The sequence below is a fragment of the Zalophus californianus genome, chromosome 3 (genome assembly GCF_009762305.2).
Source record: "Zalophus californianus isolate mZalCal1 chromosome 3, mZalCal1.pri.v2, whole genome shotgun sequence".
Taxonomy (NCBI): domain Eukaryota; kingdom Metazoa; phylum Chordata; class Mammalia; order Carnivora; family Otariidae; genus Zalophus; species Zalophus californianus.
Genome location: NC_045597.1, coordinates 118,094,804 through 118,671,519, shown reverse-complemented (window position 1 = coordinate 118,671,519; position 576,716 = coordinate 118,094,804). Strand labels below are relative to the sequence as shown.

The following is a 576,716-nucleotide window of genomic DNA, read 5'->3' as shown; positions in this document are numbered from 1 at the left end:
AGTGCCTCTGTCATTCTTTAATATAACTTCCAACTCAATTCTCACTACCTTTGTGTTGGATAAGCCAGCCTGGCCATTATATGAGATCGTAATAAAATTTAAATAAAAACAACATAGAATTATCCAAACTTAACTGCAAAGGCCATGGAAGAAATTTAAAAGTGTTATGAAAGCAGTGTACTTGTGACCTGGAGAAACATTATTCTGACTGTCAAATAGAAATGCATTCAACTCATTATGAAAATTATTCCATTATTGTGACTAGTAAGTACTGTTGAATAGAGTTTCAGAGTCCCTGAATAGAGTTTAATTTCAGGGACTTTGTTAATCAGCATACAAATTCAAGGATGACTAGTCTTCAATAACAACAAATACTTTTACCTCAAAGAAAAGGTATAATCAAACAGCTCTTCTTCTGAAAATGATTGCCTTCACATCTTCTACAAAACTATTCTTTCACCTCTAACTCATCAATCAGGAACCATGCCATCATCCCAAATCGTATTAAAAGATTATTTCATAGGAAAGCTCAATATCGTGAATTTCAGTCCTTTGAATAATCTTTTTATATTCCAACTCCGCTTTAAAAACTTTGATCTGTAAGAAAATTATTTTCAGGTTATGTTCATTTCATTTAGGATGAATGGCAGTATTTATTTCAGTTCCTCATTGTGTATTCAGATCTCTATTAGACAGGGAAATAAAGATTCTCTTTTTGCTCAGATCAATTTCTTTGGTCCTACCATTAAGAGGCTTATTTACATGAGAGAAAGCAATTTCTAAACATCATAAATGTTGAATCCAATTTTCCTCCCTCCCTCACCATTAGCAGAGATACTAGGCTGGCAAAGCTGCAGAAAAAGAGATGCTGCTGGCCATGGATCCCCATGAAGAGAAAGAGTGCAGTTACAGGAAAAACACTTGGCAGAGTTCCCCCTGCTGAACACAGACATACACAGAGAGTGATGTGGGGAGTCATTTGGCCAAAACTCTTCTAATCTGAGATGAGAGCACAGAATACTGTCTCCCTCCGTAACATACTGGTATTCCAAATCTGAAAAACTCTCTAGGACACCAGTTCCTCAAAACCTGTTACTTAACCCCTTAGAATTTCAACAGGGAAGCTCAGGCTAAATATTGACTAGAGGGGAAAAAAAAAAAAAAAAGAAGTAAGAAGGCAAGGGGAAAATTTGTATCAAAGGAAAATAATGTTTTTTCCAAACACCAAACCATCCGTTAGTTGCACTTCTGAGGTTAAGATTCAGACTCAAAGAGTGAGCTTGTAGCACATTTTATGAATTGCAACTAGGGCTGAGTTTTAATGACGTTTCCCTCCTAGAATGTACCTACCTGTGTATATTCAAATCCTACCCATTTTCCCTAGCCCAGGTCCAATCCCACATCTTCCAGTGAGATTCCCCAAATTTCCCCAGTTCCATGTCAGCAATTCTTTTCTGAAATATGATGGTTCTTAACCCATTACCTCTCTTTTCAGATTCCTCTTTTATTCAACTCTGTGTTATTGCTACTTATGTTTATGTCCTAGCTTCACTGATAAATTATGAACTCCTTTAAAGAAAGCTCCCTGCCTAATTCAAGTTTTTATCTCAACCAAGTACATTGCATAAGGTAAGGCATTGAATAAACACTTGTTAAATGGATGGTATAGAGGAACAGATAGAGAAAATGTTTAAAGACCAAAGGTTGGCAAACTTTTTCTAAAAGGGCCACACAGTAAATATCTTAGATTCTGTAAGCCAAGAGACAACACTGAGAATTATATAGGTACCTTTTTTTTAAGATTTTATTTATTCATTAGTGACAGAGAGAGACAGAGAGAGAGAGAGAGCACAAACAGGAGGAGAGGCAGAGGGAGAGGGAGAAGCAGACTCCCTGCTGAGTTGGGAGCCCAACCTGAGATCGATCCCAGGATGTTGGGATCATGACTTAAGCCAAAGGCAGAGGCCTAACTGACTGAGCCATCCAGGTGCCCCAAAACAGAAGGTACTTATATAACTACTTAGTATGTAACCGTTGTAAAAAAGTAAAAACCATCTTAGCTTTCAAGCTGTATAAAAACAGGCAGCAGGAGAGATTTGGCCCTCAAGCCATAATTTGCCAGCCCCTGATTTATACCATTTAAAAAAAACTAAGCACATTCATTAAGAAGGCTTGTTTTTAATAGATCACTTTTAACTTTTTTTTTTAACTTGAAATGCTGTGTGACATAATTGGGACACATAATAAGTAAGTGTTTTTGGCTACCAAGAACCAAACCTAATTATTCTACTCTTGTTTTTTAGACCCATTTAAAACATTTTCAGCTCCAGGCTTCTCTGCATACTTTCCTTATTTGACTTTGTATCACAGTATTTTGTAAGGTTCCATTTATCAGATGCTTAAAGACAAAAACTGTGTCATCTGAGTATCCCCAAAAGTAGAGGGGGAAACTATGTTCAAAGATGGGGAAGTGGCAAAAGAAGTAGATTCAGGAAACAGCAAGTAATCAAGTTGTTACCACCACATGTAGAGTGGTGGTAGTTTTCGATAAGGCTAACCAGCAGGGAGGGCCCTGGGACGTATGAGCTATCTGTCAGAGGAATCTGTACTTAAAGCATAATTTAAAAGGGACAATCATAGACTTCCACTTCTTGCCTTGATGGAGTAACTGGTAGTAGACTTGTCCTCCAGCAATAACTAGAAATCTTGTCAAATATATGACATAACTATTTTCAGAGTTTGGACAGGAAGCAAAGGAGGACTATGCTTCCTAGAGGAAGGGGTGGAAACAAGGTGGGCCCCATGATCACCTTATTTTCTGACTGGATACATATTAAGTGCTGTAGAACAGAGAGGAAAAACCCAACTGGAGGAGAGGAGTATTGCTAGATTAAGGAAATAGGGATCAGCGTTCAGGGAAACTAAAGCAGCTGATGTGACGTGTGTGGCAGAAACCAGAGAGGAGATATAAAAAGAATGCTATATCACTGTACATTAACTATACTGGAATTAAAATTAAAAATAAACAATAAAAATAAATAAATTTTTAAAATAATAAAACTTTTTTTTTTTTAATTTTTCGGTGCCAAAAACTTAGTAAGCTTTGAAGAGCTTCCTGGCATGGCATCTGATATAGACAGAGAAGAGTAAAGATGGCTCTCAGTGGTACTTAGGCAGATAGCCTAAGGAAGGCTCACGGAGCTCTCCCCACAACTCCCAGATCCAAGAAGGCAGCTAGATGATGTTCTGTGGCCAAAGGCTGGAAGAAGGATTTGAATATAGATATGAGAGCAGGCACTAAAGAAGCAGAAGGACCAAAAAAATAAACAAGAAGGCGCCTGGGTGGCTCATTTAGTTGAGCGACTGCCTTTGCTCAGGTCATGATCCTGGAGTCCCGGATCGAGTCCCACATCAGGCTCCCTGCTCGGTGGGGAGTCTGCTTCTCCCTCTGACCCTCCCCCCTCTCATGTGCTCTCTCTCTCTCTCTCATTCTCACTCTCTCAAATAAATAAATAAAATCTTAAAAAAAAAGGGTGTGTGCTTTATAAAGGATCTTTTAAAAATAAATAAATAAACAAACAAGAATGAGTGTGCCTAAGAGGATGCCTATGTGGCCAGTGATACTGTGAACTAGGTTCACCACCCCCTTCCATACATGTCTTAGTATCTAACTATCCCCTGAAATAGAAATCTGAGGGAGGTAAGAAACTGATTTGAGAGAACAATAGATTGGCCAAGATTTAGTTTTTAAGTTGTAATCAAAGGAAATTATAAGGGAAAAAAAAGATGTGTATTGCCAATCTGTGTTTCACTGTAGTATTGTTTTGTTGTACTTACTTACAGTAGAGATAATCGTATCTTCTACTTCAACAAAACTGCTATGTCACTTAGCCTTGGACTCTTCCTAATCTCAATTTTCATATTTGACTCCATCCATTCTCACTGGTGCATTTCAGCTTTTAGGTCCCATTGCAGCCCCCACATTTGGCTTTCCCTCCGTACAAGTGCCTGTGCTTAGCATCTTCCTTCCTGATTGAAATATGCCTCTCCTCTGCTCCCTGGGGATCCTGCTCTCTGCTTCTAAATATTTTAATTCTGCCAAATGAAACTATTGAAAGGGGTATGTGGCTGCCAGTACATTAATGTTCTATCTCTCAAAGGTAAGCTGTTTTCATTAGAACAAATGTCTACTTGGCAAAATATTTTAGAAGAAGAGTAGAAACTTCATTTCTGTTGAGAACCACTGACCCACGTGAGCCAGCTCACCAGAGTATAACATAGGGAAAAACGAAGCCTTGGGACAGATTCAGAACATGATAGCATTAAGAACTACATTTTAAAGAATATGAATGACAGCTAACAATTGCAAAATTTTAGAAAAATATTAATATAATTCATCAAATAATCCAGGACACTTTTAAGAGGGACAGGGGTGCTATTAATAACTTCTCTGGGACAAGAGTCATAAATCATGACTGTTCTAGCCAAACCTGGGTATATGATCACCTACATATAAAATAATCTACTGCTGCAATCAATAAAGAGAAGTATAAAGTTTTCCAAAATATATTGAATACACCTCTATTGTATAATATGCCTAGCAAATGGAGGGTAATCCAAGAGTGAAAAGAAGGAGTTAGGAGAAGTGACAGAGGGCAAAGAAGAGAAAGCAAGGGGAAGAAAGGAACTGAGATGAATCATGGAAGTAAAAGGGGGAGACTGCCTTATGGAGAAGAGAATTTTAAGAGGCCATCTTCTGCTTATATAGCACCTTCACCATCTCTCTCCCTTTGCAGCTCTCTGAAAATGAGCCCTCGTACAAAATGATCTTTCCTACAGATGCATGAGTGGCTGATTTCCGCCTTGGGTCTAGTATCCTACAGATCAGCATAGCCTCGGTTCCTTGGAATTCATGCATAACCCAATTCTTTTTCTTCACTTAAGTATATTTTTAAAATGCCATATTATAGATTTTTCACACATACCCATCCACCTAAATCATCACCTCAGTTTGTTTTGAAAAAAATCTCATACTTCAAATCATTTCTTCTGTAATTACTTCAGTTTGAATCTCTAAAGTGTAATCTCTAAAGTATAAATAATCAAAAGTATAAAGATAATCTCTTTAATAATATAACAACAACATTATCCCATATTAAAATGGCAATACTTAAGAATACCTTGATGTTACCAAACACACAGATTATTGTCAGAAATCCTCCATACAATGTTTTGGGTTTCTCTTATTATTGTTGGTGTTTGTCTATTTATCTTTATGGTAGCTTTGTTCAATAAGTTCCTGATAATGCATTTAGCTGATATGCTTCTTATGGGTTTTTTTAGTATTTATAATTTATTTGTTGAGGACACCAGGTCATTTGACTTGTAGACTTTTGCACTTTCTGAGTTTTACTAGTTGAACCCTCATATAATAATCTAGCCTGTTTCCCTGGTTAGATGCATAGTCTAATTTTTTATTTAAATTTTCTTTTACTTATTTAATCAATTAATTGAAAGATGAAAATAGAAGGCATCCTTCATATACATTCACACCAGGACCAATGCATTCCCACCCCAACATGTACCAGATTTCTCCAATCTCCTCATGTAAGTAAGTTTTTTTATTCATTTTTTTGGCATACTTGGTTTTTTTTTAAAGATTTTTTTTTTATTATTTATTTGAGACAGAGAGAATGAGAGAGAGAGAGAGCACATGAGAGGGGAGAGGGTCAGAGGGAGAAGCAGACTCTCTGCCGAGCAGGGAGTCCGATGCGGGACTCGATCCAGGGACTCCTGGATCATGACCTGAGCTGAAGGCAGTCGCTTAACCAACTGAGTCACCCAGGCGCCCGGCATACTTGGTTTTTTAACCTAAGTAACAGAAACATGCACACAAACATACATATACACACATGTTCATATTTTCTCCATCTTAGGTAAAAGGCATTTTACTAAACAATGTTCTAATTGTTACTTTTGTATATTTAACTGTTCCTATCAGGTTCATTCCCCGTAGATAGAGATAAGATAACTCGTTTTCTACAGCTTTGTAGTACTCCACCATGTGGATGTACCACAGAACGTAGGGTTGTTTCCAGTCTTAAAAAGGTTGCAATGAATAGAATTGGGATTGCTTTTTGCTCCCATTGCTGATTTGTCTCTAATGCCCTCTCCAACTCAACAGCCAACTAAACTGTTTTCAGGTAACCAAAACATAATACTTGACATATTTGACATTCCTACTAAGCCTCTCAGCCCTTTGAACACCCTCATGATGTTTAATTCAGCAACATGACTACCATAAATACCCCCTCTTCCAATATGACTATTATTCTAGAATTTAATCCTAAAAGAAACTTTAGAGATTATCCAGTTCAATTCCTTTATTTTCCAGTTGAAGAAACTGCAAAGAGATCACATGATTATAACCAAGGTCACACAATGTCAGTAGCTCACCCAAGACTGGGAGATTTATCATCAAGTTAAGGAAGCTCAAGCTTCTACTTAATTTGCATGGACCACTTCCAAGGCCCAAGGACAACTCCTATCAATGTTCATATTATTACATGTATTATTATAATATATGCATTACATGTATTACATATATTATTACATTATTACATTGCAAACTTTTTAGAAATAAATAGCTGAAATCAGTTAAGACCACTGCCTCCTTCCGTTCTAACTTCTCTATATCATGGATGTGGCATTAGAGTAGCAGTGGGCATTTTGGGGATCTGGCTAAGAGAATATTGGGCTAGGAATACACCACTCCTAATGTGGATGGATATGAAGCTGCCTTCTCTTGTCAAAATTAGATTAGTTAAATAAATGAGTTAAAATTTAAATTAGAAATTAAAAGAATAGGAAATAAAAGTGATAAAAATGAGTGATTAAATCAAAAGAAATTATTTGGAAATAAAGAAGGGAATTATAACAAGTTTTTTTTAATTCTATCATAATTTTCAATAGGTATGGATGAAAGATAGGGTATTCCAAGTAGAGATAATAGGATGACAACAAAAGTGGAAACAAAAAAACTGTAGATTGTATCCAAGAACAACAAGAAATTCTGTATGGCTAGGTCATAGGCTGTGCACTGAAAAGACATTTCAGAGAAGTAATAGTCAGCACTAGATGGGACATAAAAATTTGAACTTTGTCATTTCTGTGAGCAGAAAAGTACATGATGTAATAGTATTTAAGGCATATGATTGAGGATACAGCATGGAGGATGGATTTTGGAAGAAAGAGACTTAATGGAAGCAAGAAAAGATAGACCTTTACAATGGTCTAGACCAGGGCTGATGGAGTTTAACCTACAGTCGTGGATGAAAGTAGAAATAAAAGCGTAAATTTATGATGCACTATGAGGTATAAACCAATAGAACTTGAATGTGGATTGGAGAGTGGAAGTGTGGAAGAGTACATAGTCAAGAGTTTCAATCTAGAGACTGATGGTCAGGGGCCAGGAAGGGGGATTCCCTATGACCTTTTTCTCCTTTACAGTAACATAACAGCAATTTGTATGGTTCGTTTCCTAAGTGTCTTTTCAAAATTCTACTATTCATGGCTTGCCTTCTCTCAAGAAAACACAAAATTTGAAGGAAAAATGAAAGGCGTCCTAAAACTGATTATATCAGAAAGCTACTGAATGGAACATAATCTTATTTGTTGTTTTCATAGAAATTTTGTGCTCCATTTCATCCTAAAGCTCTTGAGCTGGAAATTCACTCTTTTTTCAATCCTTATGCCCTTGTTTTGCAATGCATTTATTAAATCAGTTGATTGCAAGAACTGATTACAGTGGTACATAGTTGCATGCAACATATAAAAACTTCCAGAGCCCCAGTCATAACTCTACACTAGATTTCGCTGAAATAGGAGCTCAAATACCATTTTAAAACTCACGATACAGGAGTGATGGCAATATTCAGATGATAACAGCAGTGATTCAGATAATGTTCAAATCATACCTGCTTTAATCAATTAATTAAATAGTATACCACTATGCTAGACTTCATAAGGAATATAAGACAAGTTTGAAAAATAATTCCTACCTTCCAGGAACTTTCTGTCTCTTGGGAATGAGAAGAGATATAGTCTTATTGTTTCAGGTAAGCATGTGTTTAAATGCCACAGAAGGTGTTCACGTTAATCAAATGCAGTTACACATTTAAAAAAGAAATCATGTTCACTAGCTGGAATAAAAGAAGATTCATGTAGAAGGAAAGACTCCATTGGTCCTTAAAAGACTGGTCATCCTAGGACCCGCAGAGAGGAGGGAGAGAGGTTTGGAGAGGTTTGGAGGAAAGCAAACTCACAACCTTGGCATGAGCCTAGTATATATGAGAAACAGAAAAGATGCTGAATTTGGTGAAACATTTGGTAAATGTTAAAGAACAAACGTACAAGAGATTAATAAGGATGGGAGAACCTTATAGTGGAAGGCTTGTTAACCACAATTCTATGCCCAAAGAAATTTATGGAAATGAATGATGAAAGAGTAAGATAATCAAAGTGGAATTTTTAGGAAGATGGATTGGCAGGTGTGTCATGGTCACCTAGATACTAGTGAGATACTACAGGCAGGAAGACCAATTAGGATGCTACTCCAATAGGAGGTAGGGTCAGCAAAATTACTAGGATAAATAAGAAATGCAAATGAGAAGAAAGCAAAATCAAGTGCCCCAGAAGACCTTCTGTAACTCTATGAAATGTTAGGATTGCTATGACTACCAGAAAGTAGGTAAGATAAAAACTTTTTTTAAGGCTGAATTTTTCTATGCAGCTAAATGTTAAATAGGTTATCTTCATCACCCTTAAAGTACTGTTTGTATCTGTTTGGACTGACCATACCTTCTTGGTTAATCATTCCAAATAAGAGACACTAAGTGTGAAGATACAAAGGTAAAGTTTCAGGAGAAAACGAAGGGGAAAAAAAATTCCAGGTTTTTTGGAGGAAGAAAGTGATTGCCTTCAAGTTAATAAAATGGGATTATGGGGGAAAGAAAGCATGATAAATCGAAAGCTTCTCTAAAAGAGAATAGAAAGAAAATGAATACTTTTTGAGCACTTGCTTTAGATATTTCATCTTATTTAATCCTTCCTACAACCAAGAAACTAGATTTCACATTTTATAATTTTCAAACTAAGGAATATTGAAAAATGAACCCAGACTTATATTAAATATAGGGGAGAGAGGATTGAAAATCAAATGCAGAAACTGCTATGGAGTTCCTCCTATGGTATACTACCTAGTCTGCCTAAATCCTCCTTGAAATGCTCCCAGAAAAATGTTAGTTTCCTTTCCTGCTAGCAGCCTCCTACTTTTAACTCTGATGAATGTGAGACTTTATGGTGTTAATAGGAATTTGGGGAATGGGGCAAAGCCCTGCGTTCAGGTTTTTAAAGAAGTGCTAAGTTAAACCTTTAACACATTAAAATGCTGAAACTATCCAAAGCAGTAATACTGTATGCAACATGTTCCAAAATTTTGTATCCATAGAACCTTTCTCCTGTGGTGCATTTTATGGGATTAGTATTCCTAAGTAGCTTGGAAAATATGATCTGGTATTTATGAAAAAGCCTTAAAGGATGGGGAAAGTAGAAAGACTATTGGAATAAAATCTTAAAAAAAAAGGGGGGGGGGTTGCCTAGGTGGCTCAGTCGTTAAGCATCTGCCTTCCGCTCCAGCCATGATCAAGCCCCGCATGGGACTCTCTGCTCAACAGGAAGCCTGCTTCTCCCTCTCCCACTCCCCCTGCTTGTGTTCCCTCTCTCGCTGTCTCTCTATCAAATAAATAAATAAAATCTTTAAAAAAAAAAAGAAAGAAAGACTATTGGTATACATTCATTTGTTTAAAAGTAGAAATATAAGTGATTAATATACATCCCACTGAATTTTACTACATAAGAATCCAAATGACATACATAGGAACTACTGTGAGAGAGGACTTTCAAGTTAGATTTTCAGCCTTAGATTTGGGTGCAGGAAGTCCATTTGGGCTTCTAATAATTAAACCCTTCCCATGACACCATGATGGAGCATTTGCCGAACACAGCCTCTGGTTCAACATACCTGTTCCTGTTTCCTATGACTTCATCTATGACAAAAACTGAGTGTTAAATATGTAAAGAGAAGTGAAAGAAAAATAATTAAGTACCATTCTTTTAGGAAACCATAGGATTCCATTCCAACTTTCATGAGAAATATGGAATCCTATGGTTTCCTAAAAGAATGGTATTTAACTATTTTTCTTTCACTTCTCTTTACATATTTAAATTATAAAAATATGTGACCTTTTTAGAGGAAATCCATATACAGGTATTATATAATTATGTCCACAGATTTAGAAAAGAAAATGTTAAAACTTTCTTTGAGGAGTAAGAAAAGGAATAACGATGGAAATGGAAGTATATTTTTTTTTACTCTTGGCATTTCTGTACTGACAAAATATTTTGTATCAGGTATGTGTTGAGCTTTCAATTTTTAAAGAAAAAATTGAAGAAATTAATTGGATGTCTTTATTCAAAAAAATTTACGATCCTCATCTCTATCATGAAATTATGAATATTCACTTTTTTCTAACAGAAATGTGATCATTCTGTTCTGAAACATGATTTTTTTCACTTAAAATATACCAATTGTTTTTCCATACCCATGTGCATATGAGTACACCCCACTATCCTTTTTTTTTTACAGAAACCATTTTGAGTATTCTATTTTTTTTAAAGATTTTATTTATTTATTTGAGAGAGAGAGAATCAGAGACAGAGAGCATGAGAGGGAGGAGAGTCAGAGGGAGAAGCAGACTCCCTGCTGAGCAGGGAGCCCGATGTGGGACTCGATCCCGGGACTCCAGGATCATGACCTGAGCCACCCAGGTGCCCCCACCCCACTATCCTTAATAGCTGTAAAATGGCAGAATATAACTGTACAATAACTTGACATTACATTGTGAAACATAACCAGTTGTTTTCAGGGTTCCACAACAATAAGCACTTCAGTGAACATCACTGTACATGTATCTGGCACTCTCATGTGTATTTGGGACACAAATTCCTGAAAGTACAGTTGCTGAGTGAAAGGGCACATAACAGTGTATTAGATAAGCCAAACTCAATCAAGCATAAGCAAAACAACAACTTCATTTGGTCTCAGGGCTTGTCTTCCCTCCCTGCCCTCCAAGCAGACGGCATAACTTCCCATTTTTTACTTTCAGCTATTAAAACATCCAGGCTAGTCCAAAAACAAACCTTTGCGTTTGCGTCCCATTTAAATCTCCCTTCTCCCAGCTCAGACCTGTGTTTCACACTTCTCCAGTGGGGAAGGGAAACAAGGACTGTTCTTTTAGTATTTCTTCCCTCCTGCCTGAAGCTTCTCTGCAAGTGTTCTTTACTCAGCTTGAGATGAGGGGCGGGAGGAGAACCTATCTAGGTCTCTTTTCCTATAACTCTTGCTGTTTGTGTGACAGACTAAAGCATAAGAAGCAGCTGGGGTACACGCTTTTTGTAATTTTCTCATAGATGACCTAGAACTCCTCTCTGGACTAAAAGGTAATTGATCACTGGTTGTTACTAGTTTTAGAACATTAACCTAAATAAGGAAATGCTCTATTTAATATCCTATTATACACATTTTAAATCTGTCACATATTGACAGATATTAATAAATAATACTCAAGCAGTTAAATTTTCACTCCCTCTGAGAATATATCAAAGAGAACTTATTTCTCCTCACCCAAATTTTGAACCATTGCCATTCTGATGGGTGGAAAATGTAGCATCTAACTTTTGCGGCCTTGCATTTTATATCAGTGATCAAACACCTTTCATTTATTTAATAATTGGCTATTTATATGTATTTTCTGTGACCTGTCAGCACATATATTTTTCCACTTTCTACTGAGTTTTCTTTTCCTTGTTGGTTTTTATATCTTATATATATTAAGGAAATCAATCCTTACACATCTTAAATATATATCTGAAATAGACATAGACAGGAAGATATAGGCAGATAAACAGAGAGAGAGATGATAGAAATGTATTTTGCTAGTATTTAGTGTGACCTTTTACTTTGTTTATGGTGTTGCTGGTTTTGTACATGTTTGTAATATTAAAATAATCAAGTCAATCTTTTATTCTGTTGTTTCTGGGAATTGGATCATTGTCTAATAGCTTGTATACATTTTCTACTGCTTTTGAATCTATTTTGGTTATTTTCATTTTTGTTAGAAAATCCCCTAATTTCTTTCTGATTTCTCATTATATGTCTGTTCTATGACATCATCTAATAATTTACTTTTTTCGTTACCTATTATTTTTCCCCATTTATATTTTGATTTTTAATTTTGAGTATTTTTGTTCCCTCTTCCTTTTGCTTGTTTAGGCTTACTTAGTTGGTTTCCCAAATAACTAACTTGTGACTTATTTATCAATTATAGTTTGTTTTCTGTTTTCTAATTTATTAATTTATACTCTCAGGTCCAATTCCTTTTTTTTTGGTTTTCTCAGGTGTCTTTTATCTTTTCCTAATTTCTTAGATTAGGAAATACTGAATTTTTATTTATTTTTGTTTTATACTATAACTGTTTAAATTACAAATATTCCTCCTAGTACCACTTTAGCCCATAAGGGATATAATTTAATTTCTAGATAGTCTAAAATTTTATTTTAAATTTACTCTTCCATAAGAGTTATTTAAGAATGAAGTCAAGGATTGCCACTGCCAAAGTATAACTGCTATTTTAATTGTACTCTATTTGGATGTCACTCTCTGTAATATAACTTGGGCTCAATGTGAATGGTGCCCCCAGAATTGCACAACACAGTGGCCCTTAGATATTTGTTTATATCTTAGGTTCTTAGGTATGGAAGTTCTAGTTTTTGCTATTAATTCCTACCTAGTTCAACTGCATTGTGGTCAAGGAATGTTAGTCTCTAGTGTTTCCAATTTTTAACATATTAAGGATTCTTTAGGTTTAATGGTAAATTTTTATAAAAGGCTATTTTACGGTACAGAGTCAGTATGTAACTATTAGAATGTCCATATTAATTGTGTATTCTGATTTTATAGAGTCATTTCTTTTTCATCTACTTGATCTGTCATGGACTAAAAGACACGACTTAAAAATCTTTTACTAATATCAAGTTGCCAACCACTATTACTATATAGTATGTTATTTGGTACACAGAGTTTTGTGATAGCTACATATTTATTGTGGACTTTATCCTTCAGTATTGAACTGAAAGTTGCCATTGACTTCCTAACATTATTCAATCTCCCCTCAATTGTATAGAAGCTATTTAATTTAGGTTGAACTGAGTCACCATCCAACTCCATGAATGATACCTGATTAATCTAAACAAAACTGAGAAAATTTTAAATGTTTATTAAATTCACTTTTTAAATAGCAATACAATAAACCTATTACATGTTACTACAACTACAACTATCGTCTTTTTATGGAAAATAACTAAATTTGACAAACTAAAACAAATGTACTGAGAAGAATTGTTTTTCACTTTTGCATATCTCTTTATCTTTTATTCAGAGAGAAACTAGAGATGCATGGAATGGAGCCTTATTTTCAAATATCCCTATCTAAATCAAGAGATAATTTTAGTTCTCCAAGAAGTGCCTGCATTTTAATAAAGCATATGGAGAATCTCACTTAAAGATGGATCTCTTTAACATCTTAATAGAAGATAGTTAAAATCAAATATCTGTTTTGCATTTGATTTATGTTGTTTGATTGAGTTATATGAAGAAAATCCAGACATACACAGATACATAGTTGCAAAAGGGAAGAATATTTCAATGGCTTTTTCAGATAATTATAGATATTCTTTTTTGATACTCCACTGTATCACCAACTGGTAAGTATCTTAAATATTAGTTGTAATATAGAACCTGAAACCATATAAACAAATATTTTGTACTCTTTAAGCATTTTGTTACATTAAAATTTATTGGTCTAGGGGCACCTGGTGGCTCGGTCAGTTAAGCATCTGACTCTTGGTTTTGGTTCATGTCATGATCTCCAACCGATGATGGAGATCATCATCGAGCCCCATGTGGAGCTCTGTGCTCAGTGGGAAGTCTGCTACCCATCTCCTCTCCCCCTGCCCCTTCCCCCGCTCATGCACTCTCTCTCTCTCTCTAAAATAAATAAATCTTAAAAATTTTTGACCTATTTTATAATGTGAATGGATCTAAGTGATGTGAATCTTCTAAATACTGACATAGTTCACTATACAATATCAAAAAAAATCACATTTGGTAATATCACCATCAGTATAATCAGAAAAGTCTTTTAATATCAGGATGCTGTTGAGTTTGTGGTAGCAGACACAAGTTTTCCAAAAATCAAATTTTTTGCCTGAAAGCTTGAATTTTATCTTTGGAAAAAAAAATACTATCAGTGGTTTCCCTGAAGTGACAGATTCACTTCATTTGTTGTCAATAAAATGTCTGTCAAATATTCAAGGCTAAATAAGAATAGTTTGTCTGCCATTGGTCCTTTGAAACAAAATGGTGCTTCATGAAAAAAAAAAGCAGCTAGTTCAGTTGCAACTCAAATAATCTCAAAATGCTTTCCTTGAGACAACCAGATACACTCATTGTACTTCAAGATACTATATACATGCTTCTTGCTTACCTCTCATTTCATCACACAAAACACTGAAAATACTCGCATTCGAAGGTCAGGATTTAATAACATTAACAGTTTTTACAGGGTTATCAATGACATTCATAAGGGAAACTGGCATTTTTGGCTACGAGTGATTGGCAGTGAAAACTACAATGATCACTAGTGTAGCTTGGTGCCATTGCTGTGAATCATGCTGAGGCACCAGCACTTTTTTTTTTTAAGATTTTATTTATTTATTTGACAGAGAGGGACACAGCAAGAGAGGGAACACAAGCAGAGGGAGCGAGAGAGGGAGAAGCAGGTTTCCCGCGGAGCAGGAAGCCCGACATGGGGCTCGATCCCAGGACCCTGGGATCATGACCTGAGCCGAAAGCAGACGCTTAATGACTGAGCCACCCAGGTGCCTCGGCACCAGCACTTTTATCTATCAGCTTTTGAATCATCATGGCAAATGTCAGCACAATAAAAAGGGCAAATCATTTTTAGTTTTATTATAAAAATAGTTTTAACCATGCAGATCTCTTGAAAGAGACTTTAGAACCCCTGGAGATCTGTGGTTTAAACTTTGAGAACTCCGGTCTAAAAAACCAACCAAGAGGCAATCCTATCTGCCTTTCCACTGTAACTGGTTTCGAGTGGTTGGGATTTTGGGCGGGGGACAGGGTGGGGATAAGGAGGGGAGGGAAGACTGTGAATGAGGAATCGTATTTCCACAGTTACTCTGGGCAGCCCTTTTATGACCACGAGGAAAGCAAGTTTGAAAACAAGTCACACAAAGTAGTTGTGTGACCAAGGACCTTCACAGAAAAACAAGGTCACAGACCCTATGGCACTCACTATTCCACTGAATTTTTGGTTACATGTGTTAAAAACAAGACAACATACCCAAAACAGAGTCACTTAATACTAAGCCCCATCACCAAACCAAGATTTGAACTTAATTGTAGTTTCAGCTCTCCCAGAAATGGAATTTTAAACCAGTCCACCAGGAATCACCTAATCAGCACTAGTGAGGTAATCAGCCTGACAGATGGGGGTCATCCCCTAAAGGAAATAATCAATCCACTTTTTTGCCTAGTATAACTTCCTTGGCCCTTCTCCCTTCTGCCTAGAAAAGTCTTTCATTTTGTACAGCTCCTCAGAGATTCTTTCTGTCTACTAGATTGGATGCTGACTGATTCATGAATTGTTAAATAAAACCAGTAAGATCTTTAAAATTCATTCAGTTGAATTTTGTTTTTAAATGTATATGCCAAATAGTCCCTTCATTTTTTTTATAAGATTTTATTTATTTTTTGACAGAGAGACAGCGAGAGAGGGAACAGAAGCAGGGGGAGTGGGAGAGGGAGAAGCAGGCTTCCCGCTGAGCAGGGAGTCAGATGAGGGGCTCCACCCCAGGATCCTGGGATCATGACTGGAGCTGAAGGCAGATGCTTAATGACTGAGCCACCTAGGAGCCCCAAGTCCCTTCATTTTCAAGCAAGTTTGACTTTGTCTCTGTTCCAAGCACTAAAGATACAACAGTGAATGATACAGACAAAAACCCCTATTTTCACAGAGACTAACCTGAGAATCTTTCTCTTGTTATGGGTAATTTATCTCATTTACCTTCACTTTTTAAAACAAATATCCTTTTTTCTTATTCCTGATATTTTATTTATATTTTCTGATTTTAGTACCTTCTTTATTTCTATTTTTTACAAAGTTGCTTCTGGTCTCTTTTGTTTTTTAAAGAAAAGTTTAAATGATAAACTATATTTCTTGAAGTATCCACTTTAGAATATATTTTCTGACTCCCTGCTAAAAAAGTAGTTACATTTCCTTTTACCTCACACTTTTTTCTCCCCATCTCCCAGTATTTTGCTTTTGAGATTACTATTTTTACATAGTCTACATTTATAACACTTATATGTTGCCCTGTCAACTCACAACGCTCATAATTGTCAAGCCCTAATATAAATTCTACTATAAGCACTTCTAAGAGCAGTTTCCCTCTTTCTGAAACCTTTATCATGACTCACTGATTTTCATCAGGTATTTTTTTTTCAAGGCCTAATTTTGCTATGTTTTTTGTATATTTGACAATATCTGTCTTTGATCTTTATCTCTAATAGAATCAAAAAATCACTGAGTCACATTTTTTCCTCTTAGACATCTGATGTTGCCCTACAACACTCTTACCAGTGAAAGGCACTATGTCTGATGTAGTCTAACTGGGTTAACATTTTTCTTTTGCCCTGAGAATCATTTCTAAGTCCTTGAAATTCAGGAATGTCTCTAGGCTATAGCTTGATATTGGTCCTACTCTACCATCTTTTCCCTAGCATACCCTGTGCCCTTCCAACTGCAGATTCTTTTCTCTCAAGACAGATTTCTTTTATCCTGTCTGTGAGTGCCATTTATCCGATCCACTTATTCTATTCTCCTCAGTAGCACTGACTATAAGCTAGTGGGTAACAACAGGAATTTCTCCTGTTGTGTGGAATCAAGACTAAGACCCCAAGCTGAGAATAAAAGATGCTCTACATCCACATTCTAAGTTCTAATAACCACCAGCAGCTGGTACAAGACATCTCCCTGTGGAGCATTCTGAGAGGACTTCTAACAGGATCGGTTCTACGAATATCACCTAGTCAATTTAAGGCCAGACTAGGGTGAGAGAAGATGTTACCTTTAGAAGAGTCTAGTGTTCAAGCTATTTCTACTTCCTTCCTTCCCCATGGGTAAGGAAAGAGGGATACTTTGCTTGCCAGAAGCCTTTAAATCACCTTGAGTGGGATGGAGCTACACTTCCAGGACATCCAGGAGGGGACATATTTCTAATAAGATATTAACTGCAATTCAAGTTCCTGAGTTCTCAGACAGGTATAGCCCACCGTATATATGGCACATACATAAAACAACTTGATTCTAGTCCTTTATTTTTTCTAGTTATTAAAAATTACACACTAGGTATTTGTTGTTATTGTTTACTCAGTATCTACACTTCCTTCCTAACATAGGGGAGACCTCAGTGTGTGACTTGGTAGGAAGCAAGTTCTCATCCACCCACTATGGCATCTAAGGGGAAGCAGATGGTTCAGCTCCTCACCCCTGCAGCCAGGGCACAAGCATGTGACCCAGGCTCAGCCAGCTGGCTCTCTGCCCAGGACTTTGAAACTGGAGCAAGGGGGGCAAAGAAAAGAGAATGGCTAGAATCATTTTTGGTGGCATTGGCCATCAGCATGGAGTCCAAAACTGAGCTCAAGTGGGACTGCCTTTTTTATTATTTAAAAAAAAAACAAACTAGAGTCAATTTCTATTAATTGCAGTCAAGACCCTGACTGCTCCACACAATTAGGATCACTAACATGTTTTTAAGATATAGTTATCAGGTTAACTAAACAGTATGTATTATATTAAGATCAAAACACAATTAACAAAAAGCTATAAACATCTCATATTCCTTGCTCTTTTTTTCTCATACATTCCTCTTTTCTTGGCATCTCCAAAATAGAATAAACACATTTTTGTTCTTATAACTGTTGCCAGATAAACTGGGAAGACCCCAGGCTCTGGGGCTTTGATCTAGCCTGTCCCAAGGTGCCACCAAAGGTTCTTGGTCTCATCACAAGAAAGAATTCTAGGACAGACACACAATATAGCAGACAAGCAATATAAGCAGGACAGTTTATTACAGTGAAAGTACACTGGAGATGCGGGGCAGGGAAATGCAAGAGAACTATGCACTATGCCTTCGGTTCAGGGTTTCTTTTATCGACAATTGTTAACTAGGGGGTGGAATATTCATTATTTGGAGTCGGGATTTCTTGGAAGCCGGGTTCTGGGCTTTTTCTTCCTTATGTAGTCAGGGGTTTCCTGTCATCTGTCATGGCACCGACCATCTTGGACCTGTCTGGTTTGATCTGGCCTCTTGTGGAGTGCTGCCAAGACAGGCCTCTGACTTTTCCCATAGCTAGCCATGACTTCCTCTATGCTGGCCTCCAGGTATCCTGTTAGAACCCAACTAACTGCCTACTTTAACATAACATAGTAGGAAGGGAGAAATGAAGGGGGGTAAATCAGGGAGGGAGACGAACCATGAGAGACTATGGACTCTGAGAAACAAACTGAAGGTTCTAGAGGGGAGGGAGGTGGGAGGATGGGTTAGCCTGGTGATGGGCATTAAAGAGGGCACGTACTGAATGGAGCACTGGGTGTTATATGCAAACAATGAATCATGGAACACTACATCAAAAACTAATGATGTAATGTATGGTGATTAACATAACATAATAAAATTAAAAAAAAACATAACTAGTGGATGCATGGTAGAAAGCCAAAATTGCATAAGTTCTTCCTCTGAACAATTTAAATTAGGTAATGTATAAATAAGACTATGTGTTTCCAAATTAGATTTCCCTAGATTCGTTTTATTATTAAGTTTTAACTTAGCACCTGAGTGTAGTTGGCTCCAGAATTTGAACAGTGAAGCTAGGTGAAATGATTATATAGGTATACCCTTCATACTGCTAAGACTCATTCTGTCAAATCTCTTCACATACCATTTTTCCCCCAACATAAGTCAGTGAAATCTACTGCTATTTTATATCCCTTTTTCAAGGGAAAAAATCTGTACCAGCTCCTCATGTTCTCCCTCTCAAAAGTTCTGCCCCATTATTATGGGATATTAAATGCCAACCTCTTGTTTGAAAATACAGGTGACTTTCAATAAAGCAACTGAACTGCAGAGCAATTGATTCTCTGCCTTCAATGAAACTTAGCCACTTTTGCTTCATTAAAAGTCTCTTATTAAGCCATATCCCTTTCTAAAGTATTTCCTGGTGCTATTTTTTTTAATGATCCACATTCTCATTTTACAAAAACTACTTAAATCCTGTTACCTTGACAACAAGGTAACATGTACTTCATGAAGACTAAAGACAGCAGAGTTGAATCCAGCGTTTATCGTCATTTAAGAGCTCGTAAATGGAGGACTTGTGATACAATGATAAAACAATGTTTACCAACAGCTTTAAGAAGGCTTAAAATTATTGCTTCACTGACATTTTTAAGAAATGTCAAAGTATTTTCTAACAATATATAGAGTGTCTATATGTATCAGACAGTGTTATTAATCTATAAAATCAAAATCTAAGTTTTCCTAGCCTTCTGAGTGATGTACTCTTATTATCCTCATTTTACAGATGAAGAAACTAAGGCATGGAACATTTAACTTGCTGAAGGTCACAGGGCTAAGAAATGTCAGAGGCTGGTTCAACTCCTAGTAGCTTTGGTCCTCTACTACTGAGTTACTTGGTGTTTGCATACGAATGAAGATTATTTCACACTGAACTTGAAATTTGAATCAAATTTAATGTTTGGTGGCAAAAAGTAAAAAACACTGCTTTCACATCACAAAGAGAATTGTCACACCTTAGGCAAGGCAAACACCCTCAGCTGTTATTCAGTCCCAATTGGTTTGGTCTTCTTGCTTCACTACATGTTAAAGAAAGCAAAACAGGAGAAGGAAAATAGCTAGCATTTCTTGCAAGAACCATGTTCCTGAGACTCTTTATACACATTGTCTCATTTAGTACTTAAAACAGGATAGGTTTTTTTTTTTTTTAATCTCTGTTTGATGATTAGGAACCAAGACTCAGGAAGGTTAAGCAACCTAAAACCATTCAGGGGCAGAGCCAGAAATCAAATGTAGTCTGGCTCTTTCTGCCATACCTGGCCATGTTTTTTTCCAAATTTGGTACCACTGAAAATACAAAAGCCCAAACTGAAGTGGGAACTCTCACCTGGCCTATATAATTAGCTCCCTCTGAGTAAAAATACCATTTTCTCTACTCTTCGGTTCAGATGCTATATTAATTATGTCTTCAGTCTGTTGCCAGTGTTGGGGGGAAAAAGGTTTCCTCAATTCTCTTAGGGTCCCTGACTGGGTCTGAAAATCAAACTAGCAGACTAACAAGAGAAAAGCATACAAATTTATTTAACATAAGTTTTATGTGACACAGAATCCCTCATCAGGAAACACAGAGTGGAAGAATAGTTAAACCTGAGTATATTTAGGCTAGGTTTAATGAAGAGTGGACAGTCATGGAGAAATATGATTGGTTGAGGAGTGTGAGGTAAGTATAGTGAACTGGGGGAAACTGAGCAAGGCTTGTTTGTTAGGATTCTTCTTGGTGGTGTCCTTTGTCTTCAGAGATAAGGTGCTCCTTGCCTCCAGTACAGGGAGGGCACCTCTCACAAAAGAGTTTTATGACCAACAGTGACCTTCCTGCTTCTGCTGTTTTCTCAGACTCCTTCTGCTTAAAATATTCAATATGTCAAGGTGCCATATTTTGAGGTAGCACATTCTGAAGCCTATCATCATCTCACTATGGACAGGCAAGATACTCACATTCTGGAGTCCATTTGATTCTAAAGATTCTATTGGCTTTTTGTTTGCTTGTTTCCAAATTATGTTTAATGCTAATATTATTTGTATTACTTCATCATCACAATAGAATCCCCATAGCTGAACTTGGGGTTTAAGGAAACAAATTTTATTATGGTCCTTAAAACACATTTCATACTTATTTACCAAAACCGCTCTACCAAATTACATTGTCACCACAAATTTATTAATGTAACATATAATCTCAAGAATTTTATTGCATCTTTAGAGAACTGGACATTTTACAACTTTAAAAATATTTCACTAATATAGAAGAAAAAAGCATCATATTGTCACTTTTTATTCATTAATGTTCATTCTCAGCAACCTCAAACTTGAAAGTTTGAAACTCAAACCTCAGTTTTAGAAAACTACATAAAATAAGAGTGTTGCCTTAATAAGATAGTAGTTTTAAACAAGAAATTTTTCACAAATCCCTACTAAAATATCTATAATGCAGAGACAAAAGTGAAAACTCACAACTGATCTCAAGAAGCACAACTGGGGGTCAAGCCCACGTTCCTAACCCTCGATTACTGCCTCATTGCCGGCTTTGCCTTTTATTAGTCAAAGGGACCTTGAGCAAGTTACCAGCCTCCTTCTGCCTTAATTGTCACATCAGTACAATGGGAAAGAAAGTAGAACCTATTTTCAAGCTTGTTGTGAGAACTATATAAGTTTGTGCGCACAGAGCTCTTACAAGGATGCCTGGCAAAGATACACTCTACATATACTGTGAGCCAGTGTCAGCATCCATTACTGTTCTTTATCCAGGGCTTCTGAGAGTGTATGGTGCATATCACTGCAGATATACAAGATTAGAGGTGAAACTCAAGATTATTGTAGGAGATACTCAGAGGTATCATTAAGTGAAAGCATGAATTCCATGTAATGAGAAAACGGCGCTCTCCTTTTCAATTCTCAATCTTTCTGACTAAAACAAGATTAAGGTTTCATTTTGGGTGCCAAGAATGCCTTTATTATCTCTCCAACAATTGAAAATCTTCTTTATTACCTAAGATAGCAGTTTTCAGACTGGCATGGAATAATATTCAGCTAGAGTTTAATAATAAATTCATTTCAAGCATATTTGCTTTCATAAATATCTTCCATTTCTATTGTTTTACTAATGTTTTTATTTAAATAACATAAAGCTTTTTATAAAATAACTAAAAAATGATGGATCTATTTGAAGAAAATATTACATAAATAACAGGTGATAAGCAGATGTGCCAAAAAAATAAAAAAGCAGATGTACAATTGTGTACATAAAAGATTTAGTTTTGGGGGGCGCCTGGGTGGCTCAGTCGGTTAAGCCAACTCTTGATTTCAGTTAGGGTCGTGATCTCAGGGTCATGGAATCAATCCCTGCGTAGGGCTCCATGCTCAGTGTGGAGTTGGCCTGGGATTCTCTCTCTCCCTCTCCCTCTGTCCCTCCCCCCACTCACTCGCTCTCTCTCGCAAATAAATAAATAAAATCTTTAAAAAAAAAAGATTTAGTCTGGAAAAGACTACAATCCTAATACTGTAAACCAGAAGTCAGTGAACTCATTCTATAATGAGCCAAGTAGTTAATATTTTAGGCTTTGCAGAACATACAGTCTCTGTCACAACAACTCAACTCCACTGTAGATAATATGTAAATGAATGAACAGGGCTATGCTCCAATAGAACTTCGATCTATAAAAATGGGTGGCAGGTGGTTTTGGCCTATAGGCTATAGTTTGCTGACCCCTGCTCTAAGATATGAGAAATATTAGGATCCTGAAATAAATGTTTGCTTATACTCTAGTGTTCCATGATTCATTATTTGCGTATAACACCCAGTCTCCATGCAGAACATGTCCTCTTTAATACCCATCACCAGGCTAACCCATCCCCCCACCCCCTCCCCTCTAGAACCCTCAGTTTGTTTTTCAGAGTCCATCATCAAGAGGTTTCTTTTTTTAAGATTTTATTTATTTATTTGAGAGAGAATGAGAGCACAGTGGGAGGGAGGAGAAGGGGCAGAGAGACAAGCAGACTCCCTATGAGCAGGGAGCCCGACACAGGGCTCAATCTCAGGAACCTGGGATCGTGACCCAAGCCAAAGTCAGACACTTAACCCACTGAAGCCACCCAGGCACCCGAGGTTGGGAGAATTTTAAAATAGTGATTCCCTATTAATTTCTTAAAAGGCTATGGCAGAAAGACCTCAAAGAGCCAAAGCAATTTTGAAAAAGAAAAGCAAAGCTGGAGGTATCACAATTCCAGACTTCAAGTTATATTACAAAGCAGTAGTAATCAAAATGGTATGGTACTGGCACAAAAATAGACATATAGATCAATAGAACAGAATATCCAGAACTAAATCCACAATTATATGGTTAATTAATCTTTGACAAAGCAGGAAAGAATATCCAATGGAAAAAAATTATCTTCAACAAATGGTGTTGGGATAACTGGACAGCAACATGCAAAATAATGAAACTGGACCACTTTCTTATACCATACACAAAAATAAGTTCAAAATGGATGAAAGACTTAAGTAAGAGACAGGAAACCATAAAATCCTAGAAAAGAGCATAGGCAGTAATTTCTCTGACACTGGCTGTAGTAACTTTTTCTAGATAAGTCCCCTGAGGCAAAAGAAGCAAAAGCAAAAATAAATTATTGGGACATCATCAAAATAAAAAGTTTCTACACAGAGAAGGAAACAATCAACAAAACTGAAAAACAACCTACAGAATGGGAGAAGATATTTGCAAATGACATATCTGATAAAGGGTTAGTATCCAAAATATATAAAGAACTTACACAACTCAACACCCAAAAATCAAATAATCCAATTAAAATAGGAAGAAGACATGAACAGACATTTCTTCAAAGAAGACATCCAGATGGCCAACAGACACATGAAAAGATGCTCATCATCACTTATCATCAGAGAAATGCAAATCAAAACTAAAATGAGCTATCACCTCACACTTGTCAGAATGGCTAAGATCAAAAACACATGAAACAAGTGTTGACAAGGATGTGGAGAAAAAGGAATCCTCTTAACACTATCGGTGGGAATACAAACTGGTGCAGTCACTCTGGAAAACAGTATGGATGTTCCTCAAGAAGTTAAAAATAGAACTACCCTATGATCCAGCAATCCCACTACTGGGTATTTACCCAAAGAATACAAAAACACTAATTCTAAGGGATACATGCCTCCCTATGTTTATAGCAACATTATTTACAATAGCCAAGATATGGAAGCAGCCCAAGTGTCCATTGATTGATGAATGCATAAGGAAGATGTGGTATATATATATATATATATATATATATATATATATACTATTTGCAAATGGTAATATTTCATTCTTATATAATATTCCATACACACACACACACACACACACACACATTTGCAACAACACGGATGGAGCTAGAGAGTATTATGCTAAGCAAAATAAGTCAGACAGGTAAAGAGAAATACCATATGATTTCACTCATATGTGGAATTTAAGAAACAAAACAAACAAGCAAAGGCAGGGAAAAAAGAGGGAGGCAAACCAAGAAACAGACTCTTAACTGTAGAGAACAAACTGATGGCTTGCAGGGAAGAGGTGGAGAGGGATGCGTGAAATAGGTGATGGGGATTAAGGAGGGCACTTGCAATGATGAGCACTGGGTGGTTTAAATAGAGAAACAAGCAAACAAATAAAATATTTTTTAAAAGTCTATGGCGGACACTTCAGATTAAAAACCAGCTTCAGAAACTTTAAGAGGAAAGAGGATGGATAAACAAGACCCAAACATCCTTGCATAATTCAAATTACAAAAATACATATATAATAAATATGTGAAGTGATGGATGTGATAATGAACTAGATGAGGAGGATCCTTTCATGGTTTATATCAAATCATCACAATGTACACTTTCAATACCTTACAATTTTGTCAATTATACCTCAGTATAGCTGGAAAAAACCCATAATATAATTATTGGTTTCTTAAAAGCGCAACTAAAGTCACTCAGCTAAATTATTTCTCTTGTAATATTACCGTGTATGTATCTGAACACTTTTAAAGAAGACCCAGCAATAGCTTTGCCTCTAATGATAAAAGATAGCCTAAAAATTGTCCCATAGACTTTTGACTTTGTGCCAAGTTTGCCTTCACTATAAATGATATAATTAAATTTATAAGATTTTAAAACTGAAAAGAAATTTAAAATTAAATAAATAAAACAAAGCACACATGTGTAGCATTCACCAGGCATCAGGCACTATCCTAGCAGTTTATGTATCTTAAGTCACTTTTTTCCTCCTAAAAATCCTTTGAGACTGATAGTACTATATGCCCACTTACAGATAAGGAGAGTGGGGCATATAAAATACCTCATAAGTGGCAGGGCGCCTGGGTGGTTTTAGCTGGTTAGGTGACCAACTCTTGGTTTCAGCTCAGGTCATGATCTCAGGGTCCTGAGATCGAGCCCCGCATCTGGCTCCGTGCTCAGTGAGGAGTCTGCTTGAGGATTCTCTGACTCTCCCACTCACACTCTCTCTCAAATAAAGAAATCTTTAAAAAATTTTTAAAAATTTTTGAAAATACCTCATAAGAGAAACTAAGCTGGTATTGGAGTGTAACAGGCTGAGAGCCTATGTCCTTACACTGCTTCTGCTCCCACCCAACTTAGGACCCAGTGGTTGATTGTATTCTCCTGAAACTTTTAACTCGGCTGAAAATCTGCTCAGCATGGCAGGAATTTTCTTACGGGTGCAACTGAGAGAAGCTCAAGGGCTTGATCAAGGAGGAATACTCGTTGAGCAGGAATAAGAGCAATTGAGAGAAATTTCAGGTAATAAGTTACGAAAACTTTGTGGGCCTGAAGTAGTTTCATGGTTAAGTTCCATATCTACAGACAGCTCAGGCCAAGGCGAATCTGGCAAGCTGTCTCCCATGGTGATACAAAGGCAGAACCATGTTGGAGGCTTCATCTTACACGTCTATTAGGCTGGAGGGACCTCTTATTACAATTAAATTAAATGTTGATTTTAAAATTAGACTAATACTTCCCTCCCAAGCTCAGCCACTTTTTATTTTTAAAAAATCTGGCTATAAACTGATCTGTTATTTATCATCAGTTATGGTTCACCTTCATAAATTTTGTTCTTTTTACAGTTATGTTATTGTAGAAACACTTTAAGAATGTGTGAAAGTTATTTCTAATGCCTCTCATACATGTCCCATGTGGGCATAAGCATGAATGACAACAATACCTAGTAGTGATTATGGAAATCAAAAATGAGAGAATTATAGCCTAGAGCAATCAGCATGAAGAAAGGCATGCCTTACACACTTCCCCGGCTCCAGTATGGCAAATATGACATAACAGTGGAATTACATAAACAGCTTCCAAGATTTTTATTACAAATTATTCTGAAAATCAAAAATATTTTTTCATTTAAAATTAAAACTTCAATGGTTTTTGAAATTTGGAATAAACAAAATGATTTCAAGTAACATTTGGGCTGAATGAAGTTTTCTTGTTTTGTTTCAGTTTGATTGCAGCAATCATGTGAACAGTGAAGAAAATGGAAGAAATTGGGGGATATTAATCCACCACCCACTGATTCCTGTCCAGTTGTGCCTAAAGGAGCTGTCAGAGTGGCATCTGGACATGTTCTACTGGCACCAAGAGGGACATCAATAGTCTTGGTCCTCTACAGCCTTCCCTCTCTGCTTTGTGACTCCCTTTTTAATTATTCCTTTTCTTCCTACCATGCACAGTGTTCTCTCTTTTTCTCCTCCACACTCTGAGAACCTCTATATTTCCACAAGAATGAATAGAATTGTCTTTCATGGGACATGTACAAGACAGCAAAAAGAAGAGAAATTGGGAATTTCTATCCCTTTGCCAAATCTTTCTCCTTCTTCTCATCTATTCACAAAGTTGACCCTGTTACTGGAGCTTCTCTCTGTTATCCTCTTAATGAATAGAACTTCAGCAAATAAGGAATAATTACTGATGAGTATGAAGGACAAAAAGTCCTTAAAATGACTTTTTTTTAATAACTACCTTTTCCCAAAAATGATTAAAGAAGGCTTTCAGAGACATTCAAATGCCCATTATTAAATTAAAAGAAATAGGTGACATTTTAGGACAAAGAAAAAATGATTAAACTGGAGTGACTTCACACATAAACACATTCCATGAGGCTCCAATTTTTATAGATGGGTCACAAATTCAGATTTATAGGAGTCAGTTCAAAAAGGAGAGCACACCTTGTTATATTATTTGTGGTAAACATAAGAAGAAATTACAACAGTTTCTCAGAAAAAAGCCCAAATAGTTCTAGAGACCATGGATAGAAGGCAATGTCCTCAGCATTGTTACAGGAAGCACAGTAAAAGGTTTCACAATATACATCTGATCCTATCCCCCAAATCAAGTCTTAAGAAGCTATTCTACAAAGAAGTTCAGAAGATGTTGAGCAAAACATGGGGAGTCAAGTGGGGAAACACACCGAAAAAGGTAGAAATTACATAGGATCTCCTGGTTAGAAACATTGTAATTACTCTATAAACTCTTCTTATAATAAACTCTTCTTATACTGTCAGAAATTAGCTTTACTTAGACTCAGAGGACCTTTGTGTTAGCCCTGCTCTGGCAAGAAAAGATAGATCCTATAAATCCAGGATCCTTGACCAATCATCTATTGTCCCTGCAGGTCTCCAAAGTTTATCTTCTGCACACAGGACACTTTGGGGGAGGTGATATTTCACTGATGGTTAGGCCCCAGATCCCTATATGTTCTCCTATCCAGTGAATCAGGCTAACCATCTATTCACTCATAAAAAAGTGAATCACAAAAGAGTACTTGCTTTCTAGATTGATTTACCCTAATATATCAATATTTTATCCCCTACCAGGGGTGAAAGTAGAGTGTCACCAGTGTAATAAATCTGTTTCATTCATTACACCTTTAAACTAGCTTTTATAAATATCAGACACTACATCACAGCACTAAAAATGAATCACTGCTATGAAGAAGAACTGAGCCAATTAAACACAGCACCACAGGTTGCTTTGCTAAAGAACAAATCCCAACTAAGAAGAGGATCCTAGCACTGGAGCCATAATGAGGTAACTCACATTGAGGACAGAGCCTCATTAAACCTCCTGGAATTCTGCTATTTATAACAATAGTGACAAAAATTCCCTTCTAGTATGATCCATCATAACCAAATGCTTATTACTCCCAAGGATTTTGTACATTAATAAAATTTTATTTGGATATTTAAGATTGATTGATTGATTATTTGAGAGAGAGAGAGAACATGGGGTGAGGGGCAGAGGGAGATGGAGAGAGAGTCTTAAGAAGACTCTGCACTGAACAAGGAGCCTTATGTGAGGCTCTATCTCCCGACCCTGAGATCATGACCGGAGCCAAAACCAAGAGTTAGACACTTAACTAACTGAGCCATCCGGGCACCCCTTATTTGGATATTTAAAACTACTTGGGGGTGCCTCAATGGTGCAGTCGTTTAAGCTTCCTACTTTTGGTTTCAGCTCAGGTCATGATCTCAGGGTCCTGGGATTGAGCCCCATGTTGGGCTCCCTGCTCAGCATGGAAGTCTGCTAAAGTTTCTCTCTCCCTCTCTCTCTGCCAACCCCTCCCCCACCGTTTGCGCTCTCTCTTTCTCTCAAATAAGTAAATCTTTAAAAAAAAAAATACTACTTGAATATAAATAATGCTCTCTCTTTCTCACACACACACACTGCAAAGTGCCTAGGGATGGTGATAGAGAGTGTGAGAGTAATCTCCAAGTCAAGATTGCTCTATCAAAACTTACAACAAAGCCAGTTTTTAGACAAGTGTCTTTGACACATACTAAAGAAGTTGGTTCCAGGGGCCCCTTGGTGGCTCAGTTGGTTAAGCATCTGCCTTCAGCTCAGGTCATGATCCCGGAGTCCTGGGATCGAGCCCCACATCAGGCTCTCTGCTCAGCAGGGAGTCTGCTTCTCCCTCTCCCTCTGCCTGTGCTCCCCCTGCTTGTGCTCTCTCTCTCTCTCTCTCTCTCTCTCTCTCTCTCTCTCTCTGTGTGTGTGTGTGTGTCAAATAAATAAATAAAAATCTTTAAAAGAAAAAAGAAGTTGGGTTGAAAATTAGTGAAAGAATTTCACAGTATATGTAAGTCAAGTCATTATGCTCTACATTTTAAACTCCTATAGGGCTGTGTGTCAATTATATCTCAGTAAAACTGGGGGGAAAATAGTGAAAGGAAAAAATATGAGAGCAGGCAAAAAATTAGTATGTGATGAGATAAGAAGCTGAATGTGTGGAGTGTCCTAGTTTGGGCATTAAAATAAGCACATTTTTTTAATTATTTTATTTAATTATTTGAGAGACAGAATAGGGGAGAGAGAGTACAGGAGCAGGGGCAGAGGGAGAGGGAGAAGCAGCCTCCCCTGCTGAGCAGGGAGCCTGATGTGGGGCCCGATTCCAGGACCTTGGGATCATTACCTGAGCTGAAGGCAGACACTTAACCGACTGAGCCACCCAAGCACCCCTAAAATAAGCACATTAAATGCATTTCATCAACTTTATCTCAAATTCATTCTACCATTTGATCTATATCATACTCAGGCCAAAATGCATAAGGAGTAAGTGGGAAAAAAATTGTAATTCTGTATATAACTCTAGTCTCTGGAATTTTCTTTTAGGAATCTGTTTCTAGAAAAGCAAGGCTATTCTCAGCTACTTTCAGTGTCATGCTAGTTAGATTGAACTTAGATGATTCCTTTTTCACTTTCTTTAGAGTTTTGTTAATTAGTGCTGAGTGTTAACAGACCATACAGATAAGCTGACAAATGACCAAAAACATGTTAATAGATAATTGCTCAAAATTCTCTTGCCACCAGTCAGAAATAATTGGTACCTTCCTTCAAGCTTTCCTAGGAGAATGACATATCAGGAGGAAATGCCTTTATTTCAAAGAATTTTGATCAGTTCTGGATCATAAAGCCTGGCAATTTATTTCCCCTTTTATATTATAAAGGAAATATAACAACAGTATCTCTAAAGGAATACCGAACAAAGGTAAGGAGTTTAACATCTGTCAAAGTACAAGCCCCTTGGCAGAGAATCTGAGGACACAAAGCTGCTGCGTCTTGGCCTCGATCTTTCACAGAAGTCACACTACCTAAGTAAACCACACTTTTTGGTGCGAAGACACAGATGCACTCCACAGTGATAAAGAAACAAACAGAATAATCTACCATCATTCAGAAGTAAATGTATAGGCTGCTTACCTATTGGAATTGAGATTATTTTAAAAGCAACTAAAATGAAGAAATAACCTACCTCTGTTGTCCAAGATAAAGACATAATAGGCTTCCATGAAACTCAGACAAGACTAACCACAACAGAGGACAGTGTTGACAAAATTTGGGGAACCTATGTGTTCACAACAAAAACAAAACTTTTAGGATTGGCAATAACTAAAAATTTATTTTTCCCAAGTGGTTCTTAACCACTCCTCTATGCACAACCTAATATTACCACACACTCTTGCTCTTTCCTTATTATGTCTAATATAAAGCGGCATTTTTACTATACTTTGGGCCATACAGGTTTAATCTTGTGAGGCCTGAGTCTAAGGCATCTGTGATCCATCTTTAAGTGAGATTCTCCATATGCTTTATTAAAATGCAGGCACTTCTTGGAGAACTAAAATTATCTCTTGATTTCGATAGGGATATTTGAAAATAAGGCTCCATTCCCATTTGTATAATAATTTTATGATTTTTGAAATTCATATTTACTGTATTTTGTAGCTCGTTAGAAGTTGAAATGTTTGAAATGGCTCCATATCAACTTCCAAAGAGGTACAAAATATTTAACTTTATTATTAAAAATCACAGAAGCAGTAGATAATAGTAAAATGGAGCCTTATTTCTAAATATACCTATCTAATTCGAGAGATAGTTGCATCTATTTGAATATAATTATGTATCTTTTATGTATAGGAAATTATTGAGACTATCTAAGCTGGAAAAGTGAGAGTTAGCTACCATCATTCAGCATGCCTCCAGTGAGTAGTGAGGCATTTGTCTTAAAGGCCTCCAAAATCTTGTTCATAGAAATGAGCATATCAGTTTCCTACCCTGCCAGAGGGAATATATCTGATCTTTGTTTTAAATTTCACCAAATTATTTCTGTGTGTTGAAAAAGCTTGTGCCTTGCAGTCTGTTTATCGCTTTCTGAAACTACATTTTCCACCAAAGAATGAACTAATTCTGTTCCTCTTTTGGCTTCTGTAAATAAGAGGGAAAATTCCACCTAAGCAGCTTGCACATGCAATTTTTTATTACAATGTCTAATCTTGTCCACATTTAATGGGATTTCATCAATTTTAGGTTTTCTTAACTCATCTTCACGTATACACAGATAATTTGTGAACATATGTTAAATCCATCCAAATTTGCACATAGACAATAAGGAGGTTCCACCAGGCTTTTGCTGGTTGCAGGTGGAGGAGAGTGGCTATAACTTTTACTTTAAAAGAACCCAGTTAATAAGTATCCAAGTTTAAAAACAGATAATTTGGAGAATGATTATTCCAAGACTCACTGAAAGATTTTTCCATTTCTTTCAGTAGCAAATTCCCTAAGGGCTTTGATATCAGTGATTCCACCAGGATTTGTTGATTCCCTACTATACACCCACTGTTCTAATGAGCAAGAGGGGTCCCGATGAGAAAATCCCAATATCTGCCCTCCAGAAGCTCAAGTTTGATGGTTGAGACAAGTCCATAAGCAAAGAATAATGTTACAACATTTTGTGCTCTTACCTTGTCCCAAAATGAATTTAGGTCACTGAGTTACAGTAACTGTGGGATTAAATTCAACATTAAAAGCATGAAGCACAGAAGAGGAAATGACAAATATGATTCAATTTATAATCAAATGTAAAAGAGCTTTGGGGCACCTGGGTGGCTCAGTCCATTAAGTGTCTGCCTTCAGCTCAGGTCCTGATCTCAGGATCCTGGGATGGAGCCCCATGTTGGGCTCTCTGCTCAGCAGGGAGTCTGCTTTTCCCTTTCCCTCTCCTTCTGTGCTCTCTCTCTCTCTCTCTCAAATCAATAAATAAAATCTTTAAAAATTTTAAAGATTTTAAAAATATATAGAAGAGCTTTGATGATGGATGAAAGAGTAGCATTCTTACTATGTTGTACACCTGAAACTAATGTAACATTGTGTCAAATATACTTCAATAAAGACACAAAAAAAGAAAATAATAAAGTACAAAAAAGAAAATGAAAGAGTGGGATTCCCATAAGGAACTCATAGATTAGAATCTGGCAGAATACCAAATCACTTTGAATATACTTATATAACTAAATTCTGCGAGTTAATATCAATAATTGGCAGATAAGTAGGTTATACTATTTTGCCATTTCTATCCTCATTCTAAAGAATTGATTTCATAAATGGCCACGTAAATTTGCCTATTTAAAATAGCACAGGGGCGCCTGGGTGGCTCAGTTGTTAAGCGTCTGCCTTCGGCTCAGGTCACGATCCCGGGGTCCTGGGATCGAGCCCCGCATCGGGCTCCCTGCTCAGCAGGAAGCCTGCTTCTTCCTCTCCCACTTCCCCAGCTTGTGTTCCCTCTCTCTCGCTGTGTCTCTCTCTGTGAAATAAATAAATAAAATCTTGAAAAAATAAAATAGCACAGTAAAACACTCTTTTGGGGCCAGAAAAAAAATGATACATTTGCTTGTGTCTTCTTCTCTGTTTCATCATCTAATTGTTGGGGATTTAAATCCTCTGGGAAATATTAGACTTCTAAATGAATAGCAAAATAAAGCAATAGACCTGAAAAGATTTGTTGAAACCATTATAATTTGAAAACATTAGCTCTGTAATTCAATCTATACGTAAGACTAGGGGGAAAAGTTATGCTTCATGATCCATTTATAGCTTCTAGAAAGTAGTTACAAGCTGTCTGGTACATAAGAACTTGTAGTGGACATGAGCTTTTTGTCTGACTAGAATCAGAATCTTCAGGGAAGCACCCCTGTTGTCCTTGGCTCCTAATAGCTCTAGGAGTGAGCATGTAACTTAGGTCCGGCCACAATAATGGATGAGAAATGGCAATGTGATCCAAGTCAGGACAATCGAGGTCATTGGCAAGACTTTGGCTAGAGCTATAAGGAAAGAGGTGCTAGCGATATAATGTATGTCTAGTGATGCTAGGGGCCATCTTCACCTCTACACTGAAGACCCTACTTAGAATCAAGCAGATCCAGAGGAAAGCAGAGTCAAGAGATAGAATGATGCAGATTCCTGATGACATCGGTTATACCTCTATATAGAGCATGCTTGAAGCTAGAATCTCCTCTTGAATTTAAGTCAGTCAATAAATTGCTCTCTCTTTCTCTCTCTCATTCTCTCTCACTCTCCCCCTGTAGATGTAGATGTATGTACATATCTATATGAGTTCTAGGGGCTACAACTAAGTGAGTCTTGATTAGCACAGTGCTCAACAAATGCGAGTTTGTGTCCCCTCTTCCTTTCCTTCTTATTTCTTTATATATCACTTGAAAGCCTGCCAAAATGGGTGCATTAGACTACAGAATATATAACTCTAGACTATTGGACTGTGTAACAAACTATTTTGTGTGAAGGTGGACAGAACGTTTTTTAAAAGGAATAAATATTGTTGCATGTGAGACTTTTTTACATTACTAATTTTATGTCTGATTTGTCATTTACAGAGAGAAAAAAATTACCGTGCATCTCTAGTTTCTCTCTGAATAAAAGATAAAGTATCATGAGTTTAAAAAAAAGAAACCTCATTGTAGTATAAGAACACAGATACGCACTTTCATGATTCACAAGCCTAATTCTAGAAATTCAGAGAAAATTCCAGAAGGCATAGACTATAATGTGTTCTGTCAGTATTTAATGAAAGCTCTATTCTTTGCTGAAAGACCTAAATCCAAATGTAGCTATTCTTCAACCCCTGTGTGGCTTGTAAAGTAAATATGCCACATCCCACCCTATGCCTCAGGAAGGCAGAAAAAAAAAATCTTAATGATGTTTCCTTGCTAAATTTCATAGTGCATTAGCTAGACCATATACAAAATAAGAGAAGCTGGAGGGAAAAAACAGGAAATGGTTCTGGTTGTCACAGAATATTCTAAGAAAAAAAAAATAAAACCCTTTGTGTTTCTATTGATGGTTCTTGGGTGAAAGATAGTGGGGGACAATTAAAGAGCAGGCTAAGTTGTTGAGAAATAACATCTTCATGTTGTCAACACTTTATAGGGAGAGAAATTAAAGGGAACTTGCTTCCTTTCTGGCCCAGCTAGAATTTGAACAGTTTTATTTAGTAGAAGGCAAATTACTCTCTTTTTCAAACCCCACTCCTTTCTGTGATGTTCCCCTTGAAACAGAATTGGGTCCTTTTCCAAGAATATGCAACATATATTTGTATATACTCAAATCATTTCTTTTGGTCTCATACCCACTGTTAGTACAGTCACCATTTCTTATATACCCACCTACACAAAAGGAAAAGATGCTTTTGCAGTCCTAGTGCTTGGCATAAGCAATCTAAGCTTTAAATAATGGAATCAATATTCCTATAAGGAGCAAGATATGCTTCCAAACAGTGTTATACAAGTAAACAGATATATGATGAATACCACCTCCTTTTTCAGCTAACTTTTTACCTCTCTTCAGGGCACTGGCTCAGTATGTTTTCTCCTCCTTCTTTTTTTTTGTTTAATTGCTACATTAACCACCAGCAGCAGAAAGGACCATGTGCAACCAATCTGCTGCCCAAGTTAAGGCTGTGTTCAATATTTCAGTATTTCCAAAAATGATGTGCCACTTGTTTGGCTCTGCCTATAATCTTGTTCTCAATTTCTATCTGCCCTGGGCATCTTCCTCCTGCCACATATCCATATGAGCCTAACTGCACCACATGCAGTGCCAGATGCTAGAAATGCCATGATACCAAAGCATGTGACACCAGGATGATCTGCTCTTTCCCTTATAATTAAATGAGAAAACTGCGGGTATACTGTCTCCTGCTTGGCCCCATCACAAATGCAGCCAACAGATGCCACTGCACGTGATTTTTCTAAGTACAAAGGAAAGATGTAGATATGCCTCTTAACATTTTTTTTTTTTTTTATCAAGGCCTGGAGCCCCATGAGGTTCGTTACCTTGTGAAGAAAAGCAGGTGCTAAGGTTAAAGACAGCACACAGCAATACCCAAGGTAACCAGCACTCTGAGGCCTCTGTCCAAAACCATGTCACATGCTTGCCTCATGCTTTAACACACCTGTCATTTCCTATTGTGAGCTGCCCAGGCACTGGGTTGGCGACATGCCAGGATTAAACCCGCCGGCAACTATTCACTGCATGTCCATCAGCATGTGCTCTGAAAATCCCTCAGACCCTCAGACTTGCCAGCAGCAGCCAATGTTTCCTTTGATCACTGCTACCTCCCAGCAAACTGCACTCAGAACAGATAGCCCATCAGAGGGCACTTGCTCTTATCTCCGCTTTCCCGTACCACTAACTAGCTTCTCTCTAATAACCATATAACGATCACACATTGAAAGAAGGCTTAAGAAAAAAAAAGCAAGTAGTGCAAACAAGGTTTGCAGTATAAATTGTAAACATGAGGACACTGTGGATAAATTACTGGTGATGCTGGGTACAAAGTATAACAGTTTGGCTTCAGAAGATTAAGTACGGCAAGAAATCATGAATTTTATAACTTTACCCCAAATTCAGTCTGTGCTTAGGCCTCTAGCCTTGATGCTATTGATTTATCTTTAATATTAGCATCTAACACTTTCCAAAATTATCTTTTTCCTAGAATTGATGTAAATACCAAATAATTATCACTTAATGCTGCATTATTCTTCAAGCCATTTCAGTGTTAATGGCTCAGTGTTAGATACTGAAAAACAATCAGCAGAAATTGTGCAGCTACCTATAATTTTCCCAGATTTATATATTCCTTATATAGGAAGGCTTCAAATTTTGGAGTGTGAATTCACATTTTCAGGCAATTCATGAAGCATTTACTATCTCAACTAATAATGTAATGGCGTCACAATTAGCCAGATCCATCTCCTCTCACAAATGTATATCTGACTTATCTGAAAATTTCCTATCATCTGCTATGGATTCCGTGGGGGTTTCACCTTCCTACCCTCTACTAAATAATCTCAAAGGAAGAAATTAAAAGAAAGAATGAATCAGAACTGTCCTGTACTCCTTGGTGATGTACAGCATTTTCACTTCAGTCCCATGCCTTGCCTTATCCTCAGCTCTTAGCACTTACCTTGGTGACCCTCTGGCACATGGACCTCACAGCCTGTATTTCTCCTTTGACTTCAGTGCCCTCCGTCCCACAGCCAGCCACAAACATTCCCGATCAACCTCATCATAAAGCTCTAGTCCTACTAAACTATAAGTCGCATGAGAGCAGAAGCTAATGCTCACTTACTTTTACAGCTCCCACAGCATCTGGCAAAATGACTAGCACCCACTACACCACTGAGGCTTGAAAATCTTTCTGATGTGAGTGCAATATATCTGAAATCCTTACCTCAGCACTCTCTCTCTCTCTTCCCTAATCACAATCCTGCCAATCTGTCTTCCTCCCCTTCTCCAATCACATCTATACCTCATTCTCAGGAAAACATTTAATAACCGAGTCTTTTGCACTTCTTCCAGTCCATTATGATCTTTCCACTGGCCACATAATCCCTACTCAGTCCTGGACGGCTGTTGAGGCACATCCCTGCCAGCCCCATCACCACCATCAAAAGCCTCACCCTGTGACCTACTGGCAAGCTTAACTCCAAACTAGTTTCCCACATAAGCATGCCCTTCCGAACTATTTCTAGGCTGGTTAGGATGTCTAGAGAAAAGTGAAGAAATGGCCCAGTGTAGGCCCATATTGGGGAACCACAAAAAGACTTACTGGCTACCTCTCATCAATTCTTAACTTACTCCTAGTGATTAACCAGTACATTCCTCTCCTTAAGCCCTCAACTATTCACATTTCAAGCATGTCAGATTTGCTAACATTCTATTCCAAAAGTCTGATATCACAGGCTAGTTATATAAAATGGATGTACATCAATGAAATACATTCCATACAGTTAAAATGGGGAAGAAGATTTGAATTTCTCAATGTTTTTTAATGTGATAGCCCATTGAAATCTATTTCTGTTGGTGGGGGTGGGTTTCAATCATGTGGCCAACACTTTGGTATGTGACTTTATTCCCAATAAATAATTCATTTGAGAAGTTCAGCAAATGTTTTAAGGGGTTTTAAGAAAAAGAGGGTGGAGAACAGGGGATTGTGTTGGTTACAGAGGCAATAACAGTGTCAAAGGTGACTTATGTTGGATAAAGACACATGCTTATATTGATTACAGAAAAAGGCACTGGTTGTGGTCAGCTTTAGATGCACAGTCATTGGAGTGAATCCACTGCTGATTGGCTGACTTTAAAAGCATGAGGCCATTACTGATTGATTGGCTTTCACAGGTGAATTCACATAAGCAAATTGTCATTGGTCATTTTGGTTTAAAACCAGTTCTGGTGTCTACCGGTTATCATGTCAGATTTTTCCTGGAGTGTGAAGAGTTTTTACAATTCCCATAATTAAAAAATGTAGTAGCTATAGTAAATTTTGGTAATGGCAGTATTTTTTTATTCTATCTAACATAATATCTCATTCCCTTAACTAAAACAGAAGACTTAAGTTGGCATAAAGGCTTCATCTGATTTGCCAAAGTCTGTCAATCAATTGGTAGTGACAGCCTAGAGCAGCACATCGAGAGGACTGTGAAATTCCATCCAGGCCCAGCAGGTTAGAGTACCATCATTTATGAGCTACGTTTGTTATAGAGAGAAGAAATGCATGGCAGCATCATGCCATGTCTTTTCTGATTCTGCCCTAGCTCCAAAAGCCACATTTGACTAGGCTGGACTACATGAATGGTTATGACAGAGATTAATTTTAACATGAATAAATTCAATTGGCTGCGTTCTAAGCAGTTGGCATTTAAAAATGACTATGACCAGGGTGGAATAAAGGGTATGTGTGATAAAGCAATGAGGACAGTATCAAATTTCAGTAAAATTTTGTAAATTGAAACAGAATGAAAGAACAAACATTTGTATCCAAAGATGTAAGAAAGAATAAATATTTATATCCAAAAGGAAGAAAATTTAATTGGAATACATGCCATTTTTTTTACTTTTTCTCTGAAAAAAATTCTAAATTTAATTATGAAATTTAGTGACAATGAATAAAATGTTTCCTAAGAGTACTTCTTTATGGTTTTTAATTTCAAATTCAAAATATTTTATTTTTAAATTTTTTGATATAAGATATCTTTGTCTTAGTCTAACAAAGAGGTCTTAGTCCAATAAATAATATCATTCCCCCAAAATATTATTGCATACAGGAGTATTCACTTTTCTCTCAGGACTTCACATGTGCATTTTCCACTATTTTGAAAGCGAGTCTCAAGATCTCAGCCTATAATAATTTCTGAATTGAGTGAAACACAAATTTGAATTGGACACTTGGTTAATGTATAAGAATATCTCATGTAGCTTTTCTGCCCGTGGACACTGCCGAGTAAGCATCGTTAAAGTCTCCCCTCCCACCACCATCATGTCTAAGTCAGAGTCTTCCAAAGAGCCTGAACAGCTGTGGAAGCTCTTCATCAGAAGTTTGAGCTTTGAACCGATGAGAGTCTGAGGAGCCATTTTGAGCAATGGGGAACGCTTACAGACTGTGTGGTAATAAGAGATCCAAACACCAAGCGCTCCAGAGGCTTTGGGTTTGTCACGTATGCCACTGTGGAGGAGGTGGATGCAGCCATGAACGCAAGGCCACACAAGGTGGATGGAAGAGTTGTGGAACCAAAGAGGGCTGTCTCAAGAGAAGATTCTCAAAGACCTGGTGCCCACTTAACTGTGAAATAGATTTTTGTTGGTGGCATTAATGAAGACACTGAAGAACATCATCTAAGAGATTATTTTGAAAAGTATGGGAAAATTGAAGTGATTGAGATCATGACTGACCGAGGCAGTGGCAAAAAGGTTTTGTTTTTGTAACATTTGATGACTATGACTATGTAGACAAGATTGTCATTCAAAAATACCATACTGTGAATGGCCACAACTGTGAAGTAAGGAAAGGCCTAACTAACCAGGAGATGGCTAGTGCTTCATCCAGCCAAAGAGGTCGAAGTGGTTCTGGAAACTTTGGTGGTGGTCGTGGAGGTGGTTTTGGTGGGAATGACAACTTTGTTAGTGGAGGGAACTTCAATGGTCGAGGTGGCTTTGGTGGCAGTCGAGGTGGTGGTGGATATGGTGCCAGTGGGGATGGCTATAATGGATTTGGTAATGATGGAAGCAACTTTGGAGGTGGCGGAAGCTATAACGATTTTGGCAATTACAACAATCAATCCTCAAATTTTGGACCCATGAGAGGAGGAGATTTTGGAGGCAAAAGCTCTGGCCCCTATGGTGGTGGAGGCCGATACTTTGCCAAACCATGAAACCAAGGTGGCTGTGGTGGTTCCAGCAGCAGCAGCAGTAGCTACGGCAGTGGCAGAAGGTTCTAATTACTGCCAGGAAACAAAGCTTAGCCGGAGAGGAGAGCCAGAGAAGTGACGGGGAAGCTACAGGTTACAACAGATTTGTGAACTCAGCCAAGCACAGTGGTGGCAGGGCCTAGCTGCTACAAAGAAGACATGTTTTAGACAATACTCATGTGTATGGGCAAAAAACTCGAGGACTGTATTTGTGACTAATTGTATAACAGGTTATTTTAGTTTCTGTTCTGTGGAAAGTGTAAAGCATTCCAACAAAGTTTAATGTAGGTTTTTTTTTTTTTTTTTGCACCCATGCTGTTGATTGCTAAATGTAATAGTCTGATCATGACACTGAATAAATGTGTCTTAAAAAAAAAAAATATGTCACATTTTAGTGAGGGAGTCACTAAACCTTCCAATATCCATATATCAACTTATTTTTGCCATCCTTAGCTCATCACTACATATACAATAATTCCAGTAATTTTTATAGCTTAGGTTTTTATTTTTTATGATCCCAAAAAGGAAAGTGATTACTGCTTATAATGAAAATGAAGAGAAAATGGCGGTTCTAAGGAACTAATGAAATTCATGAATTTAGAGGATTGTTTAGGTCTCCAGAACTATTCCTCATGATTGTCAAGGATCTGTTCAATTTTAATTTCCCTCAAATGTCCAGGGTTTAAAACTGTACACCTCTAGTGTTTTCTTTAAACAAATTATCTTGATCTCTCTACTCATCAAGATATGAACAAGAGCTGAGCTCTTGATAATCTTTCTTTATATTCAAATAGTCAACTCATGGGACAGTAGTAAGCACTTATATATCTATAAAGTCTTCTAGTAGACACAATGAGGGAAGAATAATGGACTATATAGAGACTGCATAAAAATTACGGATGCACAGTAACAAAAATAGGATTTAACATCAACATATAGTGCAAACTGGAAATGCAAAGGTTAAAAAAAAGGCAATGTCATTCACTAATGGTATGACTAAGCAAATTTCTTAACTTCTCTGAACTTTATTCTCCGTATTTCTAAAATAGTAACCTCTCTTCCACTGTGTTTTTAATTATTAAATGTGATAATTCAGTTAGAGTGTTTATTCAGTACTTGACACATGACAAGCATTAATAAATATGAGTAAAGGCATAGTGACACTGGGTGTTGATATCAGGGATGGCTTCCTCAAGATGGTGAAATCCAAGCCAGCTCCCAAAGTAAAATTCAAAGAAAAAAACAGAATCTATTCCAGGTAAAGGCATGAGCAGAGAAATGGAAATGGAAATTTTCAAGAAAAGTATTTAATTATCTTCATCTTAGAAATTATGTACTATTCTGCATAAGACCATATTAACTTTCTTTTTAATAACATAGAAACTGAATTGAAAGAGATCTTGAAGACAGTCAACCTATTACTTTGGCTTCAGACAGGCAGGATCATTTTTATGCTATTTACCTGTTGTTTACTTGAGATGATAAAAAAGAAAAATCATGGCAATTTTCAAAGTCTAAAACCCTTTATTTGGTGACCAAGCCTGTCTTTCACTTGGAGCTTAAAATAACACTTTCTAGAAGTAGCTGCCCCTGGATGTACTCTACAAGGGCACCTCTGTAGACCTCTTTCCTTTCCCTAATCTGTCAGTTATCATTAACGTTTCTGACAATCTGCTTCATCCAGGGCACCTGCTGAGGTGGAAGGTGTTTCTCTTGAGTGTACGATTTATGGACAGAGAACAATATTCCACATGAAAACTTCAATCAAGCAAATGCCCAAAGAAAGATCACATGCCACAAACAAGTTCTATTTGTCCATCTTGGTAGACAGAGATACCAAGTGTTCCTTAAAGTGCACACATTATAAGAAGGGACAGGTTTGCTTGTGAAAAAGAAATTTTTTAATCAATAAACTTTTTTAAAAATAACCTTCAATAAAGTGGATTATTAAGGCCTCCATACACTTAGTTTTTTTTTTTAATTGTTTTCAGAAGGGTTAATAGAATCAAAGATAAATGTGGACATTTTATTTGCAACAAAAATAGAATAGCTTTCATAAACCAACACTCCCACTAAAAGTAACTCGAAAAGTTGTATAAAATAGTTTTTAAAATATATCTGTAGGCATTGGAGAACTTTTAGGGCAACCAGGAACTTAGGGGCCAAGCTCTGAGAAAGAAGAGAAATTCTTTGAGTTGAGCCCAATATTCTGCATGCAGCTTTTTCCCTTGGTGCATTTGCCTAGTGTTAAGCAAGAGATGAGCAAGGGATGGCAGGGGCTAAAAACTTTTGCAGAAGGCAAGTCCTAATAGGCAAAGAAGCCATTGAGCTTTCTCATAGAGCTAAGAAGAATAAATTGCACTTTGGGCCTGCTAATGTAGGAGGGGCCTAGATGGGTGTTGGGGTCACTGACAGAAGGGAGGCACAAAGAAGTAAGCGCAAACTCACATATGTGTTCTCCTTATAGCATTTGCCAACTCTTTAACTGCTGTTTATAAGAAGCTTGACTAAATACAAAGACAAAGATAGTTTGGAAAGTAAAAGAATGAAAAAATGATATAATATGCAAAAAATAATTTTTAAAAAGCTGCTATGATCACAATAATATCATAAAAACATACTTTAAGGCAAGAAATATTGTAAGAGGTAAAAAAGGATTCTCATATTGGTAAAAGAAAAACTATAACAACTTTAAACTTGTATCTTTCTAATAGCATAGCTTTAAATATATATAATGCAAAATTTAACAAAACTCAAGAGGGAAATGGATATATCCACCATCACAATGGGAAATTTTAAAACACCTCTCTCAGAAGTTGATAGACTAAGCGATAATAAATCTGAACAATACAATTAACTGGCTTTAATTACTTTTACAAATTCTTAAGGCAAGATAGCAGAATAAATTTTTTTCAAGTGCAATGAAATATTTATCAAAATTGACCCATCATAAAACAAGTCTCAACTAATTTCAAAGGACTTTAATCATTCAAGAAAATTAACCTAAAAACCAGAAACAAAAAGGTAATTAGAAAACCATCAACTGTTTGGAAACTAAGCAACTTATGGGTCAAAAAAATAATCATAATAGAAATCAGAAAATATTTTTAAATTAATGATTATTAAAATACAATATATGTAGTCTTGTGGAATTCAGGTAAAACTGTAGTTATAAGCAAAATTTTAGTCCAAGATGAATATCTTAAGAAAGAAGACTAAAAACCAATGTTCTAAATATCTATTTTATGAAACTAAAAAATAATACCAAATTAAATCCAAATAAAAGTAGAAGAAAAATTATAAAGAAAAGAATAGAAATAAAGTAGGAAATATGCACAGTACAGAAAACCAATAATGCTGAAATTTAGTACTTAAAAAAAAGTAATAAAATTATAAACTCCTATTGAGAAAGATCAAGAAAAAAGAGGGAAGGCACACATGGCCAATATCAGTGATACAAAAAAGGGCATCACTACAGGCACTATGGACGTTAAAAAGAAAATTAGAAGATATATAAATGTTTGTCAATAAATTTGAAAATGCATACAAAATAAATTCCTAGATAAATACAACTTTCAAAAATTAACACCTAGAAATTGCAAATTAGAATATTACCGTACTAGAAAAGAAATGAAATCTGTAATCAAAACCTAACGACCACAAAACAATCTCCAGATTCAGATGGCTTCACCAGTGAACTCCTCGGCACACTTAAGAAAAATATGATATAGGGGCACCTGCGTGGCTCAGTCAGTTAAGCATCTGCCTTCGGCTCAGATCCTGATCTCAGGGTCCTAGGATTGAGCCCTGAATCGGGGGTCCCTGCTCAGTGGGGAGTCTGCTTCTACCTCCCCCTCTCCCCCTCCCCCCTCTCATGCTCTCTTTCTCTCTCTTTCTCTCAAATAAATAAATAAAATCTTTTTTTTAAAAAAAGGAAAATATGATAAAAATGTTATATGAACTCTTTTAGAGAAGAGAAAAAGAGGGAACACTTCTCAACTCATTTTATAAAGCCAGGATGATGTTTATACCAAAACCTGACAAATGCAATTCAAGAAGGATCTTTATAGACAATTTCTCTCATGAACATAGGCATAAAAATGCTAAACAAAATAAGTAAATCAAATCCAGTAGTACATAAAAAAGAAATCATAACCAGTTGGGGTTTATTCAAGTAATACAAAGTTGGTTTAACACCCCAAATTTAATCAACATATTTACGACCTTAACAAAGTAAAGGAAGAAACCATATAATCACATAAATATATATAAGAAAAATTATTTGATAAAATTCTACACCCATTTTTCATTAAAGAAAACTCATGGCAAACTAGGAATAAAAATAGGAGCTTCCTTAATCTAATAGACAATATTTATAAGAAACCTACTGAAAATATCTTGCTGAAATTTTTCAAATTTCTCCCACCTCTACTCTGGAGATCATGAATAAGATGAGAACACTTTCTATCAACACTTCTAATCAACACTGTATATCTTGCAATTTAAAAATTACAAGATATGGGTGCCTGGATGGCTCAGTCGTTAAGTGTCTGCCTTTGGCTCCGGTCATGGTCCCAGGGTCCTGGGATCAAGTTCCCACATCAGGCTCCCTTCTCGGTGGGAAGCCTGCTTCTCCCTCTCCCACTCCCCCTTGCTTGTGTTCCCTCTCTCACTGTCTTTCTCTCTGTCAAATAAATACAAAAATCTTTAAAAAAAATTACAAGATATATATATATCTCATACATATGGACACACATACATATATTTATAATTTTAATATATGTTATAAATACCAAAAAAGAAACATTATCATTTTTCACAGATAACGACTGTATGCATAGAAAAATCTAAAAGAATTTTCAGACATTTATTAGAATTAATAAAAGAATTTAGCAAGGAATCTATATAAGATCAATAGGCAAAAATAAATCTATATATACTAATAACAAAGTATCAAAAAATAAATATTTTAAAGACACCATTTCCTAAACCATCTAATACATAGGTGTAAATTTAATAATAGATAGTCAGGACTTACGCACAGAAACATGAACAGATATTTTAAAAGCTCTATATAAGAGAAATACCATGTTCTCACATTTGAAGACTCAATATTGTTAAAATGTCAGTTTTCCCAATATTGATACCTATGTGAAATGCAACTTCAGTCAAAATCCCAGAAGGTTTTAAGGAGGAGGTAGGAACAGGTTAGTTCTAAAAATTGGTATGGAAAGTCAAAGGACCAAGTTAATTCAGGGCACAAAATATAGGAGAAAAACAGAGCTGGATAACCTACTCCACTGTTACCAGGACTCAAGATACCAAGCTCCAGTAATTACGATACTATACTTGGAACATAGACCAATAGAACAGAAAGAGATCTACTCCTTGTGATGAAGGAGACACTGTGGTGTAGAAAGAAGAAAGGTTTTTTCAGGGGCACCTGGGTGGCTCAGTCGTTAAGCATCTGCCTTTGGCTCAGGTCATGATCCCAGGGTCCTGGGATTGAGCCCCGCATCGGGCTCCCTGCTTGGCAGGAAGCCTGCTTCTCCCTCTCCCACTCCCCCTGCTTGTGTTCCCTCTCTCACTGTCTCTCTCTCTGTCAAATAAATATCTTTAAAAAAAGAAAAAGAAGAAAGGTTTTTTCAGTAAATAGTGCTCTGTTAATTAGATACCTACATAAAAATTAAATACATCCATTGACATAAATATCAATTCTAAATAGATTGTAGATCTAAATGTGTAACATCAGGCAATAAACCTTCTAGAAGATGAATAAAAAAAATATCCTTTTGACCTTGTGGTAAGCAAAGATTTCTTAAATAGGACAGTAAAGTCACTAAACATTAAATAAAAGAATAATAAATAGACTACATTAAAATAGTGAAGTTCTGTGCATCCAAAGATACTATTATAAGAATAAAAAATTATGCAACAAAGTGGGAGGAGAAATTTACAATTACATATCTATCAAACTATTCATAGTCAGAATTTAAAAAGAACTCTTCCAAATCAATTAGAAAAATGACCTACTAGGATAGTTGACACTACACAGAAGAGATTCTGCAAATGGCCAATGAACATATGAAAAGCTATTTGATTTCATTAGTCTTCAGGAAAATGTAAATTAAAACCTCAGTGAGATTTCACTGTACATCACCAGAATGGCTAACATTAAATGACTAATAATACCAAGTGTTGATCAGGATGAGAAACAATTGGAACTCTCATACCCTAATGGTGATAGAAAAAAATGTATGACTATTTTGGAAAACCATTCAGTGGTAGATACAATTGAACATATGCATTTTCTATGACTTAGCAATTCTACCTCTAGATATATATATGTGTTTATATGTACTCAACAAAAGACAGACAAGATGACTTATATGAACCGATGTGAATAGCAGCACTATTTGTTAGATAGCCAAAAATTGGAAACAACCCAAATGTTCATAATAAATAAACAGTTAAAACTAACTGTGTTATATTCATACAATGGAATATTAAACAGCAATGAAAATGAATAAATTACTGCCACAACAACAACATGGAAGAGTTTTACAAACATAATGTTGAGTGAAAGAAGCCAGAAAAGGGAGTACATCTTGTGTGATTTCTTTCATATAAAGTTAAAAACTGACAGCCCTTATAGATGATGATAGACATTAAGACATTACTTACCTTTGGGAAAGAGGGATAATGACTGGGTAATTTACAAAGACAGGTCTGAAGTGCTGATAATTGTCTATTGTTTTTTTAAGATTTATTTATATATTTTAGAGAGAGAGTGAGTATGCATAAACATGTGAACAGGAGGAGGGGCAGAGGGGGAGGGAGAGAGAATCCTCAAGCAGACCCCCACTGAGCCTGGAGCCCCACACAGGGCTCAATCCCAGGATCCAGAGATCAAGAGTCAACTGCTCAACCAAATGAGCCACGCAGGTGCCCTCTCATTGTCTATTTTTTTATCTGGATAGCAGTAAAGAAGTGTATTCACCTCATCAAAGGTTATCAAGCTTTGGATTTATGCATTTTCCCATATATATGTTATACTTCAATAAACAGTTTTAAAAAAATTAGTGTGACTACATGAAGTTGGACATTGAAGAAACATTGACTCATATTAGCAATGGACATTAAGAATAGGCCTACAATGTAATTGAACACTCACAGAAAACTGCAATTTCAGGCACAGAAAAAGGCATTCTGTTACAGTCAAGGGGACTGGAACATCTCTCTAAAGATTAATGGAAGTATGCCAGAAGATTGCATTTAGATTAGGATATCATAATACCTCAAAATGGAGTGCAGAGAAAAAAAATTTTTCTAGTTCAGAGGAAATAAGTTTTGGATATAGAAAATAAAAGTATCAAAGTCATTTGTCTATTGAAAGAAAATTATGCCAAAGCAAGAAATAAATTCACTAGAGCTAAGAAAAACATGGTTTTATAACCATGATCATTCCTCCTCTTTCCTCTGCTTTCTCTCCCATCCTACCTTGCCCCCCAACAACTAAATCAGCAACATTGTCATCACTGTTGTGTTGCCTCAATTTCCCCCAAATAGCCCCTGTTGGAGAAGAGAGAAAACAAAGAAGTTTTAAATAAGAACAAGATTTCTTTGTCACCACTGCTCCAAATGATCCTTCTTACCAAAACTGTGGTCATCAACCAAATTTTTAGGAAACTAGTTAGAGAACAAATATATGCACAAAACATATACGTTTTTTTTCCATTAAAATGATCTTATCTCTACATCTTAAAAAATGGATGAAAGTGGTTTACAGGTCTAAGCATGTGATTCTCCAGGACAAAAAGCAAGTGTTGGTCTCTGAGAGGTCAACTGCTGCGGGAAAGCAAGGGCAAAAGCTCCCCATGCACGTCAGAGCGCATATTCAGGCTCAATGTTGAAAGTATGTGTGGGGGCAAGGTTATTCCTATCTGTGAACAGAGGCTAAAATGAAAAGCTGTTAGCCTTGGATCAGGAGAAAGAATAAAAGCTTTCAGGAATGGATGTGTAATATCTCCAAACCAATAGAAGACATCGTTTCAAACTGGTAACTCCAAGAATCCAAAAGGAAGCAACTGCCAAATCACCAAGTACAAGGACTGTGTCAGAAGAGAGAAGTAAGGGCGCCTGGGTGGCTCAGTTGGTTGAGCGACTGCCTTTGGCTCAGGTCATGATCCTGGAGTCCCGGGATCGAGTCCCACATCGGACTCCCTGCTCGGCGGGGAGTCTGCTTCTCCCTCTGACCTTCCCCCCTCTCATGTACTCTCTCTCTCAAATAAATAAACAAAATCTAAAAAAAAAAAGAAGAGAGAAGTAAAACTCTCACTTAACGTGTGCTTGAAAGTCAAAAACCATTCTACTACTCCCTGTCTAATGCGTGTCATTAAGAGAGACAATTTGAAGCTGACTTGACCACAAAAAGAAAGATCAAACACAACACAAATACACAGACTGTGTTTGGCAGAAGTTATAAAGATCCGTGAGACTCCCCCCTCTCATGTGCTCTCTCTCTCTCTCTCATTCTTTCTCTCAAATAAATAAAATCTTTAAAAAAAAAAAAAGATCCCTGAGATTAGGAACTCAGGTTACAGAGACACACCTGGGTTTAAATTCCAACCTCACCATTTAACAGCTGTGTGACTTTGAACAAGTGGTTTATTCTCCCTAGATCTGGATTTCCTCATCTGTAAAAAACAAAGACAATGGTAGTACCACCCTCTTGAGTGGATGAAATGAAATGATGCATGTAAATCATTTAGCAAGCCCAAGTTCCCCTGTGTTCAATATATATGAGCTTCTATTATTTTCATTATCCAACATTTGCTAAGTATCTCTTGGGTAGTTTTCTCTCAGAACACTGGAATTTACTGGCTGGCTCGAGGCAAGGAAGCTCTATCACAGAAATGCCTTCAGACAAACTGGGAAGCCTTTAGAATTGTTCTGAGAATGACCACCGTTCACTTCTTGTAATTGTTTTTGTAAATGATGTCAATTGCAATCAACAGTATCTTACAGAGCTTCACAGTTTATTAGCTCCTTGTATCTCCACCCATTTATGGCCCATAGGAAATGCTTCCCATCATACTACAGTGGCTTTTCTTTCAAGAAGACATTGACTCATAGAGACAACTTTAAAAAGTAAGGCATCTGACTACTTGGTCCATGCAGTCTTGTTTCTATTTTGACTCTCTTTTCACCCTGGATTAGTTGTTAATTAAATTAAAAAAAAAGTTAAATTGTATGAAGACAAAAATCCCATTCCACATTTCACCCAAAGATTCCTGAGACTGAACTCCGCATGTTTAGCAAATATAAATGGTTAGTGAGATGTATACCTTCTTTACCCGCTACCTGATCAGTGAGCCCAGAGTGCGTGCCCAGAAACTATGTCAGAGAAACCAGTAGAACCATTTTTCAATATCAAATCTTTCCAAATTACACAAAACCTAGACTTGGCTTTTCCTCATTTACTTGAAATTATGTATCTCAGGCTCTTCACCTAATAGCACATTATATAGCAATAAAAACCACATAAACAAAGAAATAAAAAGCAATATGGGTAGATCCTAACAATAAGTTAAAACAGTAAATCCCAAAAAATTACATACCACATACTTCCCATTTTCATAAAGCCTAAAACAACTATAATTACAATTTACAATTTTTAGGGTTAGGCAAACATATAGACATAACACTACATCAAAAGGACAGAAGGGCAGTGATGAACAATGGCTCAAAGCCGTGGACTACCGTTGGTGCGAAGAGGCCGGAGTGGAGGATGGCGTAGAGGGGACAGACATGGTGAGATTAGATTGTGCGCCATTAGATAAAGGTTATTATCAAGGACCTAGCTTTGGCTTTGGATATCAAATTCATGGGTGCTTATTACATTATTAAAAGTAACTATATCAATGTATCAGCCAGGATCCATTCAGGAAAACAGAAACCACATCAGTTATTTTAACAGAATTGAACATCACGAAGTGGTTAAATAAGTATTTGAGGAATTAAAAAGTCAAAAGAAGAATGTGAAAGTAGCATAGCTATAGTAACCCAGGAATCAGCTCCCACCCTTAGGAAGAGAAGAACAAAAGGAAAAGATCAGGATTATGAGAATCTAGAAGCTCACAAGAGGGGCCATGTGGAGTCTGAGGAGGGGGTCCTACCGGACTTGGGCTAGCCCCTCTGAAGAGGCACCATAAAGTTAGTCTTGAAAATGCTAGAAGAAGCTGGAAACTGGAATCAACTGACTTTGTCAGGGTAAGAAGCCGTTGTTGAAACAATACCTGTAGGAACAACAAGCAAAACAGGAAAGAGAAGGCTTCACCATCTTCCTGCGCTCCAGTCTCTCTCTGCAGGTCTCTGGTGGAAAATAACAGGAAGCCAGCTGGTCAAGGAGGAATATGATTGGCAAAATCCTAGCCCCCAAAACATGGTAGAGAATGGTGTGTTTGGCACTGAGGAACAATAGCTTACTAACTGTCATGGACGGGTAGGCTAGGTTATACTGCCCTGACAAGTCAAATTCTCTAACACAATAAAAGTGTATTTCCGGGGCGCCTGGGTGGCTCAGTTGGTTAAGCGACTGCCTTCGGCTCAGGTCATGATCCTGGAGTCCCGGGATCGAGTCCCACATCGGGGGGGGGGGGGGGTGGTCCCTGCTCAGCAGGGGGTCTGCTTCTCCCTCTGACCCTCTTCCCTCTCGTGCTCTCTTTCATTCTCTCTCTCAAATAAATAAAATCTTTAAAAAAAAAAGTGTATTTCCTGCCCATTCTCCATATCCAGTGCAGGGCAGCAGGGAGGATCTGTTCATCAGAGCCACTCAAGGCCCTGGGCTTAGGGAAGTTTCTACAATCACCACAGCAGTGGGAAAGATGTATGGATCATACACTTGCTTTTAATGCTCTGTTCAGAAATGATTCATATTGCATCTGGTCATGTTTCATTGGTCAAAGCAAGTCCATGACCATACCAAAATTCAGAGAATATGGGAAGGATAGCCCATGCCCAAAAGGCCAAAAAAATGGATAAAAATGGTCCATTCATGGGCTAATAATGAGCATGTGTTATAAACCAAGAATTACCATTAATCCAATTCCAGGCACCTGAACACACACACACATGCACACGCGGGCGTGCATTTTATAAAATACACACCGACTATAAATGAAAACCCTGTCTTGTTACAATAAGTATTCCATAGGAGCCACAGTGAGAGATACCCAGTCTCCGAGATAGTTTAATGACTTAGATTGCATATCTGCAGCATTACCTTTAAAATTTTGTCCCTTAGACTGAAGTACTAAAGAGAGGACATGTTGGAAATTTTAAGGACACTTTTATCAGATTTAAAGAAAACAATGTAACAAGGCAGGAAGGATTTTCCTGACATGAAATATGTTGGTCCCCTTGACTGAACTGATGTAAACAGAGCTGAATTAGGCCAACAATTCAAATTGGTTTCATTCTAAGTGCCGATGTCCAATGCTTGACAGGGGTGACTGGGTGGAGGATTAGCCAGCCTTCCCATGCAATACTCTCACCTCATTTCTCCCAATTGTGGCCATGAGTTGCTTCTTGAACCTTTGAGAAGCCACACTTTTTTCTAACTGGTTATAGCCAGTAATTATGTTTCACCTTTATCTTTAATGAGTCAAGAGCCAATATGTGAATCTCCAAATCTCTCCTCTGTGTGACTAATTCTTTGAGTAGTAGATTTGCATTTTTATTCTCTAAACACTCTGGTTTAGGCTGTATCCTTGAGGCAGTCAGGTACACAGAAAGGAAGATAGCACATACCTGCCAGTTTCACACTTCTAAAAATAAGTTTCTTGGCAGAGGCAGAAAAATGTGGAAGATCTTTCATTTTCCAATCAGGAGAGCTACTGTCCCACCCCCTTCTATTTTTTAGCCAGAATATAGACAATAAGACAATCCAGATGAGCCACAGTATAGCTCAGGCAAGTGTGATTGTTAGCATAGGACCTGCTAATGAGCAGTCAGACAGCCAGGCTGTGCTAAAAAATCTTAAAATGGCCCTCTCCCAAGCTCACAGTGTTAAACCCCTAAATCCTATCCTAAGCATATATACAGACTTGAGATAGAGGGGAATTTATGCAAGAGGGGAGGGGTTCTAACGACCAGAAGGACCCTAGTACTTCCTGGCATCCCCCAACCTTGTCCCTAATAAGCCAGATCACTTTAGTCCTCAGGGTCCTTTCAGGATGCCTATTTTAGAGGCATTAGTCCATGACTTCATCTCTTTTCAACTAATCATCTTCCTAACACAGCACTGGCAGGTGTGGCTTAGGTGTAATGTTTGGCCAGACTCTTCTTGGAAACTTCAGGTGACAGAAACCCAGTTCAAACTGGTAGGCAGAAAAAGTCCATTTTGACTCAAACCAGTCCGGCATGACTGGGTCCAAAGATTCAATCAACAATGTGGTCAGGAATCTAGCTTTGCTTCTCTTGGATCTGCTCTCCTCGGATTCATTCTCAGGCGGGCTCTTCCAGTTATGGTGGCAAAGGTGGCCACCAGCACCTCCAGCTCCACTCTGCCAGGTTAGGTGTCCTGGCTTTTTTCCCAAGAGCTCCAACAAAAGTCGGGGCAATGTGTCTTTCCTGACCAAATCCTGAGTCATATAAGGAGCCAGGGTCATGGTCAACCTTGCCCACACCACTTGAGCTGTGCATGGTGAAGGGTAGGTGTACAAAGAACAGTCAGGGAATGGATACACAAGCAAAAAAAGAAAATCAATATATGCCAAGTACCAGGATGGATGATTTAAGGATGCAGCTGAAACTAAGAGTTCTGACGCAATGTCCAGGCAGTCCCTCAGGCCCATTCAGTAACACAAAAATGCAGCAAAAAATAAACTCAATATGTAGTAAGGGGAAAATAACAGTCATCTGCTTTTATTTTGAACAGCATGGAAGAAAAAAAGGGATAAAGGGAGGGAAGAAAGGATGGAGGAAGAGTGGGAGTTTCGAAAAGAGGGAGGGAGAGACCAAACAAGACTCAAAGCTTAAAAAAAAGGGGACTTCTAAGTGCTATGCCTAAAATTGTAAGAAGGCCCATACCTGCCGCCTAGGATTACCGTCAATTCCTGGGGTGTTTTGTGTCCTCAAGGTGAAGTCACTAGTTAGCCTGTGCTTCATTTTGCATTCTGTACAATCCCTGTCACACCTTTACTTCTGCCCCTCATGTCTTTCTTTGCAGCAACAAAGGCAAACAGTTTAAGGCAGATTTCATTGCCCCATGGGTACTGGCTGTGATACTCCAACTCATCAGGGCCAAGGAAGCTGTCTTTTGGATTTCCCAAATCTGAGCAAAGACCCAGGACGTCCCTGGAGCCTGAGTGCACAGCCCTCTCCCCAGAAAAGCAGTGATGGGAGTGCCTCGGTTTCTTCTAGAACACAGCCCTCCAGCCTCCACCTATAGCCTCTCTCTCCACAGGGTTCAAACTCAAATCCTTAAAGCTAGCAGGAAGGACCAAAGCTGAAGCAAGGGCCACACCATCCTCCCCTGCCAAGCCCTTCAGGAAAAATTTCTCCTTCCTTCGTCAAGCATAGTCCTTGCAGCAAGTTTATTCAAACAGATCCACTTGTATTCTCTTACCAGGTGAACAGACTTTTCCTAGACACTACTGAATACTAACTTAAGCCCAAGCCAGGATCTCCGATAAGCACTGACAAATATTAAACTGTCTCCCCAGCTATGTAAGAAAGGTTTATTTTGGAGTTGTATTTTCACATAGGGTCTCCCCAGATTTCTTCCCTAATCTCACTATAAAACAGTTAATGGCTCTGATTGCTTTCTCAAGTATCTCATCCATTAACTGTATGAGGGATCATTGAGTTACCACCAGAAATGCCAAATGGCATTTTGCCCAAATAGGACCTTTTTCTTATCATTGTTTTGTTCTCCTTTTTCATCATTTCTAATCTTCAGTACATTTTTCTTCCATCTGGGTCCAAAGCCCCAGGCCAGATTATCATCTGTATTTCTCTATCTCTATATCTCATTTTCCTTGCCCCACTTTTGAAGTAGTTACACTTAGAACAAAGTACCAAAGTGGGTGTCACCAATTCCTTCAGTGCAGCTGCATCAGCACACGCCTTGGAATGTTTTGGTCCAAAAGCTCACCAAGCAAAGAAAATTAAGGTTCTGATTCAAAGGACAGGAGATCTTAGAACATCCTACATAACCTGCATAGAATGGATCAAATGCACAAAGAACAGCACAAGGCTGTAGCTCAACTGTGAGTCATATAAGATGAACGGAAAAGTTGGCAGCACAGCACCAAATAAAGAGCAATGGTAAGAGGAACTTCAGCATAGTCCAGGCAACCAGACACTATGCAGAACACAGAGGCACAACTTCTCTTCTGCTCTGAGCGTGTTAAAGTTAACAAACAACAAACAGACCAAAAAAAAAAAAAAAAACTAGAGAAGTTCTTACCTAAAAGGCATATTGTCCTTTTGAAGAAAATGGCAAACAAGGAGCAGAAATTAGAGACCTAATTACTTTCTTTTCCCACCAATATCCTGAAGTAAGCTAGAAATAGCTTCTTAGAGCTCTCATTCTCTACTTGACAGCATTCTAATGAAATGTCATGCTATCAAGTCACTTACTTATTTAATGTCCCAGCTACAGTGCCTCATTGGAATTCACCTGAGAGTCTTGGCAAGCAAATTCATGCAGCAAATCTTTGGTGGCTGAGACATACCATATTTATTGTGATTAGAAATGGAGATTCTATGAAAAGAAAAATTTAAGAACAAGAACTTTAATCAGAACCAGATCAGACGTTTGATAGGGCTAATCACAGAACATGGTTTTTAACTCTGTAAAGATTAACTGAGTCTTCAGAATGACTTGTGGTTCAAAGTCTTCCCGCAGAGCACCAGAAAGATCTGTATGAGGGTAGAAATTTGTGTTGGATCTATGGAGAGTTCAGATTCCCCTCCCTGTGGAAGGCATGAAAACAAGCAACCAGAGATGGTCTCCTCACCTGTTTTCTTGAGTGTATTTACTGCCTACTTCATTCTTCATTCACCCTGCACCTTAATCCTTCCCAATTTCCCTTTGTTACACAACAAAAAACAACCTTAAAAATAAAAGAACAAAACCTACACTTTGTAGGTGTCTTGCATATATATTTAATAAATGCTATTGATTGGAAAAATGAAAAAAAGGAAGAAGGGAGGGAGAGAGGGAGGAAAGGAGAAAAGGAGGGAAGGAAAGATCAAGGGAAAGAGAGGGGAAAATGGAGGGAGGAAAGAAGGAAAAATAATAAACTCAATATTCTTCATGTTCCATGTAAAAAACATTTCCACTTTTACTTTCTAAAGGAAAAAAAAACAGGACTAGCAACATATTTTATCCTGATTTATTAATTTATTATATATAAATGTGTAAAGAGAAATTTTAGGTCATTTTTCTTAACACTTAATGCAACACATTTATTAAGAAAGGTCAAATTTAAACAAGAACAGAACTGTTCTAGAAAGTTTCGATACATAATCTTAGAGCCCAGGAAAGTGGAAACATCTAAGTATTCCATGAGGGTATGGCTACTAAGTGATTTTGCAGAGCCTTTTTCCTAAAGATTAAGAGGAGAATTCTTGTCTATAATTCCACGGTCAGCTTTCTAGTCCAACCTAAGACAGGAACCATAAGGTGCTCACAAAAACTTGGTCACCTCTATATTTTACACTCTCCTTTCTTTAAAAGATTACCTTGTTTTAAGGAGGAAGTTAATATGCTTTTTCAAGTGTTTATTAGAGGGAGTCCAACTATCTTTCAAAGTTGGAGGAAAATGTGATTTCCTGAGTTTCTGAAAAGCAAAGACATTGGAAAGAAATGTGAGTTTCAGACTTGGAAACACAAGTAGCAGTGGCAAACATTCTGATCAGTTCATTTTCTGAATTTGGCTTTAAAAGTTCAGATTTAAGTTTTGTCAGCCCTCTACTTCCCTCTCCATCACAGACAGATAATATCTATTCTAAAGGAAGCCCCAGTCATCTAAAGTTTTATTGGTTAGACTTAACATTGTGAAAAATAGAGAAATAAGCTTCAGGAAACGCTGTGAATTATAAGACATATGTATACATTCATTCACAACTCCTCAACAATTATTCTATGGCAGCAATGAGAAACTTAAGAGGAGCTGAAACCAGGGATTACACAGGCCTTAAGAAATGAACAATAAGAAAAAAAGAATAGCTCCAATTAGGCATAGAAGGAACTTGAAGTTGCCACTTCATCCCAACAACAAGTAAAAAGCTCAACACACTGAAAAATCAACAACTCTTTGTAGATCCATCAGAGATGTGATTCACAAGGCAAACCACTGCCCTGAAAACTGGAGAGACTAATGGAGAATCACAACCTACTGCAGCAGAAATCCATGAGCAGAAACCACCATGGGAGTCAGTGCCAGGGTACAAAAACCTGAACTGTAATTGATGGACTGCTGGAGGCTCGATGTGGACCAGTCAGAGTTAAAAACTCCGGGGCAGGGGGGCGGAGGGGAGAGGTCAGCAAGGGGGTTCCCACACTTTTGTGAGTTTTATCTCCAGGAGCTCTACCAGGGCCTCACAGCAAATACCAGAGAAAAATTCCCTGTGCTTCCAGCAAGTTAAGGGGAACAGGAACCATTTTGAAAAACACAGAATATTCTGTTTTTCTTAACAAGGTCTGCTCTCAGAAAAAACAATTTTACCAGAAAAATTGAAGAACATTTTATAATTTTAACCTGCTGGGGATTTATCAGAGCGTAACCTACCTGGGAGTAGGGAAATATCCAACTCCAGTAGGCTCTAGCCTCCTGAGGGAAGGATACCCAACTCCAGCCCCTTCTAACTATCCTGTCCCAATTACGGGGTTGGGGAGGGACTGAAAAGCACAGGTGAGGTTCACAGTCCACAGGCAAAGGCTCACCAAAAGACTGAGACCTAATCATAGGACTACAGAACACTTCCCTCCCCCACACCTCACCTCTACATTATTAAAGACTTATGGAACACGGTTCCTTTTACCCTGTACATGTCCACCTTTCAAGAAAAAAATATAAGGCATACCAAAAGGCAAAACACCATTTGATGAGACTGAACAAGCACCAGAATTAGAATCAGATGTAGCAGGAATGTTGGAATTATCAGACTAGTAATTTTTTAAAACTATGATTAAAATGCTAATAACTTTAGTGGAAAAGTGGATAACATAAAGAATAGATGCATAATGTAAATAGAAAGATAAAAATCCTAAGAACGAATAAAAAATAAATGCTAAATATCAAATACACTGTGACAGAAACGAAGAATGCCTTTGATGAGCTCAATAGTAGATGAAGTACGCTGAGAAAGACTCTTTGGGCTTGAGAATATGACAATAGAAACTTCCCAAACTGAAAAGCAAAGAGAAAGGGACTTAAAAAGCAAGGAACAGAATATCCAAGAACGGTGTGATAACTACAAAAAGTGTAACACACACATAATGGACATACCAGAAAGAGAAAAACAGAGAAAGAAACAGAAGCAATATTTAAAGCAATAAAGACTGAGAATTTCCCTAAATTAATATCAGACACCAAAACACATATCCAGGTATCTCAGAACACATCAAGTTGAATAAAGCCTCCAAAAATTACACTGAGGCATATCATATTCAAACTTCTGAAAATCAAATATAAATAAAAAATATCAAAGGAAACAAAAAGAAAAATATCTTACCTATAGAGGAGCAAGATAAAAATTACAAGTAACTTTTCTTCAGAAATCAAGCAAGCAAGAAGAAGGTAGAGTGAAATATTTAGCATGTTGAGAGAACAAAACCCTCAACCTAGAATTCTATACCCTGGGAAATTATCCTTCAAAAATGAAAAAGAAATAAAGACTTTCGGAGACAAACAAAAATTGAAAGAATTTGTTGCCAGTAGGCCTGCCTGGCAAGAAACGTTAAAAGAAGCTCTTCAGAGAGAAGGAAAATGATGTCAGAAATTTGGAACTACATAAAAAAAGGAAAACCATAAGAGAATGAATAAGCAGAAGTAAAATAAAACTTATATTTGTCTTATTCTTTAATGATCTAACAGACAAGTTTGTTCAAAATAATAATAGCAAAATTGTATCAGGTTATTTATATATATACATAGTATATATATATATATATATTATCATGTATAAGTGAAATGAATAAGTATGTACGAAATGAATGACAACAACGATATAAGAGATGGGAGGGAAGCATGAGACATATTTTGTCATTGTGAGGTACTGGCACTACCCATGGAGTCGTATAGTGTTATTTGAAAGTAGACTTGGATTAGTTGTAAATGCAAATTGCAAACCCTAGGACAACACCTAAAATAAAGTAAAAAGAGAAGTATAATTGATATGCTAAGAAAGAAGAGAAAGTGCAATCATATAAAATGATTAAAACCACAAAAGGAAGAAAAAGAGTGAAAGATAAAAATAGGAACAAAGAACAAGGACCACATATAGAAAACAGTAACATGTAGTAGATATTAATCCAACTACATCAACAATCATTTTAAACATCAATGGCCTAAATACACCAACTGAAAAACAGAGATTAGCAGTGGATCAAAACACAAGACTCAACTGTATATCATCTACAAGAAACCCACCTTAATTTTTTTAAGATTTTATTTAAATTCAAATTAGTTAACATATAGTGTATTATTAGTTTCAGGGGTTGAATTTAGTGATTCATCACTTGCATATACGCAAGTGTGTTGTAACACCCAGTGCTCATTACATCAGGTGCCCTCCTTAATGCCCATTACCCAATTAGCCCATTCCTCCCCCCAACTCCCCTCCAAGCAAACCTCACCTTGTTCCCTATAGTTAAGAATCTCATGGTTTGTCTCTGTCTCTCTCTTTTTATCTAATTTTATTTTTTCCTCCCCCTGCATTCATCTGTTTTGTTTCTTAAATTCCACATATGAGTGAAATCATATGGCATTTGTCTTTCTCTGACTGATTTATTTTGCTTAGCATAATACATTCTAGTTCCATCTAAGTTGTTGCAAATGGGAAGATTTCACTCTTTTTATGGCTGAGTAATATTCCACTATATATATATATAGTATATGTGTATATATATATATATATGTATTGTGTATGTGTGTGTATATATATGTATATATATACATATATACCACATCTTCTTTATCCATTCATCAGTCAATGGACATCTGGGTTCTTTCCATATTTTGGCTATTGTGGACATTGCTGCTATAAACATTGGGGTGCATGTGCCCCTTCAAATCACTATTTTTGTAACTTTTGGATAAATACCTAGTAGTGCAATTTCTGGGTCTTAGGGTAGTTCTATCTTTAACGTTTTGAGTAACCTCCATACTGTTTTCCAGAGTGGCTGCACCAGTTTGCATTCCCACTGACAGTGTAAGAGGGTGCCCCTTTCTCCGCATCCTTGCAAACATCTGTTGTTTCCTGAGTTGTTAATTTTAACCATTCTGACAGGTGTGAGGTGGTATCTCATTGTGGGTTTGATTTGTATTTCCCTGATGATGAGTGATGTTGAGCATTTTTTCATGTGTCTGTTAGCTATTTGTATGTCTTCCTTAGAAAAAGGTCTGATCATGTCCTCTGCCCATTTCTTGACTGGATTTTTTGTTTTTTGGGTGTTGAGTTTGATAAGTTCTTTATAGATTTTGGATACTAACCCTTTATCTGATACATCATTTGCAAATATCTTCTTCCATTCCATAGACTGCCTTTTAGTTTTGTTGATTATTTCCTTTGCTGCACAGAAGCTTTTATCATTATCCCAATAATTCATTTTGCTCTTGTTTCCCTTGCCAACAGTGATGTGTCTAGTCAGAAGTTGCTACAGCTAATGTCAAAGAAGTTGTTGCCTACATTCTCCTCTAGAATTTTGATGGTTTCCTGTTTCATATTTAGGTCTTTCATCTATTTCGAATTTATTTTTGTGTATGGTGAAAGAAAGCGGTCCAGTTTCATTCTTCTGCACGTTGCTGCCCAGTTTTTCCAATACCATTTGTTGAAGAGGCTGTCTTTTTTCCATTGTATATTCTTACCTGCTTTGTTGAATATTAGCTGACCATATAGTTAAGGGTACATTTCTGGGTTTTCTATTCTGTTCCATTGATCTATGTGACTGTTTTTGTACCAGTACCATACTGTATTGATGACTACAGCTTTGTAATATAGCTTAAGTCCAGAATTGTGATATCTCCAGCTTTGGTTTTCTTTTTCAACATTACTTTGGATATTTGGGGTCTTTTCTGGTTCCATACAAATTTTAGAATTGTTTGTTCCAGCTCTGTGAAAAATGCTCATGGTATTTTGATAGGGATTGCATTAAATGTGAAGATTGCTTTGGGTAATACAGACATTTTAACAATGTTTGTTTTTTCAATCCAAGAGCATGGGATGTTTTTCCATTTCTTTGTGTCTTCCTCAATTTCTTTCATAAGTGTTCTACAGTTTTCAGAGTACTGATCATTTACCTCTTTGGTTAGGTATCTTATTTTTAGTGCAATTGTAAATGGGATTGATTCCTTGATTTCTCTTTCTGCTTCTTCATTATTGGTGTATAGAAATGCAACAGATTCCTGCACATTGATTTTATATCCTGCAACTTTGCTGAATTCCTGTATCAGTTCTAGCAATTTTTTGGTGAGGTCTTTTGGGTTTTCTACAGAGTATCATATCATCTGCAAATAGTGAAAAGTTGACTTCTTCCTTGCCTATTTGAATGCCTTTTATTTCTTTTTGTTGTCTGATTGCTGAAGTTAGGACTTCCAGTGCTATGTTGAACAACAGTGGTGAGAGTGGACATCCTTGTCGTGTTTCTGACCTCAGGGGAAAAGCTCTCAGATTTTCCCCATTGAGGATGATATTCACTGTGGGTCTTTTGTATATGGACTTTATGATGTTGAATTATGTTAGAAGATCCCTACTTTCTTGAAGGTTTTTATCAAGAAAGGATGCTGTATTTTGTCAAATGCGTTTTCTGCATCTATTGAGAGGATCGTATGGTTCTTATCCTCTCTTATATTAATGTGGTGTGTCACATTGATTGACTTGCAGATGTTGAACCACCCTTGCAGCCCAGGAATAAATCCTACCTGGTTGTTTTGAATAATCCTTTTAATGTACTGTTGGATTCAATTAGCTAATATCTTGGTGAGAATTTTTGCATGCATGTTCCTCAGGGATATTCACCTGTAAGTCTCCTGTTTATTGGGGTCTTTGTCCCCAGGTAATGCTTCCCTAGCTGCTTTCAGAATTCTCTCTTTATCTTGTATTTTGCAAGTGTCACTATGATATGTCATGGTGTTGACCTGTTTTTGTTGATTTTGAGGGGAGTTCTCTATGCCTCTTGGACTTGAATGCCTGTTTCCTTCCCCAGATTAGGGAGGTTCTCAGCTATAATTTGTTCAAATAAACCTTATGCCCCTTTTTCCCACCTTCTTCTGAAACTCCTATGATATGGATATTATTTCACTTTATGGGATCACTGAGTTTCCTAAGTCTACCTTCATGATCTAATAGTTTCCCTTCCCTCTTCTTTTCAGCTTCATTATTTTCCATAATTTTATCTTCTCTATCACCTACTCTCTCCTCTGCTTCTTCAGTCCTCATTGTGATTATATCCACTCTGTTCTGCATCTCAGTTATAGCATTTTTTATTGCAGCCTGACTAGTTTTAAGGTCTTTTATCTCAGCAGCAAGGGTTTCTCTGGTGTCTTCTATGTTTTTTTTCAAGTCCAGCTAATAGTCTTATGACTGTTGATCTAAATTCTTGTTCAGATATATTGCTAATCTGTTTTCAGCAAGTCTCTGGCTGTAATATCCTCCTGCCCTTTCTTTTGGGAAGAATTCCTCCCTCCTGTCATTTTGGCTGTTTCCATCTTTTGCAAGTTATGAAAGCTTATTATGGTTCCTGCACCTCAGAGTAATGCTATATTAAAAAGTGGTAATACACTGTCCAGGGCCTGGCACTTCAAGGAGTGTTTCTGGTATATGCTGTGTGCACTCTGCTGTTGCAGTTTGGTCTGCAGAGCTCCTCCTTGCTTGCAGTGGGGAATGCTTGGACCTTTATCTAGGTGTGCTTTCATTTGTTTGTGGAAAAAAGCTTGGGGGAAAAAGAAAAGAAAAGAAAGAAGAGAGGGGAAAAAAAAGCCTGCTCAGAAAAAAAGAGAGAGAGAGAGAGAGAGAAAAGGAAAAGGAATGAAGAAGACCAAACAGACAATCAAAAAAAACTATAAGCCTGTTCCAAAGAAAAAGAAAGGGAGGGGGAGAAAGAAAAAAAGAAGCCTGATTCCAAAAAAGAGAGAGAGAGAGAGAGACAAAAGGAAATGAAAAAACAAACAAACAAATAACTGTAAGCCTGATTCCAAAGGGGGAGGAGGGGGAAGACGACGAGGAAGGAAAAAAAAAATACAGGCTGGTCCTATTTCCACCAGAACTGAAGGGGATGCTTTGAAGCACTGAATGATCAGTAGACGGTGCATGCGGTGTGCTGCCTGTGTTGCTTCTCCGGGGTAGAGTCCCGCTGTGCTGGCTCGGAGTCAGTCCTGCACCAGTGGAAAAAATCACTTGCCAAGCACAGAAGGGTGTGGCCCCACCTCCACTGGGGGTGACTGTGTTGCTCTCTCAAGTCCAACCATGTTGATAGCGAGGGTAAAATGGCGCCACCCCACTCTCTAGTCCCTGGACAAGGACTCTCACACCCCTGCTGTTCAGGAAGCCCTCACGGAAAAACGAGAGCCATCAGCACACCTGGCAGCCAGCTCTCCTGCATTTTATCATTAGCACAGCTGGGATTCAAAACTCCAAACCTCCGGTTTTATCTTCAGTGCATGGCTGGGATTCAAAACTCCAAATCTTAAAGGAGACCTCCTCACCACTCGGATCTGCTCCCTCCTTCGGATTAGAGCCTTGCTGCACTCTGACTAGGGCCATTTGTCCAGAAAAACAGTCTCCCACCTGCACGGTGCACGGAATCTATGGTGTGTCACCATGCAAGCAGCAAACAGGTTATGCACCCTCTGCATGCACCTTTGTCGCCTGCAGATGAGAGGTCGTTTGCTGGTGCCTGCAGGGTCTTTTATCCTGGAGAGGCAATATGCCCTCTTCCAAATGTACTCCAGGAAGGGGAACGATCTCTCCCAGTGTGACCCAGAAGATTCCTACACTTTGTTCTCGTTCCCAGGCCAGGGCTGTCCTTCTCTCTAGGAGTACACGCCAGGCCTCTGCTCCATCGCACACTTCCAAACCTCAGAGCTTGAGCTTTACTCACTGTTTGCAAATAACCTGTGCCACTCAGTTCCCCTGGCTCCCCAGTCTGTGGTCTGAGATATTTCATTCTTGTGTGAACCCCATGCTGCACTCTGTAAACCCCTCCCTCCCTCTCTCCCTGCGAAAGTGTTCCCTCCCCTCCATGGCTCGGCAGCTTTTCTCTCCCAAAATTCACTTCCACCCACCTCACACCTTCCACGCTGTCTCCCTCCAACCATGGAGATCCTTCTTCCCAATTCTCAGATTGATTTCCTGGGTATACCATGTGATCTGACCTCAATAGAGTCGAGTTGGAGAGAGGAGAAAGGCCCAGGATCCCCCTACTTTCCGCCATCTCAACTCCTCCCCCTCAAGCAACCCACTTTAAATATAAAGGCACATCTAGATTAAAAATAAAGGGATAGAAAAATATACACCATCCTAATGCTGATCAAAAGAAAGCAGGGGTATGGGGCACCTGGATGGCCCAAACAGTTAAGCGTCTGCCTTCGGCTCAGGTCATGATCCCAGGGTCCTGGGATTGAGCCCCACATCCGGCTCCCTGCTGATTAGGGAGCCTGGTTATCCCTCTCCCTCTGCGTTCCCCTCCCCCTGCTTGTACTCTCTCTCTCTCTGTCAAATAAATAAAATCTTTTAAAAAAGAAAAGAAAGAAAGCAGGAGTAGCTATATTAATGTCAGATGGTGATGACTTCATAGCAAGAAAAATCAGGAAAACATATTATTATTACATAATAATAAAAGAATCACTTCTCCAAGAAGACATAAACAATCTTTAATTTGTACGCGCCTAATAACAGAGCATCCAAATATGTGAAGCAAAAACTGATAGAACTGCAAGGAGACATAGATGGATCCTATTATAGTTAGACACTTTAACACCCATCTTTCAGAAATGGACAGACCCAGCAGGCAGAAAAATCAGTAAAGACATACTTGAATTCAATAACATCATCAGTCATTGGATATAATGGACATCTATAGATTACTTCATCCAACAGCACAATACACGTTCTTCTCAAGCTCACATGGAACATTCACCAGCATATATCACATTCCGGGCCATAAAACACACCCACCATTAATTTAAAAAAACAAAATTTGTATACAAATTCTGCTCTTAAATCACAATAGAATTAAACTAGAAATTGATAACAGAAATATAACTAGGAAATCACAGAAAATGTGGAGATTAAACACCATACTTCTAAATGACAACTGAATTAAAGAAGAAATCTCCAGAAAATTTTAAAAATATGTTTAACTAAATGAAAATGAAAACACAACTTATCAAAATTTGTGGAATGCCGCAAAAGCAGTGGATCATAAACCTACATATCAAATACAAAACTATTAAACTAGAAGATAACTAAGGAGAAAATCTAGATGATCTTGGGTGTGGCAATGATATTTTAGAATCAACACGAAAGGCATGATCCAAGAAAGAAATAATTGATAAGCTGGACTTTATTAAAATGAAAAACTTTGGCTCTGTGAAAGACACTGTCAGGAGAATAAGAAGATAAGCAACAAACTCTGAAAATATTTGCAAAAGATACATCTGATAAAGAGCTATTATCCAAAATATACACAGAACTCTTAAAACTCAGCAATAAGAAAACAAGTAACACAATTTAAAAATGGATAAGGGATCGGAACAGAACTCTCATCAAAGAGGATACACAGATGGCAAGGAAGGAAATGAAAAGATGTTCAACACCATATATCATCAAGGAAAAGCAAATTAAGACAACAATAAGATATCACAATGATAAGATACCTATATTATTCGAATGGCCTAAATCCAAAACACTGACAACACCAAATGCCAGTTAGGATGTAAAGCAACATTGCTGATGAGAGTGCAAAATGGTACATCCACTTTGGAAGACAGTTTGACAGTTTCTTATTAAACTAAACATACTCTTACCATATGATCCAGCAACTGCACTCCCTGGTATTTACCCAAAGAAGCTGAAAACATATCCACACAAAAACTTTCACACAGATGTTTATAGCAGTTTTATTTCTAACCGTCAAAACTTGGAAGCAACCAAGATGTCCTTCATTAGGACAAATAAACTGTGGTACATTCAGACAATGGAACATTATTCAGTGCTAAAAAGAAATGAGCTATCAAACCATGAAGACACATGGAGGAAACTTAAATACACACCATTAAGTGAAATAAGCCAATCTGAAAAGGCTACATACTATATGATTCTAACTGTATGACACTCTGGAAAGGGCATACTTTAAAGAAGGTAGTGAGATCATTGATTACCAGGCGTTAGTTAAGGAGGAGATATGGATGAATGCACGGTCCACAGAGAATTTTTAGGGCAGTAGAACTATTCTGTAGAATACTACAATGAGGGATATACCTCATTACATATTTGTCAAAACCCATAGAATGTACAGCACCAAGAGTAAACCCTAATGTAAACTATGAACTTTGGGTGATAATGATGTATCGATCGATAAAGGTTCATCAATTGAAATAAGTATATCGCTGTTGTGTGGAGAGATGGTGCCTGTGTAGGGGCAGGGGGTATATGGGAAATCTGTAGTTCCTGTTCAGTTTTGCTGTGAACCTAAAACTGCTAAAAATAAAATTCATTAATTTAAAAAATTAGCAAAATGCAAAGACAATTAAAATGTATTGGGCAAGTATACACCTTCCACAAAGACTAAAATACAGATTTGTTAATTCAGCAACAACAAAATTTGAGCATCTGCCATGCAGGAGCCACCATCCAAGGTAGTAGGAAAATAAAATAAATGAAACCTATATCCTACCTGGTGGGAAGAGGATATAATTACATAATTATAATATATTGTGAGAAGTGTTATAATAAAGATATATACAAATATTTGGAGCACAACGGAAGGAGATTTAGTAGAGTTTCAACATTTAATTTATCTACTGAACTATGGAAACTACCATCTGTGAAGATGAGGTATTACCATAACAAATGAATGTGTTAATTTTTACAAAATGCATAACTTAATAGTAATATGAAAAGAAAAAAAACTAAAGATAAATCAGTGCTTTAGAATTCTTCAGCTAGCTTCTGTTCTACTACTAAGGATTAGAAAGTTATCTTGAAAACGAATGGTTTTAATACCCAGACACCTGCATTTAAACTTTCCTGATATTTTTTTTTCCTTTACTATAGCTCAGTAGTTCTCAACCTTTAGGAAATATAAGAATTAGTATACTAGGGTTATAAACACAAAATTATGTGTATTGTATTTTGTAGCTTGCCTAAAAGAAAATTCTTGAATTTTTTTGACCACACAAATTTGCTGGCCTCACGTGATGTTCTCTTACCTCTCTACTAGCTTTGTTTTAGGTGTTTTCCCAGAGGATGTGACAGTAGAGTGGAATCTAAAAAGATAAAATAAATTGTTTTAATTTAAATTTAAAATAAGCTCATTCCAGCTACAATCAAAAAGACAAGAAATAACAAGTGTTGTTGAGGATGTGGAGAAAAGGGAGCCCTCATGCATTGTTGGTAGGAATGTAAATTGGTGCAGCCACAGTGGAAATAGTATGGAGGCTACTCAAAGATTTAAAATAGAAACACCATAGGATCCAGTAATCCCACTACTGAGTATATGCTCAAAGAAAACAAAAACACTAATTCAAAAAGATATATGCACCTGTGTTTATAGCAGCATTATTTACAATAGCCAAGATATGGAAGAAACCCAAGTGTCCATTGATAGATGAAGGGATAAAGTAGATATGGTATGGATATACAATGGAATATTACTCAGCCATAAAAAAGAATAAGATCTTGCCATTTGTGGCATAGGTCATCTAGAGGGTATTATGCTAAGTGAAATAAGTCAGACAGAGGAAGACAAATGTCAAATGATTTCACTTATATGTGGACTCTAAAACAAACAAACCAAAAAAAACAGACTCTTACATACAGAAAATGGTGGATGCCAGAGGAGAAGTGGCAGGGGGAGTTGAAATAGATAAAGGGAATTAAGAGACACAAACTTATAGTTCTAAAATAAGTAAGTCATGGGGATGAAAAAGTACAGCATAAGGAATATAGTATTGTACAAGATTGTGACTACACTAATCTTGGTGAACACTGACTCATGTGTAGAATTGTTAGATCAATATTTTGTATGCCTGAAACTAATATAACATTGTATGTTAATTGCAATTTAATAAAATAAAATAAGCTCTTTCTTAGATCGTTTAAAAGAGGTGATTTCATGGGGTGCCTGGGGGGCTCAGTTGTTAAGAGTCTGCCTTCAGCTCAGGTCATGATCCCAGGGTCCCGGGATCGAGCCCCGCATCGGGCTCCTTGCTCTGTGGGAAGCCTGCTTCTCCTTCTCCCACTCCCCCTGCTTGTGTTCCCTCTCTCACTGTGTCTCTCTGTCAAAAAACAAATAAAATCTTTAAAAAAAAAAAAAAGAGGTGATTTCATGCTTAGATTGGGATTCAAGTATGCTATCCCATATAATCTGAGTGGAAAGTGTATAAAATGTGACGCCAGGAATTCTCATTGCTGAGTGCGCCACTGGTTAAAACACATAAAATTGAAACTAGTAAATGAGTAAGTTAAAGGATTTTTGCACGAATACAGATATTAACTTACCATTTACAAAAATGGAAAAGTAGAAGATTACACACAAGTAATCCTTTTCCAAACACTATAATATGAAATACAAAACTGCTGAATTCCACCTATGTATGGCATCCCTTTCCCCTAAATCTCTGTGCAGCACACCCAGACTTCGTCACAACCACAACTTTTTTTTAATGGCAGTTGGCTGGCACTATTTGCTTTGCAAATTATGAAATTCCCCACAGACACGGTTGGTTTCATGAATATTTAGATGACAACATGTTGAAGGTAGGATGTCAGTATATAGCCGTATATCTGCTTGTTCTTAAGGACAAGGAAGGAAAGAAGGAACACAAAGATGGTTTATTTACTCCCAAGTCATACAAAAAAGATTAGAATTTTCCAAAATATGTTTTTAGAATACCAGGCTCAAGAGATATTTCATGAAGAGTTCCATGGACAAATGACTTTGGTAAATAACACACAGTGTATTCCCACCTTAGAAATTCACAAGGCACATTAAAATATTAGAAAACTCTTAGAAGTCTAATAGTAAAGTAGTGTGTTTCACTCTGTTTAACCAGTATTCCCAGATTTAACTGATTATGGAACTGAAGGGTGGCAAAATATGCCATCCCAAAATATGTCATTTGTGCCTAAGGATTATTTTGAGCTAAAGGCACTAAAGAACAACAGAAAATGCTGCACCAGAGAAAACTACAGGGACTATTCTTAAAAGTGTGTCTCCCATTTTAAGGAGAAATTCTTACTTTATAAAATGGATAAATGATGGGATTATCATTACATTTTCATGAACATTCACCATAGAACTATCTTATTAAAGCTTCTCTTATACATTTAAAATGAACTAACTTTTAATTTGTTTTTATTAGTTAACTCTCATGCAATTATTTCAGAAAAGTAGTAATTGATGTGGGCTTCTTAAAACCACTGAATGTCAAAATAGTTCTTCCCACCCAGATATGATATGATCATAAAAAGTGAAGATCCCAGAATTCAGCAATACAGTGACTAATGAGGTCTTCTATTAAGCATATTTATTAAAGTAACTTGCACAAGGGCGCCTGAGTGGCTCAGTTGGTCAAGCACCTGCCTTCAGCTCAGGTTGTGATCCCAGGGTCCTGGGATCAAGCCCCACATCGGGCTCCCTGCTCAGTGGGGAGTCTGCTTCTCCCTCTCCCTCTGCCTCGCCTATGTTCTCGTGCTCTCTCTCTCAAATAAACAAACAAAATTTTAAAAAAATAAAGCAACTTGCACAAAGTAGACACTTATTAAATTCTACTTGAATTGAACTGAGCTGAACTGAATTGAAACACACTATGCTTAATGGGGGAAAGCTTAAAAAATGAGCTACAGTCTTCTCCAACAACGTGTTTCTATAAACCAATTAGTTCATAGGTAGAGGAATTCTGCCAGTATAGAATGCAGAACTTGTGTTGGTTGATATGCATTGTTTTTTCAGATGAAAAGAGTGAAGGAAGAACATTAACCTTTAGCGGGAAAGGAGAACAGTCTCAGCTTGGTAGCTGTACAGACAGGAGCCTTTTCACTCTACATTATTTCAAATGAGTTCTTTCTCTCTTCTCCAAAGAGGTGCACCCCAGCCTTGAAATCTTCTTCCTGTGCTCTGAGCTCCAGTTCCAGTTGCACTGTCTCCATACTAGCAAACCAGCATTTTCATTCTGTTTTACTTGTAACTTTGTAATATCCCCTGAAGCAGCCCCCAGCTGTTTAGTCTTCAGACATGGTTCCTGTTTTTGCTTAAATTCTGGGTCCAAAGTTGCATAGGTTTTAAGTTGTCTGCCCCAATTCTATTTTCCCATAAGCCTTGATATTTTTAGAACCCAATTTTTCAGAATAGGAGGTTTTTGAGAAACATAAATTTCATGTTCTATTAAAAACTACTGTTAAGTTACTGTCTTAAAAGAATGAATGAGTAGTATGTTTTGATGATACAGGCTGTTGTTCGGTTGTTTCTCAAACCCCAAGGGTGTTGGGGGAGGAGAGGAGTTGGGATTTAATCAATTAGCTCTGTTATGGCTTGAATGACTTCAATATCCTCCTAGCTCTTCCATTTGCTCTCATCTGACCTTTTATCTATTTCTAGAAGACATCATGCCAAACTCAGGGCTTTTGTAGATATTCCTTCTATTCATTCAAGTCTCAGCTCAAATGTCACCTTCTCAGAGAAATCTTTCCTTACCACCTTACCTAAGGCTATATACCACCAAACTTCTGTTCTATCCCATTTCTCTTTTTCATTGCCTTTGCAACACTTAACATTTCCTGGCTTTTGTGGCTTGTCAGTCCCATGAAACCTTGGACCACGTCTGCCTTTTTGACCAGAGATAATGCCAGAGACAAGGGCACTCACAGCTGGAGGGATACACAAGATGAAAAGGTAGGGATACACAAGATGAAAAGGTACCCCCATCTATACTCCTCAGTCCACACACCTAAGCTTCTAGTCCCATTTCACACTGCTCTCTCTAACAGCTTCTCATCCCAGCCCTAGCCATTACTTAAAAGTTAGGAGGAGCAACCAATCTCCTAGCTTGATCTCAGGTCATACCCTACCCTTACCGGTTCATTGATAAATCCCCAGTGTCTAGAAGACTTTGGCTTCTAGGAGGCACAAAAATACTTCTTCATTGTATGGCATAATAGAAGGAAAAATACTAATTAACAAATTAAGAGATTTTTCTCTGGCCACTTGAAATAATCTTTAAATAGTTGAATCTTGTCAATTTGTTTTGTTCTCTCCGATGCTTTTGGCTCACTCTCTGATTATCTCTCAATGCATACAGATGAATAGATCTACCACACTTACAAGTTATTTTTGTTTTCTGTGTCTTCTTATGGATCATTCTTCAGATGTTTTCCCTGTTGGCTTTGATGTTTTTAAAAAACCTGTATCATCTAAAGACAATGGAGTATAAAACCAAGTAGAGGTGAGTCAATGGATGCTTTAGTTACTCAATCTGAGTGCAGTATGTTCTAGTGGAAAACCTTGCTTCAGAATAGATAATACATAACAGATTGGAGGATCTTAATGTCCCTATTCAAAGCAGTTTCAAGTCCATAAAGCCTTATGTTTTTTACCACCATAAAATATGTGAAAGTATGAGCGCCTGGGTGGCTCAGTTGGTTAAGCGACTGCCTTCGGCTCAGGTCATGATCCTGGAGTCCCGGGATCGAGTCCCACATCGGGCTCCTTGCTCAGCAGGGAGTCTGCTTCTCCCTCTGACCCTCTTCCCTCTCGTGTTCTCTATCTCTCATTCTCTCTCTCTCGAATAAATAAATAAAATCTTTAAAAAAAAATAAGTGAAAGTAAATAGTGTCTAGGATTATTCTTTTAAATATACCACAAAATGCATTATTTTTCCCTTTCTCCTAATCCAAGCTCCAATTTCAAAGACTGATTCCCCAGTGAAGAGAATTATCTCTGTTCTCAATCTGTAAAATTAAAACTATGCTGTAGCTGGAATTCATATTTAGTTTTTCCATAATAACAAAATTACTAATTAAGACATAAAAATTAAAACCAAACAAATAGGTATTGTGGTATACATGGAACCATATGATATGAATATATATTTTAATTTTTTTATTATTATTTAGGTTGGTGTCATACAGCTCCAATCACAGTGATAGATATGGGCACTGGTTATAGTTTGTACTTTTGTTCATTCGTCTAACATCATGAATCATTTGAGTCATGAGTATAATGTTCAAATTTCATACCAATGAATATTCCTGTCTACAAAAGTTCAGGTACATGGCACCTTGTTCTAACAGAACAGGAGCTTGAAGCCTCAGCAACTCCCACAGCTGTGTCACTGTCACATTCTAATGGGTCTACAAAGCCATTACCCTGTACACCGCCTCACAACTAGGAAGAGCCTTTGTTTCTCTGAATAGTAATTTCAAATGTAAACAATGCCTTTAAAACAAAGTATTGGAAAACTCTGAGCCTAATGCTGCTGCAAATAAAAAAAGACTAGGAAATTGAATGTTCCCACTACAATAACAAATGAATTCACCATAGATGAAGCAGTTTCTATTAACTGGTGCCATGGGGGCTAGGTGGCTTAGCTGTCAAGAAATTTCCCATGGGCTTGCTATACACAAATCAGTCCAACACTAATGAATCTCATCCTATTTACCTCACTTCTAAAACCATTATATAAATTGGTTCAGTGGCATGGAGGATAAACACAGTTAGCAGGCTATGGGATATAAAAGGACAGGGAGAGAGCTTGGCATTAACACATAGCGGCAATCCCACATAGAGAAGTTTTCACTAGATCCACTACCTAAATATAAGCTATTAAACAGTAGTTGTTGTTATTATTATATGATGATGATAAGCAACATTTATTAAGCTGCTAAGCTGTATCAGGCTTTGTTCTACCAAGGGCTAAGTGCCATGCATGTCAACTCCCTACTGCTATAAACTCCACTTGAGAGATAAAGAAGGTAGGGCTTAGGGAAGTTAAGTAACTAGTCAGGGATCACATAACTAGTAAAGAACAAACCTTGAATTCCTTGCTCCAAATCCAGAGTCTGTCTTGCTCACTGTCATACAACTGCATGGAACAGATAAACAATAAAATATAGTAGGAGTGGGTGCCTGGGTGGTTCAGTCGGTTAAGTGCCTGCCTTTGCTCAGGTCAAGATCCTGGAGTCCAGGGATAGAGCCCTGACTGGTTTCCCCAATCAGCCCGGAGTCTGCTTCTCCCTCTCCCTCTGCCTCCTCACCACCCCCACTCATTCTCTTGCACGCTCTCTCTTGGGTGTGTGTTCTCGCTCTCTCTCTCTCTCTCTCAAATAAATAAATCTTTTTAAAAATAAGGTAATAAAATATAATAGGAGTGAAAAGTGTTAAGTGTTAGTTTCCTTCTAGTGATGTCAGGACATGTGATTTCTTCTCTTCAATGGATTAAATATGAACAAGTATAATAAATAAAGAGATCTCAGGATTAATATCACTCTTCCATTGTATGTTATTCCTGCTTTCAGAAACTGAGATTAAGATGCTCTCTAATGTCCTTTCCAGTTCTCCAATTCTTCCTGACTTTCCTCCTGAGTGTGTTTTGCTATAATCAAGTCCAATTTTTTCAACCACATCAGAAACAGAGAGCCATTGTCCTGCTCCATGCAGGCTTCATCACCTATTGAAATAATGGACTGCGGTTGTGAAAATTGCCCCCCCCCATGAATATTTTCTAAAATTCCAGACATTTTCATTTTCTTGTGCCTTCTAAAGTGCAGCCTTATCTCCTTGTGTATTTCCAAAATCCATAGGTCAAACTGTAAGGAAAGTGAAACCTGGCCATTGATAGAGCCTATGAAAGGATCTGTAGGAAGGCCTAGAAAAAGCCATGGGGCCCGAGAGAGCAAACCAAGAGACAGAGAGGTGGTCAAGGTCATAGGCCTGTGAATACTGATTCATGAGTGTAACAAATTCAAAAAGAGTTGATTATAGGATGCTCTCAAAGCCTCTGTGGCTCTGCAAATCAAATTTATCTTTAATAACTACTTTAAATCCAATAAATATTCAATTGTTACAGTTGTTACCTCCTAACTGAAAATCAATTACTCAGTTTAGTGAGGCTTTGTTACTTGGTCTGATCTACCTGGAAACATGCAAGGCCAGCAAAGTCATGGTCAAGGAGGCAAACCCTAAAAATTGCGTCTTTTTGTCTTCTTTGTAGATAAAAAAAAAGCTAAAAAGAAATCACTGATGCTGGGAAATGGCCATTTTTTTTATTGAAGTATAACACATTATAAGGTGTATATATCTGATACAGACAGCTCAATGAATCTTAACATATGTGTAACCCCCTTTTAGTCACTACCCATACAATCACCCTGGAGTCTGGGACATCTCCAGCACCACAGAAGGTTCACTTGTGCCCCCTCTGGGTCAATACCCCTCACTAAGGATAACCACTATTCTGACCTTCCCTTTCATGGATCCATTTTACCTGCCTGAACCTTTTAAAAAATGGAACTGTGCAGATACAGTATGTATTCTTTTGTATCTGGCTTATTTTGCTCAGCATTGTTTTTAAAATTCATCCATACTGTTGCTTGGATCAATAGTTCATTCTTTTTTATTGTTATGCAAGTATTCTATAGAAGGATATGTAAGTTGTTTCTAGTTTGGGGCGACTCTGACTAATAATGGCCATATGAACATTCTCATACAAGTAATTTCTGTTGGGTAATGCCCAGGACTGAAATTGCTGGACCAGAGTATAGGTATACATTTGCCTTTAGTAGACACTGCCAAACAATTTCCCAAGGTAATTGTACCAATTTGACTCCCACCAGCAGTATATGAGAGTTCCAATTGCCTCACATACTTGACTGGTGTATTGATTTTAAAACTAGCTGAGAGCAAGGACCTTTTTCAAACTTGCCCATGACCTCCAAATTTCTAGTCATCCTCCAAATTCAATTACTATCTTTATTTCCCAGAATTAAAGTAACCAGAAATGTTTGTTCAGATAGTTAACCCGAACATGGATGAAATGCAAAGAATTTTTTTTTTTTTTTTACTTTTTAAAGACTTTTATTTATTTATTTGAGAGCAAGAGATAGCGCTCATGAGTGGGGGGGAGGGGCAGAGGAAGAGGAAGAAGCAGACTCCCCACTGAGCAGGGAGCCCAATACAGAGCTGGATCCCAGGACCCTGGGATCATGACCTGAGCAGAAGGCAGAGACTTAACTGACTGAGCCACCCAGGTGCCCCACAAAGAATTCTTTAGATAAAATATAAAGATTTTCTGATAACAACTAATGTCTAATAGAGAAGATGTTGAGGTTTCTGTTGGATGTATGCAAGAGTTTTATACTTGATTCTTCACAAAGCCTGTATTTGAGCAGGTTGGCTAACAATGGCTTTCACAAGAATTAAGCAATTAGATGATTCAATTTTTATCCTTTGCAAACAAATTTGCCTTTAGCCAACACAGTGGGGAATGAAATCTCCTCCTCTGCAAAGTGCAATCTCTGCTTTATCCCATCCGTCTTCATTAGCTGTCACCAGGGCTAATATAAGAAAGTTCTACTTTCAGCAATTTATTCTTGAACCAATTTGATTATGAAGTTTATGCACAAAAGACCCATTTGTCAAAAATATAGAATGTACATGGTTGGGAGATAGAAGATTTTGAGGAAGTGAAAGATAAATAAAACATTCACAGAAATTAACACAGAAATGTGCATGATTTCACACACTAATTTGAGTAAACAGACTCTGCATTTCTCTAAAATTCTTAAAAAATAATTTGCTTTCTCCTGGCATACGTCATATACAAAACAATTAGGTATATCAATCCTATTCAGCTTCAACTACTTTTATTCTTCATGAAAACTTTATGACCCTACTTCCACAAAGTCTGAGTGTTGCTTACATCTAGACATTCTTTCCATGCAACACTTTTTGTCATAAAAAGGTATCCAAGACCATTCTCCTAGATAATCAAGCAAGATAGTTCCTCAGACGTTTGATGTCTCTCCAACATCCACTGCCATTTTGAAGGAACTGTTTGCTTCTGTAAGTACAAACACAACCTAAGAACTTACTCTCCATCTTTTCTCTTGTGTGAGCCCACGTCCCATGAACTTCGTGAAAGCACCTACCACAAAAAGTAGTCACAGAAATTGCTTTTCTTTAGTCCAAAGCACTTTTATCTTCTAAAAGAGTGTGTACCGGGCACCTGGGTGGCTCAGTTGGTTAAGTGACTGCCTTCGGCTCAGGTCATGATCCCGGAGTCCTGGGATCGAGTCCCACATCAGGCTCCCAGCTCAGTGGGGAGCCTGCTTCTCCCTCTGACTCTCTCCCCTCTCATGCTGTTTCTCTCTCGCTCACTCTCTAATAAATAAATAAAATCTTTAAAAAATAAATAAATAAAAGAGTGTGTACCAAAATGCCATGATGGGCTTATCTGGGCTCATTATGCTACAATCCATAATTTTTCATTTTTCAATTCTAGAATGCTCTTAAGTGCCTCTCTGCTCTAATTTGTCTTGACCTGCTTCTCTTTAGTTATCTTCTCTCTACTTACTACATTTCTAGTACCTTCTCCACACTTTCTCCTTTCTACCAGCTCTTTATCTTCATTTAAATATGCTAATAAGCCCCAGTTTTCAAAACAAAACAAATTCTCTATTCTCATCCCCTTCTTCTATCTCACTCTTCCACAGCCAAACTTGAAAGGGTTGCCAGGATTCTATTGGCTTACATACTAATCAGTCCTCAATCCACTCAGATCTTCCTTCTGTCCTCACCACTCTCTGGAAATTTCCACTCTATTATTCACCATTAATATCCTTGTTGTTAAATCCAATTAACAATTTTTAGTCATTACATTATTTTACTGTCAATGGAACCATTGGCCATTCCCTCCTTCCTGAAGTACTTGGTCTGTTTGGCTTCCTGACACCGCTGTCTCCCGGTTTTCCTTCTGGTTACACACAACCTTCTTCTCTACAGCATCCTGTACTTCTACCTGCCCCTTAGAAGTTGGTGTTCCCAGGCTTCCCCACACCTTCTTCTTTTTTTTTTTGTTATGTTATGTTAATCACCATACATTACATCATTAGTTTTTGATGTAGTGTTCCGTGATTCATTGTTTGCGTATAACACCTAGTGTTCCATTCAGTATGTGCCCTCTTTAATACCCATCACCAGGCTAACCCATCAGACCTAAATGTGAGACAGGAGTCCATCAAAATCCTAAAGGAGAACAAAGGCAGCAACCTCTTCAACCTCAGCTGCAGCAACTTCTTCCTAGAAACATGAACTTCTCTTCCCTTTCCAAAGGCAAGGGAAGCAAGGGCAAAAATGAACTATTCGACCTCATCAAGATAAAAAGCTTTTGTACAGAGAAAGAAACAGTCAACAAAACCAAAAGACAACCAATAGAATGGGAGAAGATATTTGCAAATGACATATCAGATAAAGGGCTAGTATCCGAAATCTATAAAGAACTTATCAAACTCAACACCCAAAGAACAAATGATCCAATCAAAAGAAATGGGCAGAAGACATGAACAGATACTTTCACAAAAAAGATACCCACAACTTCTTCTATACTCACATTGCTCCCCAGACAGTCTCATCCACTCATCGATTAAATTAGCAACTAGAGCACTCCACTTTCCATAGACTAGAGGGGGCAAATGCAACATGAACTGTGGAGTAAATGGATGTGAGGAAATAGAATCCTGCCTTTTTTTTTTTTTCAAGAAATAGTCTTATGTAGATAACTTTCAAATCTCTCTACTGAATTCCAGACCTGTAAATGCAAATTCCTACATCTTCACTCAAACATATCTTCTCCTCCCTCCTCAACACCTACTTCCAAATTTCAATGAATGGCACCACTATCCACTGGGTAAGGAAGCCATAATTTGGATAATGTCATTATCTCCTCCTTCTCCCTCATCATTCCCAGTTAGCAAACTTTCAGGGAAAATTTCAAACTCCTTGTGATCAGACCTCTCCTTACCCTATACCAGCACTACCAAACTTCTTTCAGGTGCGCTCTCACCACAAAACCACCATTTACTATTTTCTTTGTATAAAATAATCTGCCACCCCCACCCCATTGCCTCCTGGCTAGACCCCACATGTTCTTCAGACTGTCACTTCCTCCATCCCTAACAGACAGGTCAGACTCTTCAGCTGTGTGACCTCACCATACTCTGTACTTCTTCCATCACTATTTTAATTGTTTATTACACTCCTTTCTCTATTTCATTTTAAACGCTTTGAGGACAAAAGTAAAGTTGCCCATTTTCTATCCATTTTAGTGCCTAGCACAGTATCCAACACAGAGTGTCTATCCAAAAGTAAGTATTATATGGATTAAGAATTCATTGATTAATGTTTAAGACAATTACACTTGTTCCTACATTTTCCCTCCAGAAGCAGGTTTTCTTGCCCCAAAGTAATTTGTTTGCCTCCTTTGGCAACTCCTAATACTTAATTTTCCAAATATTCATGCCCCATGCAAGACACTGCAAGAGGTACAGAGATGAACAAGTTAGAGTCACTGCTGACAATGAGCCTATGGTCTGGCAGGCAATGAGACCAAGTCCCAATTAGCTGAAGAAAAGGAGAATATTTTCCACCACATTATGGGAAGACATAATATGAAATGAAGCTTTGAAAATGGTTAGATTTTCAGTACATGGAAATGCAAGCAAGGGTCCAGACAATAGTCTTAGGAAGACAACAAACCTGGAAAATGAGGACTATGAAAACTTGAATGGCAAGAAGTATGAGGAATATAGATAGCCTAGTTTGTCTAGATCTTAGGGAATAACATTGGGAGTAGATAAACCAGGAAGATATTTTAGAATCATTCAGCCTTGGAGTCATGGAGGCCCTTGATACCAAGGGAAGAACTGTACACATATTCAGTACTCAGAGTAGAGCGAACAAATAGTTTGAACAAAAGAGTGACATGACTGGAGCTGAATTTCAAGATTTTTTTCCAGCAAGTGGTGTGTAGAATGGTTAAGGCAGGAAGACACTAGAGGTGGGGAAATTCTCATACTCCATCAAATCAAGTTCAAAACACCAATAGCACAAAGCACCACTGTTTGTTTTTGCATTGAAAAAGAAAAATAAATGTCCAAGATTGCGAGTCTATTAGGATACTGAAAGAAGGCAATGTGGCCTCTGCCCTTGAGGAGCTTCTACTGTACCAGCAGAAGCAGAAAGAGTAATAACATGAAAATAAAGTATGCTGGGGAACAGAATGAAAGAACAAACATGAGTCAAAAATTTGGCACAGGTCTAGGAAAGAAAAAAATCTTCCCTAAAAAACTGGACTGTAATGCAATTCTTATATAAATTGGTGGTCTGAATCACATTCTAAGTGTGATCCAAAAAAATGGCAGGTAAAGAATTTAAGAGAAAGGGCAGAAGAGACATTGTACAGCTGGAATTTATACAACTTGGCAAACAATTTGATGTGGTGGAGGATGAAGGAGAGGGAGAGGTCAAAGACATGAAGAGTCTGATCCATAAGGGCTGGGATAACTGTAGTGCCTGCAGCAGACATAGAAGTCAGGAGTAGGTGTTGTTCGGGAAGGGACATGAGTGTACTTTTCTACAGGCTGCATTTTTGCCTTCTGTTCTCCATTGTCCCAGGTGAAGATTTGTAACAAGGAAATCAAAATGCAGATTAAGAGTTTAGAATTACATTTTTTTAAAAAGCAAAACCTGTATGTTGTTTGTTGGTTGGATACAAATGTAAAGGAAAAGCTGTATAACAACATATGCTCTACCCTCTACACCCAGGAGAAAACAGCAGATGTTATAAGACTAGATGTTGGGGATGAAAGAAACTTCCATGTTTTACTCTCTAGATATTTATAGTATTTGAATTTTTGAATGAACATGAGGTTAGGGCATCTGGGTGGTGCAGTTGGTTAAACGTCCGACTCTTGCTTTCAGCTCGAGTCCTGATCTCAGGGTCCTAGGATCAAGCCCAGCTCAGCGTGGAGTCTGTTTGGGATTCTCTCTCTCCCTCTGTCCCTCCTACTTGTCTCTTTCTTGCTCTCTCTCTCTCTCTCTAAAGTAAGTAAATAAAATCTTTTTAAAAAAATTAACATGAGGTCAAATATTATGTAATTTTTAAAGTTTTGGTTTAAAACATTTGGCATTAAAAACAGAGATTGAGATATCATTAGTAAAAAGACACTAGCAAAAGATACAGAAGAGGATATAGTTGGGCAAAGACACAAATATAAAAAGATAAGTGGTCTAAGATTAAGCCTGGAGACATACTCTAAAAGAATGGAGAAGAGATGAGACCAAGGAAAAAGGAAAATATCTGTCCAAACCTTAAATGGAAAAAACCACAATATGCAACATCACATAAAATAAAAAAGAATTTGGGAGTGGGAGACAGACACAAATTACTATGTGTCAGACATTATGTTAGTGACATAACAGAGACAGTTGCCATTTATTGAAGATTTATTATACTTCAGAAACACGCTAAGAATTTTATGGTAATAATTTCATTTTCTCCCCCTAAGTAGCCTAAAGGTATACAGAAAAGTCTTCATTTGAAGATGTGGAAACTGATGATTCGAGAAGTTAAGATTTAAGATTGTATAGCTAGCTTGGGGCACCTGGCTAGCTCAGTCATGCAACTTTTGATCTTGGGGTCATATGTTCAAACCCCACACTGGATATAGAGATTACTTAAAAATAAAATCTTGGGGCAGCGGGGTGGCTTATTAGGTTGAGCATCCAACTCTTGATATCAGCTCAGGTCATGATCTTATGGGTCGTGGGATCGAGCCCTGTATGGGGCTCCACACTGAGTGGGGAGTCTGTTTGAAGATTCTCTCCCTCTGCTCCCCACCCCACTCATGCATTCTCTCTCTCCAAAATAAATAAATCTTTAAAAAGTAAACAAAATCTTTTTTAAAAAAGATTTTATAGCTAGTTTAGTTGGAGAGCCCATGTGCAAAGCCACTTCTGAATTCAGAGACCTTGCTCAGTCAGAGTTCTGCCCATTTACTGGTACTTGGAAAGGAGCAAAGTGTCAAATGCTACACTAATGTAGTGAAGGCTATAACTAACAAAAGGGAATTAGATTCAGTGTCAATAAAATGTCTACTGATTTTTGATAACACTGCTTCTCAAAAAGTAAAGTAAAAAAGTGAGTAAAGGGAATGAAAGCCAAATGCAAAAATTAAAATGTAAATAAAGCTTTGGCAGTTATAGGAATAAGAATTTTTTTTAAATTCTTTTTAAAAAATTATTATTATTAGAGAGAGAGAGAGAGAGAGAGAGAGGTGGAAGGAGAGGGAGAGAGAGAGTCTCAAGCAGGCTCCACATCCAGTATATGAGCCCGACTCAGGGCTTGATCTCATGACCCTGAGATCATGACCTGAGCCAAACTCAAGAGTTGGATGCTTAATGGACTGAGCCACCTAGGCACCCCAAGAGTCATTTTTTAATATGGCATTAAAGAGAGGATTATTTATGACTGAAGAAGAGAAGGGATATAACTAATGCAATGATGTCCTGGAAGAGATGGGGTCATGACCATAGAAGGAAGTCCTAGACACGGAAGATACTGGATCCTGAGACAAAAGAATGAAAGAGAGAGAGAAAACCTCCATGGAATGAAATGAAAGAGCTTCTACTGAGTGGTTTCCAACAAGAGTTCCTGGAAGAGGGTTTGAGACTTGGGGAATGTAGAAAAGATCTTGAACAATCACTGTGAGAAATACTGTAGAAAGTCACAACAACATGTGATCAAAGTTGGTGGGTGGCAGAATGAGTCCAGATAAAGAAAATAGCATGGATTGTATAGATCCACTGACCCAGATTTTTTACTTTATTTGGGAATATGCAATAGTCTAATATTCTAGAGGGTAGCCTATAGGAGTTAAAAAGTTCATCACTACAAAATGGGTAGTGAAGCCAAAAATCATGCAGGGACCTGGAGCTTATCAGGCCTTAAATCAAACCCTGATTCTAGCAGGTTCTGTAGCCTGCTCCCTCTGTAACCTTGGGAATTTTATTTCATCTCTAGGTCTAAAATTTTAATCTGTAGGATCAAGATAATAATAGTGTCCAGTCCCATAATTCATTGAGAAATAAATGTTTGCATAGCACAGAATTTAGCACATTCCATTTCCTCAATACATAACCAATATTAAATAATGGGAGAATTGAGAGAAGTCTATCAAAGGACTGAAAGAAAACATGAGGACAAAGAGCAAGTTAAAGATGAATGATGCCATAAAAGAGGGAAAAGACAAGAGGCTGGGGTCAGAGAAGGAAATTTTAGAATTTGAGCACATGCAGGCAAAGCAGTTCCAAAGAGGTACGAGGTCAAACCAGGCAAGTAAGTAATTTTCAAAAATGGAGGTCACGGAGCTTAAGCACCTGAGAATTTGGGAAGGAAGTATGAAGATAGTCCCAAGGGAGGTGCCTCAGGATGGGTACTGAGGAAAACAGAGAGAGGGAATAGATGACGCATGAAATCATTGGTGGCAGGAGAACATCTATATGTGGTTTATAAGTGACAAGACAAGAAATAAGAGAAAAATGGTATAAAGGAACTTCAAAATAAGAAATTACTAATGGAGGGTAAAGAATATATAGAACTCTTTCTTTGGGAATACAATGAGAACAGCATTGTCAAGAATTCTGAAGGTTCTGAGATTGAATCCTACTTGAAAGTGGCAGGTTAGCTTGCCACAACTTCATGGGCGCTGGGAGAAGACACAAGACTCTTTTTATGTATATAGTTTTATAGCAATAGCAGTAGCAATAGCCAGAATTTCTGTGTCGTTTCAGGATCATTTCATGGAGCCAGGAAAAAGACAACATCTGCCTACTCAGTGGGTTGGACATAGAGGGGAGGAACCCCAAGCTTCGGGAACCTGAAGTTTCTATGGGAATAAACATGGCTGCACTTTGTTCTGAAGGGAGACACCAGTGCCTCTACTCACAAGGCATGCAGAAATGCAAGAGACTCACAGAGAGTTGTTGCTTAACAATATTTTCCATTAGAAAAAGGTGGAAAGGAAATATTATCAGAGAAAAAACAGGTTTCCATTAATATAAGGAGATAAAAATAGAGTCACTATATTTACATAAGTTTAACCTAGTTTCAATGACAATTCCTTCTCCTAGGGACAGTTTTCCTCCAGACTAACATCTTAGAGCTTGGGGCTTATCCAGTTTCTTGGAGACTTTGCCCTCCTTGGCTCCCTCACTCATCCTCACCTGGAAGGCTCAGCATGTCTCAGGCTCATGGCTTACTCAGTGAGGATCATCATAAAGCATGCTGCTTCTAACTGTAGAAAAGTTATTTGCTATTTATAGACCTGTAGGTTCATTACAACTTCCTCCTGCTATCTGTTCATTTTTGTTTTAAATCACCCCAAGCTCTTAGCCTCTCATAAAAAGCACATTTCTTGAAAACTTCCAAAACTGACATGAAAGTTCTGTTTCTCTGAAAGTTAAGATAAAGGACTAGAACTGAGTTGTATATGTTTCTTCATGCCATGAAGGACAAGGGATAGTGGAAATTCAGAAAGAGAAAGTGTTACTATAAATCTGAAAAAGCACATGTTAAAAGCAACCCATCAGCATCTCCTTGGTCATATAAAACATCAAAAATGATTTCACAGCAAGTGAACTTACTTATAAACAATTTTAGCCATGTGATACCATAGCTTTACAAAATCCAGCATTTTTAAATGCATAATGCCAGAAAATCCCAGAAAAGTGAAGGTTTAGTCACAAATCCATCTTTAACCTGCTTTGTGAAAAACATCTGGATTTTTATGATCATCTACTCCTAAGCACTGAATGGGCCCACTCTAAAAGAGTCACAGTGTTTTACTTCTCATCTGGAATACACGATCAACTCCTAATATCTTTCTTACCCTTCCGAAAGAGGCTAGGACTGAAAATTAAGCTTTACTCTCTCCTTCAGGTAAGGGCTGTTTCCTTTTTATACAGGCAATAATAATGATTTAAAAATTACCACCCTGACTGTGTGTCAGTTGTCAAAGAAATACCAGGGCCTAGCAATAGTTAAAGCAGTAAAAACAGATTTTTATTCAGGACTCTTCCAAAAAGAAGAAGGAGTTCTCCCTAAAGAACTGGGCTCAATTCCAAATACAACAAGGAGAGAGTGGGGATGAATAGCCGAGAAGAGTGGAGAGGTTACCTAATAGGATTCTTGCTGTAGGCAGGCCAGGGGAACAGGGCACATCACACGAAGATGGTGGAGGATAAGGAATCGATCAGATATCGAGGATGGAGTCATCTGGCTAAACTTACTTGACAGGATTCTTGATAAAACCAGACTCTACAAGCATGGAGCAGAAGCCATAGGGTCAGGTTTATCCAGGCAGAGGGCTCAGAAGATTCCCTACTCAAAGTCAGGAAGAGATCTTTGTCACAGGCTTTCTTCTAAGTGTGTCATGTGTGTTAACTCATTTAGCCCTTAAAACAATCCCTTGAAGCATATTCTGTTACTTTCCCATTTTAAAGATGTGGAAATTGGGGCACCTGGGTGGCTGAGTGGTTGAGAAAAGTATTTGGGGCCCTTGGTTTCTGCTCAGGTCATGACATCATGGGTCCTGGGATTGAGCACCGCATCGGGTTCCTTGCTCAGCAGGGAGTCAGCTTCTCCCTATCCCTCTGCTCTCACCCCTGCTCAAATAAAAAAAATAAAATCCTTTTTTTTGAAAGAAAGAAATATTTATAAAATAAAATAAAATAAAATAAAATAAAGATGTGGGAGTTGCACAGAGAGGTTAAGCAATTTGTCCAAGGTCTCATGGCTACTAGGAGGTAAAGCCAAGACTTTAATCCAGGCAGTCTGGTTCTACACTGTGTGTGCCTTGCAAGGACTGTATTCCTGATAGTGAGATTTATTGAGCAATTACCATGTTCCGGTCACTGGGCTAATTCCTTTGCATGAAGCAGAAAATAACCCTGTGTATTTGGCTTCATTATCATTCCCATGTTCCAGATGGGAAAACTGAGGCTTTAAGAGGTCAGCATAGATCATATAGCTAGTAAGTGGCACTGGTCATATGACTACTATTAGCAAAGATGGGAGTAAAGCCCAAGGTTTTTTTACTCCAAAGCCCCTATTCCTAACTTCCTTTCCCTGATCATTTTTTTTTTCAATCAGTAAGTATGCTAGTAGAAAAAGCTTCTACTAGGCACTGTGCAAGGCACTAGAGCTACCATCACAGAAAAGATTGGCCTGCCCCACTTTCACGGAGCTTCATCTATGGGAGAGACATGCAACCTATGGCAACTGCAACCTAGTAACAGATGCTGAATAGGATAGGTACAGAGTGCCGTGTGAGCTGACAGGGGGCAACTCACCCTGCTCCAGGGGACCAGGAAAGGCTTCCCAGAAGTCACAAAAGGCTCTGTAGAGGAAGCAACATCCAAGCACAGGTCTGTATCCCCAGAGAAACCCGTGGAATGGGTAGGAGTTAACCAGGAAGCCAAAAGGGAGGGAAACGTGTTCCCAGCTGAGAAAAGAGCCCATGCAAAGGCTCCAAGGGCAGGGTGGGTGGGTCAGTATGGCCAGAGTGCAGGGTGAGGAGGAACACGTGGTGATATACTAGAGAGCTAAGCGGGAACGGGATCGTGAAGGGTCTTGTTGGCCAACTGAAGAAATTCACACTTAATTCTAACAGCAGCAGGGAACCACTGAAGATTTCACTGAAGCAGGAAAATAACGAGGTTCGATTTGTATCCCAGGAAACTACTCAGGCTGCATCATGAGGCCTGGGCTCTGGAAGAGGAACGAGGCTGATGGAAGGAAGGCCATTTGTGAGATGGTTGCAGGAATACAGGTGAGCAAGCAGGCAAGTGGCAGTTTTGGAGAGCGAGAAGTGGTGGGCTTGAAAATGATTCCTGAAGTAATGTGAAATTTCTGGGACTTGGTCATTGGTATGGCTGTCAGAGGAGAAATCAGATGACATACAGATTTCTAGCTTGGAAATCTATTCAGTAGAAGGAAATATAAGATAAACAGCAGGCTTAAGAAGGAAAACAATTATTGGTTTGAGAAATGCTGAGTTGTAGGTGTTCATACACACAGACAGACACCAGGTTGACAAGTTGCCTAAGTGGTAGGTAAGATTGGTTCTCGGGAAGTTCTGGAGATAATGATGTGGGAACCAACTTTATGCAAATAATATTACAGCACTAGGGTTATGAGGTCACCCAGAGAGTGTACAGAGTAAGGAGAAAAGTAAGTCTAGAAAAGGCCAGTCTTTAAAGGTCAAAAAGACAAAGTTTCAAAATAGACTGAGAAAGACTGGCCTGAGAGGTAGAAGGAAAGCCAGATGGGATGCACCAAGATTTCAGGAAGGAAGGAGTGACCTCCATGTCAAACGCTGCTGACAAGACAAGTGAAAGGACTGAGGCTCTGTGCCATGACCCTACCAACAAGAATGGATTTTTGCAGAGCACAAGAAGCTGCTGCAAGACAACTGCTCCTCCTGTCTCTTGTAAAATAGGGGGATAGGTTGGAGCAGGGCTTTTGGGAGCCACAAGAGGAGAAAGAAAGAGCTTTCTGATTAAAAAAGAGTTGGGGGGTCAAATGTTGCAGTGATGACACAGGCACTGCCTGGAATCAAAGCTTGTGGTGTGGGGGCCTGATCAGGGAGACTGTCTAGGTTTGAGTCACTTACAGGTGTGAGCCTGGGCAAGCTACTCAATTTCTCTGTACCTCAGTTTCCCCAGCAGTGAAGTAGGTTGTTGTGAGATCTAAATGAGTTCATTCATGTAACATGTTTACACAATGCCTGGCATACAATAAGCATTTTGGGTTAGCTTTTCTTAATATTTCCTTCTTCTCTGGGGATTGCGTCAACCTTTGGAATTCTGATTAAATCTTTGAGAAAAGGGGTCCCTAATACCAACTGGGATTGGACTCTCTTCAATCTGACGAAAAAGAGTGCCTAGAGATAGACTTATTGTGATCTAAATGGAAGAAAAGGGAAGGGGCATGGAGAGGACTGGCTTTGTCACCACAAGAGAAGCAGTGAAGTCTGTGAAAACAGAGCAGGGATTGCAAACCACTGCCCACAGCCTGGTTGGCAATAAAACAGTCACACCCATTCCATACATGGGGTCTAGGGCTGCTTTCACGCTACAGCTGCAGTGCTGAATAGCTGCAACACAGACTGGCCTCCAAAGTCTAAAATATTTAGTATCTGGCCCCTTGCAAAAGAACTTGCCCTTTGATATAACCAATACTTCCAAAATATTATGAAGCACCTAAAGAAAAAAAATCAAAGTACTTGGGAATTTCATTGATTGTGGATTCTACATGAATTACTTGTATGATTTGACTGCCCAAAAGTATAAACGAGCCACAGTTGGGCTGTTAGAAATACAAGATCCAGAATGATGGAGGAGATAGCTGACCAAGTTGGAAATAGTATGTTCAGTTTGGAGCAGTACTATTACAATCTAGAGCAGCATTGTCCAAAAGAACTTTCTGTGATGATGGAAATGTTCTAAATCTGCACTGTCCAATATAGTAACCACCAGCCACATATGAATATTGTTTGACTGAAGAAATGAATTTTAATTGTATTTAACTTTATTTTAAATATAACTAGCCATATGTGGCTAGTGGCTACCAGACTGAATAGTGCAGATGTAAAGTATTCAGCATCATGGAAGTAGTTGTATAATAAAAAGAAAAATATTTTATTCAGTAAATGTTTTTAGCTTTATTCTGAGGATACAAAAGTTAGATTCAATTAAAACCCAGCAGGTAGACAGATGCCTACAAAACTAAAATACAAGGATATAAATGCCATGATGATAGATAAAAATTGAGTGCCTACTATGTGCCAGGCTTTGGGCTAAGTTCTCAACATTGTCTATTTTATTTAACCCTTTAAGAATTCAGTAAAATGAATTATCATCCTAAATGTCATATTAAAATAAAACACTCAGCCGCCCTAAGAAGACTAAGTAGATTTATAAGACCATAAGTTATTATTGAACTGGATTCAAACATAAATCTGAGGGACTCCAAACCAAAGTTTCTTTCTAAATAACAGGTAATCAATTTTATGCCATAGGCATACAAATGAAGGAAAAATGTGTTCTGCTTTTGGAGGGTCAGAATTCTAGGGTAGGGAAGGCTAAGGACAGCTAGGGAAGATAGGTGATACTTGAGCTGAATCTTGAAGGAGAAGGAGTTCTCCAGAAAGATAAGAAGGAAAGACCATTCCAGGCAAGAAGGTACTGCCTGAGGAAAAGCTGTGGAAGGGCACAAGAGTTATGGGTAGAGCATGGAATCAAGATCTTCAGTGGGTTGTTGATTGGGTTCCTTCTATATGCTACCTACCACTACCTATATTTACACACATTATTCTAAGCATTGCAGGAAGTAAGATAAAATAAATGATCAAGGCATGATCCCTGATTTTCACATCAATCTAACAGAGAAGACTAACAAATATATAGCCAAACTGGTTGAAGTAACAGAGTTACAAATTACCCTGAGCAACAGAGATTGAACCTCTCAATCATTAGGGAATGTGATAAAGCCTCTAAATAAGTAAGCCTCAGGTTTGTCTCAAGTATACAACATTAATAAGCATGGTAGAAAAACCAACCAGAATAGTCAATGGAATGATAACAGAAGGAATTTGGGAAGAATCTAGAGATGTTTAACTTGAAAAAGGTCAAGGTCAGGAGTGTTTGCCTTCTATCTTTTAAAATATAAAAGAATGTCTGAGAGCAAAGAGATTATTCTTGCTCTCCATGAGCCTAGAGAGCAGGACTCAAAATGATGGAGGAAAACTCCAGAAGGTAGATTTTAGTTCTACATAATGAAATTTTTGCTAACAGATGACAAGATTCTGTCTTTAACCAAACTTTGGTCAGGCTTCTCTAAGCTCTTTTTTGACTAGACCCAAACTTGGCCCGTGTAGCCAGTTTTACCAAAAATACTTCTGGGTCAATTTAGTGAAAATTGACCCCTGCATGATACCTGATCAACTTCCTGATCTAACATCCTCAACATCTCATCACCTTGGCCTGCCTTCAACAAGGATCCTGTCAAGTCAGTTTTGCCAGAATCCCCCTATCCTTGATGTTTCCTCTTAGTAAGTTTCTATCCACTGACCTCTATACTGTTTCTAGAAATGGAGCACAGTTCTATACGGCAGTGTATCTTCCCTATTGTAAGCGTTCCTAAATAAAATTTGCCTTCACCACTTTACTTTTTGTCTGGCTCTGGTTTTGACACAGAACAGTCTAGAAATGGCATAAGTTGCCTTAGGTAGACATCCATTTTTTCCAGCATATATCTATCCTAACATACCATCAATTCTAGACATCTCTATTCTAGCACAGAGCTACTATCAACATTCTACTAGTTTTTTTCTTGTAGCTCAACTGCAACCACTTTTCTGTAAGTTTTCAAAACTGAATTGGAGTTTGTGTATATTTATTTGCAATAATTACATGTGCAACTAGTTATTCAGGGAAGAAATTCATTTCATTTTCCAAATTTATTATCCCAGTGAACCTCATTTTGATACTAAAAAGAGTTTCCCCTGACTTGAACGATGTTGTCTTTGATTATATACTATAGAAAGCAACACCCTTCAGTGAGAGACGATGGACTCTGAAAAACAAACCCCGAGGGTTCTAGAGGGGAGGGGGGTGGGAGGATGGGTTAGCCTGGTGATGGGTATTAAAGAGGGCACGTATAGAATGGAGCGCTGGGTGTTATACGCAAACAATGAATCATGGTGATTAATAAACAAAAAAAAGAAAGCAACACCCTTCAAATCCAAGGTCCTGGCCTTTTTAGGAAGATCTCAGTTCCCTAAACAAAAGGTCTAATATGGTACCCACTATAAAATAATACATGAGCATTTCTTCTCAAGTATTTTTATAATTCAGACTTTTCACTAGTCCATAGTGTTAGCCTTCTCTCACATTCCCACACTCCCTTTGCTGATTTATTTGCCTGTCTCTAAAACCCATTGGGCACCCTTCCTCTGCTCTACATCATAGGAGGCTGATCCATGCAACTGAACTTCCCAGGCTCCCTTGAAAAAGGCTTGTTAGGTTTAGCCAATGGGGGGCACTGCTGGAAGATAGGAAAATTAAGATGGTTTGATTTGGGTGGCATTTCCAGCAGCAGCTTATCTCTTCTGAGATCCTAGCTCCTGCCAGTCTGCCTTTCCATGGTTACTGCTCCCACCAGCCGCCAGGCGCCTCCGGAGTCCTATGCCACTACCTTCTCCCTTTGACCCTCCAAGATGTAAATCCCGTTTTTGCTGATCTCTAGATTTCCTCTCTGTCCCTTTTACTGTGTGTGTATGTGTATGCATGTGTGTATCTGCAAAATACACAGAGCATAATGTCCCCTTTATTCTTTTGCTTTTCCAATACCCTTGCAACTAGTTCACTCTATTGAATCCTGTTAAATTACCTCTGTGGTTCTATTTTCCTCATAGGACCTGGTATCACCCATTCTCTAATTTAAGGTGGGTTTTATATAATTCTAAAGTGTGGGTTTAAAAAGTGAGTAGAAATCATCAAAAGAAGCTGTATTAATATAAAGAAAACCTGTTCCTTCACTTGGTCTAAATCTTAAGTGATGGCTTTTGAAGCCTCCTCTCCTCTTCGTCATCTAGTTTAAAGTTCCTCTCCTCAATACAAAAGTGGCCATCGCATCATCTTGTACTTGAACACATTATACCTTCAAGTGTCAGAGATTTCATTTTGGATTCTTATTAGACTCTAAATCCAACTGAATTAATATGAATCCTACAATAACAAAATCTATTTGGAAAATCACTCACAGGAATTCCTTTATATCTTTTATTTTATTTTTCTATTCTTATTTTTTCTTCCTGCCTATTGCCTTTTTCTCTTTTCCCCCATGGAAATAAAAGACATGATCAGAGCAACATTTAACCAGCCCACCAACATGACCTCTATCTTCTTTGTGTCAAAAGAGGGAGATGTTGCCATGGCAACTCTGGAGGAGACACTCTTGACTTCCTAGATTGCAATCTCCAAAAAGAACTGTCTTTCAGATCTTATCCATCCTTAGGTGGGAGGCCTGATATTGTTTTATATAGAATCTCTTTCTTTAATGTGAGACCCATAAGGACAATGATTATGGATTGTCCTAAGACCAGAGGTATTTGTCAGATGAGCACTATTCACCTGCAGATCATTTTGTGCTCAATTGCTTCTCATTCAGCTAATGCCAGGACCATTAATGCCAGGACCATTCTATTCCCTCAGAGTCATGAGTTTTGACAGTCATCAATTACTAAGACTTTAATATGTAAAATGCCGAGAGAGGCCAGTCCAAAGACTTCCTCCTGAAATGAATGTTATTATCTTACCATTTCCTTATCTCTGACCATAGGTCCTTCTGCTTTCTATTTTCCACTTTATATTTTAATACTAGCCTCCTGCTCCCAAGAACTCACTCTCTGACCTGAAGTATATAGTCCATTGGCTCCTGTGTCAAGGGCAACTATATGCAGTAGAAAGGACTAGAAATCACTGAAGTCAAAGGTCACCAACTTTGGGAGTGGAGAAATCAGGAAGAGGGGACAATCCATGTCATGGCAGACAAATTACAGCAACTTCTGTGTTGGACATACCTGACCTTCCTCTTGGACTGCTAGTATTTCAGTAGCCAGAAAGAAATAAGGAGGGAAGGACAGACTCTTTTTTAATGCAACACCATTTTGGTGTTGGCCGCCCTGGCGAGTTGTAAATCCTATGTAGAGTACTCAATGGCCTCCTATCCCATCTGCTGCTCAGCTCCTGCCCTCATGTCTCTTCTTTTAGCTCTAAACTGGGAGCTGAGAGGTGACAGCATTATGTACCGGCACCGTTCTGAGTCCTTTTGTAATACATTTCCTCCCCTCACCTTCACCAAAGCCCATCATGTTACTGATGAGGGCAAGGAACTTGCCCAAGGTCTTTCAAGTAGGAAGTTGCAGAAGCAGAATTTGAATCCCAGTCTGATCCAAAGACTCTTTTGCCTACAACACATTGAATCCCCAAAGGAGACAATCTGAAAAACAATATGAAGAGTCTGTTTATGCATCTAATTTCCAATTGACCTAGAAGCATTGTGAATGAAGGGATAATTCATATTCATTTCTGTAGCCCCCATGCCTGATACATCATAAATACTCAACAAGCATGTGTTGAAGGATGAATGAATTTATTAATACCCACCTCCCTTTTTCCTGAACTCAAATCACTGCCAACACCTTTAAAATGGCCTTGTCGTCTCTATTTTGACCACCTCTAACTGAGCTTCAACAAACATGATTAATTTGACACTACTGCTTTAAAATTGCTAAATAGCCCCCATCCAAAGGATAACATGCAAGTTTCTCTTCCCTTCTCTATCCTCGAGTTTTGTTTCTTCCTCCTCTATCCTACACCAGACAAACTACCCTTTATCCATTTGCTGAATTAGAAGTCTTAAATTATTGGCAGCTTCCCTATAACAGAGCTTTGAGCTTTTGTTTCCAGGCTTTGAGCTTTGGTGTATGCAATTTCCTCCACCTGGAAAGCCCTAGTCTCTCCCTCCCCACCCCAGACACACACACACACACACACACACACACACACACACACACACACACACACACACACACACACACACACACACACACACACACATCATACTCCTGCCTCCCCTTATTTGCCTGCAAACTCTTATTTCTCTGTTATGAACTGAATGTTTATGTACCCACCAAATTTTTTTTTTAAGATTTTATTTATTTGACAGAGAGAGACACAGTGGGAAGAGGGAACACAAGCAGGGAGAGTGGGAGAGGGAGAAGCAGGCTTCCTGCGGAGCAGGGAGACCGATGCGGGGCTCGATCCCAGGACCCCGGGACCATGACCGGAGCTGAAGGCAGATGCCCAACGACTGAGCCACCCAGGCACCCCCCCATCAAATTTTTATGTTGCAACTCTATCCCCTATCCAATGTGATGGCATAAGGAAGTGGGGTTTGGGGGAGGTAATTAAGACAGGAGGAAGTCATGAAGGTAGAGCCCTCATGAATGGGATTAGTGCCCTTGTAAGAGTCACAAAAGAGCTTGCTTCCTCTCTGCTCTCAGTCAAGGTTAAGTTGTAAATCTGCAACCCAGAACTCAACTTCACCAGAACTCAACCATGCTGACACTCTGATCTCAAGACTTCCAGGCTCCAAAACCTTGAGAAATATATGTCCGTTGTTTATAAGCCATCCAGTCTGTGGTACTTTATTATGGCAGCCAAACTGATTTAGACACCCTCCTCTAAGGATTAGCTCAAGTAACACCTCCTTGGGGGTCACCAATTTCCTGAAGACCTATGATATCTGCACCTTACACAGGTATCCACTATATATTGTATGTTGCTTTCACTATCTACTTCCTCACTGTTTTGTGCACTTGTTAAAGGCAGGGACCATGCCTTTTCATCTCTATATTCCCTAGGACTTAGTATAGTGTCTGATGCTGTGAGCCTAAAAAAAAAATCAATATTTGTCCAAAATAAGAAGAAGGAAAGAAGGGAGGGAGGGAGAGATGACCCTTAATTTGGTTGAGAAGAGGAACCTATGGGAACAGTCATGCAGTGAAAGGATTTTGGTCTTTGAGGCAAGGTGGGCAAGAAAGTTGTGAGGCCTGGAACATTGTCTGACATAACCAACCCAAGGACTATGTGATAATAACAATGATTAGGAAGGTAGAAAATCAGCGAAGACAAAGGTCAGCAAGATAAATTTCTTTATCTAACTTTATCTCAAGCTGTCCCTGTCTGAAAGATTCATCACTAAATCCGATAGCATGGCAATGCTTCTGAAATCATTAAATTTATGGTGTGTTTCTTTTCAAGTCAAAATATTTTGAGATACAAGATCATGCCTGTTGCAAAGTGTGTGATATTGTCCTGTCAATTGGTTTTTCTTACTGCCACTAATCAAAGAACTCAAGTACATATTTCTTAGGACTTAAAGCACAGAATGTATTAGATTTAAAGAAAATCAGAAATTAGAACACTTAGAGGAACAGGAATTATATTTTATCAATTGTAAAAGGCCTGGCTCATGTTACTATCTCCCATGTGTAGTGTTTAATGTTAAGATAAAATATAGATTACATTAGCAGAAATCTGGTTATATTTAGTAAATAAATTTAAAAAACACCTTAAAACAGCATAGTAAAAAGCAGCTTACTGGTGAAATCCAGGCTCTGAGACATTTTTTAAGACTGACAATTTTTTGAGATCAATAATAAAGGCTAGAAAATGTTATAAATATACATTCCTCCACTCAGAAGAAAGTAGAAAGAATATTCAATATCATGAAGGGCTTATTACTACAAATTGGATAATGAATGTCCTTTGGTCTTTATCAATATATCAATTTTGACATTTTTATAATGGATAATATTTATGCTGGAAATATTAACACCAGGGTTTCCTTCCTCTTACTGTTCTGGTTGTTTGTTTGTTGTACTGATTAGAGCACTTAGTATAGCAGAAGGTACAGTTGTTGGTTAAATGACAACTGTAGTCATGTATTAAGAGTCTACCATGTTTCAGTCACTTTTCCAATGCTACCTCTGAACTTCGTAACAATTCTTAAAGAAAATTATTGTCAGTGCCTCTCTATTATAGATGAGGAAATCAAGGATTCAAATAGACTAAGTAATTTGCCCAGGGTTTCAGAGCTCATAAGACAGATTTGGAGCTTGGACTCCATGCAATTCCATGAGATTCCATGAGACTCTAAACCCATACTTGTCCCAGTGCCATTCAATCTGAGATGCCAGCACTGCTCTGAATAGAATACAGAAGAGTGGCATATGCCCAGATAAATGCATTTGTAGAGAAAGCCTCTTTCCATCAGAGAACTGGACTGGAGAACCCCATTTTGAAAGTCCACACAGGTTTTTAATGAGGAAAAAACAGTAAAGATAAGCTATTTAAGATAATCTCTTTAGAAACATTTTTTTATTTTTATGAATATAAACAAAAGAATAATGAAAGACACCAAACAAATAAACAAGTCCTGAGACTAAGCACAATAAGTGCCCTATTATAATTAGACCACCCAGGAGGCCCAGACAGGAATGACTGGCACCAAGCCTGCCTTGGCTACCTATAAAACCAAGAAGGGATATGTTGGCCTTTTTGATGTCTCAACTTGGCTACGCTACAGTCCCCAGTTTTTCCGTTAAACACTAGTCTAGGTATGGCTGATTAAAGTCCATAATTAGTTGACTTTAAACCAAGAATATTATCTTAGGTAATCTCAGTGGTCCTCATTCAATCAGTGGAAGGCCATTAACAGCAGGACTGCTCAGGCTCCCTCCCCAAAGCTACAATACTTGGTAGTTTTCTTATACCCTCTTCACGCAATAGTGGCAGTTGTCTCTAAACTAAGTCGCATCAGCCAAGTCACATAATCCTAAGTAAATTCCATTAATTTCTCTCATCAGGGTCTAACTGTTAAATCCATTATGCTGATCAACCACACACTAATTTCATCTATGAAAACTGATTTCCAACATTCATACTGCTGATCAGTGAAGTGTCTAGTGTTGACCAGATGCAGTGCTTGCTTGCAAACAGCCACCTATAGAGTAGCCATTCTGATTAAATGCTAACTTGCCACCCTCCCCCTAGAACAGCTTAAACTAACATAAAACACGTGGCTATCTTGAGGTATTTTGAAGCAAATTGCAGACATCATAATAAGCACTAAGCTAAATATCTGAAAGGAAACCAGGTTTTCCCTAAACTATTGTGCTGTTTTGGCGTCTTGTAGGTTGTGACACCCATCACAAGCCAGCAAGCTGGCATGTTTGACTAAGCCTGTCTATACCTAATTATTTCTTAAGAAAGAGGAAAATTCTACTTCTGGACCTTGATAGGTTGAAATAAGCAAGGATGACACAAGTCTCTCCCTCTGAACAAGTTCAGATTGTCATTTTGGTGGAGTTTTTCCCAATAAAAGTTTGTGAAAAATTAAATTTGCACTGTTTGAGAGAATCCCTTAATAACCTTCATATGGGAATATATAAACCACTGAAAAATTATTTTTTAAACTAAATACATTTCACATTTTTAGAGGAACACATATATTTAGGTTATTCAAAACATACAGGTCATGTGACAACCCTCAACCATCAGAAATATGCATGTCTTAGGGAAAGAAAAGAAATATTTATCCTGAATGCGAAAATGAGATAGACAAATGAGTGCCAAGGTGGATATCCCAAATTCTCCATCAAACACCTAATTTCTTATCTTTACAAAAGCAAACCTCCACAGTTGAAGACTGGGGTTATTCATCAGGCAGAGAGCACAGAATGGGTTTCATTTGGCCAAATGTCTATGAAGCATAATGTTAAATCATGAGCTTGAGCACCAAGGAGTCAGGCAGCTGGTCCCCCTCCACACTCTTTTTACCTGGTCATCAAGCATTTGATGGGAACTGATTTGTTCATAAAATTCTATGAGGAAAATGGCTCAGACCTTGCTGGCCATTATTTTCACTAGGCTCAAGAAGACATTCGCAAAATGCAAAGGCCCTTGAAGATCTGTTTGCTAATTTATTTAACTGACATTTATTGAACATCTGCTATTTGGCAAAGTCAGGACTAATAGGTGGGAGCTCAAGCAGGTGGAAGACTAATTCTAGCTACCCTCAAGGATTTCACAGTCAATTGGTAAAGATAAACACAAAATGGCATTAAACCAAATGAATAAGCGCATTAGATGTACATACACAAAGGATGTGTTTGTGGAAATGAGACAAAATAGTGCTGGAAAAATGATACTTTCTACCCTAGGTTGAAGAATACGGTCCAAAGAATGTGGATCTGAGTTCCCACAACCTGTAAAAAATTTGCATTTGTCACCCTTTTATCTCTCACAACCAGCACCAATGCCCTGAGGCAACCTCTCTGGGCTTGCCAAAGTATTAACCCATTGCATTTCTCTATGCATCAAAACACTTATGATCTAAGGAAAATGACATCAATTAATTAGAACAAATCTTCTTAGGCCAGTTCTCACCAAGGAATAAATTAGTAATGTGGTAGTGATTAGGAAGTATTAAGACAGAAACATTTATTTTATTTTATTTTATTTTTCTTAAGGCAGAAACATTTTAAAAATCGATGGGAATATACTCAAAATTTAGGAAATATTCATTACCCCACAGGCTGTTAGTTTAAAATAAAACATATATTGAATACTGACAATTCATTTTTTCCCAAAGTGTGATAGACATCCCTCTTGATGTACCTCTGATGCTACATAAAATTATTTCAGGTGTCAAATGGAAAACATTTTTATTTTAATAGCTATGTGTATATGTATATGTTTCTGCAGTTACTTATATGTAATTATATTGTAAGTATATGTAACATACCATCATACTAATCTACATATATATGAATACATTCTAATAGTACTAGCTTTGTATTTTTTAAGGAAATAAAACTGAGAAACTGAAGGGGTGGGGGAATAAAAAAATGAGACTGACTATACAAATGGGTAATGGAGAAACCATATCAAAAAATAAAACTGCAGGGGCACCTGGGTGCCTCAGTTGGCTGGGCATCTGCCTTTGGGATTGAGCCTGGAGCCGGGATCCCCACTTAGTGGGGAGTCTGCTTCTCCCTCTGCCCCTCCCCCTATTGTGCTCTCTTATTGAAAAATAGCAACTAGCGCAGAAAACCAACCCTTTCTCTACAGTAACCAGTCCCGGAAGCTAACAAGTCAATCACTCTATCAACAGTCCAGGAAGCCAAACAATAACCCCTGTAAACAATGGGCTCAAATTGGCCAGAACCTGATCATTAACTGAGAGCTTCCCTAGTTTTTGCCCCCATTTCCAGCTTAGGACCAACCAAAGGAAGCTAAATATGCACCCCCTAATTAATCACATAGGATGGCCTGCTTCGGTTAGTCCAGCACAGCTTCGCTGTGCAAACAGCCTCCCGGCAAGGTATACCCAAATCCTTCCATTTCTTCCACTTTCCCACTCCCCTGCCTGCCTTTGGGTCTCTGCCAAACACAAGTGTTGGTTGCTGCCTCCCTTGCTATATAGCAAGCTCAGAATAAAAAATGTGCTTATTCTCATCTGGGTGGTCTTCATTTATTTCCACAAAACAAAAGTCTCCTAAAATAAATGTACTTAAATGTGAGAAAGGAATTTAATTAAATAAAATCTAATTAAATAATAACACAGTACATGAATATTACAAAAATTATCACAGCGGTAGACAAATGAAGAAAGCTTGAAAACACTGCATTCTGGGCAAAGCTTATGCCACATGTTATACTAAGCACAAAAACTAGCACTGCTATGACAAGAGTACACTGGGCACGTTCCCACCTCGGTCCTTTGAACTATTTCCTCTGCTTTCTCACACAGCCACAAGATATGCCCCCTCTCCTCTTTGGGTCATTGTTCAAACGTCTTCCTTGTGAGGGCTTCTCTTGACTACTTTGTTTTTATTAGCAAAACCTCTATCCTATCTTTCCCTTCTACATACCCACACTAATAGTCTTAACCACCTTTCATGTTTTATTTTAACCATAGCACCTATAGTCATGCAATATGCTATGCATTTCATTTCTTTGTGACAGTTTATACCCCATACTAAAAGGTAATTACCTAAGGGCAAGGATTTCTCTCCCCCACCCCCCGCCTTTTTTTCTTTTCCCCTCAATGCTCAAAACATCAAATCCTCAATACATAAAACAGTGCCTGTCACTAAGAATGTCTTCAATAAATATTTATTAATTAAATGAAAGCTGGAAGGCACATCATCACCTTTGGAATCAGCAGAACTCAAGCTCAATTTCAACTGTGTGACTTACTAGCTGTGGTAGACATGGAGATGTGCCACCCAGATCCCCTTCCAGGGGTGACGTGTTGCCCCACCTGTCCGCTCCCTCAGGGTTTGTCCCAGCTGCCAAGAAGCATCTTACTCAAAGACACACCCTGAAAAGGCAGCCAACACCCTTTGACTGATTTTGACTTTAAAGGTGCTGCAATTTCAGCCCAACAGGAGATACTGATGGGTGGAATGTGCTCCAGGGCGCCCCCTGGTGTTGACCATAGCTTAGTCATGCCTGTATCACACACCAACTTCTCCCTCCACCCAATCCTGCTTCCTTCCATCTTCCCTCTCTTCCATGGGCCTTAATCCTTAACGAAAACCCTGCATACCAAATTCCATCCCAGCATCTGCTCCCTGAGAACCAAAGTGCAACACTAGCTAGGCACCCAGGAGTTTAAGCTGTGACATCAACTGGGAGTCCAACTTTTCCTGTTTCCTTCTCTAAATTCCTCAAGGAGGCTCTGAATAGTTGTGACGCGCTGTTAGCAGCCAGCCCAGAAGCAGCTCGTACCTCTCAAGGCATCTACAGACTTCTGCAGATCTATGTTGTCAGGACCCAGGGATCATTCAATGTCGCACAGACTCCAGAGATGAAATCTGAGCAGACCCCAAAGGTCTCTAATCAAAATGGGACTCTAATCAAAGCTTTCCTTCTACATAGTGAAATAAAGGATCTTTGCTCTACTGCTATTTGTCTTCCTCCCCAGGTGCTACAGTCAATATGAAAAAAAAAATTTTTTTAAAGATTTATTTACTTGAGGGAGAGTGTGTGAGAGAGAGCAGGAGCAGGGGGAGGGGCAGAGGGAGGGGGAAAAGCAGACTCCCCACTGAGCAGGGAGCCCAGTGCAACCCCAGGATCATGACCTGAGCGGAAGTAGACACTTAACCGACTGATCCACGCAGGCGCCCCTGAAAATGTTTGTTTCTATTCACAATGTCCAAATCCAGGTTACAGTCCCCCCCCCCATACCATCATGACTTTACAGGTAACAGCTCAGACCCTGACTTAGGACTCTAAATAAACAATAAAATACTGATAACAGTAATTACAGTAACTAATCCTTGGCTTTCTAGTGGATCCCACCCATTAATAATGCCACAGGCACCAGGCTATTTCACTATGGTTCCATGTTTCCTATACATAACTAGCTAGCTACATTGGACTGAGAAGCAAATTACTGGTCAACAACTGGATGAGTGCAATATATACTCAGTACAGTTTTCTGCCAGGTTCAGTCTAATGACCTGGGAGTAAGAGACTCAAAGCCCTATGAATCCCTTCATGTACAAAAACATCACTAAAAACAGTTCTCTCCATTCAAGGACATGATTAGACTTTTAAGTGTTTCAGTGGGTGTTAAGCTAAATAGAAAAAAGGAAAGTTCAGAGAGCATTTTTTAATTAAAATCAAATTATATGGGTGATGACTTTACAGATAAATTGATTACGTGGCATGTTATAGCTGTTCTCTTGTCACTGAGTTGAGAAAGAATCTGAATGAATCACAAGAGTCCAAAAAATGAATCTCACAGTGGAAATAACAAGAAAAGAAAAAGGGGCGAAAGGACTTGTGAAAAAAACCACTGTGCCTTATCAGGCCCCTTTCCTGTTTTGTGCTCCATGGAATGATACTAACATCAGCTTTGCATGTCCAGGAAGCTCTGAGCTGACACTGGTATGTATTTGGAGAGCCTCACAAGGCTGACCACAGTGTTAAGTATTCTACGAGTAAGACGCAGGAAGCAGTTTTTCCCACAACTTACAGGGCCGGACAGCCTCGGTGCCCAACTTAGGGACATCCCAATAGCAATTAACTCATTAACACGAATGGGTAGAATGCCCTTGACATTACCATCATGCTATCATCCATTCATCCCTAAGTCAGAGAACCTCCTTTTCAGGTACAATCCAGATGGCAGCAGCTGCCTGCCCAACACAGTCCTCATGTAACAGAGGGTCACACAGAACCAGCAGGGTCATTTTTTGCGTGAGGATGATGTGACTCGACTGTCTAGGGAAGTGGCTAAAAAGAAGTAGTACCCCAACCCATGAAGGATTTGTCATGGCATCCTAAGACAAGTGGCTCTCCCATTTTGGAAGCTGTGAGATGGGCCAATTGGCATGCAACAACAGTGAAGGGACAAAGGCTTAAGGAGTCCACAGTGAAGGCCAAACAAATACAGCTGAAGAGCCACTCCCTACCAAGGGGCATGGAAGACCCAGGTGTTTAATCAGAACGTAACTCAGAAAAAGCATAGATTCTTTGTGGAGGAAGTCATAGTAACTTTCTCAATGCTTAGTTAAGGCAGATACAGGTTGTAAAGAAGAGAGCCTGAGTCTAATGGGAAAGAAGAAGTACTGGATTTTCTATCCAGCTCCCTTTGCCCACATGGGAGAAATAATTTTCATTTTGTGAAAGGAGAATTACAGCATTTTGCAATTCAATACACAGCTTCAGATCCTCAGAATCTGTGCTTCTCAAGCTGAAGATGTTAACCTACCAGTGAATCATGAAACAAATTAAGCATGTTTTAAAGAGTGGAAAAGGAGAGAACACAATAAGATAGGACAGAATGGAATAGAATAAAAATATTGGAATGCATCACACGTAGGTATCATTTTGGAACACTGTTTCAGTTAGAAGTATGCAGGTAGGTATGTTATCTACTAATATATAAGTGTGTGTGTGTGTGTGTGTGTGTGTGTGTGTGTGTGTGTGTGTGTATTGGGGAATGATGTACAATGTATTTATTACCCTGTGTATTGTGGAAAAAAAATTGAAAGCCACTACTCTAAATCAGTTAAGAGAAGCTACTCAGCTCACCCCCTTACCAGCACACAGATACCAGGACCTGGGTTTCATTTTCACGGTCCTCACATACAACCCATCGATAAGCTGACTGAAAGCCCACTGTGGCCTGCACGTGTTACAAGGCATAGTGAAGGCTTGTGACTGAGTCATTAGAAAACATGATTACTCATACTCTAGGCATTTTCATTAGAAGGAAGGGGTTCTTCTGAAGGAGGAGAAGGCAGTGGGTGAGAGAAAGGAAGGGAAGGAGAGCATTTCTCTAGGCACCAAACACTCCCCGAGACACACCTGGTAACTTCAGATACATTCAATTACTTGCCATATATCTAACACCCACTTTAACACCCAGTGCCTTTGTACAAACAAGTCCTTGTTTAAAATGCCTAACAGCACATTTGAGACAGGCAATGTCGGGACACCTAAAGTTGGTCTGATTTTTTGCCATGGATCCACATGAAGAAGAAAGGAACTCTGCACATGTGCTTTGAGCAGAGCAGAGGTCTTTAACCCCTTAAGAATCCAGAAGTTCATGAACTTGGGTGGGGGAAAAATCGTCTTTATTGGAACAAATATCTGATTGGCTATTCAGCATGTACTTCCATTATAAATATAGGCAACAATCCACAGCAAACGAGGAATACTTGTGACTTTGTTGACAATAGAAATCATGGATATTTTCATAGTATTATAGTTATTGCAGATATCCAGAAACATTGTTTATATTTATTGCTACTTCAAAACTAAGTTAGTCATTAGATTTTCTGCTATATTTTGTTATTTAATGTGTTGCTAAAGAAGAATAAAAACTGCAATTTTTAAAATCTGATAACTGTATTTCAATGTAATTTGTTTCCTTTATAACTATAGGTATTTTATTTTATGTATTTTATAGCATTATTCTATAGGCTTCTCCAGACTACCAAAGGGGTCCATGGTATAAAATGATTATAGGGGGGCACCTGGGTGGCTCAGTCATTAGGCGTCTGCCTTCAGCTCAGGTCATGACCTCAGGGTCCTGGGATGGAGCCCCACAGAGGGCTCCCTGCTCAGCGGAGAGCCTGCTTCTTCCCCTCCCTCTGCTGCTCCCCCTGCTTGTGCTCTCTCTATGTCTGTCTCTCTCTCTGTCAGATAAATAAATAAAATCTTTTAAAAAAAAGAAACCCAGCGTTTAAAATAATAAAATAAAATGATTAAATGATTAGAGAGACTTATTAGAAAGAGCAATGAACATAATTATAATCCAGAACAGCCAATCATAGAGGCTAAATTGGAATAAGTTACTGGGGTTATTTATACTAGAAACATTTGAACTGTCTAGAAGTTCTTAAGAACACCTCCCAATTCTCCCCCCTGGCAAGGCTAATGGAAGACCGCAGAGAAGAAACCAACATTGAGAGTAACCTTGGCTACCACAGACAGAGCTCCTGGAACTCGGGCCCCAGGAGTAGGGACAAACTGGCCCTGGGGAACAAGCTTGCATCCTAGTTGGCACCCATGGCCACTAATCTGGTACCTCTGCAGGGCAAAGGCCCCAAACACAGGAGATATGATCCACCTGTAAACTCCCCCTGATACCAAACAAACTACAGTCTGTTTGAGCAGATCTGGGGTCTGCTAGGAATTCAGACTTGGGGATACCTTCAGCCATGTAACAGGCACTGTGCTTCACATATTATCATTTAATCCTCTAAGGTCATTCTATAAAGAAGATTGTATAATTATAACTTCCATTTTATATCTTGAAGAAACTGAGGATTAGAAAAGTTAGCTGCCCAGAGTCACAAAGCAATCCAGAGGCAGAGTCAGACACCCATCCCTGCTACCCACTCCAGACCTTGTACTTTTTTATTGAAGTCTAGTTGATACACAATGTTACATTAGTTTCAAGTGCACAACATACCACATACGCTTTGTGCACCACAAGTATAGCTCCCCTCTGTCATCCTACAACCCTATTATAATACCATTGACTACATTCCCTAAGCTGTACCTTTCATCCCTATAACTTATTCATTCCATAACCGGAAGCCTGTACCTTGCACTCCCCTTCATCCATTTTTCTCATTCCCCCAACCCCCTCCCCTTTGGCAACCACCAGTTTGTTCTCTGTGATTATGGGTCCATCTCTGCTTTTGTTTGTTCATTTGTGTTGTTATCTGGATTTCACTTATAAGTAAAACCATATGGCATTTGTCTTTCTCTGACTTATTTCGCTTAGTATTATATCCTTTGGATCCATCCATGTTGTCACAAATGGCAAAATCTCATTCCTTTTTATGGGTGAGTAGGATTCCATTATGTATATATACCACATCTTTATCCATTCCTCTATCAGTGGACACTTAGGTTGCTTCCATACCTTGACTATTGTAAATAATGCTGCAATAAACAAAGGAGTGCATATATCTTTTTTAATTGGTGTTTTCATTTGCTTTGGGTAAATACCCAGTAGTAGAATTACTGGGTCATATGGTATTTCTATTTTTAATGTTTTGAGGAACCTCCATACTGTTTTCCACAGTGGCTGTACCGATGTGCATTCTTACCAACAGTGCATGAGGGTTTCCTTTTCCTCCACTTGTTCTTTCTTGCCTTTTTTGATACTGGCTATTTTAAATGGTGTGAGGTGATACCTCATTGTGGTTTTGACTTGCATTTCTGATGATTACATGAGTTGTACAAGTTCTTTACATATTTTTGGATATTAACCCCTTGTCAGATACACGACTTGCAAATATATTCTCCCATTCAATAGGTTATCTTTTTTTTTTCTTGGTTTCCTTTGTTGTAAAAAATGTGTGTGTGTGTGTGTGTGTGTGTGTGTGTGTGTGTGTGTGTGTGTAGTCTCAATGGTTTATTTTTCCTTTTGTTTCCCTTGCCTGAGGAGACAGATCTAGAAAAATGTTACTAAGGTTCATCAGACCCTGTACTTTTCATCACTCTGCTGAAGCATCTACTCCCCAACTTCAGCAGGGGCAGATCTCTGGGGTCCAGAGAAGTAAAACCACCTATTTAATATAGTTGTGGGCACTGTAAACTCTATTCACACTGGAAATTCAGGGTATTAGTCAGCTTGGGCTCCAATGAAATGTGATAAAAAGTTTTCCTCAAAGGAGGCAGAGATCCTGGAGAGAGGGGATCAAAAGGGAAGACCATCTACCCAAGAATACTCTCTCCAGCGTGTGTTGGGGGTGGGGATGGAGACACAGAGATATAGGAACAGGCCCTGACGAGTGCAGAGAGAGGCCCTGGCACTGTTCCTCTAATCCTGTCAGTGGTCTTTCCTAGGTCTCAGGTAGTTTCCTCAAACACAGATGCTGAGTGGTGCCCTGTTGATCTCTGTATGGCTCTTTCTTTTCTGGTACCCTCTCTGGGGGACTCTCACTGCTTTCATCTCTCTGGATTTTCGGCCCCATTTCCTCACCTCAGAGTGTCTGCCAGGGTCCATCTGGGTTCACCCTCTCTGTACCACAGCCTGGAAACTCCCAACCCAGCAAGCTGGGACAATCATAGCACTCACCTTATCTGTTTTGCATCTCTCAGGAACCACTTTTCTTCATTGCCTAATGACCAATATTTTGAAAATCATTGTTTCATATATTTTGTCTGACTTATTTTGGGTCAGAGGATTGTTCTTAATTCAAATTATTTGGTCAAAATTTCCTGTTGGATGCCATTGAAAACCGTTTCCTATGATTTTACTATAATCTTTACTAAAGATGAATTTTTTTAAACTGAGGTTAAAAAGACTTTATTTCCTTACTACTTACCCTACATTAAAATTCCATTACCTAAGATAACCTAAGAGAATATCCAACATAGTAGGAATTAAGAAACTGTAGCAGGCTGGTGGGGAATATACACAGCAGGTAATTTTGCTCCCCTTAATCAGTCACAAAATAGGTTACAGTAGGATGGTGAAGAAGAAAGGGAGGGAGGGAGGGAGGGAGGAAGGAAGGAGAGAGAGGAAGGAGAGGGGAGGGAGGAAAGAAAGGAAAAAAGGAAGAAGGAAGGAAGGAAGGAAGGAAGGAAGGAAGGAAGGAAGGAAGGAAGGAAGGAAGGAAGGAAGGAAGGAAGGAAGGAAGGAAAGAAAGAAAGAAAGAAAGAAAGAAAGAAAGAAAGAAAGAAAGAAAGAAAGAAATAAAGAAAGAAAGAAAGAAAGAAAGAAAGAAAAAAAGAAAGAAAGAAAGAAAGAAAGAGAAAGAAAGAAAGAAGAAAGAAAGAAGAAAGAAAGAAAGAGAGAGAGAGAGAGAGAAAGAGAGAAAGAGAGAGAGAAAGAAAGAAAGAAGAAAGAAAGAAAGAAAGAAAGAAAGAAAGAAAGAAAGAAAGAAAAAAAGAAAGAAAGAGAAAGAAAGAAAGAAGAAAGAAAGAGAGAGAGAGAGAGAAAGAGAGAAAGAGAGAGAGAGAGAAAGAAAGAAAGAAAGAAAGAAAGAAAGAAAGAAAGAAAGAAAGAAAGAAAGAAAGAAAAGAAAAGAAAAGAAAAGAAAAGAAAAGAAAAGAAAAGAAAAGAAAAGAAAAGAAAAGAAAAATGAGTCTGATTCCAGAAGGAATATGCGGTTCCTAACCACTAGCATATGTGCAGCCCCTCTTTGCCTCTCAAGTCATTAGGGTCCTATCAGGAGAACTGATACAGCTACTTACCAGGGATGCTGAGAAGATTACTCTGGGTCAATTAATCCAGTGGTTTCAGAAAGTGTTATATTCTTACCACTTTATGAAAATTACCCAGAAACCACACTAATGATGTACTGTTGAATTTAGAAAATGAGAATGTCAACAAACAACATAAAAATGAAAGATACTGCTTTACAAAATGTATCACATGCATTTATCCTGCCAGGCAAAGTTGAGTTCCTCTCATTTAGGACAGACTGCTTTGTGGCATACCAGCAGAGTACGTATTTTATGGGTAGCAATAAAGTCTTATTAGTATAAAATCTCACTACAGCTGATGATGCTCAGATCTCTCTTTTGAAGTAGGTGAGTTTGTTTTGCTTTGGCAGGAGCAGGCAGGTAGATGATTGACAAAGTGAGAAGAATTCAGGAAGGTAAATCACGTCATCAGGCCCTGTCTGGTTCCCAGTCTCAGCCACCCAATCTCCTTGCAACTACAGCCACTCAACCTCAGGTCCCATCTCTCTCCAAGCTCGAGGTCAGTGGTTCTCAAAGTGTGGCTCCACTCAGGAACCTCAGCAGCATCGAGGAATTTGTTAGAAAGGCAAATTCTCAAGCCCCTACCCCAGACCTACAGAATCAGATATTCTGGGGATGGGCCCAGCAACCTGCATTTTGCCAAGCCCTGCAGGGGCATTCTGATGCACGCCACGGTTGGATTACTGGTGCTCTGCCGCAACACCTTACACAGAACCGTTACAGAAAGTCAGCTCTGTTGTCCCTGGGGTTGTTTGCTGGTTTTCTTGTCCGTCTCTGTCAATTCAGGCTGCTCTAACAAAATACTACAGACTGAGTACTTCATAAACAACAGAAATTTATTTCTCATAGTTCTGGAGGCTGGGAGTCCAGATCAGAGTGCTAGCAATGGTCGGGTGCTGTTGACTACTCTCTGCTGGGTCGCAGAATGCTGACTTCTCACTGTGTCCTCACATGATAGAAGGGGTAAGAGAGCTCTCTTAAACCTCTTTATTAAGGACTTTAATTAGTTAATTTATTTATCATCACATTCACAAGGGTGGCCCGCATGACCCAATCGCCTCCCAAAGTCCCTACTCTATCACGTTGGGGGTTAGGGTTCAACCCATGAATGGGGAGCGGAGCACACTCAAACTATAGCTTTATCTTTCTTCCACTCTAGCTACATATTAGAAACACCCTGTGCCTGGAATGAGACCAAATAAATACAAATGGGGGCAAGGAGATAGGTATCGTATGCTTACACTCTCCCCAGGGGATTCCAGAAGAAGCCATTGTGTAGAGCCAGTCTGGACAAGGCCTGACGTCCAGCGGGATGCAGTTAAGTGGCTCTGCCTGGCACTCTGAGAGGCTTTTTTAACGTCCCAGTTGGTAGAAGTGGACTCCTGCCTCCATCCTCCACACGGGCCCCGGTTTTGTTCCCCTGTTGTGGTAAGTGGGCTTCTGCTAATACATCTGCCTCGTTAATCTGACCAGTACAGTAGTCCCATGGGAAGAGGTGTGCTGTGTATGACAGTGCGCTGACTTTGGGCTCAAAGACATTGAGTCCTGGCTCTTCCACTTAACCACCTGTGTGACATTTGCCAAGATACTAAAGACAGAGTAAAAATCACGTGAAATTCCACTACATTGAGATAACCACCAAATAATACCTTATGACCAGCTTTAATATTAATGACCGACATTTCTTTATGCATGTGTATACAAATGTGTACATACACATATATAAAATTCTACCTAAATGAAACTCTGTAACACGCTGTTTTTCTTAGTGTGGGAATCTTCCCTAGTCCCCCCTTTTCCTCCCTCACTCCATCCTTTACATTTTACTTCTTCCCTCTCCCTCCACCAGGAAATTATTGTTCACAACCTCGTGTGATCTTAATTCCTTGTCTATGTTCACATAGGCACAAGCAATTTAATGACCCTCCCCCCTCTCATGTGCTCTCTCTCTCTCAAATAAATAAAAATCTTTAAAAAAATTAACATATTAGTGTAATAAATACATTAAATATATTTTATACATATATATATATATACACCTTCTATTTCCTACTTAAAACTACATAATGCAACACCCTTCAAGCAACTAGTACAAATCTGAATAGAACTAATTAACATATTATTTTTATTGGTTACATACTATTCTATCCTATGCTTTGTGTATCTTTATTCATATGTATGTTTTATATGTATATCCATATGTACTTATATGCATAGTCATATGTATAGTCATACGATTATACTTATTTACTTCCAGAAAAATGTTGCAATAAACATTCAGAAGGGCAGGTTGTACATACATATATAAGATTGGTGAGTCAAATCATATGTATATTTTTGCCCATTGTAGACACTGTCAGATTGTTTTCCAAAAAGGCTGTAACAACTCACATTTCCAGGAGCAATACATGACATATTCCTCACATCCTTGCCAGCAGTGGCTGTTATCAGTCTTTTTAATTTTCATCATTTCAATCAGTGGTTGAAAAATGAGAACTCCTTGGTTAATTTGCATTTACCTGATTACCACTGAGGTTTAAAAACTTTTTCATATGTTTATTAGTCATTTTGGATTTGTTCTTCTGTGAACTACCTATTCACAACTTTTAAAAGTTCTTGTATTAGAGTGTCTGCCATTTGTTATAAGAGTTCTTTCCCAATTACAGATATTTATCTTTTGTCCATCTTATAGAATGCATATTTTTCTCAGTGCCTCAATTGTCTTTTAATTTCATTTATGAAATGTTGTCCTACAACTTCATAATATAATCAATAATCATATATTTTTTAAACTGCATTTTGAAAAAATAGAAAATAAACTGCATTTTTACTTCCATTTCTTTGTTGTTGTTTTTTTTAAAGATTTCATTTATTTATTTATTTGAGAGAGAGAGATAGCGAGAGAGAGCACGAGTGGGGAGGAGAGGGAGAAGCAGGCTCCCCTCAAGCAGTGAGCCTGATGCAGGGCTCAATCTCAGGACCCTGAGATCATGACCTGAGCCGAAGGCAGATGTTCAATGAACTGAGCCACCAGGCGCCCCCTGATTTCCATTTCTTGGTTAAAATATCTCCCTAATCTGTATTTTACTAATTTTCATCTAAGATTTTTATTTTTAAAAAATCAATATTTGATGCAGCTGGGACTTATTTTTATGTATTATATAAAGTGAGAGGCATTTAGCAAATGCTGTCAGTACCTCCCCCCTCCCAGCATATCTTTAGAAACTTTCCATGTGCCCTGGCAGATTTCCAGCTGCTAAGGTCTAAAACCCTATGCCTGAAAGCTTTTTATCAGACATACAAAAGGCCCTTAGATCCACACTCCCCAGGTCCAAAGCGCTGGCAAATTAATACCATCACCATCTTCACCCAGCAACCCCCCACCACCGATGACTCTCCAGAGTTGGTGTAGAAATACCCAGTTCCCTTGACCAGAACCAACCACATAACTGCAGGGCCCAGTGCAAAGTGAAAATTCAAGGCCCAGGTTCAGGGTGTGAAAATCAGTAAGCTAGATCCTAAATTCATTATTTTTTAGTCTTTATTCTTTATTAATAAACATCATTGACATTATATACATTTTCCTCTGAGTACAGGTTTGGCTATATTCCATGGACATTTGGGGTTCATGTTCTTTTTATCATTTTCACTGTTGTCTATAATCAGAGACTAATTCAAGAGTGTATTTCTTAATTTTCAAGGTTTAAACTTTTTGTCTTTTTATCTTTGTTTTATTAGATTATGATCAGAAATATGGCTCAGTCAGTTAAGCAGCCTCTTGGTTTTGGCTCAGGTCATGATCTCAGGGTCGTGAGATGGAGCCCCAGTTGGGCTCTGCGTTCAGCATGGAGTCTGTTGAGATTCTGTCTCTCCCTCTGCCCCTCCCCACCCCCTTGCATGCTCATGTACACTCTCTCTCTCTCTAATAAATAAATAAATCTTAAAAAAAATAGAAATATGGCATACAAAGCCCTGCATTATTAAATGGGTAAATGTTAAGGAATTAAATGAGAAAGAGATTGGCCCTGAGTACAAAGTAGGGGCTCAATATGTGATTGTGATGAGAGGAAAGATGATAGAAGAAAGTCCTGCATCACGTCCACCTCAAAGCATTTAATATTTGAAACCCAGGCTGTGGCTGATGCCTGGTAACCTACTGACAGATGTCTGGAGGAATGGCAGCATAAACACCTGCCTGGACTTTAGAATTCTTCCTATGGTCCCCATTATTGAGTTGCCTTTATTTATCATGCAAGCACTATTCAGATGTAGTTTAACTTAGTGGAAAAGAGCTCAGGTTCTGAGGTCAGAGTGACTGGTTTCAAATTCTGACCATGTCCTTACTGAGTATACGTAATTTCTTGATGATTTATTCAACCTATTCTTAGTTTCCTTTTCTGAAATGCGGGAGTAACAACAGCCACTCCTTCATAAAGTTAAACTGATAATATAGTGAAATAATATGTGTGTTAGTCAGAAATCTTTGAAATCTAATTCAAGAAATAAAAAGGGGGCCTATAAAATTGCTGATTTTAGGCACAGATGGATCTAAAAGTTCAATGATATCATCAGGTCCTCTTTCCACCATTTGCCTCTGATTCTCTGGGCACTAAGCTCATTTCTCTTACTACAGAAGAGTTTCCCTCATCTACCTAGGGAATATAGCCACAGGCAACCACAGACTCAAATTATTACAAATTAGCAACCCAGTAAAAATAGAGATTATCTTCCTTCAAAAATTTCTATGTCTATCCCAGGGAAGAAATTTAATTTACCCTTCGTGGATCAGATGTGCGCCTTTTAACAATCACTAACAAAATTAGATCCTGCTTCATATGCCCATACCTGTGTCTGAAAGGAGTGGGGAAAAACCACCCTGACTGTTAAAGGAGTGCTTCCCCAAAGGAAAATTACCGAGAAAGAGACGGAAAAGGGCAAACGAAAACAACAAAAAAGGACTGCTGTTAACAATTTGTAAAGCACTTAGCATAGTGGTTAGATATAGTAAGGATTAATTCATTCTCTCTTCATGACCACATATTGAAACTTCCTGATGCTTTTGGATACCATGTAATACCTGCGGCCCCAGACTAAATTTTTTCTAGCACCAGATCTAAGGCTGTTCCCCTGCCCGTGACCAACCCACCATGGGATTGGTTTTTTAGCTCTGAGTCTCTTCCAAACAATTAAGCAATTAAATTGTCTAAAAGCAGGTACACTGCTTTTCAAACATTGCTATAGGTGGTAATTTTTTTTAAGTTTCTAATATGCATTCCCCCAATGAACTGCTTCATTAGTACGAGGTTTAATTATCAAAATTTAGTTGAGGGGCTCCTGGGTGGCTCAGTCGGTTAAGCATCTGCCTTTGACTCAAGTCATGATCCTGGGATTGAGCCCCATGTTGGGCTCTCTGCTGAGCCAGGAGCCTCGTTCTCCCTCTCCCTCTGCCTGCTGCTCTGCCTGCTTGTGCTCTCTATCTCTGTGTCAAATAAATAAAATCTTTATACATATATGTCTTTATATATATAAAAAACTCCTAACTCAAGAGCAAAAAACTAAATAACCAAAGAAAAATGAGCAAAGGATATGACTAGACATTTCTCCAAAGAAGATAAAAAAAAAAAGGCCAATAGTTACATGAAAAGATGCTCAACATCACTAGTCATTAGAGAAATGTAAATTAAAATCAAAATGAGATATCATCTTATGGCTGTTAGAAGGGCCACCATCACAAAGACAAGAGATAACAAATCCTGACATGGATGTGAAGAAAAGGAAACTTCTGTGTACCATTGCTGGGATAGTGAATTGGGACAGCCACTATGGAAAACAGTACGGGAGAATCCTCAAAAACTTAAAAATAGAATTACCATATGATCCAGCAATTCCACACGAAAAATATATTCAAAGAAAATAAAAACACTAAACTCAAAAAGATATCTGTACCCCCATTTCATAGCAGTATTATTTACAATAGCAAAGACATGGAAACAACCTAAATGTCCATCAATGGATAAGTAAATAGAGAAGTTGTGGTATATATATATTCAATGTAATATTATTCAACCTCAAAAAGGAGGAAATCCTATCATTTGTTACAACATGGATAGACCTTGAAGGCATTATGCTAACTGATGTATGTCAGACAGAGAAAGACTAATACTGTATGGCCTCACTTATATGTGGGGGTAAAAAATTCATAGAAAAAGAGGTCAGACTTGTGTTATCAGAGGCAGAGGGTGGAGAAAAGGGAAATTGGAGGAAGGTGGTCAAAAGGTACAAACTTCCAGTTATAAGATAAATAGGGGGATAGAATGTACAACATGGTAACCATAGCTAACATTGCTGCATAGGAAAGCTGTTAAGAGGGTAATCCTGTGAGTTCTCATCATAAGATTTTTTTCCCTTTTCCTTTTTTTTAGCTGAAACTATTGTGGTTATCATTTCACAATATATGTAAATGGAACCATCATTCCATATGCCTTAAACCCTTAAACATATACAGTGATGCATATCAATTATTTCCCAATAAAACTGAAAAGAAAAAATTTATAATCCAGGGAAAAATTGGCTTCTTCTGCTTAGTCTAGACCAAGCATCTTAAAACATCAAGTGACATGATTCTAGGCATTAATGAAAACCTTATGTAAAATGATTTTTTCCTATAAGTCATTCAGGATCTGTTTCTTAACTTTGCCTATCGCCAAAATTTTTTATTTCACTATAATTGATCAGTTGGTACAAAAAAGAACAATATTTGAATATGATTATGTGCATATGAAGAATTTCATATGGAATAATACAATGTTCTTTAGTTACCTAGTGCCATCTCTGTTGTATTCTGTTAGCAGAAGCAGTTGCAAAGCCCTGCTTAGGCTCGGGAGTATGAGATGTAAGAGTTCCCTGAATATTCTGGATTCAAATCCTTTGAATATATGTATATATTTGAATCCAGAATATTCAGAGAACTCTTACAACTCAATAAGAAGACAATCAACTCAAAAATTAGGCAAAAGATTTGAATGGACACAACATAAGATATATAAATGACCAATAAGCACATGAAGTCATACATATAAAAGAATATTGTATTATTCCATTTGTATGAAATTCTAGAACAGGCAAAACTAATCTATAATTTCAGAAAGCAGAAGGGTGGTTGGCTAGGGCCAAGCACTGCAAAGGCAATTGACTGCAGAGTGGCTTGGGTAAACTTTATCAAGAGGATGAGCATTTTTCTCTCTTTTGAATGCAAATAACTGTACACTTAAAGGTGGTGCTCCATTGTTCTATTGTTATGATAAGTTTATCTTAATAAATTTGTTGAATGTTTACATCATTAAAGTGATTTAAAAGATAAATTTAGGGATTTGATATTTAACTTTTAAAACCTAATAAACGGTTGGCTCAGTCGGTTAAGGATCCGCCTTCGGCTCAGGTCATGATCTCAGAGTCCTGGGATAGAGTCCCTCATGGGGCTCCCTGCTCGCAGGGGAGTCTGCTTCTCTCTCCCTCTGCCTCTCCTCCTGCTCATGCACACTCTTTCTCTCTCAAATAAATAAAATCTTGTTCAAAAAATAAATAAATAAAATCTAAAACTACGATAATGTTAACATATAGCATTTCCTACATATAAATGAAGTCTCAGGATATCTAAGGTCTTCTTTGTATAAAATCTATATTTTCCCATAAAATGAAACAAAACAATTATCTATAAAGAAATCAAACACTGTAACCGTGTTCTTATATGTCCCTGATCCTTCCTTTATACCAAAAATTTGGCACATGACCTAAATAAGGAGCTGAGGAGAAAGAAGCACTTTCTAAACTAAGCCATGAAACCTGTTCGGTGTCTTCCCCTGACACTGCAGTACGTCAGATCTCAGAGTCATCGAAGGAATGACAGGCAGGGTGGTTTTTCAGTAGGTTCAAGCATCACAAACTACCAGTACTACTTAAAATCTACTGTTCTCCCTCTTCTTCCACTCTCTTAGAATTTTCCTACTGGTGCTAACTATGAGACAAGCTGTTCTTACATCAAACTCAGAAGTTAGAGGGAAAGGTGCAATGACTTAAGACCAGCAGTTTTGGAATAGGTGATTATTTTTGTATTAAATGGAAAGACACCAAAAAATGGATATCATTAAACATGTTTTTGAGTATTGAAAAGATCAGTGTATTACATTATAGTAATAATAATGACAATAGCTAACTCTAATGCGGTACTTATGAGGACGGTATGGAGCCCAATGCAGGGCTCGATCCCCCACCCTGAGACCATGACCCCAGCCAAAAGCAAGAGTCAGACACCCAACCAACTGAGCCACCCAGGCACCACATTACTTATCTTCAGTTAATAAGAATCTCAGTATTTTCATTTAGGAAATGTGCCTTGATGGTTTTAAATAAAATAAGGAGTACAAAAGTCTTAGCATAGTACCAAGCATAAAATAAGGACATGATAAATGTATCCCTTCCACATCTCACCTCTTTGTCTTATCCCTCCAGGATAGGCATCACAAATTAAATGTAGGTAAAGAGTAAAATAATCTGAGTATAAGAGACAGTATGAGTGCCACGTAGGAATAAAGACCAAATGTTGCCATATCTTCCCATGATGGATGTGAAACAGGAATCTGGAATTCTATGTGGAATTTCTCCACATTTAAATGTTGATAGGGATGTCAAAATTGTGGAAACACTGTATTGCCAATATTGTGAGGTCAAACAAAACTTGTCTACTGTTTTTGACATCCAAAGGCCATAAGCTTGCTATCCTTACTCATCAAAAAAGGCAAAAACTGCTAACACCTGCAACACAACCTGAATGTGGGCATGCATAAACAAATACATCTCTATACATATGTGCACAGCACACATCTCGTGGTGCACTCATGGCTCTTGGGACATATTGTCAGAAACCATCTGCCTCACTTTATTTCTCTTCAAACTGATTATTTCCCAACATGATGACATGAATTTAGCTAATCCCAGCAGGGAAAATTATTATATTAAGTCTCTCCTCCATTTAGTTAGACAATTCTTGAACACAAGGTCAGAGTCATTCTGCCTTAACCATTCTCCTGTGTTTTTAACAACTGCCTCTGTGTCCAGATGGTCTGAGTCGCGGCCTTCTTCAATACACATGTGCTTTACCATTTCTTTGGGATTCTTTCTTAAGCATGGAAGTCACAAGATAAGTGACAATTTTTTTAAAGGCTAATTAAGAGCCTTTCTGCACATGTCCTACTTAATTAGCTTCTGTCAACCTTGATTATCCTCAAATTTTAAAAATTGCACTTTACTTACATTTATTCTGCTTGTATGAATAATATGAAATAACAGAAGACAGCTATTGTTCTGTGCTTTTCCAGTGAATGACTACTACATGGTAATAAAGGAATTATCAAAATAGTATAAATGCTAACCCAGAGACTCTCTAATGTGAATATATTTCATACTGATGAACTCCTATAATTGCTGTGCATGTTTAAGGGCAGAAAGGTAATTTTTCTCTGGCATAATAGCTCCCGGCAACTGCTTTGGAATTTCTTAATATGACAGTGACCAATGGGGAGGACAGCTTCTCTGCTCTGTACTAGCACTTCTCAAATTCTGGTGCGTTACCACTCATCTGTAGAGCTTGCTGACTATTCATATTCCCTGCCCCACCTGAACTTGTGTGACCTTTATCCTGAGTGTCCCTTATCCTATCTGATCCTCAGTATTCTCGTGTATAAAATGGGAATTATGTCTACATTATAGGTATTTAAGAGTTTAATAACGAGCAAATTGCCAAATATAGAGTATCAGCATACTCCTGATTCAGTGAGCACCTGCCCCCTGGTAATCCTGCTGTGGGTGGTCTAGAACCAAGCATATTTTGAGAAACTCTTCCCTTGTCTCTAGACTGTGATTTTCAGCCCTGGCTCTACATCAGAATTACCTGTGCCATTTTCCAAACTGTTAATCTTTGAATTTCACTTCCAGAAATTCTACCAGTGCATGTCTAGCAAGGAGCCCAAAAATGTTTTTCAAACATTGTAAAAGTTTGAAAAAAGTGATTCTAATAGTAGATAGAGAACCATTACTTCACAGCAATGTCTCCAAATATTTTTACTCATGTGCACAGTGGAAAAAATTCAGCATGTATCTGTAATATAGATATAGATAGATATCGGCTTATGAAATGTAAGCCAGTTTTACTGTACTATGTATTTATTATATGCTTAGAAAATATGCAAAGGCAAAAAATTTTTAAATAAAACAAAAAAATTATTACATTTTATTAATGGCATCAAAGGTCTTTTGCCATTCGTTAAAAAATTATTTTTAATAAGATTCCAGAAGCTTAGTTCTTAAATATTTGCTGACCATGAAGGCTTCATCATGCCACTAGCTGCAATTTCATGGCATAATATACAGTTTACCTCTCAGAATAGCTCAAAGCAAAATGCAACTCAATATATAGCCATGTCTCTGAAAACATACATCATTAGTGAGAGTAGATATAAATTCATATTTCAAAGAGTCTTCTTGATAATTCTAATCTTTTTCGCTGACTGCTTGCTGATTAGACTGCCAGTGTTTTACCTTGCAATGTGGTTGATGAAGAGCTTGGATGAGGAGTCAGAGAAGTATTGGCACCGACATTTTCTTCTTGTCTGCCTGTGTTTGTATTATCAACATTACTTCTAAGCAGCAAGGTTTTGCGCAGGAATCTTTTGAGGCCATTGTAATGCTTACTTGGGGGTCTTCGTAAAGCTCTACTAAATATTTATATTCCCAGACCATCACAGCTCACACTTGGCTTCAGATTCATTCAGAAGGATGCAGGCTAGCAATCACAGCTTGCCAGAGAACAGAACTAAGCATTCTTCTTCTGTCAGAGTCCTTGAGCAGTTCTTGCTGCAGTCCAAAGGGTGGCCTCTGACTTCGCTATGTGACAGCTCAGATTCAAGATTATGAGATCCTCCACATTATCTTGTTTCAGAATCTGTCCTGATAGTCAATGTCTCTTGTAGCAACTCTGTAGGTTCCCACGGCGACACACTCAGCTCCAAGATCACCACTTAGCCAAAAGCTATGATGTCTCCGTTAGGAACATGTAGTTCCCCAAGTCCAGTTGCAGTCTTTTACTCATTTTGGTCAATAAGCAATGTTGCCTAGCAACCTACTTGACATACTACCTTTATCAAAACTCTAAAGGAAGTCCTGGAAAGCTAACAAAAGGGCAAGTTCTTATTCAGAAGGAGAAAGGGTTTGCTAACCCTATATTCACACCATTGTGGATATCCAATTTTGTGGTGGTTAGTTAAGTAAAAACCAAGAATATAATTTTTAAATTCACTTAACTGAGCACACAGCACATATCAAACTGCATTTTTCTAAAAAGCCAGCAAACAGGGGCACCTGGGTGGCTCAGTCATGAAGTGTCTGCCTTCGGCTGGGGTCACGATCCCAGGGTCCTAGGATGGAGCCCTGCATTGGGCTCCCTGCTCAGCGGGAACTCTGCTTCTCCTTCTCCCACTCCCCCTGCCTGTGTTCCCTCTCTCGCTGTGTCTCTCTCAGTCAAATAAATAAATAAAATCTTTAAAAAATTAAAAAAAATAAAATAAAAGCCAGGAAACAAGTAAGGGTGCCTCTGTTATCTCTGTCTTGGGGATACTTACATCCAAATATTTCATGTATTTATACATGACATGGGAACATTTGATGCATGAACAGGCCTGAGGGAGGAGTGTTATCATATTAAATACTATATTTTCTTATTTTTTAATAGTTTTTTTTAGAGCAGTTTGAGGTTCACAGAAAAATTGAGAGGAAGATATAGAGATTTCCCATATACTCTCTGCCCCCACACATGTACAGCCTCCTTCATTATCAACATCCCCCAACAAAGGGGTACATCTGTTATAACTGATCAACCTAAACTGACACAACAAAATCATCCAAAGTTCAGAGTTTACATTAGGGTTCACTCTTGGTGTTGTAAATGCTATGAGTTTGGATAAATGTATAATGAATGACATGTATCCACCATTATAATAAAAAATAAGGGCCATGGAGAACACATACAATTCTTTGTTGGTGAGGTTTTTTGGGTTTTTTTTATGTTAATCACCATACATTGCATCATTAGTTGTTGATGTAGTGTTCCACGATTCATTGTTTGCGTATAACACCCAGTGCTCCATGCAGTACGTGCCCTCCTTAGTACTCGTCACCAGGCTAACCCATCCCCCATCCCCCTCCCCTCTAGAACCCTCAGTTTGTTTCTCAGAGTCCAGAGTCTCTCATGGTTCGTCTCCCCCTCCGATTTCCCCTCCTTCACTTTTCCCTTCCTGCTGTTGTGTGAGGTTTTGATGCACAATGTAGGGCATTAAGCTTCCTTGGCTTCAGCTCACCAGAACCAGTAGCGTTCTCCCTCTGTGAAACAATCAGAAATATGGTAGATACTATTTTCTTATAATTTTGGATTAAAAAATAGATAATAAGAAGGGAGGGAGGGAGGGAGGGAGGAAAGGAGACGACTATTTTGTTTCTGAACTCCAGTGAGTGGCCTGCTCCCACTCGTGAGGCTCATCAGTCCTCTTTGGAGATACTGTTCTTAGCCCTCCACCATCCGAGCCATGCTTACTCCACCATCCGAGCCATGCTTACTCCACCATCCGAGCCATGCTTACTCCACCATCCGAGCCATGCTTACTCCACCATCCGAGCCATGCTTACTCCACCATCCGAGCCATGCTTACTCCACCATCCGAGCCATGCTTACTCCACCATCCGAGCCATGCTTACTCCACCATCCGAGCCATGCTTACTCCACCATCCGAGCCATGCTTACTCCACCATCCGAGCCATGCTTACTCCACCATCTGAGCCATGCTTACTCCACCATCCGAGCCATGCTTACTCCACCAGCCTCATCCAGTCATTCTTCCCCTTACTCTCTGCGCGCTGTCTTCAGCGCACTTTTCTTTTAGTTCCTCTAGCCAGGGCCTGTCAAACTGTAATATACATATGAATGACCTGGGGATTTCAGTTTTGCAGATTCTGATGGAGTCTGAGGGAAGGACCAACAAGTTCCCGGTGGTGCGGATGCCATAGGACAAGGACCATATTTTGAGTAGAAAGTCCTGAGTCCACATCAGAATCACCTGGGGAGCTTGTAAACCAGCTGACACCTGGGTCCACCTCCAGCAAGGCCATCCTATTTCTCCTTGAAAATTTCCTCATATACCCTTCCTTCTTCTCTAAGGTACTTCACCCAACAACTCCCACCCCACTGCTTCAAATCACACTTGAAATGTCACTTCCTCCCAGTAGCCTTTCCTGAGCTCTCAGCTTGGGTAAGACCACTGTCTTAGGCTGTTTGGACTGCTATAACAAAAATACTGGACAAAAATACTGGTGAGTACACTAGATGGTTTACAAACAGCTTTGGGGCACCTGGGTACCTCAGTTCATTGAGCGTCTGCCTTCGGCTCAGATCATGATCCCAGGGTCCTAGGACTGAGCTCCACATTGCGCTCCCTGCTCAGTGCGGAGTCTGCTTCTCCCTCTCCCTCTGCCCTTCCCCCTGCTTGTGCTCTCTCTGTCCCTTTCAAATAAATAAATAAAATCTTAGAAAAAAATAAACAGCAGAAATTTATTGCTCATAGTTCTGAATGCTGGGAAGTCTAAGATTGGGGCGCCTGCAGATTTGGTATCTGGTGAGAGCCCACTTCACTATAACGTCACATGGTGGAAGGGGCAAGGGAGCTCCCTGGGGTCTCTTTCAGAGGGGCACTACTACCATTCATGAGCGTCAAGTCCAAAGGCCCCACCTCCAAATACCATCACGTTGGGCATCCTTAAGTTTCAATATATAAATCTGGGGGGACACATTTGGTCTATAGCAGACCCTGTCACAGTCTCTCTTACCACCTTAATCTTTACCTCATAATGCTCATCAGCATTACAATTAAATAATGAAATGCATACATCTCTGTTTGCTTTCTGTCAAAATTCCTTTACAGCAGGGATTATGCCTGCCTGCCTTGTTTTTTATATCCCCAGCACCTGGCATTGTGCCCTACACATGATAACAACTGAATTAATATTTATTAAATAAATGAATTAATCTTTTAAAATACATATCTTGGTGTAATGCCAAGCAAACTAAAGAAATATGAACCCCACACTTCTAAATTATATAACAATATATATTCTTATTATTTAATCACAAAGATGACACTATTAACAATACTACTACATTAGTCAGAGCTCATATATTAAGCACCTATCTTGTCAGTCAATAGATGATGGGGGGAACCTGGCTGGCTAAGTCGGGAGAGCACATGACTCTTGATCTCGGGGTTATAAATTATAGCCCCACCTTGGGTGCAGAGATTACTTAAAAATGAAATCTTAAAAAAAAAAAAAAAAAAAGATGATGGTAAAGAAGGCAGGATAAAACCCCAGACCTAACAAAGCTTGTAGTCTAGTAGGGTAGACAGATATATTTAAGGATTTGGGATTCCAACAAATCTCAAGAGACTAACATCAAGCATCTCCCTCTTCTCCATAGTGGAGACTATGCAAGGGACAGGTGCTGCACACTGATCTAAGCCAATTCATAAAAATAGTTACATTCGCTAAATTAAATAACTTCAAATGTACATTAAATGAGGTGTTATGAAGCATATAATGAGGGTCTTAAAGTTAGTCTAGGGAAAGTGGGAAGCTTCCCTGGGGAAATGTGTTAAGACTGAGACCTAAACAATAGTTTAGTCAGGGGAAGGGTGAGAGGTATGGAGATTTCTGAAAGGTATGGAGATTTCCGAGAGATTTCTGAGAGGTATGGGAACACTATGTTCAAAGACCTTATGGCAGAATGCAAAGGAAAAAGACCACAGTCCAGTGGAGCTAGAGCAGATGTGTGAGATGAGGCTGGAGAAAGAAGCAGGAAACAGGTCATGCAGGAACTTGTAGAAAATTTTGAACTTTATACTGAGGTCAATGCTAAGTCCCTGAGGAGTTTTAAGCAGGGAAATAATGTGTTCTGATGGCAGCACATGATGATGTTCCTGGCTCCAGCAACTCCAAATACATCAGAATAAACCAGATAAATCTTTCCTTCTCCTAATGATTATTATTTCTTTCTTATTTATTTATTCTTCTGCAGTTTTCTGAACCACAAAATATCTCTGTCCTTTGTAAATTACTTGGTGATTCATCCTGAGCCTTATAAAACTTAGCTGGAGGCATTCTTATAGTCTTCATATTTTCCCAGAATCTAATCAAAAAGCCATAATTAAATCTTTGATTGTTCTCAGTAGGGCATACTATCTTAAAATATTATTGTATCCATTTTGGTAGCAATAATTTAATCAAATATTAAAGTTGCAGAATTAAAATTATATAATTATACTTCTATTTTAAAAGATATAAAAAAGGTATCTTGGTGTCTGGGAAGTAATACAAATGACTATTAGGTTTGAGAAGAGAAAATTTACTTATTAATAACAACAGTAGAAATTTTATAAGACTTGAGGTGTGTTAGGTCATCAATGCTGTATATACACTCCTCTCCGTATCCACAACATGTACTTTGATTTAATCTGGATTTAGATTTAACAAATAAAGAAAACCTGTCTCTTAGCAACACAATTCTTCGCAAGGAAGATATTTTTTTTAATTGAGATAATATTTATTTAACTATTTGAAGAGGTAGGAATGGGGGTGGTAAGTGTTAGACCCTCTGCCCAAGGAGTATGCTTGTAGATGATGGGTAATTCCTCCCCTGCTATGACTGTTTTGCACGAAACCAGTGGTTTTAAATTCTATCAAGCTCCACTGACCCCTTCTTATGATAAATATTGGATAATATCTCCAGAAATTAAGTTATGGGTATTTCCTATCTATACACATTTTAAGCAATTCGATAACACTCCCTAAAAGTACTAAAAATGGGGTTGCCAGATAAGAAGAGGGGCAATGTTTAGGACACACTTATACTAAAAAAATAATTCATTGTTTATCTGAAATTTAAATTTAACTGTTCTGCCTATAATTGTATTTGCCAAAGGTGACAACCATAATTACAAAAGAAACAATAATATAATAGTTATTTGAATGTACAACTGCTCAGCCTTGACTACACAAGGACACATAATCTGTAGTCAGATGTTTGCATCTATGATGGAATCACCGGCAGTGATTGCCAATAAATACAGACTGATATTGGTAGGTCACTGGCTGTTCAAAAACTGTAAGTGGTGCAGCCATTTATGCTGTGATTTTCTGAAATGACAAACAGCCTCTTAGAAATTTTAAGAAAAACAAGCCACCAGCTTCTTTTGATTTGCACAGTAGTTGCACTGCTGAAAAATCTGGTGTATACTAAAACAATGCGAAACATACATGCACACACACGCTCTAGGTAAGTTCCAGGTTCAGATAACGACAAACAGGGTTTCTCACTTACATGAGTATCTGGCGGGACATTCAAGAGTCATGGAAGACATGACACAATTCTTTGTTATCTTGGACTTCGCCACACATTGTAGGACCTTTAGCTTCTTTGGCTCCAGCTCATCGAAGCCAGAAGTGTCCTCCCTCTATAGCAACAATGAAAAAACACTCTCACAGATTTCCCTTAATGGATAGTAGCAGTCTCATTGAAGTCACTAATTAAAACCATACATAAAGGGAGAATGAGGGGAGACTTTTTCTAGAACAAATTTGAGGAAAGAACATAGACGAATAATTGGAATTTGATCAACTTCCTTCTCTTGATACAGCATGAAACCACTGGTTGGCCTATAAAACCCATTTCTCTTGTTTCTGAGAGCTTGGAGTGGGGAGGAGGAAATAGGCTCTGAACATATATTTCCCCTCCTTCTTCCAGGTCCCATAACCCATGGGGACAAGGAGAAGGGTTGAGGAGGCAGAAGTCATGGAAGACTACCTGTCAGTATTGGGAAGAGGTTCCCCACCTTGCTCTTGTTCTGCTGGGTAGTGTTGTAGGCCTTAGCTGATGTGGTGGTTGCTGCATAAAGACTGTGTTTTTTCTCTTGGAATAGTGTAAAACTTCACTCTGGCCCTCTCCATAATGGTTAAATCCCTTCTTTAGCCCACAGCCTAGAGCTCCTGCTCCTCCTGTAATCTTCCACACCAAGTCTTCTTCCAAGTCCTCCAAGGACTTTGGGAAACTGGATGTCTGGGTTACTGCCTCCCCTTTACTTCTTAGACACACTATAGTATGTCTTCCAGTTATCTCAGAAAGGATACATTACTCCTTTGGCCTCCCTATGTCAGAAATGTCCAGGTCCCAATGGGCACTAGTCTCTAGGTTCATATCTCAAATCTCCAAAGACTAAAGTCAAACACTTCCACTTTTCCAGTGCGGAGAGAGGCTAAAAATGACAAGTGGAGCACACTGGTCTAAGCCAATTTGCATCTTCTTGGAAGAGATCTACAGTTCCTGCAGTTAGAGATAGGTAAGGACTGTGTAGGTCCTTCCCTTCAACCTTGCTACCACGTGCTATGCTACAATAAATTTGCTACCCATACTGGCAAGTATGTGGAAGGCAAGAAAACAGTCTTAGCATCTGTACTGTAGGCTTAATAAAATCCTAGCTTTCTGTCCAACCATGCATGAAAGGTTCTCTTGAAGCAGATACAAGGATGTTCAGTTAGCCTTCTGGTCAAAGTTGGGTAACTAAACTTTCCATTAGGAAACTGAACACGGTTGTTCCAAATAGTGTAAGCTCCTGAATTCCCTGAGTACTTATATCCTGTTCATACAAGAGGAAAAATGGCTGTACAATATTGCCAGTCTATTCACATACCTTGAGCACCACTAATTTCACTAATGAAAAATTTCTAATATTCATCTGCTAATTAACAAGGATAACTGAAGCCAGGGTGCCTTAAGAGAGTGGGTTTCTGATTCTCCAATCATTCAGATGTTAACTAACCACTTTCAAAGTGTGCATGCCCAGTTGGGGGGACTTCAAATATTAACTAACCACCCACAGGGTTAGTAGATTAAAACTAATTAACATGCATATATCATACTCTCTGTGATGATAGAATAGTCAGACATCCTGGTTGACCTGAGAGAGTCCTCTTTTATACTGGTTATCCAGATATTACAAATAGTGTCTACTTTCACTCTCAAAAGTGTCCCAGTTTGGGTAAAAACTTCATAATCACCATGTAATATAAGCGAATTCCTAGTTTCACAGGACATTCTCCAAGAGCTCTCTCTCCATACAACTCTGAAGACATTCAAGTTGTGCCTACAAGTTCTACGGTTCGTTAAGCATTCTGTGGATAACAAAATGCCAGACTCCCTGGTTGGAGGATACCCCCGCCGAATATGAGTGACTCTTTAGGAGATCCCATCCCTTGGCTTCGGAGAGGAGAGATCATTGCCCCCAAAGAAAGGAAGGGAAAATAAACCACTCTTACTGAACGTCTTAAAAGGACATGCCCTCCATCTCCCCCATCCTCTTTTTGACTTTGAGATGGGAGATGTGGGGAAGGCAGATGCCTACTGGTACTGCTGATTCTACACTGTCCCCTGGTTGTGAGTCCAGCAGGGAGAAGACTGGCCCTAACTGCTGGCACTCTTTGGGGAATATGCTGTACTTCTCATCTTTGGTCATCAACCTTGGACATCCCAGGTTTTAGCCAGCAGTTCCACAGCTCCTGCTCTTTTTGTAAGTTCTGGGTTCACTCACATCTTTTTGATACTCTCCAAGAATGCTGGAAAATAAAACTTGAATGCAGAAGGATCTGAGAAAGGAAGAAAAACCCTACTCAACATCCTGTTACACTTGCATAGACCCATGGTCTCAAAATTCAAGTGAGGACATTCCAATTTGGCAGACTGCATGTCCATTCCATTCCCAGCTTCCTGGTGGCTGTGCCCACAGAGGAAGGCACCCTGGGACAACTGAGATGGCCTACCTCTCAAAATCACTGTTTGAAAACTGTATCTGAATCTACTCTTGGTCTCACCTGTTGACTGAGTCCCTCCCCAGCTCCCTCCCTTTGAATGTCTTTTCTGTGGAAGAGTGGTGGCAGTTGGGGGTGGGAAGGCAGATTCAAACAGGTGACTGCAGTTTGGGCTTTAATCCCATATATGAAGGTAACTGGGCACCTCACAAAGGGTCTCACCAACCCAGCAATTGTCCTCACACAGCCTGCATTTTTTGCAGTACTTCTTCATTTGTTGTAGTTGTTTTGACTACTTCAGACCTGATTTTACCCTGGGCACCCAATTTCCCTTAGAGTAAAACATTTGATGCCAACATGTTAGTGACAGAAGGGACTGTACAGATTATATGTTTAACTCCTTCATTTGAGGATCACTGTGATAGAAAGACAAAAGAACCAGGATCTAGCATCAGAGAACTTGTGTTCAAATCCACACCCACTATTGACTAACTCTGTGATCTTAGGCAAGGTAACAATCTGTCTGAGTTTCTCCTTTTAACAACAGACAATACTTACCATACAAAATTGTTTAAAGATTAAGAGATAAAAACGTCACAAAATTATAAAAAAATAAATGTATTTTGGGGGATGTTTAAATATTAGCATAAAGGAATTACAGATGGTCCCTAACTTACGATGGTTTGACTTACAATTTTTCGACTTTATAATAGTATGAAAATGACATGTCTTCAGTAGAAACTGTACTTTAAATTTTGAATTTTGATCTCTTCCCAGCCAGTGCTAATATGCAGTATGGTACTCTCCCCTGGTGCTGGGCAACACAGTGAGCCATGGCTCCCAGTGAGCCTGTGATCACGAGGGTGAACAATGGATATACTTACTATATTGCAACCATTCTGTACCCAGACAACCATTCTGTTTTTCACTTTCAGTACAGCATTTAATAACTTACATAAGATATTCAATACTTTATTATAAAATAGGCTCTGTGTTAGATGATTTTGCCCAACTGTAGGCTAATGTAAGTGTTCTGAGCCCATTTAAGGTAAGCCAGGCTAAGCTATGATATTCAGTTTGTTAAGTGTATTAAATGCATTTTCTTATGGTATGATAACTTATGATATTTTCAACCTATGGAGAGTTTATTGGGACATAACCCCATCTTAAGTTGAGGAAGGTATATAAGTTGTCCAAAGTAACACACTACTTAGGGGGAAAATCCAAGTCTTTTAACTCAGTAATGATAACTGACATTGTTTGATTACTGACTGTTTTAGGTATTGTGCTAAGCCCTCGATATGCATGTTCAATCTCATTCTTAATATTATTTATAAGAAACTAATCTTAGGGCGCCTGGGGGGCTCAATCAGTTAAGCATCCGACTCTTGATTTTGGCTCAGGTCATGAACTCAGGGTTGTGAGATCGAGCCCTGGGGTGGGTTCCATGCTGGGCATGGAGCCTGCTTAAGATTCTCTCTCTTTCCCTCTGCCCCTCCTCCACCTCTCTCTCTCAAAAAAAAAAAAAAAAAAAAAAATTAAAATTCAAAAAACAAAAACTAATCTTAAAACGGTTGTCAGTGCCACATGTATAGTAAGTAGCAAAGACACACTCAAATCAAAGTTTATGTAACTAGAAAAGCTGAGCTCTTGTAGCCAAGTTAGCAGATCTCAAATTTACATACCAAGAATCAAATCAGTTTCTCTTTGAGGAAGACACGGTTGCAGCTACAGCGGAGCTTTGGACGCCCCACTCCTGCTCCTGACTCACCGGCGGTTGCCGTTCCCTCTTACCGCTCTCACCCAGGAACAAGCCGGTCAGGGAAGCCGCGCCGCAGCTGTGGCTTTTTAAAGAAACCCGTGATTCACCAAATTAGAATTACTCTCACCAGCCGCAATGTAAAATCTTTGGAAAAGGTATGTGCTGACTTGACCAGAGGCGCAAAGGAAAATAATCTCAAAGAGAAAGGACCAGTTCAGCTGCCTACCAAAACCCTGAGAATCACTACAAGAAAAACTCCTTGTGAGGCACCTGGATGGCTCAAGTCGGTTAAGTATCTGGCTTCGGCTCAGGTCATGATCCCAGGGTCCTGGGATGGAGCCCTGCTTCAGGCTCCCTGCTGAGCAGGGAGCCTGCTTCTCCCTCTCCCTCTGCCTGTCTCCCCCCACTTGTGTACTCTCTCTCTCTCTCTGAAATAAATAAATAAAATCTTAAAAAAGAAGAATAAAAAATGAAAGAAAAACTCCTTGTGGTGTAGGTTCTAAGATTTGGGATTGTTTTCAGATGAGGATCCACAAGCCACTCATTGATTTGCACAGTCCTTCTGAGACTGTTAAGCAGATTACTTCCATCAGTATTGAGCCAGGAGCTGAGGTTGAAGTCACCACTGCAGACGCTTAAATCAACATTTTTAATAAATTATCAGTTGTTATTAAAAAAAACCCACACAGGGCGCCTGGGTGGCTCAGATGGTTAAGCGTCTGCCTTCGGCTCAGGTCATGATCCCAGGATCCTGGGATCGAATCCCGCATCGGGCTCCCTGCTCCTTGGGAGCCTGCTTCTCCCTCTGCTTCTCTCTCTCTTTCTCTCTCTCTCTCTCTGTCTCTCATGAATAAATAAATAAAATCTTAAAAAAAAAAACCACACAAAACCCCACAAAAAAACAAAAAACAAAACAAAAAAAGAATCAAATTAAAAATACTAAATTACATGATTCATCTTTTAAAGTTTGAGAAACCATTGTTAGGAGTAATCAGCCTTATTCAATATACCAAAAACAGCTGGGCCCAATCCCCCACCAGTGGTTTCTCACCTGTTGGGTTCAGTTGAAAAGGAAGTTTCAGAAACACAGCCTGGGCCAATCCCTGCAGGCTGTGTTTCCCAAACTTCCTTTTCAACCCACCAGGTGAGAAACCACTGGTGGGAGATTGGGCCCGGGGTAGGGCAGTGGTGGAGAGAAAACAAGGTATTTCTCCCACTTCCTCTCGGCCTCCTACAGCTTCTCTGGCAGCAGCTGTGTTTCCTGCATGACTCCTCTTCCCACCAGACTCATCCACCATGCTTCCAGTTTCTTTGGGGTTACCCTGGTCCCCAAGGTCTAGTAACACTGCCTCTTCCCTTTATCTCTTCAGCCTAGTGGTTGTGGCTTCCTGCTGTTACTGACCCCTGGGTTATCTCTGTGTTCCTGGTGTGGTTTTACATGGGCCCCTTCACCTCTGTAACCACTTTCCTGTTTTTAAATCCGTTTGTAGTAAATACTTAAAGTGGTTCCTCTGTCCCCAGTAAGACAAGCTATACAGAAAACTGTTGGTATTTGTAAATTCTACAATGTTTTCTTAGAACAAACAAATGAATCGGATGAAAAATTATTAAAACCAGTGTGAAAATTTAGTAAGTCAAGCAATATAAGCTCAACAGCAAAAACAAAGTTTATATGTCAGAAATATTATATTAGAAAATGTAATTGAAACATTCATTCCATGGGGCGCCTGGGTGGCTCAGTCGGTTAAGTGTCTGCCTTCAGCTCAGATCATGATGCCAGGGTCCTGGGATTGAGTCCCACATCGGGCTCCTTGCTCAGCAGGGAGTCTGCTTCTCCCTCTGCCTGTTCTGCCTGCCGCTCCCCCTGCTTGTGCTCTCTCTCTCCAACAAATAAATAAATAAAATCTTTAAAAAAAAAAAGAAACATTCATTCCAATAGTAACTAACTCATAAATACCTGGGAATAATACTAAAAAGAAATACGTAAGGAGAAAATATTTGCAAATCATCTACCTAATAAGAGGTTAATATCTAAAATATATAAAGAACTCACACAACTCAATAGCAAAAAAAAAAAAATCTGATTAAAAAATGGGCAGAGGAACTGAATAGAAATTTTTCTAAAGAAGACATGCAAGTGGCCATAGGTACATCAAAGTGTACTTAATGTCACTAATTATCAGGGAAATGTAAATTAAACCACAATGAGATGTCAACTCACACCTGTTAGAATGGCCATCATCAAAAGGACAAGTAATAACAAGTGCTGGCAAAGCCATGGAGGAAAGAAGGCCATTGTGCACTGTTGGTGGGAATGTAAGTTGGTGCAGCCACTATGGAAAACAGTATGGAGGTTCTTCAAAATATTAGAAATAGAACTACCACATGATACAACAATCCCACTTCTGGGTAAATATCCAAAGGAAATGAAAACAGGGTATTGAAGAGATATCTGCACCCTCATGTACATCACAGCATTATTCACACTAACCAAGATATGAAAACAACTGTCCATCAACTGATGAATGGATAAAGATGTGGTGTATATGTATATGGAATATGTGGAATATTATTCAGCCATGAGAAAGAAGGAAATTCTGCCTTTTGTGACAACACGGCTGGGCACTATGTTAAGTAAAATAAGCCAGAGATGAACACTGCACGGTATTGCTTATATGTGGCATCTTAAAAAAAAAAAAAAGTCATACTCATAGGAACAGAGTAGATAAAGAGATTGCCAGAGACTTGGGGGATGGGGAAATAGGGAGAGGCTGTTAAAAGAATACAAACTCTCAGCTGTAAGATGAATAAGGTCTGAGGATCTAATGTAAAACATGATGACTATAGTTGATAACACTATATTGCATAATTAAAATTTGCTAAGAGAGTAGAATGTTCCCACCAAAAAGAATTAAATAAGCAAATATGTGAAGTGATGAATATGTAAATTAACTAGATGAGGAGAACTGTTCCACAATGTATACATATATCAAATCACTACTGTGCATACTTTAAATATCTTACAATTTCATTTGACTATTATACCTCAATAAAGCTGAATTTTTTTAAATGAAATATGTAAGAGCTACATAAAGCAAACTATAAAACTTTACTGCAGGACAGAAAAGTAAACCTAAATAAATAAAAGACATATCATGTACCTGAGTGTGAAAAATTCAACAGTATAAAGAAGTTAGTTCTTCTCCAGTTAATCAATATATTTTGGGCAATCCCAATAGAATAGTTTGTAGGACTTAAAAATCAAATTCCAAAGTTCATAGTTCATCTAAGAGTAGCCAAAAAGATTTTGAAAAAGAAGAATGAAGGGCACCTGGGTGGCTCAGTTGGTTGAGCGGCTGCCTTCGGCTCAGGTCATGATCCTGGAGTTCCGGGATCGAGTCCCGCATCGGGCTCCCTGCTCGGCGGGGAGTCTGCTTCTCCCTCTGACCCTCCCTCCTCTCATGTGCTCTCTCTCTCTCTCTCTCTCTCTCATTCTCTCTCTCAAATAAATAAATAAATAAAATCTTTAAAAAAAAGAGAAGAATGAAGAGGGGAGATTGGTCCTAACACTATTAAAGCATACAATGACACTATGGTGATTAAAACAGTGTACCAATGCCAATGGAATAATACAACTAAAAAAACTGTCTAGAAAACCATGTGTGTATAACTATGATAGAATCTGTAAATCAATAATTGGATTTGTAACAACTGACTACTCCATTAGGAAAAGATAAAATTAGATCCTTACCTCAGATCCTAGGTAAAAATTAATTCCACCTGGTCTAAAAAACAAATTATGAAAAGAAAATTAATAGAACAAAACACCAAGGATTATTTTTATTTGAATGGGTAAGATATTCCTAATTTACCCACAAAATCCAGAAACCCCCCCCAAAAAGACTGACCAAACTGAATTCATAAAATTTTAAATTCTGTATTAGTAAAAGATACCATATGTAACATTAAAGAGAAACAAGAGACTTCCAGAAAATACTTGCAACATATACAACAAATGATTGCTGTTACAATATTTATCTATTTATTTTTTTAAAGATTTTATTTATTTATTTGACAGAGAGAGAGAGACAGAGAGGAAACACAAGCAGGCGGAGTGGGAGAGGGAGAAGCAGGCTTCCCGTGGAGCAGGGAGCCTGATGTGGGGCTCGATTCCAGGTCCCTGGGATGATGACCTGAGCCGAAGGCAGACGCTTAATGACTGAGCCACCCAGGCGCCCCAGCTGTTACAATATTTAAAGAGCTCCTACAGTCAGTAAGAAAAATATCAACAATCCAACAGAAAAATGAGCAAAATATATAATCAGTTCACAAAAATAATGTACAAATATTCAATGAACAGAAGAGATAATTTTGTTTCATGAGTGATCAAGGAAATACACACCAAAGCAGCCATAGAAATTGTATTCATTTTCCTTAGATTAATAAACCTTTAAAACTTTGATAACAGGAAGTTGTGGAGAGGATACAAGGAAACATGCACTATTACACGCTCTTCATAGAGGTAGATATTGGGGAAGCACTCTTCAAAGGTAATTATTAGCATCTACAAAACTTTGTAAATGAACATACACTTTGATCCGACAATTCCACTCCTAAGATTCTAAATAAATGTTCTCATGTGCACTAAAGAAATGTTCACTGCAGCACTGTTTATAAGAAAAAAATTTTTTGAAAAAAAACCTAAATGTTCATAGGGAATGATGAAAAATTTATGTCATAGTCATAAAATGGACTACATCTACATGTATCAACATAAGTAAATCTGACACATATACTTAAATGAAAATAAAGTCAAAAACAGACAATATTTTGCACTCAGAATGATTTCTTTCTTTTAAGATATAGATTGTGTGTATATATATACACATATGCATACATACATATACATGTTTATAAAAGCAGAGAAAGAAGATGGGAAGTATAAACAATAAATTGTTAGCAGGGAGCTCTCTGGAGTAGAGTGGAATCTGGGCAGGATTGAAAGCAAAGGGAAGAGTGGGGGCTTTGACATTACATCCTAAATGCTTCTTTATTGTTTGACACTTTTACAATGAGGAAAATTAACAAAAATGTAGGACATACTAGTTAAAATCACAAATGTGACTTCAGTTATCACAGATTCTCTTTCTCCTGCTGCACAACAACTGAGCTATAGTGAAAGACCTTGGACCTGAAGCCAGTTGTGTGTGGGAGTTGGGTAGGAGCAGAGACAGTCCTGAACTTGGTTCATACTGCAGATGCTCAATAAACACCTGGGTTAGAACTCCAACTGCTTCAGGGGAGTAACAGCTTTCAAGTGCTTGTTTGGTGCCAGACAGGATTATTAAGTGCTTTACACAACTCAGTGTCATACCCATGCTACCACTGAAGAAACCAATGTCCAGAACTAGTGTCAATGAACAGAAGTAGCAAAGAGCCAACAGAATCTGGACTCAACCACCACCCAATACTTCCTGCCTCCTGAGAAGGTTATACTCACACATGCTTTATTGCTACCATGCCCAGATTTCATCCTAACTCTAGACGAGGTAGGAGAAACAGGATGGGCAACTTTATAATTTCTTGGTTAACCTGCTCCTTCTGAGAAGAAATTCTGTTGCTGAGCCCTGAAAGAGATCAAGGCTAAGCCCAGTGGATGGGAGCAAATAGCTTCAGTTGACTTTAAGCAGGGGAGAGTTCTGTATGCTGGATGGGCTTCTACCACAATCCCTCTGGGTTTATGGAAAAGCCCTCGCTTCCCTATAGGGACAAAGCAGTATCCAGGCTCTGAGATTACAGAGAAAATCAGTTACTTTTACCTACTTCAATTGCACTATCTTATTACCTATTAAATTAATTGCACTTGCAAGAAAACTAATGATAGGGCACCTGGGGGGCTCAGTCAGTTAAGCGTCTGCTTTCAGCTCAGGTCATGGTCCCAGTAATGATCACATTACTTCTTAAAAAGATCCTCTGAAACGGTTGTTACTATTAACCTATTTTTACACTGAAAAAATCGGATACCAAACAATTCATACTAATACCAACTTAAATCCACAATTAAAACAGTTTATTCACATCTATCAAACCTACTAATTCTACCCCAGCCCTGGGCCCCCCAAATATCAACCAGTAGGTAGCAGCCAGCATACTAGTCCTCAGGGCATTTTCCAGTATTGTTCCCAGAACACCAGTTTGACCTTTGCTAGCAGTTTGACTTTGGGCAGGTCACATAATCCTTTTAGGCTTCAATTCCCTCTCCATGAACTGGTATAAATAGTCCATAACAGGTTGGTGTGAGGGTTAAATGAGATGTATTTGGACACTGCTCTAGCCCACCTGCCTTGGGACCAATTCACAAAATGAATTGATTTGTTCATTCAAGATAACCAGCAATAGCCCTCTTCATTAACAACTTTCTCACTCCTTGCCCTGGGCTAGAGTTTCATTGACAGCCTAAGACTTCCCAATACCTAGTTTAGTACCTGGCCTGTAGCAGGTGCTTTATAGTAATAATGTACTAGAAAATAATAGTTATTATTAGTGAGTGTCTACCACGTACATGCCAGTCATTGTACCGGGCACTATATATGTACAAACACTCTCTCTCATGAAATCCTTCTTGTTACCTTATAGAAGGGCATTAGTGATGGGCCTTGTGTTGTTTGCCAGGTCTTACAGTTCTCCAAGGTAGGATCTCAAATCCTGACCCCGCTTGTGGTTGGATGGCATCAGTGACCAGTCCTGGCCAATGAGTTATGAGCAGAACAGTTTTCAAGCCAGACCCTTGCTGCCAATGACAACCATTTAGAACTCTTTTTCCCTCTCCCATAGCAATGGAAAATGTTTCTAATATTGGCTCCTCCATCATTCGGAGGACAACCGATATAGAATAGAGAACCCAGTCAACAAGGATGGACATAAGCAAAAAACAAACTTTTGTCATTTCAGGCTACTGAGATTTGGGGGATTTTATCTTAATATTATAGTGTGTATTACATTATATTAAGACAAACCCCCCATTATATTAAGATAAATATATGTACTATTAGTATATATATAATATGTATTATATATATTAGTGTATATACTATTATTATAGAATGTATTGTGTATATAATGGATTATATTGTATTATGTATATAATACATACTATATTATTCCAAATATACACAGATGAGGAATCTGAGGCACAAAAATATCAAACAAAAATATTTAAGAATTTTTCCCAGGTCACATAATTAGTTAAAAATAGAATCCTGATTGGAACTCATATATTTCTCACTCCCAAGCCCTTGACCTTAACCCTTACTTTTATACAGGTTGTCAATGACTATTGAATGAATGTATGAATGAATAAATGAGTACAGGGAAACTGATTTCATAAACTTGACCCTACATATTATTTTAATATTATGTTCTAGATATACTTCTACATGTCTGATTCCAGCTTGGAGAAGCCAGACTATTGATGGCATAGGCAAAGGGCCATCTCTGCCTAGGGCTGATTCTAAACACAGCTATTATCAAGAATGGAGACTATCCCTTCCCTATTCCACTTAACCGAGGGAAGGAAGGAGATGAAAGCAGAAGAAAAGAAAACAGAGAAGCTGTACCCAACATCTTGCCTTCTGACCTCACCGAAGTGTATCCCGAGCAAACATCTTGCCTTCTGACCTCACCCAAGTGTATCCCGAGCAGGCCTTACCTTTAACATCCCCAGCCAGGCATGGTCAGAACTGCTCTGGTGATAATGACACAGTTCTCATGGGCAGACTATATATGGCAGAGTAAGTGCCTAGCAATGGGGCAGTCCACTGCTCTTCACTGGGTCACAGAAGTTTGGAGAAACAGATTCTCATTGTAGTCACCAAAGAAAAAAGGCTGTGATGTCAGGGAATAATAATCTTGGAATATGTGCAGATAATTCACAATACCAGTAATCTGTGTAGGAATCATCAGAAACCATTTGTATTTGATAAACTACCAGAACATAGGGCTTTATCTTTTTTTTTTAATTTTATTTATTTGTCAGAGAGAGAGAGCGTGCAAGCAGGCGGAGTGGCAGGCAGAGAGAGAAGCAGGCTCCCCATGAAGCAGGCAGCCCAATGCTGGACTCATCCCAGGACCCTGGGATCATGACCCAAGCCGAAGGCAGATGCTTAACCGACTGAGCCACCCAGGCGACCCCATAGAGCTTTTTCTGACACTGAATAATGAGCTCAGTAACTCAGATTTTATAATCATGCTACTGGTTCAATACTATGAAAAAAAAAAAACATTTTTAAACACTTTGCAGTCATTATGGGCTTATGTTATGACCAAGTCACACTGAAGATGCCCAATAAATGACCTTCTTACAAGATGAATTTTATGCCCCCCAAATTCATGTGTTAAAGTTCTAACCCCTAGCGTCTCCAAATGTGACTTTATTCGGAACTAAGGTCGTCACAGATGTAGTTCATTAAGTTAAGATGAGGCCATATTGGGGTAGGGTGGGTCCCTACTCTGATTGCTGTCCTTATGAAAAAAAGGGGAATTTAGACAGAAACATGCACATAAGGAGGATGCCATGTGAGGACGAAGCCAGAGATTGGGGCGATGCATCCACAAGGTAAGGAATGCCAAAGATTGTCAGTGTTAAAGTAATTAAACAAGGAGGTGATTATACTCACACAGAGCCGCTGTTGCTACATAAGCAAACCAAAGGCTAAACCTGTAAATACCTCAAGGCTATGAAAGCGAAACCTAAAGACAACCAACCACAAACAGGCTACTAGGGCTTAAGCTATACATAATCAATAATTCCCTTACTTTACCTCTGCCTTTTCTCTATAAAAGTTTTTCTCCAGCTTCCATCCCCAGAGTGCTTCTAAGTACTTCCAGTTTGATGTTGGCCAATGGGAATCAACTTTTCCTCAAATAAATGCCTAAAATTTTAATAACACCTCAGGTTATCTTTTAATACCAGCAAATCACCAGAAGCTAAGAGAGGCATGGGTCAGATTCTCCTTCAGAGCCATAAGGAAAAACCAAACCTGCCAATATTTTATCTCATACTTCTACCTCCAAAACTGGGAGGTGATACATTTTTGCTATTTTAAGCCACCAGCTTGTGGGACTTTGTAATGGCAGCCTGCATTACAGGAAAGTAATACAGATATTATTGTATAAAATTTTGTATCATTGTTAGTTTTCTTGTCATAACTGAGAAAGAAAAGAGACAGAATTTCGTAGTCCTAACATTGAAAAGGCGAAACATATATTAGAGTCTTATCATCTTGAAAGCACCATGTACACTTCCAAGGACAGCTCTGTACACATCAGTTGCAAACATTCTTTAATTTACTCAAACTGCCTGCCTTTACCACAAGGAAAACACAGCTGGTACCCTTAGAAACTGTGACAGAGTAAAAGCAATTGGGTAAAGAGTTCTAAGTAATGGATTCTATTTTTTTCACACACACCCTTTTTAAAATAGAAATTGTATCTTAGTTAAGAGTTCTATACTTATTGAGCGCATCTTTAAATTAGGCACAAAATTCTAAGGAAAAAGAAAAAGGAAAAGTGTTGTTTCTACCTTCAAAACAGGAGATGTGGGAAATAATGAGAAATAATTTGTGCAAAGATTGCCCAGAATTGCTTGCTCTTATGTCCCTTTGTGTTCAACAGGAGAGAGAGAGACACAGAGAGAGAGAATGCATAGGAGTAAACTATAAGCATGCTCAAGTTTGAGAAGAAAAAATCTAACACATTTTAATTTGTCAGATTTATCTATTTTTCTAGAAAGTTTTTCAATGTAAAAGCTACACACACACACACGTGCGCACATGCACAAAACACACACACACACACACACGAGTACCCAGTTTAAGTTAGAAAACCCAAATGGAAGACCCTTACACATGCATAGAAGAGGGAAGATAATACTGAAATTTGGAGCAAAGTGGCTTCTCTCCTGGGGCTGCTGGCAGGAATTGTTTAGCCCCTTTGTCCCACCTATCAGTGCTTCGTCACACTACATGTTAGAGACTGCTTTCTGGTATTTCATTACTATAGGTGGTGAAATTACATTAAATGTAATGTTTAGCCACTTCCCAGGACAAGACCAAGATTTAAGGTCCCTGATTCTTTTAAGTCATGGTTCTTTACTTTTGAGTGGTCACAGAGCCCTTTGAGAAGCTGATAAAAATTATGGACCCACTCATGAGAAAACTGCACAAGCAAAAATATGCCCAAAATTTAGGAAACAAATTCAGGGATTGGGATTTCCTTAAGCTCAAGCATGGATTCCCAGCTAAAAACCTTGTTAAATTAAACCCCCACCTCTGACACAGATTTCTAATTTCAGTTCATCCTTCAATACCAGCTTAAATGTCACCTCTTCCAAGAAGCCCTCCCTTAATGCTCCAGTGCATGCTGATTACTTATTTCTCTGAACCTTTACTGCATTGTTAATGCTCACCAATTTAGTCTTTTATTGATTTCTATTTTCTTGCTCCTTAATTTCCTCTTGCCAATTGGATGGTAAAATGGATGGAGAAGTGTCTTGTGTGTGTGTGTGTGTGTGTGTATTTTTTTTTAAGATTTATTTAGAACTTCTAGGTTGTTGAATATGTCAAGATGCTGGGAGGATACGGAATCTCCACACCCCTTCCCCCTACCCATCTCTCCTACCTGATTGTTTCTGAGTTGTATCTTTTATAATAAACAGGCAATCCAGTGAGTAAACTGTTTTCCTGAGTTCTGTGAGCCACTCTAGCAAATTATTAAACCTGAGGAAGGGGCTGTGGGAAGCCTCAATTTATTGCAAGTCATCAGAAGCACAGGTGACAACCTGGACTTGTGTTTGGTGTCTGAAGTAGAAGAAGCAGTTTCATAGGACTGAGTCCTTCACCTACAGTTAGTGTCAGAATTGAATTAAAGTGAAGGATTCCCAGTTGGTGTCCACAGAGAATTGGACAGGAGATTGGAGAATTGGTCAGTGTGGGTAAAACCCCCACATTCTTGGTGTCAGAAGTGTGAGAATAGATAAAGCAAAGGAAGTTTGTGGTCTCACACTTGGCAGCTATAAGATTACCAGGAGACTCAGTTATATACTTCACAGAATAACATCAGCCCAATAAGAAAGGAAAAACAGTCCCAATGCAGAATCATTAGCATGCAGTTATAGAGATTATACTTAGGTAAACTCTTTTTCCCCTGCATCCCCTGCATCCCCTGCAGAGAAGATAATCAGACTGAAAATGATTGATTAGTGGGAAACTAATTAGAGCAGAAATTTCTTTAACATATTCACTAAGCGGAGAATATGTTTAATTAGTGTGGGAAGATATAGTATGCCATTGAGATAGATGTTCTGGTCACTCAATTCAACTAATTGGATGTAGAAAGAAGCTTGTTTCCTAATGTTAAAGGACAAGCTTGTTTTGTTTTGTTTTTTTGTTTTTTTGATAAGTAAAATTGTGATCTTCATACAGATATAAAATGAACACATATTAAAGCTTTTCTTTAACCCATTAATGGAGGAATGGGTAAGATGTTATAATCAGTTCAAAGGAGAATTCAAAGAACAGGCACATTTCTAGACAAGGAATATTGGAGTGTGCAAATGGAGGCAAAACTAGTTCAATTCCTCAGAGAGGGGAGGAGAGTCAATTGCTCCTCTACAGGGGAGAGGCTGTATATCTAGAGACAAGAATTATTTCACATTGCTATCAGTTATCTACAGGTTTCAGGGCTGTAAAATAGTTCCCATAGAATCCATATCAGGTAACCTGGAAGGATGTGCTCCAGACAACGCACAGTTCCCTACTAAAGCATGATTTCCCCCTCCTATCTCAATATTTGAAGACCTGCTTAAGGATTTAGAAAATATACCCAGAGCATGTCAATTCATTACTTTTAAAATGCTTAAGCACTGTCCGAACAACAGAATTGCCAACATTTAAAATTTACAACAATTAGGAGAAATATCACATCTAAAGCAATAATTACCTGTATCACTGCTGGCAATCATTTGGACTTCACATCTGAGAGCCACATAGAGGTGAGAGCCCAGTGATCTCTCCCCTTTCATAATTATCTCTGGATAATAACTCCTGAATACTTATTTGAAAGTTTTTTATTGTGCCCATCTAAAATACTGAAAATTACACCATGCAATGAGTTCTTTATAAATACTTTCTTAATTAACTTTATGATCTGTTTTGTAGTCTTTAGTATATTAAATTAATTAAACAAGGATGCCATTAGATTGAAGTGGCTCTAATGCTTTGGTGGCCTATGTAAGCAAACCAAAACTTAAGCCTGTAAATGCCTCAAGGTTACAAAATCAAAACCTAAGGACAACCAATCACAAATAGCCAACTAGGCTTTGAGCTATAGCCAATCAAATAATTTCCTTTCTTTTCTTCTGCGCCTTTTCTAAATAAATCTTTCCGCTGGCTCCTGTCAGGGGAGCGCTCCTGACCATTTCCTTTTCGGTGCTGCCCAATTTAAATCAATTTCAGCCCAAATTAACTCTTAAAAATATTGATATGCTTCAGTTTATCTTTTAACAAGCATTATACTTTTTTTGCATTTTAAATTTTACTTATATTTGTTTCAAATCAAGTTCATGCAAAACATAAATATCTAAAGTATAAACTTTATCTTCTTTGCTTTAATATCTTTCTAAATATTTTGAATCTTAAATGAAATCCTCCCAAAGCTAAGTTTATCTGCTTGCTTATTTTAGACAACTTTCAAATGTCATTTTTTATTCAATTTTTATCCCTTTGCTCTTAGGCCAGTGTTAATATTCTGTTCTGTTAGTGTGTAATCACAATTTTTTTGAATATATTTTATTGCCCACACAGGGTTTTTGTTATTATCATTTTAGAAAGTAACTATTGTTCAATTGCAATTTCTTGAATTGAACTCTGTTCACAAACTATTTTAGATCAAAAGTCTCCACTGGGACATACTGAATGGTGATGAAATTTAGGCACTGTGATTTTATACTGCTTTATATTACCACTTATCTCCGATCAGATCTTATGTTTAATTGATTGACTTTAGGTACCAGCTAAGTCTAAAGATGGGAGGACAAATACAGAAGTCAGCACTTGGAGAAAAAGAGAAAAATCTTGTTTCTTTCAATAGCAGACTTGCTTCTCTCTTTGCTCCCCACCCTCATCCACAAACGTTTTTGAATGTAAACACTTTGCATCCTGGATTTGCTTCCCAAAGTTCCAACTAAAGCTTCAAGAACAGACTGGAGTAACCACAGATAGTCCCTGAACCTGAAATGATTTCTTAGGGGCAAAAGGCTGGCTAGCCAGCATGCTTTGTTTTGCAGAGTGAGGTGTGGACAGAGCCCAAGGACTCCAGGAAACAGGTTGGGGGCCATCGAGAGATTAGGGCCTGGACATGAGGGTACTGTCAGCCAGAAAGAAACTTTGGGAAGAAATCAGGCACAGTATTACTGTGCTATATGTAATCTAAACTCTCTTCTCCATTCCCCATTAAATCTTCAGTAAAAATTGGCATTATTCTGCAGAGCAGGCCTATTTTTGCAATGTGACATATTGCTAAAGAGAACAATTCGATGGACATGAGTAAGAGCTGCCCATGAGTCTTACCGAGGTTTAATACAAAGGATACGCTGCGCTGGCAGGAGGCATGCCGGGAGAGTGCTACTCTGCAGACTTTGCTGAAATACGGCCAAGCCTCACGGTGCATGTTGATGAGCACATGATGCCCTTTTGGGGCTTCTGCCTTTGTCATATCCATTTTACCTACGTAAAGAGATTTACAAGAGATTGATTAATCTTACTATCCAATAACTCTACACTCTATTGAATAATCACAGTGCTTCTTCCTTTCAAAAAGTATTTTATAAATATTAATCCTCATATCAGTCCCATAAATCCCACTTTTTAAATGAAAGAGAAAAGACAGCTGCTCCCCATTAATTATCCATCAGGAAATTGGACATTTTCTGAAGAGCTTGACTATGTAAGAGAGGAAAAATAATTTTCCCTCTACCCTTCTGAGGTCTTAGCTGAGACCTTGTAAAAAAAGACAGATTAAAAAGAGAAAAAAAGTTTATTAAGATGTATACCTATGTATATACACGAGACACCCAGGAAAAATAAGTTACTCCTATTGAAATAACTGTAGGCCCAAAATGGAGCTGTTTCTGACCAGGGTGCCAAGTCTGCAAACCAAAACTTAGGTAACTTTCATGTCTCTACAATGCCCCACTTGACCAGAAACAGTACCTTCAGGCAGCAGAATCCCCAAATGCTAAGCCAACTCTGCACCTTCTCATCCCAAACGAGGTTGACCACGTGGCCCCAGGTGATCAGATATTTTCTCTTCCTTGTTCTTTATTTTATTATTATTATTAACATATAATGTATTATTTGTTTCAGGGGTACAGGTCTGTGATTCATCAGTCTTAAACAATTCACAGCGTTCACCATAGCACATACCCTCTCCAATGTCTGTCACCCAGCCACCCCATCCCTCCCACCCCTCACCACTCCAGCAACCCTCAGTTAGTTTCCTGAGATTAAGAGTCTCTTACAGTTTGTCTCCCTCTCTGGTTTCATCTTGTTTCATTTTTTCCTATCTTCCCCTATGATCCTCTGCCGTGTTTCTCAAATTCCACATATCAATGAGATCATATGATAATTGTCTTTCTCTGATTGAAAAATTTCACTTAGCATAATACCCTCTAGTTCCATCCATGTTGTTGCAAATGGCAAAATTTCATTTTTTTTGGACAGCTGCAAAATATTTCATTGTATATATATACCACATCTTCTTTATCCATTCATCTGTCGATGGACATCTGGGCTCTTTCCATAGTTTGGCTATTGTGGACATTGCTGCTATAAACATTGGGGTGCAGGTGCCCCTTCAGATCACTACATTTGTATCTTTGGGGTAAATACCCAGTAGTGCCATTGATCGGTCATAGGGTAGTTCTATTTTCACCTTTTTGAGAAACCTCCATACTGTTTTCCAGAGTGGCTGCACCAGCTTGCATTCCCACCAATAGTGTAGGAGGGTTCCCCTTTCTCCGCATCCCTGCCAATGTCTGTCATTTTCCTGACTTGTTAATTTTAGCCATTCTGACTGGTGTGAGGTGGTATCTCATTGTGGTTTTGATTTGTATTTCCCTGATGTCGAGGGATGTTGAACACTTTTTCATGTGTCTGTTGGCCATTTATATGTCTTCTTTGCAGAAATGTCTGTTCATGTCTTCTGTCCATTTCTTGATTGGATTATCTGTTCCTTGGGGATTGAGTTTGGTAAGTTCTATACAGATTTTGGATACTAACCCTTTATCTAATAAGACATTTGGAAATATCTTCTCCCATTCTCTTGGTTGTCTTTTGGTTTTGTTGACTGTTTCATTTGTTGTGCAATAGTTTTTTATCTTGATGAAGTCCCAATAGTTCATTTTTGCCCTTGCTTCCCTTGCCTTTGGCAACGTTTCTAGGAAGAAGTTGCTATGGCCGATGTTGAAGAGGTTACTGCCTGTGTTCTCCTCAAGGATTTTGATGGATTCCTTTCTCACATTGAGGTCTCTCGTCCATTTGAGTCTATTTTTGTGTATGGTGTAAGGAAGTGGTCCAGTTTCATTCTTCTGCATGTGGCTGCCCAATTTTCCCAACACCATTTGTTGAACAGACTGTCTTTTTTTCACTGGATATTCTTTTCCGCTTTGTCGAAGATTAGTTGATCATAGAGTTGAGAGTCTATTTCTGGGTTCCCTATTCTGTTCCATTGATCTATGTGTCTGTTTTTGTGCCAGTACCATACTGTCTTGATGATTACAACTTTGTAATAGAGCTTGAAGTCTGGAATTGTGATGGCACCAGCTTTGGTTTTCTTTTTGAACATTTCTCTGGCTATTCTGGGTCTTTTCTGATTCCATACAAACTTTAAGATTATTTGTTCCATTTTTTGTGAAAAAAGTTGATAGTATTTTCATAGGGATTGCATTGAAGGTGTAGATTGCTCTAGGTAGCATAGACATTTTCACAATATTTGTTCTTCCAATCCATGAGCATGGAACGTTTTTCCATTTCTTTGTGGCTTCCTCATTTTCTTTCACGAGTACTCTATAGTTTTCTAAGTACAGATCCTTTGCCTCTTTGGTTAGATTTATTCCTAAGTATTCTATGGTTTTGGGTGCAATTGTAAATGGGATTGACTCCTTAATTTCCCTTTTTCTGTCTTGTTGATGTATAGAAATGCGACTGATTTCTGTGCATTGATTTTATATCCTGCCACTTTACTGAATTTCTTTATGAGTTCTAGCAGTTTTGGGATGGAGTCTTTTGAGTTTTCCCCATAAAGTATCATATCATCTGCAAAGAGTGAGTTTAACTTCTTTGCCAGGTGCCTTTTATTTCTTTTTGTTGTCTGATTGCTGAGGCTAAGACTTCTAGTACTATGTTGAACATCAGTGGTGATAGTGGACATCCTGGCCGTGTTCCTGACCTTAGGGGAAAAGCTCTCAGTTTTTCCCCATTGAGAATGATATTTGCTGTGGGTTTTTCATAGATGGCTTTTATGATATTGAGGTATGTAACCTCTATCCCTACACAGTGAAGAGTTTTGATCCAGAAAGGATGATGTACTTTGTCAAATGCTTTTTCTCCATCTATTGAGAGGATTATATGGTTCTTGTCTTTTCTTTTATTAGTGTAGGGTATCACATCGATCGATTTGCAGATGTTGAACCAACCTTGCAGCCCAGGAGTAAACCCCACTCGGTCGTGGTGAATAATACTTTTAATGTACAGTTGGATCCTGTTGGCTAGTATTTTGGTGGGAATTTTTGCATCCATGTTCATCAGGGATATTGGTCCGTAATTCTCCTTTTTGATGGGGTCTTTGTCTGCTTTTGGGATCAAGGTAATGGTGGCCTCATAAAATAAGTTTGGAAGTTTTCCTTCCATTTCTATTTTATGGAACAGTTTCAGAAAAATAAGTATTAATTCTTCTTTAAATGTTTGGTAGAATTCCCCTGGGAAGCCACCCGGCCCTGGGCTCTTGTTTGGTGGGAGATTTTTGATTACTACTTCGATTTCCTTGCTGGTTAGGGGTCTGTTCAGGTCTTCTATTTCTTCCTGTTTCGGTTTTGGTAGTTTATACATCTCTAGGAATGCATCCATTTCTTCCAGATCGTCTAATTTGTTGGCATACAGTTGCTCATAATACGTTCTTATAATTGTTTGTATTTATTCGGTGTTGGTTGTGATCTCTCCTCTTTCATTCATGATTTTATTTATTTGGGTCCTTACTCTTTTCTTTTTGATAAGTCTGACCAGGGGTTTTTCAAATTTATTAATTCTTTCAAAGAACCAACTCCTAGTTTCATTGATCTGTTCTACTGATTTTTGGTTTCTATTTCATTGATTTCTGCTCTGAACTTTATTATTTCTCTTCTCCTGCTGGGTTTAGGCTTTATTTGCTGTTCTTTCTTCAGCTCCTTTAGGTGAATGGTTAGGTTGTGTATTTGAGAACTTTCTTATTTCTTTTTTTTTTTTAAGATTTTATTTATTTATTTGACAGAGAGAGAAAGCGAGAGCAGGAACACAAGCAGAGGGAATGGGAGAGGGAGAAGCAGTCTTCCCACTCAGCAAGGAGCCTGATGCAGGGCGTGATCCCAGGACCCCGGGATCATGACCTGAGCCAAAGGCAGATGCTTAACGACTGAGCCACCCAGGTGCCCCACCTTTCTTGTTTCTTGAGAAAGGCTGGTATTGCTATATACTTCCCTCTTATGACTGCCTTTGCTGCATCCCAAAGATTTTGAACAGTTGTGTTTTCAATTTCATTTGTTTCCATGAATTTTTTTAATCCTTCTTTAATTTCCTGGTTGACCCATTCATTCTTTAGTAGGATGCTCTTTAGCCTCCATGTTTTTGAGTTCTTTCCAATTTTCCTCTTGTGATTGAGTTCTAGTTTCAAAGTATTGTGGTCTGAAAATATGCAGGGAATGACCCCAATCTTTTGGTACCAGTTGAGACCTGATTTGTGACCCAGGATGTGATATATTCTGGAGAATGTTCCATAGGCACTAGAGAAGAATGTGTATTCTGTTGCTTTGGGATGGAATGTTCTGAATATATCTGTGAAGTCCATCTGGTCCAGTGTGTCATTTAAAGCCTTTATTTCCTTGTTGATCTTTTGCTCAGATAATCTGTCCATTTCAGTGAGGGGGTGTTAAAGTCCCCCACTATTATTGTATTGTTGTTGATGTGTTTCTTCGTTTTTGTTATTAATTGGCTTATATAATTGGCTGCTCCCATGTTAGGGGCATAGATATTTACAATTGTTAGAGCTTCTTGTTGGATAGACCCTTTAAGTAGGATATAGTGTGCTTCCTCATTTCTTATTATAGTCTTTGGTTTAAAATCTAATTTGTCTGATATAAGGATTGCAACCCCAGCTTTCTTTTGATGTCCATTAGCATGGTAAATATTTTTCCACCCCATCACTTTCAATCTGGAGGTGACTTTGGGTCTAAAATGAGTCTCTTGCAGAAAGCATATTGATGGGTCTTGTTTTTTAATCCAATCTGATAGCCTGTGTCTTTTGATTGGGGCATTTAGCCCATTTACATTCAGGGTAACTATTGAAAGATATGAATTTAGTGCCATTGTATTGCCTGTAAGGTGACTGTTACTGTATATTGTCTGTTCCCTTCTGGTTTATGTTACTTTTGGGCTCTCTTTTGCTTAGAGGACACCTTTCAATATTTTTTGTAGGTCTGGTTTGGTGATTGCAACTTCTTTTAGTTTCTGTTTGTCCTGGAAGCTTTTTATCTCTCCTTCTATCTTCAATGACAGCCTAGCTGGATAAAGTATTCTTGGCCACATATTTTTCTCATTTAGTACCCTGAATATATCATGCCTGTCCTTTCTGGCCTGCCAGGTGTCTGTGGATAGGTCTTCTGCCAATCTAATGTTCCTACCATTGTAGGTTATAGACCTCTTGTCCTGAACTGCTTTCAGGATTTTTCTCTTTGTCTCTGATATTTGTAAGTTTTACTACTAGATGTGGGGTGTTGACCTATTTTTATTGATTTTGAGGTGGGTTCCCTGAGCCTCCTGTATTTTGATGCCTGTTTCCTTCCCCAAATTAAGGAAGTTCTCCACTATAATTTGCTCCAATATACCTTCTGCCCCTCTCTCTCTTTCTTCTTCTTCTTCTGGGATCCCAATTATTCTAATATTATTTCACTTTATGGTATCACTTATCTCTCGAATTCTCGCCTTGTGATCCAGAAGTTGTTTATCTTTTTCTCAGCTTCTTTATTCTCCATTATTTGGTCTTCTATATCATTAATTCTCTCCTCTGCCTCATTTATCCTAGCAGTTAGAGCCTCCATTTTTTATTGCACCTCATTAATAGCCTTTTTGATTTCGACTTGGTTAGATTTTATTTCTCCAGAAATTGCACCACCCTTGCCAGGGGCCAGGCTAAGTAATCTGCTCTAGTGTCTTCTATGCTTCTTTCAAGCCCAGCTTGTATCTTTATAATCATTATTCTGAATTCTAGTTCTGCACCTTACTAATGTCCGTATTGATTAGGTCCCTGGCAGTCGGTACTGCCTCTTGTTCTATTTTTTGAGGTGACTTTTTATGTTTTGTCATTTTGTCAAGAGAAGAATAGATGAACAAGAGAACAAAATGCTAAAAGGGTAATAACAACCCCAGAGATATATATATACTAAACGAATCAGAAGAGACCCAAAATTGGGGTGGGGGGTAAGAGAAAAGCGATCAGGCTGGTGAATAGAACAGAGCCATATGCTAGATTTTGGGTGTATTTTTGTCTGTTAGAAGAAACTGCATCCCAAAATTAAAAAAAAAGAAAATATATATATATATATATGCACAAAAATAAGGTTAAATACAATGAAGGGATGGAATGACTGTAAAAATGAAAATTTAAAAAAGATTTTAAAAAAGGAATTGATAAGAAGTTGGTTGAAAAAAGAAAGAAGAAACACTAAAAAAGAGAGAGAGAGAGAGAATGTGATCAGGCAGGTAAATAGAAGAGAGCCATACACTAGATTTTGGGTATATTTTGGTCAGTTCGAAGAAACTGCATTCCAAAATTTTAAAGAAAGAAAAACTGACATATATACAAAAAATAAGGTTAAATACAATGATGGGATAGAATGTAACTGTACAAATGAAAATTAAATAAGATTTTAAAAAATAAATTGATAAGAAGTTGGTTGAAAAAAGAAAAAATTCAAAAGAAAAAAGAAAGAAAATTTAAAAAATTCAAGTTGAAACACTAAAGAATCATGGGGAAAAAGCCATGAATTCTATGTGCCGTATTCCCCCAGCTCTGGAGTTCTGCCGTGCTCATTGATTGGTAAACTTGATCTTGGCTGGCTGTTCTTGCTGATCTTCTGGGGGAGGGGCCTGTTGTCGTGGTTCCCAAATGTCTTTGCCGAAGGCGGAATTGCCCCGCCCTTGCCAGGCCGGGCTAAGTAATCTGCTCGGGTTTGCTTTCGGGAGCTTTTGTTCCCTGCAAACTCTCTGTACAGCTTTGGAGGACGAGAGTGAAAATGGCGGCCTCCCAATCTCCACCCTGGAGGAGCCAAGAACTCGGGGCCCTGCTCCTCAGTGCGCCCCCAGAGAAAAACAGTCAATCACTCCCGTCTCCCAGTCTCTGGCCGCACTCTGTGCTCACCCGGCCTGCGACCGAGTGTTTCTATATCTGACACACAACCCCGTGTGGAGTCTCCAAACCCAGCAGATCCCTGCGGTGCCCTCCACGCCACTCCTCCTGGGGGAGGAAGGGGAGTCTCCCCAGATCTGCCGCTTGTTGGGTCCCTGCTGGAGGAGCAGTGGCCCTACTGTGCTGTGGATCATGGTTTATGGCCACCCTGAGCTGACAGACCACTCCTCGGCTCCGTCTTTGCAGCCAGCTTCCCCGCTCCGATACCTGGGAGCTCTGCCGCACTCAGGCACCCCCCATCTTTCTGTGACCCCGAGGGTCCTGAGACCACACTGTCCCAGTGAGGGTTCCACCGCCCACTTAGCCACTGGAGCGACATCCCTCAGCGGAGCCAACTTCTAAAAGTTCCGATTTTGTGCTCCGCGGCTCTAGCACTTGCCAGAAGCGGCCGACGGAGGCCTCCTCCCCCACCGTCTATCTTCCCAAATATCGCCTCGGATTCACTTCTCCTCACGTCCTACATTCCAGAAAGTGGTCGCTTTTCTGTTTAGAGAGTTGCTGCTCTTCTTTTCTTCAATCTCCTGTTGAGTTTGTAGGTGTTCAGAATGGTTTGATCCCTATCCAGCTGAATTCCTAGGACCAGACGAAATTTAGGTCTACTACTCCTCCACCATCTTGGACTCTCCCTCTTCATTATTTTTTATCTGATAAAAGCTTTCTGCCTTCCACCCAGTTTGCAGTTCTCTGAAAGGAGACATCTGCTTCATGAAGTGTTAAATAAGTTTGTTTATATCACCTAAATTGTCTTCTTTAATCATTTTTCTAGCACAAATAAACCTTATTTGCCTCTCCTGTGCAATTTTCAATGGAGTTCACATAATTAACTGATTTTGTGCATGCTTATTTTATTATGTTTGTTTTTGAAAAAGAACATTTATAGTATCAGTGCTGAATGTATAGGCCTTATTGATTTCATCTGAAAGTACCCACTCTGGAAGATAATTTCTTTATTGCAGATAAATACATTATAAAAGTCCAAGACATGACTACCGGAAATGAATTTCACAGGGTGTCTGTCATTTGTTTTAAAAGGAAAAAAAGGAAAAAAAAATGCATTTAGAAGCCATGATTGGGTCTGAGCAAATGATGCATACTAACCAAATTCTTAAGTCAAAGATCACAAGGGGAAGTCTGTCAGAAAAGCCAATGAGTAAGGATTAGGTAGGGAGAGATGGGGAGCTATGTGATCAGGCTCACAGAAATCCTAAAAATGTGGAGGTGTGGGGAAACCAGAGATAAGGGGACAAATCAGACCACCCTACCCTACGCTTGAGGGTAGAGGACCACCCTGCCCAAGCGTGTGGGGTGGGTCATGTAGGCTGGGTGTTTTATGATAATCACCTGTGACCAATAAAGAATAACCAGACCCTAAAAAGGAAGTAAGCCATTGAAGGTGTTAGCAATAGAGATGTTTTTAAAAAGACTTAAGTTCCCTGGTTAGCGTTCTATAAAAGACCAACCCTAAAGGCCCTCACTGGCAACCCTGTCGGGACCCCTCTCACTCTTGAGAGCTTTTTCTGTATCTTCACTTAGTAAACTTCCATCGCTTTACTCACTCTCCGTTTTTTGCGAGACTCATTCTTCGACTCCATGAGACAAGAACCTAGCTCTCCCGCATCACCAGCAGTCATGTTCACAAGACCCCAATTCACTTAGCAAAATACATTATAGATCAGAAACCAATTTATTGATTGAAAGTCCACCATTAAAGAGAACTGAGTGATGAAATCGAGCATTTTAAGCAACATATAGAAATCTGCTTAATTAACTGCTTTGTAGGCACAAGGAATACTTCTTTTTCCAGAGGTAGGACTCATCATCATCAGATCTCCCTTCTCCCAGAACTGTAGCAGAGACAAGAGAATGTGACTCTCAAGACTCCAGGTTGGAGGGGCAGAGGGTAGTGGAAATGAATTCACTACAGTCAGTAGAAGCTATGTTTGAATCTTGACTCAGCTATTTACTAGCTTTGTGGACAAATAGCCACTCTGTCCTTCTGCTTTATTTATGCATCAGATGGGGAAGGTATAGAAGCCACTTTAAAGGCACTGAATGAGACAATAAATGTAGTGTTCAGCAAGTGCAAGGTATGTCTGTTAGTCACAACCAACTTACTGCACTCCCTTATCCTTTGTCATAATACAATCAATTGTTTCATGGCCTTTATTATATTATTGATACTTTACTCTTGGCAAAATTCTGAAGGCTCCTTAGTTCCTTGGTAAGGACTGGACAGCTTTAAGTGGCATATTTAAAGTTCAACCCAGTCAAGTAACTTCAGAGAGATGAATATAATCTCATCCATGTTACTTTTTTTTTCTTATGAGCATTATTCGCTTTGAAATTTTAATTATATGCATTATCATGTCACTTTTTCAGAATGATCTTCCCTGATCACCCCTTTTGTTACTCTCAAGTCTTTTGGCTCCGGGAAAAGAAAGCCATAATTTTCTTATTGTCACTTAGCTCCAGCACTTAGCATAGTGCCAGGCACATAGTAGATGTTCAATATATTTTTTCACATGGAAATATAGATGTATTGCTCTTCCCTGCTTATACAAATAGCCACCCTCTAAGTCACAAGTTAAATTTTTTATTTGGAAATTATGTTTTCCTATTTCTAAAAGGAATTCCAATTTGAGTTTTACTTTAAACCTTAAAGGTTCTAATTAGTGTTTTGTTCACATTGTTCTCTAAATCATCCAGCATCTCTATGTCATTACAGGCCTATTCAGGTTGCTCCTTTCATTTATCTCTTTCTACTGTTAGACCTGCTTAGATGTGCTGTAATTTTCTTCATTTGTCCGTTGGGACTTTGGTGTGGCTGATACCTTAAGCGAGGATGACCACGAGGGGTGGAAGGTCCTATGGGCTGGCAGTGCAGCAACAGGAAGGTCATCAGTCCTCGTCTGTATCATCGGGGTGAAACTCCTCTGCTCCCGGCTCTCCACTCGCCCAGCTCAAGGTGGAAAAGAACCAGCTCATCATTCAGTTCCTCCTCTGTTTCCTGGACCATGACCAGTTGACTCTCCCCTTGAATGTCAAGGGTCCTTAAAGTAGCTCTCTGCAGGATCTCAGCATGGAGTGTTAGTCTTAAAGCTCACACTGGACCCAGATGGGAGAAAGCCCCATAACAATTTCTAGCTGGCACATTCTAGACCCCCGTGTGTCTTGTCCCAGTAGCTATTAGGCTCAGGGGAATTTAGTAAGACAGGTAGAGGTCAACTTCAATGTCACAGAGTGATACTTTCTGGCCTCTTAACCAAATTCTGAATATTAACCATATTTTGCAGCATAATGTGACTGCAAACTTGTCAAAACTTAATTGTTCTCTCTTACTTGGTTATCTTGAAAACAAGGAAAAAGGAAACTGTATAAACTGGAATAAGAACACAGGAGGGAAGCCTTACAAATTGTCTTTTTTATTTTCTCTCACTAGAGAGATGAATAATAATAGAAATAACAAATAATAGAATAATTATTAATAGAATTACTCTCACTAGAAATAATGAATAAATGATTGCCTCCAGAAAAACTAGCTACTGATACTCTGGAGGACTTCTCTTCACAGTCTTAGTATTCAGCACATGTATGTGCTCAGAAAACAACTGTTGAATAAATTAATAAATGGGTGAATGAATGAATGATACTACAACGGAGAATTAAAAAGACTTTGGTCACATTTATTCAACTGATGGGTGGTTTTCAAAATTTGCGTTTAGCCAGGGGTACCTGGCTGGCTTAGTCGGTAGAGCATGCGACTCTTGACCTTGAGGTTGTGATTTCAAGCCCCACTTTGGGCCTAGAGCTTACTTTAAAAAAAAAAAAAAATTTTTTTTTTTTAGCTGGAAAGTTTTGTTCACACAACACCTAATGGGGAATCTCACTAAGTGAAAGAGATGAACTATTCTGGTTGAAATGAGTTTAGAGTAGCCCAGACCATACTTGTTCGGGTATCTCAGACAACAAAGAGGGCTCCCCACAAACTCTTATTCTGGGGGTCACAACAGTGAGGTAGACAAGGCTTTTCAATATCTGTCATAATTATTTCAGTTACATTTACTTTCAATATCAATCACCAGCTGAACCACTGGGTTCGATGAACTGCATCAATTATTGAGATGAATTAAGCAAATGTATGGGTCATTACTTTTATGAGCAGTCTAAGCTAGTCATTAAGATAAAATGATGAAAATTCAGAAGATCTAATGTAAAACTGGGCAACAATTTCAAAAGAAGTTTAATCTATTATATGCTTAATGTATAATTTTTAAGGAAATTTAATCAATTACTAGAACTTAACTAGCTAGAATCCTTGATAAACTGAATTTTTTCCCACATTCATTCGTTAGGAAAGGTGTAGATGGTAAGGAGATATGCCAAAATTAGTCAAAAGTGTTTATGTGATAATGTCTACTTGTCCAACACAATTCTTAGCACTACAAAGATGTATAGAACATGGTCCTTAGAATTAAGCTGCTTACAATTTAGCTGGGAAGACAAAACTCAGATGTATGAAATCATCTGGAAGAAACCATGTTAAATTCTATGTAATTAATTTTAAAAGTGGCTAATTTAATTATTTTAGGGCTATTGTAATCCTAGCACTATTAATGAAATACATTTTCAGTGCAAGTTCTTAGAATATACTCTGGAGTCAGTTAAGAGTGAGTTCAATATCTTATGGTTTTATAGTAATATATTTGTACTATGAAATGTAAAATTTAGAGTAATAACTTTAAGTCATTATTGAATCCACAAACATCAAAGTTCATATCAATCAAGAATTTTAGGCAAAAGGGATAGAGTGAAACCAAATCACAGGAACCACATCTGGAGGGTTTTACAATCAGCTTTTACTAAACCTTCAAGGAAAGAATAAATCCTCCTGTAAACAAACTCATGGAATAAAAAAGAAGGACTGTTCCCTAACTAATTTTATGAGACTAGAATGATAGTAATACTAAAACCATTCATGGGTAATAGAACAAACATTTTTAGGAGAACTTCACTTACGAAATGAGGTGCAAATATACCAAGTTAAATATTATTTAATTACTCCTGCAGTATCATGACCAAGAAAGATTATCCCAGGAATGTAAGATAGCTAGTCCTTACAAATCCTATCAATGTGTTCTAGGTAAAGATGGTAGTTATTAGCCTTCGGCTCAGGTTGTGATCCTGGGGTCCTGGGATCGAGCCCCGCATCAGGCTCCCTGCTCAGTGGGAAGCCTGCTTCTCCCTCTCCCACTCCCCCTGCTTGTGTTCCCTCTCTCGCTGTGTCTTTCTCTGTCAAATAAATAAAATCTTTAAAAAAAAAAGATGGTAGTTATTATGAATGATGCTATTCCACTTTTTGGCTATTATGAACATTTGTGTACAAGTTTTTGTGTGGACATATGTTTTCAATTCTCTTGGGTATATAATCTAGGTGATTTTTTACTGCCTTACTCTTCAATGTGAAGAGAAAGTCAAGGATCACCTAGCAGCTGACAAGAGCCTCTGTAGAAAAGAAAGAAGACAGGGTGCCTGGGTGGTACAGTCAATTAAATGTCTGACTCTTGATTGCAGCTCAGGTAATGATATCCGGGTTGTGGGATCGAGCCCTGTATCAGGCTTCACACTCAGTGCAGAGTGTGCTTGAGATTCTCTCTCTTCCTCTCCCTCTGCCCCTCCTCCTACTCATGCTCTCTCGCTATAAATAAATAAATAAATAAATTCTTAAAAAAAGAAAGAAGACAAAGCAAGCAAGGGGGAAAAAGCAACTTAGATGAAACAGACTATGTAAGTTAAAAAAAAGGAAAAAAGCTTATAAACAAGCTTAAGAGAAGAAAAAGAAAATAACATCATATATATGTAATAGGAACAGAATGCTATTTAAAGAAGGAACATTCAAATAATTTTTAAACTTGAAAATTAAAAAGATGATGGAAGAAATTTTTTAAAACTTAATTGTAGTTTTCGAAGATAAAATGAAAAACCTTCCCAAAAATAGAGCCAAAAGACAAAGAGATGATAAAGAGAAAATTTAAGATAGAGGACTACAGCAGAAGAACCAATATCCAAGTAATAAGGATTCTAGAAAGAAAGAACAGGGAAAACAGGAGGAAGAAAATAACAGCGAAATTATTGAGGAAGACTTTACAGAACTGAAGAATGTGAGTTTCCAGATTGAAAGGCTTCATTTAGTGCTCAGAAAAGTAGGAAAAAAAAAAAAAAGACAAAAGGTTTAACACTAAACACAAACACAAAGTATGATGAAATTTCAGAACACTGGTGACAAGAAGAAAATCTTATATGCTTCTGGAATGGAGAGTGGGGCACAGATAAAATTCAAAAACTCTGGACTCAGAATGGTTGTGGAGTTTTCCATATCAACACTAGAATACACAAAATAATGGAACAAAACCTTCAGAGTTCTGACAAAAAAATGATCTTCAACCTTTAGTCAGGTATCAGTTGGTATGAGTAGGGTGTAGACATTTTTAGACATGGATGTTTTAAAATATAAGTTACTTCCCAAGCACCCTTCTTCAAGAAGTTACTGGAAAATGTGCTCTACCAAAGTGAGGAATAAAACAAGAAAAGGGAAAATGGGGAAAAGAAGATATCCAACTTAAAGGGACAAGCAGAGGGAATCCCTACAGTGATGATGAAGAGAGAATCCAAGATGACAACAGTATCCCAGGCAAAGAGATCAAGCAGAAATTGCAGCAAGTCCAAAGGTCCCAGGAGGCATTACTTCAAGAAGACAAATAGAATATCTGTTGTATCAGAATATATTGAGATGAGATTAAGGTTGAATTAGCAATAAATATAGAGAAACTAATAAAACAAGGTAATTATGAGCTCTGGAGTGTATCTGTTTCTCTGGTGGAACTCCGACTGATACAGATTTTGGTACTTATAGTGCTTCTAGAGGAATAAAATCTTAAGGATGAGTTTTCTGAATTGGCTCAGGGTTTTCTTGAAATGGGCCTCTAATCTGACTAGATTTAAAATACTAAAGATTGGGGTACCTGGGTGGCTCAGTCAGCTAAGCTTCCCGCTATTGGTTTCAGCTCAGGTCATGATCTCATGGATCGTGAGATCAAGCCCCACATGGGCTGTGTGATCAGTGAGGAGTCTGCTTGAAGATTCTCTCTCTGCCCCTCTCCCCACTCATGTGCTCTTGCTCTCTCCCTAAAATAAACAAATAATAAAATAAAATAAAATGCTAAAAATTATTCAGTAGTAAAGAGGGTATTTGTAGTCTGTAGTGTGATGTGGCAATAGAGATAAGCAAAATATCGCCAGTGGCTACTCCTAATGAAATATTTATAAAAGTTCAAGTTATGGTGTCTATGTATTTGATACCTTAGAATGCAAGTTGGTAGAGCCACTTTGGAAAACAGTGTGGAGCTTCCTCAAAAAATTAAAAATAGAGCTACCCTATGACCCACCAATTGCACTCCTGGGTATTTACCCCAAAGACACAGATGTAGTGAAAAGAAGGGCCATATGCACCCCAATGTTCATAGCAGCAATGTCCACAATAGCCAAACATGGAAAGAGCCGAGATGCCCTTCAACAGATGAATGGATAAAGAAGATGTGGTCCATATACACCATGGAATATTAGTCAGCCATCAGAAAGGATGAATACCCAACTTTTACATCAACATGGATGGGACCGGAGGAGATTATGCTAAGTGAAATAAGTCAAGTGGAGAAAGTCAATTATCATACGGTTTCACTTCTTTGTGGCACATAAGGAATAGCATGGAGGACACTAGGAGAAGGAAGGGAAAAATGAAGGGGGGGGAATCGGAGGGGGAGATGAGCCATGAGAGACTATGGACTCTGAGAAACAATCTGAGGGTTCTAGAGGGGAGGGGGGTAGGGGTATGGGTTAGCCTGGTGATGGGTATTAAGGAGGGCATGTTCTGCATGGAGCACTGGGTATTATACACAAACAATGAATCAAGGAACACTACATCAAAAACTAATGATGTAATGTATGGTGACTAACATAACATAATAAAATAAATAAATAAAATAAATAAATAAATAAATAAAAATTAAAAAACATTTTAGTCAAACTAAGGAGTGGAATAAGATTTGCGGGTTGTTCCCAGCTGCACTGGAGAAAGCCGGCAGGAAAAGGATGAGCTCAGGGCTTCAAACTCCTGGCTCAGGCTCTTCTGAAATGACCTGAAAAGTCTCTATGTCTGATCTGAAAGAAATCATCATCTCCTGCAGCTGCAAGGCTGAGATTTCTGAAAACTAAACCAGAATTTTATCCTGCTAATGGCTGAATGACAATGCAAATTGAATTCCCAACCTTGCTAAGAGTCTTCTGTTAAAGTGAATGCATGGATTGCAAAGGAATGGGATCCTGATCATTGGAATAGGGACATCTGGGAAGATTCCAATGAAGGTGGGGATATAGATCCCTCACATTCTGCTAGTAGAGACAACCCTTCCACCCTGTCAGTGGAGGTTAACCCTGCTGTTCCTGAAGAACCTCTAACAGACTCTTCTGAGGTAGCTGCTCTACAAGGCACTGTTGATTCTCCTCTGGACCTACCACTGTCACTCCCTTTGCTTCTAGACCTAAAATGAGACTCAAGTCTCAAAAAGCCCTACAGGGTGAGATTTAAGTGTAACACAGAATAATTTCTCTACACAAGAAAAGAAATACATGAATTTTCCAATTTATAAAAACAGAAATCTGGGGAGTGGATATTAGGGTGTGGGAAAATTGTGGAAGGAATAGAAGATTAGATCATGTCAAATTGATTGATATGGGCCTCTTAAGCACGGATTCTGGACAGAATGATTTAGCTTGAAAGGTTAGAAAGGGCTCTGACAGGTTGTTTGGTTGACTGAAACATGGACCAAAATGTGTGCTACACTAAAAAGTTAAAACACCAGAACTGCCTTGGTATACTGTAGAGGAAGGAATTAAAAGGCTTAGGGAGATTGGGATGTTAGGTGGATTTGTTATTAAGACCTGGCTCATCCACACAGGAAGAGTCCAGAAGAAAATTTTCATAACCCAATGAACAGGGTGACCCATTCTGTGCCTACCAGTCATTCTCCTTCCCCAGCCAGTACTGTCCTTGCCCAATGGGTTTATGAATAAAGTAGCCATTCTAGCAGAGATGGAGGTTATGCACAGATTCAGCAGCATGGATTCCCACTCAACAAACCTGACCTGGCTCCAGCCACTGCTGAGTACCCAATCTGCCAGCAGGAGAAACCAACACTAAGTCTTTAATATGGCACCATTCCCCAGGGTGATTAGCCGGTTAACAGGTGGCAAGTTGAAGCTCTATCGTTGAATAGGCAGCATTTTGTTCTTACTGGAACACTTACTCTGGATACACATTTGCCTTACCTGCATACTATCATTTTCCAAAACTACTGTCCATGAACTATCAGAATGCCTTATCCACCATCATAGTATTCCATACAGCACTATTTCTAATCAAGATACTCACTTCACAGCAAATAAAGTGTAGCAGTGTGTCCAGACTCATGGAATTTATTGGTCTTACCAGCATCCTGAAGGAGCTGGCTTGATAGAATGGTGAAATGAACTTTTGAAGATTCAGTTACAGTGTCATCTAGGTGCTAATCCCATGCAGGACAGGAGCAAACATTCTCCAGGAGGCTATATACAGGCTCTGAATGGCATCCAAGATAAGGTGCTGTTTCTCCCGTATCCAAATTTCATGGGTCCGGGAATCAAGGAGTGGAAATGGGAGTACACCACTCACTATTACTCAGGTAATCCACTGGCAAAATGTTTGCTTCCTGCTCCTGTGACTTCGTGTTCTGCTCATCTTAAGGTCATAGTCCCAATGGTAGGAATGCTTCTGCCAGGAGACCCAACAATGATTTTGTTGAACTACAAGTTAAGACTGCCACCCAGTCATTTTAGCTCCCCATGCTTCTGAATCAACAGGAAAAGATGGTTGCTTCCACATTGTCTGGAGTGAGTGATCCTGATATATATATAGGAAACAATAAATATTGTTTTATTCCCTCTCTTATTCCCTTATTATCTAACATAATACATGTTAATAATTGTTAACTTTATATCGTAATATTTAAGTTACAGAATATCAAGAGAAGAGTCACATTCACTGAAAGACTTTGCATCTTCATCTAGGGAAAGGGTTAGTGCATTTTAACTTGTATGCAGGATTGTTCAATCATGTTAAGGGGTCGTATGACCAGTTACTGTCTTTATTTGGAGATTAAGTATCATTTAAGGAGGTATGTACAAATGCCAAGTTGACAAAGGGTGGACCATGATGTCAATTTAATGTGTCAATTTGCCTAGGCAAGATTACCCAGTCATTTAATCCAACACTAGTCTAGGTATTGCTGTGAAGGTATTTTGTAGATATGATTAACATCTACAATCAGTTGACTTTAAGTAGAGGAGATTATCCTTGATAATCTGGGTGGACCTAATCCAATCAGTTGAAAGGCCTTAAGAGCTGGACTGAGGCTTTTCTTAGGAAGAAGAAATTCTGTTATGGTCTGCAGTGTCACCTCCTGCCCAAGTTTCCAGTCTGCTCTGAAGATTGGAACTTGCCTAGTCAGCATCCATAATGGCATAAACAAACTACTTCCAATAAATTTCTATGCCCGCAGGTGCATGCGTGCGTGCACACACACACACACACACACATCATATATATGTACATATATAAACATAAGTACATATACACACACATATGATAATATATATATACATATATATGTATATATATATGTGTGTGTATATATATATATATAAAGAGATTGCAAGGAATAGGCTTATATATGAGACATATAGGTATCTCTATATGTATCTCCCACTGGTTCTATTTCTATGTTGGAGTCCTGATACAGTGTCTGTTAAAGAGATGTTTGCTGTTTTTGAGTTCAATTTGCAGCAAGTGATCTGATAGAAATGTTTGTTCTTTGATTGCTACAAATTTGCTTCATATGTTTGTATTGTAAAGAAAATAACAATTTCTTTAGAGGGCAGCGCCATTGTTTCAAAACATAGCAGGATACCAGGAGAGGATAAGGGCTATTAAATTATATTCATTCAGCTTCTTTTATTTCAGGGAAGCCAGGAAAACAGCCTTGATTTATTGGCAAAGTCCTTTTAAAAACATCTTGAAATTATTTCTCAATTCCCTGAAGAAATAGACCTCTTCCTTCTTTTATAGACCTTTTTAATTTCAAAAACTCCAGAAAACCCCATGTTTATAGTCACTTAAAATCATACTGTTCTTTAAAAAAAAGTTGTATAAAAGTCTGAAAAATTCCTTCTGCCTGCTTCAACCACTCACTGTTAACCAGTTTTGTATGAATTCTTTTAAAATTTTAATATGCTTATACACACACACACACACACATTTTTAAACAAAATGTTTAAATAAATAAACTACAAACACCTAACAGCATTATCATGAATAACTTTCAAGGTATGTAAGTGTATATCCAACTTACTCTTTGAAAGTTAGTCATATCCATTGTAAGAATATTCCATTACTTATTTCCACACTGAGACCCCCAACCTCTTTTATTCATCTTTATATCACTGATCCCAACCACAGTACCCTCCACATAGTAGGCCCACAATAAATACCTGTTTACTAAATGAAAAGCAACAAATATGTTTTCTGAAAACGGTGACTTTGTGCTGGATTGTATACAACTGAACAAACAAGTCCCATTGAAAACTGCCCAATGTTGCTGGAAAACTACTTTAACTCGGCTCTTCCACCCTAAGTGTGGCTCCCAATTTCACAAATGCATTACAGAAATCAACTCTGTCTCAAAGGGATTAAAAAACCATTTTTCATTATTACTGAAACATAACTTCCCCCTGAACTTGTACAAAACAGTAGAACATAATAATTTAATGTGGTGAGAAAACAAGAATGGAGTTAGGAATATTTTGCATGGCAAACTCTGAAATGGCAAACAGTCAGGGGGACAGTTTGAACTTTACTTTTATGTGTGGCCTTTTCTGAATAAAATTAATGTCTTTTAATTCTAATTCAAAAAGCAAGTAAGAAAAACAGCTATATGTTTCTTTAAAATGGAAAGAAAATACTGCCACTGGGGTGGTTTTAGTAATTTAGCTTGTGCTGGCTTCTTTCCCCTGGGCTCTGAGTTTTTGCAGCAGTTCTTCTAAACTCACCTGCCCATTGGACCACCTAAAGATTCTTTTTTTTTTTTTAAAGATTTTATTTATTTGACAGAGAGAGACACAGGGAGAGAGGGACCACAAGCAGGGGGAGTGGGAGAGGGAGAAGCAGGCTTCCCGCGGAGCAGGGAGCCCGATGCGGGGCTCGATCCCAGGACTCTGGGATCACGACCTGAGCCAAAGGCAGATGCTTAACGACTGAGCCCCCCAGGCGCCCCTCACCTAAAGATTCTTAAAACATCTTTATGTCCGATTCCACCCCCAGGGATTCTGATTTCCTTGACCCGGGGCATGATCTGAGCATTGGACGTTTCTGAAGGTCCCTAGGTGATTCCAGTGTACAGCCAAGGTTAAGAAGCGCTGCTTTCCAAAAGGAGAGGCTGCTGTGGGGCCACCATCCTTGCAGGACTACCATATCACTAGTAGAAGAAAAGGAAGGAGGTGGATGGAGCTTCAGAGTGAAAGGACACGTGGAGCATGAGAGAGAAGAAAAAGAAATCTGCATCACATGCTGGGGAGCGGGTTGAAGCAAGCAGGGGCATTCATGACTCAGCTTCCCAGCAGACTTGGCTTATGGCTCTCAAACTGAGTGAAACTGACTGAAATTGAGGAAAATTCCCTCCCCACTCCCCAAAGAGAATGAGGAATCATTTTTGTCTTAGTTCAGGTTGCTATAACAAGACACCATAGACTGGGTGGCTTAAAAGCACAAAATTTCTCACAGTTCTGGAGCCTGGGAAATCTGAGATCAGGGTGCTGGCAGATTCAGTGTCTAGTGAGGGCCCTCTTCCTAGTTTGCTGACAGCCATTTTCTCATTCTATCCTCACAGGGCTGGGGGAGCGAGCGCTGGTTTCTTTCTTGTAAAAAAGACATACTAGTATCCCATCATGGGGGCCCCCATCCTCAGAACCTCATCTAAACCTTACCTCCCAAAGAGCCTACATCCTAATATCATCACACTGAGGGTTAGGACTCCAACATAGGAATCTGGGGGGGGGGGGGGGGTGGGAAGGAGGACACAAACATGCAGTTACACTGGTCCTAATCTAAGAATTATAGATATTGGTACTGTGACAGTTCTAGACATGTATCATTCAGACCTTCCTTCAAGATAGACCTTGTGGTAAGAGTTGTAGTTACCCGATTCTCACCGGTTAACTTTGGGATCCAGAGCAGCGGTCCTGCTGAGACTACACTCTTCCTGGGATGCTTCCAGCTAATGACACGGCAGGGTACTGAAACCAGCCCACTGCAGGACTCTTCTAATGGGCAGTCTTTGTCCTGGGACTCCCTGGGACTTGGTTAGAGGTGCACCGAAGTCTGAGGGAGCCTCCTTCCTCTTTATGTAGGTCCCGGGAAGAGAAGAGTAACTCTATCTTTTGACAAACTTTCAGGATTCCTAAACCTAACCTCAGGCTTGGTGATTTGCTGGGACTCACGGAACTCAAAGGCCATTATACTCAGGATTATACGGATTGAAATCAAGAAAGGGAAATGCACATGAAGCAAAGGCCAGGAGAAACCAAGCATAAGCTTTCAAGTGTCCCCTCCCAGCAGGGTTGCATGGGAACCCACTTAATTCTCCCAACACATGTTGACAACACAGGTGAAATACTGCCAACCAGGGACACTCACTTGAGCCTTGGTGTGCAGGGTTTTTGTTAGGGTTCAGTCATGTACGTGCGCAAAGCCTGTGTGACTGACGACAGCTACTCAGATTCCAGCCCCTCCCATCTCAAAACAAAGACAGGCATTCACCATAGATCACATCATTAGAACGAATTTATCTTGTCAAACTGGTACAGCATGGCCCAAGGCCTCAAGCAAATAAAGACACTCTTATCAGGGAGAATATCCCAAGACCTTTGTATCTCAGCATTTGTTTCTGAGAGATTCCATATTATTGTATAATAAAGTAGTGGCCCAAGTGTACTTCTTTAATCTACACCCAAAAGTCTTGACAGATACTCTAATCTTAAATAAATTAGTGGTGTCTTGTAATACTAAGAAGTAAAGATATCTAGATTAAGCTGATTTTAAAGTTAAAATCTTAAATACATTTGGGCACTTGAGCCAGAGTGTTTTTCTGATTTTTATGTCACCTGTTTACCCCCTTAAGACTATTACATCAGACCTATTAAATGTAGTTTTCCTCTTTTATTTTGTATTTGATAAAGCCAGGATTATACACTAATCCTATTTTGCAATTTAGCTTTCACTTAAAGCTGTATCACAGACATCTTCATTTTGAATGCCTACATATCTATCTCATCCTTTTTAATGACTGCCTAGTATTCCATTGTGTAAACAAACAAAATATATTTAATCTTGTGCTGTGATCATTTAGGTCGTTTCCTGCTGTTCTCTATTAAAACAATTCTTCAATTAATATTCCTGAAAATGTGTATAAATAGAGTGACAGGATTTGATTCTATGCAGCATGCAAGAATTTTTGTTACTATTTCCTGACAATACAAGAACCCTCATTGCTAGACAGGGAAGCCACCCCTTTTCTTATTTGTATGTCTAAGGCAATACTTAACATGTCTTAGAGAATTTCACATCTAGTATCTAATTTAATCCTCACAAAAACTATATGTAGCTAAATACTATTTTTATTTTTAAAAGTTTTATATTTTCTAATTATGAAATAATGCTCATTTACTAAAACTTTACACAATGTAGAAATCCATAAAGAAAATGAACACTACCTATAATTTAACTGCTCAGAGAAAACCTGACAGTATTTCAATGCATGTCCTTCATATCTTCTTTCTGTACAGTTATTTTACATAGTTCAAACTCAGCCTTATACACTTCCATGTCCTGCTTTTTAATTTAAGATTATAAGACTATTTCCTGCTACTCCTCTTGATAGCCATCTTTTTTTAATGCTGTGCAATATTCCACTGTGTTTCTGTACCATATGTTACTGATCTTTTAGTTTACTTCCCTTATTTCCTACAACTTGTTTGCTGTGAAGGATATCATTGGCGTATAGAGGGTTTTTCTGTGTTTTATATTACTTATTTAGGGAAAAGCCCTAGAAGTGAAACTGGGAGATCAAATCTCTTAATATATTGCCAGACTGAAGGTTTCATTAGTCACTCATTGAATTGTTCCTACCAAGCCTTCAGATAGTCAACGAGGAAGGATTATGTCTTATAGTAAAAGCTCCTATTATAGCCCTCAAGCTTCATGGTATCAACATCAGGCATTTACTACATATTTATTCTTCTTATATGATCAGAAGAATATCCCTTAATGTAGGAATATATTAATAAACATAACACATTATAATAAGAGCTTTACTTTAAAAACTTGTCCTTTGGTTTCACTATTCATATTCCATGCTGGGGGGTCATATTCTTTGTATTACCTATATCCTTAAGATGTTTTAAATACTTAGAAATTTCCAATTGCTTAAGATTTTAATTGTTGGGTTGGAGGAGTATCTGCCTGTTTTGGGTAGCAATAGACTACTAAATTTATTTAAATTTCTTATCTAGGATTTTTTTCTATGAAAAACTAATTTCACTAATTTTATTTCTGAGACACTTCTACAAAGTAAAAATTTAGTTCTTATTAGGAAATAAATAGGAACTATTAATGATTTTGATTTATAAAATAGACGTCCATGATTTTTTTTGTCTCTGTAGACTTCTACCTGCCATTAGGTGAAGTATAAAAATTTGTTTATCAAGAAAGATTTTTAAGAAGTGTTTTCTGAGATTCACTCTGGTGGGTCCTTCAATCTAAAACCATTCTATCATGGGGCGCATGGGTGGCTCAGTCGGTTAAGCATCTGACTCTTCGTTTTGGCTCAGGTTGTGATCTCATGGGTCACGAGCTCCCGGGTCCTGAGATTGAGCCCTGCCTCCTGCTCCTAGATCAGCAGGGAGTCTGGTTGAAGATTCTCTCCCTCTGCCCCCCTCCCTCCACTTGCACTGCACCACCTCTCTAAAATAAATAAATAAGTCTTTAAAAACAATTTAAAAAGGGGCACCTGGGTGGCTCAGTTGGTTAAGCGTTTGCCTTTGGCTCAGGTCCTGATCTCAGGGTCCTGGGATCGAGCCCTGCACAGGGCTCCCCGCTTTGCAGGGAGTTTGCTTCTCCCTCTTCCTCTGCACCTCCCCTCCCCCATGCTCATGCTTTCTGTCTCTCAAATAAATAAAATCTTTAAAAAATAAAAATAAAAAATAAAGACAATAAAAAATAAAACTATCCTATCAGCTTTATGAAATTTTTCTTATTGGATGCCTATAGGACACTTAAAAGTATGATTCTCATTTTAATTGTTTCTCCAAACCTGAATATAAATGGAAATGTGCTCAATCTGAAAGTGCAATTTTATATAAAAACTGATATAAAATAAATGTCATGCACTCTATATCTTATATCGATATGAACTTGTAACATCTAACAATGTAAGCACTGGTTGTATTTAATGTAAAATGGAAAATTATACTCTCATTACACTTTTGGATTCAGCAAACTGACTTTCACCTTAGGCAGATTTGTACAGCACTAAGAATTATAAATGATTATAACTTGCCTAGAAGTAGTAATTACTTTCTCAGTATCTAGCTAAAATACAGATATATAAAGTCCTACCTTTTTGATACATATATTGTGCTGACAGAATTTAAAATGGTAGTCAAAAAAAAAAAGGCTAAACTTTCAGCAGCGAAGCCAACACCTACAAAAGTTGGGAGGTGGGGGAGTGGGAAGTCAGGATTTTGTTTTTAATTTTGAACTGCTCTTAGGAATTCATGTCTTCAGGGCGCCTGGGTGGCTCAGTTGGTTAAGCATCTGCCTTCAGCTCTGTTCATGATCTCAGGGTCCTGGGATGGAGCCCCGCATTAGGCTCCTGCTCAGCGGGGAGTCTGCTTCTTTCCCTCCCCCTCCCCGTGCTCTCTCTCTCTCAAACAAATAAATACAATCTTAAAAAAAAAAAAAAAAGGAATTCATATCTTCCCTGACATATTCTACTGAACTGATTGTCCAGGTCCATTCTGGGGCTGACGCAAAGCCACTAAGTGGTTGGCCTTGCAGTCTTCTCTAAAGAGAAGGAAAATATGATTTCAGTGAGTCCAAGATGGGCTCATCTCAGCAGTAAATCCATGTAAGTAAGTGTAAAACAATGTTGATAGCTGAGGAGAGACAGAGAGACAAGGGAGTATGATACTGGAAGAGGTGTCAAGACAACAGTATTATGAAGTTTTGCTGGAAAGAAAAGGCTACCAGGGTAAATGTCAGCAATTTCCATGCAGTTCAGTGCTCTTCCATAGTGGTAACACAAAACAACTCTTGGTTACTTTCCAGAACTTTTCCCAGAAAATTAATTATATCTCTGAAGCATTTTACCTTCGAAAACTGTACCACTCATTATTCATGGTATTATTAACCTTTCCCAAAGCTACCTAGATTTTTAGCCCGCATTATCTATAGGTAGAAACTCTATATCCTAAGTTTGCAATGCACTGAGGAATTTTTTCCTTCTAAAACTATCACATGAGCTCTAAGATCCTTAATTATTTTTATATATTGGGAATTTGAACACGTCCATTTAAATTCTATTCCTTTATGACTTCATAAACCGCTAGGGACTACCCCCGCCCCCCTCAGGCCACACACACACTTTTAAGCTTAAACTTTTCAAACTGAGGACTTCTTACACTCAATTTTGGTTCATCTTTTCAGCACAGGTTTGAAACATTTCTGACTTTTTCTTGAGTAGTAGAGGCCAGAAGTTTAATTCAAAGTATGTATTTCAATTTGTTTGTAACATTTTTCCTGGTGGTCCCTTACATACACATTTGGATTTTTTTCCCCATAATTTCTCTTTTTAAAGATTTATTTATTTATTTTATAGAGAGCAAGAGCACACATGAGTGGGAGGGGCAGAGGGAGAGGGAGAGAGAATCTCAAGTGGACTCCACACTGAGTGCAGAGCCAGTCTCGGGTCTTGATCTCCCAACCCTGAGATCATGACCTGAGCTGAAACCAAGAGTTGGGCACTTAACTGACTGCACCACTCAGGTGCCCCTTTTCCCTGTTATCAAGATGTTATCAAGATGTCCACTACCAAATATGTCATTGTTCTGCCTATTTGTATGTCTTTCTGGGCTATTCTTACAGAGTTTCTTCCAAATTCCAGTAGGAGAGTTCAGTATCATTGTGAATTTGGAAATTTTGTTGTATACAACCTCTTCAGATTATAAGTAAAAAAAAATATTACTATCCTAAGCACTGATGTTTGACAAACCATCTTGTATTGCTGGATACCTTCTTTACTCAGAGCAATGACCTAGAGTTTTGTATAACTTAGGTCTTTATCCCAGTTATTTAATATTTAAGACTACTTTACTATGGAGGCTGGCTCTGATATTTTAATTTATGAAAATCTAAATAAATTACATTCTGAATATCCTTTAATTATACCACTTATCTGCTAAATCCAATGGCAGTGCAAATGGTCAGCTCTAAAGAAGATCCAAGAATATATTTTAAAAATCACACTTATACATTCCTTTTAGCCTTTCTTATATTTTTTTTTTAAATTTCAGTATATACAAAGGTTTTTCTTTTTTACCAGTGTAGGAAACACTCATGTGTTTGTAGTTTTTCTTAGTGTTTATTTATGTAAATTACACAAGATCTGAGGTCAATTCTTCGAAAATTATTTTTCATTTTTCCTTACACCACTTTGTAATTCTATGCAGATTAAATGTTCAATAAATGTCATAAACAATTACTGAGCAGCTGCTGTGTGTAAGCTTCAGCCTAAGTATTATGTACATTAAAAAGAGTCTAAAAGACTCTTTAGGTAGATAAGTCATTATAAAATAATAAGGCTGGAGAGTATATGCTAGTTTTTAAAATTAGTAGTAAAAGCAATGAATCCAGGTGGCAGAAATCACTGTAGTACAAAGTTTTTAAAAGCAGCTTTGTGGACAGGTAGTGGTGAAAAGTTGATATATGATGAATTTTTAGTTCTTGATCTTAAGCATCAGAATCTAATTTTAGCTAGGTAAGAATTAAGTAATTTCATTGTAAGGTTAGGGTGTAGCTCACAGAACTGAGGGAAAGGCCAAAAACCAGGATCAAAAAATGACAGAAACCAAGGAAAGCTTGGTAGCAGAGATTATAGCTAAGATAAGCTTCAGGGCGCCTGGGTGGCTCAGTTGGTTAAGCGACTGCCTTCAGCTCAGGTCATGATCCTGGAGTCCCGGGATCGAGTCCCACATTGGGCTCCCTGCTCAGCAGGGAGTCTGCTTCTCCCTCTGACCCAACCCCCTCTCATGCTCTCTCTCTCTCTCTCATTCTCTCTCTCAAATAAATAAATAAATAAAAATCTTTAAAAAAAAATAAGATAAGCTTCAAAACAGCCTGGTTAGAATTCTATTATTAGCCCAATCTGCTGAACACCGCTAGAAACCATTGTCACTGTCACAGAACGGCACAACTGTATTTCTAAGTTTTCTGTTTTGTGTCATTCATCACAACTCAAAACTTGGGCAGGAGCATACAAGTGGTGGGCACAAAGGTTACATACTAACCAGTTTGAGAGAAAGAAAATATCTAATCTCAGCCTTCTCTAATGTAATGTGGAGCCTTGCCTCCCACAAACACATAACAAGGAATTCTCCCAAAATAAAAATGGGTTGTGGGGCTAAGCGGTCAATAAATGACAAAATACCCACTAGTGTCCACTCCTTTGCCTGTCCAATATACACACAGCCACAATTTCCCATGATTATACTTCTTTAAAAAATTATCCCACCTAAACATAGTACAACAATTTCTCATTCAACTGAGAATGAACCCTTCCTCACACGAAGGCAATCAAGTCTCATAGGTTACTATATTAAGTTCCATATCCAGGATCTCAGGAATGTCCCTTCCTCCTCAGTTCTATAGCAATACCATTCACAATATTCTGCAATCTATGCACTACATTGCAGTTAGCCAATGTCAAAAATCCTACTTACAACAATGGAAGAAACAGAAAAAAGCTAAATTTGGTTAAAATACACACATGCCATAGAAAGGAATATAGGTAGAGGCTATATGGCTCTTGTTTTTGAAACTGGTCATGAAACCCTAGAATTTATGAATTAATTTTGTCCATTATCTATTCCATGTTCCCTTGACTTTCAGCCAGAATTCCTTTTTTTTTTTTTTAAGATTTTATTTATTTGACAGAGAGATGGAGAGAGAGCACAAGTAGGCAGAGAGGCAGGCAGAGAGAGGGAGAAGCAGGCTCTCCACTGAGCAGGGAGCCCGATGCAGGATTCGATCCCAGGACTCTGGGATCATGACCCTAGCCAAAGGCAGCCGCTTAACCAACTGAGCCACCCAGGCTCCCCTAAGCCAGAATTCTTAACAGGTGTAGGTTTTTTATCCAGTGGGGTAACTAAAACCTCATTCCTAAGGAATTTGAGCTCCTGTCTATGTAAGGCTGTTGAGATCTTCTAACTTGAGAGTCTAAGAAGGAAGCAACTCAGGGCCTCTGGGGTTTTGTCCCTACTCACTGTGTAGCAGTAACTTGATTTCCCCTTGGTGGATTATCAACCACTCCAGCACCTTAACACCCATTTTGTCAGTGCCCAGTGCTTTAAAGAACTTGAAATGGCCAAATGTGGTCTCAGCTTCCAATTCAACAATAGCATTGTTGTATATAATCTTTATTGAAGCCTTTCTCCTGTCAGTACAAAACAGGCAGCATATAGAGATGCGAAGAAAATGTTTTGTGGGTAGATTTTTTAAGTGAATTCTTTGACTGGAAGTAGTATTATGTGGGAAACTTTAGTAATAGACAAGGCCATTGCAGTTAATGACTAGTGTCTGTGACAGACCTTGCCAGCCAGAGGTCCAATGGGTACTGGCACCGAGACAAGTCCTCTTAGGCTAATAACTCTTTGCTCTTGAGGAACAGCTCATTTTATCCTGCTTTTTGGAGAATGAACACCTCATCTCGGAACTCCAAGTAATCCTGACCCTGGGTCCATTCTGAACAAGATGTTATCCAACTCATCTAGACATAAATATAAATCAGACATTCTCAACCTTGGCACTATTGATTGGCTCAAATTATTTTTTCTTGTGGGGAGCTGTCCTGAGCATTCTGTATGTTTAGCAGCATCCCTGGCTTCTTATCAACTAGTTGCCTGTAGCACCCTGCAATTGTGACAATCAAAAATGTCTCTAAACTTTGTTAAATATTAAATTGCTAAATTTTACCTCCGAGAAGCAAAATTGCCCTCAGTTGAGAATGCACTGACCTAAGTGCATCCTTTTGAGTTCTATCATTCAGGAAAAGTGTCCTGAGCCAGTCCTAAAGGCATGAGTAGTGATCACATTCCCAGTACGCTCCCCTGCCATGCTGCCTCTTTCATTCAATTCACAACTATGGCCTCATGAGAGCTCCATATGGATAACTGATGTTGGAAAAAAATTCAAGCTTGACTTAGAGGTGGTTCTGTGTGTTGTGTTACTACCTGTCACAAAGGAGGTGGTGGGAAGCATTAAACCCCCTGTTCATGGGTCGCAGCAAAGGGCAAGAAAGGGAAGTCCTCCTACGGAGCAGAGCTTTGAGTAGTTCATTTTGTCTCCTTGACCTGAAGAGATATGGTATACAATAAGATTATGTATATTCATGGAAAATGAACATGGGGTTTGGCTGGATTCTCAGGGGCTTGGAAAATGACTGGTGTCAACTTAAGAAAGGTTGAAAGGGGTATATAGATGGATCTCTTAAAATGGATCCAGAATGTGAGAATATTTCTGAGCTATGTTAATACAGCAAAGCCCTCACCATGAACAAGTCTCTGGATAATTAGGTAGACAAGACCACCTCTTCTGTAAATGTTGGTATCTTGTCAAGCTGGTGCTAAATGAGAGTATAAACAAAGTGCCAGGATGGCAGGGATGGAGTATACAAACAGAACCACACTTCCAGAGGCTTTTCTGACTACTGCTCCCTCCCCTCCCTCACCTTGCCTACCTCCCACACTTCTCTTTGCCAAGACCCCTTCTACTGGTATCATGTTGGCAGCGGGGGGTGGGGGGCAGTGTCAGCCAGCTACCTGGTAGCCAATTAATCCCATTAGAAGAAGCAATGTTTTAGTTTTGTCCTCACTGGCAGACATTATGGTCTTTTTACTTATCTGTGATACTTCTGGCAGCACCACCATTTATGGATTTACTAAATAATTTATACATTATCATGGATTACCACACGACATTGCTCTGGCAAAGGAACTAATTACACAGAAGAGGTGAGATAAAGCTCTTGGAAGACTTATGAAGCCAACCGACAGACAGCACTTAAAGTTGGGGTCTTTCCGAATGCAGTATATATTTATATCCAACAACTGATTTCTAATGCTATTTCTCCTGTTCCTGTATAAGCTCCAAGAACTAAGAAGCCTCTCACTATTATACCCAATTACCCACTCATAAAGTTTTTGCTTTTTGTTCCTCTGACTCCAGACGCTACTGTTTTTAAAGATTTTAGTATTTAAGAGTTCAAATGAAATCAGTTGAAAATAACTGGAAGTTCAAACTGCCACATGGTAATTTTGGATTCTTTATGCCACTAGGTAATCTGGCAAAAAAGAGGGTTGCCATGTTAGTTGGGGTGTTTTAACCATATAATACAGTTGCTGTCACATGTAAGAACAGGGAGGAGTATAGAGGGAAAACTGAAGATTCTCTGAGGTGTGTTCTTGTATTACCATATTCGGTGGTGAAAGAAACAAGAGCTTAGTCCTGTCTAAAACAAACTTGGTCACTGTATTAGGGAAGAAACCTAATTGGTCAAGGTAGTAGCCAAAACAAAAGTAAAAGAACAGATGCAGAAGTAAAGTCTCATGATCCGGTTCTTAAATAAAACAGTAACTCCCACCTGTATTTTCTTGCTGTTATACGTAACATGTATTTAAACAAATTTCCCATCTCTTCCTGCTGTTTGTGTTAATATTAAAATGACTGTTCAGGGGGCGCCTGGGTGGTGCAGTCGGCTGAGTGTCTGACTCATGATTTCAGCTTGGGTCATGATCTCAGGGTCATGAGATCAAGGCCCACGTCAGGCTCCATGCTGGGCGTGGAGCCTGCTTCAGATTCTCTCTCTCCCTTTCCTTCTGCCCTTCCCCACTCATGCTTCTAAAACACACACACACACACACAGACACACACACACACACACACACACACAAACTGTTCAGGGTAATTTGCAGAACATCAATGAGAATGTGGTAAAACTAGAAAAATGAACATGGCCTGAACGCCTTGGCCTTGGATGTAGTAAATGATAGCTGCATTGTCAGGCATGAGTACATTTGGAAATTGAAGTATAAAAGGAATAGTGTATGTGTGGAAATTGAACAGCCAAGAGTGAAGTGTAGTGAACATTTGTCTTTGTCACTACCCATTCACCCATCCCCAGAGAATTCCAGATGCTACCCTCAATTACAGAAGCCAAGAGTAGGCACATAACCCAATCTTGGGCCAATTGTGCACTCCCTCCAAGGACTCCAAACTCTTAGCCTATCTTGTAAGCAGCAAGAACAAATGACAGGAATGATTCATTAGATCATCCTGACCAGGCTGTTCTCACTATCAAACAGTCCCTTTGCTTCCTCCCTGAGTACTTTTCTCCTCTAGCACTCTCGTGGTTCCCGCCCACCAGTTCTGAGAGCGACTGGATATCCCATTAAATTCCCTTTTCCTTAAGTCAGCCTGATGGTTTCTGTTGCTTGCAATATAGGGCCCTGATACAATCAAGAACAGAGCAGAAATGGAAAAATAGACAAATATAGAAAATCTTCCTTTAAAATGTTTTACTAGAAATCTATCTTTTCGAAGAAGCTACTTTTGATATTGGATATTGTTATGGACTGCAGGTTTATCCCCTCCCCAAATTCATTTGTTGAAACTCTAAGCCCCAATAAGATAGTATTAGGGGGTAGTGCTCTGGGAGGTAATTAGGTCATGAGGGTGAAGGCCCCATGATGAAATTAGTATCATTATAAGAGGAAGATAGCTGGCCTTCTCTCCACCAAGCAAGGATATAATGAGAAGACAGTTCTCTGTAAGCCAGGGAGAGGTCTTCACTGAAATCCAATCTTTCTGGCACCCCTGTTGCAATCATTGTGGCCCAGAGGGATGAGAAGCTAGGACTGACCTAGCTTTGGTTACATACCTATCCTTACTCAATCACTCTGCTATGGAAGTAGGATGGTTTATATTTGTACCCTATGATGAACTGGAGAGAGGAACTTCCCAAGAAAGAGGAGTGCTAGTCCAGAAGAACTATCTTACAGATATAGGTATTTATATTATATTATATATATATTATATATATATAATATCTTATAGATACCTACATATAGAGGGTGTACTGTAATTTTTTTTTAGTCATAGGACACAAAGAATCTGGAAGGAGCTATCCAAATTGGGTGGGTGGGGGGGAAGGTCTGGAAGGGTGGAGAGAAGGAAAACTAATTTTGTTACCTGTACATTCAATTGCAATGGAAGAGCTGGGAGACGGTGAGGAGAAAGAGAGTGAAAATAAATTCATTTCGACCACTCTGGAAGGAATACTTTAAGCCATGAGATAGGGGTGTGTGTGTGTGTGTGTGTGTGTGTGTGTGTGTGTGTACACAAACACCCCTCCCCCCATATTAATCTAACCGCTTCAGATAATTTAAATTGGAGCAGCATTTGTCATTTCCAATGGAAGGTTTCTGAGTAGCAAAAATGTGTTAAGACTTTTAGAAATATCATTAAATCATTTACTCAGTAACAACACCTAGCACCTAACAGGAACACACTGCACATACTCATTTCCCTTTCAGCCTGAATAAGTAGTTTTGCTACACAATGCTTTCCTAATAGAAATTTTTCTATGGCCAGGGAAAACGGCATTTTAAATAGCCCATCTTTCTAAAATTGAAGAGACTTTCTAAACAGGTATTTAGAAAAGAAGTGGGAACAATTAAGCTTAATTACGATGAAAACAAAAACAAACACAATTGTAGAAGAACATTTAAATACGAAAACTATGAAACATATCCACTATCAAAATATCTTTTCTATTTTGGTAACTAAATTGTTGAGTTAAAAACAAAGTAGTTCAAGCATTTCTAAATATAAAAATTTCAGATTTATATTTATTAAAAACAAAATAGTATCAGTTCCGTTGGAGTAATCATATACACACGAAGACAAATATTCTCAACTGTGGAAACAGAAATAATGAACAACTTCAACTTTCTCAAATAATTTAATGGCTTAAGTAATTTACTTTTTATCAGATTTTTTTGCTAAAATAGGTTTACTTAATTTTAAACTCAGATCAATGTGTTTGTTTTTTGTGGGGTTTTTTTGTTTGTTTGTTTAAAAAAAAAACAACAAAATACTTATTTAAAATGGTAGGTATTAGGTTTCCACCAGCTAAAAACTAACATACATTTGTCTAGATGTAGCAATTTAAAAAACATACAAATTCAATATGTAGTAGGAAAATATATAAAAAAACACATAAGGAATTATACCCCATTAAAAAATATAAATGCACCTTCCGTAGATTATGACTATTGAAAACTAAATATTCTGATTTCAAAGTAGCTTCTATAAAATGTCGAAGTAGTAGGCATTGTTTGCTTTTCTAATACCATGAATAAATAAGAAGCATTTCTATCTCATTTAAACAGTCTACTAGTATTTCTTAGCAAAATTGTAGTATTATACATAACATCCCATATTCAAGTTTTCATGTTTGAATTCCATTAAAATGTTTCTATAATGTATAAGGACAATGCACACAAAAGTAAAAAGACGAGGTAAACATCTTACATTTTTGAGAAATTACTTGAAACTTAATACTCAGATATTCTCAATGTCTAAGTTCTAGAATGGTGCTTACGAAGGTCCTCCATTTACAAAAAAAAAAAGGTCCTCCATAATGATGATGGTATGACATATCTGAACCACATAACAGCAGGTTTCTTGGTCTTCTGAGTAGACAAATGATGAAATGATGTTCTTCCCTGTTATTACAAAGCAATCATGACTAAGTTTTGCCAAAAATATTGCTTCAGTGTGGGTTTACATGAGGCACCATGCTACAGTAAGAGCAGCAACAATGCCGTTCAAAATTGCCATGCTATAGCCCATGTGGAAAGAATGTCCAGTCAGTTTCCTAGGGGGAAAAAAACAAATGAAAAAAGGAAAATGTAATTTGGTATAACAGAAACACCATCAGTTTTTATGGAAAATGCTTACAACCTAAAAATATGTTTCCCTAATATTTTACACGTTAAAAGAGAATATTGGACATTTGCAGGATTAGTGAATAGAGTGACCCTAAGTTCTCTGTCAAAAACTGTCCTGGTTATCAAATATAATTTTTCAGTTTCATTAGAGCAAAATGTTCAATTTAATCCCTTAAACTTCTTTACTGTGCTTCATAGTCACTGAGTGTATCATAACCTAATTCTACGGTATAAATCTTGTTACATTACAAGCATGTTCTTTCGTTAATTAGCACTGTTTCCCTGTCTCTTGTTCTCACTTAGAACTAAAAATACGTATTATTTGTCCTGTTTGTACCATTTTTAGATTACATGAAGAAACTACTCTTTCTTTAAGCACTAAAAACAGCACTTATCCATATGTGAGTCATAAATCAGATTATGTCTTTTATAGACATTTCAGTTCTCAACTTAATAGGTTACTTAATTGAAGTGGCTTTCAATGAGTTCCTAAGTATCAGCAAAGACACATCTCTTGTTTTATGATTACTGAGTGCCAACTAGCTTATGTGCACAGATTTTCCCTGACATTTGATTCCTCTATCTCACAGCAATTTTACTTATTTTACTACATTTTCTTTAACATTCCCTCCACTAACTATTGCAATAATACTCTTTGCTTATCCTCATAAAGATGAGACATGCTAAAAAAAAAAAAATAGAAGCTAATATCCAATTGGTGCCGGAGGAAGAACAGAATCTTTTCCTCACTGGAACAATCCAAATTGAGGACATACAGGGAGGTGCACTGCAGGAATAAGAGCCCAAAGTCATTAATAGTAAGACCTCTGGACTGAGGGTCACCATGCCTATGTCTTCTCCTCCTCCCCTAAGTACAGGTCACAGACAGGGAGGTACTTGGATTTGAATTAACATTTGAAAGATTCTAGCCCTAAAAGATCACTGGCAGGGAATGAAGAAGATACACTCCTCAAAGAATACCATCTTTGCATTCACCTGAGATTAGAGAAGGCTGGGATACTTCCTGATAGCCCCTATTATTATTATTCATATTCTCCACTCAACCTCACTCACCTAGGGACTAGTTTAAGATGCCTCGTGTGTACCATTAAGGGTTAATCTACTTCACTGTATTACTTACTATATGGTAAAGTAAAATAGATACACTAGATTAAAAAAAACTCCCTCAAATATGTATTGATTAGTGAATAGAAAGCTAATTATAAAACTGAACTATCAGCACTGTCATTCATTATAAAAAAAAAAAACACTAATGACCCAAGAACATTTAAACTCATACTAACAGGGCGCCTGGGTGGCTCAGGTGGTTAAGCGACTGCCTTCGGCTCAGGTCATGATCCCGGAGTCCCGGGATCGAGTCCCACATCGGGCTCCCTGCTCAGCAGGGGGGTCTGCTTCTCCCTCTGACCCTCTTCCCTCTCGTGCTCTCTATCTCTCATTCTCTCTCTCTCAAATAAATAAATAAAATCTTTAAAAAAAATAAATAAATAAATTCATACTAACAAAATGAAGTTAATCATGGAACAGAATTTCAGGAGTTAATTGTTCTCTTTCACTAGTTTTTGACCCAGGACTCCCATAAAAATAGAAAAACCTCTGAAGTAGTTTACTAAACTAAAATACAGGTATGTATAATTGAATTTTACAGAGATGTACATGCTCAAATGTTAAGTGACTCTTACAGAACAGGCAAAGCAAGGAATTTTAATGGCAATGAAGAAATGCTCTAGAGAAGTGATTCTTAATCTTTCTACCATCTCAAATGTACCATATTCCCACTAGGAACACTGTAGTAGTTGTCACACATGTACTGTTAGGCAAGGGACTTAAAATCTTTGAGGAATCACTTGCTTTAAAATTCCTTTTCAAAATACTCATCATGATTTTCCTATTTTCCTCTCTGGGGAAGAAAGACAACCCCTGCATGGCAGGTTTTTTTCTCCTATGACTTATTTGTGATCTTTGAAGTACTGCAGAAAACTGAAGTTATCCTGGTTCCCCTCTGTCAACACCCTTTACTTATCTCTTGTAAAGGGCATGTTCTGAATTAAAAAACCAGGACTAAGTATGGTACTTACCTTACTCAATCTCTATATATGTTACTTTTTTTTTTTAAGATTTTATTTATTTATTTGACAGAGAGGACACAGCGAGAGAGGGAACACAAGCAGGGGGAGTGGGAGAGGGAGAGAAGCAGGCTTCCCGTTGAGCAGGGAGCCCGATGCAGGGCTCGATCCCAGGACACCGGGAACATAACCTGAGCCGAAGGCAGACGCTTAACGAATGAGCCACCCAGGTGCCCCTGCATGTTACTTTTTAAATTAAAGTATACGCAGAAAAGTGGAAATGCCTAACATGTATACAGATCAATGAATTTTTATCATGGTATACCTTCATGTACCAACCATCCAGATCAAATACAAAACATTTCCAGTACCAAAGAAAGCTCCTTTGTTCCTCTTCCGCATCAATATCCACCTCCCCCCACCCCCAAATCCTGAGATAACCACTATAACCATTTATTATCATGATGCCTGGTTTCACCTGCCCCATCTACATGCCTTCATATATTTTCTTCTGTGTCTGGATTCTTTTGCTCAATATTATGTCTGTGAGAATCATCCATGTTGTTGTATGTAGCATTGTTCTTTTGTATTACAGTTTAGTACTCCACGGTATAAAAATAATAAAACTTTTCCACTCTACTACTGAGCATTTGGGTCATTTCCAATATGAGGCTCCTATAAAGAGAGATACTATGAACATAATGCTACATATCTTTGTTGGGTAGGAGACACCTGCACTCATTTCCCTTGGGTATACCCTAGGAATGGAATTGCTGGGTTATAAGGTAGATGTAAATTTGACTTTAGTAGAAACATCAAACATTTTCCCAAAGTAGTTGACTCTGTACATTTCTACTGGCAATGTATGAGTTTCATTTGTTCTGCACTGTCACCATTTAGTATTATCAGTCTTTTTAATTTTAGTGGGTCTGTTGTTGTGCTTTTAATATTTATTTTTCTGATGACAAACATACTTATTGCCCATTCAAATATTCTCTTTTTGAAATTCCTGTTCATTTGCTCATTTTTCTATTGGTTTACAGAGCTCTTTGCATATTCTATATACAAATTCTTTTGTCAATCATCACAAATATCTTCTTCGGTTTATGGCTTACCTTTTCACTCTCTAATAAGCTCTCTGTGCTTACCAGAATAAGAAGTTTATATTAAGGGTCTACAATAAGAACCAACTGGCTATTTGTTTCTGTGTCCGACTGGCTCAGACAGAGATAGGATGAGCTAGTTGGTACTAATTTATTCCCCCTTCACACATGTGAACTGCCTTTTATTTTTCATTCTATCCCTGGCCAAGAAATCCCCAATTCCCAAAGAATTTTAAGCTGTGTGAGCTTTGGTTGGAATAACTATCAGTTCTTCATCTGGAATCAAAAGTTCTTAACCAAACCCAAAATCTGAAGGAAAATACTAAACACCACTACATTTCAATTACTTACTTGCAGAGTGTATTTCCTTTTATGTTTCTTTCAGAAACACAAAATGATACAACTTCTTTTGTATTCTTTTTCCGAAAAAATTACTTATTAGAAATGGCTGGAGAGAATAAAGATGTGTGTATTCCAGCTAATTTTACCAGTGCTATTTAGGACATAAGGTTTAGAATTTTAAAAAGCAAGCTTCCCTCTGTTAGGAATTGCTGTCTCTCATTAAGGAAAGAACAACATACATTCACCCCTTACTTTATACTCTGAAGTTCTTTATTTTATAATTTTCTCTTTTACTTCACCAAAATTTATATAATGTATTATCTATATCAGGCATTATATATGGGAGATAGAGAAATGAGCAGGAATCAGTACTGTCCTCAGTATTGTCTTCAAAGATAAGAGTCTAATGATACAATGTGCTGAGTGTTAAAAGTTTTAGACAGCATTACTGGAACATAAGAGAGCCATCTGGCTTGTAGAAGGGGAGAGAGTCTACAGAAGAGTTAATGCCCCATCTAAAACTGAGTGTGAGGAAATTAGAGATCTAAAGAAATAACAACATGTGTAGAAGCAAGAAACAATGGAGATGGTTAATGGTTTAGTATGGTTAGAGTAAAGGATCTGGAAAGCCAACTCTCTCTCAACTGGAATTTAACCATGGCTCTAGTACTTACAAAACTACATTAACTTACCTGAAAATCTAATTCTTCATCTTTAAAATGAGAATAACAATTCCTCTCTATAGCGTTTCTGTGACGATTAACTAAGATAACATTAGCAATATTTGTTGCATTTATTGGAGTTACTGAGAGAGAAGGAAGAACTGAAGGCAATGCCAGGCTTCTCACCTGAGTTACTGGCTGAAGAGAATATCATTCACCACGACTGGGAAGCCAAGAGAAGAAACAGGTTGGTGGGCAGTGAGAAATAATGAAGTCAATTTCAGATATACTAAACTGAACTATGCCTGCAGGACACTGAAGTAAAAATTCCCAGCAAGCAACAGGAAATACAAATAAAAACCAAAAGGCAGGTTTCTCAGGAAAGAGCCTCAAGGCAGGCCAGATAGACTTGCAAGTCTTCAGCCAACTAGTAGCAGCTGAAAAAAGTGATTCCACAAGTGAGAAGTAGTGATCAAAAGGCTGAAAGAAAACAGGAGGGAGTGGTGTCACAGAGATTAAGAAAGAAGAGAATTCTGAGGAGGAATCATAAGCCATCTCAAATAATGGATTGAAAAATGCACAGGGCACCTGGGTAGTTTAGTCTGTTGGGCATCCGATTTCTTGTTTTCAACTCAGGTCATGATCTCAGGGTTGTGAGACTGAGCCCTGTATTGGGCTCTGCATTGGGCCCTGGGCTGGGCACAGAACCCTGGGACTCTCTCTCTCCCTCTCCCTTTGCCACCCACCCACCCTCCCCAATGTGTGTGTGCATGCATGCACACTGGAGCGCTCTCTCAAAAAAAAAAAAATGAACATTAAATTTTGTAATTAGGAGGACTGCAGTCAATTCAAGGAGAAAACAATTTAGTGTAGGGGTAACTGCAAGAGACCTCTACTAGCAAATACAGTTACTGTGGAGACAGGGCCTACCCCTTCTCTAGTCTTCCAAGATGCTTAGAAGTGGAGAGCAGAACTGGGCATGAGGATTTTTTTTCTCTACCAGAGGAGAAACTCGAATGTCTTAGAAATATTCTAACAAGAAGACTAGATACAAAGGGAAAGGCTGAAGATATATGAAAAATGGAATTGCAGGGATGGGCAGGGTATAGGATCTAGAGCAAAGGAAGTAAACTTAAGTTTGGGCAGGTGGAAGGACACTTAATACTCTGAGAGAAGAGAAATAGGATAATGGGTGTGTATGTAAAGGAAGTTTATAATCACGAGAAGGGGATGGAAGAAGCATTAAGTTCACTCACAATGACCTTTCTGTGACTGGAAGCGGAGCCCCCAGAAAAGAGTATGATGTGATAAGGATTTGGATGAGCCACAGGGGGAAAAAAGGAGATGGATCGATGGATGGATGGATGCATGGATTGAGAGAGCTAGCTGAGATTTTAGTTCAGACGGTGAGGGCTGTGAACTCTGGTTACTCAGATCTTAGTTTGGATGATTCAACTCTGCCTCATTATTCTCTTTATACGGAACACCACAGGCCTTGCCCTATTTTAGAATCAATTTGAAGTCTTCTGCTATTTTAACATTTCATTAGCTTTGCTCCAGGCTCTCTCTCCTACTTGACCTTTCTTTTGACCTCTACAATTTTGCAATTTTATAGGACAGGCACATCAAACTTTTTCTTTACACAAGGCCCGGTAAAAGGAAGCCAGTTTTTCTTATAGTTCATAACAACGGAACAACAAAAATTTGTATTTACTTTGGCTTTCCTATTATAAAATTTCAATTACAATTATTTTCCTCGCCACTAAATTATGTTTCCCACTCCACTTCTTAACCCTGAAAAACATTTCCCAATCTTGGCAAGGAAGTCACTTTGGATTCACAATCTAAAGAAGTGAGTAAACTAAATACAATGGGCTTTAGAGCAGCTGTCTTATTTATTTTGTTATAATTTTAAACATCCTCAAGTTGTAAGCTTTCCTGCTTATTCAAACGGCAGCCTTTAGTTGATCTTTCATTACTACTTTAGTATCATCATTTGTTCATTAAAACTCAGGTATTCAGTAAAAGTTATTAAGTTTATCAATAAGGTATAAAGTAGTTACCTGTTTTCCAAAACTGAAATGTGATTTTTAGAAATGTATGTCATACCCTTCCAGCTATAAAACTAGCCAATTAAAATTATATGAACAGACAAGCCTACCCTACCTAATATATATATATATATTTTTTGCCCCCAAATTAAAAATCTTTTGTAAGCACCATCTAATTTCAGAGCAGTCTCCTAAAGCAGGGGTTGGCAAACTAGGACACACTTGTCCGGCACCTGTTTCTTTTTACTGGAACATGGCCTCACTCGTTCCTTTAGGTATTGTCTATGGCTGCTTTGGTGCTAAAAATCAACTTATTTCAACTTTACGGCTATGTGAGAGACCATATTATCCACAAAGCTAAAAATACACACCACTTGGCCCCTTACGGAAAAAGTTTGCTGACTTCTGTTGTAAAGCCCTCCTATTCAAAGTATAGTCCATAGACCAGCATTTATATAAGCAACGCCTGTGAATTTCCTGGAAACTCAGAATCTCAGACCCCACCCCAGACATAATGAATCAGAATCTCTATTTTCAGCTAAATCTTCCAGTGATTCTAAAAGCCTCAAAGTAAATACTGTTGCTCATTGTTTGGACATCTACAAATTAGCAAGGAGATTTCTAACTAGACCATTACTTCAGAAATCTATCCCAATTACTTTCTATATGAAAACTTCAAATTCACTGTAATTTTAAACAAAGAAATAGGTTGAACAAACACATAAAATTTGTTTCACTGTAGCATCATGTTCTAAATAGATTTCATGACTTCTTTGAAATTTTTTATGACAGGGAATTCAAGTAAGAAATCAAGTAAGAGACTACCTGCGGAAGAAAATTTCTCCTATTTCTTTCTTCCTATTACAGATTTACCTTGTTAGGACAGTGGCTACACACTGGGTATATAAGTGTGTTTATATATGTACATTCAAAATAACCTCTTAGGATAAAATGCAGCAAATTATTTTTAGAATGAAGTATCAAAGAATAAGATTAAAACTATCTTATTAGTTAGCTTACCAAATTTTATTTTTTTATTTTTTTAAAGATTTTATTCATTTATTTGAGAGAGAATGAGACAGAGAGAGAGCACATGAGAGGGGGGAGGGTCAGAGGGAGAAGCAGACTCCCTGCTGAGCAGGGAGCCCGATGCGGGACTTGATCCTGGAACTCCAGGATCATGACCTGAGCCGATGGCAGTCGCCTAACCAACTGAGCCACCCAGGCACCCAGCTTATCAGATTTTAAAGTATAGTTATATTTGAGTGGAGTGATATACTTCAAATGCATACACACACACAACCATATACACACATATTCACATATGTATATAGTCATAAGGTTTTACTAATCAAGAAGATTACAAATACAGAAATAATTAGGAACTAGTCTGTTAACACTAGTTATATTACAGGTTATTTTAAATGAGACTCTGCAAGACTTTCACCTTCAAAAGTATATAATTCTGTGCTGTTTTATAATGAGCTTGTACTGTTTTATAATGAGCTTGTATTAATTCTATAATCACAAATTACAAAAAATCAGTAAGGACAAATTTTAAGTCATGGTCACTGTCCTAACAAATAAACTTCTAAATTATTGAAAAATAGAAAATGCTATTAAAATATAAAATCATTAGAAACATGGCTGTGTATTGACTTCAGGGTTTCATGATAAATCTGAGGTAAAGATTATCTGGATAAACATTTACTTAAAAGATGTAAAAGGTGAGTATAAACATAGACACTTCATTGTAATGTATCATTCTTAAAAATACGTAGGAGCTGGGGTGCCTGGGTGGCTCATTCAGTTGAGCGTCTGAATCTTGGTTTTGGCTCAGGTCATGATCTCAGGGTCCTGGGATGGAGCCCCTTACTGGGCTCAAGGACTTCATCATAAATAAATAATGTACCATCCTAATGGAGCAAGTTGATTTATCAATCTACACATTAGTAAACTATGTTATAATAGAATTTAAAATTTCAACTTTTAAGAGTTTCCTTATTTTTAAAAAGACTTTATTCTCCTTAGCATTTTATTTCGTTTCCTAGCTATACTGCCAACTTCTCTGGTCCTACTATCTCCTGTATAGCATAAGGATGGTCTGCATGAGGTCTTTAATCCCTTTTGGATCTCAATCCTGCAATAATTATCCCTCCCTATGTACACTAGTCTTCTATCTAGAATTTTGCCAACTAGAAATTTTAATTGAGTCACAATCCCATGCTTTGCCAGTGTGATATTAACTGATGTAATGATCTATGGGCACTGAAAGATCCTAAAGATGAGCAAAGTTCTTTAAAATGGAATTACATATGTATACATTTTATTTTTTTTTAAGATTTTATTTATTTGAGAGAGAGAACGTGCACAAGCAGGGGGAGTGGCAGGCAGAGGGAAAGGGAGAAGCAGGCTCCCCGCAGAGCAGGGAGCCCGATGCGGGGCTCAATTCCAGGACCCTGAGACCATGACCTGAGCGGAAGGCAGACGCTTAATGACTGAGCCACCCAGGTGCCCCCATATGTATACGTTTTAAATATCTCTTATTGTACTCAATTCCTTGAAAATCAGTCAAACGGAAATAAAGGTGTATCTGGTTGGATGAAAGTATGTACGTATTAACCCACAGTTTATCTATATATAGCAATCTACTAGGTTGCAAACTGAATAATGTCAAACATTTTAACTTTATTCACCAGTGTGTTGAGGTAGAAAAATGCCCCAAAACATCCATCTGTGCTGAGTACTATCCTGATTAAACAAAGTCCTTATTCCATAGGAAGTTAGGGCAAATAGTACAAAAGATACAAGAATAATGGGTTCCCAAGTCTTTAGATTTCATGAGTCAGTTAAAAAAAGATTATTTTGAAAAAAGGAAGTAACTGACACTGTGTTTTTTTTGCCAAACTTTCACTTTGCCAAGAACAATGTTTGAAAATCACTACTAGCTAGGGGCATCTGGGTGGCTCAGTCGGTTGAGTGTCTGCCTTCGGCTCAGGTCATTATTCTGGGGTCCTGGAATCGAGCCCTGCGATGGGCTCTCTGCTCAGCGGGGAGTATGCTTCTCCCTCTCCTTCTGCACCCCCCCCCCATTCATGTGCTCTATCTCTCTCAAATAAGTAAATTCTTAAAAAAAAAGAAAAAAAGAAAAAAATCATTACTAACTAATATCAGCATATTTCATTAAAGAAAGAGTGTCTATATCAAAAGAATACAAAGGATAAAATCTCAAAATAAGTAACAATGACCCAATAAAAGATAATTGGCAGCCATAGCAAACAGGTACAAAGCAAATACTCACTTGCTACATTACTTTATGAAAACAAGGGAACCGAGTATGATTTCTTACTGGACTTTGTTATATCTATTTAAGTTTCCATTCAGAACAATAATGGAATATATAAGACATGCATATATTTTAACCCTTTACTTCAAGAAGCCACAGTGCAGTACCATCAATATATTTATTAATAGTGACCACATTGCAACTGATGGCTCCAAACAGTATCTAGATAATGAAACTTCAGGATGCTCAAATATCAAGGCCAAGTTCTTGATCTATCTCCTTTGTCTGTAGGTTTTCTCTCCTACTGCAATTAGCCATCTGACATCTGTTTCATTAGTCCAAGGCAATAAAGAATCTGATTCAACAAAGAGGCAGCTCTCCAAAATCTATATGAAAAAGTTGTAGAGTCAATTTATTGTGCTCAATGTTCAACAGTGTGCCTAGAAAAGGACTTCTAATTTAAATACTAAGTCACCCACTTACCTTGACCTCTAAGATTGATATCACTGCCAAAGAATCCATGACCCCATTTCTTTTCTTTTTTTAAAAAAAATATTTTATTTATTTATTTGAGAGAGAGAGTGAGTAAGAGAGACAGCACAAGCTGGGGGAGAGGCAGAGGGAAAGGGAAAAGCAGACTCCCCGCTGAGCAGGGAGTCCAATGAGGGGCTCGATCCCAGGACCCATAGATCCTGACCTGAGCCGAAGGCAGATGCTTAACCGACTGAGCCACCCAGGCGTTCCCATGACCTCATTTCTACCATGATTTTATTATTGTATTTGTCCGTATCTTCTTAACCCCCAAGAATTAAAGCCCCCAAAGTTAAGAAGGACAAGAAGTTAGAGAAAACTCTTTAATAACAGAAAAATAAACCTAATGTTGAATAAAAAAAGAATATTCTAACACAGCAATGCCAATCCTAAAACTGGAATTTTCTAGAATTAAATATTTTACTCATTGTATGCTTCCCTTCTACAACAACACATACTCATATATAAATGTAATGAAAATATAATTATTTCAGCATCTGATTACATCCAGGACACTATACATAGAAAATAACACAGAGGCGCCTGCCTGGGTGGCTCAGTCAGTTAAGCATTCAACTCTTGATATCTGGATTGTGAGTTTAAGCCCTGCGTTGGGCTCCACGCTGGGCATGGAGCCTACTAAAAAAAACAAAAACAAAAACAAAACCACATGCAAGAGTATCAGATCACATGTGTTAATTTTTAGTCTGTAAAATGATTACCAAAAACCGTTCACCAAAAAGCAATTCACACAAAAACCAACTGTTCACTTCTACTTTACTTTGCAGATTCCAAATAGGCAATATACTAAAAAACAAACAAGACTTTATAGAAATAAATTAAATTTAATTAAAAGCATGTGTTTTTTTGCAACTGTGTATCTTCATATTTACCAAATATCACTTGTGACTGGAAAAAGATATAGAAAGGCAGACAACTCAGAATGATCCTGACAAAAAAGACCAAGTTTCAGGAAGGCAGCAGATAGCTCTTGGTTTGTTAATTAACTATGAAATACCATAGACTGCCAGTCAAATGCCATAGATAGTATTTAAAGCAGGTTTAGTGGAAAGACACTACTCTTGGTTTGCACATTCCTAGAAGTCATGACATAATACCAATAATTGTAAAGTTTCCCTACTTTTTGACCATGAACTCCGCATCAAAAAAGTCATGATTACAACCAATAATTCATTCTATCCTCAAAAAGACTCATCTTCACTTGTAATATTCGTGATGATAAATTTCTTAGAAGACAACAGAGGTTTTATGAAGAACTAAGACATTCTCCAAAATCTACAACACGTGGTGAATGCATGACATGCTATTTGTATAATATTTCTCAAGAAGGAGAAAAATTATTTAAAATCAGTTTCTCAGCAAGAGATTCAATAATCCAGACTTTGGATTCAGATAACCAATTAACCAGAAACCTTACTTTTTTATATTACCTTTGACCAGCATAAGGTTAAAATTTGAAATTTCCAGTAATACTTATTTTGTTTTGTTTCTTTTTATTTATAATCCTTGATTTCTATAATACAGCCCATCCTTAATAACTTTAAACACAAGCATTGATGTTTTTTCTCCTTGAAAATAAGTCTCTGTGGGTATTTCTAGCATAAGATAATAATCCTATGCCTACAAAGTTAACTTCTTGGTTTGAAGGTTATAGTCATATGCTGTTAAATTTTAATTTTTATCTAAATGCACAGTTTTTCATTCCAACAATAAGACTTTTGTTAACTAACACTATTGACTCCAATGAAGGAACACCCTTAACTTAAGAATGTTGGTTGGCCTTGACCCCTGACTGACTCTACATTAAAATCACTACAAAGCAGACAAATTTAATGACTTCCTTCACTATTTTTCGTATCACAGTTATTAAATATTTTGATTCTTAATTACAAAACAAATGAGCTTTAGACATCGTGCTGTTTGCTAAACCCATCACTTACATTACAATTTTTCCACTAAATTTATTTCTAGACTACAAAGTAACATTTCTACCCTAGGTGGGACCTATTGTAATAATTGAATAGTTTTTATTTTTAGCATGATGAACTATAAACCTGCAGCTACAACACCGCTCCACTAGATGGGGCACAGGTAATGTGAAATTCACTGTTAGGAAATACTCCGCTTCTAGACACCCCTAGCCATACCTAACTTCCTCCCCAATCAGGAGAACTTAAATAATGAGGTATCTTTGCGTGGGTCGGTCACATACCTAACTCCTGGAAACTATAATTAAAGCAGATAACCACAGTGTGAAATACTGATTACATATATAGTTATATTTGCCTGCTTGGAAATCACTGAGAAAACTGAACGAATGAATGGGGAAAACTAATGTGAAGTGAACTGGAGATGTTGATTAAGTAGACTAGAAGAGAAAATAATGACTTATAGTGATAAGTTGGGAAAGCCATATAGACACTTTAATCTGAAGTTACTGCCTCTGTCTCATTATTTAACATGGTAACATTTTCAGAAACAACTAAGAAAATAACTTAAAAGTATAATTGATCCAAATACACAAAGAAAATGCTTCCTAATAGAGAAGTCTGCATGTGTAACATTACAGTATACCTTTTAACTCAAAGTTTGCTAAGTCAGTATAATAATTTTTCTTAATATGCCTTTTTAAAGTCCATTAAATACCTGTCTGAAAACATACTTTGCAAAGTTCTTTGTCTTGTTACTTCCTAAAGATCCTGTGCTTATATAAAAGCGAAAATTTCTAAGTTTTGTTATGGATTATACTTGTCCCCCCTTCCACACTCTCTCCCATTTATATGCTGAAACCTTACCCCTCAATGTGATAGTATTAGGAGGTGAGGCCTTTGGGGGGTAATTAGGATTAGATGAGATCATGAGGTGAAACCTGATCTCAGCCTTGTGAGGATACAATGAGGAGGCCATGTGCAACCCAGAAGCTCTCATCAGAACCCAACTAAACTGCCACCCTGATCTTAGACTTCCAGTCTCCACAACTGTGAGAGGAACAAATTTCTGTGGTATATAAGTCACCCAGTGTATGGTACTTTGTAGTAGTCTCAACTAAATAATATCTAACAAACATAAAAGAATATGAAAAAATAATGAATACAAGAAAAGGGTTTTTTTCTAATCTCAACTCTCCCAATGAATTATTGATTCAAATTGATTTCATTAGACCTTTCACGTAATATTCACTAAATATCAAAAAATGTTGTTTTTTCTTCCCTTGAGGAGTTTATGTTTTTAGGGATAAACAACCGAGACCCACAGTAAACATAGTCCTCTCAATTTTTTTTTTCCACTTCTACCAATTAGCTTATTTAGGGAGGAAAAAAAAGCCCAGATGTTTAAAATCTGCAAAGGAGAGCAAAAGACTGCTTTTTTAAATAAACCAATTAGACACAATTATTTTACTCTCATGTTTGATATTCATGGTGAGAGCAATTAAAAAAATAAAGAAAAAAGTCCCTTCAGTTTGATTCTTAACTACCCTGCTTTTCTTTAGTTTCTAGCAAAGCAAATCCTTGTTTAGGAAATTATCTTAGAATCTAGCTATCATTTATATTAGATTTCCCTTTAAAAATAAACTGACATCTACGATGGCTGGTCTTTAAAGTGTATCTAAAACACTGAAAATTCAAAAGAAATACTGAATGAAAAAATGTTCCAACATAATGTTAAATAAAAAAAGGTTTATAAAACAGTATGTATACTATGATCCCAAGTTTAATTTTTAAAATATGCAAAGAATGGAAAGATATACATTAAAATGTTGGCAGTCACTTTCTGTTTATAAGTTTTCCCATTTTTTTTGTTTTTTGAATTTGCAACAAAGAATTTGTACTACTTTCATATAATCAGGAAAAATATTTATATTAACATCATTGTTTAAGTTATAAAAGAATACACAGCCTGTTACAAAGATATTTTTATAAATGCATGATATTACAAATTAATGAAATACATAAATCTGATTTCTAAGAAAATAAATTCTGAAGATTTCAACTTTCTCAGAAGGTAGAGAAGTTGTTTCCTAGTACAAGCTCTCACTCTACTGGTGACATAGAGAATATACTTATTCTGACATTTCTGAAGTACAGTTATTGCATTATTTTCCACAAGCACTAGATGGCAGGATTCTCACTAAAAAACTCAGTTTCACCAATTAACACTATATTATATGCCTTTGTTGTCTGTGGTTTCTGTTAATATGCCATCATCTATCATTATATTTATTATATGCCTTTTTTGGACTGTGTCTGTATCAACACAAGGTAATTTTAAATTACAGTTTCACTCATGGCCTTGAGTATTTAACAGTTGATTTATCATATATAAAATTAAATTATCCAACTTACAAATTGAAAGGAATTCAAATATATATATGTGAACATAATATATCTATTTCAAAACTGTGGTTTTAGGGCTGTATTAAGAAATATGCAATCTAAGTCTCTAATCTGACACTATCTCGTATTAAAAATTGAATGAGTAAGAGCAGCTGGCTGGCTCAGTCGGTGGAGCATGAGACTCTTGATCTCAGGGTTGTGAGTTCAAGCCCTACACTGGGTGTACAGATTACTTAAAAAAAAAAAATCTTAAAGAAAAAATCGAATGACTAATAACACACTGAAAACAGAGGTCCATCAATACCGGTTCTAGTTTAATAAAAAATGCAAAGATCGGGTGCCTGGGTGGTGAAGTCGGTTAAGCGTCTTCTGCCTTTGGCTCAGGTCATAATGAGGGGGGCGGGCTCTGGAATCGAGTACTGTGTTGGGACTCCCTGCTCAGTGGGGAGTCTGCTTCTCCCTCTCCCTCTCCCTCTGCCCTTCCCCAGCTCATGCTTGCTCTCTCTCATACTGTCTCTCTCTCTCAAATAAATAAAATCTTTAAAAAAAATGCAAAGGTAATTTTTTAAAAAGATTTATTCATTTATTTTTAGAGAGAGAACGTGCGCACGCTCGAGTGAGTAGGAGGAGGGGCAGACGGAGAGGGAAAGAATGTCCAGCAGACTCCCCGCTCACCACGGAGCCCCCCATTGGGCTCTGGGACTGGATCCCATGACACTGAGATCATGATCCAAGCCAAAACCAAGAGTCAGATGCTCAACCAACTGAGCCACCTAGGCACCTCAAAATGCAAAGATGATTTTTAATAAATTAGTTAAATGCCCACAGAATTCCAGTTATTTAAGAGAATACTGAAATGATTTTCTCTAACTCCAAATGCTTCTAACATCTATAAGCCTTATGAATTTTGGTGGGGGTAGAAGAGAATCTGCAAGGGAAAGATATTCCAGGAAGAGAAAACAAGAGTAAAGTCATGGCATCTCAAAAGTACAGTTTACTCAAGGGATGCCAGGGTTATCATAGGGTGCACTGGAGAAATAGCTGAAGATAAAGCTGGAAAAGTACGGTAGGATCACTTGGGGAAGGACTGTTCTGCTGTACTTGGGAGTCGACATCATTTTGAAGGCAGTGAGAAAACCACTGAAGACTTTTAAGCAAGGAAGAGCTGTGACTAAGATCTGTTTTCACAGAGGTAACAGTATACAGGATGAATTCGAAGAGTGAAAGTTTGGAGTAGGGGAGAAGAAGGACTGAAATTCACTGGCCAAGGCCTTATAAAGGGCAAAAACACTGAGGGTACAAAGACGAAATATTCCAGTAACACTTCAAAACGCAGGAATGAGTACATTTGGCAAAGGATAAATACAGTGAATAAAGGTTTCAAGCCTTGTTAAGTGGATGGAGACTGATGTCTTAAAGACAGGCTAGAGTCTGAATAATTTTAAGTGCAAGATGCTTTCTGATATCCAGGCTGCAAGATCTACTAGCTAGAAACAGGAGAGAAGTGAGCTATAAAGAAATAAAAGGAAAAAAAAATAAGATTATGATTTTTGGTGGTTTATGAAGAGTCTCATATTATCAACATTAGATGCATACCCCTTGTTACCAAATAATTAATGTCATCGAGCAGCAAGAGTATAAATTTGAATTGAACACAATATCACATAGCAAAATAAATTTTGCAACTGAACGGTACTCATGTAAACTATGGGATGGTATTGCACTGTTGGGTATAATTCAGTCAATTTAGATTATTAATTACTCATCAACCACTTCTAACACACATATACAAAATTTACTGGCAAGTGTATGATTTATGTTTCATATAGAGATTTATTAAGATGTTTAAAATACCCACATACATTTCATCTGAAGTGAAGCCAAAAGTTTTAAAAATAGATTTATAAGACAGAAAAATATGTTTATTAATAATAAGAGCTGGTAATACAATGATTATTAATAAATATCATTAGTATTAAACTTCCTATTTATAGTCCCTCAAATAGATTTTATCTGATCTCTACAAGCTGTCTATGAAGCAAGCTGGAGCTGGTAGTAATAATAGCAACAATAACAACCATAATACTCTGGCAACACACATATCTTAAACTAGAATTTATTTTCTACTCTTCACTTTTCCCCAACCCCTCAGTTCGTAGAACAAACTAGAGTTCTTAGATACTCTTATTTGGAAATTTATAGTATTTAAAACTTGAGCTTTCCTGACATAAATAAACTAGATTAGAATACTGACTACTGAATTTTCTGAAAGTCTTTGAAATACAGAAAATACAGACCAAAGAAATTTAATGTTGTTCCACAATGAAATGTATCTAATTTGATCTAGACATATAAATTAGGTGCCATAAATACTCGCTAATTATTACACAAAACTAAAATCTAAGAAGTCCAACCCAATTATTAAATTGATATAAATCTGACCATTTATACATGCACTTAGTAAAACTTCCACATTGCTGATATAAATTTAGCCTTCATCAACTGTTTAAATGAAATTCCATCCCAAAAGGATAAATAGCAATCAAAATTTCTTACTTTTTAGACATTTCTTGAATTTCATTTTTTAAAAAAACCATTGCATTACCTAGGTAAGGAGTTTAAAATATTCCCCATTCATCTAAAGGCTGAGCCAAACTGAAAACTTTAAGTCATTTATATTTTATAGAGGCAGGGACACCCACACGTTATCTTACATATAAGCAGCCTCTGGGGCGCCTGGGTGGCTCAGTTGGTTAAGCGACTGCCTTCGGCTCAGGTCATGATCCTGGAGTCCCGGGATCGAGTCCCACATCGGGCTCCCTGCTCAGCAGGGAGTCTGCTTCTCCCTCTGACCCTCTTCCCTCTCGTGCTCTCTATCTCTCATTCTCTCTCTCTCTCAAATAAATAAATAAAATCTTAAAAAAAAAAAGAATTTTAAAGCAGCCTCTGGCTCCTATCTGTTTTAGCATTTCAACAGGGTTGGAATGGATTTAAAAAGAACAAACAGGAATACTTACTTGAACTTGGCAGGTGAAAGAGGAGTAGGAGGAAACATTCCTGGTTCAAAAGAGTCAAAATAAGTCACTGTCCAAGAAAAGCTACAGCAGGAGAATCCAGCAGATAGAGATATTATAAGTAGAGTCCAGAATCCTTAATGGGAAGAGAGGAGGAAAACTTAAACACCAAAGCCATTTAAATTAAACCAGTATCTTCATGTTCAAAAGATCATGTGTATTTCTGAACTTCTGAATTACATGTAGGTGACATAAGAGATTTGAGCTTAGTACAAGCAAACCCATACAAAAGTATAAAATACTAAAGCACAATTAGAAGTCATATCATTTAGGGGCGCCTGGGTGGCTCAGTGGTTTAAGCATCTGCCTTCAGCTCAGGTCACGATCCCAGGACCCTGGGATCAAGCCTCACATCTGGCTCCCCGCTCAGTGGGGAGTCTGCCTCTCCTTCTCCATTTGCCTCTCCCCCAGCTCATGCTCTCTCTCTTAAATAAATAAATAAAACCTTTTAATAAAAGAAAAAAAGTCATATAACTTAATATCTTAACATTTCAATTATAATAAAATAATTAAAAATAGTTATAAATAACATTCTAATAGTTTAATATTTCAATTATTTAATGTTGGAAAAGAGTACAAATTTAACTTAAGAATATAAGTTATCTTCAGCTTTATAAAATTCAACTACAGGAAAAATGGTTAAAATACTTCACTGTTAAAATGTCTTGACATTTTTCATTTACTTTGTGAATCACAGCTTGCTATCTTTTATTACCTAGTATTGCGACTCTTTTCTTTCCATACCATGCACTTTTGACGTAAGAATTCACTGATAATGAGGAATTCTTAATCTCAGGAACAAACTGAGGGTTGCTGGAGTGGTGGGGGGTGGGAGGGATGGGGTGGCTGGGTGATAGACATTGGGGAGGGTATGTGCTATGGTGAGCGCTGTGAAGTGTGCAAGACTGTTGAATCACAGATCTGTACCTCTGAAACAAATAATACATTATATGTTAAAAAAAAAAGAAAAAGAAGATAGCAGGAGGGGAAGAATGAAGGGGGGGAAATCGGAGGAAGAGACGAACCATGAGAGACGATGGACTCTGAAAAACAAACTGAGGGTTCTGGGGAGGGGGGTGGGGGGATGGGTTAGCCTGGTGATGGGTATTAAAGAGGGCACATTCTGCATGGAACACTGGGTGTTATGCACAAACAATGAATCATGGAACACTACATCAAAAACTAATGATGTAATGTATGGTGATTAACATAACAATTTAAAAAAAGGGTAAAAAAAACTTAGTGTCTACTCTTTATAGCTTTCCTATAAACATTATAAACCTAATCTGATTCTTCAATTTTCCTCAGTATATGAACAAAAGTTAACTCCCAATTTACAAATGGGTTGGGACCTAGGTTTTAGTTTCAGTCAGAGTGGAAGACTGCAAGATTTTCTCAAAGAAATGTTAAGTCAAAAGCATAGTATTATATTGGACTCAAGGAAGGGGTAAAAGATTGAGAAACGGAAGAAAGGGAAATGAAAAAAGTGAGAACAGAGGGAATAAATTAATTTGACCGTTTATATATATATATTCAAACTGCCTCCTTAAGAGAGTTTACTAAGTGTGTGTCATAGGCCTCAGTAGTACCGGGAGGGAGGAAAGGTTGAGAAGACTACAGTTGAGAATGACTTATGAATTACCAAATTTCCTGGCTGCACAAATGTGCAACCAAGATGCCTTTTAGCAAGAAGTAGTTAAGAAATATGTGCCTAAGTCTGTTTGAAAACCATACAAAGCCCAGTAATAGAATAACAGCTAAAAGACAAACTCAGAGCAATGAAGTATTAAGAACTGTGACAATGTATTTTTTGAAAGATTAACCTTAATTTTTTCTCACTAGTTCCCTTTCCTTTACCCCCTTTTCAATAGATAATGGACTGTGTATTCACTGCTCCAGAAGGATGTGAGAAAGAAAAATAGCGCCAGTGTCTCTTTGGTTTTTATGTTGCAAAATGATTAAGGGAACTAGGATATAAGCAAGAGGAGGGTAGACCAACACAAAATATCTTGAATAGACAGGAAAGATAATGAGTTGACTGGGATACAGACAAAATGTTTGTGTAGAACAAGGAGAAAGCGAGGGCTTAATGCACAGGTGAGAAAGATTTCTCCTTGTTTGAAGAAAGTGGTGTGTCTGTTTGCCCTTGTGTGTATATATATATGGAGAAGGGGGGTTAGTACTGCTGGGGCTTCCTGGCAGAGCCATGGAGAGGCCACACAGTACAGAGGGATTATAGCTATATACAGTATCTTGACGGATGGGCCCAGAGCCAGGTCTACAGATGTCTCTCCCCTAAGTGGGGCATAGAAAGAGCAGATGGTGATGTGGCTATAAAAGTACGACATCTGAAAGGCCATTCTGGCCAGAAAGCAAGATGTTTCAGCAGTAACTCATTTGAGCAAATGTTTTGAGGACTAGATTGCACCCCACCCCAATGTCCTGGCAGTGTCAGACTTTAGAACCTTAACCCAACCTCAGACTAGGTAGAGAGAACCTCAGCAGAGACTGAGGTACAACCTTCCTGCCAACACAGTGAGATAGGGGACCAAAATAAAAATTATAAGCGTACTTAATGTACAGCCACAACTTAAGGATGGTTATTCTGCCAAATAGCTATTACTTATTATTTAGATGAATACTGCTAAAGGGGAGAAAATAATTGACAAGTTTACACTAAGTTTAATATCGTATAATATATAAAGTCTGCAGAACAAAGAGAGTAATTATGAAAAATCAATTATCTGTTTGGGGACTATTGTGGAATGATGGAAACTTCTAAATATCTAAAAAAAAAGTGAGAAAGACAAAAATTACACATTAAAAAAGTAATAAAGTCTGAGGCTCTCTAAAGCCCATCAAGCTTTTCCATTCAGGGTCTTTAACAGAATACCTGTCAAAATTAATACAAGAATATCCTTTAAGTTTTCAAAACTGACCACTATTCCACAATCTAAGTGTTTGTCTCATTTCGGGCTTTTTTATTTTATATTTACTTTGAACTGATCAACAATTACACCACTGATAAAAGTCAATTCACAATGAAAGGTCTAAAAAAGTACAATGTAATACCATGGTCTAAAAGTGCTTATGCTTCAGAAAGTAACTCAATTTGTTTGTGAACAAGCAGAAAAGCCATACTAGCTGGCAACTAGCAACAACTAAATCCGTAACAAGTCCCTTCCTCCAGAATCCTGAAGCTAAAAACTTGACAATTAATGTTATGTAACCCCATTTTACCAAGAGTTAACATAATTTGTAAACAGTACAAAAGCATATAAAAGTTAAAAGTCTTCCTACCTCAATTCAGCAATTCCACTCCTAAAAGCAATCAGCTAAGTTCGTTGTGCACCTTTCCTAAAAATTATAGTTACCTAAGTAACGTAGGTATATATATATATATATATATATATGTATGTATATATATTCTATTTTCCACAAATGGAATTCTCACCAGAAAAACTGTCCTGTGCTTTACTTTTCTTACATAACAAGGTTTGAGACCTTTCATATCAGTACACATAGCCACAATTCTATTGCATATTTTTATGATTCCACCATTTTTTTAAGATTTATTTATTCATTTGATAGAGGGAGAGAAAATAGGGAGAAAGAATTTAGGACATAGAAAAGATCACTAAAATCTCAATGTATCTTAGATTTATAAAAGGATCCAACAGACCAATATTTCAAGATTAAATAAGCTTTACTGCATCAAAAACATAACTCAGCTTTAGTCTCTGGAAAATGCCCCAAGAAAGAATAAAAGTCACAAAATATCCACTTTTACAAATAGTATTGTTCAAGAGAATTGAAAACTGGGTCCACTAGACCTTGCATTATATTGAGCATTAAAGCATGAAGCCAATTAAGTGACTTTAACTTTGAGTAGTTAAGGATAGGCTCTGAGATCTTGTAATTTCGAAAAAAAAAATCTGCAGGGTTTTCTTGTTGTTGATTACACCTGAACTACGAGCATCAGCATCACCTAGAAACTTATTAAAAATGCAGAATTCCTGGGCTCCATCCCACACCTAGTGAATCACAAACTCTAGAACAGGTGAAGTCTAGTAAAATAAGTTTTAAGTCTTCCAGCTAATTCTAATGCCAGCTAAAGTTTTACTTCATTAGCCTAAGAAACATCCCCCCAGATCACCAGTTTCTTGAGATTTACAGCTCCCAATGTGTGCTTCTCATTACTGCTTCTATGTAGTAGGGAGACCTGCAATGATTTTTATGACTAATAATTTGGCTGCACAATGGTAATTCTTGCTAATAACCCATACTGTTTCTCCCTTACTATTGTACCTAAACTATCTTGTGACATAAAAATTCTAATATACATTGTTGTGAATTTTGGTTCAGAAGATAATTTATATGGATGAATGCAGGATGGTTGGTAATATTAGGTAAAATAACACATGTAAAAAATTAATAAAGTTTGCATATTGTAAAGGTTAAAATTATTAATTGCTGAATGTGTTACTTATATTTTTCTAAACTTAAATTTATGCTTTCCCTTAAACAAAGTTTTTCTTACTGAGAGTTACAGTCATTCATTATAGAAAATAGAGAATAATAAGATCTAAAACCCAGGTAAATTATCTAAAATTTTGGTTGCACCCTTCCAGTCCTTTTGGGCTTTCATTTTTCTCTTCTTTCTTGCCTTAGTCATCATTCTTTAATACAAATAAGCAATTTTACAAACACCGCCACAGAATAGGATAACGTATTTATGAAATTTTCCATGAAATATTTGAGTTACCCCACCCAGCTTCAGAGAGCACTATATCATATCCTTAATACACAGTGGCCTCAAATTACAACATTCATACATTCACTGAAAATAGTTCAAGTTCACAGTTTCAGTCATTTTTCACTATAAGGAAGAAACTGAGTGGTTGTTTTCAACCTGTGCCTTTCCAAGAGAATGGGTCACTTCTCACCACACCCTTTCTCTTGGAAATTTTTACCAAGTTTCTAACGTTCTGTATCATGAAATTATGACGACAGAGTCTCACTTATCTCTTGGCAGAGTAAATAACTGATAAACTCTTCAAATGAGTTGGCTTCATCTTTGATTAAACTCAGTAGATATCAATCATCTCTGTAAATGTTCAGAAGCCTGCAAACATCTCAATCATAAAGCAGAACTACATGGGCAGCTAAAAAAACAACAGCCCTTGACAATGCAAGATGCTAGATATCTGGTCTTATCCACAAGAGGGACTTAATGTTAACTATTAACTAGTAGATGTCAAAGAATGACAAGTACCAAAAATCAAAAGCTTTTCAGACTGAAGGAACTCCATGAAGTTGATTACGATTCCTATATGGCATACTTACCACATGTATATTAAGAGTACTAGTCCTACATTTAATTTAATGACAGTAGTCTTAGATTAAGCATTTTCTGGTAACAGCAAATCCTTCTATTTTTCTTATGTGCTTATTTCAGGTTTGCCTCAAATAAAAGGTCTTTTATCACACCCTGTAGTAAGACTATGAAAAAAAATGCAAAAATTGGAAATAGAACGAAGTGTGCGAAAAGTTGTAAAACTTGGAAAATGTGAGATACAAAAGTCAATGTACAAAAATGAAACAATTCATATGTTGTATATTAGTGCAATCAATTTGGTCTGAGAATAACCTTTAGCAGGAAGGACTAAAAGGCGATTTTAAAACTTAAGTTTTATTTATCTCCCTGAAAAACAGGCTTACAGTAGGGGATGGTTTATAGGACAATTATAAAAGGAAAGCCCTTCCAATGCCACCTAGGGAAGATTAGGGGAGATGAGTTCCAAAACCAGGTGACAGCATCTCTCACACCTCCCTGGCTGGTCTACCTCACCAATAAAGATGAACACCGATACCTAATCCTATTAGCCATTAGGATCAATTAACTCCCCAAATGCACTGATACCATACTCATCATGAACCTTTTTTGTTTGAATTATAAACAATTTCCCATGAAGACTTCTTTTAGGCAAAGATGACAAGTGAATGGCAGTGTCGCAGATCCTTTCAAAGTTAGGTTTCTTAAGAGACATTTGTGCTTATACGTTATATCTTATTAGTCTGTCACTAGTCAACTTGCAAGAATTTTAAATGCTCTTAAACACACTTTTTAGGTGCCCCTGGCTGGTTCAGTCAGTAGAATGTGCGACTCTTGATCTTATGGTCCTAAGTTTGAGCCCCATGTTGGGTACAGAGATAACTTAGAAATAAAATCTTCAAAAACAAAAAAAACTACACTTTTAAAAAATGAGATGCTCACCCTGTAAAAAGTATTTCTTAAACTGTGGGGCATCAAAATCACCTGTAAAAAATGAAGATTCTTGGAATCTACCCTGGGCTGAAAGGAAACCTAGAAGTACTTTTTAAAAAGAAAGTCCAGGTGATTCTTAAGCATACTAAAGCGAGAGCTGCTGCTAAAATCTGCTCTTAATGAGCTATACCAATCTTGGACGAGGCTTAAATTGCAATAAAAAATCTGCAGTGTGCAAAATTTTATTAATCTGTCTAGAAAGAGAACTCTTTGATGGGAGAAGTTACTATGCTTACATTATTTGATTCTAAAAACCAGCTGATTCTCAAAGAATTGAGGAAATTTATAATAAAATTTAAACAGGAATCACTGAAATATAAAGATAACAATGAGTATGGACAATAATAATTACAGCAAAAAAAAGGGTAATACACAAAACAATCAAACATTATACTTACCCATGAGGTACCTAGCAAACAAGGCAAAATAAATGCAATGAAATACAAAATCAGTAGGATTTAAAAAGGCTGCATTCTGCTTTTCCTGTAAATAGTGGACAAATTCAACACAGTTTTTATTAAAGATTGTTTTGTCGTGTGCAAACTTTTATATCCATTATAAACAGGTAAGGATATAATTCCACAGGCATTACTTCATGGATAAGCTAATGCAGCAATCCTTCTTCATATCTAAGTTAACTCAAGGTTGATTTGAATGCAAACTGGCCTATTTTCAACAATCAGCTGTCTCTCAATTGGACTTTTTTTTTTTTTAAGATTTTATTTATTTGACAGAGAGAGAGAGAGACACAGAGAGAGCAGGAACACAAGCAGGGGGGAGTGGGAGAGGGAGAAACAGGCTTCCCGCTGAGCAGGGAGCCCGATGTGGGGCTTGAACCTAGGACCCTGGGATCATGACCTGAGCCGAAGGCAGACGCTTAACGACTGAGCCACCCACGCGCCCCTCTCTCAATTGGACTTTTAACTGGAGGCTAGTAGTCAAGTCAAAACATTCTTCTGTAAAGAGGTTATGTTGTATTTTTCTCCCAACGGAAGAGAATTCCAGCTTAGAACAATGTAAGGGCAGGTGTTATTTCAACAACCTCAACTTTATAGAAGCTTACTCATATTGGCACTGCTTCTCTGAGACAGGTTAAGAACTCTATACTCTTGCTATAAAACAGCATTTTCTATTACATGTTATAATGAATATTTGCTATAAATATAACTATGCCCACTTTAGAGTTATCCCTGGGAAATTGAATTAATCCACTAGATGTTGAGTATACTCTTTGACCACTAAAGCACTGGTTCAATATAAGGATTTTTGTTTTGGCATAACTACTGTTTAGTACGGTTTTTTTTGTCACAAAGATACAGCAATTTCTCCTCAGTCCTGAGATTGTTCCTAAATCTTGAAAGTGAATTCATGCCATTAGCAAACACTGAATGATCTTCATATTTGCTGTCATAGTATTAGGTATCTATCAGGCACATCCAAAAAAGTGGAAAAAGAAGCAGGGCAATCACAAAGCCTTATTATATTCCTTTTGATACTGTACAAGCCGTTCCTTCAGATGACAAGTGCCACCTATGCTTTTCATAAATGTGAATGAAGTTTGCCAACTTTTAAATAGCAACATAGAATTCATGCCTAGTTCTTAAGATTCTGTTCTATTCTTGTGGCATCAAGTTGACAGATCAATAAATGCTATGAAAAGCCTCATAATCTTGGCTGTTTTTAGAGACAGAACAGTGTAACAATACACACTGATAAAACATGTAACTCTAAAGTACACTTTCTCATGCAAGAAGTTGAGAAGACCATAGAAAAGTTTTCATGGGACATCTAACAAATTAATTTGTTTCTATAATTTGAAGATAAAGATATCCCCTTCTGTAAAACCAGTCAGACTGTATTTTGTATCACTGTGAGGGCAATAGCCTTGAAGAGGCAGATTAAATAGGTCAGCTAAAATTGGGAGAGGGGGTGACATGCAGGATACGATCTCAACCATTTTTTTTTTCCAATTCAGAATGATTAATCAAATAAATTACAGCAAACAGGAGTAAAATAGCTCAAACAGGTAAAGTTCTGGACGCTTCAAAATCATTTTGGCAGAAAGAAATAAATACGAGAGAGAGCACAAGCAGGGGGAGCAGCAGGGGAGGGAGAAGCAGGGACCCTGAGCTGAAAGCAGACGCTTAAGAACTGAGCCATCCAGGGGCCCCTCTGTATAGCATTCTATAGATATTCTATAGAAACTCAAGTCTGACTCTTAAGTCATTATTAACCTGTGCAAGTATGCCCAATACTTTTTACTTTTTTAAAAACAAGTTGCTTATAAGGAGATATAAACCTAAATTTCTCCTGAGGTCTGCTTAAGATGTCATCTTTGCTACGATCATGAGGAATTTTTTTTTTTTGTATGTTTTTAATTCCTGGGAAAAAGTATAGGAAGACTTTTCCAGAAAGTAACTAGAAAATGTTAAATAGTCTCTGGGTCTTTGTCACACACAGTTGTGTTCAAATTGTATTTCTAGTGTGTGTGTATACACCACTATATACTATACACCAAGTATATATAAAAAAAAATCTAATAAAATTTACCACACACAAACACAAATAATTAAGACTGAATGAATTGCACAAGGGATTATATTATTTTACCCAAAATTTTGTAGTTTAAACATGATCTCAAAAAATAAAAATGAACTCAAAAGCAAATCAATTGAGTTAAGTTTATACCTAGTAGCCCAGTGTCTATGTCCTCTTCAGTCTTTAAATTCTCAGCATGTAACTCTGTAAATACAAAAAAAAGGGGCTTGAGTAAAAAGGATGATTTTACAATTTGAATGGTAGCTCAAAGGCTGGGAAAATATTGTGGAGTTGTGGAAAGTGCTATGGAGTCAGAAACAAATGGGTCCAAATTCTGATTCCCATTTACTAGCTATGGGACGTTCGGTATGCAAAAAAAGCATGTATGAGTCAACTGCCAAATATACACAAAGTTTCTTAAGAGTTATTGTGAAAATATTTTAAGTTTATTTATTTAATCTCTACACCCGGTGTGGGGCTCAAACTCAAAACCTCAAATCACATGCTCTTCCCAGGACTGTCAGCCAGGTGCTCCTGAAAATATATTATGTAATGCAAATTACACAGCCTATTAGGTTCCTTTCTTCCATTCTCAAAAGTAAGCACAACTCAGTGTCTTCTGCAATGGATTCCACTTACCAAGTTTTGTGACTTAATGATAAAAAGGAAATCTCTCACAGCACAAGGGAAATAACCTACTAAATTCTCTCCAAGATACAGTGAAAAAAAGAGGAGGGGAGTGAAAGAGGAAAGAAACACTGACACCCATATATTTAACATTGACAGGTGACACCCAATATCATTGTATAAAGAGGTTCACATTAACTTGCCAACTTGTCTTGTGTATGAAAATCAAGCCTAAGTTGTTAGCTGCCATCTGCGACCCAGTAGGAGCTTGGAAGCAATGAGGAAAAATTAAAACTGGAGCTAAGCTGATTTAATTCTATTTAGTGAAGTAAAACTAACACTTGAGTGGCAACCTGTTGGGTGCTTCTCATAGAACTAAAGTAGTTTTTGTTTTAATTTTTCTTTGTCAATAACTTGGCCAAAGTCACACACGAATGAGAACTGAGATTTAAACTCCAGTCTGATTCTTTCCACTGTAATATAAATATCCACCCATATAGTTTACAGTATAACCTTTGAAAAATCTTTCATGGCACATCTCTTTCTATTCCAATCTGGCTGATTATAAACATCACACTCAATAAAACTAATAATCAGAGAAATAATAGGTTATCTAGCTTCTCTTATAAAACTTTATCACTACACTCGGTTTAAAACCTAATACAAAATCAAGAGGAGCTAATTATCTTATCTATATAAGAACTTTAGGCTGTGGGATGGAAATCCTTTCTGGAATTCTGTGCGTGTACAAAGGAATCTGGCTAGCAAACCTTTAACCATTTGTGGATTAAATAAAGTCTTTGAATATGTATAGCCTATTTTAATCGCACACACTTTTCACCCGCCTTTAATGATTGTTGTCTACATATTGCTTAATTTTGCCAACATTTCACCCCAAGTGTTCACTGACTCTATTGTTTCTTCAAGAGTACCCATTTAATCAAGACGCTTTCTTAAGGGTCTCCTAAGCTTGGACCAGGGTCCTCCACCATTCAGAAAACAAAACAAAGGAGATGAGCAAAGAAAGGTGCCAGTGAGGACTCTGGGTGAAAGCCACTACCAACTTGCCGGCCTTTGATGGGGAGGAGAGAGATGAAAGGCAAGAGCCACGTCCAGGCTTAACTTTACTCTGGACAGACTTTCAAGGCCGGAGCTTCAGTACCTTTTACGATCAGGTAGGCGATGGCGAGGAGGAAGGCGAGGAGGATGGCGAACAGCAGCGAACAAAGAATTGAGAGGACCTGGACAGGCCACCGCCGAGCTTGGGCTCGGCCGCCCGCAACCACCGAGAAAATGCCATTGCGTTTATCGGGCAGAACTGGAGACCCGTCCCCGTCCCGCTGGAAGAGAGAGCCCTTTCTAGGCTCCGACGACGCCCCGGCCGAGAACTCCGCCCGCAGATCACGGGCCACTTGGTCGCATCCGTCCTCCTCGTCCACTTCACCCTCACCCCAACTATCCCCCTGAGCGAAGGCGGAAAACGGCGGCCGGGAAAACGTGACAGGGGTGTCGAGACGTCGGCGCAGACCAGCCGAGCGCCTCCCGCTCTCCACGAACGACATGGCGGGAAAGACAAGAGGGCCAGCGGAGGTCGAGAGAATCCCACCCGCCCCGCCCCGCCCTCGCAGTAGCCAATCAGCGGCCAGGCCCCCCCACAGCCTCCACCACCCGGGGTTGGCGCGCAGGGGTGCGCAGAGGTGTGCAACTGGGCGGGGAAGGTGCAGTGGGATCTAAAGAAAGGTTGGGCGCCCGTGGGCCAGAGCACTACCCCAGCTCAATAGGAAGGAAAGGAAGCAGAGAGGTGCACAAAAAGAGGCGAGCCGAGGCCAAAGGTAGCCAAGTCTCCTCTCCCCGCAGTGCTTCGTCCCGGCCAGAGACCTCCGCCACGGCCGCGTCACCTCCAGGCAAGCGCGCGCCCCGGCCGCCCCAAAGCCGCATCTTTTCGACGCCTGGTCCTAGCGCCCGCCCATACCCCTCTGATTGACATTTCCGAACCGATTTGCTTTCTCCCTTCTTCCGCTATACGGTCCTACTCCTCTCCGGCCCCGTTCGCCCCTCGCCTTAACTGCCCTTCCCTCTTTTCCTTTCGCATTGTTCCCCCCGCCCCTATCACAACTTCCCTCCACGCTACTCGACACGCCTCCTTCCCTCCCCCCTCCGCGGGCTCTCCAGCTGGTGCGTACGGAGCTCGAACCCTCTCCTAAGGAGCCCTCCTCCTCTCCTGTTCCCCGCCCCCTCTCCTCCTCCTCGAGCGCCGCGCGCGCTCCTGGCCCCGGCCACCGCTAACGCTAGAAGCTGCTAACCCCACCCCCACCCCACCCTATCCTACCCCGGGCAGCCTCAGGTTTGTGGGGCGTACGTAACTCGGGCGGAGGGAGTAAAGGTGGCAGGCCCCAACTGCCCCACCCCCTACGGGGTGAGGTGGTCTAAGCTTTGGAAGCTGGGACACGGTTGTCTTCCCTTCCCCGGGGAAAGTTGGTGGAGTTTTCCCGGCGGAGGCGCAGAAACTTCCTCCGTCCCCCAACCCCCCCCTCCATGCAGGCGACGCCGAGTGAGGCTGAGGCTGGGGGCGAATCGCTGCAGAGCTGCGTGTCGGCCGCGCACTCTGATTGGACAGTGGGGAAGCCTGTCAGCTTATTGGCCCCGCTGATCCCGCCCCGTAGCGCAGGGCAGCCTTTAACCTTTGGCCCCAGCGGGCGCCAGCCACTCAGATCGCTTCTTGTTGGTATGTGTAGCGGCAGTGGCCGCCGGCGGAGCAGTCTGAGCCCGACGATGAGGCCGGGGACGGGAGCGGAGCGTGGAGGCCTCATGGTGAGTGAAATGGAGAGCCATCCTCCTTCGCGGGGTCCCGGGGACGGGGAGCGGAGATTGTCCGGCTCAAGCCTCTGCTCCAGCTCTTGGGTCTCTGCTGACGGCTTCCTGAGGAGACGGCCCTCGGTAAGGGATCGGTGGAGCAGGGGGAAAGCGGCACAATGAAAAACGAAGTCAGAGAGGCAGGAAGCTTTTTCCAAAAGGAGAAGAAGATAAGAGTGGACGAAGAAAGAGCTCGAGATGGTGGGCTACGTAACGAGGAAGAGAAATGGAGAGCGGGGATGCACAAAGGGAAGGTTGTGGGTCCTTGGAAGTTCTTATTGGGCTTGGCCTAGACAGATGCGCGGTGGAGGTGCTGGGCCTTGGGCGGGGTGAGCGTTTTGGAGAGGTAGGCCCGCTGTAGCAGGGAGGGGGGACGCGGAACCTTGATTATGTAGACTTCGAAAGAGGCTGCCAAAATCTGTTTTCACCAGTAGTAGTGGTGTCTGCAAGGGGTGCAAGCTGGGAAGATTGGCAGGGGCTAATTACCTGGTTTTAAGACCTGGAACAATGGGCACACAAGTAAATAAATAGTTGTCTTTTAAAAGAGAATTAAAATGGATGTATTAGTCATTTGTATTTAGGGTCTGTGAGTGATAGACCTTAGTCTGAATTTTTTTTTTTTTGGCAGAAGTAATTTTACTTGTGTTGAAGATTTTATTAGGAAATAATATGTATATGTGTTAGGAATTAAGTGTCCCTGGGTACCCATATTGTTTGTGTTCTGTTAAGACAAGGTCTTATCTGAATTAATATTGTAAATTCTCCTTTCAAAGTTTAAAATTAACTTAAAAACAAATTTAAGAATAGTTACTGTTAAGACATTAACTAGCTATCTTCTGTGTGAAATAGAACAAAGTTGTGGTGTTTCACCCATAACAGTTTTTAAATTGGCTTTCACATACGTGTTCCCCAAGTTTAGTAAGCTAATTAGTAACTGATTAAAGCAGGCTGCTTTAAAAAATAAAATCTATACTCTAGCTGTCCAGTAATTACTTTAATTTTTCCCATTTCGTTCTGTAATTTGGTCAGTTGCAAACTCATTATAAATACTGGTGGTTAATGCATTTTAAGATAAGAAAGTATAAGCTAAGCCAATAATTGAATCACACATTAGTCTAAAATTAAGCCACTGCGCATAACCGATTTGTGGAAATCAGATTTTTGAGAAGCACTTGTTCTTAACTTGCTAATTTTAAATTGTCCCTGTTTTTCAGATGGGGCACCCTGGCATGCATTATGCCCCAATGGGAATGCACCCTATGGGTCAGAGAGCGAATATGCCTCCTGTACCTCATGGAATGATGCCGCAAATGATGCCCCCTATGGGAGGGCCGCCAATGGGACAAGTAAGAATGTTTTTGTTTTATTTTGTATTTGTTTGTTTATTTTTGCCTGTGGTATCATTGTGTCAAGATTTAAAAACCTGGGTCGATATTTGCAGCTGTTTAAGGATTAGTTTATGTCAAAATAATATTGTCAAATAAGTCAAATGTTGAGTCATGACACTAATCAAATTTTGAATGTAGGGAAAAGCCTTCTGTATGAAAGATTTATTTTCTACCACAATGAAACTAAGAGTTCTTTTTTCAAGTAACTGTATATGTAGTCTTTTTAGTTTAATAACTTTCTTTTTCCAAGTATGTCAATTGAAGTTAAGGTTTGGAGAGTGAATATTATTATATAGGTCAACATAACTTATGTCCGTGGACCACATAAATGCATAGAATCTGAAAATAACAGTTGCTTAGGTCTTTGCCTTAGAATAAAGTTTATTCCTGAAATAGCTTCTTCTTGTGTATGTGTGTGTATGCGTGCGCGGTGGGGGTAGAGTAGGGAGATTCTACTCTAATTTGATTCTTCATAGGACAGTGCCAAATAGGTGGTTCATTTTCCACTTACACTATTTTGTTTCTGTTTTGTTTTAAATGCTTATTGCTTCTGCACTCCTGCTCTTGAGCTGTCCCTTTCATCCCCCAGCATAAATTGTAAATGGACATTTGGTGGGAGTGATTTAGATCAAAAGGTTTTAATGCTGACTCAGTGAATTCAGTAGAACTGAGTTCCTAGAGAAGCATCCAAGAAAGGTAACAGGTTCAGTTACCATGAATAATTTTATGCCCCGTGTCAGGTTCTGTAATACACATATTCTTTGGTGGCTGAGTTCTTTCCATTTGAGTATCTCAATAAATCATCCAAAATTTAGGCTGATAAAATATATTGGAAAGCCAGTCAATTAGGTATGGTCTTTTTGTTAATTAATACTGTTTATGTTGATAATCACTTAAGCCTTGATATTTTTTAAGTTATTGGTGAAATTGTAGTGGAGAAAGGAGCTTGCTTTGTGTCTTTTTCTTTTAACTTAACCTTAGGAGTAGAAGGGCTTAATGTCAAGCGATTTTCTTCTTTTTTATTTGTAATGTAGCCCTTAATTTTTTATAAAAATCTTTATTCAAAGACGCAGGCCCAAAAGATTTCTGCCTGTAGGAGTTTTGGGGTTTTTTTTGTTTGTTTGTTTGTTTTGTTTTTTTAAAAAGAACCATTTATTCTGTTGTTTAGAATAACACAAGTTTTAAAACTCCCTTAGGTGATGGAGAAACAACTCGGATTCTTCTTCTGTTTCTTTCCATCTCTAAGCAGCAAGGAGCTCTTCTGGTTTTCTTAGTAGAGCTGCTCTAACTAGATAATGAGCTTTAAAAAATATTTATTCTTTAAATGCTCTGGTTCTTATTTAAAATTAGTTTCTTTCCACAGAAAGATAAAATAAAACAATTTGCTACTGCCAGATGCTTCTCTCTTTTCTGGGGCCTTCTGTTTCCATTGGGCCAATCAAGGTAAGTTTTGCAAGGGATTGACCTGCTTACCCTTGCTGTAATGGTGCTATTGCACTACCAAACCAAGACACCAGCTAGTCATTTCTAGTAAAATGCAGATTTTACTTATTTATTTTTTTAAAGTACTTTCGTGTTTCACATTGACATAAGCTGGTCACAGTTTGCTTTATGGCCCTTTCTCTTTAACTGTATCAGTGACCATCTTCCTAGTAAGGTGACTTGCTATTTGGTACACATCTGTTGAAATACTCTGAATTTTACCTTGTGGTTTTCTTCTTTTTTCCTAGACCAGTATATGCCATGTACCTTTAAGTGTACCTGACTATTTAGATGTTTAAAAGTCTCTCTCTCCCTATTGGCTCCTATTAGGATAATGAACAAATGATTTAAGAATCCAGCTCTAGGGTCCCAAGAGAATCCTCATTGTTTTTCCTTAAAATTAGATTGTTTCTTTTTTTCTTTTTAATAACTAACTTATATGGGGCCCAAATCTTGGTAAAACCAATTCTTATTTGAGCTTTGGTAACAGACTGGGAGGGCATGGATAATTAAACATACTAAGTAATCTAGAAATCTAATTTAAAGCCCTGTAAACAACTTGCTTAAAAATAAAAGTTGACAATTAGCAAAATTGATCTTTTTTCTTTCTACCCACTCTGAGGTATTAATGGTCAGAAGTTAATGAGAAACAGCAGGTTGCCTATATAGTTCACTGTAGTGACACAAAGTTGGTAGGGTTCTGCCATTCAATTTTTAAAAATCAGTTTATGGATTTTTTAGACTTTGGTACTGAAGGTTATGGAACCTTCATGTATATTGCCTAGTTCACATTAATATCTCATTCTGGGACCAGCTGAAAATGAAAATTAGTGCCAGTCTTACTTGTTAAGTGATTCTGGTCTTTGGAATGTTACTGAACATGACATGAAATTTTAAAACTTGTTTGTAAAATAATATGCAGACTGGACACAATAACCACATACAGAAGCCAGAAGTTAGAATTTTTCAGATGCATCAAGTTATTTAGGTTAAAAGAGTATTATGGTTTTATGGAAGAGTTTTTTGTTTTTATTCAGGAGATAATCTACTGTGCCCTTTTTAGAATTCAGGCTGAATCTATTACTACTGAAAAATAGATTTCAAGTTTATCTCAGTTATCTATTGTATAGGTTACATTTGCCTCTTACTATATGTTCATACAGGAAAGTTGTCCTACTTTTACAGGATTATAGAATCTTACATCTGGAAGGGACCTTGAAATCTGTATAAACTTTAAAACGGAAATTAAATAATGGTTTATCACTGGTTAAAAAACATTATTAATAAAGTAATTTCCCTGCTTGGTGGCAGTACTCAAAAATTTGCAGTAGAGATTTGCCTTGAGATGTGATTGTATGTGAGGCCATTTTTTACTTATTAATGTTTTGCTTTTAAAAGGTTTTCACATCTTACTCATTTTTGTTGTTGTTTCTACACAAAAGACATGCAAGTCCTACCTTTATCACAAGTAATTTTGCCTTCACTGAAAGCCTAAGAGAGCCCTCCTACGTGGCTCTTTCTTTTTTAAATTTTTAATTTTTCTTTTAATAGAAAAGTAGAGTAAAAGACTTAAGGTCTCTTTCAGCTCTAACAACCTACGGTTCGATTCAGATCATTTGATAAGAATAGGTTATATGTATGAGATTTTATGGGTTGATATGGACATAAAAACAAAATTCTTTTAGTAATGCCTCCCTGATTCTAATCATTCAGTACTTTTTTTTTTGCCTTTGTTCAATAAATTGATAAATGAATGCTTTTCACAAATGATTTTGATTTTCTTGTTCTTACAATGAGTGAGGCAGGCTTTAACAGATCTTGAGTCTATTTCTGATGCCATCTGGACCCAAGTAGTTACACTCCCATGCCCCGGATACTCTTAACAACTTTTGAGCTGGTTTTCTTGCTTCAGGCCTGCCCCCTCAAATTCTTTTAGATTTCAACGTGTTGTCTCCTTGCCCAAGAACCTCCAGTGTTTTTCTGTTACCTATGGTATAATGTGTAAATTCCACAATTTAATTTTCAAGAATCTCCCAGAGTACAACTCAATGCATGATTCTGAGCTGCATGTCTTCACACTCCCTAATTTGAACCCAGGCTGATCTTTTTATGTTATCTGGACTGATTGTATTAGTTCATGACTGAGCTTGTGCTGTTCATGCTCTCCTGCCCACAGCTCACTACCACCATGAACTTAACTTTACTTAACCTCAGTTCTTCCATTTCAAGTTCTGCCTTCTCCCGGAGATCAGTATACTTTGCCCAGCATACACCGTCCCTTCAAATTATTAAAGTAAAATCCTGTGAAATCTGCCTGTAACTCTGTTTCACTTATTTGGGATTCAGTTTTGATTTGTTTTGTTTTATGGTATATTTGCTCTGTCTTTCCAGCACGTAATAGACTGTAAGCTCTTAGAGGGCAGGGCTTGTGTTTTGTACCTTTTTAAGAAGTCCGCAGGTGCTGAGCACAGTTCTTGGCACAGCATGGGTGCTCAGTAAAATACTTGTTGAATGAATGAAACAAAAACATTATTCTTTCCTATATTATAGGCCATGGAGATAGTAGATGTTACGTCTATTTCAGTGGTTACTTGTGACTTTATACTGTTACAACTTAGTTCTCATTTTTAGTGTTTGCCTCTCTATAGTTGTTTTTTCATTTGATAAAAATGGAAGGTAAATGTAATAGTTTTTGGTGGATAAAGCAAAAATACATATTTCCATTTATTTTAAATTACAGGCAAATGTATTTCTATCTGTCTGACTTTAGTGATGGTCTTTTTAAGTTTTACCACAAAGTTTTCCATACCCTCGGGGGAAATGATGATTTGGCATATAGGCCTTCCAGAGAAATCCAAAGTGTTGGTATCTTAGATTTATCTGACTGACTGATTTGACCAATTGATTTGTTCCCGTTGCTTTTCAATTACCATTATTTTGGGTATTTACAGAATCCATGCTGTTGAATTGGACATTAGTAAGTGACAAAAAGGCTTTTTCCCCCCTTAGGTTATTTGCTCATAGTTTTTGAATTTCTAACTTTCTATATGCATTTACATTATCCAGGCAAGTACTTATTAAAAAATAGATTGACCCAGACCTAATGTGTTTGTATAACTTCTAGGCTGTGCATGTAGTTCGATTTTGATAGATTTACAGATGATACTATTTTCTTTTTAGATAGCATTTCAATGAAATATGAACTCGTCTATTTAAAAACTTTAGCTAGAGTGGTGTTTCTGAGTATGGAGAGTATTTGGAGAAATCTAAGAAGACAGTGTAAGTGTGGAAGAATGAACTGTACTCTCCTCCTCCTTTGAGATTCACAGGGCACAGTATTTTCTAAAGATGCTGAGAAGTCTCGCAGAAGTCTTTTAAACTGTTTTTCTCAGTGTTTCTTGGGTGGTTGTTTGGTTGGTTGGTTTTTTAACCATCTTCCCCTCCCCACTTACCCAGACTCCCTTACCCCCGTTATGTGTTTATTTTGCTTTGTCTAGCATATTGCATGGAATTAATGTTGCATGGAATTAGCATTTTGGGAGAAATGCTGTATTGAAGCTGTTTTTCCATTTAGTCTGGTCTTTAGGAGGAAAAAGGCAACATCGAAATTAGTATTAACAGATACGATGAAGCACTTGTACAGTGCAACGAATGTATTCATTAAGTAACAGGATTAAAAAGGAAAGAAAACAAAACTCAACAGGTTAACAGGTTGATTTTTAATTGGGTTTGTTAGAAGTACTGATGATGTGACTTAAAACCATCATAAAATTGTGTATCAGTTTTACTGTGTATACACAGTAAAGCTAAAGCTATCTGTGTATATCCCATAGCTCTGTATTAGGATGTTTGTTTTTAACTAGAGAAATGATAAGACTAAGTTGTGAAGGTTTTTAAGTAGGAATGAGTAGATTACTGTCTCATATAGAAGTTGTTAGTCTTTCATTCTTACACCTTTTTCCATACCTTCATATTACTTTTAATCAATAGGCCTTTAACTCTCTTGGCTGTGGTGTTAAAGATGTGTAATGTATATATTCTGCGCTGAAAACTTAACAGGCATTCCCTCACATGCCTGGCTGAACTTTATTTTCTCGTCTTCTAACTGCTGATTTGGCTGTCATGGTTATTTGTAGACATTTGGAAGTTTTGTGGAGATGAATCTTTTATATTTCTTTTCTCTCTCTAGTCAAGTAATCGTACATTTCTTTCGCTTGTTAATGAAAAGTTAATTGTAGTTAGTGGTAGTACTAAAGATAATGGTGTTTTGCATAATGGGCTTTAAAGAAAATCTACTTCTAATTGCTTCTTTTTTAATTGGTACAGTGCACTCAAAGTGGAAATCTGAATCTTCTCCAAATCTGAGTGATGCTGGTAGCTATCTGTGTCTTTTGAAGGACTAAACATGTCAGCAAGTGAGGACTGTTCTGAGTTGAAATATAATTTATCTTCAGCTTTGATTTTTTTTTTTTCTTAGAACTTATTTATCTTAGACTTAAAAAAACAAAGTTCTCACTACAAATACAAACATAATTTTACTCCCTAGGGCCTGATCTTCTGCTTGGGTTAAGACATTTTAAATTATCTTTTGATTAATGAATGAGCATTAAGTTTCTCTTCAAAAACATGGGCTTTGGTATAGTTTCCTTGGCCGTGTGATAAAAGAAAATGGTTAATTTTCTGAAAGGTGATTTTTCAGTAATTTCAAGGTCATTACGTATTTATTAGCATATATTAAATAATAATAGAAAATTTTTCTTTTCTATACAGAAGTAAGAACTGTCTACATAAAGTTGTCTACTACAGGCATTTGAGTTTCTGCTATATGTAGATGTACCTGTCCTCTGCACAAGTACTGTGTACATAAATGAGACGTACTCCTTATTTTAAAGGTGCCCACAATTGAGAAGAAACTAAAATAAAGTTTCATGTAAACAATATATAATGATTTAGCTAGATATAAAACAATCTAGTTTAAAGGACTTGGAGTGGGAGATAGTAACAGTCTTATGTTCCTCCATACTTGCATCCTACAGGGCTTGTGTTGAAAAGAAAGCTTAGGTGACTTTTTAGAGGAAGTTTTAAAGTCTTAATTCTGTATGACTTGAAACATCACAGTTTGTGTGTATCTCTATGTTGAGAGCTTTTGAAAAATTAAAATTATAGTTTATTTTCGTTCGGCTCTTTTAAGTTTTTGTATCGTATATCCATACTCAGTTTTCTCTCTGTGTTTTCTTTGACCTTGTTTAAGAAGTTTGGAGTTTAGTAAGAGACAGTGGGCTAAGTATCATTAATAATTTAAACTATTTATTTTCCCTTTTGCATATAGTTTTTTTTTCCTTGAGGTTTCAGGGAATAGGGTTGTGATACCTAATCTGTCTTAGAAGGAATTATAATTCTATCACTGTCTTTGTCTATAAATTTGAGAGATTGATATACCTTACTGAATTTGATCCTTCTGACTCGAAAAGAGGGTTGGCTAGAGGAGAATGTCTAATTTATAGGTGGGAATAGTAAGGCCCAGGGAATTGAGTGAATCATCCAGTGACATTGCAGAGCCAGCACTAAATGCGATGCCTAAAATGGGATTGCCTTATTACATGTGTTGATTCCTACTAAAGATGATGCTTTTACGTTATTTACTAGATGCCCTTAAAGCACCTAAGTGCCAGTCTAATAGGGAATAGATGAGCGAAGGGACAATGAAGAGAAACTTTATTTATCTGAGTTGAAGGAGAGCAGTGGTAATAAAACAGCGGTCATTTATTGAGCACTGTTCTGTGCATTGCCCCATTTGATCCCTACAGCAGTGTTAACAGATGAGTAGTATTTTTCCCCATGTTACAGTTGAGAAAATTGAGGTCCAGATAGGTTAAGTAATTTAGCCCAAGATCATGCAGCTGCTAAGTGACCAAGGAATTCTGATAGTCTCATTCTAGAGTGTGCTTAATAGGTAGCTGTACTGGACTGCTTCCCTGTGTAGCAGTATGAGATTATATCATTAAGCTAACCTCCTTAGAATCTGAACAACAGTATATACTTCAACAGTTCTAAACTATCCAGGTTAAGAGAATTTAGCAAACTAAATATTTTTTTAATACTGGCAATTATTAAATGGTAAGGTTCTATTCCATGTGGAACAGTTTGTGAATATGTCTTTTTGTTTATCTAAATGTTATATCAGAAAATAATGTGTCTTGAATCTATAAATAATTGTAATAAAGGGAAAGTAAGGTTAAATGATTGTCCCAAAATTTAACTCCTGATTTTGGGTTATTAGGGATATGCTTTAAACAGGAGTATTTCTGTTTATTTCTAATTGAATGAATACTTACATTCAGAGATGTGGCTTTTACAGTTGTTCAGTGATTAATTTTTTTGTGTTCATTCATAAGGTAAGTTAGTGGTATAAGTGGTACCACTTTTAAATATTAGACTTAATAGCCTCTGTGTACTGACTTAATGGAATTTGATTTAAAGAGGAACCAAGTAAAAAGGCAAGAATCAAACTTCTTAGATAATTTGAAACTCCAGGTTTGCAGAAAGAATGGTTTTTAAAAATCAAATTTAAAAGTTAATATTTAAACAAAAGATCCTTAGGTTGTGTGATTTCTTTCCACCAGGAACAACTTCAGGAAATAATCATGAAGAGAAGAACTTTTGAAGTGCCCATGTGTGACGATCTTCACTTTGGTTTTGATACCATGAAATAACTGGGCTAATTTAGCTTTACATTTTGTACAACTTAATGTATTGTAGCATTGATGGAATTGCTTTTATTACTTTACTTTTAGTTTTAAAAATATTTAGTGAAAAATGTAGCAGGCTTGTTTTATCTAACATTAGGAACTTTCCAAACATGGGGTACTAAGAATGAGCAGACTGGGTAGTGCTCCCTAGTTTCTACTTGTTTTTTTCTTCGTACTGGTATTCCTTCTGAGACATCTTGATAATTGGTTTAGCTTTTGTCATTAAAAGAATAGAAATATACATAGAAAAATTTATATAGTATACATAGAGAAATGGTTGGCAATTTAAGAATAAAGTGTACCAAACAGTATATCTGAATTAATTTTGGGTTTTGAAAACTTCCAAAGTGTCCATAAAATTCAGATATTTAATATTTTAGACAATTTAGCTTATGTCTCATGTATGTGTTTTACCCTTCCCATTTTCTCCTGTTTCCTAACAACTAAAAATTTGTAATTGTAAGACTTTAATATATTTGCCAGAGTAGCTTAAATGGAAAATTTGTGAAGCTGTACATAGCTGTGATTTTATAGTGTGCTTTTTATTAAGCTTATATGAACCACCACTTTGTAGCTTTAAGAATGATCTGCTTTTGGAATTTATAGTGGCAACATTGTAGCAACTGTGTTAAGATTTCTTCCTTTAACTATTTTGAACCAACATCCTATTTTCATTGAACTTAAGATGCCATAAATGGTACGACAGTCCGTTATGTGCCCTTAGGAAAAAAACCTAACGAGAAGTCTAAAATACTCCGCAGATAAAGCTGGGAGACCAAGGGGCTATTCGCTTCATGTGAAGCAAGAAGTAAACCTTCCATGCAAAAAGGGATGACAAAGTAACTTTTGAATGCCTCAACTTTGATTATTTGGGCTGAGGAAGGGGAAAGTCACTTCTGAGGATTTGAACCACAAATCTCATAAGCTTGCAACCTGGATCAGTTTGGTATTAAAACAAAATAATAATGGATAACTTAGAAAATTTTAATCATTTCATATTGATGGTGCTGTCAAGTGACTGGCCTGAATCAACACAAAACCTCTGAAAGAATTCAGATGGGTTGATACATGTATCCCCATATTATGTGTATCCTAGAGTTAATGAAGAAAGGAAATCATAACATTTCCACAAAGTAGAGTCTTCAGGCTTTGGGAGACAGGTTTTTTGTGATGCTCTGGAAGAGTTCTTAATTTGTCTGATTCTTGTAATAACTTCTCATAAGAATGTAACATTTTCCCTATTTATGTTTTTGTTATTTGGTTTCATGCTAGTATTACAGTATTGGTTTAAAATTATGTTAATCTACTTTCAGATATTCAGCTGTACATAATCTTTCCAATATTTGTCCAGTTGAACAAACCTAACTAGTTGATGCCCCTCAGAATTTACAGAGATATGAGGGAGAATTTAGATTTTTATTTAACACTAAATCTCATTCACATAAGTTCCACAAATGTAAAACCCTGTTTTGAAATAGAGTTGCGGCTCAGAATGCCAACCTCAGAAATCGGGGAATGGAAGGTGCAAAGACCCCAGACTCAGGTTTTACCTCTGGGGAAGACACTTTGCCACAATGTTTCATTGCCTTGGTATTTGGACACTCCTCAGCCTTGACAAGTGTGGTCCCTCTAGGGTCAGTCCTCAGACTACATGAAGAGAAGGGCTGGCAGGACTCCCTCAAAGCTGGGGTTCAGTCTCCTCTGCTTCTGTTTGTTGCTACAAAATCAACATTGACTGTTCATCATCTTTCTATTTGAAATATGTAAAGAAAATCTACTTGTAAGAGGCTTAAGTGATCTTATTTAGCTAAAAGGTAACTGTAAGGGGCGCCTGGGTGGCTCATCGCTAAGCGTCTGCCTTTGGCTCGGGTCGTGATCCCAGGGTCCTGGGTTCAAGCCCCATATCAGGTTCCTTGCTCGGTGGGAGGCCTGCTTCTCCCTCTCCCACTCCCCCTGCTTGTGTTCCCTCTCTCGCTGTGTCTCTCTCTGTCAAATAAATAAAATCTTTAAAAAAAAAAAAAAAGGTAACTGTAACCCCTGTAACAATTGGAAGGTGAAGAAACAGTTGGTTTTGGGGGCTGGGGAGGGGGTGGGGAAGAAACCAAAACACTAAGTCTCATTCTATAACCAGTTCCACGAGTTTTAGGCTAAAGGCAAATTTTTGAGATGTTTTAAAATTTGAAGTGGGGAAGAAGAACAATTGAGAAAATTCTGTCAAACTCTGTTCTTTAATGATTTTTAAATATTGTTTGCTTTAAGTGTCACTGGCCTTTTCTAGTCAATTCTTATTAAATTGTTTAAGGGTTTTTGTCCCTTGTTTTTTAAATGGGATTTGATCACTGTCTTATGAAGACAGAGTATTTCAGTTTGAAGTTACATTTCTTTGTACTGCTACCATGTGGAGATGTTCTGTTGCATGATGGAGATTTTATCCCACTTTTCTTAATGTCTTTAATTCTTTTTTTTTTTAAGATTTTTATTTATTGGGGCGCCTGGGTGTCTCAGTAGTTAAGTGGCTGCCTTCAGCTCAGGTCGTGATCCCAGGGTCCTAGGATCAAGCCCCGCATGGGGCTCCCAGCTCCGCGGGAAGCCACCTTCTCCCTCTCCCACTCTCCCTGCTTGTGTTCCCTCTCTTGCTGTGTCTCTCTGTGTCAAATAAATAAATAAAATCTTTAAAAAAAAGATTTTTTTTTATTTGAGAGAGAGATTGAGAGCAAGCGAGCGAGCATGGGGGGGGGGGGTCAGAGGGAGAAGCAGATCCCTGCTGAGCAGGGAGCCCAATGCAGGACTAGCTCCTGGGACTCCAGGATCATGACCTGAGACAAAGGCAGTCGCTTAACCAACTGATAGACCCAGGCACCCTTAATGTCTTTAATTCTTATGAGAAAATACTTTTTTCTCAAGTTTTCAAAGTTGAGTTTTTCAGTTTAGCTTAGAATTCTAGTTTTTGGATATGTTAACAGCTTTGGATTTTATATATATGCCATTTTAAATATCAGGCTCCTTCCCTCTGTTGCTCACCATGCTTCTCCCCATAATCAGTTATTTAGAACCTTAAGAATTCATGCCTACTTTGCCATTAGCCTTAAGTAAAATTAGTTGTGAAGATATATTTGTTGGGAGTAGAGAAAAGAGGGAACTTCTGAGCCTGGTTCTCATTTGATCTCTATGTTTTTTTTCCCTTAATGTATAAATTACCTTAATTCTTTTAGTCACAGTGGTGGAGGCTTGTGCTTCTGTTTTCAAATTCTGTACCTTTTTTTTAACTGCTGTTTCACCATATATTCCAAGTAGTAGTCACATGTTTTCTGTCAAGTTCCTGTTTCATGATGTTTAAGCAATTTATTGAATATTTTAAGGAACAAAAAACATTTGTTTTTTAATCCATTAATACAATGCTGCTTCATTTTAATGGTACCTTTAGCCTGGTTCTGCTTTGTGAGTTGATTTTCCCAAATAACAAAATTCAGTGTGCAAGTGTTCTCATCTACCTTTAGTAGGCTTTATATGTTCCTGTTGACCAGTATGCTTGTCTGTTTCTATTTCTCCAAGTTTCATTTAATTTGAAACTGTTGAATACCTGGTTACCTTGTTCCAGTACTTATGATGATTGTGTACAATTTTTATTCCCCTCCGTGTTTATGTTAGATTTGCTCATATTAAAATCAAAATTATAATATGGATGAGTATTGGGTCAGAATCCTTTGGAAATTTATGTTAATCTTTATGATTTTTATTCATACTTAGTAGTGAAGATTCATAGATTTAGATAGCAGTCATTGATAGACTAGATTAACCTCCAAAACTAATATTTTCTTTCTTCAGATATTCATGGTGTGTGCTTTATTAAGTTTTTCTTTTCAAGAGAGGACATAGATGATTTGTGTCTAAAGTTTGTTTTTTACATATTTTTTATAGTCATCGAGTTTTAAGCACCTTTGATCTTGAATTTTTTAAAGAGCCAGATTGCTGTAGAATTTTTTAATACAGATATTAATAGTCAAAGGTGAGAAATACAAAAAATTTTTGTCTTACTCTAAAAAAGGGAGAAAAACATGAGTGGTGAGTTAAAAGAAAATTAATATTCTGAAAATGACGTTGGAAATAATATAAGTAAACTTTTAAGTTTGTTAAAAGTAATTTTAACTGTACATATAATTTATGACAAATATTAGCTCATTGATAAAATACTTCATTCATTCAACAAGCACTTACTAAGCATACTATTCATGTAGTATAGTGTTCGCTGGGTTTAAATCTTGAGTTGTACATATTAGCTTTGATAACCAGATAGATTAATAAAGTTCTTTAAATGCTTTGGTTTTATATAGTAACCTTTTTTTACTTTTATTCTAGATGCCTGGAATGATGTCTTCAGTAATGCCTGGAATGATGATGTCTCATATGTCTCAGGCTTCCATGCAGCCTGCCTTACCGGTAATCTAGTAAAAATAATTATTTTCTGTGATGTTTTGACTACTTTTATATATGAAATAACATCGTTCTATGTATTTTGTAGGCAATCATGTTAGCTTTTTAAGTGTGTCTTGAGTAGTGTAATGCAAGATGGGAATTACAGTGGGTTTTTAGGTTCTTGAATGATAGGCATTCACGTTTTTTCCTGTATTTATACAGACATCCTTAATTGTTAATTCTACGTTAAACAGGAGTAGAATACTAAGAACTAAAATTTGTCAGCCAGAAGCATTTTATTGGTCTGGTGACATTCTGATCTTAAAGAATAGGCTTTTGCTTTGCTGGGTTTTAATTTAAAATTGTTGTATTATGGTTTAGTAATAGATCCTAGATTTAGAAATCAGAAGATTTTATTCTAAATTTACATTTCCTGAGACTTCAGTGATGGCACATTACTTACAAAATCCTTGACAGCCTTATCACCCTTACTGGATTGTATAGCAATATGTAAATCATTATGATATTCATATTAGCATAACTTATTTATTACCTGATAACCTAGTGGTTGTAATGAACATACTCCACGTGGGGTGTCATGTTTGCATTGTCTTACCCAAAATCCTTAGACCATTAAAATGTTTTAATATTATAAAATAATACTTTGCATATTCTATGTATTGTATAAAAAGTTCTCTTGGGGTTTAGGACAGTGCCTTATATAATTTCAAACACTATTTCTGTAGCAAACTTACGGATTTTCTCTGGGGTGGGATAAAGAGCTCATGTCATTCAGAGCAGATTTTGCCACTATAATGAGTGTTGGTGTGAAAGTTGAAAAAACTTGATTTTTAGAGCCTTTTCTGTATCAGAATTGTGGGTAAATGTTTGTGAATCTATATGTAACTGATGATCATATAAATAACACGCTTAGATTAAAGTGCTTCGATAGCCCCAGGTTTATGATGTTTTTACAATTTATAGCAAACTAAAGGAGCTAAAACTTAGAATCTTTGAATATACGTAAAGGGGACTCTGTGTTTTATGAGGAACTTATATAAAATATAGTTTAAACAAGGTGAATATTACTAATTTCATTTTTTATCTTACAGCCAGGAGTAAATAATATGGATGTAGCAGCAGGTATGTACACCATTTATGGTGGTAAATATTAGACTTCATTTGGACAGTAGCTATCATAACAAGGAATAAAAGCAATGTCACTTTGGCTTTATGATTAGCTCCTGATTTTTTTCTTTTTGTTGTTTTAAGCAATGGGAAGTAGGGATAGCATTCATAATTGACTCCATAAAAAATTACCATAATTTTAGATCAGGAGTTCTGGGACCAGATTTGGTCTACAGTTATACTTTAGCCTATACAATGTTTTTAAATTTTATAATTAGTTGCTAACGTTTAAAGTCTTGGTCCATACATAACAATTAGATTTATCTTTTTACAAAAAGTTTGAATTTATCTGAGTATTCATTGTTTACAGTGGTGTTTATCAACACAGTAGGTAGTCAGAGAATATTTAAATGAAAAGTTCTGGTTGAGTCCCTGTTTGTATTCAGCAGACACTGTGGAATGGGGTAGTAACTCCTTACTTTGGATATGGAGCATGTACTCTCATTGGCCTTCTGGACTACTTTACAGTCTTTTCTGTTACCTGCTTGGTTCTTGTAGCCATTGGAGTTTGTAAGCCTTGTGATAATTTTTTTTATCAGCCAGTTATTTATTACTGTTTTGACTAGTGTACCTTTCATATATGTTAGTAATGCTTCAATTATCCATGAGTAAATAATGTTCGAGATAAATTGGTATTCCAGATGCTGAACTTTTTTTCCATGATTATGCCAAAATGTTTTTTGTTTTTTTGGTTTGGTTTGGTTTTTAGGGTGCAGAAGAGGGACAGGCGGAAAGGGAGCAAAAGAGAATCTCAAGCAGACTCCACACCCAGGGTGGGGTCCTACGCAGGGCTTAATCTCACGGCCCTGAGATCAAGAGTCAGACATTTAACTGACTGAGCCGCCTAGGCACCCCTAAAACATTTTTTGTTTTGAACATGGTTTGAAACATTTAAAATGCAGCATTTTCCTACAGGTTTATATGGGGGCATAATTGATCTTTTTAAGATGTTTCACAGATTTTTTTATTTAAGCTGAAATGATGTTCTGAAATACCTAGTATAATATTTTGCCTATTTAGATATCTAGAGCTGATTACTATTACCCTAAATAATCCTGGAACATTACCTTAAAATTTTTTTTAATGGAAGTATAATTGACATACAAAATCCTGTTAGCTTCAGATGTACAACATTGTGATTTGATAATTTTATACATTACAAAATGATCCCCACAATAAGTCTAGTTACCTATCCATCACCATCCAGAGTTATTACTATACGATTTTTTATGCTGTACATTACATTACCTTGACTTATTTTATAACTGGAAGTTTGTATCTCTTAATCCTGTTCACTTATTTTGCCCTCCCCACTTTGGTAACCAGCATTTTGTTTCCTGTATCCTGAGTGAGAAACAGACTCAAAATTTCTTCTTAATTACTTTTTAAATGCTTTGGTTTTACCAGCGATGTCCATAGTAGCCTCTTTTGATTGTTCTGTGTGTTTTAGTCCTTTTTTACATATAGTTCTTGTTTTCTTTTTCACACATAGTTTTAAGTTACTAGTTTCTAAAGTTGAAACTTACTCATTTGAACTTGGTGGCTAATGGGCGTTTTCCCTTATGGCTAGAGGGGTATTGATAATAATTTAGGACCGTACCATCTAATAGACTTTTACGCAATTAAGGAAATGTTCTGTAATCTGTAGTGTCCAGTAGAGTAGTCATTAGCCACATGTGATTCCTGAGTACTTGAAATTGGCTAGTGCAGAGGAGGAGCTGAATTTTTAGATTTTATTTAATTAAAAATTTTTAACAGGAACATGAGGTAGCTAATGGATATTGTATTGTACACCACAAGTCTGAAGTTTATATAGTTGAAGGTGCTGTAGATCTAAAGCATAGAATCTGAGGTCTGTGGCATTATTTTATTTCAGTAGTGTCGTAGAGAAAGGAATTAGTTAACATAGACACGTATAATAGCAAGAAGAGAAACAAAAGGCAAAGAATGTGAATACTTCTCCAGTGGGATCCAAGTGAATTTGCAGTTTAAAAGTTCAAAGTGCCACTTAATTCTGAAAATGCTTTGCACTGTATAGGTTTATTTTGTAAAAAAGAAAGCATGCACATAAATCATATAGAACAGTCTTAGGATATTTAGTGTGACAGGCTAAGGAGGAATAAATAGTATGAATAAATATTTTTAAAATGTTCACTCAAGGAGACCATGATTTATCACATTGTAAATATTGTTCCTTTATTTTTTTAGGTACAACATCTGGTGCAGTAAGTACCTCTGGAACATAATTATTTTATTATACTTCTTTAGCCTACAACATTGATCCTTATTTCTATTTTAAAGATTATCTGCTAACTTGAATCTTTTCCTTTCTTTTCTATGCCAAAGGTTGAAAAATTGTTTGATTTATCTTAAAATTTAATTTTGATGGGAATAATGAGAGAAAAAGGAATCAGATATATATCAGATTTTACAAAGATTTTAATTTTTCCCTCCTGGTACAATTAGAAGGGAAACAGAACCTATAGGTATACAGTAATTAACCTGATAATTTTCACATAAGGTTTACATTAGAAGGTACTCATATACAAAAATTTATGTACCCTTGTTTATTACTGTAAACCCAATGTAGACTTTCTAATATACAGAATTTAAAATACTTTGCTTGTACCTTTCCTAATGGTGTCAGAAAGACAAATACAGTATTCAGAATTGCTTGTTTTTCGTTGTTGGTTTTTTTTGTTGTTTTTTTGTTTGGTTGTGGTTTTTTGTTTCGTGGGTTTTTTTTTGCTCCTTAGGAAAGGAGAGAATGCTATTGCTATGCTGCATTTCTTTTTCTCCATACTTGATTTTTTAAGATAGTAGTTAGTTATTTTTGCTAATGTTTCTGTATATGGTGTTTTGTTATATATTTTTATTATGTTTGGGAAAATAATGTAAGTCTGAAAGCCTCACTTAAAGATGCTTATTTTTTGCTTATTGATAATAGCTATGCTCTTTGGCCTCAAGGTTGTCTTTGATTTTTTGTTTGTTTATTAATTCCTTAAAGATCAATGGAAAGAAGAGGGTGTTTTGTTTGTTTGTTTTGGGGGGGATAAGGGGGCAGGGTGAGAATCTTAAGCAGGCTCCACGCCCAGCATGCAGCCAGTGCAAGGCTCAGTCACACAATCCTGAGATCACAACCAGAGCCAAAATCAAGAGTCAACTGCTTAATCGACTGAACCACCCAGGCACCCTAGAAAAACGAGTTTATATGTATAATCTCATTTAATCAAAATAGTCCTAAGAGGTAGCTGTTATCCCCATATTATGGTTGGGGAAATGCAAAAAGCTGTGAACTGATTATAAATATGGGGGGAAAGACTTTTAATTGTGGACTCTATTTAAATGTTTTAAAGTTTCTTGTATCTTCTGCTTTAAAAGTTGAATGGTTATTAGGGGGGGCCTCATGGCTCAGTTCGTTGAGTGTCCAACTTCCACTCGGTTCATGATCCTCATGGTCATGAGATCCAACCCTGAGTTGGGATCTAAGCTTGGCGTGGAGTCTGCTTGAGATTCTCTCCCTTCTCCTCTGCCCCATCCCTGCTTGCATGCAGGATCTCTCTTTCTCTCTCAAATAAATAGATAAAATCTTTTTTTTTAAGATGATTTTTTTAATTTTTATTTTTATTTATTTATTTGACAGACAGCGAGAGAGGGAACACAAACGGGGAGTGGGAGAGGGAGAAGCGGGCTTCCCGCTGAGCAGGGAACCTGGTGGGGGGCTGAATCCCAGGACCCGGGGATCACAACCCAAGCCGAGGGCAGACGCTTAACCAACTGAGCCACCGAGGCGCCCCAATAAAAAAATTGTCTTTTTAAAGTTAAATAATTATAAAATATGTATGTGGTATTCTTCCATTATAAGTGCCTGTTTATATTTTTAACCAGTGATAGCTTCATGTTTCTTTCTGTTTATTTAAATAATGCAGGCTTGCTTGAGGGATTAAGAAGTAGACATAGTTAAAAAGAAGAAAGTAAAATTTCACCCTAATGCTTCCCACCTTGAGGGATTGACCACCGTGTTTTGGTTGTGTCAGTTGTTTGTCAAACCTTTTTTTTCCCAATTGAGGTTATATTTTTTTGTTAAGATTTTATTTATTTGAGAGAGGGAGAGAGCACACGCACATGAGCAGGTGGGGGGATGAGGGGAGGGATAAGCAGACTCCCTGCTGAGTGGGGCTGGATTCCAGGACCCTGGGATCATGACCTGAGCTGAAGGTAGATACTTAACAGACTGATCCACCCAGGTGCCCTGAAATATCTTTTTTTTTACAATATATTAAATTCATACATATTCTGGCATCTACTTCTGAGTTTTCTTTTCCATTGGTACATTTTTCATCCAGTATTGCACTTTTTTTTTTTTTTTTTAAACAGCTTTAATATTTAGTAAGGTGGTGCTTCTGGGTGGCTCAGTTGGTTAGGCAGCTGGCTCCTAATTTCACCTCAGGTCATGATCTCAGTCTCAGGCTCTGCGCTCAGCAGGGAGTCTGTTGGAGGATTCTCTCTGCTCCTCCCCCACGTTTGTTCTCTCTCTCTCCGTCTTTCTCTCTCATATAAATAAATAAATCTTTAAAAAAATATTTAGTAAGGCAAGTCTTCATGGTTTCTCTTTTCATTATATCCTTAGCTATTTTCAGATATTAGTATATGAATTCCAGTATCCCCCTCCAAAAATAATCTGTAAATATATACATACCCTGACACACTCAAAAGACAAAATTGTGTTTTTATCTGGGATTATATTTAATTCATTTCAGTTTTGGAAGAATTGACACTTTCTACTTTCCTATTAAATCTTCCCATCTAAAAATACTGTGTATTTGAAAACTTAATATTTGCTTTAATTCTTTTTAGATTTTGGGTACACAGGGGCGTCTGGGTGGCTCAGTTGGTTAAGCATCTGCCTTTGGCTCAGGTCATGGTCCTGGGGGTCCTGAGATTGAGGCCTGCATTGGGCTCCCTGCTCAGGTCCTGCTCTTCCTCCCTGCTCCTCCCTCCTCTTTGCCCCCCCACTCATGTGCACTCATGCTTGCACACTCTTATCTCTCTTTGTCTCTCAAGTAAATAAATAACATTAAAAAAAAAGATTTCTGATACACAAATTTGAGTTACTTAAACTCTACAGATTATGGTCACTGTCGTTGATCTTTGGAGGATTCCGCACATTTTTTCACTTTATGCTTCATCTTTACTCCCATCCCTACAGCACCCTCCCTAATGGGTGCTCACTTTGATATGTGCCCTAAGACATGCATGTATTGGGAAAAGACTGAAATTTTTTGTGTAGATATTGTTGTGTGTGTTTTTTTTCCTTTTTTCTTTACATATTTCATGTTTATTTTTTTGTTGAGGTGTAATTGACATAACATTTTAGATTGTACAGAATTATTTGGTATTTATATACATGGTAAAATGATCACAATAAATTTAGTTAACATCTGTCTGCATATGTAGTTACAGATCTTTTTCTCTTGTGGTGAGGACTTTTAAGATTTACTCTCATAACAACTTTGAAATATGCTGCACAGTATTAACTAGTCACCATGCTGTACATTACATCTCCATGACTTACTTATTTTATAACTTGAAATTTGTACCTTTTGACACTCTTCACCCATTTCAAACCCCCACCTGCAGTCTGTTCTCTATATCTGAGTTTGGACATGTGAGATAATACAGTACTTACCTTTCTCCATTTGACTTATTTCAGTTAGCACGATAGCACGATGCCTTCAAAGTCCCTCTGTGTTACTGCAAATGGCAAGATTTCATTCTTTTTATAGCTGAAGAATAGTTTTCTTCTGCATGCGTGTGTGTGTGTGTGTGTGTGTGTCTGTGTGTGTGTGTTCCACATCTTTATCCATTTATCCATCCAGGGACACCTAGGTTTTTTCTGTATCTTGGCTGTTGTAAATAAGGCTGCTATGAACCTGGGAGTACATCTATCTTTTTGAGTTACTGTTTTCATTTTCTTTGAATAAATACCCAAAAGTGGTATTGCTGGATTGTATGATAGTTCCATTTTTAATTTTTTGAGCAGCCTTCATATTGTTTTCCATAGGGACTATACTAGTTACGTTGTCACCAACAATGCATGAAGATTTCCTTTTCAGTGACACCCTCATAACACTTATTATCTGATTTTGATAATAAGCATTCCAACAAATATAAGGTGATACCACGTTGTGGTTTTGATTTGCATTTCCCCAATAGTGATGTTGAGCATCTTTTCATATGTCTGTTGGCCATCTGTATGTGTTCTCTGGAAAAATGTCTATTGAGATCCTCTGCCCATTTTTTAATCAGAGTATTCGGGGTTTTTTACTGTTGAGTTGTATGAGCTCATTATATATTTTGGATATTAACCCTTATATACATGATTTGCAGATATTTTTCTCCCATTCGATAGGTTGCTTTTTCCTTTTGTTGATTTCCTTTGTTGTGCCAGGAGGTTTTAATTTGATGTAGTCCACTTGTTTATTTTGCTTTTGTTGCCTTTGCTGTTCAGATCAGGTCCAATAAATCATTTCTAAGATTGATGGTCAAGGAGCTTTTACTGCCTATCTTTTTTTCTAGTTTTATGGTTTCAAGCTTTACATTCATGCCTGAATCCTTTTGGGTTAATTTTTGTGCATGATGGAAGACAGTAGTCTGGTTTCATTCTTTTGCATGTGGCTGTCCTTTCTTACATATTCCTGCCTCCTTTGTCATAAATCAACCATTTATGCATGAGTTCATTTCTGAGATCTTATTTCTGTTGTATGGATCTATATGTCTGTGTTTCTGCCAGGACTATACTTTTTGATTACAATACCTTGGTAGTATAGTTTGAAAGCAGGGAGCATGATGCCTCCCGTTTTGATTTTCAGATTGCTTTGGCTGTTCAGTCTTTTTGTGATTCCATCCAAATTTTAGGATTATGTGTTATATTTCTCTGAAAAGTGCCTTTGGAATTTTGATAGGGATTACATTGAGTCTGTAGATTGCTTTGGGTAGTATGGACATTGAACAATATTAATTTTTTTCAATCCATGAGCATGGAATGTCTTTCTATTTATTTATGTCTTTAATTTTTTTTTATTAGTGTCCTAGTTTTCACTTGTACAGATCTTTCACCTCCTTGGTTACATTTTTTCCTAGGTATTTTATTATTTTTGGTGCAATTGTAAATGGGATTTTTTTCCTTAATTTTTCTTTCTGATAGTTTGTTCATGTTGATAAATGCAACAGATTTTTGTATCCTACTTTATTGAATTTATTTGTAATAGGCTTTTCGGTGAAGTCTTCAGGTTTTTTTTATATATAATACATGTGTTTTCTGTAAATAGAGTTGTATTATCTTACTTTATAGCTTACCTGTTTTCCCTTTTAATGATGTGAATATTTTTATTGGTCTCTGTTTTCCTGCACAGTGTCTTTTAAAAAAAATTTTAATCCTTTTCAGGTGTCCAAGAAGATATTTTTGGTATTTTAATTGGAGTTGCATTGAATTTATAGATTGTGGGGGCATATTTATAATACTAAGTCATATCAGTGAACACGGTGGTCAGTTCTTTTGTGTCATTTTGTAATAGAGCTTAAATTTGAGTTTCGGCTCCTTTTTTTCTAATCTTTCAACTTTTACCGTCTCAGCCAGAACCTCCAGTACTATGGTGAGCAAGTAGCAGTGATGATAAGCTGGCATCATTACCTTTTTTTCTCTCTTAAAGGGATTATGTATTAAATTTCTCCATTTAATAGGATGTTTACTATAGCTTTTTGATAAACAGCCCTTATTAAGTTGACACTTCTTTTCCTGGTTTGCTGAGAGAGGTCATTATGAACTTTATTTATTTTTAGAGAGCGTGCATGTGTGCACACCAGAGTGGGGCAGGGGTGGGCGGGGAGACAGAGGAAGGGGAAGAGAGGAAATCTTAAGCAGGCTGGAGCCTGACACAGTGGCTCCATCATGACCTGAGCTGAAATCAGGAGTCAGATGCTTAACCGACTGAGCACCCTGGCGCCCCACGAACTTGATTTTAAAATTCTCCACTGCTTTTTTTCTTATCTACTGAGATGGTCATATTCTATTTCTTCTGTAGTCTGTTAATGTGCACGTACACAGATACATTTTCTGATATCTCATTTTTGCATTACTAAGGTGAAGTCTAGTTATTCATCAAGTGTGTTAAGGGTGTATATGTGTGCACACACGTATATTTAATTCCTTCAGAATTCAGTTTGCTAATATCTTATTTAGGTTGTTTGTCTCTGGGTAATAATCCTTCTCTTTCTGGTCCTTAAAACAATTTATATAAATGATGCAAAACTTATTTAACAGCTTGGTAGAACACAACTAAAAACTGTCTGGACCTAATATTTTTTGAGTATAGAGATTTTGGATAACTATTTGAATTTCTTTAGTGGTTATCGTGCTATTCCAGTTTTAAGTTTCTTCTTATGTTTTTCCATATATCTGTTTTGTTGAGGTTTAATAATTATTTAGCATAGAATTAGAATCCTATCATTGCCATTATTTTGTTTTTTGGAAGGGGTAACTGTTCGGTTTATTTCTGCTGTCATCTATTTCCTTCTCGGTTACTCTGTTGCCTTTTTTCTAGCTTCTTGAGTACTTAGCTCATGGTTGTTAGACATTTTTTTGTACTAAGTTAACTTTGTTGCTTAAGTTTTGACATAGAGGGTTTTCATTTAACTCAGGTCCCAATATTTTTTCTTTTTCCCTCATTTGATTTCTTTATTGAAAGGATATTGGGTAGTATGTTTTTCTTGGTTTCTAGATTTGGGATTTTTTTTAATTGGCTTTTTTAAGAGCAATTTTAGGTTAGTAGCACAATTGAACACAAAGTAGAGTTCCTTAATATTCCTTCCCCTTACAGCCTCCCCTACTATCAACATCTCCCACCAGGGTGTTAACATTTGTTACAATCAGTGATCCTACACTGACACATCATTATTACCCACAGTCCAGTTTACATTAGAGTTTATTCTGGTGTTATGTAGTCTGTGAGTTTTAACAAATGTTAATGACATGTATCATCATGATAGTGTGTACAGAATAATTTCACTACCCTGAAAATCTTCTGTGCTCCACCTGTTACTCTCTCTCCCCACCTCCACCCCTCGCCCCTAGCAACTACTGATCTTCTTACTGTCTACATAGTTTTACCTTTTCCTCAATGTCATATAGTTAGAATCATACAGTATGTAGCCTCTATAGACTGGCTTCATTCACTTAGTAACATACATTTAAGTTCCCTCCATTTTTTTTCATGGCTTAATAGTTTTTTTGGTACTGAATAATACAATCGTAACAATGATAATAGCAGTGAATAATATTTCATTATCTGGACTTGCCACAGTTCATTCACCTCCTGAAAGACATTGGAGTTTTGCTTCCAAGTTTTGGCAGTGAAACTCTTACAAACATTAGTGAGCAGATCTTTGGGTGGACATAAGTTTTGAATTCATTTGGGTAAATAACCAAGGAGCATGCTTGTTTGATCGTATGGTAAAAATGTATTTAGCTTTGTAAGAAGTTGCCACACTGCCTTCCAGAGTGGCTATCCTGTTTTGAATTCCCACCAGTAATAAAAAGGGGTTAATTTTAATTCGCAATTCTGTAATAATGTACAGCGTTAAGCACCTAGTCATGGGCTTATTTACCACCTGTATGTCTTTTTTGGTGAGGTATCTGTTCAGATCCTTTGACCATTTCTTAATTGGGTTGTTCATATTCTTTTTTTTTTTAGAGAGAGAGAAAGAGGTGGGGAGAGGGAGAAAGAGACTCTTAAGCAGGCTTCACACCCAGCACGGAACCCAATGCAGGACTTGATCTTAAAACCCTGAGATCATGACCTGAGCCGAAATCACATGTTGGACACTTAACCCACTGAGCCAGCCATGTGCCCCTAGATTGTTGATATTCTTCATGTTAAGTTTAAAGAGATCTTTGTAATATTGTGGATAACAGTTTTTTATTGGATGTGTCTTTTGCAGATTTTTTCTCCCAATTTGTGGCTTGTTTTTTCATTTTTTTTTTACTGTGTCTGGCAGAACAGAAGTTTTTAATGAAGTCCGGTCTGTCGGTTCTTCTTCCGTGAATCATGCCTCTGGGTGACTTTTTTTTTTTTTTTTTTTAAATAAAGTGAACTTTTTTGCATATTATCAGAAAGCAAGGGGGGAAAAAAAAGCACAGGCTCTGAAATGTTTATACTTTATTAAAGCTTCACTTATGTCTATTTTAAGATCAATTTTTAGGATTGTTTTGTGTGCTTTTAATTTAGTTATTTTGCTATTCTATTATATCTTGGTGTATTTTTCATCTGTTTGATTTACCTAAGAAGAGGAGTGTCTTAAAATCTTTAGCTTGAAAAGATGTCATCTTTTTCTCCCTGTATTTTTCTGTTGCTGTGCATTTCAAGGCTAAATTACTAAATGCATGTACGTTCAGATTTAAGTTTTTGGTCTGTTAACTTTTTATCCATATATAAGTCCCTTGTTCTCATTACAGTTTATATTTTACTTTCTAAAAACTTGATTTTTTTTTTCTAAAGATTTATTTATTTGACACAGAGAGAGAGCACAAGTAGGCAGAGGGAGAGGGAGAAGCAGGCTCCCCGCTGAGCAGGGAGCCAGATGTGGGGCTCAATCCCAGGATCCTGGGATCATGACCTGAGCTGAAGGCAGTCACTTAACCAACTGAGCTACCCAGGTGCCCCAAATAGGATTGTTTTCACATTTTTATTGCAAGCTATTGTCAATTCAAAGATTTTTGTATATTTATCTTAGATCCAGGTCTATTATACTCTTTTTGTTTTATTTCAACTAGACTTCATTTGAATCTTTAGCAATAAAGGTAAAAGAATTTATCTCTTTTCCAGATATACCAGTTTTATTTCATTTTATTGCTATTACATGTTTGTTGAAATACAGTGATTGTAGACTCACCCTTTTGGTCATGATTTTAATGGGAGCGGCCTTAGAATAATTTTTATTAGTTTTTAGTAATTGCCCTTTATCATTTAGGTGTTTTTCTTTTAGTTGTTGCTAGGATTTTTATTTTTATTTTTTTAATACTTCCAAACCATCATAATTTTTAGGATGTGATTTGATCATACCAGGTGTATTGGTGTGCTCCTGTGATTTTTTTTTTTCAGTTTGTTAATAGAAATAATTTCTTTCTTATAGATTTCTCAATATTAAACCACCCCAGCACTGCTACAATCAATTCTACTTGGTCAGAGTATATACATTGCAGGATTCTCTTGGCTAATGTTATATTTAAGCTTTTCAGATTTATATTCATAAGTAACATTACGTGCTTTTCTTTTTTGATACCTTTTTTTTTGAGTTTTATTATTAATAAAGAGCTTTTCATCTTTTCCTGTGACCTGAAACAAGGACATTGTAATTCTGTGTTCTTTAAAGCTTACGTGGTGTTCTGCTATGAAATTAATCTGGTTGGGTATCTTTCAGTTGCTTCTACAGTAATTGGGATATTCATGTATGATGTGTTTCTTCTAGGGCAAATTATAATAGTCTGAGGAAATGATTTCCTCTAGATTTTGGGAATTGTTTGCAAATTCGTGATTATGTTCTTCCTTAATTCTAATCTTATATTTTGGCTTTTTATTAATTTCCCTTATTTAGAGTAGTTCCTTATTTAGAATTTTTCTACCTATTTAGTGTTTAGATTTAGTCTTTTTTTTTTTGGTTTCATTCAGTTGAACTTACATGTTACTGCAGAAATACTCGTATGTATAAATGTTTACCTGATGTACATATGTTTATATAGTTTGAGTATTGAATTTATTCACAGCCCAATTGTTGACTAGCTTCTTGATAACTGAAAAGTATATTAGCTGTCTTGGTAAATATATATATATGCTTTTTTTCCTTTTATCAAGTCTTTTTTTCCTTTTAAATACTTTATATATTTTGCTGCTTTATCACAATGTCTCACTCTGTTTCAAACTGCATCTTAGACATTTTCTGTTATACTAAAAAACATCTCCATAAGATAAATCTACAGTATGAATGGACCCTAATTGAATGGTTTTCCTATGGGTGCATATTGAATTATCTCTAATTTTTCCTCATTACAAGTAATCCTGTGGAGAACCACTCTTGTACATCTTTGCAACTATGTAAATGGGGTTTTTGGAGTGAAATATCAGCATCAAGAGGTTGTTTGCATCTCTTTTGTTTATTTGCATTTTCAGTTTTGATGAGAACCAGTAAATTGGCAGCGAACCAATACTAATTCCATTCCAAACACTAGTGTGACAGTGTACATTTCTTCACATCCTTTTAACATTGTATACTAAGTCTTTAACTGTCACTTACCTGAAGAACAAAAAGTTTTCATTTAATGTATGCTTCCTTGATTTACTAATGAAGTTGAATTCTAATTATATTATCTGTATTGAGTTTTGTTAATGGTTATGTTTATTTTCCCATAAGATTGTCTTACTTGATTGTGGTAGATTTTTGTATATTAAGGATGATAGTTTTTTAATGCCTTACTTTGCAAATTTTTGCTTCCACTTTATCATTTATGAAAATGTTGACTTTTGGTTTATTACCCAGAACTGCCATTTGTGTTGACAGTAACTGTCACAGTAATACAATAATTTGGGGAAGTCTGTCATCTGTGACCTAAGTGCATAGTAATTCTAAAGCTCCAGTGCAAGGATTATCTCAATTGTTCCTGCAAGTCCTCAGAGCAAATAACTTACGGTTAAAAGCAATGTCCTGGTTTTGACCCATTCAGAATACACATCTAAGGCTTTGTCAGGTTTTCTCTGATTATGCAAGGGCAGTCTTAAGTATTTGATAGGCAGCAATTGTTTATTGCTCTGAAAGGTCTTGTGTTTTTTAAAGAGATAGTAATTTTTAGGAAAATAAGTTTTTCGAATAGACTTTGCTGTTTTCCATATTTAGTAAATACTTGTTTAAGTCATGTTTTAGCCTATGAAGACAGCTTTACAGTTGTTAATTATTGACATATCCATTAACATTTTATGCCATTTTGCATCTTATATTCAACATTCAAGATACATTTGTTTTTAAATTTTTCTTTTAAAATATTACTAGTTTTGGTGCTCACTTCGGCAGCACATATATTAAAATATTACTAGTTTTGGCCAGAAGCAAGATACAGTTTTATTTTAAGATGCAAATTAGATAGATTTTAAGGAAAAGGAGCAAAAATTTATCAGATAAATCATTTTTCTCCAGAATTGACTTCTATAAATAGAGTTGGTATATTAGTTAAAGGCATTAGTACGGAATTTATATTCCTATTTGAAATGATTCTGTTTCTCTTAATGCAAAGTGTTGGAGCCTTGCTCTTCAATAGGACCTTAGTGGGTGGGGCAGGACAATGTTGTAATGAACTCACTAGCCAGCTGTGTTACCTTGAGCATGTTCCTGTACTTTCTTGTGTTCCGTTTTCAGTTCTTATAAAGAGATAATAAATAGTATCTACCTGGTGGGATTATTAAAAGAATTAATTTGAGAATTGATGCAAAGCAATTAGCACAATGCTTACCACTCATTGGTAGATCAGGAATTTATGTGTCCTTATTGACAAGTAGACTGTTCTGAATATAGTATCCTTCACACAGCATTTGTGTGGGTAAAATGTGATCTTTAGAAGAAAATTTGAATTAATTCTAGTTTTATTTACTTCCCGAATGACTATGAGCAGGTTATTAACCCTCCTAAGGCTTGATTTTCTTATTTGAAAAATGGGGTTAGTGTTCATGCTGCTTTGCAGTGTAGTTAGTTGTAAGGCTTAAATAAAATAACTAGTGAATACTAAATTGCTTATTGTTTTACTGATTTGTACATTTCTCCTCTTTATCCCTATTATTTGGTCAAGTGTACCTTGTCCGTTTTTAATTCCATTTTCTCATGAGTTTATTTCTGGTGAACTTCCTCTTTTCTGAATGCCCTTTAGCAGATGTTACTTGGGAAGTTTAAATATAATTTTGGAACTTAACAGATTCCTTTTTAGTGCAGTCCTGAGATGCTATTGAGTTCATTTTTTTTTTAAATATGAAAGAAATATAGACCTCTGTCTACCTTAGCAGGATTTAATTTGTCAAATAAAGCAATACTCATACAGTTGAAGCTTTCATATATCTCTAAATCACATCATCTTTTGGTTAGATGTTAAAGTGGCAGCAAGCCAAATATTTTCCAGCAGTTACTATAATGTTTGCTCCAGAGAGATTGTAGTTGCCCTATCCTGCACACGGTGCTAGAACAAGTTAAAGAATTTAATATACTTTTTGAACTATCTTTCTATACCATGCAGATTCCACTTTGTAAATAGTGATATGAGAGGACTTAATCTGTATAAGAAGAGATAAACATTTTGTTATCAAACAGCTTAAATTTTATCAAGTTTTTTCTCTCAATTCTAATGGCTGTTTAAAATTCCTTCACATTAACTCCAATTTTCTTCTCAGAAGTTTTAGATAATAATCATCTTCCTCATCTACTTGTGTGAAAATCACATTAATTTGTGTTCTTAAGTCCCCTTTTCTTGTTCTCTATCCCCACCTTTTTTGCAAATGTTCCTTAAATCACTTAGCATATTTGCTTTGACCATTGAACATGTCTGAAATTGCGATTCATCCTATAATCCATTGTGTCTTATGATCTCCATTCTCCAGACAGCAGTTATGGCTTAGTTGTGCATGATTGAACAACAAAAAGTGCCAACATCAGAAGAATGAATGTCAGTGGTTTGAAAGAAAGTTCTAGAAGTAATGGCATGGCACTCTTAATCAGCTTAGGAATAAAATGATTGTGGTGAGAGAGTAGAAAAAGCAATGAAATGATATGTGTTGAGCCACATACCCAAAGCAGAAATCAAAAGTAGATATGTGCTATTTCTCAATAAAGTTAATAAGGAAGAAAAAAAAAGGTTACCTTTAAGTATGAACAGAAGATAGTTAAGAACAAGTACTGGTGGTTTGTGGTTTTTAGTTTTTTGTTTTTGTTTTAATGCTGCATTACCAATATTTTTGATAGCAAAGGGGATGAAACTGTGTGGAATATAATGGATGTTGGCAACTGTCATACACAAAATGGTCTCAATGTGAAGTTTAAGGAACAGCTGAACTATTTTATTTTATTTGCCTTTCTTTTTATTCAAAAAACTGAATTGTGATAAAAATCAGTGTCTTAAGAATATATCTTTCAGAAATGTAGCATAAAGTCTGAGTGTTAAAAAGCATGTGATAGTTCAAAGATGATTTTACTTTTTCTTTTTTAGAGATATTTACAGTGTTTTGTCTTAGATTTGAAGAAATGTGATATAGATCTTCTCTAATCCTCTTTCAAGCATACTTTGTTACTATCTGAATAATCTGGTACTTGGAACTGGACTTAATAACCTTTGATCTCATTCAGTAATTCATAATTCCTTGTAAAATTTTTTTTTAAACAACCTCTTTATTAAGGTATGATTGACTTATAAAACTGTACATGCTTAATGTGTACAACCAGATGATTTGGGGAATAAATGCATACCTGAGAAACTGTCACCACCAAGACCACAGACACCTATCACCTCTCAAATTTTCTTCCCACCCTCTTTATTATTATTTTATGTGTATATGTATGGGAACCTTGTAAAACTCTTAACCAGCATTTATTTGAGGCATCATGTTTATTGATGCCTGAGGTTTTACTAGCAACTTTTAGTGGGTTCTTAGTAGTTCTTCTAAGTCCAAGAGTGGACTTATATTCTGTATCAAACTAGTGTCACATAAAACTTTCTCACCCATCTTGTTTTGAGGCATTTGGATTCACATTTTATCCCTGTTAAATTTCACCTTGATTGTTAAATTTTGACTATCATCCAAAACCCATCCTTTGTAGTTTTGACAGCTGCATCTTTACGGCATGTCAGTCTAGAACTTTGTCTAACTTGATGTAAATATTCTCTGAATTCAAGTTGTTGAGTCATGATCAGTCCACCTATACAATAGCATCTACTTCATATATTTTAGCTGTAAGGCATAGCTAAGATAAACTATGTTGCACATAGATTATCTTTTGTGTGTTAGTTACAAAATTACCATTCTTAAGAGAAACGGTCCTATCCTTAAACTTGTGAGATACTTTGTAGAAGAGAGAGATTCTAAAACCTCAGTACTGTTAAATAACTGAAATCTTTTTGTAATTTTTTTCTTTAGAAATCAATGTGGACCGAGCATAAGTCACCTGATGGAAGGACTTACTACTACAATACTGAAACAAAACAGTCTACTTGGGAGAAACCAGATGATCTGAAAACACCTGCTGAGGTAAAAGTTTGAGGCTTTAAAATTAGGGATTGTTAAATAGATTGAGTCATGTTTTTCTTAGGATTTTATAGGTAATTGACTGTTAGAAGGCAGACCAATTTTGTTTACTGATTTTTGCCCCTGCTCAGTAAACCTTACCAGATGGCATCAAATTAAGAAGGATTAAAGAATAAATTGGAAGAGCAAAGGACAAGCGGGGGGAGCGGCAGAGAGAGGGAGAAGCAGGCTCCCCACTGAGCAAGGAACCTGATGCGGGACTTGATCCCAAGATGCTAGGATCATGACCTGAGTCAAAGGGAGACACTTAACCCACTGAGCCACCCAGGCATCCCTAAAATCCCATTTTAAACTGTTTTCCCTTTATAGCAAACCTAGGTGATTGCAAATGTCTTCCAGTGAATTCTTAAACATTTCCAGTGAGTTTGGGGTAATGGAGATGGAATTAAATTAAAAATATAAGTATCCTTCTGTTAGAGTGGGAAATTGTCTTTGTGGAAAAAGCCCCTGAAAGTATGTGTATTTTTGTGTTGCAAATTTTATCATTCACAGTATACAGTGTGGAAATTAGATTGAAGGACTAAACTGCGTAAGCTTTATTGCAAATGGTTTAATTAGGAACTCTGGAGTCCTAAGTAAGAGTTGATCTGGCATTTCAAGCCACACTTGAAGATTTTTCCAAGTTGGCAGCATATCTTTATTTTTCTCCCTCTTAATTAAGGAATTTGAGGATATAAAAATATTTTCCAGGCCACCACACTAAAATGCACAGCAGCACTTGGGATGGGAGGTTGGCATAGACTTAATTTTTTTTTTATCCCAGTACTGATATAGGTAGTTATTTCTTCCTTAAATATCATCACTAAGACACCGTCTAAATAGGAGTTTTCAGTAGCATTCTCATGCCACCCTAACCAGTTTTATATATTAGGTTTTAAATATATCATACTTATTGTTTCCTTACATAAGATAGTTCACATAGGTTTAATAAATTATTAGCCATAAAACTGATATCTAAGCATGGGTAAACCAGATTTTGCTTTTTCCCAGTTTTTATGTTTTTCCTACTTTTGTTAGTATTTGAGAAGTCTGTGAAACACATATGATAAATTTCACCTATGATGGGGGGTGTAAATGGCACCAGCAAATAGGATTTGAAATTTACTTAGACCTGGTTTTGAATCTTGCCTCTGCCCCTTAATTAGGTGTATTATCTTAAACAAGTTACTTTCTGTAAGTAACAGTATAAATTTGAAATAATAGTATGGATGTTGCAGTATTATTGCTAAGATTAATATAATATCACCTACTAAGTATTCTATAATTGGTGGCTTATCTTCAAAGCATTTGATTTGTACAGATTGATAATACTTAGTGAAACCGTAATGTGAATGATCAGTGATGCTAAATACATTACTGAGGATTTCTATCTCCCTTTAGCAACTTTTATCTAAATGTCCCTGGAAGGAATACAAATCTGACTCTGGAAAGCCTTACTATTATAATTCTCAAACAAAAGAATCCCGCTGGGCCAAACCTAAAGAACTTGAGGATCTTGAAGGTAACACAGAAAAAAATAATTTTTAATGTTACTTTTTTTAGATATCTATGTCATTCACATTGAAACAATCCTTCATAAATAGGATTGTTCAGACACAGGTCTTATTTTTAAAAAATGATTAGAACATTTTAAATGGTGTAACAGTTTTATGGGCTCTTATTTTCTTGTTGCTCTAGATATCAGTTCTATAGATTTTAAATAGATTTTTATTTGATTTGATTCCACTGAAACTAGGATACCAGAATACCATTGTTGCTGGAAGTCTTATTACAAAATCAAACCTGCATGGTGAGCTGCTTTGATAATTCATTTTCTGTCATTATTTAACATTTTTAAAGTATGTTACTAATGTTCACTAACCATGATTGGATAAATCTGCAGTGAGAAACCTCTAATTAAAAATTCATTAAAGGGTTATATTATAAATGAGCTTGTGACTTTTAAAATTATACTTTGATTTAAAAAAAATTAATTTACCATTGGAAAATTGAATAAGGACATCATGTACAATAATTCTAAATACAACGGGTGTGTGTTGGTACATATGTGCAATATGTGACTTAACCCATATAGCAGATAGCAGAGAGCCTTGAGTTCAGTTTAAATTTTTTTATTATCAGACTATACATTTAATGCTGTTATTATTTTAGCACAACATTGCAAAATAGCCTTTATGTTACGGGACAATTAAACAAAATGCCATGCTTTACTTACAGAGGGAGTATTTTTCATTATCCTCAACTATTCAGAATAATCCTGAGAACCTGGAAATACTACCTTATTAATATGAAACCCAATTCTTCAAAGAGCAGAGATTAGAGTGAGAATTGAAAATTTAGTGCTTTTACTCTCGCTTCTAATAGAATCTGGTATCATAAATTATCGATTTAGAAGCAGATTTTTAGAAATGGGGCTAATAAAGTAGTCTGCAGTGTGGAATGACATCTGACAGTAAAGAGAATAAAAATTGCCTAAAAGAACAGTGGTCTTCAGTCTACTTACCTTTTTCTTGTGTCACATAATTAGCTTAGATCATCATTGTATCTGAAAAATATGTTAATTTATGTTAGTAATGAAGACTCCTTTAGTATGTTTTGTCAGACATCCTAAACATACTTTCAGAAATCGTTTCCATTAAAGGGGGTTAAGTTTTTAAAATACTTTCATAAAGTTCAGCTTTGTTATCACTTACGTGGACCACCATTCCCTAAAGATGCTGAATATTTTTGTTACCCATAAAGAAAAATTTAATTGGAAAAAAAGCTGAAATATTGAATGCAAATCTTTAAAGCTCTTTAAATTTCTACACTAGCATTGGCTAATAATAATATTATAGATAGGTAGATTCCCATTTTATTCATGTAAGAAATATCAAGCTCATTTCTGATATAACCCTACTACAAAACAGTTGGTGTGTATAACTGTCTATCTACCTGTCAATGCTAGTATATTGTGCTGGAATTTCATGATATGAATTTGGTCTCATTTTGAATTTGGTATCTTAGAAAAAAAAATCAGTTAGTTTTACCCTTGGGGAAAATACTGTTTTAATCCAGAATTATACAGATATTTTCAGAGAGTTTTTGCAATAGCCAGCAGCCTTTGGGAAAGGAGCAGTGTGCAGAGAAACTTTCCTAAAAACTGCTATTGTTTAAATTTGTCTTCATTCTTTAATTGCTACCCTGCAACTTTGGAGCACGAATTTGCTCAAGTTTGTTTTTTTGGATGGCAAATTAAATCTTACTGTATGAAACTTCTGTTTATCTCCCTTTAATGTTTGTTTTCAGTGATTGTATTTAAAAACCATGTCATATGTAACTTTGCTTTTTTCTCTTTAATAGCAATGATCAAAGCTGAAGAAAGCAGGTAAGCAATTTTGGGCGTCAGTACAATTTACAAATTTGGTATCTCCTGTATATAGCATTCTTGCTTTAACTATTTGCTTTATAGTATAAATAGTATTTAACATGTCGGGCCTGATGGTTTGATGTCCTTGGAGATTGGGGGCAGGAGAAGGATATTTACTCAACATATACAAATGACACTTTACTAGACAGTGATTGTTGGAGTTTGGATTGCATCCTTTGAGTTAAGAAGGCTGTGTTGTAGAAAAGTTCAAAATTTGGTTTGATTTAATTTGGGAATGGATGAAGTATATATGTCTTCCTGTATTCAGGTTTCCCTTTTAATATATGAAATGGATAAAATTTAAAGTTCTTATAGAAATTTATGATATAGGCCAAATTTTATGATGTATAGTACAGTCTGATAGTAGGGCATTTTGTGAACGAAAACAATTATTGGACTTTTGGAAGTGTAGAGTGTTGCATGAGTCCCTATCCTATATTAACCTGAATGTTGGCTCAGTTAAATCAAAGTAATCCAATGTCATTCTGTGTTTTTCATCTTTTCAAATGGCTTAATAGTTTGCCACATTGCCTTTCTCCCTTTTAGTTTCTCTTACTCATTTGATTTTATGATAAAAACTAGTATTGTTTGGCTTTCTGATTATTACTTAATGAGATGACCCGGTTTTTGTTGTTTTTTTAATATATAGTAAGCAAGAGGAGTGCACCACAACATCAACAGCCCCGGTTCCTACAACAGAAATTCCGACCACCATGAGCACCATGGCTGCTGCAGAAGCCGCTGCCGCTGTTGTTGCCGCCGCCGCCGCCGCCGCTGCTGCCGCCGCCGCAGCCAATGCCAGTGCTTCCACCTCTGCTTCAAACACTGTCGGTGGAACTGGCCCAGTCGTTCCTGAGCCAGAAGTTACTTCGATTGTTGCTACCGTTGTAGATAACGAGAATACAGTGACAATTTCAACTGAAGAACAAACACAACTTACTAGTACTCCTGCTGTTCAGGAACAGAGTATGGAAGTATCCAGTAATACTGGAGAAGAAACAGCTAAGCAGGAAACTGTAGCTGAGTAAGTTCGGTGACTTGTCTTTTGCACATCAGTACCAGACTTCATTAATGCAAGAAATTGCCAGTTTACATGGTGGCCATTGAGTGTTTAAAAGTTTTTTTGTGAATTAGCCCTGCATCGGGCTCCCTGCTCAGCGGGGAGCCTGCTTCTCCTTCTCCCTCTGCTTGCATCTCTGCCTACTTGTGCTCTCTCTGTCAAATAAATAAATAAAATAAAATAAAATAAAAAAGAGGGGCACCTGGGTGGCTCAGTTGGTTAAGCAGCTGTTTTCAGCTCAGGTCATGATCCCAGGGTCCCTGCTCAGCAGGGAGCCTGCTTCTCCTCCCTCTGCCTGCCTCTCTGCCTACTTGTGCTCTCTCTATCTCTCTGTCAAATAAATAAAATATTTTTAAAATTTTTTTGTGAATTAAAACATGAGCCTTTATTAGATAATGAATCATTATCATCAAGACTGAATTTTGTGAGGTCATGCTCTTAAACTGTTGAAAAACTAATCCTCAGAAGTTTTAGGAAGCAGAATTTAGAGATCGAGGGTGAGGCACAAATTTAAATTGAGGTACCAAGCACTTTAGTAATCAAGATACATCAGTTGTGGTGCTGTAATTTTAAATCAAAAAAAGCCATGATTATTAAAATAACAAAATTTTAAATACAGGATTAGTATTACTTTATTTTACAGACAGTCTCAGATATGACTTAGCACAGCCCTAAAAGTGCTATAGTTTGATGTTAACAAATAGAAGCAAAACATAGACAGACAAAAATACTTAGTAGGGTGTAGAAAGAAAACTGTTACTGTAATTAAATTGCTACAGCTTTTTAATATGCCAAAACAGCTGCATCTGTCAGTTTATAGCTCACATGTACTTGTGTTCCCTATCATCTGGTCGTATTTCATATGGCTGTGATTTATATAGATAAAAAAGTAACCTTGAGCCATGCTTCCTGACTTTAATGATGTCCACATATATTTTATTTTTTATTTTTTTAAAAGATTTTATTTATTTATTTGACAGAGGCACAGCAAGAGGGAACACAGGCAGGGGTAGTGGGAGAGGGAGAAGCAGGCGTCCCGCAGAGCAGGGAGCCCGATGCGGGGCTTGATCCCAGGACTCTGGGATCATGACCTGAGCCAAAGGCAGATGCTTAACAACTGAGCCACCCAGGCGCCCCCCCCCCCCCCACATATATTTTAAAAAAACTGTTAACCATGGTGTCAAATTCCAAATATGATCACCCATCTTAATATTTAAGCATATTCATTTCATCTCCCAACTCCTTCTTGTAAATATACTTTTTAGATTTTTTCTTATGTACGTTTCCCAAAGTTGAAAAGAGCTTTATAATTTTTTCTGATGTTTAGAAGTTGAAAAAGGAATCTATATGGTATATTTGAAGGCATAAAAGAGTAACATTTTACTTATATTTTTCTGCCCTTTTTTATTTTTATTTTTTTAAGTTTTATTTTATTAAAGATTTATTTATTTGAGAGAGAGAGCATGCACACTCGTGCAGGAGAGGAGGGTAAAGGGAGAGGGAAAGCAAACTCCCCTCTGAGCCCAGAGCCCAGCATGGAGCTCCATCTCAGGATCCTGAAATCATGACCTAAACCGAAAGCAAGAGTTGGATGCTCAATCAGCTGAGCCACTGACACACTCCTGTTTTATTATTTTAATAATCTCTACACCCACATGGGGCTCCAGCTCATAACCCAAGATCAAGAGTTGCATGCTCTTTGAACTGAACCTGCCAGACATTGTCCTTCTGCCCTTTTTCTGCGCATTTAAAAATACATGCATTATGTGTATATATATATATATATATATACACACACATATATATATATTAAACCTATATCTGATGTTTTTTACATTATAAAGATACCCCATCATGTTGAATGATGGCATATTATTATTTACTTATACATAAATTTCAGTGTTCTGATAGATATTTAAGCTTTTGGGGATGGTATTTTTTTACATCTTTTTATCCTTTATTTTTTTCTATAGTAATTTGTTTCTCGTAATTTTAGCAGTGAACAATTATTTCCTGCTTATTTTCTTTCTAGTATTTCCTTAAGTGCCTGAGTCATTATAATCTTTCTATTTTATTTACCCTAGTATAGACCATTTATAGCTGTTAATTTTTGACTGGGCCCTTTATACTATTTCTGATGATTTTAAATAAATTTCCCAAAGTAAGGTTACTTGACTCAGAGGGTGTGAATATATTTTTTGTGGTTGTTAGTATTTGCTCCAGTATCTTCCCCTAAGTTTTCTACTTAGTTTTTGTTTTCTGCATTTTTTTCCCTTTATATAGGAAGGGATTATATGACCTTTTCATAAAGACCCCCAAACTAGTACAGTTGATAATTCTTGGATATGTTAATTCTTTTTGTTTGAGGTCAGTGTTTGGCATACTTTTTTTTGTAAATTATCAGAGTAAATACTTCAGTTTTGTGGATCATAAATTCTGTCACAATGATGTAGTTCTGCTATGGTAGCACACAATAAGCCATAACAATATATAAACTCATGAGTAAAACTATTTACAGAAACAGGCAATGGGCTAGATTTGGTGCATGAGTTGTAGTATTTCCATCCTGATTTAGATCCTCAGCATCTTTTTTATATTCATGCACACTTGCCCAAATCCTTACTTACGAAGGCACTGAAATGAAGACACTGGGTGAGTTTTATAGACCATTTAAGAGTATTCATTTGTGGACTAGTGGAACTTATGTTTTAGTGTAATTGTTTGTTTTAGAAGCCCTCATGCAAGGTCCTAATAACTGAATGTTTTCAGGAAAAAATTACATTACCTTTATGTCTTTATGTTTAGTTAAGTGTGTAGGATTCATATAGGAGACTTTATTCTAAAATTGTAAAATTTAACCTCAATATATTCAAACAAATAATGAAAACATTGTTTTTCTAAGTGAGGCAAATATTTACTTAAATTATAAATACAGTGTTTGAATTTCCCTCTAGTTTTACTCCCAAAAAAGAAGAGGAGGAAAGCCAACCAGCAAAGAAAACCTATACTTGGAATACAAAGGAAGAGGCAAAGCAAGCGTTTAAAGAATTATTGAAAGAAAAGGTATTAACGATTTTTATATGACATACAATAATTACCTAATAAATGAAGTTACTGTTTAATGCAGTCAGTACCTTGATGCCTTTGTTGAAAATAGTAATTTCATAAACTGTTGTAAGCAAAAATGAACAAAATTTGCCTTTTTTGAAGAATATTTTTGTGAAACTGATTTTCATCAAAAAAATTCTTGTGTACAGTACTACACAGCACATTCTACCTCTGTATTTAGTATAATGTTTTTTACTCATAAAAATTGTTTATCTTTTAACTGAAAGTCTTAAGAAAAGTATTCTTGCTCTGTTAAATATCAGTTTAAGTTTTCTTTTTGGTCTATATGTATATTACCCAGGTTTGCCTTGGTTCAATAAGAAATTATTAGATCTCTTTCAAACTTGAGCAAAGGGAAGTGCTTGATGTTTGCAGTGAGTATTATACTTTATTTCCTGGTGTATGACTTTTACAGTATTTGCAAAATTTTAATTTTGTCATTAAATGGTTTTCAGCGGGTACCATCTAATGCTTCATGGGAACAAGCTATGAAAATGATCATTAATGATCCACGATACAGGTAACACTTGAAGTTTTTTACTTTTCCAACCCTACAAATTAAAAATTGTGTAAAATAATGTAATTTTTAACTTTCATTGTCTTCTCTTATTTTAGATACCAAGAACAGTTGTTATATGTCAGATATGAACCAAAAAAGCCAAAAAGCTTGTCATACAATTTGAGTACAGATTTTAAAGTAGAAATTATTTTCTGTAATTGTTTCTTAATTTTTAATATCTTACTGAAATTTTGATTAGTAAATGAAATCTTTTTTTTTTCAAAGCATTGACATTTGATCATCCTGTTTTCATTTACTCTTATATGGTATTTTTTCTATTTAGTGCTTTAGCAAAGTTGAGTGAAAAAAAGCAAGCCTTTAATGCTTACAAAGTCCAGACAGAGAAAGAAGAAAAAGAAGAAGCACGATCAAAATACAAAGAGGCTAAGGAATCCTTTCAGCGTTTTCTTGAAAATCATGAGAAAATGACTTCCACAACCAGATACAAGTAAGATTTTTAGTAATGCATAGTGTATGTTTACTGCACCGTTTCCTTGTCAGACTTTTTGTCAAGTGTAGTAACTAATCCAAAGTATATGCTCATTAAAGCTAAATGACTATGAGTGGGGCAGTTTTATAAGGTACAAATCAATAGTTAAATGTGGAATTTAACTTATAGACTTTTACTGAGTTACTAACTAGGGACTAGAACAAAAGAGGGGTAGACTGAAGGTAATAATTAAAGCCTGACTCCTTTCTATTTAATATAAAAACTGAGGGGCACCTGAGTGGCTTAGTTGGTTAAGCGTCTGACTCGTGATCTCAGCTCAGGTCTATCAGGGTTTTGAGTTCAGGCGCCACGTTGGGCTCCACGTGTGGAGCCTACTTTAAAAAAATATATATATATGTATATATTAATTGTATATTATATATAAATTGAAATTTAACATTTTTGCAATAAGTTAAGTTCATTTTCCACATGTACTTTGTTATTTTCCTCAGTTTTCTAGAAAAGCATTAGGGTAAAGATTCTTCATTTCTTTAAATAGTCCTGTTTTATGTATTATCTAAATTTCTGGGCAACTTTTTGAAGTCTATAATTTAGTTCCATGGACAGTTTGTTAGTGTCTGTAGCTACCCTAAGAAATAATAGTCTTGACTACAAAACATGGCTCAGTTAGAATTATCCACTCCTTGGGGCGCCTGGGTGGCTCAGTAGGTTAAGCGTCCATCTCTTGGTTTCAGCTCAGGTCATGATCCTCAGGGTCATGAGATGGATTCCCACATCAGGCTCCTGGCTCAGCTGGGAATCTGTTTGGGATTCTCCCTCACCATCTCCCTCTCCCTGCCTCTCTCGCCCTCCTCCTCCTCCTTTCTCTTTCTCTCAAATAAATAAATCTTAAAAAAATTATCCACCCCATCACTAAGGAGGACTGGAAGCCTAAGCTATTTTGTTCTTAATTATCCAAAAGTTTTCCTGTATAATATACTCATGAACTTAGAGTGTTCATTGGGTGGTTTTAGGCTTACCATAAAATTAAAATAGCTGAAAATTAATTTTTATTGAGTAGAGTAACATTTACTTTTTTTACTAGAAAAGCAGAGCAAATGTTTGGAGAGATGGAAGTCTGGAATGCAATATCGGAACGTGATCGTCTTGAAATCTATGAAGATGTTTTATTCTTTCTTTCAAAAAAAGAAAAGGTATTATTCACTCATAGTTGTTAGTATTTATAGATAAAATATTTCTTCATTCTGATTAGGAGTTATAACATGTCCATTTTTGTTGCTTGGTTTATTCAATTTATGTGGTGTAGCAGATCTCTTTATTAGAAGTTAGATTTAAAAATGGATAGCTCCTGTAATAGTAAGTACTGATGTGGACACACTAGGTACAGATTTATCCAACTCTTACTTGAATTGTCATTAATTGGCTGTCTTATGCCCACTTTGAAAGATACTTTTTTTTTAATTCATTAGGTTTTTAAAATACTCAGTATTTTTGTTTATAATGTATTTAGTTTTCTATACAAGAATGGCAGTAATATATAATTGTTACCACTAAAATGAGTTTGCACGATAGTGTTTTAAAATACCTCATCTATTTTATTTTGCAGTAAGTTATGTATTATTCAGTCTTGAGATGTATAGAATTGTAAGTATTAATGAAAATTTGAACATAACTGAAAGTGGTTGAAGACTGGCATTTGCCTATTGTGTCACTTGTTGACAGTAACCTTAGTTTTAGACTCTGTCTATAATGCATAGTTATAGGAAGAGGGATTTATGGAGTTGTTGGGAAGATACGGTTTCCAGATTCCAGCTTCTTAGAGGTAAAAAAAAAAAAAAATTGAAGGTAAGCAGTTACCAGGCTAAGAAGTTGGACAAGATCACTGGAAAAGTAGTATTGATATTTAAAATAAACAGGTAACATGAAATTTGGGCATCATTTAGAATGTAAAGAAACTCACTGATTGCAGTTCAAATACCATACTTTCTTTGAACCTCAAAATGTGTATTCATTCTTCTGATTTAGGAGCAAGCAAAGCAGTTACGGAAGAGAAATTGGGAAGCCTTAAAAAACATACTTGACAACATGGCTAATGTAACATACTCTACTACCTGGTCTGAAGCCCAGCAGTATCTGATGGATAATCCAACTTTTGCAGAAGATGAGGAATTACAGAGTAAGAATAAAGACTAAATGGGAGAAAGTTTTTTTTAGAAGTCCAATAGCAAAGAATTCTTACTTTTATTATGAGATCACTAACTGAATGTTACACAATTATTTGTTCATTCCTCTTTTTTTTAATGTTGGGAGGGGCAGAGGGAAAGGGAGAGAAAGATCTTAAGCAGAATCCACACCCAGCCTAATGCAGGGCTCAGTCTCACAATGCTGAGATCTTGACCTGAGCCAAAACCAGGAGTCCGACGCTTAATCCACCTGAGCCACCCAGGCACCCATTGTTTGTCCATTACTAATACAGTTTTTTTTTTGGTTTCCAGATAGAGTCTAATTAAGTTTCATTATTCAGAAAGAAAATATTAACTTTATCAGATAATCCTTAAAATATGTTTGTCATAGAGCACACCTGAAACTGTTTTTTGCCATTTTTGTGTAATTTAGTATGAACTAGATTAATTACCACAATTTTACTCACACTGTCTTCTTGAGGTAATGGCTTTAGAGATTTGCAAACACCAAAAATTGTATTAGCATTATCCTTCATTAAGCTTACCCTGGTTTTTTTTTCTGACTTACCTAGTTGCTTTTTAAATTACAGCTTTTTGGATTACCCCTCTGAATACCATGCTTCATTCAGTAGGTGTGGGGTAGGGCCTAAAATTCTGTCCTGTTAAAAGCTCCTTAGGTAATTCTAATGTTGCTGACAAACTTTACAGTAACAGTTATATTTTCCTTAATTATGTCTTGTGCATGGTCTTTATTTCACCCTCGAATTCAAGCTATCTTTTAATGAGGTTCTGGAATTTTTTAAAAACATTTCCTATTTAAATGATTACAAGTCATACTTGAGTTTAATTACAAGTATTTTGGAAAGGCGAATTGGAAATTTATAAGGAAGTTAATGTAAATAAACTGTTTTCCTTACTGATAACAGACATTTTAATTTTATTTAACTGGAAAAATCTCTAGACATGGATAAAGAAGATGCATTAATTTGCTTTGAAGAACACATCCGAGCTTTAGAAAAGGAAGAAGAAGAAGAAAAACAGAAGAGTTTGCTGAGAGAAAGGAGACGACAGCGTAAAAATAGAGAATCTTTTCAGGTAACTAAAAAAATCTCTTTTCTAGTTTAATTTCATACTACGGTTAGTGAGCTTCAACAGTGATAGAAACAATTTTGAGACTCCCTCATCCCAGATCATTAACTTAGGCTTTGTGGAGGATCCATACACATTTAACTCAAGGAGAACAGCCATTTTAGGCCAGGGGAACATAAAAGGCTGTAGCAGGTTTGATATTTAAGGTGAGCACAGGTAAATCGATTAAGGTTTCACTTGGGGAAGAGGAATAGCATGAGCGAAGACTGAAAAAATATGTATGATGACTCATTAGTTGATTTTTAGTGTCTAGAGAACAGTAGGGAATGATATGGGGTATATAGTTTGGGGATGGGCCATAGTTCTTAAATGCTATACATAGAAGTTGAAATTATATATTCTTTATATAGGTCAGTGGCTCATTTTCACCTCCAGATATCATTTTTATCCTCTCATTAATAGTATAGTATCATGGAGTGTAATGAGTTTTTACATTTCATACTTCACCAGATTGCTCATTTCAGTAATTATATTAATAGCGGTTAGCATTGTTTACTGCTATACATTTTATATTGATAATCACTTAAATTTTTATTATGGCCTTCTAAGAGTTGGTACTATTTCTCTTATGTCCATTTATATAAGATAAGGAAATGGACTCAGGCGAAGTGACTTACCCAAATTCAACAACTAAGTAGTGGAGCCAGAATTTGAATCTGTACAGTCTTTTTTTTTTTTAATTTTATTTATTAAGAGACAGAGAGAGAAAGCATGAATGGGGTGGGGGGAGAGTGGTAGAGGGAGAGGAAGAAGCAGGCTACCTGCTGAGCAGGGAGCCCCACAGGGGACTCCATCCCAGGACCTGAGGTCGCAGCCTGAGCCGAAGGCAGATACTTAACCAACTGAGCCACCTAGGATCTCTTCCATTAAACACTGTATTAAGATAAATGGTAAATTACAGAGACTTAAGTTTATTTCTCCTTTAATGATAATTATTTGGCGTAGGATAGGGCACATTGCTATTCCCTAAGGCAGTAGTACTCAAAACTTAGTGTGCATCTAAATCATCTAGAGGACTTTTTTTTTTTTTTTAAAGTAATCTCTCTGCCCAGTGTGGGGCTCGAACTCAACCCCAAGATTAAGAGTCACATATTCTACCAACTGAGCCAGCCAGGCATCCCACCTAGAGGGCTTTTCAATAAACTCTTACTGTATGGGCGCCTGGGTGGCTCAGTCGTTGAGCGTCTGCCTTCAGCTCAGGTCATGATCCCAGGGTCCTGGGATCGAGTCCCACATCGGGCTCCCTGCTCAGCGGGAAGCCTGCTTCTCCCTCTCCCACTCCCCCTTGTGTTCCTGCTCTCACTGTCTCTCTCTGTCAAATAAATAAATAAAATCTTAAAAAAAAAAATAAACTCTTACTGTCATGCCAAAAGTCACTAAACAATCTTAAATGCCATAGACAGTAGCATTCCTTTAGTCCTCATTCCATGAAACCTTAACATTTCTTACTCTTAACGGGTTCCTTTATTGGTGGTTTGCTGTAGGATCATTCAAAGAATTCTTAAAACCACAGATTTCTTGAGCTTCACCCCTAGAATTTGATTCAGTAGGTCTAGGGTGGGTTCTGAGAATTTATATTTCTAGGAAGTTTCTAGGTGATAGTGATGCTTCTGGCCCCTACTTTAGAATTGCCCTAGGCCGTTAGCCTTTTATGCATAATTGGGAATTTGTTGTCCACATTATCACATTTCAGCTTGGAAGAAGTTGAAAGGATAGTTGTTCTTTTTTTTTTTTTTTTTTTTTTTTTAAGCCAGTGATGTACAAGTTTTACTCTACTTCATATTCAGCTGCTGAGAATTTAGTCACATGGCTGCAACTAGATACAAAGGAGGCTGGAAAACCTACATTTTAACTGAGCAGCCTTGTGCCTGGGAAGAAGGGAAGAGCATATTTTAGGTTTTTTTAATATTCCTCTGCAACCATTGAACTTTAAGGGCTCTTATGAAGGTTTTGCAGTGGTTTAAAATAAGGAGACCTATATGATAAAATAGTAATACAATAAAAATAAGGTAATCTGGGTCACAGAAAATAGTATGTATTATGTCAGTGCTGGAGCTGGAAGGGAAATCATGAGGTAAAGTCCACATGGGTCTTTTAGTTAAGCCTAAAATATGGCTATGGTTTCTGATTACTGTTACTGTAACTGGTATCAGCATGTTACTTTGTTTTTGCATTCAAGAATGAAGAGAAGTGGAATTGATAGGTGTATGGTTTTATTCAGGGCATTGATATAGCCTGTAAAAATTTGTATGCCTCATGTATGATTTTAGTACTAATTTTTAATTTTAGTAATCTTTAATTTTACCCAGTATATCCAAAATATTATTTTAATATGGAATTGGTATTTTTTAAGAGATTTTTTGGTAATCTTCAAAATCGTCACGTGTTATATACTTATGACATATCTCAGTTCAGACGAGCCACATTTCATGGACTTAGAAGCTACATTTGACCTTGAACAGTGCAGGCATAGAAATTTCAGGAGCAGAATTTTGGGCCATAGTTCTTTAGAGACGTTTGTTTATAGAAATAAACACCCTAAGGATTTGGGGAAGCAGGAAATATGAAAAATTGTTGAGTACAAAAGTCCCAATATGTTGCCCTGAAAAATTAGCAAATACTGAAAAAGGATAAAGAACAAATTGTAATAAGCATATAAAGATTTAGATTTAGGGTATAAAATTAACATGGAAGAAAGGAAATAGGTTTGTTTGTTTTTAAAGATTTTATTTAATTATTAGAGAGCAAGAGTTGGGGGGAAGGGCAGAGGGAGAAAGAAGCAGACTCTCCGCTGAGCAGGGAGTCTGACGTGCTGCTCAGTTCCAGGACCCTGAAATATGACCTGAGCCAAGGGCAGATGCTTAACTGACCGAGCCACACAGGTACCCCAGGAAATAGATTTTTAAATCAGATAATGAGGTTGAGTCTTGGTTCTTCAAACTATGTATCACTTCAGTAAAATACATCTTCTTAGAGGCCCCACGTTTATTCATTAAAAAAAAGAAAAAAAAAAAAGCCAGAACACATTGGGAACTGTGTCTAAAAACAAAAAGTGTATTTTATAGGAAACATGTAAACACATTTTTAGCCTCATTATTAGAGATACACCTAATGTTTCTAGTCAACTTGTATAAACTGAAATGATGTTCCATCTTAAGGAACAGTAAACTGAAGCCTGGAAAATAATGTAGTTTTTCAAAGATCTCCTTTTCTCTGAAGTGCAGAAGAGGTTTTTGCCTAAAAGAAGATTTTATTTTCATCAAAGAGCAAGTATTCTTTGTACCTTAAAACATATTTGGGGTACGTTGGTACAAGATTTTCAAATATTGCTGTTTTTAATGTGTTTACATGTTATATTAATATATCTAATGTCCTTAAAGATGACTTTTCAGTATAATGGGTTTTTGTTATTGTTGGGTTTTCCTCCCCAGATATTTTTAGATGAACTGCACGAACATGGACAACTGCATTCTATGTCATCTTGGATGGAATTGTATCCAACAATTAGTTCCGACATTAGATTTACTAATATGCTTGGTCAACCGGGTGAGATTCTTTTCTTCCCAGTTTATAGTTATGATAGTAGTTGGGATGGGCCAGAGAGGAAGGTGGTTATGTTGGGGAATGGAGGGGTGCTTTATTTTGTTTTATAAACAAAAAAGTAATTGCAGCTCTTTGGTTAGAGCTAGCTTTTGACTTCTTTAGTTTTTTCATTAGGATCAACTGCACTTGACCTTTTCAAGTTTTATGTTGAGGATCTTAAAGCACGTTATCATGATGAGAAGAAAATAATAAAAGACATTCTAAAGGTAAACACTACACTTACTATTTACTGTTAATCTGTAGTATATTTTAATTTTATAAGTTGATACTATGTTTATTATTAGTGTTAACAAGATTTCTCTTTCTTAGGATAAAGGATTTGTAGTTGAAGTAAATACGACTTTCGAAGACTTTGTGGCCATAATCAGTTCAACTAAAAGGTCAACCACGTTAGATGCCGGAAATATTAAGTTGGCTTTCAACAGTGTAAGTTATCATCTTTACTATGAAAAACAACTAGGGACACCTGGGTGGCTCAGTTGGTTGGGCAGCTGCCTTCGGCTCAGGTCATGATCCTGGAGTCCCGGGATCGGGTCCCGCATCGGGCTCTCTGCTCGGCGGGGAGTCTGCTTCTCCCTCTGACCCTCTTCCCTCTCGTGCTCTCTCTCTCTCATTCTGTCTCAAATAAATAAATAAATAAAAATCTTAAAAAAAAAAAAAAAAAAAAAAAAAAAGAAAAACAACTAGCTTTACAAAGTTTGTACTAAACTACTTCAGTACAATTCTTAATATATTCAGCTAAAAGTACTTAAGCTGTAGGCTACTGAAATAAGGGCATATGACTAGGATTTTACTGAGTAGTAAAGTAAAAGAAAATAGTGTATTTAGATAATTGGCTAATGATGAAGTTCCCTTTGCTCAAATTAACTGGTGTTGTAAATTGGCCCATAACTTAGAAATGGTGGGAGAATGCTTAAGAATGAATTACTTCAATTATACTATTATAACTGATTAAATATGATTTTCTAAAAGTTACTAGAAAAGGCAGAAGCTCGTGAACGCGAACGAGAAAAAGAGGAGGCTCGAAAAATGAAACGAAAAGAATCTGCATTTAAGAGTATGTTGAAACAAGCTACTCCTCCAATAGAATTGGATGCTGTCTGGGAAGATGTATGTATAATTGTAAATTCTTTCTAATGATCTGTTTCCTTTATAATTGAAGATAAAAATATCTTTAATTCCCTTCCCATTTTATAGCTACAAAAAGAAGCTGAAGTTACTTGTAGAGTATAAATTAAATATACTGAGAATATTTTAAAGTATAAACTCAAGTCTGACCCTGCATTTAGGAATATTTATTGAAAATGGTTTGGACTTCAGAGGAAGAGAAATTTAATAGACTTTGAGGGGATGAGGCTGTCATAGTTACTACTTGCTGTTGTGATTCTTTTTAGTCATACCGGTATACTTAGTATTCATGTATTCTTATCTGAATTTTTCAGATCCGGGAGAGATTTGTAAAAGAGCCAGCATTTGAGGACATAACTCTAGAGTCTGAAAGAAAACGAATATTTAAAGATTTTATGCATGTGCTTGAGGTAATTTTAGTATTCTCATAATTAACTCCACTATTTCAAAATAAAAATATAAACAAAAATTGAATTTAGATTGATCAAAGTGTGTTTTTTAAATTATACTGCTTCTCTACAAATGTAATTACCTGAGATGGTTAAGGAAATGATTTTTCTATAGAAACTGCTTCTAAGTAAAAGAAACCAAGCTTGCATGTGAATATAAAGATGTGTTTGTAGAGACCGTTCATATTTATTTCATGTTTTTACAATGTTTTAGAAATTGAGTTCAGCCTTCTGTAATTGACTGGTAAAATTAAAACGTAAACAGCTTTTAAAGCACACATTTCAAATATTACACTGTCAGATGTGTTCAGTGCTCATGGAGGTCTGGAAAATAATGGAATAAGTAGGAAGTTTTTGTTAAAATAACTAATGATAAAATTGCAAGTTACTCCATTAGCTGAATAAGGGTATTTTGATGAAGATTTTAGTAGGTACTTGTATGGTATGTAGTAAATATGCTAAAAAGACTAGTAATTACTGAATAAAAACATTTCGTGCCTATGTGGGGCCAGGCATTGTTCTAACAGTTTTATAAACACTACATATATGAACTTAATCCTCATAACAACCCTGTGACGTTGCAGATGAGCAAACTGAGGCAAAGAGAAGTAATTTGCAGAGAAAGGATTCCAACCCAGACTGTTTGACTCCGGGGTCAATGCTTTTAACAAGTAATGCTACCCTGCCAGTTCTGGACATAGTGATACTTTACAACATGCTGCAAGCTAGCATATATTTAACATTAGAGTGTTGGTGTGGTGTGGTCATAGGGCACTGCAGGTCACTTAATTGACTGTTCACTATTTCCTTGGATTTCTTATTAATGAATTTCACTGTCGACAACAGTTTGCTCTGTAAACATGTATCCACAATCACCTTTATTATCTCCTAGCTGCCTCTAGATCTAGTCCTGTTGGCCTCTAAGTCTTTTCAAAGTGTGTTTGAGAGCAGCAGCATCTACGTTACCTGGGAGCTTGTTAATAATTCAGAATCTTAGGCGCCATTGGCAGAAATCCTGCATCAGATTCATTTCAACAAGATTCTCAAGCACTGGAATAGAATGTACACTTAATTGTGAGAAGCTCTAGCTAGTATCTTAACCTTGTCCCCCAGTTCATAATCAAGATTTTCTGGTGACCTGGCTGGGAGTAGTGGTGAGGTCATAAATGGAGCTGAAGATCGTAGCATAGGGAAGGGCCAATTACATTGGAATAAGTTTTGGGACCCTAGTAATCTGAGTCTTTGAGTTAGAAAAGGACAAAGAATTTAGCATTCAGTGACATAGAGTAAAAGGAGCTTCCCTTCTGAGTCAGATGTTTTATTTCCACTTACTTGTGAACTGAAGCAGAATTATTTTCAAAGCCATAGATAAGTTTGGGGGCAAGGAGCTTTTACTGCAGCATTAATAAATGAATTAAAATCCACAGAGACAACATTCCTTTTCTGATTTCATGTGGTGTTAGACTGTCTTTGAAGGACTTAACATATGACTAGGAAGAGAATGCTCCTTGGGTGGAGAAAAAAAGGATTAGATTTTGCTTATTCTGAGACCAGCCTTGTTTATCTTAGTTCAAGGATGGCTCTGAGGTAGTTCTTTTTCATGGTGCCAAGCCTAGCTCACTGACCAAAGCCAGATTGATCAGAAAAACGATGTCTGAATGTAGTTTTATTTCATTGGTTTTGAAAGTAGTGTGACTGTTCTACAGATTATAACTTTCTGGAGTTTATTAATTGTCCCTACTAAAGCATACCATTCTCATTCCTGTAAAGAGTGCTTTCTTTCTTCATACTTTGTTGTTTTTAGATATCGAAATGAGTGGGTATGGGATGGTTAGAAAGGAAAGAACATTTTAACTGCTAATTCTTTGCAGTTTCAAGGAAGTACATCCTAAATGTGCAAAATGAGAGTAAGATTTTTACTCTAATAACTTGTATAGCGTTTAAAAATTCTTTATGATCTGCTTCTATTAGGTAAATGTAAACTTTTGAAATTCTTTTCCTTTTGTGCCTGTAGCATGAATGTCAACATCATCATTCAAAGAACAAGAAACATTCTAAAAAATCGAAAAAACATCACAGGAAACGTTCCCGCTCTAGATCGGTAAGGAAGGTTATTATGGTACCATAAGTGTGTTGAAATATTTAACATAATTATGAGTGAAATTATATGATGTATTATATATAGGGATCAGATTCAGATGATGACGACAGCCATTCAAAGAAAAAAAGACAGCGATCAGAGTCTCGGTCTGCCTCAGAACATTCTTCTAGTGCTGAGTCTGGTAAGCATTTCTTTTAACTTGAATAGAATCATTGGAACTGTGGGGCACCATCGCTTAAGGGTCCAACTCTTGGTCCTGATCTCCCCTGAGATTGAACCCCTGCTCAGCACGAGTCTGCTTGAGATTCTATCCTTCTCCCTCTCCCTCTACACCCCCTCCCCATGCGCTCTCTCTCTCCAAAATAAAACTTTAAAGAAAAAAATCATTGGCACTTGGATGTCCTCAGATTGACTTTTTTTTTTCTTTTCATGTTGCTTAGAGAGAAGTTATAAGAAGTCAAAAAAACATAAGAAGAAAAGCAAGAAGAGGAGACATAAATCTGTAAGCAAGCTTTTAAATATGTTATACTGCACCTAGGTTTTAGCCCTTAACTTGTTCAGTGGTGATAGAACGCTTTTCTGTCTAGTCCTGTGCAGTCTAGCACAGTTCAGGTGGACACCTAAACTCAGGAATTATATAGTTTGTCTTCACTGTAATTGTCCATTAAAATCTTTTATAGTGAGCTTTGAAAACAAACACGTATCAGTGTTAAGATTCCCGCTCTGGCTTTTTAAAGTAATCTTACAGAAAGACCCAAGTGTGTATGTGTTGCTGTTGTGGTGAGAATCACAAGTTTAAACGTTCACCTACTTCTCTACTCTTACTTAGTTCTTCATTTTACATAGGTATCAAGATACCCTAAGGAGCTTTTTCGAAACATAAGTGACTGGCAGTTTACTACTTGTTGAATGAGATTTTTTTTTCTTCATGCTACGCACTCAAATTTATACATGTCTGATAAAGGACCATTTATTTAGGCAGTGACATTGCACTTTAAATCCTGCTTTTCAGTGCACCGAGGTAGCTCATTTGGTTGAGCATCCATTCCATACTTGATTTCCGCTCAGGTCATGATCTCAGGGTCGTGAGATTGGGCTCTGCACTCAGTGCATATTAGTCTGCTGAATATTCTCTTTATCCCTCTCCTGTTCACGTGTGCTCTAAATAAATAAAATCTCTTAAAAAAAAATCTTGCTTTTAGTTGCAGTTTTGAGGAAAGAATTTATTATATAACGGTCAACCTATTAGATGATTAAGCTAATCACAGCATTCTCTATAGATATCTGAACAAACCAACAATATTGGGTTGGCAGAAAATGTAATGTTTGTCTACATTTATATAATAGATATAATCCCATCTTGTGTGCTTTCTTCCCTAAGTTAGTGAAGCTCTTTTGTGATGTTAATGTATCAGAATGTCATCCTTCCCAAAGGAAAGACCAACTCCCTCCAGTGAATCTTGGAAATGTTACAGAATCCTTGAGGTTAATAATTCAGATTTCACCATAATAGGAACACATGCCCTATAATAATACATGGATGTTTTTAAATCTTACCTATATGGTGGAGATATGAAAAAATATAATGGTATCTTCATCAAAATGCTGATGTTATTTTTTACATAGGACTCTCCAGAGTCAGATGCTGAGCGAGAGAAGGATAAAAAAGAAAAAGACCGAGAAAGTGAAAAAGACAGAACTAGACAAAGATCAGAATCAAAACACAAATCACCTAAGAAAAAGACTGGAAAGGATTCTGTAAGTATTCAGAATTATTTCATACCTGTGTTTTCAAAATACAAAAATGGATATTGTGGTTTGTATGACATTAAATAGACTTTTTGCAGGTTGGCTACCATTTGAAGAAAACAATGAAAATTCAATTAACTGCCTCTCAACACAAAATAGTTTTCTAAGTTGTATATTCCTCAAAAATAAGTCTTCCATGACTATTGTTTTAACCCACTAAGAAAAAGGATATGGTCTTCTACTTTGTAAGTTGTAAGAAGTACCACTGGACATTTTCTACCTAATTTTAAGGAATATAAGACACAGATCGGGGTTTCTCCAGATGTGCACAGTCGTCAGTACTACTAAATCCAGTTTCAAAAGGTAGCATTCCAGTAACTTTTAGGAGTAATCATTGTGAGGGAAGAGGTAAAGGCAAAGGGATAGGAGGGGGACTACAAAGTTAACATTTTAATACCAAATTACATTAGTCTTTAGTTTCCCATCTGTGTGTGTGTGTGTATGTATGTAAATGACAGCAAAGTAACACAAGCCTTCTTAGCCTTGCCATTCTTCTACAAATACTGTGGACTTAGCAGGAGTAATGCCCCTGAACAGACCCATGGAGAGTTTAAACTGTTTAGATAAGCCCTGGTTCTCCCTCTGGATATTCTGATTCACTTGATATGGAGGGTTTTTTTAAAAGCTGCCCTGGTGAGTTTGATGCACATCCTTGGTGAAGAATGATTTCCTGAATACTTAATAGCAGCTTAACAGTTTCTTCTTTGTAGTCAGTTAAATGAAATCTCTGAAGGGAAGAATAGATGATCTACTTTTTAAAGGTTGTTTTTCACCAATAATACAATATTTTTATTTTTTAAATTTTTTCAGTCTAAGTATTGTCCTCGTAAATTTTAAATGTTTATCCTCATAAATCTTAAATGTTTATCTGAGGATAGTATGCTTAAAGCATAATACTTTTCTGTAATACAAAACACTTAGAAGGCGACCTAGAATCTACAAAATTAGCAAGGAATATAGTGCCTTAGGTAATGAATACCCAACTTCCATTAAATGGAAACAAAATGTTTCATACTCAGTGGTGTAAGAGGAAGGGAAAGAAACCATTGTGTACCATTCTGCCCAATTTACATATTAACGCAAACTGAAAGTAGTACCATATAAAAGTCTTGTTCTGAGTTCACTATCTCCCCTAGTAAAACCAGGGAGTAGTTAGCAACTCATTAATAGGCTTTTGGAAAAGAGGTCAGTCCTAAACCCTGTGATGAGCTTGTTTGTGGAAGATAGTCCATATATTTTGGTTTCTTTTTTTCAAAGGTTCAATACCGCTTAAGCTTTTGAGTACTGACATTAAATGTATTCAATGTCTTTTCAGGGGAATTGGGATACTTCTGGCAGTGAACTGAGTGAAGGGGAATTGGAAAAGCGCAGAAGGACCCTTTTGGAGCAACTGGATGATGATCAATAAATTATACCAAATATATGTTTACAGTATGATTTAAAGTCTAATTCAGACCAGGGACTCTATTTTAAAGTTCAATTGAAATAACACTGGGTTTTAATTATATCACAGGAAAAAAAAGTGCATTTAAGTATTGTTATTGTGGACTTTATAAAAAGCAAAGGAAATTGAAAATAACTTTTGATTCTGTATCAAGAATCATATTTTCATACGGTCATAACTGTCTTTCTGTGACCCTTTCATAGGGCACTGCAGGATGGATTAAAGGTGGCAATTCACTGATAACTGCAGATGTCTCTACTTTGTTCTGAAGTCTAAGTCATGAGGCGATTTGATTTACTTTATAGAAGTTGGATTTTGAAGATATAATGAAAATTTTTTTGATATTTAGTAGTACAAAAAAAGCACCAGCAACTGACAAAACTGCTTTTTTGTGCACTACCCAACTGGTTAAAGCTGATACGATCTTTTATGGTGAACTCAGAAATAGATGTTCTTAACGGAAACCCGGTAGACCCTTAACTATAGTGGTGCTAATGAGCACTACTATAATAAAGCCACCATTATTTTTTATGAAACACCTGAATACATTTTAAAAAAAGGCTGTTGTGAGGGCATTATTTTGAGGTGATGTTTTAAAAGTTAACATCAAATCAAATTGTAAATTAGTTTAAATATATTGCCTTAAGGACCTACTAAAGAATGTGCCACCAAACTTTAAGTGATAGTTGCAATATCCTTGTCTGAAACAAAAATCAATGTTGACTTAAACATTTTCTTTAACAGTTGTTTTTTTTTTTTTTTTAATCCGATCTTTTCTCTTTTTTTCATTGAGGAAGTCTTTTACCTTCCCTACTCACTGAGAAGTATTGACTTCGTGGTACACATTCTAAAGCATTTCTGATTTGAATATTTTTGTACATTTTTATCAATTATTAAACCTTCTCTTCTAGCGTGTACTAGTATTTATTTCTACTTAAACTACTCAGCTCTAAAATTGTATGATCATTTAAAGATACTAAATCCTTGAAATTTTGCTTCATCTTACCCACATAGCTAGGTTCCTTTCCTTTTTAATATTTAATATTATAAATCAGTACATTTGAGGCCCCTGTAATTTGTTTTTGATCCACAAATTTCCTATAGAAAACTTTAGAGAGGCAATGGTTTGAAGCTAGAATACTCTTTACATGCTAACTTTTGAAAGTTGGTAATGTAATTTATACTATTTTCCTTCAGTGCAGGAGATTTTTTTAATAAGTAAATTTTAGCACATAGTCTTTGGCATTAGATATTTTTTTATTTTGGACACTTCGAGCGATCCTATTTCAAGTTGGGATTTGGAAGAACAAAACGTTCATTTTATTTTTCCTTCACCATTCTAATGAATTTGAGAAGTTCAAATGACCAGGACTGCTCTTTCCCCATCCCTTGCTACTGTTTCAATTAAATCTAGCATCCACTGTTGAAAGCCTCAAAAAAGAGGGGGGGGGCAGGGAGTTATTTCTAAACTTTTCTCTGCCAAGTCATTTTCCTGCTGTGAAAACTGACATGACTGTGGAAAATGAGAATCACTATCTTAGAAGATGTGAAGTAATCAAGTTGCTTACTTGAGGTTAGTCTCATTGTATATTAGAACCAAAAACTATAACAACTTTGGCAATAGGGAGTTGCCTAGATTTAATTTTCAGAGGTCTCGTAATGATAGTTAATATTGCTAATCATGTCAAACACTTGACATGGAAGTCAGTGGCAAAATCTTCAAAATGCTTATGATATTGGCAGAAATATTAGTGTGGTGTTTCATAAGAGATTTTAGAATCTGTAAAATTTTGTTTTAATTCCATGAATGATTTTTTTAAGTGCAACTTTAAAGTTTTAATTTTTCTATTTAAATAAAAAGTTATTGATATGTTTTAGCATGTCCTCACAATAGATTTCTGTATTTCTTAGAGATACTGTCTTCACACCTCAAATTCCTACAGTACAAATTCAAGTTTCTCTATAGTTCATCCGTGAAAATTATTTGACCTTAGAACTGCTGAATAAATGGCAACTCAAAATATAACAGCATTATAAAAGATGTAATTGAAGTGACTATAATCCTTGTCTACCTTTAATGATCCCATGAAGTGGGATTTAGTTACCAAAAGGTACTGTACAGTCTGAAAGCACAGGTGATGGGAAGATTTTGTTACAAGAGTTCTATGTGAATATTTTTAACCTATTAGATTAGGTTTCTAAATTTTCAGTCTGGTAAAAGCTGAAATGTCTTAGAATATTGGTTCTGTTAGAGTTAAACAGAAATGTTCAAAGAGTTTGAACGAATGTGTTCAAACAGGAAAGTGTGTTTATTTTCAGATAAGGGGAAGTTACACGTTTCAGTTAAGCATCAGACTCTTCGGTAAATGTTGAGGGTTTTACTTCCCTCTGTATCTTAATATTAACGAATTATTGGATTAAATTTACTAATAGATTTATTATCATAATAGTCAAAATCAGAATCTCCAATATTTGATGTTTTTATTTTCTCCCAGTCCAGTAATTCCTGTATGGGAAAATTGAATTTGTATGAAAAGTCAAGTATGATGAATCCTTTGCACTTTCCCAAGTTTATTTAACGTAATGCTTTTAAATAAAAGCAATGGTCCTTTTTTTTTTTTAAACACAGCAAGGCTATTATTTCATTATTACCCAAAGCAGCTTCAAAAATAAGATTATTCAGTGTTTTTCAACAATAAAAACTTCACTGTTTATGCCTCCCAGTAAATTTGAAAATGATATGTCACAGCTTGACTTCGCTAATTGGGCCTCATTTTATACAGCTATAAAATAAAAATGGCCTAGAGTAAGGCCTTATTAATTCATAGTGGTAGAGTGAAGAAACTGTAAAAACGGAAACATCTCTGTACGTTTTTCTGGAAAGACAGTCCATAATTTTTTTTTACCTAAGGGCCTGTATTCTGTGTTAAGCATTTGCCTAGATGATCCTGGTTTTCTTCCAGTGTTAATGGTCAACTCAGTGCTGACTAGGCAGCCACTTTTCTTTTTGCATCCAGAAAGGGGTAGCCATATAGGTTTTTTGTTTTGTTTTTAAGCTTAGATGCTATTTGAGAGAGAACGGTTTCTAATCAAATAGTACCCAGGGAAGAGTGATGAATGCTATAAGTTTATAGAATATTTAAGAATATTATGTAATTTAAATGTAAATTACAAAATAAGGAACCAAATAAACATTTCTAAAAGCAAAATGAGGCAAAGCACATTAATTCCTTGTATCTTAAATCAGACTTTTCTTTTCCCTTGGGGATGTATCTCTCTCAGTATCAGGTACAATTTTAATTCTTTTATATTCTCTTAAGTAAACCACTCATTTTAAATAAAGGAAAAGCAGAATAATGTCGAGTAATTTTTCATGGAATTGCGTTCTAAATAGGCTTACAGTTTTACTTTATGGTTCTGGTGATGGCATATACCAGTCTAATAATTCTTACCTTCTTTATTAAATCTTACCTTGCTCTTAAGTTTCTCAGTTGTGTTAACTTAAATGGTGGTCAGGTTCCTTGGAGACAAGGATTTGTGTTTCATTCACTGCTATGTCCTGTGGATTAGAACAGTGCCTGGCACACTGTAGGCATATAGTGAATGTATGTAAAATAGTTGACTTGCACTCATCCAGCATCCATGGTACCCAGCAACTGTATTATAGGGCTTGAAAAAGCATCATCGCAATAAACTGTACTAACCTGCAACTAAAGCCACATACATAATTGGCGTGCACTAAAGATAAGTTCTAGTGGCTATATCTTAACTTTTACTACAGAAATTTCCAAAAGCTTGTTAGAACATGTAACTTCCATGTGGTTTCTGAGTAGGAAAGAAAATCCCTTGTGATTTGAAATGTAGCTTTTTTTAATATTCATAAATTAAGATACCACAGTACTTTAAAAGTAGTAAACTTCTGTTTGAAGAGTTAATGTTTAGCTAGGTCAGAGTTAGTCTTTAAAGGCCATGCTTGGAAACAGCAGCAAAATTCCCAAATTCTAAATTGAGAACTAATCATTTCAGGTTATTTCCAACAAAGGGTGAGGTATGGGAAGTGAGAAGATTTTGCCGCAAGTAGCTGCACACTCCCTCTAGCCCTTCATTTTATTTAGCGTGTCTCCCTGGCCTAAGTTCCTTAATTGTAGATTTTCTGTGCTTTTCAAAAAGTTGTTATATAGAAATTGCTTTTGTGACTCAATATGGTTTACACTTCAAGGCCATCTCATTGTTAATGATTGGTAATTGCCCCAGGTGTAATGGCCTAGATTGATGTTTCCATTTCAGGGGAGCTAGCTAACAACCCCTCACCCCACTTAGACTGAAACAGAGTGGCTGCCTAATCAGATCATAATCCAACTAAGCCATTTCTTGATGCCCTTTTACGCTGTTCCTTGGGGTATCTAAAATGTGCTATTTATAAATACTCCTTTATCTTGGTCCTGCCTGAAACTTGGTAGGTTTGTTCTCTTGCCTGCCTCTCTACAACTGAAGATTTGTTCTGAAAGGTGAGTAATAAGGGGGAACAGGTTTCTATTTTCTGTGTAATTACCAGATTTTCTCGTTTATATATAGTTCTGATGTAAAGAACCTAATATATAAATTTAGACCTTTTGTAAATAAATACTAGAAAAATGGCATCTTTTACTAAGTTGGATTTGTGTCAGCTTAACACTTCATGCATTTGTTTCTTGCTTCGAATTTTTTTCTTGAAATTAGATTGGGTATTAGTTTTAAGAGAAATGAAAAACTATCAGATTAGTCCTTTTGTATATACTGAGCTGATCATCTTTGTAGACATTCTGATAAAAATTTTTAAAATGTCTTAGAGCTAAGAGCTGTTTTACCAAGTATTAAAGCTAGTAGGTATGCCAGTTATAAAACTATCATAAGAGTAGGTCTTGCAGTGTAAAAAGGTAATTTAACAAAATCCAGTATGTTGAACCACAGTCAGTGATGGGTATCAAGTCCCATTCTGTGCTAAGCATTGTTGAGTCAGCAGGGTCCCTTGGGCAGTCATTGAATTTTAGTGGATTAGAATTTAGATTTTTAGAGGATTGGGATTTGGGAATAAGGAGATTTAGTTCTGAGTCACTGGTAAATATCTCTAAAAGTGGATATTAATGGTATATAATGCCCCATACCTAACCATATCCATCTCATTTGAACTTACTGCTGTGCTTTGGGTTTGAAAACGTTTTGAATTTGTAGAATATTAAAGATATTACTTCTTTTACCATGAGGCACAAACTAGAGAATTTTACTAACTGGAATTTAACTTTCCCCCCTTTATAAAATAAAGCTTCAACTACAATGTCTAACTGTGGTGCAGTAAGAAGAGTGCTAAATTGGTAACAAAGAATACAATAATTCATGCCTCTGTAAGAAAGTTATTTTGAGGGGCACCTAGGTGGCTTAGCTTTGGCTCAGGTTATGATCTCAGGGCCCCGGGATCGAGCCCCACATCGGGCTCCCCTGCTCAGTAGGGAGTCTGCTGCTTCTCCTGTCTCTCCCTCCCTCATGTTTTCTCTCAAAACCTTTATTTTTTTTTTAAAGTTTTAAGCCACTTGACCAATTGTCTAAAATAACAAATTTCCTTGCTTTCCTAAAAAGAATATACTGAACGTTGCACAGTCTGATGATTTGGAATTACCGTTAAAAATAACAGCATGTTTGGGCAATGGAGGCCAAACTGCTTGTACGTACCTTGCCAACCAATGTAGTTGTTGGTTGCAGGGTCACCTCTATGCAGTCCATACATAACCTGTCCATATACACACAACAAATTTGGGGGTGGGGGTGGTAATATCACACCAGTGTTCTCTGGAAGCAATAAATTGGTAAGTACAATTTTGGAGATGTATCCGTCACTACCAAAATCTATTAGGTTCTTACGTTCCATACAGCAAGTGATCAAGAGTTTGTATTGTGAGGGCAAACAAGATAAAAGCATATAAAACCGGTAAACCCCCCCCCCACTAAGGTATGCCATTCAAAGACTACAACATATTACAGGATAGTAGTGTAAATAGTTTATTTGCTCATATGTCATGAAAAGACCAGAAAAGTAACATGAACTGCTTTTTTATAAAACATTTCTAATATTGCTAAGAAGCAAGCCCATTAATAAACAGAAAAGAACATGCCAACATTATTGTCTATTTGATTAATAAATATGCAATTATTTTAATATATGCTTATTAGCATTGAGCTTTGGAAAACAGCTCCTTGTCATAAAGGGCCAACTACTCGTGGTGTATCATGGTCAAATTGCTTTTTTCATCAAAATCAATGTTAACAGACAAAATCTTGGCATGTTCTTTTTTAAAGTACACATTCAAGAAAATGTGCTAGCAGGTGGCAGTTTTAAAAGTAATTTTTTTGTAAATAGGTATGCTAAAGTGAAATGTAACTGATCCCTAAGCTGTCCTTGTAGTTAAATATATATATTAAAAAAAAAACTATAAGTTAAAATAACATTCAGATTGTATAGCACAGGCTGATGCATTTTTAAACAATATTTACAATATTACCCAGAGGCTTAGGTGGGAATTAAAGTGTAAAAACCATAAAAAACTGCACCAATTTTATAGCAAAATATCTGTACATTTAAAAAGAGATCATATAACTACACATTATCCAAGGAAAATGGGACCTTCACCAAGGAGTTCACATAAGCACAACATAAAATAAGAAATTCAGTGGTTAAATACTATACAATAAACTTTACAATTAATATATTGATGTAATGTACCAAGAAGGTAAGCCAGAAGCAGAATGTTTATTATGAAAAGTACAAATTGGCTTTAGTCCAGTTTTTGACTTTGGAATGGATCAAGTGCCCTGCCAGAGAGGAAGGAAAAATAACTGGCTTAGTTGGCCATTTAGTCCCATTACATACCATTTAAGCTTAATCCCAATGTGAATATTTCAAGCAATTTAATTGCAATTCCCCATAAAGCAATGATGCCAAATATATCTTATCCGATTTACAAAAGGAGGAAGAAGTGGGGGTGGGGACCTGCGATTGTCAGGAGAATAAGGCTAGGTTAACTATCACTACTAGCTAGCAGAAGTAATCTTGAATGCTTGATAGAGCTAGTGAACTTCTCCCTGGCTAGCAAGGCACCAATTTCTGTTCTCAGGATAGGCCCATAATGGTCTCAGAAATCCTAATACTGATTACTGAGATGTTAATTTTAGTGCTAATTAATAAATACATTTGCATTATTATTTTAAAAGCTGCCTCTAGCTGAAGAACACAGTACTGCAAAAAAATCTTACACAAATTTGTATGCCATCATACCCTTGCTTTCATACTGGTGAACTCTCCGGGGCATCACGCCCTAGCATAGCAGTGTAGAGTGTAAAACGAGACACAGCTGAGTGACTTCTTTGCCACTGCAATGCATCCTGTTTGTACTGTGCTGGGGCTTGGTTATGGACAGGAGCGTATGTGACTTTTTCCTTCTTCCACGTTGCAAGCCCTTAAAAAGACAGTTGATGGGTATGTCTAAAACAAATGAAATTCCTTAAAAGACATCTCAGCAAAGGAAACCCACAGCAGATGCATCCATGTTATTTACAACTTATCAGGAAACCAGGGTGTGCCATCATGGGACAATCACAATGGCAGATAACGAGTGTAATACGAAATTTACATTTTGGTTAAAAAATTGGATAATATACTGGTGTAAAAAGATACCTAATCAAATCAAACCCTATTGCTTTGATTAATCTGAGCAGGTACTTCCACTTTTAGGCACTTGTTAACAAAGGTTGAAAGGAGAGCCCGTCATTTTTAAATTCCTATGTGTTTGCTAAATCTGAGCCCTTAGAATATTTTGTCAATGTTCAAGGTTGCAGTTAAATGGTAGCACGTAAAGTTCATGTGGAAAGTTTCATTCACGCATACTCTCTACTCATAGAGGCAGGTCTCAGGTTCACATGGTTATCTCGGCACCATTAACAGAACGCAAGTTCTGATCATCAAAGCGCCGCCTGACACTTCTCCTCACCGCATCGGCTCGTCTGTATGGTTGGTTTCTAAGATCTGTAAAGAGGAGAGTATCAATGAGAGAATTGCAACCTTTAGCATCATGTGTCTAAGCAAAGACAAAGGTCAGCTGGCAGCCAATCAAAGCAGCTTCTGTAGGAGAGTCAGCCAACAGGCCCTTCAAATCCATTGACTATTTGAGCCAAAGACATGTACTTTGCCCTCAATAGTTAAAGCAGGATGTAATACTGATGCGAATCTGGAACTTCTAGAAAAATATACAGGAAAGGCAACTATTGTCACTGGCCAGAGAATCTAGCTGGCGTCTTTTTCTGAAATGTTTCTTCAGTTGGAAATAGCTGTGGCTTAGTTTTGTCTTTTTCCCCTGGAAACCTGAATATCAATAATTGTAATGAATTTTAAACTGCAAAATTAATAAACCAACTGCCCTGTCCAATCTTATCTGGAATTTTAATCAAGGAAGGACACTATGCTTATTTTGTAGGCAGAGGTTCCGTTATTTTTCTTCAATTAGTATTAGCTGAGGTCTTTTTTATTTTGTGAAACACAATGCTCAATTAACCACTGAACAAAAACAGTCACTAAATCAAACTACTACTCCATTCCTGTACATTGTCTCCTGCCACCCAGTATTTCCTGTTTTTCTTTGGAGGGGAGAAGTTGTTTGGGCCTTCCAGCATTCTCAATTTGTATTGCGAATGCACAGAATGTTTAAAAATGCCCAACATAAAAAAAAAAGCCTTGTTGAATGAATGAATCAACCACTGCATATTGGTTCAAGCAGGCACTGTTCTAGCAGAATACCTTGGGATGAACAAAGGAATTTTATTTTATGTAAGCATTCTTAATATGAAATCATGCTTTCTTGATGAATACCTAAGGTAGATAGCCTAGCCAGCAGGTAAGCTGCTTCTGATGGGGTCAGGGCAGGCTGTGTACTTCCCTCCCCCCACCCCCACCGGCCACTGTTTCATTTAGTTAGTATTTATTTCCCTTCGTATTGTTGACTTCGGTTAGGAAACATTCTTTCGAAGGGGGAACATAACAGAATTAAACCAGATTGAGTCTTTTTTTATTCCTTTACCTACTCAGGAGCTTGAAAATGGAGCTAATGGGCCGTATCTGGCCTCCAATATTTAGCCCCCAACTTACACTTTTAAATACAGCTTCCTTATCTTTTAATAGATAATATTAAAAAAAAAGAGGGATTCTGACTTCCCTTGGAAAACTGGAGGGTCTGGCAATACTGAGCCCAAATTTTCACATGGCAGAAAGAAATGAGCTGAGTGCTGAGACCCATGCTCTCAGGTTTAGCATAGTCCGCACCAACTCCCGACCCCTTGGAATTTGTCACCCTGCCTTACTCTCTCTAAATTCAAGGGAAGAATAGTTTTACATGCCCTAATCCTCTCAAGCTTCTGCTTCCTGGCCCAGAGTGGTAAGGGAAGGTTAGAATTCCACTTCTGGCTAAGGATATGCAATGACTTGTAGCTCTATAATTCCCGAGTCTTCTGAACAATTGGCTCTAAAGATCCAAATCTTTCTTCAAAGGCTATACCCTGGCCGGGACTTGGCTCTCAGCTTCTTCAGATCCAAAGGGGTTAACTGATTAACTCGAAGGCCAAGAAAAGGGTAGGGGAAGGACAGCCTAGCACCCAAAGCAAGTACAATCACCAGCAAATACCCTTGCCCAAGCCATCACACTTGATAACATGGAAGCAAGCCACAAAGAGTCCAACAGAGAAGCTCTGCCTCACATCACTGGAATGTGAGGTTACAAAGACTTCCCCCTTGTCAGACTCTCAACAGTATTACCCTCAGCCATAGACTGAAACCACTGATCTGCATACAGAGAGAGGAGGAAGCTAAGTAAAAAGTGATGCTTGCCAGCTCTGTGTATCCTCCACCACCGGTGTGCTAGAAGAAATCCTTACCCTCGAGTGAACATTTGGAAATTTAGTGATATTATTCTTCTTTAAGGCTAAACAGAAAAAAACAAAAACACAAAATGATGGTTAAGTAAAAATGGGATGAAAATGGAAAGCAATTCAACTTAGTGCTTAACATACCCGGCATGTTAGCCAACAGAGGAGGAGAGTGGGAGGCCATTAATACAAGAGGTGTTAGATAAAACAAGGGAAAGATCAGAGTGTCTTCCCACCCAGCTCTCTGACCACCCAAATCCAAGCTGCTTTGAAGTTTGGCTCCAGAATGATAAGACAGTCCAGTAGCAAAACTGACAGGAACATTAGCTGAGTAGATGACAGTGTCTAGCCTGGTTAATAAGCACTGGTGGGTAAGTACACTGCAGAGCAAGCAACGACGACACACCACATCCTCTGATACCCTAAAAGACAGAGGAACATACGTAACAAGTGCAATTCACAGAAGAGTTAACGCCACAAAACAAACACGTACCCTGTTCCATGTCAATCTCAGCATGGGAGTTACACAATGGATATTTCCAATTAGAGTATGTGCTTCCCTTGTCCCTTTTCTAATCAACTGGGCACTGCAAAGAAGTTTCTTATCTAGCCATCGGGAACCAAGGGCAGGCAGTTACCTCTTGAAAATTTTGGGATTTTTTAATTCTAACAACAGTGGCATTTTCCAATAATAGGTATTTGCTATTAGTATTTCTGGTTGCCACCATCCTAACCAAAAACGCAGGTCCAGATATGATCTCATCACAAGAGAAATACCCTGGATTTGACAGGGAACAGAGTCACAGTGAAGAAACGCAAATGAGAGAAGACTATGGGAAGCTCCTAAAGCCTTTGTTTTCACCTTCTGCCTCACAGCCTTGCTCCAACGTGGAACTGCTGATAGCTAAACTCGGGCATGACACTCAGAAGGAAAAGGGGCTGAGTATAAAGCTATGGATTGCCTATATCAACTTATACAGACTTCTATGTCCAAAGGGTTCCTTGCTTGTACCGTGAGCTCCATCATACTGTGGATGATGGCTGTAGACAGTATAAGACAGTTAAGACAGACCCAATTTACAACTGTGTGTAGTTCACAATTCCTTCTGCAAATCATTTTTCAACTTTTGGGCACTTTGTGTTCCTGAGCACTTGCCTACAGCTCAATTTATTATCAAAGCATGGTAACTGAATACAGAAAGGAGGCTGGTTTAATATCTGTAAACCCATTAAAACACAGCAAGTGCTCAATAAATGTTAGGTATAGTAGTTACTGTTATTAACGACTATCATTTTGTGTTCAAAGACATTAGCCCAAAAGTCTTTTAACAACCTAGCTGATCCCAATGCTAATTCTCAAAAGTAGTGCTCTATTTATACTATTCTTCTAACCCACACACACTCAGACCACCATAGCCATGTGGATTCATAGACATATTGAAAGTGGCAGTGAGTAAACAGTAATGACTGACATGCAAAACCATGCAGTGTGAACGCAACATAAAAGATAACATGGCAGAGATGGCGATTCCATGCTAGCTAGCATCCTGGGTGGCCCTAACAGACATACAGAGGGACATAAGAGGTCAAAAAATCTGTAGCAACCTTTTAAGAGCATCAGGTGAGAAAGAGTAATAGTTTAGTAATGGTATTCCTCAGTGAGAACAGGTTCGCAGAAAAATCGAGAGCCACGCTTGGCGGTGCGAGCGGTAAAGGGCACAGTCTTCAGCACTGCATCGAAAATGACAGCCAAATAAGACAAACAGAAGAGAGTAAAAAGCCAGGATCTATCACATTAGTACATGGTTAGTGCTTTGTTAATCATACCTGGAGATGGGGAAAGGCAGTTTATACCCAAGGGAGTTCATAAAGTCTAAAAGAGGTATTCAATCTGGGGCTCGGGGGGTGGAAAATGGAAAATATTTTAAAGAGAATAAAAACTGTAGGATCTGTAAGCAGATACTCATTCACCTCCAATAGTAGCTTAATGATGAGGTCAAGCAAATAGAAACTGTACATTTTGCTCATTTGACAAGCCAGGGGTCACTGAGATGGAGAAACAGACTAATGGAAAAGGAACTCTTACTGTGTGAGGCTGGATGCTTCTCTCCCTACAAGTTAATCATACTGTGGCACTGAGGCGAATAGGTGCTTACCCCAAAAAGATCTGCTCCTAGTCTTGCTCACAGCAGAGCTGCTCCCTCAGGGCCGGGGAAACAAAGAGAGGTGCCCAACAATGGGCACTTTACCTGGGGGGCCACGTGCGAACCACTGCCGAGTGAACGATGAGATACGGGCAGGCACGCGCATATGGACTGTGTGTGGCGCCATATGCAGACACAGGCGTTTAATCAGTCACTTACTTAGCCACTGACAACTGAGACTGCTTTACTCTGGGCCGGAAACTCTTTATTGACTTCCTGTCCGGGATTTATGTACCTATTTTATTTCCTTGGGTCTGAGCTGGTGGAAAAAAAACGGTGGTTTTGGCCGTTTAGGATCCCTAACTATGATGTGAAGCTATTCACAAAAAATGAGAAGTCAAAATTCTAAGAGTTATGTTTTTAAAAAAAAAATTAGGACGGCTAAGGAAATGTGACTAATGCGTATTTGATGTGAAAAAGTTGTTAGTTTTGGAGGTGTGTGACAATGCTACTCTGTCTGGCTATGTTTCTTTATTAAAGGGTCATTATCTTTTGAAGACACAGACACTGAAATATAACTAGATGAAATTGTAGGTCTTAGATTTGCTTCAAAATAATCCCAGAGGTTGGGGAATGGGGAGCAGGCAGAAGCAGACATGTAACAAGACCGGCCCTGAGTTGGGAATTGTTGATAGGTGATGGGTATATAGAACTCATCATGCTATTCTCTGTACTTTTGCATTGCATATTTTTAAAATTCTCTACAATAAAAAAAGTGATAAGTATCTTGGGAGCTAAAAAACAGTATTCCTATGCAACAGACATGAAAGTCGCTTGCAACCACTGCCACAGACAGTGACTCAAATTATTCTCCCAAACTGTAAGAGAACGCAGAATCTCTGGAGAATGGCTTCAAGCAGCAAGCATTAGGCTACAACTTAATCAGACAAGAACCAAGCTGGGTTGGGCACCACTCATTCCTAGGCGACGATCCTGATTTCCTCTTGTCTTCAGTTACATCAATGAGTAAAAAGCCTTTTAAAGAGCATGCTGGAAAAATCTGCACTGACCATGGTTAGTACGCAACCCTGAATGGGCCTTGTCCGTGGTACTTATTAGGCAGGCAGGCGGGTGGGAGTGGCCACAAGGTAGGAAATGGAGCAGGGAAACAAATCTAAGACACTGGAAAAACCATCGGGGGGGGAGCCTGGTGAAATCTGCAGGGTTCCAATGATAACGAGAAAAAGTCTTCAGAGGGTGCTGGGGTTTTCTGACAGGCAGTATGCAGCCTACTAAAAATACACTTGAAGTGTATTTTTTTTTATGTGGAGTCCCTCCACATAATTCTGGATCTGCATCAAGTCACCTGGAGACCTTGTAAACCCTGGACAAAAGTAGCAGCGCACTGTGCAAGTAGTCCACTACGGGCAGGATCTGTGGGTCTCTACGGGCCACCAGGAGAAACTATCTTTTACCTGTGATAATGTCTTCAATGGCACCATCTTTGCCTTCATATACATGTCTGTTATCTTTCACTTGTCGCCTTCTTAATTCTGCAATTAATTCTTGCTGCTGCCTCTTTGATTTGTGGGAAGGAGACTAAGGAGAAAGAAGGATGGCAGAGATTAGTGGGACCAGCACCCATGGGAGGCTTTAGAAAACCCCAAGTTCTATCACGAACACACAGCCTCGGCCAAAAAAACACAAGCAGCACCATCCCAACATCCCGCTCAGAGACACACTCAGAAAGCTTCTGGGAAGAAAACAAACTTTGAAAAACACACCAAACTCCAGCTGGCGGTGGTGGGAAGGCTGGATCGTACGGCCACGAGAGGTGGCTGGTGACAACCATCCACTTCTGAAGCTTTGGGGCAGAGGATTGGGATGAAGAATACTCTGACCTGCCAGTCTTTGTGGTCTTCACCTACACTGCTTCCCTCCAGGGAATCCTCCCTCCCGTTCCTCGGAGTGAAGCCAGCCAGCGATCGAGGCCAGCACCAATGGCAACCCCATGAGGCCTTCCTGGACCCTACGCAGTTCATCGTCAGGCTCCCTGGCGCGGCCTCGCTGTATTGCCACCTGAGATTTAAGTTCCTGATCTTAAACCTGGAAAGGCTACGCAGACGCGCTTTTCGCCTCTTTCTACTCTTTGCGGAACAAAGGAATGAACAACAAAGCCATCTGCCACGTTTCCAAGCCCTAGAAGGAAGCGGTCGGGCTCGTGTGTAAATCCGGCTTTTTGGCCCTTTTCCCTGCTGGCGCCAAGGAGACATGAGGCCGTCTCAGGACCCGGCCACTTCTCACCTTTGGATCCTGCTGCTCCATCAGAGCTTCCTGCTCCAGGAGTTTTTCCATGAGTGCTTGTTCCTGCTTTTTCCTCAGCTCATTTTCCTCCTCTGCTTGCTGGGCAAAGTCAAAGGAACCAAAAGATTATGTCAGTGGTAATGACAGCCATCAAGGTTTTCTAAAGTCATTCCTAAGAGAATCTTGGCAAGCCAGAAGTCAGAACGCACGGGAAGCTGACAAGACCTACGCTTAGGCCCCTCGAGGACTCTGATCCAGGCTTTCCCTGTTGGTTTCTATCACATCTCCTCAAAATCCAGCAATCTCGAGGTACCTTGTCCAGAAATCCTTTCCTGAGGACCACCTCCCCACTCACCCTGCTTCTCAGCCTCAGTCCCACAGACGTGGACGGGAACTCTCCTTCTGACAGCTCTGCTCTGTGATTCCCACGTGAGCTTCTTTTGCTTCCAGAACCTGTCCACCTACCTCTAGTTTCCCTGAAACCAGGAGTTCAGATTCCTCTCCTTTTGCCCATTGTTAGGGGAAAACCTCCATTCCCTTGCCTCTTGTTTCCTCCAGGGGTCTCACCCCATAGCTTACTCCTTCCCAAGGGCTGCAGAGCGACTGAGTTTGGGACAAGAAATCAAAACAGGCTCACCTCGCCTCAGCCCTCTTGGGCATTCTCTGTTTTGAAGCCAGCCTCCCTAAAGAGACTTCTATTGGTCTCACTGTGAAGTGGTAAGTCAGTTATCTAGTTTAGGGCTGAAGTATAAGTTCACAGACACACCCCACACCCCCAGTCCAGCTATTATTGGGAATAAAGTTTGCATTTTGGACCCTTGTACTTCCGTCTTAAGTTACATTCTGGTTTGAACTTGGGAAGGGAAAGGAGGGATGACATCCTACAACCCCAACATCCTCCCAAAAAGTCCCCAGGTCAGTACCAGGCTGGAAGTCATTCATTGTGTAGTACCTATGGCCAGTAAAACATCCCACACCACCATTGCCTGACAAGCACCCCACGGAGCCCGCTAACAGGACACAGGGTGAAACAATAACGTGGAAGGGGCTCACTGACAGGCTCCAACCTGTGCCACCCCACACAGATCACCAAGGAACTTCGCTTTTTCCTCTGCTCTACACATACCCCTGCTCAAGTATCAGGCTTTGGGACCTACCAGACCTGCTTCCCAGCTCATATTCTACAATTTAAAAATAGCCTGTATTTTTCCCCTATAGACCTTGGACTTACAATTTTTTATGTGAAGAAATGTGGTCACAGCACGTAACAAGAATCACTTTGAGTCATCTCTTCCGTACACTAGCATCACCAGCCAGTGAACCCTGAGCACCACGGTTAGCAGCAGCTGGTGACCAGAGACCTCCGCATGTCTTACACATGGACTCTGCGCTGTGTTTGGGTTCATCCTCACTTTCCCTTCTGCAAACAGCTTGTGATGTCAGTGGTACATGAAGCCATGCTGATAGCTAAATAATGTAACTTGACAGTTCTGGAGCTAGAGAAGTGACCCACTATATCCAAGCGGATGTTTCTCAAAAATGTAGATGACCTGGGGCGCCTGGGTGGCTCAGTCGTTAAGCGGCTGCCTTTGGCTCAGGTCACGATCCCAGCGTCCTGGGATCGAGCCCCACATCGAGCTCCCTGCTCCGCGGGAAGCCTGCTTCTCTCTCTCCCTCTTCCCCCCAACCCTGTTCATGCCCTCTCAAAATAAATCAAATCTTTAAAAAAGAAAAAGCCACATCCCCCTCCTCCCCCTATAATCACACCCCTCCTTCCTCCACCACTGTTACTGAGGTTATATGTAAACAACCCTGGAGAGTACAGACTGAGGTGTCTCCTAAGTGCACTACCACCCCCTAACGCCCCCACATTCCCCATCATTCTTTTTCAAGGAACAAATTCTTCCAACACATGCCTCTCTGGGTCACATTCTTTTTCAAGACCATAGCACTGGACTGTGTCAAATGACCTATTTAAAGGAAGGGCCATCATTGGTCCAGATGAGGAAACAGACAGCAACCATCCTTCCTAGTGCCACCTTTCAGTCCACGCTAGAGAAGAGCTGGTCTAGATGACCTAAAGGCCTGGGCAGAACACACACGAGCAGGCTGTCCCTGACCTCAGCTACAGCACCCCTGCCACAGGCCCGAGTCCACTCCTTTCACCTGTCCAGCTGCATGGGAAGCCTGGAGTTTCCAAGTCCTTCACCCCACCCACCCCACCCACAAGAGTGAACATTCAATGAGGAAGTGATGGTCCTGGAGTGTCTTCACTTGCCCCAAAGGGCAGCCAAGAGTTTTTGCCTTTGCGCTGAACTACAGGCCTGGCTGGCTGGAGACAGGGAGCATCGTGGGCTGAGGGCCCCAGGAACACGCAGCCCCCACAGGACTGGAGACTGCTCAGACTCAGGCTGACCTCCCAGATCTGCTGCCTAAAGGAACAGGGGAGGCCTTTGCACAGCAGTGGAGACTCAGACACAGCTCCGGGAGGACACCCACTTGACAAACAATGCCAAGGAAGGCTTTAAAGGACCCCGTGCTCCTATTTACCTTATAGGCTTTCACAAACCGGACAAAGACAGGAAAGAAGACAGAGGGTGGCGTCGTCTTGGGGTTTTCTCCAAAATACTTTACCACATCATCAAAAGCGTCCTGTAAAGAAGCAAACTCCTCTTAAGTTTCGTAAGGTCCAGCATGTGAACTTGACCCCCTGGGGGAAGAGCAGCAGAGCGGTAGGGAGGATCCAGCCACTGCCACAGCTCTCCCACGGCCCCCTCACGCTCCCATGACCTTCTCCAGCCTCTGGTGTCCTCTGAACGCCTAGGCTAAGAGAGCAGAAGGCAATAGTGCCGCACAGGACTCATCTCGGGGACCACCTGCACTTCTACACACCGCCTCTGCCTCTCTCTCTCTCTCTCTCTCTCTCTCTCTCTCTCACACACACACACACACACACACACACACACACACGGAACTACTCCTTTCAAGAGCTTCCTAAGGCCATGGCAGACAAGTGTTAGAAGGGATCTCAGAAGTCACTCAGACTCCAATTCCAGCTGGCTGCTTCGATGCTCCTTACAGTGTCCCCACCTCAGGGACACTCACTTCTCTGCTTAAACTCATTCCTGGCACAAGACAGCCTCTTTCGGGAGCTGTCCCACCCCATCTGCATTCTGAGTCCCCACCACACTCTGCCTTTCCTTCTGTGACGGCATGCAGTCCACGTTGGCTGTTTTTTAAGTGTGTAAACTTAACCCCCAGTGTACTATAAGATTTCGAAGTCAAGGCCTACAGAAACCCAACACACTGGGAAGGAGCAGTGCTTTGCTAAACACAGGAATGACTGTTGGCTGAAATGAATATAGGACTCCCAGAGAAGGAGCCTAGGACTAAAAGGGGAGGGGAAGGGGAGAGGGAGAGCCTCTAGAGAAGAGAGCGAAGACTCCAAATCAGAAGAGGACAATGAACAGAGCAGGGACAATATTCAGAAAGATCTCACCCACAGGAGTCATTAGCTACAGAAGAAATCTACCCTCAGCAGACAGAGGGCAATTCTCCCCCAAGGCCAGGCCAGCACCCGGGTGGGTGTAAGGGATCCAATCACGTCCTTGCGAGTGTCCGGAGCACAGATGCTTACCTGTGCAATCTTGGCATCATCCTGCAGCTTCTTCAGCTTCCCCTCATTGTTGAGGATGAACTCTTTCAGCAGTGTGTTGTGGTCATGCATGGTGTACTCCCTCTTGGTTAAGTCCATGCCCCTCTGGAGCTCCTTGACGTCCAGCAACACATTTTCGAGGGAGACTGAAGTAGAGACAGCAATGTCCCCATGAATGTCAAAACCCCAGTGAGTCTGGCTGGTAAGCCCAGTTCTCAGTGGATTCCTAGGGTCACTCAAGGACCTTATATCTTTCAGAGCAAAGACTTTACAATATGAATAATTTACTAGTGCTCGCTACCCCACGCGGCATTAATTTCTGTATATGCACTAATTCATTTGCACTTAGTCCAACTTGCCAACAACAAAAAGCAGCATAAAGAGGTTACATGGCCTGCCCTATGTTGCACAGGTAGGAAGTGGCCAAAATGGAGTTCAGAGAACAACCATGGACTCCACATTCTGGGATTATACCAAACTATTCCATCTGCCTTACAGGAGGATAACCTATCCGTGGGTCTGTAGGCTCAGAGACTCCTTAACTGTGCAGGGCCCAGGATCTGATCCTCTAACACTCTGACCTCATTTACATTTCTGTGGCTCTCCAGCAGGGGGTAGCACTGAGATGTCGAACTTTAGTACCACTGACCACTAGAAACCAAGCAAGCTTGGACAGCTTCTTGTCAAAGAAGCCTTCCCTGCTTCAGAAGGACTTCTCAGCACGAACCTTTCCATCTGCAGTGTGGCCACCCTCCCAGAGCAGTCTTCCTGGTACCTTCCACACCCACCTTCCCCTCTGGCTCCCTGCTGCCCGACTCAGCTCTGCACGTGGATGAATTACACAAGGCGGTTAGGTTTTTCCCTTGCTAGACTCAACACGGTCTTACTCAACTCTGACTCCTCAATGCCTAGGACAGTGCCCAGTACACCACAGGGACTCAGAAAGGCTCACTGGATCAGCAAAGGGAGTGACTGAATAAAGGAGTGAAGGTATAAAGAACACATGTCAGCTCACCTGGACACCAGGGAGAGAACACAGAGAACAATGCAGCCAGAGAACCTCCATCTCTCCACCTGCCCTGACTGATTTTTTTCAACGCTTCTGGGGAATCTCAGTTGGGCCAAACAAAATGGTCAAAACAAAAATTTTTGTTAAACTTTTTTTTTTTTTTTAATTAGAATTGTGATGCTAAAGAATCCCTAAATTTAGGCAAAGAGAAACCTGGAAGGAGGAAAATCACTGCCTGCGGAGCCCTGAGCCCTCAGTGGATCTGTCACAGCCTGCTCTGCACAGCTCTCCACAGTCAAAATATCAGTCTCCCCTGCTTCTCAGCCTCCACTAGGGCTCCCTCAGTACCCGTCCCCAGTTAGCACTGCATCACCTCATTCATTCATTCACTCATCTACCTATGCGCCCAGCAATTTACTAGGGGCTACAGGAATTATAAATAAAACTTGGTTATACTCATAAATCCACAGATTGGAATGGACATGCAAACCGTTATAATAAAATTTGAGAAATCTTGTATGAAAGAGTAGTGCGGAGTGCTCTGCAGTAAGAACACAAAAGGAGCGGCCATTTACTTTGAGGAAGTCAGAGAAAGCCTTGCCCAAAAAGATTTAATTCACTAAGTCTGAAGTAGGCCCCGGGAATATGAATTTATAATAAACACCTTGGCTGCTCGGGGCTCAAGATCCTAATGTGAGAATCACAGTATGTAATCAACTCTGGGGTCAATGTGCTTCTGGTTCCTTTTTCTAGCTGAAAAAGTCTTTGGATCGCTTCTCGGCCTTCTGGCTGAGATCAAGTGAACAATCTTTGGAGAGGACGTGGTACATTAGACGATAAAGTATATGAGAAGACGTGGGTTCTAGTCCTGTTTCTATCACGTTCTACACATGTGACCTTGGGCAAGCTACGTAACCTCTAAAAGTGTCAGTTTTCTCATCGGTAACATGGGGATACCATTACGTACCTACTATAGCCCAGCCATCTCAGAACCACTTGATGATTTAAATGAGAAAATGGGTAACTGCTATGGCAAAATAACAGCCAAAAGTACTGATAATTTAGCTTGTGCTCAGGCTAAGGCACAATGCTTGGAACTACCAAACCTGAGCAAGTGGGATGGCACAAAATCAAACTGAAGTATTTCTTGGGGGGTGATTTTCAGATTTTCTCTCTCGTGTTTCAACAACAGCAATAGACTAAGAAGGACATCGAATGGAAGAGGGAAGCTGCCCAAGGTCCAGAGCCCCGACTCTGTGCAGAGGACACAGAGAGGTCTCCCTTGTGTCCCTAGTTGCTACGGCTCCCAGGCGTGGGCAACACCATGGCCTACACACTCCAGCCGAGAGCATCTGACTTTTCACCTTGCCTTTCCAAAGGGGTTCCAAAGAAGCAGGGGATGGCTCCCCCAGGACCCATGATTAAAGGCACTTGATACCCAAGAGTAACAGGAAGAGCAGAAGTCAAGTACCTGCAGCAGCTTTCTCCACATAGTGAAGCTCATTATAAAACAGGGACACTTGGTGATATTTCTCTTTTACCACATTTGAAATGTAGTGCAACAGTGTTTGCTTTCGGTCTGTTGACTTTGTATCTAAGAGCTGAAAACAAAAGGAATATGGGTTAGAGTGAAAGAAGATGGGAAGCTTGCCCCCGACATGATGTCCTCCCACTCAGAGTATCTGAGTACAGCACCCCAAAGTGGACAAAAAATACCCCCATGGAAGGATCAAGTCTGGACATGTTCTTCACTAAACTGGCCCACTAACTTGTAAAAGAGACCACAGGACCTCTCCAACCGGGGGTACGTTCAGTGTTGGGGACGATTCCAACACACATCTCTACCCACACAAAACCTCCCCACCGCACATCTGCCACACCACCTCCGCTGGCTAAAAAGTAGGAAGCCCCCAGTTTGAGTGCTTTCCAAAGCAAAGGAGCAGAGGAGTGAGCGTGGAACCGGCAGGCGTGCAGGTACTGCCCACAAGATAGGACTTGTTGTCTACAAGTTTCTAGTAGTCTACACGTTTCTAGTCCAGTGCTCTCTCATTCCCCAGCCTCCATGACACAAAGCAGCTGGGCTTACCACACATGACCCTCCTGGGCCAGAACTGGGACTAACTGGACACTCCCTACCAAACAGCCATGTCTCCCCAGGGCCCGGGACTCAACCCACTGCCCAACCTTCTCACGTGGAAGCCACGTTAGCCCCACACAGCCTTGGGGGAAGAGGATTTCACGGAGGATTGTCTCTAGTCCTGCCCATCTAAGTCAGATGACTCCGAAAAGCAGCACACACTTTTCCATCCAGGGAAGGGAGGGGGAGTGGGATAGATATATAGATAAAATACATACATATGTATATTTAGAAAATACAGAAAAGTAAAAAGAAGCACTTTGGAAAAAAAATCCCTCATTCTGTCCAATCTCTCTGTTAGTATCTTAACCCACTTCCGTTCAGGTTTTTCCTGCGTATTTTACTTGAGTGAAATCAATTAGTCCATGCAATTTATACTCTTTCCTAAACACAAGATTATCTATTTCTTTGAAAATTCTTCACACTCTAAGAGTTGAAGAATAGTTCACCATATTAACTATTGTTATAGTTAATAATTTTCCAAAATGTTGGATCTTTACATTGTTTCTAATTATTTGCAATTCTAAAATAAAGCATCCATAATTCAGATTCCTGAGGAAAGAGTCCCAGATATGGAAACACTGGGTCAAAAGGCATGAGGATTTTTAAGGTTCTAAGTGCTCGTTGCCAAATGATGTTCCAAAAAATTATACCAGTCGGTTCTCCAACTAGCAGACAATACTTGGTTGATTTCGGTTTCACATTCACTGAATTCACTAAAATTATTCCTCTAATTTTAGAATATCATTGTTTGAAAAACATACATTATCTAATGTTTTTGATATTTGAAAATTAAAAAAAAAAAACCTTTGTTTATTTCTGGAAAAAAAAAATCCCACTCCCATTTCCAAGAGCTGACTCTCCTCCACTCTGGGACTTAAATCTCTGCCAGCTCTTTTGTCCCTTGAAGAGCCTTGCATTTCTTTTAGTTCACTCACCAGATCTAAACTCTGAAGTTTAAATCCATAAACTGCTCCTCGTTTACTGCTATTCATATAGTTTCCAAGGGCCAAGATGATCTGCAAAATGAGAGAGAGGAGAGAGAGAGAAAGAAGCCCATTAGTAGAGCATCCCAGGCATTCCCAGGCCCAGGAATTCAGCTGACAAGTCAATTCTTCCCTGTATGTATATGAGGAAAACTTTACTTGCCTCCAGAATTTTCTTGAGTTTTTGGGATGACTTTATAGAGACAGATGCTGCTATAATTGAGTGCAGTTGCTAGATTCCATTCAAAGGAAGGAAGGGGAGGGGAGAGAGAAAGAGACATGTTAAAAATAAACTCTAATTAGAAACTAAAATTTAACACAAAAGAAAATAGACCTGCATTTAGACCTTAAAGCCTTAATGCTGAGGTTCCATTTTTCCTCAACATAACAAATTTAAGTTGTCCTGCTAGGGTCTTAGGCAATATCTTTACATGCAAGCTCTTCTCTCAAAGTATTTGAAATGAGAAGAAATGTCAGAACTTGCTTATCACAAAATCTGTAACCAATGGGACTCAGAGCTTAGAGTCAACAGCATCTTCTAGTAGAACTCAATTCCCTGCCCACCACCTGGAACCATGTTTTTAAATCATTGGAGTTGTCCAGGAATGAAAACAAAACAGCAAAGAAATACAAACCCTCCAGAAGTCCTCAGAACATATTGTGAACAGACATGCTACTGTAATCAGTAATTAACAAAAGTGTATTTAGAAACAGAACTGGGAAAGAACTATTTATGATATTTATGTTTACAATATTCAAAAGTCTCTACCAGATTAACACAAAGAAACAAGAGATGGTTGGCTACTATTTCTCCATCACCATGGTGTACTATAACAGATTTCCAAGGAAAAAGACTCCTGTGGTAAATTTATAATGCTTCCAATGAAAGCCAATAAGCCTGTTCATTAAAGATACAGGATCATTTTTAGAAATGAAAGCAACATTTTTAGTCTTGCCAACCCAGTCAGTCGGACGACTGGTATCTTCAGGAGGGGAACAAGTTTGAGAAAATGATCTTCCTGGTCCTATGTATTGAAGGGGAAACCTGGAGGACATCTGTAGACACAGAAAATGGCATTCTATGGAGGAGAATAGCAGTATGGAAAATGGAAATTCACCATTTTCACATTTAGTTGGCATACACAATGTGAAAAGGAATGGACAAAATAAAAATGCAATCTAGAAAGTTCTGGGAAGGAGTCTTTAGAGCCCATGATGTTAAATACAATTTTGGAAGAGACTTAAAAGAAAAAATGATACTGTATCCCTGCCAGAGCTGGTCCACTTACAGGAGTCAGCATCTGAATGCTTTCCGCAAAGTTCCCAATGAAGGCCATGATGGTCATCTTCTGCATGAGTCTCTCAATTTTACTGAACTGCATCATGAACCGGTCTTCATCTGACAAGTTCTCCAGGGGCTTCCTTTCCCGCTCATAGAGCCGAAACACTTTCACCTCGTTCTCAGTTGGCAAGAACCTCATCAAACATTCTACAAAGTCTACAGGCAATGTCTTCAAGTCAAATCTGAAGACAGATGTGGACACGTCAGTGTTAGAGAGAAAACCTCCTACCTTTACAACCGCACCCCCATTTGGTCCTGCTCTTCAACCACCATTGCAACGAACTGATGATGTCTACAGCCAAACGGTGGAGATGCCACTTGGTGCTGGCTCATGACTGCCCAACAAGTAGCTCCAATGGTCCTTTCTGAGAACCTAGACCTCATCACAACATCCATACTCAGTTTTTAGCCCATTTCTAAGTCTCCAGAAAGCAACACTTAAATGACAGGAAGAGCAAGAAGGAAGGCTGAAGCATCTGATGTTTAAGTGGTTCAAGGACACAGTTTTTAAGGCATATTAAGTACTGCTAATTAAGGAGACTGATATTATACACACAATTACAGAATATCTGGTAAACTCTAATATTTTTCAATTAAACCAACAGTCTGGACTATTTTTTCTACGTTAGGAAAAAAAAGGTATCCAAATGCCTGTACTAAACGGATGTTTTGGTTTAAATGCGTACATCCCTTGAAGGTATATCAGGTCTCTTTGGATATATGCTCAATTTGAACAAATAGAATATTTGCTACAATCTCTATTTTCTTCCCTGGACAATCTTTGTTCAGCAAAGTGATAGAATTATATCTAATCATCATGATACATATGGCATCTATAGATTAAAAACCAGAATGCCTATCATGTTTCAACATCAGAAATCAGAACAGAATACAGGATACACCAGACTATTGGATTTTCATCCTGAGGACATGAAATTGGAACAAATGATTTCTGAGGGTCACATACTCCCCTAAAGATCTCTTACCGAAATTTACGAAATACCAATTTACACTGAATTCATTCCTAACACATCTAAAACATTTGTTCCTAATCATATTTGAAATCCATCATGACCACAAGAAGGGCAGAAAGATTCCTCTCATAGAAAAGTAAATAAAACCAATGCCTTCTCTGCAATCCAGGGATAAGAAAAGAACTGAACTTTAAAATTTCCTGAAAGCTGCTAAGAGAAACAGGAATCACATTCCTATTGTTATGAACTAAAATATGCATCTGTATCACATTTGCATCTGGCACTGAATTGTATCATTCCACAAATGCCATCAAATTTGTATTCAACAAATCCAGAGAAAATTCAGATACTCCAGAGCAAATGAACAGTCTCCCCCTTTTTTTAGCATCTGTAATTCTCCACTCCTTGTAGGTATGCATTGCTATAGACATACAGGAAAGCAGACCAAGTTAATAAATCATGTCCTGATCCAGTTGTTACTCTTCTAAAATGATTTTCGCTGGAATACAGCGCTCACAAGGGTAATTTCTGGCCTGCCTCTTTAGTGCTAGCATTCCATTCAACTCTGAAGTCACACATACTTAACAAAGGGAAGCTTTGGTATGTGGATATCAAGGACTGCTCCATCTTTTATCTTCCATCTTGCCCTATTGAAATATTTATGTTATCTACCAATCGTAACTTTCTTATTTTTGTTTTTATCCTAAATTCACTGGAATAGAATTTTCCAGAATGCCCTGAACTTACACATGTATAGCTTTACATATCTCATCAGCAGTCTTTCCAGCTTTCCTTAAAGTTATGGCAAGATTTTTGGCCCTATTTGCTTCTAGTAATGTCACTTTGTTGGATCCCTTCTGTGTTATCTTCTGTTTGCTTGAAGAAAGATCAATGGCAGGACCTTGGGCTTTTGTCTTAAATATTTCCTCAAATTCATCCACATTTAAATCCTGGAGTAGAGAGGGATGAAATAGGCAAATTGGATTACACCTAAAAATTAAGTCGGAAACCATTCTGCCAGTTTCTTAAGCATCAAAGAACTTCCTTTTTCTACTCAGTACTTGCCTTTGACCATGGCTTACTCTATTTTCCTGTTCGTGCTATGGCATGACTCAGGCCACACATACAGCTATGAACGTCTGAACTAGAGAACTGATTCCATCTGGCCAACTCAACAGCTCTTCCCGAATTACCTTGCAGGGCCAGCCACCACAGGCTAAAACTATCAAACCAGATAGTGAGTGTGATTATTGAGTTCTTTTTCACTTAGAGTTCAATAAAGGGTTTTTTTATGCCCTTTTATAGATGAAGGGCAGGGCTTATGTCAGATACATATTTTGTGGCATCCACTGAGGATAATTACAACCAATCCATAGTAACATAACTTTTCTTTAAAGATTTTATTTATTTATTTGATAGAGAACACAGTAGGCAGAGTGGCAGGCAGAGGGAGAGGGAGAAGCAGGCTCCCAGCTGAGCAGGGAGCCCTATGCGGGGCTCGATCCCAGGACCCTGGGATCATGACCTGAGCTGAAGGCAGACGCTTAACAGACTGAGCCACCCAGGTGCCCCGTAACATAACTTTTTAAACACAGTTTTGAAACCACCTTACAAAATAGTGTCCAATTTTACTCTCTAATATTAAAAATCCTTTTCTTCTTTACATCAAGGCATTTAAAACACTGGCATTGTGTCACTGAACCTTCCAGGTTAGCAGAGCACCCATTTTAGCTTTGCTGCCCAGAGAGCCCTCCCTGTTTCTAACCAATGAGAAAGATACCTCCAGAATTCGCTCATCATCAATTTCGTTGAAGACCGTGCCATTGATCTGATTTGGTTTCAGGGCAACCCAGTTAAAAACTGGCATTCTGAATTTCGTCTTGATTGGCTTCTTAATTTTCACAGCTACAGAAGTCAGAGAGGATGAAATTAAGACTCCACCAAAACCCCACGATCCTCAAGAATAATCAGAGAACAGTCCTTGCAGATGACACTTTAACACTGGGGGAACACAGGCAAGAGGTGCCCAAGTGTTTTTAAACACACAAAACATCACACATGGCTTTGGCTAGGGCAATCTGAGGTCATTTGGTTGAATGATACAACATTATGGTAAAGTTGGCTAAGAGCCAGGGGTTGTTTTGTTGTTGTTGTTTTTTAATGCAGGCAAATGGATTGTTCTGTTACACTCACAATGTTAGGACAATGCTTAAGACAAACTATTGGGGAGCAAAAATTATTAATAATGTTAGACAGCAGAGAGGACAAATGCTCTATGACACTGGTGAGTGTGAGTCAGATTGTGAAATCTTAAATTCTTGGTTCTAGAACACATATTTCCAAACCAATCTTAAAAGACAATCAGAGACTGCAGGTAAGTGGCTGACTACAGCACCAGGATTGTGATGTCAGGAAGGCTGGCTTTCTGCTGGAGCAACACATTCTTGTGGGCCATTTTGACAATGGGGATTATACTGATGCTGAGTTATCCCAACCAGACCAAAGGCCACGAACAGCTCAAAATAGAAAATATTTAAGACGACAGAAGGGGTACTCAGAAATCAGGATTAGTACTGCTTTTCGAGAATGGCCACGGTCCTGTCCCCCCCCCCCCACTTTAAAGAGCAAGTTCTCCCCAGGAGTCAGCTACATGTGACTAGAAGGCATCCATGAACCCATGAAAAACACAGAAAACCTCTTAATAGAGAGGAAGGGATATCTGTCTTTGAGGGTCAGGTGAGGAATTGTCAACTCCTCTTAGTGGGGAGATGCGCTAAAAAAGGAAATTCATCAAAAATTCCACGAATTAATTACACATCATAAAGAAGTCTTCCCAAACCATCTACATATATATATATGTATATACATATACATATATATATATATATATATGTATGTATGTATGTGTATGTATATACACACACACATACCTTCTTAAGTCTGTCCCGGGCTGCCCAGCACACTATTTGGGAGCTCCGCTATTTGCCATCATTAGTAAGGGAGGGAGAAGGGCAGGACAGAACAAAATAAACCCAATGCACACTGGGCTTTCCCCTGGCTGCCTGCCATTCCTCCAGAGTTACGAAGGCCACATACACAGCAGGAATGTCATCTGATAAATCCACACAAAAGCATGCAGGAACACAGAAACACAGCTTTTGCCAAACCAGGTCATTCTACCACCATGACACCATAAGCCCCACCACCCGACAGTGTTGGACAGCTCACTGCACTTCATTTTGGACTACAATGCCCAGGAAAACCCGTGTCCTCTGTGGGACAAAGGAACAGACCTTCCTCTAGCCTGGTATGTGAGCGATATGGAGGGAGAAGGGGGAGCAGGGGAGAAGCTGTGCAGGGATCTTTCCACAGTCTGAGCCAGCGGGTCCATGCCATTTGGTTCCACCATCCATCCATGGACACCGCAGGCCCCAGGACATGCACTGAAAGTCATCCCATCTGCAGCTACCCTACTTTTAATTTGTCAGCAAAATTAGGAATGAGCCTGAGATCAGAACACAGGCAAAAAAAAAAAAAAAGTTTTCAGAAAGCTGTCCTAACTCCATCTGGGGAATGAGGGGTGGGTTACAGGAGAGGGGGCCTACAGGTGACCATGACAGACACTGTGCTCGCAGCATTCAGGCTAAAGGAGTGGCTCTGTGTGGGTGGGCGTGTGTTCCATGGACAGAGCTGGAGACCAGCAGGAAGGGCCTGGAAAAGCAGCACCTAGCAGTCTGTCCTTGTTCTGTGGAGCAACTACCCTTTTTCCCCAGAATAAATTGAAAATCCTCCTAGAGCGGAGGCCTTAGATTCAGCTATGACCATTAAACTAAGAGAAAAAAACACTCCTTTTCTTTCAGGGTGGAAGGAATATGGCCTATGAAATCCAGGCTGCCTGCTTACAGAGCCATAATCTCTTTTACAAAAAGTGTGTGGGCAAACCTAGACCAACTGTCAACCAATAGCAAGACTTCCCGCACACACAGGGTCAAAATGCAATGGTTCAGTGTAAGATGGAATGAAAAGATGTGAAAGCACAGTGTGATCAACAGAAACACATGGTAAATACCACACTCAGTGAAGAGCAACCTACAGAAAAGCTTGATTGGCCCATCTTTTGTGGAAGCAGAAAGAACAAAGAAAATATAAAAAAAATAAAATTAGATATGGTTAGAGTCAAGCCACTCAGCAGTTCACGCACTCTTAGCATTCTTGGACACATTTCACAAGGCAGCACAGAACCATAAATGCATTTCCATTCGGGCCTGCCTTGAAGACTCATTATTTTGTTTTAAAAAGTAATCCTTCTTAGAAGAGGGGAAAAAATGATCTCATCATCATGGTCCCAAACAGCCATATTGAACTGTGCTAGGTATTCCATAAGATATGAGCAATGTTTTAAGAAAACCATCAGCCAAGTACAAATTCTCACTGTGAACTTACAAAGCACCTTCTCCCAGAGAGACAGCAAAGGTTACAGACTGCCCAGGCATCTGTCACAGATGACTGACACGGAAAATGGAAACCAGACTGCTCTAGCACAGATGTAAGGAGGTAAGCCTAACGTTTCAAATATACATTCCACACTGTGCATTTTCTCTTTAAAATGCAAAGACAACTTCACTAGATAAAATTAGAGGACTGCATTCAGGTCCCCTGTCTTGGCCACCACGCACACACCTGGGTCATTGCCTACCGAAGAGATAGGCCATCCTGTTGCCCATGGATCCAAGGGCCTAGCAATGTCACAGGTTTCTGGATTCCAGGAGCCCGGGGCATATCATCTCAGCTCTGTCCCTTGCCTCTACTGGGACATCCTGATTCTGTCTGGCTTCTTCATTCCAGGGAGAAAGTTACCCCACACACTGGCAACCCATCTCACAAAATGTGCTACATAACGGTCTTAAAATCCTTAGATCTTGTAAAACAGAACATCTTGTCATTGTTTAATGGACACTTAGGGCACCGAAGAGGAGATTCTTAAGTCCCACCCACAGCCCTCTAAAAATGGTATAAGACACAAAGGGGACAGCCTCCAGCTGCAGCAACCCTGAAGGCAGCGGTGGGTCATCAGCTGAACAGAGTTCCACGCCGTACAGTTGAGGCAATCCAGAGACCCTGCAAGTGTTCAAGATTAAGTCACGGGAAGAGTCCAGAGGGGACCAGACTCCGAAGGGAGCCCTGGACCTGCACATCTCAGCCTCACGCCAAGGCAGTTCTGAGTTCTAGGTGAGAGCTCGGTGGATGGAAGTAGAGGCTCTATCGTGTTAGGTTGTGCCAAAGAGAAAGGAGGTGGTACCCAACGAGAGCCACCACAGCAACCACGAGCCACGGTGAATGCTCTCAGGGTGCTACGAGGGAAGCCTCATCTGTGAGCCAGGCGTACATGGCAACTACAGGTTTTCACACTCAGTGCCTAAGAGCAGCCTGTCGATAGAAGGAATTCCTGGGGCTTGCTAAGAGGTTTTTGGTTCACATTCTAAAATCCAATAGTTCCACAATGACACACCTTCAACTTTTGTCCTTAGGAAGCAATAAAAGTTCTAGAAGAAAGGAGGAGATGGGGGTGACCTTGAACGGTAGAACTGAATCACTGGATTCCTGTGAACATTACTTTCAACAGGCCCCTTGTTTGTTTCTTGGACTGTACAGAAGTTGGGGTGGAAGGAAATACCACAGACTCGGTGTGGAATAAGGTTGCTCTTGGGTGGCTTTCTGGTGCCTGAAAGGGCTTCGGTCACTAGGATGAATCAGTCCTACTGACTGGCCAGTACACCTGCTGATGGGACGGCGGTCAAGGGACTCTCCCACAGCTAAGATGGTCATTAGACATTGGACAGAAGGCTGAGAACTACCGCACCTAACAGAGTGGAAATAAGAGACCGAAGTGGAGGAGAAAGCAGAATTTTCTGACGTCACAGAGACAGCACGGCAAAGCTCAGAGCTCACGGCAATTTCAAAATGCCAGGGAAATGCTCCATGACAGGGAAAATGGCTTGTGGTATTTTAGAAAAGAGTAAAAAGTCACTTCCATGAGTCAAAAAATCCGAACTCCTATTTCAAGGCATTAGAACCACTCTCTTCGTCTCGCCCCCCACACACCCTGTTTTATTTCTGGTGAGGTGGGGATGCCGCATTCTCTCCTGTTAGCAGGGGGGCAGTGTGCACGATTCAGAAGCGTTTCAAGGCACAGAGATACCGCTGTTGGCAACGCGTCCCTTGAAGCTTCAGTTGCACTATAGTGAATTCTGAGGTCTTCAAATGCACAGAAGAGATGCCTGGAAGCCTACATCGGGCAATTACGCAGAGAGCCATTTTCCCCTTTTGTAAATGACACTGTGAATACCTTCCAAAAACAGAGCCGAGAGCACCAGAAGCAACGTGTGTCAGAGCTCCGACTAGTACAGATGCCCACAAGTGTTCCATGAATCCATGAAAATGCACTGACCCCTAAGAAGGTAACTTGTCTTCCTTCCTCTTTCTAGGTGGGGAGAGTGGAAGGTGGGAAGTCTGCAAAATCAGAACTCCCTGCTAGAGAGAAACAACAGCTACGCAGAGAAAAATGCCCCTGTGCATGGCTTCCCCTTTCCTGGCTACATTAGCGGCACTGCTCTTAGATTAAGAGGAGGTACATGGGCTTGCAAGAGACCTGGACTTTCAAAGAGGCTTTAAAGCCTCTGGAGGTAACACAAATGAGTATTTCGTACACGGGTACCTGGGTCTGAATTCTGTGCTCTTACCTGCTAATCCTGAGTTGAAAACCACTGTGGGTGAGGCCGTCCCGGGCAGCGGGGGTGCAGAGGGAGGAGGAGGAGGTGGTAAAGGAGGAGCCAGCACAGTTTCAGCTGCAGGGCCTGGGAGAGGGGGGGGAGGGGGGTGGCGGGGGAGGAGGCGGGGGAGGGGGTGGGGGCGGGGGCGGTGGTGGCATGGGTGGCGTTACTGGACCATTTTGCACTAGCAAAAAAAAGCAGAAACAAATTGCCTTTGAAAACAGGGGAATGGTTTCACCTGCAGGATGTCATGTGCACATAAAGTATCCAAAAAACAAAACACTTAAAAGGACATGGGAATTTTTTTCAAACACTATAAAATGTCCTCACTGGCAAATAAAGAATACACTGCAACATACGTAAAAGCTTCAGCTTTAGAACCTTAATCTCAAAATGTAAAAAGTTTTTAAAATCAAAAAAAAGAACCGGCCAACAAAAGCAAACAAAGGACATAAACGGACAGTGGATAAAAGAAGAAATACAAATATCCCGATACCCTTTCAGTTCTCCCGCTGAGGCTTCTTACCTGCTTCAGGCATGTCTGCCGATGGAGGTAGTGGGGGGGGAGGAGGGGGCAAGGGTCCCGAGGAGACGACCCCCGTTACTGGTCCCACAAAGTTACCCACTGCCACTTCTGACCCCATGGACAATGTGCCAGAAGCCACGACTGGCAGTATGGCGATGTCCCCATCCCCTTTCTTCTGAATTTTAATGGTCCCTTGTTTCTCCAGTTCATGAATCTTTTTTTCCAGAGTTGACTGTCTTTGAATGGCTTCTTCTTTTTCTTTGACCATTTTCCTTAATGTGTGAACCTGGGTATTTGCATCTTTGTAGATTTCCTGCAAAAAGAGTCCACAATCAAGAGTTTAACTTCACATGACATTCATACCTATTACCATCAGATTGGCAAATTGCGGATCAAGAAAATAACAAAAAAAAAAAGGAAAAGGGAAAGAGAAAAAGGGAAGGGAAAGGGAAAGGGAAGGGAATGGGAAGGGAAAGGAAAGGGAAAGGAAAGGGAAAGGAAAGGAAAAGGAAGGGAAAGGAAAGGAAAGGAAAGGAAAGGGAAAAGGAAAAGGGAAAGGAAAAGGGAAAGGGAAAGGAAAGGAAAGGAGAAAAAAAAAAGGACACTCATAAATACATAGGAATCCTAGGGAACTGAGCCAGATCCTATGAAGTCCCATTCATTATCAATTGTTCATTGGTAATGCATGTAATATATTCTAGCCACTGTTACTGTTAATACAGTTCTTTCTATTAAGAAGTGCAGCTAACTCAATTTTCCCTGCAGGTAGAGAGGAACAAGGCAGAGATGATCCAAAGATAACTTTATAGCTGACTCTGGAATACCCTGAGGGTATTTCGGTGGGGCAGCATATTTTCCTTTTATTTTAAAATTTATTTGTAACTCTGAGACACATATCAGCTAACAGTAGACAAAAGACCCTAAGTCAGATTTGGATGGAAGTCAGACTGGGATTAAAAATCTGCAAAGCACGGAACGATCTACTCATGAATAACCAGGAGCTGACTGTTCTTCAATGGGTTTCTCTGGCCTTCACAATGCCCCCTTGACCAAGCTCAGGACAGCAGTCCTTGTAACATTTTCCCTTTGGTATGCAGTTAACAGAACAGGCCAGTATGTCCCTCGACTGATTACTTAGCTCTGTCTAGGTTTTTAGCAGAAAACAAAAAAGTTACAATTTTCAATTTAAAGGCCGTCCCCGTTCCTTTTATTAGGGGCCCACCGAGGTTCCAGTGTAAGGATTTTATGGAACTTACTTGCTAGGTCTTGTACATGTGATCTCTCACCACAAACCTCCAGCAGGCAGGGAAACATTCTTCACACCCTGTCTATTATTAATAATCTGAGAGTCTGACTTGAATTGAGTCCATATGCTACAACTTTGTCTCGATGGCGTGCCAAAAAATAAATTTCCTAGAGTTAACTGTAGGACATGTCAGAATATCAAGCAACACACACAGACATGATAACCATCGCATAAAATGTGCCGTTTCATCAACGATGGTGTAAAGGCAAGCCATGTGCCTGAAAGCCCTCCAGGCGTTTTGGTGATTTTATGTTCTGGACAGTTCTAAGCACACGGATAGCACTCCATAAATACCTGACACAAGGTAAAACAATGCTAAGGCCAAATAAAATAGCTGGGATTATCTGATAACAAAATGAATTGGTTTTGCTTTGCCCTTTTTTTTTTAATTTTTTGGTGAATGCCATTAGGTCTCGCCTATGTTGATTTCACCATTTCCATGGCAACCACCAAATCTGGTTTCAAGTAGAAGCAAAGCAAAAAAATACAAAGAAGTCCAAGTCCTAATAAAAATAAATAAGGGGCATGAATTAAATCCATGCCATGTTTTTATTTCCAAGCAAATGGGTGATCCACTGAATCAACTAGGACTCGTCCATATGGGAAAACATTGTTGCTCTCAAAATCTGTGATAAGGACTGAACTCCCAACATTTGATTGCACACACATGTATATACATACCCTATGTGTATTTTCATCTGAGTATCACCTCTGAAATGGTTCCAATAAATATGCTGCATCAATGCATTCCCCTGACATGAAAGTATTCCACGTTCTATTAGGACTAAAACTGGTGCACATTCCCTGCAATGCCCGTCTGGGCCAGCTGTCATCAGCACACTTACTCGAACAACATCCAGCTCCTTGTTCCTCTGCATGAGCTGCTTTTCCAGTTCCACAATCTTGGACATGGCTTCATTCTCCGTGTCTTGCAGTTTTTCAGACAACTGTAAAGTTTTAAAAGGGAACCTGTGGTCACAACCTGACCATTCTGCTCAGGTCCTCGGTTCTCAGAAAGTAGAGCTCAAAAACCATTCGGGGCCCATCAGAGTCCTGCCTGTGTTCCCCAAGCAGTTTTCTGGAAATGTTTATATTTATAATAGGATTCTGAATACATACTTGCTTCTAATAGGAATTTATAATCTACACATGATCTTTAATAAAACCCATACATCAGCTCCTTAGTGTTGGGACCTAGACGGTGCCTCTCCCTCTGTTTCTGCAGGAGCTGACGAGGGTGGGAGACAGTGGGTAAGGCAAGAAGGGAGGTTCACCTTTCCTGCCCGAAGAAAAGGCCATTAGGCCAAAGCTTTTGAAAATCATTGGTACACAAAACTTGGTTATTATTGAAAACCAGCTGAGAAAACAGTCCTGCTGGTTTTGACCCAAACTACCCAAATACTAAGTCATTTGGAGGGTCAGTTTGAACAAACGGGTGGCCTGCTACAAAAGTGGGTTATGTGAATATGGTCATGCAATGCTGGCTGAGGCTTCCAGAGGAAGATTAGCTGAACCGTATGTGAAACAGTTACTTTTCCCACAAGGCTCTGAAAGTGAGCAACTTCGTATTTCACTGAGAATGATCACAAGTAAAGAAAACCAGGGAGGCAAGGTGAGGAGGAAGGGTGGAGCTAAAAACCCTGGTGAGGTTCAGAATATGAGTCAAATCTTTTAGGGTAAGAAACACTGGGCCGGTAAGTGCCCTTCCTAAGCGGGTGCCAACCACGTCACTACAGCACTTACAAGGTGGGGGGAAGGGTTGGCTCACCAACTTGGCTTAACCACAGCCAAGAAGATGCCCATTTCAGAGTGATGGACAAAGGTGAAGGACATCAAGCACGTCCGATACTCTCAACTAAGAAAACGTGGAGGAAAATAAATAGGCCCCTCAAATGGGGGAAAATAATATTGCTCCAAAAAGAGACCACTGATTTATAACCAAGGACACTGCCAAGCAGAATTCAGCATAAGAATTTGGTCCTCACAATGCTTGGGTCTTTAAGAAGCACCATTTTTCTGTTCATTCCTGCAATATTCAAATATCTGCTTAATGGATAAACACATGAACAGCCTCTGAAAGCCTTTAGACTCATAGTCACCTTAGTGTGTGACAAGAAAAATCCCTCAAATGAGCTCCTGCCAAGAGGACACTCCTCAAAGAAGAGTAGATAAGGGAACACTCACTAATTTCCTTGAAAATGCCTACTGTTGAAGAGACTCTTTTTAGAACTTGAGTAAGCATAAGGTAAGACTGTGCAGATATGCATCACAAAGACACAAGATCACCCCGTCCATGGGCCTGTGTGGACACACGGAGTAGAGCATGACTTATATTCACAAGACTCTGAGTGAAATATAACTTATTGACACATCAAACCAAACTCCCACAGAGGCTGAAGTGGGCGGTATCTTGCCTGCGTAGCCATGGTAGTTGCACTGAGGGAGAGGGTTAGGTGTGAGGCAGGAAAGACACAAGTAACAGTCCAATTAGCCCTGGGGCTTATTTTAGTTGCTAGAACCCATCTTTCATAGGCCTATGTGAGCACATGTGACAGAAAATGACTTCTATTCAGAAGAACAAGAGTAGAAGAGGACTTCTTCACCTCAGCCCAAATTCACATATTCGAGTGACATTTCCCCCCTACGTGGCGCCAACCATCTCACTCTGGGGGCCTGTCTGTAACTAAGATGCCCAGGAAATCTGGGTTCAGCAGAAACCAAGCAGGTGAGCTAAGGCAAGGCAACGGATTCCCCTTGGTTTTAAGTAACAAACATGCTTTCTTTGAAAGAACCCCGAGTGGCTTTTGACAGCTATCTCTGGCTGCAGCTCATCCCTACACTCCAAATACTCTCAGTGACCGCCCTAACAGCTAAGTGTGCGTGTGTGTCTCCTTTTCTGAGACGTAGTTACATGAGAAATGTTTTCTTCCAGCTCTTCGACCCTCTCCAAGGCCGCATTCTTGGTCTCAGCATCTTCCAGCAGAGCTCCCACATCGAACACGTTGTCCAGGTAAGCTTGAATCTGCACCTGGAGCTTGTCGCTCTCCGTGTGCTTCAGTTTCTAAGAACCAAAACGCAAGAGAAGGCGGCCTTAGCACAGCTGTGGAGAGAGAACATAATGGTACGACAGCCTACATGTTTTTGTTACTTCCAAATACTCCAGTCTTTTCCAGTCTTTTCCAAGAGAGGGTTTGATGCCTCAGCCTCCTTAAGAGGACCACAGAGTGTTCGACTGTTCATCTAAGAAGCTACCATCAGATTACTTTCTGGTGAATACCCTCTCCCAAATATATACTTATTTCCTTCCTAATTCTTCCTATAAATTTATTCCTCATATCGACATATTCCAAACCAAAACATTTTGATACAGGCGAAATCAGACAACAGAAAAATTAAAAAGCAGCTTCGGAAGAAAGCTACAGTCGCAGGTTTGAGACACATCTGTGTGCAGAGGCGGTTAGAGTTAAGTATAATTTGCCTGACTAAAGAAGGTGGTTCGACTGAGGAAGAGGGTTAGGTGGGAGGTAGGGAAGACACGGATAGAATATATCAGCCCTGGGTTTGATTAGTAAATTGCTAGTCTACCGCCCTCCCATGGTAACTTCCCCAAGATACTGCCCCAGCATAAGGAGTGCAGGGCTCCTCAAAGCACAGATCAGGAAGCCTTCCCTCCACTCCCTGCCTTACAGGCCCAGGCATCCCAAAGGAAGTCAACCAGCTTTAAGGTGAAATTAGAGATCAAGAAAATCTGCGAGTCTTCCTTACAAGTAACCTAAGTCCTGACTTCCTCTGGGGGAACAGATGAGTAGCTAGAATAATCCTGGCATATGGAGGACACCAATAAACATGTATTGAACGAATCAATGGCTACTTACAAGGCTGGGCTTTTGTAAACCAATGAAGCATTTATATATTATATGCTTATAATATTAATCTTCTAACCACCTCTATCAGGGTCCAGAACCAACAGGCCAGGAAGTTAGAGAAACACAGAGTTTTGGAAAATTTTTTTGAAATTTTTCAGAGGAATTATGTTCTCCATAAATTCTCAGGAAGATGGATTTACTCCTAGGTCTAAATCTGGAATTCCATAACTTAGCTTGTCCTAAAGACAGTATGTTCTGTCTTAGTTTAGGCATACAAGCTAAAAAAAGACACCTGAATAAGGGCAAAGCCTAGAAAGGAAAATAAAGCAGCAGCTAGGCAGGTTTTCTGACCAAGTACATGATGAGTAAGGGGCACTACCTGATGTGTTCCTCTTGCCATCGCTGCCTGGAGCCCAAAAGAGCTCTGCACAACCATCACAAAACTGAACCCACCACACCATGAGCAATCTACACACCCAATGTGCGCTCAAATCCTGCCACCCTCTGAGCAGGTAGGGAAAGAGCAGAGAGAAACCTTGATCTTAGAGCAGGAAAAACCTTTCAATACAATATTCTGTCAAAGATATTAGTGATTATTGAAGTCAGAACACAATTCCAATGACTCTTTAATGGAAATCCATCATGCCCCTCCCTGAGTACAGTCCTTAGACAACATTAGGCCAGTCTCTCCAAAGGCAGCCTCGCCGGTGTGATGAGCCAGGCCACGAGCTCAGAGAGTAACCAATGCTATGACTTGGCCTCGCGATAAACTGCAATTCCCTGGCTTTCCCCCTAACGAAGACGGGCAGCTGAACTCTGGAGAGGCCCAAGGGAAGCACTTCTATCTTCTTCGTGGCTAGAGACAAATTGGAAATTGAGGTTAACAATTCTTGCCCTCTCGTTAGTGGCCTTTCAAATTCAAGAGGACCACTGCTGCCCAGGAGGGAAAACAAAACCAATCGAGAATCAAAGGACATGGGGGCATCCTGTGCATACACAGCCACTCAAGTCCATTTACAATTTTCACACCAAGCTGCTATTTCCTAGGTGAAGAACTACAGGGAGCTGGCTGAGCACTTCTGCAGGGGAACCAGAGAAAGAGCAACTTTAGACCGCCTCTCCCAAGAACTTAAAAGTGGAACGACCAAAGCCGCCAAAGCATTAAACAGAATGTAACCACTACACAAGGAAGTCTCTAGTGTCCATTTCCTCAGTATTTTTTTTTAATGCTCTAAGCATTTATTCATCACTCTTTAGCAGTCTTGGTTTGATGGAGTTCCCAGAGTAACCAAGAACGTGGATTGTCCAAGAGCCCAGACGAAGGGTGCAAGGAAACTTGACCCAGACAAGAGCTCAGACATGGAGGAAAGCTGCAGCAAGGCCACAAGAGGGTGTCTGGCCCCACTACTAAAGGGAAGTACTGGCTCCCCTGCAGGCAGAAGGCAGCCCGGGGTCCCAGGTCGTCGGCAAGAATCCAGTTTCTCTGGCCAACTGCATCACTCGGATAGGTTCCCTTTAACACCAGCACTACAGTACCCGGCCACATAGAGCCTCAAGCGTTTGTTAGTCACGGCGGAAGCGTATCTTTGAAGGCAGGCAAAATAAATCAAGTCTTACGCTGGAACCAAAGGTCACAGCTCTACTTACATCCAAGTATTCATCCAGGCCTAACTTGGTAAATTCATACTGGAGGTGAACTCTGAAATTCATGTCTTCTACTGAATGGACTACGATATTAATAAACTGCATCGAGGCCACCTGCAATGAAATTGCCAATGGGTTACAGGGCTCCAAACCAGTTTTCTCAGTTTAATGGCAGGCAGATGCTTTCAATGTCACACATCTAAACACACTTACCTATCTCCTTTTCCTTCATTTCTCTGGGTCTTCAAAAATATTTTATCATTTTTTTAAATTCAAAAGTCATAGAGATACCACAGTAAGATGCCACTCATCATCCACTAGAATGACTATAATCAAAATGAAAGTGCGGCAAGGAGGTGGACGAAGTAGAACCTGCATCCACTTGGGATGTCCACCTGAGCAGCCACTTTGAAATGTCGGGCAGTTCCACAAAATGTTAAAAACGGAGTTACCATAGGACCCGGCAATCCGGCTCCTCGGTATGTGCCCACAGGAAATGAAAATGCATGCCCATATAGACACTCACATACAAGTGTTTACAAAAGCATTATTCACAACCAGAATACAGGGGGGAAATCAATGTCCATCAACCGATGGGTTAAAATAATACGCTATATCTGTACAATGGAATATTAAATGATGATAAAAAGGGATGAAGTACTGATGCATCTTACAGCGTGGGTGAACTTGAAAACATCATGCTACATAAAACAAGTCAGTTCTAAAAGACCACATAAATTATGATGCCATTCATATCAAATATCCAGAACAGGCACATCTGTGGAGATAGAAAGTAGATTAGAAGCTGCCTAGGACTGGGGATGGGAAAATGGGCAGCGACTACTAATGGGGATTCCTTCTGGGGTGACAAAGTGTTCTAAATTAGACCGCAGGGATGGCTGCACAACTCTGCAAATATGCAAACATTATGTTCAATTGTCCACTTTCAGTGGGTAAGTTAGATCACCTCTCAGTAAAACTTTTTAAGAAGTCTTATGGGTATACAAACTGCATAAGATATTACAGGTATATCACAGAAAATGGAACAATCTTAAAAAAAAAAAAAAACATTTAAAAAATCACTTATCACACCACAGGATAATCACTTCTAAAATTTCACAGTGGGCCCCACTATACCAACAAGATCGTAACAGGATCTCTGACCCAAGCTTCTATTTTCAACAATCAACTGGTTTCCATTCCACAAAAGCCTTGGATTTACTGCTTTCTCTCCACAACTGCATCAGTGGCCCTGAGACCTGCCACAGAGAAAATCCAGTCCCTGGTCTGGTAAGGAACAAAACAAAGTTCAATAGATCTGTTTTGCCTTTTTTTTTTAAACTTTATTTTTAAGTAATCTCTACCCGCAGCGTGGGGCCCAAACTCAAAACCCTGAGATCAAGAGTTGCATGCTCTACCAACTGAGCCAGCCAAGTGCCCCTATTTTGCTCTTAACAGTGACATTTATGGTGAAAATATCTTACTAATGTTTTCCCTCTATGCGCAAACACGGTCTCCGCAAGGAGGTAAAGTGAATGAGGGATCCAGATTCACATTTACCCTGAAAACTGTCTTCCTCCTTTCTCCTCCAAACCCAGTTTCTTTTATCTTTTTTTTTAATTGTTTCTGTTGAGTTAAAGTTTTTTTGTTGTTGTTGTTGTTGCTTTTTAATGTGATAGAGAGAGACAGTGAGAGAGGGAACACAAGCAGGGGGAGTGGGAGAGGGAGAAGCAGGCTTCCCTGAGCAGAGAGCCTGATGCAGGGCTCGATACCGGGACCCTGGGATCATGACCCGAGCTGAAGGCAGACGCTTAACGACTGAGGCCCCTGTTTCTGAGTTAGATTCTCCTTTGAATATAAGTCCTACATTGGAAGACAGGTCAACTCTCTAGGTTACAAGGAGACTCTTGCAGTTTACTAAAAAATGACTTCAGGTGCTGTGGTTAAATGAGCTAAAGATTTTGTCAGGTTTTTTTGGTTGGTTGGTTGGTTGTTTTTTTGCTTTTTTCCACAAAAAAATACAGAAAAAGGTCCTATGTTGTGTTAGACAAATTTATGTTTTATGGGGAATAAGTGGTTCGGGAGGTTGTACAACTTAACTGCATTCCCAAGGACAGTTTAAAAAAAGCCTCATTTTCTGGAGGAAAATATGGTCCAATTCCGGCATCTTTCCATTTCTCCTCTGAATATCTGTTGAGTTTTAAGATATGTCTGAGAGGCAATTATGTGCTAGACGACAGAGGAATCAAGCAAAGTACTTGCATACTAGCAGCTCCTAAATAAGCTTCCTCACTGCATGTATATATAAATAAATGGCAAGAAATACATTGTCCCTTCTGAACAGTGCATTTTATTTTATTTTTATTTTTTAAAGGTTTTATTTATTTATTTGACAGAGACAGACACAGCGAGAGAGGGAACACAAGCGGGGGGAGTGGGAGAGGGAGAAGCAGGCTTCCCGCGGAGCAGGGAGCCTGATGCGGGGCTCGATCCCAGGACCCTGGGACCATGACCTGAGCCGAAGGCCGACACTTAATGACTGAGCCACCCAGGCGTCCACAGTGCAGGCATTTTAAAGGGCTTGGTTATATAAATTTTAATTTCAGCAGAAACTCAAGTGGCAGGGAGACCCCCCGAGGTCTGATAATGACTGAAGTGGGCCCCATGTAACACAGCAAGGAATAGTGTGGACCACCATTCCAGTGGCAAACTGGAAAGGGGATCTTCAGACTAAAAATAGGGGCAACTTGGCTCCAGACGCTGATACTCTGCAAGCCCAGGGGTCTTGTGTTAGCTGAAATGTTTAGTTTAAAAAAAAAAAAAAGGAGAAATCTGTACTTTATGCACCATTTCCAAATTTTTTATGAAGGGACATCACTGTCAGACTCAACTCACAAGGCTGTAGGTTGGCTTCAGCGTGGGAGCCTCCAGTTTGCAACCTCAGCTTTCAGGGACAAAGAAGTTGCCCCTCTGAAGGCAGAGGAAAGAAACCAGTAAAGTGAGCCACGCCACGCATGGCTTCTTCACGTACTTATCATTTGTGCCAACACGGGCCTTCAAACACTCCAAAAATTCCTAACGAGAAAATTAAAAAGCCAATGTGAAAGTACTCCTTGTTTCACATTATTTGTCTTAAAAAAAAAACAGCAAATAACAGGCTTTGATGGAACAGAAAAGCTTCTCTAGAAGGACTGCCTCATTCTCACGGAATTTGGAAGAGGTCGAGGGCTAGGATGTATATAAAATTTAAGGACCCAGAAAAATTTTTCACATGAAAGGGTTAGAAATCTGCAAAGCTGTGTTTCATGGTTTACAGCCACTGAAGCAGTTGAAATGAAAACTGTGCCTGGCACCCTACGTGCAGGTTTGAGCAGACTGGACAACGTAAGAACTGAGCTGGGCGCCTGCTCCAAGCTAGATGTGAGCTGAGAGATGAAGCCCCCGTGAGATCTCCTAGGCTCAGAAGTTGCCCAGGTCAACTGGATTGGGTCAGAGAAAGCCTGCAGATCTGGGTGCACTCATGGGTAGTCTGTCTCAGAAACGCTCTAGGGTAGATTTCCATCTTCAATCCAAGATTAACATTAAAGTTTATGAATTCAGCAGTGCTCAAACTCCTTTTGCTGTTTGTCCCGAGAGGACAGTGCTGCCACTGAACCACCCGTTCTTGCATGTGAACTACCATGCTAAGGAGCTCTGCAGTATGATGATACACTCACAGTTACCAGAGCGGGAAGGAGATCATGAGTGGTGGGGCGGCGGGGGGCGTGGGTGGAAATCACTGTTGTATAGTAATTTGGGGGATGCATACAGTCAATTCTACAAACCAATGCACTTTAGTCTTTGAGAATCTAGTCTGGAGAAAGCCACTGGCTGGGGTGTGCAAAAGAAAATGGACAAGATTCTTGGTTTCTACTTTCTTTACTGACAGCTAAAACTGGCAATTGCAGGAATTTGTACCACGAGTTAACATCCTTTCCCCAAATGCATGGCTTCACTCTTTATTTGCTATAAATAATTAGGACTTTGGGCCTTTACTATAAAAGCATGCACGTGAGGGATAAAACTGGAAATAAACACCAATTTCCCCTGTAAGGGAAAAATACAAAGTGTGAGGAACACTCGAGACCGAATCTATAGCATACTATACTCAATTTTCTGTCCTTTGTAACATTCATATGCACGTACGTACACACATATGTATAATATATAAATATAAATGGATTTAGGGAAAAAGTGCAGAAATGGAGTTTGCCTTATTGAATGTAATGTAGTAATGGAATAACTCACCATAAAATCTATGTTATTGTCTTCATTCCTGAAATGTTCCATCAACTTCTCAAAGCGCTGTTTTTCCCCACAAACCTGAAATACACATTTTCATCATGCATATGAAATTCCAAACATAGGCATTCTGAAATTAGATGCAGGAATTTTAGCAATAATAATTATTTCCAGAATATCTTTTTATTGCCTCTCTCACACACTATTTACTTCTAAGTTGGTTAACTCATAAATACCAACTTGAGCCAGACCCTTGGTTTCTTTTAAATGTTCCCTTAATATATTGAAATCTCTATCAAATGTGTTTTTCTTTTATTGGTTATCTTTGCAGTCCAACATTTTTTTTAACCTGGACTCAGAATCCCAGGATGTTATGGTTTAAAAAAAGAAAACAAAAACAACCCCTTCCCCCCACCCCCACCCCATTTTCCTTTTTACAAAAGCACTTTTAAAACAGGCATGCTAAAAGATTTGGACAATTTAGTATTTAAATTCCTTGAAAGCAGATTGAAAACGTTCCTATTATATCTAAATCAAATTATTTTAGTGCACAAACCACAACACAGAAGTAGACACCATAGCAGTAAAGTATCTACTACTATAGTAGACACTTGGGAAGCTATATTAACCCATTCAAGGCAAGTGATTTATGAAGTAGCACCCCTGAGGCCTGAAACATTCACCTCAAATGAATGCTTTCATTGGACAGGTGAAAGAGGCAGATAAATTACCGTGAACTCCAGGGCCCCCAAAGTATCTGGGTCTACACAGGAGTTAAAAACAGAGTCAAAGAAAGATTTGTAGCAAATTAACTCTCTGGAGACTTATTCCCGAAATCAAAGGATAAACTTTAATTCTGCCAGTGACCTTGGCTACCTTTTTTTGGAACCCACTGGATTATTCCTTTTGCCTTCAGAAAGTATGTACCCGAACACCCATGAGCTACATGTAATACAAGTAAGACACAGTCTCTGGTCTTATTTAACATTTTGAATTTAATCCAAGTTTCACATGCTTGACTCAATTTTCCAGTTCTTTTTGTCATCTTAGCAATATATAGGATGATCCTGAGAATTCCCCTAAAATGACATTTCATAATGCTATAATGCAGCCATTTAGTTCTGTCATGTTAAGTTATACACATATATATATATAATTTATATATCTATATATGAAGAGAAAGATTCAAGAAGACAGCAATTTTGTCTGTTTTGTTCGCCACTCTATCTTTAGAATCTAGAACAACGCTTAGCATGTTGTAAGTTCCCAATAATATTTGTTGAATTACACTAAAAAAGGACAAATGAGTAATTATGTAAAAATACACTTTAATGAAAGGATGAACGACTTTCCCACACTTAACATGTTGATGAAAGAAGAACCATCAGCCCAAAGTAGACAGGCACCAGAATCAAGGCTTTCGCGATAGTTCCTGTGCCTCAACTGTGTGCTGGGAATGTTAAGCCTTCAGCTTCAGAGGGCCACCTAGGTCTCAAAGCAGCTTATTTTTCTCAACAGACGCATATCACACTTTCACACTTTACTGTATTCTGATGACAACTCTCCATTTATTTATACCTGCCTTAAAAAATAATTACAGAAAAAACAGTGCATGAACCCAGTCCAGAGGAAGAGAAGGCGGCTCCAAAGGGAGCATTTAAAGTCAAGCTTTTAAAAAAAACACACACGTCCAATCCCACGAGAGAGAGCCTGATTCAATAGGACCAGGTAGGGCTGGATGACACACACACGCACCATTTTAAAAGCACCACAGACCATTTCGATGCAACTTCACAAAGACAGAGAACCAGAGATTTAAAGGGACACTCTGTTCTGCCCCTGGCCTCAGCCAGCCCCTCTTGGAGAAGCAGCAGCAAGTTCCTGGAAGCAAAAGGTTTGTTGGGGGGCAGGGAGGTGAGGCATTACAAGCCCAGTTCCCTAGACTACGACATCAGCCACATCCTGTGCCTAGAGGCACAAAAGTCCCTAGCCTGCAAAAAGAGCCCAGTGGGTGAAAACTGCCAAGTCTGGATATGGAAAGGGTCAGAATTACAACCTGAATTTTAAGAGAAGCCCCAACATAAGCATTTGTTTCCCAGGGGAATGGTTCACTTCCATCTGTTCTGGGAGGTTGGCAGTGGCAGGAGAAAGGAAGAGAAGCTGTCCTGGATCTGCAAACAGCTAGCCGCTACCCAAAGCGGTGATTCATGTTCTGTTGAGCTGCCAGGCACCGAACTAGAAGAAGCAACAGGCATCACTGAACAGTGATGAGGTGTACAATTCCTAGGCGGGCAAAACCCTTCAAATGAAAGAATGTCAAGAATCTGTAAAGTACCTGGTGCCCTCAATTTTTGAATGAGACTGAAACCTAGACAGAGCAAACAACTGTAACTTGATGAAAGGTCAATACAGAGGCTAGAGCCAGGTCCCCAGCTACCAGGCTGGCTGATGTTCCTTCTCCAGCACAGCCTAGCAGGTGCAGATAAATGTAAGACAATAATTTAAAGCATTCCAGAATTATCTGAGACACCAACAGAGATGAAAAATGTTACTGTTAAAAACCACAATCATTACGCCAGGCATATACTTGATGTGCTGGCACCAGAATCTTCCATGGAACTTCTAAAAACGGCAGGTTCCTAGAGTCTAAATCAAGACATACTGAAGGAGAATCTCCACAGTGGAACTAGGAATCTGTGCTTTTAACAAGTACTCATGGCTGCTGAGCCAGTAGCTTAAATAATATAGACTCGCAGATTCAACCCCAACCTTTCTGACTACCAATTATAAACCAGATAACTAGATCATTAACTCTCCAACTCATTCAATCTCCAACTTAACAATAAATAAGGAGATACAGTTACCATAACTGGGTAACATGGGAATGCAGCAGGAATTGACCCACAGTCCCTGCAGAGGTACAACAGATACTAAGGTAACTCCCAAATAATCAGAGATTGTGTGCAAGGCATTAGAAAAAAGGCGATATGGCTGAGGAAAGTGCATGTGCCAGCAAGAAAACAAACTATTCATAGCCTGTTAATAAAAAAAGAAAGCATCAAATCTAGAACAAGCAGTATTAGATGAATTTCATGCTGGGTAAAGATCCCAAAAATCACATACCACCCTGACAGGGCTGCAATGGACATTAAGAAAACCTTTGAGGGGCGCCTGGGTGGTTCAGTTGTTAAGCATCTGCCTTCGGCTCAGGTCATGATCCCAGGATCCTGGGATCGAGCCCCGCATCGGGCTCCCTGTTCCTCGGGAAGCCTGCTTCTCCCTCTGCCTGCCGCTCCCCCTGCTTGTGTTCCTTCTCTTGCTTTGCCTCTGTCAAATAAATAAATAAAATCTTAAAAAAAAAAAAAAGAATGATCTGGCTGATCGTTCTCCTCACCCACTGTGAGCTCACCATGTCCCTCTCCCATCGGCTCACCATGTCCCTCTCTGTAAAGGTTTAAGCGGACAGCTCTGTTGCCAATCTCAGCTAACGAGTTCAGGGTGGTATTTTCTGATACTGTTCCATAGGAACAGCAGGGACTCCAGAGGCCCCCCCTTTTATTTCTGCTGGAGGAAAGGAAGCATGCAAACCAGACTCACATTTGTTTCTACATTACTTTAGCAATCATTAAACAAGTATATACTGTAATCCCACAGGAAATGGCAAGATATGTTTGGGGGAGGCTGGTAAAGTTGTGTTCAGCATCAAAGGAAAGCAGTCTCAGCTCATACTGCTCACATCTGGACCACCCCACACACTTGGTTCAAATAGAACAATCATGGCTGAACGTGCCTCTTTTCTCCTTTGAAACTGACCTGGCTTCAGAAAATGGTGAGGATAAAAGGAACAAGACACCGACTCTCAGTTATGTTCGGAATCCACACGTTGACTGGCCTTTGTGGGGAGGCACTCAGGATTTCATCAAAACAGATATGGGAGCCAGGAGTGTATCTGCGTGTATTACTGAACGTTATATATTGCCGCATATAACTTCCATCAGAAAACAAAGGCCAGACAGTACACGATCGGAAAACTTTCAAGTAAAAAAACTGTTCTGTGGCAACTGAAATAAGTCATTTCTTGCCTTTCATATAACCAATGGTGTTTCCCATTCCTCCACTAGCTTTAACACCAATTTCCTGGATCAGTGACAAGTAGCCAACTGAAGTAGGTGGGGTAGGGAGCCAGTTTAAGAAAATTCGACCACAGGGCGCCTGGGTGGCTCAGTTGGTTAGGCAACTGTCTTCGGCTCAGGTCATGATCCTGGAGTCCCGGGATCGAGTCCCGCATCCGGCTCCCTGCTCGGCAGGGAGTCTGCTTCTCCCTCTGACCCTCCCCCCTCTCATGTGCTCTCTCTCTCTCTCTCTCTCTCAAATAAATAAATAAAATCTTAAAAAAAAAAAAAAGACAACAATTCGGCCACAGAAAGGCCAAGCAGAGTAGACTGCGGAGGAGGCTCTTGTGCATGGGAATACTCCAACAGGAATTAGGTTTCCACTACCAACAGCCAGGGCTGCCAGAAAATAAAAGTCTATGCTCCGGAAAACCATGTACTCTGCAGGAAACTTAAGAGGCATCTCCATTTATAAATCAGTGTTGTGTGAATAAATGCACTGGCCCCCATTAACACTGTATAAAGCAAAAACTCTCAGGCTGGGATCCTGGACCACAGACTTCAGTTTACTAAACACCCACCCATCCCTGAGGTCCTGCCTGACGTCCACGCCCCTTTGCACCTTGAAGCTCTAACACTGATGGGGGTGAGGGGATATGAGGGCAGAAACAGGACCAAAGAGAGCACCAGAAAAACTGCATCATAGGTCACAGCTCTGCCACTACCCTGCTGTGAGTCTGGACACCATGGTTGTCTCTGGAATCTCTGGACTTCAATTTTCACATCCATTAATTTAAGAGCCTTAGGTTATACTGCCTGTTTTCAAGGCTTCTTTTAGGAAGCCATAAGGGTTACAGAGGAACACTGTGGCGGGGGGGGCGGGGGGGGGGGGCGCTCCAGAGGTGGGGAGCTTGGCAGGGAAAGGAAAAACACAAATAAGAAAGGATCTTGGGACTTCTGTCCTCATTTATCCAACTCTGCTTTAACCGAGTTGCCTGGTAAGATTTCATTGAAAAAAGTTTCATTGAAGGTTTTCATTGCTAATAAAAGTTTGGGGGAAAAAAAAACCCTCACTTGATATCTTGAAGTTCTAAAATTCTAATCTAGGCATGGCAATATAACATGATATTCCCAGACTGACCAGCCTGAAAGCTCGACACAAACCAAATGTAGAGAGAGGCACTGGGCTACGCAAGCCGGGCGTACATCCGTCAAGGGCCAAAGCACTATCTCACAGCATCTGGCTCCCTGGTGCTTATAAAGCAGATCAGTCCTGCTCTGCCCAGATAAAAACAGGCCACACCCGGGACAAGCGCGATACATTTCCACTTCAAGGAGAAGTGAAGCAAAAGCACAACTCCTGCCAAATAACAACTCAACTCTGTTCTGCAACATCTGTGAAAGACATTTCTGAACAGTGTCCCAAACCATTTGGATAAATCTGTGGCCCTGGATGCAAAAGAGGCAGTGGCTTACAGTGTCTCTGAGGGTGAGCAGGGGTGAGGGGATGATTTCCCTCAAGGCTCATGGTGGAGAAAAGATGGTTTTACAAAAGCCTGTAATAACGAGTATTCTTGTTAGCCAGATGTTGAAATGAACAACAGAAGACCGGCCTTCAGCCACCTCTCTGTCCCCCTTCAAGGTCAATGACTGTCTTTGGCTTCCCCAGCAACAGCTCCCAGGGCACCACACAACGTCTATAGGCAGACTGAGGCCTGACTCTTATGAGGTAGCTATAAAACATGCTCCTAGGTTAGTTATATAAAAATTAAAAGCCCCTTGCTTAAGTGTTTCCTTCTTGCCCTGTTAGCGGGTGCCTGCTTCAATACTTTCTTTTTTTTCTTCTCACAATAGGCCCCTGTGATCCGCAGGGCTCCCTGCAGGAAGGCACCGTTTTTGAGAGGCACAGACTATTATGACTGATTAGACGACCCTTCGGGGTGGTGGCGGGGGGGCGGGGGGGGGGTGTGGTTGCTGCCTGGGAACAAAAGTTCCATTTTCTTCTCAGGGCCGCATGAAGTAAACAGTTATTTCATAGTTAGTCCTAGGTGAAGAGCATTTTTTTTTTTACCTTCCACTGGGAGCACCAGCCACCTGAGGATTATCTGACGCCATGACAACCTGACCAAAAAAACACTTTGCTGGGGCGCTGTGTGCTTGCAGGGGTCTGTGCTCTTGTTCTCCTAAGGTAACTAGATGTTTCATCCACTGACACCACACGGCTGCCGGGACAGAAGCAGACCACTCGGACCTTCTGTTGGCTCTCCTGTCTCCCGGGATTTGGGGCGGAAACGTTCACTGAATTGAAACATTCGGAAACTCAACGACCTTATCTCTCACTCCACTGAAAATGACTGAAAGCTAAACAACTGAATGTATTCTACAATCTTTTCAACCTTCCTTCCTCATAAATTAATAAAACATTTCTATCAATGCTGAACTGGTAAATAATCTGATTATGAGCCAGAGGTTTCATCCACATCATGCTAATCACCCTTGTGAAAGCTTCAGTTGCTTTTCCAGATGTTTCCAAATATCCAGATGTTTTGGCACCAACCACACAGAACAGCCAGATGACTCTTTTACTTTTCATGTATATATTTTGCTGCACTGAAAAAAGAATCCTGACATAGAAGCAAAGGGCTGGTTAAAAATCCCCAGAGTAACTCTTTGAAACGCCACACCTTAAATGAGAAATGCATTTTTAATCACTCCCCTAAAAAAAAAAAGATGACCTTCACTAAATTCGAGAGAGTAAGGCTCCACAATGTAATTCTTCATAAATGACATCTTTCAGAAATATTCCTAATGTCTGACTTGACTCTTTCTGGCTTCAACACAAGACACATCTCTTGGTCATCAGTAAGAACTCATATTGGTTCTTTCAAGGCTTCTGTTCCTAGAGGAAGACCAAAATACACTGCAATTCAAGACAGACTGGTACGTAAATAGCTATCTGAGGACTAAGTGAGGAGTCAAGGTCTTCAGTCATCTCGGATGACTTACCCATCAGACCCCTCAGAAGCAGAAGGCCTAACACTGTATTTTATTCATTTCTCCTCACTGATTCATCCTTTGAGCATACCCAATTTGGTCAAGCCAGGCAAGGGAGGGGACACAGTGACACACTTGTAGTGGTCATCATGTGTTCGCTGAATTGTAGCAACAACACATGATAGGAGTTGTTTAAATCCTGTGGCATTTTCACCACAGATCTTGGGCCCTGCTCAGGAGACAGATGTCAACCCATGCTCTCTTCACGCCTGAATCACAAGTCAAATTAAATCTAACAAAGATGTGCTATTAATTCAGAGCCCTTGAAGACAAGGATTCTTTGTTGGCTACATCAAAGACCTCAGTCCACAAGCAGGCAAATGCCTGAGGTTTGTCCACTGCTCCCTCCTCCGCTCATTCTACATCTTCACTTTCTTCTGTGCTCTGCCCCAGGCCTGGGTCTTCATCAGGAAGATCTTACCTGGAACCACTTCCAACCCGGCCCAACAAGACAGCACACAGGGTATTTGGGAAGCAGTTCTTAAAACATGGTTCTTGAACACCAAGGGTCTGAGGCCCTTTCACAGAGTCTACAAGGTGACAACTATTTTTATCATGACACTAAGGTGTTACTTGCCTTTTTCACAGAGTAGACATTCACACTGGTAGCACAAAAGCAATAGTGGGTGAAGAAAACCACTGCCCCCTTGGCATGACTCAAGGCAGTGGCACCAAGTATTCCAGTAATCCCTGTATTCATCAGTCTCAGTTAAAAAAATAAAAATAAAAAAGCCAATTTCACTTAAGAATACCCTTGAGGAAAGGGCATATCTGATAAAGACGTGGTACTCAAAATATATAAAACACTGATACAACTCAACAGCCAAAAAAAATATAATCCAATTAAAAATGGGCAGAAGACATGAACAGACATTGCTTCAAAGAAGACATCCAGATGGCCAACAGACACATGAGAAGATGCTCAACATCACTCATCATTAGGGAAACGCAAATCAAAACCACAAAGAGATTTCGCTTCACACCTGTCAGAATAGTGAAAACCAAAAACACAAGAAACAAGTGTTGGCAAAGATGTGCAGAAAAAGGAACCCTCATGCACTGTTGGTGGGAAGGCAAACTGGGGCAGCCACTGTGGAAAACAGTATGGAGATCTCTCAAAAAATTAAAAATAGAATTACCATATACCTAGTAATCCCATTACTGGGTACTCACCCAAAAAATACAAAAACACAAATTCAAAGGGATACATGCACCCCTATGTTTATTGCAGCATTATTTACAATAGCCAAATTGTGGCAAGAAGAAGATGTGGGTGTGGGTGTGTGTGTGTAATGGATTATTATTCAGCCATAAAAAAAAAAAAAGAAAGAAATCTTGCCATTTGCAACAACATGGATAGAACTCAAAACTATCATGCTAGGCAAAATAAGTCAGAGAGGGACAAATATCATGTGATTTCACTCATAATGGGGAATTTAAGAAACAAAACAAGCAAAGGAAAAAAAGAGAGAGAAACCAAGAAACAGACTCTTAACTATAGAGAACACACTGATGGTTCCCAGAGGGGAGGTGGGTGGAGGGATGGGTGAAACAGGTGTTGGGAATTAAGAGTACACATACTGTGATGAGCACAGAGTAATGTAGGGAATTGTTGCATCACTATATTGTACATCTGAAACTATTATAACACTCCATGTTAGATATACTGCAATTAAAATTAAAAACTTAATTTAAAAAACCTTGATGTCATAAAAAGTATTAATTTTATTCAATCTTGACCAATGAATATACACCTTTTTAATATTCTCTATGATGAAACGGGAAGCCTGCGCAAAGCACTTTGGCTACTTATTAAAATATGGGTACCTTGAGGAAAAGCACTTCTAGGATTATTCTAGTTGCAAGATGACCTAGCCATTTTTTTTGTTCTATTTGAAAAGAATAACCACAGTTATTCAGACTTACAAACTTGGCAGTAATTTTCTTCAAAATGGATGAAGGAAACTGACAGTATTTGTTTCCAATGATAAAAATTGAGTTTTCAAGAAAAAATGAGAATTTTGGAAAATTTCACCAGAAGTTTGACAGCTTTTCCAATATTTAAAGATTTTTCGATGAAATTGGTGGTGATAATAATGTGATTTTTTAAAAATATTGCGTGATGAAATGTGTCAATTTTCAGAAGATCCAGATAATTCAGTGAATTGGTATTTTCCAACTGACCGCCACATATTGTTATAAAACTATGCATTCAAAGTACAAGACAGGCAAATAAATTTTAAACTAACAGAGTACCAGAAGTTCATTAATACAGTTTCAGATTCTACTTTGCAACTAACCTTTAAGAAGCTACTACCTGTCCAGTGTTTGTGTAGTTTCAAAAAAGAATATCCACTGTTAACTAAACATACTATTAAAATACTTTATTTTCCATCTGTGTATTTGTGTGGGGCTGGATTTTCTTCAACTACTTTGATCAAAACAACACAAGTGACTGAATTCAGAGGCAGATATGAGCATGCAACTATCTTCTATTAAGCTAGACTTTAAAAGATGCATTGAGATACCACCTTACACCAGTCAGAATGGCAAAAATTGACAGGGCAAGAAACAAGAAATGTTGGAGAGGTTGTGGAGAAAGGGGAACCCTCTTACACTATTGGTGGGAATGCAAGTTGGTTCAGCCACTTTGGAAAACAGTGTGCAGGTGCCTCAAAAAATTAAAAACAGAGCTACCCTATGACCCAGCAATTGCAGTCCTGGGTATTTACCCCAAAGCCACAGATGTAGTGAAAAGAAGGGCCATATGCACCCCAATGTTCACAGCAGCAATGTCCACAATAGCCAAACTGTGGAAAGAGCCGAGACGCCCTTCAACAGACGAATGGATAAAGAAGATGTGGTCCATATATACAATGGAATATTACTCAGCCATCAGAAAGGATGAATACCCAACTTTTACATCAACATGGATGGGACCGGAGGAGATTATGCTAAGTGAAATAAGTCAAGCGGAGAAAGTCAGTTATCATATGGTTTCACTTATTTGTGGCACATAAGGAATAGCATGGAGGACATTAGGAGAAGGAAGGGAAAAATGAAGGGGGGTAATTGGAGGGAGAGATGAACCATGAGAGACTATGGACTCTGAGAAACAAACTGAGGGTTTTAGAGGGGGGTGGGGGGATGGGTTAGTCCAGTGATGGGTATGAAGGAGGGCACGTACTGCATGGAACACTGGGTATTATACGAAAACAATGAATCATGGAACACTACATCAGAAACTAATGATGTAATGTATGGTGACTAACATAACATAATAAAATATAAAGTAGTGCCACTATTATGGAGGGAACTGTGTCTCCACAACATCCACGTATCAAAGCCTTACCCTCAATTCAAATGTATTTGGAAATAGGGCTTTTAGGAGGTTAGTAAGGTTAAATGAGGTGATAAGGGTGAACCCCTAATCCAGTGACATCGATGGCCTCAGAAGAGAAAGCAAGATGTCTGCACGCGCGCACGCACACACACGCACACGCGCACACACACACACACTCACTCACCCCAGGAAAGACCATCTGAGGATACAGCAAGAAAGCAGCCATCTGCAAGCCAGACAAGGACCTCCACCAGAACCCAAGCATGCCGGCATGGGGACTTTCAGCCTCTTTAACTGTGAGGAAATAAATTTCTGTTGTTTAAGCCGTTCACTGTGTGGTATTTTGTTATGGGAGCCCAAGATGAATAAAAGAGCCACTACACTTCACTGATTTTAAGTTCTGAGAAAAAATGTTTTTTTATAGAAAAAGTTAACACTAACATGTAACGAGTCTATTACGTTATTTTTAATGAAATAAGTATCAAAAGTTTGCTTTCATTTCTAACGGGGTAAATATCAATCCATAACCTGCATATACTAAAAACTGGGGGGGGGGGGGGGGAATCCTTCATACTTTTTAAGAACGTAAAAAGGGGTCTTGAGGCCAAAAATTTAAGAACTACTGGTTGTACTACTAGAGAATAGCTTCTTTATTTCTAGAAAGATGATGAATTCTCAAAACCCCAAACTTGAAGAAGCAAATAAATGGTTTTTTATTTTTATTTTTTTTAAAGATTTTATTTATTTGAGAGAGAGAGCACATGAGAGGGGGGAGAGTCAGAGGGAGAAGCAGACTCCCTGCAGAGCAGGGAGCCCGATGCGGGACTCAATCCAGGGACTCCAGGATCATGACCTGAGCCGTGGTCGCTTAACCAACTGAGCCACCCAGGCGCCCAGTAAATGGATTTCTAATAGGAAAATGTCTTCCAAGACTGTCAGGGAGTCAATCACACCATACAAAGAACAACTACATCTGCCATCTCTCCAACAAAGATGAAGTCACGTCATTTGGACAGGGCAGGTTTCCCTAGATAGCAAGAAACCCACCACCGGTTTACAAGGAAGGAAAAACATAAACATTAAAAACAAAAACCAAAAAACCCACAAAAACCAGATGTCCCTTCAATTATGTTACACAGGGACAGGTACAATCCCTGGCATTTACCAGGTTAGACAGCAGTGGATCCCCGACCATTCTCTGTTGTCTCTGGGATGTGGCTACCTCTGTCGCATGGAGGCTCATTACAAGGCTAGATATCCTTCTCCCAAAGCCAAGTGAATGTTGGATTCCGAGCAAGAATAGGAGAGAGATAAAGAAACAGATTTCTTCTGCATGGTCTATAGGACATGCATTCCCCAAAGTTCACGGACAATAATACTCAGTGAAGCAACCCAAGTAAATATATTTGCCCTAGAATGCAAGACACACTAAACTATCAAACAATCAAGAATACGCAAGCAACAAAAAGATGATTATCTTAACAATGCACTAAACATGTCCTTGATAACTACCACATAGAATACGCTACCTCCTAGCTTTACACCTATTCCGGGAAACTACTTCAAAATGGAAAATTCAGTGTTGTTCTTAGCGGTATACCAGTAAATCCGGGATACCACATGTGTTGCTGGTACCTTTACTGGTGGGTAAGGAACCCTCATTTTCCACAGCCAAAACCAAACTCCTGAAACAAAACAGAGCTATAGCTCATGTTACTGTAATTGGCCATTTCCACTCTCCAGTGACGCAGGGCTGAGGGGAAAAATTCCGTCAGAGAGCTCAGCTTCACGATGAAGGGTGACTGACAGTGACTGTTGGACCATAATCAGGAACCGCTGAGCCATTTTCTTCTACTAAGTGTGTTTCAGGCGATTGTTGTGAATGAAAACCAAGCATGACTATATATCCTTGGCAGATGGCTACAAGAAACGAAAGAACTCGGCAGGAGCCACATGCACCACTATGGCGAAAGGAATAAAGAATGGCCACTGGAGTACAATGAGGAGACAGAGTCTGGGTACGATGGAGGAGCTGGGAAATGAAAAGCCTGAATAATGACTTGAAAGCTCAGTCTTTCAAACACTGCTCAAGCCTGCGATGCTTTCATAGACAGGCCCTTACAAGCGGCAGGTACCAACGTGTGCCCTCCCAGCACACCCGGCTCACTTTCTGGTCAGGGAAGCAGCAAGCGCCTTTGACACACTGCAGATTTTTTTTTAATGACACTTGGGTTTAGAAACCGATGCAGCCATTTCCAGGTGGTTATTAAGGGAACAAGGGACTAACATCACAACATAGTCTAAAATCACAGAGCTCTATCTTTATTTTAAGCTTGTTTCTATCCTACCAACTTATCCTTAGGTTACATTTTGTTCTGGTTTGTAAATTTTTGTACCCATCATTTGATTATCTGGGTACCTTGTTTTCCTATCTGTAGTACAAGAAGCACTTAACCTTTCTCAGATGGAACTACCTGAACATATATGCATAATACGTATTACATACATGGCATGTATAAACCAAATTATATATAGAAATATGAAAATGCAGAATTTGAAGGGGGGACAGAGACCATGTGACTAACTTGTCACCTAAAGCAGGAACTTGCACCACAAGACATCAGACCCACCAGGTATATTCTCACCATCCTGACTGTCCTTCATGCTCTGTGTTGGTTTCTTCTGAGCATCCTTCCAGGCCATTCCAACCTGGCCTCCTTACTCCTGTAGGCTGGTACCCTACGGAGTTCATCTTCTTTGTTACAATGCCCTTCTCTATTTGGATTATACACACACATACTCCCCAATACCTCTGTTTAAACCTGTTCTCTCATTCATCATCTTTAGTTCAGAAAAAAGAATCTGACATTGGACATTTTACCATCACAAAGAGAAGGAATTTAATAAAAACAAAGCTTATCTTCTTTACCAGAAAAAAAAAAAAATCCCAGATACTTGTTTATCATGGCTGTGCTTTCTCCTTAATTAAATATGTTTTACTTGAATAGATTCTATTCTCTTCTTATACCCAACCCCAAATTCACTGGATCATCCTGTCTCCTTCTGACTTTTGTGGCTTTACATCCATCATCATGGCCACAGACTTGGTCCAGGGCCCAGTCACTTACTGCCTGAACTACCCACCTTCCAAACTCCAGCATCTCCCCGCTCAGGTACTTCATGCAGAGCATCGGTACTCCTGAAGATTTATCAGAATTACATAAAATTCCCTTCACAGATTTCCACAGAATCATATAGAACACTTTATATAGTGTTTATATAAAACACTTTATAAAGTGTTTTATATAAACAGTAGAGTGTTTATAACTAGTAGTTGCTTCTCTTTCCCTTTTTCTCTTCCCTCCTACTTTATCTTCCAGTTGAGATCCTAGCACAGGTTTCCAGTCTCTCCACAGTGACCTCCTCAGATTCTTAATCATGCCTGCGCCCTGCCATGCTTTCTTCTGGATCATGGACCCCAGCCAGACATGTTCCTTTGCCATGCAGCACATTTATCCTGACTTACCCTGCTGCAGGACAGACCTCATGCCATTCTCTCCTTCTGTTCCCAGAATGCCCTCCACCCACCAAACAAATGTCTGCCTTCCTTTATAATCCTGCTCAAGACCCATCCTCTCTTTTCAGGCCTCATACAAAGAGCCCAGTTTGTCCTGAATTTTACTAATAACTAAAAACACTCCAATAACCTGCCCAATCTATAACTGTTCTAATTCGGTTGGCTTTGCAGTAGAAAGCTGAGGGTGTTGTATGAACATGTGCAGAAAGTGTCTGGTATGTGACAACATGTTATACAAGGTTTACTCTGAGCCTTTTGCTCAATGGATCTGGGTAAAACTCCCACAGTTGCCATTTACTAAAGTATGTCAGTAGGCCTATCTACTCTAAACCTCTTGTTCTAAACACTTCATAGGGTGGGCCCTGGAATTAAAGTAATATATAGCAGCCTTATTGGTACTCAGCGAACAACAGGTGGTAGCCTTTCTATCTCCATATTTGTATATGCCTTTTTTGTACACACGATATAATCTACTGGCTAATGTTTGTAACAGGGGAATAAAATGGAAGAGATTCAAGAACTCTGCTCATGTTTTCTTGCCGAAGACAACTGTTCGTTTAAAAGAAACCAATCAAACAAAGCCCTTATGTGCTGACTACAGAGCCCAAGTAAGTTTTTTTTAATGTGCTTAAGTTTTACAAGTATTTAAATTTCAAATGAAATCTGAGCTTGACTCATACAGGGAGTCAAGCTCAGAAAGCATATTCATTGGCAATGACACCTAAAACTAGTTTAAATTATAACAGGGAATTTTAAAAAATTAAGCATGATTCTTAACGTTCTGAATTACTGTCCTCTTATTGTTTACCTCAGCATACATTTAGTCCTTAACTACCTACCTATTAAAGTCAACCCTGTCTTTCTCAAGGCAACCAAAACTTGTGGGACAAAAATCATCATGTCTTTTATTTTCTGTCAAACTCTCCTGATCTTATAATGGTGCTTTTTTTCCATGGTAAGAAGTATATTTACCCAACAACTCTCTAAAAGTTCCAAAGAATTTTGATTTTGTCTTTATTTTTGGAAAGAGATTACACAAAAGATAACTAGCATCTTTAGAAAAGACAAGAGAATGCGGTCATATAAAACACTACTAGTAGGAAACCTCTAACCCTGCGTATAACAGGGACATTGAACCACATGGGGCATGTTGCAATGGAAATATACACCCACTGCCACTCCAACCCCTTTCATTTCTTTCTTTTTAGGGTCTGTTACTATGCATACAGGTATCTTTATGCTGTTACTCATAATACACATACACACAATATGCATACACTCATATATGCGTACATAAGACATAAATCCATGCCATTTATCCTTTTCCTAGTTAACGCTAGCACAGCATTTTCATTATTACTTGAACAGCTCTATTTAAACCTAGAAGGCTAGTTAATAAGATAGTTAATATAGCCCTGCGTCTAGAACTTAACCATTGCTTAGCACTGGACTTAAGGACCACTAAAAATAACCTATAATCCAGATCAGACATTTTAAAACAATTCTATTTGCACTTAATATGAACCTGCTTTAAAAAGCAGCTAGAACAAATATAGAATACTAAAGTACACTTAGTCCCAGGATACAGACTTTAAAAAAAAGCTCCTTGTTATACAAGTCAGGGTGGAGTGAGGAAGAAAAAGGAGGAGGAGGCGTTCACACAGGAAAAAGAAACCAAGGTGACCCTAACATAGACTTTAACATTACTCTGCAGAAATAAATGTCAGAGTGGCAACCAAATCCTGACGGCGAGCTGAAACCTCCCCACATTCTAATGGTTTCTGGAGTTGGTGATGATGTCAGAGCTTCGATGCCAGTTCTCTAATCAAGTCACAGCAGAGGGCTTCATACCATCCACATGTACCTCACAACCAAAACCATCTCTACAGGTCACAGAAACTCTGCCCAAGTCAAAGTGCCATGTTCAGGGACCGGTGTCAGCCTGGAGTACACATCGCAGGGTCTTAAAGTGACACAGAGCTCTGTTATTTTTTCCTGAGGTCTTCCATTGTGATCTTCCCAGAATATGCAACAAGGACACATATGCCTACTATTTTACAGCTGGCCAAGAGCCCAGATTTTAGAAACAGCATTTTTACATGACTAAAAACAAAAGGAAGCAATGTGGTTTTGTTTTGTTTTGTTTTGTTTTGTTTTTTGAAGGTGGCTGCTATGAATGAAATAGAAGATGAGGCTCCCTGGTGTGTAAATTGCAGGCAGGCTTGTGGAGAGAGGGGCGGGTCTAATTAAAGTCAGGTTGAAAAGCAAAGCATCTCTACAAATGCTCCCAGAGGCCATGATAATCTCATCTGTCCGCAGGTACCACTATCCTCTTGGACTTTTTTTTTTTTTTTTTTTTAGTTCCCTCAAGCCCACAGCAAAGGAAAGGCCCCTCGATATTAGCAAATGAAGGAGCAGATGACCGTCACTGGAGGAAGAGGCCCAAGGAATGAGAAATACGAATGGCAAAATCTCTAAAACAAATCTCAAACCCTAACCACACCCTGCTCAAAGCGACCTCATGCTAAGCTCACTCGCAACAGACTCCTGCAGCAAAATGTAACTGCCATTTCTGTATGAAGAGAGTCGTTCTGAACAGCAAGTGCTTGGAGGAGTTTGCAGAACACATTTCCTACCGCTGCCGCTTGCTTCTCCAGGCTACACGGCAGCATGAAGACTGGAATAAGACATGAGGTCTCCCATCTGCCCCTCACTTCCTATCCCACCTTGTCTCTTCCCACGCCCTCCTCCCCTGTAAGAATGGAGAGTACAGTAAACTATAGTAACTATGGTCCTTGAAGCTTTACTAAGATGCCACCTTCTTTGTATAAAAGGACACCTTTACCTGGTGTGGCGGGCCAGAGAAGGCCTCCACAAAGATGTCCGTGTCCTAATCCCTTGTACTCGTGACTATTTACCTTCCATGTAAAAGGGACTCTGCAGGTAGGATTAAGATAAGGATCTTGAGATGGGAAGATTATCCTGGATTATCTGGGTGGACCCCACAGAATCACAATGGTCACTAGAGGAAGGAGGCCAGAGGATCAGAGTCAGAAGAGGCTGTGAGCCAAAGAATGTATGCAGCTTCTAGAAACTGAAAGGGCAAAGAAATGGATTCCTTGAGAGAATGCCGCTCTATAGACTCATTTTATACGTGCAACCAACAGAACTGTAGGATAACATGCATTGTAATAAGCCACTAAATTTGTGGCAATTTATTACAGCAGTAGTAACTAACTAATATACCTGGTTAACACTTATTCACCCTAAATTCAGCTCAGGCACCCTTTCCTATGGAAAGTCTCCCCCAAAAGTGCCCACCCCATCTGCCTTCCTTTCTCCACCTCCTCTTGGTTAGCTGTTACTCCTCTTATAAAGCCTCTGACATTTAACTTCATAAAGCCTAGTAGCTTAACTGTCAAAATATTTGTTTTCCTAACTGGACGCGGATGCTCCTTCTTAAGGGTAGTGCCTATGTCTTGCTTATTTTCTTATTGCCAGTGTTTATCAATGTTTCTGACACAAAGGGGCACTCTAATGTTCATGAAAAATTTTCAAGTTAGCATGTCTCATCCCCTAATGACCAACAGGAGACGAGCCTTCACTTCCTTACAAGATGATAAAGACACAGATGATGAAGAACGAACTTGTTCATTACCAGGGGCTCAGAAATCTTATGTAAATGGCTCCTTTCCCCTCTAGAAGCAAGTAAACTCGCTTGAAGTGGCAGCCATCCTTTCTAACTCCAATGAAAAAGCTTACAAAGCTTCAGTCCTGAGGCAAAACCAAGTATTGGGTTGAGAAAAGAGAGAGAGAAAACAGAAGAGGAACCACCAGAGACACATTGGTAATTCTCAAAAAGTTACAGAGGTGAATTGCATTTTCCAAAGATGACCACAGCAGTATCTCCCACCCCACCCAGCACTCGTGTCGTGCAACCCTCCCACTCCACCGTGGAGAAGTGAAGTCATTATTGCCCCTCTGCATCTGTGCTGGCCTCAGTGACTCACTAATATCCAACAGAATGCAGCAGAAATGACACTGATGACCTCTGACACTAGCTCAGAGGATGTGCTGTGACGTCTATCACTTTAAATACCTGGTCTCCGAATGCTCCTTCCTGGACACTCCCTCTTGGAAGCTAACTCTCCCGCCATAAAAAGCTCCAGCCACACAGAGTTCTACATGGAGGCACCCCGGTTGGTAGGCTCCACTGAGCTCAGCCTCTGAGTCATCACAGCCCAGAAGCTAGATATTTGAGTGAAGAAGGCTCCAGATGAATTCCTGCCCCTAGTTGCTGGGATCTTCGCTGATAAGCCCTGCGCGTGAGGGAGCAGGGACAATCATCCCTGCCATGCCCAATCATCCCTGCCATGCCCAGTGTGACCTTCTGATCTACAGAATCCATGAGCATAGTAAGACTATGTTTGGGGTCATTTACTGTACACGAGCAGTAACTGCAACAGTTAATAAATGGTCCCCCAAAAAACAGTTGTGGTGACTCTGCTTCCTGATCACTAGAAGATAGAGACTGGCCAGAGAAGAGTCTCAGTGAATCAGGTAAGTGTAATTCTGGCCTCATATGGTGAAATACACAGGTACACTCTCGAACTATAGCTCCCACACTCTTGAGATCCAAGAAAATACATTGCTTACAGTTCAGTGAGAGACTGAAAAAATTGCCCTTCCCTCCACGTTGAAAATTTTTACCAATGAAGGAGTTATCTGGATGGTCTCGTGCTGGATTTATAATCCTATACCCTCAAACGTCTGAGAGGCTAGATTAGATGGGATTAAACTCAGAAGGACGTTGGAAGCACACCAAAATGTCTGCTCTCCTTCCTGCCCAATTTGGCTCACTGTAAATAAAACTTGACAGGCTTTCTTAAATCAACTTAATAATGTGTAGCACGAGTGCTTTCGGGTGCCCAGTAGCTAAACCACATCAGCTTTCTGAGGAAGCCTTCTAGAAAAAGGCGAAAAAACTAATGACTACTGCCAAGAGTGCTGCGTCCAGGAGCGCTGGTGGCCTTGAGTGACTCATTTCACGAGGCCCCACCTCTCTACACTGGAAGGGGCAGAAGTGGGAAGGAGGTGGGCCTTGAATAACCAAAGTCAGGCCTCAGGCTTATTTGTTAAAGCCAGATGCTGTCATTTTGGAAGCAGATGAGAACACAGTTATAATCATTCTGGAATCCTGATGAATTCCAGGTGCACCTCCCAGCAGCCTGGGGGAGCTGGTAGCTCAAAGTCCTCCAAGAGTTTTATTACTAGTATCATAGCAGGCTATTCCATTGCAGAGTCTATGGGGCCTCAGCATCTTTCCCTCTCATTTCAAACGGGAGTATTTTTTTGCCAGACTCTTGGAGACACTTTCTTAAAGGTGGTTTGTCAGATATACCAAAGAAGAGAATGGAAAAACAGTAGGAAGACTAGGAAAAGTTGAAGAGAACAAGGTCTCGGTGGAAGACCTCAAGGCTCCTAAGGGAAACTGGATTAAATCATGTTTGTAACTCTAAAGTGGGGGCTAGTTCATGTCCTTAACCCGTAAGTGTACTTTTATGACCCAGAGGATCACTAGCTATGGCCCATGTCATTTGGGAGAGAAGAAGAAGCATGATCAGAACCCCAAGTAGTGTTCAGGGTGGCTAGGCTTCAAGTGCACACAGTCTGAGAGTCTAGCCACATTTTAGGAGCGCCTGCGCATTCTTCAGGCCTGTTTCTCTAGGCTCCTTGTCAACCCTGTGCAACATCCTTCCAATCAACCTTTTCTTCTGTATGTTACAGTCAGTTTCTGCTTCTCACAAACAAGACCCTGAACTAGTGCAAACACCAAGAGAGCGACCTTTGCTTCCAAATGTATTTTTTTTCCTGTTGGAGAGGCCAAACGTTCAAAAACTTATATTGCTATGCAACTAAGAAAGTATCGATTTAGACAAGATGGTAACACGTCCTTCCACATGGCAAAATTAGCCAGTAAGCGAAAAACAGATGACTCCTTGTTCTCACCCTGGTCCTCAATTCAGGACCATAAATTTTCATGAGGAGATGTTTCAACACCAAAACCAGATGTGTTAATTCCCTTTATTTAGAAAAAAAAATTTTTTTAAGAGAAAAGAATTCAAGGAGCATCATGGTTGACTAAATGGTTTAGTCTTTATCTACTCACTAGACTCAAATTTTCAGGCATGTCACAAACCATGCTTGGTGTAAGAACTCATTTATCATCAAATATATTGAGGTGAATTTTCAGGCATGTCACAAACCATGCTTGGTGTAAGAACTCGTTTATCATCAAATATATTGAGGTGATAGATGTGTTTCCTCAGCGACACCAGGCTTAGCACCAACCTCAACATGCACCTAAAGCAAGGCCTTGGGTTAATATGCTTCCTGCCATCAGACATCATTAAATTGGAAGTGCTCCCTATTTTCCTAAAGCATGTACTCCAGATATTATAAGGATATGTGACGAAACTCAACACAGAAAACCAAACTTGTTGAGATTCTGAATATTAACTGAAATATGAGAAAGTTAAGGAATCCTACATAAAAGTCTATCAAAAGCGAAGAGATACCTTCCTGTAATTCACATTTGAATTAATTAGTGGTAGTAAAGTAGGACAGAATGGATTTGTTGGCTCAAGAAGTAGAGGGGGAAAACATCCTGCTACATACTTAAGATGCAGGGTCTTTAAACTTCCCTTTAGCATCTGGTGCCACGTTGCAACAGCGTGCGTGGCTGTGCTTTCACAATGATCCAAGCCCAAAGAGTCTGGCTATTCTAGTGCCTACTACTTTATTTGCAAAACAAGATACTGATGTCTAACGTCAAACCCCACAACCACCCTCCATCAGTCCCCTCAGTGAAAAAAGGATAATCCCATCAGCCTTCATAAGGAGACAAATGGAATCCCAACTTACTAAAAGGGATAATAAGCTTTAAAAACAATCTTCCTGAAGGCAAAGACTGTTTGTTGGCCCTACTCCCTGGTGTCCTGGTACCTGGTATGGTACTCTCCCTGCCATGAACAGCTCAATAGGTATTACTCTCACCCAAACCCTATCTGCACAAGCATATAGGATCATGAGTACAACTTTTCCTAATCAGGAACAGCTGGCTCCCAAATCTCCGTACACCCAGAAGATTCCACTGACATTTTTGCTAAAATGATTAAAGAACACACTCTTGACTATGATGTATAAGAAAAAAAATTCCCTCACATAAAATGGGAGAAAAGAGAAAAGAAAGAAATTTAAGACACTCTGGGCTGACAATGGCATTACATTAAAAAAAAAAAAAAAGATCAATATAAAGTAATACTTGTTCACCCTAAAATTGAACAGATAAATGGGTTAATGCCCTTTTAACCTATCCATAAGAATCAAGTTTCTCAGGGGCATGCTCCTGCCCTGTCTTCATTCACATGGCTATTAGGGTAATCCCTTTGTTTGGTCTGTCTACATGGATTCCACACCTCGAGGTCAACGCACGCCAAGAACACACACAGAACCCGCTCTTGTCCCTTCTCCCGTGTGGCTTTGTTTTTCTAAGATGCCGGTGCCTGTGTAAGGAGACTGATCCTAAACACCATCACTCTTCAGTAATTACAGAAATGAGGCAGATTTTGGTTAAAGCTTTTAAAATTCAAAGTCAAAATTAATTTAGTTTGCATTGCTACTTAGCCATTAGATTTAGTAAGATTTTTTTTTTTTCAACTAAATGGCTAAACCGTATACAATTCTGATACCAGGTCGTTGAAACTCAATTCTGCAAGTATTATCATGTGTAAGAAAGGCGCTCTGTTTTACCTAAAAGGAAACAAAATTAACATCTACCTCATGAATTACTGGTTTTAATGATTACTGATTGTACACAATTATAATTTGAAGACATAATTTGACCCACAATATAATCAGATGCTTGTTGTGATATTGCTTATGTTATAACAAGGGTCACTGATAACTGTACAGTAAGTGCTTCCAATGTGGAAGGAATTACATGTGTGATATGTCCAAATGTGATCAAATGATGAAGATCTGGAAGTTATATTAGCTTTACATGCTGTTTCATTTTCCTATTAGACCCATCTGCCCATAGATCTCCTTACTTGTAAATACAAATTTTATGTACTAATATATGACATATAAAAACATTCACAGACAAGCATTCATAGATTTCTTTTCTCTAAAGCCTCTACTATTTTTTGAAGCCAAAGTATGATTTAAAGATGCACTATTATTCCTCATATTCTTGGAACCTGGATATTTTTTCACTAACACTGAGTCTGAATGGGTAAAAAGACAGTATTTGATTCTGTCCATGGTCAGCAGTAACAAAATGGATAATATCAAAATCTTAAAGCAGTGACTGAAGGGAGGGAAACCATACGAATAAAAGGGCAGGAGGGCTGTCTTCCCTGTTCACACCTCTGAAGCTTTCTAGCCCACATATGCGATCACAGGTCTCTCGTAGTACCTCTGGCAGCTGGGGTAGTAAGTCCAATGAAGGAGGGAGGGTGGGGGAAATGGCTCTGACATCCTGTCTAATTCAATATTTCCCCAAGAGTTTCATACACAGCTGGGCCCAAATGCCACCTAAAACGGAAGTTCAGGATGAGGAGCACCAAATCCGGGTCCTCGCTCTGCCACTTATCTGGCTATGGGACCACGGGCCAACCAGGTATTTGGAATTTCAGTTTATTCTTCTAGAACATGTAGACATTAATATCTGTCTCACATATTCTCACAGAACCACACGATTTCATGGGTGTACTTGGCACAGCACCCGCCCTAGAGTAGGTCTTCGACAAATACTAGCTGGGTTCTTACTCCAGAGGCTCCCAGGAAAGACGAGAGAGAGTCTGGAAGTCCCTTTGAGATCTGGATTGGAATCCAGAAGCATCTGAAATCAAATGGGATCATGAAGAGAAGGCACAACTTGGCTGAAGGCCCTACGGAAGCCTGAGCTCCAAGTGCCTTTACTTACTTTTATAATGTCCCACCTCAAAGTAGTCTCAGCTGTTAGGCCCATAGGCGGGAGGTAAACAGGCGCTCTTCATGGCCATGTAACCCTGCACGCTATCACTAAGGGAAATGAGTGATTATTTCAGTTGTGATGTTTTGATACTTTGGGCCACCACCCTTGGTATCATATTATCTGTGTGTAATTCTTTCTTCCTCCGCAGTCATTTCAGTTTTCATTTTCAACCACTGGTTAACTGTTTGTCTAGAACAGGATCACCTGGTTAAGATTACAAACTGCTCAGTGTCTCTATTTATTTGGGGGGGGGGGGGTGTGTGGGTGTGTGGGTGTGTGGGGGTGTGGGGGTGTGTGTGTGTGTGTGTGTGTGTGTGTGTGTGTGTGTGTGTGTGTGTGTGTGTGTGTGTGTGTGTCTCGTTCGTTCGTTCCAGCACAGCAATGATAATACATATGATTTGGGGGAAGTAACTCTGATGAAAGAGTACATAAAATGTACATGGAGGATGCTCAGGTATCAACCATAATGAAAACCTCAGACATTTAACAAAACATGTTCTCAAACTGTTTTCAAACTGGCAATTCCCTGGTCTCCAAAGGAAAATGGATCCTGCAAATAGTTTATAACTTTTCTGGGAAATGAGACACCAAAGAAAGCTTAACGTGTCCATTTAAGACATTTAGACTAAGTTCATTACTTCTCCCTCAGTGACATCTTAGAAAATTATCTATTATTACCCCTGAGGCCCCAGAATACATAAAAAGGTAAACCATGGGTGTCAACTAAACTTACTTTGGTGATCATTTCGTAAGACATACAAATACCGAGTCCTTATGTTGTACACCTGAAACTAATGCCAAATGTATCCCAATGATAAAACGCACACAGAAGAGGTAAATCATTCTGTTCAAAGACTTCCAGATAGGTTTGTGTGAGCAAACTACAAAGGATCCTACCTCCTTAAAGTTGTCAAATGCTGATAAAATGATCTCATGCCCGCCTCTGACAAGACAAACTGCTGCCAACAGTTCTAAGACAAGGGCTTTTGTCCTGTCGAAACAAGAAGAAACAAGCAAAAAAAAAAAAAAAAAAAAAAAATCAGTGAAAGTAACATGATGAGTCAGCAGCTCCCTCCTTCCAAGATGGCTATGATAATAAAATATTTGCTCCTGTATGTTTTTAACACTTTTACTAAGGGCTATTTATATGAAACTATAAATATACCTTTATTAACATCCACATATGCGATTTATCCCAGGGAACAAATTTGGAAGGAAAGTTTCCCACTCCCAAAATTATAAATTACTCACTAATGAAAATCAATTCTGGGAAGATTAGACTTTCATTTCTACCAGTGGGTGACTCAGTACAATATGTTTGATTTATTGATAAGCTGGAGAGCTGGGAACTTGGGAATATTCAGGAAAACCACCCACTGTTTTATTATTTTCCCCAAAAGTTCAAAATCTACTAAAATTAATGCCCTACATTTCAACTCTGCAATTGGCACATGGTGCCATAAAGGTCCCCTATGACAATGCAAGTTTTCATCACCACTTCTTCCTATGCAGGAGATCTGAGTGGGGCTGGATTACAGAAGTGCTAACACAAGAATATTTTCTGACTTGAGAAAAGAAAATAAAACTCCATCTGAAATATTTTTAGAAGGAAACCCTTAGCAATACAGTCTAAGTTTTCAAATACAACATCAAGAACAGCATTGTTTTTTCATAGTAAGATCACTTCAGTACTTTTCTTTTCCTAGAAGAAAAGCTATTGCCAACCTCTACACGAAGACTGGCCTGATAATTCACTATGTCAATTATCTTAAGAAAAATGAGTAACAACTTCCCTATAGTGGAAGGCGGGGACAAAGCAGCAGGACTACCCAGATTTTTTAGTAAACTAAGGAAGCGATAGCAAAGTTGCAACAACTATCATCAGAGGAAGTTTGAAATAATATTCAACATTTAAATAGGACTTTAAGTTTTTCATTTCATTCCGTATCAGAAAGGATCTCATTCGTGATCAGATTTTTTAGTTGCATTAACAAGTTTTCAGATGCACAGTTTACAGAGGTATTCGGTGAAAGGGAATAAGATGTGTGAAATGCAGCATCCCTCACCAGAATAGAAAACATACTACAGTAACTAAAACAAACTGATGAAGACCAGCTTCTGGAGATAACCTGTGATGTGAATAATATGGCAGTGGCCTTTGGAGGCAAGTGAACAGAAGAAGCAATCGGCATGAACAGTTATCTTTGTTTTGTGTATCTGTTTTTGTTTGGTCATACCAACGACATATGTAAGGGTTTGCAAGTGAAGTGTGGACAAGGGATAGTGGTTGTAGTTAGCTTTCAGTGGTAAGTGGTATCACTAAGTCTGTATGAAGACTCTCCTGGCCCCAGTACTAACCACGTGGCAACCTCATGCTCTCTACCCAATTTGGTAAAATTTGCAAGGATGCCAAGAACCAGGCCTCGAAAGAAGTGAAAGCTTGAAGAAAACAGTGAAGGGGTAATGCTGTCACCAGTCTCTCGACTGCACCACATGTAAAACTGTAGCTCAGCTGAGAAGAAAATTCTACATAGCCAAGGAGTCCACTGGCAACCTTAATTCAAAGAGGTGCACTTGCAAGTTTCTGAACTCTAACTTGACTAAGTGTTGACTGGCTCTCTTCTTTCCCTAGTTAGATTTATTTACACTTGAAAAATTACAAAGTAAGCTTACCTTGGATTCTTGTTGTTCAAGCTCAGTGCGATCTCATTGACAGCATGTGGATGAGACATGACCATGTTGAAACCATACTGGAAAAAAAGCATCAGGAGTCAACTTAGGGGACGGGCCATGTCGATTAAAGGAAAAAAAAAAAAAAAGAACCTGAAGATTCTACCTAATGTAATTTATACCATCATAAATGCAATTATGTCTCTAGTGCCTGAACGTATTTCTCTATGAAAAATTTTAGGAATCACGCTATTATCGAGGAACCATATTCTCTTCTTGATGACTGAACTATGGGTTTCTCTTCATTAAAATGGTGAAAAGCCTCCAGTCCAGTGATTCTCAATCTGGCTGCTCATCAAAATCACATGGAAGAGTAAACAAAACACAACAGTGATTTTCCAGGATACACCCCGGGTCAATTTACTTCGAATCTCAAGGATGGGACCCTGGCATCTGAATTTTTAAGCTGACTTCACTGTGCAGCCCGGGTTGACAACCACTGCTTCTAGTCCCCTCTCTGGGCAATGGCTCTTGGGACCAAAGCCCAGGAAGACCTGCCTTGTTCTGAGACATGTTAGTTCCATGAAGAACAAGTTCAACAACAGGCTCCAGAATCACTCTTGATTCTGCTGACTTGAGGAATTATTCCTTCTCCTCCAAGCTCACTCTCAGTTCATGACTTTATTCCTAATTACCCTGAGAAAATGTAAGCAAACAGGAAAAAAAAAAATTTCTAAAAGCTCGCACCCCCACATCAATCCACCCACAGATCCATAGCTTGCGTCCTTACCTCTTCCTGAAGAACTTTCCTGGGCTCTAATCCAAGGCCATTCTCTCCATTTGAGTCTTTGATCCCATTCCCCCTCACCAGCCCAAGAACACATCCTATGCTCCAGCAATTCTCCCATCCCTCATTATTATTTCTCCCTCTCTGATTTATTAGCATAAAAACAATGCAAATGCGCCCAACTGAAACAGTAACCACAACAGCAAAATCTCTCTTGACCCTCAACCTGTGTCCAGCTACTACCTTGTTTCTCCTCCCCTAACCTCTACAGCAAAACTCCAAGCACTCCCGGTCTCCAACTCTCCTCCTCCTGCTGTCTCTTGCAGTCACTTCAGTCAGACGTTTCATTCCCCCCTCTCCACTGAAACTGTCCATGCCAGAATCGCCAATGACCCACACTTTGCTAGGCCCATGGCCAACTCTCACTTGTCGTCTTACAGGACTTAGCAGCAGCACTGGTCACAGCTGAGCACTCTCTTCTCCTGGAAACACTGCCTGTATTTGGCTCCTACCTCCCTGGCTACTTCTCAGTCTCTCTAGCTGGTTGTTCCTGAGCACTCTCACATTTAAACAGAGCGCCCAGGGTTCCTATTTTGGACTTCTTTGCTTATCTATCTACCCCTGTTGCTCTCGAGCATGCCCCTGGCTTTCTACACCATCTATTAATTCCCAGATTTACATCTCCAGCCTAGACCTCTGCCCTGAATTCCAGATTGGCATATCCGACCACTTAAGATCTCCATTTGGATGACTACAGAATCTTAAAGGGAACATCCCTAAAACATCGCCCCTAATCTTGTCTACCAAATCTGCTCATCGTGTAGCCTTCCCCATCTTAGTAGATGGCAACTCCATCTGAAGGGGGCCCAAGACAAACACCTTGGGGCCACCTTCCACTCCTCAACCACATACCCAATGTCGTTGCCTTTACCGTCAAAAGTAAACCAGAATCTGGTCACCTCTCATCATCTCTACTCCTTTTTTCCTGGCCCCATACCACCATCAACACTCACCTAAATCAATGCTGCAGCCTCCTAAGTGGTCTACCTCCTTCTGCCTTTGCCCCTCAAGGTCAATCCTAAACACAGAAGCTAGAATGGTCATGTTAAAATCAAGAGTCAGATCATGTCACATTTCTCCTCCGAACCGCTCAATAGCTTTCCACTCAGAGTAAAGCCAAACTCCTTTCACTGGCTTAGAAAGCCCTACACAGTCAGGACCCTGGCTGAACTTCAGATTTCATCTCCTACTCTTCCCCTTCTCACTTATTCCGATCCAGCCAACCTGGCCTCCTTTCTGTGCTTCAAGCACAGCAGGCTTATTCCTGCCCCATGGCCTTTGCGCTCACCCCTTTTTTTACCTAGAATCTTCTTTCCCTAGAACCTCTTACCTTGTTCCCTCGTTAAAATTGCTACTATGACAAATTGCTACTTCTCCATGACACTTCCTGGGCTGGCCTATTTAAAACTGAACACACATTTTCATCACTTCCTATTCCTATTTCTTGGGTAGTTTTTCTACAGTATTAGTAACAATTCTCTGGAGCTCGTCTTCCTGGATTTAAGTCTGAGTCCAACCACTTACTGACTATATATGATCCTGGGCACATTACTTAACTTCTCTGTGCCTCAGTTTCCTCATCAGAAAAATGGGGAGAGTAACATTACCAATCTCGTAGGACTGTTATGAGCTTTAAATTAAGTGAACAGGCTTAAAAGTGTTGGTCCTATTAGGAAGCACTCTGTAAGTGCTAGTTTTGTTTTGGGGGTTTTTGTTTTGTTTTGTTTCTAAGTGTTAGCTTTTGTTTCATTTCCCCATCATGATCATCTGGAACACTGTATGTTTTCTCAAGTTATTTATCATCTGTTTCCCCTCATTAGAGAGTAAGTTCCCTGGGGCATTCATTTATTTATTTAATGCCATATTCCCTCTGCCTAGAACAGGGTCTATCTGGCAGTGCTCAAAAAACAGTGATTGAAAGAAGACATAAAATGCTCATTCCCCTTCTCAAATTCAATTCAGCACCCTTCTGTTGAGTTTGAATTCTAATACTGACCCTCTCTACCTATGCATTTATTTTCCACTTCTGCTTGGACACACCTTCAGCATCCCTATCCATGGATACCAAATCCTATTTTTCATTTGAATTAGGTTTTTCCGATTCTTAAACCCTGGTTCCACTTACCTAACTTGGAACCTGTCAGTTCACCCTAGATACTCCAGGCTCCAACTTCGACTTTGTTGTTAGAGCTAATCCAACCCACACGTTAAGCTGTCTCGCTCCCTGTTATGATAGGGATCACCTGCATCAAAATCACCTAGGGGAGGAATCTGCCCTTTGAACAAGAATCCTCCAGGTGCTTCTTATAAAGATTAAGAACCACTAGGTCCAGGGGCGCCTGGGTGGCTCAGTTAAGCTTCCGCCTTCAGCTCAGGTCATAATCTTGGGGTCCTGGGATTGAGCCTTGAGTCAGGCTCCCTGCCCACAGCAGGGCATCTGCTTCCCCCTCTCCCTATGACCCTCCCCCGCCTGCTTGTGCTCCCTCACACACACTCTCTCTCTCTCAAATAAAGAAATAAAATTGTTAAAAATTTTAAAAAAGAACCAAGTCCAACAGACAGTAATTCTAACTTCCCACCTTTTTACCATATAACCCTTTGAAAACAAATGACCCGTGTGAGAGTCTATTCACTCCTAACGTTCCATTATCGCCCACAACCGATGGCTGTCTTTAATGGTCACATTTACCCAATAATAACCTAAACTAGTTTATGACTGTAGGAGGAAAACATTTTCCCTCTAAATACATCACAAAGTATAAATGTTAATTAAAATACACAGGCACTGAGTTAAATCTTGAGCATTAAAATGAACCACACCCTTTCTTTTTCAGTACAATCACATTAAATCCTGGTATTTACTTCAAATAGAAATAATACGACGAAATCAAAGAGGACAAGATCTGAATCTGACTTTTTTTTTTTTTTAAAGAATCAGAACACAAACCTACCTGGTAATTCATGATGGCACGTAAACACATGATACAGACATGCACGTCATCTTTCTTACTCACTAATCTTGAATTTTTCAGGGTTCTTCTGCTTGGCAAAGTATTATATCTACAAATAAAAAGGGAAACTTCTATAAAACTATAGATTACCTTCTCAGCACAAGCATGGTGCACTTAAAAAAATGGAAACTGTTCTCTATCTTTACCTGCACCTAATGAGGATTGTAGTTTGAAACCACCACCATCAAACCCATCACCATGAAGCTATTTCTGTAGACATCAAGGCCTACATGATTCTATGTAGTGGTCATCATCTTGTCAAACCAGATACTATGGACAATGGCACTTAAGTTCATTCACAGCATATAACACATCAGATTATACATGAGATTCATCAACACCCCCAAGGCTCCTAATCAGGAAGCCAAGCTACATCTGCAGAGGTGATTGCAAACAACATGCTTGCAGAATGAATTTGCAAACAAGTGAAGGGGTGAAGCTTCATTTATACATAGACCTCAAATCATCTGACCCCAGTTAAACTGCACCTTCCCATTACTGCTCTCAGGAGTCCCTGTTAGGAGTTTAAGGCTAGGCAAGGCCATGTATTAGCAACTTCGGTAACAGCCTGTGATATTAGACCTTAACAGTATGCAAATGCCTCCTCAGCCTGATCCCGCAAGTAAAGCCTGGTGTGAAAGCTGAAGCTGAGGTGGAAATGTGCTGGTATTTCACAGGGTGAGGAGGTTTCCATGTTAAGACTCATTCCAGAGATCCCACATTGCTAAACCTTAGTTCTCCCGTCGAGATTTCTCAGAGCCTACACACAGTAAGGAAGTGGCAAGGTCAACGTGGTGCTAGGAGACAAGCTAACGCCACCACCAAGAGCTTCCAAGTGAGCTGGGAGTGCCTCCAAGTGCAGTTTTCTCTGCAACTCCAAGCCTGAAGTAAAAGCCAATTTGAAAAATTGTCAACTACTCTCTGACAGCGTCGACAGAAATGATCTACAAAATAAGTCACAGGCCTTCCTTCTTCGTGAACTAATTAAAGAATTTAAAGGAAGTTCTGATTAATGTTAACCACTTTCAAAAGCCCCACAGGTGCAAAGAGTTGAAAACTGAATTGACAGGTTTGTCTGAAACCGTTCCACTGAGCAGCCCTTTTAATTCATTTTCTATTCAAAAACTATCAAACATAAGATGATTTTTTGCACATAAGCCTATGAATGAGCCAAATACATTTGAGAAAAGCACTTCAGTATGTCACTTGCCTCCATACACCTGAATGTATAAAATTTACTTATGCTAGTCTCAAGGAGAATGCTTTTTCTTTTGCTTTATGTGTGTCATGTCTGTTTTACATGAATATGCATAGACACACGTATTAAGGAAAAATAGCTACAAAAAATATGATTGAAATTCAATAAATTATACAGTAATCTCAGGTGATGTGGTTGTAGATTTTTCTTTTTTGTTCACATGTAATCTCTAATTTTCCTATAATTAGAAAAACTTCTATAATAATAGTTTACTATAACCAAAAAAAAGAAGAAGAAGAAGAATGCTTTATTCAAGGACTTCCTGCCTTATTCACACTTGGAAATAAAACTGCAGCAATGAAAGTTGGCCTAATACAGCTCTGAATGCAAAAACAAAGTTATGGAAATGAATTCAGATTTCGGTGGGAGGAAGCACAATTTCAACATCTAGAACAACTCTAAAACACGTCACTTCACCACAGCCCCAGCCTGAGCATGTCTGCTAACACACCACATGGAGGTCTCACAGAGATTGGTGCCTGTTCATACAATAACCACACAGCCAGCCTGACCCCAATGTCTGTGGGCTTCTTCGTCTGTATCAGAAATTCTTTCCCCGCCTCTTTCTTAATTTAGTCTAACCTGTTTTGCATTTCTTTAATGGCATCACTTGTTAAGTATATTATAGCGGACAACAGAGGGCATTTTTAATCGAAAGCAGTGGCTAACCAGAGCCAAACAAAGTTATCTATGATTAAGTTCAAAAAAGAAAAAAGGTGATTTTCAAGGGAATCAACTGTCCTTGTTGCTAAATTATATCTACATGCAGCAATGACTGCAGATCTACTGAACAAAGCAAGTGACTCTGGAAGGCAGAGGGATAGGTCAATTCTACAGAGTTGCACATTTCTGCATCCCTTCCACGTGCATTTTAATGATTCTGCCAAACAGACCAAACATACACATTAATGGTGTTTCCTAAGAGATGTAAAGTTACATAAGCAGGTTCCTTCCTTTCACTTAATAATCCAGTTCTTCAGCTTCAGGATTGTAATAAGACTCTAAAAAGTAAAATGTCTTTCTCATTACTTGCATTATTTGTAGAAAGTAGCAAAAATGGATTGACATTTTAATTAGTAACACAAAAGGTTTGTACTTATTGTAGCAGGTGGGTGATCTCAAATATACATTTTGGATCAACATTTAAAATGTATTTAATATAAAACAGCACATGAATACTTACCAGTATTTAAGGAGCTTAAAAATTATGTCAAATAAAAACAAAGTATATTTTATTGATATTCTATGCTTAAAATAGAGATAAACTTTTTCCCTAAGTGTACAGCATTTAATCTAAATTTTGTTTTTCCTCTCATTTTTGGTTTATACAGGAATGGAGAATTAAAGGCAGCATTTGAACTTGTTGTACTTAAAATCATAGCATCACAGTATGTCTTTAAAAAACACCACAACCAATAACAAAAAGTCAGCATCAAAAGCCAAAGGAGATGCGTGGTATCATTTTTACCAATCTTTCCTGCCGTGGATCAGCAAGCGGAAGCCCAAACAAATTGCAGCCACACAGCAGGTAAAAAGTAAGAGACAAGACGCCAAGTGTCCTCACTGGGATGCTGGGCAGTTTCTTCTTACAAGCTGCAACTCACAATGTCAGGTGATGTGAAAAAGCTACTGCCTACAGCCATCTGTTCCGGCAAGTTCTTTGTCGAATGCTCATTTCCGTCACCCTGACAGCACTGGGTCTAGATAGGTGCCATTCCCCCACTCCCACCAATTATTTCACCAGGCGAGGTTAAGGCATCTTTTTCAGAACACCATGGTCAATGCACTCGGTAAGCAGTTTTGTTTTGTTTTTTTAATATTTTATTTATTCATTTTGGGTGAGTGACAGAGATGGGGCGGGGGAGGGGGGAGAGGGACAAGCAGACTCTGCACTGAGCGCAGAACCCGACGCTGGGCTCGATCCCACGACCTTGAGATCATGACCTGATCTGAAAGCAAGAGTCAGACGCTTAACCGCTTAACCAACTGAGCCACCCAGGTAAGCAGTTTTCTTTTTAAATCTTTACCCTGTATCACTTATCAGAAAAATGAAGTTTTTTTAATTTAATGTAATTTAAATAATTTAATGTAATTTAATTTTTAATCTCATTTAATTTTAATTTATCCTATATCATCAGAAAAGTGAAGTTTTCTTTTTAAATCTTTATCCTGTATCACCTATCAGAAAACTGAAGTTTTTTTTAATTTAATGGGAAATTTTGCTCCATATTTTGGAACTCTTATTCTAAGAGAATTTTCTCTCATTAAGTAAATACAAGCCAAAAGAGGTCACAACTCTTTACCTCTGCAAATACAAATATTTGCAGATAACCTAATTTAGGATCACATTAAATCTCTTTGGCTTGATTTTAGGGACTGTGCCATGAGTTAGCTGGCACATTCATCTACTCTTCAACAAGCACATATTGTGGAATTTGACAATCTATTTAATTAAATATTCGGTTTATTTGCTTTAATTATCACCTGATTGACTTATCACCTTTTTTTTTCTGTTTGCATAGTTTTAAATTCAGCTCTAATGTATTGGGAGTACCCAGAAAACATGTCCCTATGTAGCTGGTTTGAAAAGATCCCTTTAAATTGACCCTAAAATACTAACGGAGTTAAGACTAACAATTTCCTGGATCCACTTTAACCACAACAAGGACACCTGGACAAGGTGAGCCATCTAAAAGCACTGGCCTTGATTAAGGAGTACACTTGTGTTATGATGACCACAGGATGATGTATGGAAGTGTTGAATCCCTATATTGTGCACCTGAAACGAATATTACACTGTGTTAACTGGAATTTAAATAAAAACTTAAAAATAAAAGTACTTGCCTCTGATGTTCTCCACCAGCCATAGGAAATGAAACTAAAACTCATGTTTAAGCTCCAATGTTGATTTTATTGAACATCTCCTGTTTATGCTAAACCTACTAAGTGTTAAGGAAAAACAAAAGATAATGAAAGAAGTTGCTTCTGCCTTTAAGGACTCACCGCTTAGTTTAGGAAGCAAGAGATAACTACATTGATAGCCCCTGTATGAAATGTGCTCTGCCCACACTCCAACCTCAGCCTGGCCTCATGTACAAAATAAACTCAGCAGGACACACACCTGCACAGCACAATATGGTGGAGTGATGACAGTCACGTCTCAAAGAAGTATCATACTTAAAATCCCCATAGAGTGAACCTTTCTTCAACTGAGCCAGATTTAACTGAGTTAATAGAGACCTATTCCTGGAAACGGTCTTTAGGCATATGAAAGGTGTTTTTAAATAGGGCTCTGATTCAAGAAGTCAATCTAAAAGGGATGGACAAATTGTAGGGTGAGTCTCATAAAGGCGACATGACAATGAAGATAATTGAACATGAACTATTACCAATGCATCTCTTGCATTGTACCCATCTCTTGTAATCCTTGGATTCATCATTTTTGTATTTTAAGTGTGGATGTGTGTTACTTTCCAAATAAAGAAAAAAAAAAGCTGCACAAAAACAAACAGTTGTAGATGGTCTAGGTTTAGATTCCCCTAAAGACAGAGGGCCAGCTAAGGGTGTGATCGTAATGCCTTTTCCACTTCAATCATCCTGTAGAATGTTTCCCAAAAGGCCTCTGATGTGGAAAGCTGGTCCTGCTCTACCCTCATAAAGCAACGTGTAGCATTTCTGGGATGAGGCCAAATTCCACAACACATGTAACAAAAGAACCCAGTATCATCAGAAAAACTGGACTTTGAAAAAAATCTCATTCCCTGGTGCTGCAAATGTCCACCTGGACATCAAGGAGGCTGAATACAATGATTAACAGTTTCCACAGACAAAGGATGAAGGTAAGTGATCAGTGCCACAAAACTCCACCAAATATATGAGTCACAGATTCCCTTAATGTTGGGTTGGAAAATCAGCAATAATCAGTGACCAATTAAAAACTCAAACAGCTCAAAACCAGTCATCGCAACCAAATGCACAGGTGCTGTTGCATAATCACGCTGACACATGTAAATAAGGTTCACTCTATCGTAGTTGAAAGAAAGGGTGGATAAAGCAGCCTGCATCCAGTTCCACGCTATAGGCTTCAGGCTAAACCCTGTTTGCCTTTCACAAGCACCGATCATCCTAGTTCAGCTGTTTGAAAAGACTTTCCACAAAGACCTGAGCTTTACAAGGGATTAAGTGGGTGACTCAGCAAGAGGTATGGGTGCTTCCGTGGTAATCTAATAAACTTGGCACATGTACCATTACAGAATTATCCACAGTGAAACCAATTGCTACAGTATTTCCTTCCTGAAGTTATTAGGAAACTTCTCATAAAACAGAGACTATTTGAGCAGAGCCAGATTGAAGACCGTCGCTCTGGTTCACTGTGGTGTATTTAAAAGGCCCCAGTGAGAGGCAGCACTCATTTCTCCCGGTCTCCTACGGATAACTGAGGCAGATGAGCCACACTCCTGACCCACGTAATAGGTTTTGAGTGATCCCAGGTTCTGTCAACAGCTAATGGTGTCTGTTCCTTAACAGAGGCTTCACACTGGTTTCTTCGCTAGTTCTCTAACCGCACAGTACATCATAGCTTCATCTAGGAGGAGGAGGAAAAGAGGCTTGGAAAGAACTTCATTCCCATTCTGCCCCTCTGCGGGCTGCCAGGCTGATGGTTTCCACTGTGATTATGGAGCTACTGGTTTTCGAGGCTACTGTGGACCTAGAGAGGGAGGGAGGAGAACAGGGCAAGTGAAATGCCACAAAGCCAGCTGTTGCTACCGAGATTCACTCGTTTTTCCTAAATAAATGCTCCCCAGATTGCTGCAAGACAAGCTAATTTCTAGAATTCTGAAACAGTTGACTCTGGCATATTTTGCCCATCTCCTCATTGTTTTTATGGATGACAGCATTCAAAGAGTCCTGACTCCCTCATTTTCACTGACCTCCCTATCAGACATTTAGAGATCATTTTCTGCCCAATGAAGTCATTCTGAATATGTGTCACTAGTCCTTTAAATTAATGCGAGCAGGTCTAATGAGGTCCCGAAACAATTCAGTCTCTCTGGTGACTCAGGGCAACTTCCCGGAGACATGAATCTTGGAGAGAATGCCCTCAGATTCCAGAGGGAAAACCAAGGGAATAAACTATTGAACGGAGGGATTGTGAACTAATGCTGGAAGTACAGGACCTAAATGCAGGCTGTCCCGAGAAACTTTCTTTGCCACTTTGGACAAGGCAGAGCTTTGGGGCTCTGGATGCCTGGACACAAAAGATGGTTTCCCAGAGGCAGATAACAACCTGAGTCCAATTTTTGGAGTACCTGCTATTTGTAGGAAAAAAAAAAATGGGAGATGAATATTTAGGGATTTTTTTTTTTTTTTGAGGTCTCAAGATTTTTAAGGAAATCCTGTCTTTTGAGAGGTCATTTTGACCAAAACCTTTCAGGGAAACTAATACCACCAAATTTCTCAGACCCTCTTCATCAACTTTGAGAACTGTCTGCTATCCTGTCAATCACTGAATTCAAACTAAAATGTTACCCTAGCATTTGAAGATGAGACACTGTCTTGGAGGGAGTTGCCAATCAGAATTCACAAAATTCTGTGGATATGGAAAAAAACAGATCACAAAAATAACCGGAGATCAAAACCAAACAGAAATGACTCTAAGCACTTGTATTAATTGTATGCACCAATAGTTATATGCACACGAAATAATAAAGTTCTAAGTCAAAACTACTGTAATAGGCAGACAAAACTAAGCAATTTCTACAAATACCTCTTAAAAAACATATACAAAACATGTGCTGTTTAGTACTACGGTGACACCTGCCATCTGAGCCACCTGCTTCATGAGCAGCAATGAACTTGCCGAGAAGCAGGTGGTGAGCAGCTCAACCTGCCTGGCACTGGCAGCAGGGGCCACAGGGAAAGAAGGTGTTTTAAAAGCCTTTCGGAATGACTGAGTGAGCTCCAACCCATCGACTTACTCTAGTAAAAAATGACAAGGCAAGTCAAACCCGAATTTTTGCCTCCAGAAAAAAGAGAATGGCAAGGCCAGCAAAGAAAACCCAGGGAAGCAACAGTCTTGGAATCTTCTTGACTACAGATTAGATACACAGGAATTTTTCTTGCCAGGCACATGTTGGCTGCCTGACATACATGTAACGCTTGTTAGGGTTCTGGTTAGAGTCATGCTGCGATGTCCTTAAACCACTACTCATTGTAAGAGGGTTTAAAAAGAAGCTATAGTAATTTTGAACTAGTTCCTCATCGTTAGGAATACAACAAATTAGACTACATCAAACTAAAAAGCTTCTGCACAGAAAGGAAACAGAGTGAAAAGGTAACCTATGAAATAGAAGAAAATATTTGCAAACCATTAATACCCAAAACATATAAGGAACTCCACTACTCCACTACTCAACAGCAAAACAAAACAAAAAACAAATAACCCAATTAAAGAACAGGTGAAGGACCTGAACAGACATTTCTCCAAAGAAGACATATAAATGACTGACGGTATCTAAAAAGACGCTGAACATCACTAATCATCAAGGAAATGCAAATCAAAACCACAATGTGGGGCGCCTGGGTGGCTCAGTTGGTTAAGCGACTGCCCTCGGCTCAGGTCATGATCCTGGAGTCCCGGGATCGGGTCCCGCATCGGGCTCCCTGCTCGGCAGGGAGTCTGCTTCTCCCTCTGACCCTCTCCCCTCTCATGCTGTCTCTCTATCTCATTCTCTCTCTCAAATAAATAAATAAAATCTTTAAAAAAAAAAAAACACAATGTGACATATCACCTCACTGCATCAGGATGGCTGTTATCAAAAAAAAAAAAAGCAATAACAAGTGTTGGCAATGATACAGAGAAAGTGAAACCCTTGTGCACTGTTGGGGGGGGAATATAAATTAGGCAGATACTATGGGAAAAAGTATAGAGTTCCTCAAAAAAATAAAAATAGCACTACCATATGATCCAGCAACCTCATTTCTGGGTATTTATCCAAAAGAATTGAAATCAAAATCTCAAAGAGGTATCTGCACACCTATATTCCCAGCAGCATTATTTGTAACAGCCAAGATGTGGAAACAATCTAAATGTCCATCAACAGATGAATGGAGAAAGAAATTGTGGTTAAATAAAGAAATAGTAATTAGGTGACATGGCAGAGGTGTTAGCTAATGCTATTGTAATCATAAGGCAGTATACAAATTTTTTCAAATCAACAGGTTGTACATCTAAAACTTACACATTACATAATTATAGCTCAATAAAAAATATTACATATACACACACACACAAAATATTAAGTCATGAAAGACAAAGAAAGGATGAGGAATTGTTCCAAGTTAAAGGACACTACACAGACACAACTACTAAACACAATAAATGATCCTTACAGAGTTTGGATAGAGTTTAAAAAAAAAAAAAAAGAAATGGAAGGCATGGGGTAACTGATGAAACTCTCAGACTGGACTAAGAAACAGTCTCAATATTAAAACAGTCTTATTTTGATAATTGTACCATGGTTATGTAAGAGTGTGTCCTTATCGTAGGAAATCTACACTAAAATTAGGTGTAAAAGGACACAATTCTGTAACCTGCTTTCAAATGATTAGAAAGGGTGTATGTTTACAAAGCAAATGTGTAAAGAGTAAAGTAAATGGACAAAATATGAATTTTTGAATCTGTATTAAGAGCGTAAGGGGAATCACTATACTCTTCTTATAATTTTTTAAAAATTTTAAATGTTACCAGGATGCCTGGGTGGCTCAGTCAGTTAAGCGTCTGCCTGCTGCTCAGGTCATGATCCCAGAGTCCTGGGATGGAGTCTGGAACTGGGCTCCTTGCTTAGCAGGGAGTCTGCTTTTCCCTCTGCCTGCCACTCCCCCTGCTTGCGCTCACACTCTCTCTCTGACAGATAAATAGAATCTTTAAAAAAAATAAATGATATCAAAATAAAAAGTGAAAAGGAAACATACATATATCTAATGGAATATTATTTAGTCTTTAAAAAAAAGGAAATCCTGCAATGTGTACCAATATGGATGAACCTTGAGAACGTCCTGCTAAGTGAAAAAAGCCAGGCCCAGAAAGACAAATGCTGTATGAGCCTATTTAAAGGTATCTACAACAGTCCAACTCTTAGAAGCAGAGAATAGAATGGTGGTTGCGACAGGCTGAGTGGCGGGGGGACACTGGGAATTCTTAATCAATGGGTATAAAGTTTCAGTTATACAAGAGGAGTAAGTTCTAGAGATCTGCTGTACAACATTGTGCCGATAGTTACCAATACCATACTGTACGCTTAAAAATTTCTTAGGAGGGTAAGATCTCATGTTAAGTGTTCTTACCACAATAAAAAAATAAATAAATAAAAGGAGATGGGGCTCCAGGAGATGGGTGGCTCAGTCAGCTAAGTGTCCAGCTCTTGGTTTCGGCTCAGGTCATGATCTCAGGGTCCTGAGATCAAGCCCTGTGTCGGTTCTGCACTCAACATGGGGTCTGCTTAAGACTCCATCTCCCTCTCTGACCCCCCCATCTCTAAAATAAATGTAAAAAATAAAAATAAAATAAATAAAAATTTAAAAGGAGGGGTGCCTGGGTGGCTCAGTTGGTTAAGCCACTGCCTTTGGCTCTGGTCATGATCCTGGAGTCCCAGGATCGAGTCCCACATCGGGCTCCCGGCTCAGTGGAGAGTCTGCTTCTGCCTCTGACCCTCCCTCCTCCCATGTGCGCTCTCTCTCTCTCTCTCTAATAAATAAAAACCTTTAAAAAAATAAATAAATGTTTTTTAAAAATAAAAAAATAAGAGGGGTATATTAAAAATAGGTGATAACCATAAGAATGAAGGATACAAAGCATGTCCATGATAATTCTGGAAATACAGGAAAAAGAACACTACTTCTGAACAAAAGTTAGATGTAATCAACAATGGCAAGCACTTAGTAAACACCAAAATGGAAGCTACTGCTCACCCAGTGATACTTTGCAATAAGCCTGATCAGCAATCTATTGTTTTAACAACATATCCGTATTTCTAGACATTGACATCCTCTTGTGTGTGGGTTGTGGACAGGTCTGCCTCTCCCTGTAACCTTGTACTCTCCACCGACAATATATTACTGCAGAACCTTGAATGAGTAGTTCCTGAACTGACCTAAACCAGACTTTCCCAGAGTCTGGCAAAAAAGGTTTTTCAAAAGTCTGTAGACCTTTCTTGCCAATACGTGTGAAGTTTGTACTACTGAAGTCCTAACGGCAACAGGCAAAAGGAAAGGTGTATTTTTTTCTCTTAAAAAAGTATTTTCAAACAGTCTAACTATTCAGATATCAAACTAATATCTACCTATAAACAAACAATAGTAATTAGAACTTCCTTGGAAGCTTAAGATAAGGGTTCAACTCAACCGGGATGCAATGCCAACTGGCTATTCACATAATTTGGCCTAATATTACTAGTCTTTTAGGGTTCCAAGGTCTGGCCTTAATATAACTTTACCAAGATTTGGGGTTTTAGGTTTCCTCTGTCACCCTTCAGACATGACATCACTTGGGCATATTTCTTCTATCAATTAAACTCATAAAATATACGATGCTAAGAAAAATGAAGCAAGCACGTTCTGACGGTCTCCACAGCCAAAAGAAACAGAGCTGAAAGAGTTGAACCCAGACAGTTCAAAGTGGAGGTAAAGAGAGAGAGGGAAACAAAGGATGGGGAAGGCACAGGGAGACAGAGACAGGCAGACACACAAACCTCCTAATGAACTTTATCAGTTATTGAAAGTTTCCATTTGTCTACATTTCCCATCACAGGACCAGCTAACAACTAGAACAGAACCTATGAATCAAAATATTTCCATATATACTTTTTGAACAGAATAAGTGACTAAACAGGCTGCCAACCCATCATATGAATGGAGAGCCAGTATTCGTCTGAATTTTCTGGTTTTTCATTATATTCCCTTTGACAAAGGCATTTGCTATTGAGTTGCTAATTAATCTGTATATATTCCTATGTGAGGCGTGTTCAAGGAAACCATCTCTCTCCTGTGACCTTTAAATAGAAATATTTCTATGTTTATCCCAAATTACCCCCCCTTTTTCACAAACCTTCAATAGATCATTGCCAATGAGCTAAAATGACCATTCCTTAGCCTGGCCTTCAAAATATTACATAAACTGGCTCTAAACTGCTTCCAGCCAGACTCATCTATTCACTGTTTCCTAAACAAACCATGTGGTCTTAGCACTGAGCCACTGCTCATTACCATCTCCCTCCTTCCCCCGCTTCCATAGCCCCTCCTCCAGGTCTTACTCACAGCTTTTCCACAGCCAGACCACATCATGAATCTCCCCTAGGTTTTATCGTCACTCTAGCCTTGAAAGCTCCATACTTTGGTTTTGGTTAGAGACTCAGGACACTTAGCATATGCCAGGGTGCAAGAACACACATACACATGTTTTCTCAATCAAATCATAAAAACACTTGACATAGGAGTCAGAAGACTGATTCTAAATCCTGGCTCTATCACTAGGTATGGATAACTTCTCTGAGCCTTGGCTTCCCCATCTGGAAAATGGGACTAATAATCCTTGAATACCTCCCAAAAGATTTCATGAAGATGTGTCCTTTATCAGCCACAGATCTTATACAGTGTAAGGATCTTTTTTCTTTTAAGATTTTATTTATGTATTCATGACAGACAGAGAGAGAGAGAGAGAGAGAGAAAGAGAGAGAGAGGCAGAGGCAGAGGGAGAAGCAGGTTCCCCGCTGAGCAGGGAGCTTGATGTGGGGCTCAATCCCAGGACCCCGGGATCATGACCTGAGCCAAAGGCAAACGCTTAACCGACTGAGCCACTCAGGCACCCCAGTTTAAGGATCTTTCTGTATGTTATAAGTCATGCTGATGAAGGTACAGGACCACAGCTGTAGGAAGTTCCGGAGTCATCTTCCATTTTTATCTCAATCCTATGTGATTAACACTGACTGACTACTCACTATTGAGCCAAGTTCTTTACAGGAATTAATTTAATCTCCTAACATGGGCGGCAGGTCCCAGAGCCTATCATCTCTACCAACCAGAGTACCTGTGAGACAGACCCTCAACAATGCATTGGCCAGGTGACTTCCATATCATAGCCTCTCTCAGTTGGTCCTCCATTGGAGGAAAGACCCAATGAAGAGATGGAACAAGTGAAATCCGTGTTTCTCATAGTGGGAAATGCTTGACAAATCTGCCTGTATGGTACACCACAAGCTATAATTAAAGCTGTCACCATTTTCACTAGCAGGGCCATTAAAACAAGCTCCCAGCTGAAAAGTTGAAATGCACATTCTTAATCCAAGTACAGTTTTCTCTTTTTACTTCAAATAAACAAATACAAAAATCTGAAACACAACAACCCAACACCTTCAGTTGTTTCTGCTTACAGAATGTGCTGAAAAGTAAAACTGAAAGTCTGTAGTTGCAGATCATTTTTACAGAGTCTGCAAATTTAGAAAGTCTTTATAGATAATTACTGCATTTTCTGGAACCTCAGATCTTCAGGACAAAAGTCTATCAGGTTAAAGAGTTTCTTCAACATCTCTCTTCCCTCAGAAACAATATTCAGGTGTTACCTATAATGACTGGCTTCTTATTCTTTTTTCTCCCACTCCTTTACTCTTACCCCCCTTTTTTTTTGCCTTTTTAACCTTACTTTACCTTTATTCTTTACTTTCCTTTTCTCTCTTTCTAAATTCAGTGTTAATAAAAATTTCAGTCAGTATCTGTCATCTTATCTGATGAAGAGAGAACTCAAACTCTGAGAAAAAATTTTTAATATATTTTTCTTTGTAGTTTTCCCCCCTGTAAGTTGGACCTTACGGAAATAGATTAGATTTCTCAATATCGTTCCATATGGAAAGTTAGAATACAAGGAGTTAAGAAGAAGGAACATATGTAGAACAAAATAAAGATTACAACTCTCAATACTGAAGACTATCAAGGATCTGAGTTGATTTTGTCTAACCTGGGGGGCAGAAGAGGGAAGAGAATAGAGAACAGTGATCATTTTAGAAATTATATCCCTAATTTATATAAACTGGACAATGAAAAGAACTGAGTTCTCCTTGTTGTGAATCAAAGTAAAAAGTGCTTTAGCTTCCAACTATACAATTCACAGATCTTTTTTATCTCATACTGTAGTGGTTTAAAGTTAAGAGGTTACATGATTTTCTTCCCCCAACAATTAAAATTGAAGGTAAAATGCTACTGTTGAAATAAAATAACTTGAGGGCGCCTGGGTGGCTCAGTTGGTTAAACGACTGCCTTCGGCTCAGGTCAAGATCCTGGAGTCCTGGGATCAAGTCCTGCATCGGGCTCCCTGCTCAGCGGGGAGTCTGCTTCTCCCTCTGACCCTCTCCCCTCTCATGTGCTCTCTCTCTCTCTTTCTCACTCTCAAATAAATAAATAAAATCTTAAAAAAAAAAAAGGAAACAAAAGAACGTAAAAGCGCTTCCGAGAGCTCCACTCTTCTAGAATACCGCTTACTTTATAAGCAAACTGGTACAGAGTCAGTGTTCCCATATATCTACATAAAATCAGGAAAACTGTGAACACAAGCATTTATTGCAATCAAGCCTAATCAAATTATGGGCCAATGGTGCACACACGGAAATCGGTCTGCAGGAACTAGGTAACTCCTTGGAGAGTAAGGTCTTAGTGCAATGCCTCATTGACAAACCGCAGCCAACTAATCACATTCGAGAACCCTTCCAGACTCCAACTTTGCTATTTCTACTAATGATTCTATTTCTCTCCTAATCAATCATATGCAAAATTTTCTCTTTACCACTATGACCACCAAGTCAATTCTGGAACATCTTCTTACTTAGCTTTTGCTCTATGTTTTTCAGGTACCGCCTGCATAGGTCCAAGCAATAGCAATCTTTTCCTCCAATCAACACCCAGTACATTCCCCCCAGACCCTACACACCTGAAAAGATCAACCACCTCATGTGACTTCCTATTCCACTGCCTACCAGATAAAAACCAAATTCCAAAATTCAAGGTTCTTTATTATGTGGCCTCTCCCTGGTTCACAAGTATATGCTACATGTATTTTAGGTCAGTTCTAAAACATCATAAAAACAAAAATTTGAGAAAAGCTCACTCATAATCTCCCCTTTGGTTAAAAAAAAAAAAAAGTCACTTTTTTCATTTAATAAGCTTCCCCCCTTCAATGCCTTCCCATCTGCAAATAGGTAACAATGAAATTGTATAAATACAGAACTGTTTGTCTTACTCCTGTCATTTGTTTAGGAAACACTTTTTTCCTCTTTTGTGTTAACTTGTTTTGTAATAGCTAGATTGACCAGCTTTCTAACCAGCACACTAACCAAGGTCTCCACTAGATCCTCTGGCATCTTTGTGTGAAGTAGAAAAAGGCACAAATTCTGAGAAGGATTTGCAAAAGCCCCTCCTGCAGGGTACAACCCCCATAAAGACACGTGGACAGCCTGATATTAAAACAGGCTCTTTCTGAAGGAGAAGAATATCATCCTGTGCAGGATGACATGGTTTGGAAGTTGGAGTCAGGCTGGCTCACTTCACACCCTACCTCCTATACTCGCTGTTTGATCCCAGGCAAGCTGCTTAACCACTAGAGACCTCGGTTTCTTTTCAGGGATAACAGTCGTCATATCTCATAAAACCACTGTGAGCGGGAAATCACCGAAGGCCCTCAGAACAGTGCCTGGCACACAGTAGACACTCAATGTTTTCCTCCCCAATAAAAACTATATCAATGTTATCTACATCTCTGTGCCTATTTTTAAGATTTTATTTATTTGACAGAGAGAGAGAGAGACAGCGAGAGAGGGAACACAGGCAGGGGGAGTGGGAGAGGGAGAAGCAGGCTTCCCGCGGAGCAGGGAGCCCAACACAGGGCTCGATCCCAGGACCCTGGGATCATGACCTGAGCCGAAGGCAGACACTTAACGACTGAGCCACCCAGGCTTTCCTCTGTGCCTATTTTTAAATTACTTTAAAAAATTAGTCCCACAGGGGGGAAAATGCTTATCAACAAGGATCTAAATTTGAACTCTTCATCTCTTCATGTAAATTCACTAAAGAGAGAGGTAGTCAATAGAATGATGACTATTCAGGAAATGCCATTCCTTTAAGATAATAATCTCAAGAAAAACAATGAAATTTGTTCTGGGGGATCTCAAGAATAAATACTTACAGAAGTTAACATCTTAGAGGAAATGTGGGTGTTGGTCTCCTCACCACACTGGGAAGGGTGAATCGGGGTGACCCTCAAGGCCTTTCCAGCTTTGGATGTATATGACCCAATCTCGCCATTTAAATCACCCTCTACCCCATCACAAAGCTTCTGCTCCAGAAAGGACAGGTTCTTCCCTCTTTCCCAAACATGCCTGACCTTTGATGTAAGCTTTTGCTCATCTCATGCTTCTTCACTTTACTTCCACCAGAAGTACTTTCCTCACCCCAAACGTCAACTCTGGCGTCACCCAAAGTCCCATTTAAAATCTGACCCTTTCAGGGCGCCTGGATGGCTCAGTTGGTTAAGCGACTGCCTTCGGCTCAGGTCATGATCCTCGAGTCCCGGGATCGAGTCCCACATCGGGCTCCCTGCTCAGCGGGGAGTCTGCTTCTCCCTCTGACCCTCTTCCCTCTCATGCTCTCTGTCTCTCATTCTCTCTTTCTCAAATAAATAAATAAAATCTTTAAAAAATAAATAAATAAAATAAAATAAAATCTGACCCTTTCTTCCAGGCTCAGCGCTCCATGGATTTCTTTAAAAACTCAAAACATTTATTTATTGTCTATGTCACTCCTTATTTAAGTCTAATGGCATGAAGTAATCATTCTTAAAAATTAAAAAATTACTTTCTCTTATATCTGAATACAACCTTTGTCTTCAAAAACCCAGCATGTACACATGTGCATTTACAGCATCATTTATTTTAGCTACCTATAGCCATGTTAACAGAAATCTTTACTGAAGGCACACAAGACTCTAAGCTTACAAGACCACACAATTCCGGTCTCTACTGCATCAATATCAACATTGTTACCACTGGCCAAGCTGACAAATTCATGTAATACAGCATTTAATAGCTGATATAACTGAAGGTGAACGTCATGTTCTAAAATTTCTACTAATCCATTTTAAATAGTTAAAAAATAACGTCTGAATAGAAAGAGGAGAGTGTGCGTCAACATCACAATTTTCTTTAAAAACGGTGTTTTTCTTTTTCTTTAATCAAGCCCCATTTACAAAGTGTTTTTAAATTTCTTGAAATCTCATTTCCCCTTCCAAGTTTAACTAACACTTTTTGCCAAGTGATAGAGGATAAGATAACTCAATCTACATTATCATCTGGAGATTAAGACAAGGAACTAAAATCTACATTTGAATAAAGACATATTCCCATCAAACAAAGCTACCAGAAAAAGCTACAGAACATGAATACCCTTCTATGCTTTCCCAAAAAATTGCAACATGAATACAATACACCTTACAGGGTCAAATTCTTAAATTGAGGAATCATAATATGATAACAAGAGTGCATCAAAGTTTAAAAGGCAGTGGGCTTCATTCCAGTACAGGGTGATGGAAAGCCATGAGGTTATCATATTATAACATGGGGAGCAGTCGCTATACCCTGCCACCATGCACGACGAGCTCTCGTGGGCGTCATGTTCACCAGTGACTTACGAGATGTTCCAGTTTGAAGCCTCATCATCAGTGTGTAAACTGAAGCTGCTCCAGAGGCAACAAGGAGAGAAGCAGCTCTGGTGGCATTTGAACTGAAGATACTCAGGCAGAGAAACCCATCTGGTGGTGGTGTAAGGAATGAATAGAACAGGAGGAAGAGGAGACAGTAGGATGAGAAAGGACAAAGTAGAGGAGGCAAAGACAATCAGAAAGGAGATGGCAGAATGGAAAAGAAGGACAATGAAATGAAAGCCAAAAAGTGAAGGAAGTATGGGGAACAGAGAAAGAAAAGGGGAGAGGAGGAGGAAGAGAAAAAAAATGTAAACAATCTTTGGGTCTATGAACAGCAACATGTACCATACGCCTGTACTTCTGATTGCTGTTTGTTTGTTTGTTTAAGTCACAGATGCTATCAAATGACCAAATACAGAATTAGAATCCAGGCACAAATCCACGAATCACAAGAACTGGAATATCATTGATATACATTGTTTAAAAACAAAAACAAAAGTCTAAGCTTCAGGTCAGTAAGGGGGCATGAAAGTTACTGCCACATTGATTTTCTTCAGTTACTAGAACCCATGAAGGAAGAGTCAAAGGAAACCCAAATGTTCCATTCCTCAGCCCGAAACTGTTCAAACGTGAGACAGAAGAATGGGATGTTGGTTTCTTAGTTGGTCATCTTCTAGCACATCTGCCAACCAAAAAGGTCAGATACTTGCTGAGTTTCTCAGAAGAGCATTTCCATCATGTCTATCTTTACACACTTCGGGTCTATTTTTCCAATTTGAAATGAATTCTAGCGAGTTCTACCTTGAGCCAACAGTCAAGCAAGTCAGGCTAGACACGGATCTCCCTGTACTATGCCTTCTAGAGTGCAGGACTATAGTTCTCCTCAAATCGAAGATATTCCCATATTTTATTGACTCTTCCACAATGTGCTCTCAATGAACAGTCTTCGATAATTCAAAATTAGGCCTAACGAATTAGTAATCAGAAAAACGAATCCTTATTGAGGTGGTAGCTGGCCAATAGGTGATACATTCCAGGTAAGAAATGATAAAAAAGCAAATTAAAATGTGCTTTGTGATTAAATTCCTTACATATAATTATATCTATACTAATGGTAAGAATTTCCATTTCACATACAAAGGTCATTAAGGGAATTCTTCACACACGACTACCCTTTCTTCAACTTCTAAATCAGCCTTGTCCACATGTAAAGTTGATGCAGTCTAGCTAGTTATAGAGCTCTTGGCCTGTTGCAAATACCACAAGATGGACTGAAACACTGTTCTTCATTATTATTAAACCATTCAAAACCCATTAATATTTTTGGCATTTCCAAACATGGAAAATCTGAATGGTTGATTGGAAGCATCATATTCAAATACCAAACCCTTCGGCAAAACTGAACTTCATTATCAAGATATTAACTTTCTTTGACCAAAACCCAAGTCAAAGGGACAAGAGGTAATTAAAAGACTAATAATATGAAAAGTCTGCAAGCCACACTTTCACTGATTTACAACTTGACACATGGACCCTACTACCAATGACCCAATACCTATGGGAACCTTCAACACTGACAGGAACAACATCCACTTGCCAGATCAAGCCTGAAGTAAGTGACATAAATTTTTCTAGTTACGAAGAATAAGCAACAGTGGGGAAGGGGGGATAATTAATAAAATGTTTATTCAACTATTTATGAACTTGCTCTGGATGTCATCTCTATGTTGACAGGCAGGAGTTCTGATTTACCCATCCATGTATCTTAACTCTAAGTACAGTGCCTGGCAAATTATGGAAGCTCAAAAATATTTTTCAGTGAATGAATGACTGTAGGTATGAGTGAATAAACAATCTCAGTGATATTATACCCATTAGTCGTATAGGCGCTCAGCACCCATCCTTCCTTAGCATGGTGACATTTCAGCCATGAAAGACTAGAGAAGAAGCCTTAGGAGGAAACAAAAGGTTGACAACTGAGCACACTTAACCAAAGGAACACTGCCTAAAAGCATTTAATTAATAAAAATGATGACTAGAGCATTTTGCACCTCTAAGAACACGTCCCACAGAACACACGCCTGAGCTACCACTGGAAGAAGGGAGGGGAGAAGCATATAAAGAGTCAACAAGGAATCCCTGAGATCCTCAAATCTCAAGAGGTGCTGCCTCTACCCAGAAAACAGAGCCAATCACGAAGTCAGCATCTCCCTGGTTTCAAAAACTTGTCTATGGAGCCTGCTGCGCTCTATCATTCGGCAGCAGAATTCTCTTTCTGCACCAGATGAAGGGCTGGTGTTTCCCAAAAACTATTTAAAGCTGTAGAGTATTGTCCAAGAGATGATCCCATGAACTGCCGAAGAAATTTCCCATTTGCATCCTTGCAGATGCAAGGGCTGTGTGGAAAGATACAGCACTGCGTAGCCCAGGATCATCAACAGAAGCGAGGCACTTGCGGTCCCAGCGTCGCCTACCGAACGCGCCTCCCTCCTGGTTCCCAGAACTCACCTCAGCGCAGAATGTCTTCCCGAACGGGACACACTGTTGCCCACGGGGGAGGGCAGGTTGCTCCCTCTGTGCAGATCCTCGATGGACCTACTCCAGGGCTTTGATTTGTCCACCGAGCTCTCCACAGTGCTTTCCACGCTTTCGAAATCAAAACTAAAACAAAAGAGAAATGCCACTGAAGACTTAAAAGTGGACAGTCACACAAATACATGGATGTGCCTAACTGGCTCCTTCCTATGATGCATCCACGCCCGATAATGGGCAGTCCTTGCAAACAAAGAAAACCGAAAAGGCAATGCAAAAAGAATTTCCACGGACTCAGAGTTAGCTTCGAAAATCCAAAATGACAAATACTGGGCAAGGCAAAAGAAGAGTCGAAAAAATAAATAGTACTGTATTATTTGTATTTTACCACAAGGCTTACTAACTTACCAATGGCTAACACTGCTATGGTGAAAGGGGAAGGACAGGTCTTACAGCTGTCTTCATTTTGCTTTAACAAGTCAATATGTAGGCTTATACTAATTTATTCCTACCCATCAATTTTCACTGAGCATTTTCTCCTAGTGCGTTGGCAAGTGTACTTTTCCAACCATATGTGATACATTACTTGCAAAGTTATGGATTTGCTTTGATTTTGGAATCTCTTCCCAATGTGGTGCTCTTTAAAGCAGGACTGGTGTTTCTCTGACATTTTTTGAGGTTATTACTCATGTTGACCATGTTAGAATAAATGGTAAGTTAAGTTGCTCATTCTTGTATAATTTTAGGAACAAAATTTTTAAACAGCCAGGCCTTTGTGTTCTGTGCATTTTCCCCTCCCAAAGACAGGAGCTCTGCCTTCTCAAAAAATTATATATATATATATATATGTGTGTGTGTATATATATATATGTGTATGTATGTATATATGTGTGTGTGTGTGTGTATATATATATATTTTATCAATTGTTTGTACCTCTAGTTCCACCCAGCAACACCTGATCAGACAGAGAATAAACAGAAGGCAGCTATAATTAATACCAGATGGAAAATCTGGGCAGCCATCTCAGAAAAGACAGCAACAATACATATTGGCAATAACAAGAATGATTCTTTATAAGGGTACCATTGCCAAAATAAAATATTTTGTTAGAACCGTCATCTGTAAACTAGGCGATGCTGTCCCTCTATTAAATACTAATCCAGGCGGCAGCCACTGAGGATTGTCAGTGAATGCATCTGGCAATTTTGTCACGCCTTTGGATGCAGGAAGCAGAGCTGAATAGGAAAGAGGTGGGATTGAGTAATCAAATCCTTAAACACTAAAAACAGAAGCCTACAAGTGATATTGGAAAAGGTAAGCCAAGGGGGCACCCCAAGATCACCCATGTCATCAACATTCTCGCCAAGTCACTCTGTAGTCCCCCACGCCGTTCTGCTGTCCCACAGGCTTATGCTCCTCTCAGGTCGCCCACCTCATGGAGCAGAAGAAGGAAATGCACACGTTGGTGAAGCATCCTGTTTTAGGAACGGAGCATGAGCCAGTTGGTGCACATTACCAGGGCTAGGACAGTAAGAAATTTTTCAGCCCATTAGTCTCAAGAAAGAACATAAATTATGTCTCTATATATAATTTGCTAAATTAAACAACACAAAACCAAAACTAATAAGCAGAGAATATAAAAGTAATGCCAAAAAAAAAAAAAAGTAGAGAAGGAAACCAAAGCTCTGAGTTCTGATCTGCTGGGTTTGATCTTACACTGTACCTAGAATTCCCTAATGATAGCACTGCCCTTTCCCATTGGTCTGAGGTGAGGGTACGTCTGGGAAAACTGGGTGCATAAGCTTTACTGTGATGTAGGTAAAAGGTTAATTACAGCCAACATGTAATACATAGCATGCCATCCTTTTCCATTACAAATGAAGTCTCTTAGCTCTTCCTTAATTCCATAACTTTTCCTCCAGATTTTAAACTATGCAGCAGGGTAATATTATCGTGTTTTGGCATATAATATTAAGTGTAAGAGAGGTTAGCAGTTTTTGACACAATGGACACAGATAAGAAACAACTTTGGAAGAATATGCTATAAAAATTAGGATTGTATTTCAGAGGACAATTTCTTAGAAAGATAAGAACTTGCCTATCGGTGTTTCTTACTCTACTCCGTATCATATACAGGAGATCTCAAACCTGAAACTGAACAAGTCAGTTTCAGTTTATACTGTAATTTTTGCATCCACTAAAAAGGAGTAATTACAGCTTCCTCCTCATGAATTCTCAAGGAAGTGCTGAGGATTATAACATCTGGTTAAGTCTTAGAACTTCTTTGGAGTGATGCAATATGAAAAACAAGTTACTGCTTTTAAAAGAAGCATTGAGGGGAGAAAAAACACCACCTGGGCCCAAATGTCTTCCGGTCAAATTAAAAATACAGTATTACTTCCTCAGTGTGTGTGTGCGTGTGTGTGTGCGCGTGTGTGTGTGCGCGTGCGTGTGTGCGCGTGCGTGTGTGCGCGTGCGTGTGTGCGCGTGCGTGTGTGCGCGTGCGTGTGTGCGCGTGCGCGCGCGCGACAGAGAGAGACAGAGACAATCTGTGGATACCGCAATATTCTTTGACTAAAGAAGGAAATTTCTGTTGTAAATCATTCCAGAAACCTAGCAAATGGGAAAATTTTATGAATTAACAAAAAACAAGGCTAAGTAAATTGATTTTCTTTCCTGCTCTACTGCAATTTTTCCCCTTCACCTTATGAAGGGGAAGTCAAAACAATACAAATACATATAAAGTAGAAAAAGGAAAGCCTCTTGTTTACTCTTTCTTCCAATCCCACTTGATTTGGTTTATCTGCAATCATTTTCTCTGCATTTACTAGCACATACAAATATACACATACATATACATACATATAATTTTTTTAACAAAACAGTTATTTTCTGTGTCTTGTTTTATTCACTCAAAAATACAGCATACACCTCTTTCAATGACTGCCAGGGTATTCTACCATATGGATATATGTAACCTGAGCACTATAAAGAAAGCACTTTTTAAAATAAGGACTCTACTCTAAGGGTGATTTTTACTCCCCTGTTTTATTTCTGCCTTAAAAACATTTCTAATAATAATTATGTGATTTGCTTTTAGTTACTTGAGTAGAAACAAGCCTCCTTAAACCTTACCACATCTGCTTCTGGGTTTCTCCCCTCAGTGCAGTATATAATTTTGCCACTCTCTTCCATCTTCTATGACCACATGAAATTCAAAAGCCAACAAGCCCAGTTTTACTTACGTGACCGCGTACTGCGCAAACGATAGATATTCCACTAGAACATCAAGACCTCTGTTTTCTTCGTTCAGAAACTCTCTGACCCATCTGTTAAAAAATAAACACATTACAGAGGTTCATCACACACTCTGCCATGAGAGAGCCCACTGAACACTGTTACTGTTCTGACAGAAACATTCACCAAAAGGAGTAATGGAGGAAGGCCCAGACTCCATCACACCTAGTAGGAACTTTTCCATAGAGCAACTAAGAAAACCACAGCATTTTAGGGCACCTGGGTGATGTAGTCGGTTAAGCGTCTGACTCTTGGTTTCAGCTCAGGTGATGATCTCAGGGTCCTGGGATGGAGCCCCGGGACAGGCTCTGCACTCAGCGGGGAGTCTGCTCCAAGACTCTCTCTCCCTCTGCTCCCTCCAACCCCCCACACACTCTCTCCCTAAAATAAATAAATCTTTCAAAAAAACCACCACAGAATTTCAACGTGCAAGAAGAGGGGGCAAAAGGTATACATGCGCTTCCCTTGCATTTTACTACTTAGGAAACTTAAGATAACGTGTAAGAAGTATTCTAAAAAAGGAACTTGCTAAATGTACATTTTCCACCACAACTGACCCACAGCCTGTTAAAGGAGCCAAGACTGCACAGGGAATGCGACAGGCACGGGACGTGACGACACACGCAGTGAAATCCAGGCATGATTCCAAATCCATATTCAACTCCTTCTTGGCACACTAAGCCATAGAAAACACTCAACTAGCCAATGAGAAACCAGTGTTTAGGGGCTCCTGGAAATTCAATAGGGATAATGCTTTGCTTAATTTTTTCCATGAATGTTAAAACCTCTTAAAAACTTGCAGGCACCACATAACATTGGCAAAGCCAAGACATGACATATCATGTTTTCTTTTTTTTTTTTTTTAATTCACTTTAAATAGTATCACCTTGCCTTTGAATGGTGGGTATGAATGCAGTTCACTGAGAATTTTTACTGGTTTTCATTTGTACTTCATAATAACTCCTAAAGATGAAGCAGAGTGGTCAAACCAAACCTTCAGGTATTGAAGATAAACACCTGTTAGCCCCCATTACAGATTTCCTCCAGGGCATTCCTCTTCAAAGAATGTATGATACCTGATTAAACCTTCTCTAGGTTTGAAAACTTCAATAAATAGTAAGTCAAAAGGTCTGCTACCATCACAGAAATGGAATTTGAGGTACATCCACCAAATGCATTCCAAAACTGGTTGCTTTCCTCCATAAGCACCAAGAAAAAAAAAATAGGCTGATAGCTACTGTGGAAGCCAGTTTTGTAAACTATTAGAACAACACAATCGAATTTTAACTTTAAGGCTGAGCAACCCCTCAAAATCTTTGTCATAAAGGAAGAAAAAAATCTGGTGGACTCAGGATGCCTGTTTTAAAATTCTTTTGGGGGCTCTTTCTCCTTTGTTTTTGTTTGTTCGTTTGTTTTACCCTCAAGCTCATTCTTTCTTGTAGTTCTATCATCTCCATGAAGCAAACTCAGGCTTGCAGGTAATCCCAGGGACAGCCAACCAGGAAAAGCAGACAGCTTATCTCTTTATTTTCCCCCACGTGCCTCAGGCATGCTATCACAAAATGTAGGCACCCAACACAGCCACAGGGAAGCAAATAAACTTTAATTTAAAAGAGACCTAGAGTGGCAAGTGAAAGAACCACCTGTCGGGCCTCGCAAGAGCTGGTCACTGGTCCCACTGAAACTTCCCTTCCAGACCACCACATACACCAGCTCCCGGCATCTGCCCCGGGATACTTTCAGCTGATTAATCTTAATTATTCTCCCTATACCACTAGATCTCAGGAGGCATGGGAGATTTTTAAGTGCTAATAACTAGAAGCCTTGAAAGAGTAAAATGAATGAATCAATGAATGAATGAATGAATTTTCTTTTTATAACTGGTAGGAGACTAAAGAAAGGCTGGCACTCACTATGAAAATGCATGGACTAGCTGCTCGTGCAACTCAAGCCTCTTACGCCTTCTCTAAGGCTTCTCCGTGGGTCTGGCCTGTGGGCTCTGGCCGCACCACTGAAAGTGGCCCTCAGTGGCAGATGTGCAGCAGGCCTCCCCGGGGCTGGGCACGGAGGTATTCATTTTAGAATGCAAAGACACCCTCCGCTCCAGAGTCTTCAGAGCCGCCTCAGTTCTACGTTTTCTATCCCAGTGGCTCATAAAAACACTCCTGTAGGAGCTGAGAACCACCACCATTGGAATGCCTTCCAGGTTGACTTCCCAGACACACAGCCTCTAAACAGTAGAAATGTCCGGGACACCCCGTGGACCTGCCATTTAACCACCAGCGCCTCCAACTCAGGGAGTTTAACCACAAAGTAGATAAGGAGACAAATGACTCACAAATAAGAAAATCAAAAAAAAAAAAAAAAAAAGGAAGGGGGGCGCAGGAAGTACCAAGTACATCTAGAGGCACAATTCTCTTGACTCAAAATGCTAATGTGCATATATTTTGATTCAGGGATAAAGACTATCATTAGCTTCTCTTTCTTCAGCTCAGCACCCTCATAGGCTCTTCCACCCTCACTTGCTGCCTTTGAGCGTTAAGTGCCTTAAACACAACTTTCAAAGGGCAGGAACAAGCCACACGGTCCCTAACAAGACGGCTGGAGTGTGACATGCCCTGCCTCTGAGAAGTCTGATTTCACACAGCTAACCCTCTTTTTCTAAGCCCCAAGATGCTCCCTGGGTCTTTGTTCTGGCCCAGACACCCCTAGGTGATTTAGGAAAGAGTAAGATAAAAACCCACCATGGTTGACCACTTTATCCTCTCTGTCAAATGATACCAGGTTAGCATAGTCATTGCAGCAAAAAGTCTATGGGTTTACAGGGAAAACAAAGCCTTCACATTCCCCCCGACCCCATCCCCTCAATCCCTGTCCCTGCCACACTTGGCATATTCTGTGTGGGAGAGAACAGAGGTGAGAGTCAACTTCCGGGGAAAGGAAACCAATATAGACAGAAAATGGGTGAAGATGAAAAAAGGGCAACTTTCAAAGCTATATCTTTAAAGGCATTAAAAAAATGGATGTCCCATTATGCAGATTTATGCAGGTGATCATGCAATGACATATCATAAATTTAGGGTTCCTCTAGTAAATTATTTCCATTTTTCACTTCTGTGCATGCTACACACACTTTTTTACATATTGCCAATACGCACACCGTTTCAAATTGGATGATGATAGGTTTTGGGAACTAGAATTATTTCTGATTCCAACAGCATGCATCACTTACTGAGTACCCCACAGATTCAGAGTAATTACCATATGTTGTAAATTTGAATTAGGCAAATTCCAAATCAGCTGCTCAGGAGCTGGAAGAAACCATGATAATGAAAAATAGCTCTGGAAAAAAAACTCTCATTCAAGGAAGGGATCTAAGTGCAGACGCAAAAGGCACTGTTCTATTGTAGACAGGTCAAAGCTGTTTCAGAGCTGCTGGTTTCTCTCCCCCTCCCCGGCCCCCCCACCCACCCACCGCCAATTTTAGAATCTCACTGTTCTGATCTAGAAAATGAAGTCTCAAGGGACCTTTCTGGCTCCAAATTTCTAAGATCAAACAAAGCAGACCCAAGATCACAAGATAAAGGAACAAGGGGTGAACTCCCTTTCTCCGTCTCCTTAGAGAGGTGCTTCTAACACAGGGTGGAAACCGCAGTTGCTGAAAAATCATGAAAAGAAAATCTCAAGAAGCAAGAGAAAGAAGGTAAGCATCCCCCAGATTCAGCATCAACTACCAAATCTATTCTGCAAGACAGCATCACAAGATGGTTCTCAGTGCAGCTCACACATCAGCAGGGGGCCCTGAGACCCTCTGAGGGGTTTGTGAAGCTACGATTTTCATAAAATATTAAGATTGTGGCTTTTCACGGTGCTGGCACCTGCACAGATAGTACAAAAGGAATGGTGGATAAAACTGCAGCTGACGAAAACTATACCTCTTTACTGTGTTCTCACCCCAAGCACTTGGAAGGCAAACAAAAAGTCAGCCTCACTTGAAACCGTCCTTAATGAAGCAATGAAAATTATGGATTTTTATTAACGCCTGTCCCTTGAGTTTACATCTTTTAAAATGTTCTATGTGACAAAATGGAAAGCCCAAATACAGCACTTCTGCTGCCTACCCTAGTACCACAGTTGTCTCCAGGAAAAGCACCTGTGCAGTTGTTTGAGTCACAGACTGAACGAGTTTTTTTTTTTTTTTTTGGTTTGTGTGTTTTTTGTTTTTTTACATATGAAATGGAAAATGACTAACAACTGTGGTTATTCTGTTTGGGTGTTTGGCAGACATTTTCTCAAAAGTGAATGAAGTGAGCCTGTCGTTTCAAGGAAAACAACTGACAGTATTTGTCGTCCATGATAAAATTTGAGGTTTCAACCAAAAAAAATGAAAATTTTGGAACACTTGTTTTGACCACCACAAGCTTGACAACTTCCCAATATTTAAAGTATATTCAGATGAGACTGGTAATTAATAATGAATGCAACTGTTTTTATATCGTAGAATAAAATGTCTCAGTTTTTGAAAGATCAGAATAATTCAGTGAAACAGTATTTTCCAAATGACCAATTCATGATGTTACCCAAAATTACGCCTGGGTAGAAAGACCTATTCAATTTTCAAAACAGCACAGTGAGTTTTAGTTTAACAAAGTACAAAAGCTCACTGATGGCGTTTGAGATTCTACACTGCAAGTAAGTCCAAGAAATTACCACTCCTTGAAGGATGGTGTACTATCAAAGAAGAATATCCACAACAATCTGAAAAGGTTACTTAACAACTACTTTTTTCAAGTGATGTATGTATGTAGGGCCAGGCTTTCTTCATATACATCTTCACACACATACACAACATATTACAACAAATCAAATGCAGACAAAGAAATCAGAATCCATCTGCCTTCTATTAACCAGACATTAAAGAGATCTGTAAAAATGCCCCCCTTGTCACTAATTTTTCCTTCTTGCTTTGGAAAATATTTTTCACAAAATATGTTGTCTGTGCTATATTTATTATTTTATATTTACGTATTTACATTATTTACTTTAAAATAAATACTAAAATTTATTGAATAAGGAAAGTTAACATTTATCAGTTTAAATTTCCAATATGGTAAATATTAAGAGAAAAAAACCCACATAAACAAAAGCATATTAAGGGTTCAAAATAATTTGAGAGTAAAGGAGTCCTGGAATCAAAAAAATTTAGTAACTTCCAGTTTAGATAACATCTGAACAATCTCAGTGCTTCTCAGTTATGTGGACTGGAGCGAGATAATTAATAGGTGACTTAAGTTTCCCCATCTATAAAACAGGGGCTCAGAGGCAAAGGCTAATAATAAAAAGATTTTTGTAAGAAATAACACACTGAACATGTTTAATAAATGATAAAATTGTAATCTTGAGGATTTCTAAGAATCAACATCTAAAAATGACTTAATCATAGGGTAACCTGATACACACATACCCCAAACATGTTGTACACCTGTTAAAACCAGCCTTACTCTTCTGTCTCTTACTTTTTGGTCTGGCGCAGCCAGCACCAGGTCACCGAGATACCGGGAAACGCAGGAGGGAAGACAGACCTTCACTGAGAGTTTCCGGGATCCTTCCCCTTTGTACAAACCTTGTCCCTGCCAACTGGCACATTCCTCCCACAACCTCAGGCTCATTCTCTCAGCTCCAATGAGATAAAGTGAAATGAACATCTTTCAGAACTTCTGTGTTCTCGCATTCAGGATGAAAAGTGATTTTCTATCATAATGGAGAGTTTTATTAAAATAAAGTACCTGGAAGGAGAGATAAACTATACCTCGGTGCCACGGAATAAAGCCCATAAACCTATCCAGCTCAGCACCATCACCACCCCTTGAATCTTGTCACCCTGACATACAAAATGTCATGACATTGGCCCACTCACACTGCACAGCCAATGTGTTCTCACAGTGCGTGGCTCCTTTCAACGTATTTCAAGTCATTTCAAGGGCTTGGATTAGTCCTAATCTAATTCTTCTCTTTTAGTATAGTTCCTAAGAGTAAGTGAGTAAGATTTTTTCTAGTCCAATTCTTATTTCAATTTGGCTGAAAGAAAATTCATTTTCTTTCTCAGAAGATTGCTCCATTTACAGAGTTTTAGGCTTATATCAATACTCAGAACAAACTCTTTGCTTGACAAAGCTGTAGCTTGGAATGTTATCTCAGCAAAGCCCCAGACTTTAAACTTAAAACACGAGCGTGTGCCAGTAATAACTTCTTCAGGACAAGTAGATATTTAAATGTAATTCTTCCTCTTAATTTCTGGGAATCACAATCTCCTAGGTGTCAGGGTCATTTCAGACAGAGAAAGTAACAATCTCTGTATGGAATTCCTTAGAGATACATACTATTGAATTATTATTATTTTCAACAAGCCTAACAACAATAAATTATATTTTGAGTAACTACTATGTATTAGACCCTATATTAGGTCTTTTATAAATTATCTCATTTAACCTTGCAACATTCCTATTGGCAAATATTATTATCCTCATTTTATAGATGAGAAGTTAACTTAGGTCACATGGTAAATAAATACAAAGACTTTATGTACTTTAAGTAATTTATTTAATAACTAATCAAGGGCATGGCAAAAATCTGAACCACAATCTCTCTTTCCGTAAGATAAATGGGGACCCAATTACCATTCTATTATGGTACCTCAACAAAGTACAATAAAATCTATGAATCCCTTAGATAGCCCACTGCATTCCAAGATTTCCTCACTGTAGTAATTGATTATTTTCACACTACTGAGTAATTCAGAAGATTTCCCAATCAAACAAGGTCAAGCGTGTTAGTTTCCATCAGAGTTAAGAGTCCAGCACAGGCTTGCTTGGGTTTTCAGGACAGTCGAAACAGGTCAAAACCCTGGTGTGTGGTTTCCTTCCATATAAGGCCATGCTGATAAATGGTTGCATACAACCAGACAATGCACCTCCATGAATGTTTCTGCTGCTAAAGCCAAAGCTTTCAGAAAGTCTCACACATAGGTGGTAGACATAGGGAAACTGCAGATGCTAAAGATCAAAGAAATGTGAGAATCATTCAACACCTGTATTTCGGATGCCTATAGCATCCGAAACAGCACACCACTCCGATTGCTTACAGATTTGCACTGGCTCCCGCCCAAACAGGGCTCTTCTATTCGGCCAACTCTGTATTGGAAATGACTGTCTTGCTTTGGTATTTGATGGTCAATTTCATGTTATTTCAGCAATGCTTGAAGAAATTCTCCTTGACAATTTGTAGAAACCCTGGCTGCAGCTCATTCCACCGTCGTCAGTAAGAAGAAGTGCCAACAGCACAGGTTTGGGCCTTACCAAATGGAATCTCGTTCCTGATCCCCAAATATTGGAAAGTATTTGAATTTCCCAAGCTTGGATGCCCAACTGTATTAAATCACCACCACTTTCACCCCCAAAAGACAAGCCTCATTGCTTTGATCCCAGAGCCCTGATTACCTTACTTCCTTTCCAGGAAAGAACTGCCAGATTTAACTACATAAGAAAAAGAACACAGCATTTTGAACCCCAGCACCTGGGCTGTACAGCCATGGACTTTGCAGGAGTCACTCACCTTCTCTGGTCCTGAATGCTTTTCATCTGTAAAATGAGGAACTGGGGAATCCTTAATTTCTCTTCCAGTTCTAAAACCATGTTCTAAAATCATGATTCTACGATCTACTGTTTGACAGCCCATTTTCTCAAAGTGATTATCAACTACAGAAATCAGTTATTTTCCAAAAACTTCATTCTCAAGGGGACATTATGTGCAAAGTTATCCTTTAGGAAATGAACATTCTCACCCAAGCTTCATCACCTATCAATAAGCCTTGCATATCCACAATTTAAAAAAGCTTATTCTGAGAAAACTGTGCAAATTAACCATTTTATTGGCTTATACCTAACACAGTCTAAAGTGGAAGTAAACTATTATTTATGTAGTATATTTATTTTACAGAATAATCTTTAAAACTATACTGTAACATACATACAAAACTTAATTTCCAATAGACCTGCAAAGAGTGTCACAGGAGAAAGTTCTGAAGGATCTAAAATCTACAGTCTTCCACCTGTTAAATTCAAAGAAAGTGCAGAGAGGCTAAATCACTTGCTGGATGTTCAATAGGTACTTTAGGGAGAATTAAAGCTATAAAATAGGAGATCTGGTATCCTTCTGCCATGGAGATAAACCATGTTATTCTAAGGTACTGTACAATTATGCCCTTCTAGGAGTAAGGGAGAATGTAATAAAGTTGTACTTGCTAGAGGCAAGCCGCATGAAAAACTCTTAGAAATGCTTAGCGTTGAGATCCCCCAAACTTTACTTTCTGGTGTGGATTTACACTCCTGGTCCTAAAACTTTGGGGATGCAGGACAAAGAGACTCAGAACAACTAAGTGCAATGAGGGGTGTAAGAGGACATCACTCCCGCTTCTCTTCCCTTCTGGAACTGAAGGAAGGACAATGAAGCTGCTTCAACTAACCGAGCTCGGAGAACTCCAGTGACGGCTAAGAGATCCTCCAGTATCTCAGAGTTCATTACTTGTTGGGAGTTCCTGATGTGCCAGGAATGGTTACGCACCCAAGAGACCAAGCACTATCACTGCATCCAAGCAAAGAATTTTAGGATTGTTATAAATAGCCCAAATCAAAAACTGTTCTGCTTCTACTGATAATTGTACAGTGAGCAATTCAAGTACCAACAAATGTTCCACCCATCTAAACCTCAGTCTCTTAACTTTTAATGATCAGCAAGGAAGCTTAATTCTTTGGATATGATTCAGTCACTTTGTAAAGTGTCCAAAAGCCTTAAAGCTAAAATGTTAAATAGGCACACTTACCCAATATGGTTGGTTCTTAAAGAAATTTCCAGTTCTCTTAGCACTTGTGTGGATTCCTGAACACGCCGTCTGAATTTCTAGAATTCAAGAACACATATTCTCACAAAACGTATTTTATCAACTTCTATAAGTGCCATTTGTAATGTTTACCCCAGTATGAAAATATCTCTGCTTTTAAAGTGGGCTTCTCTCTAAGTGAAATAAGCCAATCAGAGAAAGACAATTATCCTATGATCTCGCGGATATGTGGAATTTAAGAAACAAAACAGAGGATCATAGGGGAAGAGAGGAAAAAATAAAACAAGACGGAATCAGAGAGGGAGACAAACCATAAGAGGCTCTTAATCATAGGAAACAAACTGAGGGCTGCTGGAGGGGAAGGGGATGGAGGAATGGGGTGCCTGGTGCTGGACATTAAGGAGGGCATATGATATAATGAGCACTGGGAGTTACAGAAGACTGATGAATCACTGAACTCTACCTCTGAAACCAACAATACATTATAAGTTAATTAACTGAATTTAAATTTAAAATGTTAAAATAAATAAAGTGGCCTTCTCTCACCTTTCTTTTTGCAAAGGACACAAATTGTTCTTACGAAAATCAGCTTCTAAGAAAGGATTGGGAAAAATTTATTTCATGTACTAGGTGTCTTTGAGTAAGTAGACTATTTCTCCCTGCCCTACAACAATATTCACCAATATGCCTAAGTACTGCGGTCCCTAAGACTCCCCCGGCCCCAGTTTCAATGATTTGCTAAGACTTCCTCCTAGGACTTGGCATACAGTTGTTGTTATGGCTAAGATTTATTACAGCAAAAATACACAAGGCACAATCAACAAAGGGAAAGGTGCATGGGGTGAAGTCCGGAAGAAACCAGATACAAGCTTGCAATAGTCTCCTTTCTTAGAAGCTGATTTTCATGATAAGAACAATTTGTGTCCTTTGCAAGAGGAATCACAAACGATAGTATCTGTGAAATGCTTTCCACCAGGGAAGCTCATTAGAGACTCAGTGCCCTGGGTTTTTACTGGGGACTGGTCATTTTGGCATTCTCTGCCTAGCACATACCAGAAGTCCAGACTCCCCGCAAGCAAAAAGGCATTCAGCACACACCAAACTGTCGGCACAGTGCATCATTCTTCTCAGGGAAAGGTATGAACTCTCCTGAAATGCAAGTTCTCAGTTGCCAACGAAGAGCCACTCTGGCAAGCTGGCCTTTCTAAGGTAGCCATCTCAGGACAGCTATGTTAATTATTTTCTGCAGAACCATGTTAACATTTCCCAAAAATAAGCATTCAGAGTTACCTCTGCCCATGAGCCCTTATTTGGAAGGTCCCTCCTACTTTCAGAATGCCCTTCCTCATTCCCTGGCCCATCAAAATCCCACCAATCCTTCCAGAACTCCCTCAGGGCTTTCTTTCTTCAACGAATCCCCCTCTGGCAGTAAATGTATGCTTCTCTATCCTCTCAACTCTAAATGACCCCCACGTATCACTGGGTCATGATGCACATCGGTTCTCAGGAACACCATTTCTTCCAGAAACATTTATTTATAGTAACAAGTTTTAGGCCACTCTGGAAGTGGGACGTTTGATGGGCCATGCCTTCTAAGAAGAGTTCTACGCTCTCTGTGCTACAAAATCAAACCACCTGCATTTTACACGGTTTCCAAGAAAAGGCCATGAGAATTCCAGCTCAGGATATTAGGGACCCTTCTCCTCTGCTGCCACAATTGCAGTGGAAATGGAGTCATCCAGGTCCGAAGGTGAAGGCACCCAAGGAAAGGAAGGAATGGAGGAAGGCGGGGAAGGCAGGATGTGGGGTGTGGAGAGCCAGGCAGGCCCTGGTGTCCCAGTGAAGACTGGAACCCTGCTCAGCATGGGCGGCCTCCTGTCATCCTCTCCTCCCCCCACCCCCCGCAAACTGCCCCTTACCAAGGCCCCAGGGAAGCCAGCAGAGTCCCACAGTTTCCCCCTGGTTGCCATTCTTAAGGAACTCCAAAGACTTTCTCGGTTGTTAGAATCCAGGTAGCCAGATATGTGAAATTAAAGCATCCCCAATGCAAGGAAAAAAGAGCCACTACCCTCTTTTGTCAAGAAAGGAGGGGGTGGGGGGATGGGTTAGCCTGGTGATGGGTATTAAAGAGGGCACGTTCTGCATGGAGCACTGAGTGTTATATGCAAACAATGAATCATGGAGCACTACATCAAAAACTAATGATGTAATGTATGGTGAATAACATAACATAATAATAAAAAATAAATTAAAAAAAAAAAAGAAGAAAAGAAAGGCCTAAGAAATGACAGAAGAGTCGTGTATCCTTTGGAGGGACGTCCGAGCCCAGTGTCTCCCAAAGAGCTTTCCAGCAATGAGCACTGCTGATGAGGCAGAGTCTGGCCACACAACTGCTCCCGGGAGGCCGTTCCCATGTCAGAGTCACAGGTCTCGGACTTGCCTGCCACTGTGACCTTTAGAAAGCAGCTCAGTGTTCCCAGCTACGCCTCATACACAGTTCTGACTGGTTCCCAGTGGCCTTCGAGGGTCCTTAGGGGAAGGTCATCACGAGCCACAAAAGTACCCAGCATAGCACTGAAGGACACAACACGGTACAGAGGAAGGATCTGCTGAAGGACTAAGAGGCATATATCAAAACGGGGGACCTCGATCAAAACACTAGGTGATACCAAGAATGACACCAGGAGCAGAGAACATTTCTTGGGAGTCACTACACTTTTGCAGCTGCGAGATAACAGATAAAACCACACTGACTCTGCCCCTGTCTGATGTTCTCTCGGGAACTGTGCAATCTCCAGCAGGACTCGGAGCTATAAAGAAGCCTTGGCATCCACCTCGCTAACACATAAACAATGACTGCTAATGCTCTGCACTTCGGCAACGTATTCAGCATGCTTCGAAACCCTGCAAAGACAAACCACGTGCCTGTGGGGAGCCGCGACAAGGAGCAGGTACCATCAGCGAGCCATGTGCACCATCCTCCATCCCATAAAAGGCAGGATCCACGCAATAGGTTTCATTTCACAACCGCACTGCCTGCAGAGAACCCCCCTCCTTTCTTCACGGTCTGTATGTAGCCTTTTTCCTGGGCACATCCCCCCAGATCAGAGACTAGCACCACCTGGTATGCAATGAGGAGACTGCTTTGAAGAGTCCTGCTCACAGAGATATCTAATTTAGGCTCTTCCGTGCCTGCCCTCCAGGGGTTCAGATCTAAAACTATTTAGAAGAAAATCTAAATCGAATAAGCTTATATTCTTTTTAGACGACAGCAAATTAAATATCATCTATTCGATGTGTACAAAAGATAAATGAGTGAAAGGTATTCGAGGACTCCAGACACAGTGAAGGGAAGATGACTCAGCGTAGACTGGATTTGAAATCTTCCCTCTTCCCTGCCGCGGTATAACTGAGAATCTGAAACTCATTCTAATTGCAAGCGCTGCCTTACTCCAAGCAAAATTTCCTTTCTCTAGGCTTCAGTCGAACAGATCATTTCCTATTTTCCTATTGCCAGCTCCGGACAGAAATCTTACTACAGCAGAAGTGGTTGCTCCAACATCTTTTTTTTTTTCTTCTTGACGGAACAACTGACTTGAAAAACAAGGCAGGGACCGAACAAGGCCACTCAGAGGAACACACGCAGTCTGGGGCTGAGGGCTCACAAGGGAAGGTCAGCCCAAACAGATATCCTTGTCTTCTCCTCTGCTGCCATAATTGCGGTGGATATTTATTAAGTTATTTGCAATGGAGCAAAACTAAGCAGCTTATTTGTTTTACATCCTTTGCTTCACTGAGGAATAACTGTTCCAGAAGAGAACCGGAACTGTGCCAGGAGAAAGCCTCCTGTTCCGTCCAAGCATCTCCTCCTTACCGCACTTGGGGAAGGCCTCTGAGAAGCCTTCTCGGGGAGTTCTCTTACTCTCTCCTTTCTCCTAAGAGTCTGATGAATAGGGAGAGAACTGTGTGTGGAGGAACGCTCAGTCTGTGCACAAACACCGGCACTTCGACCGCACTCTGCTGCAGACGAGTGCGCCCAAGGCTGGGATCCAAGCGGTCCAGCCCGAGGGTTTCAAGTTGGGGGGATTTCTGAAAATATTTCTCAAGTAGAATCTTGCTGCTCCTTTAAAAAGAAACAGCCCCCAAAACCTCCTGGTTTGTTCTGAGTTGTGTTTGGGCCGGGGCGGGTCTTCATTTAACCCTCTGTAACCTGATGAAATTGAAGGCTGCCCTATCCTTGGAGAAGGAGACAAGAAAGAGGTAAGAATTGGGCGGCTGTCTCATTTAAGGGGCTGGCCAGAAGCTCTTTAAAGAAAAGAAACACGTGTGAGCCATATTTGTGAGGGGGCTATCATGATACTTCGACAGGTACATTCTTAGAAGAGGCTGCACCACAGTCAGGTCACACGTGTGAGGCCGACGGCCAAGTCGACAGCACACTGTCACCATCATCCCAGATGGTATTTCTTCTGCCCGTCTCGTGTTAGGCCCAGGAGAAAAGGCCAAGAAACTTCCAAAAGGAAGGAATAGCTGTTCTCATTTGCTTGCTTTTTTTTTTTGGATAGGGGGCAGTGAGACGGGGGTGGGGGGCACAGAGGAATATTTAGAGTAGAAGTAGAAGATAAAGATTTTTTTAAAAAATTTACAAGAGCCCTGGAGACAGTGGGAAACTAGGAAAAGTGCATCTTTCTTCTCTCATGAGTCACACCCTGAAACAACAGGATGAATTCAGCTCCAGTTATTTTTGCTGCAGCCTTGAAAGCAGAAGTTGTGGAAGGTCAACCCCAAAACAAGTGCTCTCTGGTGAAGGGCGCCCGTCCCCATCCTGAGCAAGGACAGCCTGGAGCTGAGACATCCCAGGACCGATCCCAGCCCGCAGGGCTGTGCCAGGCTACATGCTTTACCCCAAGGCATCAGTTTAAACCAATTGTGTGGCTGCACAAAGCACAGCTTGTTTGCAAAAGGAGAGAGTCAGTTGAGAATGGAATCAACTATTCTCTCCTTACCTTCTTGGGGCCAGGGGCAGGGTGAGGCCGGGGCGGGTGGGGGGGGGGAGCTGCTAAGAGCATCAACACAGGATGTGAGTGCACAGCTGGGATGACAAAGCCCCAGTGATTTTTCAAGGCCTCTGGAAACGCACCAAGGCATGAAAGACAAGTATTCCCTTTGCTAAGGCTGCTTTATCCAGGGGCCTGAACACCTCTGGGCTGGACTCACTGCCCTGTGTAACTGGAAATGGCAGTGACTCACTAACCATCAGAGGTACGTGACGCCCATCTTGGGAAAGCACTTTCAAACACATCCTTACACGAGAAGGATGGCTTTCTTCTTTGTTTTCTCATGGTGTCTGTCTCCCAAGACTGGTTTCCTGGAGGTTCCAGCAGAGGCTATAGTGCATAGGAAGGAAGGTCCCCTCCAGTGCACACTCAGGAGGAAGTGACAACAAAGAGTGAAAACAAATCCATCTTACCTTCCTGGTTACAGCTGGATCCAGATAGCCTTTGAGCTTTTGAATGTATGTATGGGGAGGATTCTTCACCTGGAATCGTTCCTGCAGGAAGCACAAAAGTAAAACGCATGAAAGCTATGAAGGCATGAGCGTTGGCCACACCTGACCCAGGGCTGACATGCTTCCACAGCAGGAGTGTGGCCCTGCAGATAATCTTTATGTATCTGCAGGGCTTGTGAATGGTTTTGAATCTTTATAGTGAATGTTATTATCCTTGCTTTGCAGAGGAGAAAAGCGAAGCTCCGAGAAATTCACTACTTCCCTAAGACACAGCTAGTCAGTGGTGCAAATGGATCTGAGCCTGCGTCTGCCCTACTCTGTGGTCTGTCCCACCATATCTGTGGGGCTCCGCGGCCCTCACTCCAGAACAATGCTCTACCCAACCCGCATCCACGGCCCCCTTCAGCAGGTCTTCAGTCCCCTGCATACTCTTTGGGTTGTCTTCAATGTGGGCAAATCCTTTTCTTTTGAATATTATTCTTCAAAAATACTGAAGCCTTGACTCAACTGGAAAAAAACCATTTGTTTCAAAAATGAGTAATGAGTCTAGGCGTGTGCCTATCTGTATGAGTGCAGGTATGTGATCATTAATGGGTCCTGAGGCTGTTCCCAGTTAGAAGACCCAGAAGTAATTTTAGCAAAGGCACAGTAACTGAAATAAGCATATTAAGACAAAATACACAACCCAGGGTGGTATTTGAATGTAAACCTGGGATGCGACCTGACAATCCGCAACACTAACAAGTCTTATGCTGAGGCTGTGCATGGAGGCACCACTTTGAGAAACTCATGCCCATGTGTATCAGGTTTTATAGACTATAATGTCCAAAGCAGCATAATAAGCAGTAGTAAAAAACTGGGTAAAACCCAAATGCCCGCAAACCATAAAATGGATAAGTGCTCATACTATGTTCATACAATGGTATACGCTATATTCCAATGAAAATGAACAAGATACACTGCATGTTTCTATGTGGATGGATCTTATAAACCTGATGTTAAGCCAAATAGAATGTGATTTCCTTTCTATGGATTCACAAGACAGGCAAATTAAACTTTAATGGTAGGGACACATACATAAGCCATTTTATTTATTGACACATACCTATATATCTAGGGAGTGGGGGTAAAGAGGATTATCATTAAAACAACAGAGGACTGAAGTGGGGGAAGGGAAATGCCCAGTGATCCCAAGAGGCCGCAAGGTTCTATTTCTTCATCCACAAGGTGGTTACCCAGGCCCTGGCTTTATCCTACTCATTATGTTTTTCTTAGGTTTCACAACTGTTTCTGGACCTATGCTACATTTCACACACACATACAAGTTTAAATGAATCCGCTCTAAAAGGAAAAAACTAAGATTTGTCATGAAATCAAAACCATTCTTATCAGGGTCTCTTCTATGCTTTTCTAGTAATTCTTTTGAACCTGATTATTGCTTATGCCACAAGGGAGTCTTTGAGTATTTCACAATATTGATAACTGGTCAGCATGTTTAAGTACGTGTTTATCCTCTACAAACTTGTATTTCTCCAACACAGGGAACCACAGCATCTTCCTGGTCCACTCAGGTCTTGCTTGCTTACAAATTTAGAAAGGCCAAAAGATCATCTATTATCAAAAAGATCAGCTTATTAGTGAAAACATACGCTTTGTTGTTTAAAATGCTTTAACATAGAAGGGACTTATAGTGAGACGCCTGTCTGTATTTCCCCTTTACTTAAAAATGATGAGGAATTTCATAGTTTATAAACCAAATCTCAACAGAGCTGTTAACAAAAGAGATCAGCCTATTATTTTTAATTTTTTTAAAAATTTTATGTATTTGAGAGGAGAGAGAGAGAGCATGAGCAGGGAAGAGGGAGAGGAAGAAGCAGGGTCCCCACTGAGCAGGGAGCCTGACTCGTAGAGATCCCAGGACCCTGGGATGATGACCTGAGCCGAAGGCAGACATTTAACTGACTGAGACACCCATGTGCCCCAGCATATTATTTCTATTTATTCCTCCAAATTTTGCAAGCAATTTCTAAATAACAATTCACAGATATTTGACATTTCTAATGCTACCAAATGGTCTATGTATAAAGCCCCCGCCCACTTTTATTTTAAATCACCATCACTTCAGGATCCAACTGCCACAGGACTTTAGCAATAGCCCAGCTGAAGACTAAAATAATCTCAAAAAACTCCAAAAAATGAACTGATAAGCTACCTAGAAGCCAGTTATTATTTCCAACCTTGCGTATGACAATAGCTATTAGACTATCAAGAAAACTTACACTTTTTTAAAAACACAATCCAGTTTTCCATATTTAAAATTCCTATGACCAGGGACAACCCAAACCGTGCTCCCTTCCATTACAGCCAACACCTCCTACCTCATAAAGGTCCCTAAAAATGAAACTCAGTGAATTTTAACTCTGGCTAATATAGTAGTTACTTGAAGACCTAAACTTGAATCTGCCAACAGTTGCTGAAAGACATCTATGATTGTTGTTTTAGGCAATGTCTTCACAACAGAAGAGCTAATTTATTATAATAACGAAATCTGGGGGCGCCTGGGTGGCTCGGTTGGTTGAGCGTCTAACTCATGAGGTCATGATCTCAGGGTCATGAGATCAAGTCCCACGACAGGCTCCACTCTGGGTGCGAAGCCTGCTTAAGAGTCTCTCTCCCTCTCCCTCTCCCCCACCCCCGCCACATGCCCCCACCTCAACAAAATAAAACAATGAAATCTGGTTCCCTAGCACATATAACAGGCTGGAATTCACTCAGTGAATCCCATTTTTGACCATCAAGAAATGCACCTTTCTTCATTTCCTACTCAAGACTGTCGTGACCCAGGGGGCTTTTTCTCAAATATATACATTCATTGGTCCTCTAAGTTTTTCCTTTTAATTATTCCCCTGAAATTACAGACAAAGTCTACACTACAACTAATACATACTTTTTCAAACGTGCTTATCAAAATTTGCTGTTGTTTTAGTCACATTTTTCACTTGTCTGAATAACTTAATAATGTATTTCCAAAAACAGAACATGAAGAAGCCTGACGCTTCACAACACAGTAAGTCTACATTATATCTACTACTCAGAAAACTGAGCCTAGCCTAAGGCTTTAAATAAAATTGGTATGGAGAAAGAATACAAAAGTTCCTATCATCTCCCTAAAACTTGGGGTTGTTCATCTAATCTCAAAAGGAGCTACTGTTTATAAATTCAGTATCTGGCTCATCAAACCTTTTCTTTCTGTGTCTTCAATACGGCCATTTGGACAATAGAAACATTTGGGAGAACACACTGGAGAATGTCAGCACCTTGCCAAAACACATTCACTTTGAAGGACTTTGAAAGGATTACTGGCATCATATTTATTTAAATTAACTTTTTTTTTCCTCTATTAGAATTTTAGATTTTGCACTGAAACCCGTAAACGCCTTGGCTGGCAGTTTTCCATCATCCTCACTTCCAGATCTGCTGCATCTCACAGGCTATTTTCAATAACTAGTTATGTGCTTGCTCAACATCATTGACGTGAGTAGTTTAATTAAATGAAGTCCTCAACTTGAGTCCCACCGTACAGAACTATTATTCTTAGGGATAAAAAATATTCTCTAATCATGGTGACTTGTCAATGTGAATTGATGTCATTTGGAAGAACTTTTGAAATACAAATTTCCTTCTAAACGTGTCATCATACAGCATCCCATCACCCTGCCCTCCTGCCATTTAGCTCTTTTAAAAAAAATTTTTAAGATTTTTATTTATTTATTTTTGAGAGACAGACAGACAGACGGGGAGGGGGAAGAGCAAACATGAGTGGGGGGTAGGGGCGGAGGGAGAAGCAGACTCCCCACTGAGCCAAGAGCCTGATTCGGAACTCGATCCCAGGACCCTGGGATCATGACCTGAACTGAAGGCAGACGCTTAACTGACTGAGCCACCAAGACGCCCCTGCCATTTATCTCTTTGTGTGATCAAACTTTCCTCATGAAATGTTTCTGGATGGGAAATGACAATTGCTCTGGGGTGTTCAATCCTTCTCCATAAGCATTCAACGCAAAGAGCCCAAAGTTATTTCTTCACCTTCAGGGCACTAGCCCACAGACTGCACTGGGTTAGGTGTGGGAGGGAATAAACCCAGGATCACAGACTCTTTTTCCCCCAAGGAAAGGCAGAGAGCCACACATGCAGCACTTCATTTGGAGGTATCTGTAGTCTTGGAAGCTTGACCACCCTACATTCTCCTACACATCGATCCTGAGAGCTTGTTTGGAGGCTATGGCAAGGGTGTGCAGCTACTACACACCCCTGATGGAAGAAAGGTACTCCTCTATCAGGGAAGGTCCTACTCTTAGACCAAGAGTGCAACTTACAGGGGAACACACAAGGTGTGGTAAGGGATCAATGGGGTGACATGGCGCAGGCAGGTCACCCTCCCATCTGATAATCATAGAATCTTTATTAAGCTGCAGTGTCGATTGCCAGTATTTCATTTTAATGAATCAGACTCTTAGAAATCAATTTCTCTAGTAATGATCTGAAAATTTCTTCTCACTGCTAAAAACGACTTCATTAATGCCAGCCCAAGAACACAATCACCTTTCCATCCAGGGCAGCACTTTTTGTTTTTCAAGCATTATTCACTTACCTTTGAGTGACACTTTACAGTTTACCATATTCTCTAGACCTCTTTTTTTTTTTTTTAAGATTTTATTTATTTTATTTGACAGAGAGAGAGAGAGAGAGAGAGAGAGAGAGAGAGAGACACAGCAAGATAGGGAACACAAGCAGGGGGAGTGGGAGAGAGAGAAGCAGGCTTCCCACTGAGCAGGGAGCCTGATGCAGGGCTCGATCCCAGGACCTGGGATCATGACCTGAGCCGAAGGCAGACTAACGACTGAGCCACCCAGACGCCCCTCTCTAGACCTTTTAACTCACTCAAGCCTCTCTATCCAGGAGGTAGAGATCACCTCCATTTTATAGATGGGGGAAGTGAACTGTGAACTTCAGAGATGAAATGATTTGCCTTAAGTCAGACACACACACACACACATCAAAAATTCAGACTCGAGCTTTCTGACTCTCTGATCCTTGTTCTTTCTACGACATCATAATAAGTGTGCTCATCTTGCTTTTGATAGAATAAAAGCTCTTAAAAGGGTAGGAACATGTTCTATTTTTCTTTGAGTTCCAGTATATACAGAAGAACACTTGGCACACAGTCCTTAATAATGTCCAAGGAATTAAACTTCTTCTAGATGTCATAGACAAGTCACATCTCTCATAAATTAGGGGTAAGTTTTTCAAGTTTAAAAGCAAGCAAAGAGATTGTCAACGCTGTCCAGGGCATACGTATGTGCTAGATATAAATTAGCCAAACTCATGTCACAGCTAAAGGACATCTGCTGATAAGCCTACCATGTTGAAGATATCTGTATGGTATCTCTCCTGGTTCTGAAACTGCCCTAGTGACTTCCATAATTACACATTTCTCACTAACTCAGTCTACCAAAACTTATGCTAGCGAGGCTCCCCCCTCCCCTTGCTGGCCACCACGAAGGCTACCCTGCCATGCAGAGGCCTGCCCTGCAGATAAGGAAAAGACAAAGCATTTACTGGATTCCACTTAATGACTCGGGTTCAAGTCTACTGCAGCCCAAATTGGAAAACCAGGCCATTTTTAAAGGAACTTAATGAAGGGGCTGGGACAGGGAGATACTGGGTTAATTAGGTAAGTCACAGTTAATGGAACTCATCAGTTATGCTGCAACATGGCCTTTCTCATCAGACAGGCAGGCAGCCTTAGGTTCTAAGCAGTTCAACTGTTTCTTTGGAGGCTTCCTCCATGCCCTCCTTTCTCCACCTAAATCTAATACAGTTTGTCACTGCAAGGCTTTCCGCATAAAAGTTTGGAACTGGGCACTCCACTCATCCAGCAAAAACCTTTCTGAACCTTGGAATCCTCTCAATCCATGTGTATAATTACATGAGAGATTACTTGAGGTTAATTTGGTGTCAGCTGGACTCAGGACAAGCATGTTACAAGCATTTCCGCTCCATAAATTGTATTTGGAGAAGCAGCTCCAAAATCAAACAGAATTTCAGTCAAGTTTATCTTATACCTTAATATTCTGAGGTTAAAGGAAAGAAATTATAGCACGACATCTGAAAATCCAGGAAATCTCTGGTAAATGGAACAGCTCATGGGGGGACACACTGACCGCTGAGTTTCTCCCCCCGTTTGGGACTGTCACAGGGTCACTGGCTCTGGTTCAGCAGAGCTACCAAAATTGCTCAAACACCCTCACGGATGATTTAGATGTCACCATCATTATGCCATTATTAATGTTTTATTATTCTGCCCCTGCAATAATTTTTAGATAGTGAAAATTCTAAGGACTTTGCTCTTGTGCACATAAGCTCGCTACACTTGATTTTTCTTCCTAGAAGCTGCAAATAGTTGGGCTTCGTTTCCCAAGGCTGAGTCAGCAAACTGTGGTCTCCAAATGAGCTATAATCAGAACGAGTATCATTGCCATTAGTGTGTACTAATTTGCAGCATTTAGCTTGGTGCTAAATGCTCTTCAGAGCTCTGTTGACAGGAATAATCCAAGTCCTCAAGGGGTTTACCCTCTAAAAAGGATAATGCTAACACAAGTGCACAGGGAGAATAAAAGACGAAAATAAAACACCACATTAATATTATATATAGACAGAAATGAGTTACATAGTACAGCAGAGGCCAAGAAATAGTGCATGTATGTATGGGAGGGGCGGGGGGAGGGGGGGGACGAGAGTGCCAAGGCCTGAATAAGCAAGAAGGACTAAGGTAATCGTAACGTCTCAGCTCTCACAGGGCCAACGATTTATACAAATAAAAACATCTACACAAATAGATCTAGACTCCCCAAGAAACAGAGTACCAGAGTCTCCAAGGAAATGCATATTCCACGTTTCCCCCCTCAAAAAGACAAATTCGGGAACTTCAGAAAGGCTGCCAGTCTCTCCTCCACTACAGAAAGTATGGGTATGAAGAAAGAGGACAATTGAGAGCAAATGAGGAAAAGTTATTAAGACTCTAGCTACTTAAAATAATAGATGGCCAAGAAAGCAAGTTCAGATGAGAGTCCAGTTTTGTAACTGGACTAACCCCTACCAGAGCCAGCGAGTGTGCACTGCGACTTAGAGGGCCCCTGGGGTTAGTATTGGGTGAAAACATTTGCTAAGGAAGCCCCCTTGCCTCTGAACACCTTAAATCTTGCTATCACAAGTAGGTCTCTATTTCCAGGCACTAACCTGAAAATTACTAAGGTTAAAAAAAAAAAAAAAGTTTTTTTGATCATTTTATTATTTCATTCATCCAGAACACGTTATGCAAGACACTGTGTAGAAAAAGGGACAAAATGAAACAAATTCATTCTAAAGCACTAAATCTGATCTGGGAGACACAACCGACATCACTGTAATACGATGCGGAATATGCTAAGAGCCATGTGATCCTCTGGAAGTTCAAAGAAAGGTAAGGCTCCTTGCAACGGAGAAGATCAAAGGAACTTCCCAGGAGAAAGTGGTTTTTGAATTGGGTTTTAAAGGGCAGGCAGTGTATAGATATCCTGGGTGGGTGTGAGAGGCAGGAGACAAGAGGAGTTTTCCAGATGGGGAACATGGGGAATGTGCTACTAACTTCAATGGGTTTAGCTGGGTTCCAGTAATACAGTTTAAGAAAGACAATGGCACAAGAATCTAACGGCTACCTTGGAACAGACAATGGTGGATGTCAAATAAAAGCTAACAGGTATAAGAGAACAGAAAGTTAATACGGTGTTTTGAATAGTGGAGGAACATACAATGAATACTGTGTAAGCCTCCCTTCTCCATCCCCAACTTTCAAAGTTGGCCATTTCTGTGCTAGACTTGAAAAAATCAGCATGCCAGATTCATTCCACAGCCATAGTTTCTTGGAGAGCCTTGAAGCATTCTTCAGCTCTGAATATGAAATCATTTTCCTGGTCGGAGAGGACAACTTTCCAAGTGTTCCATTACAGCTCTCAGACTGAAAATAACTTTTGATGAGACCTGTCCAAATAATTTCCTTTATTTAGACTAGCAAAAGTTTCTTCTAGTTCAACAAGTCTTTCCTCAAAAAAACATCCCATAACTCACTCCCTAATATATAATATTAATTGGGCTTATTTAATCCTATTCACAGTTCTCATTTTTCCCAATTTAGAAATGGTTTTAATTGAATTTGTTAAGAAGGAAGGTCATGCTTTTACCAAAGTTTACTGTCTAATGTTATCCTAAGGAAATACTGAACCACGACTGTGCCTGACATGTAGCAGTGTTTAGTAAGCAGGGTTGTTGCTGCTACTGAGGATCTAAGGACTAGGGTAGAGTGATGGATGGTTGGATTTATACTGGAAAACCTTTAGTATCATCTTCAAATCTTCATTCTCTACCCTCATGAGCCAAAGCTTTCTCTTCTTTTAGCTTGGCATTTCTTAAAATATATACTACTAAAAACCAGCGTCTAAAGCCATTGAAGATGCTTGTTAAATTGCAAACATTCTCCTGATGCAATTCCAAACACTCAAAAATCCACATTTTCTTAAATTCCCCAAATAGGTCCTTCTGTACACTAACACTAATTAATCACTGCTTTAGAGTGTAGTTCCTACTTTGGATACCTAAACCCCTCTTGGTCTACAAAGAGAATGTGCATATTGCTGTTAGGCAAAGACTTTGGAACATTTTCACTTAAAGATACAGACTTACATTATAAAACTATAGTTACAATCTACGATTTCATGAAAATTTTACAAAATCCCTGGGGCGTATTCTTCGTCTAAAAAATGCAAGGGGTACAAACAAGTTTCATTGTTTTTTCATCTGAAAAATGAGGATATGAAAACCTTTCTCCCCCACATACTACATAGTCCAGAAACCTTACTTAAGGATGCCTTCCCAAACAAGATGAACATACTGAAAAGCTTTTAAAAGTCTCCAGAGTTAACCATGTATCATACAAATAAAACATGAGGGAGGAAAAGAAAAACAACAAAGTCCTGATCCCTGGGGGGGGGGGGGGGGGGGTAGAGAAGCAGGAGCTGCAGCCTTTGATGTCTTGCAGAAACCATTAGGTATTTCAAGATTTAGATAGGAGTACTAGTATTTTTCAATCACTCAAGAATTTGAAAGAATGGTAAACCCTTTTTTTAATTATTATTTTTAAAAATATTTTAAAGTTTTTATTTAAATTCCACTTAGTTACCATACAGTGTACTATTAGTTTCAGGTGTATAATTTAGTGATTCAACACTTCCATACATCACCCAGTGCTCATCACAAGTGCCCTCCTTAATCCCCATCACCTATTTCACCCATCCCCTGGTGACCATCTGTGTGTTTGTTATAGTTAAGAGTCTGGTTCTTGGTCTGCCTCCCTCTTCCCCCTGCCCCCTTTGCTTCTTTATTTCCTAAATTCTATGTATGAGTGAAATTCTGTCTTTCTCTGACTTATTTTGCTTAGCATAATACTCTCTAGCTCCATCCATGTCATTGCAAATGGCAAGATTTCATTCTTTTTATGGCTGAGTAATACTTCATTACACACACACACACACACACACACACACACACACACACACACACACACACACACATTAAGAACAGCAAACTCTTATGTTACAGATTTCTGCCTACAGTTATACTAATTGGATTCTCTGAAATTTCATGTGCCCCAATTCAAACAGTGTGCAACCACATGGTTACAAAGTTACACGGTCCCGAGAATCTCAAGAGGTGCTTGCTGCAGTGAATGAATTGTAATATTTGCAAAGGGTATAACTTACGGCAGGAAACCCTCAAAGCAGATGGCTCAGAAAGAGGTGGAGAAGGAAGCTGCCTTCCACTGAAGTCGACACATGTTTGATACACACAAGGAAAGCATCCTTATGAACAGAACATAAGGACTGAAAATTGGGAGTAAAGTCATTAGGTCTTAATCATGCCCTTACCACCTGCTTTCATTTACCTTAGGCATAGACTTAACCCTAAGAACCAAGCTCAGAATACCTAAACTTCAACATTTACACATGACTAGTGTTTACAGTAAGAAACCATTAAGGTAGTGTCCAATTATGGAACTTGGTTTTGAAAATGCCATGACATACCATAAGCCACCTTTCTCCATATGGGTATCAATGAAGCAGTAGGAGGTTGTTTAAAAACAGTATCTCTCTAGGAAAAACCGCTGTAAACTTATTTTCTAAGTGCGTCACTCAAAATAGCACTAAAGATCATGATATACTTAGGGATAAATCTAAGAATACAGTGAAAACCTCAAAATATTTCTGTGAGATATTAAAGATCTAAATAAACAGCAACATCACGTTCATCATCCAGAAGAATCAATACTATTAAGATGTTAGTTCTCTTGACATTCATCTACAAAATCAACACAACTTCAGTCAAAATCCTGGAGAGTTTTTCTTAGAAACTTACAAGCTGATTGTAAAATTTATATAAAAATGCAAAGGAATCAGAGTAGCCAAAATAATTTTGTGAAAGAACAAAGTTGGAGAATTCACACTACCTGATTTTAAGACAGTAATCAAAACTGCCATATTGACAACAGGTAGAAATAAAGATCAGTGGAACAAAACAGAGAGTACAAAAATAGGACCATACACATATGGCCAATTGGTTTTTCAAAGATACCAAGGTAGTTCATGAAAAAAGAATAGTCTACTCAACAAATGGTACTTAAATGGATATGCATATGGGGGGTGGGGACAGCGAATCTCCAGCCTTAACTTAACCCATGTACCAAAATTCACTCAAAATAAATCACAGACATGACATACAACTAAACCTTTACAATTTCTAGAAGAAAACATGGCAGAGATAACCTTTGTGACCTGAGTTTGGACAAAGACTCCTTAGACAAGCCACAAAATACTGGAATCACTCAAAAAATACAAGATATCCAAATCCAACTTCATCAGAAAACCTTTCTGTCTTTGAAAAACACTTTATGAAAATTGTCAAGACACAAACTAAGAGAATATTTGCAACATATACATCTGATAAAGATCTGGATCCAGCATATATATTTTTAAAACACTATAGTTCAATAATATAACAATCCAACTTTTAAAGATAGGCAAAAGATTTGAACAGATCCTTCAACAAAGACACACAAATAACAAGCACATAAAAAGATGCTCATCATTAGGGAAATGCAAATTAAAACCAAAGTGAGATATCATTATATATCCATAAAAATGAGTGGAATGAATGACTGATAATACCCAATTGTTGGTAAAGGATTTGGAGCAACTGGAACTCTATTACATTGTTGGAGGGAATGCAAAATGGTAGAGCCACTTTGGAAAACTCAATTGGTGAACTTTACTACATGTAAACCATATCTCAGTAAAGAAGATCAAAAAACAGTATCTCAAAGTAATTTCTTTAAATTCATTGTACTTGTTACTGAGCACAGCTTTCTTCTTAAAAAGTTTGATATTTTGTTCATTCCACTTGCCCAAATTAGAAAGAAATCCACAAGCCAAATATGTAGTCAACTTCATCAGCCAACACTTTTGCAAGAAATAAAGCACTCCAAGGGGATCCTGTAAACCTCTTAGTTTTATAATTTCCAAAACATTTATATCATAAATTATTCATAAAGATTTAAAAATTCTGCAATATGTGTCAGTTTTCACCCAGCTCTAAATGTACCTCCATACCTCAAACCATTACTTTATCTTCACTGTTATTTCGTGAGATTTTAATCCACCATCTTCATCCAACCCTCCCTACCTCTCCACACCCAACACATATCCCAGTTTCCTAGACACAGAAGTATTTTACCTTTTAAGATATGAAAACAAATACAATGCGTGCTAACAACCTGAAAACTGAATCTTAAAATCAAGCTTTGGTTGGCTATTTTATGGTTTGTCCTTAGATCTTCTGTAATTTCAGTTTTAACGTAACATAACACACACACACACACACACACACACACACACACCTTTCTATAATCAACATCATGTCTTTCTTTGCATCCTCAGATCACAAGATTAAGCCAAAAGTAGTTTCAACCTGTGATCACATGGTCAAAATTAATCATTAGATCAAGCTCTCCGACAAGACTTGACCAGACTGGACTGAGTGGGAGGTGGAAGCAGGTCCTTTGAAATTGGTCATTGCTGGGGATACTTGCTGGATGTGACAGATACAGAAACACAGTACCCAGTCTATTACAAATGTTCACTCCACAGGGTTTTAGATGAGACTTGGGAAGTTACATCTGAAGCTATGAGCACATACATCAACAGCCAAGGAGCTGTCTCAAAGTTCTTGTGAAGAGAACTAGTAGTGGCTTTAAGGGTAACCAGCATCTGCATAATGATGGTTATTTCTAAAACCCAAAGATGCTACTGCAAGCCACGGTCTAGTCCACCATGTGGATATAGAATACATGCGGTCTCCGCCCCTAAACACAGCTGTTTTCCTTACAAAACCTGAACCATATTTCTACTTTTTTCCTTCTCTCCCTGCACTCCTAGCACCTACAGTCTAATGAGAAATCAAAACCAATTTGTATTTCTATTATTTCAGTGAAATCATTCAAATGCTGTTTTACTACTATCACATAAAGACCGGACAGACACCTTAATTCCCCCAATTACTTCAAAAAATAACTTCTTTTAAAACACTTACGTCAAGGTTCATCGAGATCTGCCATGAATGCTACAGATGAGTAGGGGATAATATATGGGCTGAAAGCTCTCTGCTATACACTCAGTCTTTCCAGAATTTACTTTGAAGGTGATGTGTTTGTTTTTTTTTTTTTGTCAATCTCCTCTTTTAAAAGATTCAGCATTGTGTTTTCTGAACCCCTATGGTCCTAGCATCTAGCAAATCACTCTTCTCATTGTGTTCTCATTGAATCATTTAATTAATGAATGGATTGATAAAAAAGAGCCGCAATCATACTACAATCCAGGTCCTCCTGGCACTTTTTTCAAAAAAACTTTTCCAAACCATTAGGTACTTTTTAGAACACAGAAACTTTCACAAATTTTTTTAGTGTCCATTTCAACAACTTGTTGGATAACTTCCAGAAAGCTGTTTGACTTTTTTGTGTGTGAAAAGTTAAACACACAGACTTCCACAGCAAAGATTATGAGTCAAATGTTCAGGTGTTAAAACCATGCAGAGTTGTATTTGTGTTACCTACTAGAAATTCTTGGCTAATACACCTTAATAGGTCACTTAAATTATTATCTAAAAGATGGTGTCAAAGGTCAACTTCAGTCTATCCATGTACATCATTAAATTGGCTATACGATTTTTCATGTCCTATAACAGCATTCCCAAGTTTACAAAAGATGCTCATACAATACAATTCACCTCACACAACATAATGGAGTTGTCTAAGAACTCTGGCAACTAAGTAATTTTAAGGGGGAGGAGGGCAGGAGTGACGGGGAGAATCTACAATTCCATTTCTTTACAAGGCAAGAAGGCAGGTAATAGGATGTTCATTTTGACAGAAAAGAACCTAAAAGCTTGAAATCAGACTGAACCTTCGGTTCCTTATCTTGGCTGTTGATGTCGAACAGCCCTTCTAATAGAGCATTTGTATCAAGCTGCCAAAAAGGATTAGTTTAAAAAAGGAGTAACTCATCCCATCTTTAGCCTACATTCTCCCCCATTTTCTGCCCCCCTCTCAATCCCCATCGGATAGGCCAGCATGAACCCCATTACAAAAACCATCTGACGAAGAGAACCTCTGGTAGTGGGAAGAGGTAAACCCCCTTCTAAGGTTCAGATTCAATTTTCCACAACTCCAGGGATATGAAATGTGAGACAGTTCAACATACAGAGAGTTGGCATCTGATCCTCTGATTGCTTCTCCAGTGTTTTAGAAGCAAGGAATCAGAAACCCGGCGTGACTCTTAATGGAAGGGAAACTTTGCTTTCAGGAGGGAAACTGAAAGAAACTTGCTTTGTTTTTAACAGCAACTAACTCAGTACCTTTCCTCAGATTTGGAGACTTTAAGAAAAGGAAGACAGTCTCTTTAAAATCTCAAGCAGAATATAGCCCAAAGATAAAATGCTGTTTGTTTTAAAGCTGGCAAAAATACATGTCCTACAGCCAGTTCCTGCTGGGCACACTGCTGGGACTCAGAACAAATAAACTGGTACCAGGGACCATTTGACTCAAACAATTTTCCATACGTGAAGTATTACATGAGGTACCTGTTTTGGGAAAACTCAGATCCATAGTCTCTCAATTTTCTCTTTGCTTTCCCCTGTCTATACTACTAAATGCTTTTCAATGAATAAATTAATGAATACATAAATACAAACAAATTTTAATACTACCTACAACCTAAGATAAGTGAAACTATCAGACTATCAAAATTGATAACCATGGCAGAGACCAGCATTTATGAGGCCTGTTTTTTCTCTGTGCATATTCATCTAGGCTACATTTTGCATCCCCCTTACAGGCCTAGCCTATGAAGTAAGCCTGCATGTGACTCAGGCTACTTCCAAGCCTGGTTCAGGAAACCTCCCAGGTGTATGTGCGTGCATGTGCATGTTTGTTCTTCCTTTGATTGGAGACCACCTCAGGGCAAAGCTGAAGCTGTATGCTAAAAATAGCTTCAGGGATGCCTGGGTGGCTCAGTGGGTTAAGGGGCTGCTTTTGGCTCGGGTCATGATCCCAGGGTCCTGGGATCAAGTCCCACATCGGGTTCCTTGCTCAGCAGGGAGTCTGCTTCTCCCTCTGACTGCCGCTCCCCCTGCTTGTGTGCTCTCTCTCTGGCAAATAAATGAATAGAAAGAGTTTCACCTCGCTCCTTGATTAACTGGGTAGAATTTAACTCTCAATGGCCAGTACCAGCTTGGACTGTCACATGAATGTCAAGATTATGCAAATCATTACACATCTTGGTATATGTAGTTGTTGGAATGGTGGCCCCCCAAAAAGATACATCTATGTCCCCAACAAGCGAATGCGACTGTATTTGGAAAAAGGGTCTTTGGAGATGTAATAAATTAAGGACCTTGAATGAGATCACCCTAGCCTATCCAGGTGAGCCCTGAATCCAATAAGTGTCCCTATGAGACACAGAAGAGAAAAAGTAGACAAGGGGAGAAAAGAAGAAGCCACGTAAAGATGGAGGCAGAGGCTATAGTCCTGCAGCCACATACCAAGGTCAGCCTATGAGCCAAAGGGAGCTGGGAGAAGCAAGGAATGACTCTCCCCTAGAGGCTTGGGCGGGAACAGGATCCAGCTAACACCCTGATTTCAGACTTGCGTCCTCCAGAGCCGCAAGAGAGTGTTTTCTATTGCTTTAAGCCACCAAGTTTGTGGTCATCTGTTACAGCAGCTGCAGAAAACTAACACAGCACCTTTTAAATGGTATCCTATTGTTACTTTAACTTAAACTGGAAGTTCCTAACAGAAAAGTGACTTAAATCAAGTACTGAGTACATCTTCAATAGGATACATTCAGGGGACACAAAACTGCAAAAGAAAAAATAAGTAATTTTAGTTACTAATGTCTTAGTGATGATATGGGTGTGTTATTTTGAAACCTTTTTATATTATAGGAAAAGAAATAAATTACATTTATGTTAGAAATCCAACAATTCAATGTAAAAGTGGTAATTATAAAATCAAAAATTAAGTAAATTAATATTAAAAAATTGACTTGGAAATATCAATATGAACTCATATTTTTTACACATTTTATTCAAGGTGCAGATACTTAAACTGAGAAGGAGATTCACCCAGCGGCTGTGATGGCCACTAGCTCTCACATCCTCCCCTCTAATACCTACCCCACCCCCAACTAAAAAGAATAGGGCTCCTCAAAGAAACGTCTTATTCTAGGGTCCAGAGCGAGGAAGGTGCAAGTTAAGCCAAAGAGATGGGTTGTGAACCATAAAACAAGCTCTCAAAGCTTAACAAAGTCTCATCAAAAGGGTGCAGAAACCAGCTTGAAAGGGTTCTCATACATCAAAGCACTGATAGTGTGAGCTTCAAAATATTAACATATTAATTGAAATATACAGACTGTGAAAATCCATGAGTTCACAATGATACTCTTGAGGAAGCCAGAGAAAACTCATTTGCCATACCTTTTGAGGTATCCTTTAAACTCAATCTGTACTCCAAACAATGGCAAAGGGAGAGAAAGAATTCTAGGAATAATTATATTCCAGGGTAAACCAAGACCCAGTTGAAAGCTCTAGTTGCTGGCTTAATGTAGAAGGGAAATGAAATTATAAAATCAGCTCTGTGCAACTCCTCCGGAAACTGATTCAGCAGAAGATTACCAATTGGTTTTAAACCCACCAGGCACAAGGCTGGTAGGTAATGAGACAAACAGTGCCAAAGGAACACACAACAGATCCCTTTCGGCTTAAGGGGAAAAGCACAGTTACACTATTGACCAATGTTATCTAATAGTGAGACATCAGACATCACATGTCTCCTGTGATATTCTAGAAAAATATATTCAACATCAATCTATCATGCTTTTACATCTAACTTCTAGTGAACAGAAAATTCAGGAGAGTTCAGACATCTCTAGGAAACAATCGGGTAAATGCAGAAAACAAAACACTCTGCAAGACAGCCTGCCTAGTTGCCTCACTATATAAGCATCATGAATAAAAGTCTGTTCTAGATTCAAGGAGAATTAAAGAACCTAACAGCCAGATGCAATTTGTGATCGATACTGGACTAGATTCTCATGTGAACAAAGGAGGTGGAAAGAGCACTATAGAAAATTGGGAAATATGAACTGAGCAATAGATGGCATAAAGGAATTATTATTCATGTTAGTTGTGATGACTTTATTGGCTATAAGAGAAATTCTTTTTATAAGATACACAGTGAATTTTCTAACAAGAGAAAAACCACAAAATAAAATACCAAACAAAAAAATCAGACTAATGCAGAGCCAAAAGAAAGATTACATAGAGGACGAAGACCACGTATTAAAATAATAAAAGACAACTAAGGGTTTGGAAGAGAACTTTAAAAGAATTACACAGATCACAAAAACCTAGTAATGATTTTAAATTAGATAGCATTTCAACATACCAGTTAGGGAAATATGGTAAAAATTCAAACAATTTTAAGGTCAAACAATATTAAAGAGAGTAAAAATATCAGCTAGGCAGAGGACTGAATAAGGGGTAGGGGGTAGAGAAATGGCTGTCTGCTAACCCAACAGCTGGTAAAGCCACAATAAAGTTCATGTGGCTAAATGTAGAATCAAAGCCTGGAACTTGGGGATAGGAGCAGAGGGCAGATTAAGTCTGGAGCCTGGGAGCAAGGGCAGAGTGAGCAGAGCAAGGAGAAGGCTCCTGTACATCATTATCCTTCCCATACCTCCTCCCCACAGTCTCTGCGATCCATATGCTTGCTCAAATAACTACCATGGCAGCCATCAACACGCCAACCGGCCACCCCGTTCCTACCCAGTGCTGCTACTCATTTGTTACCCCTCACGCCAAGGACAAGCCCTTACCACCTAGAATCTGATGGCCCGCAAGAATTATTTTATCAGTATCTGCTAATATTTGGTTAACTGGCAGAGTAGAGTTCTAGATGGCTTACAACAACATGAACATTAAAAAAAAAAAAAAAGAAGAAAGAAAAAACTCAGCAATATGTTGCTCTTTCATTTTTTAGGATATTTTATTCCTGCAGTAAATTGGCTTAACTACAGATCCAAATTATCCAGTAAAAGTAACTTTCTTGTCTTCTGAAAGAAGTAGTATTAGGAAATACAAGCGAAGGGTTTAAGAAATAATTATTCTTAATGATTAAATACATTCAAATGACATGGGTCAGTTGTGTTGAAAAAGACAAAAAAAGCAACTCTCATGGTCGTGGAGTATCTGAGCGCCACCAGCCTGACTCAGCTTGCGCCGAGTGGCAGCAGGGGCCTTCCCCTTTCCTGATCAGGCTGCCGGCCAAGCCTTCAGGGCTGAAATCCAACCTCCGTGAAGTGCTTAATACAGGAAGCTGACTCTAAGTGGGTATAATTTCTTGCCACCTCTTCACTCTCACCTTTGTTTTTGTTGTTTTTAACCTCCTTCTCCCTTATCATTCCATGCAAGTGAAGGAAGGGGGAGACCCCCACCTCTCCCTCAGGCTATAATGCAACACAATCACCAGCCATTAGGGGGCAAGGTCGAGCCATGCCAAACCACCCCCCAAAAAATCCCACATCACACCATCAACACAGGCAAAGCCACCGGGCAACTTTCCAGCTAAGCTCAGGTGTGGCACTGCTAACACTTCGGGATGGGATGACACATTCATGGAATCTACACCCATCAGCATTAGTCATCTAAAATGTCCTGAATTATTGACTAACCACTTCCACTTAATCACTGAGCAGACGCACATTTAGGAATTAATAAGTCCTCCTCCTCCAAGAAAACCCCTGCGAAGTTAGAGGATGAAGCCTTGGAAAGAGGTACTTACCTAAGTGCAAGTTTCGCTTCCACTAACCGGGTCCCTAGTGTAACAGGAACTAATTCAAAGGACTTGTGACTGGCGTTTGGAAATCAGTGTTCTTGTCTCACTAACTAGCCCAGGGGGCCTTGGTGCTGGCTTGTCATTATTGCTCTTAAACCTCAGTTTCATCACTGATTAGTGTAAAGGTGGGAAAAGCAAAAGATCTTTTGCTTTATTCCATTTGCTCCAATAAAGATGGTGTTTGTTTTTTTTTTTTTGGACAAGCATATGTTAATTTTTCCAGTAGAAAAATAAAAAGAGGGGCACCTGGGTGGCTCAGTCCGTTAAGCATCTGCCTTCGGCTCAGGTCATGATCCCATGGGCCTGGAATAAAGTCCACATCAGGCTCCTTGCTCAGCAGGGAGCCCGCCTCCCCCTTGGCCTGCCGCTTCCCCCTGCTTGTGCTCTCTCACTCCCTTTCTGTCAAATAAATAAAATCCTTAAAAAAAAGAAAGAACGAAAAAGAAAAAGAATGGCTTGAAATAAATGCAACCCTTCTGATAACTCTTCCAGACACAGTGATCTGAAAGTTCATCTGAAATCCTTAAGTTCCTGAAATGCAGCCTTTACCCTGAGCTTGCGGAAAGTAGCCAGGACCCCAAAGCCATAAGAGTGCGGCACAGGGTGTGCACTTAGGGAGCACGGAAAATTGAGGAAGGGGTGAGATCGAGGAGCTTTCTCTCTCTGCACAGGTGTGGAGCCCACTGAAAGAACGCCCTTATTGCTATTCAGCTTCTGGGTTTTCATCTGCAGTTGTCAGAACAACCTAACATTTCCAGCTTTTATTCTCATATGGTCACCTCATTCTATTAAAAACCTGCCTCAGTGTCCCCACAGAGTCCTCATATTGAAGTCCTCATGGGAAACCGGCCCACTTACTCCAATAAACAAGTTCCCTGGAATGCACTTCATACTACCCAAAATCCAACAAGGAAGCCTCTCCTTTGACTTCTGTAGCCCAACCTGGACCAGAATTAGACAGTTCTCCTATGTTACTTTAACCACTGAGACACACTAGAAGCTCAGGTCAACTTTCTACATATGCAGTGACCTACGAAAGGACTAAGAGACATCATCCGAATGCTGTTACTACAGAAAGCCTTGGGATTTAAGCTCCTAGAAAATGTTTACTTTGCCTCCAGAATTAGCCAAAGAACTGGACTTTCAGTTGACCATGGGTAGGTGTGGACAGAGCCTCACTGCAGAAATGCCCATATAGACTCCTTCGAATCTACAGCAGGCACACATTCCACTTTAAAGGAGCTCCCAGGATTGAGCGGTGGTGTTTAGTTTCACTTATCACAAGCAAATTACACCAACAAGTAGAGGAAGGTGCAAAGAATAAAGAAAGAGCAAACCTATGGGGCACCTGGGTGGCGCAGTCGGTTGAGTGGCCCACTCTTGGTTTCGGCTAGGGTCATGATCTCAGGGTGGTGAGATCAAGTCCCATGTTGGGCTCCACACTCAGCGCAGAGTCTGCTTGAGTTTCTCTCTCCATCTGCTCTTTTGCTCTCTCCAAAATAAATAAATTTTAAAAATCTAAAAATAAAGAAATTAACAGCAAACCTCTACTTCTAGGTTGCACTGAGCTGCTTCTCTCTTCCGCCTCCTCTCCCATCTCCACTTTCTCCTGAACATACCATTTAGCTCTTCTTATTTCACTCAGCAGACTTTCAGTAAGCACTGCTTATGTTTCAGGCACTAAGCTCGGTATTGGGGCTACACAAATGAGGCAAGGCCCAGGCCCTCAGTTACTACTCAACTCACTTGAGTCAGGGGAACATATTTTTAAATACTTCTAAAACAAAGTGACAGACTAACCATATGAAAGTATAAGAAGGTTGATGAATGGTATTCAACTCAATTGTCTTTCCTAGGCTACACCATGATGAAGTATTTTATTTGGGACCCTCCATCTTTACGTCTTTAGAGAAAGACATCATGTACACAATGCAACAATTTGCTCAATATAAAAACAGCATATAGAAAATCTGTTAAGTCATCAGCACAAATAAAATGTTTGTTCACCAGTCATCCCAATGTATTATTTTATATTCCTCTTGTTCCAAAAGATAACTGGTGGAAGTTTAGGACTTCTTACAAGATTGTTTTTAAGTGAGGAAATCCGTGTGGAGGGAAAACGTGGCCAGGAATCATGAGATGAAGCCATGGATGAGGCCGGGAAAAAAACATGTGCCCCTAAGGTGCTGTGTACTTGGTAATGGCAGACCACAAATGTGGCTCTGAGCAGTCTGGCAGCAAAGGAAAAAAAGGAGAAACATGACCAGTTCTGTGATTCATATCATTCACATGACAATTCTTCACTGGAACTAAAAACCTGAAATAAACTCTCCAGAAGTCCTCCAATATTCTTGCTCATATACTTCCTTGGGAATTAAATTTCTATAATAGTCCCATTTCACTTTGTGCACTTTGAGCGCTCTGCCTATACTATATATCTTATAATAATAATGTATCTGCACTATTTGCTTAAAAAGAAATAAAATTAATATTTGGATTCCATATAGCATTTGGGCACAAAGCATCAGGATCAGGGAGTCTCTTATTGTCAGATATCAATGACAACACCCCACAGTCATTGTTTTAAGACTTCACAAATAAGACACAAGGTTTGCCTTGGTATTTTCTGAATTGAAAATCAATACCTATGCCTTAGGCCACCTCGGTGGCTCAGTCGGTTAAGTGTCTGCCTTTGGCTCAGGTCATGATCCCAGGGTCCTGGGACCAAGCCCCCCACGTCGGGCTCCCTGCTCAATAGAGAGTCTGCTTCTTCCTCTGCCTCTGCCCCTCTCCCCAATTTGTGCTCTCATGCTCTCTCTCTCACAAATAAATAAAATCTTTAAAAAAAAAAAAAAGGAAGAAAGAAAAGAAAGGAAGGGAAGGAAGGGAAGGAAGGAAAGGAAGGGAAAAGAAAGAAAGAAAAGAAATAAAATAAAGAAAAAAAAAGAAAGAGAAAGAAAAGAAAGAAAAGAAAAAAGAAAGAAAAGAAAGAGAAAAGAGAAAGAAAAAAGAAAAGAAAAAAGAAGAAAAGAAAAAAAAGAAAAGAAAAGAAAAGAAAAGAAAAGAAAAGAAAAAAGTCTATAGCTATGGCTTTTCCTGACAGCATCATACAACATGCATTCAAACCATCAACTGTATTTAGGTAAAATATGATGATAGATTTAATAGAGTAAATTCCCTTGAATCTTTTGAAGACAAGTTGATGATAAAATAATGGCACCAATATTTCATATCTGGTAGCCATTTGTATGTCTCCTTTGGAGAAGTGTCTGTTCACGTCTTCTGCCCATTTCTTGACTGGATTGTTTTTTGGGTGTTGAGTTTGATAAGTTCTTTATAGATCTTGGATACCAGCCCTTTATCGGTAGTATCATTTGCAAATACCTTCTCCCATTCTGTGGGCTAACTGAACATAATAAAAAAGATAAAAAATAAAAAATTAATATTTAATATCTGGGCCCTTAAGGAGAAGCAGCCACACCATTTATGAAGCACCTACTACATGCCAAATGTTAGTCCATGAACTTTACATAGTATTGTCTCCAAGCCTCAAAATAATTTTAAAATGTTAGTTGTATCTTTTTTTTTTTTTTTAAGTAGGCTCCACACTCCATGTGGGGCTTGAACTCAGGACCCTGATACTGACTGAGCCAGCCAGATACCCCTTTAAAAAAATGTTAGTATTAACTACATTTTACAGCTAAAGAAAAAAATGAAGATTATGTAGCAAATACTTTATTTTTTAATTTTATATTGTAAATTTTCAAAAATACACAGAAGTTGAGAGTATACTATAATAGACCCCAACATATCCCACTGGCAAGATTCAACAATCATCAAGATTTTCCACATTTCCTTTATCTACCCCTTTTTCTGTGTTCTTTTGATGAAGACAGCCATATTCCAGTCATATTCTATCCCTATGTCAGTACACATTGCTTTAAAAATAAAGATACTATATCTTGGCTAATTGAACACAAAAAATACAATTTTTTAAAAAAAGACAGATTCTTATACAACTACAATGCCCAAATCAAACCTAACCAAGTCAATAATTTCTTAGAACCATCCACTAATTTCTTTGGAGGAATTTCTCCAATTTTCTAAAAAAAAAAAGTATTTTTATAGTTTGTTCATATTGGAATCCAAAAAGATCCACACAAACATTGTTCTCTCTCTTAAATTCTCCTCCTCTCTTTTCAACCTATCTCTGGTTGTTGCAAAAGCAATTTTTGGGATATAATTCCTATGCCATAAAATTCACACTCTTAAAGAGGTATACAGTTTTATTCTATTCACAAGGCTATGCAACTATCACCACTCTCTTAATTCCCACCACTAAGTTCTTCGGTGTAATTTCCATCACACCAAAACAAAACAAAACAAAACCAAAACCAAACAAAAAACCATGCACACTCATTAGCAGTCCCCCCCAACCCCCCCAGGTCACAGCAACCACTAATCTACTTTCTTTATGGATTTTTCTATTTGGGATATTTCACATAATTAGAATTTTAAAAGCAAATATACTTTGAGGAACTATCAGGTGAGGTACCATAGATATAGATTAGGTACCAAATATATGACAAGGTCCATGTAGATAACAAGATAGACATTCCATCAATAAGCACCAATACGTTACACTTAGCATATGAATAGTACACTATGAGTGCTCTCAGCTCATGTTTTTTTTTTTTTTTACCTTTCCCCTCACAAATACACACAGATGAGAAATGGTATTTATGTGTGTGAAACACCAATGGGTCTCCCATATGCGACATATGCTGGCTACAGTTCTCAAACTGACCACTGGCTCATCAAACATGGCAGGTCACCATAGTGAGAATGCAGGCAGGTGAGGCTCCGTGCCTACATTATAGCTCCCAGACTCCTCTCCCTCTCAGGAAAGCCTATCCGATCGCAAGCCAGAGAAACAGAGACAGCCTGTATTTTCTCCTTATTTCTGGTCGCTCATTCACATACTTGAGCGCTGTGTGAGGAAGAGAGCAGAGAGCAGTGTGTAAGCAGACAGCCCCCGGCATGTGCATGTTTTCCACCATCAGACTATGTAGGCCACCTGACCACTGTACAGCTCTGTCACCTTCCTCAATGACTTTCTCCATCTGTCCAATGGGGCTACAAACACAAAGGACTGCTTTAAAAATTCAACACAAAGCTCTTATTAAGAAAAATCTACTTAGTAAATGCTGGCCACTGGCAATAATAATTATTTGTCACTCTTATTAACAAATCACCCAGGACATCTCTGAACTGAGGGCACTCCAGCCTGGAGCTTTCGACATGTGTTGAAGTAATGCCCAGAAAGGAACAGATACAGCGGCTAAATTCTCCATGTCGTGGCACATTAACATTTAAGGGCAATAAGCTGAACTCGGGATCTGAAAATGAGAAACATAATTAGCTAATTTGCTCCCCTCCCAGACCCAAGATCCTCTAGACCCACCATCAACCCTATGGAAGCCCCTGTTGGGCTGAGGGAAGAGTCCAGCTGTTAGAAATCCTCCATCAGCAGCAATCTGCCCTCTCTGCCTACTAGAGAGGCAAAAATTAATTCGGGGTGCCTGGGGGGCTCAGTCAGTTAAGTGTCTGCCTTCGGCTCAGGTCATGATCCCAGGGTCCTGGGATCGAGTCCTGCATCGGGCTCCCTGCTCATCGCGGAGTCTGCTTCTCCCTCTACCCCTCACCCCACTCGTGCTCTCGCTCACTCAATCGCTCTCAAATAAATAAAATCTTTAAAAATAATTTTTTTTAAAAAAATTAACAAATCAATAAAGCTAGAAAGGAGCAGAGCAGCCTGATGGCCTGTAAATCCCGCAGGTCTGAGGGAGGTTCAGCTCTTCCTCACAGGGCTAACAAAATGGCCACTAAAGCTGCTTTCCTCTGTGTTACTGTCATAACCTGTCATACTAGAACTTTCACACCCATTGGACCTCCCTCATTTGTGCGATTACCTTTCCTTTATATTAACTATCCCTATCATCTTCATTCATCATCATTGTAAAATCATTTTCCTCACAATAATAGGTTTAGACAACACTCATGAAAAATTAAATCTCAAAGGAAGGAGAGTCTAGGTGTCAGCAAGATTTTTACGCTTTTGCATCATGGTCATATAAGCAATAAGCTTTCTCTTCAGTTTCTATCTACTCCTGATACTCAAATATAGCATGAGAAAGAGAGGAGTATTTTTACCATCATTTCATTACTGTTTGAGTTCAGGAGCTAAGGAGAAACCACACACAATGAACACTTTAGAAGCTCCATGTCAACTGCAGGCATGAATTTCTTAGGGTAATAGCTCTACCTGTGGGCAATAAAAAACCCCTCTGCTTCTCTGATACATGCTGTCCCCACAGGAGAAACCCGTGGGAGCTGTCTTAGGAGGAATTAGAACACTCACCAGAAATGTTCAGGGTGGTGGGAAGTGGGGGAGACACAGGCACCCTAAAGCTCATGGCCCAACATAAAAAGCTAACATACAGAGCCTGATAGCCACAGACTGACCCTAAGACCCACACCACCCTGAAACAAAGTGCCAAAGAAATTACTATCAATACAATGGAATACTACATACCATTTGAAAGAATAGGGTAGAAATGACGAATGTACCAAGACACAGAACGAGGGTGTGTACATCCACATATTTTGGGTTTCTAAGACAAAATTTTTTTTTTTTTAAGACAAAAACATTTCAAAAGCTGAAAAGAAATACTTCAAAGTCTTACCAGTGGACCTCTAAGGTAGAGAATTAGAGCAGACAGAAACAAAATGTGGAATTTCACTTTTATATCTCTCTGAAGAATCTGAGTTTGTTATGAGTTAATGATAAAATGAAAATACCTGAAAAATTGCTAAAATCTGAAATAATTTATCAGCCCAAGTGATGTTTCCTTATAAAGAATTCACCTTCTTGAATGAATATACAACAATATACATGAATAGGAAAGCCAATTAAACTAGAGGACCTGCATTATTCAAGCAGCATAAACTGCTATGTAAAACAGAAAAACAGGCGCCTGGGTGGCTGGCTCAGTTGGCTAAGCGTCTGACTCTTGATCACAGCTCAGTTCATGATCTCAGAGTCGTGGGATCAAGCCTCACGTCAGGCTCCATGCTAGGCATGGAACCTGCTTAGGATTCTTTCTCTCCCCTCTCTCCTCTTCCCTCCCCCCCGCCAACTCACACTCTCTCAAAACAAAACAAAAAGAAAAACAAAACCGATCTGAATTTGGTTTGCCCACCTGACCAGATTTCCCAGAAAATCTAATAACTAAATGCTGGAAAATAAAGGAGAGAATTAAAATAATGCACAAATAAAAGAAGCCACCTTCTAGCTTTATCTTTTGTACTAAGAAACAGGAAGGCCCAAAACAGAAATCCATGCACAGGTATCCTGGAAAAAGTCTACTATTATTTAGGGAGGAAATGTGATTCTCTTCTTTCATTATTTTTTGATGAAAACATCACTATGTCTTACCTGATCACAAATCAGTTCCCACTTTTTCTCATTATCATATTGCCGCAGTAACCTGGCTTTGTCCGGGGGTAGGTTCATAGCATTCTGTAAAAAGAAAAGGAAAGAACTATGTCACATTCCACAACAGGCTGCTAATGGGGAGTTAACTCACAGGCAGACCAAAGAATACTACAGTGGTTCTTTTAGACTTCTTTGCAATTCCCAGCATCTAATTAAACCGAAATGCCCTACAGAAGTCATTTAAACATCACATCAGTTTAACAGAACTAGAGAACCTCTGAAGTCTTACGCTGTGACATCTGAGGTGGTCTGCTTTGAACTCTCAGAGTTGCATTTCACCAAAGGTAATGCATTATTTCTTCATTTAAGAGCAGGTTCCCATTCTACTCAGTAGTTGAAAGCATATAACCTCAATTTCTTTTTAAAGCACTACAGCCCCACCAGACACAGAAAACACCAAAAGAAAACTCAATGACCAGAACCTTTGATAGACAACATCAATGTTTACTTTGATAAATAATTTTAAGTAAAAGAGCACTGGGTGTTATATGCAAAAAAATGAATCATGGAACCCTACATCAAAAACTAATGATGTAATGTATGGTGATTAACATAACAAAATAAAAGGGGAAAAAAGCACCTTAAAAAATTAAAAATTTTTAAATTTTTTTAAAAAATGAAAAAAGTACAAGTGGTTTTTGTCACCTCTGTGAGATGAAAAGCACTCCTTCGGGAAATATGTTAACATCAGCAACCATAATTCTCCATTTAGCTATATTGTTTATGAAGGTGGATTTGCAGTGAGAAATGGGCCATGAGCTCAAGGAGACATCTAGACGTCAGAACTCATATAAACCTCCCGCTGTCAACACGGCACACCTTCCATAGTATTGGTCATGGATTTGCGCCCAGGTACGTTCACATGTTTTTAGTCCAATGTCCCAAATGAAGAATTATATATACTTTTTCAAGATACTTGGCTTGGGTCTGAGGTGAGATCTTTGGCCACAGAACAAGACAGAGTGAGAGAGTCCCAGAAGGAATTCATGTCCGTTCCCTTGGCCTCCCTAAAGTTTCCACGCTCTAAACTGAGCTAAGGAGTCAATGTCTATTAATTGTCCTATCTATCCCCTCGTATCAGTGCTCTAAATCATAGCGATCCCTAAATACACAAGACAGATCCTTGCCCGGGTCAATATTTGGGTAGACAAATCCAAAGTTCTTCAACTTTTAATGCTAGAGCCCCTAGCTCTCTGAAAGAGACGACCTACAGAGAAGCGATCCAACTTGCCAGTTACTGTCTCTTATCATGCAGTGAAATAAATTTAATAGAGGCCAGAATGGGTGAGCTATTCTAACTTAAAGGCAGAGAGTTAACCTTTGATAATTTTGATAGATATAACTCAAGCATTTTCCTTTAAACTCAATTTAGCACCCAGAGTAGTATGCCTAAGGAGGTGGTAGTCACAGACCACCTACAAATTTGAACCCAAACCATTTGAATCTAACAACCTGCCTTCAGAATATCAAAATTTTTAGTTTCCCCCAAAGCTGATAATATAAGCAGAAGAGCTTTGGAGTCCAGAGTTTTCAATGATATTGCCAAGGCTTCTCCCCAGAAATATCTAAAACAGGGGAAATGTTTTCATACCACTTATATCCACAGAATATTTTCTTGAGCTAGAAAGAAAAATAACTACTTGCATTTATTTGTAATTACAATTTTACAGTGTGAAACCACCACCCCCTGGGATAAGGCAAAGGAGAATTCCACGTCTCTGAGGGAAACCAATGTTATTGACCGTTAAATAACCAGTCCATCATTGCTTATTTGTACCCTAGAGATGGATTATTTCCTCCTAAACTGATTTTGACCTCCATGTTAATGCTCTTGGGTGTGATTATGCATTAAATAAAAACACTGAGATTATGAGGAAAATTAAATGAGTTTTTCTGAGTCCTTATTAATCTCTTGAGATATAAAGGGGATAAGAAAAAAGAATGCCTGAACTCTTCCAAGGTGTCAAGCACTGTATGAAGCACTTCACATAATCTCACGTAAATCTTCGTAACAAGCTCATGAGATGTAATTTTCCTCAATTTATATATGGGAAAGGAGACCTGGGAGACCTTGGTTAACTGGCTCAAAGTTCGACAGCTTTCCAGGAGAACACGATCTAAACTTAGTCTGTTAGGCTCCCCAAAACAAACATTAAAAATGCCACCTTTTTTTTTAGCAAGGCAAAATGGCAGTAACTAACTTTCTGTGAGTATCTATTAGACACTCGTGTGGAATCAGTTTGCAAACACTGCTACAGGAGTTAGATGCTGGCCCTATTACTGCCTTTCCATCTAGATCAAATTTTATTTTTAAGAAGCAGTCTTTCATTCAACAAATATTTGTGAAGCACCACCGTTGCACAAGCTCTGTTCTATACAGTGCAGTGGGGAACCAAAGAGATATGGTCCCAACCCAGCACTGTATCAAGGTGGGGCAGATACAAATGAAATGAACTCATCATCTTCAATTCTTGTAAGTCTTGACAGAGATTATCAGAAAGCAACTTTAGAATGGGCAATCTAGAAAGACCCTTTAGGAAAAATTAACAATTAAGAAGAACACTAATGAGAAGGACTGAGCCAGGTCAAGAGCGGACAACAGCATACTGAGGAGAGGAAAGAGCAAAAAGATGCTAAGTCAGGAAACAGCTTGGCACATCAAAAAGCTGAAAGAGAGTTATTGTGGGCATAGAGAAAGTAAAAGAGAGCGAATGAGGGAAAGATAAACCTGGAGAGCTAAGTTAAGGTTGTATCATGCCCAGCCATGTAGGCCAGGGTAAATACCTTTTATTTTCCCTACCACACAACAGCAAGCCATTGAAGGCTTTGTCGGCATGAGATGACAAAATCAAGTTACATTTCACAAAAACTACCCTGGGTATATGTGGAGATCTGATTAGAAACAGCCAAAGTGGAAGCAGCGAGGCCAATGGTTCAAATGAATGATGGTGGCTTGGACAAGGCCAACGGCACATCAAATGAAGTAAGGTGGATAGATGTCAAAAATATTAACGGAAATTGTCAGGTTAGATTTAAGGATGAGGGATGATGTCACAGACAAATACTGTGCTTCTACCCTGAGTCACTAGATGAATGGTTATCCATTTAATGAAAGATCTGGAGGAGGTGGTGAAGAATAAGGTTTCCAAGTGACCCTTTCCAGGTCCGAGATAGCTCTGAGACATCCTGAAGAATAGCGAAGCAGGCTGAGAAAAAGGTCTGCATCTTTCTGAATGAGAAGAGTCCTAAGAAGTGTTTTTGAGCTTGCTGACTAGTTATTGTCTGAAGAAGATGCTCAGCATCAACACGTCAAAACTAATACTGCACTTGGTAATCATTCGCCATGCATCTGCAATAACCCTTTCCACGGGTCAAGCCTCAGAGCTTCTCAGGCATACAATGCACATTTTAATAATTCTACAGGGACTCTATTTAAAAGCAGACACTCCACAGAGGCTAGCTAGAGTCCAGGGATGTTATGATTAACTGGTAGTAAATGCCCTTAAAACTTTTTTTAGAATGAACTCATTCCTTTTTTATTGCATAGGGCAGGACTCTGGAGTCCTAGCTAAAGGTCTCTGCAGGTAATTCATTAAGAGTCTAAGCTATTTTCTGAGTAAAACACTGGCTCTATCTCCAGCTCCCACTGCTGCCTATAAAAATGGACTGCTCTTCTATTGGACTGAAATGTAAATCAACCTCCAAGTGTTTCTCACATAGTGACAACTCTACCTCATCTGTTCTTTGTGGTATCTGTGACATAAGGCTCTCCTCTCCTTCTTTTCATCCATCAATCCATCCAGTATTTACTGGGCTTTGACCATGGACCAGAATATTTGCACTATAGGAATAGAAGAGAATTTAATCATGAAGTTCCTGCACTCAAGTGCATGCCAAACATCCACTGAAGACATAGGATATTTGAGTTGAAAAGTTTAGTGGATGTTAGTTATTTATTTCTAGATTGTACAAGTTCCTACCTAAAATAGAGCATCCAAGAGCATTCTTGTTTCTTTCCTTCCTTTCAACCAGGCAAACTTAAGAATCAGCTCAAATATCACGTATCATAAGAACCCTCCTCCAGGGGTGCCTGGGTGGCTCAGTCGTTAAGCGTACTCTCCTCCAACTATTCCTAGAAGACATACCCTCTCGGGCTCCAATGGAATGATACACTTGTCTCCATTATAGCAACTTGCACATTAAACCTGTTTGCCCACCTAAATTCCCCACTGGACTAAGTACTTCAAGGACAATTTCTTCCATTAAACCCAATGTCTAGCACAGTATATGGCAAATAGTTAATACTATGCAGGTTGCTGAATAAAAGATAAGCAAACTAATTCAGTAATATTATTCAGTCTGAAAATATCTTCATTGATTCAGGGTTTAGGCTTCAGCTATTAACAAAGTCTATACACTAACAAGTGCTTTTGTTTATTATAAAACCCCAATGATAATGTCTATTAATCATTAGTAATTATCTTCCAAACAAGAATTCATTAGGAAAAAAATCTTCAAGGTCAACGCTAGCAACAATTCCCTAAAAACAAAAATGATGTCTTAGGCATTCTCCTGCCACACATAATAAATCACGGAACCAGAACTTCATTTTGTTTTGTTCTTACTGCCAGTAAATTCAGATCAGTATCAACTATAACAATTAATCTACCCCAAGTTGTAGTTACATTTATGGTCTATATTCTGGTTTTCTGCTTAACTCTTTTTTTAAAAAAAAGATTTTATTTATTTATTTAATTGACAGAGAGAGAGAGAGAGAGAGAGCGTGAGAGGGAACACAAGCAGGGGGAGTGGGAGAGGGAGAAGCAGGCTTCTGGCTGAGCAGGGAGCCTGATGCAGGGCTTGATCCCAGGACCCTGGGATCATGACCTGAGCCGAAGGCAGTTGCTCAACCAACTGAGCCACCTAGCGCCCTCTGCTTAACTCTACTATTTTATATTGTTTTTAAATGGGCTTTCCATCTTAAAGCTTTTTGAAAAATCAGAGGTAAATAATGGAATATCCAAGTTTCTGGAGACATTAATTATGGTTAAAAAGAATCAATGATGGTCTATACATCTAAAGTTATACTGACAGAATATTATACACAACACAGAGTAGAATGAAGGAACCAAATAAAACCCATGTCCTAGGAATACAACTTTCTGACATCAGCTCTTAGCCTAGGTTCACGGGAGCAATGAAAATTGCAGGATATCCTTGAGCCTCATGTTGAGAAACCCACAGCGATATGCAGACGCACAGTAGTGAAAGTGAGCTCTATTAAATACACCTTACGTAACCATAATACATCTTTGTTCTCATAATCTCTAAATTAAAACTCCCAGTATTAAGTCACCAGATTCAACAACAGAAACTCTTTTATTCCATAACCACCTGCATAGAAAAAAAAGAAAAGACATGGACTTCACAAGCAGGGTCACTTATGGAAGCAAGGAAAAGCATGTCACAAGAGAAACAGCTCGGACAATCTTCTAGAGTTCTTAACTGATAAAGGTACAGAAGTTTCATGGGAACTCAAAAGAAGGAGCCATTACTTTTTTTAATTTGCAGTAAACACACACACACACTATAAAATTTGCCCTTCCAGCCACATGTTTAAAGGCACAGTTCAGGAATGTTAACTATATTTAGTGTTGACCTCTAAAACTCTTTCATCTTACAATACTGAAACTCAATACCCAAACAACAACTCCTCATTTCCCCCTCCCCAGAGTCATTACCTTTTGCTACAAAAAGGAAATGGGATGGATTACAATAGATGATTGGGCAGCACAGGGCGGACTGGAATTGAATGAGGCCAGTATGGGGCAGGGATATATGAGTTGGGCTCTGGAGTTGGACTAGCTGGATTCCAACCCTGACTCTGCCATTTATTATTGGTCAATCATGGGCCACACAACTTGAATCAAAAAGCAAATGAAAATGAACAAAGAGTCCAGAATTGAAGCCGCCAGTAAATGTAATTTAAAATGGAAGGTCAGAATCAAAGTGAAGGGTCAAAAACAACAAGATGTACCATTTACTCATGGTCTGATATGTCTCAGGCACTTAGACTCTCTGCATGCATTAGCCAATTTAATCTGCTTTATAATCCTGACAAGTAGGTATTATCTTCTCCATTTAAGAGAGAAGAAAACTGAAGGACAAGGAGGTTAAGTAATTTCCCTGCATGAGATAGGTGACAAAGCCAGGACTCAAGAGTAGTCTGTATGATCACCCTCTTCCCTTGACACTTAAGCGATAGTGTTTCTACAACATGACCTGTTTGAGCGAAGCAATCCAAGAATTCTACTTGAATAACCAGAGACCTGATCATTAGCGTGCAAGGTCAAGAGGAAAATGCATGAGATTATTTAAGCTATTAATATTTTTCAGACAAAATACTCGTATTTTTAACACAAGTCTTCAATATCTTTATAAATATGAACTAGAACCACCCCCCCCATAAAAAAACAAGTTGCTGAATCATATCTATAGAGAGCCAGGTACTCTTACACTTCATAAGCTCCAATAAAAAACAAACGAAGGTGGAGATACAAATATGAGGTAAACTCAGACTTCAATGAAGCACTAGGCAAGAAGATGAGTACACCAATACAAAACAGAACACCAATACAAAACAGAACTGGCTACATAATATCATCAAACCTCAGAGAAGAAGCCACTACTTTTTGTTGTTTTGTTAAAGGAAATGCTATGGCCTGGGCTTGGATGTGTGAGGAGGGCAGTGAAGAACGGCATTTAACGGCATCATATGATTTTTAATATTTGGGTTTTGGAGATGGGCCACCCGGGTTGCGATCCTAACTCTACTACTCATCAATACTATAATCTTGGGTAAATTACTTAAACTAAAGCCTCAGTTTCCTCACTTGTAAAATGGAAACGATAGTGGTGATCATGATGAGAAGGGTGACGACGGTAATAATGATACCTGCTTCACAGAGTCTGACAAAAATTAAATTGGATAACGCACATGGCACAAAGTAAGTACATGGAAGACACTAGATATGTTAGAGCTTATTCTCATTACTTTAGGTGAAGGGAAAGTGTGAACAGAGGTAAGTACAAATGTAGGAAAGGGCAGAGGATGGTGCACTCTACAGAATAAGCCAGAGGGTAAGGAGCGGGTAGTATGAGACCGTTAGAACGGCCGGGTCCTGGACACCAGGCCACAGAATTTCTAATTTACTTGACAGACAGTGGGAATTCCTCAGCCAAAGAAATTCCTACGAAAAGCCAGCCTCTGGGGTCCTCAAATGGCACAGGATAAAGGGTTTCTCCTCTGTTCATCACCTGATACTAAGTAAGGTACCAATTCTCCCATGAGTTTACTTTAAAATTCCGACATCCTAGGGTAGCAGAGGGTGGCTGCAAATTCAATTCATGGCCCACCCTTCTGTTCAACTGACCTCCAAACCATTTCCTTCTAGTTCCAAGCAACTACCTGACAGCGTGAGTTTCAATACCCTCCTAGCCCAGAGGATGCTGCTAAAATATATTCAGCTTGTTTCCTGGCACGGGACTCAGGCAGTCAGCCAAACAGGCTCCACAACGAATCCTCAGTCAGACATCTTTCACTGCCACTTTATTTTTATTTAATCACTGAGAGTATTAATATCATTCGCTGTAGCCAGTAAAACCTACAACAGGAGAAATCAGGCTGCTCCCTGTTCTAGTTACCTCTTCAAAATGAAATCTGAGCGGAAAGCTGTCCTTTCTGGGGAACCGTGACAATGAGACCTACCTCTAAACCTCCCACTCACAATTTTAGTTACACCTGTTTTCTTGGAAGATATAAGGATTGAACTAAATACAAATGACTCTTGCACAACATTTTATAATCAAAAAGTACGGAGCCAGAAGAGAAGCTGGTGAGATTTTAGTCCTATTCTGTCTTTTATAGGTGACCCAACAGACTCAAAAAAACTGAAGGCAAGGTCCACATTCATCATAAGTAGTTATTACCAGTACTAGAACCAAGAATCCAGGCCAAGGTGACTATTACTCTTTTTCCATTATCATGAAAGGAAGCCCACTTCTATCTACGGGGTGAGTGAGTGAGAGAGAGAGTGTGTGTGTGTGTGTGTGTGTGAGAGAGAGAGAGAGAGAGAGAGAATATGAGTGAACAGACATACAAGTGTATTTGAGAAAAGCACATCAGATAATGCATGTATTTAGCAGAAAATTGTGCACACAGTCATGACTTAATACATGTTAGATACCGTTATCATCAACATTGTAAGGAATACAATTGCAATACTTGAATTAATAATGCTTGAAGGTCTCTTAGGCTCTTCTACTTTAGTAAGCTTCCATTATTTCCTGACTGTACAGGTTTTCTTGTATCATCGTAAGTACCAGCACTAGCCATTGTCTGCATCACTCCTCCTTGACTTGGGGCTTTGTAATCATAGAACAACTCATTTTATTTGTGAAATTATGAATCTCTAGAAAATTACCTGTCTTTACCATTAAACACCAATTAAAACAAAAAACTTCCCAAATTCTCATGTAAATTATCTACTCCTTTAAATGAGTCACACTTTCACTGCCCTTTGCAAATGGCAATAACCATGTGTGTGTGTGTATTTTATATTTAATTCTAGGGCCATTATCATCAAAATGGGTAAGGCAAGGTGGGAGAACCCAGCTTATCTACAGAATAGAAGGGCATAACTATAGCAGTCTAGTCCAAGTTTACCTGTAGCCCATCTATCTACTACTGCCCAGATCACTAGGTTTAAGTGATTCTACACCCAACAGATGACAAAATCACACATCCCTCCTCCTCAGGCCATCATGCCAACTCCTGAAATACAGATTCTAGTCATACTCAAACCTGAAGGGAATAATGGAAAGAAATACTCAACTTCTTTCAAATATCCTATCTGATTGTCATTAGAAGCCTGATGCCTGATTCCTGGACATACTCTCGAATTCAAATGATTCTTTATCAATTGTACACCAACTACTGTGCCAAGAGCTTTGTCTACCTGCACATGCTTGTGTACTGGGATGGGGGAGTTACAAAACACTTAAGATGCTAAAAAACTATTTCATGGGCAGCCGCTTGACAACATAAAGGCAAATGTGTTCAAGGGCTGGGCTTGCTGGCACAGACCAAAATGAATCAAAATCCAGAGAAAGGGTTCTTATTCCACTGATAAACATCAACTTTCCATGACACAGGATTCTTTAGAGTAAAAACATTTTGAGAATTGGAAATATCAAACTCTAACTAACACATTTGATAGCCAGATTCCAACACAATCAAGCCCTAAAAATATGATCTCTAGCACCCGCTGACCCGAAACAAGCATATTTTTTCACCTTGCCGAATGCCCCTGAAGCCCTGGCTTCATTCTCTCCCAACACATCCCCAGCAACATGCCTCAACTTCCCTTTTTAGATCATTAGGGTCATTGTTTGTCTCCCTCTCCCCTTCCCAATTGCTCTGAAAAATACTGAACCTGGTTCCATATTCATGGTAAGCCCTTACATCAAAGGAAGAAAATAATTCACGTTTATGCTCAACACATCTTCTGAGACAACAGGTGAAAAATTATGCTTTCTGCCACAACCGAGACCAAAAATTACAGCCTGAAATACAGTTCCTCATGTGTAAATAGCTGTGACTTCTAGGGCAGACTCGTGTTCACAGACAGGATAACGGCTCCCAAATATGTCCTCGTGCTAATTCCAAGAACCTGTGAATGTTTCCGTATATATTAAGATGTTATCTGCAAATGTGATCGGGTTAACAATGTTGAGATTGCAAGATTATCCTGCACCACCCTAGATCAACCAATGTAATCACAAGAGTCTTTCAAGCAGAAGAATTTTAAAAATGGAAAATATTTGTTGTTGATGATGTAGAGAAACTGGAATCCTTGTACATTGTTGTTGGAAATATAAAATACAGCCACTGTGGAAAACACTGGTAACTCTCAAAAAATTTAAACACAGAATTAGCAGCTGATCCCACAAGTTATGTATACAAAAGAATCAAAAACAGAATCACCAGATACCTGTACACCAGTATTTATGACAGCATCATTCATAACAGCCAAAAGCAGAAACAACCCAAGTGTCCATTGAAATGTGAATGGATAAACAAAATTTGTTATATACATACAACAGAATATTATTCATCCATAAAAAAGAATGAATCTCTGATTCATACTACAACATGGGTGAACCCTGAAAATGTGTGGGTGAAAGAAGTCACTAAAGGGTAAATATTATCTGATTCTACCAATATGAAATATCTAGAAAAGCCTAACTCATAGAAACAACAACAACAACAAAATAAATGACAAGTTACATGGCTGGGGAAAATGGGGAATGGGGATTACTGCTTAATGGGTACAGATGTTAGAGGTGACGAAGAATTTTGGAAAAAGGTGGTGGTCGTATGACACTGTGAATTTGCTTCATGCTACCAGAATTATACGCTTAAAAATGGTAAACTTCATGGTGTGGATATTTTACCACAATAAGAAAAAAGTAGTTTAAAAAAAAAGTGGGTGAATAAGGCAGAAGAGAGTCAGAAGGAAGAAATCAGAGTGACACAATGTGAGAAGGACTTCACCAGCCAAGGCTGGCTTTAAAGATGGAAAATGGGGGCCACAAGCCAAGGAAGGCAGGCAGCCTCTAGAAGCTGATTAAGGCAAAGAAACGGATTCTCCCCTAGAGCTTCTATAAGCCCTACCTGCTGAAGGGCTTGATTTTCTTTTTTTTTTTAAGATTTTTATTTATTCATTTGAGACACAGAGATACAGAGAGAGAAAGCATGAGCAGGGAGAGAGGCAGAGGGAGAAGCAGGCCCCTCGCTGAGCCAGGAGCCCGATGTGGGGCTCGATCCCCTGACCCTGGGATCATGACCTGAGCCGAAGGCAGACGCCCAACCACCTGAGCCACCCAGCCGCCCCTGAAGGGCTTGATTTTCACTCAGTAACACCCCATCAGACTTCTAACCTACACAACCATAAGATAATTAAACTGAGTTGTTCTACATGACTACATTTATAATAATTTGTTACGGAAACAGTAGAAAACTAAGAGCCCGGCTGACAGTACTTTTGGCTCCAATGCATGGCTTCTCTCTTTCCACAACACCAAATTCCAAAATTTTCATATCTGCTTTTCACTGCCAATGGTTAGAGGCATGGTTTCCATTTCATATGCTGCATTTCAAATTGATAAAAACCAGAATGTAATTTAATTACAGTAGGAAATGGAAAACCTTGGGGAACTAGACAATATCCTAAGATTAAATTACTGAAAAATCTAAAAATAAACCTATCAGTTCCTAGGAAGACATGGTATGAAATAAAACTCTACGCTATCCATACAAACACACTAAGCCTGGCAAAACTTTGCTTTCACTGCAAGCATATGCTGGTCAGTCTTGGACTTTGTTCCAAGAGGATCCACAGTGGCTACAGACAGGCCCAGCCAAGTCAGGCAGGAAGGCTGAGAGGTCTTAGATGGCAGGCCTTCTGATGTGTGACACATCTGCACGGTTCTGCTCCTGGTTTTCTCTCCCATTAGCCTACTATTTACTTTTTTGGCCCTTATGGCTGTGGAAAAGACCATCAAGTAAGCTTCTGCTTCTAAGCATACAACATCCTGGCATAAAAAGCACTACTTCAGGTACAGCTTATTATCTATCAGGTAATTCAAAAACCCTGCTAGGGGCACCTGGGTGGCTCAGTCAGTTAAACATCTGACTTGGGCTCAGGCCATGTTCTCAGGGTCCTGGGATCAAGCCCCAATTTGGGCTCCCTGCTCAGCAGGAGGTCTGCTTCTCCCTCTCCCCCTTTCCCCACCATGCTCACACCCACTCGCTCTCTCGCACTTGCTCTCACTCACTCTCCCTCTCGCAAATAAAATCTTTCAAAAACCCCTACTTAAAAAAGAAGCCCTGCTATAAAGTTAAAAAGAACATAAAACCTAGATAACCAATTTGAAGACTTTAATACATAATTAAAATATGTGCACAAAAAACAGCCTTTACTTGATTGTTTTACATTATTATTTGAATGCCCTTATTACTAAACTATCTTTGATTTTAAAGTAAGAAAAAAGCACAACTTCAACACTGCTAGTATTTTTATGGTAATAACCATCAACAAGTTAATTCACACATGGTGTCTAAATGTGACGTTTGATATTTAATTTTTTTAAAACCACTTAACTGCTTAAGATGTCACAAAGACTAAAGAATTCCCAAAATAACTGGCATTAAGAATAAAATTATTCAACACCTCAAAATCCTCTGGAGGGGACCACCGGTCATATTCTATTATACTGATTTATCTTTCTGTCCTTAAAATACTGCCAAGTCCCTGGAGGGAAGTCCTCTTTAGAGGCCCAATAAGGTGCCCAACATTCAGGTGGTGAATAACTGTGTGCTGAATTCAGCTCAGCCACACAAGCTACATTTTGATAAAGACGTATCCCCCCCAGGTCTTTTGTATTCTTTTAAACAAATAAATGATTCGGGCCACAAGAGAAGCATCAAAGTTAGGCATCATTTATTTTTAGGTTTTTATTACAAATTATACAAATACTATTAGCAATGTCTATTTCAATCATCTAAAGGTAAAGTGTGTGTATATGTGTGTGTATATGTATATAAAATGTATTTTGTTTTTAATTTAAAAGGTCCAGAATATACATTCTCTCATCCTCCATCTTGGACTGAATCTGCCCCTCCTATCGCCCTCCCTATTTCTCCACCAAAATCTACAACTCCATGTAGGTCCCGGGTCCTCCATGCACCACGCCTAGAGTTGCCCTTTTTTGGATAATCTCCATAAGCACTTGTGCTGGGGACCAAATGATCCTGTGTGTTTTTCCACCATTTCACACTGTCGGCTTTTTCTCCCACCACAGGCAACATTCCCTGATATAGTCTGATCTCTTCTACAATATTTAGAACATGCATACACAGATAAGACATTGAACAAACACTCAGGAGTTAGTAAATACCAACGCAATGCTTGCAAAACCAACCCTTCTGATGTTCGGTGCACTGTACCTGGGATTTTACCCATGCAATGCATACCAATGACATCACATAACAGATTATTAAACAGCTGAACTAAACCATGTGGTACAAATATGAACCCTAGACACCTTGGTAAGAGGCGTCCCTTTTTTGGGGTATAGGTTTTCCATCTTCGTTGTTTCTCTCTAGGAGAATATTAAGGTTCATATGAAAGAAAATCTAGTCATTTGAATTATCCCTGCTTTTATATTCTCACACTCCAGTGATAGGTTCTAGGCATAAGGTGCTACATCTAAGTCTCTCTAAAATGGGGAAGAATGATCACATTTGCACTTCATGCACCAAGCAAAGCAACAAAAGAGAACATCTTCCAAGGAAAGCAAACACCTATTTACAGACAACAAATTTCTGGAAAGCAGGCCCCATGCACTCCATTTAATTTCAAGTGCTAGACTTAGCTGTATACGGGAAAAAGGAACAACAAAACACACAAGCAAGAGTGAGATGAGAAAAGGGTTGGAATGGGGGATAGGGAATCTGACTAGATCGATTCCCTGTGCTTCTCAGCTGAGTAAACCGCAGCAGTAGGCCTGGGGGACATGACCGTGGGCTGTTGAACTCAGTACACTCGCTCAGTGTATTCTGGATGTAAACACTTTTCTGTTTCCTCCGAAGCAGTGTTATGCTTCTCCAAAAGAGCTGTAAGTGTAGAGGGGAAATGCCAAAATACTATAGCGTCCATTTAATCTTTGTATTCTTACATTCCGTAACAACTCTACTCTCCTCACTCAAGAAATAAACCAAACCCAACTCCCATGAACCCATTTATCCTATTGTATATTAAACCTCAAGTTCAAGTCCCAAGGATCTGAGGGATTACACAATACAATTTACCCAGTAACCTCCATCCAAAGAGTTTGCCAGCTTGAAGTGTGCCTCTGACTTGGATCTGTTCTGTTCCAGAGAGTAATTCAACTCCACGTATAAATGAATTGCTGTTGTGTATTAAGCTTGAAGGAGAAGTGAGAGTCAAGAGACTTTGTAATTTGTAACTTAAAAAAACTACCTAGTACTTGCTTATTCTACTCCCTAAATGATTCTTTAAAACCTGATCCTGAAATAGTCTTCCCCACACTTCCCTACCTCGGGGGTCTTGGCTTAGAACGGCGGCAATATTCCATGTGTGTCAACTGGCCCACTGACAAACAGGTCCATTCATTCCCTCTTTCTCTCTTCTATACATATATTTATAAGTGGTAAGCACAATATATTCTCTGTTATTCCACACGATTGGGCAATGGAGACAGTGTTTAACAGAGAGGTGCCACACATACAATGCATGATTTTCAAATGAACAGGATTTATCAAAATATATTAACACAAAAGCCATATTATCACAACTCAATCTTTTTTTAATGACTCTCAAGGAACTCAAGGATTTTACAAGGTCTTCTGGTCATCCCTATAAATTACAATGATAAGCTTTGTGGTTGGAATCACTGAAACCTGGGTTCAAATTCCAGTTACCAGCAGTTCATTTCAGCAAGCAACTAAATTTCTCTGAGTCTGTGTCTTCACCTGAAAAAGAGGACAAAACAACCTCCCTGTTAGGGTCACCATGAACCTGTACCTCTTGTGGCAGGACACACAGAGATAGAGGTGCGGTGTCTTACAGAAAAGCTGGTGGCTGGGGTGAAAGATGCTGGACTTCAGAGTGGACAGTAACACCTTGAGCTTATATCCTAGAACTAAAACTACTTGCTGTACGTTCCCTAGCAAGTGACTTAACTTTTTGAACTTCAGTTTCCTCACCTAAAAGGACAAAGCTACTTCAGGAGGATTTCCGGGGAACCTGACAAAAGAGGCTTTGTACAGTAGGGTCACTAAAATTCAAATGAGTGAACACATGCTAAGTGTTGCATTGAGCTCAGTGTCTGACATAATAAGGGTTCGATAAACTTCAGCTACTGAGGACCAGAATCCAATACCACCAACTCAAGATGGGGGAGGGGTGAAGAAAGGAGCATCTTCACTTCCCTAACATAGTGTCTTTGAGTCTCTCAAACACACATTTACACGAGAATTTCTTTACTATAAGCACAGTGCATGTTTAGCAACAGTCCAAATGATGAATTTAATGCATATCTAGGTCTGTGGTTCTCAAATGAGTGCCAAGGCATCCCAACACACTGCAATGAACTCACAGGGAACCTGTAGCATTATTTTAAATTTCTGATGGAAACAACAAAAAAATTCAAAGTCTTCGGACACCACCCAAACCCCTACCCTGAAGTAGTTCACTGTTTTTACATTAAGTCACACTACATTCCTTTCCATGAAAACTTACTTTTATAAAGCTGATTTTTCAGCAGTTGCTAAGATAAAGTAACAGGAGAAAATAAAAATCAAACAGGAAATGAGGCTGGTAGTAAAATCAGGTCTGAGAACTTGTGCAGTGACCAACAGATACACACATACTTATATATAACTGATTTTTTAAAAAAGATTTTATTTATTTGACAGAGAGGGAGAGAGAACACAAGCAGGGGGAGGAGCAGAGGGAGAGGGACAAGCAGACTCTGCACTGAGCACGGAGCCTGATGCAGGGCTCCATCTCACGACCCCCAAGATCACAATCTGAGCTGAAACCAAGAGTCAGATCCACCGACTGAGTCACCCAGGCACCCCAGAAGTGTGATTTTGTAAAGAATACAGCGGAAGTATCTTTCTTTCCACTGACATAAAATTTTTTTTCAAATAGCTGCTGAGTGATTAGGAGTAAATACGTTCTTTGCACATAAAAATTTAAATATAGGGGCGCCTGGGTGGCTCAGTCATTAAGCGTCTGCCTTCAGCTCAGCTCATGATCCCAGAGTCCTGGGATCGAGCCCCACATCGGGCTCCCTGCTTGACAGGAGGCCTGCTTCTCCCTTTCCCACTCCCGCTGCTTGTGTTCCCTCTCTCGCTATGTCTCTCACTGTCAAATAAATTAATAAAATCTTAAAAAAAAAAAAAACCTTAAATTAGAGCAATTAGGTATTCCTTTAGGCCTCGGGCCACCATGTAAAATTACTGAGCTACTAAGGGCACTGGCAACTGAGAAAGTGTGGAAAACTCTAATCTAGATTATACATTCACCGCCCCCAACCAGCGCACCTGATCTTACTGCTTTCTGGAAGGTTTCTAAAACAAAAGGACCTTTGCAAACCATTTTACCCTTTCGTTTTCAACCATATATAAGAAATTATTTAAAAATGTGGATGAGGCTGACTTGAGAAAAATATACATGTTTTTTAAGTAGATAAATGAAATTTTGTCTTAAAAAAAAAAAAGATTTCCCTAGGGGTTCCATATAAAGCAAGTGTCACATAATATACAGCAACCTGGTCGCCTTGGTCAATAAGCTTCAGTCTAAATAAACCTCTCCTATGTAATATCTAAAGAAATCTCTCAGGCTAAACTCTGAGTTTCAAAACCATTTGTTAGAACTTAGTTTTATGATAGAATATTATTCTAAATGCCTGTTGTCCTGGCATAATTATGAACAGTGTCTCCTTTCACTCTCCAAAGGACTCCAATTAGGATGACTAATTGTATGGCCAACCTAATTTAAAGGCCAATTACATGCTGAAGAAATTAAGATTTGAATGTCTCTCTGGAGCCAAGCAAAAATAAAAATTTTAATACTGTGGGTGTCTGGGTGGCTCAGTCGGTTAAGCGTCTGCCCTCGGCTCAGGTCATGATCCCGGGGTCCTGGGATGGAGCCCCGCATCAGGCTCCCTGCTCAGCAGGGAGTCTGCTTCTCCCTCTCTGCCTCTACCCCTCCCCCTTGCTTGTGCGCTGACTCGCTCTTGCACTCTCTCTCGCGCGCGCAAAAACAAATGAATAAGATCTTCTTAAAAAATTTAATACCGGATTTCAGTTTTTAAAAGCCTCACTAGCAGACACCCAAAGACCCCGCTGAGGCCAGATAACTCCTAATACCCTTCTAATCCTGCAGTCCTGTGACTCGGAACTCAATCGGGCAGACAGTGCATCAGCATGTCTAGCAGCCAAAACTACTGATGAGTTAGTTCTGCACCTCACATCCCATATTGATGTTTTACTAAGTTGTTACTGATTTGTAATAGTAAGCCAATAACTAGGCTTCCCTTAAAGAAAATATCATTTAAAAACAAGCAATTCATGAGTTCTAAATTCTCATTTGTTCAACGGTTTTTCATATTTCATATTTCATTTAAAAATAGCTACAATTGGATCTTTTCACTAATTCTATCACTTTTTTCTTTTTTTCCAACCCTCCAGCTTGCCCTAAGGCAAATCCTAATTGCTTTTTTCATACAAAGAAAACAAAACAAAAAACTACTTATATGCCAACACTATATTTTCTTCCCAAGAAGCTCAGTGACTGAATAGTTTTCGCACCGTCTCCTGCTCATTAAAAATCAAAGATGCAAAGATACCTTTTTGTCCTCCCCCTCATAAAACCTCCCAAGGCTTAAGGTTTAAAAAAAGAAAAAGAAATTTGAAAAAAGATAAAACAGACCACTAAAGAATAAGCATCTTCATGACTGACTTCCCATAACATCCAGAACAGAAATAAAACGGGCGCCTGGCTGGCTCAGTTGGTTAAGCGACTGCCTTCGGCTCAAGTCATGATCCTGGAGTTCCGGGATCAAGTCCCGCATCGGGCTCCCTGCTCAGCAGGGAGTCTGCTTCTCCCTCTGACGCTCCCTCCTCTCATGTGCTCTCTTTCTCTCTCTCAAATAAATAAATAAAATCTTTAAAAAAAAAAAAAAAACAAATAATTTCAGCTAAATAAAGGAAAATACCATGTGATACTGTCACTCAATTTCTAAACAACCGTGCTTCAAATGCGATGGTGTTCCCAGCCAAATTAATTCACTGGTTTTCACCCTTGCTTTCCAACACTTCAGTACTTTCTACACTTAAGACCTAAGATGAGGGTGAATGACAGAATGACGGTAACATTTCTCCAAGAGTCGCCAGGGTGTTAATATGCAATATGCACATTCCTAGGCTCCAGTTCCATGGTACTGACTCAGGGACTCTGGGATCCCAGCCCAGGAATCCAGAGCTCTTACAAATCTCTGGGGGAATCCTTATATACATGACCCTTGAGATCTACCGATAAAAAGGTGCCTTTAGTGCATAAGAGAGAGGCTTATATTCAGTAAATAGCCCATTTACTCATTCCTCACGATTCTGAGCATGAATGTGTATTTGGGAAAAGAAAAAATCCATAAAATGAGAAACATATGGGGAGACAGACTGGACAGATTTTTACTAAGTCATTCTGCAAAGGGTAGGAGGAGCCAGGAGGAAGGAACCACAAATCACAAATGCACAAATCACTCCTCACGGTGAAAAGTGTGCCAACAGGTCACCTGTCAGGAGCGAGGGGAAACACTCCATCGCAAGGAAACATCTTGGCTCCTATTTTAATGGTTTTTCCTTCTGTACTATCCCACCTTCCCCAGACTTGTCCGATCCTTAGTACAGAACTCCCATCAGCTCATTCCTATCTGCAGTTCCCTCCTTTTCCAGCCTCGAAGTCTACGGCCCCTCTAAATACCATCCTTGGCAACACACTGATGTTTCTTGCTCCCCTCACTAGCGGTATTTTCAGCGCAGCCATTTGACGAACCCCCAAACCTAGACGAACTCTGCATCATCAACTCTGCCCATCCTGAGATCAGCAGCCGGGCGTGGCTACAGAGCACCCCAGCAGGCTGACTGGGCACTTCCTCTCTATGGGAGACCCCTCCCCAGCATCCCTCGACACTGCCAAGACGGCCATCTTCATTTCTCCCATCAACTCACTCTGCACACAAGCTACATCAACTCCTTTCCAATCTCTACAAACCTCCAAGAGCCTCACCCCTTGTACCTCACAAAGGAAATGAAGGCCCTTCACTCCAGAACTCTCTTCACTGCCTGCTTCGAAACTGACACACCTACCACACATCTGTGCCTTCTCTTCCGCTCTCCTCAGGGTAAAACAAAGGAAGGATCTCCTCCTGTCTTTGGAGATCATCCCCCTCCTTTATCCTCTACTCAGAGGGCCATTACGAAAAATAACTGTTATAATTAATCCGCGCATCACAAAGCACAATGTGTGGCCCATTAAAAAATATTCAATAAATAGTAACTGTTTTCACTAGTGGGTTTCCAATAAAGCTGTGTCCAAGTGGGCGCTCCAAAGATAAAACAATCAATCCCATATCAGAGTAGAGAGGGAGAATCAGAGAAGCATATACTTCAAACAAAATTCTCACCGCTACCACCTTCCCCCAATCCTGGGCAATAAGTCAAATAAATACTCACCTTCGGAAGAAAAACTTACCTCATAGCCAAATATGAGGGACAAAGGGGTAAAAAGCTAAGACTTTTCTTGCCTTTGCTGATTTTACAATTCCTCGGGTCTACTTTTAAATGGTGGGGCACAACAGGGAAAGCTGTTACTATACATTCCTTTCCCTACCTCCTGCCATCCGCTCGGTGGCCAGCTTCTCTTTCAGGAAACTACGTTATGAAATTTAAATGGACTAGAAGAACATCTGGCTCACATTCAAAGTGTATAGCATACTTTGCTGTCAATATCTAAATCCCAGGGTGCACAGGACTCCGTCAGAGAAACAGTACAGAATGCACATTCACAAGACCCATACAGAAATCATCCTTCCAGAGGAAGGAGTCTGGGCAATTAATTTCTCAAAAAGCGGCGGGTAAGGGGCACTACACAAATTTATGCAGAGTGAAACTGAATATCTGACTTGTTAAAGCCAGGAATACAATCAGGCCCTTTGCTCATTTCTATGTAAATAAGTCCTAAAACCTTCTTACTCAAAACCCTGGACAGCCTAAGGAATTTCACTTCTCAGGCATCAGGGCAAGCTGGCTGGTTTGGGTTGGAACCGCTGTGCTGGCTGCTCATTCAAGATAATTTTTTAAATGAATGGAGCCTTGGTTACCATTTCCATCAACCCCTCCGGAGCACTCGATACCAGCTCACTAGAAATGATGCTTTTAAGTTGTAAGACGTGTCTTTTGGAAATCCTGGAGATAGGGTTTCTCAGTTATCTTTTAGGAGGGTCACCCTTCAAGTTCAACTGAGGGTAGCAAAAGCCCCCTTCTTCCTCACCACTCCACTCCCCCCAACAAGTTATTCCATAAAAGCAACTGTATTCTTATACCAACAATATATTGAGGACAAAAATCTCACAATAAAAAGAGCTAAATAAATTTAACATTCAGAAAGCATATTATATTATGGACCTCTGTTTAAGTAGTGACCTACATGCTTTGACTCAAGGGGCACCAGGGGCCTAAGAAGTCATTTTGATTGTCCACAAAACCCTTAAAAATGTGAGATGTCACTGAAGACATGGAAGATTTCATGTAAAAATCCAAACTTCCATCTTCTGAACATCTGACAGGCCTCACAATGCTGGCCTGCCTGCCCAGTATAGGCAAAAGCTAAGAGGTATCTGCCCCCTGAGCATGGCAGTTACTCTCTGGCTTGCTAAAGCTCTTCCGTCTTAAACCAAACCAGGTTTTACTAACTTAAGGGACCTATCTTACCCTGTAGGCATCTGAATTTGGATCCCTTTTTGCCATTGCTTAGGGTCCTGGGTATGGTTGAAGGCAGGGAATCTAGCTGAAACGGCAGCTCAAACAAGTCTGGGGCGGTTTCTGAGGGAAGGTTTTGCGGGGGGTTAAATGGAAGTATTTAATTAACCAGGTGCTGGAAACCTAAGTAGAAATAAAGAGGGTAACAGAAGAATGATACATTTACCCTCCCAATCAATTCTGGGTAGGGCCAGTCTTGTTTTTTGTTTTGATAGTCATATTGTGGAATGAGCATCAGACGGATTTCTTAATCTAAGTTTACCTGAGAGGACAATTTAATTTCATTCTCCTCCTTTCCTGGTGGGCCAGAAATATCCAATGATCCTTATCACGGGGCTTGTCCATTTTCCTCTGGGTGTTGTCCATAATGTGTTATCTTCAGAGATGCCCCCACCCAAGTCGTCTTGCTCCCACCAAGTCAGCACTGTGTGAAATCACTGCTCTGCTTTTACTCACACCGAGTTAGCTCCAATAAAGTAAACCCAGCCTTGCTCCAGAGGTCAACATTGTGTCTCCCAACTGTGCAAAAGAGAAAAGCAGACAGACTTCCTCCAGGCCGAAGGGAACATGAGAGAGAAACTCAGATGAATTATTTAATGGATCCAGAGTTGGATTTGGGGCAACACAGTACAACTTAATTCTCCAGAAACCGTTATCAGGAGAGCCCAAAGCACCAGATCACCAAAGTAACAAAAACAAGAGCTTATAACTCTGTATGATGCCAGCTAACACAGGCACACACAAATGTGTTTTTGTGAATCACACATTTTCTCGGCTTGCGCCCACAGAAGAGAATTTTGTTAGAATCACAAGTCTGGAAGGCTGATGGCCACGTTTGTCAACCATCTGCTGGTTAAAACCTATTCACACCCAAACTTTCTCATAGAGATTAGAACCCAGTCAGGCTCAAAAGACATGCATACACTTTGAGAAAGCCTGTACCAGGTCCTGAGTGACCTATAACAAAGTCAGGAAATCCTTTCACAAATTAGGTACTGTCTTCACTTCTCGCCATTCTACTGATTTCTTCTAGATTTGTGGTAGCCTTAGTCATTAACTAAGTCACAGTTATGAAAAGTTCTAGAGCCATGCTATATTAAGTCCCAGACATCAAAAACGCCAACAACCCCAACTGCCCACTACCCTTTAAAACAACAAGGCAAAGCCTGGCAGAGGGAGCGTGGCCAGGCTTCAGAGCAGTAATTCTCAGGACTCTGGACCACCATTAGGAAAATCTATCAATACAAATTCTGATTGATTTATTCATATGTTCATTCCATTTTTCTGGAGGTCCAACAGCTTTTTAGCTGTGAATTTCAATGAGCCTGAAGAGACTGCCTGATATTGACCTTCTAGGATCTGTATCTCATCAATGATACTGTTCCAATAGGCAGACTCTCACTCCCCAATCAGCCTTAAGAGGAAATGTAGCTTACCAAACTCCCGGATAAGAAAAGCTACTCATGGACTCTTTTCCTATTTAAAGAACACCACTGGTTCTTCCCACCCCACTCAGGTTATAATAAGGAAGGGTCATTTTCCTTCATGCTTATTGCCTTGCAGAGAGCCATATATTCATCATATAGGCCCTTTATCTTTATAAGGTGTCAAATACATTCACCAATTAGGTTAAATAAGAACCAATTCCTTCTCATTCTGAAGTAGAGACCATTTTCCATGCTAGAGTCAGAGAAAAAAGTCAGAGAAATTCAAAGCAGCAGAGATACTCTCCTGTTGAAGAGGCAAGTCACACATTGTGGAGAGGGCCACTTGGCAGGAAATGGTGAGCAGCTTCTAAGACATGAGGGCTTCAGCCCCACAACTACAGGGAACTGAATTCTGCCAACAACCCACTGGCATACTGGAACTTGGAAGAAGACCCTGAACCTCAGACAAGATCTGAGCCCCAACCAATACCCTGATTTCAACTTAGTGAGACCATGGGCAGAAGACCCGGCTAAGCCAATCCCTACCTCCTTACCCACAGAAATGGTGAGATAATAAATTTATGTTTAGTTCAGGTGCTAAGTTTGTGGTAATTTTTGTGCAGCAACAGAAAATACACCACCTTTCACACAATCAAGGAAGAGTTAAGAAAACACATGTCTCTATGGATTTGTGCAAAACAAACACAAGAAGGATAAACTAAGAAGTAATGGGAGTACTTACAGACAGAGAGGGAGTGGGAATGAAGTGGACACAATGGAAGAATGAGGAGGATGTAAAAGGGCTGAGGAGAAAGGACGCCTCCAATGCACACTGCTCATCTACTTACGAGGCTTAGAACTATGGCAGTATTTCACAGTGCCTAAAAATAAAGAAATACCATCAACCAGGATGTGGCAGGTATCAATCTAACTGCATTACAAATAAATCAAAAGCCCACCAAAGTGGGTAGGGAAGAACCAAACTAACTCTGGAAAAACACTACTGTAACTATATACTCTAATGCTAAAGACAAAAGAATAGCACACAAATATTATAGTCTAATTAGGAAACTTTTTTTTTAGAGATTGTATTTCTTTATCAGACAGAGAGCGAGAGAGTGAGAGAGCACAAGGATTGGGAGCAGCAGGCAGAGGGAGAAGCAGGCTCCCTGCTGAGCAAGGAGCCCGATGCGGGACTCGATCCCAGGACCTTGGGATCATGACCCGAGCTGAAGGCACTTAACTGACTGAGCCACCCAGGCATCCCAGGAAACTTATTTCTCCCAGGGGTAGTTACTGGCATTCTGAAACTACTTTATGTGTAGTGTAGGGTTGCACCCAAAAGTAAATGTACTGTGGCTAATGAGAACCAGGTTGCTCACTTTCAGAGGAAGGAGTTAATACGATGGGCAAGCTAGAATGAACCCTGTGGTCTTCCAGATAGAGATATAGATGTGTGTTTGAGTATACAAATAATCTATGTCCTAGCTCTGCCTGCTTAGAGGGCCTTGACATCTCAGTAGCAATAGGCACACCTCATGCCCAGACTCTGGTTTCTATATACCTGTCTCCAATTAAAGGGATTAGAGCTTGTTGAAGAAATGGCTGATTCTGGTGCTGTAGCAAAAATTCAAGATGAGCCTGGAACATCTTCTGGTGTCAAAAAGTAAGAAATTCTCAAAAAACTGATGGAACATGTCAAAAGGACACAGGAGCCAAACTCCTTTAAGGGGTTCCTAATGGCCAAATCTGGAACAAGTTGAGCAACACAAAAAATGATAGTAAGAGATTATACACCCATAGAGAAAAATAGCCATTTAGTCCCTACATGTGTCAATAATGTAATAAATAACGAGGGGAGGAGGAATGGCTCTTCCTTACAGAATTCCAACTAATAAATGGAGGGATGGTGTAAATAGAAAAACCACTACGTGGCAAATGCCACAGCAGTAATTATTTCAGGCAGGGAATCAAGGTGTGCTAAAAATAATGAGCAAAATAGTCGAAGCAGCAGGATATTTACACAGTGGGAAGCTATCTCCCCACAAGATCTTTATTAGTTTCAAAGGGAAAAATGGTAGCTTTACAGTGGGGAAACCAGGCAGACACCACCGTAACCAAGCGACAAAGACAGCAAAGTAGAAAGTCATGTGGATGTCAGGTACATCTCGAGATAATACATTCTTATGTGTAAAACATCACTGCTGTGGTGTTCTTACCAAAAATGCATCACCTGAATCAAATCCACACAACCCCAAATTGAGCAGTATTCTCCAAAATAATTGGCCAGTAATCTCCAAAATGATCAAACTCATCAAAAACAAAGAAAGACTAAGGAACTGTCCCAGATTGGAGGAGACTGAGGGAACATGACAACTGAAAGCAATGTGGGAGCCTGGACAGGGTCCTGGAGCAGGAAAATAACCACAGGCAATAATAGTTAATGGGGCAATCATTAACAGTGCTGTTTCACCGCTAATATCCTCGTTTCGATCACTGCCCTATGGTTATGTACAACGTTAACATGGGGAAGCTGGGTGAAGGTTATACAGGTACTCTTGGTATGAGTTTGTAACTTTTAAGCCTGCAATTCTTTCAAAATGAAAAGTTTAAAAACAAAACACTGTGAGTTTGGCCTATTTTTAAGCCACAAGCTTCATTCTGGGGTAAATATGGGGAATTATTATTACCAACTTAATGGTGCAAAAGGGCTAGCGTTAGAGTCTAAGAAACACTAACATCGCTTCAGAATAGCTATCCATGTTCATCTCTAGTTTAAAACATTAAAGAAGGCATGCATCCCAGTCAATTGGCATGCAGTATATGCTGCCTGCAGGTATGTACGTGTACGTGCCCGTGTGGGTGTCCTGTCACCTCGATTAGGACGTCAAAGCTTTTAGGGCATGAACATCTTCTCTACATTACAATCCCATGTCTGGTAATGTGATCTATACAGAACAGGAACACAATAACACCAACAGATGACATGTGCCCATAGCATCGGAAATGACAGCAGGACTCAAAGGATTCTTTAACCTCAAATGACTCTCTTGTTGCCCCTTAGTGTTGTTTTAAATAAAAGCTCTTCCTACAAGAACTCCAAACTTCCCTTTCTATATGCAGGCTCTGTAAAGGATCGAGTAATAGGAGCACTGAGCCTACAGCATAGCCAAAATGGGTGTTCCTAGACAGAACTTCCAGGTGTTAAATGTATTCCTGAGACCAACCTTGCTCCTGCCATTAATGAAATTGAGCTAAAACACAAAAGCTGAATTTGCAGGATGGCCCGTGTTCTGATGCAACAGGTCCATTTGCTTCCATGTGAACTCTACTTGCTTTCCACACACAGTTCCTACCACATAATATGTATACAAGATGTCTTTGTCCAACGAATAAAGTCCACATGGTCCTGATGTTGGGCTTTCAGAGCCAAGCATCCCAAAGCATACCAGGTCACTTCTCTAAAGCCTAATGATCTAGGGCTTTCTTTGACAATAGCTTAGAGACATGGGAAAAAGCCAGGACCCAAACCCTTCCGTTTCGAATCAAATGTAAAGAGCAATCTGAAATCATCATGCAATGAATGATTTGGCAAAAAGCAGTTCACCACAGGATTTTAACAACTTTTAAACAATTGTTAATTAAACCAAAATGACTATTCCCAGATCAAATACATACCCATTCTCTTTGGAGGGACAGAAACTAGGAGCAATTTAGTAAGTTCTGTTTTAATACTGTGTATTTTCAAAGCCAAACTTAAACACCACTGAAACATGAAAAATCAAAGTACACATCAGCTCTGGAAACACTGCAGATGAGGATGATGATGGTAGAAGTTTCCTTATGAATTTTGCTCCCACCTTCCCCGGAGCAGTTTATAATCTTTGTTTTACAATCAAACTCCTGAATGTGATTGCTTTTTGTCAGCTTTGTCTCTAGTTACTAAAAAGATACTAGCTATTTTGGGTCAGATCCTGAGGGTGAAACAAGAAGAACAATAACACAGAGGTCAAACGCCTTCTATAATTTTGGGTCAACAAAACAACTCACCCCACAAAAGGAAAAGCTCAGAGCTTCCTGAAGATGGTCCCTTCCCCCCTGCCTCACACTTGGCTGACCCTTGTTTGTCATCCAGTTGTGCAGGGGCCTCGGTCTGACTTATCCAGGGCTGCATACATTCTTGGGGGAGATGGGTAAAAAGATCCACCAGGAAATGCCGCCGGCTTTCTTTTCTTATAAATCATCAATGTGTATTTTCTTTTGTTTTTAACCAAGCCTGTGTAACTCACCAAGCAAATAACATATGTAAGCCAAATGGTTCGGTAATATCTGAAAGTTTTCCTGGTTTTCTGAAAAACTGCAGGACCCTGCATGCTGCACATCCTACAAGCCCAAATTAAAAGTGACAGACACCATTCATTTTATTAGCACCTTTGTTGCTTTCTCTCCACAGTACAGCATTCTTCGAGAAAGTTAGCACAGCTGGGTTTTTTAAAAGACCCTGGGATCTTTCCTTATAAAAAGATCACTTTCAGAATCCCGAGGCATTTTGCAGAGGGGAAAAAGATATTAAATTGGAAGCTTATCAAATGCTGAATTTAAAATGAGGACAAGTTTGGTGAGAAAACAGTTTGAACCCTCAACTCATTTCCCCTCTTTGAGAACATTTTCTGTTAACTGCACCACCGTCTCTCACTTCTTTAAACTCCTATAGCTCTCGAAGCCTAGACTCTACCATCTAGGACTTCCTCCAACAGAGCTGATTTTCTTCATGTGTTGCTTCATAATGTACCTCTCGTTGATCTCATGACCCACGAGGAGACGTTCTTTAAAGCTAGGAAATAGGGGCACCTGGGTGGCTCAGTTGTTAAGCATCTGCCTTCGGCTCAGGTCATGATCCCGGGGTCCTGGGATCGAGCCCCACATCAGGCTCCCTGCTCTGCGGGAAGCCTGCTTCTCCCTCTCCCACTCCCCCTGCTTGTGTTCCCTCTCTCGCTGTGTCTCTCTGTGTCAAATAAATAAATAAAGTCTAAAAAAAATAAAAATAAAGCTAGGAAATAGACATCTACTATGTCTACGCATGACTGCAGCTGGTATAATGGGCAGCAGCAGGTATGTAACCCTCGTTGCCACCGTTTGCATGGAAACTGTTGGAGAGGTAATGAAATAATTGCCCAACAAAGTGAGATGGAAGAAAAACAGAACAATTACTAGCATGTCAGCTATTTTCTTTTTATCGCCAGCCCGTAAAAGCTGTTTCTCGGCTGAAACAGACTTCAATTAGGAAGTTTCAATAAAGGAAGGGAAAGGAACGCTATCTGATTTGCCTGGGTCCTGAGAAAAATTTAGTGTCAGAAGGAACAAGGGCTGATTAACCAAAAAAAATATACTAAGACACCAGGATCTTTTAAAATACTAGTTTCTTATCTGAGTCAAAGCTAATTAATTCAACACAAATATGGAAAATGATGAAAGATAAGGAAAAACAGATTTTCCTGATTCTGCAATGTACTTGAGTGTCCCACTTACGAAGCATCAGATAAAGCTGGAAGAAAAAATTAGCAATTTCAAAGCACTTGAACTAAAATCATCCTCCAGCTGATAAAAGCAAAAACTGTAACAACACAATGTATCTATTATTGAGATGACAAATCTATTACCGGGATGACAAAACCAAAAACATTGAACTAATTTCCTCACTAAAAAGCATTACTGAAATACTTCTGATACTATGCTATTTTAGAAAGTGATCTTACAAAAATCTATCCTGAAATGAAGTTCTTGTTTTCATAGGCTGACCATGAACCTTGATTTAATCTATCCCAGTTGCTTTTGGAGGTGGAGATTACTCCAACAAGGAATTACATAAAGCAAGGAAAATGTTCTCAGGGCTGGGGCTGGGAGACAGAATTGAAGAGATGTCATTATAGGGGTTTAATAGACAGGACCATACCTCAACTGGGATTTACCAAATGTCGGTGATCCACAAAACCTCTTCAACAGGAACAATGTCCAAAAATTTTGTAAATCAATTTATTGCTTTTCACAGTATATAAAGTGATTAGGTAGAAATATATACTTTACAACAGTATCATTCTATTGCATTACAGAGTCCATTTTAAAAAAAAAAACCACCTTTAATAGTCATTATGAATTAAATTTAGTTTGCATTAAGTTGAATTAAATTAAATAATCATTATGAATTCATTAAAAATACATCTTACAAAGTTAAAGTAACTTCAAGGTAAGGAAGTAAACAGGCAAAATTTGGAGTGTTCGTAGGTGGGATTTAAGAGGCTGAATTTTCTTGCTGCCAATCTAACTTAACTCTGGTTAGTGATGAGGACAAGAGCTCCCAGCCAACAATCACACCCACTGTCCTTCCACAAAACTGAATCAGGACAGAAAACAACAGCATCCTGGCAGGCCAGCAAGCCACTCAGCTGATGCAAAATGTTTTTCCGGCCTAGGCAGCAGCCCCAGCACCAAGACTCACCCCGCCCAGCCTGGCCCCGTGAATAACAGCAGAAAATGCTCTTCCCAGCTAGTCTCCAATTTATACTTGAGCATAAATGGGAGATCATAAATCCAAGGCACTTCCTCCTGAAATCAGGATGGTTTCTTTGCCAGATGTTCTTTTTTTTTTTTTGAAGATTTTATTTATTTGACAGAGAGAGACACAGCGAGAGAGGGAACACAAGCAGGGGGAGTGGGAGAGGGAGAAGCAGGCCCCCCGCGGAGCAGGGAGCCCAATGCGGGGCTTGATCCCAGGACCTTGGGATCACAACCCGAGTCGAAGGCCCAACGACTGAGCCACCCAGGCGCCCTTGCCAGATGTTCATTTTTACAGGCTTTTTGCGCATAACAATGAGGGGTGGGGGTGGGGAGGAGATGGGAACACGTTTGCCGTACCACTCATTTCTAAACAGCACCAGCAAGAGCAAGCCGGAGACAAGCACAAATACCACCAAACCTCGCTGGGCTCCCCTGCAAAGGGCACAATGCAGTATAACACAGCAGGCTTAAGAAACACCAGCATCAAGGCAAGGGGCAAGCAAGATGAAATAAAAATAGAAATAATTTCATCCATTTAAGATTATTTTTTTCCATTTTTTTGACACAGCCAAATAGGACTTGGCCGGCTACATAACATATTTGCCTTTCCATCCCCACCCATCTACAATTTCTTTTTTAAATCAGATGTTCTGTTCACACACTAGTTCATAAACAACTTGCTTGGAGCCTCATGATTTTACTTTTTGTTATTTATTTTCAACTCCATAAACTGTCGCCTGAAAATGTAATTTCACCCGTTGTGTAAGGCGAGGCCAAATGAGATTCCCACATTTACGCTGTGGCTCATCACCATGGCATAAAGTGGACAGGTCTTTTAAGTTTATCAAATACACACAGACACACAATTTGGACCACAAAAGCTAGAGGAGCGTCTGTAGCCCTCACATGCAACAGAGATGTTAAATTCTTGGCTCACACACAACAGGGAACAAGTCGGCTCAAAGGCCAAAGATTCCCAGGAAAGTTTATGTCCAGGTACGTCATCACCTATGGCAGTGAACACAAGTCCTCACAGAACCTGCCTGAGCCTGGGGACCTAAGTTTTGGTTTTATTTATTTTTTTTAAGATTTTATTTATTTACTTGAAAAAGAGAGCACAGAGGGAAAATGAGAGGAAGAAGCAGGGTCCCCACTGAGCAAAGAGCCTGACGCGGGGCTCGAGCCCAGGACCCTGGAATCATGACCTGAGCTGAAGGCAGACACTTAACCAACTGAGCCACCCAGGTACCCCTGTTTTTGGTTTTCAAAAAAACAGTGAACATCTATACTCTATCTGTATTTTATTTTCCCTTGTCCTCCCAAACCCCAACCTCCTCCCTTAAGTCATCATTTTTAAACCCACTCCCCACAGAGGGTTTCTGTCTATCTCTACCGCACCTACTCCTCTCTCCCAGGCCCTCTTCTGCAACTTCCCTCATTACGTCTGCCATGGCAAAATGAACACGTTAAGACCTTTTTGGTACAGTTTTTTTGGTTTTTTTGTTTTTTTAAGATTTTGACAGAGAGAGAGAGACACAGCGAGAGAGGGAACACAAGCAGGGGGAGTGGGAGAGGGAGAAGCAGGCTTCCCGCAGAGCAGGGAGCCCGATGGGGGCTCGATCCCAGGACCCCGGGATCATGACCTGAGCCGAAGGCAGATGCTTAACGACTGAGCCACCCAGGTGTCCCTCGGTACAGTTTTTAAATCCCCCCCCCCAGGCAAAATTAGAGATCTCACCATCTGTTTTTCTAATTAGAGAGAACTAAAACGGTCTATTACACATTTTCTTTGCTAATGCTCATTAAAACACATTCTATTCTTGGTGGTTTATCGTGACAATTACAGGTAATGTTTTTTGGTTTTTTTTTTGTTTTTTTTATCCCTTAGTGGCCACACTTTCAGTTCGGTGAATAGGACTAAAACTCTACTGGACTGACAAAAGGTTTTTATCACAACTGCCAGGCGTGAAAACTTTACAACACCGGGATCTGTGGTCGGTTGTCTTCACGGTACGGTCTCCTACACTCAAGGTGCGACCCACCTCTTTAAAAACAAAAACAAAAACCACCTGAAGGTCAAAATCCTCACTATACCCAATGAAACGCCATCAACATCATCCACTTGCCATCTCCCCAGAGGAAATACCCTGACCCCGGCCCACGTCCTCGGCTAAGCCCTTTGCTCTGCCCTCACAAGCACTACACTGCAGGAACAGTGTGAGCGCAGGGCACAGCGCTATGCCGTTTGCTCTGGGGTCAGCTGTTGTGTTCATCCTGGCCCTTTCTTTCCTGCTGTTCATTTTCCTTAAACATCACAGCCCCTGTGGGTATAGGCAGCCGGTGAGGGCTACCCCCAGCAGGAAGGCCTTTCTAGATCTGGCTTCTCCCTGGAACGGGGAGGCTGAAACACAGACTCTTCTGAAGTGGGCTCAGAAGGCATCAAGAGAAGCGGGGGCAGCAGGTCTTACTCCAGGTGTAGTACCACCTTCCTTTTGGGGGGGCTGCCTTGTCCTTTTTCCCTGTCCATCTGTCACAACAGCTGGAAATTATTTCCAGTGTCGTCGTTTTGCCTTCCCGTTCAGTTTCCGTGCTTCCTTCCCATGGGGCGAACCCCTGCTCTGCCTCCTCCCCACCACCAAAGCTCCTCTGGGGTAGCGAGCTCTTCTGGCGGTTTCAGCCCAGGAGCCAGTATCAACAACCAACCACTCACTGTACCTCCAGGTCGGGAGGAGGGTGCTGCCAGGTTCTGCCATTCCAGAGACATCCTGTACTGTGTCCATCCCAGTGCAGGACCATACACACTCCCTGTCCAGTGGACTCTGAACTCAGACACTGTTTGGGGGTCCCCCCAAGGAACTACTTCCGACTTCTCCAATGGCCTCTCTTTATGGGAAGGAATATCACGAGAGCATTCTTCTGACCCCAGCTGCTATCTATTTTCCAGAAATTCCTAGGTATTTCTGGCCCCTAAGGATTCCTTTCCTGTTTCCTATGGACTTATTCCTTTTCTGTCATTTCAATAGAAAGGAGGAGAGCTAAACCCACAGAAGCGTATGCATTGTAAATGGATCTGCCCTCTACATGGTTCCACAACAGCCACACTCCCTCAGGGCTTTCTCCAACTGACACAAAAACCACGAGCTAGGATCTTGCAGGATGTTTCAAGCCGACCTAACATAACCCACAGGCAATAACGTAGCTACTAGTTTTAGAGACAAACTACATAAATTACAAGGAAGTACTGTGATTAAAAATATCTATGTGTGTTGTGTTGTCTATGTGTGTACATGTATATCCATTCTTTTTTTTTTTTTTTTAAAGATTTTATTTATTTGAGAGATAATGAGAGAGCGAGCATCAGAGGGATAAGGGTCAGAGGGAGAAGCACACTCCCCGCCGAGCAGGGAGCCCGATGTGGGATTCGATCCTGGGACTCCAGGATCATGACCTGAGCTGAAGGCAGACGCTTAACCGACTGAGCCACCCAGGCGCCCCATGTATATGCATTCTGTATTCAAAGTAGGCATACAATAGGTGAATTCATTTACTGTTAGCTCAGTGTCATTCATTTTTTTCCCCCGTATGACCAGCACATACCTTTAAAAAATAGCACGTTTGTCAGCGTTGCTGGTGTGATCAAGGCTTCAGCGCCAATAAAATAGGCTTAAGCAGCTAAAGACCTTATCTGCTGACTTGCTAGCTCTAAGGTTTCCACCAATAGCCTGACCTGTCTCTTGCCCTCGATTGTCAAATAATAAGAAGACACTTGTTACTACCACCCACAGCTCTTCATAAAAACCTGAGCGGTAGATCGCTTCAGCTTCAAAGCATGATATCTACTTTAATATCTATAAATCACAAACCCCAACAAGCCCCTGCATAGGGTCCATTCATTTCACAGTACTCAAATGAAACGCAGATATACAGTAAATAAATTTATAAAAGGAATGACTCATTTATAAGTGTTATTACATTTCAAACACACAAGTGTAGAGAACATAATGCATCCCCCATGAACCCAGACCCACCTCTCATCAAGTCGTGACCTTTGCTATCTTCTCTTCATATCTGGGGGAATGGGGGGGGGGGGGTGTTTTAAAGGTTATTTTTTAATAGTCATAGTCTGGCTAGATCAACAACTAAGAGCAGAAACCCCTGAAATCGGTTCCATTTTTATTTAAGCCAAATCTGGATCATAAACTATTATTCCTGGCTTACTTCCCAACCTAGCTCTCATTGTTATCATCGACAGATGAGGATGTAAACCCGATCTTTATTTGGAGACCCCAAACTTTTAACTACACATTTGAAAATCAGATGCAATTTTGGATGAAATTAAAGCAATCCTTTCGCCCAAGCTCCCTACCTATGTTCAGGAACGTTTCCTGTGTTCTTAAATATCTATAATTTATGATTAGTGAAAATTACAGTATTTTAACCTTTAGAATCAAATCTCTTTGAAGCACTGAGGGCAAAAGGAAAAAGCTGGAAAACCTAACAATATTTCAAATGCTAATTTCAAACAAGGAAATCAGAACTGCTATGGCTACAAAGTCCCTCAGCAACAATTTTCTATTGCTTTTACAAGGGCAGGATTTACGCAAAGGCTGTCAGAGGACGGTACATTTATGCTATGGCACCCTAACACTGAAACTGTCTAACCTGGTAAATAAAGAGCACAGAGCAGGTGCTCGAAAAACATTTTTAGTTGTACTTATTGTCTGGATTATGCAAAACGGTCAACTCAACAGCTTATTAAAGCAAAGACAACTTGACTAACTCACACTGAAGAAAAAGTCAGTATGTTAAACAGTTTACAGACAACTTGTTGCTGTTATTGTATTTTGCTAGAGTATCTGTAAGCCCTGAAATAACAGGATTGTATCACTAACGAGGCCTACTGATGCTGACATGGGGAGGTTGCCTTTCCATTCTGACTCTAAGATGCAAGAAAACACAGTAACAAAAAGAATATAACTTAGAGAACTCAGCAGCCATTCCCCGAGTCTCTCAAATCCCTATAGAAAGTAAAGCCTGAATAACAAGATTCATAACTCAAAAGGATGTCCCAAAGCACTTGCACTTTTATAAAAGACTAACGCAAAGTAACAAACCTATATTCACAGTCCTGACATCTGAATTCCAAAAACCAAAGAAAGTTAATAAGGGTTGAGAAACGGTAACATGTTTAACCTTCAATTCCCAAAAGTAAATTCAATTAACCAGAAACTGCCCTTCCTCAGAGTAATCCTCGTTAAGTGAGGATTTTATTGTACTGGGCAGTTCATAATAACCCCAAAAGTTTATTTCTGCGTTCAAATGCATAGCACCTAGTCTCCATTTCTCTATTAGCCTGCCCCAGCTATGTAAAGAGCTTCTGAAAGAATCAAATAATTGCTAAGAATATAAAAAGCTCTTCATTAATAGAGCTGTCCGTGAATAGAGGGTAAAAGAGGGTAGCAGTAGGCTAGAGTCATGTGATAAATACAAGCATCCAGTGTGACAGGGGAACATCCGACAAAATAGATTAATTTTATAGCAATCTCCTTTGCTCAATCAAGGAGGGTAAATACTAAACAGCTGAAAGGTGACACAGGCAGATCCTGACAGAAGTGCTCTCAGGATAGCAATCCACTTGAGCTGGGCTCCTGGTAACCATGGGGACCAGCATGCTTTGTTGCTACCTAAATTTACTGTAGGCCTCAAGACAGCCATGTGTGGCCCTTTCCATGTAATCAAGCAATTCCTCCCAAAGCTGAGGAGCTGGCCAATTATATAATAAAATCCTACCTCTCAATATTCTTTTTCAAAAATCCCATGCTCCTTCCACGTCCCTGGCACAGCCTGGGATAGAGTATAACAAATAAATAGGTATTTTTAAAGCTTTCTTTTGGCAATGGATTCACTAAGCTTCCTCTCGAATTATTCTTTCCCTGTAGAATGTTGGGGGGGGTGGTCTCCCTTCTGCTACAATTGCTAGGCAAAATGGATCCCCCCTGCCCCCACACCAGAGAACAATATCCCATTCAAAGAGTCACTGGATCACCCCTTCATGGGGTACTCTTACCACATTCATGTTAAATATGCTTGGTTTTTTTATTTATAACATTATTATATGGAGAAAATATTTTCAATTTTCAAACAACCATCACGTAAATTTTCAAAACACATGCACTATCATTTTTAAGTTGAAAACTGCCCATATCAGACTATTGTAAGTTTACTTAAAAAATAAAAACTATAACCGGGGCACAGGGGTGCAAGAGCACCTGGCTCCGGGGGTCCCAAACAGACCAGGTTTGGCCACTCGATGTATGACAAAATCCGAAGGCAGAGAGACGAGTGGTGGTGAAACCAGAAAGAAATTTATTCCCGTGGGGCCACTCCAGGAAGACTGTGGACTAACATCTCAAAGATGGTCTCCAAAGTGCTGAAAAATCTGGGTTTATTTCAAGAAAATGTGGGACAAAGGTCAGTGTGTATATGCAGGTGGGCAGTAAAGGTCAGGAAGATCCTTGTTCTGGGGTCAATCCTACGGGGTCTTGCTAGCTCTGGGTGGTTGTTATTGCTTGAGGGGGTAGTTCTGGATGTCCTGCCCTCAGGGTCTTTAAAGGAGTTCAAAGGATAAGCTGGAAAGAAGATCTTAAGTCACAAAGTACAGTCAAAATAGAGGTAGTTAAAATCCTCTTTGCAAACAACAAGTAATAAATACGACATACCACCTACTCTACCACGTAAGCCATCTTGAAAATGACCCTATCTCCTATCCAGGATCTATTCACAAAACCACATGCAGCTTTTTCTCAAAGACACAAAGCATTAATGCACCAGAGACTCCCTCCCCATTCCCCAAGAGTATCTTGTTTTCCTTCAGAAAAATCTCTTCTGCATCGCTGCTTTCAGCCTAAATCCTAAGCCACTGAGCTCTCTCTCTCTCTCTCTCTTTTAATTAGGCTTGCTCATTAAGAAAATGGCAACATGGACTTTCAAAATTAAGTCAACAAGAAAAAAGGTGCTGGGTGCCAAGACCCTGGGCTGAGGCAAATATTTAAAGTCATTTTGTAAATGTTAGGTATCTGATGGAAAAACTGAGAAACTCTGGAACTGCACACCAGTGGCACTGTTATAATTCAGCACGTGAAGGAAAAGAGGCCAAAATAAACCATGCACGAAGTGACCGGAGCCACAGCTATTAGAAATTGCTTCCGCGGGAGCTTCTGGCAATAACTGAAAGTTTCAGTACAACTGACTGATCCAGAGGGGCCATTGGGCCATTATCTCGTCCCATCTCTGCAGATCCAGTAAGCACCAGCGACTAACACCTGTAGCCCATACAAATACATTTTCAGAGTCTTGCTCATACAAACTGCATCTTCCTTACACAAAAACAGGAGCCCGGATGGTGGGTTGTTTTTCCCCCTCTCCATGGAAACTGTCTGTGTATGCATTTCTCAAGAGACATCAAATGCTAGCTATTAGCTGCAAATAAATAGCTTCGAGAGAGGAACAATTCATATAGTAGTCTAGAAACACATGTACAGTTGCAGTGCTGGAGTCTTGGCAAGCTTTCTGCTATGCTAGTAAAGGAGAGCTGGAGAGAGTGGTCACAGTAATGAGCTATTAAATGCATATAACGTCAAGGCTGAATCCTTCCCCAGGGGCCTCAGCATCAGGGAGGGAGAGCACAATGGGACAGGAAAGGACAGCCGCACACTACACCAGTTGCCATTTGCCCTTCTGCTCCAGATGACAATTCTTAAGAGCCCGTCCCTGGCAAGACTTCTGAGCTTCCATCACTGACTTTCGGAAGGCTGCCATGCAGATCATGTGCCAAATCCAGGGACAGAATCCGATTGTAGTTGGCTGAACTGGACTGAATACCTCTTGAACTCACAAGCACAACTAGTAGAGCTCTGTCACTTTTTCTTTTTTTAATTTATTTAACATGTCTATAGTTCTGGCTATGAAAATATTTGGTTCTAATTTTAACCAACACCTACTACTGTTTCAGCACATTCCTCTGGTTAAAGGCAACGATGACTTTCCTGTCAGTGACGACAGTGACACAGGCGTGAACTTGGAGAAGTATGCTTCCAGTTTTCAGCCACTCCAAGATGTTTTAGGTTTTGGGTTTGGTTTTTTTTTTTTTCTTTTCTTTTTTTTCTTTTTTTGAGTCAATGTCTCATGAACAAACATTGTCCAATCTTTATGGAATTCCTATGACTACAGGATTATACCATAAGACTCATATTAATAGCCTCATATACTCAATATAGCTGATAGACAAAAACTGTGCATCCCAGGGCGGGGGGGGGGGGGACGTGGCGGGGGTGGGGTGGGGGGGATACTTGTTTTTAAACCAGAACAAAAGAGATTCCTGCCCTAAATGAGTCTTTAACCACACAGAGATGAGCTTCTGACTGAAAACAGAAGACCACAGGAAAGAACTCACAAAAAGGAGCCTAGGGAAGGATAGTTGAATCTGTTTCTCAGTAATTCACCAATGATCTCAGTTTACCTAATGCTATGTAATATGGTAACGAAGTAATAACTGGGGCAGGACCAGGAAAAGCAGTAGTAGCTATGTGAGTTTTCACAGCTGTGGGCAGCACCCAAAATGCCAGAAACTGCTTTAAAGGCTTGAAACATCTTATTTAATCATCAGGACCTCCCTTTAAGATAGGAACGGTGATCATTCCCATGTTGCAGGTGAAGAAAATCCAAAAAGCCCAAGTCCAGAATCTGTACTCTTCATCACACCACCTCATACATCAAAGCCAGCCTTAACGAAAGGATCATCAACATTCCCACAGGCTGCTGAGAGTCCTCACCGAGGGTTCTCAAAGAAAGAATATGAAAGACTCCGTGTATCACAATTCACTAATTCTCACTAGTATGCATCCTGATTTGTGCAACAAACAAGCTGCCTCCTGATGAATGGAAAGAAATCCACGTACATGCCCTTAGGCTATATCCAAAAGATAACTAGCAACTGGAGGAAAAAGAAAAACCCTATCAGCTTCTGAAAAAGATTTATAAGGTAGAAGGAAAATATGGCTTCGGTTCCGTGGATTTAGGTTATGTTTTTTAAAAAGGCACACATGCTAAGGCTTTGTGTTTCTCCTTCTTAAAGCTTAGTATTCATTTAGGCATTTGAAACTTTTACAGCGACCTGTCATTGACTATTTACTTAACGCATCCGGCAGAGGAAGGTAAGATGCTGCCTTCGGGGTCCTTAACAAGGCTCTACTGTGCTCAGTGGAGCTGAGGTCACCTGAGCAAATCCACTGGGCTCCTCTCCGTGGTGAAGGCAAGCTCACCACAAGTGAAATCAGTTTTCAGTAGGACTGACTGAGGCGGTGCAATTTAAGAGACAATGTTGAGAATTACCCAAATGGCTGGAGTCATAAAGGAAGGCAGTGATCCCCTGGCTAGCACTAAGGGTTCACTTATGCAGCTAATTTCCTCCATTAGCTACCAAGAATGGTCCAAAAGCAGACTGAAAAGAGGAAATAAAGTTGTTTTGACACGATGCTACTTTCCTAGAAGATCTGACACTACTAGATTGCTCTGAGCAATGAAGATGACCTAACTGAACAATACTATATGTAAAACAAAGTTCTAACCTGAATCGCTTAGTTTAGATAATTCACTGTGCAGGAAGGCTGTATTTATATCAGTGGTTGTCAACTCTGACTGCAAGTCAGAATCACCTGGGAAGTTTTAAAAAAATACCAGTGCCTAGGCCCTGTCACAGACCAATTATATCAGAATCTCTGGGGAAGGAACCTGGCCATCAGGTTTTGTTTTTTAAGATTTTATTTTTAAGTAAGCTCTACCCCCAACGTGAGGCTCAAACTCCCAACCCTGAGATCAAGAGTCACATGCTCTCCGGACTGAACCAGCCAGGTGTCCCTTAAAAGATTTTTTTTTTTTAATGCAACTTCATTGAAACCAGGATAAATAAGCACTGAGAGGCCCAAATCTTGCTTTTTGGCTGAAACTGCTACACCGGTCAGAGGCATGGTCAAGGTCATCACCAAACTGGAAATGGGTGATTAGGAATGGAAGATGGCTAAAATTTGGTCAATTAAATGTATGTTAGGAAGAGATAGCACAAACTGGCTCTTTTCAATTACCGACTTGGGGATCTTAATCTCTTCAGTAAACTGGGTAGGCAGTAGATAAAATAGCTCTAGTTATCTGCATTTATCTCAGTCTTATAAAAATATAAATCACCTTTCTGTACAGGTAATGTTTAACTTTTCTTTAGAGAGGGTAAGAGAGTACATGCAATAAATTTATTTAAACAACCACATAGGCAGATGGATTAACTATACACAAACACATATATATGTATGTTTAAATATATACATATATATATAGGTTTACAACCTGCAGACAAATATAGGAGGTGTGTTTGTGTATGCATGCATTTTATAAAATTCAATGAAAGTGTATAGACTTTGAAACTGTGCCTAACACAAAAGCCAAAATTTCGTTCCTAGTCTACTCAAAAATGAGTCATCTAAGAGGAAAACACCAGGCTTCTATTCATAGGCCCTTTGGAGGTCTCACTGGAAAAATGAACAGTGCACTCAAGTCTGGCAATATTTTTTTTTACTGCATACATCTGGTTTTGGTATATGGTGTATTCTTGAAAATGCCTACAGCCAAGAATCCTAGGTTACTACACAGACCATTCAGCCCTTGGGAGTCATCATCCCCAAAGATATTTTTGATAGAGAAATTGCCAAATGAAACTTTCTTGGGTGCAACTTCTGATTATGCCGAGACAAAAGAACAAGAATATTATTAGATTTGTGAGTGACAGTAGTCGAATTAGATCTGATAGGTCAACGGGTAGCTGTAGTCTGATACTTCCTAAAGATCTGAGCCTGTCTGCCCAGGGTACGGATCAGGTCAGCTACCTCTACACCCCTGCCTCGCTGGGTCCAGACTGTAGAGGCAGCAGCTAGCTGGGGCATTTTTTCCTCATGACAATCACAGGAGCACAACAGCCCAATCACATTTAAGGCACTCCATTTAAGGCATCTGCTTGCTTCGCATTCATTTATATTCTGTTGGCCAAATAGGTTACAGGCCAAGCCCAGTATCAATGGAGCAGGAAATAAACTCTCACGCAAAGTAAATCACATGGCAGAGGAGGGGATTAAGACATGAAAATAATCTACAACATCCACGATCCCTTAATGTGCCAGTTACAAAACAGAAAACCAACATACTCCTTTTTTTCTTCTTTCCAAATAATTGTTTTTGACACCATAAAGGTAATTTGAATTTTGAAAACCTCAAAGGCAGAGGGTTAGCACAAACTTAACAACATCATATAGATTCTAAAAATGCCGTATTTTCCAACATTTAGCAGAAGCGAAGAGGATGTGCTCTGAACTCTAAGAGGCGGCAAAAAGGGGTTCCGGTGAGGGAGAAGTTGATGCTGAAGCACATGCCAAGAGTTTAAATAAAATAGGACCATGAAAACAGTGGAAAATGTGGATTTTATATAATATTTTATGTAACTATTGATAGACTTTCTATTATTTTATCTATACTCCAAGAAGTTTGTATATTCACAACTTTTGTTTTAGATCTTCTTGAGAAAACAGGATATTGCCTTATTGGGGGGATTGCCTTATATTCAGGCTTATACAATATTTACTTAATATATTGCTTTGAAATTCACCAAGGCACAAATTTTAATCTCTTCTTTCTACTTAACTTGGCCCATATCAGCTTGTTAGTAAAGCTCACCTTTGTCTCCATCATACGTTTTTCGGTAAACATAAGGCAGAAAACCTTACTGAAATCCAGTTCTCCTGCTACATCAGTCATATTAGGATGGATACTTGTTCCGACCATTCAACATTAAACATAAAGGATGAAAAGAACTAACCCCTACGTTACTAAGAACAAAACCACCTCACCACCCTAATACGCGAATGGTGTTATAATTTTGTTTGTTAGTGTATCTTACCTCCTTGTACTGATAACAGAGCTATTTCAATCAGGATTTTTCACTGCAACCTATGCCCCCAAGTTTCCCTGCAGACCCCAGAGGAACCCAGAAAAATAGAACTGTTTGCTTTTAACTGTTTTATATACTGCAGCGCTGTGTAAGTTTTAATTTAGGAAACAAAGGTTCTGTTATTTCAATTTTTTTTTTTTTCAACCACCAACTGAATTATCAGTAGTGTTTAACCCAGGTTAAGCCAGAGCTCAAGTCTTCCTGAGGCTTGGTTTAGCAGACTGTGCTGACTCAGGAAAAGTTACCCGTAGTGGAAAGCAACACGGGAGCATTATATTTAGAACCTTCTATGTTTACATATATATAGTTTGTGTGTATATATACACCATGTACCACTTCATTTAACCCAAGACACCTTTAACAGAACGATGTCTGACCATAATTATAAAGAATCCAAAGCCATTTTTATATTGTTATTGTCCAACCTATACTCAGAAGTCCATCTTCTGCTTCCCTCTGCTTTTTTTTAATTTGTCAGTGTAAAATTATGTAAGAATCTCACCTACTTGGATTGGCCACGACCCGAGAGGCTCCAAATAGGCCAAAACCTAAACAATAAATCTTCAACAGACAGCATGCTCAAGATTCCAGTCTTGTTTACTGATTTTCCTGAGACGCTGGATCAGTCACGATCTAGTATCTCCAGCAAGCAAGGCTGGAAGGAGTCCGTCCAAGGATGAAAACGCAAGTGTGGGACAGAGGGTGGCACAGAACCAGAACCTCAACACCAGGGTTTGGTTTTTCCCTGGAAGACTTTTCAGGGGTCATCTAATCCCAACCCCCTCATTTTATAGATGGTGAAGAGACTTCCTCAGTTTGTACGGGTATCCCATTAGCTCTTACCCATCCCAGAACTTACGAAGGAAACTGTGAGCTCCAAAAGTGAAGGCTAATAATGATGAGTAGTAGCCTCTTCTCCCATAAGCTTTTGTGAATTTAAGCAGCTCTCTGCCATGGCTGAGTGAACCAGAATCCCTGTTAACTAAGAAAACTAAGTATTTTCTTGATTGTGCTAGATCAGTATCAGCTTTCTAAGCAGAGCATTTTCAAGCTACTTGCCCTCTTTTCAGAAAAGTGAAGCGTTCCCATACTTTTTATTTCTAACCAGGGGCATTTTATGCTTTGGGAACTGAACGGTGTTTATAATCCTGTGTTCAAAATTGAGAAGGTAAACAGGATGTTACAGCCAGTCTAATTTCCCAGATAGGAAATTCTGCCTCCAAATTAAGTCAGACAACAGACTCACCTCTCCGCCCAGAACTCTTCCAGGGATCTCCTATTTTTTTGAGGTGAGGATTGCATGGTCAGCATAATTATTAGTTTTTTAAAACCCCAGAAACATTGGTCAGACACTAACTTTATCCAGGATGTTCATGCAACACTGGTGGGTTCTTGTTGAGCCCGCTATTTGCTAACTGTGTTAACTTTGTGCAAGTCAAACTGCATCTCTCATCTCCAAAAGGTCACTGAAACATTTCTGTCCCCTTTATAGGACAATAAAAACACAAATGGCTAACAAAAATATATCATCAAATAATAAATATAGTCCTTTAAGTACAGCCATTCCTAGAATGGTGCAGCATGGGGCATTTCAACCAGCTGCCACCAAAGACTCTGAAAGGGAGGCCACATGGTTGACATCATTCAGAGGCTCCTTAAATACCATTTAAGGCAGAAATTTCTAAATGAATTGTCACTGTGTTCACAAAAGAGAAGACAGAGCGTACCAAGGGACTCCCCCTGCCCCCCATCCAAATGGTGGCACTCCAGGTGCCCTATTCAAGGGATAGCCGACCTTACTAGAAATGTATCATCACCCAAAGTGCTAAATCTAAGATAAAGTCGCATTGGCGGTGCCAAGACTTCAGTCTAGGAGGTGGACCATCTATTCTCATCCTCTCCAAATTCACATCTAAAACTTTAAAAATAAATAAATAAATAAAACTCACAGCTTCCAGAGTCATTCAGAGGCAAACCAACATCCCAGAATTTGCTCAACTGCTACAAGGCAATCTATTAACTGTATTTTATGGCTACAAAGATGAATCCGATACAGATCCGATCTCAGAAATTTTCCGGTATTCTATCATCGTGCCTTTTACATTTGAATTGCAGTTACCAGTTTCCGAAAACAATTTCACACATTTCACTCATTTTCACACAATTACTCAAGCTGAGCTGGGTACATGCAGTTTTGCTTGTATCTAGCTAAACAAGCAGGTTTCAAAAGATTAAATGACTTGTTCACAGTCACTTAGAACTGAAGACAGCAAGCTCTAAGGATGAAGCTCCAAGTTTTTACTCCACCCCCTATTGTTAGGAAGCCTCTAAAAGAGACAAAAATCCCTGCAATCAACTTAGTGATATAAATAAGACAACAGTACACCCTTTCAAATGGGTAGGTGACAATGGTCTCCGCTGCTTCCCAGCCATCAAGTAAAAGAACCATCAAGTAAAAGCTCCACGGTTCCACAGGTCCATTCAGACCCAACTAATGGTCACTGATCACTGTCAGCAAAGGTCATCTGAACGTGTATATGAAATAAGCGCTGACTTAATTAAGTACATCAGGTAGGTAACTAATGACCCTTTGTTACCAAAAATTACTTAGGTTCATTTTTCATTTAATTAAAATCCTTTACACTTAGAGAGAGAACTTCTCTTTGGTCAACAAACAAAAAACAATGGTGAATCACAAAGCTAACAGCCTTTCCTGATATGACAGCAGAGTGGTACAGGGACAAGACCTCTGGCTGAGAAAGCAAGATGGGACAAGAGCAAAGACAGTGCCTCAGTTTGGTTTTAAGTACATTTGGCCCCTGAATAAACAAACTCCTGAGGGGCCGAGAAATCCCAAGTGCAATAAAATCCACAAATATTTCATGGTCCAAGAAATGCAGTATGTGCCTTTCGTACACTGAGAGTTTCCTAACAGAAGAGTATTGTCCCTATTTTCTATGGAGACCTTTCAATGCTGGGTCTGCATATGCAATATGAAATGAAGAGCAAAAGCAACTGTTCAGATAGCTGGAAACAGAATGAAACCTGTGGACTGGATTTTTGGATATTATAAGCAAAAGGAACTTTGACTCCTATCATCCCCATAATTTTCTCAATTCTCTGATTCATCATGTATTACATGTGTATTGGACCATCTCAGTAAATTAACACGAAGCAGACCACAAACTACAATTTGGGGACTCCTCAAGCCTGTTTGGCTGCTCCCACAATGCAAGAATCATGACTCTGAACACACACATACAAATGTACATGTACAAAAAAGCAACTCATGTGCTAAAATTATCTTTACTTTAGGCAATGCACAAGTTCTTTTCGTTCTATTACTGTATTTCTTTCCTACATAAAATGGTCACAAGATCAGAACCGACAACATAGATTCCAAGACCCAATGCTTGACCCACAGCTTGAAGAAAAAAAATAAAAACACCTCACTGTGTATCATTATAATACATAGCGGGCCCCCACCTGGAAGGAACCCGTATTTGAGGCTTTGCCATGTGCCATTATAGTTCCCAAAGGAAGAACCTGTGGTATTCACAACCTCCTTAAGCTTCTGTTTTTAAAACACTCCAGGTACATTCTTCTTAATCCCCACAATAGCCCTTAAAGCAGACACCATCATTTGTGCCACTTTACAGATGGAAAACAAAGGCTCAGAAAGGTTAAGCAACTTGCCCAAGGTTATACAGCTAATCAGGAGCAGAGCTGGAAAGTACGGGCAAACTGTGTGATTGCAAAGGGGACTCTAGACCTGGCACAATGATGACACAACACAGGTCGACAATCCCTTATAAGAATCCCTTGGAACGAAATATAGTTCAGAATTCACAATTCTTTAGGAATTTAGGAAGGTAATCAACATAGCCAGGTCTACTTAACACTTGTCGTGGTGTTTGGGGCCGCATCCCACAGTCAAAACAGTAGCGAAGCATAAACGGTCCCACTAAGTGGGATAAATCAAGCCTGTCCAGCAGCTTCCTGTCCACCTTTACCTGTGGTCAGGGTGATTGCCAGGTGTGCTTAGGTCTGGCCCAGCTCCACCAACCAAATGAGTTATTTTAAAAGAGAAATTCTTTTTTTGAAGCTCTTTCATCAGAAACACAAATATAGGGTTTGGGACCTGTACAGAAGAGTACAAATTGAGATATAGGTGTCTGAAGTGGTTTCACATACACTAACTGGACATCTAGAACGTGTTGATCTTTTATCACCAGCAATTAGAAATTACTTCCCTGTCAGTGCCTGAAGACACTTGAGGATGCCACTGGGAGGTTTCTATGTCAATAAAGGAAGATTATGATGTGCCTGATTCATAAAGCCTCAGCTACTGTAATGTTTAAAATGCCAGTTAATCAGAGTAATGAAATCACTCTGCTTGACCATAATATCATAAGAATGTCACTATTACCCTGTCACCTTGCATTTGGAAGGAAGCTCATCTTTTCTTCTTGTGGGCAGCGCACAATCCAATCTTTTGAGTAGAGGAGATCTGATCACCTATTCTCAGTGTTGGCTGGGCTCTGGCATCCCCTGGGAGGCTTTAAGAAACACCAACGCCTGGGTTCCTCTCCTGAGATTGTGATTCAGTCAGTTTGGCCTCCGTACAGGGTACAGACTGGTGTTAAGAGTTTTCAAAGGCTACCCCCACCACCACCACCCTGAGGCTTCTCTTCTGCAGCCAAGTTTGAGAGCCATGCGGTTAAGATATCCACCAAGGTGGGCTCCCTGTCTCAAACATCCTGGCAACGTTGTAAGCGAAGAGTACTATTCTCCAAAATATCATCATCATCATCCAGAACCCCAAACTAACTACTAACAGGCCTCCAAGCCTTAGAAAAAGTTCCTATTTATAAATTTCAGGGAGTGCAAGAAGGCAGGGTTAAAAGTTTCTAAATCTAACCACAAGGAAACAAATGTTGGCTCAGGCTCTGGAGTGGGGCTGCTGCAAGAACCCTACCCAGGCGCCGACCCCCACCCCCACAAAGATTGTACTGAGAGCTCATTCTTTTGCTTATTTTTGGTCCCTTGCTTTTTTAAGGCACCCTGCAGTCAAGTGCTAGGTAAAGGAAACTAAAAAGCTTTCTGCTAAATAATTTGGCTTTCTTTGTCAAGAAGAATAAATATATCTTACTTGCTCAACGTAAACAGCCTCTCACTCCTCTGAGGATCAAAACGAGGGGCTGAACAACCTTACTTTGTTTTGTTTTAAAAAAAAAAAAAAAGTGATTGGTAACTGCATTTTCCAAAAGACAAAGGGGGTCCCAAATTGCCAAGGGAGTTAAACTGATATCCCTTGGCCTTTCAGATGGTCCACAGGGCAAAAATGCAAGGCCAACTCAAGTCAGATAAAACTAAGAAAGCAACAACCTACAGGACTTTTCTGCACTCTCCATTCCTTTTTATGGCACAGCTTTGAAAATTAAATCTTCCGAGTAACTGAAAATTACATTCCTTGCCTCTTTAGACACGAAAGGGAGGTCTCTTATGTGAAGTCGAACATTCTCTAACACTTCCACAGAACAGAGTTTGGTCATACTACGAGAAATCAAGATCAAGGCCGGTTAACTGTTAGGAGGAAGCCAATCCTTCATTAAAAAAAAAAAAAGTTAAATTAGCAGCCTTTATTAAAAGAGAACATAGCTCTGAAGTTCCTGCTCTGCTCTCACTTTCAAGTGAGAATTGTTTTTACTCCCTTAGTTACAGTGTTCTCTGACTCGATGTCAATTTACCTAACTGAACTCTTGGGTCTTCCATCCACGTACTAACCATAATGTAGGATTCACTCCTTATTGGAACTGTTTATGACCGTTATCATCACTTTGATTCCACAATACAAAGCAGATCCTGCAAACAATCTGGAATTCAACCTGCAAAGGGAATTTAAGTGGCACTAGGCGAAGATTATAAACCTTTATTGGCAGAACTATGTATTAGTTATGGCCAGCAGGGGAAACAGACTTGATGAGGCAATTTTTTCCTTGTAGAGTATTATCTACAGTCAGTTTCCAATCAAGAAGACAAAATTTTCTATCTCCTTTATAGATAATATTTTCATTTTTATCAGCTTCTTAAGACCTAAGGACATTGCGGTGGTTGTCAACCACAGTTGATGATTTAGACAGCAACCTTTCAAACACTTTCATCTGAATCTTCAAGTGACATTCTAAGAAAATGGCCAATAACAATGGCTAATATTTACTGAGCAATCAGTACATAAGAGGCCCTGTTCTAAGGGAGAATGAGATCATCTGAGGCTAAGGAACATACTCAATTCACACCATGACTGAATGGGCAGAAATGGAACTAGAACCCAAGTCCCACCACTTCCTAAACATATGCCCTAACACGGCATTATTCTGCCTCCAACATCACTGACCTACCTCTTCAATAGCCACGTTCATCCTCTATAAGAGAGAAGGGGGAAAACTACCTATAAAGCTATGAGTTATTCAGGGGTGCCTGGGTGGTTCAGTCAGTTGAGTGTCCGACTCTTGATTTCAGCCCAGGTCATAATCTCAGGGTCATGGGATCGAGCCCTACATGGGACTCTGCGCTTAGCACACAGTCTGCTTGTCCCTCTCCCTCTGCTCCTCCTGCCACTTGCATGCGCTCCCGCTCTCTAAAATAAATAAAATCTTTAAAAGCTAAGAGCTATTCAAATCTGTTTGAAACTTTTAAAGACTACAGACACAAAACGGGGGTGGGGGTAGAAGAGGAGGAGGCAAGAGACAAATAAGATACCCATTTTCAAAAAGCTTTAACAGGAAGAAATTCTCATTGGTAAAACCAGCGTCTCAGTTTAACGTACTATTTCAAACCCAGTGGCAGGTAGCTAATCTGAAATTCAACACAAAGCAACATGTAGTCACAGAGTCGCCCTGTTTCTCTACAATGGTGTAAATAACGCTTCTTTGTAAAACATTCCCATTCTACAATGGAGGACACCAAAGACCGAGACAGTAATAGGGGAAGAAAAAAAAAAAAAAAAAAGCTGCCCAGAGGAGAAAAAACAGAAAAGATCATCAGAAAGTGTATTTTGACTTATAATTGCATGATCAGTTGAACACAGACTTGTCAACTGCTGGCCTCCCCAAGAGGGGTGCAAGGACTTGTGAGGTTTGGCACTTCCACCCACCTCATGAGCCACTGGGAAGTCACAAGAGCCATGGGAAACTCACCAAGGGCAGAGCATAAAAGAGAAATGGAAGGAGGAAGGAGGGTATGCCCCAGGGTACACAAACATGTAGGGGCGTGGAGAAAGAGAACTACTAAGCAAGGAGGCCAGGAAAGAGGAGTCAGAGGGACAGGGACGCCGGGAGGTTGGTGGCGGAACAGCTCTGTGTCCCTACGCGGGGGGTATTGCTTCTAAGGGCTACCAGACCCTTCATTCTGATTCGAGAGACACTGCCTGCCTCGTGGGTGTCACACACGATCCCAAGGAGGCCTGCAATGGCATGTACGTGTAGGGATTCTCAGCTCGCGAGAGAAATGGTGTGTGGCAGGGGAGAAGCCAGATCCCACCAAAGGGAAGGTCAAGTGCCACAGTGTAATTCAGCTCATGGCAGAAACAGGAAACTCCTCTTGACCAAGAGAATGATTGACTCATGCTAGTTTTCTCTACCTTCATTTTATCACATGCTATTCAAAGTGGTAATTTATTCAAAAGGTCATAAAGCATTATGTATGTTATGCCTAGCACATTATACCTTGTTATTACTTCATTTATATCCTAAAATAAGATACCAATTCCACAAAAGTAATCAGGTTCCATTAGCCCTCCCCACTGAATATGTCCTCCTAGACAGCTCCTGCCAACAAATCACCCATTCACTAATTATCTTTTGAGCACTTGCTTTAGCGAAATATTATTCTATAGGGGAGCATTCACACCCAGGCTCCAGAAGAGCACTGTCAAATAGAATTACAATGTAAGCCACATATGGAATTAAATTTTCTAGCAGTTGCATTAAAAAGTAAAATGAAGTGAAAATGATTTCAATAATATTTTAGGTATGTGGGTTTGAGTAAGGTACATCGACACATAAACAGAATGTTATCAATGAGATCCCATAAAAAAAGAATGCAAAATTCGTTTTCAAAATCCTCAGAGTATTTTATACTTAAAACACATTCTGATTCAGATGCTAAATTTCCATCAGGTATATTTGATTTATGTTTAGATTTCACAAAATAGACAGTTGAACAAATACATGCTCATACCCAAGTTGTTCTAAAGACACGGAAAAGTTTTCCATTAACTGAACTGAGTATCCATTCCTAATTTTAAATTAATTGAAATGACGTACTAGGAAAGTGTTTGCTCCCCATTACATCAAGCGCTGTTCGAAGCTGCAAAGCCACCCGAATCAAGTGGCTCCTGGTCCGGGCCAGCACAGCTCTAGACGTGCTCACGTACTCTTGAGGAAACCAGGCAGGTATCTCATTATGTATGAGGGAAGGTCATTTCTAATGAAAGACCTCGAGGGAGGTAATGAAGTCAGAATTCTTCAGAATCCCTCAAACAAAGGTATCACTGTGAAACCCAAACCATGACTCTCCGATGCTTTCTCGTTCAGGGGCTAAGTCGGTTCCTCAGAAGAGAACTTGGTTTAGCAATTTAGGAGGAGAAATATAGATCTGAGTAAGAGTATGGGTTCTGGGGCTCAACCGATTGGGCTGAAAATCCAGACCACGAGTCACACGACCTTGGCCAAGTAGCTGACCCTCTCCGCGCCTTGGGTTGCTCAGTGGGAAAATGGGATGAGGACGGTGATGACAGTGGTCTACACCAAACAAGCTTATTTTGAGATCAAATGAGCACAAAAGCAGAGAGCTGAGCACAGTGCCTGGTACACATTAATAGCTCAGGGAGAGAAGGCTACTGGCTTGTACAACTTCTCACCAGACCTGCTCTCAGAAGTCAAGGGCTGCAGGGCAAAACCCCATCATGTGCACAAGCACAAGCCATGCACACACTGGAAAAAGGCCCCAGCTAGCTCACTATGAAGACGCCAAGCAGAATTAATCCCATGCTGTCAGCATCCTCCACCAACAAAATAGTACATACACAGATGGTTCTTTAAACGCGGCATACGTACTATCAGAACAGGGCTCCTGGGATCAAAATAGATGGCACACAACTACACAGGCATGAGCTGCTGGAAAAGCTGTGTCAGCCTTCCATCTGCAGAAAACAGGGAGAGAGGCAGAAGAGCAAGAGAGGTACCACTCACCGAACAGGACAGACCGAGTCCAAGTCTAAGCACATATGGTATTTATTAAGTTGGAGGAGTCTGGTTACATCTATTTTGAGATTTTTGTGTTTTATTTCAGTTTGCCAAAAGGAAGGACAATCCATCAAGAATTAGTGATGAACAGGTTCAGCATGTAGAGAAACGTGTTGGCACTTCCAGGAAAAAGGAGTGGGGTGGGTAGCGTGGATGGGGAAACAGGCAAGGCCCAGGACTGGACCTCTTGGCGGGGGAAAAGGAGCCCAAATTACCAGCGTGAAAGGAGAACAGAGATTCTGCTCAAGCACTGGGCTTACTCAAGGGTTAAAGTAAGGCAGTGTCAGTCCAAGGAAGAAATAAAAACAGGCAAGGCCAAGAACACTGTGGTTTCCCTCATTGATGGAGCAGCCCTGCCTCCCTCAGCCCCTCTGGCTATACATGAGGCTTCCCAGGCCAGAAGAGGCAGGAAGAAGAAAGAGGGATTAATCCTCCACATCATCAAAAGCTTGAGGGACACAACCTGTGCAGCCTGATACTCGAGAAGAGAAGCAACAGGCTCAAGGGCACCAACTGACCACCACAGAAAGATGTGAATAGTATTGCTGGCCTCTGGCCTACAGCACTTCGGGGGGACGCAGATGTTGCTCTTTCTTTGGATCAAGTTGAAAAAGGAAGACCTGCTCTATGAAGTACAAAGGAGGAAATCTGTAAGAACGTATAATGCTTTAGAGGTAATTAGTTCAGGAATAGCACACTTAGAGGGCTATCTACACCACCACCTTCTCTTCCCCTCCCCTCAATACTAAAACCCTAGGGGCCTTATGAGGGAGAAAGACGACAGGAGGCCACATGTTAACAGAATGGCCTTGTGTCATTTTTGTGTCATGAGGTGACTTCAGCTCAACACTTCCTGAAACCCAATTACTGGCCAGGCTCCCATTTTGATTCCTCAAAATGTTCAGATTCATTAGAGATACAGAGCGGGTAAAGGGAGATAGGTAGGCTGTAAAGGGCAAAGGGACAAAGAAAAGATCACATATTTCCTTGAAGTCATCTCAGTTTCAGAAAACTGGGAAGAGAAAATAAACCCAAGAAATGAAGTTTCACTGGTAACGAAAACGTTTTCTTCAAAGCGAAGGTGGTCTGCACAACCACAGTGAGTCACCTGGAGGCTGGTCCAGGCCAGGCCCATCAGGAGCACCTCCTCCCCCTCAGGGCAGGTGAGGGGATGCACATGGGGCCAAACAGAGGTGTCAAATGACAGGATTCAGGCAGAGCTCACAATCTGGAAGGTGCTGTGAGCTTGGCCAGGCATGTGTGTTGCTCTTTTGCTTCTTCCAACATTTTCCTCACATGCCCATTAGGAAATGGAGGCTCGCAAAGACCGAGGTCCTAGGACTGAGTTAGGTTAGAAGCAGGCTCTGACCCCAAGGTTTCCAAATCCTCCTCGTCCCATGTTTTTTCCAAAACACACCAAGTTGCTTCTTGAAAATAAACCCTAATTCTCTATTTAGCAACCTTTCCAGCCATCATTCTGATTCCTGTCACAGACACTCATCTCCACCATCAACTGATGCCTTTTCAAGGATGTTCTCATATCATACCTGTACGTTGCCAAAGCAGAAAGGAAACTCTAGGGAACCCTGGTCCTTTGCTCTGGGTACAAGGCCACTGATGCCTGGGGGCCAGGGCACTAAGATTAGTGTACTGGCATCGTTCTTGCACTGAAGACACTTGACCTCTTTAAAGAAAATTATTTCGGGGCGCCTGGGTGGCTCAGTTGGTTGGGTGTCTGCCTTTGGCTTGGGTCATGATCCCAGGATCCTGGGAGAGAGTCCCGCATAGGGCTGCCTGCTCAGTGAGGAGCCTGCTTCTCCTTCTGCCTGCCGCTCCCCCTGCTTGCTCAGTCTCTCTCTCTCTCTCTCTCTGACAGATAAAAAAAAAAAAAAAAAATCAAAAAAAAAAAGTGAAGAAAGTAAAGAAAAGTATTTCTAGTCAACAGTGCTGAGTCTCCTGTTCCCTACTCATGCAAACTGTTTAGTTTGGGCAGAGGGGTAGATAAATCCATTGTCATCATCTGGAATAATTGTGAAATGGGTCTTTAAAGAAACCGGAGCAAAAACAATGAAAACAGAGCACTGTACTGGAACTAATATCCAGAAGCCTCCTTCAGGGCACTCAAGGGGCTACGTCTCCCCTTCCCTCCACGATTCCTTCCCATCCTATGCCTTTATCCCACTTCAACCATTTTAACCACGTAGCACACAGGTCTGGAACATCTCAGAAGTGTATTTCCAAATCTGGCAAATTCAGCCCTCCTGCTCTTGGGCTTCTCTGTACTGCCTACCACATACAAAATGGCACTTCCAGTTCTCCCCTGCATTTGTGGTGCCTTCACCAACACAGCAGGCTGTTTCACACCTCAGTGACTCTGCACACGGGATTCTTGCCTCCAAAACCACTCGACCCCACCAGTCTGAGGGGAAACCATTTCAAAATCTGCTCAACTCCACCTCTCTGTCGAGTCTCCCCGAGTCCCTTGGCAGAGGTGATCACTCACTCTGGGCTGTGAGCCCTCACTGTTTCTTGCTCATGCTTCGATAGCAGTACTGATCACACCCTTACAAGCCACGGATGAGTTCTCTACTAAGCTGTAAACCAAGAGTAGCGCTCATAGCTCTGTTTAAATCTTCATGCATCTTGTGTCTAGCACAGAGGAGCTAGATGAATGTCTAGGAAATAATAAGGCCACCCCACCCTCTGCCTCAATTCTCTAAGCTTCCTGAGGCCAGAGATAAGAGCAATTTTTTTTGCATCCCGCCCACCCCCCCCAAACTGAGCATAAATGTCTAAGGCATAAACTGCAGCCGCATGCGCACAGTAGCTCATTTCTCTAAGAAACAGGACAGCCATTCCCAGAGAGGCTCCGAGGGAGATGCTTTCAATTCACCGAACAAGAGGATTTAGCATCTGAGCCTCCTCCTCATGGACTGATCTGTTTCCACTTCACTTGTGCTAACTCATTTTACACTCAATCAAGCCTACACTAAGATCCAAGGTTATCCTCTAGGGGCAAGGACAGTAAAATGGAAATTATAAACGCTCATCAACCAATGCGGGAAGAAACCTTCTAGAAAGCGTATCCCGCTCCCTTCTCCCCCAGACAATTTCACTGGAGTGGACGAAGTTCAGTTCATAAAGATGCGTTCCCAAGGAACTACAGAAACCCTGAGAATTGTCACACCCGGTGAATGGGAACCCAACAAGAAATGTCTGCATCGAACTTTTAGAAAAGTGATAAAACTAAAAGAACATGTTTGTAGCTAGCCAGAGGGGATAAGGGTAACAACAAAAGGATCTGCCATTCCATTTGCTGCCAAAGAGAAGAGCAAAAAGGGGGTGGGGGCAGAGAGACTCTAACCATGAAATAAGGCAAATACAGACGCTAGGTTTAAAATCCTTTCCTCCAACGGGGAGGAGTCAGGGAGAAGAGAAAACAGCATTCAATTAGTTACTAATTCAGTTCAAATTACACTCTGGCTGAAGAGTACGAGTTTCTCCAGAATCCCTATTAGAAAAAGCTGAAGGGAAGGAGACGATCTAAAAGCTGCCTTTGCACAGCAAGCTCACTGCTCTTAAAGTTTGAGCCGTATGAATAGCAGCATTTTCTAAAGATGTTTTTATTCACATTTGTAAAAAGACTTATTTATTTATTTGAGAAGGAGGCAAGGAGCAGAGGGAGAGGGACACAAAGTCTTAAACAGGCCCTGCACTCAGCACAGAACCTGATGCGGGGCTCGACCTCACGACCCTGAGGTCATGACCGGAGCCAAAACCAAGAGTCGGACGCTTAACCGATGGCCCCACCCAAGCACCCCTTTAACTCACACTTCATGTGAGACTGAGGAAACAGCCACCATCTGTTTTAAGTGGGAGTAGGGCAACTTCAAAGTCACTAAGCAATCCCACCACCTCTTGCTACCCCGGGCAGAGAACACAGTCAACATCGTATTGAAGGCAAATTGCACTCAGGCCGTAAAAGGTATGATTTAGTTCTCTGGAGCAGATGTTAACCATGGGTTTTGGAGCAAAACCACATTGGTTCCAATCCCAGCTCTGCCTCTCATAAGATGTGTGACCTTGGGCAAGTCCCTGAAGCTCAACTTCCTTATCGGTAAGATGGGCCACTAAGCTCAGTCTCCCGAGGCCTTTGTGAGGATTGAGGTCATTCAAGTCTAGCACATGATTCGTGCTCTTTATTATTTAAAGACAGTCAAGAAAAAACCATGTTACTTCCCTAAGTATTCCAAGTAAGATCTGCAATAGTATAAACAGTCTTTTATCCAGGACAGTGAACTTTTTTTTCCCACAGCAATTCTTTAAGCGATAGAACAGGCAGGTTTGATAAATCCCGTTCTAACAACTAGAAATCTGATGCATCAACTGGCTGACCGGCAGGCTCAAGGTCATCAAGCTCAAGCGTTGTACCAGGAAAAGAGGAGAGATCTCCCAACACCCAGCACAGTGCTCTGTAGAGGATCATGAATCTGTTGGACTACAAACATCCAATTGTTAATGAGATTTTTTTTTTCTAAATTTCAAAAGAAACATTCTTTATAAATCTAAGCACAAGGCCTCTATTATGAAGAGAGAAAACAAGCCACAAATTAGAGGAGGCTGGATACTCCATATTGCTCTGCTTATGTGGTGACAGAAACACGAGACCCAGGTTCAAGACGTGACTCACTCATACCCCACTGATGTGACCTTCAGTCAACTAATGGTTGAGTCGCTTGTCATTTTAATAGCCAAATGGGAATCATTCCTGCTCCATCTAATGCACGGGCCTTTATATGATCAAATAAGAGTATATATTCAAGCATCTTAGGAAGCCAGAAAACACCAGGTACTTATTTGGTTCCTTCTTTTTTTTGTGCTGATTCCTAGCAAACTTATGTATATGAATAGCATGGAAATCGATTTGTGGAAAATGAATAATACAAGCACAGATCTGTTTCCAAATTTGCTGTACATCAGAATCACTTGGGCAGCTTTGGACACTCTTACTGACCAGGCCACCCACACCAATTAAATCAGCCTATTTGGATGTGGCAGCTGAGTATAGGGCTTTTTCAAAGATGTCCCACAGTAATGTTTGGAAACCACTGGTCTATGCTATTCCCCACTCAGTAATGTCTGATCATTTGCTCACTGCCTATACTAATTCACGCTGGAGCTACTCCATTAGACTCTTGTTCAGCACTGAGAGCCACTAGTTCCATGTGACTATCTGAATTTGAATTAAACTTAAGATGTAGTTCCTAGTTTTATTTGCTATCTTTCAAGCGTTCAAAAGCATGAGGCTCGTGGCTACCTTACCAGGCTGTGCCAATGTATATTGTTTTCATCAGAGAAAGTTCTATCGGACAGAGAACCGCTCTAGCCCATACTTCTCTTAATTATCCTATACAAATGGATAGGAATTCATTCTGTAATTAAACATGCCATTTTCAATTATTTGAGAATTAAAGGTGCAAAACGTTGTTTCAACATCTAAACCTGTGCTATCCAATACAGTAACCCCCCAGCCACATGTGACTATTGGCACCTAAAATGCGGTCAGAGTGACTGATGAACTAAAATTTTAGTAATTTTTAATTCAAATTTAAAAAGAGATGTCCGCTTCAGTTACTGGACAATTTCTAAGTATATCTGGGACAAATTCAGTATGTGAATCTACTTTTTCAACTCTACATTTTATAATCTAAATAAAGATCAAGTATTTCCAACAAAAATTTATTTAAAATTTTTTTTTTAATTAAGTAAACTCTACCCCCAACATGGGGCTCAAACTCACCACCCCAAGATCAAGAGTCACATGTTCTACTGTTTCAGCCAGGCAGGTGACCCTCCAACGAAAATTTAGCATCCAAATTGAGATGTGCTTTAAAAATAAATCACACATCAGATTTTGAAGACTTAGTATTTTTTTTTAAAGATTTCTTTTTATGTATTTGAGAGAGAGAAAGTGAGCGGGGGAAGAGGCAGAGAGAGAGAGAGAGAGAGAGAGAGGGAGTCTTAAGCAGACTCTACACTGAGCACAGAGCCTGATGTGGGGCTCGATCTCACGACCCTGAGATCATGAACTGAGCTGAAACCAAGAGTCGGATGCTTAACTGACTAAGCCACCCAGGCACCCCAAAGACTTAGTATTTTTAAAAGACTGTAAAGTATCTCATTGGTAAGTTTTATATTGATTACATGTTAAAATAATATTTTTGATATATTAGGGTAAATTTTTTATATTAATAAAAAATAAAAACATAAAAATCTAGGATTTTAAATATATGATTAAAAATAATTTCACCATGGGGCACCAGGGTGGCTCAGTCAGTTCAGCATCTGATTCTTGGTTTCAGCTGGGGTCATGATCTTGGGGTGGTGAGATCCAGCCCCGAGTCAGACTCTGCACCCAGTGGGGAGTCTGCCTGGGATTTTCTCTTTCCCTCTCCCTCTGCCCCTCACCCCTCCACATGCGCACATGTGTGCTCTCTCTCTCTCTCCCCACAAAAATAAATAAACCTTTAAAAAATAATAATAATTTCACCAGGGCACCTGGGTGGCTCAGTCAGTTGCATGACCAGCTCTTGGTTTCTGCTCAGGTCATGATCTCAGGGTTGTGGGATCTAGCCCCATGTGGGGTTCCACCCTCAGCGCGGAGTCAGCTTGGGATTCTTTCTCTCTCCCTCTCCCTCTGTCCCTCCCCCGCTCACATTCTCTCTAAATAAATAAATAAATAAATAAAGTCTTTAAAAAATAATAATTTCACCTGTCTTCTTTATCTTTTAATGCGGCTACTGGGAAATTTAAGTAAGTTATATGGTTCACAATATTTCTATTGTACAGCTCTGTTCTAACTTATCAGTTCTTTGAAGGCAAGGATTATATATATTACTCTTTTCTTATTCTCTACAAAGAGGACCACTGTGGACAGACAAGGTTTTAAACAAATATTGACTCAATTTAATTCAATACTAGGCCAAAATACTTTGCTTGCTCCTAAGTTTGGTTACACTGGGTTGAATTTCAACTGTGAGCTTTGTAACAAATAGATTTCCATCCAGAAGAAATCATGTATGTAGGGATAACTTGAGCAATAACTTCCTTCAGCCTTTCAATTTATCTTATCTGGCAGAACACTGTACACTTAATGGCTGCTGAAAAAAAAAATCAAGCATTTGAAACCAAATAGTTACATTAATTATCAGTATTTTAATTTAGCCCGACACACACAGAACATACTATTCTTTGGTCCCACCTGACTTCTTTCAATCAGAATCCGGTCTTGTCATAGAGCTTTACCACCAGCGGAAGATAAAATGACCACCAGGTATGCAAATGAGCTCACTGAAAAAAACATGTGAATGTTCACAATTTAATCAATTTATGGAATATTTTTATGTTAACAGGCACATAGAGAACTGGCTTAAACTGAATCAGAGGCTGGTTATTAAAGTGCCTAGCACACTTCATCTTATAATAGTTGTTCTCCTTTCACAAAAGATAGCAGTATTGTTTAAACGCCTATGTTTTGTTTGGTGACTAGGAAACCAGAAGGAAATTTTGGTGATTTCCAATTCAAGTGTATCACCTCTGTGACAGCTTCTAGTTCACAGAAACATGCATTACGCTTAGTACCTCCTCTTCTGGCCCAGGTTAAGTTCTTTTAATTATTTGTAATAGGTAGAAACCTATTGTAAGAACTCTAAAATAGCTAGTTATTTAAGGCTCTTTTAATAAAAATGTACATCTTTTCTGCCATAAAGTTGATAGAAAAATTAATGAAAAGTAAAAAATTGAAAGAAATTTTTAAAAATGTTGCTTACTTAGCTCATAAGAGTTTCACTTAATGCAGTAAGATCCCCCCAAAATGGGAAAAGGCAAAATCAATTTCATAAAAATAAATCTATTCATTTGGACCTTAAGCCCTCCTAGGGGGTCTAGAAAATAAACGTAAAATAACAAAGACTCCATTCCAATCTTAACAGCAGCAGAAATCAAAATCATGGCATATTCATGAAAGGCCATGATTCCAAAAATGCTTGGTTCAGTGGGAATTCAGATTTTTAGGTATTCTTTGCATCCCAACCATCAAGAAGAGCTTGTTATCAGAATGCACTGAAAGCATAGCGTTCCCTCTGCATGTTCCCAAGAATTAGCCATCTTCCCTCTTTCGAATCTTTTCCATGACAGAATTCCTGCTTTTGATATTTCACATTAGGTCCCTGAAACACAGAAAAGTTCGATAAAAAAGTAAACGAGGAGGCACAGCAATTTTGCCATCCTAAAAACAGGTCATCCCCAAATCTCAACTGTCCCATCTGTCTCACCCACTTCCGCTGGAGTGCTCAGACTGGCTCTTCGCCTGCCTTTGAACTTCACAACTCAACACTGGTTCCAAAAAGATGGTGCACAGTTTGGTGCCCTGAACTCGATCTAATGCACACTTCCCACAAGACACGCTCTTTCTAGATTCATACTCACCTGTGGCAAACTGGCATTCATTTCTCCAAAATACCATCATCTCCCCTGACAAGGACAGCATGATGTCTATCACTAGGAGAGGATAGATCATTCACTCCCCCTCTCCAGGAGTGTCTAGCACATGTTGCCTTGTAGGCTGCCTGTATCAGCATTGCCCACAAAGTCTATTAAAAAGCCAAACTCCTGGGCCCCATCCCAGACCGCTCAATCAATCTCTCTAAGGCTGAATCCAGGATCCAGCCTTTTAACCACTTCAGGATGGCTAGTCTAGAGGGAAAGATCAAATGCATTAACAAAAAAGTTAAATAATAGCACTAGCTAATTATGATCAACTCCAAATGTGGAGTAAGGATGGTCAATGTCACAGATTTCATAGGAAGAATGGGCAGAAATAAGGGAAGAGAATGTTTTGGTCTGGCAGAAACTACGAGTCAGGCAAAGGCTTGGAGTCAGGAATGTGCAGAACTGAGCGGGGGACAGAGGGCAATGGCAAGTGAACACATCCAACCAGAACAGAGTTCTCATTCAAGACCACGATGAGAAGGGGTGACTAAGGACCCTCCTATGGGGTGACCTGAGTGCCTTGCCAAGGCGTATTTCTGAGTCAAAGAATGACCTATCAAAAACTATATTGACCTATAATGACCTATCAAAAACTATACTGCTGCCATAATTGTCTAGCAATTATGGCAGCAGTATAAACGCTTGCAAGAAAATCTGGGGGCCCGTTTACCTGGGTCAGAGAACGAAAGACACAGCAGCAAGATCCCATTCCTCCTTTTCCAACACACAAAGATGTCCACATCCCAATCCCCAGAACCTGGGAATATGTATTAGCATCCATGGCAAAAGGATGATGAGAGTTAAGGACCCTGTGATAGGGAGATTACCCTGGTTTATCCGGGTGGGACCAATCTTTCAAGGCTGTGGCCAGAAAACCAGAGAGATGACAGCATGAGAAGGACATGGCCGGACATTACTTGCTTTAAATATGGAGGAAGGGGGCCATGAGCCAAGGAATACGGGCAACGAGAAACAGCAAGGAAACTAGTTCTTCCCTAGGGCCTCCAGAAGAAACACAGGCCTGCCAACACCTCGATTTTAGTCCCATGAGTGAGACTCATCACAGTTCTGATCTACAGAACTGGAAGATAATAAATTTGTGTTATTTTAAGCCACTAAGTTTGTGGCAATTTTTTACCTCGGCAATAGAAAACGATTACATCTTTTGTTTGTTCCCTTTTCCTCACCAAGGCCTTTTCCACTATACATCACTCTCAGACCTACATCCGCCCATCAGGAGGAGTTACGGAGAGGTCTCTCAAGCAGCACATGGACACCCAGCTCTGTAAGTGTCACTTGCTTCAGAGATTGAGTTCCAGGTGTGAAGAAGGGGCAGTCAGGCCCCAGTAGAGTAGCTCCATCCTACATCATCTTTACAGACTTCTCCCCCAGAGTCACTTATCTCCAAAAACAACGCAAAGTCTTGGAGCCAATCCAGATACCGCAACCCTGGTAAGGTTTAAAAGCATCTGTTTGTGTTTGTCACCACATTCCATAATAAGCATCATGAACAGTGCTCTTTTCACCTTCATTTTACTAGAAACTAGCTCAGTGCCTCAACTGTAGTAGGTGCTAATAAATGAACAGACAAGTCTTAATCTCTCCAAAGTTTCCTTCTAAACATTTAACCAACTCCGATCCAACTCTAGCCCACCATTCTCCTAATTTAGATATTTACTAGATACTTCAGTATTTTTACTAGACTTAAGAGCCAATTCCGTTCTTCCAGCACTGAAGGCTACCCATTATCATAACCAAATATGGCAGCAAGCATAGTGTCACTCAACAACATATTACTAAAGAAACTACCAGCAAATAGCAAATGCTATCAAAATATACCACTTCTAAGTTCTTTGTAACAAAAGTAAACTGAAGGACATACCACAAATAGTCTTGATTGAAACCAGCACACCACCTTCTCCACAATCTAGTTTATAGACAATTCTGGTTCTCTTTGCTTCCGACTCAAGGCACAGGTAAGCAAAGAGATGGAGGCACTCATTTGACCTCTGCAAACCTCACTTCCCACATCGATGGTTCTAGGAAATGAGATTAACAAAGTCTTCCTCCTACTACTGACAGGACAGTTGGAAAGAAAATCTGATTAAAGCAGGAGTTTGTCGGGGCGCCTGGGTGGCTCAGTCGCTAAGAATCTGCCGTCAGCTCAGGTCATAGTCCCAGGGTCCTGAGATCGAGCCCCACATCGGGGCTCCCTGCTCCACGGGAAGCCTGCTTCTCTCTCTCCCACTCCCCTTGCCTGTGTTCTCTCTCTCACCGTGTCTCTCTCTGTCAAATAAATAAATAAAATCTAAAAAAAAAAAAAAAAAAAAAAAAAGGCAGGAGTTTGTCAAAGCAACACAGATAAAGGAGGACAAACTTTCTGGCTCTAAAAGGCCCCTCTTTTCAAAACCATCCGTTCTTACATGGATCTAATGTTCTACCTTTACCTTCAAATGCATTAACCATTACATATGTTGCACTGAAATACATGGAACTTTCCGGGCATCATCAATGAAGACAAATAGGACATGAAAGCGTACATGACCCCCATCTCAAAGATGTCCCCAGCTTCCAACCTCCTTAAGAACTTTAGCCTCACTTTCCAATCTGAGCTTCCCTCTCTCCTTCACACTTGCTGGAACTTTCCTCTGGCAGTTTCACCAGTGTGCTTTTTCTTATTCTCTATTGACTTATTTGTTTTGCTAACACCATCTTTTCCTTAAAAGGACTTCATGTGATTTGATTCAATTTCCTTATTTGTTTGCTTTCTCTCCCAGAGGCCTTAGGCCTTATTCCTCCGCCTTTTCAGCAGCCACCCCCACTCCCATCCCTTTTAAGTGCACTTTCCCCATCTGGTTCAGTTTTCTCTCTTTGGTCTGCCTTCTGGCGCAGGGTCTCCCCTCGCCCGCCCTCCTTGCCTGACCTCCTTTCTGACCATCGATAAAAAGGAGGCTTGCCTCCCACTGCACGGATCCGCTTCTGAAGAGACCACCTTGGAGGTGGGCTTTGAATATGACCGGGCCTTCTAAGGGCAGCAGCTTTTCCCCCATCTAGGAACCCCCCACAAAAACCTGGAGACCTTCTCTATCATAGGTCTACTTCAATCCCCGCCCTGAAGCTGCATTCAAGGCGAGCTTCTACTCACTCCGGATGCAGAGAGCCTCTAAGGACACTGCTTTTTCTATCACAGGAGAAACAGCTACAGGTGCTGGGTGCTGAGTGCTTTGGGGGAGGGGGCTACATCACCACCCCTCCCCCCTTCTCTGGTCCCTTTTCTGATTAATTCAATGGTATGAACAGCCACCCGAGGTCCTTTCCTCATGCATGTTGATTAAAGTTCCAATCGTTCAGTGGCCCTTGAAGACATGGAGCCTGAGCTTAATGAGGAGCTCCTTGGATCCCCTTAATGCCACATTCTTTCACAGCAAGTAAGCCAGCACTGAGCAAATTTGGATGGATGGCTGCAGGCACACAACTGTCCGTAACCAGCCACAGGCTCGGGTAACACCTTAAGTCAAAACCACGGATTTTCTGTGCCCTTTGCAGTTCCATTTGTCACCTGTGATCCGGCAGGATTTTTAACACTTCTTTTCAAGTGAAATATTACACCCGCCCAAAGAGAGATATTTTCAGCTAGATGTGTGAGGATTGTCACCTATGGTGTCTCCAAGAACTAGTGATAAGTCTTACAGTCTTAAATTTAATACAAGACCAAAAAAAAAAAAAAAGGATTAAAAAGTACTGAAAATTAGCTGTCTTTATCAGTAGATTGCATAGCCTTTTCCAACTGCAAAGAAAAACCCAATCCTAATATTAACTTGTTCATTTCCTGCCATAAAGTAACTCAGCTTGAGCTTTCTAAAGTATTCTTTGCTTGCCCTATTCTCATTTTTCATGTTTTTGAAACCATGTTCTTGGCTACACATTTTGGGCATGCATACTTTCCATTTAGGCTCTAACGCCTGTCCTTTTGTTACAAAGAATCTCCCTTTTCACTTTCTGCTCATAATGGCCGTGCTGGTGCTGCGAGGGACAGAAGGGCAGACAGTCTCAACTAATCAATAACCCAAACAGATAATTCAGATCTTTACCTACCTTCCGCACTCCTAACCCACCCAACTAACCTTTATGGAAAGCCACTAAGCCAGAAGTAAAACCAGAAGTTGAATTTTAACTCCTTTTGTTTGTTTCTCCCTCTAACAAAGACGCTAATAAGCAGTAAAACAGCCAGAAGGCCAGGCAGCAGGCAGGAAAAGAACGAAAAACGAGCATGCCGGCAATCCACAAACTGGATCGACCCTTCCTCTGAGACCAAGGGCCCCCCCCTCCCAGCACGGATCAAGGCCAATAATTCAGGTTTCAAGTGCCCTGCAGAAAGCTCCCTTTAACTACACATCTGGGAGGGGGACTTCTGAGCAGAATACTCCTCACTGAGGAGTCTGTTCACAATCACCCAGGGTCAGCCAGGCCCCAGAATCCACTCCTGACCTTTCATCCTGCCGTATTTTCTTTCTAATCCTGCACCACAGTGAGGCTCAACTCCGGTTTACACGGGGACTGAGAAGCTGAGAACCTAACCCTGCTGCTTCCGGGCGTGAGATCAGCCACTAATTGCACCCCACCGGGCACACCACCCTCCCCCCCCCCCCCACGCCATCCTGGCCCTGCACGGAGGACCCTGGGCCCAGGACGTGCCATCCTCTGCAGCTGAAACAATCGCTCAGTGACTTCCCCCACATACTGACACGGCCCCCTCACCCCCAGGAGGGAGAGGGAGAGGGAGAGAGAGAGAGAGAGAACACAGTCCGAAGCACCCATGTGGGAACGATCTGAGCAGTCACATTTGTACCATTACAAAACCGTTTTTTAAAAGAGCTTTTTTTGTGTGCAAATTCCTACCAACCCACACTTATTTGTCTTTATAAAGAAGTTTTTGCTCCATCAACCCACCGCGTTGTAGTTTCTGCCCAGGAATATAAGGTGGCAGCCCGGACAAGCCCCCAGTGGTGACTCCCGGGGAGCAAAACTTTGTGTGAGAAAAGACACAGACGAGCTTTTGTTGTTCTGAAATGCTCCCCAAGGCAGAAGGCGGGGGCATTCGGCAGAGGCGCCACCTTCTGCCGCCCAGCATTTCTCGTGTTGCTTTTTGAGAGTTCAATGAGCCACACTCCTGAAAATCCGATTTCAGAGATTTTTCTTCAGAACCTACCCACAAGCCCCCCAACGGTCTCTCAGGATGGGGAGAGAGAAGATTCCAGCACCTCAAGTGACCCAAGCAACAGAGCAACTTCCACACTGAGGAGTGACCAGAGTTCGGGGGACAGGGGAGCCATACAGCTGGGGCAGGGGGCCCGCAGGCTCCGAGCTGACATCAGCAATTACATGCACAGACCAGGGAACGGGCCCCAGAGCCTCCCGATCAAGGTCAGGAACCTGCTAGCCAGAGCCTTTCGGGCTGGGGGAGGCGGCCTGTGGCCTCCCTTCTCTCCCCTTTGTGATCCAGCCCCTCCGCTCCCCTTCTCCTCCCTCAACCCACTCCCCCAAAGGGCCCCACGCATGCCTGAGCTTAGCAATAACAGGAGGGCCCACGGAGCCCTAAACTCAAAGTTCAGCCTGTAAACAGAAGTGTCTGATGGCTGTGCTTCTCCAAGTCAAGTCTTTGACTGCCCTTTTTTTTTTTTTTTTTTTTAAGATTTTACTTATTTGAAAGAGAGAGAGAGAGAGAGCATGAGACAGAATGCCCGTGTGCCAGCAGGAGCAAGGGGGAGGAGCAGAGCGAAAAGCAGGTTCCCTGCGGAGCCAGAAGAGGGGCTAGATCCCAGGGCCCTGGGATCATGACCTGAGCCACCCAGGCGCCCTCAAAGTCAAGTTTTTAAAAAGCCCCCTAATTATGTCAACGCACTGAGTTTGCTCTGAAAGTCTAGTGTTCACCAGTGTGGATGGACTCTCCGGAGAAAGTCCCTGAGGTCAGAATCCCGGCTCTGCCACTTACAGACTACATAACCTTGGGCAAGATAATTAAGCTCTGTGCCTCAGTCTCCTCATCCATAAAATGGTGCTAAATAATAGCACTGACATCCATCAGGTACAAATTTAAAAAATGAATATGCCTAAAAGCCCTCATCACAAAAGCACTCAAACACGAGCCTATGAACTACAGAACTGAGAGATGTGAACATAAACACATGTATTTTGGAACAATATAAAAACTTAATGAAAAAAAATGCCAAAAAGTCAAAATTAGCACCTCCTGCAGAATATGGAGAAGACAAAGCACTTTAGCAGTTATCTGAGCCCGTGGTTTTCAAACTTCTCTTTTTTTTAATCCTGGAACATTTTGTTCAACAGAATCTTACTCCAAGTTGAAAGGCAAAACAAAAATGGAGCTTTTCCAACTGAAGCTGGGGTGAGGGGGGCACTACCTGGAGTGCCCAATGACCCAGCCCCATCTGAGAAACACCTTTGAAAACCATCACCACAGGCAACAGACGCACAGAGCAGGGACCCAATCTCCTGATCTTGTTCTGTTTTTGTTTTTGCCTCTTGAGAGGACACCAGCCAATGCCTTTGAAGGATCAAGTACAGAGGTAAGAGGTTGGCTATATCAGATTTTGTGAGAGCTCAAGCAGGAGACACTGAAATTAAGCGGATGGGAAGGACACAGATGTCAGGCAGCAGAGGGGATATGGGACTAATTAACTCAGAAGGAGGGACAGGGGAGGTGGGCCAAGGGTGGGGGAAGAAGAGCTGAGGAGGACTCTGCTTCCTGGCCTCTCACTGTAGGAATTCTTGTATGTGTGTGATAATGCTATGTTATAAATAATAAAGACGAACCAGTCATTTTTAACAGAAAAGTTTTAGATTTTTGAATAATCAATCTAGTTAAAAGCAGAAAAGGTATTTTTTCACCCTTAAATATAACACCAAAATGTATTAATAAAGTTCCTAGCTGTACTTACAACACATGAAAAACTTGCAGTACCTTAAGTCCCTGTTCCATGAGTTCTCACTGTCGAATACTATACAGAAGTCCAAATTAAAGCTGACCATGTCCTCGTTTCATTATGTTACTCAAAAGTAAGCTTGTGTTTGTTAATTGCTTTCTTTTAGCTCCCCTTGCCATCTTGTCTTTCCTATTAACGTGAAGCAGAGAAAAAGGTATGATGTCGCTACAAGTTCTGATGGATACAGGTTTTACATGTTTGGTTTTGAAATATGCATTTTCTGTCATGTTTTTATCTAACTGCTTTGACAGTGCAAATATTAAAATTGGTCTTTATTTCCTGGACACGCAGGGACGGAAACTTCTCTTTGGAATCTTTTCAAGAATTAAATTATTTCAGGGCACCTGGGTGGCTCAGTCGTTAAGCCTCTGCCTTCAGCTCAGGTCATGATCCCGGGGTCCTGAGATCGAGCCCCACATCGGGCTCCCTGCTCTGCGGGAAGCCTGCTTCTCCCTCTCCCACTCCCCCTGCTTGTGTTCCCTCTCTCGCTGTCTCTATCAAATAAATAAAAAAAAAAATCTTTAAAAAAAATTAAATTATCTCAGTGTACCTGAGCAAGACCTAGAGCTACAGAGACCCGAAAATTGGAGGGAAGAGGAAAGAAGAGGCACTGGGTACATCTGGAATGGGATAGGACTCATCCTTGAAATCTGTTTGAATAAACTGAAGTTTATATGGGGTGGAATATATAAAGATGGTGATAATTCAGTAGACCACTCTGAGAAAATGTAGGAATTCTATGTGGTTAAACATGTGACCACATTAATGTTTTAGCAAATAGTTCTGACACCAAATTAGAGAAGCTTCTCCTAAAAGCAAATTTCATTTTAAAGCCTCTGGGTTTTTTAATGACTGTCTTTATTTTAAAAAGCCACAACTCTTACATATATCCATTTGCACTACATTACTAAGCAATGAAAACAAGACCTGAGCTGGAATATTTTTCGTCTGTACAAACACAAAGTCCCTCTCAAATGGAGTGAACCTAAAACAGGTTTTCCCTCCTCTCTAGAAGCTAACAGCAGGTAATGTTAAATGTCTGAAAGAGGCATTTACTGTAAAAAAAAAAAAAAAAAAAAAAAGCTGATGGATCCCTTCACTATAGGGGCGAAAGCCCCAAAGTCCTGCCATCAAATGATGGGGGATGGGGTGGGGGGAGTCAAGAAAAAAATTGAGAAATATTACACAATTAAATTTTGCAGGAATCCATCAGATGGTACAAAAATCCTGGAAAAGAATATTCTGTCCCAAGACCTGTAAGTGGAGTCGAAAAGGAAGGAAGTAGTCCCAGAGTCTGCTCCCTGCATATGAACACAGATTAAGCTTGAAGGTCACACATCTAAGGGGCCTCATGCAATAAAAAGCTAAGAGAAAAATTTAAGGGAGAGAAACCAGAGAGTGGAAGAAGACAGACAGACAAAAGACAGACAAAAAGATGGAAAGAAAGCAAAAGGGAGGAAAGAAGTGTTCTTGAAATGAACATCTACTAGTCCTTTCTAGTAACTAAGAGGCACCAAAGTAAATTTACAAAAAGAGAAACATTCCACAGCCGCCCACCCCCCCTCCCTTGGTGAGCTCGGTGTCAACCTTGACTACTGAGCATCACCTTACCCAATTAGAGGCTTCAACACACCTTTGTCAGGCACAAGGCTTTCCTTCCCCACCCCCTACCCCCGCCACAAAGCCACAGTGCAAGGCTCAAAAGCACCAAACAATTCTGTATGTTAGAGACTCTTCAAGGGACAAGAGCATGAGATGTAGAGAATCCAGGCACGTGCATTTAATCAGTTATTGGGGCAAACAGAGATCTTGTCAAAGCAGCACTTCACAAGGATTTTCTTTTTTCAAAAATTTTTTCTTAAGGGCTTCAAGAGAATTGCAGAACCCAAGGCACAGGTGTTGGACAAATGCTTTGATGAATGCATCCAGGCTCTGAGAGCATTCTCAAGAAGTTACAAAAGGTTTCCTTTCATACCATACTAAAAATACAAAAAGAGAGAGAGGAAAAAAAAACCCTAAGAATTACACTCCACATTTAGCCTGTTCTTCCAAGGTCAGTCAAGGAAAGAGTTTTATCAGCAAGCTCCTCAGTGTTATCAGTTTGAGGGGCAGCCTAGGCTTGTCCTGACAATTAGCATTTCATGTCCCTGGAGGATTCTTTTGTGTTACTTTTGTATGAGTATTACTAAAACTCCATCCAAGAGTCAAAGGTATCATGACCTTTAACACACACACACACACACACACACACTCACACTCACTCACTCACATGTAAGGCCCAAGCAGATAGCAACACTTGCCTGACTAATGTTTTGCACCTACTCTTAGAAAAAGCTCTATAAAAGGAGCTTAAAGTCAATCCTATTATCCAAAAATTTGAAATCAAGCAGTAAATACTTAAACACGAAAGACCGCTGAAACAATCAAGTGCAGAACAACCTTTTCATCATTACTTTTTCTCAAGCATCAAATGCTAGGTGCAAAATTCTCTGCTGCCAAATTGTTATTGTAAGCCGCTCCCTCTCAGATGCAGCCAAGTATGTTTCAGCGAATTCAATAGGTGTAGGAAAAACATGCATTAGTACAATCTGCAGGCTTAGGGGCAGTGTATCAAACTGATGAAGATGCCACCTTTGGAAAATGTATTTCCTGTAAAATTACAAGTAATAAAACTAAATGAGACGGGGGCCTTGTTAACATTGCACAAATATTTTCAACCGAATGCCAGCAAAGTCAGGAACTTTAAGAAAAAGCCTATGGTGATATATGGACATACATTCCATGTAATGGGCAAAAAAAGGTGATACAAGTGTAATCAGGAACAAATGAATGCCAAAGCACATGGTCCAAGGACAGAAGACAATCAGAGAGGAACGAAATCCCTGGAGGGAAGTGAAGGGTACAGGGCACTACTGGGTGGGCAGAATGTCCAACGAGTGAATCTACTGCAGTCATCTAGGCAGAGGGTGATCTAGATTGCATTAGGGAGTGAAAGCGATGGGGGATAGAAATGGACTGAAAATGCATTAAAGAAACACTCCAAGTGGGTAAAGATGGATGATAAATTTGCACATATCAAAGGGAAACAAAGGGCCTAGGTTATATGCTGTAAATCTGAATGAAACTCACTGCTATGTAATAAACCACTTTTTTTACTTCGTCTAATTATCAAGGGAGTTTAAAATACTCAACTCCTACTATCGTCTAGGCTAAAAATCCGAGAGTGTTTCCTAAATCAAAAATAAGTTGAATTTATTCAAAACAGCCTTTAGAAGGATCATGAAAAGTCTTTCTAAAAAAAAAATCTTCTCTTCTCCTTTGGGGTAAATATCATCACTATACAGGAAAACTCCCAACTCAGTCATCCACCAGGGCTTAGCTGCCTACAAAATCCCATGATGTGATTCCTCACAATCTTTTCCTTCTCCAGACCCCCTTCTTTTTGAAACTTTACCTTTTCTAAAGCAAGGAAAACTGTGCCACATCCAAGGGAGCACGAGTTGTGTTGGGGATATATGTTTGTAAGAGTCTTTTTTTTTTTTTTTTAAGATTTATTTATTTATTTATTTGACAGAGAGATAGAAGCACTAGTAGGCAGAAAGGCAGGCAGAGGGAGAAGCAGGCTCCCTGATGAGCAGATATATGTTTGTAAGAGAAGAGGTCTATAACAGTATGTAGGAAAATTAGCAAGGGGTTATGCATCCCGACTTAAACACCACACACATGAAGCACCTCATTTATCTGCAGCTTCTTCATTAAGACGGTCTAAAGTCCACCACATTGAAACAACTGCTGCTCTCTTCTTTTACTTTAGACCATCCTCTGAATGAAAATCTTTGTTCAACTGAATTCCCTAGAGCAAAACCACCAAACTACTTTTCATTTTCAGCTTCAACTATTCACCTGGTACTTCACAGAGATGGTCTATTTAGATTCTCAAAGAGAATGCTTTTCTAACTTAACTAAAATTCCAAACAATCACAAAAGCAGAAAGAATAGTATACGGCACCTCCACGTGCCTTCCACGATCATGGGCATTTTGCAATCCCACCCACTACTTTAAAGACAATCTCAGAGAGCATGTCATGTCATCTGTAAATACTTCAACACGCATTCTGAGAAGGACCTTGTTACGAGCAATCACCCACAAAATAATGCTTTGTTATTCGAGAAACGTTTTTTAATTAGATACCCTTTCTGAGTATTAAAAAATGACCTTATCATTTGCTTAAAATAAAAGGCTACTGGTTAAAACAGGATTTTAGGGACAGTCCATCTGAGCCCAGCTCAGCCATCCAGAAAGGATGGAGACATCTTTCAATATAATGCCAAGTATGAACTTGGCAAAGATAAAATTACTCACACTCTACATACACCACACACATGGTCTCATCTCTTATAAGGTTAGAGAACAAATTAATAAAGCTGGAATGAAAACCAAAGTCTGTTGGAGGCTGGAATTTCCCCAGAAGGCCACTGTTTCAGCTACTGTAGCTGCTCAGAAAGTATCGAGTCAGCTTTCAAGATGAACTGTGATGATCTGGAAAAAGGATCTAGTGTGGGTTGGGGGGTGGGGGGCGGTTACTAGGCTGCTTGTCAACTAGCCAACCAGAGGCTCTGATGATGGGCTGATGGTATTTCTATCAGTGTTAATCAGCATGAAAATTAAATACTAGAAATCAGTCTACAGCGGTGGTTCTCAGACTGTCTTCTCCAGACCAGCAGCATCACCTGGGAACTTGTTAGAAAATGCAGACTTTCAAGCCCTAACCCTGACCTACTGAATCAGAAACTTTGGGGGTAGGGTCCAGCAACCTATGCTTCAACAAGCCCTCCAGATGATTCTGCTGCATGCCAAAATTTCAGAACCTCTGGTCTAACATGGTAGCTGCTAACCACGTGACTATTCAAATTTAAAGTAATTAAAATTAAATAAACTTAACCATTCAGTTAACTAGTAGCTACCATATGGGTCAGTGCAGATGACAGAACATTTCCACCATCACAGAAAGTCCCATTGGACAGCAGGGGTCTAGAGCATTTAAACTGAACTTTAATGTACAACCCATAGAATACAAGGCTTCTCTAGGTCTGGGGGGGACCTAAAAAGTGGGGTTCTGATCCTGCATGGATCTCAAGAGCCTGTAGGCTCCAGGTGTCTGGTACATGACTTGATTCCACAGTGGGAAATCAGAGAATTGGGGGGAAGGGGGAAGAGCATGAGGACTGTTTTCTAGTGTGGCCACACACAGGCCAGGTCTGGGTCCAGGGAAAAGAGGTGGGACTCAAGGCAGTTGCTGAAGCTACAGTTCTCACCAGGAACTTGGTGCAACAGAGACTCGAGGAAGTAAAGCTCCTGGTTTTCTTTAACGAGATAAGACTGGGTCGGGGTGGGGGGCGTGCTGGGTGGCTCAGTTGGTTAAGCATCTGCCTTCAGCTCAGGTCATGATCCCGGAGTCCCAGGATTGAGCCCTGCATCGGGCTCCCTGCTCAGCGGGGAGTCTGCTTCTCCCTCTGACCATCCCTCCCCCATGCTCTTTCTCTCTCTCTCAAATAAATTCTTCAAAACAAACAAACAAACAAACAAAAAGATAAGACTCGGATGCAGCAGGACCAAAGGTGTCAGTATAAATTGGCTCTTCAACAGTTGGGCAGACTGGGATTCCATGAAATTCCTGGGCAGTTCCTCTATCCTCCCAGGAGCAGAGGTGAGATACCTGCGCCCAGTGGCTTTGCCAGGTAGACCTGGACAGGCCTGTTTGTGAACCACCGCAACATCAGCAGAGACAAGCAAGAGAAGTCAAGAGGACCAAGATCCTGCCTACCACCTTGGCAGGAGCAAGGAGTCGGCAACGTTTCAATATTAACGCTATTATGACCTCATACGTATCCTCCATGCATCCTCCCACAGGGCAGTGGAGCAGAGAACACCGGGTTACCCAAACGCCGGCTGAACACTCAACGGGCTATCATACTTTCTTAAAGACCTATTATTAGAGAGAGAGAGAGCTCACAGGTGGGAGGGACGGAAGGAGAGGGAGAGAGAATCCCAAGCGGACTCCACACTGAGCGCCGAGCCCCACACAGGGCTCATCTCACGACCCTGAGATCATGACCTCAGCTGAAACCAAGAGCCGGAAGCTTAACTGACTAAGCCACCTAGACACCCCTAGCGTATTTTAATATGATCTTTGCACTGACCTCAAGGAGATGACAGTTAACACAGTGCTAATATTTCACCAGGCCATGTATCTGCACCCAACAAGAAGTTAAAGTAGGCAGGCTAGGAAAGATCTTAAGATTCTACCTCTCCCCTTCAGTGCCCCGAGCTCACGCTCTCCCATCAGAATGAATGGGAGGATGAGCACTCACCTGCTCAAGAGTCTTTTCTGTAATACGTTATCCCTCTGGGGAAAATTTTTGATGGTTCTTAAGGAAAGCAGTCCAAAGATAAAAATCTTTAGTGCAGTGTGGCACTCAAGTGAGGAAAACCTAGGTGAGGGCACCCTCAAATCACAGCATCACCTGGTCTAAATAAAGTTGGCTACGGTGGGGTATGTGAGACAGGCAGGCAGACCACCCATGCAGGGTCCGTGCTGTGGTCTCCCTTCCCATCCCATACTGTTCCAGACATTCCTCTATCAGAATTTCCCCTCCCTTCTAGACCTTCCACCTTTGAGTCTCCCCATTACATTTAAAAAATGCCCAAGTCTCTTCCACCATAATAACAAAAAAAATCTTTTCCCAAGCCTCATGCCACCTGCTTCCCTCTGCTCTACCAACTGTCTTCTCTTCTTCCTTAACCAATTTTCTAGAATGTACTGTTTAAGCAGTCTGTCCTGCTCCTCCTAAGCGCACTGCTGTCTAGCTTCGACCTCTTCCAAGTCACTGAAAATTCTAGGTCGTGGTTGAAGTGTCACTGCCTGGCCCCTAACAGGCTTAGTGAGCACTGAATAAATGCATGGTGGGTTTCCATGTCGTTAAATCAAATGCAACCTGCTCAGTGCTTAGCTTCCTTGCTGAATCAGCAGACTTTGGCACTGTTTCTTCTACTCAACTCCCTCCTAAAGTACATTCTTCTCTTGGCCTCCAGGACGGAAGCAGTACACAGTCCTGGCACTTTAGCACCTCTCCAGCTGTCCCCCTATCTTCCTTCTCTACTTTCATTAATTACTTGTGCCCCTTAGGACTCTGTCCCAGGCTCTCCTTACTCACTTTCCTAGGTAATTCCATCCATTTTCAGGGGTCAACTCTTGATGATTCCCAAAGTAGTATCAACAGCCTCACTCACTTCGGAGCTTAAAGCCAGGGTCCCAACAACTGAATCTGATGTGTCAAAGGCGCACCATCTCATCATCCTGCCCCTTGACCCCTCACAAAAAATCTGATTATTGTAGATGCTCTATTTCAATGAATGGCACCACCATCCCAAACCTGGGCTTCACCCTTTCCTTCATTCGTCATATCTAACCAATCCCTAGCTCTTAAGTAGCTCTTGACAGACCTACTTCTCTTCGTCGCTTTATGGGTATTTCTCACCTGAAACAGTAACACAGCTTCCAAATTGCTCTCCCTGTCTCCTATCCTGCCCGACCACCCACCATTCCCCATTCACTCCCACTGCAATCTGAGTGCTCTCTCTAAACAAGAGGTTCTGGAAGCGTGCTCCTCAGACCAGCAGCAGCAGCAGGACCTGGGAACTTGTTAGAAATGCAGATTCTCAGGCTCCACCCAGACCTACCTAATGTGAAACTACGAGGGTGGGACCTAGCAATCTGTGTTTTAAAAAATCATGTTATACACGATAAAGTTGGAGAACCACTGCTTTAAAATATAATTCCACAATGGCTTGTCACTGTTCCTACAATAAAGGTCAACTTCTTTTACACAACTTCTTGTAGAAACAGTTGCCCTAAAATGAGAATTACGGAGGGAAGGATGAAACAGATAAATGAAGAGATAATGAGTCAGCCTTCTGATAGGTAAACGGAAAAGGTATTATCAGCAAATGGAATAGCATGTGAAGAGGACTAAAAAGAGAAATACCGCGCATTGAGGGAAAAGATAATGTGCAGTGTTCAAGAGATGGGGCTGAAAAGGTAGGCTGTCCAAAAACATGGTGGCAAATGATACTTTCTTCCCTTCCTTTCTCAGGTGTCAAAATTTGATCTGTTCCTTATCCAGTCATCCTGTCCCCCTTTCACCAACCAAAAAAATCTTCCACAACACAGATTTCACACACAGAACTCCCTAGCCACCATTTCTTAATAAGACTACAAAACAAGGGGTGCCTGGGGGGGCTCAGTCGGTTAAGCGTCTGCCTTCAGCTCAGGTCATGGTCCTGGAGTCCTGGGATCGAGCCCTGCCCTGGACTCACTGCTCAGCAGAGAGCCCTCCCCCTCTGCCTCTCTGCCTACTTGTGCTGTCAAATAAAATCTTAAACAAAAACAAATAAAAACCTAAGTAGTAAGAACTTACACTCTCAATGTCTGCTCCTACGAAGTATACACACTTCTCAGATTGGCCTTTAAGGTCCTCACCAAGTACTCATTTCCCACCACAATCCCACGTCTATTTTAACACTACTGCCCCAAGTCCCTCACCTTTTACTAAAATTGGGGCGCATATATCACTCTCATCAGGCACGCTCTTGTCACTTTATAGATCCTCAGTATTTAAAGGTTATATGCACTTGTTTGTGTAAGTATCAATCACTCACCATGTCATAAAACTCAAAAATACTTAAGACACGTGCATCTGTTCAACAGTTGTTAACTACCTCAAGGACAAAACTGTTTCTCTTCTCAGTTCCTCATTTTTTTTTTCAAGATTTTATTTATTTGCCAGAGAGAGGAGGGAGCACAAGCAGGGCGAGTGGCAGCCAGAGGAAGAGGGAGAAGCAGGCTCCCCGCTAAGCAGGGGAGCCCAATGCGGGGCTTGATCCCAGGACCCTGGGATCATGACCCGAGCTGAAGGCAGCCGCTTAAGCGACTGAGCCACCCAAGCGCCCCTCAATTCCTCATTTTCAATATAAATAGTGTAAAATGAGATTTCAAAATGGAGCAAGCAAGGCTGGCTACGAGAGTCTCTTTCTAAAACAGGGTCAGAAGGCCCTAAGGGAGGAAGAATTTATGCACATGCTCACAGAGAAACATAAAAAACAAAAACAAAAAACCTTTCAGCCAACTCAAGCCTTCAGCCTAGACTTAACTTCCTCCTCACCATAACCCTGAATCCTCTGCATTCTTCACTTGGAAAGGAGCCAATGTGATTTAACAAGTTTCAGTCCCTCATCTGCACAGTAACTCAACCAATTTGGTTAACCTAGTTTCAATCCCTGTTATGCATAAAAGACCTAAATGAGCACTACACTCGGAGTCTTTTGCCTACAGAACTCTGCTCCCCAACCCCTACCCCCGTTTTTGTCTTCCTCTGAACACAATTTAGGTTTCTTCCTGAATTGCAATTTTAATTGCCCAAATAAACGTCTGTTAGCTCTCCTTGTCAGTAAATTCTTTCTAGGTCAAGAGTAGGTTCAATAAAATGACAACTAAGGTCAATTCCAACTTAAAGCTTTATTACCTATAATCACATTTAGTGCTATGCATATATTACTGAGTCCATAAATGTTGTTGACTAAAAAACAACTTCCAAAAAGTCACGAAGAGGAAAGAGCTTGCTTTCTCTGTATCCCTCTCTTTGAAAAAGGCAAGGTAACAGTTTTTCTTTGATTCCCACCATTTTGTGGAGGTTCACATTTCAACCACATCTTGTTGGAAGATTTAGCCATATTTCACATTTAAGGAAACAAGAATTCAAACATCTTTCCATAGTAGCATCCTATCATTCGTATAAAGGTAGTCTCCTATTGCAGGGGGAGGGTGAGGGGTGGGGGGGACTACAGAAAACGCTTCAAAGGAAAAGAATGAAAGCTTTGTCTCCGTCTTCTACATGCAGAATCTCCCAAAAGGACTTACAGTTTGAACAACGCCTTCTCTGCTTGGCTCTAAGGGTAACAATTTATGCTTTTTTGTTTGCTTTTTAACCACAAAGTTAATCACTGTTGTGAACTACAGGTACCTATCAAGGAGGGTTTCTGAAACTAACTGATGTCACAGCATTGAACTGTGTGAAGGCAGTTTCAACTTTGTGTTCCAAGAAAACACTTTTTATTCTAAAGAAAAAGAATTCCTGACCCCACACACAGTCAGTCATGCTGTTTCCCTTATCCTTATCAGCATTATGTTTGTCGAGAAGTAGAAGGACATGTTAGTATTCACAGCCACACTAACAATCGTTATGATTTTGATTTCCTTTGCCACATCTTCCCGCAAGCAAGCAACCTCACAGCAGTTAAGCGCTTAAATGCCAAATTAACATGCAATAAAGCCCCAACTCTTCCATCTGGGAAGGTAGGCTGATCCCAGGGTGTTTCAAGCCCACTTCTCAGTTTGTGGCTCCTTCTTAAGATGTTCTCAGTAGAGTAGTCCACTTGATAGTATTTCAAGTTCATTACCTACTAGTGGTTAAAATGCTGATTTTTCTGTCCAATTCTACAAAGGGTATGATTTTTAAAAGTTATTTATGTAAAACCCATTCTAAGCACCTGCTATATCATATGCTGATAACTTCCAGGAAGTTTAGGAAAAGAGGTCAATGCTGCATAAGAATTATAATCATGGCGCACCAGACCAAACTCAAACATGACTCCAAAGAGAAAAGGCCCAAGCTATATTCTTTCCCTGGCTAGGATCAGTATGGTAGCCTTCTTAGGAGTCAGTGTCCTGATATTTTTAACCCCAAAGACATTGAAGAAAGGAATGAGTGTGTCGAATATTGCAACAGGCACATTATATAAATACTCATTTAATGCTCAGGAGCAACCTGCAAAATAGAGAAAACTATTCCCAATTTACAGAGGAAGGTTCAGAGAGATACAGTAACTTACAAAGTCACTTTCATGCATCCAACAAAACACCTTTTAAAGTAAAAATGTTTTAAAAGCTGTTTTCTTATTTACCACACCCATTATGTAAAATAAAATGAAACTTGGCTTAACAAAAAGCAAAAAAAAAACAAAACCAAGAAAACACACACACACACACACACACACACACACACACACACACACACACACCAGGCATACACCCAACAAGACCTGTCTTCTCTTTTAAAATAATAAATCTTGAACCTAACTCAGTACTCAGCTCCTGGCTTATTTTCAATGTTTGTTTTCTTAAGGAGTAGTTGGTTAGATTTTTAATCATCAAGCTAGCAGTTTTTAAACAGGCACACGGCACTCCTAACATAGTTTCTCTCTGATTATATTTCATCTTTGTCAATTCCCATTTGTTACATGATAATTTTTTTTCTACACCCAGGAATATTTTTTCCCTAAAAGCCAAACCTCCTAAAAAGATAGGGATATTAAACCTAGAACACTTCAATTAGCTGTGGCAACTTGCACACACAAAAAATTATTCCATCCATTTTATGAAGCCAGCCAACAACTTGAATGCTTTGATTTTACTTTCTTTTCAGTACCGAGGAGATTTTTAAACTGGTTCTGCTTTCAATCCCAAATAAGACCATCTTTGCGGATCTCTTAATCCGAAGTACTACAAACAAAAGAGTGGGCAACGGATGAATATGGCATTTCTATAAAAGTAAATAAAGTTTCAGTTTATGAAAGTTTATCAAACTAACAGCAGGTCCTCCATATGGCCACTATAACTTTGTAGATTCCAAATGGCATTAGCCCCCAGAGGCTATGACTGCAAAAACTGAGCCTGATTGTTTACCCAGAGAATGTGTTGCTAAACCAGAGGGCCCTCCCTCTTTATCCCATGCCCAGAGCAATTATGCCTTCCCCTCCCACTAAAATAGAAGCCACAGACAAGTGGCTCTCAGGACAATTAAGACAAGCTGACAATTTTTCACTAACGTACACAGTGTATGTCTCAAACACACACACACACACACACACACACACACACACACACACACACACACACACACATTTCTAGCTTCTTTAAAAATCTGAAGACCTGACAAGACTGGTCCTGCACTTCTGCCTGACGCTTCAATATCTACTTTCTCCCCCTTCCTCCAGGAACTTGATCTCCCCATTTCCCACTCATAATTCAAAACTGCATCATGCACCGAGGTGATCTGTGTGGCCCTGGGCATATATCTCTCTGGATTTGTGACCCTTTTACTAATAGATAACAAGGGAAAGCTAGCCAATTGCTTTTGATTTCTGAATGCCTGTTCCCAGAAGGATGAGTCAACAATGCATGACACCATTTCCTATTTACTGTCTATTTAAATCCAGAGTTGAACAGGCCTTATTTTCCCCCAATGTCTGTGTTAGTCTCATTTGAACACGTTTCCCACTTTCTATGCAAACGTTCCCCTTTGTGACGTACCAAATGCTAGCATCTGAGCACCCTGCCTTCTCATTTTGGCAGTAAGAGAAGACAGACTTTAAGGGCAAATTTCACTACAGATAGCTTCCAAAATTTCCATCTAAGTCTCCTCTATGTATCATGGCTAAATTTAAGGCAAACATCTCTCTTGTTTCAAGTATACAATTCATAAAGGGCTCTGTTTTTTTCCTTCCTTCACACATTCTAATGCCTTTTCCAACAGACATGAGTGATACAAAACTGAGTAAATGGCCCCAAATTGGCCTCTTTTAGGAGATAAATCCAAGAAACAGTTAAGAGGCAATAATATTCAAAGACCAAACCCTATAATTCTTGTAGGTGTGACAAAGAATAGCCAAGAAGGGACTGCCGTGTCACTTTTGTTTCTGTTGTTTGAATTTGGGGTTTTTACTACGGCACCATGGTATCCCAGCTGTTCCGTCACTTTGGTTACAAATATAGTTGGTTTCAGACAAACCGGTACCCTGTAAAAAGGCATAACCAAGGTTTTCAAAAACACAGCCTTGAATCAGTCAAGCAATCTGCTGCAAGCTAGGAATGATTTCCCGGAGCATCCCTTGTGCTGGCCTAGAGCATCTTTCTCACCACAAGGAGCGCTCACTGGCCTTCTTCCGCTGCTCTGCAGCCACAGTAAGTTTTTCTTCTCAGGATACACTCATCCTCTCTCTCATCTTTACAACAGCCTATGCCAGCAGGCATGGCAGGTGGTAAAACAGATCCCAAGAAGTTTATAACTTGACCCCATGTCAGATACATAGTGACAAATTTAATGCCTAGCCCCAGGATATCCAAACAGTATCCAATCCAGATTCTTGAATATACAAACGTTGTGGGCAGAGGAGACTAACTGTCCACCAAGATTCCTCCTTCCCCTGCATATGTCAACCGGTCACTAGCAAGTGGCTTTTCACCCAGGGCCGCTGCATCTAGGTGGGACATGGCTACCATTTCTCACCACCTGAAACACAAGGGGAAGTGAGGCACATCCCTTCTGGGCAAAGGTGGCAAGGAAGTGGAGTATCTCCACCCTCTCTTTCCCATCGGCTAACTAGATGCAGAGCATTTCAAAGGCACAGGAGTGGTAAGACCCAAAAAGAAAGAAATCTGGCAACCCTCCCACCTACTAGGAATATCTATGTTGAGCTGTTAGAGGAGTAATTCTCAGAACAGGTCAATGACGTTCTGAGATTTGGTACAGCACATAAGCATTTAGTTCCTAACTTCTACACTAGATTTGTCACAGGGGAAGGAAATACGATGGGACAGGTTTATCAAACGTGGGGTTGCAGGACTGCATGACACTGAGAGAAAGAAACAGGTCTTCTGGTGACAGGGACAATGTTTTATGTACACATCTCATGGAGCTTAATGCTCTTAAAAAAAAAAAAAAAAAGGAAGGCAGAGGGAACAACGTTGGGGCCCTGAACAGTAGGCAGGCTGCATCAGGGAGGCACGTGATGGTGGCGGCCTCTTCCAGTCTCTGTACCCTGACTTCTTTCTCAAGAGGGAATAGTCAGGGTCCTCCTAACTCCAATAAGGTACCACACAATAACATACTAGAATTGCACAGCAACTTGGGGAGGACATAATTACCAATTTAGTTTGTTGAGTTATTTCTCATTTCTCCCACCCCCTGATGATTCACCTAGCTGTATCACTCATTCCCAACAAAAGAAAAAGAGTGGAAAACCTATACTCTAGAAATCTCCTCACCTCATTTCACCATTTTTATGGATCCAGAATGTACCATCACATGTTAGGTTTTTGTGTGTTTTTTTTTTTTTTTAAACCATTTCTATTTGGGCTCTTTGAGGTTCTACCTAATAGCAGCTTACATTCCACCAACTGGTAGAGAAAACTATCTTTTCAAAAATAGTAACTCAGGTACCACATATGACACATCCTAAGCCCGAAGGATGGAACAGAAAAAGATGCCCAGGTGTAACCAATATGGGATATCTAAATATAATCACCTTGGCTGGAGGCAGAACTTAAACCAAATTCCAACAGGTTTTTATATAACTGATCCCACTGATCCTTAAACAGTATATGAGGAGAGTACAGTGAACAGTGGGTATGTACAGGTACCTAAGAAATCTGGGCCAGAGGATTCCAGAGCCTCCAGAGACATTAAACGTCAGAACACCTTCTAGACCGTACCTCTGATCTTCTCTCTACTCGTGACTCTAACAAATACTCCGAACCTCCTTAGCCACAAACCATGTCATCTCGATACTGAGGGGTAGAGCCCACTCAGCATTACTGAGCATGTGGTTTGTGGACTCTAGACGAGAAAAAAAACACACGGTGCCCTGTTCTGAGGGACCGTCCCAGGGATTGGTATCACATTAATGCTAATCCTGCACCTGGTCTGGCCAAAGAATTCCCACCCTCATCCAGGCCCTGGAGCTCTGAATAGGCAGCTTATGTTTTCCCTAAGTGGCATGAATAATCAAAAGAGCTAAGCCTACCTAGCCAATTATGGCCAAAAACAAACAATCGGCTACCTAAAGCCAACCTCCAGCCCACTGGGGCAAGCAGGAGGAGGGTTAACAAGCCTTCTCTGTTCTGCCGGGGCCCTCCAGGTTTTGTGGGAAGGTCCCGCCGTCACCAAGGTGCCACCTAAGCACTGCACACAAATTAAAATCAAAGGCCAGCTAGGACCCAGATTATGTCCAAGTTAAGGAAGCACTCGAGCTCCTGTGTACTGGGTAAGATGCAAGAGATCAAATATTTATTTCTTATAATATACCTAGTTCAATTCAAGGGGATTAAAATCTCAAATTCAGTTTCAGCTCCAACTAGAAACACAAACCCCAAACATGCAGTTTTCAAAGAGCTACCAGATCACACATAATCCTAATGCCTCCATCCACCCACAGCCCCTGGCATTTGTAAATTTTAAACGAGACTGATCTAATGTGGAAATTCACTGTGCATACTTCCCTGCTATACAACACAGTCTGCACAAAATTTACATAACTGACTCTTTCCCTTCCCTGCTGCTCTAGGTCAGAGTGTACTTGTGTTCATGGCTACTATGCTAATTACTACTAGTCAACCTCCAACAGTTTGAAGAGCACTTCCAAAAAATTCAATGGAATAATTATAGTTAAATTTCCTACTACTCAGTGGTGCCATAGCCAGCCAACTTCTCCCTCATAAATGTCCTTCTGTTTCTACTCAAAATGGGCTTTCTCCTTGCATGACATTAATAGTACCAGTTTCCTTCTATCACGTTAGTAATAATTCATTGTCTAGCCTTACGTTTGAGATTTTCAAAGCTAAGAGAAAGTAGGGTGGGACACAAATTTTCTCCAGACTGCATCAGACTAATTTTCCCCCACTGCTGTCTATACAGATTTTTCTTTAGAAGGGTAGGGCCAATAACGGGGACAGGCTAGAAGAATACAGTAAGGAGGGAAGCGAAATGCTGAGCTGGCTCTCTCTACTCTGCTCTGATGTTAACAGTCAGAGCCAATCTAACGTGGTGACGTGTCTTCCTCAAGTCTCTTAGGCCATTATTTTCCTCAACAACCCCAATTACTTTTTCCAACGTTTCCTTTCATCTTGCAACCAAATTCCCAGGAACATTCAACTTCATGGTCAAACCAACCTGGATATCCTTATTACACCACAGTAAGAGTCAACTCACTACAGAAGACAAGACTTCCCATTCTCAAGCTAACCCCGCAGCCTGGTCGTGGGAAGAAAAGAGAGGTGGGGTTTATTTTTTCTCCTCCACAATTACTAACCAATGTTAGGTCTTTTGGGCAACGAACATATGTTAACCTGTATGACTTCTCCCCACAGTGACTTGTCACAAACAAAACCATGCCACTTCTTCAAGACAACCTGCATTCTCTGTTTGTTACAATAGCTTAAAAGCTCCAAACGCAATGAATTATACAACAGATAAAGAAGCTAATAAAATTATTCACATGATCCTCTTTCTCATTCTCTGCTTGGCAGCACATAACTTCCCTTTCCTTCATTAGTTCCAGAGCCTTCTGTCCTTGAATATAGAGATTTAAGAATGACCTCTTACAACAGGAAATTAAGTGACTTACCATTGATCAAGCACCTGTTAGGTCCACGATCAGTCATGGGCTGTGTATATACAGGACCTCATTAAAAGCTAACAGCTCTGTGAGGTAAGCTCTGCTCACATACAGCAGAAGTAGAACTCAAACCCAGGACTGCCTGATAACTGGAAACAAAGCCTGAAAACTTCTTTCAAAGCTAACCCTCAGTGCAAGTATGCCACAGGATTCAAACAATCCTGGAGCACTCTCCAGGTCTGTCTCACTCACCTTCAAATTTGTTATAGTCCCAAGAAAAGCTACTCTATTTAAACCTCAGAAGGAACATCCAAAGCAAAGTTTACTTAAGACAACAAAAGATCTCCTTGTGATGGCCTGGTAGTCCACCCTCACAAGAAATTTGCCTTTCTCCAGGCTAAAGGTCACCCAAGGTACAAATTTAGAGCTTTGAACAGCCATCTGCTGATGCATCTGGAAAACAAAGGGAGGAGACAGGAAAGGACAGGAGGCAGCCAAGTCCCTTCAGATGTCTCACTGAGCTGTGTGCTTATTTCCTGGTGCATCCTTAGAACAAGACTGTAAATTAACGTGGTTGTGTCAGACCTTAAGAAAACTGGCATGATTCTCTCATGATGCTTCCGCTCCACTTTGAATTATTGCAAAATCAGAAAATGATTGAATCATGATGTCAAGCTTTAACATGCTCAATCCACACAGGCAATACCAGAACACAAGTAAAGTGGAGATGAAGATGGATTCATCTGAAGCTCTTTAAAAAATTCAACCACTGGTCCCAATTCATGAGAGAAAACCACACAGTCAGCATACGAGTACCCCACTTTCCTTATACACAGATATTAGCCAAATGCTGATAACAAACAATAGCACAAACCGTATTTCATCAAGTTTCATACAGAGAGTGAGAGAATCTTGTCTCAAAAATAGAACGCTGCTCAGATTGAAAATGTTCAGATTTAATCTTAAAACAAACACATGGCACATTCATTTCTCTTACTTAGCCAAAGAACTGCACGTTCTGCAGAATTCTAACACAAATTATGGCACCTGAAACTAAAAATGGTACATCTGGTGTTTAAATGACTAAGTCAAAATCACAATGGTTTCAAAAACATGTTGCTCGCTCACTTCCTGACAGCTAGAATGGAGTATGTTTCATCCCATACTATGATCCATAAAGAAATTAATCTTTCTCCACTTGTTGAAAAGTGGAGCCTCTTAGATTAACTGTGCACATGGAGTAAATTGGTAGACAAAACACATTTTAGACTTTCAGTTACTAAGACACTGATAAGTAATCCTAGATTAACTCAATTCCTCTTAAGTCTAGTTTTCAGTGTTTTCACACCAATATCTCAATTGAATCTTACAGTGAGCCTATGAGGGGAGGTTCCCTCCTCCATTTTTGGATGAAGCCAGCAGAGAACTACTATCCAAGAAGATCATTTAAAGCAGTAGGTTTCTTTTTTTTTTTTTTAAAGATTTTATTTATTTATTAGAGAGAGGGAATGAGAGATAGAGAGCATGAGAGGGAAGAGGGTCAGAGGGAGAAGCAGACTCCCCGCCGAGCAGGGAGCCCGATGTGGGACTCGATCCCGGGACTCCAGGATCATGACCTGAGCCGAAGGCAGTCGCTTAACCAACTGAGCCACCCAGGCGCCCTAAAGCAGTAGGTTTCTAAAGGTGTTATTTTTTCTTCATATGATAAAGAAAATAACAACTGACCTTAAAAGAAGCATTATTTTCCAGATCCCTGCAGAAAGCAGCAAAACACCAGCTGAGCACTTAGCCCAAAAGTCACTCTGCCCTTTGTAAAGCAAAACACAATCATTCAAAACAGGGGCAAGGCAGTCTCAGAAATGCACTTTTAACCATGAGAAAAGAAAAAGTAAGGTGTTATAATTTCAGGATTTGCTGAAATAAATCCTAAATTCCAAATCAACACTTTAAAGAAAAATAAGGGATTAACAGAGGCAAAAGTAGGTACATACACTTTGACTTGCCGACTTGCCATGCAGTGTCCATGTCTTCAGCCGACCCCACAGAGCTAGGCTCTATGCCGTCTAAATGACTTGAGTAAAACACATTCAGCACAATGTTCGTTTAGCCCTAACAGAACATTAGTAAGAAGAAAGAGGCTGAGCACACACTGAGTGCACACCGGCAAAGGGGGGCCATTCACAGAGAAACAAAGACGCTCATGGCCCAGAGCTCGAAAGCAGACTAACGGGAGAACACATTTCCTAAACTCAGTCATATTACAATCTCTCAACTTCCACATGGAAAATGAACACCATTTCACTCTGCAGGTAAGAGGAAAACTGTTTGATTAAACTAGTATTATAAAAATCCCAAAGTAACCAACTGCTCAGAGTACCCATCTGCTGCCACATTTTTTTTTTCAATGAACTGTCACAGGCATTTTGTTGTTTCTTTATTAGAGAGAGAGAGAGTGTGCAAGAGCGCACACGGGGGGGGGGGGGGCAGAGGGAGAGGAAGAGAGAGAATGTTAAGCAGGCTCCAAGCCCAGCACAGAGCCTGATGTGGGGCTCCATCTCACGACCCTGAGATCATGACCTGAGCCGAAATCAAGAGTCGGACATTTAACTGACTGAGCCACCCAGGTGCCCCTGGTGCCACATTTTTTTTTTTATTTTTAAGTTCAAGACAAACAGGCAGATGCAGGAAATGCATGGAATTATTGAGCTGAATGAAAAAGATGGAGGGGCGCCTGACTGGCACAGTTGGTAGAGCATGGGACTCTTTATCTCAGGGTCATGAGTTCAAGCCCCATGTAGGGTGCAGAGATTACTTAAAAATAAAATAAAATAAAAAAAGATGGAGACTATTTAGTCCAAAAATCTTCATTTCACAGAGAAGAAAACTTTGGCATAGAAATTTCAACCTGTTTAATATAACATTCACACCCTCGGGAGCAAGAACAGGTTTTTGTTTTTGTTTTTTAGATTTTATTTATTTATTTGACAGAGAGAGACACAGCAAGAGAGGGAACACAAGCAGGGGGAGTGGGAGAGGGAGAAGCAGGCTTCCCGCGGAGCAGGGAGCCCGATGCGGGGCTCGATCCCAGGACTCTGCGATCATGACCTGAGCCGAAGGCAGTCGCTTAACCAACTGAGCCACCCAGGCGCCCCAAGAACAGGTCCTGGATTCCCACCATTCTGCGTCAATGCAGACACAAATCTGACAAGATGAAGTCCTAAAAACCTTGATGTTAAAAGTGAAAGAATTCCACCAAAAGTGAAGGCAGCCTGAAGATGGGTATTACAAAGATCATTAGAAGGGACAGAAATAAGGGAAGTGGACCATTTAAGGGATGTGTTAAGCACCAACCATACTAATTGGGAAGCCGTGCTTTACTGCCAGCTAGCAATAACTGGCAAATGGAAATATGAAGCTTTTAGTCTTTTGTTTGTCCCTTCAAATCTCAATAAAGTCTCTATATCTCTCTGAAAGGGTGTAGGGAAGAAAAATGAATCGCTTACAAGCAGGACACTATTGCCAATTCATGCTCCAATTCTCACAGTAGGCCCCGAACAGACTCCGGTACGGGAGCAGGAGTTCACAGGCAATTTAAGGCAGGGCATCATCAGCTCAAGAGGGAACCCCACGTGGGCACATCTGGATGGACACTGCACACAGCCATAGGCTTTAAGCATTTTCACGCAAAAGTGGTAAGTAAATCTCCAGACAGACCAGAAAAATAGCATCGGACATTGCACTAGAAGGGTGTATGGCATGGTGTAAGAACTAGAAACACTTTCTATCCCACAACTTGAATTACTGCCATCCAAAGTCACTAATGATTTACGAGCAATAAGCACATTACAGAATTATAAAACACAATTTAGTTAAAACACAAGGTTTTCTATAAACCCTTGCTTCCAAGTACTAGAAATTTCTCCTCTTCACAACACACTGTATAGTAGTCCCCTAAAAAAGAAAAATGGTATCATTTCAGAAAAGATCTGAAAAGAGGCTTTGCAGAGTTGGCATCTGCTGTATACTCAATGCATCTGGCATGAAAGGAAAAGGCTCTTGAATTATAGAGACGGGATTACTTAGAAGATACAACAAGAAATCAAATGGAAAATATATTACAAATGAAAAGAAAAACACTGCAGCAATAAGGCCTATTTCTGTGGCATGTTAAGCTTCAAACCGTAACAGATTACTACAGCTGCCCCTTTGCTTCCATGATAAATTTATACACAAAGTAATTGTGAATTGTGATCTGCTTACTTTTGGTCCCTCACTCATATAAACCATGAACTTCTATAACAGCAGGAACCAGGCCTCTGATTTACTATGGTCTTTGCGATCACTGAACACAGAACCTAACACGCAGGAATCACTTAAAACATTTTTGGAATGAACATTTTACCAAACAACTGGCAAACATTTTCCCAATTTGATAAAATGCCAAGTTGGCAAGAACAGGGGGAAAACAAGTACTCTCACACACTGGTAGTAATGTAAATCAGGACCTCTTAAGGAGTCATTTGGCAATATGGCAATACAGTAAGACCCTTTAAAAACAAAGGCCAAGTTTCCATTTTTCACTATTTCACTATTAAGTGAAAAAGACAAGAGACAGCGCAGTACATTCAGTGTAATCCTACTTGGTTTAGCTTTGAAGGCAATGGGTCCTTACTCTGTGTAGAGACAGCAAGCTCAATATGGCCAGGGAGTGCACACTACACAAGGCCACGGGGGGTCATCCACAGTGTGACCTACATGCAACCCACATATCCGATCTCAGGGGCCCTGTTTGAAGACATAATCAAATTCTGGAAGGAGTGACAAAAGCACAGAGATTACTCAGAATGGTTATACTGGGGAATGGAACGGACATTCTAAAAACATGTGAAAAGGGTAGAAGTCTTACTTTTCACTTCTACCCTTTCCATGTATTTTCACTTCATGCATTACTTTGAAAGTTTTAATCTCCTTTTTAGGAGGGATTTTATTTATTTATTTGACAGGGAGCGAGCGAGCACAGCAGGGGGAGCAGGGGGGAGGGGCAGAGGGAGAAGGAGAAGCAGGCTCCCCACTGAGCGGGGAGCTCTATGTGGGGCTCGATCCCAGAACCTGGAGATCATGACCCGAGCTGAAGGCAGACGCTTAACTAACTGAGCCACCCAGGCGCCCCTAGGAGGGATGTTCTGTTGCTGGAAGGAAGGAAAGAAGGGAGGGAGGGAAAGAGGGATATATAAGGTAAAACAACAAATGATTTTAAACTAACTTTTCCCTGCTTGTCTTTACTCTTCTGCATAATACATTTTAGGAGTCAGTGGTCAGAGCACTGGTTTTCATTTTATGCTTATTTGGGGCCTAATCAGGATCATTTCCTCTTCCCACTCATTGCAACATCAGACTGGGAGAAACAAACCAGGTTGGCACGATGCTCCCCTACAGGGCAGGAACGCATCCCCGGAGGGATCTGGAACGCGCAACAGCAGGTCCGCCATCAAACAGGCACCTGCCCCAGGAAGCCAGCATGCACAGTGCGCCCACCCTGGATGCTGGGAGTGCTGGACTTTTGTTTCCTCACATGGCTCACTTGTGTTTAAGCATCTACTGTTCTTACAAATACCTTCTAGTTTTCTTAAGAGTTATCTAAATGAACTCGATCTTTAAGTACATTTCCTTAGGATAGTTCAAACTGACAATTGCAATAGGCTACACACAGCCTTTCTGAAACTCTCAAGTAGGGAGCATATGTAAAATACATCATTGCTCTTCAGCCTCTTCGTGTTTTCTAAGAAAGATACACCTCAGCCTCAGCTGCCCATCAGAATCATCTGGGGAGCTTTAAAAAAAAAACTCCCAATACCCGCATCCCACACCTCAGACCAATGAAATCAGAACCACTGCATTTCCATGGATGATCGCAGAACACGCTTCGGGCAGGGAATGTATTCATCCAGTTATTTGAGGAATTATACAAACAATTCTTGAGCACTCAGAGGGTACAGGAACACTGCCCTTGGAGCGAAATGTGAATAAAACCAGTGATACGAGATACTGAAAGGGCTGCTTATCTGTGTCTCTTTCCAGTAGCTCTCTGTGCCACCAGCAGCACTAAAGAAGGTCTAATAAACACACAAGCACCCTGCTTACACTTGCTAGAGCAGTTATGACACCTGATTGCCGACCTGCTTGTTTGTGCACCAGTACCCGCCTGACACCTCCAGCTAAGCTGGTGGGCATTTCAGCCACAGACAGCTATGCAAAGAAATATCCCATGACTCACACAGCTCAAGGTCCACTGTGGCCTCAGACGCCCTGAACTTCTCTTCCTTCCTCCCTACCTCACATCTCCATTTATTCAGAGGCCAGAAATCTTCAATAATTTTCCATGGTGGCATTGAGGTAGATAAAAAACACCTTCATCATCCCGGAAACGACAGGCCCCTTCCATAAAACTTCCATAATGTATAACCAAATGCTAACTGAGGCTATGTCCAACCTGTGAAGTCAGAATCTCCTCCAACAAAACAGTGCTAAGAAGCCTGGCAACCCTCTCTGTATTCTAGTCAAAGATCACACAGTTTGTTTCTTGGAATGCTCATTCCAGAGAGATGGGGCGGGAGAGAGCATCACGTGGAAACTGCCAAGAAATATGCACTGGAAACATATGGAAAACCACAAAGGGCCCTGCCTAGACTTACTTCAGCCTAAGCAGGGATTCATCTCTCTTTCCAATTTTACAGACCCCACCTAATGAGAACTCCATTCAAGATGTGATGGGTGGGGGAGGGGGATGTTTCAGAATAAAACACCTGGTATCAATGTGACTGTTAAACTCTAATTGGTTCTGGCATATTAGGAGAGAGCACTTTTGTTATTTTACTTCAATATTTTAACGCAGGAGTATACTTAGTACTAATATAAGGATTCCTGATCATTCACTGTTCAGTTTTGGTTTTTGTTTGGAAATTAAGCCAAGGAACTTAAGAGTTGTCAGAAAAATATGTAATAAATAAAATTTTTACAGAACTGTCATTTGTAGAGATTTTACCAACATCTCCGACACGTGTACTGGGAATCCGTAAGTCCAACTTCACGTTAATCAGCACAGAACAGGGGGAGACTGTGCAGTTGCTTGATCCCCAGCGGCTCTGTCTCCAATCCCACCGCTGACGCAGCACATTGCACATTTACCCAGGAAGTAAGATCGCACAGGCCTGGGTCCTTGGCTTTATAGCAAGGCTCCATATTGGGTTTTCAGGATGAAGAAGTAGCAGAAAATTAAGTAGGAAAATGGACTGCTCATCTCGTCTAACCCCTCACTGGACTTTGTAAAACAGACCAAACCATTCTAGGCTTCAATGCCTACATAGATCAAATGAGCAGGTTGTGCTTGATTTGCTTACAGCTTCTTTCAGCTTCAAAACCTCTTCTAATTTACAACTAGGAAAAAGAAAAAAAAAAAAAAAAGACACCTGAAAGGTTGAAAGTGAATAAAAATTAGAGACTCGAGCACTGCCACCAATATGTCTTTGATCAACATTCCCTGTGGGTGTCTGACGGATGTGTGTTATACCAAACGCTGTAGGAGACAAAAAGGAATGGTCAGACTCCTGACCTCTACAAATTTGGGAAGATATTTAACAAATGTAAATGATGTTCATACATGTATGTAAAGCAGTTAGGTTATAGAGCAATGCAGTGTGAGAACATGTGACAGAGTGAGTTGTATACACAGAAAGGTAGGTCGGTGAGAATCAAGAAGTAGAAAAGGCAGTGAATGGTCTGCGGTAGGAACGTGGCAGGAGGAAGTAATTACGGGACTACTAAATACCAAAAACTATAATCAGCACTTTAGTTTCATTTAATTTAAACCACGCATCAATCCATGAGGTACCTAACACCACTGTACAAGTAAGAACATGAGGGCTCTTCACATTCAATGGCATGACCATGACTGTGTGTCTCACAAAGCTAAGGAAGGTCCACCCAAAGAAAGTGGGAGTTGAATTTCAGCCTATATATTGGCCTTTTGTGCTCCTGGAAACAGCACCTGTGTAGGGACAAATGCTAAGAAAGTCTCTTAAACTGAGCACCTGACCCATTCTATTTGCCAAAGAATGTCCCTAAATAAATGACAGACAAAAACTTAATTGCATTCATGGGCAAAAACAAAAGGTCAAAGCCTGGAGCCTCAGCCCTGCATCCCCAACAAAGCTACCCATCGCCCAATCCACATCATCTCGGAAAAGGGGTCATCTTTCGTGCTTCTGAATCCTCCCTCTTCTGGCTCCCCAAGTTCAGTTCTGCTGCTCCATGGGTCAAGCCAAGACTTAGAAACAAACCCTCTGAGAGCAGCAAGGCAAGCAGAGGGCCAATCATCCCCATCCTTTCTTTCCAGACAGGGAAGGCTCAGAAAGGTTGACAGTCCTGCCTCCAAAGCCACACTGCCACCGAGCCAATACCATGGCATCCTACCCCTGAGCAGAGGCTATACAAACAAGAGCAAAGGGCCAGGCACCAGGTCAGGTGATCCTCGGTTACTTAATCGCCACAAGTAACATGTGGCTAAGCCTGACACCTAGTCCAGGACTCCAACAGAAAGCAGATGAATGCGAGACAGAGAAGCTACATCATCAACTCATTTGACGGGGGAAAATGCTTTTGTTACATTTCATGTCTTCTCAGCATCTACCGCTCAACAAAAGTGCCCAAAACCTGTTGCTGTTGTTTAATTTATAAAACTAAGCAATATAAATTATTAAAGGAATGCGTTCTCATTTGTCTCAGTCAGTACAGATCTTATGTCCAAATTTTGCTTTTAAAGTCTGTATTCCAAGACAAATCCACACAAGCTAATGCAAGAAAGAAAAAAGCAGTGGGGTTTCAAGTTCAGCAATTTTCCAATTTTTCATACATCAGAACAGTTCTGACAGATTGCCCTGCATTCCACATACTGTCAGATTCCCTCTTGGGCATCTTCCTGTGATCTTTAATAAGTTCAGATGCCTTCAACTGGATGAAAATCTGCCAGAAGCAAGATAAGGGCCATAACCTGGCAGAATAAAAAGAACCCCCCCCCACAAAAAAGCCAGTGTATTTGAAACAAGCAAATAAATCAATTACTGGATCCCACATATATTAATCATGAAGAGTCAAGTTTCCCTCCCACCAAATCCACTAATCAACTGATATTCACTAAATATAAATGTGAACACATATCCAGCATGGGGGAGGTCCTCCTCATTTATACTACCTCAATATTTCTACAGCTTTCCTGCACCCTAAGGACAGAAAGGAATAATAAGCAAAAAGCAGAGTGGCAATTTTCCCTTTGGAGGCTATGATGGAATTACTATCATGGCTGGCATTTTCCAGATTCCCCATTTCCAAAGAAAGTTTTGGTGGACAGCTAACCTCAAACACTGTACCATCCTTATGGCCTTGCCTCCCCAGAATTCTAGTGCCCTGAGAGAACAAGAGACTATCTCCCTAAACAGAGACAAGGTCCCAGGCTTCAAAGCAAACAAGGTTAATGGGCAGACCCCCAAAAGCCATAATACAACCATGTGCAAGACAAAAAGAATCGGGCCGGGCTAAGGACAGGACACAGGGCAATGAACTGGGCCGTTCCTGTTACAGATCATTCCAGGCCAGGCTTCCCAGATCCTTGCGAAGGATCTTTGGATCAGAACAGAGCTCCCACCCTCTCCCTCCACAACATACACCTCTCTCAGGTAAGGGACCTCTAGCCTAACACTCTAGCTCTTTGGTGTCCAGTATATAAACCAAAGTATGTCCATGAAAGCATGTTCTGCTTCCTAGAATTCCCAGGCAAAAGGGAAAGTAAACGGAACTCTGAAGGCTGGATGACAGGTTAAGTGCTGTGCAGACCACCAGGATGGACTTTTTGTATTTTTTTTTTTTTAAAGATTTTATTTATTTATTTGACAGAGACACAGCAAGAGAAGGAACACAAGCAGGGGGAGCGGGAGAGGGAGAAGCAGGCTTCCCGCCCGGCAGGGAGCCCGATGCCCTACGGGGCTCGATCCCAGGACCCTGGGATCATGACCTGAGCCAAAGGCAGACGCTTAATGACCGAGCCAGTCAGGCACCCCATGTATGGACTTAATCAGACCTTATTTAAGGCTTTACTAAGGCATCTGAGAGCAGGGCCTGACTCCAGGCTCTGACTTTTTCCTGCAGAGTACTAGCTTACTCCTTGGACTCCTTCCATACCTCTGGCTAACTACTGCTTCCTCTACTCTTTCCAGTTCCTTTGGGTGCTTTACAACACTTAGAGTGACACATTCTGATTCCTGAGCCCACCATTCCGAGCACTGCGACACCACCGGTCAGGACGTTTAACTTCCCTGTACCTGGGGCGCCTGGGTGGCTCAGTCCTTAAGTGACTGCCTTCAGCTCAGGTCATGATCCCAGGGTCCTGGGATCGAGCCCCACATCAGGCTCTCTGCTCAGTGGGGAGCCTGCTTCTCCCTCTGCCACTCCCCCTGCTTGTGTTCCCTCTCTCGCCGTGTCTCTGTCAAATAAATAAATAAAATCTTTAAAAAAAATAAATAAATAACTTCCCTGTACCTGTTTTCTCATCTGCAAATATAAATACTAAGAGTACCTATCCCAAAGGCTGTTAGGAGAAATCAATGAATTAAATGAGTGAATCTTCACAAAGCACTTAGAACAGTGCCTGACGTGGTGAACACTGTATTAAATGTTTGATAAAATTAAAACATAACATTTTTTAAAGCGGTTTCTTCCTCTTCACAATCAGCTAAAAAACCTGACAGCAAATCGGAGGCTAATGCCATAGACGACAACTTAAAGATTGGGACAAACAGAGCAAAGTTTCTTTGGGGGGGGGGGGGCAACAGAAATGTTCTAAAATTAGACTGTGGTGATGGTGGCACAATTCTGTAAATCTATTAAAAAAGCATTGACACATCAATATGAGTTGTGGCATAAATAATACCTCCATAAAATATTTTAAAAAATGAATTGAGACAACCACCTAAAACCTAACTAAATCAATTATGTAGTCACAACAATGAAAATCAATATTTGAAGCAAGGTCGGGGTGAGAATCTAGGACGCAAGCCCCTCCTCCTGGTGCATCTTCCCAGGGCATCATAAATACATGTGATTTCCTCACCCTGGGTATCCATGACTTAAATAACTGGCAAAACAGGGGAGCAAGAGAATCCCTAGGAAGCTTTTGGCTTCTGGGAAGAATGTTTCATACAGGTACAGAACAACTTAAGCACCTGTGACTAAGAAAACATGCCTCGACAAGAAAGTACTTTCCCTGAATTTAAGCCTATTCCCCTAAACATGGAAAGCAGCACAGCATAACTTAACCAGCTCAGGATTTCTGAGGTTTGCAAGGCAAATGTGATTTCAAAGCCAACCTGCATGGCCTAGAACGGCTTCGTCAGACCTATCCAAGCCAGTTTCCCCATCAGTAAAACCACCCATCTTGTAGGTATTACCAAGGAATGGAGACTGTAAGGGTCAAGCACCTAGCATCTGGCACACAGTAGATGCTCCAACACAGTAGCACAGTATTAGCAATTACATTATAATTCTGTTCAAACACAATAAAATGTAAGCAAAGATATCACAGTGCAGACTAACACGGCAACTCATAAGCCTCTTCATTTATCCAGTCACACGATTCCTACAACACCAATCCCTTATACTATCTTCTCTGTATGGCACTTTACTCAGTACAACAGGAAAGCATGCTCTGACAACAGAATTGAGTCCTCTTGCATTTCTAGAAGTTTCTTGCTGAATTCAGGGTCCTTGGATAAGCATTTGGGGGAAACCCTATGAGGAAGAGTCGAGGGAGTCTGCACATACCACCTATTTACTCTTGGCCGTGTTTGCAGGTTTCACAAACCGAGTGGCTCCTCCTACATGCAGGGGTGGTGGGTGGACACATTTCAGAATCGCGCCCAAGTTTCCCAGACACCTTAGCAAGGACCTGCATCCTTAACCTTGTCCAGAAAAAAGGAGGAGAACTCATCTGTTCCCTATCTGAAGTACCTCACATTACTGGCTTTGGGATTAGGCAAACCACCAGAAGGTCTGTAATATGCCCATCATTCATTTTTCAAATTCTGAAGTCGTTTGTTCAATTCTGATGTCTTCAGAGCCAAAGACTTCCATAGGAGCTTTGTATCCCCTGATAAGAGAATCCCAAGGAATGCCCAAAGAGGAAATGAGTTGAGGACAGGACACGGCAGAGGAGTTACTCTTTCGTTTCAGTTTTACTATTTGACCTACTAGTAACAACGCTTACAATATTCTACCATTCCAAAATGTTCCCACCTATGTGATGCATCCACCCACTGCCGACAAATCTGGCAGAACCACTGATCATCTGTGTTTGCAGATTTCACGAACAACAGGCAAACCCAAGTCTGGAACCCAGGTCTCCTATTGCTAGTCTTGGGCTCGTTGGGCCTCTCCAACTGAGATGCAGGGTAGAACCTGGTCAAGTTCCTTCCACCAGGGGGTTTCTAAATATCTTTACAGAGGCACTGTCATCAAGGAGGCCAACCCCTGCAACCCCACCGTGGAGCTAAATTCCACAGACATGAATCAAGTCCCTCGGGTCCATTCCATTCACTCCTCTCTCTGCTCTCGTCTGCAAATCTCAACCCAGTCAACTGGAATGACTATGCAGCTCAGAGCTGACTGTGTCTGGTTGGCAATTTTTGGACTCAGAGATGGCTGGTCAGCTCCTTCCTGATACACAGATGAGCTCACCACTGATGCCCGATAGCCCAGGCTTGGGTGTGGTCCTGGTCACCTCTGCCTTGTAGGACAAGCCTCCATGCACTGAGAGGGACCTGATTAATGGTTGGGTTGTTGTTTTGTGTTTTGTTTTTTCAGGTAATACTCAGAAATAGAGGCTTCTTTCCAAAACTGCAAGTCAAAAAGTAGTCAGTAGGAAAGGGGTATGGGTGTTTTCCTACTAGGATTCTAAATAATATTCAGCTTTAGCCTTAGCAATCATGTTTACAAATGAAGCTCCACATTAAACATTAAACTCTACAAAGAGTCCATGCTGCTTGCAAGCATTCTGTGTATCTTCTCAAAGTTTCTATTAATTTTTGGTGACCAAATTAGTCTTTGCACAAAGCACTCATTTTTGTTTGACTCTTCTCTTTTAAATAGCCTGGTGTTTAGTGACCATACCCTGTCATCTCTCCTAATGGGGTATTTTAAGATTCTTTTTCAAAGACTTTGTTTAATCTCCGCCTTAGCCTTTTGGTTAAATTGGACTTTTAACAAACTGGCCTGCAGGGGACATGTTTTTAAATTATTCTCAAGCTTTCCCTACCTCTTCAAAGTTTTCCCAAACTACTTAAAAGCCTCTCAGCCTTGGGGAAAAGATGATAAATTGGATGATTCTGCTCTGTCTCTGTTGCCTGGAGGGGCCTTGTTCTAATCCACTTTGTCTAACCAGAAATTGCCTCTTACAACCAGACTCCTTCTCATATTCTACAGCATCCAACAGATGTGTTCACTGTGAAGTTCCTCAGAGGTCCAAAATGGGCACAGGAAGCCCTACGGTTTCCTCCTGAGGTATTCTCAGGGGCATGTACACACTCTTTTATTCTGTCCTTTTCTTGTCCCGTAGCAGAGGGCACATTTGCATTCTTGGTTCAAATTCTATTTCTTCAGAGAAGTGGCAACTTCAACATGGATCTCAGAAAGATACAATTAAATAGTCATTCTTGGGCACCTGGGTGGCTCAGTCAGTTAAGTCTCTGACCCTTGATTTCGCCTTAGGTCATGATCTCAGGGTCCTGGGATTGGGCCCCTCAGGCAGGGAGTCTGCTTGACGAGTCTCTCTCTCTCTCTCTCTCTCTCTCTCCCTCTCCCTCTTCCCCCACTCACACCCACATGTGTACTCTCTCTCTCAAATCTTAAAAAAAAAAAGTCATTCTAAAGGCAAAAAGGAACATGATAAAATACTGACTAAGCAAGGATGCAAAACAAGAAGTATGCTGTTTATACATATTTTTAACATTAGGCACACATGCAATTCACAATCACCATGACATCATTTCACACCTATTAGGATGGCTATTATTTAAAAAAAAAAAAAAAAAAAAAAAAAGCAGAAAATAACCAGTGTTGGCAAGGACATGGAGAACTCAGAAGCCTGGGCACTGCTGATGAGAATATAAACTGGTGTAGCCGTTGTGCAATATTAATCACAGAATTACCACGGGAACCAGCAATTCCATTTGTAGGTGTATTTCTAAGAGTTGAAAGCAGGAGCACAGACGCTGTACACCAATGTTTACAACAGCGTTATTCACAACACTAAAAGGGAGAAACACCCCCAATGTCTATCAACAGATAGCATGGGGTACATACATACAAGGGAATATCCTTTAGCCTTTAAAAAAAAAAAAATGCAATTCTGAAATAAGCTACAACACGGATAAAAACCTTGAAGACCTGGTGCTAAGTGAAACAAGCCAGACACAAAAGGACATACGGTACGATTCTACTCCTGGGAGGTGCTCAGAATAGGCCAATTCTCAGTCTTCTCACGGAGACTGAGAAGTGGAGTAGAGGTGACCAGGGGCTGGGCGGAGGGAGCTTGGGGAGGCAGTGTCGCTGACTGCGTAGAGAGTTTGGAGACAGTGTGGCGATGACCGAACAACACTGGGAAAGTATTAAATACCACTGAATTGTACACCTAAAAATGGTCAGAATGGTAACATTTTTCTTCTGTATATTTTACCATTTAAAAAATACATATATGTGGCAAAAAATTTTGATGCACGTAAATTAAGAGAAAAGGGAAATTACTAGATGAAAGGTAATAGAACAATGGGCAACTTTTCTAGGTTCCAACTGTTCCAAGAGCTGCTGTAATTTTTAAAGTCGGTGCATTTACCCACACACTCACTGGTGCACAAAGAAACACAGGGGGCAGGTCAAAATAACAATTTAGGGGCAGTGAGATCGTAGCACTAACTCAGTGAGGCACACAGAAGGCCAGGTTATGGGTCAAGGCAACCAAACTAGATGGGAACAGAGGAAAGGAGAAGACACCTCATGTGCTCGCCTGTTTTCCTTCTCCTGTTTTGTCTTGAAAGCCAGCCCCTCAGTCCTAAGTCCCAGAGCCCTGACTATCTTGGATATACGTGCACAGATCACAGCAACACCTGTGTATCTGCACATCCAACACCCCCAATGCCCTAGACTATCACCCAAAACGCTCTTGGCCCCACCATCGGGACACAGTACTGACCAAGAGCAAGGCTGTTCTCCTGCCCTGAAAGTCCACCAGTCAGCAGATTCAGCTGACAGAAAGCCAAGGGATTTTCAGTGTGTGTCAACGTCATTCACAGAACTCCCAAACTCTTCTGGTTAAGCCATAACCTTGACGTGTGTTTTTTATTCTGGAGACTACAAACCCAAGTTCAACACAAACCTCAAGGAGTCACCTCTCAATCACTGGCCCCCAAGGGGCAGAAAAGGGACATGTATCATCTGGATTCCACATAAACTCGTGTTGGTTTTTTTTTAATAAAGATTTTATTTATTTGAGAGAGAGAGAACACAGAGGGAGAATGAAAGGGAGAAGCAAGCTCGCCGCTGAGCAGGGAGCCCAATGCGGGGTTGGAGCCCGATGCAGGACTTGATCCCAGGACCCTGAGATTATGACCTGAGCTGAAGGCAGACACTTAACCGACTGAGCCACCCAGGAGCCCCTAAACTCATATATTTTCTACTTAACTTAAGGAGCCTAACACATGTCAGATTTGCCTATGCTACCTTATGTTTGTTCAGATAACTTTACACTCTCCAATGAGACTAGGATGATAAACACCAGTGTGGAAATCAACACAGAACGGGAATTCACCGCATATACCCACAGAAGACAACCTATACCTGAATCCCATTATTTCAAGTCCTTTTAAAAACAGACTCCCAATCTGGGAGACAGTGGGACTATTTTTCTAGGTCCGTGAAACATTCAGCCATGTTAATAACCACAGGCTGTTCTAATTAATTACCTGAGATACAACAGTTCAGAATGTTTTATGTTGCCTTTTTTTTTTTAATTCTGTTAGCTTACTTGACCCACTTTCTCATGCCTTGGCTGTTAACACTTGAGAAATTAAAATTTATCCCAATAGGGTATAATTAAATGTTAAATATAGCAACTAAAATCTAATCTCATTTAAAGTCTCCTCCAAATCACAGAGGTGTCCCTGTGTTGGTTTGGCTAGAAGTCAGCACGGACAACTCTGGATTCAGGCACTTCCAACTGCGCTACATTTGTCAAGGCTGCCGCTGACAGAGGGGAAGAAGTCCCCACCCAACCTATTTGATTACGGCTTTGGTCTTGGACTTCAACTGTTTGAAAACCTGGGCGATTTCATAGCAGCTTTGCCAAACATCTAGCCAACTCCCTAGAGTGAGGGCTCAACCTTGGCGCGGTTTCTTACAGAAATTAGAAGCTGGGTTCATTACCGCCATGAAAGACAAAATACTAGTTGCTAGTTACTGTCACTGTCCACTAATCTTGCTTTGAAAAAAGAAGTGCACATCACTCCTCCAAGTCAATTCCAGAAATGTGGTAAGTACACCAAATGCCCTGCTCTGTTCCGAGAGGCGTCCTTCTCTCCTCCACCACCCGTCTCCAGCCCTCACAGGGTCCTGAGAAGAGAACAGCTCTACCTCTTCTATGGTTACCTAAGAAACAATCTCAGCAGTGCCTCTGAGCCCTGAGCAGCGCATCTATACAGCAATCCCCCCACTTACTAGTCTCTCCAGAGTTTTCTTCCACCCATGCTTGGCAGATGCTCCAATCAGTAGGGTTCTTCCAATACCCAGGGAAGCTAACACTGACCATCCATTTCCTGCAATCCAAATTCCAGACCAGCTGGCAGCCCTACGAAGGGGCATCTGAATTCAGGGCTTGCACTTGTCTGGATAAAGGCTGTGGCTGTTGTTGCCCCTGGTGACCACATTCACTTTGGCAGAAGAAGCTGCAGTAAATATTTCTCTGGAGAGTCAATTCACATCAAGCCGGGGCCTCTGTGCAAGGAAACAACTTCTTGCTAATTTATCTTGAGAAAACTCTTCTCTGAAAGTTTACAGTGCTTCGAGGCAGCGGCTGCTCTCTCCCCTCGGACTTCTGTTACCTATCATGGAGCCCCAAACTGGCTCAAACTGGAGCAAACTCAATGTCCTTGGAGAAGCTACCAACTATAACTTAAGGTCCTTGGAGAATCTACCAACTATAGCACAGTTAAGAGTGGGGAAAGAGATTCTCTTATACTCAGTATTAGTTAGTGGCCTCAATGCTCTGCCACCCACCTCAAAAATAAATAATCTTATCAAGCTGTAAGAGAGGTACGCCTGTATTCTTAGTTGCCAGAATGGAAAACACCTAGCAGGGAAAAATGCACAGAACACATCTGTAGAGTGACTCACAGTTTTTCAAACTGCTTTTAGGAACCAATACATAACTTCAGCCCTACAACAAGCCTGTGAAATAAGCTGAATGTTATCCCTCCTGAAGAGATAAGAAAGAAGTAATGGAGCTTATCCACAGGTGCTCAAAAGCTAGGAAAGCTAGATGAGGAACTTAGACCCTGACAAACCCAACTGCTTCTACAGAGACTATGTTGTCACCAAGCAAAGAACCTGCATGATTCAAAAAAGCCCTCCATCACCGAGAAGTGGGGCTTCACATAGGATAATCTCTGGGATTATTAAAGAAAACCAATGACATAACAGAAGTGACACAAAGCTGCACCAGAAGACAAGGTTTATACCTCTACTACGTGCTTTCCTCATTGCAGCTCACAATGACCTAATTATTAGTGACCTATGCACAGCTGACTCTGTGGGGAGGTATTTTGTATGGGGACATTTTCATATTTATATGCTTCAGGCACACAAAGCTCAACAAGTCCCAGAGAAACGGAAGGACCTTTCTATTCATTATTTCCATGCCTTTCCCGCACGTTTCCCTGAAAAATAATGGCAGCTCACAGATATACTCGAGGGCTCTATCACTGTATTAAATTTTTTTGTAATAGCATTACAGATGGCAACCAGTGAGTGACTATGGCTGAAAGTTACTGTGAGTGTGTGAGACAGAATGACATCAGAGATAAGAAAAGCCAATGGCCACCTTGATTCAACTGAAACTTCGAGAAGGGACTGATAGAAACTGGCAGGGTTATAAGATTAGAGCTTACTAAGATGGGCTAAAACCCTCCAGCATCCTCTGAGGTGGGCCCTACGATATGGCTGAAGTGTACCTAGCTATTCAGATTTCTCCTGATGGGCTGCCGTGCACCAGATGTCACGGCACAAAGGATAGAAACATCCTTGCTGTTGAAGAGCTGATCATCTCAGGGGGACACTGGAAAGCTTCCATACTTATTCCAGAGAGCCAGCAACGCAACAGTGGGGATGTCCACTTCCCCATGGAGCATCTCCAAGGGCAGGTGACACTGGGTGAGAGCTTTAATGAAAGTTATTATAAGCAACTGCAGTAAATAACACCTTCTGTGGAAGGGATTCAAGCAGGAAAGAAGGGCAAAATCATTCCACTGCCAGCCAGGTTCATTAAGAACCATGAACTTTCCCAAATACAAGCAGTGTACAAAAACAAAGAGATAAAAGAAGAGTCTGCTTTAGACTATAATCAGTCAAGGATGCATCCTATAATCCTTGAGATAACCATGAAAAGAAAATAAATTACCAAGTCAATAAAAACAGGATAAACGGACCAACGACTTTTTGCTCACCCAAAAGACGTGAAGGAGAGAAAAGAACATAAAACGGGTCAAATAGAAAACAAATGTCAGCAATCATATGAAAGGTAAATGAATAAACCACTTCGATTAAAGTAACAGATAAAAACAAGAGGAGAGAAGAAGGGATGCAAGCACATTACCAAAAATATGAAAGAGGGTAAAAGCTGTCACTTGGGCCTGTCTTGGTGCCCACAACGAGGAGCCTGCCAAGTCGAGCACAATCCTGTGTGCATCAGTATCTCTAGCTTTCACAACTCATTTGTCTGCCTCCATGCACTGTTAAGAAAGCAAATCACTTTATTGGAAAGGCCATAGAAAACTCTGCTGTCTTGCTGATTCTTTACTAAGAGAGCCCTTGTTCCTCCCTGCTAGGAATAATTCATTTAGTGCATCCTTGCATATGCATATTAAACCCTGCACTGTATCCAGATTATCATATTGTGTTAGTGGAAACTGCCTACCAACTTTTCGGGGGGACACCATGAATCATGGAAAGGGGTCCTTTTTTCCTCCCCACTTTCCTTGCCCCACCCTTCCCCCCCCCCCCAAGTCCCAGACTCTAAGTACCAGGCTCCATTAGTACAGTAATAAAACCACTACTGTTTGGTTAGCAGTAATGAGTTCTAAAAGTATCAATGGAGTGTTTCATGGAGAAGGGCTATTGTTAGGTGCAGAAAACGTTCCCGGCATCAATCAACTACAGTAGATTGCACCAGCCTTGTTTTAAGCATGACAGGAATGCAATGAAAAATAGCACAATCCGTGCTCCTCAAGGACAACAAGATTTGGCTCAGACAAACAAAATGACCAATGACTAAATACACTCATTTCTATAGAGGCTGGCTCCACTGTATCCTTGTCCTTAAATGTGGATGTAATTATTGTCCTAGCATTGAGAGGTAGCTTCTGTTGTTGCTGCTCACCCCACAAAGTATCAGTCACTTTGCCTCTCCTACAAAGATATCCTTTATACCTTTGTATATGTTAACTCTTCAAGGAAAGGAAGGAAGGAGGAAAAAGAAAGAGACTCAAAACAGGTCAAATAGAAAACAAATGTCAGCAATCATATGATTGTCTGCTTACTGAGTTCAAGGACAGAACTTGGGGGGGGGTGGACCTGATCAACCCTCCTGGGTCTCCATTTCTGCATCAGGTTTGCTGGGTTGAACCACAGGAGATCTCTGTCATTCAACTATTTTTGACCTGTAATAATAGCAAGTTCATAAAGCTCAAAGAAATGGCAACAGAAACAATCACCTGGTTGAGATAGAATATTTAAGTCTCCATTTCAGTTTACCTCTATTACCACTTTAAGAGTTAAGTTTCTTCACTTGTAAAAAAAAAAAAAAAATCAATTTTTCTTTAATACAGCTACTAGCTAGAGAAGTATTCTGGTAACTTGATGCTTTGGTCAATCAAAGTTTCTCCATTTTTCTCTACCAAAAGGTCCCTCTAGTTTTTTGGTAGGGGGAGGGGTGGCTGTTTGTTTTTTGTCCTATAGTAGGTGCAAACGCACTTTACACCTACAGATGAAGAAATACCAAGATGAAGACTATTCCCTGTCCGTTCCCTGAAGATGGAAACAACTTCAATAACCTTACCAAGACCAGTCAACGGCTGGCTTGCCTTCCACACAGAGGGGCACAAAGAAGAAGAAAACGAGAACAGAAACACATCAATACTTGAATTAGCATGGACAAACAACAGAAATGAGGCAGAAAGTGACACAGGAAATGGATATGGAAGGAAGAATGATAGAAGGAAATGGACAGGCTTAATATTCCATGAAAGTCTTTTATTATTTTGATATTCATCAATATGGAATTATCAGAAATACCTATACAAAATTGCTGCTTGACAGATCAAAAATCTTTGACTACCTAGCCATCTACCACAGAGTATGTATCAGACTGGAACCGAAAATTCTTTCTGCCTTTCCCCTGTCCCATATGAATTTTATTGTCTTTAGAAAGACATATGTCTCTTATTAATAGAGGCTCTAAACATAGGTTAATCCAGGAAAAAGTTGAAATCAATTCAACAGACTGGCATAAATAAATTTTGTTTCTAATTTTAAAAAAGCTAATGTATATGTAACAAATATGGAGGAAAGAAAGGATAAGATCTAAGACTGAAGAGAAGACAGAATCAGAAAATCATCTCCTCTAAAGGGCACTCAATTGAGATTCGTATATAAACTGCATGTTGTCTATCCTCCCCTCCCCTCCTACCCTTGAGGGGAAAGTGTCTTTTTGTGTTCTTTCTGTGCCCTGTGTAGCTTATGAAAGCAATACACAAGGAGAGCCTTCACAGGGCTCCAAATGCCACTGGCCATGAGCTCAAGGACAACACGAAAGAGCAAGAACCAGCCTCATTAGTACAGGTTATACAAAGAAGAATGAATTTAGTAACTGGTAACACGGTCAAGGAAATGGCAGTGAACAGTTAGCATTCCAGCTGCTGCAGAATCCCTAGGTAGAAAATCTTAAGAAGGAGATTAACCCCCCAAATGACTATGACCTAGCATTTGACTTCCAAACAACACTTGGGATGCTTTCGTGATCTCAGCAGCAGGGCTGCCATCATGGGGTCACCTCCCCCTGACCAGAGAAGCTATGCACTAGAACCAGCACACACCCCTGGCTCACTTAAAATGTGCATCAGGGAATTAGCTCCACATTCATTTGAAAGCTCAACTCCAAAGGATACAAAGGTTATCTTATGACAACCTCAAATAAAAGGGTACCTTACATGTACTCAGCTACCCAGGAGTTCAGTCACACGGGAGTCACTGAAGTAACCTGCACCATTTAGCATGCTAGGAATCTGCTGAGGTGTCATGGGAGTGAAACACAGATGGATCTGGAGGAAGGGACAGCAGCGAGCCCTAGCTGGTAGAGTGAGCACAGGATCAGGCCCCAATGCCTGAGGTCAGCCCTAACCCCGCTGGCTTACCTACTTAGCCCAAAGTGGGTTACCCGTGAAGAGGGTCTCTTAGGAAGAGGGACGGAAGGGGATTTTAAAACCGACCTCACATGCTATCTCTCCCTCTCCAGGAGAGTATGGTCAATTAAATGAATGGGCAATGTGAGCAATGGGTAGATTCTTAAAAGGAAGTCGTGTATTTGTCTTGAGCAAACATTTACCATTCTTCCAACATTCTTCTCCTCGTTGATGGTATGTAAAATATCCCTTTACTGACGCACACAGCCAAACATACAACCAATTATGTCTATTTGTTCAGGCTTTTCTTGGGGAGCATAATTTCACTTTCCCTTCTAAGAATTTCTCTTTTCACAACTCTCATCAAAACCTTATCTGCTGGGGCGCCTGGGTGGCTCAGTCATTAAACGTCTGCCTTCGGCTCAGGTCATGATCCCAGGGTCCTGGGATCGAGCCCCGCATCGGGCTCCCCGCTCAGCGGGAGGCCACCTCTCCCTCACTCCCCCTGCTTGTGTTCCCTCTCTTGCTGTGTCTCTGTCAAATAAATAAATAAATTCTTAAAAAAGAAAACCTTATCTGCTGGGATGCCTGGGTGGCTCAGTCATTAAGCATCTGCCTTCGGCTCAGGTCATGATCCCAGGGTCCTGGGATCGAGCCCCACATTGGGCTCCCTGCTCCGCGGGAAGCCTGCTTCTCCCTCTCCCACTCCCCCTGCTTGTGTTCCCTCTCTTGCTGTCTCACTTTGTCAAATAAATAAATAAAATCTTTTAAAAAAATAAAAAACCTTACCTGCTTGTATCTAATGCTCTCAGGACTGGGTATTTGACTGACTCTCTCTTAGGAAAGGAAATGCAAAGGAGCTGATGGCTTCCCATGTTTCTCCTAAAAGAAAATACTTGCTGGACGCCTGGGTGGCTCAGTCGGTTAAGCAATCAGCCTTCGGCTCAGGTCATGATCCCAGGGTCCTGGGATCGAGCCCCACATCAGGCTCCCTGCTCAGCGGGGAGTCTGCTTCTCCCTCTGCTTGTGTTCTCTGACAAATAAATAAAATCTTTAAAAAAAGAAAGAAAGAAAGAAAAATACTTGCTGGGGGTGAGGAGGGTGGGAAAGGAAAAGGTTTCCTTGAAAGAGCATTGCTCTAAGCATTCCAGAGACCACCTGAGGGGCAGTGGCTTGCTATTCTTTAACTGGAGGTAATTAACAGTTGCCAGTACATTCAGTGATTTTTGTAGCAAGCAGGAGGAAGAAATAATCTGGGGCAAAGAGCACAAGCACACGTCTAGGCAGCCTGCCAGCTGCTCTAAGACCCCAGTGCTCACAACACTAATACTCTCTTCTAAGGGGAGGCTTACTTCAATCAAGTAAATCCTTCATTGGGGAAGATTCACTTTTTCACCTAGTAAAATCAGAAAACAAGCTGGCATAAAGGGAATAAAAACATTTAATGATTCATGGTGATTCCAAAGAGCCATGCATGGACAGGCATGGCGGGGAGGGACAGTGGTCCAACAGGCTTGGGCCCCTTGAGAGATCCACTAATGAAATCACAATACTGAACTCAAGATTTAGTCAGCATTCCTCCGGAGTCAGGGAGAAATCTGATCAGCTCCATGCGGCTCAGACAGGCCTGCGAACGCTGGGGCCCTCGCCACAAGGCCTTTCAGAATGCTACATCCACCCAGCATGACCTCGGACCAAAGGCTAATCTGGAGAAGTTAGAATAAATGCAGTCCTTCCTAAGGAGGGTCTTTGTCAATTGCTGACAATCACTTTACTGCAGAAAGAGACACCAGTCACATCACGGGCTAAATCAGAGGACATCATCATCACGTGTGACGTGTAAATCTGGGCTCCACTGCGATGAGGATCGGTCGGCTGCTGGAGTCAACAGCCCCTGTGTGACAGGAGTTTGGCACTAAAGCATCGCGTTCACAACCTGTGTTCCACGTTGACAGCGAGCACTTAGAGTTACAGCTGTTTCCCAAAAGCCAAAAGACGAAATCAACCATGATCAAAGGTTACTGACTGTTCTCTAGGAAGAGGTCCAGAAACATGCCCAAGCCCAGAGCATCGTGGTTAACTCTTCGTACCCCCATCACTAGCAGCACTGTGATGTTGCCTTTTCTCCAGAACTGTAATTTTAAAGTCATCTTTTTCCTTCTCATTTTGCCTCAAGCTCACATACTTGTTTTTAAGCACTGTGGTTTCTGTCTCCAAAATATTCCTCTAGTTCCAGTCTATTTTGATGACCTTGCCTTCCTCTAAGGGTGCAGCATGACATCAGGGTTTCAGACCCCATCTCTACCTCTGGCTGGATAATCCTGAGCCCATTATGGATTCTTCTCAACTACCATCTGAAAATGGTCAGTGTGAGGATTAAATGGGGAAAAGCAAATCAAGTGCTTGGCATGTGCTAAATAAAGCCTTGATAAAGCATCGGTATCAGCAGCAGCATCATGATAAACCAGGTCTTCATCCCTGCTGAACCGGACTTCACCACATCTTCTTGCAACCAGGGTCACCGTTAGCAGCCTCGTTGATGCCGACCTCATTTAACATTCAATTACATCCCACATGAAATAGGAAGCTTACGCTACTGACTGAAAAACCCTCCACCACCACCAAGCTTTCCCATGACTGCATCGTACTCCTTCCTTAACTTTCCCCACAGTTGCCCAACTCAGTCCCTGCTCTTTGCCTCTTCTTTATGCTTCTAAAGAACCATTCTTGGACCATAATTTAGTCCAGGGCAAGGGCCACAATTTTACCTTCTCTACCTCAAAAAAAAAAAAAAAACAAAAACAAAAACAAAAAACACTTCCATATACAAAGAACTAATGAATAAGTGGTATTATATCACCTGTATACCACATTGGTTTTGCCAGTTGCCATTTTCCTAATCCTCCACAAAGAGGGAGGTTTTTAAGCCTTGCACATAGCCATCAGATTTGGGGCAGAAAACAGCTAATCATTTGGAAAATCATGTTTTTATTTCCTTGGAGCACCTGAGTATCTTTTTTTTTTTTTTTAAGATTTTATTTGACAGGGAGAGAGAGCACAAGCAGGGGGAGTGGCAGGCAGAGCAGGTAGAGGGAGAAGCAGACTCCCTACTGAGCAGAGAGCCTGATGCGGGGCTCGATCCCAGGACTCTGAGATCATGACCTGAGCCAAAGGCAGACACTTAACTGACTAAGCCACCCACGTGCCCCAGTGAGTACCTTGTTACATCAATGAAGAGGTAAGAAACGACAGGACGCGCCTCGTGGTGTTCCATCAATGGCTCTGGACTCACCACTTTAAGAGCCTGAGAAAAACTTTACGAAGCCAACTGCAAACCTCCTTCTCTCTGAACTGGTGAATTTCCAATTTTTTTTTCCCAGTACCTGCTAAGGATTGGCTTTAGAAATCAATGCACAGCGAGCATTTCACCAGGTCTGGTGGTCAGAACCAGCTACTTCAAGGAAAACATACCCAACTCACAACTGTTGAATTTCATTTGATTTCTGATTGATAAGAGTCTACAGCTTGGGAAAAACAAATAGGAGAAGAATGCTAAGTAAGCAATTTACTGGCAAATGTGAAGCTCTAGATACTGTCATTTCTATCCTCACTCCCTAGAGACTTGAAATTCATAGATGTTCTATAAACCAGTTTGGCTTACTCGCTCAACCAAAAAAAGTAAAGAACACAACAAAGACATGGAAGAGAACATTAGGCTATGATGAATACAAGGTAGATTCATTGTTTAAAGTTGTTTTTTTTTTTAAGTTCTGCAGAGAAAGACCTAAGTGCTACGTATCCTGACCAATCACAACTCTTCAATATGTATTGATTATTCGACAAGCAGTAGCTAATTCAAGGCTCTTTGTTAATTTTCAAATATGGACCTTATTCTAAGTGGGGAGCTACATGAATCCACTTGCCCAACCCTTATTCCCTGGCACCCTCCCATCCTCAGGTGTCACTCAGAGATGGAACAGTAGTTTTCCAACCCAAGTTACTGAACCCAACTCTCTTCCTTTATAAACAGATCCCTCAGTCCCCCCAAAATACTGAACATGTTCGTAGACCTACAAAGACTATAGTCACCTATGGTTTCTTTCATCGACCGAGTGCCTGTTGTGTTCCAGATACTGCACAGGTGACTATTTCCTGTCACTGTGATCAATTTTCTCTGCCTAGAAAATCCATCTCTCCCAAGAAGCTGAAGGAAAGGGAAGATAAAGAGGTTTGTTTCTCAGATGAAACTGACAAATGAGCTGACCCCAACAGACTCAGTGTGGCAGATAAAACTTCAAATACCAAAATGCTATAAAGCAAGGGCAGAATGAGGTTCCTCTGCATTTCATGCTCAGGCCACCTCTGGTTGCTGGGCCACCATTCAGCAGAAGTCAAGGGCTGGGGACTTTTCCAGTGAGCTGAGACCTGTGAACACCGGAGGCTTGAAGAAAAGAGAATGGTCTCATGCAAGTTCCATCCAGCTCCCTGCAGGGGGGACCTGCCAGGAGTCTGCGTGCCAAGCTGGGGCTTGCACTCCACAGGGCCTCCGGCTGCGGCAGTTTTCCCCAATGGATGCGGGGGAAGAGGCACCAAAGGAACCGGTATCTGATAACACTCAACCCTCATTCTCCATCGATGACATGTTCGTCCTATTACTGAGAACTCCCTGAGGCTAGCAGGCGTTTAGTGGAAATGACAAGCTCTGTCCTTAGGAGGGAAAAAAAAAGAAGAAGAAGAAGATAAAGTCAAAGAAAACCTTTCGGGTTTTTCTCAATTCAACATCAACATAACTATAATGGCAACCACTCATGAATTACCTATTAACGTGCTAAGCACTATGCCACAAGTTTAACGTCCTCTGTTTCTAACGTAACAACAGCCCAGTGCAGCAAATAACAGTTTCCCTACTTTTTCAGGCGAAGAAATAAATGGACGTATGGAGAAATTACTTTTTGGCCCAAGGTTACAAAGTGACAGAGCCAGTTTAAGTCTGAGTGACTCAGCAGCTAGTTGGCCTTTTTTTTTTCCCCCTTTCAGTTCATCACATCCACTACCTTTAAATCATTAATAAAAATGTTTTTAGTGCCTGGCATAGAACGGTAACAGACAGTTGAGTGCAAAACAGAAAATGATGAACTTCTAGATAGTCCGAAAATTAGGTAAAGGACACATCGCCCACTTAAAATGGGACAGGCAGCAGGTGACATCTGGAAGGTGCTAGCGTTAAAAGCATGAATCCTCATGTCAGAAAGACCTAGGTTTGAGATCCCACCTACGCCAGCTCTAGGAGTTGAGGCAAATTACCTACGTTCGCTAGGACTCAAATTTCTCATCCATAAAATGGAGATAATAATGGCAAAAGCAGTGATTCACTCTAACACCATTCAGACAAAGATTCTACTACCATGATGAAAGTCAGAATCTAAAAGACAGTGTGGACTCTGGAAGAAACTGAAACTATTGTCTTTATGGCACCAGCCAAATATGTTTAAGCACAGCACTGAGGACACCAGAAAAGGTGAGGCTACATGAGGGGTCCGTAACTCCCACACACTAATTGCTTTCCTCTTCTCCCACGGTTCTTCTACCTGCTGTAACGCCAACTTGGACCTAACTGACTACACCTCCCCTCGCTCAGAACGCTAGCCAACACAGCAGGTAACTTTAGGAACTGAGGTAGGTACTCAGTCCCCTCTTTGATGAGAAAAAACAACATTCCTGTAAATAACATGAAACCCATGTTCTAGAATACTGGAATTAAGGCATAAGGATTTACCCATACTGTAGATGTTCTGTTTCATTGTGGGAAAGATGTACAACGTATGTGCAGAGAAACATGACATCACAGTTTCAGAGCTTGAAACAAAAGAAAGAGTCAAATCCAGGCCCCCTGTGAGTCAAGTTCCAAGAGAGAAGAATGACCCAAAATCTGTCTAGAGGCTCTAATGTGACAGAATGTCCTAAGCCTCTGGACAATTGTCACCTCTCTCCATCTTCTTAGCTTCTGAGGAACAACGTAATGTATGATGTCATGTATTCTTAACTGTTCTGCTAGGCTCTATGCCGTTGCAAACACCCACTGACATCAGTATCATGCTACATAGATAGAACTTCTAATTAGGCCAATGAGATGTTCAAAATCCCACCACAAACCACAAAGTCAAGGCCCAGAACCAGGAAGCAGGAGAGACACTCAGGTAGTAGTTAGTCCTGATTATCACTGACCAGTTTTCTGATCTCAAATCACTTTACTTCACCCAGACCTCTGTTTCTAGAACCATGAAAAGGGAGTTGGAGCAAATGGTCAGTCCTTCCCATGTCCAGAGCTCTCGAATTCTCCATCACCTGGCACACATAGTATACACAAAAAAATCCAACACCTTCATGTTTTCAAAAAAGTCACAAGAAAAAAAAGTTGCAAGACATCATTTAAGGAAAACTGTGCCAAAGCAATGCTGGCTTTGGGGTTTTTCCACAGAGGTAAGTTTTGTGTTTTCCAAAGGCAAACAGTCCTCTTTCTCTAGAATAAGGACAGGATGTTGGGAACATGAGTCATTCTGTTAACATTCTAGGTACCGGTCAGTGAGGGGACAGGAACCAGACTGGCTTCCTAGAGAGAGGACAGAAGAAAAACCTGCTCCGGAAAAAACCAGAAAGGGGGATTCCTTGAATGTCAGAAGGACCTTTCCTTCCCAAGCACTTTGTAATCCAGCCTTCTATTTAATAGTAAGGCCCAGCCTCATTTGGCCAGGGGCGGGGGGGGAATGAACTTATTTCTAGAACCTCAGAGTCCATACGTGCAACCAGATGCTGTGTTTGACAAAGCAGCTTCCCAATACCAGCCAGACCACCACCAGTTTCCTCCTCACCTGTCCCCAAGCAGACATTTTTCTCCTCAACATGCCAGCACAGAAATGCGCCCTCTACCCGCCATTCCCTTCAGAGGCAGGACAAATGAACCAAGGCCAGTGAGGACCCCTGACAGGTTCAAAGCACGCAGGAGGAAGAAGATGAGCAACAGTGGTAAGAAGTCAGCACTCCGGGGGGCTGTGACACCGAGGGCCCTGCTCATCCTGACCTCCCGAAACTCACCTCTTAGAGAAACATCATGAATGCCCTCTACCTAACTTTATTTTGGAACTTATGTTACAAAATGTCACATTTGACCACCACCATTCCCTCTTTTCAAAGAAAAAAAAAAAAACTTAATATGTACAAGAGATAGCTTTATTTACCAACATAAAAAAATACAAATCTATTCCTGTGCCACCTCTAGGCCAGTGGCTGACCTCACCGCAAATCCCCACTGGATTTAACAATGTAAGTAAGCCTTCCGTTCCACCTTTGCTGTGTTTAATGCTACCACCATGCTCACTGATGAGCGTCTAGGAAACCTCACAGGAGAATTATCCAAAAGATAATGCTTCTGAATCCCACCCTACATCAGAATTCCGTGTGGTTCCCAGCACGCATTCTCTCACTAATTAACCTATCACTACACAAGGTCTGGATTACAAGGAAAGGGGATCATTTCAAGCGCTGTGGTAAGAGGAAGAAAGAAGAAATGGCACTGTCCAGAAAGCTTATTTATATTCCCTCGTTTTCTGTATTTAAACTCAGTTTGGTGTCCACTTTCTCCATTATATTTGCTTCTCTACAGATGTCAGTTATACTGTGTGTGCTGAGGAGACACAAAAAACCCCAAAACACTTATGTAGGAAAGAACAAGCTTACCGATGGATAAACATTAAATTGGTCAAACAACAGACGAAATGCAGTGTAAGAGTCACATTCATTGAACGAGCTCTGGGGCTCATTCAATAAACATGTATAGAAGCTGCGGGAAGGCCCAGAGAGGGAATTCTGAAGACATGCTTGGAAGGCCAAAAAAAAAAAAAAAAAAATAGGCATAGACTTGTAACATGCCTAAGTCCCAAGTCCCTTTTACATTTTTTAACTGGAGTATTACAGACCTATAATAAGTTCTAGGTATACAACATAGTAATTCAACAATTACATACATTATGAAATGCTTCCCGCAAGTATGGTTACCATTTGCCACTAAAATCATAACAATATTATTGACCATATTCCCCATGCTGTGTTTTCATCCTCATAACTTGCTTATAACTGGAAGTTTGTACTTAAACTTCGCCTATTTTGCCTATCCTCCACTCTCTTCCCCTCTGGCAACCAGCAGCTTGTTCTCTGCGTTTGAGTCTTTTTTTGTTTGTTCATTTTGTTCTTTAGATTCCACATGTAGGCAAAATCATATGGTATTTGCCTTTTTCTGTCTGACTTATTTCACTTAGCATAATATCCTGCAGATCCATCCATGTCACAAGTGGCACAATCTCATTTTTTATGGCTGAGCCATTTTCCACGGTGTAAATATATATCACTTCTTTTTTATCCATTTATTGATGGACACTAGCTTCCATAGCTTGGCTATTCTAAGTAATGCTGCAATAAATGTAGGGGCTGCATGTATCTTTTCAAATTAGTGTTTCTGTTTTCCTTGGGTAAATACCCAGAAGTGGAGTTACTGGGTCATGTGGTATTTCTATTTTTAATTTTTTTGAGGAAACTCCATACGGTTTTCTATTTTTGGCTATATGAATTTACACTCCCACCAACAATGCATAAGGGTTCCCTTTTCTCCACATCCTCAAGAACACTTGTTATTTCTTGTCTTTTTCAGACTAGCCATTCTGACAGGTGTGAGGTGCTATCTCATTGTGGTTTTAATTTGCATTTCCCTGATGAATGATGTTGAGCACATTTCCATGTGTCTATTTGGCCATCTGTACGTCTTCTTTGGGAAAAAAATGTCTATTCAAGTCCTCCACCCTTTTTTTTTTAACTGGATCTGGGGGCTTTAGGTACTGAGTTATATTAATTTTTTGTATTTTTTTGGATATTAACCCTTAGCATATATAATATTTGCGAACATCTCCCAGTTAGGTTACCTTTAAATTTGTTGATCGTTTCTCTTTGCTGTAAAGCAGCTTTTTACATTTGACTGAATTTGTTTTAGTTTATCCGAGTTTTACAATTCTATTTGCTAAAGACTCGCGGAATATTTTAGAGAAAACAAAATCACAAGGTGAGGGGAACTGATGAGACCAAAACGTTAGCTGTAACCTGTCACTACTACACCCTGGGCAGAAAGCATTACAAAGACATACAAAAAGTCAAAAGGGAATTGGTAGTGCCTGCCAGAAAGTAAGGAAGAGCTTTCATAAGACAAGTAAATAGAACAATGAAGAGAATATGCTAAAAGGACAGAGGAGCCAACTGAAGAGCTTCCAGTGGCCAAAATGAACAATTTGAATAGACTAGTGTTGAATTATAATCAAAAGAATAAGATCTATGAGTCCGTATCAATTTAAAGAAATTACTAAATAAAGAGAAGGGAAGAGACAAATCTTCCGCATACAAGAATTCCAAATAACTTACGCCGATATCTACCCTCAAGGCAGTGGAGCCTAACTGCCCCCTCCTTAGCTGTGGATTGCGCATAGTGACTCCCTTCCCCAGAGTGCAGGATGCAAGGGGGCTTTGGCGGGGAGGGAGGCGGGGTGTGAGGCAGAGGGGGAGTCCACAGTAGAGAAACCAGGCAAACACCATGTCCGCCAGCTGAGCAAGGTCAACACCCACGGCAACAACTCATGTTAACAGTCCATGACATGATGTGATGAGAGGACACTTTCCCTCTGAGGTCTTCCACCCACAAACCCATAACCCTCATCTAATCATCAGAGAAAAACATCCCACAAATCCCAGCTGAGGGCCATTCTACAAAATATCCGACCAGCACTCCTCAAAACTGTCAAGATCCTCAAAAACACAGAAATTTTTGAGAAACTGTCACAACCAAAAGAAGTCTAAAAAGACATGATGACTAGATGTATAATATGGTATCCTGGAAAAGATGAGGTAAAAACTAAGGAAATCTGAATGAAGTATGGACTTCAGTTAATAATAATGTATCAATACTGGTTCACTAATTGCGAGCAACGGGAAGCTGGGTACAAAGTATATGGAAACTCTGTATGGTCTTCTCAGTTTTTCTATAAATTAAAATTGTTCTACAATAAGAAAAAAGAAGAAAAGAGGAGGGAATGAGAGAGCAGTGTGTAAAAGAGAACAGATGGGTCGAATCTGGCCAGATCCGTTTCAGCAGCAACTGCCTATCTTCCCTCACTGCTATTTTCAGGGACTAGTAACCGCCACCCAAGGTCTTGAAGGCGAGAACTCTGTTGGTGTCTACATCTGTTTCTGTTAATAGCGGGACCACACCCAGGGGGTAGTCCAAATCTCATTCAGTGGCCAGAAGCGAAATGGACACTTTCTGCACTTTTCAAAGACAGAAAAGATCCCCAGACCTGCTCCCCCAAAACTCCATTTAGGATGAAGGGAATCTGGGGCACCTGGTGGCTCGGTCGGTTAAGCGTCTCCCTTCAGTTCAGGTCATGATCCCAAGGTTATGGGATCGAGCCCTGCATCAGGCTCCCTGCTCAGCACAGAGTCTGCTTCTCCCTTTCCCTCTCCCCTCTTTTACGTAAAATCTTTAAGAAAAAAGAATTAAGGGAATCTGCCTACCCTGCTTAGGCCCGCCCTCTGAGTAAGAGCACATGCACTCACATCTCTTTGCTTTTATTTCACCACTATTTATAAATGAGAACCAAGTCAGCATTTGCAGGCTTCTAGAGGATTAAACACAAAACTGAAACTACTTAGAAACAGTTCTCCTTTTCTCTGTGCTTCTCTTTCCTGACAAGGTCTCCAGCCCTGCGAATAGCTCGGGAGACCAAACTGATCACAGGAACCACTTCTTCATCAAGCACCTGTCAGAAATCAATCTGAGGTTCAAAGGCAAGAGGGGAGCACCTGGAGAACTCCAAGGAGGGGGAGGAACCTCCTGATTCAATATCCTCTCCTCTGCTGACATAACAAGCACACCCAAATCCACAGGCAACCTGAAAAATAAAGGTTTCAAGTGAAAACGGGGACACTCCCGACACAGCCACGAACTTGGCCTTTGATATCTTGCGCAGACTGAAGCGAACACTTTTTGCCTCGCAGCATTTCTCTGACATCTTTCAAGATCAAAAGGGAAGAACTCCTCAAGCATGACAGACAGCCAGAATTTCCATTCAACTTAACTGATCTACTAGGTGAAAAGGTACTGTGCTGGTTACAGAGAAACCACTGGAACCGTATATACGCCTCTTAGGTCAATTCATTTGGTGGAGGGAGGTGTTCAAGGTGAACCTTTAGGGAACTTTAGTAGGACACATATCTATGTTTCTTTGATAGGATACATTTAAATGCATGGTTTTTTCCCTAAAACAAGGACTTCTGTGAAATAATACTCCTTTTAAAACTGATAAATTCCCCAAACTTCCAAAGCTGAAGTCCACCGCTCTGCTCCTCACTGATGTCCGTAAGTGCAATCACAGCACGGGCCCAGGCCTGCTGAACTGAAGAGCTGAAAGCAAACAGTCTTGCAAGTCCGTGCCTCCTCTTGTCAGGAACCCGCTTCCCAGGGCAACTTCCGACGCTTTCCCATCTAACTTCATAGGGAACTGAGTCACAAAACCCTTGCAGTCAAATAAAGGTTCAAGCCTTGTGTTGGCATTGTCGGCCCCATAATTCCTCCCTGGCTGTGGTTTCGGAGGGATAGACATTTAAAAAAAAATTAAAAACAATGACAAAATGGTAACTTCTAATGCAGTGGTTCTCAACTACAGGGGACTCCGTCCCCCCACCCCCCACCCAGGGCACACTGGGCTGTGTCTGCAGACATTTTTGATTGTCACAAGTGGAAGGAGGGAGTGCTACCCAAGGCCACCCACTGGCACCTAGTGGGTACAGGTACCAGAGACACTGCTCGACATCCTACAATGCATGGGACAGCCCCCCACAGAACCAAAGTGATCTGGCCCAAAATGCCACACCAGTGTTAATGTTAAGAAACTTTGTTCTAAGGCCCTAAAAAGAAAAGAAACAAAAACAAAAACCCTTGAAAACCGCCTTTAAAAAAGTCTATGTAGAAAGGGCGCCTGGGTGGCTCAGTCAGTTAAGCGTCTGCCTTCGGCTCAGGTCATGATCCCAGGGTCCTGGGATCGAGTCCTGAGTCGGGCTCCCTGCTCAGCGGGGAGTCTGCTTCTCCATCTGCCTGCTGCTCCCCCTGCTTGTGCTCTGTCAAATAAATAAAATCTTTTCTTTTTAATGTAAGTTATACGGATTGATCCCCAATCCTCTTTTGCATCTTCTCCCTTCTGTCCCCGGAAGTTTAAGCCTTGCTCACAAGGTCCTGGCTTCTGCCCTCTCCCCTTGCATCTCTACATGACCCTTGTTTCCTGATCCACTTTCCAACCACAGCCATGTCCAACCTCTGTGCAAGAGGTCTAATTTTATAACCGATTACTGGCCATGATCGACCTCAGCCTCAACGCGTTGATACAAAATTCATCATCGGGACCTCGGAGCCAATGCCTCGTTGCCTGCCGGGTTTCAGCACATGTCGCACCACCTCCCCCACCTGTCCACACACATGCAGTTGCTCTGCACCACACAGCCAGGACCTAGCACTTTGCCTGCCACAGAGAATTCATGCAAACGTTAAAGAAATCAACATATTATTAAAAACATCATTTTTCACTCCTTCCTCATCTCCCACTGTCCAACAAATCAACTGCAAAGCATGATGAGTCCCACCTCCAGATGTCAAGGCACCAACTTAAATGCTCTGCCTAAAAAGTCAGAACAATCCCATCCATCCCTATATAAATGCCAGATCCATCTCCCTTGAGCATCAATCCCATTTTATCACTACTTCCCTCTCCCCACCCCCCAAAAATATTCAACAACTAATCAGATTCTTTCACTCTGAACTTGACACTGGCATTAGGGATTCAGTGCTTCCAAGTTACCTGGTGAACCTCCTGTCTCCTACTAATTGTCACTACTTCAAAGATAACATTTCTTAAGTTGCCCCCACCCACATCCAGAACCTCCAGCATCTATTAAAAAGACACAGCAGAGACTACCGCTGGCTCAGAATTCTCTAGGCTCCCCTTACAACGACGACTTCAAACATTCTCCCTCCTGTCCTCACTCTCATGTGTCCTGCCACTACCCACTCCTCCACTCTTTACTCCGCAACCTTTCTTTGGCGTGGTCACCTGGCTTCTGATTGGACTTCTGTCAATATTCACTCTCCACCCCTGCCACACCCCAGCCTTAGGCTGGGAAGCCTTGCCCCCACCAAGCCCCAGGGGTGCTTCGGGGATGGGTTATCACACACCCAGTATTAGGACCCCTCACCAAGCCGGCTCGTTTGCTGCTCCCAGGCACTTCCCAAGCTTTCCTACCTCTGTGACCATCACATTCTCCTCTCCTTGGCTCCAGCTCTACCTCTAACACACCCACACCTTCTGTATCCACTTGAAATGACAACTTCTCCCTAAAGCCCTTCCTAATTTTCCCACCCACACCAGAAAGAACCATCTTCTCAATCATTGGTCATGTTCACTTCTGGAAGACAGAACAGACATACATTAGTTTCAGGCATATAACACAATGATTTGATATTTATTTTGTGAAATGATCACCACAATAAGTCTAGTTAAATTCATCATTACACAGTTACAAAATATTTTTCTTGTGATGAGAACTTTTAAGATCCACTCTCTTAACTTTCAAATATCTACCGAATTAACGCAAGTCACCAATGCTACACATTAGATCCCCATGACCTATTTATAACCAGAAGTGTGTACCTCTTGACCCCCTTCACCTCTTTTTGCCCCACTCCCCACACCCACACTTCTGGCAACCACCAGTCTGTTCTCTGTATCTACATGCTTGGTTCTGCTTTTTTTTTTTTTTAATTCCACCTGAAGAGATCATACAGTAGTTGTCTTTCTCTATCTGCCTTATTCCACTTAGCATGCCCCCCCAAGGTCTGTCCATGTTGTTGCAAATAGCATGATTTCCTTCTTTTTTATGGCTGAGTAATATTCCATGATGTGGACCATTTTCTTCTTTATCCATTCATCTACTGATGGACACTGAGGTTGTTTCCATGTTCTGGCTATTGTAATGAACCAGCTGCAGTGAATATGGGAGTGCAAGTATCTTTTTCAGTTAGTGTTTTCACTTTCTTTGGATAAAAACGCAGAAGTGGAACTGCTGGGTCATATGGTAGTTCCATTTTTAATTTTCTGAGGAACCTCCATACTGTTTTCCATAGTGGCTGCACCAATTTACAGCATAAGAGGGTTCCCTTTTCTCCATATCCTTCCAAAACTTGTTTGTTTTTTTAAAGACTTTATTTGACAGAGAGAACACAAGCAGGGGGAGCAGCAGAGGGAGAGGGAGAAGCAGATTCTCCGCTGAGCAGGGAGCCTGACTCAGGACTGGATCCCAGGACCCTGGGACCATGACCTGAGCTGAAGGCAGATGTTTAACAGATAGAGCCACAGGTGCCCCTGTTATCTTTTTGATACTAGTCATTCTAAAAGATGTAAGGTGGTATTCTCATTGTGGATTAGGTTACATTTCCTGATGATCAGTGATACTGAAGACATTTTCATGTACCAGTTGACCATCTATAGATCATCTTTGGAAAAATGAGACCTCAATAGATCATTTTAATTGTATTGCTTCTCTTTTGGCTATTGAGTTCTTTATATATTTTGGATATTAAGCCCTTGTCAGATGTATGATTTGCAATATTTTCTCCCCTTTGGTAGGCTGTCTTTTCGTTTTGCTGATGATTCACTTTTTTTTAGAGTAATTACCATATCGTGCCTTGTATTATATTCTTTAGTTTCTCTCTTTTTGCCTCAGCCAAATCCCCCACTTATTTGCTGTGTGACCTCAGGTAAATTAATTCTCCATGCTCTTTCTTCATTTAGAAACTGGGGATAATAATGATGCATATCTCAGCCATATAGAGAAGATTAAACTTGAGAAAATGTGCACATGGCTTAAAACAGTTCCTGTGCACACAAATGCTACCTATCATTCACGTTTTATCCCTCTCAGGGCTCATAGTCTTATATTTTAATTGTTCAAAAATTACCATTTGCATGTTAATCTAGCTATCCAAAATAACCATTATTAAGGCCTAGCAGGAAAGAAATTAGCATCTCTTGAGGATCTTCCATGTGCACCACACAATATATAAAGTACTTCACCTCCTATGTAACTTGTAGTTCTCTCACCTCTTTGAATTATGTATTATTTTTATCTTACACATAAGGATGAGAAAGTATCTTGCCTAAAGTCAAATAACTAGTCTGACCAAAAATGCCACTTTCCTTCAGCTCAGCCCACTGCCTCTATACTGTGGAGTTCTCCCCATTCACATAGGTCTGGGATACAACAGTGAATAAATACCAGGCTCCCCCTGGCAAGTTCATGGCTAGAGGACAAATAGGCTCAGGCTTTCTACCAATGCCAGCTCTCAGGGAAGAAGGACAGGGAATCAGAAGTTCACAGATGTTGTATTTTCTCCAAAGACCTTCCGCTGGTAAGTGGAAGGAGTGACAGAAAGAGGCAAGGGACAGAGAGAGGGAAACTAAACTATAAGCTGCGAGACATGGCGAGGAAACAAGCCGAGGGTCACAGCCTGGAAGCGCTCTACCACTTTCCCCAGCGTCTCAGTTTGTTTATTTTCTTATGTCATACTGGAAAATTAAACAACTCCCTTTTGTTTATTCTGGAAAGTTCATGTACAATTCCAGCAGGTAATTCTGACAGGCAAAAACCCAATTTACTCTAAGTGACTCCATGAAAGAGAAAGAGGCCCAATTATCCAGACTAGTTCCCTAAATCTCCCCCTACATTCTGCCCATCTGGTTTTCTTGCAAATGATCCAGGTGAACCATCTGTGCTTGTGATTTAAAAATAAAAAAAAAAAAAAAATCCTTCAAACCCAGTTACCAAGTTCTTCCATTTGTAATTTATTAATTTTAAAAATTATATTCTCAATTTTCCTTCCTGCATATCCCAGGTGAAGCAGGATTAGGTCAACTCGAACATCCTTAAGTAAAGCAACGTGAAATCCAAAACATACATAGCCTTAAAAAAAAAAAAAAAAATACATAGCCTTAATATATCATCTTCCACCGGCCAATTTTACAACAGTGCTAATTGCAATTTTAAAAGATGACGACATCTTCTGGATGAGCCGCAGAAAGAACAATATATTTAGTCTGCAAATTCATGGAATACTGAACGACAAGCCAAGTGCATTTCACCTCCACGGTCTTACGATTCCTTAAGTGAGACAGGCATTTAGAGAGCTTCAGAAATGATGGGGGGAGTATGCAGAGGGGGGCCATGGTTTCTTAAAATGCTGCAATCTAGGTAATGCTCTTTGAACAACTGTTGCTCTAAATGACAAGTAGAAATGTCATATGAGAATAAATTTAAAGAACACAAAAAGTAATTTCCCAGCTATTTTATTTATTTGTAAAGATTTTATTTTTTTTAAATACACCCAACATGGGGCTTGAACTTAAAACCCCGAGATCAAGAGTCACATGCTCTACTGACTGAACCAGCCAGGCACCCCTCCCCAACTATTTCATTTATTTGGTTTTCCCTCCCCAGCTATTTTAAATCTCGCTTTAACTATACTTGCAAAGGGACTTAGAAAATGTTAATGACACAGGAATGTTCAAGCTTAAATAAAAACATACCTTTTAATTGGGGTGGGGGGACAAGACAGTATCTAAAATTCTGAAATACAGAAATTTGCCCACAGTAGGATCCACTACACCAGAACCCTTGGTTACATGTTATCTTCAGAAATCAGCAGGACACAGAGGGCCACAGAGGGCTAAGCAGCAGCTTTGGATTTCACTCTAGATTTGGCAAGCACTGAAACAATGAAACAGTCAATGACCATACTGCCCACTGTGTAAAATCAAGAAATTATGGATCCTTTCTCTAAATTTAGTAGCAAAGATTCATTCCTGTTTGACTTTTCAAGCCAGTTCAGCCCAAACAGCAAGTATACAGTATATGACTTCTAAAGCAGAAAAAGGAAAATCAATTCCCTCCCATGAAAATCAGAACTCTATCCAGCCAAGTTATTCTAGTTTTCCAATGTGGAAATACTTAGCAATGGCTGTTCAAATGCTTAGTCTAGATCTAAGACACTGAACAAAATGAGAGAGAGGGAGAAATGCAGGCGCAGTTCATTTCTGCAGCAGTGCCCTGATTAAACATCAGGGCTTACATTTACAGAACCACATTAAAGACTTCAGAATCCCATTTACTCTCTGTAGTGACAAATATGCTTAAACAACAACTTTCTGACTCTGTCGAAAGACAGCAGCTCATGAGATTTAAAAAAAAAAAAAAAGTCCACATGACTGTTTTGCTTTCACATTAAGAAAAAAAAATAAGTTTTATTTTACTACCCAAATTCATTTTTCCTATTCATCTCACAGTTAGGTATCTGGCTGAAGCATAATTGAAAAAGGAGGACAAAGCCTGGGCAAATTATCCAAAGAAGAACACGCTGTCTTCTGTTAAAGGTTTATAAAAATAAATTTGGCTTATAAACAGGAATTCAAGAAGATCTCCACACTGCCCTCTCATTCATCTGAACCTGTTGATTTTTTTACTCATTCCTACTTTTGTCCAAATTCATACAGAGTGGGGGATGTTGAACAAAAATTCTAAGTAAATCACTGCAGTCCACCTTAAACACAAACACAGGTTTCAAATTTCAAATCAAAAGATCACAACTAACTTAATTTTTAATTCTAAGAGACCAGTCCAGATGGTACTTGAGGACCAGGGCAGAGACACAAAATTGGAACAAGTTTCCTAAGCAAAGTTAACAGCCCATCTGGGGCATAATCAAGCAATGAATCTCATTGAAACCCAAGGCACCTGGGAATGGAGCTCTTCCTCTTTGGATTAAGACATTTCGTTCAGCCTCTCGCCTGGAACTTCTTGGCGAGTTGTACTTCCCGTAATCTGTACCCCAAGCACTACTCATCTCTAACTCTGGTGTGGGTTTGCCACCTCATGTCCCACAGCACCATGGCAACCCTGCTTGAACATACAGACATTCCTGAGCCTGAAAGAACATTCTAACTGCAAATACGGGCTCATTGGCAAAGGGCTTCTGCAGAGGGGTTTTTCCTCTTTGAACCAAACAATTAGAAATTTTAACAGATTTTGTAAAAAGTACAGCTTTCTGGGAAAATAAATTAAAGTCAAATCCATCATTGACACTAACAACGTTCTGGTTCAGGGGGACTAACTTGTCACTATCAGAAAAGAAAAGCACTCTATCTCTTCTTCATAGTCAACTGAACTGGGAATAGGCCAGGCTCAGGAATAAGCAAACCATTCCTGCATATTTAGTTTTGTAATCTTCAGCACAACAGGTGTTTGCTCATCCTCAAATTATATTTTGAGTCACTTCAGCACATCTACAATGACTAAACAGAAGATAATTCCTGCCAAACTTTACAGGGTAACCTGTGATCAATAGCTAGATGGACAGATGGTTGGATGGATAATAAGATGGATGGATGGATGATAGATTTAAAATACCTATTTTCCAAAGGCCAAAAAACAACAGATAAAGTCTGTAATATAAACTATTAACTGAACTGCATATTGCTTTCTTAGTGTAGATCAGGTTGTCATTCATTAAAAAAATATATGTGCACATAAAATAAGCCTTTTTTTAGAGAACTACTTCCACATGTATCTACTCTGCCTTAAAGGTTCCAACTGACTACCCTACAAAGCTGAAATGGAAACAGACAAGCTAAAAAGAAGTGGAACTGATGTCATAAGTTGGTGCCATACTTCTTGCACAGAAATGAAAAGTGGAAGCGTTATCATGGTGCAAGGCTGAGATCAAAAGCCCCCAAAAGCATACCTGGGAAACCGATACTAACGGGGAATATTCAAAAACCATCCATTAGTGGTCTGCTACTTGGAAAAAAATAAATTTAGACCTTCAAATCCAACTATACACCAAAATAAATTCCAGATGAAAAATAGTTAATTCTCTAAAAAATAAATTTCTTAAAGCTAAAGTCAAGTCATGTGTTTCTGGATTCAACCTTGAGCAAGGACATGCTTTCAAAATAATGACAAAAATAATTGAAATTTAAATTTTTTGATTATGTAAGAAGGTTAAACTTCTGTAAATCTAAAATGCTGCTCTAGGGGTGCCTGGGTGGCTCAGTGGGTTAAGCGTCCAACTCTTGATTTCGGCTCAGGTCATGATCTCAGGGTCTTAAGATCAAGCTGCTGCCTGGTTCGGGCCTGTGGGTGGAGACTGCTTAAGATTCTCTCTCTCCTTCTTCCTCTGCCCCTCCCCCCCAAAGTAAATAAAGTAAAAAGGTGAAGTGGGACAAAAAGCCAAAAATTAAACGACTTACCTATTACAGGGTTCTGCACACTATGAGCCACAAGCCAAATCCAGCCTGCTGCCCATTTTTGCACAGCCTATGGGCTAAGAATGGTTTTTACATTTTTAAATGGTCAAAAAAAATCAAGAGAAAGATTATTTCAGGAGATGTAAAAACTTTGTGAAATTCACATTTCAGTGGCCATATTGGAAAACAGCCACACTCATTTCCCTATTGTCTGAGGCTGCTTTCGGCCGACAATGGCAGGACTGAGTACTTGGAACAGAAACTGCGTGACTCACAAGGGCTAAAGTAATTACTATCTGGCCCTTCGCAGAAAAATTTAGCTGACCTCTGACCTATTATACAAAGGCCTTATGCATAAGAACAATGAGGCCCAATAAATAAGTAGGCAAAGGGGATTTTCTTAAGTATGAAAAAAAACACAATAAAAAAGGATGTTCACTACCTGCCAAATTAAAAGAATCTCTTTCACCTGTCAATTAAGAAAGATTTTTGGAAAAGTCAACACAATGCTGTCGTGGATGCAATGGAACAAGACCTAACACATTGCTGGTAGCACTCTCAAAAGGTACCAACCTTGACAATGCCATCTGGCAAAAAGAAAGAGGTCCAAAAAAATGTCCATAACTTGTTTCTCTGGACCTAACCTGGAATATGGGCAGATTCGGATATGAAGGTATTTATTACAGTATCATTAATACAGTGAAAAACCACTGGGGTGCCTAGGTGGCTCAATCAGTTAAGCATCTGTCTTCAATTCAGGTCATGATCTCCGGGTCCTGGGATCGAGCCCCACGTTGGGCTCCTTGCTCAGTGGGGAGTCTAACTTCTCCCTCCCAGTGCTTGTCCAAGCTTTCTCTTTCTCTATCTTAAAAAAAAAAAAAAAAAAAAAAAAAAAAAAACATTAACAGCTTAATAAATTTCCCTCAACTCTAAGTCTTTTTTCAAATTTTAATATATGTGAAATTAAGATATATCTTATAATCAGGCACATTTAATGTACATTTCCTCATATTAAAATGGTAACACAGCTTTTAATCAATGTTGTCTCATATGTGAGTGACTACTACGTAGTTCCAAACAAGAGAGACTTGACTGAAGGACTTACTTACAAAGATGTGGGAACGATGAGGGAACCAACAAAGGCTGTTCAGGCAGAAAGCAATGTGAAGACACAAGGGAGAAAAGCGTGCCCCCAGAGCCCTGGAAGAGTACCCACCAGGCAGAGTGATTCCTTAGAGGGACATGGTGATAAGGCAGCAGAGAAGCAGGGAGGGCACAGGGTCAGGATGCCTGGTACCTCTCTCCTCCCATCCTCAGCTCTCAAGTACCCCACTGGCCAATCCAATCAGAATCCTGGAGGACACAGTCAGCATCACTGCTCACCCAAGGAGAGGGCAGAGAACAGATCTGGGGAGGGGGATAAAGGAATAACCATCTTATTTTCCTATCACCCAACAGGGAATATGAAAAGTGATTTCCCACTGTTGACGATTAGTGGGAAGTAGTAAATCTCAAAAGCTTAAGCAATTTCACCCTAGATCACCCAATAAACCAGAACCTGAATGGTTTAGTCACTTCAAAAAGAACTGATGATGAGATGAGGAAACAGGGATTTGAAGTCAAACTGTTTTTTCTCCTAGCAAGGCAAAATTATAAAAGAAAACATTTTCCACAATGTTTGGGCACAACTAATACGTTGTGGGGGAGGGGGAGAGAAAGAATCTCAAGCAGACTCCTCACTGAGTGCAGAGCCCAACGAGGGGCTCGATCTCACAACCCTGAGATCATGACCTGAGCCGAAATCAAGAGTCAGATGCTTAACCGACTGAGCCACCCAGGCACCCCAAGAATGAGTTATTTTAAATAGCAGGAGGTTGGTAATTGGCAAATTAAATCCAGGAGTTGATAAAGTCAAAGATGTGAATAAACGTGTTTTCCAGACTCTGTGGGGGCTAAAAATAATCCATTTCTAGTTCCTACTCTTCCGAATCTTTTAAATTCACTACTTCTAAGTCAGATTTTCAGTAAGGGCTCTACCCAGACTTATTTCATTAAGAACATACAGAGGCTTGTCATGTGGAAAGGGCAAATTTTAGGGGATTAAACAGCAAAATTATCTAATAATGTGACCCTCAGAGATCTGGTAACTGTCCTTGCTGCAAGTCACTGTATCGAAAACTCCTATAGGGAAATATGGGAAAGGAAAGGTCTCACTCAAAATGAACATTAACTTCACCTCTAGTTAATCTAAGAGGAACTCATGGTGCCAACCATGAGAGTCCACATGCCATCCCTAGCACTCACTCAGCTTCACTCCTACCACCATGCCTCCTCATACCTCCCACCCTCCCCTTTCTCCACCTTAGTCACGCCCCCAACCTGATACACAGGAGACTTGCCCAGGGGAACCACACTCCTCCTAGCTTCTCCCTTTATACATTCCAAGTACCTTCACTGCCTTCACGGTTATTTTTTATTTACTTGTTTCAGGAATTGTTTTCTGAAAAATTAAGTCTCTCTACCTGTGATCGCTGTGAACACTCAACCTATCAGAATCTCTCAGGAGGTCATTACCAGTTTCCAGGGTGTTTATTTGGCATTCTGTAGGTCATACTTTGAGGGCTCAAAGTGAAGTTGCCCAAAAGGCACAAGTCCTGAATCTAATTTAGACACGGTCTTCCACCTCTATCAACAATTCACCAACACATCGATATATAAAAAAAATTACCTGTAATTGTCACGATAAACCACCAAGAATAGAATGCGTTTTAATGAGCATTAGCAAAGAAAATGTATAACAGACCGTTTTAGTTCTAATTTAGAAAAACAGATGGTGAGATCTCTAGTTTTGCCTGTGACTGGGGTGGGGGAGATTTAAAAACTGTACCGAGGGGTGCCTGGGTGGTTCAGTCGTTAAGCATCTGCCTTCGGCTCAGGTCATGATCCCGGAGTCCTGGGATCGAGCCCCACGTTGGGCTCCCTGCTCCACGGGAAGCCTGCTTCTCCCTCTCCCACTCCCCCTGCTTGTGTTCCCTCTCTCGCTGTATCTCTGTCAACTAAATAAAATCTTAAAAAGCCAAGCATGGAGTTCAAACTCACATGTTAAAATGAACTGAACCTCAGTTACTGAAAGCAGTACAAATAGGACACCCAGGCTTCCCCTGAGAAGTCACAATCTTCCTCCATTAGGCTTATTTTATAACTTTGTTTTTTACTTCGTATGTTCTTAGAATAAAGAAGAGAATTTCCTATTTTGCACCTGAAGTTACAAAGTATTAGGATTAAGCTAATCACATCTCAGTACTGACAATTCCCAAGCAATTCAATTTAACATTTATCAAAGGCCTACAAAAGCCAGCCTCTGGGCTGGTGCCTGTCATTAAGAAAAGTATCTGTCTGGGGTAGAAACTTAGGCTAGCCACCCATCCAACAGAGATAACACAAACCATTTTTCAGCCGCAATGGGGTGTGTTCCACGAAAACTTTACTGGGAGCTTGGTAACAGCACAGACTTTATAGACAGCAGCCTGGGCTTTCGTATGTAACCCAGACCTTTCTTGTAAGACATCTATCTACATAGTGTGGTCACCTACAAAGCTCATTCCTCTTTCCCAGGAAGGGCGTAAGCCCAAGACTAGCCAGAGTTTTTCTTGAAATATCTGGGAACAAGTCCTCCCTCATGACCTTTTCTTTTAACCCATCGCCCTTTAAGCTTCTTGGACAAATGGTGGCGGAGGAGGAAAAAAAATCGGGAAGAAGAGCAGCAAACTTTGTCAAGGAGCTCCCCTCGTCTCCTGAAGCAATGGTTACCCCCACAACCAGAAACATCATTCCATGTTACTACTTAATGTACTTCATTAGACTATAGTGAATACTGAACAGAGAAATGCGGTATGGGGAGATGTCAAAAGTCAGCGATTTATGAGAACTCGCTTCTGAGTTTATCCAGGTCAACAGAAAACACCTTTGTGTAAGAAGACCCCAGTCCTCAAACCGGTGTTATTAAATCAGACAGACAATAAACTGCTGGAGAAAAGGAGAGTCACCAAAGTCCTACAGTGAAGGATAGGTAGGCAGGCATATTTGAGGTCAATCTATAGCATGAAAGTCAAAATAAGATAATTAGCAAAGGAGATAATTAAAAAGTAATAAATTAAGCCTAAAATGCACTGAATAGTTAATGAATAAATGGCCAAATCATTTACCTCCTTCACTGACCCTACCAAGCTGAGAGGTATTTTTAAATCACATAACTTAACTAAAAGTCTAACCCTCTCAGGGAGAAGGTAAAGACACAAGTAGCAGACTTCCTTAATAAGGAAGTAACACAAAAGTGAGCAAAGGGAGGTTTTAAGCAGACAACCTTCAAAGTCCTCAGAAGAGCTTTATATTCCCTGAAATCCGTCTCACACTCCCATTTACAGATCAAGAATAAAAGCCCGCACCCAGGATCAGAGTGCAGGAGTAGAACTCCTTATGTTACTCCTCCCATTTCATTGAGACCACTGGTGAATGAATTCCAAGATAACCATCCATGATGGTGCCAGCAACAAATCTCTCATCAAGGTATGCAGGTGGCAAGATAAGCTCATCTCTTCCCTAACATTGTCCTGCCTTCTCCTGTCACCAACTATGGAACCTCTCCTGATACTCTTACTTCTCATTTCTTCTCTGCTATATTAACAAGCAAGCACGTTCCCTCCCAAGAGAAGTTGGGGGACCTTACGACTTCTGCCTTCGACATGCTAAAGCACAGACTACTGTCCGCAGTACTGAGTATGTACCAAGTAGACTTAGTGAGAAGACACCAGGTCCAGGAGGGTCTAAGAGAAATCGAGGCACTACTTGTACTACAGTGTGGCGGGCAACCTGCTGAGGCAATCACATGGTCAAACTGGGCATCTTAAGAAAGTCAAGAGAGAAAGAAAAAAAAGAGGAAGAAAAAGAGAAAAAGAAAAGAAAACTAAAGAAAAAAAAGAAAGAGTGAAAGAACATAAATTAGGCCTTCAGAGCAACCACCCTGATAGTTCTCATTAAGTCATTTTACAAAGAACTTCACTAACCACACAGCTCATGACTAAAACCCCAATTAACATTAAAAAGTGGGGCGCCTGGGTGGCTCCGTCATTAAGCATCTGCCTTCCACTCAGGTCATGATCCCAGGGTGCTGGGATTGAGCCCTGCATTGGGCTCCCTGCTCAGCGGGAAGCCTGCTTCTCCCTCTCCCACTCCCCCTGCTTGTGTTCCCTCTCTCACTGTGTCTCTCTCTGTCAAATAAATAAAATCTTCAAAAAAAATTAAAAAAAAAAAAAAACATTAAAAAGCAAGGAATCCTGACAGGCAGCTATGGTAAGCTTTTGCAGACATCAAATCAGCTGAATGCAACTTTGCCCCTCAGACAACTCTGCCTTACCCTACCTTGCCCAGCCAAGGTTCCCCACCTTGGGTCTTAATACAAAGTCACCAGGACAGTGAACATTCTACGACCATCTGGCCTGATGACATATTACACATTCATGGGGTATGGTTCTAATCACGGCACAGCTTAAACAATGACCCTAGATCTCAGCAAGGTGCTCCTAAATGGAAGAATTCTGTATTTTGCCTTTCAAATTGTTTTTATTGGAAGCATATTTGTGAGAACACAGAGAAGTAAAAGGCCTCGGCCTGAGCTTCAAAGCCACAAGCACTCATTTCCCACCCACCCCCCGGCCTCCCTCCCTCCTGCCTTCCATGGTTGGGATTCTATCTCATTTTAACTCTCTGGAAGAAAATGTACCTGCCAAGTAACATCATGAGCAAATCACCTCATTCCCAATGCAGATGGGGTTTCTTGCACACGCATGTGCCTTTAGCACCAAAAACGGATACTCCATTGTTGAGGATCACCCTTAACTCTTTCAAGCAAACAGGCAGCAGAAGATAGGAGCAACCCCACCCTCTGTGCGGAGGGGTGTCTCCCTGGAGCCGCGAGATTAAAATTCCCACTGCCAGGGTCACCCGTGAAGTAGAGCATGGCCTTTGGAGTCTCCTGCTAAAAGAATTCTTCCTCTAACACACTTCTATTATCAATATTAAAATGGACTTACTAGATTAGCAGATTACTGTTTCAGGACTAGGAGTTAAAGGAGTGTCCTTAAAGAAACAAGAAACCTAGGGTCTGTCCCTGAAATCCGTCTCACACTCCCATTCGGAGACGGATTTCAGGGAATAGACCCCTTTTTCAGGGAATAGACCCCTTTTTCTTTCTTTGCCGGAAGTTCCCGCTTTCCAAAATCCAGATACAAGCTTCCTGAGAACGGAGACGTCCCAGGTTTGAAAGAGAACCTGAGGGAGAACCCAGTAAGACTGCCTTCACTGAGCCAAGGACAAAGAGTCCATCTTTCAATGTGATGCTTGAAGATGCTCTACCACTCATTAAACCTAAAGGAAAGCTCTGCTTCTGCCCTGGGGAACCAGTCACCAGTCAAAAGAACCCTGCCACCCTCTCAATAACGTCAGCCTTCTATCAGACCACACCTCCCACAGGCTGACTTCTACCCAAACACATCCCATGGCTTGGCCCTCACCCGCCCAGCTATACTGGTGCCTACACCCCAACTGCAGAGCCTACTTCAGCGGCCCTAACTTCTACTGGACGCCACGGAAACCAGTAACCTAGGCTCTAGAATGAGAACAAGGCAACGAGGTATCGTGTATTATATATATATATATACATATATATATTGAGAGCGAGAGAGAGAGAGAGAGAGAGAGAGAGAGTTTAACCACTTAAGGAATAAGGAGAAAACGAGCTCTGGAATCCTTGGTTCCAAACTGGGTACTCTTACTCATCTGTCAAAAGACTTGAAGCAAATCACTTCACTCCTCAGAATCTCAGTATCCCCCTCTGTAAGAGAGAAAACTCCGACTTTGCAGAGTTGCTATGAAAATTAAATAAGTACAAAGTAAAAATTCAGTAAGTGGTAATTAATAGTCCTATTTCTTTATTAGGTCAAAAGACAATTCCAAATGGACACCTGCCAAAAAGTGAGATTTTATAATACAAAATTCTGACAATACAACTCTAGAAATGTAAAGGCTGGGGCATCTGTTGGTTAAGCATCTGACTCTTCATTTTGGCTCAGGGTGCGATCTCAGGGTCAGGAGATCGAGCCCCATGCTGAATGGGCTCTGTGCTCAGCGGGGAGTCTGCTTGAATTTCTCTCTCCCTCTGCCCCTCACGCTCATGGCGTGCTTGCACGCTCTGTCACTTTAAAACAAATTAAAAAAAAAATGTAAAGGCTGAGATCTGTATAACATATGGTTGCTACCCTGATACAGGAAACACACACACATACACACACCAGTTTTACAAATTCCTAGTTTATGATGTCAAAATTCTCTAAACAGATGCTAGTGATCAAACTGCATGATGACTTCTGCTTATTTCTTCACCGTAAGTAATCAAGACCCTCCAAGATTAAGTAAATTTATTTCCTCTAAGTTTGGGAATAGCTACGAGTTCTTCCACGACCTTATTGGATTTCCAAGGTTAATGTTTATGGTAATTTTCACAAGAAAAACCAAATCTGCTATAATCATTCTGGAAATATAATTAATAGTAATACATTATTATAATTATACTATTATTAATAGCAGCTCCTTCTTATGGAGTACTTCAGAGTTTTATATAGGCAAGCTTGTAACATGCTGCATGAAGAGCAAATGATTATCATCGCAAGAAAAAATTCCAGAAGAGAAAATAAACTCATAAGAGGAAGTTACAAAGCCCAAATATAGAGCCTAACATAGTATTGCCTCCCAAACTACCACCAAACAAAAGTAATGCCTCTCAAGAGTCTACACCTAAAGTTTCCTCTAGATTTTCAGTGCCCACCTGCTTACCTCTTTCCAGAGTTCCTAAGGAAAGTAAATTTAACATCAGCATCTCTCCTCCCAGAAATTAAGACTGTCACTTCTCTCTTACCTCCTGGTCCTCCCCTCACCAAACTCCTATTTTTAAGAGCCTTTATAATGCAGTCACAGAGCTGAAGCCCCCAGTGACTCTTTACCCAGCTTCTGTTGGCATCAGGCTCTCTGTGGAGGTGGGTGGACATTCTTCTAGCCTCTGTTTGACTTTTCCCACTATGACCCAGAAAACACAGGTGAAGGTCAGAAAAGATCTCTCATGCTTTATTAACACAAGCTTCCTGGAATCTCTTATTGAAGAATGCAGAATGACACACTTCAGGACGGAAGAAGTGAAAGCAAAGGCACACACACTTTCCTTAAAGGCAACCTCCCCTTGCATCCTGATGAAGGTAAGTCTCCCACAGAAGTCAAAGCAACTGGCTGGCACCAAAACCTCCATACAAAGATGGAGCACTTTTTTTTTTTTAAGATTTTATTTATTTGACAGAGAGAGACACAGCAAGAGAGGGAACACAAGCAGGGGGAGTGGGAGAGGGAGAAGCAGGCTTCCCGCTGAGCAGGGAGCCCGATGCAGGGCTCGATCCCAGGACCCTGGGATCACGACCTGAGCTGAAGGCAGACGCTTGACGACTGAGCCACCCAGGTGCCCCAAAGATGGAGTGCTCTTAACGACGAGTCAACTCTTTGGGAACCATTCATGTGTACATGTTTCCATCAAATAGGTCATTTCCATAAGTACATTTACTTTAACTGTTTCAGAAAGTAGAACAAAATAGTTAAAACTGGTATATAAAGATGTGTTCTGTTATTTGTTATGCTAACTCATCAGGAGTTACATGATTTCTTGAAGTGGTCCTTTTAAAACATCACCGCATTTTATTTTCTTTTTTAAAAATGCCGCAGCAACCATGTTGAATACAGCCTTCAGGAAGTTCACAGAAACAGTTCTCACTTTCCCAAAACCATGAGATGCATTTGTAAAGATAAAACAACTGTCATTTCAGGATCCAGAATAAAGGCTATAACTCTTGGAACCCCATGCAGGGTGGGAACCCCAAAGGCAAGAATATGAAACCATCTCCATTCTGCTACTTTTGCTGAAGAGAAGAACTTCAAATAAGATCGCTGCTGTGAACAAAGACAGCGAAACAGGTAGCTCCTCTTGTTGTTGCCCCAGGAGCAAGCATCCTTGGAGCTCTGGCTTCCCCCTCTGCAAGAGGGCACAAGGCAAAGGCTGTGTATGAGCTCACAGATCATGAAACTCTTCTTCTCAGAGCAGTCTCGGACCCGATCTAAAATTTATGAAATACACCATGTCTAAGATTTATGAAATATACCATGGCAGAGATTTTCAATGTTTCTTGCTCTCCTGGTCATTTCTGCTTCTCAGGCTACCAGTCTTTTGTGAACTATCATCTTATGCATTACCGATCCCACATGCCTAAATCAATTCCACAGCAATTCAAAAAATAAGTCAGCTGTTACCACACTATGACAATAACTATATAGTAATCAACATCCTTTGGCAAGGCTTAGTGAGATTAGCACCTTTTGGTTTCAAAACAAGGTCCCTTTTACCTCCTTTTCCATTTGAAATAAAAAGACAGGAAAGAAACTCTTTTAAGCATCTACTGAGGGCCACCCGTCAGCATCACATACATTCTCTCACTCAGTCATGCCAAGTTTCCATTTTGCTTATGAACAACTAAAGCTCAGGTGAAGCAATCTGTCATAAACTGTGCAGTTAGCAACTGAGAATGCCGATATATTCTCTCTTTGTTGCTACCCTTCATGCTCTCAAACCGGGGGTGTCCCATAGACACTGTAAAGTCACCACAGCTCAAGAGACACTATAAAACCAACTACACAGTCATCTACCAACCAACTATCCTGGGTATACAGGACAGGGAAAAGATTTTCTGCACTGATCCAAAAATGAGCAAAGGTGCAGAGTGGGGAGAAGCCAGGGTGCAGAGAAAAATGAATGGCTCTTATTCTCCTTTGCTCATTTTTCCCCCTTTACCTAGAATGCCTGTCCCCTTGCCTTTCAGTGGCTGTCCCCCAGTAGATGACTCTGGAGGTGACAGCCATCCTTCTAGGCTGAGCTTGTATCTGACTTGTGTTAAAAGACTGTATTTTGGATCAGTGCAGAAAATACGTTTTCCCTGTCCTGTATACCCAGGATGTAATGTATGGTGATTAACATAATAAAATTAAAAAAAATTATAAGGGATAACACGTTAACTAGGCTGTGGAGAAAAGAGAATCCTTGTACAGTCGGTGGGACTCTAACTTGGTACAGTCATTATGGAAAACACTAAAAACTTAATAAAAAAACAGACTCTGAACTGTAGAGGACAAACTCAAGGTCACAAGAGGGGAGGTGGGTGGGGGGTGGGTTAAATAGGTGATGGGGAATAAGGTGTGCACCTGTTGTGATGAGCACTCAGTGTTGTATGGAAGTATTCAATCACTAAATTCTACACCTGAAACTAATATTACACTGTATGTTAACTGGAATTTAAATAAAAACTTAAAGAAAAAAAAAAAAAAGAATGGCTCTTTCAACCTCACTCCCGCTTCTTCACACCAGGGCCGTAAGACATTCTAAGGTCACAAGGACCTCACAAACTTCTCAGAAGTTCCTACATACAAGTAGGAGAGTGTGGATAAGGTATTGCTGCCCTGATGAAGATCAGAAAGAGATAAGTCACAGGAAGGTGTTTTCATGGTGTACAGACGACTTCGGCTGCCAGATCACCGCACAAACTCCCCCAGCCGTGTGCTCACTGAGGCAGACAAATGGCTCCTGTAGCTCAAACACGCAGATCTGATTTTGCATGTACAAATGGTTCATTCATTCAACGCATACTTATTGAAAATCTTCTAGGTGCCAGGCACCGTGCTAGATGCCAGGGATACAAAGATCAACTGACCTTATTCTTGGCTGCTCAAAGCCCAGGAGAAGGCAGCCACTAAAATTAAAAGGCAATGAGTGCCATAAAAATAGCAAACAGGGAACGACTAGTGTCAGTTAACTAGGTCCATGTTCCAAAGGTGGTAGCAGAAACATTTCCTTAAGTCACCCTTTTGTCCACATCTAGGCTTACCTTGGATATGACTGCATCTATTTCTAGTTTATACATCTGTAGGCATTTTCACAAAGCTACCATTTTCACAGATTTCATTTCGTTTTTCTAGGACTACGACATCCAAGAGACATAATCAACTAGATGGGGGCAACGGAGGGTCCTTCCAACAAATGCCTTTACACCAGTTCTGTATCATGCCCTATTATCTACTCAAGAGAGGCAACTCAAAATTGTCAAGTCAGTATCTCTATCCTCCCCAATATTTAAGACCTCTCTTTCCCGTAAGTTTTTGGGGGTTTTTTTTGTTTTTTTTTTAAGCAATCCCCTTACCATAGCAAAGCTAGGAATATGGCACCTACCTGGTCCTGGGAAGAGAATATTATTTAATATCCCTTCTAGTACAACTACATCCTTAGCAGGTGGTTAAAATATTTGGGTTTTAAAAGGAAAACCCAGTAAAAATGATGTTAAGACCCTTAAAAATACTAGACACAAGTTTAAAAACAAAATTAAAGGGTGAGGAGTGCAACAAACAAGGGAATATTAACCCTATTCCAACAGGGCACTCCACTTAGTCAAGCATGGATCTATACACATCAAGATGGCCCAGATACCTGAGACCAATAAAATGAGGTGATACAATTTGGAAAATTATTTGCCTCACTACAAACCATCATAGTCTTAAATGCAGTTACTGCACACAGGCTACCCAAGAGTCCTGTCAGAGTTCACTAACAAAGCAGAAGCACTCATAGTGGGTTACTGGATAAACCAACACAGCGCTGTAACCATGTTCCCATCTGCCACATCCCAGCACCTGTGCTAAAGCAGGAGCGTGGCTTCCAATTTAAAATGGCTCATCCCTAGCACGGGGACCCACTGCATAGACCAATATCATTTTCAATCTCTAAACAAATCTCCCTTCCTCAGCAGGGCTCAACATCACTCTGCAGATCGCGAAGTTTGCCTTTTTATTTTTTTTGTTATTTATTTTTTACAAGAGAGCACTTGTAAACACACAGTTTACAGAGAGAAGGACAGAAAGCTGGGTTTTCCCTCCTTTCCTCTATCCAGACCTGTTTCATAGTTGTTCCATTTGTCCTTCCCCCAGACGCTCCCTCTCAACACCTGGAACAGGTTCTCCCACCTCACTGGCTCCAAGACACACCTCTTCTCGCTCCTGAAAAAAATCTCTCCAGAAAACTCATTCCATGAAGCATCTCATTAAGAGCCCACACTTCCACTTATCCCATTAAAAAGGATGCTACTAACATATGTTGGTGTAACAATGAGCCATCTACACAGCACCTCATACTTAGGCTTTCGGTAAATCTACTAACAGAGCAGGAAGGCACACAGGCCAGGTATTACTATCCCCACTCACACATGAGGAACGGGGACCCTCTCCAAAGCAGAAACCACACTGTGATCATTCTGCATTCTCAGCAACTTCCACGGACAATGTTTAATTAATAAGAAAGCAAGAAAGGGGTATGGAGTGGTGGAATAGAATAAACATTAGGTCTCATTACTAACTCAATGCTGAGAAGAAAATACAAAGAAAAAACAGAAGACGGGGTGAAACATAAAATCAACTACATATTACAAACATCTAGGTACTTACACCCGAATGTGATCAGCATGACAGGTTTATAAGCCCAGCTTAGGATCTGGACATATAGTCATTCAAGAACTAAGAAAAACACTAGAATTCTGAGAATGATATATAAATCTTGTTTAGATATTTGTATAAATAGAAAAGGATATTGAAGTGTTAAATACTACTCAAAGCAAACTCACCTCAAACACATTCTTTCTAAATGATCCTACTTGACAGGATGCTTGTGTATAAACTTGCACCCAAACACAAATCAATCCCTATGATTTGGTGAAGGTCTGGAAAGCTAGTGAGATTGTAGGCTAAATTTATCTAGCATCTTTTAAGTTTGAAACTTTAAGGAGACTTGAGAAACAAGTATCTGAACAAAGATACTATTGTGGGTCATTACTTCAGATACCAACCATTCTGGCAATCCAAAGTGAGGGAATGAGTTCTAGCCTCACAAAGATTCATATGAATAAATCTAAGAATGAGCCTCTATTGAAGTTCCTACTTCCGAGAGGAATGTTCTAGATCTACACTGGCCAATATGGTAGTTATTAACCATCTATAGCCTTTGGGTACTTCAAATGTGGCCAGTGCAGTTGAGAAACTGAACTTTTAGTTTTGAGTTTAATTAATTTACATCTAAAGAGCCCCATGTGCTTGCTGGTGGCTACCATACTGGAGACAACAGCTATAGAAGATGAAAAAGAAATGCATTAAATTTCAACAAGAACTCTTTAAAAGAGGACAGAGTCACACCTATAAGTCTAAAAATAAGACCAGGTGCCTATCTACGAATTTTAATACTGACACAGACCTTCAAGATCCAGCAAAGGGAAGTGAAGTCACGTCCAAGGTCAAATAAATACTAAGAGTTACAAGCTATGCTGTCCCTCCCCACCAATCTCTCTCCATGACAGTTTGCCTAGAAGTTCAGCAATGAACCAAATGAAAAAGGAAATTAATATTTTCAAATAATCTATTATGTGTCAGCCACTGTGACACAGGTTCTTCACAACTGAGGTCCTATTTCATCCTCACTACAATTCTGAAAAGTAGCCATCAGTATTCTCACTAAGTAACTCTACAGAGATTGGCAAAAACTGGATTCCAACTCCTATCTCCACAACTCCAGAGAGCAGGCTATTTCCACAGGACCATACTCTGTCCTCAATGTTTCTACCAGTCCTCTGGGCCTCAGACTTTCAGTGAAGTAGTTGATCACAAGCTCCCAAAGTCACCAAAATCTGGTACACTCCACCCAGAATGCTGGAAATTTACATTTTGTCCTAACCAAGCAAAAGACAATCCCCCATTCCCAAGAGAGCAATGCAAGTTCCATTTCTCCAGCTTCCTTGAAGATCTCACTACATTCAACCCTACAGCAGGACTGCCTCTAAGAGAACAAAGTAAGAACTTACAACAGCCAACACATACTCATTAATCTTCCCTAATGTCTGCAGAAGGTCACCACCTTCAGTAATGACAGCACTCTTCCCCTACAGATGAGGCAGCTGGCAGGTCGGTCGCCCAAAAGGCCATCCCACACAGCTGTGCCTCCATTCCTCAGACATCCCTGGCTCACAACTCTTCCTTGATTCCTGGCAGTCCATGTGACCCCTTGAAGAGCTCCCCAGGGCACATCTCCTTGACTTCAGAGGAATCCTCCTCTCCCCTCACCATACCAGAGACACAGAGTTCAAAGATCCTGGCACTGGAAGCCTCAGCTAGAAACAAAGAATAACTCCCAAGAAGACATATGTCCACACAAAAACTTGTCAATCACTTGCTCACAGCAGCGTCATTCAGATAACCAAAAGCAGAAGCAACTCAAACACCCATCAGGTGACAAATGGATAAAGAAAATGGGGTATATCTGGGGTGCCTGGGTGGCTCAGTCAGTTAAGTGGCTCTTGATTTTGGCTCAGGTCATGATCTCGGGCTGCTGGAATGGAACCCCACGTTGGGCTCTACGCTCAGCAGGGAGTCTGCTTGAGGATTCTCTCCCTGCCGCTTGCCCCTCCACACACACACACACTCTAAAATAAATAAATCCTTTAAAAATGGGGTATATCTATACAATGGAGTATTATTCAGCCATTAAAAGGGGATGAAGTACTGATACACGTTACAACACAGATGAAACTTGAAAAGCTCGTGCTAACTGGAAGAAGCCAAGTCACAGAAGGCCACATATCATCTGACTGTTTATGTTAAATACTCATAAGTACATCTATAGAGACAGAAGGTAGAAGAGTGGTTCCTCGCAGCTAGGAGAAGGGGGAAGTAGAGACTGACAATGGGTAAGGGGTTTCTTTATGGAGTGATTAAAATGCTCCAAAATTAAATAGTGGTGCTGGCTGCACAATTCTGCATATATTCAAAACCACTGAATTACAGATTTTTGAAGAGGTGAATTTTATGGTGTATGGACTGTATCTCAATAAAGTTATTTTTTTAAGAAACAGGCTGGTAAGATAGTAACAAAGTAATGGCTGGAGCAACAAAGTAATGGCTGGAGCCCTGAGGGGTAGAACTCAACCCAGCTGTAGTTAACTTTTAATTAAAATGAGAAAGCCAAGGGCGCCTGGGTGGCACAGTCGGTTAAGTGTCTGCCTTCAGCTCAGGTCATGATCCTGGGGTCCTGAGATTGAGCCCCACATCCAGGCTCCCTGCTCAGCAGGGAGCCTGATTCTCCCTCTGTCTCTGCTTGCCACTCCCCCCTGCTTGTACTCTAAAAATAAAATAAAATGAGAAAGCCAAATGGTGATGTTTTCCAGAAGTCTTCCCTAAATTCAGATTCAAACTTCACAAACTGTCTTCCATTAAAACTTTAAAAACACAAAGGTTGGGGCGCATTGGGTGGCTCAGTTGCTTAAGTGCCTGCCTTCAGCTCAGGTCATGATCCCAGGGTCCTGGGATCGAGTCCCACATCAGGCTCCCCGCTCAGCAGGGAGTCTGCTTCTCCCTCTCCCTCTACCCCTCCACCCTGCTCATACATGTGTGCTCTCTTCCTCTCTCTCTCTCACTCAAAAAAACAATCTTAAGAAACAAAGGTCAAAGAAAAGCCAAGATCATCTCCAACTTACAGATAAGCAAACTAAAAGTTTAAAGATTTCCTCAGAGATAAAGAAACTAAGTCCCACGTATATACATTTAACTTTAGATCACCCACACCAGAAAGGCCTTCTAGTAAATTCTTCTTGTCCGAATTAGACATTCCCAGCTATTTTTTTCTCCTAAATATGAATGGACTAGATCATAATCAGTCACCAAGTACTTACTATGTGCCAAGTCCTATTCCAAGTGCACACACAACCTTACCAAATTTAATCCTCACAACCCCCATCTTTAGGCATGAGATTTAGGGTTATACGAGGTTCCGCTCCAGGGCCTGTGCATATTCCTTCAGGGTCCAAAGAGCTATCACTGGTAGCAAAGCTGTTCAGCAGTGAATAACAGACAGGACTTGAATTGTCTGGCCTCCAACATCTGGTCAGTGCTCTGGATTCCACTTCTCATTCACTGCAAACTGATAAAATCTCAAAGCTCTTCCTCTAGGAAAAGGTTCTATAACTAGAATAGGTAGTACTATTCTTGGGCACTAGAAAGTAATAAAACTCAGCCCTCCAATGACTTAACTCATTAGAGAAACAAAAATGACTCCATGAGTTGTTTGTATGAAAAACACATATATGAAATATATATAGACAAACACATATATATGAAAAACTGTAACATCTCATATCCACCAATGGAAAACTACAGTTCCAGATCGACAGCAACAGTGAAGAGAGGTGACCATGTGTAGGCCTAAAGGCAGGACAGTTAGGAGGGAACAGGGACAGAGAAAGCTGCCTACTCACTCCTGCTGATTTCAACTGGCTGAACAAAACCAGACATCAGAGCAAGGGAGCCTCAGGAAGCATCCATAAAGGTGAGCTGCATGAGGGGAGAGGTGCACAGAACAGAGTGTGGAGTGGATCTGGGGGCAAAGGAAAAAGAAACAGCACATGGGATCACAGGCCGATTAGAAGATGATGGGGCAGCCAACTAGCCTTATCTAACTCTCTACTCGAATAGAAGGAAAAAAGGTTTGACCAAATGGCAGTGATGTGGTGCCCATAGAAAATCAATTGCAGGGGCACCTGGGTGGCTCAGTCGGTTAAGCGTTTGCTTTCGGCTCAGGTCATGATCCCAGGGTCCTGAGATCGAGTTCTGAATCGGGCTCTTGGCTCGGTGGGGAGTCTGCTTCTCCCTCCGCCCTTACCCCCCACTCATGTTTGCTCTCCCCCCTCCCTGTCTCTCTCTCAAAAAATAAATAAATAAAATCTTAAAAAAATATATATGTATATGGGGTGCCTGGGTGACTCAGTCATTAAGCATCTGCCTTCGGATCCGGGCATGATCCCAGGGTCCTGGGATCGAGCCCCACATCAGGCTCCCTGCTCCACGGGAAGCAGGCTTCTCCCTCTCCCACTCCCCCTGCCTGTGTTCCCTCTCTCACTGTCTCTCTCTGTCAAATAAATAAAATCTTTAAAAAAAAAAGAAAAAGAAAAGAAAGAAAATCAATTGCAAAGCATGTTCTCATAATCCCTCCACTGGGTCTGTCTTTAGTTATTCAGGCTTAACTCAAGATATTTAATAAGTGAAAAGTCATTTAAATGAAGACTTTTCAGTTACCTACCTCATTATCATCCCGGTTATCCACCTTTTTTTCCAAATACCTCAACTGAAACAACCCACTGGTACTATTCTTATCTTTGAAACTCATACTTACAACTGAAACAATATCATCACTCAGTTTTCGGGAGTGGTCAAAGTATTACCTGACGAAGAAAGTTTAAGTGCTAAAGACCCAGTAAATGATTTTGTTACAAATAGATGGTTGAATATATTACAGAGCCCTGATGACCACATGTCAAGAACAACCATTTCTCTCCCTTTTAGCACTTGGAAAAAACAATACCCCAACCTCCAAGTGGTTAATCCCCTACCCCACTCTTCAGAATTTAGGGTAAAGGATTTCCCCTTTGCAGCCTACATCTTTATGCTAAACCTATTACTAAGTCTCTTCATTCATTACTATTAATTACTATTAATTTAATGACCCTTACCATACATAACATATTCAGGGTAGATGGTTTCTACCCTGAATACCACTCTGAAAGGAAAAAGTACCTAGAGGCAAAGCCTCTATATGCCCAGAATCTTGCAGATCAACTCCAGTTTCAAATATTCTTTCCCACTGTCCACATAACCAATCACAATATCTAGGAAATTCTATTTTGTATGCCAATAACATCTCCTAGCCTACTGTGCCCTGATATTTTCAATGCCAAAAAAAAAAAGTACTATAGAGATAAATCGTACTTCATAAATTAGGTTGGACTCCCATATCCCAGATTTCTAAGAGTTAAAAATAATCCTATCTAGAGATTTCCTTTAAAATCCCACTGAGCTGAAGTGCTTCCAAAACACCAAACTCAATTCTACTCTTCTATGTTCTGGCACAAAGTCAAACTCTCCCAAACTGTGGAGAAATCTTCCACTAATTATACCTGTCATGAAGGACCAGACTTTTCCCATCACCACTAAATGCCCAAAGAACTTCTTTTTTAAAAGACTGATTCTCAAAACCTCAAGTTGAAGAATTAGACTTGTTTGGTCTCATAACATGTAATGTCCTCTATAAAGAGAACAGCCAATTCTTAACAGAATTTTAGGGGCAGATGGTCAATAAAGATAACTTGGTTTAAACCTTTCATTTTATGGATCAGAAAACCGGTACAGAGAGACGTGAAAGGATTTGTTCCAAGTCACACAACCAGTTAGTGTGAAGGCTAGAACCAGAACCCTGACCCCTGATGTGGGTCCTGGGCTGTTGGACTCTACCATCTTCCTTTATATGCCCAACACAGCCACAGTAAGGTAGGAATGGTGCACATGTCTTCTGATTCTCGGGCAATGGGCATGTAGTGTTTGCACAAACCTCTACCTCCTTCAATGAAGAGCCCTCCCAGACCTACAAATTCTGAGGATTACCAGGGATGCAAACAAATTCAATAAAATGAAGTATCAAAGGCAGGACCTCAAGCAAATACACATTACTGTACAATGAAAGCCACACTTAAGGTGAGCACACTGTAACTTAACTGCAGAGCAAGCACTTGTCCACGTCTTATTTGCCAATCAGCTTCATGGCTTGTGTAAGTACTAATTTAAACTTCAATAAGATAGAGAAACCTGTCATGTTCATTAAATTACCACCTCTCCTTAAGGTCAGAATATTTTTCCTATCCTCAAATGAGCATTTGCCTTTTCCTCAGATTGTATCAGCCAACAAAAAAAGGAACTTAATAGTTTTCAATGAAAATAGAGAAAGCAGCTCCACCTGACTGAAATATGGGCTATAACTAATCACAATCCATTGAGAAGAACAGCTCTTGCCTGATATCATTAAATGGCCACTGTTCAGGCTCCCAGAGGAAACTGCAAAGAAGTCCTGAGAAGTGCAAGGTCAGCCATAAAGATCTTGCCAAGGTTAAAACACAATGGGGGAGGTCAAGGTCTTCATCAAGGCAAGTGAGCACAGAATGTAAACTCTGCACTAACATGTAGAAGGCATCCCAAAAATAAACATGGGTCATTTGTCAGATGCAATAATGAACTTTCTCCCATAGGACCCTATGCCAAACTCAAAATCTAAAAATAAACCAAAACCTCCAACTATCAAGACAATAACTATGAATTCACAATGCTGTGCAGTTTATTTAAGCCATCTTAGGGCAGGCAACTGACCAAATTTCCAAAAGAATCTTTCATACAATTAAGAGATTATAAATAATAAATCTGCCTCAAATAACAAATCAGACTCTCCATTGGTGGACCTCTAATTATAGTTCATCTTCCTAGAGAGTATTCTAGAGCTCAAAAATTTTAACATTAATACATATGGCTAGTAATACAGGCCAATTAGCATATGCATTTATATTAAATACTTTCATTAGCCATTAGAAAATCCTTACCCTAACATGTATGAGTTCTCCCAACTAAACTGAGAACTCCCGTCTTCCATATATTCTACTTCATGTGTGAAATTAAGGAAGCGATAAATTTGTGTTACCTGGCCATTAGAAAGAGAAAAGCATCTAAGATTAAAAAAATCAAGTGTCCTTTTGTGGTAGCCAAGCCTCCAAGATAGCCCCCCGCAAAATCCTAACCTCTTGGTATTGATGCCCTTGTATAGTCACCACTCATAATGAACAGGGCTGACTTGTGTTACCAGTTGGACATCACAAAAGTGATGGTATAGGACCTCCAAGGCTATGGAATAAAAAACATTGCATTCTGCATCTTACAGTCTCTCCAGTTGCTTGCTTGCTTTGGGGCAACACAACTGCCACGTTGTGGGGACAAGCAAGCAGTCCACGGAAACCTTCACTAACAAGCACTGTGGCTTCCTGGCAACAGCCAGCAGCAACTCACCGACCCTGTCAAATGAAACACTTTGAAGTGAAGCCCCCAGACCCAATCGAGCCTTCATATGTTGGCAGCCCCCTCAGAGGTCTGCAACCTCACAAGATATCCTGAGGCAGAACCATTCAAATTCCTGAGAACTGGAGATAGAAATCTCAGAAACTAAGATAACATTTATTATTGTTTTTGAGCTGCTAGGTTGTGAAGTACTTTGTCACACAGCAATAAATTACTAATATATTTTTTCTGATGAACTCAAATTCCCAGAAATTCTCTGGAAAGAATGCATCATTCCTAAGGGACCAATTCCTCTCATTTACCAGCCAACCTCTTCACAATATCAACACATGCTGGATATTACTTCTGACATTCCACTTTGACAAACTCAGTCAATATAGTCCATCCCAATGCTAACAGAATTTCTTATTACTTGAAGGGATGTAAACCAGTAACTATGTGTACACAAATATTTAGTCACCTGAACTTTCCCTTGTTAAACTAAGTCAAATCCCTGAACTTCTACTGACTCTCCATCTACCCTTCTTCTCCTCGGGCTTCATCCCTCTACTCCCACTCATAAAACTGGGCAAAGAAGAAACCAACAAAACCACAAAATCAAAAAGACCCAAGGAGATGCATATAAATAGCCAAACAACAGCTCATCATTTGTTATAAATGCCTTATCATGAAGTATTTGATTTTCACAGCATCTCTAGAAAAAAAAGCTGCTTCTCCCAGCTTAAAAAAAAAATTGCGCAATGGCTGTTTTCCAAGAAACACAGAAGCAGTAAGAACAACCTTGAGGTTCCACATCCTTGCATTCTTTCACATTAACTCAGACGCCATGTGCCTGCCTAGGGAAAGAGAAATGCTTTCATGTTAACTAGGGTACATGTCCAGTCATGGAAGGCTAAATTGCAGGTCTCAGTGGCTTAGGCAATCAGCATGCAGTGTTTGCACAAACGAACCTCTACCTCCTTCAATGAAGAGCCCTCCCAGACCTACAAATTCTGAGGATTACCAGGGATGCAAACAAATTCAATAAAATGAAGTATCAAAGGCAGGACCTCAAGCAAATACACATTACTGTACAATGAAAGCCACACTTGAGGTGAGCACACTGTAACTTAACTGCAGAGCAAGCACTTGTTCAAGTCTTATTTGCCAATCAGTCTCACGGCTTGTGTAAGTACTAATTTGGACTTCAGTAAGATAGAGAAACCTGTCAGGTTCATTAAATTACAACCGAACAAGGTAATGCCAAACCTACAACCTTAGGTAAATCTGAGAGAAAGCAATGAATGAATTAATCACCATTGTCTCCTCCCTTTGTGACAAGATGCTAAAGTAAATCCTGAATGTGCCAAGTTTCCCCAACTCTTATGTTTGAAAATCACACAAATATCCTTTTAAAAAAGGGGGTGGGGGGACTTGGGTGGCTCAGTCAGTTAAGCGTCCAAGTCTTGATTTCGGCTCAGGTCATGATTTCAGGGTCCTGAGAAAGAGCCCCCACATTGGGATCCAAGCTGGGTCTAGAGCTTAAGATACTCTCTCCCTCTCCCTCTGCCCCTCCCCACCCTGCTCGCACTCCCATGCACGCACTCTCAAATTTAAAAAAAAAAAAAAAAAAAGAAGGGGGCATAATTTAAAGAATCACTTTAAAATATGTTGCCTAGACTACTGTCCCTTTCTCAATTGGATACTCTATTGAAGAAAACTAAGGAGCATCTCATTTAGTGCTACAACTTACACTAAATTCAAGGACATCCAGACTAAAAATATGCAAAAGGAAAAGACTTAGGTATCATCCCTGATGCCTTAAAAAAAAATTTGACCACAGTGGACGTATTTTATGGCTTCTTTTTTTCTCTTCACCAAAACTGAAATTTTATATTAACAAGAGGTGGATAAAGGTCTGATATTTAAAAATTGGGAGAAAATGTTAATTCTTCAAGAAATTCTCCTTTGAATCCCCAAACCAGAAGACATATAAAACCACCCTGAACATCAAACTCCCTATTTCCTATTTGACTGACTTACTTTTAATAGTTCTTCTGCTTTGGATTATTCCCTTCCCTCCCTTCTTGCCCCCCTTTATTAAATCCTTCTCTCTCTCTTAAAATAAGCCTAAAATACCAATCAAAAGAGACTCCAAGACCACTAGTCAACTTGTTCCATCCTTCAGAAACAAGAGGAGAAGCCAGTACTTTTGGTGGTTCAAGTTCCCTCAAGAAAGAATTAGCTGCTGTTTTTACTGCTTAAAAAATAACTTCAAAATGAAACTGAAAATACAGCCAAATGCCCATAGATCTTAAGAGTAAGAACATAAAATACATGGATCAGTAATTATTTTGCTGACTTAGTAGCAACCAGCCCGATAAGGGTATTTTGCCCATTTCAGAAATATTTTGTAAAAAATCATCTAGCCAACAGAGACCAGAAGCATTATAGGATAAAAGGCTAAAAGATAATCCTCTCTATGAGGCGATATTATACAACCTTCAGTAATTAAGCTTAAGAAGAGAAGGCTACGAGGCACCCAAACCATCACCTTTAATTCCACAAAAATTTATATACAAAAGATGGCCATCAGATGTTCCCCATCACCTCTGAGTAGAAAACAAATGAAAAAAGGCTTAAACTTCAGCAAAAGGGCTCTGAGACCCCAGGTCCCTGTACAGCAGGTGAACTACTCCAGTAACTCGCAAGCATTACATTAACACACATGACTCACTTGCGGGATCCTGTTAAAATACAGATCAAGTCAGTTAATTCGGAACAGGAAGTGAAAATTTGCATTTCTAAAGAGTTCCCAGGTGACCCTGATGCTCTTAAACCTAGAGTAGAAGGAGCTAGACCAGAGCGGTAAGACTGTTCATTCTGGCTATCAATTCAGTTCAATGGGGTTCCCACAGGACTGCCTGGGCTACACCCATTGGTATTGATCAAGAAGCTAGCCTAAAGGGAGCAGATCATATAAACCTTCATCAATAAGCTGTAAGATGGAAATTACAAAGAACACTGCAAAGTAACTGTTAAATACCAGAATACAAAGTCTCTTTGAACAGGTTCCTGGAGCCCTGAGGTGTGGCTTGAACCTGGCAAAAAGGAAGCAAGACAGATGAGCTCACACACCTGGAAGACAGACTCTTTAATTTCACAATCCCCTTCCAACCTGTTTTACAAATTATCAGTGCTCTTGGGGATCCAAGAGATTCTCCAAGCAGCGATGCCTCACATGCAGAAATTATCACTTAAGAACTCTGTCAACTAAAATATGGAAATATGCCTCAGTGCAAAGGCATTCAATGTGTAGAAACAGGAACTGCTTACTGTGATAATCCACTTTTTTTTAGCCTAATTCTGAGAAGTCTCCAGCAATTAGTTACATTTTCATCAGAGAATAAGAACACAAATGCCACTAACCACCTGAAGTCAAGACTGACAACATACAATATGAGAGCAGCCTCCTACACAGAACAAGTAGAAGAAAACCATGGCTAGAGCGTTTGAACCAGGATACACCATGTTTGGAGCTGCAGCTCTTCCAGAAGTACTTGTCTTTGTGTGCACAGAGCCTGCATCTAGTCAAGTACACTTTATTATTCCCAATCCTGGAACAGGCTGTCACTAGCATAGAGTACATGTTCAATAAATATGTTAACAGAGACAAATGCAGTTCTTATCCTTATGGGGAAATTTCAATACATCCAAAAATCTCAATCGATCCCCATGCTCTAGGTAGTCTACCCACCTGGCCTAGTCTGTTGGCTGTACCAACAATGTGCCAATTTCCTAGTCTCGAGTAAACATGGAGTTATTCTCTTCTCTACCATTCTACTGGATCAAGGGTTCTGAACCTGGGATCCACAGACCTCTGCTAGTCTAGTCTATGGGCGGGTTTTTAGAACTGCATGTTAATCTTACACATAGATCTATGGACCTCTTTTGATATAGAGACCGAGCGCTTTCATCAGAATCTCAAAGGAATCCCCGATCTAAGTAAGAACCTGTAGGAATCCAAGTCCTGCCCTTTTCTTCCTAGGCACCCACTCTCAGGTCTCCCCTTCTTCATTCTTAGACACTCATCTCGTCTAGCTGCACAGTCCATCATTGCCTGCTTATGGCAGCAGACTTCTAACTGGGCTTTCTAACGGACTTAATCTACTCTAAGCCATCCTAAAATTGTTCCTAGATGACACTCCTAAAACATAACTTATCACCACTTCTCATCACTTCCACAGGCACCTATGTTCTAGCCATATCAACTACACGCAATCCCTGCAAACACACCATCACTTTCGGGCCTTTCCCTAGAATGCCTTCCCCCAAAACCGCTCCCTACCTCTCCCTAACCCCAAGCCATCCCACTCCCCTCCCGCCCTCGGATTCAAAAGACACTGCTTTTTCCATTTCTTTTCTAACTCCACGTCAATCTCTGCCCCCAAAGAACATATATATACATGGCCTCTGGACTACCATTTAATACATACAGTAAATGCTGTATAGGAATACGTAAATACAGGGACGCCGGGGTGACTCAGTCAGCTAAGCATCTGCCTTGGCTCAGGTCATGACCCAGGGTCTTGGGATCAAGCCCCAGGCACAGGGCTCCTTGCTCAGCAGGGAGTCTGCTTCTGCTTCTCCCTCTCCCTCCCCCTCTGCCCCTCCCCCTGCTTGTGCTCTCTGTCAGATAAAACCTTTAAAAAGAAAAAAAAAGGAATATGTAAATACATTGCCTTTTCATCTTTCTAACTGCATACAATGCCCCAGCACATCACCAACCCTCAATAAATATTTACTGAATGAATCAGTAAGTTACATGTTATGTGCTGGGTATGCAATATCATATGTGGATTGCAAAGTCTTCAAAAATACTTGTACTTCATTTGATATCTCAAGTCTCTTAAGTCCTCACAGCTTAAATATATTATTTAGGGTTTACAAGGGGCATGTTCCAGATGAGGGAGTGGGGGAAAAAAAAAAAACACCTCTCAATTTTCAAGAAGATTTTATTTTTAAGCAATCTCTACACCCAACATGTAGCTCGAACTCACAACCCTGAGCATCCACCAAGTGAGCCAGCGCGGCGCCCCTCAGGAACCCACTGTTAACAAATTTCGCTCTCTACAGGAGACCATTCTGACCTCTCAATAACACAGAAAATAGCCCAGATAAAAACTTTCTTGAATAAAGCTGGATTTATTTCAGATACTAAACAGAAACATAGTCGAAGAAACTTATTTATGTAAGATCAAAGTCTCAGACTAATTCCAAGATCCGAGTTAGTCTCTCCTGTTGCACAATTCACCATTTTGCCAGGAAAAGTACCCCAAACATATCTAAATAGATTAATTTATTGGAAATACTAGTCATGGAGCTGCTTCAGAAATTCTGCCAAATTTGCTATTGCTGCGTTAGATTTTTCTCAAGATATGTTTTATAGTTCACTCATGTTTTGGTTTAAAAGCCTGGCTCTCTGGCTGATATCATGACAATATGTAATGGCAGAACAAGAAAGCCGTAAGACAAAACTGCCAACATTTTCTTTCATTTGCCCCTCAGGTAATCTACCTTTAAATGACTCCACACACTCCTACAGACAATCTGTAGCCCTTGTAAGAAAAAACAAATAATATTTGTTGACTGAATTTTAACCTTAATGTTTATGCATCTGGTAGAAATTCCTAAAGGATGTGAAAATTTCACTGAAAATGAACAAACATGGCCTGAATTTCTAAGGAACCCAATGCTTACCCTTACTTCTGCTTTCTGTGGCTAAACTCACTTTTCCATAATTAATCCACGTAAGGGGAAGAAGTGCCCCCAGAGAGGACAAGTGTCTGAGGCTCCTCATGGGCAACTCATCCATACACTCAGGCAAATAACCAAGAAAACCCAAGGCTGTGAATTCCCATGTAAACAACATCAAGAACAACAAAGTAGTAACCCCAAGCTATTTGGTCTGCTATGGCAAAATAATTAACATACAGTATTATCTATCAGATATGAAATATAAAAGCCCACCACTGAGGCTATCGAAATACTAACTTTTCAGAAGCAGCCGAAGTGAGTATCACAAAAGCACTTCAGAACCCCTAAGAAACAAGGGAAACAGATGCTAAAGTGCTGACTTCTGGAGGTATCTTCCTAACAGAAGTCCTAAGAAATTCCAAATAGGTCAACACCCAAAAAATAAATAATCCAGTTACGAAGTGGGCAGAAGACATGAACGGACGTTTCTCCAAAGAAGACATACAAATGAAAAACAGACACATGAAAAAATGTTGAACATCACTCAGCATCAGAGAAATACAAATCAAAACCACAATGAGATACCACCTCACACCAGTCAAAATGGCTAAAATTAACTCAGGAAACAACAGATGTTGGGGAGGATGCAGAGAAAGGAGAACTCTTTTGCACTGTTGCTGGGAATGCAAACTGATGCAGCCACTCGGGAAAACAGTATGGAGGTTCTTCAGAAGGTTAAAAATAGAACTAGCCTATGACCCAGCAATTGCACTACTAGGTATTTAACCAAAGGATAGAAAAGTGCTAATTTAAAGGGGCATATGGACCCCAATGTTTATAGCAGCACTATCAACAATAACCAAATTATGTAAAGAGCCACATGTCCATCAACTGATGAATGGATAAAGAAGATGTGGTATATTTGTACAATGGAATATTACTCAGCCATCAAAAAGAATGAAGTCTTGCCATTTATAACAATTTGGATGGAACTAGAGTGTATTATGCTAAACAAAATAAGTCAGAGAAAGACAAATATATGATTTCACTCATATGTGGAATTTAAGAAACAGAACCGATGAACATAGGAGAAGGGAAGGGAAAATAAGAAAAACAGAGGGAGGCAAACCGTAAGAGAATGAACTGCAGAGAACAAACTGTGGGTTGCTGGAGGGGAGGGGAGCAGGGGATGGGCTAAGTGGATGATGGGACATTAAGAAAGGCACTTGTTGGGATGAGCACTGGATGTTACACGTAAGTGATGAATCACTAAATTCTACTCAGGAAACCAATACTACACTATATGTTAACTTTAAAAAATTTTAAAACAAATTCCAAATGGAAAAGAAGAGCCCTGTAACTCAGTCATCTTCCTATACTGAGATTCAGAGATTCTCAGGAAATGAAGTAACACATAAGGAGTTTAATCAATTTTTTAAAATTTTGAGAGAGAGAGAGCACGCACAAGCGGGGGACAGGAGCAAAGGGAAAGAGACAAGCAGATCCAATGCATTGCGCCCGACGCGGGGCTCGGTCTCACAACCTTGAGATCATGACCTGAGCCAAAAATCAAGAGTCGGACACTTAACCGAGACACCCAGGGGTCTCTAATACAATCAATTTTCACTCACTTACCAAACATCTAGAAACAAAAGGGTTTTAGAATTTGGCGGGGGGGGGGGGGTGGGTATTACAGCTTTACTGAAATAAAATTCAACAATTTAAAGGATATAAATCAATAGTTTTTGGTGTATTCCAGGAGTTGTGTAATGATCACAGTCAATTCAGAACATTTTTATCACCTCAACAAGAAACGCTGTACCTTTTAGCAATCACCCACCCCAATCTCCACCCAGGACTTCTCTTCCCCCAGGCCCCAGCAGCCACTAATCAACTTCCTGTCCCTATAGATTTGCCTGTTATAGGCATTTCATATAAATGGAATCATATATTAAGTGGTCTCTTGTGACTAACTTCTTGGGCTCAATGTTTTCTAAGTTCATCCATGCTGTTGTGCTTAAAAGTACTTCGTTCCTTTTTATGGCCAAATAATATTCCATTTTATGGATATACCATTTTGTTTATCTGTTCATCAGGTGGTAAGACTTTTTTTTAAGATTTGAGAGAGACAGAGAGAGCGTGCGTGCACACATGCAAGAGAGAGCACGGTGGGGGCGGGTGGGGGGAGAGGGAGAGAGAGAATCTTAAGCAGACTCCACATCCAGCACAGAGCCTAAGGCGGGGCTCGACCTCATGACCCTGAGATCATGACCTGGGCCAAAATCAAGAGTTAGATGCTTAACCAACTGAAACATCCAGTTGGCCTGAGACTGACTTTTAAAGGAAACAATGTTAGAGTCAATAACTTACGTAGTGGGATTTTGTCAATAAAGGGGTTTCTTGAAGTCAGAACAGGCTCAGCTTCAGACCCCATTAATTATCATGGATAATTACCAAGGATTATAGCTATGACTACTCTAAAGCACAGGGTGCTCAGCACCTTCACCACCACCAGAAAAGAGTCAACTACCAAACACAGAATTCATTAGAAGAGACCCTCTAATCCCTTTCCGTCCAAGTTTCCTTAACTGTAAAATACCCCAAATGATAGCTCTCAGAATTAAATCCCATTCAGGAATTAGCTCATTTTACCCATGTAACGGAGAAGCAAAATGAAGCCCAGGAAAGAGAGTGATTTTAAAGGTTACAGCAACAATTAAAAGTTAAAAGTCAAACCTAATTCTCCTAATGCCCATTTTATTTTCACCACTGTGAACTGCCTCCTTAAACCATATTCAACATGATCCCACAGAAATGATTTAGAATGTGTGCCAAGACTCAGCAACATAGATGTTCATCTTAGAGAAAAACTTAAGAGGCAGACAGAGACAGCCCATCCTGAGACTCAAAGCTTAAGGAACTAAAGTAACTGTGAAATGTCCATCAGTGTAACAGTTTGCAAGCACTCAGAAATTTTAAAGAAAAGATGTTCATGACATGAACACACAAGAAAACAAAACCATGCTGGCAGAATACATACCAAAATAGTTAACAGTGCTCACCTCTGGGCACCGGAATTAGAAACGTTTACACTTGGTTTCTAAAATGCATTTTCTAAAATAAAGTGCATTTTCTAATCTTCCACAACGAGAATCCACTATTTACATTAGTAGAAAAAAATGCCTTTTAAATATGTTTAGAATTCACATTGCTTGTGAATTGGTATATATATTTGGTAACATTATAGTAACAAGACTTTGAAATTCAGCATAATGCATCTTCCCATATTATTACATATAAAAAATTTCCCTCTAACAAAGCTCTTTGCAGGATTGACCCCTCATCAATGCTCTGAGATGGGCAGAGCACTATTTACTCCCGTTTGCTGATGAGAAAGTTAAAATACAGGAGATCCAACGACTGTGGATGGCACAGCTGGGATTAAAGCCCCTAGGGTTAAGTCATTCCAGCCCTCCTGGTTCAAGTGTAAATCAGAAACATAAACCCCAGAGAAGGAAAGACTTCTGGAGAATTGTGCTACTTTGTAAAGTCTACAGATGTAAAATTTAGGCACATAGAAACAAAATATCAAACCACCTTCCACTGTGACAATATTTTACTACTAAAGTCAAGAGAGATATGGGGATCAAAATACAAACACAATAAACAAGACAATTACCTATAAAGTTACCAGAATGTTTTAAAAAGTATACTTGAAACAAAGCCAAAAGCCCTGGTAGTCACCCACAAACAGTTTAGAAAAGACACTCCAATAGGTTACCCTGTGATTTTGGTTTCTCGTTTTTATTTCAGTAGAAGCATTTCACTGAGTAAAAATTAAGTTGAAGATATCACGCAAAATTTCAAGCAAAAATTTGCCAAAGTGTGCTATTTATCCAGATTCCCACCACATAGGCAAAACATCACCCATCGGAAGACATACATCAGAAGTTATCAAAAAATTAAAAAAGGTTTCCTTTACTTTTAAGCGTAGTATTTCCCAGATAAACGTTTTTCCAGAAGAAAAAAAAATGAGACTATAGATCTAAATATATCAACATACCTGCTCCATTTAAGCTCTCTTTCTCAATATCCTCTTAAGTCTTGATTCTCCACTGTTTATCATGCAGTCAAAATTTTTATAAAGCGAATGTTTCCAATCTTGGCATAACCACAAGGAATAGACATTGGCAACTCATCAAAGACTTAAGTAGTCTCAAGATCAAATCTAAAGAGTAAACAATTTCTTCAGTTTGGGCTTTATGAGCTAAGGGCTTTAAATGATATCTGAGACCAGGTGGCTTCAATACTGTACTACAAATAATTTCTGGAATTTAAATCATGTAAGTGCATCTTCTCCATCTGAAAGAGGACCATATTTTAGAGGAATAAAATAGTATAGAAAATGGAGTACAATTCACTTAGCCAAGGTTAAGTATTGTTTTAGGAAAAAGTATCTTTTATTTGGGTTTATAGACTTTACATACATTGGGCCATGAATGTAAAATGTATTTTAGCCTAGGCTGCAATCAAGAGTTTGGAAGACACGGTGGAGTGTGTGGGTGGCTCCGTCGTTGAGCATCTGCCTTTGGCTCAGGTCATGATCCTACGCGGTCCTGGGATCAGGCCCTGCATCGGGCTCCCTGCTCGGCGGGAAGCCTGCTTCTCCCTCTCCCCCTGCTTGTGTTCCCTCTCTCGCTGTGTCTCTGTCAAATAAAATATTTAAAAATAAATAGAAAGAGATAGTTAAAAGAGTTTGGAAGACACAGATTCAAGGAGTAATCTGAATTCTCTCAGTGTGGGCCATGAATATTTGCTTTCAGAAGATCAAGTCTAGCTCATATGTTAATAAGAAAAAAGTGACCGAGTCTACTAAATAAGGCGGCAATTGTGCTCAGACACCTCACGGTGAACATCTCATAGACTTCATGCACCTTACTAGGAACAGGTAAGCTATCCCTGAAGAACAGCGCTGCTATCGGTGGCTTACAGAACCCCTTCGTTATGCTTCAGTTGCAGTTTCTCCTTTCTGAGGAGGAATTAACATGAGGAGTGGCATTCCATTCCAACAGGCAGCCTGCCGCTTGCCGCTGCAGGACGTCACCTTCCTAAGTGGTAGTTGCTCCAGGCCCGTTCCACCCTCCGCCCTGACAACCCCAGCCTCCACCTCCACCAGGGGACTGAGTGCAGAGTGGAGCCGATGAATGAGCCCTACGGAGGTGGGCTACCTAGTTCAAATCCTTCTCAACACTAATTATTACGCTAGTACAGCATCGCTCTGGAAATATATGTAATGCCCTGTCTGTAGAAAGCCCTCAAAAAGTTGTAAAGTTTCTCAACTCTGTCTTGTAAAAGTAGCAAAACCCTCATCTGAGCAAATAAACAAGGACAGACAGAACACACAATTTTCCCCTCCTTCCAAAACTCCGCAAAGGCTTTGTAAATGGTGGTGAAAATGGCTAAATATTAAGAATTCCTCTCACCAAAATAACGACTGAGCCACCCAGGTGCCCCCGAAAGGAGATTTCTGCATGAAATTACAGCACACATTTGGAGCAGTGACGCCAATCACACAACAGCATGATAGGACTACAACTATTGCAAGGGTCTGTTTGCACAGAAGGAAAGGATGCCCGCGAGAGAGAGATGAAAAGGACAGAGACAAAGGGTCAAATTTTTTTTTTTTTAAAGATTTTATTTATTTATTTGAGAGAGGGAGAATGAGAGACAGAGAGCACGAGAGGGAAGAGGGTCAGAGGGAGAAGCAGACTCCCCGCCGAGCAGGGAGCCCGATGTGGGACTCGATCCCGGGACTCCAGGATCATGACCCGAGCCGAAGGCAGTCGCTCAACCAACTGAGCCACCCAGGCGCCCCAAAGGGTCAAATTTTTGTTTCTAGATACACCCTGGGTATCTGCTGCTCCTTTGAAGCGATAGGATTCTCTTCCCAGAAGGAATACATGCAGTGGGGGGTGAAAGGACCCCAAAGTAATTTGGCTTAGTCACCGCGACATCAGAAGGAAAAACCTTGAGCCCTGGAAGAATTATTCCTAGGATACAAGATAAGGTTGGGGGAGCGAAACTCTTGGGTGAAAACTAACATAAAAAACAGTTCCTATAACCAAAGGCTGGGTATGACCCGCCAGGGTCTTATTTTCCCCAGAATAAAGTAGTGGCTTTCTTGGGGCAATGAAAAAGACATCAAAGAACTCCTGATTCTGTTTCTGCTCAAGAAAAAACTTAAGTGTGTGTGACGCTGTGATGTTTCATTTGCAATTCTCTTCTTTGTTCATTTTTGGCAGTTATGATCACAAGCATTAGGGTAAGGGCTACCACCTCGCCAAAAATACCAACGCTGTGATTGATGTGTGATTCAAAAAAGCTGTCAAAATGGATACTCTGAAAGGAATGAGCCACATGGCTGGGCCGGGCGTGCTAATATTTTTGTACCATGTTATAATCCTTTTCATCTGGACCTTCTCAGAGTTGGCTTATTACTTCATTTCGTGCAAATTCTAAGCTAAGGGCTACAATATAGGGCACAGGAAGCCTGACAGATTGAGTTCATACCTTCATTACTAAAATCCAAAAATTACAGCCATTTGATATGGAAATGGGGCACCAAGAAAAACAGGCACACAGCCTCAGCCAATGAGATTTAAAGACCCTTGAGGGTCTGAGAACAGAATTTTATTTCATACTAGTCTGACAGTTCTATCAAATATTCTTTTATCTAAATTTTAAAAGTAGAATGCCACTTTAAAATTTAGGGCAAAAATGACATTTATCAGCTGAGAGAAAAAGGAACAATTTTCCTCACTGGACAGTGTGAAAGAAGGGTATAAAGTATCTTTGGAAAATTTAGGCTCTTGGGGTGCCTGGGTGGCTCAGTCAGTTAAGCGTCTGCCTTCGACTCAGGTCATGATCTCAGGATCCTGGGATCGAGTCCCCAGTCAGGCTCCCTGCTCAGCGGGGAGTCTACTTCTCGCTCTGCCCCTCACCCCGCTTGTGCTCTCTCTCTTGCTCTCCAAATCTTTAAAAACCAAAAATTTTAGGCTCTCATTTCTAGATGGTGGTAGTGTATTGATCTGAGACTGGCCTGTTTCGTAAGCTCCGCTCTGATTCAGCAAGATTGACTGTGTAGGATGCAACCCAAATAAACTGAGGAACCTTCTAGGAAAAAAAAAAAAAAAGCAAGGGGTAATTGGGGGAATGCAAACTATAATGACTACTACTTTGCTCCCTAGATCAAATGAGGTGGCACTGTATTAATTTGAAACAAGGACGAAGCTTTTATTAAACAATGCTTGTTTCTCAATCAGATCAAACAGAAGGCCATCTATACACAAGTTACACAAATCCTTTTTTTTTTTTTTTTTTGCCATTATTGGAATCCAGCATAAAATCCAAATGACTCCATCCGTCCCAGGAGGGAGCTGGAGCCAAATACAACTTCAACAGCAATTTCTTCAGGGCCCAGATGGTCATGACCTTGAATGTATTTTCTCATGTGAACTAGCTGCTTACTAGTCACAGTTGTCCACGGCATGGTGGTTGTCTGCTCCAATTATGAAAACACTAACACTTCCATTAGGCTCTGAAATGGAAGAGTCCAATGCCCTGTGTAGGAACGGATAAAGGGAAACCTCATGACGATGGATTCAAGAGGCCAGAAAGGGGAGCTCTCGGGATATACCATTCCACATGGATTACAGGAAGATTGCCAAATACAGATGTCAACCGAAGAGCTGTCAACAGGAAAGAGTCAACTACAGGACCCAACAGGAAAAAATGTACACTGCATCTCCTCCAAGAAATCAACTATCTCGACAACTCAGCCAATGAGAAACCATCATCACCTTCAACTCCTGCTTTTCTCCAATGGGACTTACATTCAAAACAACCCCACCCAAATCCCTCCTCCTTCTCCATAAAATAACGTTCCTCTCCTTTGCTTGTTGGACTTGCCTATAGTTTTGCTGTAGTTTATATGTCCCAAATTGTAATTCTCTGCTATTCCCAAATAAACCCATTTTTGCTGGTAAAATGACTGCTCTATTTTTAAGGTTAACAACTGACTTTTTTTTCCTAGATAGCACAAAATATACAGAGGCCAGGGATCAGGATAAAATATCCTATTAGAAGGTGCATACAATGGACAGGAAACACAGGAAACATTAACAAAAAAAAAAAAGTTCAGTAAGTACAATCTTAGGGTAAGAGTAGCAAGCACAAGCCACCATCAGTTCAATTCTGGGTGCTGTTCCCATTTGAGCTCAGTGATGCTTTAACTAAAGCCCCATTAGAGTCCAGAGCATAGCCCCTAAAGTCAGTGCTTTAATGACGTGAAACAGAACAGGTGCAAAATAATCAGAACCACCACTTTATGTGAAGTGCTTGCCTGAATGTCACAACTTGACTGTACTAACCAGTATCATTTAATATCCGCAACAACCAGGACCGGGAGCACTTCAGCTCATCTGACAGGCACGGCTACACAGACTTAGAAAGAGCACTCATTCAGCAAGCAGGAAAATCCTGATTCTAAGTCAGGTCTCCTTCCAAAGACTGTATTCAGACACAAGCATTCAAGAAACAGTTCCGTTAAATGCCCATTCTGGGTCCGAATGATCCATTGCCGTCTGTTCCTGCGGTAAGCTTTTAGATTAAGACTGCAAGCTTACTAGCAAAGTGAGTACAGCAACCAGCTCGGCTTCCAATGCGTGCAACCTACAGGAGTAAGCCTCACAGTCCACTACTCTTCGGGGCAGAATCCTCTACAACCTGAAACGTTGTCCCTGGCACACCTGAATCTTTAGGCATTCAGGCACAGAGCAGAATTCGTTTTGTCTATACTTCATGAATTACAACCTTCAGCCAAACTCATTAACTTGTCCAGACTCATCAGCTTACCTAAAATGTTCTAAGACTTTACCCTTAATATAGCACATCATATATATATAGCACACATGTATATGATAAATGTCTTTAAAAAGTCCTATTATTTTCATTTCCACATCTATCTCCCCCAACTACGCAGTCAACTCCTCAAAGGCAGAAATAATGTTTTTTTCATTTTGTGTCCCAGCATCTTCACAGTGTCTGGCTTGGAGCAAACAAACTATTTAGTGAATGAATGGGATTATATGAAATTTGTATATTAAAAATAAGCAGGCCCCAGGGTGCCTGGGTGGCTCAGCTGGTTAAATGACTGCCTTTGACTCAGGTCATGATCCCAGGGTCCTGGGATCCAGCCCCACATCGGGCTCCCTGCTCCGCGGGAAGCCTGCTTCTCCCTCTGCCCCTGCTTGTGTTCCCTCTCTCGCTGTGTCTGTCAAATAAATAAAATCTTAAAAAATAAATAAATAAGCAAGCCCTGGCATAATGCCTACTAATTAACACAAGATAATAATGGTTGTTCCCAACACAAGGAAGCCCAAGTCTGTGGGTTATCAATGAGTGCTGATCAAAAGGCTTACTACACAGCCTTCAAGCTGTAACAACACAGCCATTTTACTAGGGACATTTAAAAAAAAAACAAAAACAAAACAAAAACAAAGGTTCAGAGACAGTTGTCTGAAAGACAGCCTTCAGAAAGCCTTCAGAGGACAACTGTTAGTAGAAAAAGCCAACTGGATCACAAGCTTACTTGGCCTTTACTATTTCAACAGCGGACAGTGGCTTATTCATCCGGTTCTTATTTTATCTTTAATTTTTTTTGAAGGATATATATATAGTTACTGTTGGTTCTGGGTAGATACCAACAAAATTAATACAGGCTAAAAAGATACTGAACTTACCCTCACAGGGCTTTCAATTTACTTTGAACCATTACATTTCTATTTATATTTGTATCATATGCTTATAATTGGGAATCAAAACAATATTTTAAGAACAGCCGCAGGGTCAACAAAGTTGATTTTCAGCTTCAATGCCTTCGAGAAATGTATGTCCTCAGGCAAGTCCCTTAACTCCTCTGAGTTTCTCATATGAAGCAGGGGTGACACCCACCTTCCTGGGCATGCTTACTGCAGCGATTACAGAAATGTACAAGAGGCGGCCTATCTTGCTTGCTATACCTGTACCAAGTTCACCTTTAACTGGAGGGCTGCCTTAAAATTCTCCTAACAAATTCACACACACACACACACACACACAAGAAAGAAACACAATCACTAATATGGATTTAAAGTCTCCCTGTGATATGAACAGGGTAAATCCATGGGCAAGCAAGATGTTAGAATTCTCCCCCACATCTTCCAGTCATGGCCAGAGGTTCGAGAGTTAAAGGCAGAATGGCCTGAAGGTCCAGACATCTGCATGTATACGCTTTTCTTTTGCAGCTTCTCCCTTAGGCAAGCTCAGAGATTCTCCAACTTGAACAAGTGTAACAATTGCTTCCTAGGAGAGTATTCCCAGCATGCTGTACCTTCACAGCAATTTAGAGATTTTAGGGATAATTTGAGCTCTACACAACTTTTCTCGTATTTTTACCCTCAGAATCAAACCTCTTACATGCCCTTAAAATTAAAGAATGAATAAGATCAAGAAAAAGTAGTAAAAAATCTGAACAAACTAGTAGCAAATAACAGCAGAAAAAAAAAAAAGGCAAAAAAACACATTTCCTTGTGCCTTGCCTGACCCAGGTCTGGCTTCAAGCAGAGAAAATGGGCCATTCCAAGTACCAGGCTTCAGAAGGTCTTTACTTACAAGGGCTCTGTTCACACTAATCAAATACTCCATTCTCAAACTCTATGTCCCACAGGTCTAGAACAGTGACAATACTGCAATGATCATTTGTTAGAAGTCATCTGAATTTATGGGGTGCCTGGGTGGCTCAGTCGTTAAGCGTATGCCTTCGGCTCAGGTCATGATACCAGGGTCCTGGGATTGAGCCCCGCATCAGACTCCCAGCTCCGCGGGGAGTCTGCTTCTCCCTCTCCCACTCCCCCTGCTTGTGTTCCTTCTCTCGCTGTCTCTGTCAAATAAATAAATAAAGTCTTTAAAAAAAAAAAAAGTCATCTGAATTTAACAAGTGGCAGGGTTGTGACTGCACAAAGCCACTGACAAAAATAGCTCCGTTAGGACAAAGGAAAGAAGATTCCTGTGCTTTCACCTGGAGGTTTCCCTACAGAGAAGGTCTAAATCCGACTAGACAGCTACATGCTGCTCCCTTCATTTGCTCCAGGGTCCCTGGAGCCCCATCCTGAGCCAGAAAGGGAGAACCAATGAAACCCTGGCTACTCCTCCTGCTGGAAGGCCCTTACCTGATCTTCACACGCTGGCTGCCTGCTCCCCATCCCTCAGATCTTACAGACAAGGCACCACCTCACAGGATCCTGTTTTATTCTCATCACACCTTGCAGCATCGGGACAGCTACAGTTATGTATCTGTATACCCTGTGGACCCCTTACGTGGTTGGTTCGCCCACCCGGCGCTCCTACGGTCCTCTCTTAGATTATAAACTCCTTGAAGGCAGAGGATCAGACAGCCTCACACACCCCTGCATCCCACAGCACTGCGTGGCACACAGTAAGGGCTCCCTAAATGTTCTTGAGCTCTGATTAAAGTATAATCGCTTCTTAAGCAGTGACAAGTGAGCAAAATTTCAATAATGTAGTATAAAAAAGTATAGTCTAGCAGTGGGTGTGACCCAAGCTGGTCTCTCTCTACCTCCTGTTCCAAGGAAACTTTTCCTGAGCACTCAAAATATAGAAATGGCACTTTTCCTCTGAACCCTTACAGCTTAGTGTATCTATAGCTATACTGATGCTGGACTCCTAGGCGGATTACATCAATAGTGTGAACTGATGAACGTAGTCCAGAGAGTATATGAAAAAAGAAAAAAGCACATACATTTAATGACATCTTACAGCTCATGCAGAAAATATACATCGTGTAGCAGAATAAAAAGCAGCAGGTTCTCTCACCAGATGGGCCTGGATTCAAATCCTGCCTCCATCCCTTGGTCCAGGCCACTTTATCACTCTGAGCCCCACTGTCTCATCAGTGGAAGGAAGACAGTATCTCCCTCTGAAGGCTGCTGAGCGCGTCAGAGGGAAGGGGCATGAGGTGTAGGACAGAGCACTAGCGAGCATAGGACTGTCTTATCTTACAGCGGAATGCCCCCCGGGGTTCTGGTGCCAAAGACGACAGGATCACAAACCTCACCACCTTCTCTAGAACTTCAAGCCACACACCTTCATGCCCCCATTTGCCTCTATTAAGAGCTCTTAGAATCGCAAAAGATGATTTGAAAGCACTTTGCAAAGAGCAAAGCATCAAAATGCTCAAGTAAGGAATGCTCCTCACTTAAACTTGCCTGACTCCAAACAAAACATCATAAGGGACATCTTACTTGAAGAAAGCCCTACGCTATGGGGCTACGAACTCGATGACAGTACATCACAACACACTGATCTAGCTTAGCGACAGTGAAAAACCACTGATTTTCTCGGCCACTTCACTGCCCTCTTCTCCTAATTCACCAGTTTTCCCGAAGGAGCCAAGTGAAGCATGATGCCAACTTACTCTCTCTGAACGCTTAGTATTCGCGGGCACCTACTACAGACAAGTGATATGGGGAATATCAGAATGAGTAAGAATCTGTTACAAAGTGTCATTTCCACACAACTGGCAAGTTAGGTGCAATTAACAGTCAGCCCAGTGTGGTCACCTACTCAGTTCCTGTCCTGTGTCAGCCCACATCCCATGGTCTCGTGTCCTTCTCTAATCGTCAGTAACTGTCTGCCGAGACTCTTCCCTGGGCCAAGCGCTGTGCTGGAGAAGGAAAAGCGCCAGGGCCTGTAAGACGTGATCCTGGTCTTTCAGGAGCACATACTGAACTGGCCAATAAAACAGACATAAACAACGGCTAGGAGTGTAATGAGTGGCTATGAAGCTACACATAAAAGCATCCCTTTATTTTACAGTCACACCTCATACAGGGTGGTATTTAATCAAGGGCCTGATGAGTAAGAGAAATAATTCATACTATTCCTACAATAAAAAGATCAAAAAGAGTTGTTTTTCCCACCTCCCCCCAGCTGATGCTGGCCTGCAAGGACACGGGGGGGGGGGGGGGATTTCAGAACAGTCTCGAAGGCTGGATAGGATCTCAGTAAATGAGGAGCCAAGGGAGTCCCTGCCATGCAGGAGAGTCACTACGAGCCAAGGTATAATGGAAGGAAAGTTCTGTGGGGAGAGATCAAGCAAGGAACCAGAAGAGGAGAGGGGTCTGGCCAGACTGTGGACAGCTTCAATGAGAAGGCTGGGAGGAAGACAGAAGTTACGAGAATATGAAGGGGAAACGCTAACCACAAACACGACCAAAGAGTGGGACCGATATCTGGAACAACACGATAGGGCTTTGATGGGAAAACTGAGCCACAGGATGAAATCCACAACCTTATACCTCTTAATACTTCAAAAGAATCATCAAGATAGATGGCAAAAGCTAAAGGTCAGAACTTAAGCTTGTGAGGGAATAAACATAATTTGTATTTGCAAGGGCATAATTCCAAGTAGTGAAGCCCAAATTGCAAACGCTACCCATTCATGCTTTACTCTAGGAATACAAATCAAAATGTCTTCTCAGTATTATGAAAAACAGAGACACTACACACACACACACACACACACACACACACGAAATCCCATTAGGGTTATCAATGAGGAAGAATCTAAAAGCAACAGGAAGATGCCACAGTGTCAATATTTCCTACTTGACTGAGGGATTCTCTCAAAGGAAACAGTGGAAACCTCATGGTTAGAGTCACTTAAAGCAAGACCCACAAGGCACGATCCTGTGGTCTACTCTCTTCCACGTTAAGTCTGACCACTTGGAAAGTAAGTTCAGGTGAGTGACTGCGGCCAGGGTGGCAGAGAGCCAAGCCAAACCATGTATGAAGGAAAAACAGGGAAAGATTCTGATTCCTGATCCAGGGATTCCAACGGTGTGTTCAGGTTGTGAAAATCCATCAAGCTGTACACTTAATGTTACGAACCCATTTCTGTTTGTACATTATTCTACAACAGAAAGATTTTCTTAAGGATGGTTAGGAGATATCATCCTCAAGAATCACCAAGTTTTTCAATTTCTCCATTATCCACAGAAAACTTAGAGGAAACTCTGGCATTTCTGATAATTACTGGTGAAATAACATAAATATTGCTGTCTAGTGTTAAAGGAGGACTCCATTAAACAAGGATTGGGACCTGGTGAAATCATAGATGATCTGGAGATTTCTAAACCAAACAAATGCTTTCCAAAAAGCCAACGGTTATGAGACTCAAAACTCCTAATGTGAAGTGCCTCTGGAGAGGCTGCACCCTGGTAAGCTGAATGGTTCCAAACCCAGAAGGCCACACAGCCTGAACCGGTCCCTCCTGGTTCACATCCGGATGGCCCGATTAGTCGACAAGGGAATAAAGATTTTGTGCTAAGGCCTGGGGACTCCCAATTCCAAGTGTGTAACATCCTGGTCCCAAGGCATTTGGACTGAATTAGGCTCCCAGGTTCACCAGGCAGAAGGACTTGGGGAGAACAAATCCCAATTACTCAAGACAGCCCACTGTCACTGAGAGAGAGTTTCCTCAGAAGAACCACCAAGGTTGACCATACTGGGGACTGAAGGAGCCAGAAGTGAGACTAACCCACAGAACTATTCACCCAATTCATCACTTTTGCATGGGGGCTCCCCAGCTTTCCCAAAGATGACACAGGGCAGTACGGACCTCACTGAGCAATGTTGCCATGGAACAAAACTAACCGTGTTCTATCAACTGTTAGTTTTCCTACTGCTTCCCTCGACATAAAAAAAAAAAAAAAAAAAAAAATCCCTAAAGGTAGATGAGCTTATTTTCAATATTTCTCCCACTGTGAAGCAGTCGTCTTCTTTACCTTCCCCACCAAAATAAAAACAAAACTCCATTAATATTCCTTACCATTCCTATCTAAATCCAAACCTTCTCTTGCCCTGTTCCCAATTACTATAAAGTTTTATCTGGTCATAAACTCAACTACCTACATTTCCTTGAAAGATTTATTTATATTTCTAGAAGAAAGTGAGACAATAATTGCTCCTATCCTCTCAATTCAAAAAACCACATACGCTGTCCTCAAATCCCAAACTACAAATGCTAAAGATTATGAATAAGAGGAATGTCTGTGTGCTTATAACTGCTAAATGAATAACTAGACTCTTGCATTGAGAACAATCAGCTCATTCTTGACCTACCATCCTATTTATCTTTCTATTCTCAAAGCTAATTGCTTATATAAGCATGCCAATTTGCCCTGATTATAGGATTCTTAATAAATGAATGTTGTTTACATTTCACAAGTGTATTTGAATTTCACTCCAGGAAGCCAAGCTCATCAAGTCTTTGTAAGTGGTAAAACCAGAGATCAAAGCAAAAGGCCTGCATTGAACCAACAAACAATTAGGCTTGAGAATATAGGCCTAAGCAAAAATACAAGTGATTTATTGATTTTTCTACTCCAGAAGTACACCTCACGGTCACTCTTCACTCCTGAGCAGGATGTAGAAAACTTTCTCTGCAGCTTTTCATCATGATTATTTGATGATCGTTTCTTAATTAAGAAGTCTGACATTCAACAGGCTTTGATCCATTCCTTCCATATTTCTCATCTTGGTGATTTGGTTGCATCAAACATCTTTAAGAGTTTGTTTGTTTACCCCTTCTCCACTTTGACTAATTTCCCCACAATTTTTGGTACCTTTTAAACAATTCTTTTCTTACTATAACCATATTTACCAACCCAGGCATCTATATTTTGAGGCTCCCAGGTGAGGCTGATAGGCAGGTTTGAGGACTATTTCAGCTTGTCAGTCCCTTTACAATCCTGCCTTAAAGGAAGTGTTCAGTCAAGCTTCCATGGGGAAAGAAAGAAGAGAAAGAAAGAAAAACAAGGAAAATAAGACAGGTTCATGAGCAAATCCTCAATTCCAGGCAGCCCCTTCAGGTACCAGTCACACCATAGGGCCCAACACCAGGCACAGAGTCAAAAATGTCAACAACCTGACACCTTTCCCAAAGTCAACAAGTTTTTAGTATAAGCCAGGCACAGGTACCATCTACCACACAGAAATCAGTCAAGAGAGATTACCTGTGGTGATAGACAGCAGGGTTTAAAGACCTTAAAATGTCAGCTTCTGTGGCAATGGATAGAGGGGCTTACAAACAGCAACTCTTCATCAAAGAACAAAGTGGACTAAGCTTCTGTGTGAATTCAAAGTCACGGGAGTCAGTTACAAGCTGCCCAAGAACACCGAAAATGTGACCAGAGGAACACCGCTAGTGTGTCTTAGAAATTACACAAAGTTTGTGATGAGGTGACTATCTGTAAGCTCTGCCACTGGTCAGGGGATTTTTGTTTCATGTTTTTTTGTCAGTTTGTTTTTTTAAGACCGCGAGCAGAAAGTACACTTCTGTTGACAACAAATACCATTCTACCTCAAGCAGGGATTCCCATTCTGGCCCACATCTGTGGACTTCAGCTGAATCACAGCTCTCGGGTTTACCCTCGTCCCTAGACATTGCTTCCAAATAATATCCAATGGAAACTGCATACTCCTCAGTGTTATGCTGAAAGAGAGGCTTCTGGAAAAGAGGACAGAGCAACTGGGAAGAAGATCACCCACAGTGTGAGCAGACACGATCTTAAAGATGAGAGACGAGTTGTCGCAGCCTGCAGGATTCAAGCAGATGAGAGCTAACAAGGTGCATGAAGCCCCTCTACAGAAACCATGACTCCAAAGCCTGGGGACGCAGTCCTTGGGATGGGGGGAAGGGAAGAAACATGCCCCATTTTAGAGTAGAAGAGCCAGCTTGTAACTCACCCTCCCCCCTAAGCAATTCAGTCTGTTCTTGTCTAAGGATTCACTGCTTTGTTCCTAAGAGGCTTCCAGCTACCAGAACCCTTTTGCAAAGTAGAGACGACCATCTGGAATCAGTGCTTCTTCTGTCAGCCACTTTCGTGGCACCTATTACTTGCTTAAACATAAGGAAGCCCACTGCACCTTGCCCTTTTGTCCCAAACACTAAGGGGGGGGGGGGGGGGAGAAGAGCACATTTCTTTAAGACCAAGCCCCTCAATCAACAGTTTTTATAAAGTCAAATAAATTTCCAGAAAAACATGAACCTACACTTATTTTCTTCTTGAGCCCAGGAGGAAACTACAAGTGGACTCCTTCTCTGCTCTCAGGTGCTAGGAACCTAGGTCTAGAACCTGCAGGTGGCAGGCTCACCTCAAGGAGGGCCCCATTCAGGCCAACAATGCACTAGCCACGTCTTGGGTTTGCAAATAACTTCCAATCACCAGCATTCCTTCTACAGCTTCTGTGTGAGCAACTCTAATGAAGCGCTCACTCTTCACTTCTTTGACAACTCGAAATGTTAAAAATACTTTTCCTTAAGCTTATGTGACTTTCCATCATTGACCCTGGAAATTCTACTCTCTAGACCACACAGAATACAGCTACACACTTTTCTGCACAAAGCTCCTCAAAATGCAAATCAGCTAATGGATCACAGTATGGTATGTTCTGGAAGTTTTACATTTTCAAGTGCTAGAATCTAAAAAAAAAAAAAAAAAATCCCTTTGCTATCTTAACAGTTGTGTCAAATTGTATTCCAATTTACAGAGGAAGAAAATCAAGGACCAGAGGAAGGAGTTTAACTCGCTCAACCTGGTGCAGCAGGTATGATTCTTAGAAACTAGGTCTCCTGCCTCCCAGGCCAATGCTATTTGCTAAGTGAGAGGCCACAAGCAAAAGTAATTCTTATCACCTAAGGATGTAAGGGCATGCATACCTTTTCTTCCCAAAGGTCATCCATTTGTGTTTCTGCCAGTCTCTCACGGTAGCCAAACACTTACATTTAGATAACAGCCTTTGATCAACTTCTATACTAGATATCCAAATACACTGGCATTATGGGGGGGTGAAATGCACCCCAATAATCATATATTCCCAAGTTTGGTGAAATAAAGCAGCTCAGAGGTTTAGTACCTAGGGTAAGATTGTAATGGCTCAAAGTTACAACACTCCACCCCCCTCCCCTTCTCTACCTCCTTTCCCTAACAGGAGAAAGGATGTGAGAAAAATCAGCAAGCATCTGAAGATGACCTAACTACACTCTCACCCATCCATCTGCTCAGCAGACTTCATGGCAAGAGTTCTCCTTGGAAGTAGTTAAAAGGGAACACCTTGCAGAGGGAAATAAATGCTAAAACTCGACTTTCCTTGTCCTTTCACAAGTAATTATATTTGGGGGTATATGCACTGTACTGACACATTGTTTCTTTCCTATGATTTGGAAATCCTAAATTCCCAACCAAGGTAGTTCAAGCCTACCTTGATAGTAAAAACTGAAGAGCACACTTGGACCAAATCACTCTTTAACTCCATGCCTGAAAAATGAAACAGCATCGTGAAGATGCCAAAATGTTTGACCTTGAATGTGAAACATCAAGCGCACCTCACAGCAGTCACTTCTAAGACATTTTTGCCAATTTTATACAGTTTGAAACTGGCATTTATTAGACTTAGAGATTTTTTTTAAAACGGTTTTACTGCTAGCATTTTTTTTTCCTTCCTAGGTCAAGGGCCCCAGAAGTATAATAGAATATAGGGTGAAGGGCCAGGGGGGTGGGGTGGGGGGTTGAGAGATCCAAATCTGGGTTAAATATCCTACATCAATTATTCAATAACTGCATGACTTTAGGCAACTTAGGTAATCTTATTTCCTAGAATGTGAGAATTAAATGAATACATAAGCATAGGGTGTACTCAGAGTAGGTACTCAAAATGTTTCCACTTCTTCCTAAAGCAGAAGAACTACATTCAACCTCAGGGCGGGGGGGGGGGGGGGGGGGGGGGGGTGTGGAAACTGGAAAGGAATGGATTCAAATTAATCACACACCAAAGCAGTTCCCAGTACCAAACATACAATAATACTGCCCTAAACCATCACTTTCTACTAGGTCCTGAATCTGACTTCAGGGCAGCATATCTGTTATCACAGATATACCAGCTAAGATAGAGGGTTTAAAATTATTCTTTCCTCTGACATTCAAAGAAAGAATCCTTAGGACAGCTCCTTGACAAAGGCATTGAGGGACTTAATATTTTAGTTGTAGATAATGATTTCAAGCCAAAAATTAGTGAATGGTATGGACGGTCTAATGTAGAAAGAGGTATTCTTGGGCACCGACCATGAGTGGTTCACTCCACCCCAAAATAAACTTCATAGCATCATCTTTGAAAATAAAGGACACAGGAATGTGTGTGTGCACTCGTATGTGTATTCCCAACGTTTAGGCAATGTTTAATACCACAAAGAGCCACATGGATAATGATAAATGTGTAGGATCCCCCCCAAAAAATATGCACATGCCAATATTACCTGTAAAATATGTGACATGTATACACCCTAAAGGAATAAAACTAGATGAGTGAATTTATAATTTATGAAATACTTCCATCAAACAGTGTAACAAAAACATCACACACACGTGCGCAAAGGCGTATCACCTTACAGCTTGAAAGGTAGGTACAAGGACACAAATAGTTAAATGTATACAAGGAGTCAGTAGTGTTTTCCCATACATGTGTTTTATAACTATTTTAACAATACTGAAGACAAGTTTAAGAGGGAGGCTCTCCTCAGGAAGATTAAGCTAAGATGTGGAACCAATTTGCACTAGTCGTTCATCGCAGAACTTCAGTAATTTAAATCTATTTAAAAAAAATGTTCCTATTAAAAAAAATCACTACTTTTAAAGTTTACCCTTCCATTCATCTTAATTCTTCAATCTTTTACTCTTTCCATTCACACCAATTTTTTAGATTTATACCATTTAACTCATTTAGATTGATGAAGGGGTAGGTGGACAGTCATTGAGAAGATCTGGTCTGGAGATTTTCCAGAAATAGATGGACTTCTGTCATTTTAATTTTTATTTACTCTTCCCCAATATTTTAAATATTCTAGAGCTTGGGGATGGAATTGTTTTCCATGCCTGAAATGTCTTATTAATTATTGATGTAAGCCATACTTACAATGAGGTGCCTGTACACTTTCCTGTACAGTATTACTATCTTGTTTGCCTCCCAAAACATATACATGGTCTTTATCATATATGAAAATAAAGCTAGCATCAATAATGCCAACGTGATTTCCTTTGCCCCTGGGTAAAGAATTTCTCTACATATATACTTAAAAACTTGCCACCTAACATTTGTCCTTCTAGCTTGATCTCTGGATTTAAATGGTTTGAGTTGATTTCTTAACCAATTCATGAAGAAAAGCAAAGTTGAGAGCATCACGTGTACAAATCCAGGGGGAAAAAAAGAAAAAAAAAAACTGACCTTAAGAGAAAGCACCTTCACTCTGGGCTTCTATCAGCCCATAAAGAGGACTCCTTTTAACTCCTCTTGTAGGTTTCCAAAGAGCAACTGGAGCTGACTAGGGAGAGTTACAGTAAACACCACATCAATGTCCAAGTGTATCACTAACAAGAGGGACCCCAAGCTGAGACTTTCCCAAAAGTTTTGTTTCTACTCAAAAAAGGTCAGCCTGATATTTTTTGTTCTTGTTTTTTGTTCGAGAGGCTCAGAGTATTATAAACAATTAAGAAAAGTACCACATCCAGTAATTGTGTGTGACACACAGTAGAACAGAAGTAACCGCAACAACCAACCACTGCCCCAAGGAGCTTGTGATGTAGAATCATAAATGTCTACATACTAAATTTGTGACTGCTAGACTTAATAGTAACACAAATCCACCATGGTAATGATGAAACATTTTTCTAAAGATTAATTCAGATCATGTGTTATTAATCAGCAGAGTAACTAAAAGCTCATGCAAAACACACTATCCCAATCTAGCAGAACTTAATTGCATTATTGTTACCTGGTTTTCCTGTGTCACTGGCCCTTCCATTTCAAGTACACACGCACACACATACACAAACACAACACCACAGGATGAAAAGACAGAAAACCCAGAGCTAGAAGGTAAGAACCATGTGTCTGGAAGGAAGAGGATTTTGAATAACAACGTTTGTCTCTGGAAAGACAGGTCAAGGATGCACCCAGGCTGCCTTGAGAAAGAATTAAGCCGATGCGTTTCATTTCAGTGTGTCCCATTTTGCACAACAGTGGGAGCAGCTGTGGGAGATCACAGAGGATGCAAAGCAAGACAGGCAGCCTCCTCTATCTCCCCACCGCCACACCAGACGGGGGGGGGGGGGGGGGGGGGGGAGGGAGGCCGGCGGTGAAAAAAGCTTGTAGCCTCTGTTCACCCGAAGAGCACAAAGCTAACCTGCCATCCAGAACACTACGCCCCGTCTCAAACCAGCCCTTTTTAAAGGCCTGAGAAGGACAATTTAAATGTCCCAGTCTTCAGACTCAGGTCCGCTCCCAAAGTTGGGAGGTAACACAACAAAAACCCGCAGCAGACACAAAACTGGCTGCCTTGAGCACAAGTTTCTCTTGCTGCCTAACCGCGTAGAGTTCAGAGGTAACTAGCTAGGACAAGGTAGATGGACAAGTGTAAGGAACAGGAACGCATCGGATTTGCCAGTTTCCCTCCCAACATCCCTTGAAGGAGGCTGGGTCACTAAAAATCGGAAGTCTGGGGACCAGCTGCTGTACAGACAGACTCTGGCTGGGTCGAGGGGGAGGCCGCCACACCCTCTTGAGCTCACAGCACTGTCAAGCTCTGGTTGGGAGCGGCTCAGAAACTTAGTCCCAGCAGGAAAAGGGAGAAAAAGGGAGTCTTGAGTGTCTTGGATTTGAGAAGCTAAAAAGCTAAACGCAGATTTCGGGAGGGAGCCGGGGACTTGGCTGTGTGTGCTAGAGGAGGGAAGGGGTCGCCCCCGATGTCAGAACAGCTCGAAACACGTCCCCGCAAAACAGCACATTCTTGTGGTTTAAGATTTAAGACCGAAAGGAACGAGCTGAGGCAAAGCTTCTCTCCCTCCTGGGTTTCAGATGCCCCCCTCCCAGCTTAGGGACCCGGGCGCCGCACTGCCGCGGCTTTCCTTATCTTCCCCTTTCGGGCGAGCTCCCCTCCGCCAAGCCGCTACGTCCGCCTCCAAGTTCGCCTTCGCTCCCCGCCCGCTGCCGGCCACATGCACCCATCTGCCCGGGACCCCGCGCGCCGGATGGTCCGCAGGGACTCGGGATTTGCAGGGTTTTTGGTTTTTGTTTTTCTAAACAAAAAGCCTTAGCCGCTCGCCGCCCCCTTCTCCCGGGCCCGCGCCACCTTCCCTTCACGCCCACGCTGCACCTCCCGGGCACACGCGCTGCGAGGTGTTTCTCCCGCCAGACAATGGGCTCTGGGCTGGCCAGGCAGCCCACCCCGAGCCCCCGGCCCCATCCCGGGACCCCAAGAGGGCTGAGCGCGGGGGCTAAAGGGCAACGGAGAAGACTCAGGCTGCCGAGGCCACAAAGGGGAAGGTGGGCGCCTCCCCCTTGGGACAGGAGGCTCGCTCCCGGTGCGGAGAGGAGGGGGCGGGAGTCAGCTGCGTCTCCCCGCCCGGAGCCCCGGGGCCCCCGCTGCGCACTCACCAGCACGATGGCAAATCGCTCCTCCAGTTCACCTGGCTCGGGCATCGGCAGCTTCAAAGGCACATTGTGCGCCCTGAAATCGGTCTGCTGCGAATCCATGCTCCCCGCGTTGCCCATGTTGGCTGCACGCCGGGGCGGGGGGCCGCTCCGGGCCCCTCGCGTTCGCGTCGGAAATCAGAACAGCTCCCGGCGGCCGGCTCCCGCCCGCTGGCGCGACCTGCCCGGCTCCCGGCCCTCCGCTGCGCCCCGGCGAGTGTGCAGCGCGCACCGCTCCCTAGCAGCGCTCCTCGCCGAGCCGCCCCCCGGCCTCCCTCATGCTCTCCGCCGCCCCAGCGCCGTCCCGGCCTCTTTTCCTTGGGAGGGGTCGTCAGGGCGCCAGGCGCCTATCTGCATGTTGCTCCACTGGCACGCCGCCCCCTGCCAGCGACCGTGGCCAGCGGGCGCGTGGTTTCCCGAACTCGGTCTTCCGCCGGGCCGCGGCCGCCGCTGACACTTACAGCCCCACCGCCGGCGAACACAACGCTCGTTCCGCGAGCACCTCGAGCAGACAAATGCAGCTCCGCGCTCCCGACACAATGCCCCCCTCGCCCGGCCCCCGCCCCCGCCCCGGCTCCGCCCACTTGCCCCGTGGACTGCCGGGACGCGTAGTTTCTGTCCAAAGTGTCCGCACGCCGAATCCACGCCCGCTCTAGAGGACAGAGCTGGGTCAAGAGCGCTTGCTTCGGAGGCAATCTGTACGCTTCTGGCTATGGTTTATGACCCTTTAGAACTCCCTCACTCCAACAGTAGAAATCACTGCCTCGTCTACGTCGGTTCTGACATTTAATTAGGCACACTTGACTAACGAATGATCCAATCAATCGGTGACTGAATGCAAGCATTCTGATTTAAATTTCAGAAGCTGGTTACCGTTCAAAAGGCTCTAGTTTAACAGGTGACCTGAAAAGCATTGGCAACGTCCTATTTCATGAACTGGGAAATGGGTCCATGGGTGCTTGTTTCATTGTTCTTTCTTCCTTATGTAATGTATTCTTTTGTGTGATTGAAATGTTTTATAAACAAATATACACTTTCATGGATTTTTTTAATAAATATCCACTATGGATATATGCATATATGGTCAGACCCAGGAGTTGAATGAGGAGTCAATTCAAAACAAACACCTGTCGATAGCTATTACGTATGGGTTACCGGGTTCCTTAGTGGGAGAAAAAGAGGATTGCTCCTGCTCTGGAATATTTCACAATCTAGTGAAGGAGAAAATTTACACAAATAAGCATATTTCATGTGAGATAGAAAGAAGAACAGGGTGTTTGGGAAGGCTTTGAAGATGATCTTTGGCTATACCTATCTTATTCCTCCATAATAGTCTCAGGTGTTTTACAAAGAAGATTGGGCCCAACCTTATCTCTGGGATGCTTTCCAGACTATTACTACCCATTTTAAAACAGTGGAAATAGAAACAACCTTATAAACAACTTTAGCCAGGTGCTCATGTTGTAGATTTCAAGGGCATCCACCTGGTTGACTTGTGACTGAACTCACAAGTCATCCTTTCTTAGCTTGGAGCATTTTTTTAATCCTGGTTTGTGTATCAGATTCACTTGGGAGCTTGTTGTTAAAACTCCACACACCTTGGGCCCTGCCTATTACCAGAATTTCCCTGAGCCAAGAGTTGGAGCAGGGGCAGGTGTATTTTTAACCAAGCTCCCCAGGTTATTCTGATATGCAACCAGGGCTGTTACCCTCTTGTTAAAAAGCAACTGCTTCTGCAGAAGGTAACACAACAAGACTAAACATCAAGGGCCACATTTCATTCAGCTCTATAAGCCCCAAGATGTCTTGAGCATAGTAGATGTTCAATGACTACTTGTTGAATTGTCAAGTGAGTTTTACCAAAAGCCTATGGAGCAAATACACACACAGATACATCGTGTCAGTATCATCTATTAAATGAAGCACTTCTGGTCTTTTTTTTTTAAAAAGGGAGGGAGTATAAATAAATTCAAATTAAAAGTCTGAATAAATGCAATATGTATTCCAAAACTACACTGTATCAAAGTTAACAGTGTATTACCCATCAAAGAAAAACAGAGATATAGATACCCACACACACACCCCAACTAGTGAAAATGAATGAGAAAGAAAAGCAGTTAATTCAAACCAAGTGAGACATTTCTGACCCACACATGTATTTGTTTTCTTCCAATCTTTAGACATATACTTTGGGTCTGATTGACACAAGATCAGCCCACCCAGGGGGTTGCCCATTTGGATGGAAAAGCTAGAATTCTTTTCTGCAGTTGAGAAATCCTTTTTTATTACATTTATGGTTCCCTCTGGCCATATTTCTGCCAGTAACCAGGACCTTTTTCTCCCCTTAAGTTTTATCACATCTAGTCTCTTTCATAATCTCACACTTTGAGAAGAGCCAAGGACATAGTTTGCAAATCCATGAACCAAAAGAACTCAGCCATTTCAAGGTTTGCAATCTTTGATATTTGGTTATTATTTATGGGGGTATTTAGTATAAAAATAAACAAAACACTCCATTATATTATAGGACTTCTATAAGAATTTCTATCAAAAATCTCAAGAAAATATTTGCTTGGGGTAGGGCATGAAGAGGGAGGAAGAAGACATTACTTTAATTGTAACACTCTTATATCCTCCCCATAAAATCAAAATCAGGTGATCACTTTTAAATATGAATTTCATTTTCTAATTACTCATACATATGACTTATTATAGCTGATGCTGCAAAAAATTGGCAAAAAATAAACTGTTAAAACAATCCATTCACCTTCCATGCAAACTGAAATGTTAGACCTTTATATTCTGTGTACTAGGCATTTGCAAGTTATGCCAAGGATGGCTTGATAGGAATTCCCCCATAACAGTGCAATTGCTTTCAAAAAGCTCTTCCATCATTCAACACAAATACTCCTACAATGTCAGCTGAGTTTCATTGGTATCTCCTCAAGTTTTAAAGGTAAGGAAGTGCTCCATAGCTAAGTTCACTTAGTTTCTTAAAAAAGCACTTGTGCAACCCCAGGGAAGATTCTCTTTGTGTGTATAATTATAAGAAATGAGATAAGCACCCTATGATGAGCAAAGCCATATATAGCCCTGAATCAAACTGTGAACTTGTAGTATCTGAGATTTTAGAGGGATTGTTTTATGTCAAGTTACATCTACAAGAGTTCTGAAAGATTCATATATCTAACCATATTTATTTTTTAAATATTTATTGAGCACTTACTGTGAGCCAGTTACTGCTATTGATTTTAAACAAAGTTTAAACATAGTTTATTCAATTTCTAAACCCAAGTAATAATGGCTTCAATAATATATTTTCTCATTAAACAAAAAATCTGGAGAAAGGTGGATGCTAGTGTAGGTTCAGCAACTTCGTACGGCTAGGACCAGTATCTATGTGATGGGTTGGTCTTTCCACATACTTACAAAATAGCTACTAGAGTGTCATGAATCAAGTATGTATTGGGGGCAAATAATGGGGAAGAGGCAATTTCAGTTAAATCTGTTTCTCTTATCAGAAAATCAAAAGTTTGTCCAGAAGTACCATTAGCAGACTACTGTCCATTATTCTTCATTTTCTAGAACTGAATGACACGGCCATCCCCCATTACAGGAATAACTGGGGGAGTGAGATAAAACCTGGGGCTGGACACATTTCCTCACCTGGATAGAATCAAGATTCGGATAAAAGGTAAAGGGGATAAGACATGGGTAAGAAATGGGTAGACAGAAACATCTTCTAACCCTTCCCCCACACATTTCATATCTTCGAATAATACTTTACATTTGCATTCATATTTTACAAAATACTTTTACTTGCTTTATCTTATTTCATCCTGTCAATACAACAACAAGGAATTTAGAGCTCAACAGAGTGATTTTACTCTAGTTTATACAACAAGTGATAAAGTTACAGCTTAGGTATTTTGATTCCCAAACCAGTATCCTTCATTGCATTAAAAAAAAAAAAAGTTCTCTAAAATTATCATTCAGAGGTAGAAGCATAATGAGACTTCCGCTTCTGATCAAGATAGAGTAATAGGGACCAGACTGAATTTGAAAGCAATAACATACTGGACAAAATATATTAAAGAATGCCCTCAAGAGTTATGTGATGTCAAAAGAAGGACAGAGTGTTTGGGGAGGCTTCAGAGATGATCTTGGTCTGTAACTATCTTATTCCTCCGTAACAGATTTGTTTCAGGAGTTTTACAAAGAAGATTGGGCCCAACCCTATCCTCTTGGGAGGCAGTGAAGAACAATGATAGGGAGATGAGAGATAAGGAATAAATTAACTGAACGCTACTGTCACCCCAGCTTACTGCCTGGAGAAAGTTTCTGGACTGCCGTGCACAGAGAAGGAACCCCAACTGGGCCTACTGGTGTCCCTGACTTGAGAAGGCAGAGGTGAGAGTCCAGTGAAGCCAAACAGGCCAGAGTTCTCAGCACAGAATACTGGGGGGAAAAAAGAGCTGTAAGAACTTCAGATGTCTGAAGAGGGTCCCATTCAGTATTCAGTTGAGTACTGATTAGTAAGTGGTGAGGAAAAAAACTCAAGGCTGGTCATTTTATAATAATAAATGACTGAACTCATCAAGAGAACATGACACCCAATAACAGTGCTTCAAAAAATGAACTTCAAGGAGAAATACACAAATCCACAATTACATTTATAGTTAAACACTCCTCTCTTAATATTTGTTAAAACACGTAGACAGAAAATCGGTAAGGGTATAGAAAACTTTAAAAACACTATCAACAACTTGATCTAATTTATATTTATATATTTATAAACTACCTCACTCAACAACACAATACATAACTTTTCAAATGCACAAGGCACATTTACCAGATGGACCTAATTCTGGACAATAGAAATTCTCAATAAATGGTCAATAAATATTAAAAGATTCCAATATTACAAATTTTATTTCCTTGCCACAATGAAATTAAATTAGAAGTCAAGAACACAAAAATATCTGAAAAATCATCAAAAATTTAGAAAAAAAGATAAACTTCTAAAAAACCAGGGATCAATTAAAAGATAAAAGGGAAAATTATAACATATTCTGAACTGAATGAAAGAGAAAACACTATATATTAAAATTTTGGGGATGCCGCTAAAACAGTACTTAGAAATTTAGACCAGGAAGTGCCTCTATTAGAAAAGAATAAGGGCTCAAATTAGTGTCTTTAGTTTCCACCTTAAGAAACTGGAAAAAAAGAAGCAAGTGAAAACCAAAGAGGAAGAAAGGAATAATAAAGACAAGAGCATAAGTCAGTAAAATGAAAACAGGAAAATTGATGAAACTAAAAGCTAGTTCTTGAGGTCAATTAAATTGACAAACTTCTAGTCAGATTCATCAGGAAAAAAGAAAAGACACAAATAACCAATATCACAAATGACAGAAGAGACATCATTATACATTTTACACATACTAAAAAGGATAATCAGAGAATGTCTTGGACAACTTTATGTCAATAAATTCAATCATGTACCTGAAATGGACATATTCATTCCTTGAAAGACACAAAGTATCAAAACTGATTCAAGATGAAATAAATAACCAGCACAGTCATATCTATGAAAGAAATTGAATTTATATTTAAAATCTTTCCACAAAGAAAACTAGAGGCCCAGATAGCTTCACTAGAAACTTCCCCAGTTGGGGTGCCTGGGTGGCTCAGGGGGTTTAGCATCTGCCTTCGGCTCAGGTCATGATCCCAGGGTCCTGGGATCAAGTCCCACATCCGGTTCCTTGATCAGCAGGGAGTCTGTTTCTCCTACTGCCTCCAGCTCCCCTTGCTTGTGCTCTCTCTGTCAAATAAATAAATAAAATCCTTTAAAAAAAAGAAAAGAAAAATGAAAGAAAGAAAAAAAAGAAACTTCCCCAATTACTTAAGGTAGAGAGACTACCAATTCTACCTAAACTATTCCAGAAAATTAAAAATGAGTGAATATTTCCCAACTCATTCTGAAGGTCAACATTCCCCTGATCCCAAAACCGGTCAAAGACATTATAAGAAAGGAAACTATAGCCAACATTCCTCATGAACGTAGATGTAAACATTCTGAACAAAATTTGAGTAATGCATCATGACCAAGTGGGGTTTATCCCAGGAATGCTAGACTGTTTTAGTATTTGAAAATCAGTCAGTGTAATTCAACATATTAACAGACTAAAACAGAAAAACACATGATATCTCAAGAGATGGAGAATAAGCACTTGATAAAATCCAACATCCATTCCTGATAAAAAAAACCCTCAGCTGATTAGAAATAGAAAGGAACTTCCTTAACTTGATAAAAGGCATCTACAAAAAACCTACTACCAATATCATACTTAATGGTAAGAGAATAAGTGTTTTCTCCTAAAATCAGGAACAATGTTTAATTCAACAGTGTACGGGAGGTTCTAGCCAGTGCAATAAGAGAGAAAACAAACAAAAAGCTATCCAGTTTGGAAAGAATGAAGCAAACTGTCTTTGTTCACAAATGACATGATCTTCTATGTAGAAATTCTTATGGAATTTATAAAATAGTTACTGGAACTAATATGTGAGTTTAGCAAGGATTCAGTATATAAGATTGATATACAAAACTAAAATATGGGGATGGACAAAATGGGTGAAGGGGAGTAGGAGGTACAGGTTTCCAGTTATGGAATGAATAAGTCATGGGGATGAAAGGTAGAGAGAATATAGTTGATGGGATTTTAATAGCATTGTATGGTGAAAAAAAATCTGTGTGTGTGTGCGTGTGTGATTATCCTTTTTAGTATGTGTAAAATGTATAATGATGTCTCTTCTGTGTATATAGATACACACACACATACACACACTTCTGGAGATGATGGATATGTTCATTAGCTTGATCATGGTGCTGGTTTCATGGGTATATACTTATGTCAAACCTATCAAATTATAAACTATAACTGTGTATAGTTTATTGTTGGTTAGTTATAGCTCGATAAAGCTGTTACAAAAAATAAAAGTCAAGTCAATTGTTTTCTCTCTCCTCATCCTTTAAGGAACTCAGAACACCTTAACTCAAATCTCTCCTCCTACCTTCCATGTTAATACTGTTTATCATTTTAACTCCTCTTTATTTATTCACATTAGCCTTTAGTAGTAGTAATATTACTTGCATGGCCAATCCTTTGGTTTACTAATATGCTTACAAATTCATTTGCTTTTTGCATTCCCCTTTTTTCTTCTAGATTTATATTTCATTTTCCAAAAGAACATTCTTTAGTGTTTCTTGCGATGAGAGTTTGTGAATGGCAAAATTATCTGGCAATGTCTTATTTGCCCTCAGTCTTGAAATATAGTTTATTTGGTTATAGAACATCAGGCTGAAAGTTCTTTTCCTTCCTCATTCTAAAGATATTAGTCCATTATCTCCCAGCCCTCATTGTTGGTGATGAGAAATCTGTCACTGTAATTGTCACTTACTGTTTAAAAATAGATATTGTAGGGGCGTCTGGGTGGTGCATTCAGTTAAGCAGCCTACTCTTCATTTCTGCTCAGGCCATGATCTCAGGGTCCTGCTATTGAGTCCTGTATCAGGTTCTGTGCTCAGCAGGGAGTCTGCTTGAGATTCTCTCTCTCCCTCTCTCTCTGCCCCTCTCCCCTGCTTGCACACCCACCCTCTCTATCTCTCTCTCAAATAAATAAATAAATCTTAAAAAAAATAGATATTGTATCATTTTCTCCCTGGTTTCCTTATTCATTGAGATTTAAATTTCACTGATGAAATTGTGGTAGAAGTTCTAGGTGGAGAACTTCTGGAAGAAGTTCCAGTTCTTTTTCAGTCTACCTGTTCCTGTTTATTATTTTTTTAATCTCTTTCTTTTTTAGAATATTTTTTAAAGATTTTATTTATTTATTTGAGAGAGAGAATGAGAGACGAGCATGAGAGGGGGGAGGGTGAGAAGGAGAAGCAGACTCCCCGCCGAGCAGGGAGCCCGATGTGGGACTCGATCCCGGGACTCCAGGATCATGACCCGAGCCGAAGGCAGTCGCTTAACCAACTGAGCCACCCAGGCGCCCTACTTTTTTAATCTCTTTCTTAAAATGTTTTTATTTGAGTCAGTTGACATACAATGTTACATTAGTTTCAGGTGTATAACTTAGTGATTCAGCAAGTCTATACATTACGTTATGCTCACCACAAGTGTAGCTACCATCTGTTACCATACAACGCTATTACCATATCATTGACTTTATTACCTGCTTGTTCCTTTTTCAATACTGCTCTATTCCACCACTGCAAGATATTTTTGGAAGAGAGGAAGCATAGATATATATTCTATTCACCATTTTGATAGAAACCTATCATCTGCTTCTTTTGCATTGGTTTGTTTTAATAAGCATTAGGAATTTTATTTTAACTATATCTTAAATAATGCCACCTTTATAATTTAAAAAATTTTAATAGATTCTAGCATGTCCAACATTGTTCCAGAGAATTATTAACTATTTGTAGGCTTTTGAATCCCAGCTCTTATCTTGCCTATGTCTCTGAGATTCCACTTCCTTCAGGCCCCACTGTATATACCATGTCGCATAAACATACCTTCAAATTTGGCAAAAATCCATCTGGGTCATTTTTCTTTTAACAATTTCATTTTTAAATAATCTCTACACCCAACATGGAGTTCAAACTCACAACTCCAAGATCAAGAGTCACATGCTCTTCTGACTGAGTTAGCCAGGCATCCCCATCTGGGTCATTTTTGAATGATAATACAGAAACTTAATTTCATTTATAGAAGTTTAATACACATTTGTAACTATATATATATGGATATATATAAAGAACATACTGAAACTTCTTTCAAAATAGCTGATATACTAAACAACTATATCTCTATAGAAATCAAACCACAAAAGAAAGAGAGAAAGAAAGAAGTAAAGAAAGAAAGAAAAAGGAGGGAAGGAAGGAAAGAGAGAGGGAAAGAGAGAGAAAGAAAGAAAAGAAAAAAAGGAAAAGAAAGAGAGAGGGGCACCTGGGTGGCTCAGTCAGTTAAGCCCCTGACTCTTGGTTTTGTCTCAGGTCATGATGTCAGGGTTCTGAGATTAAGCTCCCCTCCCCCGTGAGCTCTGCACTCAGCGTGGAGTCTGCTCCAGATTCTTTCCCCTTCCCTCTGCTCCTCCCCCAACTCTTGGGGGTGCGCTCTCTCTCAAATAAATAAATAAATAAAAGCTTTTAAAAAAAGGGAAGGAAGGAAGACAGGCATCACAAAATGTGGATAGCATTGTCTGAAAAGTCAAGTCCAGAGGATTTCTCACCATCCTCCCCTCTCTCTCACCTACTCTCTCCCTTCTTCCTGCGTGCCTGTACTGGACTGCCTCCTCCAAAATCCTCCCTAACAACCTACTTCAAAAATGACTGGATGGGGAGGTCCTAGCCTGTGATACCAATAACAATGGCAACAACAAAGGAATGTGCTGCTGACTTGAAGTGTCTGCCTTTATTTCAGGGAGTCCCCTTAACTTCCCAACTTAACTGTCATCCAGGAGGCGAGGCTTCCTAAGCCAGGCTGCGTGGGAAGCCCAGGGAGCCTCATCCACACCTGCCTCCTCTGCAGATAAACACAGAACTCAACAGCCACCATGGCTATCCATCTGGCACCTTTCAACAGCTTCCAAGTCTAAGAAAACAAACCCTTTAAAAAAAAAAAAAGGGTTTTTTAAAACAAGAAAGCCCAAAGGGGGCATTTTTGTTTCCGGCTGCAACCATTTCAACCAGAATAAACACCACAGGGAGATTAAGACAGAGAAAGAATTGGAGTAAAATCTAGTTCCACCAATATATATTACACATATTGAATATCTAGGTTTACGATTTTATTTACTTTTCTCATTTGTCCTTTGGGAGAGTTAATTTTTAGGGAGAACCATACATTTCTTTCTGATCACAAGAAAAAAGGAGGCTTATCATCCTAGAAGAGGCAGATTTCTAAAACCTGTCCTTTCCTCCCTCTCTGGCTCAGCCAACTTATATGAAAAAATTGCCCTTTTTGACCTTCAGAGAAGAAATTTTCACAAACCCACGATTATTCTGCCGAATGAATTTTGAGTTCCTGGACTTTCAGTTTAAATACTAAGGGCTAGTATCCTGGTAAGAACGAGCGCTAGGTGGATTTGATCCCTGCTTCTCTTGCTTACTTAGTGATCCCAGGAAAATTCATTAACCCCTTCAGGCCTCAGTTTCTGCATTTATAAAATGAAAGTAAATACTTATGCCACCAGTTAACTGTAGAGATTAGGGAAAATAACTTACGTACAACAACTATCAAGACCATGCCTGATGTATGGTGAGAAGCTCAATAAGATATTTTCCTCCTTATGTTCTTTTCTTCAAGATGGTCATGGACTTAATCTTGGGATTATTAATGAAGCACTAAAAATTTCTGCAGTACCTGAATGGGTAAAGGGAAAATATGTAAATACACGGTACTTGTTTCAGGTAACAGGAAGATATATTGATATAAAATAGCACATGCGGCCTGCCGCCACAAGCATACCGCGTCCCGTTCTTCGTGCTCGAATGCCCCAACCTGAAGCTGAAGAAACCGCCCTGGGTGCACATGCCGTCGGCCATGACGGTGTACGCGCTGGTGGTGGTGTCGTACTTCCTCATCACCCGAGGAATAATTTATGATGTTATTGTTGAGCCTCCAAGTGTTGGTTCTATGACCGATGAACATGGACATCAGAGACCAGTAGCTTTCTTGGCCTACAGAGTAAATGGACAGTATATTATGGAAGGACTTGCATCCAGCTTTCTGTTTACAATGGGAGGTTTAGGTTTTATAATCCTGGACCGATCGAATGCACCAAACATTCCAAAACTCAATAGATTTCTTCTTCTATTCATTGGATTCGTCTGTGTCCTATTGAGTTTTTTCATGGCTAGAGTATTCATGAGAATGAAACTGCCGGGCTATCTGATGGGTTAAAAAATGCCTTTCGAGAAGAAATCAGTGGATATTGGATTTGCTCCTGTTAATGAACTTTTAAAGGCTGTACCAATCCTCTGATGTGAAATATGGGAAAAGAGTGAAACAGCAGAAAAGAAGCATCTAGTGAAAAATCGGAAGCACATTAAAGCTTGAACTAGAATGCTTGGTATCAAAGAGACAAGCTTATCACAGTATTTTTTCCTGCTGGCCTATACTGATGTACCAACGATGTTAAGTAACATTTTCTTCTTAGTTTTTCATTTCTTAAAGAAAATATACTCCATTTCTACAACTATAGTATTGAATAAAGTGATTATTTTTTACAGCCCCCTTAACATTTTTTGGAGATGACATTTCCAACTTTGAAAAATTAATGTAAAAAATCAGGAAGCAAGATCCCAAAAGCTGAGAACTCTGGACAGATGATCAGCTTTACCTGTGGTGCTTTGCCTTTAAACAGAGTGTGTGACAGTACATTATTCAGATATGTATGCAAGACTGTTTTTGTGCACAATAAGCTGTATGAAAGGAGCAGAAATAAATAATTTTTCTAGTTAGTAAAAAAAAAAAAAAATAGC

At 39.8% G+C, this 576,716-nt stretch overlaps 4 protein-coding genes across 15 annotated transcripts; 2 read left to right on the top strand and 2 right to left on the bottom strand.

Moving 5' to 3' along the window:
- Nucleotides 1–157,065: 157,065 nt before the first annotated feature.
- On the bottom strand, nucleotides 157,066–202,249 carry ARL6IP6 (ADP ribosylation factor like GTPase 6 interacting protein 6). Of its 3 annotated transcripts, none has more exons than XR_003518992.2 (5): nucleotides 201,720–202,249; nucleotides 200,081–200,134; nucleotides 191,008–191,140; nucleotides 173,155–173,500; nucleotides 157,066–157,080 (listed from the first exon to the last, which is right to left on the bottom strand). XR_003518992.2 is itself a non-coding variant. In XM_027588448.1 (4 exons), exons 1-4 carry the CDS (start codon nucleotides 202,117–202,119, stop codon nucleotides 173,407–173,409), a joined length of 681 nt encoding a protein of 226 aa, XP_027444249.1. In that variant the 5' UTR covers nucleotides 202,120–202,249; the 3' UTR covers nucleotides 172,440–173,406. The 3 variants fall into 3 exon arrangements, 1 of the variants encoding a protein (XP_027444249.1); XR_003518991.2 differs by lacking the exon at nucleotides 157,066–157,080 and adding an exon at nucleotides 172,464–172,537; XM_027588448.1 differs by lacking the exon at nucleotides 157,066–157,080 and having other exon boundaries at nucleotides 172,440–173,500.
- Nucleotides 202,250–202,259: 10 nt separating this feature from the next.
- On the top strand, nucleotides 202,260–258,383 carry PRPF40A (pre-mRNA processing factor 40 homolog A). 10 transcript variants are annotated; one of them, XM_027588440.2, is made up of 27 exons: nucleotides 202,260–202,461; nucleotides 203,293–203,494; nucleotides 204,625–204,756; nucleotides 217,386–217,466; nucleotides 218,555–218,585; nucleotides 220,839–220,855; nucleotides 234,848–234,958; nucleotides 236,396–236,516; nucleotides 236,751–236,804; nucleotides 238,358–238,382; nucleotides 239,074–239,448; nucleotides 242,439–242,547; nucleotides 243,048–243,112; nucleotides 243,435–243,599; nucleotides 244,687–244,795; nucleotides 245,628–245,778; nucleotides 246,747–246,880; nucleotides 250,366–250,480; nucleotides 250,640–250,743; nucleotides 250,847–250,963; nucleotides 251,510–251,647; nucleotides 251,980–252,075; nucleotides 254,129–254,215; nucleotides 254,300–254,396; nucleotides 254,656–254,717; nucleotides 255,842–255,973; nucleotides 257,340–258,383. In XM_027588440.2, the coding sequence occupies exons 2-27, from the start codon at nucleotides 203,330–203,332 to the stop codon at nucleotides 257,430–257,432; spliced, it is 2,886 nt and encodes a 961-aa protein (XP_027444241.1). In that variant the 5' UTR covers nucleotides 202,260–202,461; nucleotides 203,293–203,329; the 3' UTR covers nucleotides 257,433–258,383. The 10 variants fall into 10 exon arrangements, with proteins under 10 accessions (XP_027444241.1, XP_027444246.1, XP_027444238.1 ...); XM_027588445.2 differs by having other exon boundaries at nucleotides 202,266–202,461; nucleotides 203,293–203,368; XM_027588437.2 differs by lacking the exon at nucleotides 202,260–202,461 and having other exon boundaries at nucleotides 203,270–203,368.
- Nucleotides 258,384–263,485: 5,102 nt separating this feature from the next.
- Nucleotides 263,486–565,246, bottom strand: FMNL2 (formin like 2). Its single transcript, XM_027589168.2, is given in 28 exon segments — nucleotides 263,486–265,521; nucleotides 267,420–267,466; nucleotides 271,030–271,153; nucleotides 271,859–271,957; nucleotides 274,409–274,510; nucleotides 275,496–275,659; nucleotides 277,994–278,123; nucleotides 279,598–279,678; nucleotides 279,809–279,877; nucleotides 280,935–281,169; nucleotides 282,709–282,911; nucleotides 283,742–283,866; nucleotides 288,702–288,843; nucleotides 288,845–288,915; nucleotides 289,258–289,570; nucleotides 291,409–291,510; nucleotides 293,475–293,624; nucleotides 296,077–296,187; nucleotides 300,361–300,435; nucleotides 324,378–324,471; nucleotides 326,154–326,230; nucleotides 329,949–330,057; nucleotides 349,511–349,663; nucleotides 352,781–352,864; nucleotides 361,711–361,787; nucleotides 367,199–367,279; nucleotides 393,328–393,411; nucleotides 565,130–565,246. Coding segments are annotated over 28 exon segments (3,258 nt in total). The 3' UTR covers nucleotides 263,486–265,482.
- A 10,230-nt stretch (nucleotides 565,247–575,476) lies between these two features.
- Nucleotides 575,477–576,435, top strand: LOC113920376 (oligosaccharyltransferase complex subunit OSTC-like). Its single transcript, XM_035726847.1, has 2 exons — nucleotides 575,477–575,490; nucleotides 575,673–576,435. The coding sequence occupies exons 1-2, from the start codon at nucleotides 575,477–575,479 to the stop codon at nucleotides 576,133–576,135; spliced, it is 477 nt and encodes a 158-aa protein (XP_035582740.1). The 3' UTR covers nucleotides 576,136–576,435.
- The last annotated feature ends 281 nt before the right edge of the window (nucleotides 576,436–576,716 follow it).

What these genes read in the sequence shown, in the direction of transcription:
- ARL6IP6 (XM_027588448.1), bottom strand. Translation starts at nt 202,119, where the DNA reads ATGTCGTTCGTGGAGAGCGGGAGGCGCTCGGCTGGTCTGCGCCGACGT. An exon ending in CGCCTACCTGATCGTAAAAG is followed by an intron (nt 200,135 to 201,719) that starts GTACTGAAGCTC and finishes TTGTATTTACAG; the next exon opens with AGTTACATGCTGAGAATTTA. An exon ending in CATAGACACTGGGCTACTAG is followed by an intron (nt 191,141 to 200,080) that starts GTATAAACTTAA and finishes CTTCCCATTAAG; the next exon opens with GATTCTGGACTCTACTTATA.
- PRPF40A (XM_027588438.1), top strand. Translation starts at nt 203,285, where the DNA reads ATGTGTAGCGGCAGTGGCCGCCGGCGGAGCAGTCTGAGCCCGACGATG. An exon ending in TCCTGAGGAGACGGCCCTCG is followed by an intron (nt 203,495 to 204,624) that starts GTAAGGGATCGG and finishes CCTGTTTTTCAG; the next exon opens with ATGGGGCACCCTGGCATGCA. An exon ending in AGAAGATGAGGAATTACAGA is followed by an intron (nt 245,779 to 246,746) that starts GTAAGAATAAAG and finishes AAAAATCTCTAG; the next exon opens with ACATGGATAAAGAAGATGCA.